Consider the following 407,611-nt stretch of genomic DNA (forward strand, 5'->3'; position numbering starts at 1 on the left):
ACACCATTTACGCAACTTAAAAATGCGAACGTACCCATAGTGCCACTTAGTAAATCTAGCCCTAACTTTGTATGAACTTAGCGGCTATCTTCACTCCCTTCGACCCTCACGATGCCTGACACACACCTACCTCATTCGACCACAATTCAACCTTGTATTTGTTCTCAACCAACTGGCGAACACCTTTACGGTGTTATGTAAGCCACATTGAGCCTGCAAATAGGTGGGAAAATGTGGGGTACAAATGTAACAAATAAGTAAATAAATAGTGTGCTGAACTGGACAATGTTGGCACATTTAGGCTGACTCTGGACTTCTGTGTGAAGGTAGCTCTGCCCTTATTATTCAATATCTCTCTTTTAAATAGTAGTAATAACAAATATCAAGTGCATTTTTATAATATACCACTGCAATCCACAAAACAAAAGGAGCAGGTTCTCACAGAACATGATTCTCATAACATGGTGTCTGTTTTGGTGGCCCTTTAATAGGTGAATTCATCTCTACATGAATACAGTCCCTATAATCAGTCCCTCCAAAGGACTCAATGATTTAAAACTTAGAACTAATTTCTACTCTACCGGATGAAACCAATACTTCTTCTGTGTACATCCGTATGCTGCACAAACCAGCATGATAAAAAATATAAGTGAGATCAAATAAAGTGAAGATACATACCTGTAGCAGGTATTCTCCGAGGACAGCAGGCTGATTGTTCTCACATGTGGGTCGAGGTCCGCACAAAATATTTAAAAAGTTTGCCAGAGTCTGATTTTGCAGACTGATTTCCCGCGCGTCGCGCAAACGTGTTCCTCAGTTAAATCAAAAGCAAAAAAAAAAAGAAATAAATCAACTCCAAAGGGGAAGTAGGCAGGTTTGTGAGAACAATCAGCCTGCTGTCCTCGGAGAATACCTGCTACAGGTATGTATCTTCGCTTTCTCCGAGGACAAGCAGGCTGCTTGTTCTCACATGTGGGGTATCCCTAGCAACCAGGCTCACTCAAAACAATAAACATTGGTCAATTGGGCCTCGCAACGGCGAGGACATAACATAGATTGACATAAAACCATAAACAACCAACTGAGAGTGCAGCCTGGAACAGAACAAAAATGGGTCTAGGGGGTGGAGTTGGATTCTAACCCCCAAACAGATTCTGCAGCACCGAATGCCCAAACCGACTGTCGTGTCGGGTATCCTGCTGAAGGCAGTAGTGAGATGTGAATGTGTGGACTGATGACCACATTGCAGCCTTGCAAATCTCCTCAATGGAAACTGACTTTGTGAGCCACTGACGCAGCCATGGCTCTAACATTGTGAGCCGTGACATCACTCTCCAGAGTCAGCCCAGCTTGGGCATAAGTGAAAGAAATGCTAGCCAATTGGAGATTGTGTGTTTTCCGATGGCGACTCCCCTCCTGTTGGGATCAAAAGAAACAAACAACTGGGCGGACTGTCTAAAGGGCTTTGTCCGCTCCACGTAAAAGACCAATGCTCTCTTGCAGTCCAATATATGCAACTGACGTTCAGCAGGGCGGGTATGAGGACGAGGAAAGAATGTTGGCAAGACAATTGACTGGTTCAGATGGAACTCTGACACCACCTTCGGCAAGAACTTAGGGTGTGTACGGAGGACTACTCTGTTATGATAGAGTTTAGTATATGGAGCATGGGCTACTAAGGCTTGAAGCTCACTGACTCTATGAGCTGAAGTAACAGCCACCAAGAAAACGACCTTCCAGGTCAAGTACTTCAGATGGCAGGAATTCAGTGGTTCAAAAGGAGCTTTCATCACCTGAGTGAGAATGACGTTGAGATCCCATGACACTGGTAGAGGTTTGACAGGAGGCTTTGACAAAAGCAAACCTCTCATGAAGCGAACAACTAAAGGCTGTCCAGAGATAGGCTTACCCTCTACATGGCGATGATAGGCACTAATTGAACTAAGATGAACCCTTACTGAGTTAGTTTTGAGGTCAGACTCTGAGAAGTGTAAAAGGTATTCAAGCAGGGTCCATGTAGGACAAGAAAGAGGATCTAGGGCCTTGCTGTCACACCAGATGGCAAATCTCCTCCATTTGAAAGAATAACACTTCTTAATGGAATCTTTTCTGGAAGCAAGCAAGACTCGGGAGACACCCTCTGAAAGACCCAAGGAGGCAAATTCTAAGCTCTCAACATCCAGGCCATGAGAGCCAGAGACTGGAGGTTGGGATTTAGAAGCAACCCCTCGTTCTGAGTGATGAGGGTTGGAAAACAGTCCAATCTCCACGGTTCTTCGGAGGACAACTCCAGAAGAAGAGGGAACCAAATCTGACGCAGCCATGAAGGTGCTATCAGGATCATGGTTCCGCAGTCTTGCTTGAGTTTCAGCAAAGTCTTCCCCACTAGAGGTATGGGAGGATACGCATACAGAAGGCCTGTCCCCCAATGTAGGAGAAAGGCATCTGACGCTAGTCTGTTGTGCGCCTGCAGTCTGGAACAGAACTGAGGGACCTTGTGATTGATCTGAGGGGCAAAAAGATCCACCGAGGGGGTGCCCCACGCTCGGAAGATCTTGCGGACTACGCCCATGTTCAGTGACCACTCATGAGGTTGCATTATCCTGCTCAACCTGTCGGCCAGACTGTTGTTTACGCCTGCCAAATAAGTGGCTTGAAGAAACATGTTGTGATGGCGAGCCCAAAGCCACATCTGAACGGCTTCCTGACACAGAGGGCGAGATCCAGTGCCCCCCTGCTTGTTGGTGTAAAAAATGGCAACCTGATTTTCTGACTGAATTAAGATTACTTAGTTGGACAGCCGATATCTGAAAGCCTTTAGAGCATTCCAGATCGCTCTTAATTCCAGGAGACCGCTTTCCTGAAGCTCCCCACCCCGGGAGAGATGCATCCGTCGTCAGCACGTTTTGTGGCTGAGGAACTTAGAATGGTCACCCCATGGTCAAATTGGATCGAATCGTCCACCACTGAAGAGAATTCCGAAAGTCAGTGGACAGTTGGATTACATCCTCTAGATCCCCTGCAGCTTGAAACCACTGGGAAACTAGGGTCCACTGAGCTGATCTCATATGTAGACGTGCCATTGGCGATACATGAACTGTGGAGGCCATGTGCCCCAGAAGTCTCAACATCTGTCGAGCCGTGACCTGGTGAGATGCTCGAACCATGGACACCAGGAACAGAAGGTTATCCGCTCTTGCCTCAGGGAGATAAGCTCAAGCTGTCTGAGTGTTCAGCAGAGCTCCAATGAATTCCAATTTTTGGACTGGGGTGAGATGGGACTTGGGATAATTTATGATGAACTCCAGTAGCTCCAGCACCTGAATAGTCATTCGCATGGACTCCAGTGCACCTTCCTTCGAGGTGCTCTTTACCAGCCAATCATCGAGATAAGGAAACACATGCACTCCCAGTCTGCGTAGAGACGCTGCGACTACAGCTAGGCATTTTGTAGACACTCTAGGTGCAGACGCCAGGCCAAAAGGCAGTACACGGTACTGAAAGTGCTGTGTTCCCAGCCGAAATCGAAGATGCTTCCTGTGAGCTGGAAGCATAGGCACCCGGTATAAGAGGCTTGGACAGGCTAAGCCTCCCCTGCTGTGCTCTGAGGGGTTTAAATTGTTGATTTACCTCCATCCTCACAGCAGAAGCTGCAGTGAAAGCCCTCTAGCCTTGTGTAACCAGTTGTAGAAATTGGTTTATGGTTTGTTTACCTTACTGCTCGGAGAGCAGGGGGGGGGGGGGGGGGGGGGGTTGGCTGGAGGTGTCCTGGGTTGCCAGGGAGATATTTAACAAGGATGACTTCCTACCCTGCATTGAGCACAGATAGTAACAGAATCGGATACTGGGCCAGCATGAAGGTAGAAAAGATCATTTTATTTTCATTATAGTGTTTGGAATATGTCCACTTTGAGAATCAGGTGCTCAACATTAAAGTTTATATTTATTTACTTATGGCATTTTATCCCACATTAAACATGAATTAGGGTGTTTTGTGGCTCTACATGAGAATTGTGATGATATGATCCCTTGTTTCATATTGTTGACGGTCTACATTTTCCGTATGGGTGGTATATTGGTGTATTAGGTTCTGCCCAGTGTAATATTTATGGTACAAAGTTGTGCATAGTGTTTTGCGGTTGAGCGATTGTGCTTAGAATATGCTTTGAGCAACCACTTTATTCTTTGACATATGATACATATCTAATATCTAAATTTAATAAAAGGTATTAATTGTGACTTTTATTTTTGGTTTTTTTTTCTGTGTGTTATCAGACAATTATGGATTTAAGCTCCACCCCTGGCCCTACCCCTAACCCCGCCCCCTTTAGCCTCCCCAAACAGTTGGGCCACCGACCGCCTATGGCTGGAAGTATTGAGATGTGTGTGTAAGAATCCTTTAAGTCCAGAGAGCATAGCCAATCGTTTTCCTGAATCATGGGAAGAAGGGTGCCTAGGAAAACCATCCTGAACTTTTCTCGGATAAGAAATTTGTTCAGAGCCCTTAGGTCTAGGATGGGATGCAAATGTAACAAATAAATAAATAAATAAATAAATAGTGTGCTGAACTGGACAATGTTGGCACATTTAGGCTGACTCTGGACTTCTGTGTGAAGGTAGCTCTGCCCTTATTATTCAATACTAGTAAAAGAGGCCCATTTCTGGAGCAAATGAAACGGGCGCTAGCAAGGTTTTCCTCCCCAAAACCCCCTCTTCTCCATCCCTCCCTACCTACCTACCTGCCGTCCCCTTCGTCGTTCTGACGCCATTGCTCCGCACCTCCTGAACACACCGAACGCCATTGCTCCACCCTCGGTGTGTGACGCCATTGCTCCGCCCTCAACATCATCACATTTGACGTGAAGGCGGGGCCCCGAGACTTGGCGATTTCGGTGGCTTCACCACCACGAACCCTTCGAATCCATCTTGAAGGAAGTGACGTCAGTGGCTTGGCTTCACTGACGTCAGTGTCTTCAGAACGTTGAAGGTGAGTTTTATTGTATAGGATCTGTCTTTTAAATAGTAGTAATAACACAATAAAAATGTTGAAATATAAATAGTAGTAATAACAAATATCGTTTGCACAAGGAAGTACCTGGAATAGAATCCCAGCCCTTCTTTGCCTGGTGGAACAGGTTCGACCGCTTGGGCCTGTAGAAGAGCAGAGAGTTCTTCTCCAAGTACCTGCTTGTGCAGGGAGCTGTAGGCCTGAGCTCCCGGTGGGCAATTTGGAGGCTTGGAGTCCAGATTCAGGGTGTATCCTAATAGGACAATTTGAAGAACCCTACTGGTCGGAGGTTAAAAGAGGCCACTTTTGGTGAAAAAACATTAACCTCCCCCCAACTGGCAAGTCGTCCAGTACGGACACATTTACTGAGGCTATGCTGAACTGGAGCCAGTCAAAAGCCCGTCCCTTGCTTTTGCTGGGGAGCCACAGTGGCCTTAGGCGCACGCTGTTGACGAGAACGAGCGCGCTGGGACTGAGCCTGGCCAGGTTGCCAAGAAGCAGGAGCATACCTACGCCTAGCATAGGAATAGGAAGCACTCCTCTTCCCTCCAAAAAACCTCTTAGATGAGGAGGTAGTAGCAGAAGACACCCGGCGGGAGAGAGAATCCATAGCATAATTGTGCTTTTTGAGCTGGTCAGCTACTCACCAAAAAGGTTATCTCCCGGCAAGGAACATCCGCTGCTGGACCGAATGATCCAGGTCAGAGACACGCAGCCATGAGAGTCTGCGCATCACTATACCTTGGGCAGCGATCCTGGATGCTACATCAAAAGTGTCGAACGTACCCCTGGCCAGGAATTTTCGACACGCCTTCTGCTGCCTGACTACATGGCGAAAAGGCTCGGCCTGCTCCAGAGGGAGTGCATCAACCAAGCTAGACAGTTGCCTCACCGAGTTCTGCAAGTGGATGCTCGTGAAGAGCTGGTATGTCTGGATTTTGGCAGCGAGCATAGTGGCCTGATATGCCTTCCTCCCAAAAGAGTCCAAGTGTCCTGTTTCTAGTGGTGAGCCCTTAGGTTCCCTAAGGCCCCGCGAGGCCTCAAAGGACAGCCGAGCACCCCGAATCTTCACCCGCGGCGGCTGCCGTTCACCAAGGGTTGAGCCCCCAGCTGCAGGCGGCCAGCAGGACTGCTGGAACTGCGGGGTGACGGCTGACCTGGCTGGTAGTCAGTAACGCAGTCTCTAAAGGGTAGCTAGCAAGGGCGGCTAGCACTCCGAAAGGATAAGTAGCACCGTCACTGAATGGTGGCTAGCAAGGGCGGCTAGCAAGTAGCACAGTCTCTGAATGATGGCTAGCAAGGGCGGCTAGCAAGTAGCACAGTCTCTGAATGGTGGCTAGCAAGGGCGGCTAGCAAGTAGCACAGTCTCTGAATGATGGCTAGCAAGGGCGGCTAGCAAGTAGCACAGTCTCTGAATGGTGGCTAGCAAGGGCGGCTAGCAAGTAGCACAGTCTCTGAATGATGGCTAGCACTCCGAGAAAACCACTGTTCCGGCTTCAGCATACACAAAAACGGAAGCAGTTAAGTTCTCCTGTCCTCCGGTTTAAATGTCGCGCCGTCCCGCCCCCTCCCCGGGAGAGGAACCAACCAACCTGGCCCCAGGAGGCGATGGAGCCTCAGGATTGGCCGGCCCGCCCTCCAGGCGGAGTTTTAGGCCCAGCGCGCCAATCCGGCGTGAGGTGGGTGGAGCCTCCGCACTGGTCCGCCCCGGGAGGCGTCGACGCCGGCGCCACCATCTTGGCCGGCACAACGCTCCGCTCTCCGAGGCCGGCGCTCGCTCCAGCGGGTCGCCGGTCTCGGCCCGACCCGCGGCAGCGCCGGCCTCTCCGGAGGTCCATCCCCGCAGACCCAGGCGCCGCGAGGGCCGCCGACCATCGCCCCCCACAACAGGAGCGCAGGTAGGACCGGGGAACGGGACACCAAGGTTCTAGATTCTCTGCCTGGGGACGCCGAGGCATAGTCCCTAGTGCTCCTGGCTCTTTAGAGAGTGGAGTCCACCACCATGGAATTGTGAGGTAGCTGAGACCTCATCAATCCAGGCTCCCCGTGGATCCGATACTGGGATTCATTTTTTTTTCAGGATCACGGGATTAGACATAGGGAATGACCAGTTTCACATAAGGACTTCCTTCAGTACATTATGCAAAGGAGCCGTTGCAGCCTCTCTAGGCAAAGAAGGATAATCCAGGATCTCGAGCATCTCAGCCCTGGGCTCATCCTCAGCCTCCATAGGGAAGGGAATAGCCGCAGCCATTTCCCGGACAAAGGAGGTAAAGGATAGACTCTCCAGTGGAGAAAGTCTCCTTTCTAGTGGAGGGGAAGGTTCAGAGGGAATCCCATAGGACTCATCAGAAGAAAAGTACCTGGGATCCTCCTCTTCCTCCCACGAATGCTCATCTTCAGTATCGGACAAGACATCCCTCAGAGCAGTCCGAAACTGAGCCTGCCTCGACACCGAGGAACGACGTCCTCGATGGCAATGCCTCAAAGTCGACGCCTGCCTGGACTCCGGCGAATCTTCATCAACCAACGTCGAAGGGGAGTCAACCTGGGTGGCAGGCGGCACCGAGGTAGGAGACCTCACCACAGGCGAAAGGCCAGATGCCACTGCAGCAGATCGTATGGAAGGCGCAAGCACCCTCGACACCAAAGCAGACTGGCGTGGCAATCCTTCCAGAAGCTCTGGAAGCAGGGCCCTGATATGCTCGTCGAGAGCCGCCATCGGACAAGGCTGCGGGGTCGGTAAAGGAGCCGGTGGCAGAATCTGTCAAGGCTCGGGAGCAGGTACTGGGCTTCCAGAAGACCGACGCATCGACACCTCCTGAATAGAGAGGGAGTAATCCTCTCGGCACCGACGCTTCTCGAGTGCTGATTCCCTCAATGTCCCGGAGCTTCCGGCACCGTGTGTCGAAGGAGAACAATGACGGTGCTTCTTTGCCTTCGCTCGACGCCCGTCATCGACACTCCTCGGTACCGATGAGGACGTGGAATGCTCATGCCTCCTCGGGGCCGGGTCCAACGGAGGTCGGTCCCGGGGGGCCTGCAAAACAGGAGGCCTTGAGGCAGGTGGAGACCCACTCGATGCTTCACTGCTCCCAGCGCGAATAGGTCTTTCAGCAGCCATTACCTCTGTTCCCGACGTCGATGCTTCCCTCAAAGTCGATGTCGACGGACCAGACTGAGCCCCAAAAAGCTTTTCACGTTGGGCTTCTCGAGACGCTTGGGTCCGTTTCTTCATACGAAGACAAAGACTATAAGCGGCCGGGCGATGGTCGGGCCCAAGGCACTGGATACACCAGGCGTGGGTATCGGTACCTGAGATGATCCAGTTGCACTGAGTACAACGTTTGAAGCCTCTGGCTGTCTTCGATAACATGGATGGAAAAAATGTCTTCGGCGAAATCAAAAGACACAATTGTGCCTGTTAAAAGAAAAAAGGGCACAAAAAGAAGGGAACAACCCGGCCACGTCGAAAGCAAAGGAAACTTTAAAAGGGCAAAACTAAAGAAACTACGGGAAGTTTTTTTTTTTAACTATAGAATTTTTGAAAAAAGAAAATAAGGCATAAAGCCACTAATTTTTAGCGAATGAAGACTCTTTCCAGGGCCTGAGAGGAGCGCAGATAAAACTCTGCCACACCTCAACGCGGAGAAAAGAAAACTGAGGAATGCATTCACACGACGGGAGGGGAAATTGGTCTACACACGTGCACCAGAAGACTCTGGCAAACGTTTTAAATATTTTGCTTGCAAAATGCCCATTCCTGGGCCGACGCGGACATCGACCCACGTGTGAGAACAAGCAGCCTGCTTGTCCTCAGAGAAAAATGCTACCAACAATAAAGAACGACAACATGGATAGAGCAGCTCATAGATTTGCTTGCTTTGTGTTGGGTGAACGTGGATGATGGCTGTGCAGAGGAGAGGAAATAAAGAGATCTACATCTTCTCAGATGCTTCTGACAAAAAAAACATAGCTGCAGTGGCCTACTTGAAAGCTACAGCCAAAGATGGGCTATCTCATATGCGATTAATCTTTGTTAAAAGCCAAATTAGCACCACAACCCAAACATACCATTCTACACTTGGAATTATATGAAGCAGTGCTGGAAGTAGATAGCAGATTTGATACTATATGAAATGGACATTCAAATAGACACAGTCAATTCTTATACCAAAAGTAAAGTTGTCCTAGGCTACATCTACAATCAAACAAGGAGATTTTGCATGTATGTCAGTTGAGTGTGACCAGAACACTAGCAGTACATGCCAACTAACTGAAACCTCATGGATATCTTTTAGAAGCACTGTAAGAGGGAATACCTGCTTACCCTGCAGCATAGAAATAAGTGGCAGAATATTTCAGATTACAAGTAGCAGCAGTGGGATTTGAACCAGCCACCTCTGGATTGCAAGGCCAGTGCTCTAACCACTAGGCCACTTCTCCACTCCATGTCATTTCACTCCCTTGAAATTTGGCCATCCCTGTGTGCAGTGGTGTGCTGGTAAATTTTTAACAACAGGCTCTCTCCCCGGTCCACCTCGGCGCCCCCCCCCCCCCCCCGTCCACCCCTGCGCCCCCCATCCATCTCTGTGCCCCCCCCCGTCCACCTCTGCGTCCCCCCGTCCACCTCTGCGCCCCACCAAAATTGCACAGCTGGCTATAGCCCGGGGGGGGGGGGGGGGGCAATGCATTACTCTCTCCAGGGAAAAAAAATTAAATGATCCCAGGTTCCAATCTAATTCATGTTTAATATGGGATAAAATGCCATAAATAAGTAAATAAATATAAACTTTTAACGTTCAGCACCTGATTCTCAAAGTGGACATATTCCAAACACTATAATGAAAATAAAAAAAACATTTTCTACCTTTGTTGTCTGGTGACTTTGTTTCTCTGATCATGCTGGCATTTACATCCCGCTCTTTCCCACTCGATAGCAGGTTCAATGCGGCTTACAATGTAGGGTACAAAGTATCACAGAGATAACACAGCAGGTTCAGTTCAGCTTACAATGTAGGGTACAAAGTATCACAGAGGTGGAGGAGTGGCCTAGTGGTTAGGGTGGTGGGCTTTGGTCCTGGGGAACTGAGGAACTGAGTTCAATTCCCACTTCAGGCACAGGCAGCTCCTTGTCACTCTGGGCAAGTCATTTAACCCTCCATTGCCCCATGTAAGCCACATTGAGCCTGCCATGAGTGGGAAAGTGTGGGGTACAAATGTAACAAAAATAAAATAACACAGTTGTATAGATGAGACTGATGCATGCCCCCACCTATACACTAGCCAATACATCTTACAGTAATTGAGGGTTTTGGTGGGGAGCATTGATACATAAGACAGTGACACCAAGGAGAGCCACTAATTACTGTGAATGACACAGGTAGACAGATTTGTGCAAAAGGATCGGGGATGTGAACAGACTTGTGTAGCACTTGTCCAGTGCTGCTGTTAAAAGCTTGTTACTGGTAAAATGAGTCTGAGTGAAAAGGATCCTTCCTGAATTATCACGGGAAGACAGTATCGTAATAGAGTTACATATACACATAGAGGCGTATTTTCAAAGCACTTTTACAAAGTTAGTAATAATTGCAAAGTTTTAGTATTGCACATTTAGTGAAACTTGAAAACATCATGTTGTTGCATTACCTGAATTTGCTTTATGTTATTTTACCTTCTTTTTCTTTCCTTTACACCACTCCTCAACCCCCCCAATAACATTTATTCAGGTAGCCATTATTTCTGGTTATTACCTACCTTTTTCCAGTCCCACACACTGGTGGAACTCAATTTCTAAAAGGCAAGTAATGAGATATTTGCCGTCTAGATGAAGGTAAACTCTTAAAACCTACGTTTTTGATTTTTTTTTCATATGTAATGTTGACCTTTTTTGTATCCTTTTTTGAAATTGCATCCTGGGAATGCCTAGTATCTTTTAGATTGTACACAGCATTGGATTCTATTTGGGGACTCTGAAGGACAGAAGTATAAATTCTATAGTATTGAATATTTTTCTTTTATAGTACCAGCCCCTCTTTCCTACCACCAGGGAAACCATTTTTGGGTGTGTTCAGTCACATTATGGAGGGCTGTGTCTTTTATGCTCTGCCTTGTAATGGGAAAATTAGGTTCTTACCTTGGTAATTTTCTTTCCTTTAGTCACAGCAGATGAATCCATTAACTGATGGGTTGTATCCGCCTACCAGCAGGTGGAGATAGAGAACACTGAAAGACCATAGTGCCTCTAGGATGGCAAGCCCCAACTGCCTTCAGTATTTGAGATTTCCAAAGCAGAGTGAACCATAAAGGTATAATAACATAAACTTTCCTCACAGCGAACAATCGCCCCATAACAGGAGCATCAAAGGAGGGACGATCTCAACCTCCTGTAGTAGAAATTCTGATAACTGTTTGCCAACTTCTCCCAATGAGATTAATATCTGCATGAAAGATTTGAACAAAAAACCAAATTCAGACAGGGAGGGATCATGGATTCATCTGCTGTGACTAAAGGAAAGAAAATTACCAAGGTAAGAACCTAATTTTCCCTTCCTTGTCATCAGCAGCAGATGAATCCATTAACTGATGGGATGTACAAAAGCAATCCCTACTTAGGGTGGGTACAGGCCACACCACGAGCCAATACTTGAGCTCCAAAAACAGCGTTCTGCTTCGCTGCAACATCCAGTCTGTAATGCCAGGCAAGACAGAGCTGAGAAGCCCAAGTAGCCGCACTACAGATCTCTTGAAGAGAGAGTGCACCCGTTCAGCCCATGAGGAGGAGATGGCTCTCGTGGCATGCACCTTAAACGCTTCAGGCGGAGACCGACCTGAAAGCAGATACACAGCAAAAATGACTTCCTTGAGCCAACGGGCTATAGTGGCCTTAGACGCTGGACCTCCACGCCGAGGACCTGACAACAAGACAAAAAGGTGATCAGAAGTCCTGAAGTCATCAGATATCTGTAGATACTGCAACAACGCGCTGCGGACATCCAGAAGATGTAACTGCCCAAAGGAGTCTGGGAACTCTTCCCTAGAAAAGGAAGAAAGAAAAATGGGCTGGTTCAGGTGAAACGCTGAAACCACCTTAGGCAGGAAGGAAGGCACTGTATGTACCATTAATCTGGACTCCGAGAATTGCAGAAAAGGGTCCCGACAGGACAGTGCCTGCAACTCAGCCACGCGTCTAGCTAATGTGATGGCCACCAAAAAGACTGTCTTAAGAGTCACATCCTTCTCCAAAGCTTGCCTAAGCGGCTCGAAGGGCAAACACTGAAGAGCCTTCAACACTAGCCCCAGGTTCCAGGCCAGACAGGGCAACCGGACAGGAGGACGGAGCCTAAGCACCCCTCTGAGAAATCTGGCAATGTCCGGATGAGCAGCAAGGGACAAGCCAGCGACCTTCCCTCGATAGCATGATAATGCTGCCACTTGCACCCGCAGGGAATTGTAAGCCTGGCCTTTTTGTAAGCCCTCCTGCAAAAAGCCCAGCACAGTTGAGACTGTAGCTCGTGTGGGTTGTGATCGCCTTTGAAACACCCCATGCCTCAAACTTGCACCAGATCCGTGCATAAGCTGCAGAGATGGACCGTTGCGGGCCTGCAAGAGAGTCGAGATGACCTTATTAGAGTAGCCCTTGTCTCTCAATTGTGCCCTCTCAATAGCCAGGCCGGAAGACCAAATCGGCAGGGATCCTCCATAGTCACCGGACCCTGAACCAACAGGTTTGGCACCAGGGGCAAATGCACCGGCGCGTCCACCAACATCCGGCGGAGATCCGCATACCACATACCACGGGTGCCTTGGTCAATCTGGAGCTATGACAATCACCAGACCTCGGTGCTGTCGAATCCGCAGGAGGACTCGTCCTATCAAGGGCCAAGGAGGGAACACATACAGGAGGCCCGAGGGCCAGGGTTGAGCCAGAGCATCCAACCCCGCCGAGTGAGTATCTCTCCTTCTGCTGAAAAAGCAAGGTACTTTGGCATTTGCACTTGACGCCATTAGATCCATTCTGGGTGTCCCCCATTTGGCACAAATCTGAAGAAAAACTTCTTCTGCCAGTTCCCATTCTGTGGGGTTGATTTGATGCCTGCTGAGAAAATCGGCTTGCACGTTGCTCTGACCTGCTATATGAGCTGCTGACAGAAGCTGCAAGTGGAGCTCGGCCCAGTGGCAAATCTGAGTGGCCTCCGCGGCCAGGGCCCTGCACTGAGTGCCGTCCTGACGATTTATGTATGTCACCGCTGTCGTGTTGACTGACAGAACCCGGACAGCAAGCCCTTTCAGAGTCTTTTGAAAGGCCATAAGAGCCTGGAATATCGCTCTCAGTTCCAAGCGATTCATGGACCACCCTGCTTCCACGGGTGTCCACAGACCCTGAGCATAGCTTCCTTGGCAATGCGCTCCCCAGCCCAGAAGGCTGGCATCTGTTATCACCAGGCACCAGGAAGGAAGCGCCAGAGGCATTCCTTGGCGCAGCATCCTGTCGGAGAGCCACCACTCCAAACTGAGCTGGGCTGCAGGGAGCAACGTTAGTCTGTGTTGATATTCCTGGGACATCGGAGACCATTGTTAAAGCAGGGCAATCTGCAGAGGCCTCATATGCGCTCTCGCCCAAGGCACCACCTCCAAGGTGGCCATCATCGACCCCAGCAGTTGGACAAAGTCCCAAGCTCGCGGGCGAGGCATCCGCAGGAGCAGACAGACCTGATTCTGAAGCTTGCACTGCCTTTGGTCGGGGAGAAAGACCAACCCCGATGTCGTGTCGAACCAGACCACCAAATACTCGAGGGACTAAGAGGGGGTCAGGTGACTTTTGGGTATAGCAATAAAATGGCGGCTTCGCGCCTAAACTTACCCTGATCGGAACGGCATCCGCGGGACCTCCCTGGAGGAGCTGGGCACCACTCTCACCTCAGAAGACCGAGTCAACGAGCTCCGGTCAAGCTGCACAGAACCAGGATCACTGGACAAAACCTCAGAACAGCCACGCAGTAAAAGCGCACTTTTTTTTTTTTTTAATGCTGTGAGGAAAGTTGGAGGCAGGCAGCAACAGAGGGACTCCGGGAGGCGGGGGGAATGGGTAAGGCAGGGAAAGGGCGAACATATATGCCTTTAAAGTCAGGTATACACAAAAAGTAGCACATATGAGTTATCTTGTTGGGCAGACTGGATGGACCGTGCAGGTCTTTTTCTGCCGTCATCTACTATGTTACTATGTAAAGTGGGCACCACAAGCCACAACACATCCCTGCTCAACTGGCAAAGCACAGGAGCCACCTCAGGCAGTCTGACATCCAGGAGCTGATCAAGCTACATCCACACCTGCTGGGAGATAGAGAAATACTGAAGGCAGTTGGGGCTAGCCGTCCTAGAGGCACTATGGTCTTTCAGTGTTCTCTATCTCCACCTGCTGGTAGGCGGATACAACCCATCAGTTAATGGATTCATCTGCTGCTGATGACAAGAAAGGGCTGGTGCCCAGTAGTCCTGTCTTGATAGTGATGATGCAAGGGATGTCTGGGCGACCAACGCTGCCCTGCCTTTCCTCACACTCAGAGAATAGGACAAAAAAAATGCTTAAAGGGTTCTTAACCAAGTCCTTGAAAACCAGACTGGTTTGGTATGTCCCAAGATATCTACAATACGCATGAGATAAATTTGCATGCATTGCCTCCATTGTATGCAAATCTATCTCATGTATATTCATTGTGGGTATCCTGAAAACAGGACTGGCTGGGTGTGTCTGAGGACTGGGTTGAGATCTACTAGTTTAAGAACATGCATTCTGTATCTAAGTTGAGAGCCTGATCTTTTGTCTTCCACCCTTAGTTTTTTTGTAGTCAGTGGGCACAGAATTGCCCAATATGTTTTAAGGGGTGCCTTTAGTGAGTCACTCCAGGGAATGCTGGGTCCCATTGGTTGCCTTAGGGGTCAGGGGCTGCCTTAGTGGTCAGGGGCTGCCTTAGGTAGCCTCTGGCCCCATCAGGTCATTTTAAAACACATCTGAGCCTCAACCCACCACCACCACCCTTTTTAAGGCCTCTGTGTCATCTCAGTGATCCCTCTTTTACCATTCTAACCTAAATACATAAGCATTGCTGCACTGAGACAAACCAAAGTTTCAAGTGTATTCATGTGGTTTACATACATTAGAATATATTAAAAATCAGTTGGGAAAAGAAATACAATCATTGATGGGCCAGAAAAGATCAGCAATTCTGCAGTGTCTTGGCAAATGCTATATCCTCGAGCCATCCACAACAGTTTTTAGATTGGATTTACATTTCTCAAAAGACCCTTCAAGCCAAAGATGAAGGGGCAGAGTGTTCCAGAGCATGGTTCTAACAAAGTGAAAGTAGATATGTCTGAATGAGCTGATAAATTCCTGAATGCTGTAGTATGTACATGTTGTGGGGCCAGAAGATCCTAAGGCAGCTCCCTGACCCGGGTACTGAGCACACACATCCACTATTTATAGTACCAGATCTGGCAAAATCAACCGCCACCAAAAGAAAGCAATTTTTACAACTTAGGCAAAGACTCAAAGACATCCGTGCATGCTATGGCCTGATGCTAATACCCTGCCAAGATGATGGTTACAGTATATAATACCACGAGATCCTTCAACCGAAGTCTCTCCAACTTTTTCTGGATCAGCAAGCTTCAAGCGGTATGACTTCTTCAACTTTGTTGAATTGGCATCTGCACGTGTCCTGGATTGCTGCTCATGATAATACGTATGTTAATTGTTTAATGACTGCATATTTTGTTCCATTGTGTATTCTGCTTGAATTCTTGAAAGTGTTTTGATCTTTCTACCTTGCTTCTCCCTAATTTGTTCAAAAACTGGTAGTATGTATACTGGTTTCCTTACTAATATTCACATTTGTCATTAGATTGCTCAGCTGTTTTATAATTCAATCTATTCCAATGGATTCTTTGCTGAGAAGCCATTGTCTGTACTTCCCCCACCTGCCCCATCTAGAATTTTTCTCTAGGCTGAGCCTGTTGCATGGCTCTTTTCACCATTGTTTGCTATATTATATGTTTTCTTTCAATGTTAAATTCTTTTTTTACAATCATGGTATAGAATCACATATACTTTCAATTTGCTGCCTTACACAATACAAATGTATTTACTATTTGCATGTATACAAATTCTGCATTGCTATTTCTTCTTAAGACCTAATACATGCCAAGAGATTCTTCCTATTTACTCCAATGACCACCTCTCATATTTTGAATATTAAATTGGTTTAATGGAATGTCCATGGACTTAACCACCCTATCAAAAGAAAAAAAAGATTTGTTGGCACTGAAGAAATTAAAGACCCATATTATTTGTTTTTTTTGTCAAGAAACTCACCTCCCAGATATAGGTTCTACTAATTCTTCTGGTATTGCGATACTGTTTCATAAGGATCTGAATGTTCAAATCAAACAAGAAGTAACAGATAAGGAAGGTAGATGGATTTTTACCTAAAGTGACCATACATAAGAGTGAATTTTTGCTTTTAAACATTTACGCCCCCAATCTCAACAACCCCTCTTTTTTTCTTCTGTCAGAACTAATTGCAACCTGTGACCCTGCACCCTTAATAATGGCTGGAGATTTTAACTTACCATTAGATGTATGGTTAGATAGGCAATCCAGGTCTGTTTTTCATGTTCCCAAAGCCCATACTTCCCTTCACTCCCTAATAGACAATAACTATCTTCTTGATCCGTGGAGACAGTTACATCCAGACACCAGGGACTATTCCTTTTTTTTTTCAGTGCCTCACTCCAGTTACTTGAGAATATATTAGTTTTTGATATCAGTTTATTAACATTTATCTCTAAAGCAATAGCGCTTTCTGATCATGCTGCAAAAACCTCTACTAGGAAACCGTTGTAGAGATTAAATTCCCACATACTATCCCTGGAAGAGTATCATACTAGAATAAAAAATGTATTGCCTTGTTTACAAAGCCACGTGCACCGGCAGCTGCTGACATGGCTTTGTAAATGGGGGGAAGGGGGGAGGAATTCATTTCCGAATTGTTTGAATGGAATATTAATACAAGCCCAATCACCTTATGGGAAGCCTTCAAAATCTCATTAAGAGGTGAGTTTATCTTCACTCACTACAGTGAAAAGGGATAAAACAATAGAAGAACTAAAACAGTGGAGATATCCAGCTGGTCAGCAGACTAGATATCGCCACTAACCAGGTAAATCCCAGTTCCACCTAGATTCCATCCCTCTGATCATCCCAGCACTAACTGGATAGTGCTGTGGCAGTCATACAAGATTTTCAGCTATTGGGCAGGAGCCTCTCCTGTCCGGTTAAATCATTTTAAGTATCTACCCTGTAATTTCTATTGCTTGAATTCTACTAATACATTTACCATGCACAACCCATATTTCATATCACAGACAATATCTTGGTGTTCCCATAACTTTATAAAATGTAACTTGTATTTCACTTCTAGCTTTTGTTTCTAGCTTGAAAAACATTCTTTTGAAATAAATGTTCTATGTTTACCTCACATTTTTCTAACAATGACAACAGTGAAAGTCTTTCTGTGAAAGTCCTTAAGGAATTATTTTTAGTAGACCAACGTGGAATAAATAGCCTTTATTTTAAATCTCATTGTTTGAATGGTTCAAACAAAAGCAAAATATTCAGAATCAAGGAGACAGTCTAACTTAACATGAAAACTATAGGTTTGAGCTAGAATATGCACCAGTAACAGAACTATATTCTAGAGGTAATGAATACATTTTCATATGGTGCTATTTTCAAAACTTCAATACATGAGATCATATGTTAGAGGCATATTTTCAAAGCACTTAGGGGGTTGTTTACGAAAGCTTAGCTTGAGTTATCTGTAGGGGCCCATTCCATAATTATCTTGTAACAGCAGTGAAATATCTTATCTGGCATTACCATTTACTCCAAGTTATGCACTGTATTATCCTCTGTTGTTCATAGTAACATAGTAAATGATGGCAGATAAAGACCGGAACGGTCCATCCAGTCTGCCCAACAAGATAAACTCATTTTACATGGTATGTAATACTTTATATGTATACCCGAGTTTGATTTGTCCCTGTCTTTCTCAGGGCACAGACCGTAAAAGTCTGCCCAGCAATGCTCCTGTACTAAATGTTCTGAAGCTTAACATCGAAGTCCATTAAAATTTACACTCCAGCCCCTCCATATCTATTCAGACACAATCAGGGCACAGACCGTAGAAGTCCGCCCTGCACTAGTTTTATTCTCCAAATACCGGCGTCACCACCCAATCTCCGCTAAGATTCCATAGATCCATTCCTTTTAAACAGGATTCCTTTGTATTTATCCCACGCATGTTTTAATTCCATTACCGTTTTCATCTCCACTACCTCCCACAGGAGGGCATTCCACGTATCTACCACCCGCTCCGTGAAAAAATAATTCCTGACATTACTCCTGAGTCTGCCCCCCTTCAACCTCAATTCATGTCCTCTAGTTCTTCTACCACCTTCCCGTCTCTGGAAAAGGTTCGTTTGCGGATTAATACCTTTCAAATATTTGAACATCTGTATCACGTCACCCCTTTCTCCTTTCCTCCTCAGTATACATGTTCTTACTTGATGTCTCCCACCATCTGCTCTGGAGCTCTGTACCACCGTGAGGCCACATAATCTGTGTAAACTTCACCAGGTGCTGCAAGCATTTCAGCAAATCCAAAGTCATATAACTTTATTACACCAGAATGGAAAACAAAGATATTTCCTGGCTTAATATCTCTGTGTATGATCTAGAAGAGGAGGTGAGATATCATTACCTCATCTCTCTCTCTCTCTTGCTGTGCTCCCCCCTCCCAATCCAGCATCACCTGCTTTCTCTTCTCCCTATTTTCATGTCCACTCACCCTCTAGCAAGTGCAGGCATGAAGTAGTCAGCAGTAAAAGCAATGCAAATATGTACAGGACCAATCTCCTCCACGCGCCGCCGCTAGCTCTGCCGGTCACACTCCTCCAATGCAGGAAGTTTATCAGATGGGGTGTGAACGGCAGAGCTAGTGGTGGTGCATGGAGAAAACTGGTCCCATGATTCTTTGCATTGCTTTTACTACTGCTGCAACAGCAGCGCCACCACCAACCCACGAAGACAACGGTCCCTGCATGGTGCCAGCAGGAGAGAAGGGAAGGTGATGGTTGGGGTTGGGGCTGGGGAGGCTTAAGCCTCCCCAAGCCTCTTATATGGGACGCCTATGGTGCCAGCCCTTTACTTTGGGAAGGGGCTGGCTTTTAGAGAAGAGGTTTTAAAATGTTTCAGCTCCACACTGGGGCTAGGGATTGGTGGTATCAGACCCACTGCGCCACGGGGGAGTTGAAGCTCCCTTGGAGGATGTGTGTCCTGGAAGACTCCAGTTCAGGCCAGAGGGCCCTTTAATCATTTTACAACACTGCAAGCAGTGGTAGTTTGTTTTCCAGATGTAAAAAAAAATAATAAATAAAATACCAGCTCTTAAGTTGCAATTATTATTTTCAGTGAAAAGAAGCCCATGAAGACTTTTTTTTTGGGGGGGGGGGGGGGGTATGTGTTTACTTCCACATTTTTAGGCATTAATGAGATGTCTGGAATGATTTTGCAAGCTACCTTTGCAAAAATGCACTTTGTACGAAAAACAACACAAAAAGCCTGGAAATGCACAAAAAGACCAAAGTACAAGTATTTTCCTCTTTTATTTTTGGATATATTTTTGTAGAGTAATAGTTTGATTCTGTAACTGCTTTGGTACCAGGATTTGTTTGGGAACTGTCTGGGACCAATTGGGAAACCACTCCATACATAAAACTAAAAATAAGCAAAGGAAAGAACAGTTTGTTCCTTCATCTGTCCCAACAAACAGTGAGAATATGTAATAGTAAAGTAATAATGCAATACCTAGCTTTTCATGGAAAAATAATTCCTGTAAAGTTCTCACCAATGTGATATAAAACTTAAAAGGTTAAGTGGGTAGCTTATTGGCTAAACTAATGGACTAGGACCAGGCAGACTGAGTTCAAATCCTGCTTCTGCCATGCATTGTGACCTTCAGTTGTGCTAAAGGGTATTTACCATTTTGGATCAGATTCTATATATGGTACTGAAAAGTCAGCGCTGAAACAAATAAGCGCTGTTCTATAAATGGCACTCTGAGTTGGGTTTCCAATGGGTTTCCATGAGGTGGTTTGAGGTTCTTTTGTTAATAAGAAAGTAAAATCCCGATTGTGGATGTAAGAGTCTAAAAGGGTGACATACCTATTCTGTTATTTGATTTCTAAACCCTTCTTTTTTAGTTTATAGTAGTAGTTGTGTACGGGTTTAAGAATTTCCCAACAGTGAGATATAGAGTATACTCTGAGTTGGGTGCCATTTACAGAAGAGCACCTAGCACCAAGATCCGGGCTTAACTTTTAGGCGTGAAGATTTACACCAACTGAAACCTGATGTAAATCCCCACAGCTAAATTAGGCACAGATCAGGCATAAGCCCATGGCATTTCCCTGCCCATGGCCACACCCTATTTTTAGATACTTGCACTAGAATTTACACATGCATCTTTATAGAATACACCTGGCAAGATGACCACGTAAATTCTAATTGTTGATAATTAGCATTCATAATTTATTACTAGCACCTAATTATCAGCACTAATTTGTTTGTTATCCAATTAAATTGCAAAAGGAAATTGGGCATGTACCATATATAGAATGCCTGGGTTTGTGTCTATAAGAAAAATGGTTACTACATAGGCCAGTGGTTCCCAAACCTGGTCCTGGAGGCACCCCGGCCGGCCAAGTTTGCAGGATATCCGCAATGAATATTCATGAGAGAGATTTGCATGCAGTGGGAGGCAGTGCATGCAGATCTCTCCCATGAATATTCATTATTGATATCCTGAAAACCTGACCAGCAGGGGTGCCTCCAGGACCACTGACATTTATTTATTTATTTGCTGCATTTATATCCCACATTTTCCCACATATTTGCAGGCTCAATGTGGCTTACAATATAATACAACAACATCACATTGATGGGATAAGGAAATCAGAATATAAATAACAAATAAGGTGCATGAGAATACCATGGTAATCATATTAATGGAAGAACATAGGCCCTTTAGACTGTAAGCTGTTGTGAGATGGGACCCTGCTCCTCCACACATTTTATTTTTTTTTTTGGTAGAATGCCTTAGCTATAGATGCCCCTGACAAACTAATAATAATAAATATTAGAAGTGGTTTTTACACAGAGGAGAGAAAATGAGAGACAAAGCAGCCAAAGAAGTAAAATAACAAGTCAGAAGGGTTGGGAAAGAGAGGCATTCCACTGTGTGTATTGCAATTATCTGCCTTTCTAGTAGAGAGCTGGAAGCCAGGTGCTCCTTGTTGTTAAAAAGAAAACTTGTTACACAACGGTTATTGCTAAGACAAACAGTGTATGAGTATCACGTTTGACTGCCACTTGAGTTGGTTCTAAGTTCTCTGTGTGACTCCTACAGCACAGTATAAGAGAGATAATAACTGCCAAGCAGTTCCTATTATGGCTGTCCTTAGCCCAGCAAATGTTCAGCCATCTTTTTCGGGCAATCTTCCTATAAATAACCTAGATAACCTTTCCTCTCTTCGATCCCCTTTGTGCCTAAACCTTATTCAACCACAACATCACCATGTATTTGTTTCTCTATCGGACTTGGCGAACGCCTTTACGGTACTATGTAAACCACATTGAGCCTGCAAATAGGTGGAAAAATGTGGGATACAAATGTAACAAATAAATTAATTAACAGAATGGCACAATCTACTGCAGCCTTGAAAGAGTTTATGAGGGAGTCTGATTAAGTCCTTCATGCTGTCCTGGACCAGCAGCAGTTGATCGACCTTCAACAGCTGACCCTCAAATGATCACAATGATGGTACAAACAACTGCAGCTTTACAGAAGCATCTATTGGGGATCCTAGCTTTGGCTAGACTGCACCAAACTGAACTTATCAACTTTTGTACCAATACAAGCAATTTTGAGTCCTGTGCATTTTCAGGAGGCCAAGGTGTCCTTTCTAGACTGTTTTTCTGGGGACTGAAGAACCTTTCATACCTTCACAGATGGATGTAGACTTTATTTCCTGATAAGATTTAACTCATACCCTGCTGGGGTATGTAATGTCCCTTTTCAAGTTACAGCAATTTAGGCCTTAAATACGGTTGAGATTTAGCTTCCTAACAACGAGACAGAATGTATGCCAGAAATTGTGAACCCCATGTAGTAATGGGGTCTATACAATGATATGAGTAAGAACATCAATTTTAGGCCTGGGACTATGAAGAAACAAGGAAGTAATATGGTGTATATCAAGTGTGGAATAAACATGGTTCAGCTGTGTAAAACCTCTCCCTTCTGCTGATCTTTGCTATTATTCTAAACGCTCTCCATCTTCTCAAGTGTTGTGCTGTTCTCCTTTCTGATGAGCAATCTTTTATTCTCACCTATGCCAAATTCAGTTTCTCAAGTCATCTCACTCTGGCCCGTTTTCCATGTAAGCGCCACAGATACTAAGGAGGTATTTTACTAAAGATTAGCGCATGTTATCTGCCACAGAACCTGTTTTATTCCTATGGGCCCTGCTGCAGATAAGTTGTACTAATCTTTAATAAAAGACACCAGAAGAGAGTTATATATTGATAAATATGTCTATAAATGAACTATTTTATAGTGTACAATTTTACTTTTTTTTTCTTCCTAGAAAACCATGCAACTAATTCCCTCCTCCCACAATACTACAAGCACAGCTGTCCATAGGCTTCTTTTCATTTTACCATCAGGGATTCGTATACAAATTAGAACATCCTAATTGGGGACATTTGCCCCTGTTCAAGTGACAAGTCTTCAAAAATCGAACACACACTTTTTGGCTAATAAATATTTTTACACCTAACAGAAATCTGCTTTAAATGAAAAATTACTGATTCACTATTAAAATATTTTGCTAATTTGAAAATGGAAAGGTAGTACAGTATGGGTGTTTTGTTCTCTCTATGGAGGGTTTTTTTTTTTGTCATTGGCATTACATGCTGCCAACAGAGTGTATTATGGATTTAACAGCATGCAAACAGAAACGGAATTTGACAAAATACATTTAGCTATACAAGCTTCAAACAAAATTATACATATTACTACTACTACTTAATATTTCTAGAGCGCTACTAGGGTTACGCAGCGCTGTACAAAATAAACAAAGAAGGATATTAATTTTAATATTGTTTGTTCTAGACAATATACATGTTTATCCTAATACTGGTATATTAAATAATAATCGGGTCAAATAGCTGTTTAAACCCAGATGCTTTGTAAAGACAAAGTTCTATAGTAATTAAGAATCATTTAGGCCATGAGTTAAAATTAAAACAGCACACAAATCCATCTATATCCAAGATTTTATCAACTTTGTTAGCATGGAGAGAGGATAAGAAATCATCTGTGTTCCTAAGAGAGTTTGACAACACAGACCACTAAAATTATAGCAACAATTAAAACAGCAGTAAAAATGATCCCAGCTAAAATTTTGCTAGGATCACAAGATTTATTGTCTTTCGTAGAGATCATGCCCACCGAGGAGGCCCCTACATTCAGAGTGGATTTCAGTTCTGCTCCTGGGTCCTGTTTGGCTTCTACTGTCCAGTGGGGGACATTAACTTTCATTTCCATCTCATACATCATCTCCTCCACTTGGTTGATCTCATCCTCTAGCTCCGTGAGGTCAATTACATCTATGTTGTGGTCTTCTTCATATTTCAGGTTCTGCACACTCATAGCCCGGGCAGCCACACCTGAGGTTCCCCCAGTCATGCCCGTCTGCAGGAGATGCTTCGTGGGCACATTCAGCTGGAACTCATGGCCCAGCTCCAGTGCCCTCCTCATATCCACCTCCAGGATTTCCATACAACTGGAGAAGAGCACCCAGAGCCGCTCAACCTCAGCTTTGTCCTCACGGCTAACACTTTTGTCCTTTAAAACGGTGATAAGCTTGTTCCTGTTGGCCACAGCCAGGTCCTGGGCTTTTTGACGGGTCTTCTTCAGTTCCTCCCGCAAGCTTTTGGAATCTGAGGTGCCCCCAAGGGAAAGTACCAGGAGACGGTAACAGGCAGTCACTTTGTTCAGGGTGTCCAAAAGCACCTTGCACTCCTCCCTCACCATGATTGAAAGCAGGATCTGCAGTGCACACTGTCCACTGACACACACTGCCAGTGTGGGGGGATGCTTAGGATTGCATCCTGGCTCAGACTGGGAGACCTCCTCCACTGGCTCTCTCAGGAAAACAGATAGTGTGCTTTAGAAACCTCTTCCAGGATCCAGGAGGGGCAGCTGCAGATATCATCATTCTCTGTCCAAAGAATCCAGCTGCTTCCCATGAGAAGCTGCTTGATCTCAGGAATCTGCTACTGCCTCCACTTCACCTTCTAATCAATGCTGCTGCTGCTGCAACAATTAACCTGCCACTTGTGGCTCAGTCTCCTGCCAGAGGATGCTCACAGCTCAGCTGGGGCACAGGAGTGGTTCCTGTACCACTACGGATTACCTGCAGCCTGTCTCTGAGGGCTTGCATTATCTCTTCTAGCAGCAGATTGCAGAGCTGTCTGGCTGCTCCTTGCTCCCTGATTACAAAACTAAACCCTTCTCTGCCTTCTGTCTGACATGCGCTGTTTATACTATTTACACTGCTGTGGCTGCTGTGTCCTGTGTCTGACATGCAAATGACTTTAGAGAAGAGATCCAGTACTTAACAGGCAAAAAGGGACAGCTGCCCCATAGCAGGGGGCTCATTACATAAACACACAGCTCTCCCGCCCTGATGACTCTACTGTCCTAGTTTCCAGCAGCAGAGAACAACCTTCTGCTTCCTTCTCCAGCTCCCCCATTCTCCTGCAAGAAACAGAAGGTGAGGCTGCGAGCTGGCAGCAGATGCAGCACAGAGAAGATGCAGCACATGACAGTTTATGTATGTTTCCAAAGTAATACATAAAGAATGCTATTTTATAAAAGGTTGCCTATGTAGGAAGTCCAAGTAGATATTTACTTTGGGGCCACTTTAGAAAGACAATGGTATCTTCCTAAAATAGTCTCACAAAACCTGCAACAATCTACTGTTGTTAAAATCCACCTGTGTACATTGTACATGAATAAAGTACAAAATGAAAGTAGCCACAAACATTCTCTGTCCTACATTATACTCACATAACCCTTGTGGTAATTTATAAAAGCCCTTTCCATGGGTAAAACAAAGTTCACCTGTTGTCACATATTTACCCACCAGGATGCCCCTCTTCACACAGCAAGGGAGCTTTGGCTTATTACAACTTATTATGCTGTCCTTAGCCATGCTTTGATGATGCAGCTTGCTCTGACTTGGCTTTGGATGAAATAGCTTCTCTAATTGGTCTTCTGTACCTATCCAATCCTAGAAACTCTCATGCTACCTTGACCTTGGATAGCTCTCATATGAGTTCCTGGGTGTCTTATTTCCTTGGCTGCTTGTCTGATGTTGACCTTGGCTTGCCTTTCAGTTCTCATTCTGATCCGCCTGTTCTGACTCGTGTCTGTTTTCTGTGATAGATAAACATGCACAAGCTAGGCCTAGGGTTCGTGCTGTTCCTTGTGGTGCTACCACCCAGTTGTGACGTTATCCAAGGCCATCACATAGCAGGAAGATATTTTTGTTACGGCTGTTTTTAGTTTGGTAAATCAGTGTTCTCCCCAGGACCTTTCTGCCTTTTATGCTGTCTTTGGACCAAGCAACATCATCAAAAGCATGACCAATCAGGCCACTAATAATAAATCTTGGCTCAACTGGTCCTCTGAAACTGCATCTTCTGTGATTAGTCTCATGTACCTATTTAATTCTAGGAACTCCCACTCTACCTTGCAACTTGGATATGTCTCATATGTGAGTTCCTGGGTGTCTTATTTTCTTAGTAACATAGTAAATGTCGGCAGACAAAGACCTGCACAATCTATCCAGACTACCCAACAAGGTGGCCAGAGTTGAATCTGGTGCTCTGCACAGGTTCCACTTCTTCACGATTAAACACTGGTATATTTAATCTCTGTCTTTCCTTGCCAATTTTGGGTCACAGAACGTAGAAGTCTGCCCAGCACCGGTCCTACTTCCCAAGTAAGCTCTGTCGAGCAGGGACTGTCTCTTCATGTTCAAGTGTACAGCGCTGCATACATCTAGTAGAGCTATAGAAATGATAAGTAGTAGTAGTAGTTGCCACTGAAGCCCACTCCAGCCTTGATCCTGACCTTTTTTTTGTAATTTACGGGACCCAGACTGTAAAAGTCTGCCCGGCATTGGTTCTACTTCTCAACCTCTGAAGTTGCCATCAAAGCTCACTCCAGTTTTGAGGTCATTTAAGATTTGCTTTAATTGGATTCCATCATTTTTCTTTATAGTATTCCTCTGTATTTATCCCACGCATTCTTGAATTCCGCCACCATTTTTGTCTTCACAACCTTTCGTGGGAGGGCATTCCAGGAATCCACCACCCTTTCTGTGAAAAAGTACTTCCTGACATTGCTCCTAAGTCTCTCACCCTGCAGAATGACAAGGCCTTCAGCAGTTCACAGCCACTGTATTGATTTTCTCTCCTCTCATGCCGTCCTCGATCCGCTCCAATCCGGCTTTCGCCCCCTACACTCAACAGAAACGGCACTATCTAAAGTCTGCAATGACCTATTCCTCGCCAAATCCAAAGGTCACTACTCCATCCTCATCCTCCTCGACCTCTCCGCCGCTTTTGACACTGTCAATCACAACCTACTTCTTGACACACTGTCCTCCCTTGGGTTCCGGGGCTCTGTCCTCTCCTGGTTCTCATCTTATCTCTCCCATCGTACCTTCAGAGTACACTCTCATGGTTCGTCCTCCTCCCCTATCCCGCTCTCTGTTGGAGTTCCTCAGGGATCTGTCCTTGGGCCCCTTCTTTTTTCAATCTACATCTCTTCCTTAGGCTCCCTGATTTCTTCTCATGGTTTCCACTATCATCTTTATGCCGACGACACCCAGCTGTATCTCTCCACACCAGAAATCACTGCGGATACCCAGGCCAAAGTCTCGGCCTGCTTATCTGACATTGCTGCCTGGATGTCCAACCGCCACCTGAAACTGAATATGTCTAAGACTGAACTTATTTTCTTCCCACCCAAACCCACTTCCCCTCTCCCTTCACTCTCTATCTCAGTTGAGAACACCCTCATCGTCCCCGTCTCATCTGCCCGCAACCTCGGTGTTATCTTCGACTCCTCCCTCTCCTTTTCTGCGCACATCCAGCAGATAGCCAAGACCTGTCGCTTCTTCCTCTATAACATCAGCAAAATTCGCCCCTTCCTCTCTGAGCACACCACCCGAACTCTCATCCACTCTCTCATTACCTCTCGCCTTGACTACTGCAACCTACTCCTGACTGGCCTCCCACGTAGCCATCTACTCCCCCTTCAGTCCATCCAGAACTCTGCCGCACGTCTTATCTTCCGCCTTAACCGATATACTCATATCACCTCTCTCCTCAAGTCACTTCACTGGCTCCCAATCAGATACCGCATACAGTTCAAGCTTCTCCTACTCACCTACAAATGCACTCGATCTGCGGCCTCTCCGTACCTCTCTACCCTCATCTCCCCTTACATCCCTACCCGTAACCTCCGCTCTCAAGACAAATCCCTCCTTTCAGTACCCTTCTCCACCACCTCCAACTCTAGGCTCCGTCCCTTCTGTCTCGCCTCACCCCATGCCTGGAACAAACTCCCTGAGCCCATACGCCGTGCCCCCTCCCTACCCATCTTCAAATCAATGCTCAAAGCCCACCTCTTCAATGTCGCCTTCGGCACCTAATCACTACACCTCTTCTCAGAAAACTTATTTACCCCAACTTGACATTTCGTCCTTTAGATTGTAAGCTCTTTCGAGCAGGGACCGTCCTTATTGTTAACTTGTACAGCACTGCGTAACCCTAGTAGCGCTTTAGAAATGTTAAGTAGTAGTAGTAGTACAAAAGTGTAAGGGCTCTGCAGTGCTTGATACTGGTTTTTAAGTTTGCTGTTGTTGCACTGGAGGAAGACAAGTATGAAAGGAAAACATGCTGGGCCATGAGGCAGACAGGAACAGAAAATGGGACAACACAAGCTGCAGCAAAATTTAGATTGGCAAGTGTGGCCCTTCCCTTTGTAAAGTCAGCCTAAAGTGTTTTTTTTTTGGGGGGGGGGCATTGCTCCCTCTCGTTTCCTTGTTTTAATTTTGATTTTTGCTTTGTTTTTATGAGTGTATGTTGTAACCCGCTTAGATGTATTGGAGAAGTGCGATATAAATTTGATAAATAAGACAGCTGCCACCTGGACAAGGAGATAAGGGCCGATCTACTATTAATGATCTGTAATATGTCATTATCATCATCCATGGTACCTGAAGATTGGATGGTGACCAATATAACGTCATTTATTACAAATGGTTCCAGGAGTGATCCAGGAAATTACAGACTGATGTCAGTCCCGGGCAAAATGATAGAGATTATAAAGAATAAAATTACCAAACATGTAGACAAACATGGTTTAATGGGACAGAGTCAACATGGACTGAGCAAAGGGAAATCTTGCCTCATCAATTTGCTACATTTCTTTGAAGCTGTGAACAAACATGTGGGTAATGAGTTGATGTAGTGTATCTAGATTTTCAGAAAGCCTTTGACCAAGCCCCTCATGAGAGACTCTTGAGAAAATTAAAGTCATGGGATAGGAGACAATTTTCTGTTGTGCATTGGGAACTGGTTAAAAGAAAACAAAGAGTAGTTTTAAATGGCCATTTCTCTCAATAGAGGAAGGTGAACAGTGGAATACCCCAGGGATCTGTACTGGGACTGGTGCTTTTTAACATATTCATAAATGGTCTGGAAACAGGAATAATGACTGAGGTGATCACATTTACTCCAAAGGTCTCTATTCTATCCTCATCCTTCTCGATCTATCTGCTGCTTTTGACACTGTTGATCACAGCCTACTTCTTAATACGTTGTCCTCACTTGGATTTCAGGGCTCTGTTCTTTCCTGGTTTTCTTCTTATCTCTCCCAGCGTACCTTTAGTGTATACTCTAGTGGATCCTCCTCTACTTCTATCCCACTGTCAGTTGGTGTACCTCAGGGATCTGTCCTGGGACCTCTTTTCTCCATCTATACTTCTTCCCTTGGTACTCTGATCTCATCCCATGGTTTTCAGTATCATCTTTACGCTGATGACTCCCAGATCTACCTCTCCACACCAGAAATCTCAGCCGAAATCCAGGCCAAAGTATCAGCCTGTCTGACATTGCTGCCTGGAAGTCTCAGCGCCATCTGAAACTAAACATGACCAAGACTGAGCTTCTTATCTTTCCCCCTAAACCAACCTCTCCTCCTCCCCCATTTCTGTGGATAACACTCTCATCCTTCCTGTCTCATCAGCTCGAAACCTTGGGGGTCATCTTCGACTCCTCCCTCTCCTTCTCGGCACATATTCAGCAGACTGCTAAAACCTGTCATTTCTTTCTCTATAATAACACCAAAATTCGCCCTTTCCTTTCTGAGCACACTACCAGAACCCTCATCCACGCTCTTATCACCTCTCGCTTAGACTATTGCAACTTGCTTCTCACAGGTCTCCCACTTAGCCATCTCTCTCCTCTTCAATCTGTTCAAAATTCTGCTGCACGACTAATATTTCGCCAGTGTCGTTATGCTCATATTAGCCCTCTCCTCAAGTCACTTCACTGGCTCCCTATCCGTTTTCGCATACAGTTCAAACTCCTCTTATTGACTTATAAGTGCATTCACTCTGCAGCTCCTCAGTACCTCTCCACTCTCATCTCTCCCTACATTCTTCCCCGGGAACTCCGTTCACTGGGTAAATCTCTCTTATCTGCACCCTTCTCCTCCTCCGCTAACTCCAGACTCTGTTCCTTTTATCTTGCTGCACCATATGCCTGGAATAGACTTCCTGAGCCAATATGTCAAGCTCCATCTCTGGCCGTCTTCAAATCTAAGCTAAAAACCCACCTTTTTTATGCTGCTTTTAACTCCTAACCCTTATTCACTTGTTCAGAACCTTTATTTTATCATCCTCACTTTAATATTCCCTTATCTCTTGTTTGTCCTGTTTGTCTGTCCTAATTACATTGTAAGCTCTGTCGAGCAGGGACTGTCTCTTCATGTTCAAGTGTACAGCGTTGCATACGTCTAGTAGCGCTATAGAAATGATAAGTAGTAGTAGTAGTTATCCATAGTTAAATCACCAGATGGTTGTGAGAAATTGCAAGACCTTACAAAGCTTGGCAACCAAATGGCAGATGAGCGTTAATATGGACAAATGCAAAGTGATGTACATTGGGAAGAATAATCCAAATCATAGTTACTTGATGCTAGGTTCCACCTTAGGAATTACCACCCAAGAAAAAGATGCAGGTGTGTTTGAGTACAATACATTGAAATCTTCTGTTCAGTGTGCAGCAATGGCCAGGAAAGCAAATAGAATGCTAGGAATTTTTAGGAACGAGATAGAAAATAAGACAAGGAATATTATAATGCCTTTATAATGCTTCATGGTGCAACCTCACCTTGAGTACTGTGTGCAATTCTGGTCACCATAACTGAAAAAGATATAGTGGAATTAGAAAAGGTTCAAAGGGCAACCAAAATGATTAGGGGGCTAGAACTCCTCATATGAGAAAAGGCTTAAGCAGTTAGGACTCTTCAGTTTGGGACAGGTAAACGTGAATCAATTGTTTACTCTTTCAAAAAGTTAAGACAACAAGAAGGCACGCCATGAAGTTACATAGCTTTAAACAAATAGGAGAATTCAATGAATAGTTAAGCTCTGGAACTCGTTACTGGATGATGATGTGGGAAAAGCAATTAGCAATCTGCATTTTTAAAAATTTTGGACAAGTCCTTGGAGGAAAGTCCATAATTTGCTATTAAGGTAGACATAGGGAACGCTACCATTTATCCCTGGGGCCGGTAGCATGGAATCTTGCTACTCTAAGATTCTGCCAGATACTTGTGACAAAGTTTGGCCACTATTGGAAGCAGGATAGTGGGCTAGATATACTATCGGTCTGACCCAGAATGGCAATTCTTATGTTCTTAAGGGCTAAACCATGCTCCAAAACCTGCTGTAGGAAGGCCAACTAGCAGGCATGGTGCATTCCACAGTGAAGCACGCCTCTCAGAGTACCAGCTCTCAAACAGTCTCCACATGTGAACATAAGCCACAGAGGTGGAGGAGGCAGGGGCAGCCCCCGACCATTAGGCCATCTGAGGTTGGGTCCTCAGGCTGCACTCTTTGAGGAGCAGCATCTCTCCCTTCCTTCCTTCCTCCTCCTTTATTTATGTTCCAAAAGCCAGTAGCATCAGCGATTGTGATACACTGCCCTGCCGCCAGCATCCACCTCTTCTCTTTGCTGTAGCCACCTCTCTGATGTAACTTCCTGTTTAGTCAGAGGCGGCTGCAGTACAGAAGAGGCCAGTGCTGGCAATTTTTGGAACATGAAGAAAGAAGGTAAACTTGGCTCAGAGGGAACAGCATCTGTGTGTGGGGTCCAACAGAGCTCCCTCCCCCCCCCTCCCCGCGCAACTGAGCTGAATTGTTCCACTAAGCCAATACTTCCAGTAAGGTTGGGAAGAATGGCATGTGGACTTTGAAATCCTGGTAACAGGAAGCCCACCTGGAAAGCAAGGCTCTCTGGGCCTAGGCACCACTTCTATAGTCCCTACCATCAACCTCAGAAACTGCAATTAATCCCAATCTCTGGCAGTTGGCTGTGCACAGAAATTCATGTTCTGGGCCTGAAGCTTCCAGATCTTCTCTGGGAGGAAGACCAGGCCTTTGTGTTTGTCAATATGAACCCTCAAGTATTCCATCACTTTGGAAGCATTCAACTGGCTCCTGGCATAATTCACCATCTGTCTGAGACTTTCCAGAAGTGTAATAACAGAAGCCGTCATTTCCTTGGACTCCTGCTCTGAATTTGCTTGTATGAGCCAGTTGTCCAGAAAGGGGTGGACCCAAACCTAATGAATGCAAAGAAAGGCTGTCACCACCACCATAATCTTAGAGGTGACCCAAAGAGGCATATTTTCAAAGCAGTTTGGGAGGCTAAGTTCCATAGGTTTCTATGGAACTTTGGGAGGCTAAGTGCTTTGAAAATGAGCCTCAATGTGTCTTAGCCAATATGCAGAACCAGAGGAAATGCTTGTGCAATTCTGGAATGGCAATATGCAGGCACGGTTCTGCAAGGTCCAAGGAGGTAAGAAATTTGCCTTGTTTAACAACTGTCATGACAGACTGGAGAGGTTCCATGTGAAAATGAGGGATCTGAAAAAGGATCCGAATGAAGAAAATAAGAAGCAACATAAGCACTGTCATGCCAGATGGAAAGCACTAATAAATAAGGCTCAAAGAGAATATGAAGAAAAACTTGCCGCAGAAATGACAACTCATAGTAACACTTTTTTTCAGGTAAATCAGAAGCAGGAAGCCTACAAGGGAACCTGTTAGATCAGGAAGGAGTAAAAGGAGCACGCAGGGAGGACAAGGCCATAGTGAAGAGACTGAATAAATTATTTGCTTCAGTCTTTACGGACGAAGATGTAAGAGATCTACCTGTACCAGAAATGGTTTTCAGGGGTGACGATGTGGAGGAACTGAAAGAAATCTCAGTGACCTTGGAGGATGTACTGAGACAAATTGACAAGTTAAAGAGAAATAAATCACCTGGACCAGATGGTATACACCCCAGGTATTGATAGAACTCAAACATGAAATTGCTGATCTGCTGCTAGTGATCTGTAACCTGTCGTTAAAGTCGTCTGTAGTACCCAAGGACTGGAGGGTGGCCAATGTGACGCCAATTTTTTTAAAAGGGTTCCGGGATCAACCGAGTAATTACAGACCGGTAAGCCTGACTTCAATGCCAAACAAAATAGTGGAAACTATTATAAAGAATAAAATTACAGAACAGGTAGACAAACATGGTTTAAGGGAACAGAGTCTGAATAGATTCAACCATGGAAGGTCTTGCCTCACCAATTTGCTTCACTTATTTGAAGGAATGAATAAGCATGTGGATAAAGGTGAGCTGGTTGATGTGGAGGGGCATAATCGAACGGAAACGCCTATCTCCATGGGCGTTTATCTCCGAGAACGGGTCCGTGAAGGGGCGGGCCGAACTGTATTTTAGAAAAAAATGGATGTTTTTGACCTGGGCATTTGTTTTTTTTAGCGATAATGGAAACTAAAAACGCCCAGCTCAAAAACGTCCTAATCCGAGCCATTTGGTCGTGGCAGGGGCCAGGATTCGTAGTACACTGGCCCCCCTGATATGCCAGGACACAAACTGGGCACCCTAGGTCAGTGCGGTGGACTTCAGAAAAAGCTCCCACATGCATAGCTCCCTTACCACGGGTGCTGAGCTCCCAACCCCCCTCCCCCAAACCCACTACCCACAAATGTACAACACTACCATAGCTCTTAGGGGTGAAGGGGACACCTACATGTGGGTACAATGGGTTTTGGAGGCCTTCCATTTACCAGCACAAGTGTTACAGGTAGGGGGGGATGGGCCTGGGTTTCACCTGCCTGAAGTGAACTGTGGTACCCACTAAAAGTGCTCCAGGGACCTGCATACACACAGGCTTCTAGGACTTGTTACTGCTGTATAACATTGGCACACCAGTTTACACCTGAAGACTAATCTCTCCGAAAATGTCCTTTATTGGAATAACCGCGTTTACTCACAGTTAACTGCAGATCAGAGGTTCTGCCCCACCACTGGCAATGAGTCTCCCTGGTACTGAGATTAGCAGGTCAGAGCTGGCAGAATGCTGTACAATGCCCTCTTTCAGCCACATTCAAGGTAAGAACTAAGTTGTCTAATGTGGCTAACACAGGAAAGGGAACTAAAACTGGCTTACAAAAATGGCCACTACCGCATGGACTACAACAGGAAACACAACAGGGCACACTCTGACCCAGTAGGCAGGGGGAAAAGCACCATGGGAGAAGAGCCTACCAACTACCAACATCGTGAAACTGTAACACAAGCTAATGAAATCACGGCGCCCAATACCCTACACCCACCACAATGCAATGCTGATGTGACCCTGTAGTGCACCCGAGAGCCACATCTGACCCAGGGAAAGGCTGTGAGAGGATTGAACATATTCTGCTGTCATGGAGGTGGGTACGGAATTTGAGGCTGGCATACAGGCTGGGAAAAAAGTTTTTAAAGTGGGTTGTTTTTGGTGGGAGGGGGTTAGTGACCACTGGGGGAGTCCGGGGAGGTCATCCTCGATTCCCTCCAGTGGTCATCTGGGCAGTTGGGGCACTTTTTTGGGACTTGTTCGTGAAAAAAAAAGGGTCCAAAAAAAGTGACCCACAATTGCGGTATAAACGCCTTTTTTTTTCGATTATCAGCTAAAGACACCCATCTCTCCTCGGCTGAGAACCACGCCCCAGTCCCGCCTCCACCATGCCTCCGACACGTCCCCGTCAACTTTATTCATTTCCGCGACGGAGTGCAGTTGGAAACGGCCAAAATCGGCTTTCGATTATACCGATGTGGGCGTCTTTGCGAGAAAAACGCCCATCTCCCGATTTGGGTCGAAATATTGGCGTTTTTCTCTTTCGATTATAAGCTGGACAGTATATCTAGATTTTCAGAAAGCTTTTGACAAAGTTCCTCATGAGAGACTCCTGAGAAAATTAAAGAGTCATGGGATGGGAGGCAATGTTCTGTTGTGGATTAGGAATTGGTCATTGGACAGAAAACAGAGGGTAGGGTTAAATGGTCATTTTTCTCAATGGAGGAAGGTGAATAGTGGAGTGCCGCAGGGATCTGTACTGGGACCGGTGCTATTTAACATATTTATAATTGATCTGTAAGTTGGAACACGAGTGAGGTGATGCGGATGACACAAAACTATTCAAAGTGGTCAAAACACATGCGAATTATGAAGAATTGCAGAAAGACCTTAGGAAACTGGAAGACTGGGCATCCAAACGGCAGATAAAATTTAATGTAGACAAATGCAAAGTGATGCACATTGGGAAGAATAATCCGAATCATAGTTATCTAATGCTAGGGTTCACTTTAGGAGTCAGCACTCAAGAAAAAGACCAAGGTGTCATTGTAGACAATATACTGAAATCTTCTGTCCAGTGTGCAGTGGTGGCCAAAAAAGCAAGCAGGATGCTAGAAATTATTAGGAGAGGGATGTAAAATAAGATCAAAAATATTATAATCCTTCTGTATCGCACCATGGTGCAACCTCACCTTGACTACTGTGTTCAATTCTGGTCGCCGTATCTAAAAAAATAGTAGAATTAGAAAAGGTTCAAAGAACAGCGACCAAAATGATAGAAGGGATGGTACTCCAAATGATCTTGGCTTACTTTAAAGGCACACAGGAATTTCATTTGATATTCAGGTTTACCAATCATCAAGTCATTGAGCATCAGCAAACTGTCAATGCAAACTATAAACCCCTAGAGTCCAGTTTTACGAACTGAATCTAACATAGATTCGCTGTGTCTGGACTCCTTCAAAGACATAGATTTGCAGTGTGTACAATGGACTTCCTATCAGTTATGTTTGCTGACTGCAATGGAGCCTTGGAACCTTGACATGTCTCTGTAGTGGCAGGTTCAGGAAGTGGCAAGTGTATCTCATTATCAGGATTTAGTATGGGTGGTGTACAGTGCTTTTTTTGTAGAAAAAAAGGTGCCGGTACCCATTATGGGCGGAGTCACCACATATGGCTCCACCCCTATGATAGCCACACCCACACTAGCCACACCCCTTATACCAGCCATGGCGCATATAAACAGACATAACTGAAAATATACTGGTATAGTAGAAAAACAATAACTTGTGATTTGTTTTCATTATAAATCATTTCTGTAAGATGTTACAGCTCCAGTATACCCAGTGCAAAATAAGACAGCAGATGTAAATTCTCAAATTGGACAAATTCCAAACACTAAAATAAAAATAAAATGATTTTTTTTCCACCTTTGTTGTCTGGTGACTGTTTTCTATCCATACTGGTCCAAGTGTCTGATTCTGCTGCTCTCTATCTGTTCTCTTAACTCCGTTTCCAGGGCTTCCTTTCCATTTATGTCTTTACTTTCCTCCTTTATTCTTCCATGTACAGCATTTCGCCTCTCTCCCCGCCAACCCCTCCATCCAACCATGTCCAGCAATTCTCCTCTATCTCCTGCTCTCCTATCCATCCATTTCCAGCATTTCTCTTTCCTCCCCTGCCATCTCATCCATGTGCATCTACTTCCTATCTTACCTCCCCTCCATCCATGTCCAGCATGTCTCCTCTCTCCCCTGCCCTCCCATGTCCAGCGATTCTCCTCTGTCCCATCCTCTCCTGCCATCCATGTCCAGCGATTCTTCTCTGCCCCCTGCCATCCATGACCAACGACTCTCTCTTCCCTGCTCTCCCCTCCCAGCAATGTCCAGCAATTCTCTGTTCCCTCCCCTCCCAGCCATGTCCTGCAATTCTCTGTTCCTTCCCCTCCCAGCCATGTCCAGCAATTCTCCGTTCCCTGCCCTCCCCTCCCAGCAATGTCCAGCAATTCTCTGTTCCCTGCCCTCCCCTTCCAGCAATTTCCAGCAATTCTGTTCCCTGCCCTCCCCTTCCAGCAATGTCCAGCAATTCTCCGTTCCCTCCCCTCCCAGCAATGTCCAGCAATTCTCTGTTCCTTCCCCTCCCAGCCATGTCCAGCAATTCTCCGTTCCCTGCCCTCCCCTTCCAGCAATGTCCAGCAGTTCTCCATTCCCTCCCCTCCCAGCACTGTCCAGCAATTCTCTGTTCCTTCCCCTCCCAGCCATGTCCAGCAATTCTCCGTTCCCTGCCCTCCCCTCCCAGCAATATCCAGCAATTCTCTGTTCCCTGCCCTCCCCTTCCAGCAATGTCCAGCAATTCTCCGTTCCCTGTCCTCCCCTCCCAGCAATGTCCAGCAATTCTACGTTCCCTGCCCTCCCCTCCCAGCAATGTCCAGCAATTCTCTGTTCCCTCCCCTCCCAGCCATGTCCAGCAATTCTCCGTTCCCTGCCCTCCCCTCCTAGCCATGTCCAGCAATTCTCCGTTCCCTGCCCTCCCCTCCCCTCCCAGCAATGTCCACCACCAATTCTCCGTTCCCTGTCCTCTCCTCCCATGTCCAGCAATTCTTGGACCTTTTTTTTGCCCCCCTCCCCCCCCCCCCCGGCGACATTCCCGGCGAGTCCTGACCTTACTTTTTTTTTTAAAGACTCAGAACGCGCGAACGATGCAGCCAGCAGCGATTGAAAGAGGCTGTCTGGCGTCGGAGCTTCCCTCACCCTCTGCGAGTCCCGCCTATGCGGAAACAGGAAGTTGTAACAACAAAGGCGGGACTCGCAGAGGGTGAGGGAAGCTCCGACGCAGACGCCAGACAGCCTCTTTCAATCGCTGCCGGTTGCATCGTTCGCGCGTTCTGAGTCTTAAAAAAAAAAGTAAGTGCAGGACTCGCCTGGAGTGTCGCGGGGGGATGGGGCAAAAAAAGGTGCTGGTACGCTGTACCGTTGCGTACCGGCACAAAAAAAGCACTGGTGGTGTATAAAGTGATTGCGATTTTGGAGGTTTTCGGGTCTTTTTGACAGTTCGAAGATAAGATGGAAAAGCATCATGTCACGTCTGTGGTCGTGATCCCTCTCAGGCTTACCTTATTTCTGGCGGTCAGCTTCTAAGCTGGCTTTTGTCTGTTCTTCCTGAGTTAGCTTTGTCTCTGTCTCTGTGTGCTGGTTGCTTCCAGCATGGCTCTGATTTCTCCACTGTGCTGCACCTGTGTATGTTGAGTCACTCTGTGCTTCAGTATGCTTTCTGCCTGCTTCTTGGTTTGTGCTCCCCTCGCCCTCTGGTGGCCAGAACCGGTGGCTGCCATAGACTATCTTGCTGTCCCTACCCGTTCCAGCCTTCAGCCCAGTCCGGTCCGGATCTTCCAGGCTGCCAGACTTGTCTTTCTTGTTTGTGCCTGAACAGCATCTGTAGTTGCCTTGAGATTGCTGTAGCTGAACCTCAGGTGCTGATGGGCTTTATTAAACACCTAGAAACTTCTGTGTTTGCCTTTGCATCGTCTAAGGTCCCTGGTATGTGGGTGTGCTCTGTGCACTTCTGCCTAGTCAAGTTTTATTCTGAGTTCTTGCCTGGTTCTTGTTTGTGTGTAGTTAGCTTTGGTTTTATTGTTTAGTTCCTAGTCTTGTTTCTGGTCTGCATTTCCTTGTCTTGTGTCTGTGTTCTTTATTAGTGGCTGCTTGGCAGCTTTTAGTCCTGACTCCCTTCTGTCTGTGTTTCTGTCTTAGTGGCTGCCTGGCAGCTTGTAGTCTTGACTCTGTTGTGTGTTTCCTGCTGGTATCCAGTTCCTGCCCAGTCCGGTAAGTCCTGCCGGCCGCCTACACCCAGGGGCTCAACTCCTGGGGAAGGGTGGTCAAGTGCAGGTGAAGCCTTGCTCCAGTCCTGTGTTCCAGTCCAAGTGTTCTTGTCCAGTGTGTTCCTGCTTTGCTTATCCCTGTCTGCAGTCCCTGCTTTGTGTGTGTGTTAGCCCAGTGCTGGTTGGGGTGGGTATGCCTGCCAGCGGCCCAAGGGCTCACAAACCTAGTTGCTGCGTTGAGACCTGACACATCAACTATGCTTGGCATAGCACCTTCATGCAAACAAACAAGTAATGAGCTGCTTCTGTCAAAGGCCTCTTACCTGAAGTGCTTTGAGCACAAAAATGCAGTACGTGAAAAGATAAAATCTTTATGTCGAACAGCAGAAATCCAACGCTGTCAAAGAAAGGGCTTTGATGGAAACCTAAGCAAAGAACATGTGATTACCAAATTGTGGACGCGGCTACTATTGTATGAATGGGTTAGCCAAGTGAATCCCAAACCTGGTCCTGGAGGCACCCCAGGCAGTCAGGTTTTCAGGATACCACAATGAATATCAAAGAGATATTGCACTGCATGCAAATATCTCTCATGAATATTCACTGTAGATATCCTGAAAATCTGACTGGGTGGGGTGCCTTCAGGACCAGGTTTGGGAACCCACTAGGTTAGCCTAACTACTATCTGAGGGAAACAGGATCGTATAATTAACATTACAATTGTGTTTGCATTTGGATAATAACTGAGAAAATACTCCTTTCAAATCATATAAGGAAGCTTCGCCTTGCTTAATTTCTGGTGAATATCAAACAGCTTTATTTGTTTGTTGAACTCATGCTTACTAATTTCCTCTCCACTGGATTTTTTCCTCCTTTATTTTAAACAAGAAGCTAAGAAATGATTAACTCTGCTCTTACAAAAAGGACATCCAATCAAGCTATGCATCACCATTTGGAAAACATAAATGCCATTCAGCTCCAGCTCTTCTACTGCTGCTTTCTCCTAGCTATCATTATTCCCAGCACACATCTATATTTATTTATTTATTTGTTGCCTTTGTATCCCACATTTCCCCACCTTTTTGCAGGCTCAATGTGGCTTACAGTATGCTGTAGTGGCGATTGCCATTTCCGGAATTAGACATACAAAGTGGTATTGCATTGTTCATAAATGGTAGAGTAAATTATGGAGTAGATTAGATAATCAGTTCATTTCTGATGTGAGAAATAAGGTGGTAGTGCGTTAACATTCGTTAGTGACAGAGTGACTGAAGCAGTCAGGTATAGAGAGTTCGTTTTGTCTAGTTCTGGAAGATTTTCATCTATATATATTACTAGCCGTTAAGCCCGTAAAAACGGGCGAGATTTCCAGCAACCCTCCTCGCTGCTGCTCCCTCCCCCTCCGTGCCAGGCCCCCTGCACTGACCTGACAGCGCCTCTCACCTCCATGTGAAAGCGCTGCAGGCAGCAGCAGATCGCTCTGCTGCTGCCTACAGCGCTTCCACACGGAGGTGAGAGGCGCTGTCAGGTCAGTGCAGGGGGACCGATACGGAGGGGGGCAGGAGCGGCGGTGGGGATGGGGAGGAGGGTGGAGGTTGGTGCGTGCAAGTTTCTTTCCAGGCGGCAGCGTCCGACAGTGACTCCGTTTCCCTCTCTGTTCCGCCCTCTGACATCATCACGTATTGACGCGAGGGCGGGACAGAGAGGGATGTCTCTACTGCGCATTTGCAGTTGAGTCGGTCATATTACTTGATACCTCTCTTATAAATAATAGTAATAAACAATATTAAGTGCATTTGCATAATAGACCACTGTATTCACAAAACAAAAGGCGCAAGTTGCCACAAACCATCTTTTTCTTTTGATCTAGGCACAGGAAAGAAAAGATTGTAACTGCTCCCAGGTTTCAACCTAATTCATGTTTAATGTGGGATATAAATGTAACTAAAAAAAAAAAAAACTCTAAATGTTGACCACCTTATTCTCACAACAGACACAATGACCCTTTACCATGAGAAAAAGAATATCTGCACGAATACGACACGTGGTAGGAAGTCCCTATAAGTTTTGTTGAAAAAAGTGGGAAGATGACCACGGATGCCAAAAACTGGAAAGGTTTGTACTTTAGAATCATTTGATTCTAAAGTACAAATCTTTCCAGTTTTTGGCATCCTTGGTCATTTTCCCATTTTTTTCTACAAAACTCCGTGTTTACTGTTTTCGCGTGGGGCGTTTCCAGTTCTCCGCCTTCGGCGGATTCTTTCATAACCACTCCTCCAACTTGACACACTGATTACGATTTATAACAAATTACTACTCTACCTATGGAAAAGAAAATAAGATGACACCTTTTTTATTGGACATAACTTAATACATTTCTTGATTAGCTTTCAAAGGTTGCCCTTCTTCCTCAGATCGGAAATAAGCAAATGTGCTAGCTGACCGTGTATATAAGTGAAAACATTCAAGCATTACTATGACAGTCTGACAGGGTGGGAGGAGGGGGGTGGGTAGGAAGTATGCATGGGGACATCAAAGCATATCATTGATATTCTAACAGGGTGGGTGTGTATAGGTGAGGGGAGGGTGATCAACAGGGACATACAGCTTTATGGTTTATAATGGGCTAGGAACCCCAGATCCTTGTTAAGTCCTTTCTGTTGGGTGTTAAAATATTCAATCATTCTGACTTCAAAGGTCTTACGTTCTTGTATGGTTTTAAAGTTACCTTTGAGGATTCTCACTGTGAAATCACTGGTACAGTGTCCTGGTCCTGTAAAATGTTGACCAACAGGCGTGGGAACCCTGCTGGCACCAGTATTGTTCATATGATGTCTATGTAAATTGAATCTTGTCTTAAGCATCTGGCCTGTTTCTCCAATATAGCATCCTTCGTTACATTTTTTACACTGAATGATATATACCACAGATATCATTCAGTGTAAAAAATGTAACGAAGGATGCTATATTGGAGAAACAGGCCAGATGCTTAAGACAAGATTCAATTTACATAGACATCATATGAACAATACTGGTGCCAGCAGGGTTCCCACGCCTGTTGGTCAACATTTTACAGGACCAGGACACTGTACCAGTGATTTCACAGTGAGAATCCTCAAAGGTAACTTTAAAACCATACAAGAACGTAAGACCTTTGAAGTCAGAATGATTGAATATTTTAACACCCAACAGAAAGGACTTAACAAGGATCTGGGGTTCCTAGCCCATTATAAACCATAAAGCTGTATGTCCCTGTTGATCACCCTCCCCTCACCTATCCACACCCACCCTGTTAGAATATCAATGATATGCTTTGATGTCCCCATGCATACTTCCTACCCACCCTGTCAGACTGTCATAGTAATGCTTGAATGTTTTCACTTATATACACGGTCAGCTAGCACATTTGCTTATTTCCGATCTGAGGAAGAAGGGCAACCTTCGAAAGCTAATCAAGAAATGTATTAAGTTATGTCCAATAAAAAAGGTATCATCTTATTTTCTTTTCCATGTTTTATTTTGTTTGATTTCTATTGATAACCTTAAGAGTGGACTAACACGGCTACCACACTCCTCTACTCTACCTATGAAAAGTTATTCCGTTATTATGCTTCCTCTGTGAACATCCGATTCCGTATGCTTCATAAGCCGGCATGTTTGAAAATATAAGTGAGATTAAATAAAAATGCTACCAACAATCATGAACGACAACGAGGGTGCAGCAGCTCATACGTTAACTTTGCTTGCTTGCTTGCGTTCTTTGTTTTGAGTGTACTAGATGACGACAGGCAGCGCGCGGGGAATGTGAAACAAGGAATGACCAAATTGGCTTCGCTCTTCTGACCCAATTTCCTGTTCCCGGCCAAGGCGGAATGTTGAGTGGGGGAGAAGTAGGTTGTGTCTCTACTAGTTTTGTATCATAGAGAACAGAGCACCGGAAGGGAAGTTGTGTTAGTGGGCGACCTGAGGTGAGTTTGATCGGGGTGTTGTTTGAGGGACAGGTGCTGTATCGCGGACATGGAGAAGAACGGAATATAGAGGGAGAGATGGTAGATCAGGCGGAGCGGTGACCGGTCTCCGAATGTGTGTGAGGAGGAGACCTGGCCCCCAATCCCTGAAAGCGTGTGAGAGTATGAGTATGGTCGAATGCATGTGTCACGCCTAATGCGGGTAATTTGGTGTCCTCGCGAGCTAGGGAGCTTAGTAATGGTTTTCCACTTCATTCTGGCTGTTTTCTTTCTAGGAAGTCCAGAGTGTCTGGCAGTTGTTGCTATTGTCCTCCTGGGAGGTCACCGGAAGCACCGTGCGTGCAGTCCTTATATACTTGTGGGCACAGCACACACAATATAATTGAGAGAGTCTGTCTGTAGTAAGTAGGACAGATGCAGGTAACATCTTATAGACTAACCAAATTGAAACATGGGCGTCTGAGGACAAGCTGTATGAAGTGTAGTTCAGGAGGTGGTTAAATATGTATGACAATGGTTTTGTAACATCAGATTGAGAGCTACCCGTTTTGGAGGTTTTTATAATGAGGGATATTGTAGTTAAGTATGTGTTTGGAAAGAAAAAATAAAAGAGAGGCTGGGCAGGATTAAGGCTTAGGCAAATAAGGCACCTGACTAGGTCCCAAATGTTTAGGAGGGTCCCTCTTGGGTTCATTAATTGAATGGTGTCCAAGGCAGGCTTGTTTCCTCTGGTATGTCAGCTGCTGACATTGCTCTCTGTGGAGGTATCTATTCCCCCCCCCCCCCCCCCTTCCCTGAGCAGTGCCTTCACTCTGCTGTAGCCAACTAACAGTTATTCTTGTCTGATGGCTCCTCCTCTGCAGTCACAAAAATGTGGGTTCTTGTTTATGGGAATTTTAACACCCAGTTAAGTAGTGGGTCCTAAGGTGCTTGTTTGCCTAGGCAGCATTAACCCCTTGCTGGGCCCTAAGCATAACGGTTCTGTAACAGGGCTGTCTGCCCACCTCCACATGAAAGTTTCCAGGTTTACTAATTGATATTCTGCACACAAGAAGCTTTTCATGGTGATTTACAATTTGTCTATATATAATCATAGAAAAAAAATGAAAGGAAGAACAATTTGTAGATGACAAGAAACATAATACTACAGTTTGAATTGGACAGCTATGCTCATTGAGACACACCTAAATAGGAAGCAAGTGCAGTGTGAGACAGGGAGTGTGATTTCCCCCCCCCCCCCCCCCCCAGGTTTGATCACAGCAATGTAACTGAAGCTGCCCCCCCCCCCCCCCAGAAAAAGGCCTTGGGCATTTTATTTTAAAAAGTAGTCTTTATCTTTTTTATTTGTGATCATTTTGGTATATTCAGATGGTAGGTCCTGAGACTTCAGCTCCCCATGTTTTCATCATTTCTATCTTTCCTAAAACCCATTCACTTATGTGTGCTATTGGAGGCCAAGGTAGCTGTGAAAGTGCTTGGATCATGTCCAGCAGTTACTGACATGTAAGTACTTCATCCATTTTGTGCTGACTTTGCCAGAGAATTCTAGAGGTGAACTTTTAAGAGGTGGCATTGAAATACCTTGAAATGAAAGCACATAAAAGGCCTGCATGAGCCGGACGGTTAGTTGTGATCCAATTTGGTTACTAGATGTAACTGAATAATTGTGCATCCTTTCTGTAAAGTGAATTTATTTAAGAATAAACCCAAATTTTATTCTACAGCACGTGTAGCCTGTGCAAAAATGAATGGCAATATTTGGGGAATGGGAAAGTGGAGTTTGAAATTTCATAAGTACATAAGTATTGCCATACTGGGACAGATTGAAGGTCCGGGACAGATTGAAGGTCCATCAAGGCCAACATCCTGTTTCCAACAGTGGCCAATCCAGGTCACAAGTACCTGGCAAGATCCCAAAAAAGTACAATACGTTTTATGCTGCTTATTCTAGAAATAAGCAGTGGATTTTCCCCAAGTCCATTTTAATAATGGTCTATGGACTTTTCATTTAGGAAGCCATCCAAACCTTTTTTAAACCCTGCTAAGCTAACTACCTTTACCACATTCTCTGTCAACAAATTCCGGAGTTTAATTACATGTTGAGTGAAAAAAAAAATTTCTCCAATTTGTTTTAAATTTACTACTTTGTAGCTTCATGGTGTTCCCCCTAGTCCTAGTATTTTTGGAAGAATAAACTACTACTATTTAACATTTCTAGAGCGCTACAAAGTGTACACAGTGCTGTACAAACACAGAAGAAAGACAGTCCCTGCTCAAAGAGCTTACAATCTAATAGACAAAAAGTAAAGCATTTAAATTTAAAATATTTAAGCAGTCAAGCACAAGAGAACAGTCACAGAAGGACTGAAGATGTTGAAGGGTGGTCAGTGTGATTAGGTGTAACTCTGGTTGGAGTAGTGGGAGAAGGTGATAGAAGAATAGAAATGGGTGAGGTAAAAGTAATGAGTGGGTTGATAGGGAGGTTATATAAGACATGTCACTCTAGGGGTAGGTGGGTAGAGGGGTAGGGTGGGCGGGACTAAGTCTAAAGCAGGAGAAGGTATTCTCTGCAGCCTATCTGTGAGATGGAAAATGCTCTCAGAAGCTGCTGCTATAAGTTGTTAGTTTTCTCTCCCTGAAAGAGATCCAAGCCACACCCACGAAGTCTGTCTGTGGGGAGGGGGAGGGGAGGAAATGGCAGTGCTTGATGAAAAAGAATAAACAAGCGATTTACATCTACCCATTCCACTTCACTCATTATTTTATAGACCTCTATCATATCTCCCCTCAGCTGTCTTTTCTCCAAGCTGAAGAGCCCTAGCCTCTTCAGCCTTTCCTCATAGGGAAGTCATCCCATCCCCTTGATCATTTTTGTCGCCCTTCTCTGTATCTTTTCTAATTCCACTATATCTTTTTTTTGAGATGCGATGATCAAAATTGGACACAATATTTGAGGTGCAGTTGCACCATGGAGCGATACAAAGGCATTATAACATCCTTATTTTTGTTTTCCATTCCTTTTCTATTAATACCTAGCATTCTATTTGCTTTCTTAGCTGCCACAGCACACTGAGCAAAGGGTTTCAACGTATCATCAACAGTGATGCCTAGATCCCTTTCCTGGTCGGTGACTCTGTAAAGCTCCCCTCTTTCCTTTAAAGGGGGGAGCTAAACAACTTTAGAAGAGACTGCAAGCCCTTCTGGCAAAGTAAAAACACTCCAGAGTTCAGTTTTTCTGTTTTATAATAATGCTAAAATTTATTAGAGTAAATGGTTACAATGAAAAAATTTTTATCCCAGTGTTACAGAAAATTGAGTTCTTATTTAAATCAGTCTACATTTCATTATAAGAAAAATAAAATCTCTCTGTTTCCTTTGGAAGCTGTCAGAATCTGACTGGTACAAGATATGCTTAGATATTTATTTATTTATTTATTGCATTTGTATCCCACATTTTCCCACCTATTTGCAGGCTCAATGTGGCTTACATAACTTTGTTATTACATTAACATTCCAGGATATCAGATACATTTAGTAATGTGCAGAGATTGAGTAAGGGAAGAAAGAAGGAAGTGGTTAGGCGGGTAAGTATAGAAGGTGGACTTTCATGGCTGATGGGTTGGTAAAGTGGATTAGTAGAGCTATTGGTTCTCTTTGTAGGCCTTGTTGAAGTAAGTCTTCAGAGATTTGCGAAAGTTATTTATATCGTCAATTGATTTCAAGTCTATAGGTAATGCATTTCATAGCTGTGTGCTCGTGTAAGAGAAGGTGGTGGCATGAATCAGCTTGTATTTTAGTCCTTTACAGCTGGGGTAGTGCAAATTGAGAAATTTGCGGGATGTTCTTGTGGCGTTTCTGGGAGGTAGGTCCATGAGGTTTAGCATATAGATAGGGGCGTCTGCGTGAATGATTTTGTGTACAATCGTGCAAATCTTGAACGCAATGCGCTCCTTAAGTGGGAGCCAGTGAAGTTTCTCTCTTAGGGGTTTTGCGCTTTCATATTTGGTTTTTACAAATATGAGTCTGGCGGCAGTATTCTGGGCTGTTTGGAGTTTCTTGATAGTCTGTTCTTTGCAGCCAGCATACAGTGCGTTGCAATAATCCAGATGGCTTATTACCATAGACTGTACCAACTGTACCAAGGTAGGGAAGATGTGTCTCGGTAAGAAAGGTTTTACTCTTTTGAGTTTCCACATGGTGTGGAAGTTAAAAGCCCAAGCCCAGCTAGAAGGGGCAGTCCTAGATCAGGAGGATGAAGGCCCTTATAAAATTGCATGGTTGTGTAGAAATATGCTTGCCAACAAGACTATGCTTTTTCCTAATCTGCATATAGGTCTTTTGGTGGCACAGTTTGGACAGGACTATCAAAATCAATATAAACAATGCAAAAAAGTAGAAGACATCAGCAAAGTTCGCCCTTTCCTCTCTGAACACACCACCCGAACTCTTGTCCACGCTCTCATTACCTCTCGCCTTGACTATTGCAACTTACTCCTCACCGGCCTCCCACTTAGCCATCTATCCCCCCTTCAATCTGTTCAGAACTCTGCTGCACGTCTTATATTCCGCCAGAACCGATATACTCATATCACCCCTCTTCTCAGGTCACTTCACTGGCTTCCAATCCGATACCGCATTCAATTCAAGCTTCTCCTTCTTACCTACAAATGCACTCAGTCTGCTGCCCCTCACTACCTTTCTACCCTCATCTCCCCTTACGTTCCCGCCTGTAACCTCCGTTCACAGGACAAATCCCTCCTCTCTGTACCCTTCTCCACCACCGCCAACTCTAGGCTCCGCTCATTCTGCCTCGCCTCACCCTATGCTTGGAACAACCTTCCTGAGCCCTTACGCCAAGCCCCCTCCCTGCCCATCTTCAAGTCTTTGCTTAAAACCCACCTCTTCAATGCTGCGTTCGGCACCTAACTCTTACCTTTCAGTAAATCCAGACTGCCCCAATTTGACCGCCCCTATCGGACTGACCATTCACTTGTCTCTTAGATTGTAAGCTCTTTGAGCAGGGACCATCCATCTTTGTTAAATTGTACAGCACTGCGTAACCCTAGTAGCGCTTTAGAAATGTTAAGTAGTAGTAGTAATCATTTTAAAAAATACTAAGGAGCTCTTTTACTAAGCTGTATTAGGCGCCAACTACCAGATGTTTAGAAAATCATTGAAGGCCTTTCTTTTCGGAAGTCTTTCCATGATATTCTGTTGATATTGTTTATACTGACGACCTGTTATGACATCTTAGCTGAATTGAGGTCCTCACTTAATTACTTGACTTGTAGAGAATCACTGAAGGTTTTTGTTCAGAAGGCAATAATTATTAATTTCAACGTAATATACCAAAAGATCTGATCCACTGTGCTCACATAGTAAACACAAAAATTATACAGTGGTCGCTATAGGTAGCACAACAATATACTGGTTGAACCAGTATATTATTGTGCTACCTTTAGTGATCACTGCATAATTTTTGTGTAATAAAAAAAAGAAAAAACATGTAAACAATGGAGAGAGATCTATATATATAAAACTCACCCTCAACGTTCTATTGGCTTCTGACGTCACTGAAGCCAAGGTTCGTATGTTCGAAGCTCTGAAGCCTCGAAAATCACAGTGTCTGGGCCCCGCCCTCGCGTCAAACGTTATGACGTTGAGGGCGGAGGGGGAGCAATTCACCGCCCTCGCGTCAAACGTTATGACGTTGAGGGTGGAGGCGGAGCAATTCACCAACATCGATGACGGGTGGGGAGGGCCACAGGAAAGCCTTGCTAGCGCCCGTTTCATTGGCTCCAGAAACGGGCCTTTTTTTACTAGTGTATATATATATATTTTTTTTTTAATTAAATATTGTTTATTGGCATAACTTCATACAATACAAGATATTATGACCAATATATATATATTTATTTTAATGGAGGGGATCTATTAGGAGGGCAGAAAGTGGGTGTTCCTGCGCTAACCAGTTAGTGCACGCTAATGTGATGCGCTAACTGGTTAGCACATCATTACTGCATGAGCCCTTATTGTTTACAAAATGGGTGGCAGTAGGTGCTCAACACGGTAACTTTTTTTTTTTTTTTAAAGCACACTTATTAGTGCATGAAAAACCACCAGAAACAAAATGGGAATACTTAAAATTATAAGTAGGTTGAGAAAGGTGCAGAACCTACATAGTGCTGAATTCCCATCTATAACATAATTTGTAATGTGTTTGTACGTATAGGGACGTGCTCATATGTTTCCTAAGGACAGTCACAGACTCGCTGGTCTTCAAAGTTGTCCAGGCATATAATCATAGCATGACTATTTTTAAAGAAAAGCCTCCAAGTGCCAAAAGTAACATTTTTTGTACATTCAATTCTGTGAACTTAAAGAGTAAAAACGGGTCTCGACATGGTCCTTGTTTCGCTGGAGCTGTTTCAAGACACTTGCTGACTGGTCTTCTTCTATCTCTAAGTAGAAAGCGTCCCTGGAAATCAAAAAAATATCTTCAAACATACAATACTATCAAAAAGAACAGACTTAATTCTATCTTAAACTAACCTAACTGTAAAGCTAGAAAGGCTTAATGGAGTACACATGCCTCACCTGTAAAGTTTTCAGCTGAAAAACTGGAAGAGCGGCTGCTCCATATAAACCTGGAGACGTCACTGCCCCAGAAGCGAACAGGAAAAATTTGTACTGCAGAATTTACTGAAAACAGAGATAAAAGACAGATGACTACTATAAATATGCCCAGCAATCCACTTCGCTATTGAGACTGTCCAGTTCAGCAATATTCCAAGAGTAAATCCAAAACTGTTCTCATCTCCATAACTGCTTAGCAGGACTTTGAAACAGCATATACTTAAATACAATACTGACAGTACCACACAGAGGGTAGTATATGCAGTCATTATTATTTATTGCATTTGTATCCCACATTCTCCCACCTATTTGCAGGCTCAATGTGGCTTACATAGATTTGTTAACATTATCATATCAGGAAAACAGGTATAGTTGGTAATGTGTAATGATCAAGGAAGAGAAGAGGGAAGAGAGTGACTGGGATAGTTATAGAAGGTGGGCTATCATAATTGATTGGACTGGTGAGGTGACTTAGTGAGGTTATGTGTTCTCATTGTAGGCCTTGTTGAAGAAGAATGTTTTTAGAGATTTTTGAAAGATGGTTATTTCGTTGATTGCTTTCAAGTCTGTAGGTAATGCATTCCATAACTGCGTGCTCATTTAAGAGAAGGTAGTGTTGTGCCTCTGCTTGTACTTAAGTCCTTTGCAGCTGGGGTAGTGCAGGTTGAGAAATTTGCGGGATCTTGTGGCGTTTCTGAGGGGTAGGTCCATGAGGTTTAGCATGTAGATTGGGGTGTCTGCATCAATGATTTTGTGTACAATCATGCAGATCTTGAACGCAATGCGTTCCTTAAGTGGGAGCCAGTGAATTACTGGTTTTGCACTTTCATATTTAGTTTTTCCAAATATGAGTCTGGCGGCTGTATTCTGGGCAGTTTGGAGTTTTTTTATTATTTGTTCTTTGCACCCGGCGTACAGTGCGTTGCAGTAGTCCAGGTGACTTATTACCATTGACTGTACCAGGGTGCGGAAGATGTATCTTGGGAAGAAAGGTTTTACTCTTTTAAGTTTCCACATGGTGTAGAACATCTTTTTCATCGTGTTTTTCACGTGGTTGTCAAGAGTGAGGTTTTGATCAATGGTGACTCCAAGAATTTTCAAGTTTTGTGAGACCGGAAGGGAGCAGTATGGTGTGATTATGGTGTTGTAGTCTTTTGTGTTATGTTGTGACGTGAGTACGAGACATTGTGTTTTTTTTCTGCGTTAAGTTTTAGTTGGAATGCATCTGCCCAGGTGTTCATTATTTGGAGGCTTTGGTTGATCTCGTTGGTGATTTCATTTAGATCCTGTTTGAATGGGATGTAAATTGTGACGTCATCTGCATAAATGTAGGGGTTGAGGTTTTGATTGGCTAGTAGCTTGGCTAGAGGTATCATCATTAGGTTGAATAATGTTGGTGAGAGAGGGGATCCTTGGGGGACTCCGCACTCAGGTATCCATGGTGGTGATCTGTCCACATTTGTTGTTACTTGGTATGATCTTGTGGTCAGGAATCCTTTGAGTCATGTGTCCCTGTTCCAAAATGTACATTGGCCGTACAATGAGAGTAGTTAAATTGCATATCATTGAACATCTTAGCAAGGTCCGTACTGATTAGTTCAAGCACCCCTAGTGCAACACTGGAGGGATTCACATCACACAGAGGAGGATTTGAAGTTTGTAATTTTGGATATATACAAGGGCAGGGCGGTAATATTGCTAAGCCCCTATGCGGACTTGATCTGAAAATACATTCTGAAGATGAGTAATCCATTAATATAACTTTGAAGGAATAATTTAATAAGATCTTATACATAATAAGATTTTGTAAATAACAAAACACAGGAAGGAGGTGGTCAAAGAGCCAGTGAGGGTTTAAGTGTATAAATCTGTTTGTAAGGACAGCTTACACAGTGCATCACGACTCAGGTTCGTTGGCCAACCCTCTGTTGTTGATTCTCTGTTATTTTTTTTTTAAGTCTGTGAAGTATATTATATGTCCTCTTTTGTTGTGAATATTAATCCAGAGTTCAAAGTAAATCTGCCTTATTGTTTTAGTATTATGAGATGTGCATAGAGTATGCACACACAAGTACACCATCCTCTCAGATATAAATTTGTGTGCTCCTGGAGGTCATTGTAGGAGCTTAATTTTATGAAGATGTACACAGGTGCCTATGTTGCCTTTTTAAAATGGGTGTTTTTAAGGAATTTTTTAATATGTGCTTGGCTATAAAATTACCCTCCCCGAAGCATAATTTGTTGTGTATGCCTTTTTACAGAACTCTGCTGAATATATGGTAATTGAGAATCCTACAGAGTGAGAAAAACCTGCAAGAGGAAACAGCACGCAAAAAGTATCAGAAGACTAAAACTGGCCAGTATAAAGGCTGAAAGGAGAACTAGCTTCTCACTGGTAGGAAACAATCCACGATGAATGTGACATTAAAGCACTGGAGAGAGGCCTCTTCACTAATTATAACGGCAGGACTCAGAGGTACAAATACAGTGTTGAAACACAACCATGTGTCTAGTTTGGAGAAGCCAAGTAGACCGACCTGGCTGCCAAAAAGTGCTTTTGATTATGAAGTCCTTTTAGTTCAACGCAGCCCTTCAAGTGGTTTTATGCCTGATGCTTACGTCTTTCCAGGTGGCCTTATAGATGAATCAGATTTTTGCAGTGAATGGATGGATGTTTTTAAATTGCATAAACTTAAGCCAAACTTTGGTCTTGGTTCTGTTAAACAGAATCCCAGCACCAGACCTCCAATGTTTTTAACAGACAGAATCAAGTTTGGTTCACCAATTCCTGGAGAGGTAGCATTCCGCATTTGTGCTATTAGAGAAACTTTTGAAGAATCTGGGATCTTGTTAGTTATTCCAAACAGTTGCGACATAAATTCCAGTGAACATTTGACAAAGGTATTGGATCATGATGAAAAGGAACTTGCCAGATGGAGGCAGAAGGTCCAACGCAGCCCTGCACATTTTATTAATTTGTGTACCGAGCTAGGATGTATGCCTAATATCTGGGCATTATATGAATGGGGAAACTGGCTGACACCTGTTACATCTAAAAATCTAAAAGAAAGACGATATGACACTGCCTTCTTCATTTGCTGCTTAGAAGACAAACCATATACCGCAGATGATCAGAAAGAAGTTGTTTCTTGTAAGGTAATTTAGATCAATGTAAAAAAATGGACAGATTCTCATTCTTAATTTAATACTGCACAGAATATGACTTCAGCATATTCCCCTGTACTGTTTAGTATGACAGCTTTTATGAGTTCTTTAAAGGAATTAAGCTCCATTACTGTAGGAGCTGTAGGGAGTCCATAATTGGAAGAACTGTTACCACTTTGAGTCTTCTATGTTCAGCTGTGCTGAGACAAACACCTTGTACAATCTGAAACACTCTGGAGATGGGGAGAAAATAGTCATCTAGAGACTTGGAGGGAAGGGAATACAATAACTTGATAGTAGTTTATTAAAACTTACTATACTGTCCAAGCTGACTCACAGATCTGGGCCATTTGCAATCTAGATAAAAGCATTATAAAGTTAGGAAAATGACTACAACATTTGACAGAAAAGGGCTTCCAATCACATTAGCTCATTCAAATCTTAGAACAACAGTTGAAAATAAGGTGGGAAAAGAAAAGGGGTAAGAAGAATGGAGGTTGGAATGGGGTAGAGGAAAGGAGACAAACAGCGAGACTGGATGCAAGCTCCCCACCCCTCAGCCAGATTAAATGCTGGTCTAAAAAGCCAGGTTTTCAAAGCTATTTTGAAATTCTTAAAGAACAGTTCAGAATGGATGGTGAGAGAGAATTCTAATAACAAAGGTGCTGTGAAAAAGAAAGCATGATAGATAAAAAGCTTTAGGATTAGGGAGAAACCAACCTTGATCATTAATTGAGTGAGCGGAGCGCAGGAGTCTGGTACGGGATTATGGGATGATTAGCATTATGAGGAAGGAATGGAGACCTTGTCTGTGAGCCTTGAAGGTGAGGGTGAGTAACTTAAATATGAGACACTTTTCAATAGGGAGCCAGTGAAGTTTTTGGAACAAAAGTAAAATATACTTTTGAGCATGACATACGAGTTTGATGGCTGTATTTTGTATTGATTGAAATGTTTTCATGTTTGATTGAGAACAGCCTAGGTAAATTTTATTGCAGGAATTGATAAGTAGAGACAAAACTAGTGAATGGAAGGTGTCTTGGTCAAAGTATCGGCGATCAGATCACAATTGACGAAAAATAAGGAAACTGGTTTTGTATAATGTAGACACCTGCGGAGAAAAGGGTAAGCCGAGAATCCATAATGTATCGCTCCATGGTGCGACCGCACCTGGAGTATTGTGTTCAGTACTGGTCTCCGTATCTCAAAAAAGATATAGTAGAATTGGAAAAGGTACAGCGAAGGGCGACGAAAATGATAGTGGGGATGGGACGACTTTCCTATGAAGAGAGGCTGAGAAGGCTAGGGCTTTTCAGCTTGGAGAAGAGACGGCTGAGGGGAGATATGATAGAAGTGTATAAAATAATGAGTGGAATGGATCGGGTGGATGTGAAGCGACTGTTCACGCTATCCAAAAATACTAGGACTAGAGGGCATGAGTTGAAGCTACAGTGTGGTAAATTTAAAACGAATCGGAGAAAATTTTTCTTCACCCAACGTGTAATTAGACTCTGGAATTCGTTGCCGGAGAACGTGGTACGGGCGGTTAGCTTGACGGAGTTTAAAAAGGGGTTAGATAGATTCCTAAAGGACAAGTCCATAGACCGCTATTAAATGGACTTGGAAAAATTCCGCATTTTTAGGTATAACTTGTCTGGAATGTTTTTACGTTTGGGGAGCGTGCCAGGTGCCCTTGACCTGGATTGGCCACTGTCGGTGACAGGATGCTGGGCTAGATGGACCTTTGGTCTTTCCCAGTATGGCACTACTTATGTACTTATGTACTAATACGAAGGGTGGATCTGGATACCAAAGAGGTTGAGATTGGTGGAGGGAACAGAAAGACCATGATCCAGCATAGTACTTAGTATGTTCATTGTATGCCCCTTAGTCTGTTTTTATTTTACTTTGGATTTAGCTCACGCTTTATTTCATTAGTAGCTCAAAGGTATTTCCTTGTCCCCAGAGGGCTTAATTTTTATACCTGAGACAATGGAGGGCTAAATGACAAGCCCAAGATCACAAGGAGCAGCAACAGGATTTGAACCAAGCTTCACTGGATGTCAGCCTGGTGCTCTAACCAACCACTAGGTTATCCTCTACACTTTTTGAAAGAGCAAACAGTTGATTGTTTTATCCATTCCACTCCACTCAGAATTTACTACTACTACTTAACATTTCTAGAGTGCTACAAGGGTTACGCAGCGCTGTACAAATTAACGAATAAGGACGGTCCCTGCTCAGAAGAGCTTACAATCTAAAAGTTTAATAGTTCTCTATCATGGCACCCCTCAGCAATCTCTTCTCCAGAATGAATAGCCTTAACCTCTTTAGCCTTTTCTCATTGGTCACCTTTTTTCTGTAGCTTTTCTACATTTTTTTTTTTTTTAATGGGGGTGACCAGAACTGTTGCCTTTTATTGCTTGTTATGTTTGTCTCCATTATAACAACGCTCAAGGTAAAGTCATACCATGGAGTGATAGGGGCATTATGGTATTCTTTTTTTTTAATTTGTAGAAGTCTTTATTAAGCATTGAATAGTCAAAACATTACATACTCAGCTCGATACAGTACAATATTCCTCACATATGGTGAGTCAGACAATGAATACTTAGCAGAAGAACGCTCCAACCCAATAACAATGCTATAACAATTACTTATTATACTTCAAAATTTTTTCAGTTTTGTTTTATATAAATACTACTACTACTACTTAACCCTTACCCTTATCCTAAGTCCCCCCTCCCTCCCTCTCTCCTCCCCCCCACCCTCCCCCTTCATCTTCTCTTCAATACACCTTTTATCCAGAGCATACTTTTAAAAAGGGTTCCCAAACCCTTTTCCATTTGGGCAGGGTTCTCCTCTTCACAGCAGGAGTGGCCTAGTGGTTAGGGTGGTGGACTCTGGAACTGGGGAACTGAGTTCGATTCCCACTTCAGGCACAGGCAGCTCCTTGTGACTCTGGGCAAGTCACTTAACCCTCCATTGCCCCAGGTACAAATAAGTACCTGTATATAATATGTAAGCCGCATTGAGCTTGCCATGAGTGGGAAAGCGTGGGGTACAAATGTAACTAAAATAAAATAAATCTCACATATGTAGCGCACCTTGGTTAGCCCTCTCATCATTGGGGGCACCAGCGGTGATTTCCAATTTTGTGCTAAATTTACTCGGGCCACATGCAGAGAGCCACTGATCAGATGTAAAGCCCTCTGGTCTCTTCCCAAGCAAGACAATGAAAGGATGCCACTGTACAGACCTGCCCACCCACACCTGAAGACGCGATTGCACCCCTCTCCAATAGGCCTGCACTTTGGGGCATGACCACCAGATGTGTCCCATAGTCCCCACTTCCCCACAGTTCCGCCAGCAGCGCTTTGATACCTGAGCAAACATGTGATGTAATCTGACCGGTGTCAGATACCATCTATAAAAAACTTTTATAGCGTTCTCTTGCATAGCCACCGCTAAGGAGGACCTCAAAATCGCCTTCTCTAAAGTCAACCAGCCTGTCTCTGGTAGAGTAAACTGTAACTCCTGTTTCCACCTCTTCCTATGTAATAGGGACGGTTTTGAACATGTCACTTGATAGGCATATAGGAAGGATATCATTCCTCGCATACCCCTCGAATGTACACACACCTCCTCCATCAGATGTGTATCCCGCCTCAGACATCCTATGTAAGCTTGTCCTTTCAAAAAATGCTGCAGCTGCAGGTAAGCATAATGATCATCAGGCTGGAGCCCAAAATCAGCCACCAATGTCTCAAAGGGTACAATAATCTCTCCCACATGCATCTGTCCCAATATGTCTAGTCCAGAGTCTGCCCATCTACAAAAAATGTTATTTCCTATACCAGGTTCAAACAAGGGATTATCCACTATCGGTGCCAGGCCCGACACTGGTGGCTGCCGGGCTGGGAACATAAGGTCCCAGTAGTAGAAAGTAGCCTGTACTGTGGGCGGGAACCTGTCCACCCTTCCCCTGTGCTTACCCGCAAGCCACATTAAGTGCCCTAATTTCCGAGAGCCCACCAGGGCTTGTTCAATGTTTACCCACAGTTTATGATTCTCCTTCCTAAACCAGTCTACCGCCGTCCTGGACTTCGCTGCACGATAATACCAGAACAGGTTGGGCACCCCCAGCCCTCCCTCACGCTTACTCTTTTATATAGAAGGGCACGGGGCAACCGCGATCTTCTCTGGTTCCATACAAAATGGATCAGAGTGTCTGCAGGCCAGACAGAAAAGATCTAGACAACCGCAGGGGAAGGACCTGCAACAGATACAAAAAGTGGGGCAAAATGTTCATTTTAATCGCAACAATCCTCCCGAACCAGGATAAGCCCATAGACATCCATCTCTCTAGATCCCTCTGCACCTCCCGCTTAAGGGCCGGATAGTTAACAGCAAACAGCTCAGACAAATTGCCAGGCAGCTTCACTCCTAGGTAGCTTAATTACTGCCTTCCCACTTAAAAGCAAAGGATATCTTCAATGTTTCCATCAATCTCGGTGGTACTCCCACCGCTAATCCAGTAGATTTACTGGCATTTAGTTTAAAACCAGATACCCGAGTATACTCCTCTATCACCTTAATTAAGTTAGAAAGAGATACTAATGGATTTGTTAAGGACAGGAGAACGTCATCTGCAAATAGTGCGATTTTTATGTTCTTGCGCTCCCACCCTCACTCCAGCAATATCGTCATTTTCTCGAATAGCCTCTGCCAAGGGTTCCATTGCCAGAGCAAACAGTAAAGGGGACAACGGGCAGCTCTGCCGTGTTCCCTGACCCAACGTAAACGCCTCCGAGTTCGAAATGGCATGGGGGGGGGGGGGGCTGCCGGAGCTGCTGTTGTTTCAGCGGCAATGACTGCCATATTGCCCAAGCTGATCTTCTGCTACTGTTTCTCAGCGGCAGGATTCTACACAGCCCCTTTTGGGGGGGGGGGGAGGGGTTGCCTTCCCATTCACCTTGGGTCCACCTTTAGAGGGGGGCCCAGCACCCCAAGAGGGATTGGGGGATTGCGGATGTCCTGGTCAGCTCCATATCGTTGAGGGAGAAACTGGAGGTCCTCTTGACCCTTAGTCCCTCTTAGATTTGGATTTAGACGACGTTTCTCCACAAGGAGAAAGTGCAGTCCCATGTGATCTGGCCCTTCTGGTGTGAGGAGCTCTCTTGTCTCATTGAGATTAGAAATTCCTGAAATGTTCAAATCTCCTGCTGTGGATCCTTCTGAGGGGGATCTTCTCTTGGAGGGCCTTGCAGGGGCCCTGAAGCATTGTTCCCGTCATAGGGCTCTTACCCGCATGATGCTGGCAGAGTGGTAGGCCCCAGATGGGGCTCTGAAGGGGACTTGGGCCCTTGATTTGCATGTATTCCTTCACCTCTGAGGAGGTGGAGAGATACTGGGTGTACCAAGATTGACACAGTGTGTTATGGCAGTCCCTAAGGCAATTGCTGCCCCTGTTCAGGGCAGTTTGGCCTTCAAGGAGCTTCACAATAAGCGGGTGAAGCAGCAATTAATGCCTAGCCTTTTCAGCAAGGGCATCCAGTGTTCAAGCAGAAATCTGCAGCTGTTGTGTGGCATGTGGTTTTGGTGTGTTCATTTTTTGGGTTTTTTTCCATTCTCGTTCTTGCCTTCTACATTGAGCTTTGAGTTCTTTCAGTTCTTCATTGTACCATGGTATTGTTTTTCTTTATTATTTATTGCATTTGAACCCCGCGCTTTCCCACATGTAGCAGGCTCAAAGCGGCTTACATTGTAACAAAAATATCAAACTTTTGTAAGGAGAAATATTATTTTTGTGTTACTTTGGTTGATATGGGGGCTATTTCATCCAGTACGATAGTGCATCTGTTGTCCCACTCGTTTAGGAAATCTGTGGAGTCCATATGTGGGGACCATTGATTTTTATACATTGTGGACCAGAATTTAGTTGCATCAGTTTTCCCTTGTGATTTGTATGGGGTTCATGTTTTTATTGGATGTATTCCTCGCTCTTTCCAATAGAGGATTAAGTCTAATCTGAAATGATCAGACCAGGGAGTTTGTTCATCTTGGATTGTGTATTGTGAATTCTTGTGTTGGTAAAAATCTTTGTTATAAAGTCTAGTGTGTGGCCCCTAGCATGTGTTGAGGGAGCACTGATGGTCTCTGGAATTCCCAAAGTGTTAGGAAGTCAGTGCAGTCTTTAGTGTTAATCTTACTCGGGTCTTCTAGGCGTAAGTTGATGTCACCTATTATCAGTGTGTTAGGATTAGCTAAGCAGGTGTTTCAGACGAAGTCCATGAAGTTGGATTGGGCTGCTTTCCAGTTTCGTGGTGGCCTGTATAATAGTATGCAACATAAGCATAGGAGCCAACTTTTCAAAATTATTGGGGGTGCTAAGCCCAGTGAAAATAACCCTTCCTTGGACACAAACAAGGAATTTTCTCAATATTGGGTGAGCTCAAGCACTCACAAAGTCGGCTCCTATGAACATAAGTGGTTGTGTAAGGTATTATGGAGTGGAGGGGTGGCCTAGTGGTTAGAGTGGTGGACTTTGGTCCTGGGGAAGTGGGTTCAATTCCCACTGCAGGCACAGGCAGCTCCTTGTGACAAATAAGTACCTGTATATAATATGTAAGCCGCATTGAACCTGCTATGAGTGGGAAAGCGCGGGGTACAAATGTAATAAAATAAATTGTCTCTTATTCTGATCAAGGTGATTTCCAGCTGTGGTGATGGGTTCCATTGTGAAAAGGGATTTGTAAAGTAATGCATTGCCCCTCCTTTTTTCCTGTTTCTGGTCCAGTATAGGATTTTGTAACCTGGAGGTCAAAGATATAGGATTATAGGGTCTTCTTTGTAGTGGATCCAAGTTTCGTTAAGAATACCAATTCAAGGTCTTCATCTGATATCCAGAGTTGATCAATTCGGTCTTGTTGACTGCTGATCTGGCATTGATGTATCCCACCGATATTGGAAAATAGGAGTCTTCTGTTGTGGTCTTGTTGATTTTCACTAGTTGACGCTTGACTGGATTTCTGTCTTAGTTGGTTCTCTTTCTGTTCGTTGTGTTTGGGTTGTTGGATGTGTCTCTTCGGCTGTGTATGTAGTTGAGTTAATCCACCTGTTTGAAGGTGTTCTGTTTTGTTGAGGGGTGGTGTGTTGAAATGTAAAGTATTGGTATTTTGTTGTTGTCTCGTGGTGTGAGGGCTCCTGTGTTGGGTAACAGGATTAGGATAAAAAGGGCTACTAGGAGTCTTGTGGTATGTATTTTTCTTGTATTGGGTCTCAGGGGTTGATAATTGCTTTCCTGCTTGTTTTGGATCCTAAAGTCAGTTTGGTGTTGTTTTCAGGCCGTAAGTCCTGGATTTCTCTGCAGGAGTTTTTGCTCTGTTCCACAGACCTCTTCACTGTGGCTGTGCTGTTGCTCTGACCTGGTCCTTACTGTGGTTGGCAAGGTCGCGGATGCCTGCCCAGCTCATGCATCGGCATCAGGTTTGTTTGGATTTTTTTGGGGAGGTGGGGTTGTGTGGAGTGAGAGAGCGGACTGCAAGTTTTGTTTTCCTAAATCAGATGTGCTCAAAGAACATCTTTACTAGTTTGGTTATGTTGGTTAATTCTCCGAGGACAAGCAGGCTGCTTGTTCTCACATGTGGGTCGTCGTCCGCGGTGGCCCAGGAACCGGCAAACAAATTTTGCAAGCAAAATAAAAATCAGTCTTTCGGGAATGTTCCAGTCGCGCAAGCAGCGTGAACGATTGCCCGCCGCGTGAGCGTGTTTCTTTAGTTCTTTTTTCCTCCACGGTTAGGTGCGGCAGTGTTTTCACTGCGCTCCGTCAGGCCCAGGAAGAAGACTTCTTTTTGCGACTGATTTTTTTTCTTTTATTTTCTTAAAGATTAAAAAAAAAGAGTAGTTTTCCCATAGTTTTTAAAAAAAATCTTTTCGTCCACTTTTAAAGTTTCCTTTCTTTTTCGACGCGGCCGGGTTTTTCCCTTTTTTGTGCTTTTTTTTTTTTCTTTTTTGGCACAGTTGCGTCGTTTGATTTCGCCGAAGCTGTTTTTTTCTTCCATGTCATCGAAAACACCCAGCGGCTTCAAACGTTGTACTCGGTGCAACCGGGCCTTGGGCCCGACCATAGCCCAGCCGCTTGTAGTCTGTGTCTTCGTATGAAGAAACGGACCCAAGCGTCTCGAGCGGCCCAACGAGAGAAGCTTTTTGGGACTCGGTCCGGTGGGCAACGTCGAGGAGAGAAGTAATGGCTGCTGAGAGACCAACTCGCACTGGCTCACAGCAGAGTTTTCCTCCCAGGTGGAAAAGGCATAATTTGTTGCATTCCATGCGGCATGCGTGGACTATTTTGTTACAGGCTCTGAAGCAGGACCCTCGATGCACGGACTGGTGGGGAATTTGGATTTCGGACCAAGTCAGACTAAAGGTATATTTCATAAATGGGCAGAACAGGGGATATTTTGTGTGGCTGCCCTGATGCAGGAGGATGGCACACTGAAAACGGGTTTGGAAGTGCTGAAAGAACTCCAGCCGCATTCTTTAAACTCCTTTGCGTATTTGCAGGCCGGACATTATTGTCACACCCTTGGGTTGCGATGTTCGAAGTGGGTATTTTCCTTGTTGGATAATTTTTTTGTGTGCGATGGTTCAATTCAATATTATGGTAAGCAATCTACATAAGTGTCCTCCGGTTAATTCCCGGAAAAGATTTTACTATGTTAGTGAGTCGCTGGAGTGAAGATCTTGGCTGCTCTATTCAGGTGGGGGATGTTTTGCCATCATTGCAGCAGATTCCCAGACTGGTCCACAGTTCTAATCATAGGGAGTGCCAATTCCGGATTATAACTCGATCATATTTCTCACCTCGACGGGCGTATTATGTGGGTTGTTGAGAGACAAAGAATTGTGCCAAATGTGGAGATCCTAGGGCCACTCTGGCTCATGCCTTGTGGAGTTGCTCGCCTATACGGCGATACTGGATTGCTCTGATTAGGTATTGGGAGCGTTTATTACATAGATCAATAGCTGTATCATCGACGCAACTCAATTTAGGGCAGAGAGGGTGGGAAGCCACTTTTACTGGTAGAGAGTAGACATTCATATATAAGGCCACTATGGTGGGGAAGAAGTGTATCCTCCAATGTTGGACACAGGATGTTGCTCCTAACTTTTGGGCTTGGAAGAGTGCATTTCTTGCTTTGCTATTTATGGAGGCAAGAGATGCGCGACTAACCCTGAAGCATAAGAAAATGTTTTGGTCCATCTGGGAACCATATATCTTGGAACTATCCCCTAGAGTACGCAGTCTTCTTATGAATCAGTCACATATGTAGGGTTCTAAAAGGTCAGTGCGGGGGTTCTATCTGTACCGGGGGGGGGGGGGGTGTGCGGAGGGTTGTTAGATGATGAATGAGAATGGATGGGGGTTGGTTTGTGGGATGGTGGGAGGACCTCAATTGCTTGAACAAGAGCTTTTGTAATAAAGGGGGCTATAAGAATCTAGGCCCATTTTGGAGGTAGCTTTACACCTCACGACCCTGCTACTCTCTAGGTAATATTACTCTCATTCTGGATCCAGAAGTTGGGGAGGGGCGTGGATGGGGGGAATTCATTAGAGGTAAGAGGGTAGGGCATGGGGGAGGGGAGGGGGGAGGGACAGGGGTGTTGGGGGGAGAGTTTGCATATTTTAGTTCTGTTTAACAGGATATCTGATATGATATATGCAATTGAAGATAGTGTTTGCTTAGGATAGATTGTATTAGACGTTTATGGATGATTGCATATTTCTGGTGCCAGTTCACTACTACTACTACTTATCATGTTATGTCTTTGTCTTAAATAAAAATGATTTTCCATAAATTCCAGAGGGAACCCCATGGCTCCCCCTCCCTTGCCTGCCCCCCCCCCCCTGCAGCTATAGTCCATCCGCCGGGGGGGGGGGGCACAGGATCAAGGGGCAGAGGATGGTCTAAAGCACGGGAAGCACCAGAAATGGTGTCTGTTCCTGCCACAAACCTGAACCTCTGCAATGGTTGGGCCCACATCAGCGATTGGGCAGCTGCCGACTGGGGAAGCACCAGCCCAGTCTGCTGAAGTGTGGCAGCCTCCTCCCACACAGCAGACAATGCATACTAGGAGTCTTCAACCCTTGGTGCCCACACGCCTTACAGCAATGGAGCCAGGAAGCCGTAGCACCATTTGTTACCACGTTCCTCAACACCCCCAAAGAACCGACTGCCACTCAAAACCGCGTATCCCTGGAGGACTTCACCACACCACTATGGAGCCGCTGCCCCCCTGTGGAAGATGCTCCCCACTGCAGTAGAGGTCAGAGTTCTCCCATGAGCTGAATATTTTTTTTATTTTATTTTTATTTTTTAAGACTCCTGGTCCTAACCTGTGCTAAGACAGCAAGTCCTTCCCAAAAATAAATGGGGGAAGTGGGGCGGAAGGGACTCAGTCACCCGAGTGTACACCCCAGTCACTGTGGCCCCCATGGGCCAACCACTCCACCACCACACCGATTTCCCAACAGTCCAAATATAAGTAACCACTCAAACTACTTAGCTCTCTGTTTTTGTTTTTATTTTTTACTCCTAAGAACCAGGCCCCCCAAACTAGCTGCAGACTTCACAAGCTGCTCGATCGCCATGTTGTAGACTGAGAACATGCTGGCTGGCAAGGAAGAGGCACAGTACTAATGTACAGGTCTGAAAAGTGTGTTCTCTTTCGCCATCTGTTGGTAGGCGAGAATAACCCATGTGTCAGCAACTGGACTGGTCTGGAGGGCTGCCAAGGAATGGCTTGCTTTTTTTTTTTTTATTTTTTTTTTACTTTTTAGACTTGTTGAAATCTAATGGGCTAATTGAGGAAATGTTTAAATAAACCTCTTAGGTATGTACCTCTTTTTTAATGATTGACTTCTATTATGTTCCTGTCTGCACCATACACATTATATTGATGGTATGCTGCTCTCTTATGTATAGCAGATATGTTGTGTTACTGTCTTGCACTCATTGACTTTTATACTATAGTCCATTGCTTATGTAATGCACATCACACTGTTGATTTACTATGTCTTGTGCTTCACTATTTTCTATCCTTGATGCATATGCCTATCCTAAATCCATTTTTATGATAAGCTTAATCCATATACAGAAGTATCTGTGCACTTATGGTTTTATTGTTTTACTTTATTTATAATGTGTTATTATAAATGTATGGATTTTAATTTTTTGATTTACATATTTTGTAGCATTACCCCTGATGTAGCCTTCAGATAAAACATGGCCATTTCCGGTTACTTTTTAATAAATTATTCAACAGGACCAGGGGAAGTTCCTGTGTTTCCAGACAATTGATGGACCAAGCCATCCCCTGCTTGGTTGGTTGAGGTTGCCTGAGCTGCACGGCTCCCCAGCTGAGGTGACTCGCACCCACTGTGGGAGATCCAGCTGCACCCCTCTCAGGATGTGAACTGAGCTGTTCCATCAGGACAGACTGATTCTCAACTTGGGTGAGAGAGGCAGACGATGGTGAAAGTCCTGAGAGACAGGAGCCCACCAAGACAACAGGACCCATTGCAGGGACTGCATGTGGGATATTTTATGGTTTTTGCTTGATCATCATTGCAGCTGCAGTGGTTGATGGGCATGGATGTGTTACAAAAAGAGACCTTTTAATATTTTGGTAGATGTATAATGGATCTTTCCAGGGAGCACCACCAGCTAATACTGGAGATCACTGGTAAAATTCAGCTATTTTTTCTCTACCTCTGTCTGCTGGTAGGAAAGAATAACGGCCACTTGTGCAGAACAGTGTAACTGACTAAACAAAATGATCAGGTACGATATAATTTATGTCAATGCAAAAGGCTCAGCTAAGATAAGATCTTTTGATAGACTCAGTCCTTTGAAATTACAAGATCCGAGTGCTAAAAGAAAGTATATTTGGAAAAACTGTGCCTAATATATATACTTTGTATCTGCTTTCATTTTTTTTTCTCATCCTATAGTGGTTAGGTCCTCCAGAAGCGGTTGAGCTATTCAGTGCCAAGAAGATACAGTTTGGGCCACCTCAGTTCTATGAGCTGAGCCGAATGTGTCATTTTTCTTCCCTGAGTGAGCTGCACAGGTTTAGCCTTGAACGTGCTTTAGAAGGATGTGAATTCTGGATGCCTGTTCTCTTGATCACATCAGATGGTGGCATAATGCTTTTACCAGGTATGTTCTCGATGAAAACCTCATTCTTTACAGTGGCATGAAACAAATTAAAACACTTTTGCTGTTTCAGTGAATACTGAAGATTTTTCTTTTCAGGTGCCAGCTGGTAAATTGAGTCCCATTGCAACAGGTTGTTTAGCTGGATAGCCAAGTCCCTTTTATTTTCTTTCTTTTTTCCCAGTTAAAGTATTTTTTTCAAGCAGAGTGATATCAAAGGCAGGATCCCAACAGACTGAACAGAGGGCTGTGTTGCCCTATGGGAGCATAACTCATTGAGTTGGGTGCCTAAAAATAATGCATACAAATCACTTGTACATGTATATATCTACAATTACACACATTGTTATTCTGTACATAGAGTAAATGGCTAAAAAAAAGCTAAACAGGTAAAACTAACAATTTTATTGGTGTTCAAAAAGGACAACAACATTACAAACTGTCAAGGTTAGAATAAAAATAACAAAACCACAGAACTTTGACATTATAAATAACAATGTATAAAAGAGCACCATTTTTATTTATCAATTTTTTTTATTGTTTACTCAAACATAACAAATACAATTGTTTCATCACAAAGAGTATTTGACCATTCAAAATATAGCACAGAAACAGGAAATTGTTAAAACAGGCCGCCAACCATTATTTCTCGTTTAACTCCCTTCACCCATGTCCCACCCCTGGGCTGTATAACTTCAAATCAACAATAATCATAGGAACAAACCCCACCTCCCTTAACACACCCTAACCCGCCTAACCTTCCCTGTCCCACCTATCCCCAAATACTAAAACACAAATCCCCCCCTCCAGGTCCCAAAAAGTGTGGCTCCTTATGACCCCTCAAGACACCGGAACGGGGAAAGTCATAGCTTCATACTCCCTTACCCTCTAGCCCCCCCCCCCAGGTACCTATGATTAATTAAGGATCCCATATGTAGTCGGAACTCATATAGCAAGCCACTCATCCATTAATCACTAAACGTCTCCCTCTTGGAGACAGAGAAGACAGATAGGGTCCCCAGAGCTTCAAAAAGTGAATTTTACGTTTTGTCTCCCTCGCCTCCCGTGTTACCAATTGATGCAGCTGACTTCGCCAGTGCCAATACTCAGGGGGTGCGTCCGAAACCCAAGTCTGTAGAATACATTTACGTTCCAGCAAGTAGGCTTTCTGAAACATTATCCCTGAGCCCTTAACTGCTCCCCCTCCCAACCCGGGGCGGTCCAACTGCAAAAAAGAACACCATTTTTAATAAACACAATAAACAGTTCCACCCTCTTCTCCCCACATTGCAATAGCAGTTGTGGATCTGGAGGTTATTTGGAAAAAGATTATTTAAAATGAGCACAGACTGAACATTTTTTTTTTTTTTTGGCCAGACACCTGCTTAAATTCCAGAAAGTCTTTCAGCCCCACCCATTAACAGCAATTATTTAAGAAGCACCTCCTGCCAATACCAATATTTGCAATACCTAAAGTGGAAATGCTTCACTTACAGATTGGGCTACTGCTACTGTAGCAGAACATTCCAAGTGAGTTCCTGAATCGGGAAGTAGGCTGACCTAGAGTTCTGTGGCTTCACTTTTTTTCTCCTCCTGTGCCATTTCTTTTATTACATTCCAATTTTAAGGCAGCCCCCCCCCCCCCCCCCAGTTTTCAGACAATGGCATTCAGTGTCTATTTAAACATTGATTTTCGCTGGTTAAATTATCCCATGATTTCAGTGTCAGGCCATGTCCAGGCACTGGCACTGAATATTGGGGATAATTTTGGGCAGCCTGGCCATCTGGAGCTTATGCGAGTCCAGCCCAAAGAGTTATGCAGTTTCGGCTGAATATTCGGCAAGGACCCATATAACTTCTTTTTTTTTTTTTTTTTTTTTTTTTTTTACCAGAAAAAAAAAAGACACTGAGCCCCACCTCCCCCCCCCCCCCCAGCACATATTAAGACCCTCCTGGCACCCCCCCCCAACCATAAAGGGGCTTACTTACGTCCCTGGTGGTCCAGCGGGTTGGTTGGGGGCAGGAGCGCAGCCCCCTCGCTCCTGTCCTTTGTGGCGCCTCTGTAAAATGACTGCTGCAACCTAATGGTTGGGGGGGGGGGTCTTGATATGGGCTGGAGGAGGGAAAGAGGGGACATTGTTGGGGGGGAGGGGACTCGGGGCTTAATAAAAAAAAATTTTTTTAAGAACAACAAAATTATGCAGGTTCCGTCCGGCCTGATATTCAGAGCCAGCACCTGCATAGCTAAGTGGCCTAATCTAGGACAGTTCTTGAGCTGTCCTACGTGAGGCCGCTTAGCTAGGCAGGTGCCAGCACTGAATATTTCAGGCACCCACATAACTTGGGGCTCTTCCCCAGTGCCGCCCCTGACCGGCCCACTTTTTGTTTGGGCGGTCTCAGGATATTCAGTGGCACTGTCTGGTTAAGTGCTACTGAATATCCTGGTTAGGCATTGGGAAGCTGTTTAACCAGGCAGAAGAAGCTCCTGCCCACTTAAATTTCTTTGAATATCAGCCTAGTGAAAATAGTTTCAAATCCTTTTGTAGCAATCAGTAATCCTAGTTTTATACAATACGCTGAGTTTCAAATTCAAGAATGGAAGAACATGAAAATCCTTTATATACTCATGAGTCAGGATTTCAGCTCTAGCCAAATCGAAAATACTCTTAATATTCAATAATTTACCAGTTCTCTCATTCTCATTTACAGGGCTGGTATGTCTGCTGACCAGTTGCTGTTGGTTGGCAGAGTTTAAATGCATTTTGATAATATATGATGTACTAATTCACCAGTAAGAAGCCTTGGCCAAAATCCTGCTGACTTAAAAACTACCATGTTTTCTTGGCATCATACTAGCTGGTTTTCTGTATGCTCTTCTACCCTTTGAGTGATATTTACAATCTGAAATTACTGGGGCACTGACTGGCGTTTTTATTAGTTGGAAAATTAAAAAAATCTAAGGATCCAGGGCTGGTATTAAACATGCTGGGACACAGGGCAGAAATTTAGAACAGGGCCTCAAACCCAATAGACTGAATCTCCTTCAGATTTATGTAGATTTGGGGCCACCTGTAGTATGGGGGCTCAGGGAAAATGCCCTATTCCTTGTCATCAGCAGCAGGTGAATCCATTATCTGATGGGTTATGTCCGCCTCCCAGCAGGTGGAGATACAGAACACTGAAAAACCATAGTGCTCTAAGGACAGCTAGCTCCATCTGCCTTCAGTATTGCTCTATCTCCCAGCAGGTGTGGACGTAGCTTAATCAGCTCCTGGAAAAATTCTGCCTGGGGTGGCTTCTGTGCTTTTGCCAGTTGTAGCAGGGGTGTTGTGGCTGATGGTGCCCACTTTGAAGGCATATAGGTTCACCCTTTCCCTACCTTACCCGTCTCCTTGCCTACCTGAGTACCTTTGTTGCTGCCTGCCTCCAACTTTCCTCACAGCGTTAAAAAAAAAAAAACCAAAATACGCATTGGTCTGTGTGACTATTCTGAGGCTATTTTCCAAGTGCAGCTTGACCGGAGCTCATGTGACTTGGTCTTTTGAGATGAGAGTGGTGCCCAGCTCCTCCGGGGAAGTCCCGCGGACGCCGTTCCGATCGGGGTAAGTTTTGGTGCGAAGCCGCCATTTTACTTATATAATTCCGTCCGGTCGGACGATGGCTGCTGAAGCAGTTAAACGTTGCGCCCGTTGTAGTAAACGTAGATCAGCAGCGGGGCTCTGTAAGACGTGCTCTTTAGACACTAGAGCTGGTACGAGCATGGCGAGCGATGATTCTTCCCATTCAATGGAGCTGGCGCCATTTTGGAAGCACCACACACCTCGAACCTCGCTGTTGCAGAGGAGTCTGAGTGTAGGGGGACGCCTCAGTTAGAGACTACCAGAGGAGCTCCCGTTTCTCCTGAGTCAGAGACGGAGGGTCAGGGTGAGTGTTTCTCCCCGGAGTTTGTGCTTTTAATGCATAAAGCTTTCATGCTGAAAAAAGCTCTGCCACACGTGTCTGACACTGCGCTGCTACCTGGTTTCCCCCCGGGTGTTGATGGCCCGGGGCTGGCTGATTCCCCCGAGCATTGGAAGGACGCAAAACAGATGGGTAAATTCCCTGTCGGAAAGTGGCGCACTTCCCCCCCCGTGGTCGGGCGGTGTGGATTCTGAGGGTTCTGGCAGGGCCTCTTGGTCTGAAGAGCCAGAGGAAAGTGCCGGTTTGCCATTGTATCTGGATAATCCCAATGCAGTGAGGAATTTCCACCGCAATGAGCTGCCAGCGCTCATTTCGGATGCCTTGCAGGCCCTCTCGATTGATGATCCTGCCAAGGGCGAGGCCTCCTCTGGTAATCCGAGGATGGCGAGTACTAAGAAGCCTGCGCGAGTCTTTCCTGTGCATGACTCCATCCAAGAGCTTATTTCAGCTCAGTGGTCTGAAGGGCCTTTGAAAGTGGCCAGGGTTATGGGTCAGCTTTACCCTCTAAGTGAGGAGCACTTGGCCCCTTTGGGGATGCCTAAGTGGACGCCTTGGTCACGGCGGTGACTAAGAGGACCACCCTCCCTGTAGAGGGAGGGGTTGCCCTGAAAGACATACAGGACAGGCGGCTTGAATCCGCGTTGAAATGGTAATTTGAAATCTCGGGCCTCGCTTTAAGGCCTTTCTTGGTTACAACAGGCAGTGGAACAGCCCGCGGATGGTGCAGAGTCCCTCGCTGAGGTTGCACCGCGGATGGAGTCGACCCTGTCATTTTTGGCTGACACCCTCTATGATCTGGTCAGAAGTTCAGCATTGGGCGGCTGACATGGCCTCTAAGCACAGGCTGGTGAAGCTTCCCTTTCGGGGCCACCTGTTATTTGGAGAGGAGCTGGAGAAGATTGTGAAAGACCTTGGGGACCCTAAACCCCAGCGCTTACCCAAGGATAGGCCAAGGCCTTCTTCCAAGGGTTCTGTGTGGCCCTCCTCTTCCAGACCTCGTTTCCGTGAAGCTCGCAGTTATCGCCCGGGGCGCTCTGCTGGGGTTTCTCAACATGCCCGTTTTCAGCAGAGGAACTCCTTTCGCTCGGACAAGCGTTCCGCAGTGGCTGGTTCAAGGCCCGGAGTTCAGGGGCGGCCCCCCTCAATGACGGGGCGCCGGTCCATTCCTCGATTCCTGCAGTAGGAGGATGTCTTTCTCTCTTTCTCGAGGAATGGACCAAGATTACCTCCAATCAGTGGGTCCTGGACCTGATCAGAGAAGGTTACCGATTGTAATTCAGCGCCCCGGTGAGAGACGTGTTTGTGGAGTCCCGATGCGGTACTGCCTTCAAACAGGTGGCGGTAGAGGAGACCTTACAAGTCTTGTTGCACCTTGGAGTGGTGATCCCTGTGCCTCCCACCTACCACAATTGTGGTTGTGACCCCTCTGACTTACCTTTTTTCTGGGGGTCAGCTTCTGAGCTGGCTTTTGTCTGTCCTTCCTGAGTTAGCTCTGTCTCTGTATGCTGGCTGCTCCCAGCATGGTTCTAATTGCTTCACTATACTGCACCTGTGTGTGTTGAGCCTCTCTGTGCTTCATTATGCTTTCTGCCTGAGTCCTGTAGCTGTGACATCATCAGTCAGGCCCTTGATAAGGAAGTGGTGTTCTTCCATTCAGGGCCTTTGCAAACACCAAAGGTCCAGGTCAGTGTTGGTGCATTGAGCACCTCTGCCTTGTCTTGCTTTGCCTTGCTTCGTAGGTATTGTTCCTAGTTTGTATTCCTTGTTTGTTTGTATCTGGAATCCTATTCTGTTGGCTCCCTTTCCTTCCTGTCTGTGTAACCCTGAACCCCTTGTGCAGTTAGCACTGCAGCCCTGTTTTTGTCTAGGTGCCTATGGGCACTTCTGAATCCTGGCTGCTGTTGGTTTCCTTTCCCTCTACTACTACTACTATTAACATTTCTGCAGCGCTGTACAATTAACAAAGAAGGACAGTCCCTGCTCAAAGGAGCTTACAATCTAAAGGAACCCTTTGTGCAGTTAGCACTTCTACCTTGCTTTTTGTCTAGGTGCCTGTGGGCACTTCTGAATCCTGGCTGCTGTTGGTTTCCTTTCCCTCCTGTCTGAGAAACCTTGAACCCTTTGTGCAGTTAGCACTTCTACTTTGCTTTTTGTCTGGGTGCCTGTGGGCACTGCTGTATCCTGGTTCCCTGTTTCCTTGGGCTTCTGCCCCCACTCTGGTTAGTCAAGCTTGTCTTAAAGTCCTTCTCCCTGTATAGTATCTGTATTTCCTCTGTTGGGGGCTGGTTGGCTTCAATACCCCCTCCTGCTTGTGTCTGCCCTGCTTGCTTTCAGTTTCCTTCCAGTCCGGTCTGTTTGGAAATCCTGTATCCTGATTCCTATCCTGAACCCTGTTGTGGTCTGGCTTGTTTAGTGTCCCTCCTAGTGTGAGTTCTCGGGTGTTCCTGCCTGCTGGTTCCAGTACCAGTTTTCCTCCAAGCCCTGCCGGCTGCCTGCACCCGGGGGCTCAACCCCTGGGGAACGACGGCTAAGTGTAGGTGAAGCCTAGGTCCACTCCAGTGTGTTCCGGTCCAGTGTGTTCCAGTTCAGTGTGTACTAGTCCAGTGCGTACCAGTCCGGTGCGTTCTAGCCCAGGGTTGGTTAGTGGGTTTTGCCTGCTACTGCCTCTCCTCGTCAGCAGCCCAAGGGCTCACAATTGCTCCAGAGTCCGCACCCGCGTGCTCCGAACCCGAGAACCTAACACCGCCGAATGAGGCTGCAGTCGCTACTCCATTTACTTTGTGGTGCCTCGAAAAGGCGGGTCTTTCCGACCGATCCTCGACTTAAGGTCAGTCAACGAGGCTCTAAGAGTGCGACATTTTCGCATGGAAACCTGCGCTCCGTCATTGCGGCGGAACAGCCAGAGAATTTCTCACGTCTCTGGACCTAAAAGAAGCTTATTTGCACATTCCTATTTGGCCCCTGCATCACCGGTTTCTCCAGTTTGCGGTGTTGGGAAAACATTTCCCGGTTCGGGCCTTGCCTTTTGGCCTCGCCACGTGGCTCCCTGCACCTTTTCCAAGGTTATGGTGGTGGTAGCTGCTTTTCTCAGGCGACAGGGTATCCGGGATCACCCCTTACCTCAACGACTTGGCTCATCAGAGCGGATTCGGCAGACAAAAGTCGTCTGGCCACAGCCAGAGTGGTCTCAGTACTGCCAATCTCTGGGCTGGGTCGTCAATATACCTAAAAGTCACCTGACCCCCCTCTCAATCTCTTGAATATTTGGTGGTCCGGTTCGACAAGGCCTCGGGGGTTTGTCTTTCTACTCGACCAAAGGCGGTGCAAGCTTCAGAATCAGGTCCATCTGCTCCTGAGGATGCCTCGCCTGCGAGCTTGGGACTTTGTCCAGCTGCTGGGGTCGATGACAGCCCTTTAGAGGTAGTGCCATGGGGCGAGAGCGCACTTGAGACCTCTTCAGATTGCCCTGCTTCAACGATGGTCCTCCAATGTCCCAGGATTATCAACGCAGACTCGCATGGCTCCCTGCGGCCCGGCTCAGTATGGAGTGGTGGCTCTCCGACAGCATGCTGCAGCGAGGAATGCCGCTGGCACTCCCTCTTGGTGCCTGGTGATAACCAATGCCAGCCTGGTCGGCTGGGGAGCACATTGCAAGGGAAGCGTGGAATCGGGGGTGGTCCATCAATCGCTTGGTACTGCGAGCCGATATTCCAGGCTGTTCTGGCTTTTTACAAGACTCTGGAGGGGCTGGCTGTCAGAGTTCTGTCGGACAACACGACAGCGGTGGCCTACATAAATCGACAGGGCGGCACTCAATGCAGAGCAATGGCCGTGGAGGCTGCTCAGATTGCCACTGGGCCGAGCTACATCTGCAGCTTCTGTCAGTAGCTCACATAGCAGGTCAGAGCAATGTGCAAGCCGATTTTCTAAGCAGGCATCAAATCGACCCAGCAGAGTGGAACTGGCAGACGAAGTGTTCAGATCTGTCCAAATGGGGAACGCCCGTAGCGGATCTTATGGCGTCAAGCGCAGATGCCAAAGTCCCGTGCTTTTTCAGCAGACGGCGAGATCCTCGCTCGGCGGGGTTGGATTGCCTTGGATCAACCCTGGCCTCCGGGCCTCCTGTATGTGTTCCTTTCTTGGCCCTTGATAGGGCGAGTCCTCCTGCGAATTCGGCTACATCAAGGAGTGGTGATTCTCATTGCCCCGGATTGGCCCAGGCGGCCATGGTACGTGGACCTCCGGCGGATGCTGGTGGAGGCCCCTCTTCCTTTGCCTCTGGTACCGAACCTGTTGATGCAGGGTCCAGTGACCATGGAGGATCCCTGCCACTTTGGTCTTACGGCATGGCTCTTGAGAGGGCGCAATTGAGAGACAAAGGCTATTCTAACAAAGTCATCTCCACTCTCTTGCAGGCCCGCAAGCGGTCCACTTCCGTTGCTTATGCTCGGATCTGGCACCAGTTTGAGGTTGTGGTGTGTTCAAAGCAATCACACCCACGAGGGCTACAGTCTCGCCAATACTGGAGTTTTTGTAGGATGGTTTACAAGAAGGCTTGGCCTACAATTCCCTGCGAGTGCAAGTGGCAGCATTGGCATGCTTTTGAAGGAAGGTCTCTGGCCTTTCCCTGGCCGTTCATCCGGATGTTGCCCGATTTCTAAGAGGGGCGCTCCGGCTTCGCCCTCCAGTGCGGCTGCCGTCTCCGGCTTGGAACCTGGGCTGGTGTTGAAGGCGCTCCAGTGTTCGCCCCTTCGAGCCGCTGAGGCGAGCCTCAGAGAAGGATGTGACTCTAAATACAGTCTTTTTGGTGGCCATAACTTCGGCGAGACGTGTGTCTGAGCTCCAGGCTCTGTCCTGTCGAGACCCCTTTCTGCAATTCTCAGTCCGGAGTTACAGTGCATACTGTGCCTTCCTTCCTGCCTAAGGTGGTTTCAGCATTAACCTAAACCAGCCCATTTATCTGCCCTCCTTTACTAGGGAGGAGTTTCCGGAATCTTTTGGGCAGTTACATCTTATGGATGTTCGCAGGGCTCTCTTGCAGTATCTGCAAATGTCAAATGACTTCAGGACCTCTGATTACCTTTTTGTCTTGTTGTCAGGTCCTCGAAGAGGGTCTCCTGCGTCTAAGGGCCACTATAGCCCGTTGGCTGAAGGAAGTCATTTTTTCTGCGTACCTGCTGCCAGGGTGGTCCTCCGCCTGACGCATGTAAAGCGCATTCCACGAGAGCAATTTCCTCTTCCTTGGGCCGAAAACAGGAGGCACACTCTCTTCAGGAGATCTGTAGTGTGGCTACTGGGCTTCTAAGCTCTCCTTCATCCGGCATACAGGCTGGATGTTGCAGCGAAGTGGGACGCGCAGTTTGGAGCGCAAGTGCTTGTTCGGGGATGTGACAGATTCCCGCCCTAACTAGGGAGTGCTTGTGTCATCCCATCAGTTAAGTGATTCATCTGCTGCTGATGACAAGGAAGAGGTTCTTACCTTGGTAATTTCTTTCCCTTAGTAGATACATCTAGAGCACGTCCTTGATCCAATTCTGTGGTCACCTAGCAAAGAATTTCAATCGGATTCATTTAGCAACGACTGTACCTTTGGTAAAACCATGTTGTTTCAGGTCTTGTAACCTATGCATTCCAGGAAATTCACTATCCTTTCCTTCAGCATTGCTTCCGATAGTTTTCCAATAACTGTAGTGAGGCTTACTAGCCTGTAGTTCCCAGCTTTCTTCTGTTACCACTTTTTGAAGAGGGATTACATCTGCTCAATCCCACGGAACCACCCTGTCTCTAAGGATTTATTAAACAAATCTTTAAGAGGACCTGCCAGGACCTCTTGAGCTCCCTCTATATCCTGGAATGGATCCCATCCAGTCACCATTAAATTTTCAAGTTGTTCATAAATACCTTGAAAGGAAAGGAAGTAGTTTATGCTGAGGAAATTGAGAATATTTAGGAGACTGCCCTCCTTATTGTTCTTGCTGGCTTTTTCATATCCAGAATGAACTTATGATTGAACAGACACTCAGGTAAGGAATAGGAACGTTCATTTGATCTTGAAACATTATCTCACCTCCTGTTCTTTGTAGGTCGAAAGGTATTGTGCCCAATGGGATCTGTTTAAGAACACTAATACTTTACCAGACATAACACTGTATGATGCTAAAACTATTGTATTGTTTGCTAGGTGATGAGCTGTATCCTGAAGAGCCAGATTGGACAGGAGCAAAGAAACCACTAGTTCTCACTACAGATAAAGGAGAAAGGAACTTAGGAAGAAGACAGTGTGCTCCATAGAGTTGAGTACGGATGATGTCACCATATTTGTGAACATTGAGCCAAAGTATAAGCATGTTTATCCCCTTTGATGGACTCCGGAGTGGATTACAACAGTCGACTTGTAACTGTCTTTATTTGTGTTTAATTTGAAATGGAAAAGTAGTTAGCTGTAAAGAGACAAGATCCTTTCTGTTTATCCAGTGGAGGAGTAGCTTAATGATTAAAGCAGCATGTTGAAAATCAGGGTACCTGGTTCAAATCCTGCTGTGGCTCACTGTGGTCTTGGGCAAATTACTTAACCCTTCATTGCATTAGGTACAAACTTAGATTGTGAGCCCTCCAGGGACAGAAAATGACCTACTGTATCTGAATGTACACTGCTCTTACAGGTTTTGGGCTGAAAGGCATTAAATAAAAAAATAAAAATATTTCATGTAATTTCAGTTAAATAGCTGAGCAGAAAATGCTGAGTAGATCCTGTTGCAGTAGGCTGGTAGCTGAGCTTCCAGGGATTAAGAACACACACATAGGCAGACCTCAGGAAGACATCGTCAAGCTGCAGATATACTGTTACAAATTATACAAAAATCCATCATTAAAAAAAATAATCTTGTAAAGTGAACTAAAAAATCTAAACATGTACAGGCATAACTTTCTAAGAATTATGAGGATGTGCTGGATCTGTTCTAGAAGGAAAGGGAGGAAAGAATAGTGGAGAACTGGTGAGGGAAGAGGTACATTGTGGAAGAGTAACCAAGTGGTTAAACCACTGGCCTGACAAACCAGGGAAACCCAATATAAGTCTTACTACTGCTTCCTATGATCATGGGCAAGTCACTTAATCCCCTCTGGTATAGACTTAGGGACCCTTTTACTAAAGCTTAGTGTGCATTAAGTGCCATGTGGCTTATAGTTATAAAATAGGATGCGCAGCATTTAGCTTGTGCAGATGTCCAATAGCACATGCTAAGCTTTAGTAAAAGGACCCCTTACATTGTAAGTGCTCCAGGGACAGGAAAATACCTGTATCTGAATGCAACTCACCTTGAGTTACTACTGAAAAAGGTGTGAGCTAAATAACATTTCTTCTATTAACTGGTTATATACTGCATTGTCAATTCAAAAACCAAAACAAAAAGCCCCAATGTGTGATTTTAAGCATCAAAGAAAAACTTAAAATACTGAAAATAGACAATTTATTAACATCTAATCTCAGAACCCCTACTTACAAGGTACATTTCTGTGCAATAAACATTTACATTTTAAATATTTTAGTAAACTTAACATAAATGGAATTTAATAAATCACTGAGCCATTCTTCCTTATCTATAGCAGGCATCCTAAACTTTTTTATACAAAGGTCTCGTTTGGGGTGGGCTCCCCTTTGAAGAAGAGTAGGAAGGGGATGGGGACTGGCCTTTTTCAGTGATTTCACATACTGAGGGAAAGGTGAGGACAACCTTCAACATGTACTATTGCATCTCTGCCCTATAGTGGTGGGTGCTCAGCCTCATGATAGGAGCAAGTAGGGGCTGAGTAGTGTTGAAGGTAGATGAGTACATTTAGCATTGGAGGCCATGATTACTCCTGGTCCTATTGCTTTCTCTCCGGTTAGGTTTGGAACTAGGCACTGTATTTTACAGGGTACTTCTGATGCTGCTTTGCTTTAGTCATATTTCCTGTTGCTTGCCCTAGACCCAAAATTACCTTGTATTAGGGTTGCTGCTACCTTTTTGAAAGAAATAAGAGGTGGATTCAAGCAGTGGGAAAGCCCAGCAGAGAGTGAGGCAAGGACTACTGCCATTGATTGTGTTGTTCAGGCTGCGGGAAACAGAACAGAGAAATAATGACAAAGGCCATATGTCCTATCCAGTGTGGCCCATCCATACCATCTACCATCTTCCTTTCCCTAAGAGACACCAAGTGCTCACGCTTTCTGAATTCAAATACAATCTTCATCTCCACCAGGAAGGCCATTCCACGCATTCCCCATCCTTTTTATAAAAAGTACTGGCTTAGATTACTTGTGAGTCTTATTCCTTTTTAACTTCATCCTATGCCATCTGATTCCATTGTTTTCTTCAGTTGAAAGAGAGATGCCTCCTGTATATTTATGCCATAGAGATACTTAAAATGTCTATCATATCTCCTCTGTCCTGCCTTTCTTCCCAAGTAGACCTATTAGATCCAAAGACTCTTTATTTGAACAGACCCGACGTTGCCCACGTTTCTCCGGATAGGCTGCATCAGGTACAAAACTAAAACAGCTGGCAAAAAAAGATAAATGGAGTGCTTCAGGCATCTGAATGGAGACTGGTGGTTAATATATATATAAATGACCTAGAAAATGGGAACAATGGAGTGATGAAATTTGCAGAGGACTCAAATTATTCAAACTTGTTACATCTCAAGCAGATTGCAAGAAATTGCAGAAGGCCACGGAGACTAGGTATCCAGATCATTTAATGTGGACATGCATGTAGGCAGTATAATCACACACTAGTTACATGAATGCTGGGATCCATCTAGGAGGGTCATTACCCATGAAAAGGATCCTGCTTCCATTTTCCAAAAATGTCCAAGTGTTATAGCAGTGCTATAAAAACATTAAAATGTAACAATTTACATAAAAAACATGATGCTCATGTCCTCTATTAATCACGAGCGTACCGGTAGGCAGCAAGAGAAATTCCCCTCTCATCCACAACTTATTTAAGAGCCAAGTTTTAATGTTTTTTTCAATTTTTCTATAGACCTGTGCTAACCTTAGCTCCGCTGGAGCACTCTGGGACTTTAGTCCAATCCAAAATTAGCATTTTCTGAAAAGTCTCAATGTGCCTGTTCCCAAAGAGTGAAGGTTGCCAACTCATCCCTGGTCTACTGAACATGCTGATTGAATTCTGGTTTTGCCTTGTATGTACAGAGTAGTTTTGATTGTTCCATTGATATTCATTGTATAAAAGAGCTACATCTCTGTTGATGCAATGAGATAAAAAACTGGATTTGATCAGCCTGTTAAAGTTAAATAAGCTGAATTGGCAGCCAGTAAACAGGTGGTGGGGGGGGGGGGGGGGGGGGGCAGGGGCTAGAGTGAACAATGTTGGAAGGATGATTTTGTTATGGGAAGATGCATGTTTGAGAAGGAGCCAGTGACAGAACTTAAGCTGCTGCCTGAGGTAAAATGATGCATGTACCTTCCCAAAGATCCTACTAGTACTGTGCGTGCATGTAGTAGACCATATCTCATCTCCACCTTTATTCAGTCTGAGAGAAGCAAACACAGGTTTCATTTGAAGAGTAATTGAGTTATTGTTCTTGCTATGTCACCGCCTTAAGGTTGTTTCCTGTAAACAAGTGCTTATACTTTTGTAAAACATTATGGTTTGTACTCGTGAGTAGTGAGTTCTGGGGAGAGCTGTTTGGAGTCCTGAACAATAAGTGACAAAGATAAAGATAACCTTTTCTCATTGAAACAAGTATTCTTGTCTTTTGATGGGTGATATGATGGTGTGATTTTTATACAGATTAGAAATGTAATATTTATTCTACTGTATTTCCATTTAAATTGATTTTTTTTTTTTTTTTTCAATCAATTACAATGCTTAAAAATCTGGGAAACTTTTTTTGACTGGCAATTTGTCCTTTTGTTTTTTTTTTATATACTATTTCTTCAAGAATCTACAAAATGCTTTACAATAAAACATAATTCAGTACAAATATGAGGAATCAATAGAAACCTAATCTAGCCCTTATTCATCATTGTTCTTTCATCCAGAATCCAATCCCGGTCCTTACCAGCTATTGTGGCCTGTAGACTGATCAAAATAACCATTCCTCACAGTATGAAAATCTCTCAACTCGGGCAGTTTATTCCATGAACAAGACTCACAGGAGAAAAGGGCATGTTTCCACATCTCACTCAACAGTACAGCCTTTGGTCTTTCCAACAATCTTTTTGCGACGAACCACTACAATAGTAAAATCATTTAAAACCCTCATCCATATAACTCAGCTCTGAGGTAGGATGGCCAGTAGATGTTGTCGTTGTTGAGCAGGGTTACCAAATTTCCACTGCCCCCGCCCCAAACTTTTTTTTATGCGTAAATTTTCCCTTTGCAATTTTGTGCACAACTGGAATTATGTGTAAGCAAATGAAAAACAAAAAAAAGAAAATAGTGACAAAGTAAATGATAGGGACTCCAATACAGGTACTGATAAACTCCCAGTTAGTCCAGAGAGAAATAACTCACACAGGCACAGTGAAAAATAAAGTAAAAAAAAGTATTTACTTTGTTTAGTAGCACAAATGCAGGCATACATAATCTGTTAAGGGAGCCTCATGACCAGGAGTATGTCTCCCAGTTCTTGAAGCAATTCTCATTTTTTTATTCTGCCACTTTTGAGTCCTAGGTGAAGTTCAGCACTCCTGGGGGTGAGGCTCCATTTATAGATTACTGTTACACAAAAAGTTGACTCTTTGATTGGTTTAAGGAAGGTGTTTTTTGATAATTTATTCTGGAAGGTAAGTAAGGTGCTTTCAGTCACATAGCACTATGGAAAGGGCTGAACTAATGGGGCTTTGTGAATCATTAAATGAACATTTCTGCGAATGTTTCTCCTTACCCTTTGGCAAGATTGACCCTATTTTTTTCTGTACTGCAAGGCCCTTTATAAGAGCAAGTGTTCAAAGAGATGGAATATAAGATTTTAAATTATGGGCCATGGTGTTTCCTTCTGTCTGCATCAGGAGTCTGTATGAGTATGTTTCGGTGAAGGAGTGCCAGAACAGCTTCCAACATGGCTATTCACGAGGTCCTGTCTAAGAAAGCAATTCTTTAACTGTGGGCCTTCAAAGGTGTGTGGTAGAAGCCTATTCTATAAAGGAACCTAGATGCTTAGTTCTGCTCTACATTTAGGTGTCTGCACTTCTGCTAGCCACAGAGCTGGCATTAACTGTGAGAACTTACATGTGGCAGGTATTGTCACACTTCTCCCGGAAGCACTGGGTTGTGAGCCCTTGGACCACTGCCATGGAGCGGCAGTGGCAGGCAAAATCACCTCCAAACCATAGACAAGGTAAAACAACTGGAACCCCCTGGAGTACTGAACTGGAACACACTGGACTGGAACGCACTGAACTGGAACACACTGGACAGGACCTAGGTTTCACCTACACATAGCCACCGTTCTCCAGGGGTTGAGCCCCCGGGTGCAGGTAGCCGGCAGGACTTAGAGGAAAACTGGTATTGGAACTAGCAGGCAGGAACACCAGGAATCAGGATTCAGAAGTGCCCATAGGCACCTAGACAAAAGCAGGGCAGACAGGGTTCAGAAGTGCCCACGGCCACCTAGACCAAAGCAAGGCAGACAGGGGTGCAGGGCTATGGCTGGAGCTCCAGTAGCGGAGAAGCACAGGCAGAGACCAGGACTATGGCTGAAGCTCCAGCAGCTAGAAATACAGGCAAGGAGCAGGGCTATGGCTGGAGCTCCAGTAGCTGAGAAATACAGGCAGAGGACAGGACTACGGCTGGAGCTCCAGTAGCTGAGAAATACAGGCAGAGGACAGGACTATGGCTGGAGCTCCAGTAGCTAAGAAATACAGGCAGGAAGCAGAGCAATACTGAAAGCTGCCAAGCAGTCACGAAGAAAGAAACCCAAGACAGGAATACAGACCAGAGACAAGACTAGGAAAAGCAATAGAACCAAAACTAGCTACACACAAGCTAACAAGACACAAGCAAGAAACTCAGACTAGGACTAGGCTGAAGTGCACAGAGCACTCTAATATACCAGGGGCCTTAGACAATGCAAAGGCAAAACAGAAGTTCTAGGGTTAATAAAGCCCATCAGCACCTGAGGCTCAGCTGCAGCAATCTCAAGGCAACTACGGGTGCTGTTCAGGCACAAACAAGAAAGACAGTCTGACAGCCTGGAAGATCCGGACTGGACTGTGGCTGAAGCCTGGAACAGGTAGGGACAGCAAGACAGTCTATGGTTCTGGTCACCAGAGGGCGAGGGGGCACAAACCAAGAAGCAGGCAGAAGCATACTGAAGCATAGAGAGGCTCAACACACACAGGTTCAATATAGTGGAGTAATTAGAGCCATGCTGGAAGCAGCCAGCATACAGAGACAGAGGCAGAGCTATCTCAGGCAACACCCACAGGTGCAGTATAGTGGAGTAATTAGAGCCAGCTGGAGCAGCTAGCACACAGAGACAGAGGCGAGCAAACTTAGAAAGAACAGACAGAAGCCAGCTTAGAAGCTGACCGCCAAAAGTAAGGTAAGCCTGAGAGGGGTCACGACCACAGACGTGACAGGTATACATATAACTTAAGTACTCTGTAAGGCATGTATGCCTGCCTATGTTCTTGTCCATGCTCTGCCCCTCCTTACACCTCCCTTGCAAATACATGTTTAAGTTAAGCATGTTCTTACTTAGTGTCTTGGGATCAATTTTAATTATTTAATGCCAAGTTGTTAAACATAAAATGAGGCAAGGAGTGAAATTAACCAATTAAAGTACAAGAAGTTTTTCTTCACTGATTATAAGACCAGGTGCTTAAAGCAAAAGCATGATGTTAAGACATAACCATGTGTCCAATATGAAGAAACATAGTGATAACCTTTAAAATGTTAATTATAAGTACTTTTCTTTTGTCATCATCATCACAAAAGTGGCTTTGTGTTTAGTTCTCTCATATTTCCAGGCAGTCCTGTAGAAATCTCAATTTCCTCACTGAACAGATGAAGAAGTTAAAATCACAAAAACTAAAGTCAAACCTCAGTTTGATTCAAAATACTATCTCCAGGACCCCATTACTTAATTGATAGCTTATTTATTTATATATTTATTGCATTTGTATCCCACATTTCCCACCTTTTTGCAGGCTCAATGTGGCTTACAATACATCATGAATAGTGGAAATATATTAGAAAACAGACACTTAGTGTTACAGAGGAATACATCATAAATCGTTTGTGAATCACTGGTTCATGAGCAAGTGACATTCTTTATTAGGTTTTCTTTTTGTTTGTATAAGTAAAGGCGGAATAAATTCATCTTACTAGCAATGGCTTCAAAGGTTTAGTAGTCTTTGCTTGCTTGCTTGCTTGGAAGTAGGCACATTATCCAAAGAGGAGGTGTTTTGCATTATGAAACCTCTTGTAAGGAAGGAGACAAGATCTCGTAAAAAAAAAAAACTTCTGTTATTAATTCATTACTTAGGAGGGAGGGAGCAAGGATATTACACCATCAAGAGTGAGGAGCATCACAGATGAGGGTGATGCAAGCATGCAAGATGGTGGGGTGGATGGGCAGTCCATGTCACAGGAGTATGAGAGTATCTTGGTACCAAAAAGGGGTGAAGTACACACTACTAGCAGCAGGGATCTGATAGATGGCCAGGACACTTGAACTCCCTTATATGGTGTGAAGCGCCGCACAGCGCATCCCAGGATGCACTGGACAGGGCTGGGTGCCGCCATTTTTGAGGTGGATGGAAGAGGTGAGAGGCCACCGCCCTCCTCTAACCAAGGTAGGGGGTGGGAAAGGGCCACTAGACCACCAGGTGGGGGATTGACTTGCGGCCCACTGGGCCACCAGGAACATTTGAGGAGATGGTAGGGGGGCTGGAGACCCCTCGGATCTCCAGCCCCCCCACCAACATGTCGGGGGAACGGAGGTCCACCAGACCTCCAGCCCCCATTTCACTTGGCTTGGTATGGGGGTACTTGGGGTCTGGTGGTCCCATGGACCTCCAGCCCCTGTGTTTGACAGTTCTGGGCTTTTGACAGCCCAGACCTGTCAAACACATGCAGGAAGATTTCCTCAGGCACAATCCTCCCACACTTCTCCCATACGATCAGAGAGAATCGTGCTTAAATTTGCATGCTGTTATCTCTGATCATAGGGGCGGTAAAGCCCCGCGCTGTTCCAGCGCTATTTTTAGAGCACTGTTTGGAACAGCATGGGGCTTTCAATCATCTGCCCATGAATGAGGTTGGTTTAGAACAAGATGAAAAGGACTGGACACTTGAAGATCATAAATTTATTATATATAGGGGCTAATGACAAGACATAGAGGAGCATAATCAAAAAGGATACCCAAGTTTTGCGAGGACATCCTCGCAAAATGTCCCGGTGGAGGGGTGGGGAAACCCGTATTATTGAAACAAGATGGACATCCATCTTTCGTTTCGATAATACAGTCGGGGATGCCCAAATCTTTAAATTTAGGTCGTCCTTAGAGATGGTTGTCCATAGACTTTATCATTTCTGATTTTCGGCGATAATGGAAACTAAGGACGCCCATCTCAGAAACAACCAAATGCAAGCCCTTTGGTCATGGGAGGAGCCAGTATTCATAGTACACTGGTCCCCCTGACATGCCAGGACACCAACCGGGCACCCTAGGGGGCACTGCAGTGGACTTCAGAAATTGCTCCCAGGAACATAGCTCCCTTACCTTTTGTGCTGAGCCCCCCAAACCCCTCTACCCACCACTGTACACCACTACCATAACCCTTACGGGTGAAGGGGGGCACCTAGATGTGGGTACAGTGGGTTTCTTTGGGTTTTGGAGGGCTCACATTTACCACCACAAGTGTAACAGGTAGGGAGGGGGATGGGCCTGGGACCGTCTGCTTGAAGTGCACTGCACCCACTAAAACTGCTCCAGGGACCTGCATACTGCTGTGATGGACCTGAGTATAGTAGTAGTATTTGACATTTGAGGCTGGCACAAAATATTTTTAAAGATGTTTTTTTTTAGGGTGGGAGGGGGTTAGTGACCACTGGGGGAGTAAGGGAGGTGACCCCCATTCTCTCTGGTGTTCATCTGGTCAGTTCGGGCACCGTTTTGTGGCTTGGACGTAAGAAAACAGGACCAGGTAAAGTCGTCCAAGTGCTCGTCAGGGACGTCCTTTTTTTTTCCCATTATGGGTCGAGGACGCCCATGTGTTAGGCACGCCTAAGTCCCGCATTTGCTACGTCTCCGACACGCCCCCGTAAACTTTGGTCATCCCCGTGACAGAAAGCAGTTGGGGACACCCAAAATCGGCTTTCGATTATGCCAATTTGGGCAACCTTGTGAGAAGGACGCCCATCTTCGATTTTTGTCAAAAGATGGGCGTCCTTCTCTTTTTAAAATAAAATAGTGTGCTGTAGGACTCCCTATATGAAACATTTTGGGAGTCACCACCACTGATTTGTCCCAAATATTTTTCAAATATATACAGCATAGCATGAATTTGTAAAGACATTATAGTAAAATATTGAAAGCTATATAGCACTATATGGAGGACAGGGGAGAGAGAGAGAGGGTACTGGGAGGGAAAGAGAGTATCAGGAGATGACAGGCTACAAGGTGAGTGAGAAGGAAGAAGACGGGGAGGAGATTCTCGGCTACAAAGATAGGGGGAGGAGATACGGGAATGGTGGAATCATGGGGGAGAGGCTGGGGGGATATGAGAAGAGGGGGACAGTGAGTACGGAGAACAGAAATGTGATAATGGGGAGTAGAAGAAAGGTAGAAGGGAATAGGAGGCCAAGGAGGAGTGAGACAGGGGAAATGGGAGGCATGTGGGATAAGAGGAGATGGAAGGTTCATAGGTAGGTGAAAATGAAAAAGGAGATAGAAGACCGAAGGGTGAGAAAGAGGATGACATTTGAGTAAACACAAAAGAAAGAAAGGGTGGAAACATCTAAAAGGGAAAGATCAATATGTCAGAGACAGATGTAGTGAGAGAATGGAAAAGACAGGAGACAAAAATTACACATGAAACAGCAGCCATTGAAAAGATTTAACAGAAGACAGACCAATACCACTGAAAACAATGCCTACTAGACAACAAAGGTAGGAAAGTATTTTTTATTTTCATTTTATAGACTGGAGTACGTTTTCTTTGGGAAATGTGCATCACAGATGTCTTTGTATTGTGTTCAGTATAAAAGGAAATGCATTCCTGACAATGGGGTTTTTACTTCAAATTTTATGTAGTAGGTGTATAGGTGTTCTAGGGTCCAGTGTAATATTTGTAATGCAGCCTATTCATAGGCAGGGTTCTAGCTATTTGAATGATAGGATGATAGCGCTACTGTTGTGTGGCAGGTTTGCTATGTATATATTCAATGTAGATTTTTTTTTCAGGTTTTGTATTATTTTATATCTGTGCCTGGAAGTGATCTATGTTACTATTGCTCAGATGACATGTGAATCAGAAGGTTTTTTTTGTACAGTGGCTTCTATGGAGAAATGTCCTTTCTAATCTGCAGCTGTCATTGGGGGAGTAGAGTTTTTGTAGCTGCAGAGCATGTTTACCTTATATATCATAAGAATTCTATAATGTGTCAGAACAAAGGTCTGTGAAGGTCCTATATGCAGTGTATCACATCTATGAGCAGTTTTCAGCATGTATGTCCTGCTAAAAAAGGTTGAACCACTGGTCTATAGATTACTTGATGTAACATCTAAGATTACTGAGAGATTTGGTGCTGGATGATAATTGGGGATCTAGAAAGGAGAGCAATGAGTGAGGTGATTACATTTGCAGATGACAAACTATTAAAAGTTGTTAAGATGCATGCAGCTTGTGAAAAATTGCAGGCAGACCTTAGCAATATGGAAGACTGGGCATCCAAATAGCAGATGAAATTTAATGTGGACAAATGCAAAGTGATACACATTGGGTAAAAATAATCCAAATCACAATTACCTGATGTTAGGTTCCACCTTACGAGTCAGCATCCAAGAAAAAGACTGAAGTGTCATCATAGACAACTTTTGCCCAGTGTGCGGTGGAAGCCCAAAGAACAAACAGAATACTAGGAATTATTAGGAAAGGGATAGAAAATAAGACAAAGAACACTATAATGCCTCTGTATTGGTCCATGGTGGGACCTCACCTTGAGTATTGTTTGCAATTCTGGTCACTGTAACTTATAAAAAGATATAACGGAATTATAAAGGTTCAAAGAAGGGTGACCAAAATTATTGAGGGGAAGGAAGGCTTAGGAGGAAGGGCTCTTCAGCTTGGAAAAGAGACAGCTGAGTGGGGGATATGATAGAGGTCTACAAAATCCTGATGGTGTATAACAGGTATATAATTGATTGTTATGCTCTGGAACTCATTACTAGAGGATGTGGTAACAGCAGTTAGAATATCTGGATGTAAAAAAGTTTTGGACAGTTTCCTGGAGGAAAGGTCCATTGTCTGCTATTGAGACAGAAATGGGGAAAGCCACTGCTGTCACTGGGTTCAGTAGCATGGAGTCTTGCAATTTGGGATTCTACCAGGTTCTTGTGACATCGATTGGCTACTGTTGGAAGCAGGACATTAGGCTAGATGGACCATAAGTTTGCCTCAGTATGGCTACCCTTGTTTATGTTGACTGAGCCTTGAGTGGGGATGGGGGGCATGTAATGTCTTTGACCCTACTCACCTAGGATAATATGTTTTTTTTCATCGAGTATGTATGAATACAAGTGGGGGGGGGGGGGGGGGGGGAGGTCATTAGCATGCTTTTTTTGTCAAGGGTCAGAGTTGGCGCTATATAATTCCTTTCTATGAAGGGCTGTGAGGGACTGGCTATTAGACTAAAGCAATAACGATAGGATTGGTCTTAGATAAACGGGAGAAGTTTTAAAAGGTTGGAGTCTTTAATTTCAGAATTAAAGTTACATTTTGCTCAATTAATTGTGCTAGGGGATTTTAATATTTGAGTGGGAGAATTCATTCTGAAGAGAATTTTCTTCTATGGGACTTTCATCAGGTGGTGAAGGGTCCAACTCCTGTTGAAAGAAATGATTCAGATCACCATTTGAACTTCAACAAAAAATAGGATTCTGGGATAATCCAGATGTAGTCTTGCTATTGTAGTTTGACAACTCTCTGGTTTTAGTGACTTTAGAATATGTCACCTTTGTTAGATAAGACCAAACAAAACAGAAGAGGCATAGATGGATTACGATTAATCCTCAAGTAAATTAAGAGGATGCTGGATCACGGTGAGGATTTTAGAGACCTTTCTCCAGATCAACAAGGGGAGAAACAGAATGGGATGTTTACTCCTATACTAGGGAATATTGCCCTGGTGAGAGAATCTGAGATCTGCCAAGGACAGTGGAGTAGAACATCAAGGCTCCACCCTTAAAGCTCAACATATCCTCCTACTTTCTCTCTTTCACCTTGACCTCTTGTAGCGTGACATCTCCTTGTCTTTCCCCCCTCCACCCCCACCCCAACATCTTCCTGTCCCATCTCTATCCCCCTCCTGTGGTCTAGCATCTTTCACCTTTCTCCCCCCCCCCCCTTCCCATTGTCCAGCACATCTCTCTCTCTCTTCCTCTCTCTCCCCCACTTCATCCCTAGGTTCAGCATCTTTCTATTTATTTTCCCTTGTCATCCCTAGATTCAGCATCTTTCTATTTCTTCTCCCTGCCTTAGTATCTAACTGTTGTAATCTGCCTTGGGAAGCTTGGTGTTATAAAGATTGTAAGTAAATTAAACTCTCACCGGGGCATATGGAATTACATCTTCACCTCCTCTCTTTTGTACAAATGGATTATTCTGTTTTGAGCATGTTTCAGGGACAAGTGGTTTTCATAAGTCAAAATAATGTAACCAGGGTTAAGGAATAAAAGGGGAAAAAATACTTACCTGGGTCTTGGGGGCCACTGGGGTAGGCTGGGAAGGTCCGGGAATGTTCCCGGGCCAGGAGCAAGCTGGCAGTGGTAGTCCTGGGTGTTGGGGATGCTCCGGGAAGGAGCACTGCAAAAAGCGTTCCCGGAGCCGGCGTTGCTGTCCAGGAACCGGGGCGCTACGTGAAGGGAAGCAATGCTTCCGGTACGGCGCCGCGGTTTTGGGGGCCCGCTGGGTTCAGGCCGTCTGTGGGGCGGATTGGGAGAGAGGAGTGCCGAAAAGGGCACCGCTCCCGTTGTTTTTGGGCTCCCGGGGACGATTGGGCATGTCCCCGGGAGCGAAGAGAGAGCGCAGGAGCAGCGCCGTCATTTTAGATGGGGTAGCGAGCGGGGCCTGCCTGGCCAGAGGGAGGAGCGCGACGGGTGACGGGGGTGCGCGCACGCGCACGAACTGTTTTTTTTTTAGGAGCTCCGGCGAGGCCTACAAGCCTGGGCCTCGATTTTTAAGCCGGAGCTCCAGAAGAATCGCGGTTTTTGGGGCAAATTTTTTTAATGGCTCCGTTTTTGGCCCAGGACCAGCGGGACCGGATCCGTTGGTTGGGATCAAGTGAGGGGAAAATCTACATTAAGGTAAGGGGTCGTTTGGCCCGGAATTTTAATTGGTTGATTTTTAATTTGCATAAATTGGGTTTTTTATTTTTAAAAAAACGGGGGTTTGACGGATTGGAAATATTTTTGCATATTTGGGATCGGGGTATTTTTGTTTATTTTTGTGGGGGGTTAGATTTTACATTTTAATATTTTTTGGGGGTGTTCTGGTGTAGTGTGGGTTTTAAGGGGTTAATTACATGGTAAAATTTTAAATTCGACGTAGCAGGTAGAGGGGAGGGGGATTGAATTTTTAGAGTGGGTTTTAAATTATTTTGGGATTTTTGAGGGGGGTTTAGGAGAGATAATTGCGGGCGGACTGTAAAAAGTGGTATTTTTAAATTTTAAAAGCAGGTTTTAATAGGGAATGGGAAGTTTAATTGGTGTAGAAATTTTGGGGTGATTCGGATATAGTTTTATAGGGTTTTTATTTAATTTTATTACTTTTCCATTAGTTTCTATGGGGTTAAAATGGGGATTTTGCACTGCTGACCAGCGGAATTCTGGCCAGCAGTGGAGAGTGGAATGTTGGTACTAGTCAGGGATTGGCTGGAAGGGTCTTGGAACGCAAGCCAAGGCTGGTTTGGAACGCAAGCCAAGGCTGGTTACCAAGGCAACCGGGGTGTTGCAGTTGGTCAGAGTGAGATTGTTGGTCAGAGAGAGTGGAGGTGTTGTGGAGGTGCTGGTAGTGAGAGGAGGGTTTTAAGGGTAAAAGTTAGGATTTTGGGGAAAGTTTCTGGTGATTGATGGTGAATGAAAGTAAGGTGTATAAGGAAGGTGTGATTTATAATAGTTTTAAAATTTTGTTAGGTTTGTATGAACTGGGGTATAAGGTAGGAGTTAAGTGGAATTGGTTAATAAGGGGTTATTGGGGTAATAGTATTAGTAGCTTAAGGTGTATTTGGGTAAGGTTTTAGGGATAAATTTAAGGAACAATTCAAGGAAAGTAGAGTCATAGTTTAAGGAAAATTGACAAATGGGAGTTTGAATAACAGTGATTGAGAAATGTGAAAGAGTAATTGTGTGAAAGGGACGGTCAATCTCTCTGAATAAGTAGGGAAAAGAAATCAAAGCATAGGCGCTGGAAAGTAAGGGCCATTTATTTATATTGATTTTACTTAAATAGAACCCACAGTTCCGCTGTTGACAGCACTCCCTGAGAAAGATTGTTAAAAGAAAAAAAGTAGGAAGAGTAAGGTTTTCCTTCCAATTATTTTAATTAAAGAGAGGTGAAGGAGGAAGACCATAGAAAAAGTGAAGAAAACCGGACAACTCACGAGCTCCAACGCAAGCAAGGCCGGGAAGAGAAAGAAACAAAACTTCTACAGCTAAGTAACTGTATACACTGAACAAGAAACATAATAGGAAAGATACACAGAATACATGAAAGAAAATAAAAAAACGAGATACTTACCCAAAGTCCATGGCAAAGAGAATTGGCTGAAAACCTGAAAAGAGAGTAAAGCAAAGAATCAAATTCTTGTCAAACTATACTCACGTGAATGATACACAATAACATTTACATCTCCCAAGGAAAAGGTTAAAGAAGAGACACTTATCTGACAGTGCGCTGGATATAAGTAGATGTTTGATTTATCTGTAGGAAGATAGTTATTTTAATAATAAAATAAGTATTATATGTTTGATTATAGAGTTTTAAGCAAAGTTTGATGAACTGTACAAGAGAGTTGAGTTTATGTTTTTTTAAATGCTCAAGGTATTAAATTAAAACTGTTTAAACAACATGGGAAACTAAGTTTGTTCTCCTTTATCAGAAAAATCCTGAACTTTAGTTTTAATTCCTCTTCCGTCCTTTGAGGGCGGAAGACGAGGATAGTATCCTGCACTAGTCCCCTAATCCTGAGTGTGTTTTCTGACAGCAGCCACGACTATAACATCGCTGTCCTGAGACCACATCTCTGGGAAATAACCCTGTCTGGGGGGGGGGACCAGTTTACAATAATAAAAATAAATATTTTCTTTCATGCAGATCTCTCATTTGTTTAAACATAACTAAATGGGCTATAAGCCCATAATTCAGTCCATTGGTTTTCTTATATTTTGTCCTTGTAATGACTTATACTGTGCCAAAACTGGAAATACAGTGAGACAGAATAATAGAATTAAGTAACATAAAAAAAATTATAAATATTATAATTGTGTTCGCATGTGGATAATAACTGAGAAAATGCTGTTGAAAACTGCCTTCAAGATGTCAGGCTTCTTCCCTGGAAGCACTGGGTTTGTGAGCCCTTGGACCACTACCGTGGAGCGGCAGTGGCAGGCAAGGTCACCTTCAAAGCAGAGGCAAGGCTGGACTGGAACCCCGGACTGGAGTTCTGCATTAGAATACACAGGACTAATCTGGAACGCACCAGACGGGTGTGTACTGGACTGGTACACACTGGAGTGGAGCCCACTGGACTGGTACACGCGGGACCGGAACCCGCTGGACAGGAACACACTGGACCTAGGCTTCACCTACGCTTAGCCACCGTTCCCCGAGGGTTGAGCCCTCAGCTTTGGGCAGCCAGCAGGGTTTACAGGAAAACTGGAACTGGAACTAGCAAGCAGGAACCACAGGAATCAGGATACAGAAGTGCCCCCAGGCACCTAGGCGAAAGCAAGGCAGACAGGCAGGGAATGTCCGGGTTCCGGCAATAGTCAGGTTTGGCCACAGGCAGAGAATATCCGGGAACAGGCAGTAGTCGGGTCAGGCAGCAAGTATCAGGGTCCAGGCAGAAGTTGGGTCAGGCAGCAGGCAGATAGAGTCAAATTCAGGCAATGGTCAGGTCAAGTAGCAAGACTATGGCTGGTGCTCCATTAGCAGGGAGTACTGGCAGCGGACAGGACTAGGGCTGAAGCTCCAGAAGCAAAGGAACACACACGGGAAAACCAGAAAGCTAAACACAAGAAAACTAGTAAAGCTGTACACAAGCTAACAAGAAAGCTATGCCCAAGCTAACTAGTCACAAGCTAGAAACTCACACTAAGCAAACACAGGAGAACTAGAAAAGCTGTGCACAAGCTAACAAACAAAGCTATGCCCAAGCTAACTAGTCACACGCTAGGAACTCACACAACACAACACACAGGAGAACAAGTAAAGCTGTACACAAGCCAACAAGAAAAGCTATGCCCAAGCTACTAGTAACAAGCTAGAAACTCACACTGAACTGGACAAGGAAGCAGTGCACAGAGCACTCTAACATACTAGGGACCTTAGACGATGCAAAGGTCAAGGCTGCAGTCTCTAAGTGATTAATAAAGCCCTTCAACACCTGAGGAGCAGCTGCAGCCATCAGTAAGCAACTACAGAGGCTGTCCAGGCACAAACAAGAGAGACAAGACCGGCAGCCTGGAAGAACTGGACCGGACTGGGCTAAAGTCTGGAACGGGTAGGAACAGCAAGACAAACTATGGCGGCCACTGGCTCTGGCCACCAGCGGGTGAGAGGAGCACAAACCAAGGAGCAGGCAGAGCGCACACAGAACATAGAGAGACTTAGAATACCTAGGTGCAGCACAGAGGAGCAAACAGAGCCAGGCTAGAGACAGAGGTAGAGCTAACTCAGGCAGCACCCCCAGGTGCAGTAGAGTGGAGTAATTAGAGCCATGCTGGAAGCAGCCAGCACACAGAAGGAAAACTACTCCAGAAAGGATAGGCAGAAGCCAGCTTAGAAGCTGAACCCCAGAAATAAGGTAAGACTGAGGGTGGTCACGGCCATAGACGTGACACAAGAAGAAATAAATATATCTCTCAGAACTGGAAAATGGCACATTTAGACTGACTTTGGACTTCTGCATGAAAGTAGCTCTGCCCTCATTATTTAATATTGTGATAGTTACATCCAGGATAGTTGGGTTAAGGCAGTTTCAGTTTGAAATACAAGTCCCAGAAGGCATTGCAGGCAAGGAGCCAGAGGGTGAGATGAAGAACCCGGACTGGACTCCTAGCTGCAATCGAGGAAGACATGGGTGTAAGCTGGCAGGATGTGTAGAGTGGCTGCCACTCGGGGGAAAGAGAGATAGGAAACCCTGTGTGCAGGAGCTCATCATTAGTCTAATGTGTAACTCAGCTGCTATGGGTGTGGGGGAAGCTAATGGAAGGAGAATGATTGGTTGTGAGAGCAGAAGCCAGGGATTGATTAGGCAGGTGGGAAGGAGTCTCAGGATTTCAGTTCAGGAGGCGTGAAGAAGTGAGAGAGAAGCAGTTGCAGGGAAAATCCCTTGGGTGTGAGAAGTCCCTAAAGTATCTAAACCTCCTGAAGGTAAAGGCTGCTTTGTGATTTAACTGGGATGATGAACTGAATGAACTGTTTGTCTTGGGAATTGAACTACTGTTTACTGTGCACTGGATAAAGAGCCCAGACTGAAGCTGACTGTGAGCCTGTATCGAATCCTGGTAGGTGCTGGCAGCCTACTGCTTAAAGGGAACTATTTGCCACACACTTTCAGGTGGCTTACGTGTGTTTAAGTTTGAAGGTGAATGCTGCTGTTCGAACCGTGTATCAGGTCTACTAGAAACCTGCATGGAATAAAAGCCTTAAGATTGAAGTTGTGGGTGGACATTTGTTTCTTGATTGTACCGGGAGCGCTCTCCCTGGTGACAATATCTTTCTTTTAATATAGTAATAAACAATATTAAGAGAATTTTTATAATATCACTGCATTCCACAAAACAACAAAAGAACAAGGTCCCATAAACCATCTTTCTCTTTTGATCTAGGCACAGGAATTTTTTTTTAAATGCTCCCAGGTTATAAACCTAATTCATTTTTAATGTGGGATATAACTGTCATAAATAAGGGACCCTTTTACTAAGCTGCGTGGGTGCATATGCGTGCCCAACGCATGTCAATTCAGAGTTACCACCCGGCTACCACGTGGCCCATGCTGTAATTTCATTTTTGACGTGCATCTATGTGCGCCGGAAGATAATGTTTATTTTCTGGCGCATGGTGTAAACCGGGTGGTAATTGTCATTCTACGTGCGTAGACAATTACCGCACAGTTAATGCATGAGACCTTACCACTAAGTCAATGGGTGGCAGTAAGGTCTCAGGCCCAAAATGGGCGTGCGCCAATTTTTATTTTGCCGCACATTCATTTTGGCAAAAATGTTAAAAAGACCTTTTTTAGAGGCGTGCTGAAAAATGGATGTGAGCGCCCAAAACATGCGCCTTACTAGCGCTGCCCATTTTTCAGTGCACCTTAGTAAAAGGACCCCTAAATAAATAGATAGATAGTAACTCTGAATGTTGAGCACCTGATTCTCGTAACATGATGTCTGTTTTAGTGGCCCTTTACCAGGAGAAAAAAAATCTCTGTACGAATATAACACATGCTAGGGTGTCCCTATAACCAGCCCCTCCAAATGACACACTGAATATGATTTATAACAAATTACTATTCTACCTATGAAAAATTATTCCATTATTATACTTCCTCTGTGTGCATCCGTATGCTGCACAAGCTGGCACGTTTGAAAATATAAGTGAGATGAAATAAAAATGCTACCAACAATAAAGAATGACATAGTGGATGCAGCAGCTCATAGGTTTGTTTGCTTTGTTTTCAGTGTATGCGGAACGACAGCTGTGCGGGGAAGGGGAAATATAGATTAACCTAAATGGCTTCAACTTTTGACGTCATGCCGCATCCTGTTCTAATCAAACCTCCTTGCTGAAACCTTTGTATCACAAAGACTATGAGTCGACGCCAGACACCAAAGAGGTTTAATAGACAGAAGGTCAAGTGACATAAAAACACTGAAATCAATTAGATCAGTCTCAGTTTCCCCTTCCCTGCGCAAATGTCATCGTACTTTCAAAACAAAGCAAGCAAACATATGAGCTGCTGCATTCACCTTGTCGCTCTCTTTATTGTTGGTAGCATTTGTATTTAATCTCACTTATATTTTCAAACATGCTGGCTTGTGCAGCATACGGATGTACACAGAGGAAGTATAATAACGGAATAACATTTCATAGGTAGAGTAGTAATTTGTTATAAATTGTAATCCAGTGTGTCATTTGGAGAGGCTATTTATAGAGACACCCTAGCATGTGTTATATTAGTGCAGAGATTTTTTTTCTCCTGGTAAGGGTCCACTAAAACAAGCACCATGTTATGAGAATCAGGTGCTCAACATTCAGAGTTTCTATCTATTTATTTATGACATTTATACCCCATATTAAACATGAATTAGGTAGGAACCTGGGAGCATTAAAAATGTTTTTCCTCTTGTGTCTACATCAAAAGAAAACAATGGCATGTGGGAACTTGCTCCTTTTGTTTTGTGGATTGCAGAGGTATATTATAAAAACGCACATGATATTTTTATTACTATTATTTAAAAGACAGATATTGAATAATGAGGGCAGATCTACCTTCATGCAGAAGTTCACAGTCTAAATGTGCCTTCATTGTCCTGTTCATCACACTATTAGCATCCAAGTTCATACAAGTTAATTATGTTCAGTGGAAAATAAATCTGTTGGCTCAGGCTGCCTGCTATGTGAATATTCATATTGTTTAATTTTTGCTACCACGTATTACATATGGGCATTTGCTTTAAACTTTGATTGTTTTAATTTGTTTATTCAGACCTTACATACACATTATTTGCTTTTTAAACCCAAAGATGAATCCTAAGGAAGGTTGAACAATTAAGTATAAACTATGTTGTTTCTGACTTTACTTTTTTTGGAGAGCTTTGGGTCCTGCTGATCTGTACATCTGTCTGGAATTTTGGAAGATGGAAATAAAATGAAATTTTGGATGTACTCTATAGAAGCTGTTGTTTACTTTTGCAATGTGATGGATACCTGTTGTATGCGTGTGATATTGCAATGTGATGGATACCTGTTGTGTGCGTGTGATAATCTTTGAATAACTGCCTATACTTATGGTTATGATTCTGAACATGTGGTATAATTAAAGGACAAACATTTAAATGCCCAGTTGGGTATATGTGCTAATCTCAACTTCGTTAAATGTTTCAGACATATCCATCTATTTGTTCCCATGATATAACTTAATTCTTTATTCTGTCTCACTGTATTTCAAATGTAAGCCACATTGAACCCAACTTTGCTTGGAATAATGTGTGATATAAATGTAAAAAAAAATCCTTTACCTCCACCTTTTAAGACATTGAGGCATATTTTCAAAGCACTTTGGGAGGCTAAGTTCCATAGGTTTCTATGAACTTTGGGAGGCTAAGTGCTTTGAAATATGCCTCATTGCCTACTTTCTGGATAGTGATGGCACAAGGAAAGCAAGTTTGGTCCAGTGAGACTAGCTAAAAATAACCTGTTCCTTAGCTGTGACTTAGTATTACCATATTGAAAACGTGACCATACCATGCCTTTGTGGTTATGTTCCACTAATAAATTAAATGATTCACTGGACTTCTTGAATGGATTATACAAATTAGGATGCATGACTAGGGACACAAACATATGCTTATTATTAATATCACAATTCCTCACATACAACTGGAAAGCAACCTTTTAGGCCAGGGTGGATAGTGTTCACATGAGCTCCTTTAATGATTGACTAGATATAGAAGAGTTTTCAGTTTTGGCACAATATAAGTAATAACAAGAACAAAATAAGAAAGCCAATGGGCTGCACTAGGGACTTATAGCCCATTTATGTTTAAACAAAAGATTTGCATGAAACAAAATATTTATTTTATTTTGACTTGCCCCTGAAACATGCAAAAAAACTGAATAATCCATTTGTGTATCTAAATGTAAAGTTCTACAAAACAGATGAAGATGTGTCCATGTGCCCCAAATGAAGGAAAATTTAATTCTACTTCCATTTAATTTCAATATATTCTATAATTTTTATAACCCAGGCTTCCCAAGGCAGAGTACAACAGTTAAGTGAACCCATCAGGAACCAGGATAGCCACACTGAAATCTGACCATCTGTATTGTATAGAAGAACAGAGAAGAAAATTAGCACAAACTAGAGTTTACAATTGCTGTTTCTACCAGCTACAATAATTTTTGAAGCAGTTTTAATGATATTCAAATATTTATTTTTCTTCACCTTTTAAGGCACTGCCTATCCAACTGAAACTGCTTTACACTTGTTACTGATGGACTAACAATAAAGAACGACAACGTGGATGCAGCAGCTCATAGGTTTGCTTGCTTTGTTTTGAGTGTATGGCAATGACGGCTGCGCGGGGGAGTGGAAACAGAGAGTAACCAAATTGGCTTCCTTGCTTACAGTAGACTAGATAGGCTCACTTCCACTCGTTTCTGTTAAACCTCCTTGCCGGACACAGATCCCGATCCCGGTCCCGGCGGTGTCTTCCTCCAGCCGCGCCCTGCTCCCCTTTGAGTAACTTCCTGTTTCCGCAAGGGCGGGACGCAGCCGAGGGAAGGCGTCGCCTGTAGGATAAGCAAGTTGCAAAATCCTCTGGAGACGGAAAGACCTGTTTAAGGTATAGCGGGTGACTGGGTGTGGGCTCAGTGGTGCGAGAAGGAGTTGCTGGAACCTGGAGGGGGTGTTTACAGAGAGACGTTCGTTGAACGTGTAGTGTGGAGCCTGGGCAGGGCTAGGTGGGTGAGGGCCTGGGGAAAGGACGCGTGACGTTAGTGGCAGTGCAGTTTGAGCCTACTACTAACCCGTCTTTGTACTCATATGGTTAATTAACCCTTTCTACAGAAAATTAATGGTATGCAATTTTATTTCTCCATTGTTGAAATCAGCCAGTTCAGTACAACAGTGATTTTATTTGTAGAATTGGTCTTCATATTGACAAAAAGGAAAAAGTACTGGAGTAGCAAATGTTCAAGATTAGCTTGCTTAGAGCACATATAGGCAAACTGTGGTTTTGGAGGAACTGTTCCTTGTAATGATGAATGTTATTGACGTCTAGTTACAGTAGCACTATAGAAATGATTAGTAGTAGTAGTTTGTGGCACCAAAATAATGTAATTTCTGGCAGGCCTCTTGGATCCCCATTGACCTTTTCTCCTGGACTTGTTCTTCAGAAGTTTGCTCCCTGAACTTAAACACACATGGTTAAGAGTGAATTGATCAGTGTTCTTAGCATTTGGCAAATAGTATATTTTCATAATCCCAAATGAGCTGGTAGAAATAAAAATAAATTTACCCCCCCCCCCCCCACACACCTTTTAAATGGCTGCATGGGTGGATGTGTGAGTGACACTTTGACTGCTACCCTCCTGTGAAGAACTAAGTCTGGTGCTAGGCAAACTTTGTAGGTCTGTGTCTGTATATGGCAATTCAGTTTAGGATAGGCTAGAAAGGGCTTTAATGGTAATCTCAATAACTGGAACCGAGGACAGTGCTGGGTCCTGCAAATGACAAGACGGATTTGGATAGGCTGGAGTGAGCTTTGAAGGCAACTCCAGTATGTGACACATAAGGATACAGCAGGGTGGACTTCTACCATCTATGTCTCAGAAACGCAAAAAAAAAAGACTTGTGATAAAGTATAATATGAAAAATAAAAAGGTGGGAATACAAGCCAGGCTATCCAAAACTGGAACCAAAGTGAAATTTAAAATAAACAGCGTTTATTAATTTTTAAAACAATGATATAAAACAGTTACACATTAAAAGTGACTCGACAACGTTGGAAATTATGTTTATATCTTATACATGTTCCTTTTTTTGGATATTATATGTATTTATTGTTTTTATTAATAGACTCCTGATGTAGGCCATCTGGCCGAAACACAGTGTTGTGTCGAGTCATTTTTAATGTGTAACTGTATTATCATCATTGTTTTGAAAATTAATAAACACTGTTTATTTTAAATTTCACTTTGGTTCCAGTTTTTGGATAGACTGGCTTGTATTCCCACCTTTTTATTTTTCATTTTACGCTCCGTGGGATCTATTGAGTTGTCCACGTACGTGGATTCTCTAAAGTATATAATATCACATTCATTGTTGATAATGAGTGTGACTGTTGGGCTGACTGGATGGACCATTCAGGTCTTTATTTGCCTTCATTTGCTATGTTACTATGATGAGGTATACCTGAAAGATAGTAAAAACCCTAGGTTGAATGTTGCGGATTAGTATTTTTAATTTGAGTATATTTTGCAGTTTTGCCGGAAATAATTTGGATGAAGAATGTATCAAATTGCGGTGTTAAAGGTAGGTGATTTGTCAGCTACATTTTTCCATTGTTAAAGATTTGAATCATTCTTATTTGTTCTGCATCAATTAAGTATAGAGTGAGAGATTTATAAACATAAATCAACATAGCAGAATTACAAAAATAACATATAAAAATACTCAGAAATCAAGAGGGGTTGGAAATATACTCAACATATATTCCTACTGTGACATTCAAGTAGTTTGTGGGGGCGGAGGAATATTGGCAGTACAAAATTGCAGAGCTGCCAAGTTACCTAATCTAGGAGGGACGTTTTGACTGGTCTTGGATTTTTGCCAACCTCATCCTGGTGCATTATGGGACTTGCAGCACTGAGTTTTAACCTGGTGACTGCATGCCACATTCCTTATTCAGTACAGGTCCCACAATTTATTTCTTCCCTTCAGTCCTTTCATGTAGTTCACCTTTTCACACTTGTTAATCACATCAATATGACCTTCATTCAGTGCAATACATGTTATGCTTTAATTCTAAAGCAAACTATCTGGAACCTTAGAGCTAGTCCTATTTGTCTCCAAATATCAGCTTTGAAAGATGAGATCGACAAACTCAAGAAGTACTTAGCTACAATTAAAAAAGCACCCAGGATTACTAATTTCCCAGCGAATTTACCACCACCCCTGCCTCAGAGAATGAACATCAGCGAATAGATGGGTCACAGTAGGCTCTGGTAGTCTAAGATCTGTGACACAGAAACACTTACACTCCCAAGCTTTGCCCCTTCAAAAGAAGTACTGTTGTGGAACCAGAGGCAATGAAAGTAGCACAACCCAAGAACCATCCTCCAAATAATAATGACAGATTGGTGAAAAGCAGAAAATTCTTACTGATTGGAGACTCCATTATCAGAGGCATTAACTTAGGAGCACAGTTCAGGGTTCCAACCTAGTGAAATGTACAGACCAAATACTGAAAGTGGTCTGAGAAGAGAGCGAGGATTCAAACGCTGATGTTGTAATTCACCTGGGGACAAATGACCTGGCTAACAATAGCAAGTTTACAGCACAGAGAGCGTTCCAGAAGCTTGGGGAGGGTCTGAAATCTTTGGTTCGGACTGTGGCTTTTTTTCTTCCTCCAAATATTTTATTAATTTCCAAGAATACAAATAACAGGAAAACAATGATGGAAAAACATAGGAAGCAAGAAACACAACAGGTGGGAAAGGAAAAAAAAGAGAAAGGAAAGAAGAGAAAAAAGGAGGGGAAAGCATCCAGGTGTTTAACAAATAAGTCCTTTGTACTGGTTTAAGGTGTGGCCTGAATAGTTTGGAGGTAGTTGTCCAAAATAGACCAAATTTTTTTCTTAGATACTATCATCCGACTTTTCGCAGCCATGGCGAGCTCAAACTTCTGATGCTGCAGGACTGTATTCCACCAGAAATGAATATTCAGCAACTGTGCGTTTTTCCAGTTTTGCAAAATATGCCGTTGAGCAATAGTGAGGAGAATGTCCAATAGTTTTGATTGCGGGGAGGTCAAATCAAAAGTTGCATGAACGGACTTAAAAATTACAATTCCTACTTGGGGGAAGGGAGAGGAAAGACTACACAAAACAGTGGAATTCAATAATGGCTTGAGTCTTGGTGTAAAGAAGAAGGTTTTAGATACATAGGAGCATGGAGTAATATGTGGAAAAAACAGGCTGCACTGTAATGATGGGCTACATCTTTTGGTGATGAGAAAAAGGATCCTTGGGGAGAAATTCAGACAGTATGTTTCTAGACATTTAAACTAGAGGGTGGGGGTGACAAAAGGAAACAAGGGATTTCAGAGTCACTCCCGAATAAACATGATGACAGAGGGAAAGGTCATGTAAATATAGAAAACCACCTAAACTCACTAAGCACATGAAAAGCAATGAGCACAAATACTCGTAGTCTAAATAAAAGGTTCAAGACTTGCAAGCCCTGATGTTTGAAGAAAACATGGATATTGTTGCTATTACAGAGATGTGGTTCAACGATTCCCATGAGTGGGATGTGTCCATACTGGGCTATAATCTTTTTAGGAAGGATAGAAAGGGCTGAAGAGGTGGAGGAGTGGCGCTGTATGTGAGAGACAATAGCAGAGCAGCTGAAATGCAGGGAACCTGGGGAAGGAAGAAGCTTTATGGATCGTTCTGGAAAGAGAAGACGGAACCTTTATCCACATGGGGGTTATATACAGACCTCCTGCACAAACAGAGAAGTTAGACAAGGATCTGATAGAAGATATTCAAAAGATTGGCATGAAAGGGGAGGTGCTACTGTTGGGAGTTTTCAATTTGACGTGGATTAGAACGTCCTGTTTGCGGAATCGGAAAGAAGTAGGGAGATTGTGGATGCCTGTGCCTTGCTCAGACAAATGGTGACTGAATCCACGAGAGAAGGGACGATGCTGGATCTAGTGCTCACAAATGGAGGAAGTGTTTCCAGTATCCAGGCGGGTGCCCACCTATGTAATAGGGATCACACCATATGGTTTGATATAACAGCGAAGGTGGACTGCAGACAAACTCAAAGTATTGGATTTCACTGATTTTGATAAAATGGGGGAATACCTGAAGAGCTGTTGGCGTGGGAAGGCGTAGGAGATGTGGAAAAACAGTGGTCCAAGCTAAAGGCTGCTATAAATATGGCGACTGATCTTTATGCGAGGAAAGTTAACAAAAGAAGCAGGAAGCCTATATGGTTCTCCAAAAGTAGCTGAAAAAATAAGAGCAAAAGAGGCTTTGTTCAAGAAATATAAAATAACGTAACAAAAAAGATCATCAGATTAAACTCAAAGAAGCGAAGAGGGAAATACGGCTAGCGAAAACGAGTGGAAGAAAAAATGGCTAAAGATGTAAAGAGAGGTGACAACCTTTTTCAGATATATTGGAGAAAGGAGAAAAGATAGGGATGGAATTGCAGACTGAAAGATAATGAGGATGGCTATGTGGAGATGAAGATAAAGCAAACGTGCTAAACAATTATTTTTCTTTGGTGTTCATGGAGGAAAATCCTGGAGAAGGACCATGGTTGGCTGCCGAAGGAACATCTGGGAATGGAGTGGAGTGGATACTGTACCGTTTACGGAAGAAAGAGTTTATAAACAGCCTGAGAATGTGAAGGTGAACAGAGCTATGGAGCCGGATGAGATACAGCCCAGGATACTGAAGGAGCTCAGAGAGGTCCGGGCGGGACCTCTTAAAGATTTATTTAATAGTTCTTTACAGACGGGAGAGGTTCCGTGAGATTGGAGACGAATGGATGTGGTCCCTCTCCACAAAAGTGGAGACAGGGAAGAAGTGGGAAACTACAGACCGGTAAGTCTCACGTCGGTGGTAGGAAAAATAATGGAGTCACTGCTGAAAGAAAGGATAGTTAACTTTCTAGAAGCCAATGGGTTCCAGGACCTGAGGCAACATGGCTTTACCTAAGGAAAATCCTGCCAAACGAAACTTATTGACTTCTTTGACTGAGTGACCGAAGAACTGGATGAAGGCCATTCGCTAGATGTAATCTACTTGGCTTTCAGCAACGCCTTTGATACGGGTGATGCGGATCAGCATCACCCACTTGTGAGAATATGGAGCCTGCTGTCCTCGGAGAATGCCTTCTACAGGTAAGTATCTTTACCTGTTAATTTCCTTTCCTTGAGCTCCGATAGACCAGTTCAGGACCCACCTAGGAAGTGGTGGTCTTCTTCCTTCGTATCTAGTGAGTCAAGATACTCTCAGGATCCTCTGTGGTTAGTTTGATTGTTCCATTCTGTTAAGACTGGAGCCAGCAGGTGATCTTGGATTGATGGTCGAGTGCTGTTGAATTACACAAGTAAAAAAAAATGTTTCTACGTATAGTTCCTTAACGAGGAGTGTTCCCATTGCATAACTATAATTTTTTGTTGTTGTTGTTATGCCTGGTCCTTGTAATGGCACACACTATTAATGGCCTGTTAGGTTGGAAAACCTGTTAAGGTTAGGTTGTTATTTAACACCATTATAGAGTAACACTGTATATGCTGTTTTGAGTGTTTCAGATCTGCTTTTTCAGTTACATTCCAGAACTGCAGCACTCCTTATACTGGTGACATCACTGAGTTGTCAGTTTCTCTGCCTTCATCTGCTGGAATGGGGACACAACCCACTTGTCTGGACAGATCTAGCAGGACTCAAGGAAAGGAAATTAGCATGTAAAAACAATTTTGCCTTTCCTGCTGCAGCCCAACGCCATCAAGGATGTCCTACTGCAGTAGAAGGCAGAAATTACTTTAAATATTTCTTGGTGCACATGAAAGCTGGAGGATATTATTCCATTATAGATATAAGGGCTGTGGGAATTTATGTTGATGGAAAAGATGAAGGTTTTTCTAGAGATCATTATTCTGTCCGTTTGGAAACAGAGGCTGACTATACATCCCTGAGGTTCAGAAAGCACATAACCACAGAGAGAGACATCTTGGTCACAGGAAGTATCTGTGTTTTCCTATCAATGATTTATCTTCAGTAGTATGTTTCCACAGAATGACAGCTGTTACTGTAGCATTCCTATACATAAACAATTAGCTTTGGGTTGTTACTTCAGTTAGTTTATCAGTGTTCTGTTAGATATGACTGAGGTGAAAGCTTAGCTTCCTGCCACTGAATGCTGTTAAAGCCCATGGTGGAGGAAATGTCCTAGAGTCAATAGATGATAGCCTGGGACATGTTGTGGATGCTGAGTTATGTGAGCATATAAAGATACAACCCTTTTTGGGGTGTTATTGGGGTACCTGACGCCTAAATTCTAACAGGTGTAGGTCTCTGGTGATAACCGCTTTGGTGAGTGAAGTATCAGAAGCAAATTTGTTCTCTCTTATCCTTAGATCTAAGCTCATAGCGCTCTAAATAATAGAAAAAACTAATTCCTCGTCGTCAACAGCAGATGAATCCATTAACTGATGGGTTGTATCCGCCTACCAGCAGGTGGAGATAGAGAACACTGAAGAACCATAGTGACCCTTGGACGGCTAGCCCCATCTGCCTTCAGTATTTCTCTATTTCCAGCAGGTGTGGACATAGCTTGATCAGCTCCTGGATTTCTGCCTGGGGTGGCTCCTGTGCTTTGCCAGTTGAGCAGGGGTGTTGTGGCTGGTGGTGCCCACTTTTAAAGGCATATAGGTTCGCCCTTTCCCTGCCTTACCCATTCCTCCCCCCCCCCCCCGCCTCCCAGAGTCCCTCTGTTGCTGCCTGCCTCCATCTTCTCTCACAGTGTAAAAAAAAGCGTGCTTTTACTGCGTGGCTGTTCTGAGGCTTTCTCCAGAGATTCTGGTTCAGTGCAGCTTGACCGGAGCTCGTTGACTTCAGTCTTATGAGGTGAGAGTGGTGCCCAGCTCCTCCGGGGAGGTTCCCGCGGACAGCGTTCCGAACAGGGTAAGTTTTGGTGCAAGCTGCCGTTTTATTGCTATATTTCCATCCAGTCAGGCGATGGCTGCTGAAGCAGTTAAGAGCTGCTCCTGCTGTGGTAAGCACAAGTCAGCAACAGGGCTTTGCAGTACGTGCTCCTTAGACGCTCGAGCTAGTATGAGCATGGTGAGCGATGATTCTTCCCGCTCGATGGAGCTGGCAGCGGGCGCCATTTTGGAAGCGCTGCATGCCCTGACCCCCGCGATGGCTGAGGAGTCTGAGTGCAGGGGGACGCCTCGTTTCGAGGCTGCCAGAGGAGTGCCAACCTCCGTTTCGCCTAATTCGGGGACAGAGGGCCAGAGTGAGTTTTTCTCCCTGAGTTTGTGCTTCTGATGCATAAGGCCTTCATGCTGAAAAGAGCTCTGCCGCAGGTCTGACACTGAGTTGCATTCTGGTTTCCCTCCGGGTGTTGATGCCCCGGGGATGGCTACAGATGTTATTTCTTCCCCGAGCGTTGGAAACACGCTAAACATAGGTAAATTCCCCGTCTGAAAGTGGCACATCTCCCTTTCCCCCCTGGTCTGGCTGTGGGGAGTCTGAGGGATCTGGCAGGCCCTCATGGACGGTGGATTTGTCTACACCGAGGATTGGTGATTCTCATCGCTCCAGATTGGCCAAGGTATCTGTGGTATGTGGATCTCCACCGGATGCTGGTGGAAGCTTCACTTCCTTTACCTCGGGTTCTGAACCTGTTGGTTCAAGGCCCGGTGACTATGGAGGATCCCTGCCTATTTGGTCTTACGGCCTGGCTCTTGAGAGGGCGCAATTGAGAGATAACGGCTACTCTTACAAGGTCATCTCCACTCTCTTGCAGGCCCGCAAGCGGTCTACTACTTCCACAGCCTATGCTCGGATATGGCGTAAGTTTGAGGAGTGGTGCGTCCCGAAAGAGGTCACTCCTGCGCGGGCTACGGTCTCGCTGGTCCTGGACGTTTTGCAGGATGGCTTACAAAAAGGCCTGGATACAATTCCCTTCGGGTGCAAGTGGCAGTGTTGGCATGCTACCGAGGGAAGGTCTCTGGCTTGTCCCTTGCTGCTCATCCGGACATTGCCCGATTTCTTAGAGGGGCGCTTCGGCTCTGCCCTCCCTGCAGTTGCCTTGTTCAGCCTGGAACCTGGGGCTGGTGTTGAAGGCTCTCTAGCGTTCGCCTTTCGAGCCACTCAAGTAAGCTTCGGAGAAGGATGTGACTCAGGACAGTCTTTTTGGCCATTACATTGGCCAGATGCGTATCTGAGCTTCAGGCTTTCCTTTTGGGACTCTCTTCTGCAGTTCTCAGAGTCCGGGGTGACGATACGTACAGTGCCTTCCTTCCTGCCTAAGGTGGTTTCAGCGTTTCACCTGTACCAGCCCATTTTTCTACCTTCCTTTTCTAGGGAGGACTTTCCGGATTCTTTTGGGCAATTACATCTTTTGGATGTCCGCAGGGCTCTGTTGCAGTATCTATAGATGTCAAATGACTTCAGGAGCTGATCATCTTTTTGTCTTGTTGACAGGTCCTCGATGTGGGTGCCTGGCGTCTAAGGCCACTATAGCTCGTTGGCTCAGAGATGCAATCTTTTCTATCTGTATCTGCTTTCAGGGTGGGCTCCCCCTGAAGCGTTTAAAGCACATTCCACGAGAGCGATTTCCTCCTCGTGGGCTGAAACAGGTGTCCTTTCTCTTCAAGAGATCTGTCGTGCAGCTGCTTGGGCTTCTCAGCTCTTGTTTGTACGGCATTACAGGCTGGATGTGGCAGCGAAGCAGGACGCGCATTTTGGAGCGCAGGTACTGGCTTGCGGAGTTGCCGGTTCCCACCCTACGTAGGGAGTGCTTTTGTACATCCCATCAGTTAATGGATTCATCTGCTGTTGATGACAAGGAAGGGAAAACTAGGTTCTTACCTTGGTAATTTTCTTTCCTTTAGTCACAGCAGATGAATCCATGATCCCTCCCTGTCTGACTTTGTGTTTTTGTTCAGTTCTTGTTCTTTCATGCAGCTATTGTATCTTATCAGGAGGAGTTGATGAACAGTTCTTAAAGTTTCTACATGCTGTTCTATTGCAGGAGGTTGAGTTCGTCCCTCCTTTGTGTGGTTATTGCTCCGGTTCTGGGGCATTTGCTTCTGTGAGGAAAGTTTATGTGATGTTACCTTTATTATTCACTCTTTGGAAATTTCAAATACTGAAGGCAGATGGGGCTAGCCGTCCAAGGGTCACTGTGGTTCTTCAGTATTCTCTGTCTCCACCTGCTGGTAGGCGGATACAACCCATCAGTTAATGGATTAATCTGCTGTGACTAAAGGAAAGAAAATTACCAAGGTAAGAACCTAATTTTCCCCTCCACAACCAAGTATTATAAAAATAAATTGTGCATTTATTTACTCGAGCAGCAAAGATTAACATGTAAAGGAGGCAAGGATAAATACACAGGCAGTCTTATCATAGAAACAGCTTAGAGTACATACACATGAATACCTAATTAATCTCCTAAGTACGAGTTACTCTGAATCCACAGCACTTATTCAAAAGTACATGGCAAACATATACCATATTTTTCGGACTATAAGACGCACTTTTTTCCCCAAAATTTGGGAGGAAAATGGGGGGTGCGTCTTATAGTCCGAAGGTAGCGAGTTTTGGATCGCCGTCCCCTACTTACGATGCCATGTTCCCTGGTGGTCTAGTGACGTCGGGGCAGGAAAGAGCCCCCTCTTTCCTGCCCATCGTGCTGCTCTCCGTGCTCCTGACTGCTTCCTGACGGTCTCGGCGATATTCAAAATGGCCGCCGAGATTCTCACTCACGTGAACAACACAACAAAAAAGATGTTGTCTCCATGTGGAAGCTGAAAAGAATAAAACCATTCTTTCTAAGATCTGTCTTCCGCAACCTGGTACAATCACTCGTATTAAGCCATCTGGATTACTGCAACTCATTATACGCAGGCTGCAAAGAACAAATAATGAGAAAACTTCAGACAGCCCAGAATACAGCAGCCAGACTCATCTTCGGAAAACCAAAATACGAAAGCGCAGCACCATTACGCGAGAAACTACACTGGCTCCCACTCAGGGAACGTGTCACCTTTAAAATATGCACATTGCACAAAATCATTCACGGTGAAGCCCCTGCATATATGTCTGACTTGGTAGACCTGCCACCCAGAAACGCCAAAAAATCATCCAGAACTTTCCTCAACCGCCACTTCCCTAAATGCAAAGGTATAAAGTATAAAGGACTACATGCATCAACCTTCTCCTACAAAGCACGCAACTCTGGAACGCACTGCCACGCGGCCTGAGAGCGGTCTATGAGTTGACAGACTTCCGCAAACGATTGAAGACCTATCTCTTTGACAAAGCATACCGCAAGGATCAAAACATATAAATCCCATATACATCATAACAATGCCTCAAGATAATACCCCACGTACTCCACGTCCCCATACTCTCTCCCATTCAATACCTACCCACAGATAAAGACTGTCTACCCCATCGCTTACTTGCTATTATTCGATCAACGTAGTTATTCCTCTACACCACATCCTTTAGTTTCTACTCCCAAAGGACTGATCTGACTGTCTTCCTAATCTATTCACAATATAACCCATAATCGTATTGTAAGAAACTGTATTTCCATCATTCACAATGTATTGTAAGCCACACTGAGCCTGCAAATAGGTGGAAAATGTGGGATACAAATGCAATTAAATAAATAAATTTCATCAGCATGTGCCTCGCTGCTCATTTCATCATCTGTTCCATCATCGCCGTTGTTGCCTGCGTGTAGGCGCATATCTCGACATCAGTGCTGTCGTCAGCTGTTTGTAGATCATAATCAACAGCTACATAGCGATGAAACTCCTCTTCAGTAACACCGGCTGGGATGCTAATAACCTCTTCATCTGACACGTTTGCAACAGCTGCATCTGTTTCGTCCCTCTCCACATCCTTAACAAAACTTGCCCACTTGTAGCAGTTCACAATGGTTGCCTGTGTAACATGATTCCAGGCTTCTTTCTGCATATGTAGGGAATCCAACAGTGATAGATTACGAGCCAGTTCAACAGCACGTTTATCCTTGCCATCTGGCCATCCATAACGCTCATCAGGCGACGTAGCACAAGAGCCCGATAATGTTGTTTGAAATTGGCTGTTATGCCCTGATCCATAGGTTGGATCAGAGAGGTAGTGTTTGGTGCAGGAAGACCAATTTGACGTTAGACAGCCTGACATCATCCTGTGTGCAGCACAGTTAGCACAAAGCAACAAAATCTGACGCTTTTGTGACCCATTCTAGTGTCTAACTTCTTTAGCCACTGCTTCCAAATTTCCCCAGTCATCCATGAATTTGCGTTAGCCTCATATGACACAGGAAGCCGCTTAACTTTCTTAAAGCAACAGGACTGTTTGCTCTTTCCAATGACGAGGGGTTCCAACTTCTCACTCCCATCCATATTGCAGCAAATGAGGATTGCCAGTCGGGCCTTCGACGTTTTACCTCCAATAGTTTCGGCATTTTTGAATGCAAGTGTTTCATCAGGAATCGCTCACCAGTAGAGACTGTTTTCATCAGCATTGAAAATGTAACGCCGTGCAAACTCGTTCAAGATGGTAGAAGAACTGAAACAACCCAATTTTCAGCACCAAAGTCATCAGCGTCTTGTTTCTCACCATGCTGTTTCTTGAATTTTATGCTGTTCCTCTCCTTCCATCTTTCCAACCATCCAACAGTGGCTTTGAATTCAGTTAGTCCAAGACTTTCAGCTAGCTGGTTAGCTTTCTCCATAAGCAGTGGGCCACTGACAGGAAATTGCTCCTGACTTGAGAAAACCACCGAAGAAGAGCATCTTCTACCTCCTCAGCTTTTCCCACCCGTTTTCGTTTCCGTTGTGGATTTGTATTGTTTTTCCAGTCTTCCAGAAGCTGGTCTTTCTGCTTCAAGACACATTAAATTTGACTGGGATTGACACCATATTCTTTAGCAATAGGTGCTTGACTTTGTTTGTTTTCTAATTTTTTGAACTTCTATTCGTTCAGCCAGTGTTAGTCTTACAGTTCCGCCGTGACGAAACAACTTCTTCTACTAACCTATAAATGTACTCACTCTGCTGCTCCCCAGTATCTCTCCACACTCGTCCTTCCCTACCCCCTTCCCGTGCACTCCACGGATAAATCCTTCTTATCTGTTCCCTTCTCCACTACTGCCAACTCCAGACTTCGCGCCTTCTGTCTCGCTGCACCCTACACCTGGAATAAACTTCCCGAGCCCCTACGTCTTGCCCCATCCTTGGCCACCTTTAAATCTAGACTGAAAGCCCACCTCATTAACATTGCTTTTGACTCGTAACCACTCGCCTCCACCTACCCTCCTCCCTCCTCCTGTACACATTAATTGATTTGATTTGCTTGCTTTATTTTTGTCTATTAGATTGTAAGCTCTTTAAGCAGGGACTGTCTTCTATGTTTGTACAGCGCTGCGTACGCCTTGTAGTGCTATAGAAATGCTTAGTAGTAGTAACCCCAGTGTACGGTCTAACAACACTCTCACTTATTCTGCCTGTGGCAGTTAAAGGGACGGTAAATTTGAAATCTTGTTAGTTGTCATGCGCCAATCGGCTTCCATATTCCATGCACACACTTATTCAAAGTCTTTCCTGCAGAGCAGTGGTCTTGAACCATGCAAATAAGTGAATCTTGCACTTATCAGTGGTGCGCTAAACCAAAGTTTGTCCCCATAGAAATTGATGGTGCCAAAATGGGAAAGTACGGCATGCAGTTAAACAAGCATGCGCTTATCTGACGTGCACTTAAATGGAGTGCACTGTATATAAGTAGTGGTGTGTGAGTTTTTTTTTTGTTCTTAATTTTAGGGATAAACGATATAAATACACAAAGTGGATTTCACCCAACAAAATTAACTTGTTTTCCAATTGGGGCCTTGTTGCTGCTGTTGGACCCCTTTTAAAATGTTGTCCATTCCAACAGAAGTTAGAATTATACAGAAGGGACCAAATGTGTATCTGAGGGCAAAATAAATTTTTAAAAATTTGATTGAATTGTTTTATTGTTATACCTACTGTACTTCACTTCTATTAGATTGGGGTAGTTTAGAATAAAATAAAATTTATTTATGAAGTAAGTTTCCTCTTAATATGACAGAATATAAAAATACCTATATACTTGAATATAAATTGATATTTTGGGGCCAAAAAATGGCCCAAAAATGGGGGCCTCGGTTTATATTCGAGTCCCCACCTGATGACTGGCACCTTAGTCCTTCCCTCTTCACCCAAGCAGAACTACTGTCCCCTTCCTTCCCCAAGGTGTTCTACTGCAACCAACTGTGTCCCCAGCCCCCCCCCCCCCAAACTGGAAACTCCCACTCGCTTCTTGTAAAGAGAACACCCACCTCCTCCCCCAGACCCACCATAGGTCCCTTCTCCAGGCCTATCTTATAGCCCTGGTGGTCCAGTAGTGAGCTAGGGCAGGAGTGATCCTCTTATGCTCCTACCCATGCAGTCTTAGTAGTGAAAATGGCTCTCATGTGTTCTTGTGGCAATCTTGAGAGACTGCCACTGAATTTTGCAGCAACCATTTTCACTACGGAGACTGTACGGGCAGGAATGTATTGCTCCTGCCCCCTCACTGTTTGATTGCTCCTGCCCCAGCTCACTGTTGGACTAACAGGGCTGTAAGGTAGGCCTTAGGAGGGGCCTATGGTGGGTCCAGGAGCATAGGAGCCAACTTTTCAAAATTATTGGGGGTGCTAAGCCCAGTGGAAATAACCCTTCCCTGGACACATACAAGGAAATTCTCAATATGGGGGTGCTCAAGCACCCACAGCACCCCCAGAGTTGGCTCCTATGTCCAGGATTGATTGAGCAGGACACCTCAGCACAGAGAGGGAACAGCAGGAATGCCAGATGCCATGGGAGGGAAATGAGAGAGAGGTTACCAGTACTTGATGTAAACCATTGGTTATATTCAATTAACATTTTTTCCTAAAAAAGGAGGAAAAAGTTCTCTGTTTTATGTGGATGGGTTTATATTTGAGTATATATGGTAGATGTCATGTACTGCAGCCTAGGGCCTTGAATAATGTTTTAATTGATTCAATAGATTTTTAGACATGATTAAGACTTTAAAAGAAGTCTTTACTGCATTTTTTTAAATTTCTTTGATTTTATGGGTGGAAGATCCCAGTTGCTTTTGGGGAACCATAGTAAAAGGATCAGGGGTTGTTCTTGATAATATTGGTGAATATGAGAAACTGTATGATGAGATGAATTGGCTATATACATTTGCTTTCAAAGATGTGGAGGAAATAAAGCCATCTTCATTAGAAGAAGGACAGGTAATTTTTATTCATCTATTTCTTCTGATAGGTGGATTTTAAGATGTTTCTATGGGAGAAATGTTTGCAATTACATGGATTTATTTTCTAAATTGTTACAGTGCATTTGATAAGACAAAATGGTCTTTCTGTGAATGAGAACAGGAGCACAGTGTGCACATACAAGTCATATGTACTGAAAATTTATTAATGAGAGTCCCACTGATAGAATTTTTCAATAAATTGTTGTTGGAAAAATACAAGAATATACAAATAAGAATGAAAAAGAACCCAATATACATGAAATCCCCCAAACCCCCATCCCTACTGCCATCTCGAGAGACACACTGTTACTCTTCAGTGCCCTCCTTATCTCTACTACTTCTCCCACCCCCTTAACCCTCCTTGTCTTCCTCTGCAAGTAAAAGGGCAAGATGAGTCTACTCTTCTGTATTCGAATCGTAGCATCCATGTAAATGGGCCATGAGTATTACCAGATTTTGAAGATATACCACTTGCACTAGTTAGTCAAGTTCTGTAGGACCAGATGTTTGTTCCCAGGGCTGCTGTTATTCTCATTGCCACAGCCAAACAAAGTCTCTTAAGGCTTCCTTGCCAGTGAAGACCTGTAGTTTTGGTCAGGCCTAGTAAACAAGCTTTAGAAGACAGTGGGAACAGTTTGCCCAAAATCGGTGTTAGCCCCCAACTACTTGAGTCTAAAATTGTTGAATAATCTTATTCCCACCAAATATGAAAGTGCCTTTAGCCATAAGCACCTCCAGCACTCATCAGTATTCACACTAGGGAACGTAGCTTTTAATTTCACAGGGGTGTAATACCACCAGGGTAACCACTTTATAAGCATTTTCTTTATGGTATAACAATTTTTATTGATGACAAACCAAAGCATGTACATCCAAAATTGCAATTATACTGTTCAGATATGAGAATGCATGCAATACAAACAATAATGCCATCTGTCATCAGCCTTTTAACCATTTTTAGCCCCACCCCACCCCTGTATTGTAAATTACAAGTTTAATGTAAACAATACTCAACTGTATCATAATTATAAGTTCTAGGCATCCTACCCATAGGGTTCCTTAAAGCCTTCTCTATCATCGATCTCACCCTCTAACAGTAACTAGCCCCCCCATCTAGCCTCATTCAAGAGCATTATGTCTTACCGCACTAGAATGATAATTTGAAAACTGAACAGCAATAGTTCTAATCAGGTAAAGCATTATCCTCCAACTGCTTACCACCCCCCCCAGAATAATCTTCTAAATGAGATGCTGTTGTCCTTCCAGCATCCCTCACAGAGTAAGTGTTAATCCCCCCCCCCAACCAAACCAAAAAACACAGGTCTAGCATTGGTTTAAAAGGAATTGACAATGAGACTTCAAGCTTTGTGAGGTAGTGATTGGATGTAACTGTCCCAAGTGGCCAAAAACATTTGCCTCCTCTTATGAGAGAAGCAAGTGTTTTGCTTCTCCATCAACATCAGAGCATGGAATCTGTTCCTCCATTGCCAAAAGGATGGTGCCTCTTCGCTAATCCACACTCCCAGTATAATCCTTTTGCCCAGCAGCCCTGCCTTCCATATTAATAGTTTAGATGAACGACTATGTACCCCAAAAGTTTCATATTATCTAATAGGAAACCCAATGGTGTTATTTTATTTGGTCTCTCACATATAGTTTCCAAATATTGAGCTATTTTTACCCAAAAGGATTTAATGACTCCACACAACCAGAAAGCATGGAGAAAGGAGTTGACCTCCGAGCACTTCTGACAAATGGGGGTGCCACTCCCCCTGCTTTAAAGAGTCTCTCCTGTGTAAAGTAAGCCCTATGAATCACTCTAAAATGGCATTCTCGTAGATCTGCATTGACAGACACCGCTGACCCTCGGCTGGCCAGACTTAATAACATAGTAAACATACTAGATGACGGCAGAAAAAGTCCTGCACGGTCCATCCAGTCTGCCCAAAAAGATAAATTCATAGTGCTACTTTTTATTTGTACTGTCCTCTTCAGTGCACAGACCGTATAAGTCTGGCCAGCCCTATCCCCGCATCCCAACCACCAGCTCTGGCACAGACCATATAAGTCTGCCCAGCACTATCCTCGCCTCCCAACTACCAGTCCCCTCTCACCACCAGCTCTGGCACAGACCGTATAAGTCTGCCCGCACTAACCCTGCCGCCCAACCACCAGCCCCGGCACAGACCATATAAGTCTGCCCAGCACTAGTCCAGAGTCTAAGGAACCTCCAAATCTTTCCCCCAGCGGCTTTGCAACTCCGACCTGTCAGGTGTTGAGAGAAGGGAACCCAGTGTCTTATTAAAGAGGAGACCGACAGCCCTCCATCCTGATAAGTGCAAAGATCCCCACCAGTCTCTCCCTCACCAGGAATTTCAGGTTTGTCAAATCCAGTGCTCCAGATAATTTATCTGCCGATATTCAAACTGGTCTCGTGTTTCTACCACACCTCTCCTCAGAAGCTCTTCCCATCCAAGTCTGTGCCCCTTCCCCTCGCAAGTAAATGATGCACATATAGGATCCCTCTTGTTGTTCATTTCCCTCCCAGGCACAAATTGTAGATTACCTAACAATGGCAAGCAATCTGAAGTCTGGGAATCCACCCCCCCCCCCCCAATAGCAGCACTAGATACCTCCAGGTCGCCCGCAGCGACTGAAGTAGAATGCTCCCTCGAAGGTCTTTCGGGATTAACTTGCTGGGCATTGAACCAAAGAGAAAAGCCCCATGGGTAATATGCGGCCTTTTCATATGTCCTAGGTGTATAGGTCTTCTCCTCCAGTATTCAGTCCCCCAAGTGATGAAGGAGACAGGCCATGTTGTATCTGCGCATATTTGGTAGCTGTAATCCCCCTTGCTGCCAAGAACCCTGCAGGTATTTAAAGGGCATCCTAGGCTTCCTCCCCTGCCAACAGAATTGCGTCAACATCTTGCGAAGTGACACAAGGTCTCGATGTGTTAATCTAAGAGCAGCGATTGCAAGGTATAGAGCCATTTAGGAAAGAGAATCATACGGAATAGGTGAACTGTGCCAGACACTTAAAGAGGCAGCGCCATCCATTTTGCTAAACATGTTTTTGTGTAGTCGAGAAGGGCTGAAACATTGAGACCATGCAACAAACAAGTCCGATTTGGTAGCTTTATACCTAGGTAGGGAAAGACCTTGAAGTCTACTTCAGAGGAAATGTACCAGTCCAGTCATGTTTTACCGAAGGAGAGGTAGGCAAAGCCAGTGATTTTTTTTTCTAGATTTAATCGAAAGCCCAAAAAGTCACTGTATTCAGCTAAGCTGTCCATCGACGCTGCTAAAGATCTAGAAGAATCAACAATATGTACCAGAATATCATCGGCAAATGCTGATATTTTCAACTACTGCGCCCCCACTCGTACTCCCCATATATCTGAGTTACTTAAAATTTTGCGTACTAGCAGGTCAAGGGACAAGACAAATAGCAATGGGGACAACGTTCCCCTGCCTATCTCAAATGACTCTGAGGCACCTTGTTCACCCAAAGTTCCGCTTTGGGAGATTTATAGAGGGCCTGGATAGCATTCATGAATAGCCCATCAAAGCCATTTGCTTCCAAGGTAGCAAATAAAAATCCCAACTAACTGTTGAATGCCTTCTCGGCGTCAAAGCTGACAAGAAGAGATGGCGTTTCAGAGCGATCTATGCATTCCATTGAAGCTAATATTTAACGAAGATTCCAGAAATCGTGCGACCCCTCACAAAACCTATTTGGCTTTCATCTACTAAAGATGGCAAAATCAAAGCCAATCTGTTAGCCAGAAGCTTGGTAAACAATTTTGCTTCCAAATTTAAAAGAGAGATGGGTCTGTATGAAGATGCCTGCTCTGGATTCTTCCCAGGCTTAGGGAGTACTACCATTGTCGCTGTACACAAAGAGTCTGGTAACTCTCCTGTCTCAACAAAACAGGTGAACACATCTCGCAGTGTATTTGCTATCTTCAGAGCCATAATCTTATGAATTCCGAAAGGAGCCCATCTGGTCCCAGGGCTTTGTAAAGAATCCCTTGTTGAATAACTAAAAGGACCTCATCCATTGTGATTGGGGCATTAAGATTAGCGCGTGAGCATTTAATGTCTGCAATTGCCTACCTTCTAGGTAAAGCTTGCTATCTTAATTCCTCATCTGCTGGCCTAGTGTAAATTTGCTGATAGTATGCTTTAAACACTTCAACTATATCTTTATTTGTGCGCACCAGGGTACCCCCCTTCTATCTATCTTCTCTATCTGCTGCAAACCTAATCTCAGTTGCACCAAATTGTCTAGCAGTCTACCCTGCTGGTTATCATGTAGGAAAAGTTATGTTTATAGTAAAACAGAGATTTAACTGTGCATTCATGTATCAACTCATTAAGTGCATTCTGCATAGCCAACAACTGGGTCTGCTGTTGTATAGTGGGTTTAACTCCAAGCCTCTTCCGCTCCTCTTTCACCTGACGCTCTAGTCGGAGAATCTCCTTATCTCTGGCCTTTTTCTTGAAACTCATATAAGCTATTATTGACTCCTTAGTATTGATTTTGCGTCTTCCCAATATAACATTGGATCTTCTCGATGTACCCCATTCGTGACCTGATAGTCCTCCCACTGTGTTTAGCTATGTACTCCTGGAAGGTTGTGTCCCAATAGAGGGAAACAGGGAACCTCCAACGGAATGAATGTTCTGTCTGTGGCCCCACCGATACTAGGCACCATACCATCGCATGGTCAGAAACCTCAAAAGGCCCTATACCTGCATCCTGAACCTTCCCAAATATAGTTTCTGATAAAAGCCAGTAGTCTATTCTGGATTGGGAGGCATGGGCTCTGGACAAGTGCGTGTAGTCTGACTCTCCCAGGTGAAGTGTCCTCCAAACATCTAACAGGTCCAGGACTGAGCAAAGTAATGATATCCCTCGTAGTAGTCTCCTCCCTTTCAGTCTAGAACCAGATGAACTATCAAGTTCCGGATCATGGACTATATTGAAATCTCCTCCCATAATGACCGGGACGCCCTGCTGCTATTATATGGATCAGCGACTCAAAATTTTTTTTTCGTATGCATTAGGGGCATAGATATTACACAACAACAACTGTTGCTTGTTTATAGTAACCAAGGTGATAAGATATCTGCCGGAAGCCACCCTCCAGCTTCTCTGAACTTGCACATCCAGAGTTTCCGAAAAAGCATCAAAACCCCTGTCTTGCGCTCTTTAGCTGGAGCTTACAACACGTCCCCGACCCACCATTTCTTAAATTTTCCATTCTCCGATGTAGACAGATGCATTTCTTGTTAAAAAAAAAAAAAAAAAAAAAAGCCACATCCGCTTTGTGGCGATTTAATACTTGCAGTAGTTTCTGCCTCTTAATGGGGGAAGTTACTCCATTGACATTCCAGGACACAAATTTAAGCAGCATAAAGCGCAACTCTAAAGGCAGCAAACATACATGCCCAAGAACTTATACAAGTGAGGTCAGACCGTCCCAGTCTCCGTCCCCCCTCCACCAGGAAAAAAGGTTTGTTTGTCCACCTCACTTCCATTGATGTCCCTGCTAGACCAAAAAAAACTGTTGCACAAAATTCTAGTAACTCCCCACTCCTCAACATCCAAAAAGTCTTAACATAAAAAACCCCATTAATCCAAAAACCCTCCCTTTCTCCTCCCCACCCAACCTGGTATTCCAGCAGCCCACACCTGGAGCTGCCTTTGTCCATGCCCTCCCTCCTGGGCATGAACTACTGCATAGAAGATCACCGTGAGACTGTGCCCCCCCCCCCCCCCGCGTCCCCTGCCAGGTCAAACCCACAATAAATCCCACACCCTTCGAAATGAATTCACATCCATCTTCCCCCTCCCTCTTGTTCACTCATCAAAGAAAAAAAAAGCATATATATGTACAGACCAGCTGTTCCGTATGTAGAGAGGAAAATCAGTTTTCAACAGTGTGACCCTCCCTGCCTCATATCCATGTTCAAACACATTCATGCTTCACACATCCATGCCATTGTGAATCTAGTCCCAAATTCTGTAAGCATCCCAATAGATCAAGACTCCCAGATAGGACAATCTTCCCCACCCAACAGTCCAAGTCCATACTTTGCCCGCTGGTCTCGTCATAGTAGTATCGAGGCCCCCCCTCACAGCCCCCGCAACTGCAAATCTAAAAAAAAAAGGGGGGGGGGGAAGATTAACCAAACTCCAATGCTGTATAGTCTTCTGCTCACAATTACAGTTCAGGTATGCATCTGTAGTCTCATCTGATTGACTAGTCCACCATTGTATGGTCAAGATTTCACAGGCTCTTACTCACGCTGGTCAGGCACTCACAGAACCATTTTCTGCACAATACATCAATCCTCCTCCAGCGAGCATGTTTCCCATCGCCCAGCCACATCTGCCGAATAGTTAGCCGGGCTTTAAGTCGAAGGTAATAAGTTCCGTCATCACTGCAGCCCCTCAAACAGTGCAAACCCCTCCCCCCCCACACCCATATTCTTCACTTGGTGGGAGAGTCCCGGATATTGCCATTACATCCTTCATTTAAATTGACCTCAAGATTGTCCATAGGCAGTCTGCACCTTAGCAGTTCCAATTACTCATTTGTTCAGACCCTCAGATGTCGCCGGTAACTGATTAACAAAGTCTTTTGCTGCTTCTGGGGTATCGAGAAAGTGCAGTTTACCTTCTATAACACTTTCAGGCAGGCTGGGTACAACAGTGCAAACTGAACATGTTTTATGCAAGTCTGAGCACAATGGCGCATGAGCTTTCCTCAGGGCCGACACCCTTTATAAGCATTCTCTTTAATCAACACACAAATAGATTTTTGAATTTCTTTAAACACATGCTAACATTTGTGTGATCTCCGTACCCAAATCCTGTGCCCATTGATCCATAAACCTAAAGCTATGAAAAGTCCAACCTCGAAAAGACTTATAAAGCAGGGAAAGAGGTCGACTCCAATTCGCCAGAGCCCGCCATAAATTTTAAAGTGATTATTTTTATCCGGGTCTGATTGGAGTCAACCTTGTCCCATCATGTAATGCTTAACCTGCAAATATGAGAATACATCCCTCTCATTTAAACCATAACCCTCTTCAAATCTTCAAAGGGTATAAACTCGCCAACATCTAAAAATTGACAAAAATAAGTAAGCCCCTTCCCCTCCCATCGAAGAAACACTCCACTTTCCCTCCCTGCTTGGAAAAAAGGCTCAAATCGAATCAAACCTAATGACAAATTCCGACTCCCAGTCCCCAATCTCTTCTTCACCTATTTCGATTCCTAAAAGGTGTCTCATAAAAGGATTAGTGAAACTCCTCATAAACTGTAAGGGTAGTGGAGGCATCCAAAGCAAATAATGAATGGGAAACCTAGAAACTCTTATCCAGAAAACTCTCCCTATCCCAAATTTGTGTTAAGTTGTCCCACCCATTAGTACCACAATATATTTGACACTGCCTGTCCACCCCATTCCAAACCTTGCCACTCTATTTTTTGGGGAATTTGAGGTGATTTACCCCCTCATGTAAACCTAAAAAATTCCCTTTGAAACATCTGCAAACCCCCTCAGGAACTGCTATAGGAAGTGTTTGAAACAAAACAAAAGGTGGGGAAGCGCATTCATTTTTAATGCTGCAATCTGCTCCCACCATGATGACCAAGTGGATGCCATCTAGCCAGATCTCCCCTAAGAGACCGTAACAAGGGATCATAATTAAGTGTATAAAACTGTGTAAGGTCCTTAAGTACTTGTATACCTAAATATGTAATATGAGTGCATGCCCATTTAAAAGAAAAATGTCTCCTCAGCCTAAGTTCCTCTTGGGATTCCAGGGTAATCCCTAAAATCTCAGTTTTATCTAAATTCACTTTAAAACCCGAAGGTGAGTTTCCTGTAAGAGTATAACATCCCACTGTAAATGTTTTAACTCATTAAAAATTATGCTCCCATTCCATGCATCATGTAATCCGTTGACATTCCAAAAACCCACTTTAAGCCCACAAGAATTCTTCCGCAAATCTCCCGTTCCCCCCAGTGTCAAACTCCCTCACCCCTGTACTTCCTTCCCAAACCCAAAACATCATACTGGCATTGATCCTGTCCTGCAGCCCTCTTCCTGAAGGAAGATTCCTCCCGTCCCTGAGTATGACCCAGCCCTTTCTAAAGCCCCTCCCTTTCTTCCAGCTACAAGCAACACATCAGTCATTCTCATAAGCACTCCTCTGCACACAAATAACCTGAAATGTTTTTAAATGTGAAACATTTCCAGCTTTTGTGGAAAATGTTCAGGTATCTTGTTGCTCCGTCTGGGGCACTATTTTAAATCGCTTCCCAGCAACCTTTTGCCATCCATTCAACAACCCATGTGCTGAGGGGAAGAACCACCCGGGCAGTTCTCTACCACGGGTAAATCATTGCATCCCAACTCTGTCGGCATCCACCAGGCTTCTGCACGTGTAGTTGCCTTTCTGGACCAACCATTTACTGTAAACAGTAGTCAAAACGAAAAAACCATCTGTATCTAAAGTTGCAGATTGCAAATAGCAGGTCACTGGCCCCAACTCTCCATGATCTTGTAATGTCACCCTTGTCAAGTCCTGATAGGTAGTAACTCTGCAGTTATTTCAAATAAGCTCCTTCTGGGTGCAAGCTGTCTGCAAGATGTCTTTAAAAAAAAAAAAAAAGTATCATCATGAAAGCATACCAGAATGTCTTGCGGTGCCGAGTCTTTGCATGGGCCTGCACTCCGATGTGCCCAATCAAGCTTAATCTGCGGGAGCTCTGTAGAATCTGCTCCCTGATCCTTTGATTACATCAGAAACTTGCATATCGCCACCATAGTTCTGAGTATAGTCTTGGTACTGTTTCACTTCTGGGATACCCCGGAACGGAGGAGTCACAAAATAATTTTGTGTTGAATAGTTGAAATGTTCAATTGTATTGTTAGAATCCAGAGCAAATTAGTTCCTGTCCTCCAGAAACAATTCCTATTCCTTTTATAAATAGGGTTTAGTATGGAAATTGATGATTAAGCACCTCTTTTAATATATCTAAGGCTAAACATAAATATTGATTACTGAAGTTTACAATAAATTTTTTTAATTCAGTATAGAATGATTATGGTGCAGATAATTCCATGTACAAAAGCTTACGTGCTTAGAATTTCTTTTCTAGGTTTGTATGGCATACTGTCGAGAATGGAAATGCTGGTGTAGAGCAGTTGTTGAGTCATTCATGTTCAGTGCAGATGGTTACCTAGCAGAATGCTTCCTTGTCGATCATGCCAAATACATTCCTGTAAAAACAAAGAAGTAAGTATAACTTTTATTGTGAAAGAGTTCGATTCCCACTTCAGGCACAGGCAGCTCCTTGTGACTCTGGGCAAGTCACTTAACCCTCCATTGCCCCATGTAAGCCACATTGAGCCTGCCATGAGGGGGAAAGCGCAGGGTACAAATGTAACAAAAATAAAATAGATACTATTGGAGATTCTACATGGAATGTTGCTACTATTGGAGATTCTACATGGAATGTTGCTATTCCACTAGCAACATTCCATGTAGAAGGCCGCGCAGGCTTCTGTTTCTGTGAGTCCAACGCCCTGCACGTACGTGCAGGACGTCAGACTCACAGAAGCAAGCCTGCGCCCACATTGGTGATCTGCAAGGGCCCACTTCTACATGGAATGTTGCTAGTGGAATAGCAACATTCCATGTAGAACCTCCATAGTAGCAACAGTGGAGGAGTGGCCAAGTGGCTAGGGTGGTGGACTTTGGTCCTGAGGAACTGAGTTCAATTCCCACTTCAGGCACACGCAGCTCCTTGTGACTCTGGGCAAGTCACTTAACCCTCCATTGCCCCATGTAAGCTGCATTGAGCCTGCCATGAGTGGGAAAGCGCGGGGTACAAATGTAACAAAAAAAAAGCATGTATAATACTAGTGCAGCTTGATTTCTTACATGGCTGCTTATTGAAAGTGTACTCTGTGGAAAAGTTTTTTTGTACTGTGACTCATTTCCTTGACATACAAATTTGCAGTAAAAAGCCACACCAAAGTTTGATTCCAGTTAAATGATTTTGTATTCCAACAGCTGCTATTTGGATTTCTTGACTTGGTTCTTTAATGTAATCATGTGCTGAATGGAGAATCAGGCTAAATCAGCCTCGTATGTTATCTGTATTGCCAGGGAAATTGGGGGCCATTCTCAGATTTTTACAAGAAAGGCCTAGAGGGTATTTCTACAGTACTAATTGGAATTCTGAAGGTATATTTGCAGAGGGGTATGGAGTCAACCATAATTTTTCTACAAATAGTGAACCAGATCCATCAAGCTAGACATATGAAAGGGTGTTCATAAGGGGACTGTTTAGCAGGGGGAGAGGCATTAAACAATTCTTGAAGAAGGTTATTTAAGCTTTCTATCCCTCTTAATGGGTCCAATGTATTGAAGCATTCTTGTACCAAAAAGTCCAATTCCTCCCTTCTTTGGCGTGAGCAAAGTTTTGAATCTGATTTTTAATCTATGTCCTTGCCAAACAAATTTACAGAAGATTTTTTTGCAATTTACGAAAAAAAAATTAGGATATGGATGGGCAGGGAATTAAAAGGAACTATTTTTAGGTAAAATAAACATAACAGTGAATCTTAATCTCAACCAAGAAATTGTAGTCTCTCTCCACTTGTATTTGTATGCTCAGTTTTCATAATTCAACTGATACAATTATGGTAGATCCTGTGAAGCCATAATGTCTAAATATTTAAACTTGTCTATTTTTAAAAATTGCTTACCATGGAGGTTATCTGTAGTTTATAACGGGAGAGAGTTACATGGCATAATTACCAACTTAATGCAATTGATGAATGAGATAAACGTATCTAATTGAGATTTGCCTTTGACTTGTCATCAGCCTTATAGTGATATGGAGTGAGAATGGGCATTGATGTGAATTCCTTAATTTTGACTATGATTCTATACTTCTGTTGTAAGTGGATTTCCAAAATAAGGCAAAGATTAAGTGTGACAATGGGCAGCCTTACCAAGTGCCTCTATGTAAGCAAAGCTATAGGACATCTACTCTGGGTAAGTCACTTAACCCTCCATTGCCCCATGTGAGCCGCATTGAGCCTGCCATGAGTGGGAAAGCGCAGGGTACAATGTAACAAAAATAAAATAGATACTATTGGAGATTCTACATGGAATGTTGCTACTATTTGAGGTTCTGTTGCTACTATTGGAGATTCTACATGGAATGTGCTACTGTTGGAGATTCTACATGGAATGTTGCTATTCCCATGTAGAAGGCTGCGCAGGCTTCTGTTTCTGTGACTCACAGAAGCAGAAGCCTGCGCGGGCCACATTGGTGATCTGCAAGGGCCGACTTCTACATGGAATGTTGCTAGTGGAATAGCAACATTCCATGTAGAATCTCAAATAGCAACAGTGGAGGAGTGGCCTAGGTGGAGGAGTGGTTTAGGGTGGGTGGACTTTGGTCCTGGGAACTGAGGAACTGAGTTTGATTCCCACTTCAGGCACTTCAGCTCCTTGTGACTCTGGGCAAGTCACTTAACCCTCCATTGCCCCATGTAAGCCTCATTGAGCCTGCCATGAGTGGAAAAGCGCGGGGTACAAATGTAATAAAAATAAATAAATCTAACTGTTAACTAAAACTACAACAGTAGGGGATTTATCTATAGCTTTGAGCCAGCTAATAAAATCTGGAACAAATTTAGATTGTTTCAGGACAACACAAAAAAGGGCTATTTGACTTTATCAAAAGGCCTTTTCAGCATCCAAGGAGAGAATCCCTATATTGTCATTATTCATTGATGTGTTAGCAAAATGCAAACAAAAAAGAAGAGCACAAAGGGCCTTTAAAAACAGGAGGGAACACAGTTTTTTCATTAAATAATCCTTTAATGGTGAACTTTGATTGAAGAGAGACCCGACACGGGCCGTGTTTCGGTGCTGCCGCACCTGCGTCAGGGGTAGTGCACTTTATTTGGATTTGTCTGTTTGCGTCGGGACATCTTCTGCCCTCCAAAGGCCAAGCTGCTTCTTCTGCCACACCCAGCACAAAAACTGCTGCCTATTCACAAACAGCTCACCATAGCATAACCAACAACTGAGAAACAAGAGAGTCCTCCCTAGGTGTCAATGTTCTTGAAGCCAGTCACATATGACTACCAAGTCTCAACATTCCGTAGACTGCGCTAGTCCCACATGCCAGAGATAGATCAGGAAAAGAGTACAGTATCGGTCCACCCGAGGACTTGCGGAATCGCCGCTGATCCGCTTTTCTTTCTTTCTGCGACGCTGCTTCTGCCGTTTATTCGGTTCGGTTCTGGACTCTGAGCAAATGTGCCAACGAATAGACTTTGTTTGTTTCATTACCCTTGACTTCCTGGCTATTCTTGAACTGCTTTATTCCAATAGTTAGGGGTTCTATACTGTGTTGGATAGAAGGGGAGAAAGTAGATAGCCTTGGCGGGTTCCTCTGTGCAGTCTGGATAGTAAGCTGTTTAAAAATATCTGCTCTTTAGAGTGGTGTACTGCTATGGATTTACAGCCTGTCTCACTGACACAGACTACTCAATAATTACCGTGGATTCTTTTGGATTCTTATTAGATAAATGAAACCTTTTATTACAGGTGCTAAAATCTACAATGATTAAGATATATATAATGATTAAGCTCTATACACACAATGATTAGCTATATAACTGAAAAGAAAGCTAAAAGCCAGATATATATACATATTATACATACATCGCTGGTCCTTACATCATCCAGGCTCTTATCATCAGCTGGGGGGAGGGGCGTTACAACGAAAGCCAGGAGCTTTTTAGACCAGGAACAAGTCCTCTGCGCAGTACGTACGTTACAGATATATATATATATATATATATATATATATATATATATATATACATATTATACATACAGCACCACTGGTCCTTACATCAAGTGGGTGTACAAGATAGGCACCATTGAATTGAATTGGGGCCCACTCATAACAGTCAGATGTTTTCCTGTGTTCAGAGAGAGCACTACAGTTTTTAGATAATTTTTATTTTGTTTTGTAATTTCCACTTATTGGGGTTTCTTCTTATCTGTAAACCGCTTAGAATCTTTAACTTTGGAAACTAGCGGTATATAAGATTGTGAATGTAATGTTCTGCAGGACATTCAGGTAACCGTGTTAAGTACACTAGAATACACAAGTCTTGTATTATCTGATACCATTCGGCCCATTGTAAATCTGCATTGATCCCTGTGGGTAACTGTGCCAGGACCTCCAAGAGCTTCCGAGCTAATATCTTTAAATAATACTGAATGTAAGTTTTATACACTGAGAGAGGTCTATAGTTAGTTACTTAAGTGCATAGGGTCTTTTGTCTGCTTTCCCAAATATATTTAGTGAGACTTGTATAATTTTATCTGAAGCACTGCCCATTTAATTATATTTCCTGGAATAGAAATTAGATCCAGTTGCAAGATGTTCTATTAATCTTTTATAATACTTGCCGGAAATCCATCTGTTCCCAGTGCCTTATTGATGGGAAGGACTTTTATTGCTTGCTGCACCATTGCTACATGATCTTGGCTTCTGGAAACATCATCTAGGTTTCCATTGAGGTGGGCCTTTGTGGATTAGCAAGAAAAGTATCAGCTTGCAAAATGAAAGAAACTTTGCTTTTTCCCTGTTCTTGATTTTAGGTGTTGTGCTAACAGGTAACTATCCTTGTTTCGATCCTCGTAATATGTCTTTTGCAAAAATATGAACTTATATGGTAACACATTTATATTTCAGCCTCTCTAGAGGCAATAGGAATCTGATATTAAAGCATTAGAACAGCAACACAAGAACAGGAACAGGATGCCAACAAGACAGTTTCATCCCTTTTCTTCTTCTGAAGCCAGTATAAAATCTTTTAATAATGCCCCTCGTGTTTGCTTTAAAAGTTCCCACCCAGGGCTTAATTTGTAGATAAAAAGGAAGTGGGAACTGTAGGTGTACCAGAAGTGAACTGCAGGGGCATGGCCAAGGCCAGAAGATATGAAAGGTTTAAATATCTCTGTAAAATAAATGTACAATTTCAACAGAAATTAAGGTCTGGAATGAGGGGGGCATAGAATGAAAGTGAAAGGGGACAGACTCAGAAGTAACCTAAGGAAATACTTCTTCACGGAAAAGGTGGTGAATTTGTGGTATGATCTCCTGGTAGAAATGGAGTTAAACTGTACCTGAATTCAAGAAAGCTTGGAACAAGTACATAGGATCTCTAAGGGAGAGGATGGGATAGTGAATGGCATGGATGGACAGAAAGGATGGGCCATATGTTCTTTATCTGCCTTATTTTTCTCTTTCTATGTATATTTAGAACATTCATACATTTAATAATTATTTTTAAAGAATATCACCAATAGTAGGATAAGTATCAGACTAATCCAGTGTTTTTCACAACATTTATACCAGTCATAATCATAGGTGGTCAGTGACTCAGCTGTTTGGAGAGGCTAAAGTGGGACAATGATCGGATCAGGTTATGTGGCAGGGCATAAATGGAGCAACACCTATATCAGCAGTATAAGGACTGTGGCTAATGAAGCGGGAGCTAAAGTCAACTCAATATGTAAAGCCCAGTAGCACCTCTTATTTTTTTTTCCTTCATAGCAGGCACTAATTATATATGAATCAATTCTAACTTATCAGACCTCAGTAGCAACTCTTTTCATGTGAGGTACCCTGCCTCATGGCTCGCTTCAGTCATCATCAATCTTAACGCACTTTATTTTGACCTTACAAGTTTTAAAATCACAAAGTTTTCTAACTTTTAATCTAACTTATCTCCTTCATTGACCAACATAAGCCATGTTTTGCCTATGATGCATCAGGGTGTGATCCCGGTTTATACCTGTAGCTGCTCTTAGTTTTTCAAATCCCATTCCCGCTCCTTGAGATCCTGGACAAGTAATTTAACTTTCTATTACCTCAGGTACAAACAGACTGTGTAAACCTTCCAGAGACAGGAAAATATCTATTGTACCTGAATGTAACTTACATTGAGCTGCAATTGGAAAAGGTGTGAGCTAAATCCTAAATACAACACCAGGCATATTGTAATGTAATACAAAACCCTATAAAAGTCACTCTGCATATCATAACATCACCAACTTCCAGGAGTTGCAGAGCAAGGTTCTATGAAGAAAATCAGCATAACCACTTCAGCTAGACTAGAACATTGATACACCTTCTGGAAAATTAAACAAGCCATAAGTACATAAGTAGTGCCATACTGGGACAGACCAAAGGTCCATCAAGCCCAGCATCCTGTTTCCAACAGTGGCCAATCCAGGTCACAATTCTTGGCCAGATCCCTAAAAAGTACAAAACATTTTGTGCTGCTTATCCCAGAAATAAGCAGTGGAATTTCCCCAAGTCTTTTTTAATAATGGTCTATGGACTTTCCAAACCTTTTTTAAACCCTGTTAAGCTAACCGACTGGCAACGAATTTCAGAGTTTAATCACACATTGAGTGAAGAAAACTTTTCTCAGCTTTCGTTTTAAATTTACTGCTTTGTAGCTTCATTGTATGCCCCCTAGTCCTTGTGTTTTTGGAAAGAGTAAACAGATGTTTCACGTCTACCCATTCCACTCCACTCATTATGTTACAGACCTCTATCATATCTCCCCTCAGCTGTCTTTTCTCCAAGCTGAAGAGCCCTGTCTGCTTTAGCCTTTCCTTATAGGGAAGTCGTCCCATCCCCTTTATCATTTTTGTCGCTGTTCTCTGCACCTTTTCAGATTCCACTATATCTTTTTTGAGATGCGGCGACCAGAATTGAACATAATATTCGAGGTGCAGTCATACCATGGAGTGATACAAAGACATTATAATGTCCTCATTTTTGTTTTCTATTCCTTTCCTAGTAATACCTAACATTCTGTTTGCTTTCTTAGCCGTGGCAGCACACTGAGCAGAAGGTTTCAACGTATCATCAACGACGACACCTAGATTTGCAAATTAATACTGTCAAGTACTAAGCATCAAGTAAATAGGAACAACAAACATACTTTGAAATTTCTATATGCGAATGTCAGGAGCCTAAGAAATAATTAGAATATATTGCACTAAATGAAAAATTAGATATAATAGGCATCTCTGAGACCTGGTGGAAGGAGGATAACCAGTGGGACACTGTCATACCGGGGTACAAATTATATTGTAGTGATAGGGTAGATCGAATTGGTGGAGGGGTAGCATTGTATATTAACGAGAACCTTGAATCAAATAGATTGAAAATTCTGCAGGAAACAAAACACTTCTTGGAATCACTGTGGATTGAAATTCCATGTGTAAAGGGGAAAAGGATAGTGATAGGAGTGTACTACTGTCCGCCTGGCCAGGATGAACAGACAGATGCAGAAATGTTAAAGGAAATTCGGGACGTGAACAAACTGGGCAACACAGTAATAATGGGCAATTTCAATTATCCCTATACTGACTGAGTAAATGTAACATCGGGGCACGCTAGGGAGGTAAAATTCCTTGATTAAAATCAAGGACAGCTTTATGGAGCAGCTGGTACAGGAGCCGATGAGAGAGAGAAAAATTCTAGACCTAGTCCTTAGTGTGGAGCGCATGATCTGGTGCGGGAGGTAATGGTACTGGGACTGCTTGATAACAGTGATCATAATATGATCGAATTTGATATTAGATTTAAGTAAAAGTATACATAAGAAATCAAATATGTTAGCGTTTAACTTTAAAAAAAGGAGACTATAATAGAATGAGAAGAACAGTGAAAAAAAAACTTATAGGAGCGACTGTGAGGGTCAAAAATTTACATCAGGCGCGGATGCTGTTCAAAAACACCATCCTGGAAACCCAGGCCAGATATATTCCACGTATTAAAAAAGGAGGATGGAAGACAAAACGGCAGCTGGCGTGGTTAAAAAGTGAGGTGAAGGAAGCTATTGGAGCTAAAAGAAAATCCTTCTGAAAATGGAAGAAGGAACCGACTGAAAATAAGGAACGGCATAAGGAATGTGAAGTCAAATGCAAAGCGCTGATAAGGAAGACTAAGAGAGACTTCGAAAAAAAGATTGCGTTGGAGGCAAAAACACATAGTAAAATTTTTTTTAGGTATATTAAAAGCAGGAAGCCGGTAAAAGAATCGGTTGAACTGCTAGATGACCGAGGAGTAAAAGGGGCGATCAGGGAAGACAAAGCCGTAGCGGAGAGATTAAATGAATTCTTTGCTTCAGTCTTCACCGAGGAAGATTTGGGTGGGATACCAGGTGCCGGAAATGGTATTCGAAGCTGACGAGTCGGAGAAACTTAATGAATTCTCTGTAAACCTGGAGGATTTAATGGGGCAGTTCTACAATTTGAAGAGTAGCAAATCTCTTGGACTGGATGGTATTCATCCCAGAGTACTGATAGAACTGAAAAATGAGCTTCCGGAGCTATTGTTAGTAATATGTAATTTATCCTTAAAATCGAGAGTGGTACCGGAAGATTGGAGGGTGGCCAATGTAACGCTGATTTTTAAAAGAGGTTCCAGAGGAGATTCTGGAAATTATAGACCGGTGAGTCTGACGTTGGTGCCGGGCAAAATGTTAGAGTCTATTATTAAGAACAAAATTACAGAGCATATTCAAAAGCATGGATTAATGAGACAAAGTCAACATGGATTTAGTGAAGGGAAATGTTGCCTCACCAATCTACTACATTTCTTTGAAGGGGTGAACAAACATGTGGATAAACGTGAGCCAGTTGATATTGTGTATCTGGATTTTCAGAAGGCATTTGACAAAGTACCTCATGAAAGTCTCCAGAGGAAATTGGAGAGTCATGGGATAGGAGGTAGTGTTCTATTGTGGATTAAAAACTGGTTAAAAGATAGAAAACAGAGAGTAGGGTTAAATGATCAGTATTCTCAATGGAGAAGGGTAGTTAGTGGGGTTCCCCAGGGATCTGTGCTGGGACTGCTGCTTTCCCATGACCAGCATTGGCCTACCTTTCTCTCTCTCTTCCCTGTTATCCAGAATTGCCCCATCCCTCTCTCCCCTCTCCCATTCAGCATTATAGTGTCTCTCTTTCTCTTCTCCCCCATCCATCATTGCTGTATCTCTGTCTCGCTTCCTCTGTCCATCATTACTCTATCTGTCATCCCATCCACCATCTCCCTGTCTCTCTCTTTCCCCATCCAGCATATCCCTCTCTATCCAAAATCACCCTTCTCTCTCTCTCTCCTCCCAAATACAGCATTACCCTGTCTGTCTCTCTTCCAGCCCCCCCCCCCACCCAGCATCATTCTGTCTGCTTTTCATCCCACCATCTCTCTCTCATCCCATCCACCATCACCCTGTCTCGCATCCCTGCTACCCAATCCAGCAATATGCAGTCTGTCTCCCCCACCCAAAAACAAGTATCATCCCATTTGTCTACCTTTACTCTCTCTCGCATATCCAGCAGATAGCCAAGACCTGTCGCTTCTTCCTCTTTAACATCAGCAAAATTCGCCCTTTCCTCTCTGAACACACCACCCGAACTCTCGTCCACGCTCTCATTACCTCTCGCCTGGACTACTGCAACTTACTCCTCACCGGCCTCCCACTTAGCCATCTATCCCCCCTTCAGTCTGTTCAGAACTCTGCTGCACGTCTCATATTCCGCCAGAACCGATATACTCATATCACCCCTCTCCTCAGGTCACTTCACTGGCTTCCGATCAGATACCGCATTCAATTCAAGCTTCTCCTTCTTACCTACAAATGCACTCAGTCTGCTGCCCCTCACTACCTCTCTACCCTCATCTCCCCTTACGTTCCCACCCGTAACCTCCGTTCACAGGATAAATCCCTCCTCTCAGTACCCTTCTCCACCACCGCCAACTCCAGGCTCCGCTCATTCTGCCTCGCCTCACCCTATGCTTGGAACAACCTTCCTGAACCCTTACGCCAAGCCCCCTCCCTGCCCATCTTCAAGTCTTTGCTTAAAGCCCACCTCTTCAATGCTGCGTTCGGCACCTAACCCTTACCGTTCAGTGAATCCAGACTGCCCCAATTTGACTGCCCCTATCGGACCGACCGTTCACTTGTCTATTAGATTGTAAGCTCTTTGAGCAGGGACTGTCTCTCTTTGTTAAATTGTACAGCGCTGCGTAACCCTAGTAGCGCTCTAGAAATGTTAAGTAGTAGTAGTAGTCTCTGCTACCCCCTCCTGTATGGTGCACTCTGTCTCCCCCCACCCCCCCCCAATCAAGTATCACCCCATAGCTCTCTTTAACTTTACTCTCTCTCTCTCTCTGCTATCCTATCCAACATGGTGTAGTCTGTCCCCCCCCCCCCCCCCCCCCCCCCCCCCCCCCAAAAAAAAAAAAATCAAGTATCACCCCATCTCTCTCTCTCATCAAGCATAACCTCATTTCTGAATCTCTTATCCCTTCCCCTTTATCCAGCATGGCCCTTTATGTCTGTCTCTTCACCCCAACATCCAGCATCATCCCCTTTATCTCTTTCCTTTCTCTACCGATCATCTTCTTTTATAGCTTTCAAGTTTGGCAGAAGAGCAGTGCAGTATTAACAGTAAAAACAAAGTGAGCATGCGCGGGGCCATTTTCCTGCATGCAATCACCACCAACCTGAGCAAAAGCAACAACGGACTCCTGAGCAGCAGCATCAGGGTTGGGAGCTGGGCGGCCACATCTCTGTGAGGACCAAAACACGGACAAGCACTGAGGGAGGGAGGGAGGCGCGGGGAAAAACAAAACACCCTGCCTTACGCTTGTCTCAACCAATGCCCTCCCTTGCAGTCAGCCAATAAGATTGCGCTTGATCACAGCATGTCCAGAGGAAAAGGGGCGTGTGTGCCTGTTCCCAACTTGATGACTGAGGTGGCAAAGAGCCTTGAGAGAGATGGATGAACCGTGAGTTGGAAAGTAGGGGAAAGGTCAGAGGTGGTGTGACCGGCAGAGCAGAACTGCAGCGGGTACATACAGGAAAATGGTCCTGCTCGCTTTCACTTTATTCTTACAGCTGATACTGCTGCTCTGCCGCCAAACTTGAAAGCTGTAAAAGATGATCAGGAGAGAGGGGAGGAAGAGAGGCCAGAGAAGGGAGTAGGTCCACAGCAAAAATAGGCGCTGTTTTTATCCAAATCTGTTTGGGGGAGCAGTCGCTCCCCCAGCACCCCCCCCCCCCCCCAGCTACGCCACTGATTTTATGCACTCAGAAAGCTGTGTGGATGTGGTGTTGATTTTCAAAGTTCACCCTCTGTATATGTACTGATAGATCATATGAACAAAGGCAGAGAGTTTGATTATTTAAAAGTTTGAAATATTGACATAAAGAAATGTTCAGAAATAAAGTTCTTTAGAAAGAAAACTTCTTTCACTCAGACTAGAAATTAATTAGAACAAACACTCTCCCTTTCAGCAACCGTTACCTGCAAGCAATCTGGAGTTTGACTGTACAACCTGCATGCATTGCCAGTGTCTCTTGATGATGACTGAAGAAGCAGGGTTTGTCTTGAAGGCAGTGCTTGCTCTGGAGGGTGCAGGCGATTGATGAGTTGTCGCAGCCGCCATTTTAAACTGTGGAACTGGCACCGTCAGCGGGGGCTTTGGTGTGTGAACTGGAGTCCAGGGCCAAATGCATGTGTTACACGCTAAATGCATGTGACTTGGTATGTCTGTGATCTTTCCTTCCACTTTCACTCCTTTGTGCCCAGCATGTCACCTCAATTTCTCTTTCCACCCTCCTCCATGCCCAACACATTCCCCAAACTCCCTTTCCTCCATGTCCAGCATGTCCCCCCAATCTCCCTTTCCACTCTCTATACCAGAATCTTCCCCAGTCGCTCCTTAATCCTCTGTGCCCAACATGCTCCCAATTTCCCCTTCCACCATATTCCCCAATCTCCCCTCCTACCTGTCTCTGTGTCCAGAATGTCACCCTAATCTCCGTTTCCCACTTTCCTTTCCCAGTGTATCCTTCTGATCTCCTTTTCCACCTTCCTCCATGTCCCCCAATCTCCCCTTCCTACCTTCCTTGCCACTGAGCTGCAACGCGTTGAGCAGCACTGATCCTCAGCTGACGGTGCCGGTTCTACAGTTTAAAATAGCGGCTGCGATATCTCAGGTAGTCTCGTGAGAGCTCACAGCCACCATTTTAAACTGCGGATCTGGCACAGGAAGCAGTGATTAGGGGAGCGCTGCTGCCTGACTGGACGCCAAAGTCTCCTCCTCCTCTCACTCATTGTTTGGCATGTGAGATGGAATTTGGGCCAAATGCGTGTGACTTTGTATGTCTGTGATAACTTCACAGAAGGTAATTGGTTGTCCTCTTTATGCATAGCTTGCAAAACTACAGAAATGTCTTTTGACATCACTCTGGATGCTTTTCTAGGAACTCTGGTTCCGAACAGACTTGTGACATTTCTGGGGACTTTCTAGTTCCAGTGAGTCTGGCTCTGAACATTCTTGAAAGGTCGTGACCCGGATTTCTTTGTCTTGCATTAGCCAGGTTACTTAACAGGGACCTAGACATGTAAATGTTTTCAATTAGAATAAGCATGACTTGGCAGAATTCTAATTCATAGCCAAGATCTCTGTATTAGAGCATAGCACTGCAGAATTTGATGATAGGTATTCACAGTATCTCAGGCATAAGTTGAGAAGCTCTGTAAAGCATCTATTTGTGGCAGGGAATTGTACCCTTACAGAATGGTGAGAGACCAAAAGGAAAAATGAACATAAAACTGTAACTAATTTTTATACATAGAAATATATTTAATCACATATAAAGGGAGAATTCATCAGCAGATTGACCAAGTTAAAAGCAGTATAAATTGTATAAAAAGGCCAAAATAGTAATGAAAAATAAACATTAAACAATAACAAACATAAACTAGTAAAACATAATGATTTTAAGGGCCCCTTTTACTAAGCTGCCACAGAAAGTGGCCTTAGCTGCCCTTGCACAGGTTTTTCCCTTGCATGTTTTTTTTATATCACATTTTTTTTCGTATATATGCTATGAATGTGGGTTCTGCATATCTGAGTGCAGTGGCACAGGCCCACTCAGCTTTGGCATAGCTGTGATGTGGCTGGTGGGGATCGTCAAGCCCTGCCAGCTGAAGACTCCTGGAATCTCTCCCTCTCCTCAGGCAATTGTGGGTCTTTTAACTCCAATCCCCCTTCCCGGTACCTTTTTAAATTCTTCAGTTCTTTGCTACAGCAAACAGTGACTCATACTTGCTTCTAACGCTGACCCTGAGCTTTCTCTCTGACACAACTTCCTGTTCACAGAACCAGGAAGTTTCAGAGGGAAGTCTTGGGGCTGGCGTAAGCAGCAGACATGAATTGCTGCTGGCTAAGAACTAAAGGACTTAAAAGGTTCCTGGGGATTGGGGGAGTGGAGTTAAGAGACACCCGATTGCCTGAGAGGGGAGGGGAAGGAGAGATGCTGGTTGGGTGGTGGTGTACACACCCACTTTGGGTTCAAGCCCACCCAAAATTAGGTGGCTGGCCTACACCCCTGTCTCAGTGGGGAGGGGAAGACGTCTTAGAGTGGAACTTAGCAAATAAAATGTAATAATACGATTTGATGATCACTGTGACTGTTGGGCAGATTGGATGGACCATGCAGGTCTCTGCTGTCATTTACTATGTCAGTATGAAATATGAATTGACCATAGCTGAAAAGTGTAATAGATTGAAAGCGTGTTGCTAGAGATGGAAATCAGTTGAGTATGTATTAAACTATACAGTTGTACTTCTGCCATTGCTGTATCGATAACAGAATTTTGTAAAATGTTTGTTGGTTGTTAATTCAATAAAGATATGTGAACAAAGAACATAAAAAAAACTAGTGACCACCTAGGATTGTGCTTATCTGTTTGTTACTTCATTGTGAGTATAATACTTAAGATTCAGTGGTCATCAAGAATTTGGGTTGTGCGTGTTACCCACATAGATCAGCAATGGTTCCTTTTCCTTTAACACGTTTTGGTAGCTATCTCAAGAAATGTCCTTTTAAGCTATCATAGGATTGAGTGTATCTCAGTTTGCACACCATCTCAGTTTGCACAGCTTTAGCGTGCTTGCTTGCACTTGCACAAAAAATGCTTAGACTTTTCTTGTAAAAATTGAACACATTTGGTATGTTGGGTAATACTGTTAACATCACTTCCATATCATCATGCTGATCAATCCATAGACTGGTGGGTTGTGTCCATCTACCAGCAGGTGGAGATAGAGAGCAATCCTTTTGCCTCCCTATATGTGGTCATGTGCTGCTGGAAACTCCTCAGTATGTTCTCTATCTCAGCAGGTGGTGGTCACACACAGCAGCAGCTCTGGCTAGGTCTCCAAGCCTAATCTTTAGGTTTTGTTGAGTACCTGGGGTTGAGGGCTCTTCTTGAGCAAGTGCAAACCTGGTGGCGCCAGGTCCCTCCTTTTCTCCCCCCTCCCGCTGGCTCCGTTAAAAAAAAAAAGAAAAAAAAAAGAATTTTGGACGTCCTTAAGGGCGTTTATTTCGACGTTTATTTAAACGTTTATTGCAGCTACTCACTGGGACACCAGGTCGTTACAGCTCGGAGCGAGAAGCAGGTAATTTTTACCTTTTTATAGCGGGCAGGGGGTTCCCCGATTGATCTCCGCGTGGCCTATGGCATCGGAGGGCGAGGGCGCGAAGAATCGCTCCCTGGACCGCGTGTGCGCTTCTAGCGGGGATGCGGGGGTTTTAAAGTCTGATTCGCCCTTGTTGGGTGTCAGTTTGGAGGCCGGTCAGTGTCCCGGGTCTTCCTCCGGCGTGGCGGTTTTTCCCGCCATAAACGCCCATCCCCCGCTGCTCGCCTCCGCCATCTTGGCCGGCCACTCTGCTCGGACGGCTTCTTCTTGGGCCGCCCTTGAGCTGGGAGACGTTCATGCCATGGCCGCCCTTGATTTGGGCGACGGCAAAAAAGCGGCTAAAGTCAAGCGCCGTTCTTCCCGCGCGGCTCCTTCGCGGAGTGTCGCGCCGGACGCCATCTTGGATGCGCAGCATGTTGCTCCCCCGCTCTTGCGAGCGCCGGTTGAGGGTGCGTCTAGGGCTGTGGCCCAGGCTGCTGAAATACACAGTCTGGGGGGTTTCTCCCCCCGAGTTTATTTTGCTGCGGCATCAGGCCTTCCTTATGCAAAACGCTGCCCCTTCTCCCTTGTCCGATAACGGGGTTGAGGCCCCCGGAAGTAAACGCCCTTGGGTGGATTCCCAGGCCTTAGAGGACGCTGTTTCCTCTGATGTAGATGAGGGCAGCGTATCTGAGTTCTCTCAACGGTCCTTTGGGGATTCCTTGGAGGAGACGGATTCCCGCTCGGATGGAGCGGATGACCCCTCTGCAGCGCGGATCTTTCGCTCAGAGGATTTGCCCAACCTGTTTCTGCAGGCCATGAGCATTTTGAAGATTTCCTTGCCAGAGGACATCTCTCCCTCAGCCCCTGTTGGCTCTGCCATTATGCTGGGGACGAAGCGCCCGCCTAGAACCTTCCACGTGCATGATGCCATGCACACCTTAATTTCGGCTCAATGGGATGTCCCGGAAGCGAGCCTCAAAGTGGCTAGGGCTATGTCCCGCCTCTATCCTTTGCCTGAAAGTGAACGTGAGGCCTTTATTTGGCCTACCGTGGATTCTTTAATCACTGCGGTGACTAAGAAAACGGCGTTGCCGGTGGAAGGTGGCACGGCCCTAAAGGACGCCCAAGACAGAAGATTGGAAGCGGCTTTAAGGTCGTCCTTCGAGGCGGCTGCCTTAAGTTTGCAGGCCTCAGTTTGCGGCTCCTATGTGGCCAGGGCGTGCCTGACGATGGTGCAGCGGGCTTCCCCCTCGGATCCTTCCTTGAGGGCTGACTGGCCGGCCCTGGAATCGGGCTTGGCTTATTTGGCAGACTTACTGTATGATGTCTTGAGAGCCTCGGCTAAAGGTATGGCTCAGACAGTCTCTGCGCGGCGCTGGCTTTGGCTGAAACATTGGTCTGCGGACCACGCCTCTAAGTCCCGCCTGGCTAAGTTGCCTTTTTAAGGCAAGCTGCTCTTTGGGGTCGAGCTGGACAAAATCGTGACCGATCTCGGCACGTCTAAGAGCAAGAGGTTACCAGAGGTCAGGGCTCGGGCCAGTGCTCGCCACGGTATCTCCAGAGGACGGTTTCAGGAAGCCCGTCGGTACCGCCCGGGCAAGTCGGGCTCCTCTGCCCCCTCTTCCTTCAAAAGGAACTTCTCCCCCAAGCAGCATTCCTTTCGCAGAGACCGCCGTCCCGGAGGTACGCCCTCCGTTCCTGCCCCAGGGTCTCTTACCCAATGACGGGGCCCTGGTCCATGGCCCAGTGCAGATTGGAGGACGCCTGTCCTCGTTTCTGGGCGAGTGGACCAGGGTAACTTCAGACGCTTGGGTTCTGGAAGTCATCAGAGACGGCTACAAGTTAGAGTTCTGCCGACCCTTAAGAGACGGGTTTGTACTTTCTCCCTGCAAGTCTCCGGTCAAAGCTGTGGCAGTGCAGCAGACCTTGGACAACCTGATCCGCCTGGGTGCGGTCGTTCCGGTGCCAGAAAATCAGATTGGCAAGGGACGTTACTCCATTTACTTTGTGGTACCAAAGAAAGGAGGTTCTGTCCGGCCTATCCTCGACCTCAAAGGGGTCAATCGGGCCTTGAAAGTGCGGCACTTTCGCATGGAGACTCTCCGCTCTGTTATAGCGGCAGTGAAGGCAGGAGAGTTCTTGGCTTCCTTGGACATCAAGGAAGCGTACCTGCATATTCCCATCTGGCCTCCTCATCAACGCTTTCTGCGTTTTGCAGTCCTGGGCCGACACTTCCAGTTCAGAGCCCTCCCTTTCGGATTGGCTACTGCTCCGCGGACCTTCTCCAAAGTAATGGTGGTCATCGCGGCCTTCCTGCGAAAGGAAGGAGTACTAGACCATCCTTATCTGGACGACTGGTTGATCCGAGCCCCCTCTTATGCAGAGTGCGGCAAAGCTGTGGACCGGGTGGTTGCTCTTTTGAGCTCCCTGGGGTGGATCATCAACTGAGAGAAGAGCCAGCTGCACCCGACTCAGTCCCTGGAGTATCTGGGAGTTCGATTCGACACCCAAGTGGGCAGAGTGTTCCTGCCAGACAATCGGATTGTCAAACTTCAGGCTCAGGTGGACCAGTTCCTAGTAGCCTCTCCTCTTCGGGCTTGGGACTATGTGCAGCTGTTGGGCTCTATGACGGCCACGATGGAAGTAGTGCACTGGGCCAGGGCTCATATGAGACCACTACAACACTCTCTGCTGCAGCGCTGGACTCCGATGTCGGAGGATTATGCTGTGCGCCTTCCCTTGGACCCAGCAGTGCGCAAGGCGCTGAGCTGGTGGATGCAGACAGACAAGTTGTCTGCAGGAATGCCTCTGGTGACCCCGGAGTGGATTGTCGTCACGACGGACGCCTCTTTGTCGGGCTGGGGAACCCACTGCTTGGGAAGGATAGCGCAGGGGCTCTGGTCTCCTGCAGAGGTAAAGTGGTCTATCAACCTCCTGGAACTCAGAGCCATTCGGTTGGCGCTTTTGGAGTTCATCCCGGTACTGGCGTTGAAGCCAGTACGGGTCCTGTCGGACAATGCCATGGCTGTGGCCTATGTCAACCGCCAGGGAGGTACCAAGAGCGCCCCTCTAGCCAAGGAGGCCATGAATCTATGCTAGTGGGCGGAAGCGAACCTGGAACAGCTGTCAGCGGCCCACATTGCCAGAGTCATGAATGTCAAGGCGGACTTTCTCAGTCGCCATACCTTGGATCCCGGAGAGTGGCAGCTATCTGCTCAGGCGTTCTTGGACATCACGAAGCGCTGGGGCCAGCCGAGCCTAGATCTGATGGCGTCATCGGCCAATTGCCAAGTGCCGCGCTTTTTCAGCAGAGGACGGGACCCTCGATCCCTGGGAGTAGATGCTCTTCTCCAACAGTGGCCGACACAGGAGCTTCTCTATGTGTTCCCGCCCTGGCCCATGTTGGGCAGGGTGCTAGACCGGGTGGCAAAGCATCCGGGCCGGATAATCCTGGTGGGTCCGGACTGGCCCAGACGTCCCTGGTATGCGGACTTGATCAGGCTCTCAGTGGACGTTCCTCTGCGGCTGCCAGTGGAGCAGGGCCTGTTGCATCAGGGTCCCGTGGTGATGGAGGATCCCTCCCCCTTTGGTCTTACGGCCTGGCTATTGAGCGGCAGTGTCTGAGAAAGAAGGGCTTCTCAGACAAGGTCATCGCCACTATGCTGAGAGCGAGGAAGCGCTCTACTTTTACTGCTTACGCCAGGGTTTGGCGTACCTTTGCAGCGTGGTGTGAAGCAGGCTCACTTTCTCCCTTCACTGCCCCAATTTCTTCAGTGTTGGCGTTCCTGCAAGAAGGTCTGGAGAAAGGCCTGTCGCTCAGTTCCCTTAAAGTCCAGGTAGCGGCTCTGGCTTGCTTCAGGGGCCGCCTGAAGGGTGCTTCCCTGGCTTCGCAGCCAGATGTGGTGCGCTTTCTCAAGGGAGTTAATCACCTGCGCCCTCCTCTGCACTCAGTGGTGCCTGCGTGGAATCTCAACCTGGTGCTAAGAGCCTTGCAGAAGCCGCCTTTTGAACCCTTGTCAAGGGCATCTCTGAAGGACCTGACGTTGATAGCAGTCTTTTTGGTGGCTATCTCTTCAGCCAGAAGAGTTTCCGAGCTCCAGGCACTCTCATGTCGAGAGCCCTTTCTGCAGTTCACGGAGGCAGGAGTGTCTATTCGCACAGTGCCTTCCTTCCTGCCCAAGATTGTTTCTCGCTTCCATGTGAATCAGCAGCTCTGTCTCCCTTCCTTTCGTAGGGAGGACTACCCAGAGGAATACTCTGCTCTCAAATATCTGGATGTGAGACGAGTCATCATCAGATACTTGGAAGTGACCAATGATTTCCGGAAGTCGGATCATCTGTTTGTCCTGTTTGCAGGTCCTCATAAGGGTCTGCAGGCTGCTAAGCCTACAGTGGCAAGATGGGTCAATGAAGCCATTGCAGCGGCTTATGTGGCCGCGGGGAAGGTGCCGCCTATCCAGCTGAAGGCTCACTCCACTAGAGCTCAGGCGGCCTCGATGGCAGAGGCCGGGTCCGTCTCCTTGGATGAGATTTGCAAGGCGGCAACTTGGGCATCGGCCCATACCTTCTCCAGGTATTACCGCTTGACTGTGGCTGCTCGGGCGGAGGTCCGGTTTGGAGCTTCAGTGTTGCGGTCAGGGATTTCTATGTCCCGCCCTGGGTGAGTACTGCTTCGGTACATCCCACCAGTCTATGGATTGATCAGCATGATGATATGGAAGGTAAAATTATGTATCATACCTGATAATTTTCTTTCCATTAATCATAGCTGATCAATCCATAGTCCCTCCCAGATATCTGTATTGTTTATATTCTGGTTACATTTCAGGTTCAAGTTTAGTCTTCAGTTCCTGTTCAGGAGGACTTCGTGTTCAAGTTTTTCAATGGATTCTTCAAGAGTTGAGACGAATTTGTGTTACAGTGAGCTGCTGCATTCCTCTCCCCTCCGTTTTACGGGGCTGGATTGAGACTTAAATTCTGCCGGCGCTCCCTCCCGCTTCGTGCGGCAGTAGGGCAGCTTTGTACCCCTCCCGCTTCGGCGGTGTTAGGGTCAGTCAGCTCCTCCCGCGGTTGCGGTTGCAGGATAAGCCAGATCCCCCCGCATCGGTGGGGTGGTGTCCCTCCCCCGCTCCGCGGGGATGAGCTGGACGGATTCCCCTCCCCCACTTGTGTGGGGATGAGCTGGGTTAATTCCCCTCCCCCGTTTCGGCGGTGGTGAGCTGGGCAGAGTGTCCCTTTGTGGGTGTAATTCTCTAAGTGCTGAGTCCTGCGGATGGAGCTTGGATATCGACATACTGAGGAGTTTCCGGCAGCACATGACCACATATAGGGAGGCAAAAGGATTGCTCTCTATCTCCACCTGCTGGTAGATGGACACAACCCACCAGTCTATGGATTGATCAGCTATGATTAATGGAAAGAAAATTATCAGGTATGATACATAATTTTACCATGTGTACTTGACTTATCCAGGTGTCCATAGTGAATACCACTTACACAGGTATTTGTATTGGTTTTCCTTTGTTGTAAGCATTTGTGAGTTATGTCTAATTTCTCGGTTGCTAGTTGGGATAAATTGCTGTTGTATGTGCAGACTGGATTCAGCTAGGAGAAAGACCCAGTTTGTTTCCTTTATGTTAGATTTTAAGAAAAACCTGCATAGTGATATACATTTTAGGCTAATATAAATCTTTTCTAAAGTATACTTTTTCTTAATTTTTTTATTTAGCATTCGGGCAATAGTGGAAACGTGTTTAAGACTCCCATTCAGAGCTAAAAAATTTAAACTCTCCCATATACAGCCAGTAACACTTTGTGTTGATTTCAGTAAGGACACCGCTGAATTGGGGTAAGTAAGCAGCAATGTGTGTTTCTATTTAAACCAATGTAAGTTTATTTGGGGGGGTTATCTACTAATGGCACATAACAGTATTATCTACTGCGTAGATCCATTCCTTTCCCCTGTGGATCCTGTGGCAGATAATATGCAATATAACATGTGATAATACTGTTAACCATTAATAAATGACCCTCTTTGAGTGTTATTGTTAGTTACCAAATGCCCTTTGAAAGGCTTATTAATTTACCAGTTGCTCAATTCAGTAAGTCTTGCCTGCTTCCATGACCACATTCACAAGGTCACCTCCACCTCTTCCAGCTACTCTTCATTCATTTCTCTTGCTTCTTTCCCTGAAACAGGAGGATTCTGCCCCTCTTCCGTCCTTCAGGCTCAATACTGTTCATTTTGATTCTGTTCACATCCTGTTCTCTTGCATTCATCCCTCTCGCATTTCATTTTATTAATTTATATGCTGTCATTGGTGGCGGCCCTACCATTAGGCCACCTGAGGTGGAGACCTCAGGTGGCACTCTTCCATGAGCAGCATCTTCTCCCTTCCTTCTTCAATTCCCTTCCCCGAGCCCACCTTTGTTTATTAAAAGTCTGCGGCAGCATTGATTCCCATTGGCTGTCCTGCTGTCATTGGCCTCTTTTGTCTACTGCGGCCTGCTTCTGACATAACATCCTGTTTCCTCAGAGGCAGGCCGCAATAGAGAGAAGAGGCTGGTGCTGGCAGCAGCCTATGGGAATTGCTGCCGCCACCGCTGTGTTTTGAAAAACAAAGGTAGGCGGTCATACCTAGCATAACACACAAACACGTGTAAAAACTTTTATAAAACAATTGCATTAACTATCTAATATAATAAAACGCACCGTGAACGTTCTGAAGACAATGTTCTGTGAAGCCGGAAGCTTGAAGCCGGAAGCCTGAGTTCTGAGGACAACGTTCTGTGAAGCCGGAAGCTTGAAGCCGGAAGCCTGAAGCCTTGAAGCCTGAAGCCTTGAAGCCTTGAAGCCTTGAAGCCATCTGACGTCACTCCCAGGCTGAGGCTGAAGGGTTCGTGGATTCGTGGTGTGAAGCCTTCAAGCCAGCCAGCCGTCTCTGCCCCGCCCTCGCGACAAAACAAACAAATCCGGAAGCGAAACGTCAGGGAAGGAGGCGGCGCTCCCGACGTCTAGCCTTCCCTTCGCTGTGTTCCGCCTTCAAAACAAGGCGGAACACAGCGAAGGGAAAGCTAGACGTCGGGAGCGCCGCCTCCTTCCCTGACGCTTCGTTCCCGGAAACGCCACGGAGGTAAATTGAAAAAGAAGAAAAAAAAAACCAAAACGATGCATGGATGCGAAGGGGGGGGGGGGGAGAAGAGGGCGGGCCAGGCTGGGACATGGGAGAGAGAGTAGCATGGATGCGACGGGGGGGGGGGGGGCATGGAAGGGCGAGAGGGGACTTGCTGGAAAAGGATGAATGGAGGCGGCAGGGGACAGAGGAGCATGGATGGGTATGGATTAGGAGGGCAGGGCACAGGGAGAGAGGGGAATTACTGGAAATGGATGAAGGGAGGGGGCAGGGGACAGAGGAGCATGGATGGGCATGGATTGGGAGGGCAGGACTCAGGGAGAGAGGGAAATTGCTGGATAGGGAAAAATGGAGGGGCCAGGTGACAGATGAGCATGGATGGGCATGGATTAGGAGGGCAGGGCACAGGGAGAGAGGGGAATTACTGGAAATGGATGAAGGGAGGGGGCAGGGGACAGAGGAGCATGGATGGGCATGGATTGGAAGGGCAGGACTCAGGGAGAAGGGAATTGCTGGATAGGGATGAATGGAGGGGACAGATGGGCATGGATGGATATGGATTGCAGAGCAGGCCTCAGGCAGAGAGGGGAAATGCTGGATAGGGAAAAATGGAGGGGCCAGGTGACAGAGGAGCATGGATGGGCATGGATTGGAAGGGCAGGACTCAGGGAGAGGGGAATTGCTGGATAGGGATGAATGGAGGGGACAGATGGGCATGGATGGATATGGATTGCAGAGCAGGCCTCAGGCAGAGAGGGGAAATGCTGGATAGGGAAAAATGGAGGGGCCAGGTGACAGATGAGCATGGATGGGCATGGATTGGAAGGGCAGGACTCAGGGAGAGGGGAATTGCTGGATAGGGATGAATGGAGGGGACAGATGGGCATGGATGGATATGGATTGCAGAGCAGGCCTCAGGCAGAGAGGGGAAATGCTGGATAGGGAAAAATGGAGGGGCCAGGTGACAGAGGAGCATGGATGGGCATGGATTGGAAGGGCAGGACTCAGGGAGAGGGGAATTGCTGCATAGGGATGAATGGAGGGGACAGATGGGCATGGATGGATATGGATTGCAGGACAGGCCTCAGGCAGAGAGGGGAAATGCTGGATAGGGATGAATGGAGGGGGCAGGTGACAGACAAACATGGATGGCCATGGATTGGGAGGGCAGGGCTCAGGGACAGAGGGGAATTGCTGGAAAAGGATGAATGGAGGGGGCAGGGGACAGATGGCCACTTTCACTCTGACTCTCAAACAGTCACTCTCACATACACTCTCCCAAACATACACACTCCAAGGAAAACCTTGCTAGCGCCCGTTTCATTTGTGTCAGAAACGGGCCTTTTTTACTAGTATAAAATAATTCCCCTCCTCATAAAAACCATTAGCCTGCATTTTCTCTCACTCCTTTCTCTACTGCCCTTTTAAGATCAGAACAAATTACTAAAGGTAAGAAGTCTCTTTCATAGTAGTAATTCAAGCATCAATGCAGTCTTATTAATATTTGCAGCTGTTAAATAGATTATAAAATTGTTATAATCATTGAAACCTTCATATTAAAATGCCCTTTAGTGACAGTGTGCTAAATGCTGCAATTACAGTGTCTCACTGTGCAAACTTAATAAAAATCCTTAAAAAGTACATAAGTACTTAAAAATATAACATTGCATATGCTTCTCCACTTGTGGTTCAAAGTAAGGAGACCATTTTTCTGGAGCAACCACGTATCCAGCCCTCTTCACGCTTGTTTATATCCAAGTTCTGACGACAGCCCCACAGCCTGATTTCCATGCTGTTTGATTTCCATGCAGTGGTTTATGAATCTATAGCTGGGAATTAACATTATTTTTTTGTAGTTCCCTAAAGTTCCCCCTTTTATCTCCTGAGGTATTACTTAGGCAGTATTTTAAGGAGGTGTTGGTTGTTCGACAGAGTCCATTTCAGTTTTCAAGTGTTATAACTTTTCTACTAATAAGTTTGAGAGTGAGGTGGGGGAAGGTCTTAATGTTTCTGCATTTGAGAGTTTTAATCTCTTAGGTTTCTTAAAATCATCTATGGGTAATATAACTACGAGTCATCATTCTGATATACTTTCAGAGGCAGACAAGTGGATGGGTTTGCAATATAAACTGAGAAAGAAATGGCTTCTGTGAACTGCAACTAATGTTTTCTGATCTCTGTATGACTTATACAGATACGTAGAAAAGCCTTGCAACAAATTTGTGCTAAGGTCATCACTTGGAGCATCTTTATATTGAGATAGAGATATAGATATTCCCCTGTAAATGTTTAATTTATTAGGGCAATATAAATATATTTTTTATTCAGTTGCCTAATTGTAACGTTTTGTGGGGTGGTGGGCAGGGGCATAATTGGATTGTTTCAGTTTGTATATATAGGGATTATGTTTCTGTAATTTTCCTGTTTGTGATTTGCCTTTTGGTAAATTCTCTGTCAATTAATGTGGGCTACTGAGAATTATTAGGCTTATTTTCCTTGGTTATTAGTATTTGTTACTTGTTCTTTTTTTGGAATGTGTTGAAATGTGTTAGAATGTGTATTTATAAAATTTCTATTAAAAAGAAGTTCTGAGGTTGATTGTCAAAGAGCAAAATAACTTTGAAAATTTAACAGAAGAGGGCAGTGAAGAAACACATTAAGTTTGAAAATGGGCCATATTAGGCAAGCTTCCCAAAATATGGCCCATTGCATTTGTGGGAGAAGCAATTCCAGCTTCTGAAATACAGAAACTGATACTGTAAAACATAACAGAATTCTTCATGAGGGCATGACATGCAAATTCCTGTTTTCCCATAATAAGTTAAGCAAATGTGATTTTATTAGTACACACACAAATAATAATATAGTTTTAAGGCTGAGAGAGAGATATAAGTTAGAGAGACTTAGAGGAAACTTGGGAATACCTGGTAAAGTTGGTTCTCACCTGAACCAGTAAGTGTAGGATTGAAAGCATGGACTAGGTGCACTTGCCAAATAACCAGCTCTGTTCTATAAAGCTCCAGAACTGTCATGTCATTAGTCCTCACTTGCACTTTGTGTTAACAAATCAAATAAGTGCTAAAACAAATTAAATAAGTGCTAAAAAAACCAGTCATCACCATTTTTACAATATTGATAGAGGGAACTCCTGTATGTGTATGGGAGTTCCCCCTATCAATATTGTAAAAATGCAGAAAATCATTGGTTAGCACTGTAAACTCTTTGCAAAAATGCCAACTCTGCAGCACATCAGTGGAGCAGTGTCGGTCACATGTAAGGTTGTGATTCTTTGGTACCTGTTTTAACTTAAACTGAATAAGCCATGAGCTAGCCTAGTTAAAAACACAGAAAGCTACACTCAGGGAAGAGCCATGGACCTATCAGGACTGTAACCTCTGCTGATGAACATTTCCCAGCAAGAAAGACACTTTGGAATTTTGAGGTCTCAGTATTTAAGATATTGGATGGTGATTTTCTCTATACTATTTCAGGGCTGAAATGGTGGATGCCACTTTTCCGTATACTACTTGTGAAGAGGTGAAATGTTGGGAAAACCATGGAGAAAGATCTTGGTGGGAGGGGCATGGAAAGATTGAATTGGACTTTATGGGTGGGGAGTTCAGAAAAGAGGTAAAGGGGGCATGCATGGTTGGACCCACTGTAAAAACCATCCACCCTTATCCTGCTAGGAGACACTGGAGGGGTTCCTCTGGGGCATGAGATTTTGTCAGTCTATACCTACACCCGTGTGAAGCATTCAAGATGTTTGGCTTCCTTAGGTGGATATCCTGGTAAAGGCAGTGACCAACTGTTCTAGTTGAAGGGGGCTCAGCACTAAAGGGTGCCCATGACAAAGTGGAACAGCTTCTGAAGCAAGCCTCTGCCTTCTTGGTGATCAGGGTCTAGGCTCCATCTGTAGGTTTGTGTTCTCTTGCGTTGAAGCAGCAGTTGCCAGAGCCCCTGGAAGTGGCGCAGCCTTTCTGATGGTGTTCTTTATCACTTAGTCCACATTTGTTCTTGGGCATTGAGTGGCCGATGTGGCCTTGAAGGCACATTTGATTAAACTGCCCTTCAAGGGTTGTTTACTGTTTCTTGCGGACTTGGAAACATTGATAAAGAATTGGAGAGAGGATAGGCAGCAGTGGCTCCTGAAGGACTACTCTCATGCAGAGTCTCATTCCTCTGGGGGTAGGTTTCGGTCAAAGGACAGGGGCCAGTGCTGCCTCAGCAGGCAGTCATCAGGTGTCAAAGGTCAAGAAAAGATTGCCCTTTTAGATGACCCAGAGGGTGAGGGATCCTGGATCCTTGCCCTCCTTAGCAGCTATTAAAGTACCCTAATGAGGATTATCACCTTCAAAAGCCTCACAAGTGGGTGGCAGGCTCTACCTATTTCACCACGAGTGGGCCCTCATCATGCCCAACCAGTGGGTTTTGGGGTATGCCTTAGTTTGCTGAGCCAATTTCTGATGCCTTTTTACTTTCTCTGTGTGGAGTATCCCTCAAAAGAGGTGGTAGAGGTTACTCTGCAGTAATTATTTCAGTTGGAGGCTGTGGAGCTGGTCTCAGGGTAGGAGCAGAGCCAAGGAGGCTATTTAGTCTCTCTTGTGGTTCCCAAGAAGTATGGCTCCTTTTCACTCAATCTTGGATCTAAAAGGGGTTTAATACCTCACTCAGTCCCACAATTCTGATGGAGACCCTACAGTCTGTGATAGGTGAGTTTCTTATTTTTTATTTATTTCAACATTTGCTGTACTGCTATAGTTGGACACAGACCTAAGCGGTTTATAGACTAACTGAAAAAGTCAGAAAAGAGCTACAATGTAGGGTAGGAAAGCAAACAACATTAAGCAAGAAACACAACTGTATAGTGGGTGTGAGGATAAAGAGGTCAAACAAAAGGGAGAGAAGATAGGAGGTGAGGAGGGAAAAGATAGGGCAAACTGGTGGTTTGACAGGCTAGCTATTGAAAGTATTCCAGAAAAGCCAAGTCTTAATTGCTGTTTTAAATTTTGTTACATGGGAGGGTGATGGTCAGAACAATTTATCGGATACTGTTCAATAAGTCTTTGCAGCTGTATATTTTACATTTGTATCTGATCCAGCAAAATCAATAACTCTGACAATTAAACTCATATCATGCTACAAATAGAAGGGGGAGAGTATAGAACCCTGCAGAACACCACAGTGAAGAGATTGGGGAGAAGATTCAGATGAAGAAGCTAACCTTAAAAGAATAGGAAGGAAGAAAAAAAGAAGATAAACAATGTAATACCTCTCCAGAGATGCCAGTAGAAGCCAGATGAGAAAGTAGAAGGTTATGGTCTATGAGGTTGAAGGTTGCAAGAAGATAGTGATATGGCCAGAGCGCAGCACCCCAATTTCCAAGTGTGCATGAATTTTGCCAAGGATGCTAGAAAGAACCGTTTTCATTCTGTAATGAGTCCTATAACTGAATTGTCTAGGATGTAAAGAAAATGTTTGTTCCACAAGTGAAGACAACAGTTGAAAGACTGCTTTTTCTAGAATCTTTGAAAGAAAACATAAGTTAGAAACAGGATGCTAATGCTTAGGGTCAGTAGGATCAAGAGTTGACTTAAGAATTGGGTAGGCTAAGACCTGTTTCCATAGTGCAGTGAAAGAACAAGTCGAGAGGTTGAGCAAAGAAAGGATTGGTGGGGCAGACAAAGTTTGGGAATTTGAAGCCATGAGGAAGGAATGGGATCAAGTGGACACATAGTAAGCTTCATGTGAGAGTCAAAGTTAGATAGTGAGAGAAGGGTGAGTAGTTGAAATGAAGACCAGGAAAAAGAAGAGGAGTAAAGAGAAGGACTGGGAGTTGAGAACAGATAGAATCAATTGAGGGGGAGAAGGCAGGGGAGGTGAATGCACTTGCATGGAAGCATGGAGTGTTGAAATTTTGGAATGGAAATATTGAGTAAGAGTCTCAGCTGATGGTCTGATGAACATGATGGAAGTTGATGATGACGTGAATAAACAATATACTGAATAAAACTCGCATGAAGGGCTGCTAGCTTGTAAGATACGGCACTGGAGGCAAGTGACCTTAGATGGAAATTATATTCTCGACACCGTTGTTTACACAGCATGAGGTGGGTGGCTGATCTAGACTTGCACCAAAGACGCTTGACATGATGCACTAGAGGTAGCAGAGTGATATTTAAGTGGCGCAATTGTGTTGAAAGAGGGCTTAACAGAGGTTAGAGAACTAACTTGCAAGTCTGAGGGTAATTCTTGCAGACTATCTGGAAAGTAGAATTGTGGAGATAAAAGGGAGTCGGGATTGATATGCCTATAACCAATCTTTGTAGCCTTAGCAAAGACAGCATTACAATGAAGTTTATAAAGAACAGCAAAGTGATTAGTCCAAGAGAGTGGAAAGGAAATGGAGAGCAACGAATTGATGGTGGATAGTATGAGATCAAAGTGTATGACCAGCTTGGTGGGTGGGGAAAGTAACCCACTAATGAAGGCCAAACTCCATCAGCAGTGAGTTAAAATGTGAAGCCCGAGGAAACTGTGGAGTATTTATATGAATTTTAAAGTCATTGACAATTAAAAGGTCTTTGAACTGGAGAGAGACATCAGTGAATGACTGAAGAAAGTTATCCCAAGACTGAGATAACAGAGAGAGAGGGCAGTAACAGAGTAGGATATATAATGGGGTAGGGGCAATGATCTTCACAAGTAGAAGCTCTGAGTATGGAAGAGACAGAGGAAGTTCAGTAAGCTGAACACCAGAGAGGAAAATGACAGCAAGCCCACTAGCTGTCTGAGATGTTCTAGAAGAGGAAATGTAATCATAGCTCAGTGGAAGAAGTAGAGTGTTCTTCCTCACGTTTCAGCCATGTTTCACTGAGGAAAAGAAGCTGAGTCTTGGTCTCTATCAGGAAATCACATATTAGAGGGCCTTTGGCATGCATTGAGTGACAGTAGATAAAAGTTTACTGGTGACGGTCGTAGACAGTAATGATTTGATAACTCTGAGTGCACTTACCCTAGATGACCAAAGAGGTTGCGATGAACGGGAGTGACAATAACCTCATATAACCAGTATCGCGCAGGCTTGAAGGAGATTGAAAGATACCGAAAGAGCAACTGATTTACACTGGAGAAGGTAAACGTGGCAGAGGTATGTTTTTGCATCCTGGGCAGGCACTTGGGTAGGCACTTCCAGTTGATGCTTGGGCTGGCGATGGTGCCATGAACCTTTTCCATGGTGATTGTAGTGGTGGCGATGCATCTCCACAAGCAGGGGATCCAGGTGCATCCCTAGTTAGACAACTGGTTGATCTGGGCCAATTCAGATGCAGATTCAAAGGTGGCTGTGGTGGCAGTGATCTGTCTCCTGGAGAGTCTTTGGATGATGAATTATACTGAGTCATTTACTACCCTACCAGGATGTGGTGTACCTCAGAGTGTGCTTCGATACCAGGGAGGGAACAGTATTTCTTCCCAAAGAGCACATAGTAAAGTTGCAGACTTTGAAGAGGGAGATGTGTGTACAGGAGGCCCTCAGACCCAGGACTGCAACTCTTGGGTCCATAGTGGCAATTCTGTCTTACTTGAATTTGCCTTGGTGATATGGTTCAGCCACCTGTTCAAGGGGCTCACTCTGGTGGTCACAACCACCCACTTGGGGGAGAGCAATGTGAGCCTTCAGTGCTGGCAGTCCTCTGCCTAGGGAGGCTCTCTCAGAGCCATTGGTCATAGTTGGAATCATCTTGGTCCATCAGTCACCTGGAAATGTGACCATTTGCTTAGCAATGCTACGGTTCCTTCCTAATTTATGGGGTGAGGTGGTCCGGGTAATTTCTGACAATGCCATGATAGTGGCTTACATGAAAAAGCAAGGAGTAGCCTGTAGTGGCAGCAGTGGCATTAGAAGCCAGCTGCCTTTGCAAATGGGCAAAGCAGCACCCATCTACCATCTTGGCAGTACATATTGTGAGGGCAGAGAATGTACAGCCAGAATCCCATAGTCTCAGGAGAGTGGGAGATGAGCTGCTAAGCTTTTTGGTTCCTGATCACAGTTGTTGAGATAGATATTGGGAAGCCACTGTTTGCCCTGGGATTAGTATTAGGGAATGTTGCTACTAATTGGGTTTCTGCCAGGTACTTGTGACCTGGATTGGCCATTGTTGGAAGCAGGATACTAGGCTACATGGACAATTGGTCTGACCCAGTATGGCTATTCTTATATTCTTAACCTGATGTGTTATGTTAGAACACAGTGTTGCCTGTTCTTCAGTTACAAGAAGAAGGCTGGCTTGGAGTGTGGGTTGGATCCAAGATGGCCAACTGAGAGGAGCCACGGGAGAATGCTGTTCAATTTTCCCCTGTGAGAATGAGGGAAAAAGTAAAGCGAAACCTAAAGACTTTCCCTTAGTCGCATGTGATTTCTCTCTTTGTCAGTTTACTATCTCCGAGGCTTTCTCCCGACAGATGCTGGCTGCTTCTTTTGAGCCATTAGAAGCAGCAACTAAGGGAAACTTGCATGTTATCTTGAGCCCAGATCAGTGACGAGCTCCTCTCCCCCCTATGATGGTGACCATAGCAGCCACCTTTTCAAAATTATTGGGGGTGCTAAGCCCAATGGAAATGACCCCTCCCTGGACACACACCCACAGAATCAGCTCCAATGATGGTGATCCAACCTGTAAATGAGCTGGAGCGTTCCTTGTTACAGGACGGTATGGCTGCTGGGTAGGTGAGCTCTCTGAATGGTAAGGTCCCCCAAAACATTTGAGAGAGGAGATGGAAATGGCCATAGGCCAAGTGATCCTTTTCGAATTTTGCCTCAGGATTACCGTCCATTTTGGAGAAGGATGCATTGCTTGAGCAGTTAAAAATGCAACGCCATTGGTAAGGCTTGAGCGGATCTCTCTAGACTCTGGGAGGTTACTGTGGTAACTTCTCTTACTAAAGCTGTGTTTTTTTTTTTTTTTTAGTACAACTGCTGTGAAAACCTTTTGAAGAACTATTTTGAGGAACTTTTTGTTAATACCAATTTAAGAGGCTTTATCTCCTACTACTAAACTTTTATTATTTGTTATCCAAAGTTAAGCCACTGGATTTAAATGTGGATCAAGGAGCAGCCCAGATTCTAGAAGTGGAAGATATATCTTAGGACAGTCTTGACTTGACAGCATTCTTGGAAAAATCTGATACAGAAACTGTGACTTGGACAGCTTTGCTGGTTACCTTTCTATTTCCAGGTCAAGCAAAACAAGTACAAAGTGTGTGACAACTCCAACAGTGTTGTTGTAGCAATGACGATTTTGGCAGCAAGACTTTTTTTGGTTAGTGTTTTTGGATCTAAGTGATTTTTCCACTGAAACACTGCCCCGTGTCGGGTTTACGTTTGGTGCAATAAAGGTGTTTTGATACTTACTTTCATTGTTGAAGTTCATGTCGCATTTTCTACTTGTTTTGCTTGCCTTGATCTTTTCGTAGAGGTGTTATCCTTTTCGTTGTGGATTCTACCTTTGTTTTTCCACAAGATAGAGATCATATTATTAAACTTTATTTCTGCTACAGACAGAAACTTGTCTTAAATTAGAAGATTTGGATATTTTTTGATTTAACAAACATTACAAAAGAGCACAGGCAGAGATTTCTGCAAATTAGGCAACACGTTTTTTCATTTGGTGCCAAATTTTTATTATAGGTACATAAATGTTGCCATACTGGGACAGACCGAAGGTCCATCAAGCCTAGTATCCTGTTTCCAACAGTGGCCAATTCAGGTCACAAGTACCTGGCAACATGCCAAAACAGTACAATACATTTTATGCTGCTTATCCCAGAAATATGCAGTGGATTTTCCCCAAGTTCATTTTAATAATGGCTTATGGACTTTTCTTTTAGGAAGCTATCCAAGTCTGTTTTAAATCCCACTAAGCTAACTGTTTTTACCATATTCTCTGGCAACGAATTCCAGAGTTTAATTACACTTTGAGTGAAGAAATATTTTCTCCGATTTGTTTTAAATTTGTAGCTTCATTGCACGCCCCTAGTCCTAGTATTTTTGGAAAGAGCAAACAAGCGATTCACTTCTACCCTTTCCACTCCACTCATTATTTTATAGACCTCTATCATATCTCCCCTCAGCCATCTTTTCTTCATGCTTAAGAGCCTTAGCTGTTTCAGCCTTTTCTCATAGGGAAGTCGTCCCATCCCCTTTATCATTTTCGTCACCCTTCTGTGTACTTTTTCTAATTTCACTATATCTTTTTTGAGATGCGGTGACAAGAATTGCACACAGTATTCGAGGTGCAGTTTCACCATGGAGTGATACAAAGGCATTATAACATCCTTGTTTTTATTTTCCATTCCTTTCCTAATAATACCTTACTTCAGCCTGTTAGTTGTAACGAAGCAGCATGTAACAAGGTAAAAGTAGTTAAAACTGGCTCAGATAATACTTCATCACAAGTAAAAGTGCTCATGCTTGTCTTGTACTCGATAATAAGTAAAAGTAATGAAATGTTTATTCTTGTAAATGTTGTATAACCTATTCTGTTAAAAAATGTCTTTTTTGACACAGAACAGCTGACATTTTTTGTTGTTGCTAAGAGACCGGGACCCCTGGTAGTTGAAACTCAGTAAGAAAGCTTGTTTTGTATTATGTTTGCTGTATCAGTTTGGATTTTAGATGATGTATGTTTTTGCTTCCTTTAGTGTATCCCTAGCTTCTGGGGTTCTATTTCTTTCTTTTGGATTTGCTCTCGCTTGTGGAGTTGAGAGAGGAGCACTAAATTATTCTTCAGGATATGGGAAGAATTTTTTTCTTTATTTCTTTTTTTTTTTTATAAATGTTTTTATTGTTCCATGGATTCATATACAGGCATCAAGAGCAACATTAATACAAACAACAAAGCATGTCCTGACAACTCTGCCAACAATCTACTGAATTCCATGTTTTATTTTATCTCCCCCCCCCCCCCCCCCCCGTTTCCTCCCCTCCCCTCCCCCTATCCTTTATCACTTAAACAGCACACAGACTTAATCAATTATGCTCTTCTTAAGTAGGCATCATGAACAAGGCACATGTTCTTCCCCACAAGTCACGATATTGACGAGCACCCAGAGAGGTCACAAATTTATATCTCATAGCCACCCAATGAGCCATCTCAAGCATACTATGTTTCCACACTGCAAGGGCTGGGGGCTCTCTCTGCACCCACTGTTTCAGCACACACCTTTTAAGCAAAATCAAGGCTAACAAAACAAATTTACGTTGTGAGACTCTCAACCCCTGCTCCTTAAGAGCCTGCCCACAACCCATTAATGTAATTGAATATTGCCACTGAGCGCTGTAATATCTCTTCTAAGGTTGTTAGCGCCCCAGACCATAGTTCCTGCAGAGTAGGACATTCCATGAAAGAGTGCAAAAAGGTGCACACTGCCCCCCCCCCCCCCCCACACTTGTCACATGTGTCACTATTCCACATTCCCAGGGCTTTCCCCCTAACTTTAGTGATATGCACCCTGTAAAGGATTCTATACTGTGTGTCTTGTAAAGACGCATTCGGTGTGAGCCCCCGCAGACCTCAGAAGACTGCGCTCAATCTCTCCACCGACACCTCTTCCTCACTCCACGCTGCAGCTAGTGATTTTAAGTGGGGGGATTGCATTTGCTCCTTAATCAACTGACACCAGCCGGTCAACCTATTATGAAGCGGGGTCATCTGCATAAAGGTGTAATCAAGTTTTGTAAATCGCGCTATCGCCTTGCTCTGACGTTCCACACTCAGTATGTAATCTCGTGCCTGGAGGTATGCAAAGAAGTGAGAGCCAGGAATCTGTAATTCGTCACACACTGTGGTGAACGTGGGAAAGACATCCTCCCCTTCCCCCCGAAATTGACCTATAAACCGACAACCTTTATCCCTCCATTTACAGAATATGGGAAAAGCCATATTCCCCACCAACGGTAGGAACGGGCTGACCCCCACTTTATTTCCCGCCTGTCCTCTCCACCATCTCCAAGCCAATTGAAGGGCTGCTACATAGGGATTATCCACTTTCTTTCTTGCCCCCTGTACTGCCCAGGATTCTAAAACTGTAAAAGGGTCATTTGGCCTGCACAAGCTCTCCCAAAAGCCCCGGGGGGCAAAAAAACCCTTCTCCGTAATCAGTGCTGCTACATTATAAACCTGTAGGTCTGGGAGTCTGAGTCCCCCCTGCCCATTATTCCTAGTCAACTTGGTAAACGCTATCCGCGAGCATTTAGCATGCCAGATAAAGGTACCTACAAAACTTTTATAGGAACGCTCCTCCGAAGCCCTGACCCATAAAGGGAGCATTTGTAACGGGTAAAGTATCTTGGGCAATAAGACCATTTTAACCAGCGCTATGCGCCCTAAAAAATTCACAGGTAGGTCTTTCCATTTTTGGCATATGTTTTTTATCTCTCCTAGTCGGTCTAACAAATTTTGTTTGTATACCCATGCCAAGTTCACACTGATGTGGATCCCCAAATATTTAATACCCTCTGTAGCCCAACGTAATGGGAAAGAGTGTAAGGTTCTACTAATACACGGGTCATTTACCGGTAGGGCCTCGGACTTGTCAAAGTTTATACTGAGGCCCGAAAAAGCCCCAAATGCTCGGATAAAGGACATAACCAGTGGCAGGGTACGAGTTGCCTCATCCAACAAAAGCAGCATATCGTCTGCAAATAAATTAATGATATATTCCTCCCCACCCACCTTTAGTCCTTTCAGCGTGGTGTCCTGCCGTAGTTTTGCTGCCAGGGGCTCCAGAGTCAGAAGAAATAGCAGCGGTGAGAGGGGGCAACCCTGCCTAGTCCCTCCCCCCAAAGTAAATGTATCAGACAGGGACTCATTGACAAGAAGCTGCGCTGTTGGGTGGCAGTATAACGCTCGAACCCATCCCAGAAAATCTCCCTGAATACCAAATCTGTCAAGGATCCAAAACAAGTAAGGCCAAACAACCTTATCGAAAGCCTTTTCTGCATCAAGGCTTGCCACTATGGCGTCTCCCTTTCTGCCAGCACCTTCCATTAGTATTCGGCTCACCTTCAAGATGTTAGCTGACGCATACCTCCCTTTGACAAAACCCACCTGGTCCGGGTGGACCAGGTCGGGAACCACCTTCCCCAGTCTGTCCGCCAACACCGCTGCCAGGATCTTTATGTCTTGATTTAATAACGATATGGGCCTGTAGGAACCCACCAATTCCTCATCTTTCCCCGGTTTAGGGATCAACACAATATGTTTGTGCAGCGCTGTGTATGCCTTGTAGCGCTATAGAAATGCTAAATAGTAGTAGTAGTATGCGCATGATTTAATACCGCCCCCAATGCACCCTTTTCCTTGCTCTCTTCACACATAGCTATAAAGGGTGCAACCATGACGTCCTGCAATATTTTGTAATACTCCACCCCTAGGCCATCTGGGCCTGGCGCCTTGGCCAACTTAAGGCGCTTAATCACTTGTTGCACTTCCTTACCCTGAATAGGTGCGTTTAACCCCCTCCTCTGTTCCTCAGAAATCCTGGGCAGCCCTAACCCTTCAAAGAATTCCAGGCATTTATCTTCTGAGAAATCCCCTGCTTGGTATAACGCTGAGTAATACTCAACAAACTCTTTTTTAATATCAGCTAACTGAGTTCTAACTTCACCCTCCCTATTCCTTATTTTAGTTATAAATCTTTTTGCCGTTCTTTGCTTCACTAGGGATGCTAGTAATTTACCCATCTTATTGCCCCACCGGTGTAATTTGTATTTGTATAATTTTATGTTATATAGTGCACTTTCCTCCCAACACATTTTGCACCTCTTTCCTCCGTTCCATATATGCCTTCCTAGTGGAGTCAGAGGAACACCCAATGAGCGCTCGTCGCGCTTCTTTCAGTTGCGAGGTAAGTGTTCGGATTCTCTCCCCTCGTTTTTTATTCATTGAGGCCACATACGAGATAATCTTCCCTCATAGTACTGCCTTTGAGGCCTCCCAGAATTCTCTTGGGGTCACATCCTGTACATCATTTTCTGCGACATAATCTATCCAGCTCTTTCTTAGATAGGTATGGAACTCCCTGCTTTGATACAATGCCGGGTTCATACGCCACCGGTCAGCCCCCTCCCGTCCTCCCCCTTGCCACGCCATCCACACCGGCGAGTGGTCAGATACCTCTGGCTCCCCGATTCCCGATTGACACACCCCCAGGAGTACCGAGTAAGGCACGAGCAAGTAGTCAAGACGAGAGTGCGAGAAAAATGTATAATCAGCCTCATCTAGATGTTGGTGTCGCCATATATCCACTAAATCTAACTCCTTCATCAAAAAGTTGACTCCTCTGTCGTCTTGATCTTTGCCTGCCCTTCTGGGGGGTTTACAATCTATAGAAGGGTCACTGACGACATTAAAATCCCCCCCTATTACTAAGTGATATTGATCAAATGTTACCAATTTAGCGGCCAGCAAGGTGAAAAAACTGTGTGAGTATACATTGGGTGCGTACACACTACACAACCCCACCCGTTTGCCCTGCAGTTCTCCTGCTACTATGAGAAATCTTCCGTCTGGGTCTTGGTACATTCTATGTAAGTCAAAGGAAATAGATTTCTTAAACAGTATGGCTACCCCTCGTTGTCTCCCATTGTAAGAGGCAAAAAATACATCTCCTACCCAGTCCCTTTTTAATTTTAAATGTTCCGTCTTACTTAGGTGGGTCTCTTGCAACATAGCTATATCAGCCTTCTGCCTCTTGAGTGCCTGCAATATTTTCGTACGCTTAACTGGGGAGTGCACTCCATCAACATTTAAAGTCACAATCCTTAAATTAACCATTCGACTGCCACTCATCGTCTCCCCTTGCTTGTATTTCCTTTGCAGGACCCAAGAGCCTTCCAGCTAAGCCCTCGGGCCATTCGTTCACTCTTGTCTCTTTCCATTCTGTGCCTTGTCTACCTACCAGTTTTCCAAATCTCCACCCCTTGGTGATCGTTCCAGTGCTGTTCAATGGATTAACCGCTAAGCCCCCCAATTCCCCCTCTCCCTGCTCCCTTCCCCAATCCCACCCTCCCTCTCCCCCTTCCAGGTCCCCATCTTAATAATCCCCACCCCCCCCAGAACCCTTTCCCCTCACTCACCCAATTCACCACACACACACCCTTCTGACACACCACCAACTGTTCCCGGGTACTCCGCCCCCTTCCTCTTCCCTCCCTTTCCCTGACTCCCCAACGTTTGTCCCGGTTAATAATGATAACCTTAACACATAACAATGTACAACATAACCTGTCATCAATACATACTACCAGAAAGTTTTCATCAGGGAGCTCCCACACTTTTAAAGTCTGATAATCTGGACTTATTATTGCAGAGGGTCGAACCAGAAGCTTCTCATATCTGCAGGGCCCGCAAGTGTAGTAGCCATGACCTGCACCACCATGATGTCCTGCCCTGCTGCTTTCATTATAATCACCATCTCTGGTCATCAAGACCCACTCGTGCATGGTGGCTTCCTTTTCTTCAAGATGTCTCCTGATGAATGCTTCAGTGTCCTACAGCCATCCGCAACTAGCTGTGTCACTAAAATCCTTGCAGTTCAGCAGCTCCCACCTCATTTTAAGTTGGTCACAAAGGTTTCCAATGCTTCTGACTTCGTGAAAAACAAAGTCTTATTCTCGTGCAGCACACGTACTTTAGCCGGGTACAATAGAAAGAAGCGAACTCCCTTCTCATACAGTCTCTTACACTGGCGACCCATAATCCTCCGCTGGTCAGCCACCGCCGCCGAATAGTCCTGAAAGAGCAGGATTTTTTTACCATTGTACTCCAAGTCAGGTTTTCGTCGGTAGGCCTGCAAGATAGCTTCTTTATCCATATAATTCAGTAACTTCGCCAGGACTTGTCTCGGTCTGCTATCAGCCGGCCGTTCTGCTCCCACTCTGTGTATGCGTTCCACTTGTGGCGGTTTTCCGCCAAAATCCAGCCCTAATTGTTCCGGGAGCCAGTGTTCTAGAAATTTCCTGAGCTCCGACGCTTTGACCGCTTCGGGCAGGCCCACAATCCGCAAGTTATTGCGCCTACTGCGGTTTTCTAAGTCATCTGCCTTTCTCTCCAATTGCTCACACTTGCGTTCCAGCGGCGCAATTCTCCCGCTCGCGCCCGCAGCCTCATCTTCACACTGTGACACTCGGTCCTCAACGTGTTGCAAACGGGCGCTCCACCGCTTCACGGATATTGTCCACTGATGTCTGCAATTTAGACAGCTTTTCCTCTAGGACCACTGACAGCTGCTGCGCCAATTCTTTAATTAGCTCGGGCGGAATCGGCCCCATTATCGGAGTCTCTGTAGCCGCCGCCATCTTGTTTTCCTCGCAGCAGATGCTTTTCTTCCCCCGCGGGGTCTTTGCTGGCATACCCTGCTTCTCTTTCTTTTATAGGCACTCGCGAGCTTCTCAATTTGCTGCACTCACGATCCTGTGCACGGATATCTCGCTGAAGGGTCACTTCAGGAGGGATTAGCGGGTTATTTCGCCGATTTATTTGAAGGCGGGCTGGAGCCGGTGCTTCGGGTGTCCGCTCAGCTCCGCGTCATCATGTGACCAAAATCTCTTTGTTATTTCTAATCTAATCTTGGCGCTTGATGTACCACTAAATTCCTCAAATTGGGTCCAAAGCGGTGTACAACACTAATGCTTAAACATTCAACTAAGTAATTACAAATACAGTTTACAGAAATCAGTAAAGAATAACCAAAGAGGCCAGCTCAGCGGGCATTGATCTGGCTGCAGCAGGAGCCTCTCTGTTACTTTTCTGGCCCGTGCTTATGGAATTACCCATACTATACACACACAAAAGTATGCATTAGGCAAACATCATGGCTACTTTCACGTGATATATGCCTAGTCATTCCCAGGAGAGGAGAGTGGGAAGAGCAAGGGTGGGATTAGTAATTCTGTGTATTTTATAAAATACACACAGAAACGTCAGTACTTACTATATATAGTAACTCCTATTGTGGAGTAGGTCTAACTTTGTGCAGCAGTTTTCTAGTGGGCCATTTTATAAAGGCAGATATGTTACATATTTTTATTAAAAAAATATTAAGTGGCATTTGTGTTCCTTTCCCAGATGCCCTTTTATAAAATTGGCCTCATAATGACAGATCCTACTGCTTGGCGCTTATAGACTACAAATAAGATGGAGAAGACATGCAAACAGTGAAGACTGGGTTTTCTGTTAAAACCAGGTCAAACTTGTGATCTTCTGGATTTCAGCAGAGCTAGCCCTCAAGCATCATATTAGCTTGTGTTACAAATAATAGCTAAAGTCTATTGTTTCCATTTTGATCTGGTAATGTAATATCTGTAAACCTTCCTCCTCCCTAGTTCAGAGCTTCAGTAGATGCTTCTGAAGTTCGTTTTCACTGTTTCATTTGTTATTTCCAAATATGGGCTCACTGTTTCTTTGCTGCAGCCCACATACCAGCAGTAGAGAATATACAGGTGGGCATTCTTGGATCCAAGAGAATGAGAATTAGCAGAGTTGGCCTTCTATCACATCAGAAACAAGTGAAGTAAACTGTGTATAGAAGTGGTGGCTATAAGTAAAAGCATTAATATCTCAAACATCTTGGCAGAAGGAGGTAAAAAAAGCCTCTATGGCCTCTGATAGTATACGCATTTGGGATTGGCAGTCCTTAGGTTCTTGTGTAGCCAAGAAGACTGTGATTGATCTATTATGACTGAACATAGGGGAATCCCTGAAACTTTATAGTAAGGTCTCTTGCTTCCAGGGCTTAATTGTTCTAGAAAAACCTTTTCTATCCTGATTTGCATCCTATTTTTGGAAGGTTGTGGTTAAGAGGGAAGGGCCATTCCCCAGAGATTACAGGCTCGGGAAAGGTTCTCATCCGTGGCTTATATCTGGGTATGTATGGTGTATGATAAATGGTATTTTCAGAGAACAATTTCATTGATATTCCGCAAAATTTCAAAATAAATTTAAGTGGTTTACAATCTATAAAATATATTGGGGAAGGGAAACATCATAGGACAAAACAACAAAACCATTTAAGGATAATGGGGAAGAGAAAGGAGAGTTTACAAATTAAAACAAAGGATAATAAGGGAAAGAAAAATAAAATCAGGAAGCTTGGGACTATCTCAGCCACATGTCAGATTAGAGGATATCTGGTGGGAAAACTAGTAAGTTTCTATCTTGGTTTTAAAATTATTAGAAGAACCTTCCAATTGCAGATACAGTGAAAAAGAATTCCATAAGGTAGTCACTACTACGCTAAAGCAGCAATATCTGGAAACATCTAGGAAAACCTGATGAAAGGATGGAACAGATAGATAGGAATCCTTGCTTAGTGGACCAAGGAGATCTGATGAGAATAGGGAACTAAAAGACTAACTAAAAAAAGAAGGAAGGCCTAAGGATTGAATCTGGTACAATAAAATATTAATCTTAAAAGTAATCCTAAGGGCAACTGGAAGCATGTGATCTACGTCAAGAAGAGAAGTGACTTGATCATACTTCTGATCATAGAGAAGTTTTACAGTGGTATTTTGTACTAGTTGGAGTCTATATAATTGTTAAGCAGGTAAGCCTATAAGAAAAGAATTACAATAATCTCATTTCGATAGGACCAAAGAATAAAGGAGAATGTGACGGGAACCAGGCTCTAAAAGGGAACATATGGAATGCAGACTAAAAGTGAAAAAGGAAGAAGATATTATCCTGGAGATGTGTTGGACAACTCTTTTCATTCTCACAACTCCCAGAATTTTTGGTGACTTAGAATAAGGGAGAGGAGAACTTTTAATGTTAAAGCTTGGAGGGTTTACATCAAGGGAATGAACTGAATATTAAAACTACAGATTTGTTAGAATTCAACTTCAGACAATTGCCAGGTAACCAGTTTGCAACAGTGTCTAATTCATTGGAAATCATGGAGTAACTGGAAGAAAACTAGAGTCGAAGGGAAGAAGGAGCTGCATATCAGCATATATAAAGAAAGTGAAGCTCAGTGTTTGAAGTAATAAAGTTTTTAAAGGATCCAAGAAGATGTTGGGGAAAAAATAGGTCCAATGACTGAACCCTGAAGAACGTTTGGAAGTAGCAGATAAGAAGAAGAGGAGTTGGAATGGTAAACTATAAAGGAATGGTCAGTTAAATATGAGTCAAACCACTGAAGAGCTCGACTGCTAATATGCAGGTCCTTGAAGACGAGTAAGCAAAATAGAGTGATCTACTAAATCAGAAGCTTTTGATATGTCCAGTGAGAAGAGAACCACATCTCTGCCCTAATCCAGTATTAACCAATTTAATTGGTAAGCCCCAGGAGGGTATGTTCAGTTGAGCGGTGGGCACGAAAGCCTGTTTGATAGTTGAAAAACTTCTCCAACTTTCTGATTTTCTTCATCCCCGACATAGATGCAGATGGAGGATTAGAGAGGTTTGTAGTTGTTAACAGCAGAAATATCTGATTTAGGGTCTTTAAGAAGAGGAGTAATAGTTGCCTGTTTCCAAGAAAAAGGAAAAGTACCCATGAAGAAGCTAGTATTAACCATTAATGAAGAAATGGGAGAAAAGGCTGAAGAAATACCATTAAAAAAAAAAAGCTGGATTTGGATCATTAAAAGGAGATGATGGTCAGAATGAAAATATAGTTTTCTGTAGAAGAGTTGTAGTTTGGAAGATTAAATGAAGTAAGGGAAGCTGTATGGATGATAAGTGTGGATAAAGGAGAGTCTGGTGGTACAGAGATGGGAGTTGTTCCTCATTTCAAGCCTCCATTTCACTAATCGTAGTATTCTGAAAGAGAAGGTAGGAAAAAGGCCATTATCTGCTACAGAGGGTTGATACAGGGTGTATCCCTTTCAGCCCACCTGAATGGTTCATGTTTTCTGAAAGGGGCAAAGAATCTTTGCCTTCGTTTGAGAGCAGTGGTCCTGACCTGAGACCTGAACATAGTGCTTGGGGATTGAGTATCGCTTGATGATGATGACGTGGTAAAGCTGGTATTTTTGATGATCTGTTCAGGATGGTGGCTCTACTGTTGGAATTACATTGTTTATCAATCAGAAAATTATTTTGGGGTTTCTAAGAAGAGAGTATTAGCGCAGGGCCCTTTTCTTCCCTAGGTGGAGGGGTCCTCTTTTCATATGAACTAATTGATCTCTCCCTGTGAGAAAGGAAGATTGGGGAATTAAAAGAATGCCACATTTTGGATATATGAGGAATTTTGAAGGTCACTATCTATTTGTAAGGTTGGACTATTTATTGTGGTAGGTTGGTGGCTGGAAGAAGAGAGGCGCTTCTATAACTTATTGGTCAATGAGGCCATAGTTTTGACTCACATCTCCAAAGGGCAGAATGTTGTTTAGGGCCTTTGGATTCACTTGACTGGAGTGCAAGTTTTATGTTGAACAGAATTCTGGATAATTCCACTAGCAGACTTTTGCAGGCAGTCAGACATTGCCACTTAGATATCCAAGCCAGAGAAGAAGTTGTATTTGTAGTAGACATCCTAAGAACAGGGCTGTAATGGTCCCATGTAGTTGAAAGGTTAGCTTGGGTACATCCTGTGTGTGTGGAGTGGTCTGGTGGGACAGAAATTTAGTCTTGCTGCTAATTTTCTTTCCTTGAGTCATACCAGACCAGTCCATTACCCATACAGCTGGCTGTATGGTATACATAAAATCCAGATAATCTGTTTATAGTTTAATATTTTTCTTATGGTTTCCTTTAAACCTTAAAATCTGGTGTGTTGGAGACTGTAAGTTCCAGCTCTAAATCCCCTGTATATTGATGGTATAGGTTCTTAGCTGATATAGGCATGAATAGAGAAATGCTGGAAAACTGAGATTGTAGGGGCTTTTTATAGGGTGATGTAAGGAAGAGTGTTATCTCTCTCCCACACTCAAGAGGGATAAAACCCATGTGTCTGGGCTGGAGTGGGCTGGTAGGACTGGAGGAAAGAAAATTAACAGGTAAGACTAAATTTTTATCTTTACTTTTTTTTGCTTGGGGGGGGGGGGGGCTGCAGATTTGGTCTTTACAGGTTTGGTACTGATAGAAATAAATATTTTGTTTTTTCTTTTTTTTTTAAATGTTTTTATTTTTAAATATTCAATCACTTGATGCTACTTTAGTTAATATTTTTGCAGAGAAAGTTGATCTGTTCTAACATCTTTTTAGACCAGCCAAGAGATGGGACAGTGCTGCCATTCAGTATTTTCAAAGTCTTCTGAAAGGTAAGTGTTCTCCTTAGTAAGATGTCTTGAAAGATCTATAGCTGCTAAGAGCATAAAATTGGATTTGAAAATTTTAATTAAAATGCAGTTTGTGAGATTTTCATTTTGCAAATATTTCTTATGGATGTCTTTATAATCCAAAGCAGAACTCTCTTGACCTTGTAATTCCCTTTCTCCTTTGTTCATTCAGGTTCTGGGCTAGGATATATTGCCTGGAGCCTTCAAGTAGAACTACCTAGGTATTTCTCCCCATCCCCCCCCTTTTTTTGAGATTGATAATATTACTTTTATACAATCAAAATTAACCATGTAAAAAACTTGTTAATCTCAAATCTTGGACCACAGGTTTGGTGCTAAAGTGATGATGGTTTTCAGAAGCCCAAAGAAAGTAAGCAAACTGAGGGGTCCTATTACTAAGCCACGCTAAAAAGTGGCTGTGGTTTTAGCGTGTAGGTTTCCCGCATGCTTTGGCCACTTTTTAGTGCAGCTCTAAAATAGTTGAATTTCCATTTCTCAATTAATGGGCACGTGCTAATTTCCAAAATGCACGGCCATAACTACCCGAGCCCTTTCTGCCATCTATTTAGTAGGCCGTAAGGGCTCACATGCTACTCGTGCAGTAACCGGACAGCGTATGGCGGTGTGCCTATGCTGCCCGATTACTGCCAGGCACGCCTCCCCACCCCCGCACTAGAAAATAAAAATGTTCTAGTGTGGGAAATGGCACGCAGGAAAAGCAGAATTACTACAGGGTACCTGGGCGCGCCTGACAGTAGTTCTGTTTTGCTGTGCGCTACCCACGCGGCAGCCCTACCACACTTTTGTAAAAGAGCCCCTAACTGAACAAATTTCTTCCATAATTCCAAACAAGTCCTTCACTGCCATTGGGGCTTGTCATCTGGTCCTTAGAGTCAATCATGAAACACAGTAGCAATGGCTTAGAAAATAAATATATGACTGAGGAATTAGAAACAGTACATTTTAAAGGAAAATGGACTACAAATGTAGCTCAAGATACACAGCTTCTTGGCATATAGTCATTAATGTCTTCTTATGATTGCGAGCATTATGACATAATTCAAGAAAAATCCAGATTTTGGACCTCATAAAGAGGAGATCTCTCTTTTCAAAAATACAATTTCAAAACACTGTATCATTAGGAAATTCTAAAGCTTTCTTAGTTACCAAATCAGAAGATTTTCTCTAACAAGTTTTAAGTCAACGCTATATGCAGATATTTCTGATATGTCACCTGTCTTACCCCCCTCCCATTTACTAAGCTGCGCAGCTTTAGCGCATGGCATCTTCTGGCGTGGCTTAGTAAACAGAGGGGGGGGGGGGGTTAATGTATTTTTGTGTGGTGTTGTCTGTGTACAATTGTTCTTGACAAAAATGGTGTATTGCATAGATTAATAATGGATTTTCCTGGTGGAGAACCATCTTCAAGAAAGTCCAGACCTTAAGATATTTCTTTATAAGTTCCAAAGGTGAAAACAAGGGAACTACTGGGAAGTTCATACAATACAATAAAACATATTCTGCTACAAATCATTTCTGGTTCAATGCAGGTTATAATATAAAAAGAGACATAACTTGTAGGTTGAGGTTTCTGGCAGAGTTCTCCAAATTCTTTGCCCTCCAATTGGCCAAATTCTTGTCTTATAGTAGGTTTAATTGGAATGAGCTGAACTGTTTGGTCTCTCCTAACATTTCCAGCAGGGAAGCCTGTTGAAGCATTTGTTTCTTTGAGCTGTCTTCCATTACCAAATAAGCAAGGATGAAACAGATTGCTCAGTGAAATAAAGACGCACTCCATGTATAATCTTGGATGCTTTAGCTATAATGTGGCTGTAAGTCCCGCAATTGCAGAGCTTGACCACTGTGGTAGCTCTGATGGCAGACTTCCTCCTTGACGCCAAGAAACAGGAGAAAACACTCCTCAGTAACAACATAGGCAACAGCAAACAACAGAAGTGGTCCAGAGAAGAAGACGATCATGGGTTTGCCACATGCAGTTATTATTCATTGTCCCGACTCAGGTCAAGTTTTGACACAGTGCCTTCATGAGGGGTCTAAAAACATATTTAAAAAATATGAATAAAATATCGTATAAACAATCATTAACATGTACAAATAAAATTGAAAAAATGAACATCATGAATACATTACCAACAGGCTCTTGGATGTTGAGCAAGGCAAATCGCAGATACAGATACTCTTTATAACATATATAATACATATAAATCATATGTACTTGAAATATGATCAAAGTTGCTACAAATTTAGGGCCCTGTATACTGAGCGGCAGTGTAGGCGCACTAGTATTTTTAGTACAGGCTAATGCTAGGAATATAGAGGAGTCTCTAGTGTTAGCGCACACTAAAAACATTAGCAAGCCGACAGCACGGTTTATTAAATGCGGCTCTTAGTTTCCTAATTAAAAAAAATTCATATTTCTTCTTTAAAATAATTCACAGCAAGCTGTGCTGCTAAAATAGGACCCTAATAATCATAAAAGTAAACTAAATTTCCAACATGCAACTGTATATATATATATATATACTAATCTAGACAAGCTGGCTGCCAAACTGATAAACAGATGGTGTTTATATCATTTTGAAAAATATGTATAAATACATTTTGTGAAAGTTTTAAAAAGATTTGAAAAACTGCTGTGTTGCAAGTAGATCAACTTATAAGAAGATAGGTGTAACATTAAAATGTGGGTACATACCAAACTTCTAAAAAAAAAAAAAAAAAAAAAAAAAAAAAGTCACACGAACCAAAAGTTAGAAAACTGCATCGCATGAGCTGTGATAAATATATCTGCATACTAGTGCCATACAGATATGAAGAAATATCTCCAACATCAATCGGCCGCATTAAAAAAAAAAAAGCCATATAAATCTGGAAGACTAATTGATCTGATGGTGAGATGAATACACCAAACTTTTCTTGACAAAAAGACTTTTTTTTTAGTACTTTATTTGTGAAACCATTAATATGTGGAATTAAAAAAAATGTATTTAAAATATATATATACAGACATACACACACAAAGTTAAGATATTGTACACCGCACTAATTACACTGAAAAACGCTGGTGGGCATTCCCTGAATGGATACTGGACATTAATCCAAATAACAAAAGAGAACAAAGAATTCTGAATCACATTGTAGAAAACATTTTTTGTAATAAATAAATATATGTGTATTAGTATCATCTAAAAATGTACCGTGATGTGTACCAGCATCACAGCAACCAGCAATGTGAGGCCCAATGATATTTAATGGGACATATTAGAATAACAAAAATGTAAACTTTGATATACATTGTCCAACTGGTATAAGGTATGTACCTAATTTGTATAATGGACTATAGTTATCAAAAAAGCATCTAAATAGCTTGCACTGCAATCACTTGCTGCATGGATTTTCTTCCATTATCAAGACACCATTATGCAAAGTAAGTGTTTTGCTGGTCATGCACATTTAAAAAAAAGTAACATTAAAAAATTGCCTCATACGTATTAAAAAGCTCAAAACACTAAAAATGGCTCACAATTAAGCACAAATTTAATGAAGAACAGTAAGAATATTTGCAAAGTAACAAAGGGGGTCTTTTACTAAGCTGTGGTAGCACTTTTAGCTCATGGTAGAAACCAGCTGGCTGTAAACATTGATTTAAGAATATATTGGGATTTTCGACGTTTACCACCAACGGATTTCTACTGTGAGCTAAAAACGCTACTGTAGCTTAGTAAAAGACCCCCAAAGAGCAATATGTATATGAAACTCAAATAGGTACAGAAAAATTGATAGCAATAATGTTATTTAAAAGTTATTTAAATAATGGAAAATATATACTCCGCTGTAACTTTCTTAAAAAAAACCCATTCTTTCTATGATTGTTCACCAAACCAATTTAAAATGGCAATGAAAGCTAGAAAGTTGAGGCTGTTTTTTTTTTTTTTTTTTTTTTAGAGATGATGCATATTTTTAATGCTTTTTTAAAAATGTATGCTTGATTGTTTTAATTAAATTTGTAGCAACTTCGATTGCATTTCATTTTAAGTATGTTTATGATTTATATGTATTTTGCATTTGTTATAGGAAGTGTATCTGTATATGCCATTTGCCTTGCTCAACATCCAAGAGGCTGTTGGTAATGTATTGGTGATTTTTGGATAGGCGAATTATAAAGTTTTGTTAAATGTTCATTTTTTTTAATTTTATTTGTATGTTTTTATGATTTGTTTCTGATGTTTTGTTTGTATTCATATTTTTTGTACATGTTTTTGGACCGCTGATGAATGCATTGTGTTGAAACTTGATTGAGTTGGGTCATTGAATAATATATTGCAATTCACCTGGCACTGTAGGACTGACTTTCCATCATTCAAGAGGAAGCAGGCCAGATGCGTTTGGACAATGTGATGGTGATTGCTTACGTTAAGAGAGCAGGATTGGGAGCCAGGCAGTGATGCTGGAGTTCTGTTGGCTGTTCAGCTGGGTGAAGATATATCTGTTGTTCCTATTTGGTAATGTACATTGTGGGGTCAAGTGTGTCAAAGAAAGTGGAATTCAGTTGCTGCCACATGGAGTGGGTCCTTAATGAGTTGGCATTTCAGCTCATTGTGTATCAGTAGGGAAGGCTGGAGTTCAATGTGATGGCCTCTCCAGACAGTACAAACTGATCCCGATTCTTCAGTTTTAGAACCATGCAGGGTTCAGTGGGGATCAACATACTGGCTCAGCATTGACCCTCCCAGATGTTGTGTGTGTTCTCTTCCCTCCCTCCCAAACATTATTGGTGGGCTGGATTCTGTGTAGGATTGCACAGCACCCTTCCCTGGTCATTCTTGTGGTTCCTGATTGGCGAGAATACCCGAGGTGTGCAGATCTAGTCCAACTTGTGGTGGTGGACACTTTTCCTCTCCTACGGGGTCAGGGTCTTCTCCACGAAGGCCCAGTTGCCATTGAAAATCTGGACCCTTTATGCCTTATGGACTGGTTCTTGAGAAGTGTGGTACTTGAGGCATAAGGGCTATCCTGCCCTGGTGATAGCTATCCCCTTGATTGCTAAGCAAGCTTGCGCTTCTCTGGCTTATTTCTGGTTTGGGGGATATTTGTGTCTTGGTGTGATCGGGGTCCCCTCCCGCTCCTCATGGAGGGCTGATCTTTCCTTCCTTCAGGATGGCATTGATCAGGGCTTTGTCCTGAATTCTCTTAAGGTTCATGTCACCACTCTGTCCTGCTATTGGGGTCCCCTGCAGGGCAGGTGTCCGGCAGCCCTACTCAATGTGATTGTTTCACATTTTATTAGTGTATAGCTTTTAATAGCTAAACTTATCTGTACTCGTTGCTCTACTACTCAGCCTTATCACTAGGCCACGGCCAGCTATGGACAGAGTTTCAAACCTTCTTCAGGGTCCGTGGCGGTTCGCTTTCACTATGTTGGCATCCAGTACTTAGCTATACACTAATAAAATGTGAAAAATTTGGAAAAAATAGAGTTAAAATGAATAAATTAAGGTGGAAGGAGGTTTTTGTTTTTTGCCTATGATGAGATTGTAAGCTCCTTGATATATAAGGCTTATTGCCACATCAAGTGGGAGCTTCTTTTTTTGAGGCTTTTTTCTCCACGTTCTCCATTTTTACTTTAAGCTAGACAAGAGCTTGATGTATGCAGTCTGATATTAGAAGCTATAACAAAATTGTGATCCTTTGAAGGGGATTATATAGTGGTTGCAAGTTTAGCCAGACCCCCAGCAGCTTTATTTCTGTTTTTGTGGCAATCGTGGGTCCTGCTAACTTGGATAGTAGGGTTGGTGGGCTGTGGATCTCTTTCCTAACCATAGTATATTGGTCTTATCTGGGTTTATCTTCAGACTTTGTTCATATAACCATCTAAATAGAGAGTTGAAAACTTAATTCATCAGCGCATTGACTGAATATAGATCAGTCTGTGAGAAGAGAAGAATGATGTCATCCACATAGGAGAAATATTTGATCCTGAATCTCCAGCACTTCTATGTCACTTAAGTAGAAGTTAAAGAGAATTGGAGACAAAAGGCGATACTTGTGGGACCCCACACCTTATAGTCAAGGGAAGAGATAATACATGATGCCATTTTACTTTGATCTGTGTTTCAGAAACCCTGTGAACCACCTTAGAACTGCTTTTGTAATTCCTACTTCAGGTAACATCTCTAGTAGATAAGTGTGGTTCACCAGATCAAATGCAGCCGATAGATCCAACTGCATTATGAAGATGTTCTGGTCCTTCTCAAGCACTACTACTACTACTACTATTTAGCATTTCTATAGCGCTACAAGGCATACGCAGCGCTGCACAAACATAGAAGAAAGACAGTCCCTGCTCAAAGAGCTTACAATCTAATAGACAAAAAATAAATAAAGTAGGCAAATCAAATCAATTAATGTGAACGGGAAGGAAGAGAGGAGGGTAGGTGGAGGCGAGTGGTTACAAGTGGTTACGAGTCAAAAGCAGTGTTAAAGAGGTGGGCTTTCAGTCTAGATTTAAAGGTGGCCAAGGATGGGGCAAGACGTAGGGGCTCAGGAAGTTTATTCCAGGCGTAGGGTGCAGCGAGACAGAAGGCGCGAAGTCTGGAGTTGGCAGTAGTGGAGAAGGGAACAGATAAGAAGGATTTATCCATGGAGCGGAGTGCACGGGAAGGGGTGTAGGGAAGGACGAGTGTGGAGAGATACTGGGGAGCAGCAGAGTGAATACATTTATAGGTTAGTAGAAGAAGTTTGAACAGGATGCGAAAATGGATAGGGAGCCAGTGAAGGGTCTTGAGGAGAGGGGTAGTATGAGTAAAGCGACCCTGGCGGAAGATGAGACGGGCAGCAGAGTTTTGAACCGACTGGAGAGGGGAGAGGTGACTAAGTGGGAGGCCAGCAAGAAGCAGATTGCAGTAGTCTAAACGAGAGGTGACAAGGGTGTGGATGAGGGTTTTGGTAGAGTGCTCGGAAAGAAAGGGGCGGATTTTACGGATGTTGTAAAGAAAGAAACGACAGGTCTTGGCAATCTGCTGGATATGAGCAGAGAAGGAGAGAGAAGAGTCAAAGATGACCCCAAGGTTTCGAGCTGAGGAGACAGGGAGAATGAGAGAGCCATCAACAGAAATAGAAAACGGGGGGAGCGGGGAGGTGGTTTTGGGGGGGGAAATGAGAAGCTCGGTTTTGGTCATGTTTAATTTCAGGTGGCGTTGAGACATCCAGATAGCAATGTCAGACAAGCACGCTGAAACTTTGGTTTGGATGCAAGGTGAGATATCAGGGGTAGAAAGGTAGATTTGGGAGTCATCAGCATAGAGAAGGTAGGAAAAGCCATGGGATGAGATTAATGAACCAAGGGAAGAAGTGTAGATAGAAAAGAGGAGGGGACCAAGAACAGAACCCTGAGGTACGCCGACAGGCAGAGAGATAGAAGTAGAAGAGGATCCACCAGAGTGAACACTAAAGGTGCGGAGGGAGAGGTAGGAAGAGAACCAGGAAAGGACAGAGCCCTGGAATCCAAGTGAGGACAGGGTATCGAGAAGTATGCTGTGATCGACAGTGTCAAAAGCAGCGGAAAGATCAAGAAGAATGAGGATGGAATATTGACCTCTGGATTTAGCCAGTAATAGGTCATTGGAGACTTTAGTAAGCGTAGTTTCGGTTGAGTGGAGAGGGCGAAAACCAGATTGTAATGGGTCAATAGGCAAAATTCTGATAAGAGGCCGGCTATTACTGTTTCAATGCTGTCACAGGGGCAGAATCCTAATTGCAAATAGTCTTAAGACTGTGCTGATCTAGAAAGTTCTGGAATTGTGTGGCCACTATTTTCTCCATTATTTTCGTCAGTGTGGGAATATTAGCTACTGGGCAATAATTATTTTGAAGTGTTCTATCAAGAGATTCACCCTTTAGGAATGGGGATAGGCCAATGCCTCCTACCTCTCTAAGAAATATTCCTTCACTTAGACTGTTCTCTATCATCATTTTGACATGGAGGGGCTTCTTTGAGCAGTTCTGCTTTGCAGGGGTTTAGGATAAAGGAACCCTTGAAGAATTTGCACAATGTAGATCTAAATTCCTGAAAGTCTAATGTGTTGAAAAGAGGTCCAGTGGCGGTTTGCTGTTCTCTGGGGCTGGATTTTTCTTCCTCTCCATGGGGACTATCATCGATATGGATTTAAGCAGGTTATCCACTTTGGTCTGGAAGTAATCAGCAAAGGCAACTGAAGAGAGATTTGTGTTTTCTTCAGGCTGTATATGGTTTGTTAGTGAATTCACTAGTTGAAAAAGCACCCAGGAGGAATTAACACTGCTGGTAATCCTTTGGAAGAAGTATTTTTGTTTCGCCATTTGAATCATGTTTTTGTACTTCCTGATATTTGATCTCCAGAGGTCTTTTTCCTATGATGCTTGAGTATTCATCCAGGACCGTTCCAATTGTCTACAGGATTTTTTCAATGCCTTTAATTCTTGGGTGTACCATGGATTTGTGGCTGATCTTAGGACCTTTCTTTCTTTCCACGGTGCTATGTCGTCTAGTGTTGATTGGATTGTCAGGTTCTAATTTGCCACTAGTTCTTCGGTTGTGGCGTCTTCGTATTAGGGGGAGGTTAATTTGTTGAGCAGAGGTTTCAAAGGTCCCAACGAGGTGTTTTTAATTTATGGGCTTAGTATACATGTAACTAACTCCAGGTTGCACCTGCTGTTGGTGAGGTCACTGGAATCTGTTTTTCTCTACCTCCATCTGGTGGCGTTTGGGAGATATAACCCACTGGTGTGGACTGGTCTAGCAGGACTCAAGGAAGGAAATTAACAAGTAGGTATAAATTTCACCACCTTCCACATGCCAGTACCCAGCATTGTTACTGAGCCTTCAGGTCAGCTCAGCCAATTGAACTTTTGAAATGAGTTTTAAGGGTGAGATATAAACATTTGAGCCGTAATCAGTTTTGACAGATTTTAAGGATCTGCAGAACTGTTTTACCAGGTATTTGTTGACGGTAGTCAGTTTCATCAGAAATGGTATAATTTTATGTGATAGACCTCAGACTAGGCCATCTGAGTTGTAAATTAGATCTTAAATATTGCAGCATGGAATTTGATATATGTTGTACTTTGAAACTTAACTCACTGTGTTATATTGTTTAAAGTAATAAATGTATTGCAGGCATCTGAAGTTGAATTGGTGCTTCGGTATTTGTCAAGTGTTAGCTGACTGAATAGACACACTAAACTCCTAAGGCTAATGAGTATGCTGTTAAAGATTACTAGGATCTAAATTGGAGTTATCTTAAGGTGGCCTGTTAAAAAGCTGAGCTCCAAAAGGTCCACTATTCAAAACCATTTATGCTGTCAGTAGCAGGTACAAATTGGCCTAAGTATTTTACTTCAAAATTCTTAGCATTTATGTTGTTGTAACTAAAATTGTCAGTGTGGTTTATGAATATTTTAAATAAATAAGCCCAAAACTTGTGAGGCCAAAGGAGGGCAAGATTTGGGGCAGCTGGGGACTGATCCAAATGTTCTGTGGGTAGTGGAAATATTCAGCCATGAGCCATATAATTTAAGTACTAACTTTGAATGTAGAAATGGCAGGAATAACTTTATTCATAATAATTATCTATATAAAGTTAAGATAGCATTTTAATTTCTCCCAGTTGAGCACATAGCCTGACTGAAATCATTAATCTAAATAAAACTTTGTGCATTCGACTGACTCAATATTTATTTGATAAAATTGCAAAATATTTATGTAGGGGAGCAATGTCAAATTTAAACAAATGAATACATCAGCTTTTTCAGCCCTTTGCATAAAAGCTGATTTGTTAATCCTAACACATGTTATAAAGATGAACCACAGTTTACAGCATTTGAGCTGGGTAACAAAAATTCTTTTCTGTATGTTGATAGGAGGAATCCAACTTTTACTGTATTTAATCATGAAATAAGATTAAATTTTGACTCTTAGCAGTCTCATTTAATGTGTTGTTCATCATTTAGCATCAACCTGCATTGAAGTCAAAGTATGCTCTAAAGAAGACAACTGTTATGAAGTATATCTTTATGTAACTACCCAAGAAGAAACGGTAAAGTGTGTGTGTGTGTGTTTTCTTTTAAGTAAACATATGCTTGGATTTTAGATGGTTGATGTAACCTTTATGTTCCAGATTGATGATCACATGATATGCATGACATGAATAATTGAACACTTCAATTAGACACTAGACATCAGGAAAACAGGCAACTAATAAAAATTAAGACATCAACGCCCTTAACCGGAACCGTATCAGTTAATTCAAATGGGATACGTAAACGCCAGATCAGTAGTGAACAAAACAGAGACTATAACAGACTGGATCACTGCAGACAACCTTGACTTCCTATTCATCACTTAAACCTGAGTCCACAACCTTCAAGATCCTATAATCTTAGAATTATGCCCACCAGGATACAAAATCACACACTGGACAAGAAATGGAAAAAGAGGAGGAGGAATAGCCATAATATACAAATCAGAGTTCAACATCACAAACACAGCTGAATTCATAATGCCACAACTTGAAATCGCTTCCATAAGAATCAGTCACCCAAAATTGCAGGAACACCTTAACGCAGTCATATTTTACAGACCACCAGGCAACTGGCGAGACTGCCAAACACACTTCATGGACTTTATCTCGAACACCTGTATCTCTTTCTCTAACCTCATCATAATAGGAGATATTAACTTACACCTGGAAGATCTCACCACAACAAGCACTCAAGACTGCAAAGAGTTTTTGCAACTATGGGATCTACAAGGACCAAATACGCAACCAACATACAAAAAAGGACACACATTAGACATCATAACACACAAATTTGACCACGACGCAAACCTTACATTAACATACACTAAATGGTCACCTATATTGTGGTCAGACCATTACAAAGCACATATTACCCTCCAATGGAGAATGAAAGACTTACCTAACAAACAAATACGAAAGACTTACACCACAAGAGGAAAAATAGATCCGGCTAAATTCTGGCAACAGATCTACAACGATGGATGGACAATAAAAACAGACACAATCCAATTCCTCTCAGTATGGGATAACAGATGTAAATTAATACTAGACAACATTGCCCCAATCCAAACCAGAACCTCGCACAGAAAGAACTCAATACCATGGTTCAACAAAGAACTGAAAAAACTCAAAACACAAGTCAGGAAACTAGAACATGCATGGAACAAAAAGAAAGACGAGCCCACAATCAATGCTTGGAAGCAACTCCGAAGGAAATATAAATATGCCATAAGACAAACCAAAAGACAATTCTACAAAACTGAAATTGGACCAAACTATAAAGACACATACAAACTCTTCCAACTCGTGAATAAACTATTAGACACCACTCCAGTCACCAACAACAGCAAAGACACACCAGGAGCTGATGACTTGGTGAAGTACTTCAAGGAGAAAATCATACAACTGCGACTTAAAATACCTGTCAGCCCCATCGAATACACCACACTCCTAAACTGCCTAGATCCAGACCCAGGAATTTACCCAGCTGACAGGATCTGGACTGAATTCACAATACTACCGGAAGTTCTTATCTCACAAACGCTTAAAAGATTCGCCAAATCTCACTGGAAATTAGACATATGCCCAAACAACCTCATGAAGTCGGCCCCTCAACAATTTATAACGGACCTAACAAACCACGTGAACTATATGCTACAAAATGGACTCTTCCCAAGGGAGAAAGGTAAAATTTTACTCACCCCTATACCCAAGGATGCAAAGAAAAATGCTAATGAACTAACGAACTGTAGACCAGTAGCATCTATTCCCTTAATTACCAAAATAACAGAAGGCATGGTGACCAATCAACTCACAGATTATGTAAACAAGTTCTCACTATTACACGATTCCCAGTCAGGATTTCGCTCTAATCACAGCACTGAAACCGTACTAGTCACGCTCATGACTAAACTCAAACAACTGATAGCAAATGGCAATAATATTCTACTGTTACAATTCGACATGTCAAGCGCATTTGACATGGTTGACCATGGAATTCTATTACACATCCTCGAATACTTCGGAATCGGAGGCAACATTCTCAACTGGTTCAAGAGATTCCTAACTTCACGCTCATGTCAAGTGACTTCAAATTCGACTACATCAGCTACATGGACACCTGAATGTGGAGTTCCACAGGGATCCCCCCCTCTCACCGACCATATTCAACCTAATGATGACACCCTTGGCCAAACTACTATCGAATCAGAACCTAAACCCATATATATACGCTGCTGATGTAACGATCTTCATCCCATTCAAACAAGATCTAAGGGAAATCTCCAATGAAATCATGCAAAGCCTACATATCATGAATTCCTGGGCAGATGCATTTCAGCTGAAACTTAACGCAGAGAAAACCCAATGTCTGGTACTCACCTCGCAATACAACAAGAATAAATTTACCACAATCAACACACCGAAGCTAAATCTACCAGTTTCGGACACCCTAAAAATTCTTGGAGTCACCATTGATCGACACCTAACACTTGAGAATCATGCAAAAAACATAACTAAAAAGATGTTTCATTCAGTGTGGAAACTAAAAAGAGTTAGACCATTTTTTCCAAGGAGTGCCTTCCGCAATCTGGTACAGTCACTGGTACTCAGTCATCTGGACTATTGTAACACTCTACGTCGGCTGCAAAGAGCAAATACTTAAACTCCAGACAGCCCAGAACACGGCAGCCAGACTAATATTTGGCACATCAAAATATGAAAGCGCGAAACCCCTACGAGAAAAACTATACTGGCTCCCACTAAAAGAACGCATCACGTTCAAACTTTGCACCCTAGTCCATAAAATCATCCATGGTAACGCCCCAGCCTACATGTCAGTCCTAATAGAACTACCACCCAGGAACGCAAAAAACTCTTCTCGCACATTCCTTAATCTTCATCCTCCCAAGTGTAGTGGTCTGAAATACAAATTAATGCACACATCTACCTTTTCCTATACGAGCACGCAACTCTGGAACGCGTTGCCACGTAACCTGAAAACGGTCTATGAACTGACCAATTTCCGTAAACTACTGAAAACCTATCTCTTCGACAAGATATATCACAAAGATCAACATGTGTAACTGTATAATCTTTAAAACTTCTAGAATTGTCTTATGTCTTTGCTTTAACACTATCATGTATTTCACCACCATGTAACCCACAACCCTCTGTAAAACCAAATGTATATTCTCTTCTATTTCCAGTACCCATGTTGAATTGTAAGCCACATTGAGCCTGCAAAGAGGTGGGATAATGTGGGATACAAATGCAATAAATAAATAAAATAAATAATTATTCATGTCATGCATATCATGTGATCACTTGATCTAAAAACACTTCTAGAGTTTTCTTAGCGTTCTTGTACATGTGTGAACCATTGAAGTTCTTGTAGTTCAGCTATTTGATCCATCAGAAGAGAAGAACATTTGGCAGTTTGCTGTTGTCCCTTTTTTAGAAAGTCTTTGCCTTCTTTCTTGCCCCCCTCCCCCGAATGTTTCATGCTTCCTCAGTGTTTACAGATTTGGGTGTGATTTTTTTTTTATACCTTTTACATATCTTATGTGTGCATTTTACATTGTTATTTTTGTTGTGTTTTTCCTCAGTTTGATAGATCACAGCTTTAGCTGCACTAGACTGTCGGGTGCATGTTAGGTTTTTTTGTGCTCTACTTCAGTCTCTTCCTAGTTATGTCTCAGGTCTCCTTTGTAGAATGTGATGAGTATTTTATGTATTTGGATGACGTTGACTGTTTGAAATAGGTCTTCCTTACAGTGATGTTGCTGTAAATGGTTTGGGTCTGCAAGGATTGGCTCTGATTGTGCCAGAATGTTGCATTTAAGTCCATTTCAAAGCTTTCTTTTAACCTGCATGAAAGGCTCATTGGCTCTATACCTGTTCTTCACAAACCTTTATCCAATGTGACCTCTGATGAAAACAAAATAGCAGACCTTCAGTCCCCTCCCTGCCTTCCTCATCCATTTCTATCTCCGTCCATTTATGTAAAGTATGACAGCAGGGGCAGTACCAGCAAAAGCGTTGGTGGAAACAATAGCAGTAGGTAGCAGACATCAGTACTCTGTGTTAGTTTCCAGCCTAATAGTAAACCCACGCGGTAGGAAGCAGCAGGGTCTGTGAACATTTACTAACTCAAGGTTCCCACTCTGGTTGCCACTACTAGGCATAGATCACGGTGAAGGCCCAGAGAGGGGGAACACTTCTCTTTCTGTGACACCATTCATTGATGTGACACTAATTGGGTGTTCCGGCCCACAGTTTGGGTACTACTGGTTTGGACCTTGTTGAAACAGTCCTCAGCTGATAAGACTCCTGTGTTCAAAGATAGGTCCTGGAGCAGGGATGGTTTCTGCTCACCTTACATTTTCCACCATCCTAATTTCTTTTTAATGTTAAGTTTCCATTGTCAAACTCATTGCAAAACTTAACAATTATACAGCTAAATACATGGCTGTCTACATGTCATCTCAAATGTAGCAATTCAGAAACAATACAACGACGAGACATTTTTCTCAGAACTTTATACTCTCAACCCTTTACTTACCCCGTCCTACCCTCCACCACCAGCTTCCCCCCATCCCTGTCTTTATCAACCATGACAGATTGAATTATTGACAACACAGCTGTTAATAACAAAATATTAACTTATATCACTATACTGCACCTAATATACACCTCTTATTAGGTATTCTTTCAATATTGTATTTGATGATACTTTTATCTTCTCTCTGTTTATGATAACCACACCATTTTGAAGGCTTCCTCCCTGCAGTTTTTTATAGGCAGTGATTTCTGTCATCTGAAACGCCTCATCTGACCTTTGAATTAGGTTTTCCCATCTTGGCAGAGATGAGTTCTTTCAGTGTTGTGCTATTTTTCCCCTTGCTGAAGCAATGCACACCTTGTTTGCCACATTCTATTCCATCTCTTCAGGTATCCAACTGAGGAGGATTACAGATAAGCTATACTGTAATATCAGTCTAGTAATTCCTTTAATAAGCACAAGCAGCTTTCCCCAATACATTTGAAAATCCCCTGTCTGACCATATTTGATCCAACTCTTGTCACTAAACTGCTTAACCAGTTTATTCACCCTCGCTAGTGTTTAGATATGACCTACAGTACACTTATAGGCATTCTGTATTAATTCATGGGTAGGACTGCTTTGCCATGCTCTGGATTATCTTTTTTCACAACCCATCATCCCACCATGCTGTATACAGTTGAGTCTTCACCTTGATTCAATACTAAGGATTCTCCGAGGAAAAGCAGGCTGCTTGTTCTCACATGTGGGTCGACGTCGGCCCGGGAAACCGGCAATTTTGCCAGCAAAATATAAAAAATTTTTCCAGAGGCTTCTGGCGTGCGTGCAGCACACACCGCGCATGCGCGGCCGTCGCGTGAGCATTCCCGCTCATATTTTTTCTCTGCGGTGAGGTGCGGTCGAGTTTTCACCGCTCCTCTCAGGCCCGGGAAAGAGTTTTCTGGTTGTCTTTTTTTTTTCTTTTCTTTCTTTTTTATTAGAATTTACAATTTAAAAAGAAAAAACCTCCCGTAGGTTTTTACTTTACTTTTTTACCCCTTTTTAAGTTTCCTTTATTTTTCGACGCAGCCGGCTTCCTCCCTTCTTTTCGTGCCCTTTTTTCTTTTAACAGGCACGATCGTGTCTTTTGATTTCGCCGAACCCGTTTTTTCTTCCATGTCATCGAAGACACCCAGTGGCTTCAAAAGTTGTACTCGGTGCAACCAGACTATCTCGGGTACTGATGCCCGACCACAGCCTAGCCGCTTGTAGTCAGTGTCTTTGCATGAAGAAACGGACCCAAGCGTCTCTAGAGGCCCAACGAGAGAAGCTTTCCGGTCCTTTGACGTCGACATCGAGGGACCCATCGACGTCGGAAGCAAAAGTAATGACTGCGGAAAGACCAACTCGTGCTGTAAGCAGTGAGGCATCGAGTGGGTCTCCACCTGTCTCGAGGTCTCCTGTTATGCAGGCCCCCCGGGACCGACCTACGTCGAACCCGGCCCCGAGGAGATGTGAGGATTCCACGTCTTCCTCATCGGTACTAAGGAGTCTCGATGACGGGCATCGAGCGAAGGCGAAGAAGCACCGTCATTGTTCTCCTTCGACACATGGTGCCGGGAGCTCTGGGGCGTCGAGGGATTCGGCACCCAAGAAACGTTGGCGCCGAGAGGATCGCTCACCCTCTTTTCAGGAGGTGCCGATGCGTCGGTCAAGCAGCCCGGTACCTGTTCCCGAGCCTCGACAGATTCTGCCACCGGCTCCTTTACCGACCCCGCAACCTTGTCCGACAGCGGCTCTCGACGAGCGCATCAGAGCCCTGCTTCCAGAGTTTCTGGAAGGGTTACTGCACCAGTCTGCTTCGGTGTCGGGGGTGCTTGCGCCTTCTGTACCGTCGGCTACAGCGGTCCCTGGCCCTTCGCCTGTGCTGAGGTCCCTGACCTCGGTGCTGCCTGCCACCCAGGTCGACTCCACTTCGACGTCAGAGTCCAGGTGGGCGTTGACTTCTTGGCACCGCCATGGAGGACATCGTTCCTTGACGTCGAGGCAGGCTCAGTTTCGGACTGCTCTAAGAGATGTCTTGTCCGATACTGAAGATGAGCGCTCGTGGGAGAAAGAGGAGGATCTCAGGTACTTTTCTTCTGACGAGTCCTTTGGGATTCCTTCTGAACCTTCCCCTCCACCGGAAAGGGGAGTGTTTCCACTGGAGAGTCTATCCTTTACCTCATTTGTTCGGGAAATGACTGCGGCTATTCCCTTCCGTATGGAGGTTGAGGATGCGCCCAGGGCTGAGATGCTCGAGGTCCTGGATTATCTTTCTTCACCTAGAGTCTTTCTTCACCTAGAGAGGCTGCAACGGCTCCTTTGCATAATGTACTGAAGGAAATCCTTATGCGAAATTGGTTGTTCCCTATGTCAAACCCCGTGATCCTGAAGAGAGCTGAATCCCAATATCGGATCCACGGGGAACCTGGATTGATGAAGTCACCTACCTCACAATTCCATGGTGGTGGACTCCGCTCTCAAAAGGGCCAAGAGTACTAGGGACTATGCCTCGGCGCCCTCAGGCAGAGAATCTAGAACCTTGGACTCTCTTGGGAGGAAGGCGTATCAGGCTGCTATGCTCGCTGCCAAAATCCAGACATACCAGCTCTTCACGAGCATCCACTTGCGGAACTCGGTGAGGCAACTGTCCAGCTTGGTTGATGCGCTCTCTACGGAGCAGGCCGAGCCTTTTCACCAGATAGTCAGGCAGCAGGAGTGTCGAAAATTCCTGGCCGGGGTACGGTCGACACTTTTGACGTAGCATCCGGAATCGCTGCCCAAGGTATAGTGATGCACAGACTCTCATGGCTGCGTGTCTCTGTGTCAGGAAGCCGTTCAGATGTGGCTTTGGGCACGCCGTCACGGCATGTTTCTCCAAGCCACTTATCTGGCAGTTGTAAACAACACTCTGGCTGACAGACTGAGCAGGATAATGCAACCTCACGAGTGGTCTCTAAACATGAGCGTAGTCTGCAAGATCGTTTGAGCGTGGGGCACCCCCCTCGGTGGATCTTTTGCCACTCAGATCAATCACAAGGTCCCTCAGTTCTGTTCCAGGCTTCAGGCCCACGACAGACTAGAGTTAGATGCCTTTCTCCTGCATTGGGGGTCAGGCCTTCTGTATGCGTATCCTCAGTAGGGAAGACTTTGCTGACACTCAAGCAAGACTGCGGAACCATGATCCTGATTGCACGCTTCTGGCTGCGTCAGATTTGGTTCCCTATTCTTCTGGAGTTGTCCTCCGAAGAACTGTGGAGATTGGAGTGTTTTCCAACCCTCATTACTCAGAACGAGGGGTCGCTTCTACATCCCAACCTCTAGTTTCTGGCTCTCATGGCCTGGATGTTGAGAGCTTAGAATTCGCCTCCTTGGGTCTTTCAGAAGGTGTCGCTAGAGTCTTGCTTGCTTCCAGGAAAGATTCTACAAAGAGGTGTTACTTTTTTAAATGGAGGAGGTTTGCCATCTGGTGTGACAGCAAGGCCCTAGATCCTCTTTCTTGTCCTACCCAGACCCTGCTTGAATACCTTCCACACTTGTCAGAGTCTGGTCTCAAGACCAACTCCATAAGAGTTCACCTTAGTGCGATTAGTGCTTATCGCCGTGTAGAGGGTAGCCATATCTCTGGACAGCCTTTAGTTGTTCACTTCATGAGAGGTTTGCTTTTGTCAAAGCCCCCTGCCTCCACCAGTATCACGGGATCTCAACGTCGTTCTCACCCATCTGATGAAAGCTCCTTTTGAGCCACTGAATTCCTGCCATCTGAAGTACTTGACCTGGAAGGTCGTTTTCTTGGTGGCTGTTACTTCAGCTCGTAGAATCAATGAGCTTCAGGCCTTGGTAGTGCATGCACCTTATCAAGTTTCATCACAACAGAGTAGTCCTCCGCTCGCACCCTAAGTTCCTGCCAAAGGTGGTGTCGGAGATCCATCTGAACCAGTCAATTGTTTTGCCAACATTCTTCCCCGTCCTCATACCCGCCCTGGCGAAAGCAGTTTGCACACCTTGGACTGCAGGAGAGTGTTGGACTTTTACATGGAGCGGATGAAGCCCTTTAGACAGTCCGCCCAGTTTGTCTCTTTTGATCCCAACAGGAGGGGAGTCGCCATTGGAAAATGCACAATCTCCAGTTGGCTAGCAGATTGCATATCCTTCACTTATGCCCAAGCTGGGCTGACTCTTGAGGGCCATGTCAAGGCTCATAATGTTAGAGCCATGGCTGCGTCAGTGGCTCATTTAAAGTCAACCTCCATTGAGGAGATTTGCAGGGCTGCAACGTGGTCATCAGTCCACACATTCACATCTCACTGCTGCCTCCACCAGGATACTCGACGCGACGGTTTGGGCAGTCGGTGCTGCAGAATCTGTTCGGGGTTTAGAATCCAACTGAACCCCCCTAGACCCATTTTTGTTCTGTTCCAGGCTGCACTCTCAGTTGTTTGTTTTCAGGTCAATTCTTTTGAGTGAGCCTGGGTGCTAGGGATACCCCACATGTGAGAACAAGCAGCCTACTTGTCCTCGGAGAAAGCGAAGATACATACCTGTAGCAGGTATTCTCCGAGGACAGCAGGCTGATTGTTCTCAGAAACCCGCCCACCTCCCCTTTGGAGTTGTTGTTTGTTGTTTATTTGCTTTTTGATTAAACTGAGCGGGAACGCTCATGGGACAGTTGGGAAGACGGCCGCGCATGCACGGTACACGCTGCATGCGCCAGAAGACTCTGGAAAATTTTTTAAATATTTTGCTGGCAAAATTGCTGGTTTCCCGGGCCGACGTAGACATCAACCTACATGTGAGAACAATTAGCCTGCTGTCCTTGGAGAATACCTGCTACAGGTATGTATCTTCGCTATATAGCCCAGAAAGTAGCCCCTTAGTGCCTTTAAAATTCATATATAGTGAACCTAAGAATGGTCCATCTATCCCAGCATCCTGCTTCCAACAGTGGCCAATCCAGGTTGCAAGTTCCTGGCAGTAACCGAATTAGTAGCAATATTCCATATTACCAATCCTGGAGCAAGACGTGGCATACCCCATGTCCGTCTCGATAAGACCATTGGCTTTTCCTCCAGGAACTTGTCTAAACCTTTTTTAAACCCAGGTACGCTAACTGCTGTTTACTAGATCCTCTGGCAGTGAGTTCCAGAGCTTAACTATTTGAGTGGAAAAATATTTACTCCTATTTGTTTTAAAAGTATTTCCATGTAATTTCATTGTGTCCCCTGGTCTTTGTACTTTTTGAAAGAGTGAAAAATCGATTCATTTCTACCCGTTCTACACCACTCATATCCCCCCTCGCCCATCTCTTTTCCAAGCTAAAGAGCCCTAACCTCTTTAGCCTTCCCTCATACAAGAGGGGTTCCATCCTCTTATCATTTTGGTTGCTCTTCTTTGAACCTTTTCTAATCCTTCTATATCTTTTTTTGAGATATGGTGACCAGAATTAAGGTGATGTTGCACCATGGAGCGATACAGAGGCATTATAATATTCTTGGTCTTATTTTTCATCCTTTCAATCAATGGTATTACTCCTAAGGTAATTTTAGGAGTTGCAAGAAGTATTAATAGTTCCCTCCAGTCAACCATTATATAACTTCCAGCACAGCCTGCCCTGACTGGACCCATTGTTAGCCTAGTGCTCCCCCTCTCTATTACAACAGAAGCTATAGTTGTGCTGCCTCACAGTAAGACCTGAAACAAGGAATCCCCCTATTTTGGGGCAGGTGTAGCAACCACTGTGCCACCATCAGAGGTTTCTTTCTCCAGATGAAGTCAAAAACCCTTTCTTGCAAAAACTTCAAAATTGTGTTTGGCATTTCAGTTGTTAGGGGCATGAACTGGAATAAGGTTCTAGGTGAAGTGTTTTTCTTTGCTAGTGCAATCTGTCCAAACCAAGATAGCATTTTCCCCCACTCGAAAGTTAAATAGCTATTAGTAGCAGCTTGTAGGTCATTTGGTAGCATTTGTTTGAATCTCTTGGGATATGTATCCAGGTAGCAGATTGATTTTGAAGTCCACCTGAATGGGAATGAATTTTGTAGGACTGTTTGCAGTTGTGCTTGCAAATTGATGTTTGAGAGCCTCTGATATGCTTATATTAATTTTATAGCTAGAGACTTTAACATAACCCGTTTTAGCTCTTGTAACTTTATGCTGCACCTCTAATTTCCCATTGTTGTCTCTCAATTTCTGCTCTGTTTTCTTTTTCTCTTTTTGTGGAAGGTGGTCAAGGAAAATAAATATCCTCAAACTACCACCTTCATACAGTTCCAACTTATTGCCTCTGAGGTCCCCTTATTGAAGTAGAGAGATTCCTGAGTTTTATGCCCTAGATTTAAGATCACATTGTTTTCCAGAAGGTTTTTTCATTCTCAAAAACTCATTTCACCCTACCCAAATTCACCGGGGCATGATTCATCCATGTAATAGGGGAGATTCCTACTTCTTATACATGTTGAATAAATGCCTTATCAAGATCAAATCGATCCTGATCTATGTGTCATGTGGATGGGGGTAAAAGTGTAGTCATAACTCCTCTTCTTAAGTCACTTCATTGGCTCCTTATCCATTTCCTACTCTTTGAGTTAAAAAGTGCATCCATTCTGCAACTCTCTTTATCTCTCCTGCTATACACCTCTACCCGGGGAACTCCATTCATTAGGTAAGGTACTCTTATCTGTAACCTTCACCTCCATCCCTCCTCCAGGACTCTTTCTATCTAGTAATTCTGTATGCCTGGAATTGACTTCCTGATTTGCTACCTCATGCTCTGTTTGAAGTGCTGTTCACATCCTGGCTAAAAGCACATCTTTTTGAGGCTGCTTTTAACGCTTAGCTTCTTATTCACCTGTTCTGTATCTGTGTTCTAATTGTTCCCATAATAGATGTAACTCCCTAACCCTTATTTATCTGCATTGAATGGATTGTGTGCTCTGTCGAGCAAGGACTTCCTCTTGTGTGTTTTGTGTACAGAGCTCTGTACTTCTAGTAGCACTGTAGCAAAGCAGTGGATTTTCCAAGTCCACCTATAAATGTAAATTAAGACACAACTCTTCACATCAATCACTTGTAGCTCAAAGCTGTTGTTCCCCTCCCCCCTCCAACCTCCAAACTGAAGATTGGTCTCCTTAATACACGCTGTGTTTGTCACAGGGGTACCCTGGTGGCTAACCTTATTCGCTTTCATGCTCTTGAGGTCCACTGCCTTGTAGAAACATGGCTTCGGCCTGGTGACACTTCCACCTTCCTTAATGCTATCCCCCTGGGCTTCTCCTATACCCACTTTCCACATCAGGCCCACAGAGGAGGGGGTGTAGCCTTCATGTATTCTAACACTCTCCGTTCCTCCTTCACCTTCTCACCTCTCTCCCTCTCTGACATAGGTATTCTTCAGTTCTTTACTGCTAACTCAGTGTTTTATATTGCTCTTGCCTACTACCTACTTCCTCCCACTACTTCCTCTCTAGACAAACTCATTGCCTTTATGTCTGAGGTTAGCGTCCTCTTCAGCCCTCTTTATCCTTGGAGACTTTAGCCTCCTGTTCATCGACACTTGTGTCTTTTCATTCGCTATCCCAGCAACTTGGCCTCCTACAATACATTGCTTCCCCAAATCGTGCCACCGGTAATATCCTTGTTCTGGTCTTTTCCCACACCTTATCCTCTCTCTCTCTCTCCCATTTTACAATGGTTCCCCTGGACCGATCATGCTCTCCTTGTGCCTCTGTGCCCTTCACTTCATAAGTGTTCTACCAACGCGCCTTGATTCTCACAGACTCTCAAACTCGTCAGGCTTTAACTGCGTAGTGTGGAGTGTAGTTAGCATAAAAGAGTTGCTCCCCTTCCTCGCTTTTGTTCCCATTACCAGCCATATTATACTCAAAACTAAAAAGGATTACTTTATGCGTCGGATTTCTGAGGCCACCAGCAAGCCTCAATCCCTTTTTTGGCTTATTAATTCTGCTGCACCTTCCAGATCCTCTGTCCCTTCTTGTAATCCTTCCATCTTCTCATCATCTATCTTGGTTTTTTTTTGGCATAATAAGACAGACCCTCCATGATCCTTTCCTGCTCCCCCACCTACTTTCCCCTCCACTTCCTCTTCCCCCTTCTTTTCACTGTGTACTGTCTTAGCTCCTTCTACTCTTTCCTCTACCTGATCCTCATTTAGCGTCCCCTCACTGTTCTCTTTCAAAATTGCTTTCTCTTAGTGGAGACTCCTTCCGGGTCACCTTCCGACCCCTGTCCAGCTCACCTCTTCAAATGATTTGCTTTCCATACTCTCCCTCTTCTCCTTCTTATTCAGGATAGTCTCTCCTCAAGACATATTCCCAGCACTTGAAAACAAAATACTTTTATTACCCGCGTCTTAAAGAAACTAAGCCTTGACCCTACTGATCCCACTAATTCTAAAGTCTTGGAAAAAGTTGTTTACTGTGGCCTCTCAACCTTTCTAGATTCTTTGCTAGTTCACCCATTTCAAGCCAGTTTCAGAAGGAATCCTAGCACTGAAACATGACTAGTAGCTCTATATGATGCCATCAGGACCACCTTGGATCAACATCACTTTGTAGTAATAGTTTTGCTCGATCTGTTCTCCACCTTTGACATCGATCACTCAGTTCTCCTGTCACATCTTCAGTCAATCGGTATTCTGGCACTGTTCTTCAATGGTTTCGTAGCTATCTCTCTAACTGCACTTGTCAAGTTGCTCACCATCATGGCTCCTCCTGTGCGTTCCCTGTTGCCTTTGTTGTTCCTCGGGGTTCTATTCTGGCACCCACTCTATTAAACATCTTCCTTACTCTACTCCTCACTCTTATTCATTCCAATCACTGCCTTCCGTTTTGTTACGCCGGCAACATTCCAACACTCTTCCGTGTCCACCCCTCACAATCTGACCTGAATCTGTGATCCGTGATCATAGCTTGTTTTCTAAATTTCAAGTCGTGTTTAGCACTAAATAAAGATTTAGATCTAATAAGCATCTCAGAGATCTGGCGGAAGGAGGACAATCAATGGGACACTGTTATCAGGGTACGATTATATTGCAATGATAGTGGATCAAATTGGAGGGGGAGGTTGTGCTATGTGTTGGAGGGAATTGAGTCAAACAAAATAAGCATTCTACATGAAACAGATAGCAAAGTGGAATACTTATGGATAAAAGTTCAATGTGTGAAGGGAAGGAGTATAATGGTAGGGCTGTACTAGAGAATGACACAGGGACAAAGTTTGTCCCAGTCCCCACTCCATCCCCACAAGCTCTCTATGATCCCATCTGCACAAGCTTCAAACAGTTATGATTTTATATTTAAATCACTTTATTAAAGAGTCCCCTAGTCTGTGCTTTTGGAACGAGTAAAAAATCGATTTACTTCTACTTGTTCTACACCACTCAGTAATTTGTAGACCTCAGTCATATCTCCCCTCATTTGTCTCTTTTCTAAGCTGAAGAGCCCTAACCTCTTTAGCGTTCCTCATACGAAAGGCGTTCCACCCCCTTTATCATTTTGGTCACTCTTCTTTGAACCTTTTCTAATTCCTCTATCTTTTTTGAGATACGGCAACCAGAACTGAACGCAATACTCAAGGCACGGACACACCATGGAGCGATACAAAGGTGGTATAGTGTTTTTCGGTCTTATTCGCCATCTCTTTCCTAATAATTCCTAGCATCCTATTTGTTTTTTTGGCTGCTGCTGCACACTGAGCATAAGATTTCAGCGTATTATCTACGACGACACCCAGATCTTTCTTGAGCACTGACCCCCAAGGTGGATCCTAGCATCAGGTAACTATGATTCGGATTATTCTCCAGTGTTTTGAGAACTTTAGTTTTGTGTCATCTGCACATTTCATCATTTCACTTGTCGTTCCGATTTCCAGATCATTTACAAACATGTTAAATAGCACCGGTCCCAGTACAGATCCCTGCGTGACTCCACTTTTCACCCCCCTCCATTGAGAAAAATGACCAGTTTTGAAGGTGGTGATATCCTTAGTGTCCTCAGATATAGAGAGCGCAAACAGAAACAGGAATGGCTGTGACAGCAATAGCTTAAGCTGGAAATCTGTCATAAATGTCAGAAAAAGATGTTTCTGCTTGCACAAATGGACCAGCTTTGAAATGACCTATGTGATTTAGATCTAGAGGATAGTAATGAGGAATTGCAATGTTTGCAACAGGATTTGAAAATGTCAACAGAGCAGGGAGACTTTTTTAGCTTATAAATTTTGTAAGAAAATGCTATGCAATAGGATAACAATGGTCAGGGACCCCCTCTAGGATGGATTTAGGGATTCTCAGCATACAAACCAATCTTTTATAAACTTCTGTCGTGCTCTCTACACACCTGAACATGTCCACATCCAGTTGGGTCCACAACAATGAAATGCAAGACTGCAATTTCACCTCTTTGAGCATATCATAAGTTACCCCACTGGCTCCGGATATCCCACGCCCCGCAGCTAAGTACTGAGGATTGTTTTTCAGTTACATTGATGTTCTGCTGGGCTTGTTATAGGATTTAGTTTAGTAAGGGCAGACTGGGGGCTTTTGTTCAGGGGTAGTGTAAGCAGCCAGTCTTCTTTTTTACCGGACTCAGTTTTCTTTAGTTTGGTGATTGGTGAGCTCCACATTATTTTGAGTAAGGAACAGGAGGAGGTTATTAAATCACTCGCTTTTCTCACTTAGAGTGAGTTTTTTGCGTTTGGTTTTCCTCTTCTTTGGTCCCTTACGGAACCGATGATAAAAACGGACTCCTAAAGTGATAGGGAGAATATCAGTGTAGAACTACCACTATCAGGAGATTTGAGGTTCCATTTGGTATTTTTTTATATACTGTGTGGAGACACCCGCAAACTAAGTGTGCAGACTCTTTGGATTTATATTTTTTTCATAGTGCCATATTTGACAAGACAGATGATATTAGCTTTCTTATTGGAAGTGCCTGTCACAGAACCTGTGAAGACATGTATGATGTCAAGAAAAAAATGGGACTCCTTACATAGTTTCAAAATACTTCGCATTGTTTAAACATTTAGTATGACCTTTGAAAATACATCAGTATAATAGGATTTTTTTCTTAGTTAATTTATAATTTGTGTTCAGCCTTGACACATTTCACAAAGTCTTTTTTTTTTTTTGCCACTGCCTTGATAGCTTCAATTACTCTCAGGTCAGGTTTGTCCCAGACATCCAGTATTCGTTGGAGAAAGTTAGAGACATCAACTGGATTTAGTTGTAACCATACTTTACAACTGTTTGGAGGCCAAGCTGTTTGATCAGTGAATTCTGGGGTTTCATTAAGAGCTCATTTGTGAGCTTGATGCATTGGCTCTCCATCCTATTGAAAAATAAAGTACTCTGAAATGTTTTGAATTTCATGCAGACGTTTCTGCTACATTAGGATAATTGCCATTGATTTTTAACACCTGATTCCATGAAATGAATGTCCTAGAGCAGAGATACCAACCAGAAACCATTACATTTCTGCTGAATGTTGATCAATTGCGCAACAAATAATTGGCTGCTGTGCCCTTTCTTTTTTTTGCCAATTGGAGCATATACATGATCATTTTGGCTGTCCTCTGGTGAAGCTACAGTAAAGATTTTTTTCATCAGTGAACCAAATAAAATTCACCAAACCTGCTGGATAACATTTCATTAATAATTTGTAGCGTTGATATCAGGTGTGGTTGGCAGCCTCCATCATCTCAGTAGACCTTTGTCTTTTAAAGCACTGTAACTGAAGATCTTGCTTCATAATTTCACATACCGATTTTGAAATCCCAAGTTCATGTGATATTTTTTTCTATTGTATGATGAGTCTGCTGTTTATCCTCCTGTCTTAAAATAAACTCCTCAACTCTGACATTTTCTTCAGTTCATGCAGATCATGTTCGTGTGCTTCCATCTCAGCCCTTGGTTGATCTTGTTGTATTTATCTTTTGAAATAGCTTCTTTAGTTTGCCAAATGCCCAGCCTTTATTGGGAAATGCCCTTAGCCTTATTTTGTTGCAAAAATTTAATCACATCTTTATCTTCTTCACTAAACACCATTTTGCTTAACTGATCTTAATTTAAAGAAATATCTCTTTTTACTGTCTACTTGTTTGGCCACTTTAAGATCATTAGATACAATCACTGTCACATCCCTTTGCTATACCATTCCCCTGGGATTTAGCAGCCCAAATGGCACAACCCTGCATACTTTTAGTATTAAATCTTGGGCACCAAATTTTAGCCTTTCCTTAGACTTTATTAGAACCTTTCATAGTAACATAGTAACATACATAACATAGTAGATGACGGCAGAAAAAGACCTGCATGGTCCATCTAGTCTGCCCAAGATAAACTCATATCTTGAATTTGTACCTGTCTTTTTCAGGGCACAGACTGTATAAGTCTGCCCAGCAGTATTTCCCGCCTCCCAACCACCAGTCCCGTCTCCCATCACTGGCTCTGGTACAGACCGTATAAGTCTGCCCTCCCCTATCCTAGCCTCCCAACCACCAACCCCTCTTCCCCCCACCTGCTCCGCCACCCAATTTCAGCTAAGCTTCTGAGGATCCTTTCTCTCATTATCTACACTTTCTAAGGTGCTTATCCTGTTGCAGGTCTTGGTGTCATCAGCAAAGAGGCAAGCCTTTCCTGATAGCCCTTTGCAGTACTTGATCTAAGGCCTTTTTTATGTGGAATAATCTTCCACATTATGTTTGTGCAGAAGCAAATTTTAGAATTTTTTTTTTTTTAAACAGGCTTTTGGTATTGATTTGGAAGATAATAGTAGGGTATACTAGTTGTTCTGCAGGTCATGAGATTAGCGATAGATGATTGATTCTTGGTGTGTTTTTCGGCTTTCCTATTACATTAATGGAGTTCTTTTATATTTTATGTTAATTTTGTTTTATTTTTTATGTATAAATTGTAAACTGCTTTTTTCCACAGAAGCAATTCATATTGTAATGGGTTCCTCGTGGCCAATAACCTGCACCACTGGCTCTTCTGCAGTGCCAACCAGAGTTTTGTCTCTAAGAACTTGCTCATAGACAGCCTTACACTGTAGCAGCTAGTACTCTCAGGGGGTTAGGGATAGGGTCCTCTTTACTCTTAGGGTGACTTTTCCACACCCTCAGTTGTTCAGTCCAAACTCCTCCATGAAGTTTCGCCTCTGATGAAATCACAGTTCTGGTACCTCGATTGTGCCCCCTGGCGCCTTTCATTGGAATAAAACCCTTGGTTAGCAGGCTTAAGATGCTATGCAAATTAGGCAGTCAATATACAGATCAACTCCTCTTAGCCTTCACCAACCATTTTGTTGGGGGGATATTCTTCATCAAAAAGATAGTTCATACCATATTCTTCCAACTGAGCACTCTTTTACTGGAGAGCTGGGGTCTCGGTTAAAACAGGCTCCACCCCTTGGACAGGGCTTTAACTTTCTCCATAACCTTATGGCCCTGTCCTCCACCCCCAGCTGTTAGTCCATTTCTTAGTTCAAAGGCCAAGTGTTGCCTCGCACTGAGATCCTTAATATAGTAGCAGTACTCATAAAGCACATTTTAAGGTAATTACCTTTTTCTGCTCCAGGATGTGGCTTCCTGCCTCAAACATCCCCAGGTCTTCAGTGGAAATCCTTCTCTTGGTCACCAGTCCATCCTCCTTAGGAGTCCCTGCCCCAGGATTCGCAGCCCATTCCAACTGGCCTCTTATGTTACCTCCAATACTCCATCCTGCTTGCCTCTTCAGGCCCCCTTCCCTTTCCTGGATACCTCCTCCCAGGAAGTGCCTTTATAGGGCTGCTAATAGCCCACCCCTCTCCTTCTGGGCCCCTCCTCCTACTACTACTTCTATAAGGGTCCAGAACCTTTTCTAGGGTGCTTCTTTCTTAAAGGGGAACCATCATCTCTCTGCTATGGACATTTCCCGGTGTATAGCATCCTGGCCTTTTGTTAGAGCTCTCTCTGGTGGCCCCTTTCTTATCATTTTACAGGCTTTTCATCAGGTAAGCTCCCTCTGGAGGTCTCTTCAGGGCATGGCATTACACATTCTTATCACAATACTAAGTTTAATAAACATAAACTGGATTAAGGACTTGTATTGACTCATTCCTTAGAGTGAACTCCTATACTTTTTCACCTCCTGTTCCAGCAGTTTCTAATCCAGTCAGACTAAACCATCCCAATTTCCAGGCATTAAGTCTTAGATGGTAGATTTTTAGAGGCTATTAATTGGTGGTTTTGGATTGTTTGAGGAAGCAGCATAGGTACTTATGGGATAGTGTCTACTAAACATCATATAGTTTCAGTTGAAATAAGTTTTCTATATTTTATGTTGGTAAATTCTTGTTAAGTTGCATAAGTTATTACAGCAAAAATAATTCAGGAAAGCATTTACTTAACACTTGAAAGAGCAATTATATAGTAATTGTACAGAGGATTATAGTTGTTACATGGGAATATATTTCTGAAGTATTATGGTGATGATGTAGAATGATAAATGTTGATTTGTCAGAGACTTGTCAACTGAGGATTTGACATCCAGTGTTGTATCCATTTTGATTACCCAAATCATCCTGAACATTCTGTACTAAAGTTGAATTGAGAAAATGCATCATTTTTTCTAGATATGTCTTAATGATGAGCTTGTAACCAAAAACTTTGCTCGATTTGTGGCATTCCCTGAAATGGAAAATAAAAGTCCTACAAGAACTACAACAAAAAATCATGTCAGTCTTCAGATTCCATTGGATTCTATCACCACACCAAGGAATGATATAAAAGAGATGAAGAATCCTGTACTGGCTTTATGGCCCACATTGCTTGGAAAAGTATTTAAAAGGCTTACATCAGGTTAGTATGACAATCAGTTCAAGCAGCTATTTCAGGTTACACACAGTAAGGTGACACCGCAAGGTAACAAAATTATAGGGCAGTGTAGGCAGGGTTTATCTTTAGCATAGTAGTAGGCTTAATCTGCTCTACTGAACAGCAATACATATTGCATAATATCCTAATAGGGTTGGTAACATATACTGTTGACAGATATTTGTGCAGTCATAGTACATCATCAGACATACAAATTAGAGGTTACAAGAAGCAGTCTTAGACAAACTAGTGTTTTTTGATTTAAAAAGCATATCTGTATTACTGGACCACAGAGAGCCAAAGTAAGGTGAAACCAAAATTGATTAGAAAAATTTAAATTAATTTTACTCAATGTGTACATTTATAATTATTTAATACTGTAGAATTATTGATATCAAATCATAATCATTGCATATCAGATCTTGTTCTACTTAAATATCCTTCTGATAAGGGTATGAGATCCAATTACTTATTAAAGTTCTTTCTCAAATGTCCCATCCAGTCTGCCCATCCTCTGTAACCCCTAACTTTTCTTTTTCGTAAGGGATCCCATGTGTTTATCCCATGCTTTCTTAAACTCTGACACAGTCCTCGACTCCATGACCTCCACCGAAAGGCCATTCCATGCTTCTACCACCATTTCCATGAAATAATATTTTCTTAGATTCTTTCTAACCCTATTCCCACTTAACTTCATCGTATGCCCCCTTTTTCCAGAGTTTTCCTTCAGTTGAAAAAGGCTCACTTCCTGTATGTAATGGACATAACACAACTCTTCCGTTGTACGATTCCCTAGTGTGGCTGTGCCACATGAACTTTATCTTACCATAACATCACTTTGTATTTGTTTACACCGGAGTCTGTAACGCCTCTCATGTACTATGTAAGCCACATTGAACCTACAAATAGGTGGGAAAATGTGGGGTATAAATGTAATAAATAAATATCAGGCTGCTTGTATTTGGTATTGCTTACCCTTAGGTATTAGACAGTGGTCATCTTACAGGCTTTTTCACAAACAGCTTAAGACCTTTTTATTTTATAAATATCTTAACCAAGAGTTAATCTCATTTGTAGTGTCATTTTAAATTTTAAGTTTTTATGTAAGTCTTTAATGGCTGGCTGATCTTTTCTCACTATAATAAACTTGGGTTCAAAATAATTTATCTTTTTTTATATATGCACTTTAAAATGCTATAAATATTATAAAGTGTTTTAAATGTGCTCAGACCATACCATTTGCACCCATTATATCCCCAAGAGGAATATGTGGTGGTGTCACAGTGGAACCATCATTGCACATACGATGTTCCGCCTCTGATCTTTTCGCCAGTGATTTCGCCAGGGTTAAGCTTGTAGAGCCAGCAGAGAGAGAGTTCCATAAATCAACAAACAATCAGAGAGAACGCTTCCCTTCCCGAGAGGGAGCAGGGCTGATAGAACAAACACACTGGCAGAGGCAGGAATACAATATACACAGTACACAAAGGGTTAAACTCACTGAGCCAGCAGGCCGGGACACTGGGAAGAGAAATCCTTAAAACAAACAAACAAAGGAGAAGGCTCTCACTCAGCCCAGAGCCCGGGAGGCTGAGCAATGCCCAGCCCCCACTAAACAAACGAGCAGCTGACCCTGATTACAGAGCTACACACACACACACAGCAGCAGCTAACCCAGAGGGAAGGAAAAGAATACTCTAACACAACACAGATCCCTGTCAGAACCTAGAGCACGTTCTGAGCGAAAACTATCAGGCTTTCCAGTTACCACCAAGCGTAAGTAACGCAAAAGCAGAGAAACTCTTCAGCTGCAGGCTAAAGTACTGTCCCCTGACGTCAGCACAACCCCTGGCAGCCAATCAGAAGAGACGTCCCCCCTCCCCCTCAGCCAAACCGGCATAATCATAACAAGAATCAAGGGTTTTGGTTATTAAACAACTAGTAAAAAAGGCCCGTTTCTGACACAAATGAAACGGGCGCTAGCAAGGTTTTCCTCGGAGTGTGTATGTTTGGGAGAGTGTATGTGAGAGTGACTGTTTGAGAGTCGGAGTGAAAGTGTGATTGTGTGAGAGAGAGCGTGAGTCTGGGTGTGAGTGTGTTTGTGAGAGAGTGTGTGTGTGAGAATGAGAGTGTGTGCAAGTGTGTATGTGAGACACAGTGTGAGTGAGAGTGTGTGTGTGTGGGCGAGAGAGAGAGTGTGTGTGAGACACAGATTCTCTGTTTGAGTGAGTGTATGAGACCAAGCGAGTGTGTGAGTGACTGTGTGGCACATAGAGAGTGAATGTGATACAGTGTGAGACAGAGTGTGTGAGAGTGAGAAAGACATTGTATATGAGAGAGAGAGTGTGAGCCGTGCCCTTCCAATCCATGGCCATCTGTCCCCTGCCCCCTCCATTCATCCTTTTCCAGCAATTCCCCTCTGTCCCTGAGCCCTGCCCTCCCAATCCATGGCCATCCATGTTTGTCTGTCACCTGCCCCCTCCATTCATCCCTATCCAGCATTTCCCCTCTCTGCTTGAGGCCTGCCCTGCAATCCATATCCATCCATGCCCATCTGTCCCCTCCATTAATCCCTATGCAGCAATTCCCCTCTCCCTGAGTCCTGCCCTTCCAATCCATGCCCATCCATGCTCCTCTGTCACCTGGCCCCTCCATTTTTCCCTATCCAGCATTTCCCCTCTCTGCCTGAGGCCTGCCCTGCAATCCATATCCATCCATGCCCATCTGTCCCCTCCATTCATCCCTATGCAGCAATTCCCCTCTCCCTGAGTCCTGCCCTTCCAATCCATGCCCATCCATGCTCCTCTGTCAACTGGCCCCTCCATTTTTCTCTATCCAGCATTTCCCCTCTCTGCCTGAGGCCTGCTCTGCAATTAGGGTTACCATTTTGTGTCCTCTGAAAAAGAGGACACATGTCACGCCCCCTACCCCGCCCCGCCTCATGCCCCGCCCCTGCCACGCCCCCTTCAGGTCCGGGTTCCGCCCCTATTCCCCCCCCCCCCCCCGTCACATAGTCCCCTCCCCCCCATCACATACCCCCCCCCCTCACTTACTGTCTAGCCCTGGTGGTCTAGTAGCGTCTTCTCTTCGGGGCAGGAAAGAGCCCCCTCTTTCCTGCCCGGAGCGCTGCCTGCCCTTGCCTGCTGCATCCTCCTCGGTATGGCTGGGGATTCAAAATGGCCACCGAGAGTTGAAGCGGCCTCGCGAGAGTTCAACTCTCGGCGGCCATTTTGAATCCCCAGCCAGACCGAGAAGGATGATAGACAGGGGAGGCAGCGCTCCGGGCAGGAAAGAGGGGGCTCTTTCCTGCCCCGAAGACGTCACTAGACCACCAGGGAACATGGTAAGGAAGGGGAGGGGACGGGAGACCACGCGCCGATCGCCCGCCCACACGCCCACCGCACGCACGCGCCTGCCCGCACCCGCGCTTGTCCAGAAATCCGGACAAACGTGGGCGGGGGCAAAATCCGCCGGACGCCCCGGACATGCCCTCAAAAAGAGGACATGTCCGGGGAAATCCGGACGTATGGTAACCCTATCTGCAATCCATATCCATCCATGCCCATCTGTCCCCTCCATTCATCCCTACCCAGCAATTCCCCTCTCCCTGAGTCCTGCCCTTCCAATCCATGCCCATCCATGCTCCTCTGTCACCTGGCCCCTCCATTTTTCCCTATCCAGCATTTCCCCTCTCTGCCTGAGGCCTGCTCTGTAATCCATGCTCCTCTGTCCCCTGCCCCCTCCATTCATCCATTTCCAGTAATTCCCCTCTCTCCCTGTGCCCTGCCCTCCTAATCCATACCCATCCATGCTCCTCTGTCCCCTGCCGCCTCCATTCATCCTTTTCCAGCAAGTCCCCTCTCGCCCTTCCATGACCCCCCCTCCTCGCATCCATGCTACGCTCTCTCCCATGTCCCAGCCTGGCCCGCCCTCTTCTCCCCCCCCCTTCGCATCCATGCCCCCCCTTCGCATCCATGCCTCGCATCCATGCCCCCCCCTCGCATCCATGCCCCCCCACCCCTTCGCATCCATGCATCCCTTTTTTTTTTTTTTAATTCTTTTTAACTTTACCTCCGTGGCGGTTCGTGCAGCGAAGCATCAGGGAAGGAGGCGGCGCTCCCGACGTCTAGCTTTCCCTTCGCTGTGTTCCGCCTTGTTTTGAAGGCGGAACACAGCGAAGGGAAGGCTAGACGTCGGGAGCGCCGCCTCCTTCCCTGACGTTTCGCTTCCGGATTTGTTTGTTTTGTCGCGAGGGCGGGGCAGAGACGGCTAGCTGGCTTGAAGGCTTCACACCACGAATCCCCGAACCCTTCAGCCTCAGCCTGGGAGTGACGTCAGATGGCTTCACGGCTTCAAGGCTTCAGGCTTCAAGGCTTCAAGGCTTCAGACTTCCGGCTTCAAGCTTCCGGCTTCATAGAACGTTGTCCTGAGAACTTAGGCTTCCGGCTTCAAGCTTCCGGCTTCACAGAACGTTGTCTTCAGAACGTTCACGGTGCGTTTTATTATATTAGATGCTACCAATACTGGTTTAGGAATCTGTAGCTGTGGCAACTGTTCCCAAAAGATCTGAATGGATTCACACTGCTGAAATAAATGAACTAATGTGGCCTGTTCTGCACTTTTAATTAATTGCGTAAGCAACTGGAATGGGTTATGCTTATGCTATAGGCTTAATGTTATGATAGACCAGATTCTCAAATTATCTTTTTATTGAATTAGTGTTATTTTTGACTTTTTGTATTGTAAAGTGCCTAGAATATGAGAGTGCATTCTTGTAACTGTGTGATAGAAATAAGAACAATTTATTTTCTCTTATTTTTCTAATGATATTTTCAAGAATATGTCCCCTTAAAAGAGCAGGATTATGTCCATGAATTGCATTAGTAATATAATAGTTCTCCCAACATTTTATCATAAAGGGGCCAAATTGTGTTTCTGTATACAGGTAACTGGGGAAACTTCTCCATTTCCCTTCTCCTCAGTGCTTCTTACTTGATTTCTGAATCCATTTCAGCAGCAATTCAGACAGGAGGCAGCCTGGAGCAGGATCGGGGGTCCTTCTGATGTGGACACAGGAAGTTGCATCTCAGGAGGAAAGGCCCTCAGTGCCACTCAAGTTTGCAAATCTGAATCACTGCTGAAATGGATTCAGAAACCAAATAAGAAGGCCTACGGGGGGAAGGAGGAGGCGAGCAGACAGCAGAGAACTCAAAGGCAGCAGCCCCACCGCCAGTCTAAGTTACCATCAACATCTGGCAAACCAAACAAGTAGTACTGTGGACAGCAAGCACTGCTTCATGTACATGGGGGGGGGGGGGGGGGGGGGGGAGAAGGTAATTAGTAAGTGGGAGAGGATGTCAGGAAGGGAGACAGGACTATGATCGTCTGTGGGAACACGGGGGGGAGGGGCAGATGTCGGCAGCATGTGGGGGTTTTAACTATTGGCCATAGAGAAGAAGGGAAAGTGAGATACTCTGATTTGGCCGAACATGTTAAAAAGGATAGCTGCTAAACAAATACTTCCCTTCAGTGTTCACAGAGGAAAATCCTGGAGGAGGACCGTGGTCGGCTGCTGAGGATATATCTGAGAATGAAGTGGATATTGCATCCTTCACAGAAGAAAGCGTTTATAAACAGCTTGAAAATCCAAAATGGACAAAAAGCTATAAGGCCAGATGGGATACATCCCAGGATACTGAGGGAGCTCAGAGAAGTCCAGGCAGGACTTCTTAAGTATTTATTTAATAGATCTTTAGAGACGGGAAAGGTTCGTCGGGATTGGAGACGAATTGATATGGTTCCTCTTCACAAAAGCGGGGGCAGGGAAGATGTAGGAAACCACAGGCCGGTAAGCCTCTCATCAGTGGTAAGAAAAATAATGGGAGTCCCTGCTGAAGGAAAAGATAACTTTCTAGAAGCCAGCAGGTTGCTGGATCCGAGGCAACATGGCTTTACCAAAGGCAAATCCTGCCAAATTAATCTAATTGATTTTTCTTTGTCTGGATGACCAAATATCTGGATAAAGGACGTGTGCTTGATATAATCTGCTTGAATTTCAGTAAAGCCTTTGATATGGTTCCTCACAGAAGACTCATAAAGCTGAGAGGGCTGTACTTAGGAACCAAAGTGTGAACTGGATTGGAAACTGGTTGACCAACAGGCGACAGAGGGTGGTGGTAAATGAAATCCACTTGGAGGAAAGGAAGGCTAGTAGTGAAGTGCCTCAGGTTTTGGTACTGGGGCCAATACTGTTTAATATATTTGTGAGTGACATTGCTGAAGGATTAGAAGGAAATGTTTTGACTTTTTGCAAATGACACGAAGATAGCCAATAGTGTGGCTACCCTGGAGGGAGCAGAAACCAAGAGAAGAGATCTCCAAAAACTAGAAAAATTATCAAAGGTCTGACAGTTAAAAATGTAATAAATTAGTACAGCACTCCAATATAAATAACCTTAGAAAAATGATGTTATGAAATTTACTCTGTTCAAACCATTACAACCACTACAGGTAATTGGTTGAGCTGGAGGAACCACCATTGCAAATTTGATGTTCCTACATTTATTTGTAGACATATTTTAAAAAATATATGGTGCCCTTTTCATGATAAGTGCTGCAGGCTTCATTTTTTTGGCTTTTTGCACATTTAAAATTAATCACATTTATGTCCATCCATTATGGACACCCGGTACACACACACACACGTGTGTGTGTGTACACAGATGCTTCAGCGGATGTCCAGTATGGATGGACATAAACGTGAGTCATTTTAAATGTGCAAAAGCCAAAACAATGAAGCCCCCGGCACTTACCTTGAAAAGGGCACCATTCACAAGGTTCACAACATACTCGTTCTGTTGTTATGGCTTCATTCGCTCCAGCAGCTTTCCCACGTAAATTGTGACTAAAAGCTATAGCACTTATTTGTGTTCCCTTTGGCATGTGTTAACGTTCCATTGACTCTGGTCAAATTTTGCTAAAAGGCTTCTTCAGAAGGAAGCATCACTAAGAAAAAAACATACAAACCAAACCTCAATGTACAAATCCAGTATATCAAACTTCAAACAAACTAATAGAATCATCAAAAAATTCTTAACTAATTATATCTTACAGATGCGCTCCCTAAAGAATGCCAAGTCCAGCATGCATTTTGACCAACTTTGCGTGCTGATCTCACATGCAGGCTGGATTTAAATGGCCTAGTGGTTAGGGTGGTGGACTTTGGTCCTGGGGAACTGGGGAACTGAGTTCGATTCCCACTTCAGGCACAGGCAGCTCCTTGTGACTCTGGGCAACTCACTTAACCCTCCATTGCCCCAGGTACAAATAAATACCTGTATACGTAAGCCGTATTAAGCCTGCCATGAGTGGGAAAGCGCAGGGTACAAATGTAACAAAAAAATAAAATGACCCAATACACCTGATTTACAACCATTCAGTTTCCTTGTACAGTCCTGCTGGATGGTATTCCAAGAAAATATAAATCTCTCTTGTGTGTCAGAAACAGAAGCCTTGCAGATCAGCAACGCGGCTGCGCCGGAGAAGGGGACTTCGGCTGGTGGGGGTTGGGGACCCCCGCCAGCAAAGTTACCCGACAGCGGCAGGAAGGGGGGGGGGGGGGGTCAAAGGTGGTGGTGGCTAAAATGTTCCGCCTCACCTCGGGCTCTGGACCCCCCTCCCGCTGAAGTCTGGCTACGCCCCTGACATATACATATTAAATGTAGGAACATCAAATGTGCAATGATGGTTCTTCCAGCTCAACCAGTTTCCACCAGCGGTTGTAATGGTTTGAACTGAGCACATTTCATCACATTTATTATTCTAAGGTTGTTTATACTGGAGTACTTTACTAGTTTGTTAGTACATAAGTATTGCCATACTGAGAAAGACCAAAGGTCCATCAAGCCGAGCATCCTGTTTCTAACAGTGGCCAATCCAGGTCACAAATACCTGGCAAGATCCCAAAAAAGTACAAAACATTCTATACTGCTTATCCCAGAAGTAGTGGATTTCCCCCCAAGTCCATTTAATAATGGTCTATGGACTTTTTCTTTAGGAAGCCGTCCAAACATTTTTAAAACTCCACTAAGCTAACCGCCTTTACCACATTCTCTGGCAACAAATTCCAGAGTTCATTTACACATTGAGTGAAGAAACATTTTCTCCGATTCGTTTTAAATTTACGACATTGTAGCTTCATCACATGCCCCCTAGCCCTAGTATTTTTGGAAAGCGTAAACAGACGCTTCACATCTACCTGTTCCACTCCACTCATTTTATAGACCTCTATCATATCTCCTCTCAGCCGCCTTTTCTCCAAGCTGAAGAGTCCTAGTCACTTTAGCCTTTCCTCATAGGGAAGTCGTCCCATCCCCTTTATCATTTTTATCACCCTTCTCTGCACCTTTTCTAATTCCACTATATCTTTTTTGAGATAACGTGACCAGAATTGAACACAATATTCGAGGTGTGGTCGCACCATGGAGCGATAACAAAGGCATTATAACATCCTCATTTTTGTTTTCCAATACCTAACATTCTATTTGCTTTCTTAGTCGCAGCTGCACACTGAGCAGATGGTTTCAACGTATCATAAATGATGACACTTAGATCTCTTTCTTGTTCAGTGTTGACAGCTTTTAAGGGTAAAGGGATTTGTTGTTACAAGGGATTTGTTGTTACATTTCCCAGATTGATGATACTAGTTAAAGAAGTGCAGTTTGATGCACTTTTGGTGCAGAAATCCAAAGGAGATGTACCAGGTAGGAGGAAAGAGATTGGTGAGCACAGCTCAGGAGACGGACATTGGGGTGATGGTATTTGAGGATTATAACATCCTCATTTTTGTTTTCCAATACCTAACATTCTATTTGCTTTCTTAGCCGCAGCAGCACACTGAGCAGATGGTTTCAACGTATCATCAATGAGGACACCTAGATCTCTTTCTTGTTCAGTGTTGACAGCTTTTAAGGGTAAAGGGATTTGTTGTTACATTTCCCAGATTGATGATACTAGTTAAAATTTAATGCCAAGAAGTGCAGAGTGATGCACTTTTGGTGCAGAAATCCAAAGGAGATGTACCAGTTAGGAGGAAAGAGATTGGTAAGCACAGCTCAGGAGACGGACCTTGGGGTGATGGTATTTGAGGATCTCAAGGTGATGAAACAATGTGACAAGGCAGTCGCCACAGCCAGAAGGATGTTAGTCTGCATAGAGAGTGGTATAACCAGCAGAAGAAAGGTTGTTTTGGTGCCCCTCTGCAAGTCATTGGTGAGGCTCCACTTTGAGTTTTGTGCTCACTTTTGGAGTGTGTATCTTGTTAAGCATGTAAAGACTTGAATTGGTTCAGAGAAAAGCAATGAAGATGGCATGGGGTTTGCATCACAAGACCTAAGAGGAAAGACTTGAGGACCTGAGCATGTATATCCTGAAGAAAAGGAGAGAAAGTATTATATGATACAGACTTTCAAATATTTGAAAGGTATTAATCTACAAAGAATCCTTTTCCAGAGATGGGAAGGTGGTAGAACTAGAAGACATGAATTGAGTTTGCAGGGGGGGTCTGACTCAGGAATAATATTAGGAAATACTTTTTCACAGAGATGGTGATAGATACCTGGAATAGTGAGGTATTTAAATTTGCTGACGACACTAAGTTATTCAGAGTTGTTAAATCATAAGAGGATTGTGAACAATTTCAAGAGGCCGTACGAGACTGGGCATCTAAACGTCAGATGACGTTTAATTTAATGTGAGCAAGTGCAAAGTGATGTATGTGGGAAAGAGGAACCCAAATTATAGCTATGTAATCTACATTAGGAGTCACTGACCAGGAAAAGAATCTAGGCGTCATAGTTGATGATACGTTGAAACACTCTGCTCAGTGTGCTGCGGCAGCAGCTAAGAATGCAAATAGAATGTTAGGTATTATTAGGAAAGGAATAAACAACAAAAATGAGGATGCCTTTGTATTGCTCCATGGTGCGCATCTCAAAGTAGATATAGTGGAATTGGAAAAGGTACGGAGAAGGGCAATGAAAATGATAAAGGGGATGGAATGACTTCCTTATGAGAAAAGGCTAAAGCAGCTAGAGCTCTTCAGTTGAAGATAAAACAACTGAGGGGAGAGATGATAGAGGTCTATAAAATAATGAGGGGAGTGGAACGGGTAGACAAGTATCGATTGTTTACGCTTTCCAAAAATACTAGGACTAGGGGGCATGTGATGAAGCTACAAAGAAGTAAATTTAAAATGAATCAGAGAATATATTTCTTCACTCAACGTGTAATTAAACTATGCAATTCGTTGCCAGAGAATGTAGTAAAAGCAGTTACCTTAGCAGGGTTTTAAAAAAGGTTTGGATGGCTTCCTAAAGGAAAAGTCCATAGACCATTATTTTAATGGACTTGGGGAAAATCCACTGATTATTTCTAGGGTAAGCAGCATAAAATGTATTGTACTTTTTTGGGATCTTGCCAGGTATTTGTGACCTGGATTGGCCACTGTTGGAAACAGAATGCTGGGCTTGATGGCCCTTCGGTCTGTCCCAGTATGGCAATACTTATGTACCCTTCTGTGGGAGGTGGTGGAGATGAAAACGGTAACGGAATTCAAAAATGTATGAGAGAAATATCACAAACACTTAACATGGTGATGATCCCACTGGCAAAACTCCAAACAATACAAGGTTTTCACCCCCTTCATATAAGCGGACATGTCCTCTACATTCTCTTTGAAAATAACCTGAACAACATAAAAGGAAAGAGTACTCAAGCGATAAAACTGCTGCAAGCCTGGGTAACCACCTTCAAAATAAAAATGAACAAGGAAAAAACAATTTCTAGTGCTCACCTCCACATACTGCAGAGACACCTACTCTACCATCGAGATTAACGGAACCAACTATATATATGGTTCTCCAAACATGTAACTGAAAAAATAAGAGCAAAAGAGGCTTTGTTCAAGATATACAGAAGACTCCTTTTGAGTCTGGGGTACAGTGCATGACTGGAAGAGTCTGGGGTACATCGCATGACTGGAAGAGGAGTTGGCACAGGAGTGAAGGACTCAAAAGGATTGATTGGGTTCCTGTTTGAAGTTTCTTGAGCCGAGGAGGAGTGGTGATAAATGGACTTTGTTTAATGCAGTGATAAATGATGGAGGCAAAAAGAACTGTGCACAACCTTATGGTGAAGTGCAGCATTTAGAGTTATATGGATTTTTTAACAAGCTCCTTGCTGGGGTTCATGGGCATTTCGAACAGCTAGATTGAACATGTATTAGTGACTCTGCTCTATCAGTGCTTTATGGCATGTAAAAGGGGTATAAGTGTGCATGAAGGAATAATATACTAAGGCAGTATGTTTTGTAAGTAGTAAATAATAAAAATTAATAAAGGGTTTTCTAATGTAGCATAACTGGCGGAGTGATTTATACTGTTAGCACAGTTGGTACAGTTATTTAGCAATATTTAGCCCAGTATAGTAGGGTTGTTAATCTAAAATTTAGGAGAGATTTGGGATGCGTATTTATCTATGAAATAAAAAAATTCAGTAACAGTGAAAAAAGTATTTTATAAAATATTGATGTTATATCAGTTGAAGGGGGAACAGTTTTCAGCCAGCCTAGTCTACTCCATTATCGTCTTTCTCATCATTAAAGATTTGCAATGAAACACTTGTGTCATGAAATGCCTAGCCACCCACGTGGGCTATCCCTGTGGCCACTTAGGTCTATCCTCAACAGCTCAGGTCCACCTGCAGCTTGTGCTGTACACTAGCACCCGCCTCCCACCGACTGTGTCCCAACTGCCTCTGGATGAGTCTCCTGCTCTCAGATTATTCCCCAGTAATTTCTAGGTTACTGGGGCCACACTCCCAGTGGTCCCATAGTTCCTAGAAAGCACCCACAGACCCAACGCACAAACCACCAGGATTTTTAGGCCAGACAAGCAGAAGCAATAAAATGAAAATGTTTGTCATGAAAAATTAGAATAATGAACAGAAAAGGTTCAATCAGCAAATAGTAACAAGTAACTTAAAATGAATCAATTATAATACTATCTGAACATTTGTTTACTATCTAAATAGTACCTGGGGAGTTCAGGACATATAGCTGCTCACAGGTTGTCAAATGCAACTGTTCACAGGGTCTCAGCAAAGAGATATTTCTCTCTTTTCTACCTGGCTAAGACTCGAGAAAAAAGCTAGTATATCCTAGATGAATTGAGCTCCTGGGCCAAGCAGAGCCCAGAACAAGAATTTTTCAAAAGGATACTGCATTTTACTTCCCATTTTTGTTAGACTAAAGAAAAAGCAGTCATTTCTCTGTAACAGCTTTAAAGCAAAGAATCACCACCTTCAGGCCATTAGGAGAAATACACTTCAAGAAATAATACAGTTTTACAGGCTTAAAAACAACTGTTTTGTCACAACTTGCAAATGGAAATCTCAGTATGGGAAGCAGCATCCTTTTCATCTCCCTTATCTCCTCCCTCCCTCCCCCTTTCCAAACCCTGTTCTGGCCATACTTTTCAATAACCACACTGGAGACTACTCTTTCTTCCAAAAGTGGGAATTTATTAAAACAGGCCGCAGCAATGACAACACTTGTTTCATTGCAACATATTAACATTAACAGCAATATTAATATCCTTAACTAATAAGTCATCATTAACAGTTCTAACTAATAAATCATCACCCTAGCCTAAAGTTGTCCTTTACTTGCTAAGTTGGACACCCAGGAGCCGCTTTTCTTAAATATATTTCTGGGAGGACCATTCTCTTGGCACAGTATATAGCTTTTACATTATCCGTTGTTAATTATTATGCCTGAGCCCCTGCCGTCCAAGCAGAGGCTTAATCATGCGCTGATTTCTGTCTCGGGTCGCCATATCAAGCATACCCGGACCCCCCTGTCTCTTGTGCATTCCCTCCCCAGCGTTACAACTGGGAGGGGCTCTGTGATTAGCTTCCCATATTTAGGATTCTCCGCCTCCTTGTAAGAGGCGGGACATTTTCTATGTGCGCCCCTCACTGCAGAGGGCATCTTGCCACACAAAGGTTACATAGTCCCAAATGGCCCCCCCAATCTCCCTACTGGATCCATGGGTTTCTCCTGTCATGCCCCGTGACGGTGAACCCTTGGGCCCCCACCATACCTCTTTAACAGCTGCGGCCTTTTCTGAGCAGTAAATTCTCAATTTCCTCTTGCATACTAGTATTAAAGATATCTAAACCGATGTAAGATAAGTGTATTCCATCTGGTTGATAAAAGCCAGGGCAATCTTCCACCAGTACTTTGTTGGTGATAACTGCGCCATGCAGTGCTAACGTAAACTGAGACATCCACTTGTTCAATTTTCATCTTGTTCTGCCTACTGCTGTGTGCGACTTCTCACCCCCTCCATATGTGTTGTGATATGATGTGGGACCAGATCAGGTGAGTTGCCAGACACCACCTCCATATATCCATGGCCTCTCACTGGGTTTTGAGGTTTTACCGTTGCTTCGGAGGTGAATGATCATGGCCCACGGTGGTTGATGCTCACACAATTGTTCCCATATTGCCAGTAACAACTGATCCCACATCATACTGTGCAGGTTGAGCCAGGCCAATGAGACACCACAGGACAGCAGACTGAGGCCATCACTGGACAAACAGGTCAGGGCTCTCCTGTGTGCCCAGTGCACAAAGGAGTGTCTGAAAATCCAAACTAAATGTTCCCCTGTGTAAATGCTCATAACATGTAAATGTTTAACTTGACATAGGGAGAATAGTAAATTATTGTGATAGTTCCTGACTGACATATAGTTAGTACTTGTCTGAGGACCACCATCTGCCCACAGCCATCACTTGCTCCTGAGTCAGACCAATCTGTCTTGCTGTCGTGGCTTCCCCTATCCTAAATGAGTGGGTGCTAATTGATCTTATGGCTACATCTGTGGCTTCAAGCCCTAATTTTAGTACCTTGGTGAATTGGTAGCGGGTGAGAGGGTTATTATCCTCGTGTGCTAGTAGTCACGGGGTGTGCTTTGGTCGTATTTCCATGTAGTTTGTGAAATTCTGCACTGGGCGTGTGTCACCTTTTCTAGCTTGATAACGGTCCCCCGGCCTAACTGATCGGTCTTGGACTTTCGTATTGTAATGGTAAGAAGGTCTGTAGTCCTCCTGCAGTCTACTTCTTGTAGCCCCGAGGGTTCTATTTTGGTGATATTCTAGGTGGTAGCAACTTGTTAACCCGGAATGCGCCGAAATAGGCTAAGGAGAAGGCACATCAAAACAGAGTTGTCTTGAAGTGGTTGTAGGATACAGCTGCTAAGATATGGAGCAACCATACGAGGTTATCATTGTAATAGGATGCCTGTGGTCCACCGGCTAGATGCAGAAGTCAAAGAACTTCGTCAATGCAGCTTGATATCTTTTTGCTGTGACTTCTGCTAGCGATGCACATATTATGCTCCAAGTCTCTGGGGACTAATTCGCCATACTGCTTTGGGCACCTGTGTCGCTGCATTGTCTGCCATTGGTGCCAGCCGCTGGAATTCTGCAAACTTTTAATGTGAGATAGGGTGTCTGCGATGGTGTTATGTTTCCCTGGCACATGTTAAATTGTATGCTTAGTAATATAATCTGTCTAAGTAACGTGATTACTGGCTGTGTTCTGGATGATAGTTGATTAAGTACTTCCACCACTGCCATATTGTCGGTTCTAAAGATAAGTGTGCTTGTTGGCTAAAGATGGTGCCCATATTGTCAGGGCCGCCAAAATTGGAAACAGTTCCAGCAATGTTATGTCGCTGGTAACACCAGCGTCCATCCACGCTGTGGGCCATTGTTAGAGCACCATACATTGTTGAAATAAATACCAAAACCTATTCCACCTGATGTGTACATGAACAGCTGGATGTCAGTGTTGCTCACAATGGTACCCTACCAGAAGGCCTGTCTGTTGAATGATTCTAGGAAACAGTCCCATATAGCGAGGTCTTCTTTGAGTTGCCTTGTTAGTCGTATGAAGTGGTGCACCTTCTTGACCCATACAATGGCTAGTGCTAGGCATCTTGAGAGTATCCTGCCTATGGGAATAATGCTGGACGCAAAGTTAAGCGATCCCAGCAATTTTAAAATTATCTGAGGGAAGCTTTTTTGGCTATTTTGAAGACACAGCTTCAACAGCTTGTCTTGAGGAAGCCGAGAGAGCTGTTCTTCGTTGTCAATTTTGATGCCAATTTTTAGGTAAGTTTGGGCATCAGTCCGTTCTTGTTGTCATGGGCCAGGGGAGTTCTGAATTGATGGGTGATCCTCTGGAATACATCTAGTGCTGCTGCGCATTCAGCTTTTGTTCTACCAGTAATTAAAAAATCATCTAGATAATGAATAAGACAGGGGAAGCCTATGACCTCAACTATCCAGTAAAGGAATAAGTTGAACTGCTTGAAGTATCTACAGGATATCGAGCATCCCATGGGTAGGCAGTGGTCGTGAAAAAATTTGTCAGCCCAGCATGAAGCCCAACAGGCCGAAAGAATCGGGGTGAACTGGCATGAGGCAAAAGGCCGACTCGATGTCGGCCTTGGCCAATTTGGCATGCGTGCCTCTATTCTTAATAGCTCGGATGGCATCGTCTAGCGAGGAGTATTTGACAATGGAAACATCAGGATCAATGAAGTCATTCACTGAACAGCCTGTTTGGATAGGTTGTGTATTAGCCTGAATTTACCCAGTTCCTTCTTGGGAATGACACCCGACAGGGAGATAAGGAGATCTGGGAAAGGCTTAGTGTTAAAAAGGCCTGCTACCCTGCCCAATACTTTTTCCTCTTGTATCTTGTGCTTGGCAATGTGGAAGTGTGTGCGAACTGAGTTAGAATTAGGTGGACACTCTGGTTCTCTTCGTGTGGGACCATCATAAGGGATAGGGAAACTGTATATAAAACAATTCTCAACGAAAAGTGCATCTTGCTGCCTCGGGTACTTGTGCAACCAAGGCAACATGGCATCCAGTCTTTTTGGTGTATGTGCTAGGGGGAGGGTGTCTTTGCTTGTGCATTCCTGTCACGTTTTTGAAAGCCTTCCCGCAGAGGACCAGGAATGCTCGGGTTGGCGGCTGGATTTAGCCATAAAGGTTGCTTGTCTTTTTGCATTTTACACTGAGAGACAGGGTGTGCATTGCCACAGTGGAGGCATGTGTGGATTAATTTGCAGGGATTCCACGTACACTGAATGTTGTTAAATTGCCTGCAAATCCATTTGTTCGGAGGTTTGTTGGGTTTGTACCTTTGGGAGTTGGAGATTGGGACTCTGTCAGGGCTAAAAGGCTTGCTTCTTTACTTTCTGTATTGCCATATCATATCATTGCCATTCATATCAAAGAATCCTTCCCATTTTTCACTTTTGCATCATGGAGGAATTTAATAAATTCCTGTTAAAACACAAATATTTTTAATATTTTTAACATTTGTGTTCATACCAAGTGTTTACTGAAGTTCAGATAGCTTAAATGCAATACTAAGGGTTTTTTTATTTTTTTATCTCATCAAATAAGGGAACCCCAAATTATACGGAAGTAAGAACTATGTTTCAATACCTTAATACAATAACAAACTATGGGCCAGGTGAATATGAGGAAAAAATGCTTAGCATATCTGACTTTACTAAAACTATTTTTTGTGCATGTGCATAACGGCCTATAATTTAGAGCAGCATACACAACAAACAGAATAAAGGCAAAGCTCAAAATTGGGCAGCAAAGGTATTGATAACTTTTACTTTCCTGTGTAATTAAATACGTCGTCTTATCATGTCATGTGGTTAATTTTCAACATTCTGGCTGGATCTTGTGGTTGGTAGCAGTTGGATAGAACAGTGGGACTTTTCAGCTTCCATCAATTGATGAGAAATTTCAAAATATCGATAGAAAAACAGATTAATAACACAAGTATACCATAGTTGAAAATAATGCCAATATTTTTTAAAAATATGATTTAAGGTTTATAGACTATATTCTTCCTAATATTCAGTTCTGTGCACATGGAGAGTAGCTTTATAGCAGGTTAGTTAGATTAGGAGTCCAAATAGATACTTGTTTTTGAGGCTGTTTATAAAAACCAATATGTCCTGTGTGTGTTTACAGAATAGCATTACAATTAGCTGAATCCATGATTAAAATGCAGCCATATGTAACACCAGCTCAGGAGTTGGTGTAAATGTAGGTGGCTGAATTGTGGGTATGGGTGACTATTATATAACCTGTGTGTCTACTTTGTGACCCTGCCTGTGCTCACCTAAACTTCTCTCCCAAGCACACCTACTTTTGGGTAATGTGAAATTGTTCTGCCTTGTTACCATTAATATTTTTACACATGGGTAATTTTATTAGAGGTCTTTTATGAAAGTACAACAGGGCTTATACATGAAAAATCCTTTTTGAAATACAGCTGTTGATATCAAATTTCAAGTTATACAATTTTTTTTGCAGTATATATTTTTTCTTTTAAAGTACTCTAGAATTGACCTGCCTAGTCCTAGTGAATCACTTTGCGATATCAACTTGTGTTGCATGTATTATAAAAATGCATTTTCTTAATATTTCTTGGACTGAAATAAATCTGTTTTTCTTAGATGACATACTAGAGGGAAGGATATCTGAAATACAAACAAAAAGGTATTTATAATTAAGTTTAAATTAGATTTTCTATGAATCTACAATTTTATACTGCTTAAGGATTTTTGTTTTAGGAACAGTACTGTCTACTGTTAAAGCAGCAGCATATAAAATATTGCAGTGTATAAACAGTCTCTATTATATTACCTATTAAGATTCATTTGGAGAGCTGTATCTATTTTGTGTATGTTTCCATCAACCAGGGACCCATTTTGGGGACAAGGAAGGGGTGGAGGATGAGGTTCAAACAATAGAATAATAGTCTGAAAGTACAGTGGGGGAAATAAGTATTTGATCCCTTGCTGATTTTGTAAGTTTGCCCACTGACAAAGACATGAGCAGCCCATAATTGAAGGGTAGGTTATTGGTAACAGTGAGAGATAGCACATCACAAATTAAATCCGGAAAATCACATTGTGGAAAGTATATGAATTTATTTGCATTCTGCAGAGGGAAATAAGTATTTGATCCCCCACCAACCAGTAAGAGATCTGGCCCCTACAGACCAGGTAGATGCTCCAAATCAACTCGTTACCTGCATGACAGACAGCTGTCGGCAATGGTCACCTGTATGAAAGACACCTGTCCACAGACTCAGTGAATCAGTCAGACTCTAACCTCTACAAAATGGCCAAGAGCAAGGAGCTGTCTAAGGATGTCAGGGACAAGATCATACACCTGCACAAGGCTGGAATGGGCTACAAAACCATCAGTAAGACGCTGGGCGAGAAGGAGACAACTGTTGGTGCCATAGTAAGAAAATGGAAGAAGTACAAAATGACTGTCAATCGACAAAGATCTGGGGCTCCACGCAAAATCTCACCTCGTGGGGTATCCTTGATCATGAGGAAGGTTAGAAATCAGCCTACAACTACAAGGGGGGAACTTGTCAATGATCTCAAGGCAGCTGGGACCACTGTCACCACGAAAACCATTGGTAACACATTACGACATAACGGATTGCAATCCTGCAGTGCCCGCAAGGTCCCCCTGCTCCGGAAGGCACATGTGACGGCCCGTCTGAAGTTTGCCAGTGAACACCTGGATGATGCCGAGAGTGATTGGGAGAAGGTGCTGTGGTCAGATGAGACAAAAATTGAGCTCTTTGGCATGAACTCAACTCGCCGTGTTTGGAGGAAGAGAAATGCTGCCTATGACCCAAAGAACACCGTCCCCACTGTCAAGCATGGAGGTGGAAATGTTATGTTTTGGGGGTGTTTCTCTGCTAAGGGCACAGGACTACTTCACCGCATCAATGGGAGAATGGATGGGGCCATGTACCGTACAATTCTGAGTGACAACCTCCTTCCCTCCGCCAGGGCCTTAAAAATGGGTCGTGGCTGGGTCTTCCAGCACGACAATGACCCAAAACATACAGCCAAGGCAACAAAGGAGTGGCTCAGGAAGAAGCACATTAGGGTCATGGAGTGGCCTAGCCAGTCACCAGACCTTAATCCCATTGAAAACTTATGGAGGGAGCTGAAGCTGCGAGTTGCCAAGCGACAGCCCAGAACTCTTAATGATTTAGAGATGATCTGCAAAGAGGAGTGGACCAAAATTCCTCCTGACATGTGTGCAAACCTCATCATCAACTACAGAAGACGTCTGACCGCTGTGCTTGCCAACAAGGGTTTTGCCACCAAGTATTAGGTCTTGTTTGCCAGAGGGATTAAATACTTATTTCCCTCTGCAGAATGCAAATAAATTCATATACTTTCCACAATGTGATTTTCCGGATTTAATTTGTGATGTGCTATCTCTCACTGTTACCAATAACCTACCCTTCAATTATGGGCTGCTCATGTCTTTGTCAGTGGGCAAACTTACAAAATCAGCAAGGGATCAAATACTTATTTCCCCCACTGTATATGAAGTAAAACGTAATGAACAAAAGAGCAGGAAGACCAAGTAAGGAAACAGTGAAGCCCAGAAATGAGGAGACTGTTTTAAATCTAGTTAGGATACACTCTAGACCAGTGTTCCCTCAAAGGTGAGTGACGACTCATACAAATCAGGAATGCTGCTCACTTCAGAGGGATGCGGGAACAAAACATTTTACCGCCCTATGGGAACAGTAAAATGTTTTGTTCACAAAGTAAAGAAATCCTTTCCTCCCCTCCCCTTAGTCTCGCAGGATTCTGCAGCCGGCAGCGATTCACAGTAACAGACTATCTTTGTGACATTCCTCCAAATGTGTTCCGTCCTGTACTGCAACTTCCTGCAACTCCCTGGATTGGCCGCTGTCGTGGACAGGATGCTGGGCTCGATGGACTCTTGGTCTTTTCCCAGTATGGCATTACTTATGTACTTATGTTTAGCGTCAAAACAGGAAGTTGCAATATAGAAGGGGTGGGATGAGGCAGAAGGAAAGCCATGGAGAAGGCCTCTGACTGTGAATCGCTGCCAGCTGCAGGAACCCAAGGAGGTTGGGTAAAACAGGAGACTGGCTGCTGCATCCATATTGTTGTTATTTATTGCTGGTAGCATTTTTATTTAATATCACTTATATTTTTAAACATGCTGGCTTGTGCAACATACAAATGTACATGGAGGAAGTACACTAGATAATATAGCACCACTACAAACAAGAACCTCTCAAAGACATAACTCGATACCTTGGTTTAATGAAGAATTGAAAAAACTAAAAACACAAGTTAGGAGATACGAATGAGCATGGAATAAAAGAAAAGATGAACACACACTAAACACATGGAAACAAGCACAATGGAGATACAAATACGCAATACGACATACCAAAAGGTCTTTTTACAAAACTAAAATAGGGCCAGACTTCAAAGACACGCATAAACTTTTCCTACTAGTGAGCAAACTACTAGACACCACTCCAGTCACTTCAACTAGCTCAGACACCCCATCAGCAAATAACCTTGCTAAATATTTTAATGAGAAAATTAAGATACGAATCACATTATCACCTAATACCACCGACCATGAAAAATTCTTTGTCTGGACCCAATCCCCGAGGAATATCCGGCTGACAGAATTTGGACTAACTTGGCTATACTTACTGAAGAATCTGTCACCCAAGCGTTCTATAAGTTCGCTATGTCCCACTGCAAACTTGACTCATGCCCCAACAACCTAATAAGATCCGCCCCCTCAACGCTTCTTAACAGACCTCACGAAACACCTAAACGACATGCTACAACATGGACTCTTCCCTAATGACAAAGGAAATATATTACTTACACCAATACCTAAGGACATGAAGAAAAACGCAAATGATATACCAACTACCGCCCAGTAGCATCCATCCCTTTGGCAGTCAAACTTATGGAAAGTATGGTAACCAAGCAACTTACCGAATACTTAAACAAGTTTTCAATATTACATGAATCACAATCAGGATTTCGAGCCAACCACAGCACCGAAACTGTAATAATTACTCTCCTAACCAAATTTAAGCAAGCAATCGCAACTGGCAACAGTATACTTCTCTTACAATTCGACATGTCCAGCGTGTTCAACATGGTAAACCACAAAATACTACTAAATATCTTAGAATATTTCGGAATTGCAAGAAACGTACTAAACTGGATCAAAGGATTCCTAACTGCAAGAACATATCAAGTGATATCAAATTCGATTATATCACCACCATGGAGACCAGAATGTGGAGTACCCCAGGGATCTCCGCTCTCACCGACCCTTTTCAACCTAATGATGACACCTTAAGCCAAAACGCTTTCCAACCAAGGCCTCAATCCTTTTATATACGCAGATGATGTCACGATCTATATCCCGTTTAAACATGACCTAACAGAAATCACTAAAGAAATCAAACACAGCTTCCAAATTATAAACTCATGGGAGGATGCATTCCAATTGAAACTCAATGCAAATAAAACACAGTGTCCCATCCTCTCATCACTACATAACAATTATACCCACCATTATAAGTACCCCAAGCTTAACCCTTCCTGTTTCAAACAGTTTGAAAATTCTAGGAGTTACAATTGACCAAAATGCTTACACTAGAAAGCCATGCGAAAAACATAATGAAGAAAATGTTTCAATCAATGTGGAAACTCAAAAGAATAAAACCTTACTTCCCAAGGAAAATATTCTGCAGACTGGTACAATCAATGGTATTAAGTCAACTAGACTACTGCAATGCAATTTATGCCGGATGCAAAGAACAAATCATTAAGAAACTCCAAACTGCACGAAACACGGCAGCCAGACTCGTATTTGGAAAAACGAAATACGAAAACGCCAGTTCCCTAAGAGAAAAATTACATTGGCTTCCACTAAGAGAACGCATTGCGTTCAAGATCTGCACTCTGGTTCATAAGATCATACACGGTGAAGCTCCGGGGCATATGTCAGGCCTTATAGACTTACCAACCAGGAATTCTACTAGATTATCACGTACGTTCCTGAATCTCCACAACCCCAACTGTAAAGGACTAAAATATAAATCAACATATGTATCCAGTTTCTCTTATATAAGTACGCAAATATGGAATGAATTGCCAAAATCAATAAAAACACACGACATAAATAATTTCCGAAAATTACTGAAAACTAACCTATTCAATAAGGAATACCACAAAGATCCATCCTGAATACCAGTAACAAAATTTACACCAGAACTACACAAAACGTAACTCTTTATTCCTGATTGTTCAAGCTAATCTACTACAATTGAAGTTTTATCCAATTACCTTTTATTTCTTATTACGAAAATGAACTTTATTTATTTGACTACCTAATTCTACTCTGTCACCTCCATATTTTAACTATGTATTTCTCTTTTCTGGAATTGGTGATCACCATTACGGAACAATTGTAAGCCACATTGAGCCTGCAAATAGGTGGGAAAATGTGGGCTACAAATGCTATAAATATTATTATAAAAATGCACTTAATATTGTTTATTACTATTTACTACTTGTTGATATACAGCAGAAGTTAACCAAGTCGACTTCATGCTTTCTAATATAATGTTTTTGTATAAACATTTTGTATTGATGACTAAAGAGGAATAACATGATCAACCATGGATTGCACAATTGTACAGATAGTATAACTGTATAAAATAGTTTACATCTTGTCATCAAACGTTTTTGCATTATAATCTCCCCCCAACCTCCCTTTGGTATGCATTTAGTAATATAACAACAACACAGATAATTCCCCCCCCCCCCCTCAATACCATGTGTAATATAATTTTTTAACAGCATTTTCAGCAGGATATCAGTTTTGTGATCAGGATATCAGTTGTGTGATCACTCATTTAGATAGTCCGTTTGGATAATCATATATCTTTGTATATATTTTGGTGATAATCTATTCTTGGTACAAGCTATTTTTGTAATCTTGCTTGGCATTTGCCATAAATAACTATTATTTTCTATTAATAAATAATAATAAATTCTACTACTTACTACTACTTATCATTTCTAAAGCGCTACTAGACGTACGCAGCGCTGTACACTTGAACATGAAGAGACAGTCCCTACTCGACAGAGCTTACAATCTAATATTCCATCTGTGGCATTGTTCCTTTCATCGGTACAGCTAGCTAGCCAAAGGGCCAATTAGATACTGTCATATCCCTGAGAAAACGAGTCCAGAATTATTATCTAATATAATAATTTGCTCTTACAACGTTCCAATGTCTCTGGCTGCATTCATAACCATCTCCTGACGTCATTCCCCCACAGTAGAACCCTCCGTGCCCGACGTCATGAGATGCTACAATTCCAAGCCAGGAGGCGGGAACCGCGCGACCAAACAAAACAAGACAGGGCTGAGACGTGGGACTGCGGAACGCGTTAGCCACTACAGCACTCGCACTTCAGCCCACGATCGCGACTGACAGCTGAACTGCTTCAGGCTGCCTTTACTTTGGCTTCAATTTCAGCTGTTCCTCTGGTCCCGCCCTCATTTCCTGTTTCCGGAAGGGTGGGACCACAGGAACAGCTGAAACTGAAGCGAAACCAAAGGCACTCTGAAGCGGCGTCCATCCGTGCTCCCCTTCACTCTTGGCAGCGACGCCGCAGCAGAAGGTAAAAACTTTTACCAACAGGCAGCAATAACTAAGGGGAGGGCCTGCACCACACGTCCTGCTTGCAGTCTGAGGCCACAGAGACCAACAGTGGGTGCATGGGACGAGAGGGGGGGAGGGGGTCCTGAAACCAGAGAGGTGGGGGAGGGAGGGGGTCCTGAAGCCAGAGAGGTGGGAGAGGAAGGGGGTCCTGAGAGAGGGGGGAAGGGGGCACACACTCACTCTCTGTCTTTCATATACACTGTCTCTGACACACTCTCTCTGTCACACACACACATACAGAGTCTATCTCTCTGTCTCTCTCTGTCACACACACTCTTACACAAACATACACTCTGTGTCTCACACACACTCTCTCTGTCACACAAGCACACACACTGTCTCTCTCTATCTCAATAATTCTCTCTCACACACACACACTCCATCTCTCACATACACACACTCTCGCAAACATACACACTCCAAGGAAAACTTTGCTAGCGCCCGTTTCATTTGTGTCAGAAATGGGCCTTCTTTACTAGTCCTTGTAATATATTCCTACATGTCTTCCTGCAATATTTCACAGTCCGCACGTGTTTTAACAACCTGAAAGTTTTGTATCATCTGCAAATTTGATCACCTCACTCGTCATTCCGATTTCAATATCATTTTTAACTATGTTAAATAGCACCGGTCCCAGTACAGACCCCAGTGGCACTCCACTGTTCACCCTCCTCCATTGAGAAAAATGACCATTTAACCCTACCCTCTGTTTTCTGTCCAATAACCAATTCCTAATCCATACCAGAACCTTGCCTCCTATTCCATGACTCTAAATTTTTCTCAGGCATCTCTCATGAGGAACTTTATCAAAAGCTTTCTGAAAATCTAGATACACTACATCAACCGGCTCACCTTTATCCACATGTTTATTCACACCTTCAAAGAAATGAAGCAAATTGGTGAGGCTCTGTCCCATTAAACCATGTTTGTCTAAGTGTTCTGTAATTTTATTCTTTATAATAGTTTCTACTGTTCTGCCCAGAACAGACATCAGGCTTACCAGTCTATAATTTCCTGGATCACCCCTAAAACCCATTTTAAAAATCAGCATCACATTGGCCACCCTCCAATCTTCAGGTACTATGGATGATTTTAACAGCAGGTTACATATTACTAACAGCAGATCAGCAATTTCATGCTTGAGTTCTTTTAAGTACCCTTGGATGTATGCCATCCGGTCCAGGTAATTTACTACTCTTTAATTTGTCAATTTGGCTCAATACATCTTCCAAGTTCACTGAGATTTCTTTCAGTTCCTCCACATCATCACCCTTGAAAACTATTTCCGGTAGAGGGAGATCTCTTACATCTTCTTCCGTAAAGACAGAAGCAAAGAATTCATTCAGTTTCTCCGCTATGGCCTTGTCCTCCCTGATTGCCCCTTTTGCTCCTTCGTGATCTAATGGTGCCACAGATTCCCTCACAGGCTTTCTGCTTCTGCTGTACCTGAAAAAAAAATTTGTTACTGTGAGTTTTAGCCTCTCTGGAAAGTTTCTCTTCATATTCTCTTTTAGCCTTCTTTATTAATACTTTACATCTGACTTGCCAGTGCTTATGTTGCTTCTTATTTTCTTCATTTGGGTCCTTTTTCCATTCTTTGAAGGTCAATCTTTTGGCTGTAATGGCCTCTTTTATTTCACCTTTTAACCATCCTGGCTGGCATTTTCTCTTGTTTCCACCTTTGCAAATACGTGGAATGCATCTGGACTGGGCTTCCAAGATGGTATTTTTGAATAACATCCGCGCCTGATTTAGTGTCTTAACCTTTGCAGTCGATCCTTTTAGTTTCTTTTTAACCATTTCCTCATTTTATTTTAGTCACCCTTTCAAAAATTAAATGCAGCTACAGTAGATTTCCTTTGCGGGTTCATGCCAGATAGTAGCTCAAACTTGATAACGTTATGATCACTGTTTCACAGGGGACCCAACACCACCACCCCTCGCACTATAGCCTGCATACCACCGAGGACCAGATCCAAAATGGCTCCCCCTCTCATCAGTTCCTGGACCAGCTGCTCCAATAAACTGTCATTTATTATATCTAGAAATTTTATCTCCCCGGCACTTCCTGATGTAACATTTATCCAGTCAATATTGGGGTAATTGAAATCAACAGTAATAACAATGAAATTCTACTAAGATACAACCGAGTATTGGAGGTGTACAATCGCTAGTAAACATGAAATGTGGAGAAAAAAAGACTTCAGAAACCCTGGAGAATACTCCTTGTGTAAGAATCACCTTTCAATTTTCGAGTACTCCTGTTCTTCAATCATTAGTCTTCACACAAAAAACTCCACTCTTCTTATTCATGAAATACATGCACATACACCTTCCACAATACTCAAAGGTAAAGGCTTATACCTATTACATGCATTCGGTGAATCAAATGTTACTTAACTTGAATGTTCTTTAAGCTGTCAATCCAAACTGTCTTCAACAGCATACAGCATTCACAAAGCCCAACAGGAGACCCTGTTTCGCCACAATTAGGCTGTTTCAAGGGCCAGAACTTTAGTACAGACAGCTCTCTTCCATGTTCCTTACTTCACCGCATCAAACTGCCTCTCGTCGGCGTCCTCAACGCAAACTCCGCTTCCTTCCTATATATACGTCATATCCTTCATCCCAGACGCAATACGTCCCCAGCAACAACTTTATTGACAAGTGAACAACTCACAAAAAAGCTTTCCACTCAATTGATATGTTCAATCCCTTAGGGATTAAGGTCTGCAGCATGTATATCCATCTCTGTTCTCTCTGTCTTAACTTCTTCCTTATATCTCCTCTGCATTCTTGAGATACTAAGGACTTAGGATAACCTCTATCTTCTAATTTTTGTTGTAAATGAGATGTCTGTTGAAAATATCTCTCAGTAGTTGAACAGATTTTACGATATCGCAAAAATTGTGCAAAAGGAATATTCGTTTTGCAATGACTCGGGTGCATACTTTGAAAATGTAATGTGGTGTTCCTATCAGTAGGTTTAATGAACACAGACTGTGTTCATTAAACCTACTGATAGGAACACCACATTACATTTTCAAAGTATCTCGAGCAAGGAAACGGGCTTTTTTCAACCACAGAGAATGGCTGCTCAATCGTGACATAAATGCAGCGGAGCAACAAGAGGTGGTGACTTTTGTAACCAAATACAATACACATACTAATAGAATGGTGAGGATCATTAAAAAACATACGGCAATGTTGCATATTTATCCTTGTTTCCGTGATTTAAGGATTTTGTTTGCTTATCAAAGACAGAGCAATTTGAATGATTTGTTATGTGCTGCTGATACATGGAATCGTGAGAACAACAGGGCTGCCAGGATAGGACAGCATAAAGCATGTGGGCAGTGTTCGGTGTGTCATAATATGCTGGAAGTTGACAAGTTCACGGATGCACACACGGGCAAGTCTTTTCATTTAAAAACCTTGACGGATTGTCAATCAAAGAATGTGATCTATTTATTGAAATGTACTTGCAATTTATACTATGTGGGACAAACTTCTAAGATGTTAAAGACGAGGTTAATTGAACATAGACACTGTATACAAGCTAAGAAGACATATGAACCTTTGGTTTCTCATTGCCTTTTGAAACATCATGATTTTTGTGATTTGCAATGTGTAGTTCTGGAGCAAATTCAGATTTCAGAACGCAGAGGAGATATAAGGAAGAAGTTAAGACAGAGAGAACAGAGATGGATATACATGCTGCAGACCTTAATCCCTAAGGGATTGAACATATCAATTGAGTGGAAAGCTTTTTTGTGAGTTGTTCACTTGTCAATAAAGTTGTTGCTGGGGACGTATTGCGTCTGGGATGAAGGATATGACGTATATATAGGAAGGAAGCGGAGTTTGCGTTGAGGACGCCGACGAGAGGCAGTTTGATGCGGTGAAGTAAGGAACATGGAAGAGAGCTGTCTGTACTAAAGTTCTGGCCCTTGAAACAGCCTAATTGTGGCGAAACAGGGTCTCCTGTTGGGCTTTGTGAATGCTGTATGCTGTTGAAGACAGTTTGGATTGACAGCTTAAAGAACATTCAAGTTAAGTAACATTTGATTCACCGAATGCATGTAATAGGTATAAGCCTTTACCTTTGAGTATTGTGGAAGGTGTATGTGCATGTATTTCATGAATAAGAAGAGTGGAGTTTTTTGTGTGAAGACTAATGATTGAAGAACAGGAGTACTCGAAAATTGAAAGGTGATTCTTACACAAGGAGTATTCTCCAGGGTTTCTGAAGTCTTTTTTTTCTCCACATTTCATGTTTACTAGCGATTGTACACCTCCAATACTCGGTTGTATCTTAGTAGAATTTCATTGTTATTACTGTTGATTATATTCTACTATCCCTTTGGGGACAATCAGGGTAATTGAAATCACCCACTATTATAGTGTTGACCAGCTTTCATAATCTCTGTAAACATTTCTTTAGCCATCTGTTTGTTCTGGATCGGCGGACGGTAGTACAGCCCTACAAGAATAATCCTTCCCTTCATATGGAATTTCTATCCATAATGATTCCACGCTGCTATCTGTGTCATGTGGAATGTTTATTGTATTTGACTCAATTTCCTTTAACACATAGCTCAACCCCAACCCCCAAGTTTGATCCTGTCTATCACTGTGATACAATTTGTACCCTGTTAACACAGTGTCCCATTGATTGTCCTCTTTCCACCATGTCTCCAAGATGCCTATTATATCTACCTCATTATTTAGTGCTATATATTCTAACTCTCCCATCTTATTTTTTAGGCTTCTAGCATTTGTATACAGGCCCTTCAAATTGTGTTTTTTCCTTTGATCTACAAGCTGCTTCGAAGTTGAAGGGGATAATGTGCATCCTTTATCCTCCTCTCTCATTAAGCACACCTGGCTTACTTTGCATTGTTGAAACCTCTCTACTGGGATCCCCTAAATGTTCTGTTTCAATAGTATCCACCCCCCCCCCCCCCCATTCTAGTTTAAAAGCTGCTCTATCTCCTCTTTAAAAGTTAGTGCCACCAGCCTGGTTCTATCCTGGTTTAAGTGTAAAAATACAAATTTAAACATAATACGACATCTTGGGGGGGGGGGGGGGGGAAAGCACCAGATGAAAGACAAATAATATAACACGAACAAATTGCCATTAATGTTAGTGTTACAAACGTGATATGATCCTATGTGCCTTCAAAGATCAGTAAGTATTGCCAAAACATACAGTAGTTAAGACTGCAGGAAGCATTAAAAAAAATTTGTATTAATTAGAGGTGGAAGCTGGCTGATACTAAAAGAAGAATAAAGTGTACAATTCAGAGAGATTTTATTAAGAGACGTCATGTGACACCATGTACAGGGGAAGTCACTAGTCGGTTCTTCTCCTGCTACATTACCCAAATAATCCCTGATTTCACTTAGAATATGACCTTCTTCTACTGATAATTTCTTAAGTGCTTATATTAGACAAGGAGCGGGGGCCACCTTCATTTGTATCAGCCATAACATCGAAAGCTTTGCGAAAAGGAAAGAAGGTGTGCAGCTACCAGAGGACAAAATGGTGGCTCCCTTGAGTCCTGAGAGCCTGACGCCAAATTCTGCATGGGTCTCAGATGTGGTGGCAGAGGTGACTACACTTATGGAAACCTTGCTGGACCTTGCACCTTTAAAGAAAAAGCTGGGAAAAATTCCCTGGAAGAATTAATCAGGGAAGTAAGCCACTATCATCAACGCCTGGGAGACCTTGAGGACAGAGTGAAGGTGGTGGAAGATACCCACTCCCATATGTAAAAAGAAAAAAAGCTCAAGGCTTGCCAAGATAAATTGGAGGAGTTAGAAAACTGATCCCAGCAGAGTAACCTCAGGGTAGTTGGGCTCCCAGAATCTATTTTGGAGAGCAAGCTCCTGGGCTTCTTGAAGGGATGGTTCCCGACTGGGCCTACCTGATCAACTGGGGTTGTTTCGAGTAGAACAGGTGCACCGGTTGGAAGCTTGGCAACAGGAGACCTAAAGTGGTCATCCTGAAAGTGAAAGTATTGAATTACGCACATAAAGCTGCCATACTTCAAGCGATCCGAAATGAGAAATTTCTCATTTACAAAAACTGCAAACTCTGTTTCCAAGATTATTCCACCAGGGTGTCTAGGAAGCACTGAGCCTTCACACATTTCTGCTCCACTCTGCTGCAAAAATTTAATCTGTGCTGCTTTCCCCAGCCTGGCTTAAAGTACACCACAAGGAATGGAAGCAGCACATACCTTTGTGGATAGTTTATGTCTTCTCACACAACTGTTGAAATAGGGTCAGTCTGAGGTTTAACATTTTTTTCTAGCCAGGATTATTTCTTCAATGCGTGGAAGTTGTAGTTCTGGACATTTCAGTGATCGACTTGATGGTGGAAGAGTCCTTCATCTGATATTACATATTCTTGGACTCATCTATGTTTCTTTAAAGACTCACTGGAAGTGCATGATTTTGCTTCTTTTTTTATCTGCCCGATTACTGGGGCCTGAATTTTAAACACTGCTATTGATATTTTCCCGTGTTCGAGAGTATTGACTTCCAGACTATGGAACAGGCACCCCCATGTATTACAGCGACATGTCTGACAGACTGTTCTGATGGCCCAGATTTCAAAGCAGAGCATAATCTTCTATTGTTAATCCTTGTTGATCATTAACTTTGGATCTCTATGTTATTTTATACCATCTATACTATTATAACTTTTGAAGTCATCTTGATAACTTGTCATGACAGTTCCATATTGAAATTCTTTGTACTCATGTTTTGGTTCTTACAGGACTCATAATGGACTGGTGGTGATTTCCTGCTCCTCAAGATCATTATCAACCACCATGTGTTTGTATAAAATACAATGAAATACGTGAAAAAACACTTTCTGACATTAGTCCTCAGTCTGCCCCCCTTCAACCTCAATTAATGTCCTCTAGTTCTACCGCCTTCCCATCTCCGGAAAAGGTGCATTTGCGAATACCTTTCAAATATTTGAACGTCTGTATCATATCACCCCTGTTTCTCCTTTCCTCCAAGGTATACATGTTCAGGTCAGCAAGTCTCTCCTCATACGGTTTGAAATGCAAATCCCATACCATTTTTGTAGGTTTTCTTTGCACCGCTTCCAGTCTTTTTACATCTTTAGCAAGATACGGCCTCCAAAACTGAACACAATACTCCAAGTGGGGCCTCACCAACGACTTGTAGAGGAGCATCAACACCTCCTTTCTTCTGCAGGTTATGCCCCTCTCTACACAGCCTAGCATCCTTCTGGCCACGACTGTCGCCTTGTCGCATTGTTTCTTCACTTTCCTATCCTCCGACACCAACACCCCAAGGTGTCTCTCCTGAGTCGAGCTTACTAATCTCCCCTCCTATCCGGTATCTCTCTTTTGGGTTTCCGCACCCAAGTGCATCACTCTACACTTCTTAGTATTAAATTTTAACTAACCAAGTATCTTTAAGTACTCCAGATTTTATGTTTTTAAATATCCACATACATTTTATTATGACAAAATCATATCCCTACATACAACCCCTTGGATCTTGAACAGAACACTATCCCACATACATATCTTGCATCAAAGATTATTTGCATATATCATATCACCTTCAACACCAATTTTAACCTATATTGCTCCCTGGTCCCATTCAGACCCCCATACAGGTTTACATATAAGACATAGTCACTTATCTCAACACCCTCGTCCATATAGCAGCTCCAGTGTCAATCGAACTTGCATCATCACTCAAGCTTTAAGTCCCAATGCGCTGCTTGCAGCTTCCTCCTTTATTTTAAAAATGCTAGCAATTTTATCGCTCACATATTAACATGCGCCGCAGCACTCCGCAAACGGGATTCTTCTTTATTATAGAGAAATAATATTCCGCAAACGGGATTCTTCTTTATTATAGAGAAATATTATTCCTCGACGTTTTCTCAATTGTCCACAGTTGCAATCAAATCCTTCACTTACTGATGGCTAAAAACCCACCACCTGATAGCACCAATAAACGACTATAACTTCTTAATGATTTGGCACATTGAACACTCTTTATGTTGACACTTCAAATGTAGCAAGAAAGCTTCCATCCAGCCTATTAAAATCAGTTAGATCCACACACATTACTCAGTTCCTCTACGTGTGACCGCATTTCGTGGTACTTCTTCAGGAGGAACCACTTACCATATAATCTGTAATGACCCAACATATACCATAGTCATAGCCATCTCATCTTCATTAACAAATCAAAAAATATATCAACATTTCTCATAGTAATTCTTTAATACAAACAATGGCTGCTTACCAGTGGGACTGCCGTCCTGCCAGAGACCCAGACTTCTGCTTCTCAAGCTTCATGCCCATACACACCTCTTCCGGGATTAAATACCTGCCCTCTAATCATATCCACCTCCTTTTAAAAAAAGAGGCACTCTTACAACCAATCTACATCTAAATTAAGTCCCCTTGGAGCCACCGTACTCGAGAAAATGTACCTCTGCTCAATTGCCAAAAGTGTCTCACTAACATCCCCCCCTCTAGGGGCTGCCACCTACATCAGGACTACACATTTAAATTCTTCTATCAGATGATTTTGCGCCATCCAATGAGAAACTAAAGGTGCTTCTTTCCTTTGGTGCCTAAGATTACTGATGTGTTCTGCCAATCTTTGCTTCAACTGGCATAATACAAAGAGCAGGGGCACATAAAACAGTATACTACCCTATCACTATTACAGGTGGTCTTATATTTTAAATAGAACTTCTTAGAAGTACCCGGAATGGTCACCCAATTGGTGGTAAGAGAGTATTTACAATACACGCATCTCCCATACGGGGAATGCTGACCTACAGAAAAATCAGGCACTGGTCTTTTTAACAATTCCCCCAAATTCGCTTTTTGTTTATATGCTACCTTGGGATGCTTCCTGAATTATGGATGCACAGCAAGAACATGCTAGTACTTATGTATAATGTGTCCAACTTTCGGGGCTTGATAAGAATAAAGCAGCACACATGCCAGAACATTTTGTGTAATCTTTTGTTTAGGAAGAAATAACCAAGGTCTATGAGCATAAAGAGCCCTTTAATAAGCCTTTCTGAGCACCCCTAGCGGCAGTTACATTTTAACTGCCAGACCCCCCCAACCATTCTTCTAACATTCGGAGATCTCTTCTCATCATTTCTGCTCCCTCCAGGGTATCCACTCTATTGGCTATTTTCGTGTCATCCGCAAAAAGGCACAACTTTCCTTCCAACCCTTCAGCAATATCTCCCACAAATATATTAAACAGAGTACACCCCAGCACCGACCCCCGAGAAACCCCACTGCTCACCTTCCTTTCCTCCGAGCGGATTCCATTAACCACCGCCCTCTGCCACCTGTCGGTCTACCAGTTTCTTATCCAGTTAACCACTTTCGGTCCTAAGTTCAACCCTTTCAGCTTATTCACGAGTCTTCTGTGGGGGACCGTATCAAAGACTTTGCTGAAATCCAAGTAGATTACATCTAGCGCACGTCCCTCATCCAGTTCTTTGGTCACCCAGTCAAAAAAGTCAAAAATTCATTTGGCAGGATTTTCCTTTGGTAAAGCCATGTCACCTTGGATCCTGTAACCCGTCGGCTTCTAGAAAGTTAACTATCCTTTTTTTCAGCAGCGACTCTATTATTTGTCCTACCACCGATGTGAGACTTACTGGTCTGTAGTTTCCCACTTCTTCCGTCTCCACTTTTGTGAAGAGGGACCACATCCGCTCGTCTCCAATCTCACAGAACCTCTCCCGTCTCTAAAGATCAATTAATCTTTAAGAGGTCCCGCCAGGACCTCTCTTGAGCTCCTTCAGTATCTTGGGATGTATCCCATTCGGCCCCGTAGCTTTGTCCACTTTCAGATTCTCCAGCTGTTTATAAACTCTTTCTTCCATAAATGGAGCAATATCCACTCCATTCCCAGACGTTCCCTCGGCAGACAGCCCTTCCCCAGGATTTTCCTCCATGAACACCGAAGAGAAATAATTGTTTAGCAGGTTCGCTTTATCTTCATCACTCTCCACATAGTCATTCTCATTATCTTTCAGTCTCGCAATTCCATTCCTATCTCTTCTAATTTCTCCAATATATCTGAAAAAGGTCTTGTCACCTCTCTTTACATCTTTAGCCATTTTTTTTTTTCGCTAACAGAATTTCCCTCTTCGCTTCTTTGAGTTTAATCAGATAATCTTTTCCGTAATGCTCTCTTTGCATTCTTTTGTATTTTTTGAACAAAGCCTCTTTTGCTCTTATTTTTTCAGTTACTTGTTTGGAGAATCATATAGGCTTCCTGCTTCTCTTGTTTTTGTTTACTTTCCTCACAAAAAGATCAGTCGCCTTATTTATAGTAGCCTTTAGCTTGGACCACTGTTTTTCCACTTCTCCTTCGCCTTCCCACGCCAACAGCTCCTTCTTCAGGTATTCCCCCATTTTATCAAAATCAGTGAAATCCAATACTTTGAGTTTTGTGCGTCGGCAATCCACCTTCTTCCTTATATCAAACCATACGGTGTGATGATCACTATTACATAGGTGGGCACCCACCCGGATATCAGAAACACTAACTCCATTAGTGAGCACTAGATCCAGCATTGACCCTTCCCTCGTGGGTTCCATCACCATTTGTCTGAGCAAGGCACTTTGACAGGCATCCACAATTTCCCTACTTCTTTCCGATTCCACAGACGGGATGTTCCAATCCACGTCAGACAAACTGAAATCTCCCAAGAGTAGCACCTCCCCTTTCATACCAATCTTTTGAATATCTTCTATCAGATCCTTGTCTAACGTCTCCATTTGCGCAGGAGGTCTGTAGATAACCCCTGTGTGGATACAGGTTCCGTCTTCTCTTTCCAGGACAATCCATAAAGCTTCTTCTTTTCCCCAGGTTCCCCACATTTCAGCCGCTCTGATATTCTCTCTCACATACAGAGCCACTCCTCCTCCTCTTCGGCCCTCTCTATTCTTCCTAAAACGATTATAGCCCAGTACGGACACATCCCATTCATAGGAATCGTTGAACCACGTCTCCATAATAGCAACAATATCCAAGTTTTCTTCAAACATCAAGGCTTGCAAGTCTTGAACCTTTTTACTTAGACTACGAGCATTTGTGCACATAGCTTTCCATGTGCTTAGTGAGTTTGGGTGGTTTTTTTATATTTACATGACCTTTCCCTCTGCCATCATGTTTATTCTGGTGGTGACTTTCCAAAATCCCGTTTCCTTTTGTCACCCCCACCCTCTAGTTTAAATGTCTAGAAACATACTGTCTGAATTTCTCCCCAAGGATCGTTTTTCCCATCACAGAAAGATGTAGCCCATCATTACAGTACAGCCTGTTATTTTTCCACATATTACCCCATTCTCTTATGTATCTAAACCTTCATCTTTACACCAAGACTCAAGCCACTTATTGAATTCCTCTGTTTTGCGTAGTCTTTCCTTTCCCTTCCCCAACGTAGGAATTACTTCAGAAAAAGCCACAGTCTGAACCAAAGATTTCAGTCCCTCCCCAAGCTTCTGGAATGCTCTCTGTGCTGTAAACTTGCTATTGTTGGCCAGGTCATTTGTCCCTGGGTGAATTACAACATCAGCGTTTGAAGCCTTGCTCTCTTCTCGGATCACTTTCAGTATTTGGTTTGTACATCTTGTAGCTGAAGATCCTGGAAGACATTTCACTACGTTGGAACCCCTGAACTGTGTTCCTAAATTAATGCCTCTGATAATGGAGTCTCCGAGCAGTAATAATTTTCTGCTTTTCATAATTCTGTCAGTTGGGGGATGTTTCTATGTTTGTGCTACTTTCATTGCCTCTGGTTCTACCACAGTACTTCTTTTTTCGCCATCATAATGATGCAACACTGCAAAAGAATTTGACAACGGCAAAGCTTGGAAGGGCGAGTGTTTCTGTGTCACAGATCTTAGTCTACCAGAGCCTACTGTGACCCATCCATTCCTCTGATGTTTCATTCTTTGAGGCAGTGGTGGTGGTAAATTAGCTGGGAAATGAGTAGTCCTGGATGCTTCTTTAATTGTAGTTAATTCCTTCTTGAGTTGTTGCTCTCTTCTTTCAAGACTGAAAGAATTCAACAAGATTCGTTTGGCAGGATTTTCCTTTGGTAAAGCCATGTTGCCTTGGGTCCTGTAATCCATTGGTTTCTAGAAAGTTAACTATCCTTTCTTTCAGCAGCGACTCCATTATTTTTCCAACCACCGATGTGAGACTTACCGGTCTGTAGTTTCCCACTTCTTTCCTGTCTCCACTTTTGTAAAGAGGGACCACATCTGCTTGTTTCCAATCCTGAGGAACCTCTCCCGTCTCTAAAGATCTATTAAATAAATCTTTAAGAGGTCCCGCTAGGACCTCTCTGAGCTCCTCCAGTATCCTGGGATGTATCTCATCCTGCCCAATAGCCTTGTCCACTTTCAGATTCTCCAGCTGTTTATAAACTCTTTCTTCCGTAAATGGCGCAGTATCCACTCCATTCCCAGATGTTCCCTCGGCAGCCGACCACGGTCCTTCACTATGATTTTCCTCCATGAACACCGAAGAGAAATGTTCAGCACGTTCGCTTTATCTTCATCCCTCTCCACATAGCCATTCTCATCATCTTTCAGTCTTGCAATTCCATTCCTATCTTTTCTCCTTTCTTCAATATATCAGAGAAAGGTCTCGTCACCTCTCTTTACGTCTTTAGCCATTTTTTCTTCCACTCGCATTTTCGCTAGTTGAATTTCCCTCTTCTTATGAGCACATTTCTCAGAATGGCACCCAGTATTCATATACGCACTTCTGTATTGCAATTTCTCTTTTTTTAAGTGTTTCAGCCTTGATGGCCTGCATCAGGGGTCTAGGAATTTATCATGTCATATGTATTTCCAGATTGATCATCAAAAAAAAAAAGTCTTCACTGTATTTTCTCCAGAAAATACACACCTGGTCACAAAGTGCTGCCCAACCGCAGTATATGTATTGGACCTCCTTTATTGTTTCTGAAGATTGTTGTAATAAAGAAGTTTTTGGACATCATCTGAAAGAGGTTCTTTTTTGTTTCTCTACTATTTTATGCCTGGTGTTCCCCATCCGTGGAGTTTTTTCCTTCTGTTTGTGACTAACCTACGTATTCACCACCCTTTCCATGAAAGAATCTTTTCTTAGGTTCCGCCTAAGCCTATTTCCTCTTAACTTCATTGTATGGCCCCCCCTTATACCTGAGTTTTCCTTCATTTGAAAAAGGCTCACCTCCTGAACATTAACACTACTGAGATATTAAATGTCTATATCATATCCCCTCTCTCCCACCTCTCTTCCATAAAAACATATAAGTACATAAATATTGCCACACTGGGACAGACCAAAGGTCCATCAAGCCCAGCATTCCATTTCCAACAGTGGCCAATCTAGTTCAGAAATACCTGGCAAGATCCTGAAAAAGTTCAATACATTTTATGCTGCTTATCCCAGAAATAAGCAGGCATTTTCCCCAAGTCAATTTAATAATGGTCTATGGACTTTTCCTTTAGGAAGCTGTCCAGACCTTTTTAAACCCTGCTAAGCTAACCGCCTTTACCACATTCTCTGGCAACAAATTGCAAAGTTTAATTACACGTGAAGAAAAATTTTCTCCAATTCGTTTTAAATTTACTACCTTGTACCTTCATCACATGCTCCTTAGTCCTAGTCTTTTTGGAAAGAGCAAACAAACGATTTACGTCTACCTATTCCACTCCACTCATTATTTTATAGACATCTATCATCTCTCCTCAGCCATCTTTTCTCCAAGCTGAAGAGCCCTAGACGCTTCATCCTGTCCTCACATGGAAGTCGTCCCATCCCCTTTATCATTTTTGTCGCCCTTCTCTGTACCTTTTCTAATTCCACTATATCTTTTTTGAGATGCAGTGATCAGAATTGAACACAATATTCGAGGTGCAGTCACACCATGGACCGATACAAAGGCATTATAACGTCCTCACTTTTGTTTTCCATTCCTTTCCTAATAATATCTAACATTCTATTTGCTTTCTTAGCTGCTGCAGCAGCACACTGCGCAGCGGATTTCAACGTATCATCAACAACTCTGCCGAGATCCCTTTCTTGGTCGGTGACTCCTAATGTGGAACCCTGCATTACATAGCTATAGTTCGGGTTCCTCTATCCTACAAGCATCACTTTGCACTTGCTCACATTAAATGACATCTGCCATTTAGATGCCCAGTCTCCCAGTTTCGTGAGGTCCTCTTGTGAATAATAGAATTCAGTAACATCCAAAACTTATTAACACTACCCTTTAGCTTCCCATTGTCCCCTTCCAATTATTTCTATGTTGATGTCCCATTGTCATATTCCTAATTTGATATTTGAATGTCTCGTATAACTTTGCACAATGTAATCCATAACCAAATTGTAACAAATGTATTTCTATTATTCATATCCTATTGTAAGCCACACTGAGCCCGCAAAAAGGTGGGAAAATGTGGGATACAAATGCAATAAATAAATAAATCTGATAACAGTTTCCCTGCTAATTACAAAGCCTCTCTTCATGACCATGAATTTGGATGGACAATATTACGCCAGTTGTGATTGGTCCATGGGTATCATCTGACCCAGTTGAATGCCAACGTTGACTGAAGAGAAGGAGAAGACAAGAAGACTTGCTGGAGGATAGGAGACTCAGAAAGAGAGCAAGAGACTGATTTCCTACACCAGTAAATTGCGTACCTTGTAAGAAACTGGCACGGTTAACACAGCTACAATACACGGCCTCACCGAAAGACTGTGCCATCTGTATGCAGAATACCGACTTTCGACTTTATTTCTGGACTGAGAGACTCGCCGGGGGCTTCAGCTTGAGTCTCAGAGGAGAAATCCATTTCTTTACCATTGGAAGTCTGCCAGACGGCAAGGTGAGGTAACTGGATATACTACCTATAGTCAGGGTTCAGTTAGTCCACAGTTTTATCTATGATAGTTTGGTTGTCAGGATTGGTGGTAGTGAATCATTAGCTGCTAAGTGTTTTGCACACGTCAGGTTCGTGGTGTATGTTTTCACATTTGGGTAATAACTGAGAAAATAGACAAAGACATATGGTATACATAGTTCCGTGGATAAGTGTATGATAGACTGGATTGCGGGATGAGGGATCAAGTGGATGTATATTGCATTGATGAACAGTGAGTATGGATTTTATGTGAGTTGGCTCTTTCCGTAAGTTTGTTCAAACAGGTGAGTCTTTAGTAGTTTACGGAAGGAAGCTTGATCGTCAATCATTCTTAGGTTGCGCGGTAGTGTATTCCAAGCCTGCGTGCTCTTGTAGGAGAAGGTTGACGCGTGCATCGTCTTATATTTCAGGCCCTTGCAAGTGGGGAAGTGGAGGTTTAGGTGTGTTCGGGATGATCTTTTAGCGTTTCTGGGTGGTAGGTCTATTAGATCAGACATGTACGCTGGGGCTTCGCCGTAGATGATCTTATGGACTAGTGTACAAACTTTAAAAGTAACGCGTTCCTTAAGTGGAAGCCAATGTAATTTCTCTCGTAGTGGTTTTACCCTTTCATATCTTGGTTTTCCGAAGATGAGCCTGGCTGCTGTGTTTTGGGCTGTTTGAAGTTTCCTCAGTATTTGCTCTTTGCAGCCCGCGTATAGTGAGTTGCAGTAGTCCAGGTGGCTGAGGACGAGGGATTGCACTAGGCTGCGGAAGACGTATCTTGGGAAGAATGGTCTTATCCTTTTCAATTTCCACATGCAGTAGAACATCTTCTTGGTTGTGTTGTTTGCGTGGGTTTCGAGTGTTAAGTGGCGGTCGATAGTGACTCCAAGGATTTTTAGCGTTTCTGAGACTGGGAGGTTTAGGGTTGGTGTGTTTATTGTGTTGAGTTCATTTGTGTTGTATTGGGAGGTGAGTATCAGGCATTTGGTTTTTTCTGCGTTTAATTTCAGGCGGAATGCATCTGCCCATGTGTTCATGATGTGTAGACTTTGATTGATTTCGTTGGAGATTTCTTTGGTATCTTGTTTGAATGGGATGTATATTGTCACATCATCGGCGTATATATATGGGTTGAGGTTGTGGTTTGATAGGAGTTTTGCAAAAGGGATCATCATTAGGTTGAATATAGTTGGTGAGAGAGGTGATCCTTGTGGGACTCCACATTCAGGTGTCCATGCTTTGGACGTGGTTGAATTTGATGTGACTTGATACGAACGCATGGTTAGGAACCCCTTGAACCAGTTCAGGACATTTCCTCCTATGCCAAAGTATTCAAGTATGTGTAGTAGGATTCCATGATCAACCATGTCGAAGGCGCTTGACATGTCGAATTGTAGGAGGAGTATATTGTTGCCAGTTGCAATTATTTGTTTGAATTTGGTCATGAGGGTGACTAATACTGTTTCTGTGCTGTGATTCGAACGGAATCCTGATTGGGCATCATGGAGTATTGAATGTTTGTCTAGATAGTTTGTGAGTTGTTTAGTTACCATACCTTCAGTTATCTTGGTTATTAGTGGTATGGATGCTATTGGCCTGTAGTTGGTTATTTCGCTCGTGTTTTTCTTTGTATCTTTAGGAATTGGGGTGAGTAAGATTTTTCCTTTTTCTTTTGGGAAGAGTCCATTTTGTAGCATGTGGTTTATATGGTTTGTTAGGTCTATTATGAATTGTTGAGGAGCAGATTTCATGAGGCTATTTGGGCATATGTCTAGTTTGCAGTTGGATTTGGCATATCTTTTGAGAGTTATCGAGATGAGGTCTTCTGACAGTACTTCAAATTCGGTCCAGGTTCTGTCTGCTGGGTGTGTTCCTTCTTCTGGATCTAGACAGTCTAGAAGAGTGGTGTATTCTGTAGGGCTGGCGGGTATTTTGTGTCGTAGTAGTATAATTTTCTCCTTGAAGTATGTCGCAAGGTTGTCAACACTTGGTGTATCTTTGCCGTTGGTTGTAACTGGTGTGGTGTCTAACAGTTTGTTCACGAGGTTGAAGAGTTTATGTGTGTCTTTGTAGTTTGGTCCTATTAATGTTTTGTAGTGTAGTCTTTTTGTCTGTTTTATGGTATATTTGTATTTTCTCCGAAGTAGTTTCCAGTCGTTTCGTGTTTGTTCGTCTCTTTTTTTTGTTCCAAGCTCGTTCTAGTCTCCTGACTTGTGTTTTTAGTTTTTTCAGCTCTTCGGTGAACCATGGATTTGCATTTTTCCTGTGTGATGTTCTAGTTTGGACTGGGGCAATTTTGTCTAATGGTCTTGTGCTTATATCGTCCCATTCTTGGAGGAATTGGATGGTGTCAGCGTTTGTAGTCCATTCGTTCTGGTAGATCTGTTGCCAGAATGTTGTGGGGTCTATTTTTCCTCTCGTAGTGTAGGTTATTCGCTTATGTTTGGTGTTTGTGTTTAGTTGTATTTTTCGCCAGTAAAGAGTGACATTTGCTTTATGGTGGTCTGACCATAATGTGGGTGTCCATGTTGTATTAGCGAGTATGATAGTTGAGTCCGGTTCGAATCTATTCGTTATGATATCTAGTGTGTGTCCTTTTTCATGAGTTGGTTGTATGTTAGGTGTTTGCAGATCCCAGAGTTTTAGGAATTCTTTGAATTCTCGTGTACTTGGTAAGGTGTCATCTTCTAGGTGTAAGTTGATGTCGCCTAGTATGAGGATGTTTGAGGCTGATACGCAGGTATTCGAGATGAAATCCACGAGTTGTGTTTGGGCGTCTTGCCATTTTCCTGGTGGTCTGTAGAATAGGATTGTGTTGAGGTGTCCTATTAGGCTTGGATGGTTGATTCTAGTCGATGCAATTTCAAGTTGTGGTGAGGTGGATTCGCCCGTGATTGTGATGGTGAATTCAGGTTTGTATATAATAGCTATTCCGCCTCCTCTTTTTTTTCCATTTTTGTCCAGTGCGTGATTTTGTATTCTGGTGGGCATGTTTGTAAGATGGTAGGGTCTGTGGGACTATGGAACCAGGTTTCTGTGATGAATAGGAGGTCTAATTTGTCTGGGATGATCCAATCTAGTATGTCTACTGATTTGCTTTCTGCTGATCTTGCATTGATGTATCCTAGTTGGATTGAGTGATGTGGTTCCAGGGTGCGGTGTGACGTGTTTATTTTTATTAGTTGTCTGTTTCTTCGGTAGTTGGATTTGTTGTTGTCATTGTTTTCCTCATTTTGTCGGTGGTGTTCATATCCGGAGGTTATTGCAATTGGTTGGTTGTTGTGTCTTTGATTTGGTAGGTTGTTTAAAGGTTGTGCATAGGATTGGTGAGATGTAAGTGGGTTGTTATGGTTGTTGTTTTGGGCGTGCATTGTGTGTATGTGAGTGTTATGCGGTTTGTGAGTAGTAGGGTTGTTGTTGACTAGGTTGTGGGTTGTGTGTGCGTGTAGGAATATAATGAGACACTGGATAGTTAGGAGTGCATTGCTGGTGTTCATGTCTATGTACTAGGCATTGTGGCAAATATGTATCTGGTGTACCTTTAAGCGAGATGGCAAGCAAACCTCCCTGATGGATCCCATACTCCTGGAGCCATCTGTGTATCTCCTTCGTTCTTCCCAGGTGATAACTGGTGCTAGTTTGCAGTAAACAATATTGTGTCCTTGAGCGAAGTCATCTTGGTATGCCCAGCAATAATGTTCCTTTGTAGGCAAGCTGGTTTCTGATGATTACAGATGTATTCAGGCCACCGGCTGTAGAATCTATATTGTTATAAAAGAATGGTTCAGGCTTCTATAGGCCCCAGACCAGCAAAGGTGAGATCACAGGTAAATACTTCTACAGACCTTAGGAAATTGGAAGACTGGGCATCCAAATGGCAGATGAAATTTAATGTGGACAATTGCAAGGTGATGCACATTGGAAAGAATAATCCGAATCATAGTTACCTGATGCTAGGGGTCCACCTTGGGGGTCAGCATTTAAGAAAAAGATCTGGGTGTCATTGTAGATAATACACTGAAATCTTCTACTCAGTGTGCGGCGGTGGCCAAAAAAACAAACAGGATGCTAGGAATAAGGAAAGGGATGATGAATAAAACAGAAAATATTATAATGCCTTTGAATCGCTCCATGGTGCATCCACACATTGAGTATTGCATTCAGTTGTGGTCACCATATCTCAAAAAAGATATAGCGGAATTAGAAAAGGTTCAAAGAAGAGTGACCAAAATGATAAAGGGGATGGAACTCCTCTCGTATGAGAAAAGGCTAAAGAGGTCAGGGCTCTTCAGCTTTGAAAAGAGTCGGATAAGGGGAGGTCCACAAAATCTTGAGTGGTGTACAACGAGTGGAAGTAAATTGATTTTTTACTTGTTCCAATAGAAGAAATACTAGGGGACACGCGAGGAAGTTACATGGAAATACTTTTAAAACAAATAGGAGGAAATATTTTTTTCATTCAATGAGTAGTTAAGCTCTGGAACTCTGTTGGAGAATGTTGTAACAGTGGTTAGTATATCTGGGTTTAAAAAAGGTTTGGATGAATTCCTGGAGGAAAAGTCCTTAGTCTGCTATTGAGACAGACATGGGTAAGCAACCGTTTACCCTGGGATTAGTAGCATGGAATGTTGCTGCTAATTGGGGTTTTTGCCAGGTATTTGTGGCCTGGCTTTGCCACTGTTTGGAAAACAGGAAACTGGGCTAGATGGACCATTGGTCTGACCCAGTATGTCTACTCTTATGTTCTTATGTAAACTTAAAAACATAAAGCAAATATTTAAGTTTCATAATTTTGCAAATGTTATTTTTTGTATTTTTTTTAATACACTCCTGACACTGGTGTTTCGCTGAAAACACAGCCTGTGTTGGGTCCTTTAATAAACTTTAGATGCTGACCCCTACTTGGAGAGGCCCATTGTGCTTATTTTCATTTGGCTTGGTTTCCTGTGCTTTGGATTCCTTCTCTTCTGTTTGTAATTTAATTATCATAAAGGTGAAAAAGTGGCACTTTTTCAGTCAATATAACAAGTCATTTAAGGGTCATTTTGCTAAGCCAAGCTAATGCCGGCAGAGCCGATTCACTTTGAATGGGTTCTGTTGGCATTAGTGCTGAGACAACCGCGGGCTTAGTAAATAGGAGCATTAGATTTTTGCATGTCTGACGATCCCTTATAAGTTTTTGTGCATTATTGAAAGGGTTAGGTTTAAAATATTGGATGTGTTGACATGAGAGATAATAACCCTTTTTCCACCAATTAAGAAGTGTTTGGATACATTACATTGTTTGGTAGCTTGCTATATTGATTGGAGAAGTATTACATTTTTACCTTTTTATAATGATTTGTTTTGGGGTAATTGTATTCACTATTTTCACCTTTTTTGATATAAATATGCCTTAAATAATTATACCATTGTCCCAACTACACTAAGCTACACTGGGAATACTACTACTTAACATTTCTAGAGCGCTACTAGGGTTACGCAGCGCTGTACAATTTAACAAAGAGAGACAGTCCCTGCTCAAAGAGCTTACAATCTAATAGACAAGTGAACGGTGGGTCCGATACGGCCAGTCAAATAGTAAAGGGAAATAAATGAAACAGAAATATTGTAAATATATGCAGATGTAGTGCTGCAGTTTCCATAAGTAAGAAAACCTGAAAAATTGCATTAATCATTTCATGTAGTTTAACCTTGTGTGTGCCCTAATTTTTCTTTTCTCCCCCCCCCCCTTAGTAATTTTGCTGTGAATAAAATCCAGTCAGTGGACCAGCATAACAAGAAGACAGATGGTGCCAAGTAGGAATTTCCTCTTTTAAAGATTGCTGTATTCATTAATAAAATGATAATGGTGATTTTGTTATTTATTTTATTTATTTATTGCATTTGTATCCCACATTTTCCCACCTTTTTGCGGGCTCAGTGTGGCTTACAATACGATATGAATGATGGAAATACAATTTGTTACAACTTAGTTATGGATTACATTGTGAAGAGTTATGCGAGACAATCAAAGTGTTGTTAAGGAATATAAACACTGGAACAAAACCTTGAAACATTAGAAGGAGATAGCGGGAAGCTAAAAGGGCCCTATTTATTAAATTAATTAATATTTATTATTATTTATTTATTTCACAAAGGGCCCTATTTATTAAAGTTTCATACAAGTCCATAGCACTGAAACCATATGCTTTTGCTGTATCACTAGATTTGTCTGCAGCCTTTGATATTATAGACCGTGGGTTGCTTCCACCATGATTATCTGGCATTGGAATCACAAAAACAGTATTGGTGCTAACAGGTGACATATAGAAGTGATTCTCTAGAGCATAGCAATGCAAGGGCCTATCTAAACGATATGTCCATGCTCCAGAGAAGACCCACTTCCCCCTGAGTGACACACACATGCACTATGCAGTGGTAGCTAGAGAAGACAAGGTGGCCTGTGTAAGAACAACTAAGAACCAAAAGCCACTCGCCTTGCTCAGCTGGTGCACTTGTAACACTGTTATGCCCAATATTGGAAAGGGCTTCCCCCTCCCCTTCTGACCTTGGCAGAGGAGAAATTCTGACATCTGGCAAAAGAAAAGTTGCTTGGCTTTTTTTTTTTATTTTTTTCAGTGCATGAAAGAAACAGTATTATATAAAAGATGTTTGACACAAAACTATTAATGGATGATAAGAGAGTAAAGTAAACGTTTCTACCTAATACCGACTACATTGAGCCTTCATTATGTGGGAAAGCGCGGGGTACAAATGTAATAATAATACATATATGGGGCTTATTTTCAAAAGAGAAAAATGTCCAAAAAGTGACATAATTCTGCATTTGGACGTTTATCTCACAAAAACGTCCAAATCAGTATTTTCGAAACCTTTTTTTAGATGTCTAAATCTCAAGGGGGTGTACAAAGGGCGTGTTAAAGGCTGGACTTGGGCGTTCCTAAGAATTAGGCGTCTTTCAGCCATAATGGAGCAAAACAAAAATATCCAGGACTAAAACTTAGATGTTTTGAGCTAGACCTATTTTTATAACGAATAGCTGCAGTGGAAATTGAACCCACTACTCCAGGATCAAAGTCCACTGCACTAACCACTAGGCTACTCCTCCACTCCACGCAAAAAGATGCCCTTACTCCCCCAGTGGTTACTAACCCCCTCCCACCCCCAATAAATGTGATTAACAATATTACTTGCCAGACTCAGGTCCATTAGAATAGCATGCAGGTCCCTGGGAGTAGTCTAGTAGTGGTACAGTGCACTGAAGACAGGTGGACTCAGGCTTCTACCTCCCCCTACCTGTTACACCTGTGGAGGAAACTGTGAGTCCTCCAAAACCCACCAGAAACCCACATATTGGTGCTCCCTTTACTTGTAAGGGCTATGATAGTGGTGTACTTTTGGGGGTAGTGGGTTTTGGGTGGGGGTGGGGGGGCTCAGCAGACAAGGGAGCAATGGTGAGATGTTTACCTGGGGGCATTTTATAAAGTCCACTGCAGTGGTCCCAAGGATGCGCTATTGCTTTCCTGGGATGTCACGTTTCCTCTGTTCTACCTGATGCCAAGCTTTCTATTTTTTGTATAACTTCTGAGCCTTGTGTCTGCTATTTTTCTATACTTCATAGCAAGAGTGTATATTCCCTAATTGCCTGTCCTAATACAACTGAAGCTTTTACCTCCTCATTGAATGTAAATGGTTTCATCCCTGTGTGGATTCTCGGATGCCATGTGAGGCTTTCTTTCCAACCAAAGCTTTTACCACACTCAGGACATGCAAATGGTTTCACTCCTGTGTGTATTCTCTGGTGCATTGTGGGGTTTACCTTCTGACCAAAGTTTTTACCAGATTCTATACATGCAAATGGTTTCTCTCCCTTGTGGACTTTCTGATGTGCTTTGAGATTTACTTTACAACCAAAGCTTTTACCACACTTAGAACATGTGAATGGTTTCACTCTATTGTAGATTTTCTTGTGTATTTTGTACATTTTGCATTTGAATGTTTTTTGTTTGAAAATGGACCAAACAATAAAACGTCCAAATCACAAAATGTTTTTCCAAACAGCATTTTCAAGAGGAAAAGATAAGACTTTTTTTTTTTTTTTTGTAGAAAATGACCTTTCCTGTTCTGATTTTGGACATTTTACAAAAAATGGTCATATCCAAAAATGCCCCTTGTTCATTTGACTTGCCCAAAGTCACAAGGAGCAGCAGTGAGAATTGAACCCATGTTGCCAGGATCGAAGCCTGCTGCACTAACCATTACGCCACTCCTCCTCTGTTTTGAACATTTTTTATTCAAAAATGAACAAAACAAAACACGTCCAAATCACAAGACGTCCATAGTATTTTCGAACACAAAAGATAGACGTCCATCTTTTTTGAAAATGACCTTTTTTCCTGTTCAGAATTTGGACATTCTTGTAAAACGTCCAAATTCTGATTTAGACGTTCTATCGAAAATGCCCCCCTATGTGTCCTAACAGAGAAGTTAGCCTTTATTCAGAAAACTAAGTGTAAATATAGGTAAAACATTTATGTGTAATGAAGACGTTTATGTAAGATCTTAATGAAGACAAAAAGTGTCTGTAAGTATTGTAGAAAGAAAGTTTAAAAAGGGGTTGGAGGGTTTCCTAAAGGACAAGTCCATAAACCGCTACTAAACGGACTTGGAAAAATCCAAAATCCCAGGAATAACATGTATAGAATGTTTGTACGTTTGGGAAGCTTGCCAGGTGCCCTTGGCCTGGATTGGCCGCTGTCGTGGACAAGATGCTGGGCTCGACGGACCCTTGGTCTTTTCCCAGTATGGCATTACTTTATGTACTTATGCTCTCCTGTTCAAAAGGAATATATATACAGCATAAAGAAATCAGTTATATTCTCCTTTCTTTTTTTAGGAGATCTGTATATACAGAATTATTTGTAAACAATAGATCTGTGTTGACTTCAAATATGAAATACATGCATACAATTTAAAAATGTAATTTAGAATTTGATTCTGCATTCAGTTTAAATTTCAAAACGTTTCAATATTCAACTCAAATTATAAATGATGAACCACAGTATTAACATAAGCATTGCTTATTTTGTTGTTTATAGAACTTAAGATAGTAACATAGTTGATGACGGCAGAGAAAGACCTGTACGATGCATCCAGTCTGCCCAACAAAATAAACTTATATGTACTACTTTATATGTATATCTGACCTTGACTTGTATCTGCCATTTTCAGGGCACAGAGATAATTTAAAAATAATAAGTCATGACTAGATAAAACCAAGCCAAAACGTTGCCACATGAGGCCAACAAAATGTTAAGGTATGCCCAGTGCAAACATTAATGTGGTCCATAAAATTTTAAAAATGGGATTATGATCCTTTCCTTGTTTTAGAGCACAAGAAGCTGCCAAAGTCACAAAAACATGGAATTAATTTCTCAGCATTAGGAAAAGAAAAATCTATATGCAAAGGAAAATAAAGGAAAAAAATATTCCTTTGGAATGTTGATTGCTAAAACTAACAGATAAGAAATGTCTGTAGGACATCGGCAAAACCAAAGAAATGGTCTCTCTTTTTTTTTTCTCAGCTTTGGCTTTGCCTTGTAGAGAAACATATATCCTCAGCTTTCACTAAATTTCAAATGAGGGGAAAAAACAAGGTTTTCTTAGATTTTGTATAATTAGTTAGATTTGTAATTAACTAGTGTTGGTTAGTTACAAAGCTAATTGTTTTTTAATTAGTTTGTAAGTAATTAAAAAAAACTATTAGTTCCTCTAAATGAGCAAACATGTAAAGCTTTAGTGACAGAAAACACAAAGCATTATGGGAGAAATATAATTTTTCTCTCCACCCCCCCTTTTTACAAAGCCGCGCTAGCGATTACCACCTGGCAAATGAGAGAGAGCCCATAGGAATTGAATGGGTTTCCTCTCATTTGCCTCACCGAGAACCCATAGTGCGGCATTGTAAAAGAGGCCCAAAGTTTGCGTCGGTCCTTTCTTCATAACTTCAGACCTTGCTTTAGACAAGACATAGTCAAAGTAAATGGTACCATTTAATTACTTTTTCTTTGCTGGGTTATGAATGATATAATGTTCTTCAGTTTCCTGTGAAAAGATAGCTGAAGGTATTATATATTCCATCTGGCACAAGTATAAACTTAAAGGAATTTGACCCTATGCCTAGGATGACTTCTGGACAACCAGATTAGTTGTAAACATTTGCTTAGGGATCATATTGCGAGAAGTACATTATCATTTTTTAAAGGCTGTTGTCACTCGATGATTATCAGGGTTAAAGCTGATCCCAGCAATGCTCTGGTAAATTCTTATAGAAAAGATGATATTTTCGGAGCTATTGCTTTTAAATTTTCTTTGGTGGAAATACAAAAATGGAGTGGAGGAGTGGCCTAGTGGTTAGAGTGGTGGACTTTGGTCCTGGGGAACTGGGTTCGATTCCCACTGCAGGCACAGGCAGCTCCTTGTGACTCTGGGCAAGTCACTTAACCCTCCATTGCCCCAGGTACAAATAAGCACCTAAGCCGCATTGAACCTGCCATGAGTGGCAAAGCGCGGGGTACAAAAAAAACAAATGATACAGCATCCACTCCTTGATACATTGGACTATGGGTGAACTTAAGTTGCATTTTAAAGAATTACGACATAGTCTCTCAGGGGTGATAGGTAACAAACACCTCCAGCCTCCCATAAGTCTGGCACAGTGTCTTAAATTAGGAGATGCTAACATCCACTTAAATTTTCTATTCTTTGAATTATCAAGACAGCATTTCTCATCAAAGAATACTGTGGAATTTACACTGCAACTTCAGAATGATTTAGACTTAACAAAACATGAGCTGGAAAGATATTTCACACTTTTAAATTATGTAAGGAACATGTCCATTGTCGCCTTTACTGTTCGTCTTAACATTAGACCCCCTAATAAGAGATATCCTGCGGACACCAGACATACAAGGAGTTACAATTGGCGCTAACACTTTTAAAATTGCAGCTTTCGCTGATGACTTACTAGTTCATGTGACCCACCCTAACACCTCACTGCCGGCCCTTTTGGAATGTATGGAAGAATATGGAGATTTTTCTGGCTTCAGATTAAATTTAGAGAAGTCGGAAGCTTTAAATGGACAGGAGTTACCAGAAGGGGATTGGCGTGAAAGGGTTCCATTAAAATGGCAGAAGAATCTTTTCGTTACTTAGGAGTGAGACTATCCATGGATATTTCCAAATTATATCATCTGAATGTAGAGAAGTTGATACAGGATACAGGCCGCACTTTAGAGCAGTGGAATCATTTGCCTTTATCACTGATGGGTAGAATAAGTATATTCAAAATGATTATATTCCCAAGATGGCTATATATCTTACAAGTCATGCCACTATACTTACTACGTAAAGATATACGAAAATTGAATAGGATATGTAGGAAGTTTCTTTGGGGGGGGGGGGGGAGAAAAATCTAAGATGCGTATAGAATATTTATATGATAAATGGGAACAGGGAGGGTTGGGACTACCCAATATCCGACGGTATAACCAAGCATGTCTCCTGAGACATCTGCGAGATTGGATATTAGACACGGAACAATTTACCCCGCTAAGATGGGAGCAAGCATTATATGCACCTTGGCACATAAATTTTTTGTTACAGGCCCAAACCAAAGAGCTACCACCAATGTGTAAGAAAAGTATATTGTTACACCCCCTAAGACAGATTTGGCGCTTTCTTATGACAGTTTGGAATCAACACCCAAACATTAGCGATCAGCTTCCACTTCGGGGAAATGGAGGTTTTCTGCCTGGACTAGAAGCTCGGATATTCAAGAGATGGTCAGACATGGGAATTACTCTAATTGAACATATAGCTAATGAAGAGGGAAGATTATACACATTTACAGACATGCAGCAGAGGCTGTCTTTAACCAACACAGATTACTTTACATATAGACAGTTACATCATTACTGGCATAGCTTAGACCAAGAGGCATTGGGCTCAAAATTGGGACAAAAACTGCGAGATTTTTTAAAAGGGGACGCACGTGGCCAGGTGTCTATATCCAGTTTGCATCGGGCGCTGCTGTTGCTCTGCCAGTCCCGAAATTATAAAGCATTAACAGAGGCATGGAGCAAAGATTTGGGGTATGAATTGAAAGGGGTAAATTTTGCAAAATTGATAAAAGATATCCCAAAACAAGTGGGTGGAGCGGAGCTGCAGGAGAGTCAATACAGAATAATACACAGGGGATACATAGCACAGACACAAGCAGCAAGAGCCGGTTGGGAGCCGGAGGCACAGTGTATAAAATGCAGACGAGGGAGAAATACATTGTTGCATGCATTTTGGAGTTGTGTAAAGGTGAAAATCTTTTGGAAAAGGCTCCATAATTATTTGGAGACTCTAATAGGGTACAGGTTAATCCCCTCTTGGAGAGGGGTGGTACTAAATAAAAGGGGTGCCTACGAACTTTCAGATAAGAGCACGGATCTCCTGCTGGGTAAGGCGTATGCAGTGGGGAAAAAATGCATATTGAGACATTGGATGCAAGAGGAACCACCCACCATCTGGCTTTGGAGGAATAAATTTCATGAGTTGATGTTATGGGAGGCTAGAGCAGCACGAGGTACCCCAAAGAAAAGAAAAGCATTCATTTCCATTTGGAACAGATACTTGCAACAAATCTCTCATAAAGCACGAAGTGCAGTGCTCAATAATCTGACCGAGCCATGAGTTAGAAGGAGAGAGAGGCTAAAAATTTAAGGAATGGGAGGGGGTAGTGGAGTATGCATAGTTAGAGTAGACCGCCTCAGAAATGGGGGAAAGTGCCAGAGGAATCCGGACACGTTAACCTACACTCTGATAAGTATACTGAGGGGAGAGAGATGCCATGAAGTTAAAAGTTGGTTTAAGAGGATGGAGGGAGGTGGGGGTGGGAGGAAGGGGAAATAGTTTTGAAAAAGGTAAGATATTATGTAAATTGAAGGGTTACATGCCATAATAGCTTGGAAAAGTTTTGTTTAAAGAAAAACATTCAGAAGTCTCGTCGGTAAACATAGTTGGAACTTAAATGAGGTAATAAAATACAGAGTAATCACGAGACACAATTATTGGAGTTTAATATGGAAGTTTATGGGTTAAGATAGAATTATCTATCATCAGACTTTTATTGTATAACAAAGAATTGCAAATAATGCATCTTCATTCATAACAATAGTTAAAACATAAAAAGTAAATATAGAATAGGGTCTGGGGGAGGGAGGGATAAATGTTGTATTTCAAAATGGGATGGCTGTACGCAATGTTGCATGGTTGAAGTGATGTTCCACTGAGTTTTGTATAATTATTTTGAGAATGTTAAGTTTAGGTGGATTGGTACTTTTGGAGATGTCATCAATAGAAATGGTCGAAAATGACAAGTAGAGGGGAAAGAGGGAGGGTTAGGGGGGATGGGAGAAACTGTCAAAAAAATTGATGATGGACTTTATCATTGTATTTCTATTTTGAAAGTTTACTAGTGGCATTAACGTTTCTGCCAGATATTGGATGTAGTTATCTTTGTCATCAATAAAAATGTTGAAATATAAATTATGTAAGGAACAGAAATGACATAGATTGTTACATAGCAGGTATTTAAAACATAGTACCCAGAAATTAAAACATTTGTTGTTATATGGGTTATGCGGAGATATAAAGGAATATAAGATCTGAAGATATTGTTTACATAGAATTTATTTATGACTTTGGTTACTTTACTGCTTTAGATGTTTTCCTAGAAAAGCACTTTCTTAAGGTATTTTGAAAATAAGAATGGCAATTTACAGCAAAGGAGATGGCTTGAATGTCTTAGCTAATTGCATTCTTTTATGATCAGTACACAAGTCTAAGATTTGAAAGTAGAAATGATTTATTCAAAATACTGTAATTACTAGGTCATGCTTAAACTTTTCATGCTGGATATGTATACAGCACACCAGGATTACATCTGCTATTATTATTATTAGACATACTCCCAGCAAACTGGGCTAGAACCCCTAAATTACAAAAGGAAGTTAGACATGTTCTAAGCCTTCCTACAAAAAGCTCAGTATCAAAATCAACGCTAGTAAACATTTTTTCCTAATAACAATGTAGCCACAGGAACCACATGCCATTAGTCATAAAACTTGGGAGGTCTTGAGACCCATCCCCCTCTCAGGATTACATGGAGGAACCCCCCTCAAAACAGGATAACATCTGTAAATTCTAGCAGACTGAAATCATGGGAATAAAATTTTCACTTTATTGAGTCTAGTGAATTCTTTTATGTTTCAACAATTTTATTGATGACACACCATATACAACTATACAGACAGGATAAATTTGCAAGCAACACAATTCAGCGCTCACAAAATGAACAAGAAAACTATGAAAGAAATCAGTCACCAAACTTTCCATTAGGTTACTCCCATGTCCCCATTCCAACCCCCCCTCTCCCTCCCCAATGATTGAGTAAGTAGACTCACAACTTCCTTATCCTAGATAAATGCAAACTTGTTCGGCACCATCCAGGGCTGTTCTTACCTCCTGTAATTGTGCCTAATATGAACTATGAATCTTATGATAGAAAAAAAATCATGAACAAGTCAGAGGTGCATGCAGCACTAGGTATCCAACGAGACCCCCTTGACTGTTTAATCAGGTTAGCCGGGACTTTCCCTGATTTATTCCCATGAAGATACAATTGATACTTGTAAAATTTTACAGATTTCACCGCCCTCTCATGGAGAAGCTCGTTAAGAGAAGTTTAAAGCGCGAGATGGGAGCATCGTAACTGTGGGGTCAGATGCGCCCCATACTGAATTCGAGTTTTAACCAATTGTTTTTCTAAGCGCAAAATTTCTCTATCCCTTGACCTCCGTTTAAAGGAAGTATATGCCAAAATCTCTCCTCTGAGCACCGCTTTAGCCACTTCCCAGTAAAGTATTGGCTGGTGTATGTGACCCGCATTATGAAGTTGATAATCTGCCCATTTGTGCAGTAAATGTTCTTGAAATACAAGGTCCCAATTTAACTGCGGAGGAAAGTGCCAATGATATTGTTTATCTCCTGAACCTTCAAAATCCAGGAACACCACACGGAGGCATGGTCTGATACACTATACGAACCTATCCCAATCTCCACCACAGAGGAGAAAAGCACTGTGAAAAGAAGCCAATAATGAATTCTAGATTGTGATCTGTGTGCCCTTGACAAATGTGTGTAATCCCGATCTAGGGGGTGTGGTGTTCTCCAACATCCAAAAGATCTAAACTTTAGCAAAGCAACAGGATGCCCCTGGTGGGAGTCCTACCATCCTTCACAGGAGCTCGGGATCTATCTCGTGAACCATATAAAAGTTACCCCCCATGATAAAAGGCAGATTCACCATGGACCGCACACAACTATGATCGTACACATTAGGGCCATATACATTACAAAGTAACAGGTGTCTTTTGTTAATAGAGACCTTAACAAGTAAATATCTATCCTGAGGATCCCTCCATGTCTGTTGGATCATTGCATCCAATCCCCTCCAAAAAAGAACCAGGAGTTAATCCTTACGATGCACTTCTGGGGACTTTACCAATTGACCCACCCACCAGTGTTGAAATTTCAAGTGTTCCACTGTCAGGTAGGTCTCTTGAAAAAATACAACATCTACCTTCTGACGATTCAGGGCTTGTAAGATTTTCTGCCTCTTAATGGGCGATAATATTAACATTCCAGGAAACCAATTTAACCAACATCATATGGTCTGATTAAAGAGAGAAAAAAGAAAGACCAGTAGTGTATACAGATCAGAGGACTGTCCCAGCCACTACAAAAAAAAAGGAACTAAGGTCAGCGTGGGAATCCTCTCCCCCCACCCCCCCGATCTCCCCCACCCCACCCTTCTCCAACCTATACCAATCTAAATCAGAAATAAGAGAAGTCCTGCTGTCAACCTAAGAGGAAGAAGAAACAAAAACAAATATTTTTTCTTTTGTAGTTTTATAGCTATTCCCTGGGTCAAGGACAAGCAAAAATGAACATAGGCTAATACAACATAGTAACATAGTAGATGACGGCAGAAAAAGACCTGCACAGTCCATCCAGTCTGCCCAACAAGATAACTCATATTTGCTGCTTTTTGTGTATACCCTACTTTGATTTGTACCTGTGCTCTTCAGGGCACAGACCGTCTAAGTCTGCCCAGCACTATCCCTGCCTCCCAACCACCGGCTCTGGCACAGACCGTATAAGTCTGCCCAGCACTATCCCCGCCTCCCAACCACCAGCCCCGCCTCCCGATCTTGACTAAGCTCCTGAGGATCCATTCCTTCTGAGCAGGATTCCTTTATGCTTATCCCACGCATGTTTGAATTCCGTTACCGTTTTCATTTCCACCACCTCCCGCGGGAAGGCATTCCAAGCATCCACTACTCTCTCCGTGAAAAAATACTTCCTGACATTTTTCTTGAGTCTGCCCCCCTTCAATCTCATTTCATGTCCTCTCATTCTACCATCTTCCCATCTCCGGAAAAGGTTCATCACCCAGTAAAAAGCATATACATACAAATCTAACAGACATATAAAACAGGCTATATGCAGATGATTACAATGTAAAACAGAAATCATTTGCAAATCTGTCTCCCCAAAATATAACAGAAAACTATTCTTGGTGCACACCTCTCCCACCACCTTTCATTGCGAGGCTTCACTCAAGCTGATGAGATACTAGTGGCACCACAGAGGCCAAACGTGCATGAAGTGCTGGGATCAAATGAAGTCTGGATTTTGTCATGTACTGTAAAAAGCTTATTGTCATGTAAGAGTTATGGGAGTAAACTACCCGGAAGTGTGCACATCTACTGTAATAAAACGCACCCTGAACGTTCTGAGGACAAAGGTTCTGAACTCACAGCACAGCGATAAAGGGTTCGTAAGTTCATGGTGGTGAAGCTATGACTCTGTGCCCCGCCCTCGCGTCTAACGTCATGACGTCAAACGAACCCTTTAATATTCTGCTGTGAGTACAGAACCATTGCACCAAGAACGTTCAGGGAGCGTTTTAAAATAGTACAAGTCAACGAAAGAAACACAGCCAAGCAGGGGGAGCAGTAGGGAAACACGCGGAGGCAGGCAGGGCGTCAGACGCACATAACCCCGCCCTGCACAGGCTAGCAATGCTGAAGATCAAGCGGGACTCAGCACACAACAAAGGACTTCTGCTGGCGGGATTTTGGGTCCCCCGCCAGCAAAACTACGACACGGTAGGGTGGGATGGCGGTGGGAGGGGGGGCAATGCGCGGCGGTGGAGGCGGCGGGTGCATCATGCGGAGGAAGCGGAGACGGCACACAACAAACAACCCCTGAAAGCAGCCTCCGCTTACTTCGATCTTCATCACACTACAATCCCCACCCCCCAAAATAAAATATAAAACACACACACTCTCACAACTGGCAGCGGTTCCAGAACCCACCACCCAAAAAAACCACACAAACACTCACTCTCAATTGGCCACAGTTCCTCAACGCACCCCCCACAACACACACACACACACACACACACACACTCTCTATCATCTGGCAGCGCTTCCTGAAATCCCTGCCCCCCCCCACACTCACTCATCTGGCAAACCCCCCACCACCACACACACACTCACTCTCTCATCTGCCAGCGCTTCCTGAAAACCCTGCCCCCCCGCCCACACACACTCACTCATCTAGCAGCCATTCCTGCCCCCCCCCCCACACTTACTCTCATTTGGCCACACTTCCCCAACGCCCACCCCCCCCCCAAAACACACACACATTCACTCTCTCATCTGGCAGTGCTTCCTGGAATCCCTGCCCCCCCCCCCCACACACACTCACTCACTCATCTGGCAACCCCCCCCAACACGCCCCCCCCCCCACACACTCACACTCTCATCTGGCAGCGCTTCCTGAACCCCACCACACACACACTCACTCTCATGTGGAAACGCACAATAAACCCACCCTCACACACACACTCACTCAACTGCCAGCGCTTCTATATCCCCCCACACCCCTCTTCTTCCCTGCTGAAACCCCAAACACACACACCCCCACACCCCTCCAACACACCCCCACACTGTCTCACTCTGGCAGCGCTTCCTGAACCCCCCCCCCCCAAACCACTCTCACATCTGGCGCATCCTGAAACCCCGTACACACACACACACACTCTCTCTCTCATCTGGCAGCGCTTCCTAAAACTCCTGCCCCACCCAAACACACACTCACTAATCTGGCAGCCGTTCCTAACCCCCCACACACACACCTACTCACTAACATTTGGCCCCGCTACCTCAACCCTCCCCCCCACACACACACTCTCTCTTCTGCAAGTACTTCCTGAACCCACGCCCCAAACACACACACACTCATCTGTCAGTGCTTGATAAACCGCCCACCCCCCCACATACACACTCACTCATCTGGCAGCGCTTCCTGAACCCCTCCCCCCACACCCCTCTTCTTCAAAGCTGACACCCCAACACACACCCCAAACACACACACTCTCTCTCATCTGGTAGCGCTTCCTGAAACACTATACACACACACACACACACTCACTCACTGTCTCATCTGGCAGTGCTCCCTGAACCCCCCTACCCCCCCCTCTCAATCTCGCACACCAATTGCATGGGTGCATTGGCAGGAATCTCAAACACCAGAAAGGTAGAGGGGGGGGCTGACACCAGAGAGAGGGAGGGTGGTATCTCTGTCACACACACACTCTCTCACACACACTCTCTCTCACAGACAATGTCTTTCTGTCTCTCTCTCACACACTCTATGTCTCACAGTGTATCACATTCACTCTCTGTGTCACACAATCACTCACATACTCGCTTGGTTTCATACACTCAGTCTCACAGAGCATCTGAGTATCACACACACTCTCTCTCACATATGCACTTGTACACACTCTCAATCTCACACATGCACTCACACCCAGACTCTCACTCTCTCTCACACACACACACACACACTCGCACTTTCACTTTGTCTCTCACACACACTCACTCTCACATACACTCTCGCAAACATACACACTTCGAGGACAACCTTGCTAGCGCCCGTTTCATATGTGTCAGAAACGGGCCTTTTTTACTAGTATATATATATAATGGATGGTTATATGTTGTGTGATGGGGCCTGGTGCCTGTACAGATTGCATTGTGTGTGTGTATATATATATATATATATATATATACACGCACGCATGCACGCACACACACACAAAAAAAATTGGAACCTTTATAGCTGTCCCCTAGGACAAAAACAAGCAATAATGAATATAGGAAGCAAATACATTCAAATCTAACAGAGCTATATAAAACAATCTATATGCATATGAATACAATCTAAAATAGAAGTCATTTACAAGTCTGTCCCCTGAAAAATATGAGAGAACTTTTCTTGGTACACACCTCTCCTTCACCTTTCATAGCGAGGCTTCACTCAAGCTAATGAAACACTAGTGACCCGGCAGAGATCAAAAGTAAATGAAGTGGTGTGATCAAATTAAGTCTGGGCAAAAAAAAGTCTTAATGTCTGTTATGAAGTATAGGTGTAGACTACCCAGAAGTGTGTACAGAGTAGCCTTTACAGGCCCTATCACACATCATACAATCATCCACCCATTACACACACACACACAAAAAAAGCCTTTTCTGTTTAAAATGTCCAGAAACAAAAAAAGTCTTCGCTAATAGGCTCCCACCATAAGACCAAAATCAGTTGCGGAATCCATCTCTCGTCAGGCCATTGTCCCCATCCAACAACCAATTCTCACTGCTTCTCAAACAGAGTTGCTGGAGGGAGTCACGCCCTTTAGAAAGGTCTGACTCGACTCAGGGAAGTTGAAGAATTGTGGTTTGCCTTCTGTAAACACTTTGAGGCGGGCTGGGTTATAACAGGGTGAATTGAATATGGTGGTGGTGTAGCTCCACACAAACGGGGGCATAGGCTCTTCTCATATTCAAGACCCTGTTGGATACTGTCACTGGTCTCCTTGTACACAGCTCAGGGTCACAATCCACTCCTAGTTTAGTTGTGACTGGTTGAGTAACTCTTTCCGGAAAAGAGCCTTGATACTACCAGAATCTACTAGTGCTTGATATGTGTATCCTTCGAGCTCCACTTGTAATACATAATTTTTAATTCCTGGAGAGGGAACGTCCATAAAATTAGTGGCTATCAAATTCACAACCATAACATTTTTTGCTATATCTTGGCAGTCTCTTGCCATGTGACCTTCCCCCACATCTGAAACAGGTGGGGGAGTATGGTTCCTCCGACCGCGGTACAGGGGCGGGATATGTTTGTGCTCCCATGGGGTTTATAGGACCCTACCCCTCACCCTTAAGAAAAGGCCCTCTTTAGTTAGCATTCGAGCCACCTTAAGAGTGCAGATCCATTCCTCTGACCCCTTCCTTGAACACCCTGAGCCACAGGGTGATACTGATCCTTGGCTTGTGTGGTCCAGTTCTCGGTCTTTTCCTTCTAGGACTTCCAAGTTGCTTCTCTTTACCGGGATTTGACTCTGGTCGTGCCTGGTAGAAGGCTTCGGCTGCTTCTGACACACCCTCTGGGGTTAGTTTGGGGAGCTGCTTCACCCACTGCTTCATAGGCAGTAGTAATCCCTCTAGGAACTGCTCCACATGGATGGTTCTTACGATCTCCGGGCCTGTTTCCCACTCTGGTTGCAGCCATTTCCAGGCAACCTCTTTGAGTCAATAGCAGAAACTCCAGGGATTTTCTTTAGCTTTAAGGGACCTCTTCTGGAACTGCTGCAAATAGGCCTCTGAGGTGCAGCCCACCCTCTCCAGGATGGCGACTTTTACCTCTGCATAAGTGGCCGTTCCTGTGGGATTAGCATCCTGGAATGCCATCTGACTGCTGCCAATCAGTAAATTTCTCAGATAGGCGGTCCATGACACCTGTGGCGAACCAGCAAAGTGGGCAGTTCTCTCAAAATTGGTCATAAAATAGTCCGGGTCATCATCTGGTATCATTTTCTTTAATACGGAAACTGGAGAAGTCGCTGACAGGCTAGGGGCCTGGACAGCTACCCCCCATCTCAGCCTGTGAGCTGCACTGTAGCTGTGTGAGCTTCTGCAACATGTGCTGTTCTGCATCTGTTGTTGCTGTTCGAGATGCGTCTACATAAGCTGCCACTGTAACTGCTGCTGTTGCTGCTGGCCATCCACTAAGGCCTGGATTAACTTCTCCATGTTTTTACAGAAAGCAGTTTCCACTGGGCACTGTACACCAAAACCCAGAATAAAAGCCTGCCTGTCCAGCACGTCCCCCCTAACTAGGGCAGGGCTAACCCTTTTGCCCACTATCCCAGTGTTGTCTCATCAATAGGCCCAGAGCCTCGGAATCACGGATCTGGTTTCCTTGGTCAGAACAAGCTCAGAATCCTACCACTGACACTACATGTGAGACCTCAGGCGAGGGTGGGGAAGTAGGCCAGTGAAATAACGCAGCCGGACAACAGGAGTGCACACAAAAACAAGTATTTATTTACAGAAATCTCTGTGCCTTTTACTTCACAGTGCCCCGAGTCAGTGTGAGTCTCTAGCGGCAGGCCTAACACAGTTTGGGACTGCCGTGGTTGCCATGCCCCAAACACAACCTTTAGTTCTTGTCTTCCCCTCATACTTAAGAAAAGTCCCACTTTTATTAACTTGAGCCACCTTAAGAGTGCACTTCACACCCCAGGAGGAAGGAAGGCAGGAGGGGCCGAGTCACTACCAGAAGTTCAGTAGACAGGACAAGGCAGAAGTTAAGTAGGCCCAGGAAGGAAGGAACTGAAGCCCAAGTCTGTGCCCCTACTGAAGACGTGTAACTGGTTGAGGTAAGCCATTGCTAATACTGAACTGGCTTGGCTTTTTTCCCTTTGGCCTTCCAACAGGAAGACTGAGCTTTGTCTCCATGTCCACCTCTTATAATGCAGTAGACTTCTCTCCTAAGCCTCACCCAGGAACTGGATTGGAGAGTAATAATTGTCCACTACTTTGGAAGAGCTAGGGAACCTGTCCTTTTGAGTTCAAATGGTTTCTACTTCTCTTCACTTTACCCCAGGGATTATATTTGCAGTTCACCGGGGACTTCTGTTATGAAACTCCCTATGGAAGCTGAAGTTATTTTTTGGTTTATAGTCCCTGCCTTCACCATTTTTTCTGGATCCGAGTCTTCCTAAATGACAGGACATAGACCCCGTCACAGTAGTACAACGCAAAAAGTTAACTCATGGGGAAAAGATTTGAACCACTGAAATTACAGTGCCTGAGGCTTCTAGTTCAGATATGACTGAGGAAATAAGCAAATTTCTGCCAGAAACTTTTAAATTGCCAGATAGAATAAATTTGAGCCCTTAGTGGTGTTTCATTTTAGCACTGTACCACAGGAGTAGTATTTGTTTAGCTGTTTTGCCAAATGGAAATGTTGCTGTCCTGTTCTAGATCATTATTCAATAAGTGTTGCCCTAATTGCATTTTATAAATGTACCAGCCAGGTAATATACTATGGCAATTTTTATCATATAAAATGCTTCTTTAAAAATTTTCATTATATTTTAATTGGACCTGTAGCTAATTGTAGAAACTAGAAATGTAGTTATTGTTACACTGAAATTATATGTCATGCAATATCCTAATACAGCATTGCATGAGGATTTAATATTAGACACTGTAACAATGAATTATATAAATGTGACAGTCTATAGGAAAACTAAAGTAGCAGATCCAAAATGTCAAGTGGCTGATTTTTTTCAAGTCATGGCTCCATAGGCAGTCTACTAAAGTTACATGTTTGAACTTCTATAACTTTATTTTTTGTTTGCACATTAAAGGATAGGGTTTGAATTGTTGTATTACAAATGCTCTAACAGAATTAATTAAAACCTAATTGTTTCTGGAGACTTTAGTTACTTTTTCCCAGAGATGGTCACAGATGTTTTGTCAAAGGAAAATACTATACATAGAAAAACTGAGTGCTTTTGGAAAGAACAATATTCAAATTTTGGAGGAGTGGCCTGGTGGTTAGGGTGGTGGACTTTGGTCCTGGGGAACTGAGGAACTGAGTTCGATTCCCAGCACAGGCAGCTCCTTGTGACTCTGGGCAAGTCACTTAACCCTCCATTGCCTGCCGCATTGAGCCTGCCATGAGTGGGAAAGCGCGGGGTAAATGTAATAAAAATAAATAAAAACGAGCTCAAATGTTAAAGATTATGGTATATTTTATTGTTTAACCTTGAGCTCACTTGTATTCCTTGTTCCATCAATAAATGCTGTGTACTATTTTGAAGCTATATATTTTGTTTCCATTAATATTTGGAATTCATTTTGAGGTTTCAGAAATTGTTTAAAATGGATTGCATTTCAGAATTCTGTATCCATGATTAAAGTTGGGTATAGTTTTTTGGGGTTTTTTTCCTTTTTGTCTCAGCGATTTTCACTTACTTTGGGCTTCTAGCTAAATTAGAACTGACCTTTATTGGAATTACAAAACCATATATCTTCATTTGGATCTGCTAGGGTTCTTCTCTACCTCTCCTTCCTCTTTCTTGCACACATATTTTTTAACCTTTTTTGCTCTGAGATAGCTTAGTCATCCAAGCAACAGTTTTCAGTTGTGTCGCAAAAAGTGTCTCTCCCTGGAGCCTGGCACATCTGCATCCTGAACTTGATTTCTAGGTGTCACTTTTGGTTGTGTTTCCTTTTGAGGAGAATTTGCTTTGCTTTGTTTTCTGTATTTGGGCATCTATACTACTACTAGTTATTATTTCTATAGCACTACATCTACAGTATAATATCCTTCATCTTACTGCTCAAATTAGGGGGGAAAAGAAAAACTGACAGTAATACTTTTGATTCAGCATTTTGATGTAATGTATATACACTTTACAGACTGTTGCAGATTTTAAGTCCTGACCCTCTGAAAGATGCTGATACTCTCAATTTGGAACAGGTATTGCAAAATCTTCATCTTTTATTTGTTACATGCTTCACTGTTAATGTTTCAGTAGAAGTGATTTGAACCTTCTCATATTGTGTTTCAGTAGAAATGATTTTAGTATTATAATTTTGTATTTTTATGTATAAATTTGATTATTTCTTATGTTTAAGTACTTCGGTATCGGTAGCATATAGATGTTTCCTTATCGTCCCTACCAGACCAATCCAGAACAAGTGAGGGTTGTGTCTGTCAACCAGTGGATGGAGACAGCAAGAAAGTAGTTCCATGTACATTTCCCTTAAAAGGGATCATGCACCCATAGAATACTCAGTATTACTCTGTCTCTAAATGGATGGTAATTCTTTTCTGTGCAGTCTCTTGGCTTCTGAACTACATTATTTCTTGCTACTAGAAGCTTAACATTTTCTGAGCTTACAGGAAGTCTGCACATAGGAAATACTTGGAGGTCTCCAAGTTCCTTTCCTTTTTCTCCTCCTACCCTAAGAGGAATGTGGGGTTGAGCTGCCTCCTTGCTATTCATCTGTGACTAACTCCTGGTCCAGTTTTCTGGCTGAAAGCTAGTTGAGTATAGTTAGTGCTTTACTGGAGATAGTTAATAACAGATGGCAACACTCTGGAGCTAAGACCCTTCCCTTCTCCCCCCTTCCCCCACCCAACTGCCACCATAAAGGTTTCTTTCTGCATACAGCAAGTATATTCTGTCTTTGCTTGAGGTTTTAATGTTCTCTGATGTGCTTTATTTCAAATGCAAATTTCCTCCCTTCTATTTTCACTGCAGTACCTAATATTATGGCACTTCTCCTGTTTCTGTGTTAATAATTTCTCCTTTCAGTTATTCATGAAGAAATTACTTCAGTGTTCTTTGCCGCGTCCTTGTCAGATAAAAAGTTAGTCATTTTATTTCTATGTATTATGTCTTTTATTATTGGGCATATTTATTGTTCCTTACATTAATCATGTAAAAAATGTATAAAGGACCTGACTATAATCAATAGTAAAAAAAAAAGTGGAGACAAAAGACTTCAGAGTTAGCACTCAGCTCCACAACACAACAGAAATGAGAGACCCATCAAATGTCAATTAAAACAAATTCACTTTAAACTGTAACTTTACATGATTGATATGAGGCAGTTCTTATTTGATTTTCTGGTTTATTACTCTCTCTCTCTTTTTTTCTATCGGTATTCTTATGGAATGCCCTCCCACTTTTGATACGTAGCACTGAAAAGCCACCTGTTCTCTTTGCCCCCCCCCCCCCCTCCAGGAACAGCAAATACTGCATGATTGGTGATGTTGGCATGAGTAACTGTTCTGGATCTCTACCCCCCCCTCCCACACACACACACACTCTTTGCCTCCCCCTTGCTCCTTTCTATTTCCTCTGTCCTGTTCTCTCTCCCTTCTTACTGATTAGTGTTTAAACTGCTCTGCTGATGTAAGTTGAAGGGCAGTATAACAAGTAATTTAAAAAAATCAAGTGAAATTCAGCACAGGCTTACGTTGATCCTGCCCCCTCTCAATATGGATATATATATATATATTTTTTTTTATTACATTTGTACACCGCACTTTCCCACTCATAGCAGGCTCAGTGCGGCTTACATATTATATACAGGTACTTATTTGTACTTGGGGCAATGGAGGGTTAAGTGAGTTGCCCAGAGTCACAAGGAGCTGCCTGTGCCTGCAGTGGGAATCGAACCCAGTTCCCCAGGACCAAAGTCCACCACTCTAACCACTAGGCCACTCCTCCACTACTCTCAATATGGATATCCTGTCAGAGGCCCAAGTGTGGGCCTGTGCTGAAAGACCCCGCAGAATGCTCACAGCAACTTTGAAGTGCTACTCGCCTGCCATGCTTGTGCCACTGCCCTCCCTCCCCTCCCCCAAATTCTGCCACTTAAGGCTGTTGCCTGGTCTGCCTAGTGTTAGGGCTGACCCTGCCTGCCAATATTAGTACCTTTCTTTTTTTGCTCTTTTTATTCCTTTTTCTGCTCTTTTTATTCCTTTTACCCTACACAATCATTCTTAGTAGGCAAATATGCTACTGTGTGTAATAAATTCTCGGAGGACAAGGAGGCCATATTCTCACATGTGAGTGACGCCATCCATGTCACCCAGTGCAGAGCTTAAACAAGCTACTAGAGCTTTAAGAGCATGTGTAGTGTCTTCACTGTGCATCCAAGAGTGCCTTCTCATCCACAGTGAGAAGAGAATGCAATTGTCCCATGCACCTCATAGCGTCTGGTGTGTGAGCATACTTTTTTTTTCAATTTGTGCCTTCCCTTTCGGGGGGGGGGGGGGGGGGGGGGGGTTGCCCTGACTTTCTTCTTTTTTTCTTCAGAAAGGTCCTTCTCCCTTCCCTTATCATTTTAGTTTATTTTTCCCCCAGTTTTAGGTTTCCTTTATTTTTGGTGTGCTCAGTAGGCCCTCTTAGGCCTGAGCTCTGTTCCGGTATTTCTCCCTCGATTTTTCTGGTAAGTGCCCTTTTGTTAGTCACCATTGAGCTGTTTGATTTGGCCATGACTCATTTCCCTTCCATGTCATCAAAGGATCCCAGTGGCTTTAAGCGCTTAACCAGTGCAGTAGGACCATCTTTGGCAAAGATGCTCATTCTTGGTGTCTTCAGTGTTTGGGCTTGAACATACCCTTCCAGCTGTGTTTTTTTTGCCTTTCTATGAAGAAAAGAACCCAGCTGACCAGTGAGGCTCAAAGGTAAGATTTTTAGAGCCCAGTCCTAACCGTCGGTATTGATGTCAGGAGTTGCATTGGATGCATCAGTCCATATGGCTGAGAGGCTGTCTTTAAGCCAGCTGCTATGCAAGGCCCCTGGGAGTGTAAGCATTGGACCTGACCCTGAGTTGACGTGGGGATTTGACAACATCCTTGTCGGCACTGAGTAGCATCGATGACGGCATCGGGCGAAGGCCAAGAAGTATCTGCATTGATCCCCCTCGACACACAGTGCTGGGAGCTCCAGGGAACCAAGGGATTCAGTCCCCGAGAAACATCGATGCTGGGAGGACTACTCCCTCTCCATATGCACGGGTTTCCATGCAGCCAGGACCAAGCACCTGTCTCGACCCCGGCAGTTCAACAGTCTGTCTCTGAACCAGTACCATAACCTTTCCTAATGGCCTCTTTTGATGCGCGCATCCGGGCCATGCTCCCTGAGCTTTTGGTGGGGTTTTTACAGGTGTACATCAGTATCTGGGATGCCACCTCCAGTCTGGTAGCCCCTGTGCTACCTTAGTGGAGGGAGGACTCCTAGAAGGAGAGTACTCCTGTAGCCAGGACCTGCCCACCAGGGGATGTACTATCTTCTCGCACTGAGGATATGTCTCCAAGTTCTGCCCGGGAGGAAAGGGTTAGGACAGCTGTTGTAGTTGGTGATTTGATCATTGGGCATATAGATAGCTGGGTGGCTGGTGGATGTGAGGATTGCCTGGTGACTTGCCTGCCTGGTGTGAAGGTGGCGGACCTCACGCGTCACCTAGATAGGATTTTAGATGGTGCTGGGGAGGAGCCGGCTGTCTTGGTACATGTGGGTGCCAATGACATACGAAAATGTGGGAGAGAGGTTCTGGAAGCCTAATTTAGGTTCTTAGGTAGAAAGTTCAAATCCAGAACTTCTAGGGTAGCATTTTCTGCAGTGCTACCCATTCCACACGCAGGGCCCAAGAGACAGGCAGAGCTCCGGAGTCTCAATGTGTGGATGAGACAGTGGTGCAGTGAGGAGGGTTTTAGATTTGTTAGGAACTGGGCAACATTCTGGGGAAGGGGGAGCCTATTCCGAAAGGATGGGCGCCACCTTAACCAGGGAGGGACCAGACTGCTGGCATCAGCATTTAAAAAGGAGATACAGCAGCTTTTAAACTAGAAACTGGGGGAAGGCCGACAGTTGCTCAAAAGCGCAAGGTCCTTAGTGAAGCACATGATCTTTGGTAATGGTGCTGGGGCCGCTTGATAACAGTGATCATAATATCAGATTTAATATTAGCTTTGGAGTAATTATGCACAGGAAATCCAATACGTTAGGATTTTTGGAGTAAGTATGCGCAGGAAATCCAATATGTTAGCGTTTAACTTTTAAAAAAAAAGGAGACTATGATAAAATGAAAAGAAAGGTGAAAAAAAAAACTTAGAGGAGCGGCTGTGAGGGTCAAAAATTTACATCATGCGTGGATGCTGTTCAGAAACACCATCCTGGAAGCCCGAGCCAAATATATTCCGTGTATTAAAAAAGGAGGATGGAAGACCAAACGACAGCCGGCATGGTTAAAAAGGGAGGTGAAGGAAGCTATTAGAGCTAAAAGAAAGTCCTTCAGAAAATGGAAGAAGGAACCAACTGAAAATAATAAGAAACAGCATAAGGAATGTCAAGTCAAATGCAAAGCGCTGATAAGGAAGGCAAAGAGGGACTTTGAAAAAAAGATTGCCCTGGAGGCAAACACACATAGTAAAATTTTTTTTAGGTATATTAAAAGCAAGAAGCCGGCAAAAGAATCGGTTGGATCACTAGATGATCAAGGGGTAAAAGGGGCAATCAGGAAAGACAAAGCCATAGCGGAGAGATTAAATGAATTCTTTGCTTCGCTCTTTACCGAGGAAGATTTGGGAGAGATATGTCTCCAAGTGCTGCCCAGGAGGGAAAGGTTAGGACAGCTGTTGTAGTTGGTGATTCGATCATTAGGTATATAGATAGCTGGGTGGTTGGTGGACGTGAGGATCGCCTGATGACTTGCCTGCCTGGTGCGAAGGTGGCAGACCTCACGCGTCACCTAGATAGGATTTTAGATAGTGCTGGGGAGGAGCTGGCTGTCTTGGTACATGTGGGTACCAAAGACATGGGAAAATGTGGGAGACAGGTTCTGGAAGCCAAATTTAGGCTCTTAGGTAGAAAGCTCAAATCCAGATCCTCTAGGGCAGGGGTAGGCAACTCCGGTCCTCGAGAGCTGCAGACAGGTCAGGTTTTCAGGATATGCACAATGAATATGCATGAACTTGATTTGCATACACTGCCTCCATGGTATGCAAATCTCTCTCCTGCATATTCATTGTGGATATCCTGAAAACCTGACCTGCCTGCGGCTCTCGAGGACCGGAGTTGCCTACCCCTGCTCTAGGGTAGCATTTTCTGAAATGCTACCTGTTCCACACACAGGGCCCAAGAGGCAGGCAGAGCTCCGGAGTCTCAATGCGTGGATGAGACGATGGTGCAGGAAGGAGGATTTGAGATTTGTTGGGAACTGGGCAACATTCTGGGCAAGGGGGAGCCTATTCCGAAAGGATGGGCTCCACCTTAACCAGGGTGGGACCAGGCTGCTGGCATCGGCATTTTAAAAGGAGCCGCTGGATTCCTGTCATCTGAAGTACTTCACCTGAAATGGCTTATTTTTGGTGGCTGTTCAGCTTGCAGGGTCAGTGAGTTCAGGCCCTAGTGGTGGGTCCACCTTATACTAAGTTTCATCACAACAGGGTAGTTTTCGTACACACCCTAAGTTACTGTCTAAGGTTGTGTCGCAGTTCCATCTGAACCAGTCAATTGTTCTTCCAACATTCTTTCCCAAACCACATGCCCATCCTGGTGAAAGCTCACTGCACACCTTGGACTACAAGCGAGCACTGGCCTTTTACTTGGACCAGATTAGGCCCTGCAGTACATCTAGCTTTTTGTTTCTTTTGATCCCAGCAGGATGCGGGTTGGTATTGGGGAACACAGAATCTCCAGTTGGCTGGCAGATTGCATTTCCTTCACCTATGCCCAGGCTGGGCTGACTCTCAACTGTCATGTCAAGGTTCATAATGTCAGAGCTGTGGCTGCATCAGTAGCCCGCTTGAGGTCAGCCTCCATTGGAGAAATTTGCAAGTCTTTTATGTGGTCTTCAGTCCATACATTCACATCTCTTTATTGCCTTGATCAGGATACCCGACAAGATAGTCGGTTTGGACACACAATTCTGCAGAATTTTTGGGGTCTGGAATCCAACTCCTCCCCCCTAGGCCCATTTTGTTCTGTTCCAGGCTGCATTCTGTCAGTTGTATATAGTTTCAGGTTAATTACTATTTTGTTCTCGCCGTTATGAGGCCCAGTTGACCTATGGTGGTGGTTTTCAGTGAGCCACATGTGAGAATAAGGTCTGCTTGTCCTTGGAGAAATTGAAGGCTCTTACCTTATAGCAGGTATTCTCCGAGGACAGCAGGACATTTCATTCTCACATATACCCTTCCATCTCCCCTTGGAGTTGTCTCCTTTTTGTGGTGTGCTATAGTATTCTACTGATGGCCCCACACTCTTGCGGTGGGTGGGAAGGCACTCGCATGCGCAGTGAGGATGCTGCGCGTTCTCTTAAAGCTCTGTCAATTTGTTTAAGCTCCTCACCAGGCAGTGTGGATGATGTCACCCACATGTAAGAATGAATGGCCTGCTGCCCTCTGAGAATACCTGCTACAGGTAAGTGTATTCACTGTCTGGTATAAAAGCGTTCAGAGTGAACTGTAATAACAGTATTACTGTACAGCTAGTTGTGGCTTGTCTAATCAAGGATGTCTAAAGCCTTTTGTATTTGGGTAGGAAGGATTTTTATTTGTGTATTTCTAAATGAACATGACAAAAATATCTCTTTCCACAGTTGCAGAAAATAAATTTTAATGCCCAGAAACGTCCTATAATTTTAAGCAAAAAAATGGAACCATGCTCAACACTTGAACAAGCACCACTTTCTGCCAATTTGAAAAAGGTGTGGCAAGTATTGGCAGATACTTACTTTAAGAAAACTAGTTGTAAAACCAATATAATGGTGAGGTATTTGAGAATGCAAACGGTGGATTTTTTTTTTTTTTGCAACGTAAGTAATACCAGTGTCTAGTTTTATTGCATACCATTGTATTTAGGGGCTGATGCAGTAGGTCCTCCCCCCCCCCATTCTTTATCTGTTGAGACAGGAAAAAAAATATTGATGGATCAAGTCCTTTGTTGATCAGTTCTCTAAAGTAGCATTTGCATAGGGGCCTATTTACACTTTTCTTAAATGTTTAATGCACAGTGCACTATTAATCCCACTACTGATCAAGAAGCTGAGGCACTAGTAAAATCTAAGATTCTTTGTTTATTACTCGGATGGTCTTATAAGAACCTTCTTTAATATGTGGCCATGGCTGTCATTTCTTATGAACCTTATTGATCTTGGAGGTCTTCTCAGATGGGCGTCTTGTGTCTTTTTCTCCATTATCTATTGTAAAAATTTACTTCTACTAGACAGCAAGTGTTTTGTCATGTGGGCCTACTTTTATGGTATAAACTCTCCTTACCTCAGAGATCAAATTTTTCACTTCTAAAAGCAGTAGAAGGCATTCCTGTTAGTTCTAATATGAGGTTGGGGTGAGCTGATAACTTTAAAGTTATCATATAGTAATTATGTAGTATGATAAATATTTTTTGTAAACTTCACATAATAAAGGTACTTCAAAATGTCATGTGAACAAATGAAAATGATTACTGTGAATGCAAAGAACATTATGCTAAAAATCAGTTTGCATATAAATATTTGCCAAATTTATTTGCTCTGACAGTTTAAAGTACATGTTTGAAATGTCTTTGCACTTATCTTGTAGCAAAAAGCCCATTTTGACCAGCTGTAAATTAATGTCATATACAGTGGGGGAAATAAGTATTTGATCCCTTGCTGATTTTGTAAGTTTGCCCACTGACAAAGACATGAGCAGCCCATAATTGAAGGGTAGGTTATTGGTAACAGTGAGAGATAGCACATCACAAATTAAATCCGGAAAATCACATTTTGGAAAGTATATGAATTTATTTGCATTCTGCAGAGGGAAATAAGTATTTAATCCCTCTGGCAAACAAGACCTAATACTTGGTGGCAAAACCCTTGTTGGCAAGCACAGCGGTCAGACGTCTTCTGTAGTTGATGATGAGGTTTGCACACATGTCAGGAGGAATTTTGGTCCACTCCTCTTTGCAGATCATCTCTAAATCATTAAGAGTTCTGGGCTGTCGCTTGGCAACTCGCAGCTTCAGCTCCCTCCATAAGTTTTCAATGGGATTAAGGTCTGGTGACTGGCTAGGCCACTCCATGACCCTAATGTGCTTCTTCCTGAGCCACTCCTTTGTTGCCTTGGCTGTATGTTTTGGGTCATTGTCGTGCTGGAAGACCCAGCCACGACCCATTTTTAAGGCCCTGGCGGAGGGAAGGAGGTTGTCACTCAGAATTGTACGGTACATGGCCCCATCCATTCTCCCATTGATGCGGTGAAGTAGTCCTGTGCCCTTAGCAGAGAAACACCCCCAAAACATAACATTTCCACCTTCATGCTTGACAGTGGGGACGGTGTTCTTTGGGTCATAGGCAGCATTTCTCTTCCTCCAAACACGGCGAGTTGAGTTCATGCCAAAGAGCTCAATTTTTGTCTCATCTGACCACAGCACCTTCTCCCAATCACTCTCGGCATCATCCAGGTGTTCACTGGCAAACTTCAGACGGGCCGTCACATGTGCCTTCCGGAGCAGGGGGACCTTGCGGGCACTGCAGGATTGCAATCCGTTATGTCGTAATGTGTTACCAATGGTTTTCGTGGTGACAGTGGTCCCAGCTGCCTTGAGATCATTGACAAGTTCCCCCCTTGTAGTTGTAGGCTGATTTCTAACCTTCCTCATGATCAAGGATACCCCACGAGGTGAGATTTTGCGTGGAGCCCCAGATCTTTGTCGATTGACAGTCATTTTGTACTTCTTCCATTTTCTTACTATGGCACCAACAGTTGTCTCCTTCTCGCCCAGCGTCTTACTGATGGTTTTGTAGCCCATTCCAGCCTTGTGCAGGTGTATGATCTTGTCCCTGACATCCTTAGACAGCTCCTTGCTCTTGGCCATTTTGTAGAGGTTAGAGTCTGACTGATTCACTGAGTCTGTGGACAGGTGTCTTTCATACAGGTGACCATTGCCGACAGCTGTCTGTCATGCAGGTAACGAGTTGATTTGGAGCATCTACCTGGTCTGTAGGGGCCAGATCTCTTACTGGTTGGTGGGGGATCAAATACTTATTTCCCTCTGCAGAATGCAAATAAATTCATATACTTTCCACAATGTGATTTTCCGGATTTAATTTGTGATGTGCTATCTCTCACTGTTACCAATAACCTACCCTTCAATTATGGGCTGCTCATGTCTTTGTCAGTGGGCAAACTTACAAAATCAGCAAGGGATCAAATACTTATTTCCCCTACTGTATTTATCGTGATTTGCCAAGAATATTTATCATGTAGGTTGTTTTTGTATTGTTTTATGTATTACTATTGTATATGTTATATTTGTACCCTGCCTAGAATTTTTAGATGGTGTGGGTTATAATTTTTTAAAATAAAATAAACATTTATTTGATGATCATTTTATAGCTGTATCATAGATCTATTTGTTAGCTAAGTTTTTATTATTTACTCTGACATTTATTTGTTAAAGAGAAAAATAAAAGGGATTTTATTAATTTGAAACACTGTGTATACCTTATTGTCTCATGTTTTTGCAGGAGCTTATCCAGAATGAGATTTTGGGTCCCAACCTTACAGAAGCATACTGCTGGCCTTCAGTGGCTCAAGGCTATGATTCTGTTGTAATCTCACCACAAGGGAAGGATCCAACAATATATATTCCCCCTATTCTTACTTATTTGCAACTGGCATCAGCAGCACACACAAAAGTGCCCAATAGAAATGGGGTGAGTCATAGTGTTTTTATTGCACAGTATTTTAATTATTTTTACCTGTTAACTTTCCAAAAGACAAAGACACTAAATACTATGCTTTCATTGCAGAAGGCATTTTAACTTGGTTGGGTGGACTCAACCAGACTAATGTTTTTTCCCCACATATGCAGTGCAAATTGAGACATTAAATCAATAATTTTTTCTATAATCAGTGCTTCTTATAGATATCCTCTAGTCCTTCAGCTAAGGAGATTTATTAGGAACATGCAGATAGACATGCACGGTCCATCCAGTCTGCCCAACAAGGTAAATGTTTTATACATGGTATGTGATACTTTATATGTATACCCGAGTTTGATTGTCCTTGCCATTTTCAGGGCACAGACCGTAGAAGTCTGCCCAGCACTGTTTTTGTACTAAAATATCTGAAGTTAACGTTGAAGCCCCTTAAAATTTACACTTCAGTCCATCCATGTCTATTCAGTCACGATCAGGGTATAGACCTTAGAATTCTGCCCAGTACTGGTTTTGCTTCCCTATTATTGGTGTTGATCTCCGCTAAGATTCAGTGGATCCAGTCCTCCTAAATAGGATTCCTTTGTGTTTATCCCACGCATATTTGAATTCCATTACTGTTTTCATTTTCACCACCTCCCATGAGAGGGCATTCCATGTATCCACCACCCTCTCTGTGGAAAAAATACTTTCTGACATTACTCCTGAGTCTGCCCCCCCCCCCCCCCCCTTCAACCTCAATTCATGTCCTTTAGTTCTGCCGCCTTCCCTTCTCTGGAAAAGGTTTGTTTGCTGATTAATACCTTTCAGATATTTGAATGTCTGTATAGTGTCACCCCTGTTTCTCCTTGTACAGTTTTTCTTTTTTATTACATTTGTACCCCGCGCTTTCCCACTCATAGCAGGCTGAATGCGGCTTACATATTATATACAGGTACTTATTTGTACCCGGGGCAATGGAGGGTTAAGTGACTTGCCCAGAGTCACAAGGAGCTGCCTGTCCCTGCAGTGGGAATCGAACCCAGTTCCCTGGAACCAATGTCCACCACTTTAACCACTAAGGCCACTCCTCCATTTTTGTAACTTTTCTTTGCGCCACTTCCCGTCTTTTTACATCTTTAGCAAGATACGGCCTCCCAAACTGAAAATAATACTCCAAGTGTGGCCTCACCAACAACTTGTAGAGGGGCATCAGCACCTCCTTTCCTCTGCTGGTTATACCCCTCTCTATGCAGCCTAGCATCCTTCTGGTCACGACCGTTGCCTTGCCGCATTTTCTTCACCTTCAGAACCTCGGACACCATCACCCTAAGGTCTCTCTCCTGAGTTGAGCTTACTATCTCTCCCCTCCTATCCAGTATCTCTTATGGGTTTCTGCATTCGAAGTGCATCACTCTGCACTTATTGGCATTAAATTTTAACTGCTAACAGCTAAAGTCCTCTGGGGTACATATTGGCATTCGGTTTTACTCATATTGACTAAATCTTACCAACCCCCCCCCCCCCCCCAAATGTGTCTACAATGCTGTGCAATATTTATTTATTTATGGTTCGTTTGTATCCCACATTTTCCCACACATGCAGGCATAATGTGGCTTACAGATAAATTAGGAAAAATTACAATATTATTTTTTTGTTAATTTTTTAAAATATGCTGATGGTGCTCAGTGATTGGGTGTATCCCGCTGGGCTAACTAGCAGTACCAGACTGTTTCATACCCGGTTTAACATCATAGCACCAATACCTTCTTCCTTCCTATAATGTTATGACGACATTTCAACTGTGTTCTCATACATTATCTACAATCAAATTCCGAACAAATATTGGGCACGCTACTTATCTTGATGTTGTCAGGTAGCAATGGATTGTTAAAGGTTAGTCCAGCTGGAGCCCCAATCTCTTTGGTGATGTGCAGTAAAATAGCCGTGGCTCAAAATTTTCCAGATTTTCAGTGCATTTTCAGTTCCCTACATGCGGGCATGTTTCGCAAGGTAGCATCTTCAGGGGAACGAAATACTGAAACAGGTACAATTGCATAAAAATTAAGAAATTAACAGATTAAACTGGCATCTGTCCATCGAAACTAAGTGCATGTATTGAATATAATATAAACACTCTCAAAATTGGATCATAACATAAATCCTCTTAGGCTAACCTGTAGTGGGAACAGTTCAGCTTCTACCTTCAACCGGCCGAGACGCCGGTGCATGCGCAGTGATTGTACTCCTGTCCTCTCCCCTTGCTTTTAAACGTTAGGGAGGTGTGTCATCGCTCACCAGTCAACTTCTTTATTCAGACTTTGCAGACTCACCGTCCACCAATGATAGATTAACCGCTGTTCTTTATGGATTAATGCTGACACCACATCCCCTGTGGTGTTTGCTGATATTTGATGTACCACAAATAAAAGATCTTTTTCCTCGTGTTTACTAGGGGTGCCTCTCTCTTCTGGTTCCACAGGTTGCTCAAACGTTCCGCTATGCGATCCTTAATCCTTCGCTTAGTTTGGCCGATATACCATTTGGCACAGGGGCACCTAATCCCGTACACTACTCGGGCGGATTCACAGTTGGTTTTGTTTCTCAATATATAATCCTTACCTGTAACCGGGTGTTTGATCACAGGGTTGCTCCACGCGTGTTGGCAGTACACACACCGGTGACATCTATCATGTCACCCCTACTATCTGGGGGGACCTGTCCACCTCTCCTATTAAATAGTTCTCCCAAATTGCGGGCCCTTGTGTAAGCAAAACATACGTCTTATGGAATATCGTGTAGTCGCAATTGCGGCCAGTGCTTCCTGATGATATTCTTAATGTGTTTAGCCTGTGCTGAGAAAGGTAGAACGCACACCATTTGGTTTTAACTGCCAGACCCTCGACCATTCTTCTAACTTTTGGAGATCCCTTCTCATTGTTTCTACTCCCTCCAGGATATCCACTCTGTTGGCTATCTTCATGTCATCTGCAAAAAGGCAAACCTTTCCTTTCAACCCTTCAGCAATGTCTCTCACAAATATATTAAACAGAATTGGCCCCAGCACCAACCCCTGAGGAACTCCACTGCTCACCTTCCTTTTCTCTGAGCAGATTCCGTTTACCACCGTCCTCTGCCACCTGTCGGTCAACCAGTTTTCTATCCAGTTCACTACTTTTGGTCCTAAGTTCAGCCTTCTCAGCTTATTCATGAGTCTTCTGTGGGGTGCCGTAGCAAAGGCTTAGCTGAAATCCAAATAGGTTACATCTAGCGCATGTCTTTCATCCAGTTCTTTGGTCACCCAGTCAAAGAAGTCAATAAGATTCGTTTGGCAGGATTTTCCTTTGGTAAAGCCATGTTGCCTTGGATCCTGTAACTCATTAGCTTCTAGAAAGTTAACTGTTTTTTCTTTCAGCAATTACTTCATTACTTTTTCTACCACAGACATGAAACTACCAGTCTGTAGTTTCCCACTTCTTCACATACCATCCTACAATCAGATTCAAAATTGACTACTCCCCAGAAAAAGTCAATTTTTTGGACTCCACAGTTTCAATCAGCAATGGCTACTTACAAACATCCATATTGTGATATCCCCCTTCTCACTCAGGGTGACCTGGTTCTCAATATGCAGATAAGATGCAAATTAGTGTGCTACCCCTTCTAGCTCAGGGTGACCTGGTGCCCACTCAGCAAATTAAACAGGTCTCACCAACTGCATATTTCTCAGGCAACTCTTTATTCCAGCCCCTGGGCACACTTCTTCTAGCTTAATACTTTATACTTTCATAGGTCTTCCCACTGAGCCTCCCCACACAGATACATGGTCTCAGTACTACCTCCAATACTTTGGGGACTTCTAACCCCAGGCTTTGCAGCCTGCTTCTCTCAGTACTTTGGACATGCAGTCCTTTCTTCTTTGGACACACAGTCCCCTCTCTTTGAACACACAGTTCTGGACACACAGTCCTTTCTTCTTTGGACACACAGTCCCCTCTCTTTGAACACACAGTTCTGGACACACAGTCCCCCCTCTTTGAACACACAGTTCTGGACACACAGTCCTTTCTTCTTTGGACACACAGTCCTTCCACTGAACACACAGTTCCTATAAGTACTGAGGACACACAGTCAAACACTAATGCTTTAGGGACTTCTTACCCCAGGATTTTCAGCCTGCTGATCTCCTTTGGACACACAGTCCTCCACAAGTCCATAGGGTTAGCCAGTATCTTCCAGGGGCCCTCTCTTCTTCTGCTGCTAGCTCACTTCCTTTTCTTTCACAACTCAGGTGGGGTATAAAGTGGTTAATTAGCTACACAGGACCCAGCCCATAACCTCCTACACCTGTGGACCTCCCAGGGCTCTCCCCGGTCCTAGCGACCTCCACATATTCTCCTAGCGCCCTCTAGTGGCCTACCCCAAATAGGACACCCTCTTACTTATCAAAATATATAGGAAACCCACAGACAAATGCAGCTACCTCCACAACTCCAGCTTCCACCCTTCACATACAAAAAAATCCATTATTCACAGCCAAGCCACAAGATACCACCGTATCTGCTCTTACCCAGGGGACAGAGATAGGCACCTCAAAATCCTGACTGCATCCGAGATTGGGTGGCAGAGCCGGTGGGGGGAGGCAGGGTTGGTGGTTGGGAGGTGGGCCTTGTTCTGGGCAGACTTCTACAGTCTGTGCCCTGAAAATGGCAGAAACAATTCAATGTCAGGTGTACACGTAAAGTAGCACATATGAGTTTAAATTGTTGGGCAGACTAGATGGACCATGCAGGTCTTTTTCTGCCGTCATCTACTATGTTACTATGATTGTCTCTAACTGATGTTAAGTTTATATAATAATGATCTGACCATGGAATATTGGTCCAAGAACCATTTAAAAGAGCAATATCAAGATATGCAAAATGTTTTGTGTAGGTAACTAAATTGAATTTATGTCCTTTATCATGTGTAGCAGAATATTTAGGAATCTGGTGATTAAAGTCTTCAAAAGAGAAAGAAGATCTTTACCCTAGGGTCTTTTTCATCCTTTTTGAAATGCAGTTAGTACTTCCCACCCTGAAATTGTATAATGAATAAAAAAAGAATTTCAAGACACAAAATCACAAAATAAATCCTTGACCATTTAACAAGTGGAATGTAGAATAACAAGTGTAAGTGGCTGACCTCTTCAATACTGTTTAAGCCAACTAATTTGTCTTCAGTTCGTCAGTCCCGCTTCATTATCTCAGATCACCTGCAGCTAGAATAGCCGTACTAAAGTTTTCCTTAATACAGTATGCAAAGTGGCTGCTTGATTCTATCTACATTTTTCACTGCATATTATTGTTTGAATGAATCTCAACCCAGGATAATGCCTTTACTTCAGTTGTGCTGACAACCAGTTCTTCTCAACTAAACAACTCTTTTGCACTTGACTGTGGGCTGCTTCTGAGACAACCTAAGCTGTGTATTCATCCACCTCACTCATTCCTGCTGGTTGATGGAGCAAGTAGTGTTTACCTGTAGCAGGTGTGTTCATTGACAGCAGGATTGATAAAATACATATTCCATATCATCAAGCTGATCAATCCATAGACTGGTGGGTTGTGTCCATCTACCAGCAGGTGGAGATAGAGAGCAAACTTTTGCCTCCCTATATGTGGTCATGTGCTGCCGGAAACTCCCCAGTATGTTCTCTATCTCAGCAGGTGGTGGTCACACACAGCAGCAGCTCTGGCTAGGCCTCCAAGCCTAATTCTTAGGTTTTGTTGAGTGCCTGGGGTTGAGGGCTCTTTTGAGCAAGTGCAAACCTGGTGGTGCCAGGTCCCTCCTTTTCTCCCCCCTCCCGCTGGCTCCGTTTAAAAAAAAAAAAAAAATTTTGAACGTCCTTAAAGGCGTTTATTTCGACGTTTATTTAAACGTTTATTGCAGCTACTCACTGGGACACCAGGTCGTTACAGCTCGGAGCGGCAAGCAGGTAATTTTTACCTTTTTGTAGCGGGCAGGGGGTTCCCCGATTCTTCTCCTCGTGGCATATGGCGTCGGAGGGCGAGGGCGCAAAGAGTCGCTCCCCGGATCGCTTGAGCGCTTCTAGAGGGGATGCGGGGGTCTTAAAGCCTGATTCGCCCTTGTTGGGTGACAGTTTCGTGACCGATGAATGGTCCCGGTCCTTCCTCCGGCGTGGCGGTTTTTCCCGCCATAAACGTCCATCCCCCGCTCCTCGCCTCCGCCATCTTGGCCGGCCACGCGGCTCGGACGGCTTCTTCTTGGGCCGCCCTTGAGGTTGGAGACATTAATGTCATGAACGCCCTTAATTTGGGCGACGGCACAAAAGCGGCTAAAGTTAAGCGCCGTTCTTCCCGCGCGGCTCCTTCGCGGAGTGTCGCGCCGGACGCCATTTTGGATGCGCAGCATGTCTCTCCCCCGCTATTGCGAGCGCCGGTTGAGGGTGCGTCTAGGGCTGTAGCCCAGGCTGCGGAAGTGCACAGTCTGGGGGGTTTCTCCCCCGAGTTTGTTTTGCTGCTGCATCAGGCCTTCCTTATGCAAAACGCTGCCCCTGCTCCCTCGTCTGGTAAAGAGGTTGAGGTTCCCAGAGGTAAACGCCCTCGGGTTGATTCCCAGGCCTTGGAGGACTTTGTCTCCTCCGATGTAGATGAGGGCAGCGTATCTGAGTTCTCCCAACGGTCCTTTGCGGATTCCTTGGAGGAGACGGATCCCCGCTCGGATGGAGCGGATGACCCCTCTGCAGCGCGGCTTTTTAGCTCAGAGGATTTGCCCAACCTGTTGTTACAGGCCATGGACACTTTGAAGATTTCCTCTCCGGAGGACGTCTCTCCCTCAGCCCCTGTTGGCTCTGCCATTATGCTGGGGACGAAGCGCCCGCCTAGAACCTTCCACGTGCATGATGCCATGCACACCTTAATTTCGGCTCAATGGGATGTCCCAGAAGCGAGCCTTAAAGTGGCTAGGGCTATGTCCCGCCTCTATCCTTTGACTGAAAGTGAACGTGAGGCCTATCTGTGGCCTACCGTGGATTCTTTAATCACTACGGTGACTAAGAAAACGGCGTTGCCGGTGGAAGGTGGCACGGCCCTAAAGGACGCCCAAGACAGAAGATTGGAGGCGGCCTTAAGGTCGTCCTTTGAGGCGGCTGCTTTAAGTTTGCAGGCCTCAGTTTGCGGCTCCTATGTGGCCAGGGCGTGCCTGACTATGGTGCAGCGGGCTTCCCCCTCGGATCATTCCTTGAGGGCTGATTGGCCGGCCCTGGAATCGGGCTTAGCCTATTTGGCAGACTTGCTGTATGATGTCTGAGGGCCTCAGCTAAAGGCATGGCTCAGACAATCTCTGCGCAGCGGTGGCTTTGGCTGAAACATTGGTCTGCTGACCACGCCTCTAAATCCCGCCTGGCTATATTGCCTTTTAAAGGCAAGCTGCTCTTTGGGGTCGAGCTGGACAAAATCGTGACCGATCTCGGCACGTCTAAGGGCAAGAAGTTACCAGAGGTCAGGGCTCGGGCTAGTACTCGTCCCGGTACCTCCAGAGGACGGTTTCAGGAAGCCCATCGGTACCCGCCCGGGCAGGTCGGGTTCCTCTGCCCCCTCTTCCTTTAAGAGGAATTTCTCCCCCAAGCAGCATTCCTTTCGCAGAGACCGCCGTCCCGGAGGTGCTCCCTCCGGTCCTCCCCCAGGGTCTCGTGCCCAATGACGGGGCCTTGGTCCACGCCCCAGTGCAGATTGGAGGACGGCTGTCCTCGTTTCTGGGCGAGTGGACCACAATAACTTCAGACGCTTGGGTGCTGGAAGTCATCAGAGACGGCTACAAGCTAGAGTTCTGCCGACCCTTAAGAGACGGGTTTGTACTCTCTCCCTGCAAGTCTCCGGTCAAAGCTGTGGCAGTGCAGCAGACTTTGGACAATCTGATCCGCCTGGGTGCGGTCGGTCCGGTGCCAGAAAGTCAGCTTGGCAAGGGACGTTACTCCATTTACTTTGTGGTACCAAAGAAAGGAGGTTCTGTCCGGCCTATCCTCGACCTCAAAGGGGTCAATTGGGCCTTGAAAGTGCGGCACTTTCGCATGGAGACTCTCCGCTCTGTTATAGCGGCAGTGAAGGCAGGGGAGTACCTGGCATTCTTGGACATCAAGGAAGCGTACTTGCATATTCCCATCTGGCCTCCTCATCAACGCTTTCTGCGTTTTGCAGTCCTGGGCCGACACTTCCAGTTCAGAGCCCTCCCGTTCGGGTTGGCTACTGCTCCGCGGACCTTTTCCAAAGTAATGGTGGTCATCGCGGCCTTCCTGCGAAAGGAAGGAGTACAAGTCCATCCTTATCTGGACGACTGGTTGATCCGAGCCCCCTCTTATGCAGAGTGCGGCAAAGCTGTGGACCGGGTAGTTGCTCTTTTGAGCTCCCTGGGATGGATCATCAACTGGGAGAAAAGCCACCTGCGCCCGACTCAGTCCCTGGAGTATCTGGGAGTTCGATTCGACACCCAAGTGGGCAGAGTGTTCCTGCCAGACAATCGGATTGTCAAGCTTCAGGCTCAGGTGGACCAGTTCCTAGTAGCCTCTCCTCTTCGGGCTTGGGACTATGTGCAGCTGTTGGGCTCTATGACGGCCACGATGGAAGTAGTGCCCTGGGCCAGGGCTCATATGAGACCACTACAACAATCTCTGCTGCAGCGCTGGACTCCGATGTCGGAGGATTATGCTGTGCGCCTTCCCTTGGACCCAGCAGTGCGCAAGGCGCTGAGCTGGTGGATGCAGACAGACAAGTTGTCTGCGGGAATGCCTCTGGTGACCCCGGAGTGGATTGTCGTCACGACGGACGCCTCTTTGTCGGGCTGGGGAGCCCACTGCTTGGGAAGGACAGCGCAGGGGCTCTGGTCTCCTGCAGAGGCAAAGTGGTCTATCAACCTCCTGGAACTCAGAGCCATTCGGTTGGCGCTTTTGGAGTTCATCCCGGTACTGGTGTTGAAGCCGGTACGGGTCCTGTCGGACAATGCCACGGCTGTGGCCTATGTCAACCGCCAGGGAGGTACCAAGAGCGCCCCTCTAGCCAAGGAGGCTATGAATCTATGCCGGTGGGCAGAAGCGAACCTGGAGCAGCTGTCAGCGGCCCACATTGCCGGAGTCATGAATGTCAAGGCGGACTTTCTCAGTCGCCATACCTTGGAGCCCGGAGAGTGGCAGCTATCTGCTCAGGCGTTCTTGGACATCACGAAGCGCTGGGGCCAGCCGAGCCTAGATCTGATGGCGTCATCGGCCAATTGCCAAGTGCCGCGCTTTTTCAGCAGAGGACGGGACCCTCGATCCCTGGGAGTAGATGCTCTTCTCCAACAGTGGCCGACTCAAGAGCTTCTCTATGTGTTCCCGCCCTGGCCCATGTTGGGCAGGGTGCTAGACCGGGTGGCAAAGCATCCCGGCAGGGTAATCCTGGTGGGTCCGGATTGGCCCAGACGTCCCTGGTATGCGGACTTGATCAGGCTCTCAGTCGACGATCCTCTGCGGCTGCCAGTGGAGCAGGGCCTGTTACATCAGGGTCCCGTGGTGATGGAGGATCCCTCCCCCTTTGGTCTTACGGCCTGGCTATTGAGCGGCAGCGTCTGAGAAAGAAGGGCTTCTCAGACAAGGTCATCGCCACTATGCTGAGAGCGAGGAAGCGCTCTACTTCTACTGCTTACGCCAGGGTTTGGCGTATATTTGCAGCGTGGTGTGAAGCAGGCTCACTTTCTCCCTTCACTGCTCCAATTTCTTCAGTGTTGGCGTTCCTGCAAGAAGGTCTGGAGAAAGGCCTGTCGCTCAGTTCCCTTAAAGTCCAGGTAGCGGCTCTGGCTTGCTTCAGGGGCCGCCTGAAGGGTGCTTCCCTGGCTTCGCAGCCAGATGTGGTGCACTTTCTCAAGGGAGTTAATCACCTGCGCCCTCCTCTGCACTCAGTGGTGCCTGCGTGGAATCTCAACCTGGTGCTAAGAGCATTGCAGAAGCCGCCTTTTGAACCCTTGTCGAGGGCATCTCTGAAAGACCTGACGTTGAAAGCAGTCTTTTTGGTGGCTATCACTTCAGCCAGAAGAGTTTCCGAGCTCCAGGCGCTCTCATGTCGAGAGCCCTTTCTGCAGTTCACTGAGGCAGGAGTGACTATTCGCACAGTGCCTTCCTTCCTGCCCAAGATTGTTTCTCGCTTCCATGTGAATCAGCAGCTCTGTCTCCCTTCCTTTCGTAGGGAGGACTACCCAGAGGAGTACTCTGCTCTTAAATATCTGGATGTGAGACGAGTCATCATCAGATACTTGGAAGTGACCAATGAGTTCCGGAAATCGGATCATCTGTTTGTCCTGTTTGCAGGTCCTCGTAAGGGTCTGCAGGCTGCTAAGCCTACAGTGGCAAGATGGGTCAAGGAAGCCATTGCAGCGGCTTATGTGGCCGCGGGGAAGGTGCCGCCTATCCAGCTGAAGGCTCACTCCACTAGAGCTCAGGTGGCCTCGATGGCAGAGGCCGGGTCCGTCTCCTTGGAAGAGATATGCAAGGCGGCAACTTGGGCTTCGGCTCATACATTCTCCAAGCATTACCGCTTGACTGTGGCTGCACGGGCGGAGGCCCGGTTTGGAGCTTCAGTGTTGAGGTCAGGGATTTCAATGTCCCGCCCTGGGTGAGTACTGCTTCGGTACATCCCACCAGTCTATGGATTGATCAGCTTGATGATATGGAAGGTAAAATTATGTATCATAGCTGATCAATCCATAGCCCCTCCCAGATATCTGTACTGTTTTTATTCTGGTTGCATTTCAGGTTCAAGTTTAGTCTTCAGTTACTTCAGAAAGACTTCGTGTTCAAGTTTTTTCACTTGGATTCTTCAAGAGTTGAGACGAGTTTGTGTTACAGTGAGCTGCTGCATTCCTCTCCCCTCCGTTTTACGGGGCTGGATTGAGATTTAAAATCTGCCGGCACTCCCTCCCGCTTCGTGCGGCTGTAGGGCAGCTTTGTACCCCTCCCGCTTCGGCGGTGTTAGGGTCAGTCAGCTCCTCCCGCGGTTGCGGTTGCAGGATAAGCCAGATCCCCCCGCATCGGCGGGTGTGGTGTCCCTCCCCCGCTCCGCGGGGATGAGCTGGACGGATTCCCCTCCCCCACTTGTGTGGGGATGAGCTGGGTTAATTCCCCTCCCCCGTTTCGGCGGTGGTGAGCTGGGCAGAGTGTCCCTTTGTGGGTGTAATTCTCTAAGTGCTGAGTCCTGCGGATGGAGCTTTGATATCGACATTCTGAGGAGTTTCCGGCAGCACATGACCACATATAGGGAGGCAAAAGTTTGCTCTCTATCTCCACCTGCTGGTAGATGGACACAACCCACCAGTCTATGGATTGATCAGCTATGATTAATGGAAAGAAAATTATCAGGTATGATACATAATTTTACCATTCCTCTGACATCCCTGAGATTTTTCTCACAGTTTTGAACTTTGGAACTAAGTGAAGAGACCACTGCATATGAGAAGGGCTGTCCAGGCTCAGAACTTTACATCTAAGCTCTGAGTGCTAGGAGAGCATTTCTTTCTTAGCACCACTGGGTGATATCATCCACTTGTGTGCCTTGTCAATCCTGCTATCTATGGGAAAACACCTGTTCGCCAAGGACAAGCAGGACATCAGTATGGGTGATGTTACCGTTGGAGCCCAGGTGGGATGTTGCCTAACATTCTAGATTTTTCAGAAGCTTTGGCAGTCCCAACCATGCATGTTCATGTGCCTTCCTGCCTGCCTCAGTCATGCAGATCCAGCAGGAGCTGAGAGGACATTTTGTTAGTACTCTCTTTGGTGCAGATTTGTTTTCTCTTGGGGTCTTCCCTACCTTCAGCTGTTTTCCTTGTAAGGTAACATGAGACAAAATTTCCCCTTTGTTTAATGTTTTTTGGCCCTTTTTAAGTGTGTTTTTTTTCTGCAGCTCTATGGCTTACTTAGCCCTGAGCGTCGCAGCCAGGACCTCCTTAAAAAAAATCCACCAAAAAACATCAAAACAAATTTGAGCTGTTTGATTTCTCTTTGGTTGTTTTTTCCTCAATGTCTCTTAAAACTCCCAGTGAGTTTATGAAGTATTCTTGGTGCATCAAATTCATCTCTGATTGTCACCATTGGTGCTTGCTGTGCCTTGAACCTGACCATAAGGCCTCGCAGAAAAAAAACATAATAATCGTGAGACCCTGTGTGACAAATGCTGACTTTTTAGCTCATCTATTGTTGGACATGAAGCAGAGGCAAAGAAGCACTGATGCTGGACCTTTTTGAAACATGGTGCCAGGAGGTCTGGGACACTGGCATCTCTGGTACTCAAGAAGTGTCAACAATCAGTGAAGTTGGTATCACTGCAACAGTGGACCAGACTGCTAAATTGGCTCCATTTTCTCAGGCTGTTGCCACACTGGCACTGGCCCGACCTTTACCAATGCATTCCTCTGAATAGTAACTCCTAGCATACTACAAGAGGAGCTGGAGTGTATCTTGGCTTGACACAAGGACATTGGTATCGACTGTGGTTCCACTCCAGCCAATCCTGGAGGCCCACACCCTGCCCATTGGTCATGTGTTAATGCTGGTACAGGCTGAGCTGGTGCTCCTGTCCAGCCCATCGGGGGGGGGGGGGGGGGGTGGCGGGAGGAGCCTGTCCTGTATTACTCTTGCCCAGAGTCTGGCTATGAGTCCAGTGGTCTGAAGCTGGTAGACTCTGTCTTCTCATGAATAGTATTTTGCTGAATGTTTGATATGCACTGCTCTTGGGCATCTGAAGTAGACCCAGAGGACCTCTCAGAGGAGGGTTTCCTTTGTTTGCCCTTAAACTTCTCCTTGCTTCTGGAAAGGAGTGTCTCTTCCAAAGGATTTAAGTTAGAGTTGAGGACAAACCCAGGGCTCGTATGTTGGACGTTCTCAACTGATTTCTCTCTCATCCATAGAGCTGCACAGATGAAGAATTGGGAGACCCCCTCACTCTGTGCAGTCTATTCCTAAGAAGGCAGACCCTATGTACAGAGTCCAGAAGGATCCTAGATTTGAGAAGCAGCAGCTTCCTCACCATTTTGTGGTTGTTGAATTCTCCCTCAAAAGGCTCAGAGGTTTCAGGACCCACATCTTGGAACCCCTCAAAGAAGGATGTTCAAGTCTTTTGGGAAGAAGGTTTTTCAGGGCTCTGTGCTTATATCCCACATACAGTCCTACCAGGTGCTCTGCATGAGCCTATTTGAAGAACTTGGAACGCAGCATTGCAGAATTTGCAGACACTCTCCCTGCAGAGCAGGCCACAGAACTCTGCCAGCTGGTAGCCAAGCAAAAGGAGCATCAAAAGTACATGGTGTCTGGAAAAAACAGTACCTCTTACATAGTTTCAAAGTATTAGGGAACTCAATTAGCAAACGCTGTGCACCGTGTGCCATGTTTTGTTGCAGAAATTGCAGCTTTGTCTTCACTAAATGCCAGTTTTGCTAAAATGGATCTTAATGGTTACTTCCTGAATGATGTAATTTTGAAAACAGGGATCATCCGGTTTTTACAGCTCTCAGCACTGGGATGTGCTCGCAGAGGAACTCTCCTCCCTTCCATAGGCTCATGCGGTTGAACCTGTACCGCCAGTGGAAGAAGAGAGGGAATTTTATTCCAAGTACTTCCTCATGCCCAAGAAATTGGTGGGGGAGGGGGGATTTTTTCCCATTCTAGACGTAAAGGCCAATAGTTTCCCTGGGCATCCAACTCCCACAATTCAGGCAAACTATTGGCTATGCCCTCTGGACTTAAAGGATATTTATACCCAAATGCAGATATCACAGGCGGTATATCAGATTTTGAGTAAGGAATCACCACTATTAGTACCTTGTTCTGCTCTTTGGCCTCACATGCACTCCCATAGTTTTCACAAAGTGCCTTGCAGTAGTTGCAGCATCACTATGCAGGCGGAAAGTGCATGTGTTTTCCTACCTAGATGAGTGGTTGGTCAAGAGCACATCTGTGGAGGGTGGTCAAGAATCAATGTGGTGAACCATTCGTGTGTTGGAGCTGCTAGGGTTAGTTGTCAGCTACCCAAAGTCCCATCTGCTTCTTGCTCAGCAGTTGGAGTTCATTGCAGCCCTGATAGCAATCACTCACCAGATTCAGCAGAGCTAGCAGGTCTTAGCTCAGCAGATGTTGAGGTTGCTATGCCATGAGGCCTCAACCATGCATGTCACACCTGTGGCACATCTCCATTTGAGGCAGGTCCAGTGGACTGTAGCTTCCCAGTGGTCTTGGGTGCAGATGCCATTTCTGTCACTCTGCAGCTTGCAGAGTTGCTCATGTGGTGTGCAATTGGCCAGATTTAGTCCTGGGACTTCCAATCCAAATCTCTCCTTGTCAGAGGATGCTGACAACGCATGTATCCAACCTGGACTGGAAAGCTCATGTAGATGAGGGGACTTCATTTACAAGATCCCTCTCCCCGTCTGATATGTACAGATGGGGAGAGGGATCTTGGGGGTGATAGGATCTGAAGGCGACGAAACAGTGTGACAAGGCGGTGGCTATAGCCGGAAGGTTGCTAGGCTATATAGACAGAGGTGTGACCAGCAGAAGAAAGGAGGTGTTGATGCCCCTGTACAAGTCGGTGGTGAGGCCCCACCTGGAGTATTGTGTTCAGTTTTGGAGGCCGTATCTTGCTAAGGATGTAAAAAAATTGAAACGGTGCAAAGAAAAGCTACAAAAATGGTATGAGATTTGCGTTACAAAATGTGTGAGGAGAGACTTGCTGACCTGAACATGTATACCCTGGAGGAAAGGAGAAACAGGGGTGATATGATACAAATGTTCAAATATTTGAAAGGTATTAATCCGCAAACAAACCTGTTCCGGAGACGGAAAGGCGGTAGAACTAGAGGACATGAAATGAGGTTGAAGGGGGACAAACTCAAGAAAAATGTCAGTAAGTATTTTTTCATGGAGAGAGTGGTGGATTCTTGGAATGCCCTCCCGCGGGAGGTGGTGGAGAGGAAAACGGTAACGGAATTCAAAAATGCGTGGGATAATCATAAAGGCATCCTTTTCAGAAGGAATGGATCATCAGAAGCTTAGCGGAGATAGGGTGGTAGCACCGGTCTGTGCCCTGAAAATGGTAGATACAAATCAAGGTCAGGTATACATATAAAGTAGTGCATATGAGTTTATCTTGGGCAGACTGGATGAACTGTACAGATCTTTTTCTACCATCACCTACTATGTTACTATGAGCTCCACACTCGGGGATATTGGTCATCTCAAAAGACTCAACTTCAGTCTCCTAAAGCTGCAGGCTATTTGGAACACTCTAATGGCTTTCAGAGATCAGCCGATGAACCAAATTGTTCATTCAAACAGACAGTCAGGTTGCAATGTACTATGTCAAAAGCAAGGAGGCAAGGAATCATACCTCTTGTATCAGAAAATGGTTAGAATGTGGCACTAGGCTTCCAGTCATGGCATGGTACTCAAAGCACATACCTGTCAGGGAAAGCCCAACATTCTAGCACACAGACTGAGCAGGGTGAAGCAACCATATGAGTGAACTCTCAACATGGGCATTGCTTGAGAGATATTCTAAGTGTTGGGCACCCCCTCGGTGGATCTGTTTGTCATTGTCTCAACAACAAAGTCCCTCTTCTGCTCCAGGCTGAGATCACACTGCAGACAAGTATCTGATACCTTTCTCCTTGATTGGGGAACATGCCTTATATATGCATATCCTCCTGTACCTCTCTTGGGGAAGACTGCTGAAACTCAAGCAGGATTGGAGAACCATGATCCTCAGTGTGCCCTACTGGTTGAATAAGATATGGTTCCCTCTGCTTTTGAAGTTAGCTTCCAAAGATCTTTGGAGACTGGAGTGGTTTTCGAGACTCATCACTCACAATGGAGGGGTCTCTTCTACACCCCAGTCTCCAATCCCTAGACCTCACAGCTTGAATGTTGAGAGCTTAGAACTTGCATCCCTTTATGTGCACGAGGGAGTCTCCCGGGTCCTGCTTGCTTCCAGAAAAGATTCCAGTAAAAGGTCTTATTTCAAATTGTAGAGGTTTACCATTTAGTGTGAGGGCAAGGCCTTAGACCTTGTTTCCTGCTCTACACAAAAACTGGTTTATACCCTTCTGAGTCTGGATTAAAACACAACTCGGTTAATCTCAGTGCAATTGGCACTTACCATCACAGTGTAGAGGTAAACCCACCTCTGTATAGCCTCTAGTTCATTTTACGAGAGGTTTGCTTTTGACAAAGACCCCACTCAAGTCATGGGACCTCAAAATTGTCCTCACCCAGCCAATGAAAGCTGCTTTGGAGCTGCTTGACACTTGTCACCTGAAGTTCCTGGCCTGGAAGAGTTTTTTTTTTTTTTTTTTGTGGTGGTCACTTCATGTTGAATCTACCAGCTTCAGGCTCTAGTAGCTGATCACCTTAAATAAGGTTTCATCATAGAGAGTGATTCTCTGCGCTCATTCTAGTTCCTTCCTAAGGTAGTGTCCGAATTCCATCTTAGCCAGTTAATGGTTCCGAAAACCCCATGCCTATTCTGGAGAAAGCACACTTCACACCTTGAACTGCAAGCAGGCCTTGGTCTTCTATCTGGAGTGGACTAAAGCCCATAGACAGTCCTTTCAAATTTTTGTTTCTTTTGACCCAAACTGGATGGGGGCAGCCATCATTAAAGACACCTTTATCCTATTATCTGGCAGATTGCATCTTCTTTACATATGCCCAGGCTGGGCAGGCTGATTCTGGTTAGTCATGCCATTGCTCTCAATGTAAAAGCCACAGCTGTGTCGATAGCCCACTTGAGGTCAACCTCCAGTGATGAAATTTGCAGAACTGCAACATGGTCTTCAGTGCACACATTCACATCACACCACTGCCTTGAACAGGAGACCTGACATGTTGGGGCAGACATTCCTGTAGTATTTGTTCGTGGTCAGTAATCCAACTCCATCCTCCTAGGCCCATTCTGTTCAGTTCCAGGCTTCATCTACATAATGTTTTATTTACAGTTCAGTTTGGTTCTGATTGGCCCTGTCTGTTGCAAGTCCCTATTGTCTGTCGTTTTCAGTGAGCCCAGTAGCTAGGGATTCCCATATGTGGTAATACTGATGGTCCTGCATGTCCTCGGAGAAAGCAAAGTTACTCACCTGTAGCGGATGTTCTCTGAGGACAGCAGGACACACATTACCACATACCCTCCCATCTCCCCTAGTAATTGTGTTTTCTAAGTCTTTATAAGTTAACTGCAGGGGAAGGCACATCTGCACGAACAGTTGGGGCTGCCAAAAGCTTCTGAAAAATCTAGAACGCTGGGAAACTTCTATATGGGAGCTCTGTCAGTGACGTCACCCATATGTGGTAATATATATTCTGTTGTCCTCGGAGAACACATGCTACGGGTGAGTAAGTTTGCTTTTCAGGTAAGCAACATTGGCTTTCCCTCTGTGCCATATGCATTGGAATTACTTTTCTGTTGACTGAATAAAAAACTGCATAACTTCGATTTCAGAATTGGTAGTCTTAACATTAAAATATTTTCTTTTATTTTTATATATGTAGCCACTTGTTATATTTTTATGTCCTGGGTGGAAGAAAGCACAACATGTGTTTGATCTGCTGCTTCTGTATGGCAAAAGTTCCAAGCCACTAAATCCATTGTTGTTGTTAATTGGACTCAATAAAGAAGAAGCCAAAAATATGAAACTTCCAAGAGGATGTAAGATATGCTACTAATTCATAGGAAATATAAGTTTAAATATGACAATGAAATAACATTTTTGTTAGATTTGGGTTATTAAAAATTATTTTTTGACTTCAGGCTGTACAGTTACGATAGACAAATGTCGAGGGAAATAGTAAATGAAAATAAACACCAAATTGTGACTGTAAATATTTGTGCATAGTATTCAGTTTCTCCTGATAACAGTAATTTAATGCCTTAGTAAAGGGATCAGCAATTTGTAAAGACTTTTTAGGGAGTAGTAATCCCAGATGGTTATCTGTGTACTGCTACTTGATTTCTCTCGAACTCTGCCCCCAGAATGTCCCACACAAGCTTAATAGTCATGATGATTTTCCTGGATTTTCAGGCTGCTAAAAATTCAAGGATCACCTGGTCAGTGGCAGATAACCAGGAGCCTCTCCTACTTGATTATCTCCCACTGAATATTGGCCCCTTAGATTTTATTACTAGTTTGATTATTAAAATAGAAAGGTCTAGATGTTAGTGCAGGTGCCATCTGTGAAGAGCAGTAATTAACTGTCCATACAGATTTTGTTAGTATCTTTAAAGTACTGGGCTGCGTGACTCCTTTCTATTATTTGCAGAAAGAATGTCTCAATCTTTTTTTTAAAACAGGATGGTTCCAAACATCCTGTAAGCTTATGTAATACTAGTAAAAAAGGCCCGTTTCAGAAAGCAATGAAACGGGCACTAGCAAGCGATCGCCGGTATCTGAGCCCTGCTCCCCGCCCCCACGTACTGCAGCGCGCGCGCCTACTTGCACCATGATGTCCAGTCGCAGCGAGTTGTTTGCGATGCTGTGCCCGCATTTCTCGTAGGAACCTCGGCCGCTTGGCGTAATGGGCCCCGGTAGACCTTCTTGCCTGCTTCCTGGCGCTCTGTTTGGATTCCTGGGCAGGGGGAGGAGTGCATGTTTCCCTACTCCCCCTCTACATTGGAAAATCGCGGCTCCTCCCCTCTCATTGACGTTTCCGTACTCCACCTCCACATGGGGCACTTGTGGCTCCTCCCCTCTCGCTGACGTCACGATTATCTACATGATTGACATCACCACCGGATGTCTACTCCATGAGGGACACCACCACCGGAAGCCACCAGGCAGCCTCAGAATGTTGGAGGTGAGCTTTATTATATTAGATGTATATACAGTGGCATAAGTTCAAATGCACAGGCCCTCAAGCAAACGTTTGCTGATGGCTCCCATGGTGGAGTAGGACAGAAACATAATTTACTTGAAAATAACTTGCAACACCACCTCCCTTCACCTTTCTATAGTGAAACTATTTCTCTTCAGAAGCTAGAAAAGCACCTCTACTGCTGGGCCAGAGTTTCTTGATAACAGCTGCATGAATTCATGGCTGTTATTGTAAGACTTCAAAAGAAACAGATCAACACTTCAAGTTGCTGTAAAATATTTATTTAGTGATGGAGATCTCATATAGTGCTTTGCTTGGGTGAAACATAGTCCACACAAGGCATTGTATTGTCAGGGGTAACTATAGATGTAACAGTAACAACTTATAAATAACATAAACATTAAAAAGAAACCAATTCAAGTAAAAAAACTTCCATAGAACACATATAAAAGATGCATACTCACAAGAGCTCAACTAATCACATAAAAAAACCTCTTATTTTGGCTTATTTGGATGCTCCAGAGTTTTTTTTTAAAATGATTAGTTGATCTCCTGTATCTTTTATATGTGTTCTTTGGAAGTTTTTGTTTGAATTGGTTTAGGATATTATGGGAAAATAAACGTTTGCTATTGGAAATACTAAATTTAAATTTAAAATTTCCTCACATATTTTAGGGGTTGAGATGGTAAACCAAGTTAAATAAAATAGTAAAATCATCTTTCTTGCTCCTAAGAAAGTTGAGATCTATCCGAAGATACTTTGAGTTACCATTTTTTCGACTTGTGGTGCAATCATACTTTCAAAGATAGATTATTGTAATATTGTTTATGTGGGTTGCACAAACTTGATTGTGAAAAACGTTAGATAAGAATTTAGTGATTAGGGTGATATATTCTTTAGGACAAGATGAATCAATAACGCCATATTTCTATAAACTCCACTGGTTACCAGTGGTTGCGAGTTCTCATTTTAAATTATGTACTATGGTCTTTCGGTCCCTTTATGGGAGTGCTCCTTTATATTTGGTAAGGTTTGTTTCTCTTTTAAATAGACGACTGTTGCGGGGGCAGGTTTTATTAAGGTTCCCTTCAGTGAGTTTGGTCAGATTTGTTAGACAGTTATTCTTATCTTTGCCATATCAGGCAGCTTTGTCAAACTGCAAATTGAAATACTAGTCTACGCTCAAAATTAACAATTGTTTATTAACATATTGATTCGATATATGAGGACGTACAAGTCTTAATGGGTAGACAAGGTATGTTCTCAATTCTGGACAGAGGCCAGCTCTTTATATATGGAATTTGATATCTTGTTGAACAGAAATACATAAAAAGATTCATTATTACAGGAACATAGGTTAGTTTACCAATGACTGCATACATCTGGTTTATAGCCTCCATGATAGATTCCCTCACCCCTTGACCATCAGATTACTCATTATATATTGGTTATAAATTGCTCACAGGTCAACATAAGACTTGTGTTTTCCTTTCCTAAGGGTCTCGGTCACCTAACAGCGTACCCTGTTATTCATAGTTAAACAGTGAGGTAATACACATCCAGAAGGTGGTCACTGGTCATACATACTAGACTCTAGCCTAATACTAATACCATATTAATAAATATATTTCTAAGGTAGAATTTATTTTACACAGCTTCACTTTGGAACTCTTACTACTTCAGTGCATTCTGTAATAGATTATTTAACATTTCATAAGCAACTTAAAACATTTTTATTTAAGAAATGTGTGGGTTGATGTACAGTTTTAAGAGTTGATGTTGGATTTCTAATTCTTGGATAAATTGTTCCAGTTACTGTTGTGATCCGCATGTTACTGTTGCATCTACAGTTGCCCCGTGAGCAGACCTTTTGGGCAAAACGTGGTCCACATTGAGCATTTTATTGTGTGAGAACTCCTTACACCATCTTGAAGTGTTGATCAGCTCCTTTCAACCAATTGTGTGCTGTCTGCAAATTATTGATACTTCAGCTCTGTTCTGCCCTTTAGGCTGTTATGGTAAAACTTCAGGCAGGCAGTGAAAACTGGTTCTTTGGCAGCTGAGAAAGAATGCTCACATTAGAGAGAGGTGGCAAGGGGTGATGCAACAATTTTTTTTTTAAAGAGAATGTTTGCCATACTTCCTCTGCTGTGGGGTCACTGGGCTAGTGGGCCTCCTTCTTTTTTGCCGGAGATGCTTGGGAAGAATTTGTTACTCTATATATAGCATACTTGTAGAATGGTAACTATAATTGATACTGTCTACTTTCATTTTCTGACATGTAGGTGAGGCCATTGTAACAACACCAAATAGTCTTTTGAGGCTGCTTGAATATCAGAGCTTGTTGTTTGTAAGACTTTGTCATATTATTATGGATGAAGTGGAGCTGCTCTGCTCTGAAGCCAGTGAGCAAGTGAGTTTGAATATCAACTATTCTGCTATGCTAAACTGTGGTGAATGTGAAATTCATTTTTGCTAGAAATAATCAGTCCAGTTTTCAGCCAGCTGTGGTAAATAATCTTGAAGGCACTGACTGCTGTGAGCAGAAAATGACCCAGATACTTATTGGGCCAAATTCGGCCAGTGGCATAATATCTGGGGCTTGCACAGCTATTGGAAGTTATCTAGGTGCCAGCCAGTATTCGGACCAGTGCATGGTTAACAAAGCAAATAAAGTTACGACATTCTTTTGCTCTCCTAATTTTTTCACTTTGTTATCCAGTTAGCAGTCGTACTATAATAACTGCAAACCACTCTGGCACTAAGTGGATAGTGTCACATTCTCCCCAGATTTTCATTGGCATATGTTTGTACCGCTGAAAATCTGGGGATCACCTGGTTAGTGGGAGATAACCACTTCCATATCATCAAGCTGATCAATCCATAGACTGGTGGGTTGTGTCCATCTACCAGCAGGTGGAGATAGAGAGCAAACTTTTGCCTCCCTATATGTGGTCATGTGCTGCCGGAAACTCCTCAGTATGTTCTCTATCTCAGCAGGTGGTGGTCACACACAGCAGCAGCTCTGGCTAGGCCTCCAAGCCTAATCCTTAGGTTTTGTTGAGGCCTGGGGTTGAGGGCTCTTTTGAGCAAGTGCAAACCTGGTGGTGCCAGGTCCCTCCTTTTCTCCCCCCTCCCGCTGGCTCCGTTTAAAAAAAAAAAAAAAAAAAATTTTTAAATGTCTTTAAAGGCGTTTAATTCGACGTTTCTTTAAACGTTCATTGCAGCTACTCACTGGGACACCAGTTCGTTACAGCTCGGAGCGGCAAGCAGGTAATTTTACCTTTTTATAGCGGGCAGGGGGTTCCCCGATTCTTCTCCTCGTGGCAATGGCGTCGGAGGGCGAGGGCGCAAAGGGTCGCTCCCCGGATCGCTGGAGCGCTTCTAGAGGGGATGCGGGGGTTTTACAACCTGATTCGCCCTTGATGGGTGATAGTTTAGTGACCGATGAATGTCCCGGTCGTTCCTCCGGCGTGGCGGTTTTTTCCCGCCATAAACGCCCATCCCCCGCTCCTCGCCTCCGCCATCTTGGCCGGCCACGCGGCTCGGACGGCTTCTTCGGGGCCGCCCTTGAGGTCGGAGACATTAATGCCATGAACGCCCTTAATTTGGGCGACGGCACAAAAGCGGCTAAAGTTAAGCGCCGTTCTTCCCGCGCGGCTCCTTCACGGAGTTTCGCGCCGGACGCCATTTTGGATGCGCAGCATGTCTCTCCCCCGCTATTGCGAGCGCCGGTTGAGAGTGCGTCTAGGGCTGTTGCCCAGGCTGCGGAAGTGCACAGTCTGGGGGGTTTCTCCCCCGAGTTTGTTTTGCTGCTGCATCAGGCTTTCCTCATGCAAAACGCTGCCCCTGCTCCCTCTTCGGATAAAGAGGTTGAGGTTCCCAGAGGTAAACGCCCTCGGGTTGATTTCCAGGCCTTGGAGGACTTTTGTCTCCTCCGATGTAGATGAGGGCAGCGTGTCTGAGGTCTCCCAACGATCCTTTGCGGATTCCTTGGAGGAGATAGATCCCCGCTCGGATGGAGCGGATGACCCCTCTGCAGCGCGGCTTTTTAGCCCAGAGGATTTGCCCAACCTGTTGTTACAGGCCATGGACACTTTGAAGATTTCCTCTCCGGAGGACGTCTCTCCCTCAGCCCCTGTTGGCTCTGCCATTATGCTGGGGACGAAGCGCCCGCCTAGAACCTTCCACGTGCATGATGCCATGCACACCTTAATTGCGGCTCAATGGGATGTCCCGGAAACGAGCCTTAAAGTGGCTAGGGCTATGTCCTGCCTCTATCCTTTGGCTGTGAGTGAACGTGAGGCCTATCTGTGGCCTACCGTGGATTCTTTAATCACTGCGGTGACTAAGAAAACGGCGTTGCCGGTGGAAGGTGGCACGGCCCTAAAGGACGGCCAAGACAGAAGATTGGAGGCGGCCTTAAGGTCGTCCTTTGAGGCAGCTGCTTTAAGTTTGCAGGCCTCAGTTTGCGGCTCCTATGTGGCCAGGGCGTGCCGGACTATGGTGCAGCGGGCTTCCCCCTCGGATCATTCCTTGAGGGCTGATTGGCCGGCCCTGGAATCGGGCTTAGCCTATTTGGCAGACTTGCTGTATGATGTCTGGAGAGCCTCAGCTAAAGGCATGGCTCAGACAGTCTCTGCGCGGCGGTGGCTTTGGCTGAAACATTGGTCTGCTGACCACGCCTCTAAATCCCGCCTGGCTATATTGCCTTTTAAAGGCAAGCTGCTCTTTGGGGTCGAGCTGGACAAAATCGTGACCGATCTCGGCACGTCTAAGGGCAAGAAATTACCAGAGGTCAGGGCTCGGGTTAGTACTCGTCCCGATACCTCCAGAGGACGGTTGCGGGAAGCCCATCGGGTTCCTCTGCCCCCTCTTCCTTCAAGAGGAATTTCTCCCCCAAGCAGCATTCCTTTCGCAGAGACCGCCGTCCCGGAGGTGCTCCCTCCGGTCCTCCCCCAGGGTCTCGTACCCAATGACGGGGCCTTGGTCCACGCCCCAGTGCAGATTGGAGGACGGCTGTCCTCGTTTCTGGGCGAGTGGACCACTATAACTTCAGACGCGTGGGTGCTGGAAGTCATCAGAGACGGCTACAAGCTAGAGTTCTGCCAACCCTTAAGAGACGGGTTTGTACTCTCTCCCTGCAAGTCTCCGGTCAAGCTGTGGTAGTGCAGCAGACCTTGGACAACCTGATCCGCCTGGGTGCGGTCGTTCCGGTGCCAAAAAATCAGATTGGTAAGGGACGTTACTCCATTTACTTTGTGGTTCCAAAGAAAGGAGGTTCTGTCCGGCCTATCCTCGACCTCAAAGGGGTCAATCGGGCCTGGAAAGTGAGGCACTTTCGCATGGAGACTCTCCGCTCTGTTATAGCGGCAGTGAAGGCAGGAGAGTTCTTGGCTTCCTTGGACATCAAGGAAGCGTACCTGCATATTCCCATCTGGCCTCCTCTCCAACGCTTTCTGCGTTTTACAGTCCTGAGACGACACTTCCAGTTCAGAGCCCTCCCTTTCGGGTTGGCTACTGCTCCGCGGACCTTTTCCAAAGTAATGGGGGTCATAGCGGCCTTCCTGCTAAAGGAAGGAGTACAAGTCCATCCTTATCTGGACGACTGGTTGATCCGAGCCCCCTCTTATGCAGAGTGCGGCAAAGCTATGGACCGGGTAGTTGCTCTTTTGAGCTCCCTGGGATGGATCATCAACTGGAAGAAGAGCCAGCTGCGCCCGACTCAGTCCCTGGTGTATCTGGGAGTTCGATTCGACACCCAAGTGGGCAGAGTGTTCCTGCCAGACAATCGGATTGTAAAGCTTCAGGCTCAGGTGGACTAGTTCCTAGTAGCCTCTCCTATTCGGGCTTGGGACTACGTGCAGCTGTTGGACTCTATGACGGCCACGATGGAAGTAGTGCCCTGGGCCAGGGCTCATATGAGACCACTACAGCTATCTCTGCTGCTGCGCTGGACTCCGATGTCGGAGGATTATGCTGTGCGCCTTCCCGTGGACCCAGCAGTGCGCAAGGCGCTGAGCTGGTGGACGCAGACAGACAAGTTGTCTGCAGGATTGCCTCTGGTGACCCCGGAGTGGATTGTCGTCACGACAGACGCCTCTTTGATGGGCTGGGGAGCCCACTGCTTGGGAAGGACAGCGCAGGGGCTCTAGTCTCCTGCAGAGGCAAGTGGTCTATTAACCTCCTGGAACTCAGAGCCATTCGGTTGGTGTTATTGGAGTTCATCCCGGTACTGGTGTTGAAGCCTGTACGGGTCCTGTCGGACAATGCCACGGCTGTGGCCTATATCAACCGCCAGGGAGGTACCAAGAGCGCCCCTCTAGCCAGGAGGCTATGAGTCTTTGCCAGTGGGCGGAAGCGAACCTGGAGCAGCTTTCAGCGGCCCACATTGCCGGAGTCATGAATGTCAAGGCGGACTTTCTCAGTCGCCATACCTTGGAGCCTGGAGAGTGGCAACTATCTGCTCAGGCGTTCTTGGACATCACGAAGCGCTGGGGCCAGCCGAGCCTAGATCTGATGGCGTCATCGGCCAATGGCCAAGTGCCGCGCTTTTTCAGCAGAGGACGGGACCCTCGATCCCTGGGAGTAGATGCTCTTCTCCAACAGTGGCCGACACAAGAGCTCCTCTATGTGTTCCCGCCCTGGCCCATGTTGGGCAGGGTGCTAGACCGGGTGGCAAAGCATCCCGGCAGGGTAATCCTGGTGGGTCCGGATTGGCCCAGACGTCCCTGGTATGCGGACGTGTTCAGGCTCTCAGTCGACGATCCTCTGCGGCTGTCAGTGGAGCAGGGCCTGTTACATCAGGGTCCCGTGGTGATGGAGTATCCCTCTCCCTTTGGTCTTACGGCCTGGCTATTGAGCGGCAGCGTCTGAGGAAGAAGGGCTTCTCAGACAAGGTCATCGCCACTATGCTGAGAGCGAGGAAGCGCTCTACGTCTACTGCTTACGCCAGGGTTTGGCGTATCTTTGCAGCATGGTGTGAAGCAGGCTCACTTTCTCCCTTCACTGCTCCAATTTCTTCAGTGTTGGCGTTCCTGCAAGAAGGTCTGGAGAAAGGCCTGTCGCTCAGTTCCCTTAAAGTCCAGGTAGCGGCTCTGGCTTGCTTCAGGGGCCGCCTGAAGGGTGCTTCCCTGGCTTCGCAGCCAGATGTGGTGCGCTTTCTCAAGGGAGTTAATCACCTGCGCCCTCCTCTGCACTCAGTGGTGCCTGCGTGGAATCTCAACCTGGTGCTAAGAGCATTGCAGAAGCCGCCTTTGGAACCCTTGTCGAGGGCATCTCTGAAAGACCTGACGTTGAAAGCAGTCTTTTTGGTGGCTATCACTTCAGCCAGAAGAGTTTCCGAGCTCCAGGCGCTCTCATGTCGAGAGCCTTTTCTGCAGTTCACTGAGGCAGGAGTGACTATTCGCACAGTGCCTGCCTTCCTGCCCAAGATTGGTTCTCGCTTCCATGTGAATCAGCAGCTCTGTCTCCCTTCCTTTCGTAGGGAGGACTACCCAGAGGAGTACTCCGCTCTTGAATATCTGGATGTGAGACGAGTCATCATCAGATACTTGGAAGTGACCAATGATTTCCGGAAATCGGATCATCTGTTTGTCCTGTTTGCAGGTCCTCGTAAGGGTCTGCAGGCTGCTAAGCCTACAGTGGCAAGATGGGTCAAGGAAGCCATTGCAGCGGCTTATGTGGCCGCGGGGAAGGTGCCGCCTATCCAGCTGAAGGCTCGCTCCACGAGAGCTCAGGCGGCCTCGATGGCAGAGGCCGGATCCGTCTCCTTGGAAGAGATATGCAAGGCGGCAACGTGGGCTTCGGCTCATACATTCTCCAAGCATTACCGTTTGACTGTGGCTGCACGGGCGGAGGCCCGGTTTGGAGCTTCAGTGTTGAGGTCAGGGATTTCTATGTCCCGCCCTGGGTGAGTACTGCTTCGGTACATCCCACCAGTCTATGGATTGATCAGCTTGATGATATGGAAGGTAAATATGTATAATATACTGATAATTTCTCATAGCTGATCAATCCATAGCCCCTCCCAGATATCTGTACTGTTTATATTCTGGTTGAATTTTAGGTTCAAGTTTAGCCTTCAGTTACTTCAGGAGGACTTCGTGTTCAAGTTCTTCTTTCACTTGGATTCTTCAAGAGTTGAGACGAGTTTGTGTTACAGTGAGCTGCTGCATTCCTCTCCCCTCCGTTTTACGGGGCTGGATTGAGACATAAATTCTGCCGGCACTCCCTCCCGCTTCGTGCGGCTGTAGGGCAGCTTTGTACCCCTCCCGCTTCGGCGGTGTTAGGGTCAGTCAGCTCCTCCCGTGGTTGCGGTTGCAGGATAAGCCAGATCCCCCCGCATCGGCGGGTGTGGTGTCCCTCCCCCGCTCCGCGGGGATGAGCTGGACGGATTCCCCTCCCCCACTTGTGTGGGGATGAGCTGGGTTAATTCCCCTCCCCCGTTTCGGCGGTGGTGAGCTGGGCAGAGTGTCCCTTCGTGGGTGTAATTCTCTAAGTGCTGAGTCCTGCGGATGGAGCTTTGATATCGACATACTGAGGAGTTTCCGGCAGCACATGACCACATATAGGGATGCAAAAGTTTGCTCTCTATCTCCACCTGCTGGTAGATGGACACAACCCACCAGTCTATGGATTGATCAGCTATGATTAATGGAAAGAAAATTATCAGGTATGATTATACATAATTTTACCTTAAGACTGAATATCATCCTGAATGTTACTAATTTACTAGTGAGACCACTTGAAAGCATAACTTTTTTAAAATCCAGTAGACACTTGACAGATTTTCTGTATTGATAATATCTTAATGTGAATGTAGTTAGCTTTTATATGAATGTACTCTGAATGAAGCACATTATTTTTTGTTAGAAATCATGCATGTAAGAAATTTTTCATAGCTGTTACTACTATATTTCTTATTGATGGTGACTAACTGCAGCTATTAAATTCAGTATTATGCATAAAGCATTTTTCTTAAATAATGTTAAATTTTTATATGTGGGAACTATTACATCTTACTTTTATAGTTCTACTAGATATACGCAGTACTACATAGATGAGCACTAAGGATTGCTCCTACTCTGTGGAGCTTATGTAGTTGGAAACATAGAAAAAAACAAGTTTCAGGAAATTAATTATAAAAACATAGTTAATATCTACAAAGCTATGATGAGGGAACGCCATGGTTTCATATATAAAGTAGCCTCAAGGGGAAATTTTGGTGGGTATCTGAATATGACTAGAATGGGAGCAGTGTTACACTAGCTCCAGAGCAGAATTCCAGGGATATGGTACAACAAGGGGAAATTGCAGTTAGGAAAAAGCAAGGGAGAAGGCTACACATCACAATCAGCTTGTCTAGTGGACAGTTTTAGTTGTTTCACTGAAGACAGGCAGAATTGCAAGTCAACACAGATGGGTAGTGTCATCCAACGAAATGCTTCTCCAGCTTAGATTTCTCAAGAAGCTTTTGAGAAGCATCACCACACTTGGGCCAACACCTGCCTTCCACTTTTCTATGAGATACCTCATTCTTTGTTTCTTCAGGGCCATTGACGCATCTCACTTAGTTCTTTTTAGTTCGTCTTTCTCGGACTTTTTTGATTGTTGCTGTTGAGCGAACATCAATCATTATCCTGCATAGGTCCCCAAGGTAGGTTTTTGGATATTTAATTTCCTTTAGTTTTTCATCATTTTTTTTTTATTGGTCCTGGGCTGCCTAGGTTGGGTAATTGTAATAACTGAGCAGTTTGAGTTTACGGTGACATATCCCAGAAGAAAACCTCCAGCAGTTTTAAGTATACCCAGTGTGTTAAGGGGTATCTGAAGTGGATACTCATAACTGGTCCTTGCAATGCCAAGGGCCAGGGTGGGAACCAGCTTATTGTCATTTGTGTTGAGATGTCAAAGAAGAGACGTTGTTTACACTATTTATGACCTCATATTTTAGGTGTTTTTAAAATTGGTCATACCACATTGCATTGGTCTGTATGGGTCCAGTAACTATATCCAGACGTTTGCAATCCATTGGCATTGGGAGTGCGTTGAACACCCTTGAAATCAAATATTAGAATTAGACGTCCATTGAATCCTGCCCAAGGAAGAATTCATCCTCTTTCTTAAAGAGGGACTGTGATGCCAGGCATATTGATGTTGGACCTTTCCAGAGCACAGTGCTGAGAGCACTGAGGCTCTAAAATCTCCAATGCTCTTGAAATGTCCCCATCTTGAAGACCACATAATGCGCCAGCTTCCTGAGACTAGGCCACCGATACCTCCCACGTAACTTGGGAATATCTGGTCACTTCTGCAGGTTCCATGTCACCTTTAGCTGGGTAAGATCAATGAGAAACTAGAACTACTTGTTTGACACTGTGCAGTCATTTTCACATTGTCTGATGCAGGGTGTCTTCTACCTGATCCTCGAGACTCATGCACTTCCCAGAGGAGAGAGACAGATGCCAAAGACCTCAAAGAGCCTTGGATTTGATGTCTATCATACCAGTATCCATTTCTAGTGTCAGAGGAGGATGCTTTAGTGAGGTATTGGAGATCATTGGTTTCTCGACACCCTCATTAGAGTCCCATTTTCCCAGAAGTGCAGAACGTTTTTTTTTAGTGTAAGATTTACAAACAAACCCCCCCAGCGCAATAACATATAACATACTGTAGTTCTTCAGAACATGACATTTGTCACATCATGAAGATTCTATCCATTAAACAGAGTTCCCCCCCCCCCCCCCCAACAACTCCCTACCAAGTTTCCTATCCTCCCTCTCTGCCCAAGCCAATCAAAGGAAATGGAGGTTGGTGCTTATGCTGTTCTTAAACTATGCTAGAATTGAGAAAGAGTGAGTTTTATCACTCAGGTAGTTCCTGAAGTCAGGTCAAGCCTCTCAATATAATCCTCCCAGATCTTTCAAAATTGAGACAGTCTATTTCTCTGGAGCGCTGTAAGTTAAGACATCGAGTATATATAATTTACTGTCATCTGAATCTTAGAAAGATCGGGGATATCCTGTTTACAAACTGAAGCCAAAACTAAGCAGCTACCTGTTAAAATATGATTCACCAGCTGCCATTGTCAAACTAACTTTCCTTGTGGTCCAAGATTTTGCAAACAGGCCTCAGAGTTTCCCAGTTGCACTCCGACAACATCTTGTGGCCATCTCATTATTTGATTGAAGTGCAGAAGTTAAGCCAGTCAGATACTGACATTTCTAGTGAATCTGAAACTGAGCTGGGACTTCAATTATGAGCCATCCAAATGGTCTGAAGAGAAGAGTTTGCTTTACTGTCAGACCCTTCGTCACCCCATGAGAGGAGAAAGTCCCCACCTGAGGAACTCTCCTTCATTGATTTTGTCAAGGAAATGGCTGTTATACTATTCAAGTTAGAGATGGAGGAAAAACCCAGGGTAAAACATTGGTTATTCTCCGGTTCCTCAACTCTCCCGGTGAAACTGCAACAGTGCTTGTTAACGGAATCCTCCGAGATGTTCAGATAAGAGACCCCACTCTTTTTTGTTCATCCTATAAATAAGAAGACTTACTATATAGAGAGTTCACAAGGTTCTCAGATACGAGACACAGCAGCTTCCTCACCATTGCTTGGTGGTCATATTCACTGCTAAAAAAAAGTCCAAAGTTCCAGTTCTCATTCCTAGGGGAGAGAGGCTTGAACATTGGAGTCTTTTGGAGGTGGAGATTATTTCAGAACACTATACTTGCTTTTGGCGTAGCTTCATACCAGCTCTTCTTGTACATGCAAATCATTTATTTGTATAATGGAGGAGTTTGAAGACACTTGCCATTAAGAGAAGGCTGCACAGCTCTGTTTGTTAGTGGTCAAAGGGAAGGAGTGTGGAAAACACATAGTCTATAGTTGTCAAGAGCTTCAGTTATGGGTATTGTTGCTGAAGACGCTCATGGCTCCAGGCGTCAGGTCTAATGTATGAAGTGCAGGAAAAGCTTAAATGTTCTGTGCCAGGGAAAGAACCTCTTGGGAGGTAGGGTTATGGAGGCTACATTTCTAATAAAAGAACACAGTGTTACTCTTAAGTGCCTCTCCAAGCTCAGTTATGACCCATTCTCTTCCAGGAGGTTCCAAAGCAGAGGCAAAAGTGATCCTATTACTCTTATAGGCATATGTTCCCTCCCTCCATTCATTCAGACTCAACAGGAATCTTGCTGTTGTCCAAGATAGCAGAGAGTCTTGAAAAATCAAGCCAGCTCTGCAGCCTAAACTAGGGATGCTTCCTCGAGAACATAGCTGGTATTCCTGCTAGTTCGTTTTCCAGTGAGAGAAAGGTGCTGGTTTTCCGCAAACTGTTGTCTACTTTCCAACCATTGGGCTATTGAAAAAAAATCTGGGTTTCTGTTTTCATCTGTGTAAGCTTCCACCAAATTGCCCTCTGAGAGTATTGTGGTCAAACTCTTTACTTTAGAAAATATCTAAGGAGCTATCTTCTGTCATAGACACTGCAGTTGAATCTGTTTCACCAAGAGAAAGAGGACAGAGATTTTACTTCAAGTATTTCCTGGTCATGACAAAATGGGGGAGATTCTGACCCATCCTTAGACCTAAGGTCCTTGAGCAAATATCTCCTTCAAGAAAAATTTGAGAAGGTTTACCTGAACATCTTTATTCCCTTTCTTCAAAAAGCAGGCTTATTACAGTTCTTGTCACTTTTTGTGGCTGTGACCCCATGATCACAGCCAAATAAAATTGTGTGACCCCTCCAGATGTGCAGAATAATGATGCACCTGTGGAAAGTCCACCAAGGTCATAATCCCAAATGTGAGTTTTGTGACCCCATTTGGGTTCCCAACCCACAATTTAGGAGGCTCTGCTTATGTTGTCTGGACCTTAAGGATGCATGTATTCACATAGAGATGAATTTCAGTCATAGGAAATCTCACAGATTTGCAATAGGGAAACACCATTGTGAGTATTGTATCTTGCTCTTTAGCCTTACATCATCTGCACTGACCTTCACAAAGTGCTTTGCCACAGTAGCAATATATCTAAAGAAACACATTCACTGCAAGTTTGCATTTTTTGTTGATTGGCTGATCAAAAGCATCTCTCAGGAAAGAGCACAAAGATCCATGTGTGGAACTACCTGGGTGCTGGAGTTTTAGGATTCCTGATAAATTATTACAAATCCCAGTTAAGCCTATCAGATCAATTGGAATTCATAGGAGCTCTGCTAGACATGACTCAGGTGATGGCCTTTTTTCCACAGGAACAATTTACCACTCTGGTATCTGTAGCATGTAAAATAGAAATGGGTCAACAGATGTCAGCATAGGGCATGTTGGGCCACCTGGCATTAACAGTGCACATAATGCTCTTAGCATGCTTCAAAATGAAGCCACTGAGACCTTCCAAAATGTAATCTGTATCACCAATTATGTGTGGGATTCTGTTCTTGTGGATGGCCCAATCCAGTCTGGCAAAAGACATTCCCTTCCAGTTTCCTCCAATACAAATTGCTCTCTTCAGAAATTCTTCCAGGCTAGAGTTGTTTCATACACAGAGCTTATGGTTTATTCAGGAAGAATTTAATCACATAACTTTTCCTTAAATGAGAACAGTTTGGAATGTTCAAAATGCTTTCAGATATCAGCCAACAATTTCCAGTGCACAATGAAGGAAACTGTTAGAGCTAAAGGAACATCCTCCAGAAAATAGAAGAAGGAAACGGCATAAGGAATGGCAAGTCAAATGCAAAGTGCTGATAAGAAAGGCAAAGAGAGACTTTGAGAAGAAGATTGCCTTGGAAACAAAAACAAAAAAAATAAAAACTTTTTTTAAATAGGTATATTAGAAGCCAGTAAAAGAATCAGTTGGAACACTAGATGACCAAGGATTAAAAGGGACACTCAGGGAAGACAAGGCCATAGCGGAGAGACTAAATGAGTTCTTTGATTTGGTCTTTACCAAGGAAGATGTAGGGAAGATACCAGTGCCAGAAATGGTATTTAGTGCTGATGAGTCAGAGAAACTGAAACAAATCTCTGTAAACCTGGAAGATGAATGGGGCAATTTGATAAATTAGAGTAGCAAATTGCCTGGCCCAGATGGTATACTTCCCAGAATACTGATAGAACTGAAAAATGAATTGCAGAGCTATTGTTATAATTTGTAATTTATCTTTAATATCAAGCATGGTACCAGAAAATTGAAGGGTGGCCAATTTAACGCCAGTTTTTAAATTTTTTAAGAGGTGATCCAGGAAATTATGGACTGGTGAGCCTGATGTCAGTGCCAGGCAAAATGGTAGAGACTGCTACATTTCTTTGAAGGGGTGAATAAACATGTGGATAAAGGTGAGCCAGTCGATGTTTTGTGGCATTTCAAAAAACATTTGACAAAGTACCTTATGAAAGACTCCTATTATGGGATAGGTAGTGTTCTACTGGGGGTTAAGAACTGGTTAAAAGATAAGAATGGAGAGTAGGGTTAAATGGTCAGTATTCTCAATGGAGAAGGGTAGATAGTGGGGTTGCCCAGGGATCTGGGCTGGGACTGCTGCTTTTTAACTTAATTATAAATGATCTAGAGATGGAAATAACTAGTGACGTAATTTAATTTGCTTATGAGACAAAGTTATTCAAAGTTGTTAAATAGCAAGAGGATTGTGAAAAATTGCAAGAGGACCTTACGAGACCTGGAGATTGGGGCATCCAAATGACAGATGACATTTAATGTAAGCAAAAGCGATGCAAGAGTTACAAGATTCCACATTAGGAGTCACCGCCTAGGAAAAGGATTTAGGTGCCAGCGTTGATGATATGTTGAAACCCTCTACTCAGTATGCGGAGGTTGCTAAGAAAGCAAATAGAATTCTAGGAATTTTTAGGAGAGGAATGAAAAACAAAAATGAGAATGTTATAATGCCGTTGTATTGATCCACGATGTGACTGCATCTCAAATATTGTGTGCAGTTCTGGTCACGGCATCTGTTGTGTTATGTTACCTGGTACAAGATTCCACATTAGGAGTCACCGCCTAGGAAAAGGATTTAGGTGCCAGCGTTGATGATATGTTGAAACCCTCTACTCAGTATGCGGAGGTTGCTAAGAAAGCAAATAGAATTCTAGGAATTTTTAGGAGAGGAATGAAAAACAAAAATGAGAATGTTATAATGCCGTTGTATTGATCCACGATGTGACTGCATCTCAAATATTGTGTGCAGTTCTGGTCACGGCATCTGTTGTGTTATGTTACACGGTTCTACTATTTCGCAATAACTAAAAATAGTTCTATGCGGATCACATAGTCAAGACAGTAGGACCAGTCATCCAGGAATTACAATAAAAATAATATAAATATTTATTTATTTATTTAGTAGCATTTATACCCCGCTCTTTCCCGCTCAATAGCAGGTTCAGTGCGGCTTACAAAGTATGGGTACAAAAGTGTCACAGAGATAACACCGTTGTATAGAGTGGAACAAGAGGAAGAGATGTAGGGGGAAGAATTGGGCATGGGTAATATTAGTGGTGTGGGTTGTTCGTAAATTAAGTTGGGTTGTTTGGATAGGCTTGTTTGAAGAGGTAAGTTTTCAGCAGCTTCCGGAAGGGTAGGTGTTTGTTGGTTGTTCGGATGTGTCTTGGCTGCCTATAACGGAGAAATTGGATGCGTAGTAGGTTTTCTATTTAAGACCTTTGCAGTTGGGAAGGTGTAGATTGAGATAAGTTCGAGAAGATTTGGACCCGTTTCTGGCTGGAAGGTCAATCAAATTGGTCATGTAGCTTGGAGATTCTCCGTGGAGGATCTTGTGGATCAATGTGTGGGCTTTGAAGTTTATTCGTTCTTTGATAGGGAGCCAGTGAAGTTTTTCACGGAGTGGTGTTGCGCATTCAAATTGTGATTTACCAAAAATGAGTCTAGCTGCTGTGTTTTGGGCGGTTTGGAGTTTTTTCAGAACTTGGGTTTTACAACCAATGAAGATGCTATTGCAGTAGTCAGCATGGGTGAGTACTGTGTATTGTACCAGATTGCGGAAAGTTTTTTGGGGGAGAAATGGTTTTACTCTTCTCAGTACCCACATCATGTTGAACATCTTCTTCGTCGTGGCTTTTGCATGAGTTTATAGAGTAAGGTGGTTGTCTAATATTACTCCTAGGATTTTTAGCTTGTCGGATATTGGGATTGTGATGTCGGGGGTGGTCAGGATAGTTGGGAGTAGAGTGGAATGTTGTGATGAGAGGATTAAGTATTGAGTTTTTTCTTTATTCATTTTCATCTTGAAAGCGTTAGCCCAGGAGGCTAGGATGTTCATGCCAGTGATTATTTTATCGTTGATTTCTTCGAGGTTGGATTGGAAAGGAATGAATATGGTGACGTCATCTGCATAGATGAAGGGGTTTAGACCAGATTTAGATAGGGATTTAGCCAAAGGAATCATCATAAGGTTGAAAAGGATCGGAGAAAGAGACGATCCTTGGGGAACTCCGCATTTTGAAGACCACGCAGATGATATTGTTGAGGTTGATTTGACTTGATAGGATCTAGTCATGATGAAACTTTTTATCCATTTAATAATGTTTCCGCCGATCCCTAGTTTGTCCAGTAGTTTTGTGAGGATATCATGGTCTACCATGTCAAATGCGCTGGATAGGTCGAATTGCAGGAGAAGTATGTTGTTGCCAATTGAGATGTCTTGTTTAAACTTGGATATTAGGGTGAGTAATACTGTTTCTGTGCTGTCAACGGGTCGAAAACCCGATTGTGATTCGTGTAGTATGGAGAATTTTTGTATGTATTCGTTGAGTTGGGAGGTCACTCTATTTTCCATTAGCTTAGTTAGAAGAGGGATGGAGGCCACAGGTCGATAGTTAGTGATGTCTTTCGCTGGCTTCTTAGGGTTTTTTGGTATTGGTGTGAGTAGAATATTGCCATGTTCCGAGGGGAAGGAGCCTTGTTGGAGTAGGAAGTTTAGGTGGGTGGTAAGGTCCGTAATGAATCGTGCAGGGGCATTTTTCATTAGATAATTAGGGCATGGATCCAGGTGGCAGTGAGACTTGGAGAGTTTGGATAGTGCTGTGGAGATTTCACTAGTACTGAGAGGGGGGGGGGGGTGAAGTTTGTCCAGTAGCGGTCTGCCGGGATCTCTTCTGGGTCGGGGTCCAGTTCGTCGAGGAAAATATCAGTGTTGTCGGCGTCATGGAGAATTGTTGCATAGATGAATGATTTTATCGTTGAAGTATTTGGCCAACTGGTCGGCGGATGGGCAATTTGAGGATGAAGTTGTTACTGGTTTCGTGTCGAGAAGATTTTTTATAATTTGGTATTGTATTTTTGTTTGTTCCTGTGACTGTGATTTGTTTAGTATAGTATGTTCTTTTGGCTCGTTTAATTTCATTCTTGTATTTCTTTTGTGTTTGTTTCCACTCATGTAGGGTGAGATCATCTTTTGATTTGCTCCAAATTTTTTTCAAGTTTCCTGGTTTTTCTCTAGTTTTTTTAGTTCCTCGTTGAACCATGGTGAGAGTTTTGGAGTGTAACGGGGCGATTTCATCCAGAATAAGTTTGCATCTGTGGTCCCATTCTGTGAGGAAGTGGTTTGAGTTTGGTTCTATTGACCAGTTGTTACCATAGATTTGTTGCCAGAAGGTTTCCTTGTCAATTTTTCCTCTGGTGTTGATTGTTATGGGGTCAGGCGGTTTGGGTTGGTCTTTTTTCCTCCATTGTATGGATAGGGTTGCTTTGTGATGGTCGGACCAGGGGGAATCGGCCCAGTGGATATCTGATAAGAGGAAGTTTTGGTCTGTAGAGTGTTTGTGTGTGGTGATGTCAAGTGAGTGTCCTTTAATATGGGTTGGTACTGTTGGAGGAAGGATGAAATCAAATAGTTGGAGGAAGTCTTTACATTCCCAAGTATGGGCAGAATTGGAGTCTTCTAGATGGAGGTTTAGGTCTCCTATTAGTAATATATTAGAGTTGTTAACACATGTGTTTGATATAAAGTCCATGAATGTGGTTTGGCTGTAATTCCAGTTGGGAGGTCTGTAGAACAGTATGCAGGTTAAATGTTCATGTAGCGTGGGGCTTTATAGTTTTATAGAGGCAATTTCAAGTTGAGCTGATATAGACTCTGAGATGGGTTCTGCGGAGAAGTTGGATTTGTAGATGAGAGCAATTCCTCCTCCTCTCTTGTCTTTTCTGGGCCAGTGTGATATTTTGTAGTTCAGTGGACATAGTTCGTTTATGATGGGGTCTTCTGAGTTGCGAATCCAGGTTTCTGTGATGAAGAGTAGGTCAAGGTTGACTGAGGTGATCCAGTCTGTGATGATTTCACTTTTATTTACCACTGATCTTGCATTGATATATCCTATTCGGACAGATAGATGTGGATCATCAGTGTGGAGAGATGGGCTGATTTTGATAAGCTGTCTCGTATTAGGTGCTTTGGGATTGTGTGGGGCTGTTAATGTTTTTGAGGATGGCATCCTGGATGTTGGTAGGTATCTGTGGTTATTGTTGGTTTGTGAGGGAGTAGATATCGTGTGAGCAATTAGGCTGTGTTGTAGGAGTGGTGTCATGTTGAATTCAGTTGAGGGGATTTTGAGAGTTGCATAGGCTGTGGCGAGTGAGTGGATGGTAATAATTATTTTCAAGATGATCATGTTGGTGAGATGTTTTGGTTGGAAAGTGGGTGTGTGTGGGTTAGTGGTGGTAGGGTAGCATATCAACATATAGCATACACACAATTGAATATGATATTGTAAATATAGAGTATCCTAAATTATTCTAGTAAGGCAATATTGACAGGTAATATCGGCAGGGTAGTAAGATTCAGCTCATCTGAAAAAATATCTAATTTATTACAATTTAGTACTACTGTATTATGCTAGCAAGACAATATCAGCAAGTTATTTCAGCAAGATAGTAAGATTCGACTCAATTGATAATACAGTAGGATAGTAGAAGCAAAAGTTAGGAAAATTATGTTATATGTGTACCATTCTGTGACTTTCAGAATTGGTGTTTCAGTTATTTGAGGTTTTGGTTATCTAAGATATTTAAACTACGTCAGAATACTAATATTATTCATTATTGCAGACAGTTATCTCACGAGAAGCAGGGAGGATATAAAGAAGGAAGATAGCAAGATCAAGGTGGAAAGAAGCATAACAATAGCAGTAGAATAGGTGAGAGAGGGAACCTCTGCAGTCCTTCCTTTCCCCCTGTGTATTCTCGACAGATCGTCAGCTGCAGGCTGGAAGAAGTACACTTTAAATGGATCGTTCATGTGGAGATGGTGTAGGGGTAGTTTTCTCGGGCCTTTTTTGATCTTGTACTTTGGCAGATCGCCACATGGGCAGAACGATCCACGTGGAGCAGTAGCGCACAAGATGTGTTTGGTCGCGCTGGACCCAAGGAGACGATGGACTCCCGATCAACCTTCGATCCTGCTGGGCACTGTCTCCTCGTTGCCCCTCTTGTCCCTGAGTTGGGGGGGGGGGGGGGAGAGCAGCGTGAGCTTCGGAAGTTCGGTGGCTCCCGTGGCTCTTGAGCAGTGGCGGTCTACGCGTTTGCTTGGCGCAGGTGTTGACTTGGATGTCGTGATCCCAGGTGGATCGTCGCGCTCCTTCGCCTCGTCAACACCGAGCAAAAGCAATGCCGTCAGCCCCAACTTTTACTGAGTGATTCCTACCAGGAGGATGCAGTGACGGGAGCGCTCGCTGCGTGTAAGTCAGGCCTGTTCCCTTAGATTTCGCCGTTCTCTTGTGATAGGAGGCAGTAGTGTTCGGCTGGGTGGGATGTCCGGGGACGTCCTGGGTTTGTCACAGCGCCTTCCAACTCCTTTCATTCGGTGGGGTCCTCTGTTCAGACCAAACAGCAGTCGACTGTTGGGTCTCCGTTCACTGTGGTCCCGTCCTCCGGCCGACCACCGACCCGGATCTCTGGGGCCACTCGTTCCCGTGAACTCTAAATCAGCATTCTCCTATCTCACCAGGGGTATACTGTCTGCACAAGTGTCGTCTATTGCTCGCGCCGCAGCGCACGGGGCGCCTCTGGCTATGCGGTCGGTGCACCCCCGCCGGTCGCTTGGTCAGTCTTACTGCTGGCAGTGTGGTCTGGCCTGGTTGCCAATGGCGCCGTGTCCGGTGTCGGTGTGCTCCTCGGGGCAGCCGCCCAAAGCCGTTAAAAACAGCTACGGCTTGCCCCGGCTGTCTCTCCGTCTCCGGACGTCCCGATCACTCCTCGAGTCCTGGCCCGGAGGGCTAGATCAGCCCTGAATTGTCCTCGGCTCTGGAGCTCTTCACCAGAGCTCCTACCCACCGGCCATCTTAACCTCTATCATTCTCCAAATAAGTAGGTCTTAGATTATTACAAAAGATTAAATCACAAACAGACAATGGTAGCGAGTTCCACACATAGGCAACTTGATAATACAAAGAACAGTCAAACACTTTTAATTAGAATAGGTACAGAGAAGGGTGACTGAAATGATAAAGGGAACTTGCCTATGAGGAAAGGCCAAAGAAGTTAGGGCTCTTCAGCTTGGAGAAGAGACGGCTGAAGGGAGATATGATGGAGGTCTATAGAACACTGAGTGAAGTGGAACGGGTAAACGTGAATCACTTGTGTACTCTTCCCAAAAGTTCAAGGACTAGAGGGCATGCAATGAAGCTACTAAGTAGTAAATTTTAAACAAATCAGAAAATATTTCTTCACTCAACATGTAATTAGACTCTGGAATTCATTGCCAGAGATTGTGGTAAAAGCAGTTAGCTTTGCAGGTTTAAAAAAAAATTTGGAATAATTTCTCAAAAGAAAAGGCAATATGCCATTATTAAAATGGACTTGGGAAAATCCACTGCTTATTTCTAGGATAAGCAGCATAAAATCTGTCTTACTCTTTTGGGATCTTACCAGGTACATGTGACCTGGACTGGTCACTGTTGGAAATGGGATACTGGATTTGATGGACCTTTGTTCTTTGACAGAATGAACAGACAGATGAAAATATGTTTACTGAAATTAGGAAAGCTGGTAAACTGGGCAACATAATAATGGGTGATTTAAATTACCCCAGTATTGACTGGATAAATGTTACAGCAGGGAATGCTAGGGAGGTAAAATTTCTAGATGTAATAAATGACTGCTTCTTGGTTCAACCGGTCCAGGAACTGACGAGAGGCGGAGCTATTTTGGATCTAATTTTTAGTGGAGTGCAGGGCATAGTACAAGAGGTAACGGTGTTGGATCCGCTGGGAAACAGTGATCATAACATGATCAAACTTGAGCTGATCTCTGTAGTGAAGTCACAGAGGAAATCTGCTGGGTAGCAGATTTTAATTTTCGAAAGGGCGACTATGACAAAATGAGGAAAATGGTTAAAAAGAACCTGAAAGGATCGGCCGCAAAGGTTAGGACTCGGAATCAAGCAAACGACAGCCAGTGTGGTTAAAAGATGAAGTGAAAGAGTCTATTAGAGCCAAAAGAACATCCTTAAAAAAATGGAAAAAGGATCTGAAGGAAGAAAATGAGAAGCAACATACACACTGTCGAGCCAGAAGCAAAGCACTGATAGATAAAGCTAAAAGAGAGTATGAAGATAAAAACTCAGAAGGAGAAAGCTTGTGAGGGAATCTGTAGGACTGTTAGATCAGAAAGGAGTAAAAGGAGTGCTCAGGGAGGACGAGGCTATAGCGGAGAGATTGAATGAATTCTTTGGTTTGGTCTTTATGGAGGGTGTAAGAGAGCTACCTATACAGGAAATGGTTTTCAGGGGTGACAATGCAGGGGAACTGAAAGATATCTCGGTGAACTTGGAAGATGTACTGAGCCAAACTGACAAGCTAAAGAGAGAGAAATCACTCAGATTGGATGGTATACACCCCAGGATATTGAAAGAACTCAAACATGAAGTTGCTGATTATCTGCTAACTCAAACATGAAATTGCTGATCTGCTGCTAGTGATATATAACCTGTTGTTAGTCATCTGTAGTAACTGAGGACTGGAGGTTGACCAGTGTAACACCGATTTTAAAAAGGGTTCCAGGGGGTGGGTCACGTGGTGTGATGCAGGAGTGAAGTCGCATTGGAACTGAGCTCCTGCGATTCCCCCATCATCTTACGCTATTAACAGCCTCAAAGGGGAAAAACGAACTTTTGTATCGCCAGCCTAACAACTTACCGGGTGGCTTTTGCTTGCTAGCATTGTGAAGAAGAATGGCGGCGAAAACGCTTAGAAAAGATAAAGAGAAAGGTAAGATCGCAGAATCCAAGATGGCGTCCGGACAGCAATCGCCGAATTCGAGCGTTTGCTCAGTATGGACGGCAGAAATTACCGCGGAGGTGACAGCTGCGGTAGAGGCGGCCCTTGATAAAAAAACTGCAAGCGTTGTTTGACCGCGCAGAATCCGCCCATGAACGGCTTGACGGGTTCCATCTCGATCTGGACCACATGCAACAGCGGATCAGTGACCTGGAAGACCGAGCAGTGACATCCGAACAACCGGTGGAGGCCCTACAGAAGAAAATAGTAGAGCTAGAAAACAAACTAGACGACTTAGAGAACAGGTCTCATCGTAATAATTTACGACTAATTGGGCTCCCGGAACATATAAAGGACTCAGAGCTGGGAAGTTTCCTAGAAACCTGGCTTCAGAGCACATTAAAATTGAATAATCTGCCGGGCCCGCTACTACTACTACTATTTAGCATTTCTATAGCGCTACAAGGCATACGCAGCGCTGCACAAACATAGAAGAAAGACAGTCCCTGCTCAAAGAGCTTACAATCTAATAGACAAAAAATAAATAAAGTAAGCAAATCAAATCAATTAATGTGATCGGGAAGGAAGAGAGGAGGGTAGGTGGAGGCGAGTGGTTACGAGTCAAAAGCAATGTTAAAGAGGTGGGCTTTCAGTCTAGATTTAAAGGTGGCCAAGGATGGGGCAAGACGTAGGGGCTCAGGAAGTTTATTCCAGGCGTAGGGTACAGCGAGACAGAAGGCGCGAAGTCTGGAGTTGGCAGTAGTGGAGAAGGGAACAGATAAGAAGGATTTATCCATGGAGCGGAGTGCACGGGAAGGGGTGTAGGGAAGGACGAGTGTGGAGAGATACTGGGGAGCAGCAGAGTGAATACATTTATAGGTTAGTAGAAGAAGTTTGAACAGGATGCGAAAACGGATAGGGAGCCAATGAAGGGTCTTGAGGAGAGGGGTAGTATGAGTAAAGCGACCCTGGCGGAAGATGAGACGGGCAGCGGAGTTTTGAACCGACTGGAGAGGGGAGAGGTGACTAAGTGGGAGGCCAGCAAGAAGCAGATTGCAGTAGTCTAAACGAGAGGTGATAAGGGTGTGGATGAGGGTTTTGGTAGAGTGCTCGGAAAGAAAGGGGCGGATTTTACGGATGTTGTAAAGAAAGAAACGACAGGTCTTGGCGGTCTGCTGGATATGAGCAGAGAAGGAGAGAGAAGAGTCAAAGATGACCCCAAGGTTTCGAGCTGAGGAGACAGGGAGAATGAGAGAGCCATCAACAGAAAAAGAAAACGGGGGGAGCGGGGAGGTGGGTTTGGGGGGGGGAAAATGAGAAGCTCGGTTTTGGTCATATTTAATTTCAGGTGGCGTTGAGACATCCAGGCAGCAATGTCAGACAAGCACGCTGAAACTTTGGTTTGGATGCAAGGTGAGAGATCAGGGGTAGAAAGGTAGATTTGGGAGTCATCAGCATAGAGGTGGTAGGAAAAGCCATGGGATGAGATTAATGAACCAAGGGAAGAAGTTTAGATAGAAAAGAGGAGGGGACCAAGAACAGAACCCTGAGGTACGCCGACAGGCAGAGGGATAGAGGTAGAAGAGGATCCACCAGAGTGAACACTAAAGGTGCGGAGGGAGAGGTAGGAAGAGAACCAGGAAAGGACAGAGCCCTGGAATCCAAGTGAGGACAGGGTATCGAGAAGTATGCTGTGATCGACAGTGTCAAAAGCAACGGAAAGATCAAGAAGAATGAGGATGGAATATTGACCTCTGGATTTAGCCAGTAATAGGTCATTGGAGACTTTAGTAAGCGCAGTTTCGGTTGAGTGGAGAGGGCGAAAACCAGATTGTAGTGGGTCAAGAATAGCATGTGAGGAGAGAAAATCAAGGCAGCGGCGGTGAACAGCACGCTCAAGTAATTTGGAGAGAAAGGAAGGAGGGAGATGGGTCGGTAATTAGAGGGACAAGTAGGGTCAAGTGAAGGCTTCTTAAGGAGAGGTGTGACCACAGCATGTTTAAAGGCAGCAGGGACAGTCGCAGTGGAAAGTGAGAGGTTGAGAATGTGACAGATAAAAGGAATAAGAGCAGGAGAGATGGCATTAAGAAGGTGGGTGGGAATGGGATCAGAGGAACAGGTGGTACATTTTGAGGAAGAAAGGAGAAGTGTAGTTCCCTCAATAGTAACTTCAGGAAAGGAGGAAAGGGAATGAGGGGAAGGAGAGAGAGGGGAACGGACTAGTGGAGGGAGAGCTGGTGAGGTAGAGAAAGCAAGGTTTATCTTTTGAACCTTGTTGTGAAAGAATTCAGCAAGGGTCTGAGGAGATAATGAGGGGGGAGTTGGAGGAGGGGGCACCTTGAGGAGAGAGTTCAATATGGTGAAGAGAAGTCGAGGATTAGAGCCAAGAGATTTGGTCAGTTGGATATAATAATCCTGTTTGGCGCGTAAAAGAGCAGATTGGAAGGAGGTCAGCATGAACTTAAAGTGTAAGAAATCAGCAAGGGCCCGAGATTTCCGCCAGAGGCGTTCGGCGGAGCGGGTACAGGAACGTAGGTAGCGGATATTAGAAGTCAGCCAAGGTTGGGGTTTTGTACGCCTTACAGGGCGGGTCATCAAAGGTGCAAGAGTGTCTAAGGCAGAGGATAGAGTATTGTTGTAAGAAGAAACAGCCTCGTTGACAGACGTGGATGGTGCCACAGTAGAGAGGAGGTTTGAAACATGGGAGGATAGAAATGAAGGGTCAATATCGTGAAGATTCCTAGATAAATTAGATAGGATAGGACGGGACTGGGAGGGAGGAGATTTAAGTGTGAAAGTTATAAGATGGTGATCAGAGGAGGGATGATCAGAGGCAAGGAAACTAGAAGGTGAACAATCGGCATCGAGAGAGCACATCGGCTGGGGCCGAAGCGCCAAGGCGCGGCGAGACCGCGGGCGGTGATAATGAAGATTCTCCACTATGGCCACAAACAGGCGATATTGCAGGCTGTAAGGGCAGGAGGAGAGCTTCGTTGTGAAGGCCAACGGATCCTTTGCTTCCAGGACTATTCAGCACGTGTAGCAGCGGCGCGAAAGGAGTTTGCGCCCGTGTGTGCGTTTTTACATGAGAAAAAAATCAGGTTTGCACTGATTTATCCTGCCAAACTGAAGGTGCAGTACGAGGGAGGAGAGAAACTCTTTGAAGAGGTGGCTGCAGCTAAAGAATTCCTCAAGAGTATTGCACAGGAACCTGCAACCTGATGTTGAAAAGATGGCGTCTCACAGAAGAAAGTCTTTGACGGGACATGTGAGTTGAGAGAGACTTTGAGACATGGACTAGAAGACTGCTAAGTATGATTAGAGACTATATCTCCATACCTAAACTTTTGTCTCAAGGGAATAATTGGACAGGGGGGTACAAGGTAAACACCCGGTCTCAATAAATGGAGACAGGCATAAATTCTACATGATGGGGTCTTCCCCATGGAGCAGATGGTTAATTGAAATAGAGGGGGAAAGGACACTATACGTGATGAGTTCCCTGTTGGAACTCAAGGGTTTAAAGATTGGAGGGGGTGGGAGGGAATTCATGGGGGGGGGAGGGGAGTGGGGGAATAGGGGAGGGGGTGGGGAGCAGGTCTGTTTGAACATGGCATGTAAATGGGGTAGGAGAAGACAATTAGGAAGTGTCGAGAGTATACAAAGAAGCAGAGGGAGGTGTAGGCTGGGACACCTTTCTCTTTACTATAGGTTTAATAACATATGTGAGCCAATTAGGATAGGCTATGGTTAAGCTAATATCTTGGAATGTGGGGGGTATTTCCTCCCCAATCAAAAGAAGTAAGATTTTACAGACTTTAAATAGACAAAAGGCACATATAGCAATGCTACAGGAGACACACCTAACAGCAATAGAACACAAGAAGTTGTGTAAATGGTGGGTGGGAGACTACGTGGAAAGCCCGTCACCAAATAGAAAGGCGGGAGTTATTATCTTATTCCGCAAAGGGCTCCATATTACTAAAAAACGAGTAATTGCGGACCCGCTAGGAAGATATGTTTTCTTAGAAGCCTATGTAAATAATCACCCTTTCTTACTAATTAATGTATATGCACCAAACCAATATGATAGGAGGTTTTATCAGACCCTGGTGAGACATGTGCACTCCTTTGATCAGATGCCTATAATTATGGGGGGAGATTTTAACTCAGTCTATGACCCATTACTGGATAGTACTGGAGCCTCTAGAGTAGGGCCAGTGAACTTGACAAAGGGAGTCCCACGGCTGTGCTCTATGTTAGATCTAGTCGACGCATGGCGCCTGTACCATCCGGGAGAGAGGGACTATACCCACTTATCTAGGGCACATGACACACTATCCCGAATTGACTATATCCTGGTTTCGGCAAATAGGATTCCTTGGTTACAACAGGCAGAGATAGGGCCGACACAGGTCTCAGACCACGCTTTTGTGTGGATCACAATTGGGTGTGGTGGGGATAGAACCCAGAGGCCTAGGTGGCGATTTCCCACAGAACTGTTCTACGACCCACAATTTGCCTCCTATATACAATCCCAGTGGAAAGAATACTCAGAGTTTAATGAGAATAGTTATCATTAGGACCCGGTACTATTTTGGGAAGCGGCCAAGGCCGTGCTGAGAGGAGCCATAATTTCATATCATTCCTATAAGAAAAGATCCAGAGAGGCAGAGATAGTCAGGATGGGGAAGGTAGTGGGGCAGGCACGCCAGGGATTTGGAACTAACCCAACGCCCTTAAATAAATCAAGACTATTAGAAGCTCAGTCATCTTTGAACCAGTTAATACATGCCAAAGCTAAAAAATCAAATTTTTATTATCGTTATCAGTTATACAAACATGCAAATAAGCAAGGGAAATTGATGACACGACTGTTACAGCAAGCGGGTGGCTCCAGATATGTGTCACAAATCAGAGATACACAGGGGGGTACTCAGCATACTCTGGAGGGAGTGAATGAAGTATTCCGGCAGTTTTATGAGGCTTTATATTCCCCTCCAGAGGATCAGGGGCTCCAAGCCGAGTGTTATTTAGCAGGACAATCACTTCCCCAGATCACAGAGATACAACAAAGTAGCCTTAATAGATTAATAACAGAGGACGAGGTGAGCTGGGGTATACGTGCCAGCCCATTGCATAAGTCTCCAGGAGTGGATGGACTCTCCTCTGAGTTTTATAAGCTCCTTAGCTCGGATATTGTACCTTGCCTGACAGAGGTTTTCAATAAATGTATAGAGATGGGGGGTCTACCAGAGTCTTTAAGGAAGGCACAAATCATAGTCTTGTTAAAACCAGGCCGCGACCCACTCTTAGCCAGTTCATATAGACCTATCTCTTTGCTTCCTTTTGAAACAAAATTACTGGCAAAGATTCTGGCAAACAGACTGGCACGGATCCTGCCGGAGATAGTGGAGGAGTCTCAGGTGGGCTTTGTACGAGAAAGATCAGTAGCTCGCAATATGAGACAGATTTTAGGAGCGTTGGAAAGCCTACATGAATCATCAACCCCGGCCTTAATAATTAGTTTTGATGCCGAAAAGGCATTTGATCGGGTTAATTGGGACTTCATGTTTGCCTCCCTGAGGGCATTTGGGATGGAAGGGTTTTTCCTACATGCCATAGAAACGCTGTACCAAGGACCTGTTGCGGAGGTATGGGTAAACGGGCAGGCTTCGGAAACATTCAGGATTGCCAGGGGTACCCGACAGGGATGTCCCCTCTCGCCCCTTCTTTTTGTGTTGGTGCTTGACCCTCTTATAAGAGAAATCCAGAATATGAAGGAGGTGAGAGGGGTACAGATACAGCAAACTTCCTTTAAGATCTCGGCCTTTGCTGATGACCTCTTAACTATAATACAGGACCCCCAGGTGTCCTTACCGTCCCTACTGGACATTTTTGCTGAATTTGGGGATTACTCTGGTTTTCGTCTCAATCTAGACAAATCTGAGGTTATGACACTTCACATGAGAGAGGAGCAGTGGGAAAGTCTATGTTGTCCACTTAAAAGAGTGGGGGGTGCGTTTAAATACCTAGGGATCCAGCTCACCAAGGACCCCAAGCTGCTATATAGTGCTAATGTAGAATACTTGCTAGAAGACACCAAGAGAACACTACTACTACTACTACTAACTAGCATTTCTAAAGCGCTACTAGGGTTACGCAGCGCTGTACAATTTAGACATAGAAGGACGGTCCCTGCTCAAAGAGCTTACAATCTAAAAGACAAGAGAACAATCTAAAGACAAGTGAACAATCTAGAGGACGAGTGAACAGTTAATCTGATAGAGTGGATAGATAGGGGCATTCTGTCTATCTAGAGCGGTTAGGCGCCGAAGGCAGCATAGAAGAGGTGAGTTTTAAGCAGAGATTTGAAGATGGGTAGGGAGGGGGCATGGCGTATGGGTAAAGGAAGATTGTTCCAGGCATAGGGTGAAGCAAGGCAGAATGAGCGGAGCCTGGAGTTGGCAGTGGTGGAGAAGGGTACTGAGAGAAGGGCTTTGTCCTGTGAGCGGAGGTTACGGGCGGGAACATAGGGGGAGATGAGGGTGGAGAGGTAGTGAGGAGCCGCAGACTGAGTGCACTTGTAGGTAAGGAGGAGGAGCTTGAATTGTATGCGATATCTGATTGGAAGCCAATGAAGTGATTTGAGGAGAGGGGTGGTATGAGTATATCGGTTTTGGCGGAATATAAGACGTGCAGCAGCGTACTGAACTGATTGAAGGGGGAATAGATGGCTGAGTGGGAGGCCGGTGAGGAGTAAGTTGCAGTAATCAACTGGGAAGATGGGCAGGACTACCAATATCGTTGGTGGGCCGCATCTCCTTGTTTAATATGGTGCTTTTCCCTAAGTGGCTATACTTTTTACAGACAATCCCATTGTATCTCAAACACCAGGAAGTGAGATCTTTACAAAACTGCTTTCAAAATTTTTGTGGGCTGGGAAAAGACCCCAGATACGATTTTCACAACTGGTGAGGCCTTGGAGAAACGGGGGGATGGGAATGCCGGACATTAAACGCTATAACGTAGCATGTTTATTGCGCCACTTGGGGGACTGGTATCTGCAGAGGGAGGATTATACCCCATTGGAGATAGAAAAAGTGAGGTGTAGCCCCTTAAACCTGATGTATGTCTTACATGGGGCATTGAAGGACCTGCCTACAAGGTTGCGGACTAGTGTATTGGTGTGGCCCTTAAAAGCCATATGGAAGGACCTGGCTAGGCTGTGGTCCTTCGATCCTAGATGTAGTAGATTACTACCCCTCCTAGGGAATGAGGCGTTCCGCCCAGGGGATGAAAATCCTATAGTGAGATCCTGGGGAGAAGGGGATAATGTACTTATACACTATTGGTTGGAGCCCAGTGGTAATCTTAAAACAATGGCCGAATTAAACCTAGACGTAGCAGATTGGGGGGTATGTTTTGCATACGAACAGCTTAGACATTATATAGCTTCACTCCCCCGAGCTGCACTTGGTGTTGATCTGACCACTAAGATGGGGGATTTATTTGAGATGATATCAGAGGATCCTATCTCGATATCCATATTACATAAAAGGCTGTTACTGGCTAGGCCACAGGGAGATCTCACACGAGTGGCAGCAAAGTGGACAGCAGACACACAAAGAGGGATCACCCCGGGAGATTTGTTGAAGGGTTGGAGAGGAGTCCTGAAATGGACGCAAAACGCAAACCTTCGAGAATGCCAGGTCAGAGTGATATACAGGGCATATACCTCTCAGTCTCGACTGTGTCAGATGGGATATATAGAATCAGCCCAATGTAGACGCTGTGGTGCGCCAGACAATAACTTCTACCATGCTTTCTGGAAGTGCTCAGCTATAACAGCTTTCTGGACCAGGATAGTTAAATATTTAGAAAGGATAGGAGGGAAAACGGTTAATCAGCAGCCTACAAGTATTCTGTTGGGTTGCCACGCTCCAGTGGAGGGGGGTACGAGATACCAGAATGTAATGGCCCATAAGGCTTTTTTGGTGGGCATGAAGTGCATACTTGTTAACTGGACACAAGAACTGAACCCCTCTTTTTGGCAATGGAGGAATCGCTTACATGACTTACTTATGATGGAGCTCCAGGACTCTCTGCTTAACCTTCGGACACAAAGCAATTTTTTCCTTACCTGGGAAGGATATATTAACACCTTGTCCCACAGGGCGAGGAGTCATATTATTAATAAACTTGGAGCATTGTCCAAGCTTCCCTCGGCAACTAATGGAAACTAAATGGGAATAGAGTCCTTTTCCTACCACCTTCTAGGAATTGGAAAGAACAGTAGAGCAGACCAAGGCGGGGGGGAGGGAGGGTTTAAGAGGAGGGGTAGTGGGGGGGGGAAGTCTATTTGGAGTTATATTAGCCCTTCCCCAGTATGGTATAGACATCTTCCGAGGAGGGGTAGGAGGGCCATCAGACCACAGGCCCCCTGGCTCTCTTGCGGAGGGGAGTAAATTCACACATTATGGTTTGATCTTAATTCAAGGCTTTGTGAATGTAAAGCTGACACCTGAAGGTGGTTATATTTTGGGGGTCAAAGCATTTGAACATATGGTGTCAATTGGTAGAAGGGAAAGATGGGGGGAAAGGGTTGTTGGGAAATTGCTGTTAATAGATCTTGTTGATTAAATGTTAGTTAATAGTACAAAGGGGGGGGGGGGGGGGATAAAGTTAAAAGATTAATGGAGATGAGTAATATCATACAATTTCCGTACTTGGTGTGTGTTGATTGTTTGTAGAGACATTTACATTATGTAAACACCATTTTTGTGCTTCATTAATAAAAACTGTTGAAACCTAAAAAGGGTTCCAGGGTGATCCAGGTTATTACAGATCGATGAGCCTGACTTCAGTGCTGGGCAAAATAGTGGAAACTATTATAAAGAATAAAATTACAGAACACATAGACAAACATGGTTTAATGGGACAGAGTCAGCATGGGTTCAGCCGAGAGAAGTCTTGCCTTACCAATTTGTTTCTTTGAAGGTGTGAATATACATGTGGATAAAGGTGAGCCAGTTGATGTAGTGTGTCTAGATTTTCAGAAAGCTTTTGATAAAGTTCCTCATGAGAGACTCCTGAGAAAAATTAGAGAGTCCTGGAATAGGAGGCAAGGTTCTGGTGTGCATGAGGGATTGGTTATTGGACAGAAAACAGAGGGTAGGGTTAAATGGTCATTTTTCTCAGCGGAGGAGGGTGAACAGTGGAGTGCTGCAGGGACATATTTAAAAATGATATGGAAATCATAACGACGAGTGAGGTGATAAAATTTGCAGATGATACAAAACTATTCAAGGTTGTTAAAACACGTGTGGACTGCAAAATATTGCAGGAAGGCCTTAGGAAATTGGGAAACTGGGCATCCAAATGGCAGATGAAATTTAATGTGGACAACTGCAAGGTGATGCACATTGGAAAGAATAATCCGAATCATAGTTACCTGATGCTAGGGTCCACCTTGGGGGTCAGCACTCAAGAAAAAGATCTGGGTGTCGTCGTAGAGACTACACTGAAATCTTCTGCTCAGTGTGTGGCGGTGGCCAAAATAGCAAACAGGATGTTAGGAATTATTAGGAAAGGGATGATGAATAAGACAGAAAATACTATAATGCCTTTGTATCGCTCCATGGAGAGTCCGCACCTTGAGTATTGTGTTCTGTTCTGATCACCGTATCTCAAAAAAGATATTTCAGAATTAGAAAAGGTTCAAAGAGTGACCATAATTATAGAGGGAATAGAACTGCTGCTGTATGAGGAAAGGCTAAAGAGGTTAAGGCTCTTCACCTTGAAAAAAGAGACGGCTGGGGGGGGGGGGGGGGGGGTATGATTAAGGTCTACCAAATCCTGAGTGGAGGTGAATCGTTTTTTACTGTCATTCAAAAAAGTACAAAGACCAGGGGACACTCAATGAAATTGCATGGAAATACTTTTAAAACAAATAGGAGGAAATATTTTTTCACTCAACAAATAGTTAAGCTGTGGAACTCATTGCCAGAGGATGTGATAACAGCGGTTAGAGTATCTTGTTTTAAAAAAAGTTTGGACACGTTCCTGGTGGAAAAGTCCATAACCTGTTATTGAGATGGACATGAGGGAAACTACTGCTTGCCCTGGGATTGGTAGCATGGAATGGTGCTACTAATAGTGTTTCTGCCAGGTACTTGTGGCCTGGATTGGCCACTGCTGGAAGCAAGATACTGGGCTGGATGGACCGTTGGTCTTAACCAGTATGGCTGTTCTTATGTTTGATCTGTCCCAATATGGCAATGCTTATGTTCTTAAGTTCGTAAGTTGCAATGCATTGCATGAACAATCAGGGAGGAACAGGATCCTGCCTCCTGTGTTGGGAGAGTGAATGTGGAACTGGGCATCTCTCACAGGATAACTCACAGAACCACCTATCTGGCAGGAAAAGGCAATACCCTAGCCTACAAACTGAGTCATGTACTTTGCACAAGTGTCCCTAGACTCAGCAGTGGCTCAGATCTTTCATGAATAGGCAACACCCATGATAGACCTTTTTTTGTTGTTCCTCAGAGCAGAAAGATACCTCAGTTCTGTTCCTGAATAGAAAGACATGGCAAACTTATTTGGGGCACCTTCCTTCTGGACTGAGGGGAGGATCTTCTATGCTTATATCCTCTTATATTATGAGTAATATAGACTGTTCCTGAAACTCAAGTGGAATCAGGGCACCATAATTTTCATAGCAATATGCTGTCTGAGACAAGTATGGTTCCCTCCTCTTCTGGGACGTTACATAAGACAACCTATAAAACAGGGAAATACCCCAGTGCTGATCCCCCGGGTTCAGGAGATTCTGTTGCACCCCATATCAAGCCCCCTTGTCTTCGTTGCTTAGATGCTGAAAAGCTAGCATTAGCATTCTCACATCTTGACAGTTTATTGGAAGTGATTTTGGCTCCCAGGAGAGACTCCACTAGAAAGTCTCATGAATTTAAACGGTAGAGGTAAATCCTTAAAACCTTTCTCCTGTTCCACACAAAAACTGCTTGAGTACCTTCTGTATCTTTCAGATTCAGGTTTGGCAGATAATCCCATTAGGGTCATTGTAGAGCAATGGGCTCATACCTTAATGTAGAAGGTAAACACATCAGTGTAGTGCCTCTAGTTGTTGGATTTATGCAGGGCTTACTTCTATTGAAGCCTCCCACTAGGCTACTCATGATGTCTTGGAACCTGGAACCTCAACATTGTTTTAACCTAGGTAATGAAAGCTCCTTTTGAGCCATTAGACACCTATGATCTTTAGTACCTGAATTGGAATGGCTTGTTCTTGGTAGTGGTCACTTTGGTCTGCAGAGTTGATGAGTTCCAGGTTCTAGTGACTGATCCGTGCTGAACTAAATTCTTTAACAATAGGGTCATTCTGTTCATGTGTTCAAAGCTTCTTAAACAATTTGGATTTCAGATAGCATCACCATTATGTGTTTCCTGCTTATCCTGCTCTCCAAGAGAAACTCCATTACAGGTAAACCACTTCACATTTTCTACTGTCATTCATATGTTACTGGAGAAGGGATGAGATCTGTGATTTGAATGTGTTAGTCTTGTCCTCGTTTGGAGTACCTCTGCTTTTCAAATCAGGTTTGGTGAGCTAATTAATGGTAGGTGACTCAGGTAAACCAAAACTCTTAATTGTTACAATGTTTGTTTTTCAGCTGTTCACAATTTTAGACTTATATAAGAAGAATGTTGTTACTGAAGCAAGGAAAACTACACCACAGCAGATTGTTGCTGTTGGAACTCGTTGGCACAAGCACTTAGAGCTTTTGATAAAGGAATTCATGAATGACCCTTATGTTGTAATCACCAGCATGGAAGAAGCTGCTGTGTATGGAAATATACAGCAGGTAAAGATATCCCAACATTGTTTTAAAAAGAGCAGTTACATGTTTTATCATTTGAAAAGCATTTTTGGATAAATGGTTATGAATTCGTAATGCAGTGTGTAAAACAAAACTAAACATTTCTGTTGTATTGCTTTATTATAATTAAAAAAGCATCCATCATCTTTAAGTTTTTAAAGTAGGTTCTGGTTTTCATTTGGAAAAAATGTAGCAGAAATTGAAACACATTTACAGACATATTTAGTCCTTCACTAGTAGTGTTTCAAGACATGAGTGCACAGCATATTCAAATGTATGGTAAATTGTGTATTTAGTAATCCACAGCAATGCAAATATATGTGCTGGTGTCTACCACACAAGCACAGTGCTAAAAATAAACAAACAAAAAAAATGCCAGGTCTGAGGCAGCATTTGGGACCCATCAGCCTAACCACTTGGCAACTTTCAGCATCACCCCTGCATCTTATCCTGACACGACCAATGGCTGACACCCTCCCTCACATGACCTGACCCAACCTGACCACCTCCCTTCCTCCCTCCCATCACAGGAGCTTACTTCCAACCTCCTGGCTCTCTCCCCCAACAATTCCTGTTAGTCTAGAGGCCCCTATCCTGGACTTAATGATGTTCACCCCAAAGTTCTGAAAGCGCTTGAACATGAAATTGCCATCTTGTTAATAGTAATCTGTCATTTAAAACGACAACTAGAGGGTGACAAGGAAGCAAGAAGGCAGATGGTCTGAAAAAACCAAGATGATAGTAGAAGGAGCAGACCAGCATCCTGTTTGACACTAGCCAGTCTGGGCAATAAATACCCAACAGATCCCAAAAAGTATGTCTGTATCTCATAGTCCATTTCCAGGGATGAGAAATGGCTAATGATTTATTTTAATTTACTTTTCCTTCAGGAATTTGTCCATATGTCTTTTAAATCCCACTGTGTTTGAGACACCTTGATTACATACTCCAGCGTCAGATTTCACAGCTTAATTATGTTTGTTTTTCAGTGAAATATATAGTCAATGGTGTGACAAATATTAACTGTCAAAGCTCTTGAAAAAAGTATGTCAAAATAAATGGAAAACTGATTTGAGCTCAAAAATGTCTACTGTTATAGACAGACTTCAATGTAGACAACCTTTGAAGTACTGAGTGCTCTCTTTCAAGGTAATATCTGGTCCTTTTATTTAATTCACCGTTTGTCACATGGTGTTTTTAATGGCTCTGCATTTATCTTTTCACAGTTCATTTTTTGTGTTTGAGTTTTTGTAAAATGGCCAAGCTAATTTTTAAATGTACATATGTCCTTATGACTATTATGAGTGTAGGTAAGATACACATCCTAGCAGCAGTGTTTAACTTTACCACTGTAGTAAAGAATTGCTGAGCAGGTAATCACCATACTTGGTAGCCATTTGCCACAGAGCAGCGTTCACCTAGTATAGCAATTATCTGGACTCTGTCTAGAGGTGGTAGACAACAGAACCAAACAGATTTGTTATTCCAACTGGTAATATCCAGTGAAGCAATGCAAGTGTGGAAAATATGTATTCTATAGATCATAATAAAATATAATACTTAGTAGAAAAAGCAAGCAAGCAAAAACACAATTAATACTCCTATAGGATAATACAAAAGATATCTATATCTCACTGAGGACTGCACAAAATAGAAATCTGTGTGTGTGTATATATATATATCTGTCAGTGCTGAGACTTATACCTGAGAACTACAAGCCAAATATACCCAGCTATATAAACCATGCTTGTGAACTAAGCCTGCCTATGGCAATAAGAAATGATAATCTGAATTCCCACTGCAGAAGTAAACCTGGATTCTCATCCTGAGGCTTGCTTCTGGCTGGTCCCTGGAAAGATGTAGGATTTCAGTGAGCTGATCAGTGTAGAGATGACTTATTGCTTCTGCAACCCAGGCAATTAATCTTTAGCACCGGTAGGCAGCCGTGACCCTTAGCTTACTTCCCTGTAACAAGGTTTTACAGTGTTACAGGGGAAATGTCATGCACAATGAGAAACCATTAGTTTTCTTTACAGATGCCATACTTGTAGAAGGAAACTGCCTTTTAAAGCACCGTTACCTTGATTCACTCAGCACTGGCGGAAAGAAGCCCAGTCCGTGAGCAGGCGCTCTCAAAGAGCTGGGTTGAATCTCCAGGAACCTAAGGGGCAGGGAAGCCCCAGTCAGTTTCTCTGGCAGTATAAGTACTATATGCTCCGCCCAAAGTTTGACCGTTTCCAGCTTCTGGCTTACCCTAAGAAGGCCGGTGTGAGACCTGTGAGAGCAAGGACAGGAAGGGAGATGCAGGAGAACAGCTGAATAGAGCTTCCAGGAGAAAGGGACAGCAGGAGGAAGACCCCACGAAGAACATATTGGACTAGGACCCAACTGGACAGTTTCCCTAGGAAGAAGGCAGTAAATAACCTGGGAGAAGGAATGGACAGCCTTAAAATAGGTAGTCAGCCTTATATTGTTACCAGGTAATTTGGGTGGATTTGTTAAGCCCTAGACACCTCACTAGGCTGGGTCTCTCAGTAACTGTTTGGGTCTGAGAGGAAGAGAGAGCGTGGGTGTGGCTCTCAGGAAGCCAGCTTGGGTGGTGGAGGGAAGGTCTGTTCCTGAATCTGCAGGATTTCTTAGCAACCATCTGGGTCTGAGAGGAAGAGAAGGCAGGGCTGAAGCTCTGGGGCCAGCTGGGAGAAAATTTGAACATGCTTTACCTGTTACTTTGAAGAATGGGACATTTTGTGTTTGGAACCTACATGGACTTTTATATGGGAACTGTTTTCTTTATCAAACCGAGCCACATTGAATTTCTGTCCAGCTCATTATTTGGCACAGAGTTTTTTGCTTCTGTTTTGTGAATGCTGGAGAAGCTGTTGAATAAAAGGCATGTTATATACCCTGTGCAGCCGTTGAAGGCCTGAGCTAATAAATTGCATCCCCTGGGAAGGGGACATTATTCATTTATCTGCTGTCTCCCTGTCTTCTGTCCTGAGTACTGCAGTGTTAAGCTGTCTGCTAACTACCCTGCTGTGTTTATGGGAGGTGAAGTGCACTGGTTGCCCTGAAATTCTTTGGGTCCTTCCTGCGCGATGCCTTGGGCGTGACAACAGGCAGGCCCAGTGCTTTGGCACGATAAGAGGTTTTCTCTCCAGAGCACTCAGATGTGTCCACTCTCAACTGCCAACCCAAATTCTAATTTCTTTGTCTTCCAAGCATTCTGTGCGGACCTCAGTCCACTGTCCTTAGGTGACTCTAATGACCCAATCAGAACACGCATTCCTGCTGTCTGGTAGATGAAATCCAGGCCTTCTTAAGATAAGTCCAGTTTTGATCCGGACACTCTTCCTGAGCCTATTGGTGCTTCCAAAAGGGTCTCATTGGCATTGTCACATATTTGGGGGTTATAAATCTGTCTGTTAACCAACCTGCACCCCCTGAGATGAAGTGCAGATGTTTTCTGTGCTAACAGTGTCCTTGGGTTAGTAAGCAACGTCTGTGGGCTGATAGAGAAACAGGAAGTGTCCAAACAGCCATGATATGAGTGCTCACACAGATGATTCAGGTCCAGGCCTGCATGTGGACATACCCTGGATGCAGACCTTTTTTTTTTTTTAAACCAGAAATCACTTTTATTAGATGCAAAAAAAAGTGTTACAGCATGAGTAGATAAAGAATTGCTCTATTGGAGTGCCAGAATATTACATGCAATTGAAAGCAGATGCTCACAGGGCAAGGCATCTGTGGCCAATTTAGCTTGTCTCCTCCCCCAGGGTGTGCTTGGCAAACAAGTATTCTGCCATGCCATTCTGTGGTGCTCCCATCCTGCGCAGGTTGGTCACATGGTCACCAAGTTCTTTGATGGCTTTCACTTGCTCATCCAGGTAATGGTTCTCCAGGAAATCACACAAATGTGGGTCGTTCCTGTCTGTTGACAGCTTGTGCAAATCCAGCAGCGACTGGTTCACACTCTTCTCCAACTGCAGAGCACAATCCATTGCCTCCAAACCACTGCCCCACTCATCTTGCTCTGGTTTCCTGATTCATAAAACATGTTGGGCTTTGATTGTAACATCTGAAAGGTTGGATAAAACTAATTCACACCACTGTCAGAGCTTGCTCTTCAAATAAGGTTGTATACATCTATGAACACTGGTTGGTTTGTTTTGCTGGACTTTCTCTAATGCCTTCTGCAAACACACATACGCTATATCAGCTGGTTTACCATTATCTACTTGTTTTACATCTTCACAATGATCAGTCAGTCAGTAATTTGTTTTAGTTTAGCTTCAACCATTTTGCTCAATACTGACATCAGGCTTACCAATCTGTAACTACCTGGATCACCTCTGTAGCCTTTTTTTAGAAACTGGTATTGTGTTGGCTACCTTCAATCTCTTGTACCATATCTGTTTTGAAAGGTTACAGATTACTAGTAACAATTCAAAACATTTTTTATTTGAGCATTTTTAGGACTCGGGGGAGGGGGGATGAATGCTGGCCTATTGTTGCTTTTGTGAACCTACTGCGTCTTCTAGACTTAGTGATATACTTTAGTTGCTCTGAATCATCACGATAAAAGGTCATTTCTGATCTGGATATAACCCCACCATCCGCGTCAGTAAAAGCAGGGTTCAAAGAGGTTTGGACAAGTTTCTGGAGGAAAAATCCTTAAAATATAATTAACCATGTAGACTTGGGAAAGCCATTGCTTATCTGTGGGTATGAGCAATGAGAGTCTTGATGATCTGGGTATTTGTGACCTAAACTGGCCACTATCAGAGACAGGATGCTGGGCTCAATAGACCTTTGTATGACCTAGCTTGGCTTTACTTATATTTTATTTCTTGAGCTGTTTACTTCCATTCATTTTGAAAAACCATAGAATGTTGTTCAGGACCTCAGCTTTTCCAAATATTTGGAACATTTGAGCCCTCACTGACGCATCGTCATCTTCCTTTCCCATTCTCATCAGGTGTTCTTATGTTACAACCATAAATGTCATACTTCAGCACATGACGTGCCATTTGTTAAGCCTGACCTATAATGAGGTGTTGTAAAATCTTTTTTGAATCTGTATTCCATAAATACGTATTACCTAGTGTTTCTTTTCTAACTAGGTGGTACATCTCTGCTTGCACAGTGATAGATCTTCTAAGTTAATCAGAATGCTTGATTATACACCCACAAATGCAGAAAAGATACTGATTTTCACTGATTCTGTTGAGGAAACAGAAATGATTCATAAAGTAGGTATATAAATGTCTTTCATGGTGAATGGTTAGTAAATGCCATGTGATCTACTTAAACATCACAAATGCAATATTAAAAGATACTTATTGGTTAGCGATGGTGGCCACCTCAAGTGCAGGTTGTATGTTAATCTGGATTGCTTGATTGTATAGCTTTGTCCATTTAAATTGCCAAACAGCCAGTGTTACCACTTTTACAAAGGGCTGTGGCTAGGGGTATTCCAGAGTGCCAAATGTTATGTTTAAGTGCTGATATTCAGCCACTAAATAGATAACTCAGAGATCCTGTTACTAAGCTGCGGCAAAAAATGGCCTTGGCACACCCTTACGCAGATCATTCCCACATGCTAAGGCCATTTTTACTGCAGCTGTAAAATGGCTAATTTTCTAATATTTGTATTAATGACAATGCACTAATGTTGCTATTAGTGTGTGGCCATTTAAAAAAATTACCTTGTAAGGATTTACCACCACCAATTTTGTAGGTGGTAATGGCTGACGTATTCCTACGCTAACCAGCTAGCATGTGGTAATTAGATGCACTAACTGGTTAGCACAGGAACACCCACTGTCTGCTCAAGGTGCCTCAAATAAAATTCAAAATATATTTCAGAGTTAACACAGAATGTCTGAGCACATACCATGGTAATCCATATTTAGCTGCATTAAGCAAATGGTAGTGCCAAGCATTGCTTAGTTAATTGGTCCCTTAATTATTTAAATTGGTTCCTCATAAGTAGATAGCTAAGTTAGATTATTTTGATTCCATCATACACTGGTTTTACTAAATATTTATTGAGCTGTCTTCAAAATGATTCAGAACACAGCTGCCAGACTTTTTGCAGGTGTCTAGAGTAGAGAACATATTGTCGTTATGGGAGGCTGTTTATGGTCTAAGAAGAGTATTATATTTAAGCTTTTATATATTGTTTTTAAATGTTTAAATGATGGAGAGAGTTTCTTATCCTTTATCTGGGGATTTTCAGCAGCATCACATAAATTTTCAACATCACCACTAAAAATCTGTATAAAGCTAAATGGATAGTAATGTAATACAACTGATGACATTGAACAACTGGTTAATTATCTTCCCTTCTTTCTCTTAAAGTGAGTCCAAGACCTCCCCCCCAATCTCCCATAAGCCTAAAATCCATTCGCCATCTCCCTTTTCCCACCTTCCCCTGCTCCATCTAGTTCAGATAGTATAGTAAGGGTGCTCATTTCCCTCAAAAAGCTGGGAGATTTCAGGTTCACAAGGCAGTTAATGTTTCTGTAATTACTACCTGCCTTACAGTGGCAAAATGGAAGATCAGGTTGACTGCCAACATCTCTTTCCATTTATGAGCAGTTTCACAGTGTGCAACTGACATGCATGCATTGACCACTGCACATTTTTTATTCCATTTTGCCCTGTCATTTTTAATGGGCTTAAAATCCTTTCTTGAAAGGAATCTGTTTTCACTGTCTTCTCTTCAGGTGGTGGCAAGCAATTCTATATACTGCTTGAAAATGCATGCAAAGCTTCATTTTCACTTAAATCACGTGATAGAGCAGTGGGAGAAAAGAATCAGTTCTGGTACTTGTATAGTCTTAGGTAAGTATCATGCAGTTTCTGCTTTAATTTCTGCATTGTAATAGTTTCTCAGCATTCTCGTAGCTTGTGCCAATTTTTTATTTCATGTTTGATTTCCAGCATTTGTTATATCAACTTGTGGAATTAGGTTTTTGATCTGTAATTATAAAGGAAAAAGTAAATTGTTCAATTTTGATGTAGGACATTTTTCATGAAAACAGCGTGAATATTTAGAAATATTAAATTGCATAGTATGGTTTTACCGTAGAGAAAAGTCTTAGCTTCTGTAGAAATGAGTAGGAATACTCTGTAGCATCATGATACAAGAAACAAATATTTTGGCAAGCAACCCTGATTGCATTTTATTCCTCTAAATATTTTAGTTAGTGTTTATGGCACTATAGAAAAATAGCTCCACAAATAAGTGGTGGGCTATGCCTTTTTTTGGAAGCTAGTCACAAATGTTTTAGTGATTTAATTTTCTTATCCAGCAGAAATGAGTGTTATTTTCTTTATCCATTTCAGGCACTTAGCAATTTCTTTAGACTATGCTATTCAAGTTTATTCACTCTAAGAGGATCTTGTCCTGGTTGGATTTTGCTGCATCTATTTGTGTGGGTTTTTTTCTCCCCACTATGTCTAAGAAGGTCATCAACTTCAAGTTCTACCCCAAGTTCGAGCAATGTCCATCACTGATTGCCAAGTTTGCAGTGAATGTTTGGAGCAGGACCATATTGACTCAGGTTGCGGTATTTATGCAAAGATATTGTCATGGGTAATTTGTACCCAGAAAGAAGGCCTTCTTATCTACCTTAATAAAAATAAAAACCCAGCCCCAAAAGTTAGCATTGAAGGCTGCACAGTCTGGCACCTTACACTTGATTTGAGAGAAGGAATCTGAAATAAGCACAAGAGGGACCAGTATTGCACAGAAGCTCCAAAGCATAGAGTTGTAGGAAATTCTACACTGTCCAAAGTGGCCATGACTGGAAGTGAGCTCAGCCTCACGTACTAGAATATTGTGCCATTTCCAGTCAAGAGATTGGACACCAATCTTGAAAAAGTCTTTGAGAATATCATTTGACTTATTTAGGTATAGTGTAGGCAGCCTAACTTTTTGCTTAAAGTAATGTTGAATTTTAGCATTGTCATGAAATGCCTAGCCACCCACCTGGGGTTACCTTACGGCTACTTAGAGGGTGTCTATCCCCAGCTCAGGTCCGCCTGCAGCTGCCACTTGTGCTCTAAACTAGCACCCTCCTCCCCACGACTGGGTCACAACCACCTTTCGGCAGTCTCCCGCTCTCAAATTATCCCCAGTGACTTCTAGGTTACTGGAGCCACACTCCCTGTGGCCCACAGTTCCCAGAAAGCACTCGCAGACCCAACACACAATCCACCAAGATTCTTTATCAGTCCAGACAAGCAGAGCAAACAATTTTGTTTATTCTCATAAAAATACTGAACAGAGGACAGGAAAAAGTGCAATCAGCAAACAGTAACAAGTAACTGAAAAATGAATCAATTGTAACACTAACTAAACATTTGTTTACTTTTTTTTTTTTTTGAAGGCTTTATTAAGCATTGAAATAGCAATACAACAATAAGCAACGTATACTAGTAAAGACATAATGACCAGCAAGGGAAACACATCCAGAATACACATGAATGAAACATTATCCCCCATTGATAACATACAAACAAAGTCAATGCTCCCCTTTGCACAGACTGGACCTCAAATTCCCTCCCCCCCCCCCCCCCCCCCCCGTATAAACCGAACCCCCCAGATACCCACCTCCCAAAACCAACCAAAAAAAAATACCACCTATCAAAGCCTACCCGCAACCCTCCCATAGCTCACTGCCATATCCCCCAACTGCTCCCTCCCACCCAAAATACCTCTGACCCCCCCAACCTATCCTCCCTCGAAATGCCATTAAACCCACTTATTAGTGCCACTCACACAGAACATACTTTAAAAAAAGGCGCCCATACCAACTCCCATCGAGACAGTGTTTTCTTTTTCACTGCAGTCAGACGCTCCATTTCACAAATGTACCACACTTTAGATAACCAACACACCACCGAGGGAACTTGAGATGTTTTCCAATGCCAGATTTTTATGAGCTGCATGCAGATCACACCGCACCAACAGAGAATGATGCAGTGTGAGCCCTTCCAGCCCTTTACCCAGCAAAAGATCGCGGAATGCCACGTACCGGTCCACCCACCCAGGCCTGAAGCCGAGACTGCACTGCTCACCAATAAGCCTTCGCTTTAGGACATGTCTACCAGATATGATCCATGGTCCCTATTAACCCACAACCCCTCCAACAACTAGATGAGACAGGAGCAAACATATGATTTAATCTCACTGGAGTGAGATACCAACGATAAAAGACCTTAACGGCATTTTCCTTCAGAGCAACAGCTAGTGAGGACTTAAGAAGTCCTTTTTCCCAAACTCAACCACTCATCCTCTGAAAGAGTAAAAGCTAACTCCTCTTCCCAATTCCTCCAATGCAAAACATACGGCTGAGAACGAGCAGTCAAAAGTTCGTATAAACGAGTGATTAACCCCCGAGTATTCCTGAAGGAAACACACAATTCCTCTAAAACGGACACTTCCCGAGCCAAACAATCTCTATTAAGAGGGAGCTGCAAAAAAATGCCTCAACTGCATATAAGCATAGTGATCACTAGGCCGAATTTGATAATCTTCTACTAGTTTCTCAAAAGACACAAACTCACTCTCTTCATATAACTGCCCCCACCGTTCCAACCCCAATCTCGCCCATCTCCTAAAGGAAGTATTCCCTATACCTGGCACAAATAGCGGGTTATCTGCAATCGATGCAAGCTTAGACAAAGGAGGGTGCCTGTCCAAAAACATACGGTCCCAATAATAAAAAGTAGTCTGAACACTTGGCGGAAACATTTCTACCCGATCCCTATATTTATCCTGAAGCCACATTAGATAGCCCAAGCTTCATGAGCCCATCAACGATTGCTCAAGATGCACCCACAATTTATGTTCTTCCTGCTGAAACCATTCAATGGCAGGTCTGGCTTGAGCAGCACTATAATACCAAAATAAATCAGGCACACCTAACCCACCAACCCGCTTACGTTTATATAGAAAATTACGCAGAAGGCGCGGGCGTTTTTGGCTCCAAATAAAACGTAGCAATCGATCCTGCAAACTAGACAAAAAAGATTGAGAGAGCCTCAAAGGAAGCACCTGAAATATGTAAAGCAAATGTGGAAGAACATTCATTTTAATTGTTGCAATTCTACCAAACCACGAGAGACCACACTTTGCCATTGATGCAAATCACTATAAATCGCCTTCTGGAGGGCTGGGTAGTTCTCAGCAACAGGGCCATGCCAACACGGTAAGCGAGGTAAGCATGGCAGGGGTGCGCCTCCCTCTGGGGGGCGCCGCCGCACCATGCTCACCTCGCTCGCCCTCCTGCTCCCATTGTTCAACTGCCCGCCCTCTTCTCCCCCCCCCCCCCCCAAACATCGCTTTTCTTTTTTTTTTTTTTTTAAATTTACCTCCGTGGCGGTCCAGCAGCGCAGCGTCAGTGAAGGAGAGGCGCTTCCGACGTCTCTAGCCTTCTCTTCGCTGTGTTCCGCCTTCTTCTGACGTCAAGGAAATGATATCTGAAAGGTATTAATTCGCAAACAAACCTTTTTCCGGAGATGGGGAAGGCAGTAGAACTAGAGGGCATGATATGAGATTGAAGGGGGGGCAGACTCAAGAAAAATGTCAGGAAGTATTTTTTCACGGAGAGAGTGGTGGATGCTTGGAATGCTCTCCCACGAGAGGTGGTGGAGAGGAAAACGGTAACAGAATTCAAACATGCGTGGGATAAACATAAAGGAATCCTGTTCCGAGGGAATGGATCCTCAGAAGCTTAGCTGAGATTGGGTGGCATAGCTGGTTGTGGGAGGCGGGGCTGGTGGTTGGGAGGCGGGGATAGTGCTGGACAGACTTATACGGTCTGTGCGGGGCTGGTGGTTGGGAGGCGGGGATAGTGCTGGGCAGACTTATACGGTCTGTGCCCTGAAAATGACAGATACAAATCAAGGTAAGATATACGCAAAAAGTAGCACATATGAGTTTTTCTTGTTGGGCAGACTGGATGGACCGTGCAGGTCTTTTTCTGCCGTCATCTAGTATGTTACTATGGTAGAGCATTTCAGTAGCGAGGACTCACAAAGCAAAAGGGAGGAGGAGAAGAGCAATTTGTATCTCAGATTCCTGCAGCTAGGATAGTGGAGAGTGAGATAGGTAGGAGAAGGCTTTTTGGAATTCCTGGAAGGGAGGTCAATCAGGCTGGTACTTCTCTGTAAACGATCTTGTGGGTTAGAGCACAGAGTGGAGGAGTAGCCTAGTGGTTAGTGCAGTGGACTTTGATCCTGGGGAACTGGGTTCGATTCCCACTGCAGCTCCTTGTGACTCTGGGCAAGTCACTTAACCCTCCATTGCCCCTGGTACAAAAGAAGTACCTGAATATATGTAAACCGCTTTGAATGTAGTTGCAAAAACCTCAGAAAGGCGGTATATCAAGTCCCATTTCCCTTCCCTTCCCTTTTATCGGGAGCCAGTGAAGTTTCTTTCTAAGGGGTTTTGCTGCTTCAAACCTTGATTTACCAAATAGTAATCTCGCTGCGAGGGAGCAGTTGCCTTCTACATTATGAAGACTAAAACCCATAGAAAGTACATTGAACTTCTTGTTTCATTTGATCTAAATAGACTGGGAAGTGTGGTGACAGAATGTCCCATTAAAATAGGAGAGCAGGTTGTACCATCTTTTCTTACGTTCAGACGGGTCTGACCCTAAAGGGACTGTCTTTCATATGATGAAAATTGTAAATCTTTTCAAGTGTAAAAAAGTTGCTTACCAGTTAGGTAACAGGATTAATCAGACAGTGTGGTGACATTGCAGCACTGGGGCAGAACTTCTTTCCCAGAGATAGAAACTATTGTAAAGTCCTGAACAGGCGGCCCTTCCCTGTAGGTTTTAATGTGGAGTGTGGCAGATGGATCAGGTAGCTACTTTGCAGATTTTGAGGGCTATTGTGGAGGCAGAGGCTCTGGTTTGAGTTTTTTTTTTTTTTTGTTGATCAGAAGGATGCCAGCTTGACTATTATAGAATTGTAACAACCGCCAAAGTCTAAAAATGATTTAAGAACAAACTCAAAGCAGCATATAATTTAATAAAACCCAACTGCATCAGGGGTAAAAAGTCATCAGTACTCAATACATCAAATAATCATTAATATGAACAATAATAGAGAGAAAAGGTCAATATCAAAAATAAAAATTCAGTATGCCTTTGAATAAATATAGGATAACAGACTATCAAAACAAGAGGACATACATACTAAAACAGTGTGGATTAAATAAGAGTATCTGAGCTGAGAAATCTCGTTCCAGGTTTAAAAATAATAAACTTTGGCAAGTTTACTCCATTCATTTGCTACTGCTGGCTGTAAATCCTTGCTTTTCTGGATTTGTTTTTATAACAGAATTGTATACAGTCTGCTAGCCAGTTTGCTAGCATTCGTTCAGCTACAGTTGTACCAAGCTTATTAGGATCAAAAGAGACAAATAGCTGAGTATACTCTAATAGTCTCTGTTATTTAAAGATTTGACCCTTCTTAACAGTGCATAAAATGCAGAAATTTCTCATACTGTTGCTTATGAAGTTTAGGATAGCAGGCAACAATATTTCTTCAGTGATGCAGGAACTTAAGCATTTGTAGTGTTCACTAACTTATTGTGATGAATGGGCATCTGGGGCTCATATGTAACAATGGCTTGTTCTTTAGGAAGTGCACTTCCAGTGTAATAAAGATTGGACTCCATACAGGCTTATTTTCGAAAGAGAAGGGCGCCCATCTTCCGATACAAATCGGGAGTTGGGCGTCCTCAACTGCTTCCCGTCGCGGGGACGACCAAAGTTCACAGGGACATGTCGGCACCGTAACGAAGCCGGGACTGGGGCGTACCTAACACATGGGCATCCTCAGCCAATAATGGAAAAAAGAAGGGCGTCCCTGACGAGCACTTGGCCGACTTTACTTGATCCATTTTTTCTCGCGACCAAGCCGTGAAAAGGTGATCGAACTGACCAGATGACCACCAGAGGGAATCGGGGATGATCTCCCCTTACTCCCCCAGTGGTCACCAACCCCCTCCCACTCTAAAAAAAAAAAAAAAGAACTTAAATTTTTTTTTTGCCAGCCTTTATGCAAGCTTCAAATATCATACCCAGCTCCATGACAGCAGTATGCAGGTCCCTGGAGCAGTTAGTGGGTACTGCAGTGCACCAGGCAGGTGGACCCAGGCCCATCCCCCCTTACCTGTTATACTTGTGGTAAATGTGAGCCCTTCAAAACCCACTGTACCCACATGTAGGTGCCCCCTTCACCCCTTAGGGCTATGGTAGTGGTGTACAGTTGTGGGGAGTGGGTTTTGGGGGGGGGGGGGCTCAGCACACAAGGTAAGGGAGCTATGCACCTGGGAGCAATTTGTGAAGTCCACTGCAGTGCCCCCCCTAGGGTGCCCGGTTGGTGTCCTGGCATGTCAGGGGGACCAGTGCACTACGAATTCTGGCTCCTCCCACAACCAATGGGCTTGGATTTGGCCGTTTGAGATGGGTGTCCTCGGCTCGGTTTCCATTATGGCCGAAAACCGGGTACGACCATCTCTAAGGTCGACTATCTCAACATTTAGTTCGACCATCTCTAAGGTCGACCTAAATGTTGAGATTTGGGCGTCCCCGACCGTATTATCGAAACGAAAGATGGACACCCATCTTGTTTCGATAATACAGGTTTCCCCTCCCCTTCACGGAGCCGTCCTGCGAGGACGGCCCCAGGAAAAATTGGGCGCCCCGTTCGATTATGCACCTCATTGGCTCCAAGATGGCTACATGAGTTGCGAGAGTAGAGTAGCCATGTAATGGTTAGTACAGTGGACTGAGAACCAGGGCAGCTGGGTTCAATTTCCACTGCTGCTTCTTGTGACTCTGGGCAGGTCACTTAACCCTCCATTGCCTCAGGTACAAAGTAAGTAAGTACTTGTGTATAATATGTAAACCGCTTTGAATGTCCACAGAAAGGTGGTGTATCAGATCTCGTTCCCATTTCCCTTAGAGCACAGTATTTAAGTCCCAAGGGTCTGGTGGCTTTTGAATTGGAGGTTTGGTATACTTAAGATTTCTCATGAACCTAGAGATTGTAGGACACAGAAGATGAACCTGTCTATTAAGGTATAAGCGTACAGCATATTGAGATGTAGTCTACATTTATAATCTTCCAAAGAGTGGTGAATTTGGCTTGAGCTTGAGAAGGCAGTGTATTCAGTACCTTCTTTGTGTTTTATTGGATGATCAGACAGGGTTCACAGTTAAAGGCACCAGGGGAGGATGGTATGCACATGGAGTTTTCTAAGCTTCTGGGGGAAGATATGGGGATTCGCCTGGCCAAAGTTTTCAATTTAATGATTGAGGCAGAGGCTGTCCTGCCAGTCTTGAATACCGCCCGAGTAGTGTTTCCGAAACCTGGTAGGGATGTAACCATTCCTGACTCATATAGGCCGATCTCACTTCTCAATGTAGAGTTAAAGATGATAGCCAAGATACTGGTGAACCGTTTGGCCAGGATCTTGCCAGCTCTGGTTCACGAATCCCAGATAGGGTTTGTACAAGGGAGAACTGTTGCAAAAAATCTCTGAAGGATTCTGATGTTTCTTGAACGGTGTCACTGGGAGAGGATTCCCTCCCTTTTGATCAGTTTTGATGTGGAGAAAGCCTTCGATAGAGTTCATTTGGAATTTCTGTATAAGACTGTAGACTGATATGGCTTTCACGGGTGATTTGTCTTAGCAGTCAGAGCTTTATATTCATCTCCCCATGCTAAAATTGTGGTCAGTGGTTTGGATTTGAAGGTTATAACGATTCATTGGAGTACGAGACAGGGTTGTCCCCTGTCGCCCCTACTTTTTATTTTGACCTTAGATCCTTTGATACGAGATATTTGTGCAACCCCTGAGGTCCAAGGAGTTCGGGTGGGCAAACATCATTTTAAAATAGTTGCAGACAATATCATCTTATGAACCCCATGCCCTCGCTGGAAGCTTTATTAGAGATCTTTGCGGAGTATGGAGTTTATGCGGGCTTTCGGTTGAATTTGCCAAGTCAGAGGCTGTGCCCGCCTCTACCCTTCTCTGTCAGTTGTAGGGCTCCAATTTTCCTCTACATCACTCCAAAGCGTTTAAAAGCTTATCTTGACAAAAAAGAAATACACAGAAGTGGGAAAGCTAAAGGATTCGTAATTCCAACTAAAATATGCAAAATTCTCAGCCACACTATAAAAACAAAAAGCAAAATTATATTAAAATATATCCCAATTCCTCAAAAACATTACTTAGAGCCATTGAATATAATACTTAAGCAGGCACCTACAAAAACTGCTAGTGCTTCAGCAGCTTTAAACACAGACCATATTGAATACAAATAGCATTTAAAAAACATGCTTTATACCATACTGTACTACTTAGAATATCCTCAACATATATATAACTTAATATACCTTTAAAGGATACACAGGGCTTACCAGTGCTCACAGCATGTCTTTAGAACCATTAAATGTGAAGTAAAAAACAGTTAAACAAGCTACTAGTACCTGCAGCAACTTTAGCATAGACCATATTCAATACCAACAAGCCTCTTTAAAAAAAAAAGTGTCTTGTATCATATTCTGCCAATTCAAATAACTTCATCATTTAAAACTTAAGAATATACCTTTAAATAGTTTAAATATATTTCACAGTGGTATTTGATGTCCGTGCCTCATTCCTAACTGGGTTAATTGGACGGCAGAAAAGGGTATCCTAACTTTGCCCAGTTAGGTATTTGGGTACGGCAGTGAATATCAGCTATACCCACAAAACTTCCAAGTGCCGCTGGTACCCTGATGTGTATCAGCATTGACTATCCGGGCCTATTTTGGCCAGTGGCAGTCAGGGCTTAAAAAATTATCACCACCACTAGCTGAATATTGACAAAAGAATTATTAAAAAAAAAAAATGAAGAAGCAATATTCTGGCTTTCATTTATTTCTTTCCTGTATCAGCCTGTCACAATTCTTTTTTTTTGTCATTGCCCTTTTCATTTCCTCCATTCTTTGTCTTATCTATACACACTGATTCTGTGCATGTGCTCTCCAACACCACTTGCTGCTTCTCTCTTTCTCTCCCTTGGTTTTGCCAGTGTTCTTTGTACTTTGGCTCAAAAACTGACATTTGTGTTGTGCTTGTACCTATCTGTTCTATACTATATACCTGAAGCTCTATGAAGTAATGAAGGGGGTTATGTGGGAGATGCTGGATAAGGCTATTCAAAGGTAATTACTGTTGGAACAGAAATTTATTAACACGTACTGTGTTTTTTTTTCTTCCTGTGCTAGGACCACTGCTTTTTAATATATTTATAAATGATTTAGAGATTGGAGTAACTAGCGAGGTAATTAAATTTGCTGATGACACAAAGTTATTCAAAGTCGTTAACTCGTGACAGGATTGTGAAAAATTACAGAAGGACCTTATGGCTAAATGGCAGATGACGTTTAATGTGAGCAAGTGCAAGGTGATGCATGTGGGGAAAAAAGAACCCGAATTATAGCTACATCATGCAAGGTTCCACGTTAGGAGTTACGGACCAAGAAAGGGATCTGGGTGTCGTCGTCGATAATACACTGAAACCTTCTGCTCAGTGTGCTGCTGCGGCTAGGAAAGCGAATAGAATGTTGGGTATTATTAGGAAAGGTATGGAAAACAGGTGTGAGGATGTTATAATGCCATTGTATCGCTCCATGGTGCGACCGCACCTTGAGTATTGTGTTCAATTCTGGTCGTTGTATCTCAAGAAAGATATAGTAGAATTGGAAAAGGTGCAGCGAAGGGCGACTAAAATGATAGCAAGGATGGGACGACTTCCCTATGAAGAAAGACTAAGGAGGCTAGGGCTTTTCAGCTTGGAGAAGAGACGGCTGAGGGGTATATAAAATAATGAGTGGAGTGGAGCAGATGGATGTGAAGCGTCTGTTCACGCTTTCCAAAAATACTAGGACTAGGGGACATGCGATGAAACTACAGTGTAGTAAATTTAAAACAAATCGGAGAAACTTTTTCTTCACCCAACGCATAATTAAACTCCAGAATTCGTTGCCGGAGAACGTGGTGAATGCGGTTAGCTTAGCAGCGTTTAAAAAGGGGTTAGACGGTTTCCTAAAGAACAAGTCCATAAACCACTACTAAATGGACTTGGGAAAAATCCACAATTCCAGGAATAACATGTATAGAATGTTTGTACGTTTGGGAAGCTTGCCAGGTGCCCTTGGCCTGGATTGGCCGCTGACGTGGACAGGATGCTGGGCTCGATGGACCCTTGGTCTTTTCCCAGTGTGGCATTACTTATGTACTTATGTACTAATTTCCAAAGAAAATTCAGTGAGTGGAACTTTAATGTAAATCTTGATATTAGCAGTAAATCCTTGTGTATTGATATTTTCAAAGTATTAATTTTTGTTAGTATTTTAGAGATTAAATATAGATTATCTCATTGTCATTTTCTTTTCTAGTTTTAACTGATGACTGCATAACATCGCTACACATTACAGATGCAACTTGTGTGATCCACTATGGTTTCCCAGCATCTAATCAAGTCTTTGGTTTACGTATGTTTACCATGTCTGGAAACTTTCAAAATAAACTTCAAAAGGTCTGAATTTTTTTCTTTTACTAAAGATTTATATTGTGAATAAGCAAATTAATTATTTTTTCAGTTGTCAGTCATAAATTCCAGTTTTAATTAAGCAGTGAAGCAGTGTGAATTCAACATATATGCTGGGTCAGTGAAGGATATTGGGCATCCTAGGTAAGCCTTCAACTTAATGCCCCACCCTCCGTCTCTCAATAAACTTTCAATCCAATATTGTGCTTCCTCTCCCTTCCTGAATATTTTGATAATTTAACTCCACAGTTATGATCATCCTACTGAAAATAATAGGCAGATACATACTGCTTTTATTAGACAATTTCAGCCATCACTAAGAGGAGGAAAGTGATGGGTGAAGTTGTAATGTGCCCTTGTTGAAGGAAATTAGGGAAGCAAACAAACTGGGCAACTGAATAATAATGGGTGATTTCAATTACCCCGATATTGACTGGGTAAATGTAACATCGGGGCATGCTAAGGAGGTAAAATTCCTTGACAAAATCAAGGATTGCTTTATGGAGCAGCTGGTACAGGAGCCGACGAAAGAAGGAAAAGTTCTAAACCTAGTCCTTAGTGGAGCGCATGATCTGGTGCGGGAGGTAATGGTGGTGGGACTGCTTGATAACAGTGATCATATGATCAAATTTGATATTAGCTTTTAAGTAAATATACACAGGTAATCCAATACGTTAACGTTTAACTTTAAAAAAGGAGACTATGATAAAATGAGAAGAAAGGTGAAAATAAAACTTAGAGGAGCGACTGCGAGGGTCAAAAATTTACATCAGACGTGGATGGTGTTCAAAAACACCATCCTGGAAGCCCAGGCCAAATATATTTCTCGTATTAAAAAAGGAGGACGGAAGACCAAATGACAGCCAGTATTGTTAAGAAGTGAGGTGAAGGAAGAGCTAAAGGAAAATCCTTCAGAAAATGGAATAAGGAACCGACTGAAAATAATAAGAAACAGCATAAGGATTGTTAAGTCAAATGGAAAGCGCTGATAAGGAAGGCAAAGAGGGACTTTGAAAAAAAGATTGCGTTGGAGGCAAAAACACATAGTAAAAATTTTTTTTAGGTATATTAAAAGCAGGAAGTAGGCAAAAGAATCAGTTGGACCACTAGGTGACCGAGGGGTAAAAGGGGTGATCAGGGAAGACAAAGCCGTAGCGGAGACATTAAATGAATTCTTTGGAATGCTTCGGTCTTCACCGAGGAAGATTTGGTTGAGATACCGATGCCAGAAATGGTATTCAAAGCTGACGAGTCGGAGAAACTGAATGAAATCTCTATAGACCTAGAGGATGTAATGGGGCAATTTGACAAATTGAAGAGTAGCAAATCTCTTGGACCAGATGGTATTCATCCCAGAATACTGATAGAACTGAAAAATGAACTTGCAGAACTATTGTTAGTAATATGTCATTTATCCCTAAAATCAAACGTGGTACCGGAAGATTGGAGGGTGGCCAATGTAGCACCGATTTTTTAAAAAGGTTCCAGGGGAGCTCTGGGAAATTAAAGACCGGTGAGTCTTACATTGGTGCCGGGCAAAATGGTAGAGACTGTTAAAAAGAACAAAGTTACAGAGCATATTCAAAAGCATGGATTAATGAGACAAAGCCAATATGGATTTAGTGAAGGGAAATCTTGCCTCACCGATCTTACATTTCTTTGAAGGGGTGAACAAACATGCGGATAAAGGGAAGCCGGTTGATATTGTGTATCTGGATTTTCAAAAGGCGTTTGACAAAGTACCTCATGAAAGACTTCAGAGGAAATTGGAGAGTCATGGGATAGGAGGTAGTGTCCATATTTATAAATGACCTAGAGATGGGAGTAATTAGTGAGGTAATTAAATTTGCTGATGACACAAAGTTATTCAAAGTAGTTAAATCGCGGGAGGATTGTGAAAATTACACGAGGACCCTACGAGACTGGGAGACTTGGCGTCTAAATGGCAGATGATGTTTAATGTGAGCAAGTGCAAAGTGATGCATGTGGGAAAGAGGAAACCGAATTATAGCTACATCATACAAGGTTCCACGTTAGGAGTCACCGCCGACCAAGGAAGGGATCTAGGTGTCATCGTTGATGATACATTGAAACCTTTTGCTCAGTGTGCTGCTGCGGCTAAGAAAGCAAATAGAATGTTAGATATTATTAGGAAAGGAATGGAAAACAAAAATGAGGACGTTATAATGCCCTTGTATCGCTCCATGGTGCGACCGCACCTCAAATATTGTGTTCAATTCTGGTTGCCGCATCTCAAAAAAGATATATTGTGCAGAGAATGGTGAAAAAATGATAAAGGGGATGAGACGACTTCCCTATGAGGAAAGGCTAAAGCAACTAGGGCTCTTCAGCTTGGAGAAAAGGCGGCTGAGGGGAGATATGATACAGGTCTATAAAATGAGTGGAGTGGAATGGGCAGATGTGAAGCATCTGTTTACGCTTTCCAAAAATACTAGGACTAGGGGGCATGTGAATCAGAGAGAAGTTTTCTTCACTCAACGTGTAATTCAACTCTGGAATTCATTGCCAGAAAATGTGATAAAGGCGGTTAGCTTAGCAGAGTTTTAAAAAGGTTTGGACAGCTTCCTAAAAGAAAAGTCCATAGACCATTATTAAATTGGACTTGGGGAAAATCCACTATTTCTGGGATAAGCAGCATAAAACTGAGCCTGACACTGTTGGGAAACTGTGGGGTACAAATGAGATAAATAAAATGTTTTGTACTTTTTTGGGATCTTGTCAAGTATTTGTGACCTGGATTGGCCGCTGTTGGAAACAGGATGCTGGGCTTGATGGACCTTTGGTCTGTCCCAGTATGGCAATGCTTATGTACTTATGTAATTTCCAAAAGTCATTTATCTGAGTAAATATTCTATGAGAATTGCTCACCCTTCCTATAGGTAGAAATACATGCTGATGGCTCTTTGAGTTTGTGGGGCTGTCATTACCTATTGTTTTGCTTACATTTGCTGTCTGCTGCTTCTCAGATGTGCAGCCTTAGCCATCCTTTTACTGTTGCCTAACAGTTAAGCTGGCCTTGCATCTGTGAAAGTGTATGATTCTTAAATATGGACCACACGAGTACAAACTGGTATTTGCTAAAGGTTATATAAATGTAAGCAAAAAGCATTGTTATAAAACTATTCCTTTAAATAAATATGTTAATAAAAGTAAAATTTTTGTAAATTTTCTAATATATTATCAGTTCAGTGTGGACTAAAACAGTTAACTGTGTAGCATCAGGAGCTGACTCAGCAGGTTAAGCCTAGCTTATAGCTTACATTATGTTTTCTGCCACACTAAATTTCAACATAAGCTGATTCAGAACAGAAGTGTCTAGCTTTATTTTAATGTAGTGCCTTAACTTTTTAATGCAGAGTTGTATTTCTTCAGTTACAGCAGTCTTCCTAATAACAGGGCTATATCTTCCATCTCTGTCATTTTGCTGTATCTTCAAATCTCACTGTCTTCAGCTCAGAATCTGTATTGTTACCAGTGTACTTGGAAATGCATTTTTACCTTTGTTTTGACATTCATCTCCTAGGCACCTATCTTGTGCATTCTTCCTTTTTATAATTAGGCTTATGAGGGTTGTAAATTAGCTTGTGGTATTTTGCATGTCTTCGCTAATTATGTCCATTGGTTTTGAAATTCAAACTCGAGAAATTTCTTGTTTTGTTACATAAAGGGCTTTTCAGAAGAATCGGAGACTTCAAAGGCAAAATCCATTTTGTTGATGACTGAGAAAAATGCAAGTCAAGCAATTGGTGTATTGCATTATTTAGAGCACACAGAAGCTAACATTCCACAAGAACTATATGACTTTATAGCTGGAAGTTTAAAGGCCACTGAGGATGCAAAACTGGAAAGACCTCTTTGCCAGTACCTTAAAGAATTAGGTGTCTGTAGGTAAGTAAATGTTAAATATTTAATTGCTAATGACTCTGTAAATATGCTTGTCAAGACTCTTAGGACTTGTTACTGTAAAGTCTTAATATCTTGAAGTATAACCTTGGCACACCTGAAGTCTCTTTATTTTCTTACGTTTCCTTTTATTGAATAAAACACAGATAATTTACTCACAGTCAGATGTTCAGAAGTATTGCCCCAGGGCACAGAGACTCCGTGATTCCGAGAGCTGTAACAGTGGTTGGAGGTAGAAATCTGAAGAGAGGCAGCTTTATTGCAGAGGTGGGAAATAGTTGAACAGATAGAAGTATTTCAGAGCTGGTTGACTGGAGAGTGCAATATCTCATCAGGAAGATATATTCAAGGTAAAAAAACAAGTTCGTTCCACGGAGTGAAGCAGGACAATTGCTGTCTGAAGCAAGATGGTGAATGCCTCATGGCGAGAGAAGACAGGGAGGTCAAGAAGGCTCACACAGGCCCAGGGAGGAGGAAGTAAAGACCAGTGGGTACAGAGACTGCCACTTGGTGGCAAGGGTGGTCCCAGAGGACAGCCCTCGATTGGAGGGAAGGGTCGTACCTGGCTGACCTCTCAGGACAGAGATAGTAAGATATATTCACTGCTATTTCCAGTATCCATGACGAAATGTAAGCCACATTGAGCCTGCAAAGAGGTGGGATAATGTGGGATGCAAATGCCATAAAATAAATAAGAATGACCAGGAAATGATAGCAGGTAGACAAAGGAGCCAAACTTGGCTGAGAAAGAAAAGAGGTCTAGGCAGCAGCACAACCAATGGTTACAGTTCTTATACAGATAGGCAAGTGCGGCTGCATTGCCTGTGATCTACATTACACAGAATGCATTGCTCACGTATCTTTGCAGTGAGAATTGCAGCAATGAAGATCCTTAGAAGTGAGAATGACAGTGAAAGCATTAAACACATTTTAGGGTCACATTATAAGCTAGTGCAAGGCTGTCAGAGGACAGAACAGTGCTTAAATCATTTATTAACCTATAGTACTTTAAATTATAATAGTATGAAATATGTATCATTTGACCAATTTAGTGCTAAAAAATTAGGCAGAAGCTATTTGGTTGTTGTTTCGGTCTATAAACTTGATCCTTTACTTTGCTGTCTTGTTTGGTCTTTTGTTTGTTTCTCTTTCATTTTCTTACAATGTTTTTAGCCAGCTTCACTTATTTTATCCTCATCTTCGTGATTTTTATGCTATTGATTTTAGAGCTGTACTGAATAACATATCTTATTATTCGGCCGAAAACGAATAATGAAATATTTTATTTGGTTGAATCTGAATATTGAATACAAATAATGGACATTGAGCTTTAGCATAATTAATAAAGAAGCACCATGAAATCAGAGATCGTATTTATTTCAGTAAGATTTAGCACAGTAGAGTCCTGGATTATTTGAATTTAAATCACTATTTGGCTGCATAATATTTGGCAATAGTTGATTTCATTTAGCTATTATAAATTGCTTTGATGTGAATATGAAAGTCAGGATAGGAAGTTCAATTAAACATAAACTGTTACCTTCTTAGCAAATTAAAGGTATTATCAGTATCCTAATTATAATAATATAGACTTGGCTTTTGATTGTAAGTATGCAGAACGTTTTAATTTTCCTTCCTTTTTTATGACAACTACCAATTTTTGAAATTCTAAGTGTTTCAGTAAGTTGAAGCTGAGGTTCTTGAAAGTGTATGTTACCCTGCCAGTAAAGAGTTGGTATGTGCCAAATAGGTCTCGATTAAAGTCTCTGTAAGGCTTAGGCATTTCTGTTTCCTTAGTTGGGTAGTGTAGTATTTAGTGATTGTAGGCATTAACAGCTGATTTGATCACTATACTGACTAATGTTTTTAACTTTTGTTTTTTTAGGCTTCTATGACTGGCATCATGGTTGTTGTAGTTGTCTGGGTCTTGCCGTGTCCGAGTAATTGGAACCAACATTTCAGCCATCGTGCCATGGCTTTCTTCAGGATATGCTTTGAGATCTACAGCTTGTCTTTATATATAGTGATTTCTCAAATCTGGCTGGGGTTTGAGGTGGGTAGTTTCCTCAGTAAGGAAGGAGATTTCAGTGGGAAAGTTCATTGATCACAATTGTAAATTCTGCCTCTGGATTGGGGAGGAATTCTTGTAGGTCATATTCTAAAACTTTTGGGTGGAGGGGGGGAGAAGACGTTTGTCCTCCGCACCAATCCTTTTCTGCTAAATTTTGTTTGAATGAACAATTGCCATGCTTTGTTTAGAATGAACCCTTCGTCTCTGTTAAAGTTATTAGGGTCTCTTGCTATCTGTTACTTCTTTAGTTCTTCTCGGCCACCAATGATCTCTTTTCAGAGATGTTTGTTTCCTTATCTAATCATATGACCAGTTGCCCTTAGTATGAAGGGCTACAGCTGATTTTTCTCTGTTACAGTGCTTGTAGTGTCTCTTAATGATCTTGTAGCAGTTTCACCAATGTACAGTTGGCTGCAGCTGCTTGGGATTTCATACGTTCTAGGGGGTTTGAGCAGAGGTAGCCGGTCTTTCACATATGCAAGTGTGACTACCAGCTTTTTTTGTGGTGCCTTATAGTCTATTTTGATGGTTATTCTTTAACAGTTTTCTTATATGATCCATCACCCCTTGGACATAGGGGAACACTGTGAGTTTTTTTTCTATCGCGAGGTCATCCTCTAATGGTTGTTGGTGAAAATAAGAACATAAGAATAGCCATACTAGGTCAGACCAATGGTCCATCTAGCCCAGTATCCTGTTTCCAACAGTGGCTAATCCAGGTCACAAGTACCTGGCAGAAACCCAAATAGTAGCAACATTCCATGGGCAAGTAGTGGCTTCCCCATGTCTGTCTCAATAGCAAATAACAGACTATGGACTTTTCCTCCAGGAACTTGTCCAAACCTTTTTTAAACCCAGATACATTAACCACTGTTACCACATCCTCCTGCAATGAATTCCAGAGCTTAACTATTCGTTGAGTGAAAAATATTTCATCCTATTTGTTTGAAAGTATTTCCATGTAATTTCATTGAGTGTCTCCTAGTCTTGTGTTTCACAGGTTCAGTTGTCCAGAGGTTTTAGGGCTTGAGAAGTGCCCTTCTGCTGTAGCTCTTAGCTTAGAGTGTGTCCCAGAGGGTGTCCTTTTCTTTGTGAAGATTGTCCAGGTTACAAATTCTTAGTGCTCTGTTCATTAGTGTACGTAGAACACCTCTTTTTGAAGCTAGATGGTGGTAGATTCTGTATGTAGATAACCGTTGGTATGGGTGAGTTTTCTGTATATTGGGTTGTCCGGGCTTCCATCTGTCCACTTACTCAGACATGGCAAGACCCAGGCAATTACAACAATTCTTAACTTTAGTTATTACAAATTAAAAAATACCTAAATCAGTAGTGACAGTTTAATATTGTTATATGTGCATGTTTTTATACTAATCATTGCATTTAGAAGAAACTATGGAAGCAATGACACACATAACTGTATATTATAATTTATAAGAAGCATGGACTAGGGTTACTTAGCTGCTATTTTATGTTAAATTATAAAATCATCCCCATGTGTTTTTCTATAGAGTGCATAGGTTAAAAGGGCGAGAAAGGTGCCTTTTTAGCCTATTATACAAAGGCAAATAGGTGCATGTATGTCTTTATAAAATACTAGCAGAAATCCTACAGAAATCATATCTAGGAACTTCTGAATATTTTTACAACACTGTTACCGTTGTTTGCGATGTTAAGATAAGAAGCCACTATCTTTTTATTATTTATCTTTTATTATGGTTCAGCAGTTTTGGTATTTTGAATAAAGTCTTGAACAAAGTCATGGATAAAGTAAAAATGTATAATAATTGAATTGAGCACCGTTTACTTGGAGGGAGGCACATAATCGATGAATTGAAAAGGAGCTTGGATCTGAAATAGCTGAGGCTATAAGAGATCCCATACCGTCATAAATTTATCAGATGTTTCTATGTATTGTGGTGCTTTTTGGAAATCTATATTAGTTGTTATGCTTGTGTGTTTGCTGCTATTGCTTCCCCTTTTTTCTGTTTATATACATATATTTCTTTGTGAAGTAGGTTTTTTATTTCCCTTATTCCTTCATAGATTAAAGATAAAGACATTTAACCTGGCTCAAGTAGGTATAAATGTTGGCATATACAATAAATGGGTGATTTGCAGTTCTGCCCACAGTATGCCTACTGTAAGTATGCACCATGCACTTCAAATATTTTTAGGCATGACACAATTTTATAAGAGCCCATTTATACACCTAACTCAGTGCGTAATGCACAAAATTGTCTTCTAAAATTACCCTCTAAGGGGGGTCTTTTACTAAGGCGCAGTAGCATTTTTAGCATGCGCTACATGCTAGAGATTCCCATAGGAATATATGCTTTACATAATACTTAAAGGGTACTGAGTATTGGATCCATCAGAACCATGATTGTGTGCGAAACATGATTTCATGTCGGATCAGATGATGTCTCTGAGATGAATAATAATTCTTATAAGAAATAAAAAAGAAAAAAAGAGCAGCAAAAGTTCATCTAAGCTAAGTGCATTTGAGATTATAAGATTGAATATTGAAAATTCTAGTTATTGGGTGAAAGTAGAAAGTTAAAATACTGAAAAATATGGATCAATGACGAATACATGCACACCATAATAAAATGCTTGGCTCATATATATAACCTGAATAGTGGTGTTATGGTTATCTGATGGATCCAATACTCAGTACCCTTAAAGTATTATGTAAAGGATATTGATAAGGAGCAATTGGAGCTGGGTAGTGATAAGGATTAATTTATGAGAAACCCCCTCCATTAAATGTAATAACGATACTGTTTAAAGTGCATAGGAATATATGGGCATCTCTAGCATTTAGCGTATGCATATTCCGAAGCCTAGTACAATCTATGGTACTAAGCCATCTAGATTACTGTAATGCCATCTATGCCGGATGCAAAGAACAAATCATCAAGAAGCTTCAAACTGCTCAAAATACAGCAGCCAGACTCATATTTGGAAAAGCGAAATACGAAAGCGCCAAACCCCTAAGAGAAAAACTGCACTGGCTCCCATTAAAAGAACGTATTGCGTTCAAAGTTTGCACCAGTGGTCCACAAAATCATTCATGGGGAAGCACCGGCCTACATGTCAGATCTTATAGACTTCCCTACTAGGAACGCAAAAAGATCAGCATGCTCATTCCTCAATCTCCATTATCCCAACTGTAAAGGATTAAAATATAAATCCACATACGCAACCAGTTTCTCCTACATTTGCACGCAATTATGGAACGCATTACCAAAGGCCATAAAAACAACGCAAGATTTAACTATCTTCCGAAGGCTACTGAAAACTGATCTATTCAAGAAGGCATACCAATAACATTCAACCTCAAAACTAAATAATGAGACTACACATGAACTAGTAAAATCGAACTCTTATCACTGGACTGACTAACCTCTTTCACTTTAACCCTTATGTTGAATATGGTTTCTCTACAGTCGATGACCTAATGTATGCTACAATCCTATCTATCACGCGGGAATCAATATGCACTACCATAATGTATTCTTCTTTACCAAGTATGAATGCACCTTAATGCCACACTGTATTCTTCTTTACCATGCATGTATGCACCTTAATGCAACGACTTTTGTACTCTGTAACCCGGAAATGGCAACAGCCATTACGGCAAATGTAAGTCACATTGAGCCTGCAAATCGGTGGGAAAATGTGGGATACAAATGCTAAAAATAATAATATTTTTATTCATTTAAAAACGCTAGCATGCCTTAATAAAAGAGGCCCTAAGCTCCTAAATGAAATTTTATTATTGCATATTTTCTTTTTTAGTAGTCTTTCTTACCTTACTGTTGATCTAGCTATTCAGAGATTATTTGATGCACTGTAAATATTTCTTATATCAAATCATTTATTTATATACAGAGGTCAATTCTGTTAGGCCAGATGAGGCTGTCACAATCTAGGTAACAAAGTGAACATTGTTTTTCAAAGCTAAAGATGATAAATTGTCTCTGATCGATCATGGAACAACACTGTTTGTCTTACCTTAACATGATTCTGTTGAGAATGAGATTGTGCAGATGCATAGGTAAGTAGAATAATCAGGGCTGTGGAGTTGGAGTCATGGAGCTGGTAAAACTGTACCATCTCCACCCCCAGCTTCAAAATAAGAAAAACAAAATTATAATAGTAAACTTTATTGTTTTATATTCTGATAGATCTATCTATCGTATCTTTATCATGAATCTAAAATTATATTTATCAGTACTTTAGATCTAGAATAAAAAATGTAAAACCTAATATCAGTAGGGTCTGAGTTGGACAGTAGAAAAATAGAGGCGTAGAAGTCAAAGGTTTGGTGTGTCAACACCACAGACCTGGATATAATTGGACCAATTGGGTTTTGAGGTAGAGTAAAGAACATAAGCGTTGTCATACTGGGACAGACCAAAGGTCCATCATGCCCAATATCCTATTTCCAACAGTGGCCAATCCAGGTCACACGACCTGGCAAGATCTCAAAAGAGTAAAACGGATTTTATGCTGCTTATCATATAAAAATAAGAAGTGGATTTTTCCAAGTCCATCTTAATAATGGCTTATGGGCTATTCTTTTAGGAAATTATCTAAACCTTTTTTAAACCCCGCTAAGCTATTTTTACCATATTCGCTGGCAACGAATTCCGGAGTTTAATTACAAATTGAGTGATGAAATATTTTCTCTGCTTCGTTTTAAATTTACTACTACTTAGCTTCATTACCTGCCCCCTAGTCCTAATATTTTTAGAAAGGGTAAACGAGTGAGTTACATCTATGCCACTCAGTATTTTATAGACACCTATCGTATCTCCCTCAGTCATCACTTCAAGCTGAAAACCCCTAAATGCTTTAGCCTTTTCTCATAGGAAAGTCATCCCACCCCCTTTATCATTTCTTTCACCCTTCTCTGTACCTTTTCTAATTCTGCAATACAAAGGCATTATAACATTTTCATTTCTGTTTTTCATTCCTTTCCTAATAGTTCCTAGAATTCTATTTACTTTCTTTGCCACTGCTGCAGACTGAGCAGAGGGTTTCAACGTCTCATCAACGATGGCACCTTGATCCTTTTCCTGGGCGGTGAATCCTTGCATCACGTAGTTATAATTTGGGTTCTCTCCCACATTTATCACTTTGCAGTTGCTAACATTAAATGTCAATAGCCATTGGGATGCCGAGTCTCCCAATCTTGTAAGGTTGTCTTGCAAGTTTCCACAATCCTCTTGTGATTTAACAACTTTGAATAACTTTGTGTCATTTGCAAATTTAATTACCTCACTACTTATTCCCATCTCTAGATCATTTATTAATTTGTTAAAAAAGCAGCAGCCCCAGAACAGACACCTGGGGAACCCTGCTATGTACTCTTCTCCATTGAAAATTATGACCATTTAATCCTATTCTCTGTTTTCTAGTTTTTATCTAGTTCTTAATCCACAATAGAGCATTACCTCCTATCGTATGATTTTCTAATTTACTCAGGAGTTCGAGGTATTTTGTCAAATGTTTTTGTTTGTTTTGTTTTGTTACATTTGTACCCCGCGCTTTCCCACTCATGGCAGGCTCAATGCAGCTTACATGGGGCAATGGAGGGTTAAGTGACTTGCCCAGAGTGACAAGGAGCTGCCTGTGCCTGAAGTGGGAATCAAACTCAGTTCCTCAGTTCCCCAGGACCAAAGTCCACCACCCTAACCACTAGGCCACTAATGCCTTTTGAAAATTCAGATAGCGTATTGACTGGCTCACCTTTATCCACATTTGTTGACCCCTTCAAAGAAAAGTAGTAGATTGGTGAGAAAAGATTTCCCTTGACTAAATCCATGTTGGCTTCATCATTTTATTAATCCATGTCTTTGTGTATGTTCTGTAATTTTGTTCTTTAATGGTCTCTACTGTTTTGTCCAGCACTAACATCAGGCTCACTGGTCTATAATTTCCCTGATCACCTCTGAAACCCTTTTGTGTTTAAATCTTTTCATTGAACTCTGAGAACAATCAAAAATTACGACAGCTTCTTTCTTTGAGACTAGTCATAAGACACAGGCAGAGCAGGACAACAAACAGAGGTGAACAATTATTCTGATTTAACAATAGATTTATTAAACCCCCCATAAACAACCCAAAACTTCTTTCCTCCTCCCAAAACCCATCCCACCCTTCCCTCCTATTACTACATCAGGGCAGTTTTACAGAACTCTTAAAAAAAAAAAAATTGGCATTACATTGCTCACCCCCAATCTTCCGGTACCATGTTTGGTTTTAAAGATAAACTACATATTACTAGCAGTACCTCTGAATGTTCATTATACAGTTCTGTTGGTACTCTAGGATGTATACCATCCAGTCCATGTGATTTGCTACTCTTCATTTTGCTAAATTGCCTCATTACATCTTCCAGGTTTACAGAGATTTGATTGTTTCTCTGAGTTGTCAACATTGAATGGAAAGGAAAAGAGAGAAGGTGAAAACCTACGCAAAGTCAACCAAAGGTCCAATGAACAGCAGTGGTATTCTAGGAAACCTTTACTGAGGAATGACCTCAGCTGAGTTTTGGCAGCTGTCTTCATCAGGGGTCATCAGGTGTTCCATATCATCATGCTGATCAATCCATAGACTGGTGGGTTGTGTCCATCTACCAGCAGGTGGAGATAGAGAGCAATCCTTTTGCCTCCCTATATGTGGTCATGTGCTGCCGGAAACTCCTCAGTATGTTCTCTATCTCAGCAGGTGGTGGTCACACACAGCAGCAGCTCTGGCTAGGTCTCCAAGCCTAATTTTTAGGTTTTGTTGAGTACCTGGGGTTGAGGGCTCTTCTTGAGCAAGTGCAAACCTGGTGGTGCCAGGTCCCTCCTTTTCTCCCCCCTCCCGCTGGCTCCGTTAAAAAAAAAAAATTTTGGACGTCCTTAAGGGCGTTTATTTCAACGTTTATTGCAGCTGCTCACTGGGACACCAGTTCGTTACAGCTCGGAGCGAGAAGCAGGTAATTTTACCTTTTTATAGCGGGCAGGGGGTGCCCCGTTCAGTCTCCACGTGGCTTATGGCGTCAGAGGGCGAGGATTCGCTCCCCGGACCGTGTGGGTGCGTCTAGCGGGGATGCGGAGATTTCAAAACCTGAATCGCCTTTGTTAAGCATCAGTTTGGAGGCCGGTCAGTGTCCCGGTTCTTCCTTCGGTGCGGCGGTTTTTCCCGCCATAAGCGCCCATCCTCCGCTGCTCGCCCACTCCATGTTGGCCGGCCACTCTGCTCGGACGGCTTCTTCTTGGGCCGCCCTCGAGCTGGGAGACGTTATTACTATGGTCGCCCTTGATTCGGGCGACGGTAAGAAAGCGGCCAAGGTTAAGCGCCGTTCTTCCCGCGCGGCTCCTTCTCGGAGTTTCGCGCTGGACGCCATTTTGGATGCGCAGCACGTTTCTCCCCCGCTCTTGCGAGCGCCGGTTGAGGGTGCGGCTAGGGCCGTGGCCCAAGCTCCAGAAGTGCACTGTTCGGGGGGATTCTCCCCTGAGTTCATTTTGCTGCTGCATCAGGCTTTTCTTATGCCAAACAATGCCCCTGCCCCCCTGTCTGATAAAGGGGTTGAGGTCTCCGGAAGCAAACGCCTTCGGGTGGATTTCCAGGCCCTAGAGGACTCTGTCTCCTCTGATGTAGATGAGGGCAGCGTATCTGAGTTCTCCCAACTGTCCTTTGGGGATTCCTTGGAGGAGACGGATTCCCGCTCGGATGGAGCGGATGACCCCTCTGCAGCGCGGATCTTTCGCTCAGAGGATTTGCCCAACCTGTTAGTGTAGGACATGAGCATTTTGAAGATTTCCTCTCCGGAGGATGTCTCTCCCTCAGCCTCTGTTGGCTCCGCCATTATGCTGGGGACGAAGCGCCCGCCTAGAACCTTCCACGTGCATGAGGCCATGCGCACCTTGATTTCGGCTCAATGGGATGTCCCAGAAGCGAGCCTCAAAGTGGCTAGGGCTATGTCCCGCCTCTATCCTCTGCCTGAAGGTGAACGGGAGGCCTTTCTTTGGCCTACCGTGGATTCTTTAATCACTGCGGTGACTAAGAAAACGGCGTTGCCGGTGGAAGGCACGGCCCTAAAGGACGCCCAAGACAGAAGATTGGAGGCGGCCTTAAGGTCGTCCTTCGAGGCGGCTGCTTTAAGTTTGCAGGCCTCAGTTTGTGGCTCCTATGTGGCCAGGGCGTGCCTGACGATTGTGCAGTGGGCTTCCCCCTCGGATCCTTCCTTGAGGGCTGATTGGCCGGCGCTGGAATCGGGCTTGGCTTATTTGGCAGACTTGCTGTATGATGTCTTGAGAGCCTCAGCTAAAGGTATGGCTCAGACAGTCTCTGCGCGGCGGTGGCTTTGGCTGAAACATTGGTCTGCGGACCACGCCTCTAAGTCTCGCCTGGCTAAGTTGCCTTTTAAAGGCAAGCTGCTTTTTGGGGTCGAGCTGGACAAAATTGTGACCGATCTCGGCACGTCTAAGGGCAAAAGGTTACCAGAGGTCAGGGCTCGGGCCAGTGGTGCTCTCCCCGGTAATTTCAAAGGACGGTTTCAGGAAGCCCGTCTGTATCGCCCGGGCAAGTCGGGCTCCTCTGCCCCCTCTTCCTTCAAGAGGAACTTCTCCCCCAAGCAGCATTCCTTTCGCAGAGACCGCCGTCCCGGAGGTGCTTCCTCCGGTCCTCCCCCAGGGTCTCGTACCCAATGACGGGGCCCTGGTCCATGGCCCAGTGCAGATTGAAGGACGCCTGTCCTCGTTTCTGGGCGAGTGGACCAGGGTAACTTCAGACGCTTGGGTGCTGGAAGTCATCAGAGACGGCTACAAGCTAGAGTTCTGCCGACCCTTAAGAGACGGGTTTGTACACTCTCCCTGCAAGTCTCCGGTCAAAGCTGTGGCAGTGCAGCAGACTTTGGACATTCTGATCCGCTTAGGTGCGGTCGTTCCGGTGCCAGAAGATCAGCTTGGCAAGGGACGTTACTCCATTTACTTTGTGGTACCAAAGAAAGGAGGTTCTGTACGGCCTATCCTCGACCTCAAAGGGGTCAATCGGGCCTTGAAAGTTCGGCACTTCCGAATGGGGACTCTCCGCTCTGTTATAGCGGCAGTGAAGGCAGGGGAGTTCCTGGCATCCTTGGACATCAAGGAAGCTTACCTGCATATTCCCATCTGGCCTCCTCATCAACGCTTTCTGCGTTTTGCAGTCCTGGGCCGACACTTCCAGTTCAGAGCCCTCCCGTTGGGGTTGGCTACTGCTCCGCGGACCTTCTCCAAAGTAATGGTGGTCATCGTGGCCTTCCTACGAAAGGAAGGAGTACAAGTCCATCCTTATCTGGACGACTGGTTGATCCGAGCCCCCTCTTATGCAGAGTGCGGCAGAGCTGTAGACCGGGTGATTGCTCTTCTGAGCTCCCTGGAGTGGATCATCAACTGGGAGAAAAGCCAGCTGCGCCCGACTCAGTCCCTGGAATATCTGGGAGTTCGTTTCGACACCCAAGTGGACAGAGTGTTCCTGCCGCACAATCGAATTGTCAAGCTTCAGGCTCAGGTGGACCAGTTCCTAGTAGCCTCTCCTCTTCGGGCTTGGGACTATGTGCAGCTGTTGGGCTCTATGACTGCCACGATGGAAGTAGTGCCCTGGGCCAGGGCTCATATGAGACCACTACAACTCTCTCTGCTGCAGCGCTGGACTCCAGTGTCGGAGGATTACGCTGTGCGCCTTCCCTTGGACCTAGCGGTGCGCAAGGCGCTGAGCTGGTGGCTGAGGACAGACAAGTTGTCCGCAGGGATGCCGCTTTTGACCCCGGAGTGGATTGTCGTCACGACGGATGCCTCTTTGACGGTCTGGGGAGCCCATTGCTTGGGAAGGACAGCGCAGGGGCTCTGGTCTCCTGCAGAGGCAAAGTGGTCTATCAACCTCCTGGAACTCAAAGCCATTCGGTTGGCGCTTTTGGAGTTTCTCCCGGTACTGGCGTTGAAGCCAGTACGGGTCCTGTCGGACAATGCCACGGCTGTGGCCTATGTCAATCGTCAGGGAGGTACCAAGAGCGCCCCTCTAGCCAAGGAGGCCATGAATCTATGCCAGTGGGCGGAAGCGAACCTGGAACAGCTGTCGGCGGCCCACATTGCTGGAGTCATGAATGTCAAGGCGGACTTTCTCAGTCGCCATACCTTGGATCCCGGAGAGTGGCAGCTATCGGCTCAGGTGTTCTTGGACATCATGAAGCGCTGGGGCCAGCCGAGCCTAGACCTGATGGCGTCATCGGCCAATTGCCAAGTGCCGTGCTTTTTCAGCAGAGGACGGGACCCTCGATCTCTGGGAGTAGATGTTCTTCTCCAACAGTGGCTGACACAGGAGTTTCTCTATGTGTTCCCGCCCTGGCCCATGTTGGGCAGGGTACTAGACCGGGTGGCAAAGCATCCGGGCCGGGTAATACTGGTGGGTCTGGACTGGCCCAGACGTCCCTGGTATGCGGACTTGATCAGGCTGTCAGTGGACGGACCTCTGCGACTGCCAGCGGAGCAGGGCCTGTTGCATCAGGGTCCCGTTATGATGGAGGATCCCTCCCCCTTTGGTCTTACGGCCTGGCTATTGAGCGGCAGCGTCTGAGGAAGAAATGCTTCTCAGACAAGGTCATCGCCACTATACTGAGAGTGAGGAAGCGCTCTACTTCTACTGCTTACGCCAGGGTTTGGCGTACCTTTGCATCGTGGTGTGAGGCAGGCTCCCTTTCTCCCTTCACTACTCCAATTTCTTCAGTGTTGGCGTTCCTGCAAGAAGGTCTGGAGAAAGGCCTGTCGCTCAGTTCCCTTAAAGTCCAGGTAGCGGCTCTGGCTTGCTTCAGGGGCCGCCTGAAGGGTGCTTCCCTGGCTTCGCAGCCAGATGTGGTGCGCTTTCTCAAGGGAGTTAATCACCTGCGCCCTCCTCTGCACTCAGTGGTACCTGCGTGGAATCTCAATCTAGTGCTAAGAGCCTTGCAGAAGCCGCCTTTTGAACCCTTGTTGAGGGCATCTCTGAAAGACCTGACGTTGAAAGCAGTCTTTTTGGTGGCTATCACTTCAGCCAGAAGAATTTCCGAGCTCCAGGCGCTATCATGTCGAGAGCCCTTTCTGCAGTTCACTGAGGCAGGAGTGTCTATTCGCACAGTGCCTTCCTTCCTGCCCAAGATTGTTTCTCACTTCCATGTGAATCAGCAGCTCTGTCTCCCATCCTTTTGTAGGGAGGACTACCCAGAGGAGTACTCTGCTCTCAAATATCTAGATGTGAGACGAGTCATCATCAGATACTTGGAAGTGACCAATGATTTCCGGAAGTCGGATCATCTGTTTGTCCTGTTTGCAGGTCCTCGTAAGGGTCTGCAGGCTGCTAAGCCTACAGTGGCAAGATGGGTCAAGGAAGCCATTGCAGCGGCTTATGTGGCCGCGGGGAAGGTGCCGCCTATCTGGCTGAAGGCTCACTCCACTAGAGCTAAGGTGGCCTCGATGGCGGAGGCCGGGTCCGTCTCCTTGGAAGAGATTTGCAAGGCAGCAACTTGGGCATCGGCTCATACCTTCTCCAGGCATTACCGCTTGACTGTGGCTGCTCGGGCGGAGGCCCGGTTTGGAGCTTCAGTGTTGCGGTCAGGGATTTCTATGTCCCGCCCTGGGTGAGTACTGCTTCGGTACATCCCACCAGTCTATGGATTGATCAGCATGATGATATGGAAGGTAAAATTATGTATCATACCTGATAATTTTCTTTCCATTAATCATAGCTGATCAATCCATAGCCCCTCCCAGATATCTGTACTGTTTTTATTCTGGTTGCATTTCAGGTTCAAGTTTAGTCTTCAGTTCCTGTTCAGGAGGACTTCGTGTTCAAGTTTTTTCAATTGGATTCTTCAGGAGTTGAGACGATTTCGTGTTACAGTGAGCTGCTGCATTCCTCTCCCCTCCGTTTTACGGGGCTGGATTGAGACCTAAATTCTGCCGGCGCTCCCTCCCGCTTCGTGCGGCTGTAGGGCAGCTTTGTACCCCTCCCACTTCGGCGGTGTTAGGGTCAGTCAGCTCCTCCCGCGGTTGCAGGATAAGCCAGATCCCCCCGCATCGGCGGGGTGGTGTCCCTCCCCCGCTCCGCGGGGATGAGCTGGACGGATTCCCCTCCCCCACTTGTGTGGGGAGAGTTGGGTTAATTCCCCTCCCCCGTTTCGGCGGTGGTGAGCTGGGCAGAGTGTCCCTTTGTGGGTGTAATTCTCTAAGTGCTGAGTCCTGCAGATGGAGCTTTGATATCGACATACTGAGGAGTTTCCGGCAGCACATGACCACATATAGGGAGGCAAAAGGATTGCTCTCTATCTCCACCTGCTGGTAGATGGACACAACCCACCAGTCTATGGATTGATCAGCTATGATTAATGGAAAGAAAATTTTACCTTACTCTGTAGCCAAAAGGCCATCACGTCTTTCACCATGTTAATAATTTGTAGGTCTTCCCTTCACTGATCACTTAACTGGTACTGCAATCTAGATGTCTGCAAACAAGTGATATTTAAAACCTAATCTAACTCTCTACAAAGCGAAGCTAAAACAGATTTTAAAAGCACAGGGGGGAGCACAGATCCCTAAGCTTACCCTACACTGCATGACCCATTCGTCAGAAAAATCCTCACTAGTTGTTGCATCCTCCCATTCAAAAAGGGTCAAACCCACTGAAGCACTAAACTTCCTAGTCCTTTGTCACACTGTTATTCATTGCTACCCTTTTAGCAGTTTATAAACAAAATACTTGGTAGTTTCTTCTATAATTCTCTCTTCTCTGTATTTCCTTATCTTGCTTCTATTTTCTCTTTTTAAAAGAAACAGAAGGTTGTTTGAGGTGGAAGGATGTTTCAAGGTATTGATATGTGGAAATTTTCCCAGACAAGCCCTTTTTAAACTATATTTTTACTTTGCAACTATCCAGTTATTTTGTTTTGAACTGCCTCCATTTCCATGGTAGTAAATTGTGAATGAGAGTGCCATTATTTTAACTTTATATGTTCTTTTTTTCCCTTTAATGTTGGTAATACAGAGACATCAGGACATGTCCAGAGCGCCACCAGATAAACAGAAAAATTGACATGCCCGAAAAAGTGTCTGGTAAAATTATTCCTACAAATGGATATATTTCTGTAAGTTATTTCAGTGCAATAAACTCTCATGAGCCTGTTTTATTCTGTAGTGGATTCATTGTATTAGCCAGTATTGCTTCTCTGTTTCCTATCACTTTTTATCGATTTTCTGCCCATATTCTTTTCCTTTTCTTCATCTGATCGTTGTTGCCAATAGTGCATTCTCTTAAGAAGAGGGTTTCTAATTTGTGTGTATCATCTGCATTAATTGCAAAGGTTTAATACAGATAAGACACTGTAGAGTTGTGTTCTTTGGGAAGGCTTTCCCAAAATGTATATAGAGTGATCTCTGAATTTGCCCTTTGTGAATAATACTGTTGTTAGACTACTCTGTTTATTGGAGCTTCTGTCCCTCACCATTTTTAGAATGTATATCTCGATTTCATAACAGCTGTCATCTTCAATGCAACCAATTGATGGGTTTTAGTGTAATTTTGTCCAAGATTTCAGTCCAGTTTTTTTTTTCAAGTTGTGTTCACCCCTTGCCAGGAACTGTATGGAGAGGGGGTGTCCTAGATAGGCCCATTCTAAAAAAGTTTCTTCTAATTGCATAGTTTTGATTTACAATTTAAATATGTGCTCTACTATGCATTTTTTATATTTTCAGATTATTCCTCTACACATTGTGAATGCAACAAATTATTATGGTCGTGTAATTACTAAAGATGATCTGTATGCTAGTCTTGCTGCAGAAATGGGTGATTATTATCAAAATGTTAGCAACAGAATCTGTGTTGAAAAGATGGAAAAACTTGCTTTATATGGATTACTAGAAGGAGCCCTTTATTACAGGTAAAAACAAAACAGAATAAAAAACTAATTTGGTTTGGAAAATCACTGTTTAACCTGAAAAGTTTGTTTTTCTTCATTTAGCTACAACTTGAAATACAAAGTAAATCTCATAACTAGCTTTGAGTGAAGGTGATGGCATATGCATTTTTAGGCATACTCTCCACATTTTTCATGTGCTCTTTGAGGAAAAAGCAGGAGAGTAATATAAATGTCAGTGCCTTCACGTTTCATCGAATGAAGTCTTGGGCTTGGAGTTAAGATTAGAGTTTTTGAGAATGCTCTGTGAAGTATATATGAGTTCTGTGTCGGGGTCATTGCACGAGGCCACCTCAGCCCTAGTTTTTCCACAAAGCCCAACTTACATGTTTATTCCATGGGCTGTATGCATCTTTCCTATTTATATTAAATTGATCTTTGTCACACTGAGAATGCATCTGTTATGCTGTTATGCCTTTTTAGAATATCTTTTGGTTGTCTGCATTAGAAGTTCACTTTTTTTTTTTTTTTTTTTTTGTAATCATGGCCTGCACTGCATTCAGTGGCATTGGTTGCTATTTCTATCATCAAACCATTTGGGAGAAAAACAGCCAAGACAAAAATCAGTGCTCCCAAATCAGAAGAAACCCAGTGACTTGAGATTATTATTATGGTTTATTACATTTGTATCCTGTGCTTTCCCACTCAAAGCAGGCTCAATGCGGCTTACATAGTAATGGGAACAATATAATATAACAAATATAACAGAGTAATAAAAGAGATAAGTCGGTAAAGATAGGTAAGGTGGGAGATTTAGTCTGGAGCAATGTCGTTGTCTTCTGGATATGTGTTGGGTAGATGGGTTCATAAGATTAGTCTGGGTCATTTGGATAGATGGGTCTTTAGTGCTTTCTGGAAGGGTAGATAGTCACAGATTGAGCAGATAGGTCTGGGGAGGGTATTCCAGAGTTGGCTGTCCAGGGAGAAGTTGGATCCAAAATTAGTTTTGTACTTGAGTCCTTTGCAATTGGGGTAATGCAGGTTGAGGTAATTTTGCGAGGATTCAGACATGTTTCTGGTTGGAAGGTCAATCAGGTTAAATATATAGCCTGGAGATTCACCATGGATAATCTTATGGATGAATGTATGGACCTTGAAGTTGTTTCGCTCTTTGATGGGGAGCCAGTGAAGTTTTACACGAAGAGGTGTTGCATATTCAAAACGTGATTTGCCAAAAATAAGTCTTGCTGCTGTATTTTGGGCAGTCTGAAGCTTTTTCAGGATACGGGTCTTGCAGCCTAAGAAAATGCTGTTACAGTAATCGACATGGGTAAGTACCGTGGACTGCACCAAGTTCTGGAATGTTTTCAGGGGGAGATAAGGTTTTACACGTTTCAATTTCCACATCATATTGAACATTTTCTTTGTAATGGATTTAGCGTGATTTTCGAGTGAAAGGTGGCTGTCTAGGATCACTCCAAGGATTTTCAGGTTGTCTGAAATGGGGATTGTAATGTCAGAGGTGATAAGATTGGTTGGAAGGAACGTGGAGTGTTGGGATGAGAGGATTAGGCATTGTGTTTTCTTTTTGTTCAATTTCATCATAAAGGCGTTGGCCCAAGAGGTTAAGATGTCCACGCCTATGGATATTTTGTCGGAAATTTCTGTTAGGTTAGATTTGAAGGGAATGAATACGGTTGAATATGATGCACCAAGGCAGCAGTCTTTGTGCCTGAGACCTAACCATGAATATCCTTAACCGTGCAGCTTGTTGGAAGATGATGGTCAACCATCAAGAGCTCTTTTCAAAGGCTCTTAAACTTCCCTTTGGCCAGTGCTTGCTAGGTCCAATCCAGATTTACTGGTATCAGTGGCATCACCTTTACAAGGCTCTGAGGATGTGCCAGACATCATCCCAGAAACAATTCATTATCTAGGCTGAATATTGGTGGAAGCCATCAAGATAAACCATCATATAAGTCTCACCTATTGCATGCTATTGGTTCAGCTACATTGATACTGGCATTAAAGTATGCCGATGCAGAACAAAGGCAAACAGCATTAATATCGATTCCCATCAGTTCATGATGCAGGGAAAAGGGAACTATGGCAGCTGTAATATCTCATCCCAAGCATCCCTGCAGAGAGGACTGATCATCCTTGTGGAGATGTGGAGGATTGAGAGCTCAGATTGCAACTATCAGTATACTTGAGGTGATCCAGGAGGATGTCTCCCCTCCTGCACCCCAGGTATTCAGCACTGGTAGTGATAGAGGCAGAGCTAAATAGGAAGATCCATGAGTGTCAAACAGCAATCTGGCAAAGATTGTTGATGTAGCCTGTATTAATGGGGCACCAGTGCAAAGGGTGTTTACATCCAGGAAATCAGGTTGATTGCTTTGAAGAGCATTGATATTGGTAGCAGTTACATATTGGTGATATCCAGTGAAATGAAGGGGGACATTTCACCAAGGCATCAGTCTACAGCAGCTTAGGCCTCAGCAGTCAAAGGAAACGCTCACTGAAATCTTGACTCACTGTTAGACATCTCCATAAAAACACTTTTTTTTTAGAATCTGAGCAATCCTGAGAATATGATTATGTATTTGAGGACTGTTCTGTTCAGGTGGTGTCGACATTCTATCCTTGGAACCAGTTTACCCACTGGAAAAAGCATCACCAATTTTGTCAGGGAATGATGGGAACATTTTCCTTTCTGTTGCAGTGGAAGGTGAACCAAGAGCGGCCATAATCATCCCCATTCACAATATTCTTAAAAGAGCACAGATAAGAATAAAGGAGAGCCCTCACCTCCCCTGTACCTCCTGTGAATTAGAAGACTGAATCCATGTGTAGAGTCCTGAAGGCTCTCACAAGTTTGAGAAGCAGCAACTGCCACATTACTCAGTAGTTATTACTCCCAAGGAGGTGAGAACAGACCAGACCAGAACCTAATCTTCGGTGTTTCCTGAGAAGGATGATTGCACTCTTGACCTCCCTGGGAAGAGGTTTATGAATCACTTCTCACATAGTTTCATACTATCTCTTCATGTTTTAGTACACGTGAAACTTACTAGATAAGGTAGAAGATCATCAGTTTCTAAAAGAAAAACATGCCAATCTTAGGCCATTAATGGAGAAGGGTAAGAAGTGTGAGAAGAACAATGGTCAGTAAACCTATGATGATATTGCCTCAGGTATTGGTGGCTTATATCCTCTTGGTTGCAGGGGACAAACCTGAGAGATGATATACAGGACAAACTCACTGATATGCCTTTTCAAGGAGACTCTGGGTCAGATCAGAGACCATTGTTTGAGCTTCAGATCTGCTTTGTAGACCTTTTCGGTATTTTATCTTCATCTGGTTTGAGTGAGATGCCATAGAAACACATCTGCTTCAGAAGAAATGTTATCCCCTGCACTGTCACCTATCAACAGGGTCCTTCCTCATCCTAGATTTGTGTAAACTTTAACACTTGGGTTCTCTGCATAGTTTGGAATGAATATAGACTTTGTCTATTGAAAACACTACCAGATTACCCCTCCCCCCCCCCCCCCCCAAAAAAAAAATGTGTTTATAGCCCAGCTCTCTCTGTTAGGATGTATATTACTAAAGCTACCTCTTCTCATGATCCCAAAGAAGATGTGAGGCTAGATCTAATCCTACAATACTCAATTGGACTCAACCCACTACATTCGATATAAATGTTATTTTCAATTCTCGAGAGTGGCTGTAAATAGCGTGGCTACTACTCTCTTGTCTTTATGGAGGAAAAAGCCTCTGTATTCCCGATACAGAAAACGTTACATTCTGATTTTAACGGGATGGAATCTTTATCGGCTAAAAAAAACCCTCCTTTTGTACAAACTATAATACAAGTTTGTCTACTGTGTGTTTGTACAAGCACTTATCTTAGTCTGGCAGTGTTGCAGTATGGCTCCCGACAGGGTCCCGTTTCGCAGTCTTCGGCTTTTTCAAGGAACAGTGACCTCGTACTGCATGTGCTGATATCTGTAATTCAAAATGTTAATCAGCCACTACAAAATTGTATATCCCATCCTCCCATGTTAGTTTGTAAAAACATTATGATACTATTGACTGCTGCTCGTTAAAACCCTAGTGTTGTAACATCCACCTTGCTAACTTCTTACACTTTAAGTTCATGCTGACCTCCTTCCAATCTGCTCTTTTACGCGCCAAACAGGATTATTATATCCAACTGACCAACTCTCTTGGCTCTAATCCTCGACTTCTCTTCACCACATTGAACTCTCTCCTCAAGGTGCCCCCTCCCCCAACTCCCCCTTCATTATCTCCTCAGACCCTTGCTGAATTCTTTCACAACAAGGTTCAAAAGATAAACCTTGCTTTCTCTACCTCACCAGCTCTCCCTCCACTAGTCCGTTCCCCTCTCTCTCCTTCCCCTCATTCCCTTTCCTCCTTTCCTGAAGTTACTATTGAGGAAACTACACTTCTCCTTTCTTCCTCAAAATGTACCACCTGTTCCTCTGATCCCATTCCCACCCACCTTCTTAATGCCATCTCTCCTACTCTTATTCCTTTTATCTGTCACATTCTCAACCTCTCACTTTCCACTGCGACTGTCCCTGCTGCCTTTAAACATGCTGTGGTCACACCTCTCCTTAAGAAGCCTTCACTTGACCCTACTTGTCCCTCTAATTACCGACCCATCTCCCTCCTTCCTTTTCTCTCCAAATTACTTGAGCGTGCTGTTCACCGCCGCTGCCTTGATTTTCTCTCCTCACATGCTATTCTTGACCCATTACAATCTGGTTTTCGCCCTCTCCACTCAACCGAAACTGCGCTTACTAAAGTCTCCAATGACCTATTACTGGCTAAATCCAGAGGTCAATATTCCATCCTCATTCTTCTTGATCTTTCCGCTGCTTTTGACACTGTCGATCACAACATACTTCTCGATACCCTGTCCTCACTTGGATTCCAGGGCTCTGTCCTTTCCTGGTTCTCTTCCTACCTCTCCCTCCGCACCTTTAGTGTTCACTCTGGTGGATCCTCTTCTACTTCTATCCCTCTGCCTGTCGGCGTACCTCAGGGTTCTGTTCTTGGTCCCCTCCTCTTTTCTATCTACACTTCTTCCCTTGGTTCATTAATCGCATCCCATGGCTTTTCCTACCATCTCTATGCTGATGACTCCCAAATCTACCTTTCTACCCCTGATATCTCACCTTGCATCCAAACCAAAGTTTCAGCGTGCTTGTCTGACATTGCTGCCTGGATGTCTCAACGCCACCTGAAATTAAATATGACCAAAACCGAGCTTCTCATTTTCCCCCCCAAACCCACCTCCCCGCTCCCCCCGTTTTCTATTTCTGTTGATGGCTCTCTCATTCTCCCTGTCTCCTCAGCTCGAAACCTTGGGGTCATCTTTGACTCTTCTCTCTCCTTCTCTGCTCATATCCAGCAGACCGCCAAGACCTGTCGTTTCTTTCTTTACAACATCCGTAAAATCCGCCCCTTTCTTTCCGAGCACTCTACCAAAACCCTCATCCACACCCTTGTCACCTCTCGTTTAGACTACTGCAATCTGCTTCTTGCTGGCCTCCCACTTAGTCACCTCTCCCCTCTCCAGTCGGTTCAAAACTCTGCTGCCCGTCTCATCTTCCACCAGGGTCGCTTTACTCATACTACCCCTCTCCTCAAGACCCTTCACTGGCTCCCTATCCGTTTTCGCATCCTGTTCAAACTTCTTCTACTAACCTATAAATGTATTCACTCTGCTGCTCCCCAGTATCTCTCCACACTCGTCCTTCCCTACACCCCTTCCCGTGCACTCCGCTCCATGGATAAATCCTTCTTATCTGTTCCCTTCTCCACTACTGCCAACTCCAGACTTCGCGCCTTCTGTCTCGCTGCACCCTACGCCTGGAATAAACTTCCTGAGCCTCTACGTCTTGCCCCATCCTTGGCCACCTTTAAATCTAGACTGAAAACCCACTTCTTTAACATTGCTTTTGACTCGTAACCACTTGTAACCACTCGCCTCCACCTACCCTCCTCTCTTCCTTCCCGTTCACATTAATTGATTTGATTTGCTTACTTTATTTATTTTTTGTCTATTAGATTGTAAGCTCTTTGAGCAGGGACTGTCTTTCTTCTATGTTTGTACAGCGCTGCGTATGCCTTGTAGCGCTATAGAAATGCTAAATAGTAGTAGTAGTAGTAGTAACTTACTTTTATCTCAGCATGGTTTCTCCTTGTTTCGCAGGTTGTTTCAAAATGGCGCCCGCCTTTTAAAGACACTCATTCCCCTGCCTTGCTATTGGTTAAAGAATTTAAAGGGCTCTTGGCTAAAAGAACCGGTATTACAAGAATACTTGCATTACAAAAATTTGGCCCATTGGATTGTGGTATTCAAACCATTAGGTTCTAATGATTTATGCTAAAGATCCATCGCTGTTCTGCTTGAATGAGGAGCCTTGCTCTATTGCCTCCTCTTTTGTTCTCTTTTATCTGATCTATTGCAAAACAGCGAAATTGTGCAAAATCATGTTTTGTGATGTTACAGTGTGCTACTAGGGGGGAACCAAGTTGTTTCCTTTTTAAGTAAGATTTATGTTCTAATAATCGAGTATGTAATTGTGTTGTGGTTTTTCCTATATATATCTTGCAACAGGGTCATTGCAGTGCATAATGGATACAGTGCAGTGTGGATACTGAAATGCGTAAAACCTTATCTCCCCCTGAAAACTTTACGGAACTTGGTACAATCCACAATACTTACCCATGCTGACTACTGTAATAGTATTTTTTTAGGCTACAAGACCCATATCCCGAAAAAACTTCCAACTGCCCAAAATACAGCAGCAAGATTTATTTTTGGCAAATCTCGATTTGAATGCGCAACACCTCTTCGTGAAAAGCTTCATTGGCTCCCTATCAGAGAAAAAATCAACTTCAAGATCTACACATTAATCCATAAGATTATCAATGGTGAATCTCTGAGCTGTATGCTTAATCTGATTGACCTTCCCTCCAGAAACATGTCTGAATTTCATCAACTTACCTCAACCTACATTACCCCAATTGCAAAGGACTCAGATATAAAACCTATTATGGATCCAATTTCTCCTTCTTAGGCAGCCAACTCTGGAATGCCCTCCCCAGACCTATCCGATCAATCAGTGACTATCTACCCTTCCGGAAATCACTAAAAGCCTATCCTAATGACCCAAACTAATTCCTGTGAACCCTACTACCCAACACATATTCAGGAGACAATGATAATGACCTAGACTACTTCTCCCACCAAAATTCCCTATGCTTATCCTGTATCCTATCACCCTTCCGCCTCCTCTACCCGTCTTCCAATGCTCACCTACCCTTACTTATACCTCTCCTACTCCCTTCACCCTTGTCTTTCGCTACCTACCTATCTCTTTTTTGTTGTTCTGCTATACTTAACTTTTATTTTCTCTATCAATACTCTGTAATCCCTATTACTATGTAAGCCACATTGAACCTGCTTTGAGTGGGAAAGCGCGGGGTACAAATGTAATAATAAATAAATCACATGATCTGAATAACAATTCGTGTGTGAGTTAATGTGGTATTTTTTTGAGTCAGTCGGATTAATAAATTCACTGCACTCAATAGTGATGCTGCAAGTACTACAGCCACCACACTTAAAGTGGCCCCTTGGTCCTTCCATCGACAGTGCTGCAGAATCTGTTTGGGGTTTAGAATCCAACTCCACCCCCCTAGACCCATTTTTGTTCTGTTCCAGGCTGCACTCTCAGTTAGTTGTTTATGGTTTCAGGTCAATCTATATTACGTCCTTGCCGTTGCGAGGCCCAGTTGACCAATGTTCATTGTTTTGAGTGAGCCTGGTTGCTAGGGATACCCCACGTGTGAGAACAAGCAGCCTGCTTGTCCTCGGAGAAAGCGAAGATACTTACCTGTAGCAGGTATTCTCCGAGGACAGCAGGCTGATTGTTCTCACAAACCCGCCCACCTCCCCTTTGGAGTTGTTACTAGTTTGTTGTATGCTTTTTGATTTAACTAAGGGGCACGCTCGCGTGACGGGCGGGAAGTTGTCTGCGCATGTGCGGTGTGCATGATTCACGCGCCAGAAGACTCTGTGCAAAACTTTTTATTTTTGATAGAAAAATTTGCCATTTCGGCCCACATGTGAGAACAATCAGCCTGCTGTCCTCGGAGAATACCTGCTACAGGTAAGTATCTTCGCTTTGCTGCATGATTATTTAGGAGACAAATGATTTAGTATATTCTACTGTCTGAAGTGATATTGGCTACCTGAGGGCTTAAGGGGGTTTAAACTTATTCCCAATCACTTCTGTTACATCAGTTCACTACAATAGTCTGGTTAATCCCTTTCTGTTCAGGTTAACTTAGTTTTGTTTTCTTTATTTTTGGAAGGGGGGTTGTTTTGTTTTTTGTTTGCAGGATTGTATAATTACTTGGTTTGCTTTCTTCTAGATTGCTTTTCAGCTTTGGAAATTGCTCATCTGAGGAAAGTGGGTCTTAAAGTTTCATGAGGTCAAAGGGCAGTGCCAGATCTCAAGATATCTGATAGGGACATTGATCACCTCCTAAAAAAAGGGGAAGCTAAACTTTGCAATTAAGTACGATGACAGGATTTATCTCATATAAGCCAAAATTCTCGTGTTTTTGAGTCAATATATGTACTTTATAGAGACAAGTTTGTTAGCATTGATACAAAGTTAGCAAAGATATGTAACTTTAAACCAAAAAGAGTGTTGAGAATGTGCATTTTGCTGTTCTCCCCAGAAAATTTTGCCAGCCGAAGGCATGAGAGTATAGTTGGATGGGGGTAGGAGACAGGGCCAGGGGAATATCTAGTATCCCATGTAACTGCCCTTGAGCTGCAACTGGAAAAGGTGTGCGCCAAATCCAGAGAGAAGAGAGAAAAAGAGTACTGATCAGTATTATAAAACTAGTAAAAAAGCCCCGTTTCTGATGCAAATGAAACGGGGGCTAGCAATGTTTTCTTCTGTGTGCATGTGGGAGTGTGTGTGTCCCTGCCCTCTGGCCTCTCTCCCCTCCCCCCTCTGAGTCCTTCACTGTTACAGAGCCAGCGATTTGATTTCGTGCTCTGCTGTTTTCCTTCACTGACTGTGTTACAGAGAGGGCGGGGCAGACACTCATAGGGAAACCGGATATCTCGCCCCCTTCACACTTCCGGCTGGAGGCTTCATAGAACGTTGGTGTTGCTTTTTATATAGAGAGATTTTCTGTTAAGTCATCTGTGTGGTGAGTAAAATCAAGTAGGTGGTGTGCAGCCATTATACTCTGTAATCCCTATTACTATGTAAGCCGCATTGAACCTGCTTTGAGTGGGAAAGCACGGGGTACAAATGTAATAATAAATTAATTAAAAAGGTCTGGGGAGAACGCTGCATTTATTAGCATGCATTTGGTTCATTTGGTCACCTTAAAAATTTTTAGTGCACATATCAATTGTTCAAATATCAACCTACCAGTTAACACATGCATAGTTGATTTGTGTGTGTTTAAAAGTTCTAATGCGCATGCCAAAGAAGTTAATGAATTGTGTAAAATGAACCTAAAAAACACTAGAAAATCAGGAAAAAAGGCACTAATGAACTTAAGTATTACTTATGCACATTTCTAACAGTCTGTAAAATATCCTACATTAGCTAATACAGAACTTTTCACTTTTTCTTAGGGTTAAAGTATTAAATATTTTCCAAAAAGAAGATGGTCTGTTCTTCACTGTTATTGTTAGCTATATAGATGAAGGCAGAACTGGTGAAATTCGAGGTCACCAGCTGCTTCAATTACCTGCAAGGTTTCAGCATTTGCCTGCTCAAGCTATAGAATTCATTGTTGCTAGGGTGAAACCAATAGATAATGAAACTTCATGGCATCCAAAGGTAAATTAAATTTCATTGTCTTGCTTATTTTGCTTGTAGCCCAATGATTTGTTTTTAAAGATAGCATTGTCAACGTGTTAATATCAGGACTCTGTGGAGTCAGTCAATAAAAACATACTAACTCCAGCTTTTTTCGTTCGTTTGTTCAAACTTCAAACTAGCTCTTAATAATATTACTATTATTAATAATAATATTACCTATCCACACACCTCCATTATTCTGCATCGCCATTACTCTGCTAAGATTTACCTGTTTTTCTCTACTCTTTGCTTTGTAATCCTTTTATTATGTAAGCTGCATTGAACTGCTATGAGTGGAAAAGTGCGGGGTACAAATGTAACAAATAAATATATTTTGTAGTCTGTTATTCCTAATTTGGTATAAGAAACATCCTTTGTTTAGGGTAATTAAATTTCTCTCAGATTTACTATACGTAGTAAGAGTCTGAGTCGCACAGTAGGAAAAATCAAAGGTTTGGTTACTGTCTCTACAACCCTGGTTAATACATCATGTAGCATGGTAGAAAGAGGCTCTTGAATAAACTAGACAGGCTAAAGATAGGACCCAAAGTGGTGAACTGGATTAGGAACTGGTTAACGGGCAGACGCCAGAGGGTGGTGGTAAATGGAGTTCACTCGGAGGAGGGAAAGGTGAGTAGTGGAGTGCCTCAGGGATCGGTGCTGGTGCCGATTCTATTCAATATATTTGTGAGTGACATTGCCGAAGGGTTACAAGGTAAAGTTCGCCTTTTTGCGGATGACACCAAGATTTGCAACAGAGTGGACACCCCGGAGGGTGTGGAAAACATGAAAAAAGATCTGCGGATGCTAGAAGAATGGTCTAACGTTTGGCAATTAAAATTCAATGCGAAGAAATGCAAAGTGATGCATTTAGGGAGTAGAAATCCAAGGGAGACGTATGTGTTAGGCGGGGAGAGTCTGATAGGTACGGACGGGGAGAAGGATCTTGGGGTGATAGTAATTGAGGACCTGAAGGCGACGAAACAGTGTGACAAGGCGGTGGCCGTAGCTAGAAGATTGCTAGGCTGTATAGAGAGAGGTGTGACCAGCAGAAGAAAAGAGGTTTTAATACCCCTGTATAAGACGTTGGTGAGGCCCCACCTGGAGTATTGTGTTCAGTTTTAGAGGCCGTATCTTGCGAAGGATGTTTTAAAAAAATGGAAGCGGTGCAAAGAAAAGCTACGAGAATGGTATGGGATTTGCGTTACAAGACGTATGAGGAGAGACTTGTTGACCTGAACATGTATACCGTGGAGGAAAGGAGAAACAGGGGTGATATGATACAGACGTTCAGATATTTGAAAGGTATTAATCGGCAAACGAACCTTTTCCGGAGAGGGGAAGGCGGTAGAACGAGAGGACATGAAATGAGATTGAAGGGGGGCAGACTCAAGAAAAGTGTCAGGAAGTATTTCTTCACGGAGAGAGTGGTGGATGCTTGGAATGCCCTCCCGCAGGAGGTGGTGGAAATGAAAACGGTAATGGAATTCAAACATGCGTGGGATAAACATAAAGGAATCCTGTTCAGAAGGAATGGATCCTCAGGAGCTTAGCCGAGATTGGGTGGCAGAGCCAGTGCTGGGAGGCGGGGATAGTGCTGGGCAGACTTATATGGTCTGTGCCGGGGCTGGTGGTTGGGAGTCGGGGAAAATGCTGGGCAGACTTATACGGTCTGTGCCAGAGCTGGTGGTTGGGAGGCGGGGATAGTGCTGGGCAGATTTGTACAGTCTGTGCCCTGAAGAGGACAGGTACAAACCAAGGTACAGTATACTCAAAAAGTAGCACATATGAGTTTATCTTGTTGGGCAGACTGGATGGACCATGCAGGTCTTTTTCTGCCGTCATCTACTATGAAAGCATTTAGCTGAACTGACTGCAATCCTTGTTTTTTATTTTGAATTTCACTGGTTACCTTATTGAGGATAAAATTGTTTGTAGAATGTTGGTTTAAAAAAATATTTGTAAATGATGGCAGGTAAGCAAGTTGTGCAGGGATCTCTGAACTAAACATGAAGAGACTCGCCTTTCCTGTCACATCGAGCACAACTTGCTTTGAATCTATACGGATTGTTATCAAACTTGATAGGAAAGAAGTTTCGGTCTTGAAAAACACCAGACCCCTGATGCAGGCGCTAGGCGACGAAACACGGCCCATGTTGGGTCTATCTTGGAATATTTAGTTGCTAATAAAGAATCGTGTCCCATTTTCCTAAGGCTCTTGGTGCTTCTGTGGTTTTCTGTACTTGTTTGTACTTTGGACCCTCTCTGTACTGTTTTCTTTACATCTTTCTCTATGCAGCCTAGCATCCTTATTTCTATGGCCACCACCTTGTCACACTGTTACGTCGCCTTCAGATCCTCAGATACTGTCACCCTAAGATCCCTCTCTCTGTCTGTGTATATCAGCTTCTCACCACCTAGCACATATGTCTCCCTTGGATTTCTGCTCCCTAAGTGCACCCTGTTACAAATCTTGGTGGTATCTGCAAAAAAGGCAGCCCTTACCTTCTAACCCATTGCTCACAAATATATTAAACAGAATCAGCCCCAGCACCCATCCTTGAGGCACCTTTCCTTTCGTGAGTGAATTCCATTAACCATTCTGGGAAAAGAGCAAGGGTCCATCAAGCCCAGCATCCTGTCTCCGACAGCGGCCAATCCAGGCTTCAAGAACCCGGCAACCCCCCCCCCCCCCCCCAAAAAAAAAAAAAAAAAAAATTTAATAATGTTCAATGGACTTTTCCTTCAGGAATCTGTCCAAACCCCCCTTAAACTCCGTAAGGCCAGCTGCTGTCACTACATTCTCTGGTAATGAGTTCCAGAGTCCAACTACATGCTGAGTAAAGAAAAACTTTCTCCTATTTCTTTTAAATCTACCATATTCTAGCTTCATCTTGTGTCCCCTGGTTCTATTATTGTTTGAAAGTGTAAACAAACGCTTCACATCTGTCCGCTGTACTCCACTCATTATCTTGTAGACTGCTATCATATCACCCCTCAGCTGCCTTTTCTCCAAGCTGAAGAGCCCTAACCGTCCTAGCCTTTCCTCATAGGGAAGTTGTTCCATCCCTTTTTATCATTTTCGTCACCCTTCTTTGCACCTTCTCCAATTCCTTTATATCTTTTTTGAGATGCGGTGACCAGAATTGGACACAATATTCGAGGTGCGGTCGCACAATGGAGCGATACAATGGCATTATAACATCTTCGTGTTTGTTTTTCATCCCTTTCCTGATAATACTCAACATTCTGTGCGCTTTCTTAGCCGCAGCAGCACACTGAGCAGAAGTTTTCAACGTCTTATCAACGATGACTCCCAGATCCCTTTCTAGGTCTGTGACTCCTAACGCGGAACCTTGCATGACATAGCTGTAATTCGGGTTCTGCCCAATCCCCCAGTCTCGCGAAGTCCTCCTGTAATCTTTCACACTCCTCCTGCGACTTGACAACCCTGAATAGCTTTGTGTCATCTGTGAATTTAATTACCTCACTAGTTACTCCCATCTCTAGGTCATTAATAAATAGCCTCTACCATTTTGCCTGGTACCGACGTCAGACTCACCGGTCTATAATTTCCCAGATCTCCTCTGGAACCTTTTTTAAAAATCGGCGTAACATTGGCTACCCTCCAGTCTTCCAGTACTACACCTGATTTTAGGGATAGATTGCATATTACTAACAGTAGCTCTACAAGTTCATTTTTCAGTTCTGTTAATGCTCTGGGGTGAATACCATCTGGTCCTGGTGATTTACTACTCTTCAGTTTGCAGAACTGACTCATTACATCTTCCAAGTTTACAGAGAATTTGTTTAGTTTCTCTGACTCGCCTGCTTCAAATACGCTTTCCTGCACCGGTGTCCCTCCCAAATCCTCCTCGGCGAAGACCGAAGCAAAGAATTAATTTAATTTCTCCGCTTTGGCTTTGTCTTCCCTGATCGCCCCTTTAACACCACTTTCGTCCAGTGGCCCAACTGATTCTTTAGCTGGCTTCCTGCTTTTAATGTATCTAAAAAAAAATTTTTACCATGTATTTTCGCTTCTAATGCTAACTTTTTTTCAAAGTCCTTTTTTGCCTTCCTTATCTCCACTTTGCATTTAGCTTGGCATTCCTTATGGTTTACCTTATTTTCAGTTGGATCTCTTCTCCATTTTCTGAAGGATTGTTTTTTGGCTCTAATGGCTTCCTTTACCTTACTTTTTAGCCATGCCGGCTGACGTTTGTCCTTTTTCCTCTTTTTCTAATACGCGGAATATATTTGTCCTGTACCTCTAGGATGGTGTTTTTGAACAGCATCCATGCCTGATGCAAGATTTTAACCCTGTGAGCTGCTCCTTTTAGTCTTTTTTTTTTTTTTTCACCGATTTTCTCATTTTATCGTAATCTCCTTTTCTAAAGTTAAACGCTAGTGTATTTGATTTCCTATGTTCACTTACTTCAATGCCAATATCAAAACTGATCATATTATGATCGCTGTTATCAAGTGGCCCTCGCACTGTTACCCCCCCCCCCCCCCCCCCGGCACCAGATCATGAGCTCCACTAAGGACTAAGTCTAGTATTTTTCCTTCTCTTGTCGGTTCCTGAACCAGCTGTTTCATGAAGCTGTTCTTGATTTCATCAAGAAATTTTATCTCCCTAGCGTGTACCAATGTTACATTAACCCAGTCTATATCTGGATAATTGAAATCACCCATTATTATTACATTGCCCATTTTATTTGCTTCCCTAATTTCCTTTGACATTGCTGCGTCCGTGTGCTCGTCCTGACCAGGCGGACGATAGTACACTCCTATCACCATTTTTTCCCCTTTTCACATGGAATTTCAATCCACAAAGACTCCATTAGGGGTTTTGTATCCTGCAATATTTGCAGCCCATACAGTGCTACTCCTCCTCCAATCCTATCTACCCTATCACTACGATATAAATTGTAGCCTGGTATGACTGTGTCCCACTGGTTATCTTCATTCCACCAGGTCTCAGAGATGCCTATAATATCCAATTTTTCATTCTGTGCAATGTATTCCAGCTCTCCCATCTTATATCTCAGGCTCCTTGCATTTGCGTATAGACATTTCAATGCATGCTTGTTGCTCAGTTTTATATCACGTTTAATATGTGGCATTATTAATATATTATCTTCTGTCTGGTTATTTTTAATTTTACTTAAGGCCATCTGATCCACTACGGTCTCTTTGACATCCTTACTTACATGGAACCTTTTCTTCCCTGTTTGGGTGATATCCTCAAAAGATACGTTATCCTGAACCATGCGCTTTTGAGCGACTGTCGGCCTTCCCCCCGTTTCTAGTTTAAAAGCTCTAGTTTCTTTTTAAATGTTGACGCCAGCAGCCTGGTCCTATACTGGTTAAGGTGAAGCCCATCAGATCGGAATAGGCTCTCCCTTCCCCAGAATGCAGCCCAGTTCCTGACAAATCCAAAATCCTCATCCATGCATTGAGACTCCGGATCTCTGCCTGTTGCTTGGGCCCTGCGCGTGGATACAGGTAGTATTTCAGAAAATGCTGCCCTCTGGTGTCTGTCTGTCAACCAGTTTCTAATCCAGTTCACCACTTTGGGTCCTAACTTCAGCCTGTCAAGTTTTTCAAGAGCCTCCTATGAAGAACCGTGTCAAAGGCTTTGCTGAAATCTAAGAAGATTACATCTAACGCATGTCCTCGATCCAGTTCTCTGGTTACCCAGTCAAAGAATTCAATCTTGTCTCAAATCTTGTAACATTGGATTCCAGAAAATTCACTGTCATTTCCTTCAGCATTGCTTCCATTGCTTTTCCATTAACTGAAGTGAGGCTCACCGGCCTGTAGTTTCCAGCTTCTTCTCTGTCATCACTTTTGTGAAGAGGGACCACATCCGCTCTTATCCAATCCCAAGGAACTTCCCCCATCTCCAAGGATTATTAAACTAAGAGGACCTGCCAGAACATCTGAGCTCCCTCAATATCCTGGGATGGATCCCATCTGGTCCCATGGCTTTGTCCGCCTTCAAAATTTCAAGTTGTTTATAATTACTTTCTTCCGTGAATGGTGCTATATTTGCTCCATTCTCATATGTATCTTTGCCAGTCAATCATGGTCCTCCTCCAGAATTTTCTTCCGTGAACTCCGAAGTATTTGTTTAGCATGTTTGCTTTTACCTCATCATGCTCCATATAGCGTTTCACAGCATATTTCAGTCTTACAATTCCATTTTTAGTCTTCCTCCTTTCACTAATATAACTGAAAAAATTCTTGTTGCCCCTCCTTATTTGTCTAGCCATTTGTTCTTCTGCTTGCGCTTTTGCCACACATCTCTCTCTTGGCTTCTTTCAGTTTCATCCGGTATTCCTCTGTGTTCCTCTTCTTGAGTTTTTTTTATGCACAGGTCCCACCTGCTGAACAACAGGGTATGGTCCAATAAACCTGGGAACAAACTTGGTGGATGGAGTTTTAAGGCATAGATTCTGGGTAGAGAGCCAGACCAAGTCTCCTGGGTGAAATTGAGGAGCAGGGCACTTCTTTTTATCTTCTTGTTTCTTATATCTCAGGGCAGCCTGAACCAGGAACTCTCATGTGGTTTTCTAGAGATGGAGTGATGCCATGGTTGTCTCGATTGCTGGTACAGAAAGGGATAGAGGCACAGGCAGTGATATCTTTGGAAGCTGTCCAAATACTATCTTGAAAGTTGTGACTAGGTGTCGTCATCGATGATACGTTGAAACCTTCTGCTCAGTGTTCTGCTGTGGCTAAGAAACCAAATAGAATAATAGGTATTATTAGGAATGGAATAGAAAACAAAAACGAGGATATTATAATGCCTTTGTATCGCTCCATGGTGCGACCACACCTCGAATATTGTGTTCAATTCTGGTTACCGTATCTTTAAAAAGATATAGTGGAATTAGAAAAGATGCAGAGAAGGGTGTCAAAAATGATAAAGGGGATGGGACGTCTTCCTTATGAGGAAAGGCTAAAGCAGCTAGGACTGTTCAGCTTGGAGAAAAGACGGCTGAGGGGAGATATGATAGAGGTCTATAAAATAATGAGTGGAGTGAAATGGGTAGAGGTGAAGTGTCTGTTTACGCTTTCCAAAAATACTAGGACTAGAGGGCATGCAATGAAGCTACAAAGTAGTAAATTTAAAACAAATTGGAGAAACATTTTCTTCACTCAACGTGTAATTAAACTCTGGAATTCATTGCCAGCGAATGTGGTAAAGGCGGTTAGCTTAGAGTTTAAAGAAGGTTTGGACGGCTTCCTAAAGGAAAAGTCCATATACCATTATTATTTTGGACTTGGGGAAAAGCCACTATTTCTGGGATAAGCAGCATAAAATGTTTTGTACTTTTTAGGGATCTTGCCAGGTATTTGTAACTTGGATTGGCCATTGTTGGAAACAGGATGCTGGGCTTGATGGACCTTTGGTCTTTCCCAGTATGGCAATACTTATGTACTTATGAGACCCCCTCGGTCTGGCCATTAGTCTGGGGATGGTATCTTAATGAGGATTTTAACTTGATCTGTAATGACCCACAGAGAGGCCACCAAAACTTTGAAGTGAATTGAACTCCTCAGTCATAGATTATAGATTCTGGTAGACCATTTAGGTGAAAGATTTCCTTGAAGAAATGCTGGGCAAAAGTAAAAGCAAGCCCAGTCAAGGGAATAAAATGAGCCATTTTAGAGAATTGCTCCACCACCACCCGTATGGCAGAGAAGCTGACTGAAGCTATGGAGCAGATCACTGGAGCTGGAACTGTTGAGCAGAGGACTGGGTCACTGGAGCTGGAACTGTTGAGCAGAGGACTGGATCACTGGAGCTGGAACTGCGGAGCAGAGGACTGGAGCACTGGAGCTGGAACTGTGGAGCAGAGGATTGGAGGGCAAGACAGGGAGAAGGAATGATAGTCTTGGCAGGACCTGGTAGCCACAGCAGGAACAAGGCAAGGCAGTCTTGGCAGGAAAAGGAGGCAGGCAAGGCTATGCAGGAGGTGAGACAAGGCATGGTGCTGGTGACTTGTTGCAAAGGCAAGCTGGAAGAGAGGTCTGAGGGCTGAAATAACCCTCTCTGCAGAATGTTAGAGAAGGGTGCTGCCCTCTGCTTCATCTGCCTGCCCCTTTAAAACCAGAGCTTCAGCGTATGCGCGCCTAGGGGCATGTGCATTGGAGCCACCAGGGAGTTCAGTCCTGAATGATTCAGTGAGATAAGGCAGAAGCAGGAGCCCTAACCACACCTGAGGTGAGTTAGGGGCCTGAGGCATTGCCATGGCCATGACAAAGAGAGGGTCCGATGGACTGAGGACAGGTGGGTGATGAGAGAAAGAGGTAGATTGACTGCAATTCTTTATGGAGGCATAGTGGCTTTATGGAGGCTTAGTGGTCATCTGTGGGCACTCTTTTTTTTTCCAATCCATTTTAATTCAATTGCTTAAGAGAATTATATATATCTACTGAAGTTTGCACAGTTTAATTTTTTTGCTACTTTATTCTTTAATATTTTAATACATATTTAATATCGAAATTTTCAGTTAGGAACATATTTCCTTTCACATTTAAAGATAACCATATAAACATAAGCATAAATACAGGATATTAGAAGAAATATGTTCTAGGATGAGTGAGAATAGAGAGTACCTGAAAATGGGAAAGTATCTGTATGATACAGGGGACAGTATGGAATGTTATTGCAAAGAACAAAATTTGTGGGAAGGAGAGCAGCAAAAAATAGTGTCAGACAGGGGATGGTGCCACAAATGCATTCAAAATCAAATGCAAGAACCTTGAAAAGATATTGGTGCTTGACTGAAAGCCAGTGTAAAACTGCAAGAAGAGAGGACCCATGTTAGAAGTAAGTTGGTTGATAGAGAGAATTTTCAGTTGATGAAAGGCAGAATCTGAAAGACTGGTTAACTAGGTTGTTAGATTAAGCAAAAATAGAAAACAGGAAGAGAGGGCTGGCCCCCTGATTGGGCAAAATTGGGCGCACAAAATTGGGCACACAGTTTATAAAATTGTGTTTAGCTTAGTTGTTTAAATGAGCGCTAATTGGCTTTTAACTGCCAGTGACGACCCTTAAGTGTCATTAGTTGGCTCCAACACTAATTTGTGGTTACACGCCTAACATCACAGATGCTGTTCTATAAACTTAACTCATAAGTTGTATAGTGCGTAACTACAAAGGAGATGTTGATATGGAAGGGGCATGGGCGGGTCTAGGTTGTGTCAGGCACTTACATTCTCTTATAGAATACTGTTAGCTAGTATTTAAGCATGAGCATTTACACCAGCCTTTGACATGGGTTAAATGCTGGCGCCTAAATATTTGCTTCTTGCTCAGTTTTTTTTTTTAGTGTCTACTTTTGGTACCCTTTCTCGAATCTACCTCTAGATGTACTAAACTCTTTTCTCATAAGATATAAAATGGGAAAATCATTTAAAATATCTTATTCTTAGATTTAGTTGTAATGAATATTTGATCACTAATTCATTTATTTCCATTATGTACCTACATGTATGTTGAAACCACCTAAACTCATGTGTTTTCTACCAGGGCGTAGCTAGCACTCCAATTTTATGGGTGCCAGGGATGGATTGGGGAGAGGGGTACTGCAACACATTCTTATGCAGTGCCCAAGCCACGCCCCTCCTCGCGTTGCTTCCTTCAGGCAGAGGTTGGCGGCACAAGAAGTCCTGGTGGCAGCGGCTGAGGGTGCGGTGGCACTGTAATTATTTGACAGGTGGGACCTTGGCATTCCCACCAACAAAAGTGAAGAGATGCTGGAGTTCTGGAGGGGCCTGAGGCGAGGCTAAAATGTTCTTTGGCTGTACCACTGCTTTCTACTGAACTAAGTTTGATGCTAGGATCTGATTTTATAAAGATTTGTCCAATCCTGTATCTATATGAAGATCCTGTTGTTGGCCATAAGTGCCTATGCTTATAGAAAGTACTACCTAGCCTCTTTAAGGGTGCATAGTGTATTGATGAGCAGTTAAACAAAATCATATGTTACCAAAATGTGACAAAACAGAATTTGTCAAGTATTTACCTACTGTTAATGTTAATTTTGATCGTGCATTATATTTTTAATACCCATATTTTTATGTCCTTAAGGTTACGAGGCACATTTGTCAGAAGATCAGAGGAAAACAACATAATGCAAAAGTAACCCTTTCCCTGGGAAATACAGTTTGGGTTGACCCAGTGGTATGCAAATAGGTTTTCTTGTGTTACAGTTTGGCTTTTAACACTCTACCTCTGAACTAAACTTTAATAGTGACCAGAATAATGTATGATGATATTACTGCCTTAAAATGGTGCATTTATTGTGGCTGAGCATATTGTCTTAAGTACAGTCGGTGTCAAAAAATAGCTAGTTTGGGAAAGTAGCATACAGCACTGTAAAGCAGAGAAGTGCTGAGATTGCTGAAATGTTTGTTAGTGGCAGTATTTATTATTTATAACCATTTACATTTTTACAAGCGATAAAACAACTTGCCGAAAATACAGAGAAAGTAATATATAGGAATTATTTCAATCAGGTAATTTTCTTCCTTAGACCACTAAATAGGGAGAGTGAAACAAGACAAGGGGATCAATTAAACAGTAAACAGAAAAAAAAAGTAGTATTAACCTGATTATCCCCAGATATTACTTGTCTAATTCATTATTCCACATTGATCATCTGGTTGGCTTCTTCAAGGTCATTACGGTGTATAGTCAAATCATTTCATTGAAAACATACTTATTGTCCAATATTAGTTAGAAATAATACATCTGATTACATTCTTCCTCTTTTAAAAACCAGAAGTTATTTAACAATACATATACTTAAATCTCTAATTTTCAGATCCCACTGATTAAAGTAATCCCAGTTTTCACAGGCTTCACTCCTTTTAAAGTGATAATTGAGGAAATATTTCTGAGGAAAACTTTAGGAGTCATACCTGGAACTCTGGGAAAAACAATAATCTCGATATTAATCATCTGTAATAATATTCATTTTATTATTCAAAGTTTCTGGTCTATTATCATTTTCAAAATCATAACCACTTTTTGATCGTGTAGAATCATTAGTGGCAGTATTTTTATGGGCAGAAGAAATGGAAGAAACATATCTTGTAGTCATAGAACGATGTGACCTTTCATGTCCTACCTGAAAGCCTCATTTGCTTAGAAATGGAAAAGAAAATATGATCCCTTTTTTATTGGACATAGCTTAATACATTTCTTGAGTAGCTTTTGAAGGTTGCCCTTCGTCAGATTGGAAATAGCATAGCAAAAAGTGCCTCACAGAATTGCATCCCCTATAAAAAAGAATCTCAACCAGCAATGAATAAGTCATGTTAGAGGTCTCGCATTTCTATCCACTTGGATGTGATGCAAACGCTTGATCCTAAGCTCTCACTGCTACTAAGAAGAGGGCGGAGAGATGTCTGAAGATCTGCCCACAGCCCAAGCCTCCTATGTGAGATTCTTAGCTTTCATAATAATCAGTGAAGCCCATGCTTTAGCTAGGGCCTGAGCATTTCTCGTGGACCCGTCTACAGTAAATGTTGAACCAAAGGGATGCAGCTGTTTATAAGGGTAATTCTCTGTACGGAGATACCAAGTGACTCCTTTGTAGCTCCCTTTTCCACTTCAACATGACTGCAGATAAATCCTGTTACAGCTCCTTTCCAATTTTTTTTATTCTAATCGAAATTGAAGCACAAACGAGACTTAAAACTTTCAGAATGTTTGTGTTCCAAAGGGTAGAGAAATTAAAGCTGTCTTTTATTAAAGTGCTTTAGTTTTTGCAACTAACACACAATTGCAAAAACTGCACGTCTTTTTATGTTGATTACGGGGGGTGGGGGGGTCTTCTCAGCATTATTCTTAGAGTTAGTGATAGGTAATGTGGAGGCCCTTAATGCTATCTATTGAGGTGACAGTAACTGCTCTGTATTATCTGCAGTGCTGACAGTTAACATGTGGTACCATAAATGTAAGTCGCAGTCCTCAAACATTTCCCACTGTATTCCACATTTGTCAGTTAATGTGGGAATTAACGTTTGCTGGGGGTTCAGTCACTTAATTTGATTGAGGACACTGAGTAAGGGGGAGAGGAGAGAAGAGGATTCTATATACAAAATGGGAATGGAGCATATATGTTGTTACTACCATTCCTATGGTTGATGGTTTGTATTTCTTGGTATCTTGCTTGGTTGAATCAATTTCTTTTTTCCCTTGGATTTGTAATTGTAGTTCTTATGTTTTTTTTTCTTTGTGTGCCATTCCTTATTAAACAGATCTAAAAAAAACTGCCACATTAGCTTTAAGCACACATTAACTTCTATATTAACTGCTTAATGCAGTTTAGTGAAACATGCCCTAAGATTTCCTGTAAATGAATGATTTACTTACTGCTTATTTTCCTCAATCCAAGGTCCGAGTCACGAAACTGACAGACTTAAAAACATTCATAAATGAGTACAATGTTCGTACTGAGATTATATCCACTGGAATGGGGATTGATAATCCAGAACATATGGAACGACTAAAAGAACTTTGCAGAGAAGCACACTTGTTACCTGATGAGAGCAGCACCTCTCAGGCATTGTAGGTGATAAACTATTTTAATTGTAATTTTAAAAATGTGGCTTTGTTTTACATCTTTCTAAGCTTTATTTGTAGAAATTTTGCCTAATTACTTATTTTATTTACTAGCCGTTGAGCCCGTAAAAACGGGCTAGTATAGGAAGGGGGGGGTTGAAAGCCCCCCCCCCCCCCGCCGCCGAGTTCGCTGCTGCCGCTCCCCCTCCGAGTTCGCCCCCCCCCCCCCGGAGCCGTCGCCACCTACCTTCCACCCGGTCGGGCCCTCGCTCCGCTATTGAAACAGCGAGGGCACGCAGCACACAGCTCTACTGCTGAGCTGCCATGGCCTTCCTTCTTCTTCTCTGCCTGTGTCCCGCCCTTGTGTGACGTAACGTCGTCGAGGGTGGGACACAGGCAGAGAAGAAGAAGGAAGGTCGATGGCAGCTCAGCAGAGCTGCATGCCCTCACTGTTTCAATAGTGGAGCGAGGGCCCGACCGGGTGGAAGGTGGGTGGCGGCAGCGACTCTGGGTGGGGGGAGTGTTAGCGACAGCGGTGTCCCTCGCAAATGTGCAGTAGAGACCCTCTCTGTTCTGCCCCGTCATCACGTATTGACGCGGGGGCGGGGCAGAGAGGGTCTCTACTGCACATTTGCGAGTGAGTACGACACTCGCCATTTATATATATTGATTTATTTGGATTTTGCCTCACACCTTTTTCAGTAGTAGCTCAAGGTGAGTTACATTCAGGTACATTGGATATTTACTTCTACAGTGAATAAAATTAGTAAATTTGTATGAGATATAAACCACTTCTGCACGTATGTGTCTCTTTAGGCAAAGCATTTTTAAGTCATAAATGTATATAATTTGAAACAGCTGTGACCATTCCAGGCTTGTCTTTGTCCCTCTTCATAATAACATAACTATATAATAGTTGCACAGACATTTACTGGATAAAAACGTGAAAAGCTAGATTCCTTTTATACACACACACACACACATACTGGTGGTTGGGAGGCGGGGATAGTGCTGGGCAGACTTATACGGTCTGTGCCCTGAAGAGCACAGGTACAAATCAAAGTAGGGTATACACAAAAAGTAGCACATATGAGTTGTCTTGTTGGGCAGACTGGATGGACCGTGCAGGTCTTTTTCTGCCGTCATCTACTATGTTATCCAGTTCCCCTCCCTCAGCAAAATGGAGAGGAGCCAAGCATAGTAATTACCAACTGCAGGCAAGGTTATGGTCCTCTCTGGAAATCAGTTCTTGGACTCATGCTATCAGGCAGTCCACTGTCTGGGATATTATACAACGATGGGGCCAAGCTAGCCCAGACAGCAGACAGAAATAAGGTATGCCAGAGAAGTTCTGTGATGTGTCATGACCATATTTGGTGTTACTTGTCTGCTACCTCACCAGAATCATTAGCCTAGATGGCATGTGGATCCCAGTTGTGTTAGAGAAATCCTCAATTGACACCCTGACAGTAGTTGTGGTTCTCCTAGTTGCCAGTCAGGAGTGACTGAGGGCTGCCTCCTCCTCTTAATACAGAGTACCCCACTGTAATGGACTTAATTGCAACCCCCACCTTCACCTACCAGCTAGAAGCTGTGATAGCCATAGATAAGAACTCTATAATCCAACACCCCACAGGCCATCTTTGGATGCCTGATGCTTAATTCTGTCCCCCTATCATGTTGAACAGGTGGATACCATCTAGTCTGTGTCTGTTAAAATAGTGGCACTTGGTCATACCTGAAATATCTGCCAGTGCTGCACAAGAAGTTGTCCACCTTCATCCTAGACTCTACCCTCTACATCTCCACAGATGCACTGGTGCCATCAGCAATATGGGACAAGCTGAACCACAAGTTGCAGGTTCTGATTACCTTGAAATTGAAGAGCACAGAACACCATGTCAGTACTGATATTTACCAATTGCGGTCTTGATTCCAAGATAAATTACCTCAAGGTGAATCACTTCAAAGAAATTTAAAGCTACATCTGTATGCATGCAGTGGGGACCAACTAGGGCTGGATCATCCTCTATTTTCCAACATACCGTTAATAGCTTTACTGAAATGCATGCCCTTTTTCGGTGGAGCCAACAAATAAATACTATAGATTAATCACTTCTTTATATTCATTGTATCACTGTATTGAGTCACCAGCATTTAGTGTGTACAAGCTGTGGTTACTGTCTGAGTACTAATAATGCTCTTGTCTTGCCCTTAAATCAGGGGAAAGATTTGTGTGGACCACAAAGTGTGGGGCACCAGTGGGCTCCACATACAAATTTTTTGTGTTCACCTTGAACAGAGTTGTATTCACCTTGAACAGGAGTTTCAGAGCCTCTACTAGTGCAAGCAGTGTAGCTTTGCTCAGCTGGTCAACCATGGACCACTGAATGTTTAGAGCCCCAGGTCATGGTCTCGGCAACACTTGCCGTCTTTGCTTACTTGCGAACTACTGAGAGGCCCATTACATTCAGACTAGTGCTGCCAGCACAGATCTCTAGACCTTAATCGTGTCAGAGTCTAATGAACTGCTGCCTCACCCGGGCTGAGCAACTCCATGACAGCCAAATCCATCCCAGCCATGTTTAAAACTGCCATGAATCTGATAACCTGGCCACCCTTGTACCTTAACAAAGGAAAATGATTTCCTCTCTGCAAGTATGTTTCTCTTCTGCTTGAGAAACATTGCTGACCATTGAACAGCGTGCAATGAAACACCAGCCACTTATTGCAGGTAAGGAAGCTCATCACACAACTAAATCTGAATGTGCACCCTCTACATGGCCAAAGCAAATTAACCTTTGGAGTATGAAACTGCACTAAAATTAATCTTTGGTAAGAGAAAATCAGATCATGTAACACTTCTACTGAGGAGCCTTCATTGGCTTCCAATGGAGGACTGCTGTAAATGGCAACCGCAAGCCACATTGAGCCTGCAAATCAGTGGGAAAATGTGGGATACAAATGCTACAAATAAAATAAATAAATTTAAAGTGCACAGGCTTTGTTATGGCTTTACTCCGAATACCTGGTGAGTTTGCGTGCTGTTAGGAAGACAGGTCGCTCATTTAAGTCAAGATGTCAAGTAGAAATCGATTCATGAAATGGGTTTTGCGTAGAGTTCAGCACAATGCTGGAATTCCCTACCTCTTGAACTGAGATTGACGTCAAATTATTTGAAGTTCCACATGTTATTAAAAACATATTTACTTTCAACATATTTGTAATTAATAGTCGCATTATCCAATTTTGGTAATTTGGAAGTTTGTTTTTGTTGATGTTATTTCTTAGGATTGGCCAAGTCTTTCTTGTATATCCGCACTGATCCAGAAATGGTTTGTAGCGGAATATAAATTGTATTGTATTGTCTTGAAGATAGACCCATTGAATAAGGAAAGATAATTAATAGTCCTGCGTCAACGCCCAGAACATGCCTAATAGGTATAATGCTGTTCAGCTTTGAGACCCCTTATATTGTTAAGTCGTCTTGATCCCATTATCTCACTCAGACCTTGATTGGTATCACATGGACGTCAAGGAGAATAGGAATGGATCCAGATACCCTCTGGCCAGCTGGTAGTCCACCTGGCCGTCCGACCCCCTCTAATTGTACTGTTTGCACACAGCATTTAAGTTCATTTTCCAAGCATAGACTTTGAGTGCAAGGTGAGTAGTTATCTATGGTATCCTTGCACATACCTTGGTTTGACATCCATTTCTGAAAAAAAAAGCAGCATTCAGGGGTTACATGACTTAAACCCGAGGACTCAAGTTTTATGTTTTCTCTCACCGTCTTTCAAACATGCACCTCTCTCCTACAGTAAATATGACATATATTGGAACAATAATCTGGTGAGAGTCTGAAAACATTTTTGCATTTTAGCCTATGTGTCAGTAGAAGCAGACGTGTTTCAGGACTAGTATTTTTTTTTTTTTTTTTTTATTTTGCTCACACCTTTTTCAGTAGTGGCTCAAGTTGAGTTACATTCAGGTACACTGGGTATTTCCCTGTCTGGCTTACAATCTAAGTTTGTATCTGAGTCAATGGAGGGTTAAGTGACTTGCCTAAGATCACAAGAAGCATCAGTGGGATTTGAACCGGCCACCTCTGGATGTCAAGACCAGCGTCCTGTAACCACTAGGCCACTCCTCCACTGCTAGGCTTTGTAGTCATAGGTGCAAATGTTAAGAGCTTACTTTAATTCTGTGTGAACTACATTTTCAGCATCTTAAATGTTAGTTTTACTAAAATAACTACATACTAATTTTACACTATACAGTTGATGATTTAATGGTTTCCAACAGATGGACTAAGCTGCATTGATTGTATTGAAAGCCATGGTATTAAAGAATTTTTTCTTTTCCTTTTATAGAATTCCAGCCTTCACATCAGACATTATAAAACTTAATCCAGCAAGTGACAATGCTAGGAATGGTGTTTCAGAAACAATATCTGAAAACAAAGTATGTGGTGAGTATATAAACATTTCCTTTCAAACAATTTAAAAGTTGGCTATTAAGTTCATTCACTATTTTTATCTTCAGCCAGTATATCATTGTAAGAGGTATGAATATTGAAGCAAAACTATTTTAAGATTTTACAATGACTTGTTAAAAGAATGATATTTGATCATTTTGTGACAGGTTGTATGCTACTGGATTTAATTTTTTGTGTGTAATATTAACATATTAAGATTATAGATGATAGAATATAGAAAGGGGTGTAGTCTCACACTAAAAGGCCAATAGTAAACCCTTTTCACTCAAAAAACCCAATTTATCCACTTATTTTAACCCATGTGCAGACGAAAACTTCAATAAATTAACCCATATTTCACCTCTGTTCTTGCAGCTGATTTTGAAAATGGGAGAATAAGAGACATTGTATTTTATAGTAGCTATGTAATGAAATTAACTATATTATAGTAGCTATGCAATGAAATGAGCATGCTCCCCAGCATACCACTGTTGCATAAACAACACAGTGATGTGAACCTGTGTGCAACTACTCTAGTATCTGCTCAGTTTTTCAGCATGGTTATGTTCAGTGCTCTGTGGTTTCTAATCTGCAGATCTGACCAGGTTTTGGGTTGCTCTGTTTGAGATTTTTCTTGGTCTTCCAGGTCTAGCCTTGACTTCAAAAGTTTTGTGTAACTTCCATTTCCTATCAATGTATCTGACAGTTGAAATTACTAGTCTGAAGCTTTCAGAGATTTTTTTATAACTATCCTGTGCTTAGTAAGCATGATTTATCTTTATTTTCAAACATTTCAGTAGCTGTTTAGAGAAGTCTATGGTTGCTTAAAGTAAACGGAAGAGCGAGCGGTCACAAGCTCAAAGCTTAGAGTCAGATTGTTCAATCGTGGAATTATCTTCATCGACTAATTGAAGGCCTAATGAGTTATTACCCAATATCAAAAGATCCCAACAAAAAATCGAATGAAATCACTAGCTACTGCCCAGTAGCATCGATCCCACTGGTGGTCAAACTGATGGAAAGCATGGTAACCAAACAACTTACTGATTATATAAACAAATTCACAATATTACATGAATCACAATCAGGATTTTGCCCCCTCCATAGCACTGAAACAGTACTAATTACCCTCCTAGCCAAATTCAAGCAGGAAATAGCAACAGGCAAAAGCATACTTCTCCTACAATTTGACATGTCCAGCGCATTCGACATGGTAAACCATAAAATACTACTAAGACTCCTAGATTACTTCGGACTGGTGGACACATACTTAGTTGGATCAAGGGTTTCCTAACCACTAGAACATATCAAGTGAAATCAAGCTCAAACATATCACCACCGTAGAAAGCAGACTGCGGAGTACCTCAAGGATCACCACTATCACCGATCCTTTTCAACCTAATGATGACCCCACTAGCCAAATCCTTATCCAACCAAGGCCTTAACCCTTTCATCTATGCAGATGATGTCACAATATACGTTCCTTACAAATGTGATCTGACAGAAATCACCAACAAAATCAAGCTCAGCTTGAATATCATGGACTCATGGGCAAACACATTTCAACTAAAATTCAACACAGAAAAAACACACTGTCTCATCCTCTCATCCCAATACAATATGTACAAACCCACAAACATAAACACCCCAGATTATACCCTCCCTATCTCAGACAGCCTGAAATTTCTCGATGTTACAATCAACCGTAACCTCACACTAGAGAACCAAGTGAAATCTACAACAAAGAAAATGCTCCACTCAATGTGGAAACTCAAACACGTGAAACCATTCTTCCCGAGGGAAACATTTCGCAACGATACAATCAATGGTACTAAGCCATGTAGACTACTGCAACGGAATTTATGCGGGATGCAAAGAATAAATTATAAAGAAACTTCAGACCGCTCAAAACACGGCAGCCAGGCTTATATTTTGAAAAATGTGATTCAAAAGTGCCAAACCCCTCCAAGAAAAACTGCACTGGCTCCCAATCAAATAACGTATTGCACCCTGGTTCATAAAATTATCTACGACGAAGCCCCGGGATACATGACAGACCTCATAGACCTACCAACCAGAAACACAACAGGATTAACACGAACATACCTAAATCTCCACTACCCAAGCTGCAAAGGACTCAAATACAAATCAACCTATGCATCCAGCTTTTCCTACATAAGCACACAACTATGGAATGCATTATCAAAAACCATGAAAACAACTTATGATCACCTAAACTTCCGGAAATCATTAAAAACTAACCTGTTCAAAAAGACATACCCTACCGACCCAACTTAAATGCCTGTACCTGCAGCACAACGAAACCAAAGTTCGTAATGGACATATAATAACTCTTCCTCTCTACGATTCCCTAATGTGTTTGTACATACGAACCTTATTCTACCACAACATTACTGTATTTCTTCATACCGAAATTGGCGAACGCCTTTACTGTACTATGTAAGCCACATTGAGTCTACAAATAGGTGGGAAAATGTGGGATACAAATAAATATTAAACTATTTGGACCCTAGTAATAGGATTTTGGTGGAAAATAATAGTGAATCAACTTGAATGGTGTCCAACATTTTCAAAATGAAATATTCACTTTATTATTAATTCCAGTGCATTAAAATCAGCAAATATATAATTGTTTATGTACATTGCAGAAAGATTTCATGTTTAATTTTGGATCATGTACAGGTTTTCTCAGTTTCTGTTCACTTAGGGATTTATTCATACATCCAGTTTAACCAGTCAGTAGAGAGGGCTGCTTAAACTTTAATGCAAAAATCTAAGTCCCTATTTGATCTTAAAAAGTCTTTCCTGTCAAATAACTACATTTGTCTAAACATATGGTAACTGGTTCCCTTTCAACTTTAATGGAGTGTGGTTCCACAGTTTTGGAGACACTCCCAAAAAGGGAGACCTTGTTTTATTTCGTATTGGATTTAGATCATGCTTTTTCAGTTGTAGCTCAAGATGAATTATATTGCAAGTACACTGGCATCCCTGATTCTCGGTTTGCTGATCTAACCACCAGGCTACTTCTAGTGGTTTCATCCTGAGGGATTTAGTGAAAGGTAACACCAGATTCCGTAACTGGCGCTAATGTAATATAGCACCTGATCTGGAATATGTTTTGAGGTATCGGATAACCAGACCAATCTGATAAAAATGAATGCTAGACAAGGTAAATCATTTTAAACTAAATAAGATCCTACAAAGGTGGCCAATTTAGAGAAACAATTAGGAGTAGTCCTCTCCTGACAGGTACTAAGAATAAACACTTTTGTTGCAGTATTTTGGGTCATCTGAAGTTCAGCGAGTTTTCTGCATATATAGAATTAGAACAGTTTTAAAGATGCATTGATAATTGTTCAAGCACTTATTCACAGAGCAAAAAGAGGGTAGTAAGTTGTGTCAGGGCTATCTGGTACTCACTGTGTATTTCTTCTAGAAAAAATTATCAGCGCATTAAGGCATCTTTTTATGAGAAATATTTTCTGAAACTAGACAAAATGATAATTTTAGAAATAATTGTCCATTAATTATTTGTTTTGCCATAGGAGTGGACTTGGCAGTAACTATCTGTCTTTTTTTCTGTATTCAGAATAAATGTAGATAAAGATATAATTCTGAATATATATCAATATGCATTGATCAATTTAAGAAAAGAAAACTGAGCAGTTATCTATATATATAAAAGGCACCACTGAAGCCTCCAGCCGGAAGTGTGAAGCGCCAGAGATATCCGGTTTCCCCATGAGTGAAGGAAAACACAGAGGGGGAGGGGAGAGAGATGCCCTCACTCTCTCTGTAACACAAACACAGAACAGCAGGAAACTTAACACTGAAGCACTGGACTCGGAGGAGGGAGGGGAGAGAGGGCAGAGGGCAGGGACACACACTCCCACATGCACACTCTGAAGAAAACCTTGCTAGCCCCCGTTTCATTTGCATCAGAAACGGGGTTTTTTTTTACTAGTTTATTTATAATTGTCTATATTACAACAGTGGTTGTCTTTTTTTTTTTTTCCTCATTTCTCAAGTAGACAAAGCAGATGACCCTGAAAGTAAAAGAGCAGCAATTGTTACACAGTCTACTCTTAAAAGGTACTGTAATTTCTTCAACTTAAAATAAGAGAATATTTTCTTGGTTTGTATTTGTTATCACATTACTTTTAATATTTATATCTCACACTAGCCTCAGGAGTTAAGTGTGGCTAACAATTCACCAAGGATGAGACAAAAGACAACTAAACAGACTTGGCAAATTACAAAGTTCCTCACTAATTATCTGGTTTTTATATGTATTTCTGGAATAAAAATGTTTTCAATGATTTTTAAAATTTTATAGAATTAATTTGAAAACTTATGTCAGCTGGTAACTTTATTAAGGAAAATGTTGCTTTGTAAACAGTCATCTTACAGGCTAAAGATGAGATTGATATATAGTTATGTGAAAAAGTATTTGTGCCCCTCCTGATTTCCTCTATTGTTTAACATATATCATACCTAATAGTTTCAGATCTATAAACAAGATGTAATATTAGACAAAAGCAACCTGAGTAAACACATAACCCAGTTTTAAATTTATTGCAAGATTTATTTGAGGAACAAAGTTATCCAACACTCATATCACCCATGTGAAAAAGTAACTGCCCCTTAGTTAACTCAGTTAACCAACTGACCAAATTTAAATCATTAGATTCAGCTGATTGAACACAGCCAGGCTTGATGGCAGCCAGCTCTGTTGAATCTAAACTTCAGTATATATTGAACCTTACTATGAGAATAAAGTAGACACCACAAAGTTTCTACAAAACCACTATGTTGGTACCAAAGAAAACTCCAGATGAGAAAAAGTAATGCTGAAATATATATGTCTGGAAAAGTTTGCAAAACCGTTAATAAAGCTCTGGGACTTCAACGAAACACAGAGAAAGCAATTATCTGCAAATGGAGAATACTTGGAACAGTGGTGAATATTCCCAGGAGTGGCTGGCCTACCAAAATTACTCCAGGGTCACAGTGACAACTTATCCGGGAAGTTGCAAAACATCCCAGAACATCATCCAAAGAGCTACAGGCCTCTCTAGCCTCAGCTAAGGTCAGTGTTTATGACTCCACAATAAGAAAGAGACTGGGCAAAATCAGAATTCATGGGTGAGTAGCAAGGTGGAAATTGCTGCTGTCCACAATTAACTCAATGCTCCTCTCACATTTGCAAAAACACACCTGGATGATCCCCAGGCCTTTTGGGATGATGATCTGTGGAGAAACAAGTCAAAAGTGGAACTCTTCGAACAATACAGGTCCCATTATGCCGGGCATAAAGCAAATAGAGCATTCCACAGTAAGATGATCATACAAACATTCAGACGTGGTGGTGTGGGGATGTTTTCCTGCTCTGAACCTAGGAAAGCTTGCCATTATTGAAGGAGATGAGATTGAAGCATAATTGGGGTTATACAGGAAGACAGTCATCCAAATCACAAAAACAAGTCTATATCTGAATGGCTGAGGAGAAACAAAATTAAACTTTGAGTGGCCTAGTCAGTCCTGACTTGAACTCTTGGAGATGTTGTGGTAGGACTTGAAACAAGAGGTTCATGCACGAAAACTTACAAATGTGTGTGAATTAAAGCAGTTCTTCAAAGAAGAGGTGGGTTAAGATTCCTCAAAAGCAATGTGAAAGACTGATGATAAATTATAGGAAGTGTTTTGGTGGAAATTATTGCTGCTAAAGGTGGTTCAACCAGTTCTAAAGTTTAGGGGGCTGTCAATTTTTCACATGGGTGATATGGGTGTTGGGTAGTTTTGTAATTACATAATTTAAAAACTCTGTTGTGTTACTTGGGTTCCCTTTGTCTAATATTACATTTTTTTTAAAGATCAGAAGCCATTCAATGTGACACATATGCAACAGGGGAAATTCCTGAGGGGGACAAACTTTTTCACATCACTAAATTAGGCTAGCTTAATAATCCATCCATATTGCAGAGATTTGCATTTGTGTGATTTACTAACTAATCAAAGGACTCAAAGACAGTTAAGGGTTTGGTGCCATGTGATTATTTCTTTTTCTCCTCTTCCTTCTGTCTTCCATATCCTATCATGGTTGCCAAGAAGTGATGGGGCATGTTTCATTTGGATCAGAATCTTAAGTGTTGGAATATAACTGATCAAGAATAAAGATTATTTTTTCCTAAAAGAGGTTTGGCAAAGCAAAATTTCTGTATACTAACTAGATTGGATTTTTTTTTTTAGCCTTCACCCACAAATAAAATGGTTTCAAAAGGAAGACACCCTTACCTTGAAGATAAAAATAACTTGTGATACAGACCCCAAAGCCACATTTTTCATGGATAGAGTTATATTTAGGTAAGACTTAGGATTCTTGGTTTCTAAACAATATTAACAAACTTACGTTATCTTTTTGTTTTCTACATTTAATTTATCTTTCTTTTTCAATTCAGTGCTCATTCAGGAGAAAAATATTATTTGGCTGACTTGGAACTGAGTGGTAATATAATAGCAAAGAAATCGTTATGTGTAATCAAACAAGGAGAGCCAGTTTTAATTCTTACAAAAGCTGAAAAAGGAGCCTGGAGTAGCTTATTAAAAGAAAAGGTGAGTCAACCAGGCTAATATGCTTTTTAAAAAGTGCTACAAGTTATGTTGAAGCATTTATTTAAAGGTTTTTTTTGTTTGTTTGTTTGTTTTGCCATTCTTAATAGAATCCAAATATATATTTTGATTTTGAACACTGGGAAGATTCTGAAGATGGTGGTCGGTTTCCTTTTGGTAAGGGAATTAGCATTAAATCTGCAATAAAATATATATATATTGAAAGGCATTGACTTATAACATTTATTATGTTTTAATCATTAATATTTACTTTGTATTTTGCATTAGAAATTTTTTTTTTAAAAACCTCTCCCTGCCCTGTACTGCTTGCTTATATTACAGATGCACCTATTTATTATTGCATTAATTAAAAAAAAAGAAATTTAAAAAATGATGCCATATTTAAAACAGGTCATTTGAATGCTTGACAGTAACTGACTATGTTATATAAGATTGACCTGTGTGTTGAGGACAACACCTAGTAGTAATACTGTAAGTTTTATCTTCAAAGCTGCCATCTATCTTGAGTAAAATTAACTGTTGCAGTAAGATCATAACACACGAGTCATCTGCAGAGTTTGTAATTCAGGGATTTTTAAAAGCTGAGATTTTTTGAAATAGAAATGCGGTATCAATTCATTTAGGGCCCCTTTTACAAAGCGATGGTAAAACAAATGCGGGCTTAAAAAGGAAGTACTGCCAGGCTAATGCAGCAACCCGACGGTATTTCCTACCCCCAGCAAGCCATCATTACAGATGCTACAAAAATATATTTATTTTTGTAGCTCCGTTGCATTCCCATCGGTAATCGGGCAGTGCCGCGCTCTGCCCGGTTAGCGCTGGAGCCCTTACTGCCACCTCAGTGGGTGGTTGTAAGAGCTTCACTTGCCGCATGGCCATTTCTTTTAAAAAAGAAATACCTATCTTTTACCCGCTGCTGTAAAAGGGGGCCTTGGCACACGTCAAAAACACACAAACCCCAGTGCAGGCTCCCTTTTGCCACAGCTTGGTAAAAGGGGCCCTTAGTGCGGTATCTCTGTAACACCTTCAGGTTGTATCCCTAATGGATCTTAACTATTACTAAATTAAGAGTTGTTTTCCTCTTGGTAAATTACATACTTTTCCAATGAGTTAAACATATAGGTGCCGTCTTGAATAATGTACATTCTTTAGATCAGAGTATAAATTGGAAATAATTGCTCTGAATGACTCTCTTAAATTCTGACGTACGTCAAGGATCAGCTCTTTCTGCAATTTTGTATAATTTATATCTGGCTCTGCTTTGCCAGTTGCTTGCAAGATTAGGAGATCAGTTTATAGTGTATGCTGATAATGTACAGTTTTCTTTCTGTCAGTATCTTCAACGATTCTGAATGCTTTTCATAGAATTGTGACTTGTCTGGGGGCAATAGAGGAGTGGAAAAGAATCACTTCCTGTTTGAAGAGCTTGAAATGGTTACCGGTACAATGGAAAATACTGTACAAGTTGTCGACTATGATTCATCAAGCTATTTATCATGACTCTGCCCACTACTTGAAAACTATTGTACAGCTATATATGCCATCTCAAGCTTTGCACTGTGAGAACCAGCATTTGCTTGTAATTCTTGCATTACAGCTTGTACGTTTGGAAATCACAAAGATGGGAACTTACTCTATAAGCTTAAATGTGAATCCAGTAAATCAGCATTTCGGAAACACTTAAAATACTTTTTATTGCTTAAGGCCTTTTACAATTCTGATTGATGCTGTAGTGATCTGTTTTTGAGTTCTTTCATTATTTATATTTGTTTACTGTATTTTTTTATGAATGTTTTGTTTCTAAAAATAATAAATCTAAATCTAACTTATAAGCAGTCCATTATTATTAAGATAGAGCTTTTGTTTATTGAGCAGAGCACCCTCTGAAGAAGCAATTTAGGAGCCATTAGTTACGTATAGTATCTCAAACATTTTGCTTGAGAGGTTTCTGTCCATGAAGCCACAGGTTAGGGAAGGGATTTGGTATGCTTATTTTAAAATTTTGCTGCTTCATAAGCCAAAATTATATTTGCCTTTGGAAGTTTTTTGAGTTCACATTCAACTTATAGTGTTTTTTCAACTGATTGGAAGGCCCGAGTCGACGTCAAGACGAGGAGGGGAAGGAGATTTGATTTTTTTTTTTTTACAAGCAGGGCACGAGGCGCTGCCTGTGACGCTGCTTCGCCGGTTTTTTAAATGTGCGGCGGAGCACCCCCCACCGGCACCCGGGGCGGACCGCCCCCACCGCCCCCCCTTTGGTACGCCACTGTTGATACTCATGTACCAAGAATTGCAGTCCAAGACTAAGAAAATTAATTGTTTTGGGTGTCACAGGCTTGATTAGAAAGAATTTCAAGCACACCTGGTACCACTTATGAACTCCAGAGGGAAGCTCTCTTTGGCACAATGTAATTGCTATGGTGAGTGTAAACATACCCTGGCTTAAGATTGAAATTCATTTCTGCTACGGTATATGCTAAACTAACCCATTTGGAGACATTTCTCTTCAAGCAAAGCATGGTGATGCCTCTTGAGGGAGCGCTTTTCAGGACCAGAGAGCACTTCTTTTGGTTATATATTTTTATTTCTTTTAAATGTTTGTATTATTTTGAACTGCCTTGATTATGTCACTGAAAAGGCTAGCATCAAATTTTAACAAACTTTAAAACAATCTAGGAACTTATGATTTTGGATAAGATATTTTGAAATGTGTAAAAAAGGACTTAAAAATCTTTTTTTCTATCACATAAATCATAAAATTCTACTACTTTGTCTTGTGTGATCACCATCCTTCTCTTCCTCTGTTATCCCTCCCACCTACCTTTTCCATGAGACTATCATGGGAGCACTTTTATATATTCTCTTATTGTCATCTGCTTGTACGGTCCTGGCCTGAGCAATTAGGTTTTGGTCTCAAAAAGCTAGTCAAAGTATTAAATTAGTCCAATAAAAATGTATCACTATTTTCCTTTTTTGTTTTATTTTTATTCATAAACCATCATTACAGATACCCTACTGGCTGAAAAGGTGGCTTTATTAGTTATATTAGGATCATACCAAGGTCATACGGCAGAGAAAGTTATGTTTCACTTAAACATATCCCATAAGTGCTCTTCATAGTAGCAGCTCTTCATCTAGAAGAGTATGTAAACATTAGGTCTTAGTTACATATAACTCAGTTACATAGGACTCATACACAAAGTTTCATCATAACAAATTGGTTCTCCGAACTCACCCCAAGATTTTAACCACGGTGGTAGCACCTTTCTATATAAACATGGAAATAGTGTTTGCTATGTTCAGTCTAAAGCTTCACTAGAAACCACCTGAGTTATAAAGAGCTCTTCGTGTCCTTTCACCCCAACAGAATTATAAACCATAAGCAGAATTGCCATTCCAGTCGCCAAATGAACTTGAGCAAATTGGCCAACAAACTGCATTTAATTTTGTTATGAGCAAATGCAAATCTCCTAAGATCAAGGCCACTGCAACCACTGTTGCTCTTCTGAAATCTGCATCACTGGATATTATTTGTAAACTATCAACCTGATCCTTGCTTCATAATTTTACCTCACACTGTTGTTGGACCAGGGCATTTGGTTGAGCTGTGCCTTCCAATTTTTGTGATGCTGCAACTCTTGAAATGTTTCTATATGCAATTTGCCCATAACAAGGCCATTAAGTGGAGGAGTAGCCTAGTGGTTAGGGTGGTGGACTTTGGTCCTGGGGAATTGAGGAACTGAGTTCAATTCCCACTTCAGGCACAGGCAGCTCCTTGTGACTCTGGGCAAGTCACTTAACCCTCCATTGCCCCATGTAAGCCGCATTGAGCCTGCCATGAGTGGGAAAGTGCGGGGTACAAATGTAACAAAAATAAATAAAAGACCAATCCATGGCTTAGGCGTCACCCAGTCCAGTTCCTGATTAACGCCTGCTTGTGGCAGAAAGGTATTATTGCTCATTGTAATAGGTGTTTTCCATGGCAGGATTGATTAGGCACACACTCTCCCACCTCCCTAGGGCCCGGTGTTCAAAAGTAAATGCGGGTGCTAGAGGCCATTAATGCCGTGCTAGCTCCCGCATTTACCTGCACAAAATGTTCAGAGGCCCAGAGCACAGGAGCAAACGAGCGTGCAGACGAACACAAGTAGCATGCTAATGTAGTCAAGCTCATCTTAATGAGGTCATTTTGTATTCCTCCCCAATACTCAGAAAAGAGCATCCAAAATAAAACTGCCTTACCACTGCAAAAAATAAAAAGAGGTCGGAGCAGGCGTTAGGGTGTTAGAAGAGAGGATTTCTCATGCTTGCATGTTTCTCTCATGCTTCTTCTGCCAGGTTTGATTGCTTTTGGAAACAGAAGGAAGGCCATGCAAGTCCTTAAATTCTGGTCGTGAGAAACAGTAGGCCCAAGTGAAAGCACACATTGGCATCTGTTTCCTGCATCTAAACATAAGCATCCAAGCAAAAAAAAAAAAAAACATTAACACATATTTAGGCCACAGAAAACAGACACCAGTGTGTGCTTTACGTTTGGGTTGTACCAGGCACAGGAGCCAAGCTTACCGGAGAACTCTTCTGCACATGTCAATCACAATCCTCCCGCTGAACTCCATAATGATCAATGCTATGAGCGTGCCTGTATTTGCATCTCATTAGTGTTGACCATTAGGTGATTGTTCTGCACTGTTCCGTTAGTATTTTTACAGCACTGTTTGGAACAGAGTCAGAGTGTTAAGCATTGGGGCCTAGGAGCTGCATTCCTTCTTGAGCTCTGGAATTAAGTAAGGAGATTGCTGCCTTCTATCTCTAGTTAGGGATTTTTACGTATGGGCTGCTTACCTGTAACAGATGTTCCCAGGCACAATAACTTATTAGTCCTCACAAAGTCAATCTGCATCCCTTAGGAGCTGGCTTTTCCTAACGCACTGTTTAATACAAAATTGAGATGATCTAGCATGACACTGTTTGCATGGGTGGGGGGGACCCAGTAATGTATCGTATCGTTTTCTTAGAGCTTTGCAATTTTCTACGTGGTCTCCATTAGATGATATCACCTACTTGTGAGGATAAATATCTGATGATATCCTGCAGCCCTGTGACATTCTTCAAAATATTTTTCCCCTTGGGGTTTTTTATTTTTTTGGGGGGGAGGGGTTGTTTGTATTTTTTTAAAACTGATTCTTTGGCCAAAGCTCCTTAATGGTTACCCTAGTTGGTTTTCTGCAGTTTTTCAAGGTTACTTTATTTTTCAATCTGTCTGCTGAGTTGAACTAGCTATAAGGAGAAATATTTAATAATCATTTCAGCTGGGTTGTGCCACATCATAGTTTGATTTTGCTTGGTTTTCCTTACTGTGTCTCAGAAGCAGGCCAGCGGTGTCGAGGTCTATCCAAATGTAGCCAAACAATGTCTACCGACTACTGCAAGTTTGACTAGAAGAGTGTGAGGTAAAGCCTCAGCAACTACTGCAGTGTCTGTCCTAAGATGTTGCCCAGAGTACTTTTGGCCAAGAAGTATAGGGTTAAGGCACCCTCTCAACACTAGCATCAAAGATCTGTTAAAAGAACCAAAGAGTAGTACAGATTATTGGTGTCTATTAAACTATCCTAAGGAGACCCTTGAACACTGGCGCCTGCCTCCTTGGTCTGAGGAGAGGCCCAGGAGTCTAGAGAAATCTTGCTCATCCAGTCAAGTCCAGGGGTCTAAGCACTTGAGCAAGGAGTTGAACAATCTGTGCTGATCACTGAGAAGACACTAAAATATATTCAGTTTTGGGTTTTTCTTAATTTTGTTAGGAAAAGCTAGTTTCATTAAAAATAAATAAAAATCCCACCTGTTCCTTCTTGTAGCTGTTAACCTTTTTCTGTTAGAAGCCTTTAGCTATGCAGTGTCACTTTTTTGACTAGATAAACCTGCAGCATGTCTTCAGCGAAAGCTAAGTTTATACATTCATAGTAGAAGTAAAGTTGTTTGATTGTAATGGATGTTTCCATATCATCAAGCTGATCAATCCATAGACTGGTGGGTTGTGTCCATCTACCAGCAGGTGGAGATAGAGAGCAAACTTTTGCCTCCCTATATGTGGTCATGTGCTGCCGGAAACTCCTCAGTATGTTCTCTATCTCAGCAGGTGGTGGTCACACACAGCAGCAGCTCTGGCTAGGCCTCCAAGCCTAATCCTTAGGTTTTGTTGAGGCCTGGGGTTGAGGGCTCTTTTGAGCAAGTGCAAACCTGGTGGTGCCAGGTCCCTCCTTTTCTCCCCCCTCCCGCTGGCTCCGTTTAAAAAAAAAAAAAAAAAAAATTTTAAACGTCTTTAAAGGCGTTTAATTCGACGTTTCTTTAAACGTTCATTGCAGCTACTCACTGGGACACCAGTTCGTTACAGCTCGGAGCGGCAAGCAGGTAATTTTACCTTTTTATAGCGGGCAGGGGGTTCCCCGATTCTTCTCCTCGTGGCATATGGCGTCGGAGGGCGAGGGCGCAAAGGGTCGCTCCCCGGATCGCTGGAGCGCTTCTAGAGGGGATGCGGGGGTTTTACAACCTGATTCGCCCTTGATGGGTGACAGTTTAGTGACCGATGAATGTCCCGGTCGTTCCTCCGGCGTGGCGGTTTTTTCCCGCCATAAACGCCCATCCCCCGCTCCTCGCCTCCGCCATCTTGGCCGGCCACGCGGCTCGGACGGCTTCTTCGTGGGCCGCCCTTGAGGTTGGAGACATTAATGCCATGAACGCCCTTAATTTGGGCGACGGCACAAAGCGGCTAAAGTTAAGCGCCGTTCTTCCCGCGCGGCTCCTTCACGGAGTTTCGCGCCGGACGCCATTTTGGATGCGCAGCATGTCTCTCCCCCGCTATTGCGAGCGCCGGTTGAGAGTGCGTCTAGGGCTGTTGCCCAGGCTGCGGAAGTGCACTGTCTGGGGGGTTTCTCCCCCGAGTTTGTTTTGCTGCTGCATCAGGCTTTCCTCATGCAAAACGCTGCCCCTGCTCCCTCTTCTGATAAAGAGGTTGAGGTTCCCAGAGGTAAACGCCCTCGGGTTGATTTCCAGGCCTTGGAGGACTTTGTCTCCTCCGATGTAGATGAGGGCAGCGTGTCTGAGGTCTCCCAACGGTCCTTTGCGGATTCCTTGGAGGAGATAGATCCCCGCTCGAATGGAGCGGATGACCCCTCTGCAGCGCGGCTTTTTAGCCCAGAGGATTTGCCCAACCTGTTGTTACAGGCCATGGACACTTTAAAGATTTCCTCTCCGGAGGACGTCTCTCCCTCAGCCCCTGTTGGCTCTGCCATTATGCTGGGGACGTAGCGCCCGCCTAGATCCTTCCACGTGCATGATGCCATGCACACCTTAATTGCGGCTCAATGGGATGTCCCGGAAACGAGCCTTAAAGTGGCTAGGGCTATGTCCCGCCTCTATCCTTTGGCTGTGAGTGAACGTGAGGCCTATCTGTGGCCTACCGTGGATTCTTTAATCACTGCGGTGACTAAGAAAACGGCGTTGCCGGTGGAAGGTGGCACGGCCCTAAAGGACGCCCAAGACAGAAGATTGGAGGCGGCCTTAAGGTCGTCCTTTGAGGCAGCTGCGTTAAGTTTGCAGGCCTCAGTTTGCGGCTCCTATGTGGCCAGGGCGTGCCTGACTATGGTGCAGCGGGCTTCCCCCTCGGATCTTTCCTTGAGGGCTGATTGGCCGGCCCTGGAATCGGGCTTAGCCTATTTGGCAGACTTGCTGTATGATGTCTTGAGAGCCTCAGCTAAGGGCATGGCTCAGACAGTCTCTGCGCGGCGGTGGCTTTGGCTGAAACATTGGTCTGCTGACCACGCCTCTAAATCCCGCCTGGCTAGATTGCCTTTTAAAGGCAAGCTGCTCTTTGGGGTCGAGCTGGACAAAATCGTGACCGATCTCGGCACGTCTAAGGGCAAGAAATTACCAGAGGTCAGGGCTCGGGCTAGTACTCGTCCCGGTACCTCCAGAGGACGGTTGCTGGAAGCCCGTCGGTACCGCCCGGGCAAGTCGGGTTCCTCTGCCCCCTCTTCCTTCAAGAGGAATTTCTCCCCCAAGCAGCATTCCTTTCGCAGAGACCGCCGTCCCGGAGGTGCTCCCTCCGGTCCTCCCCCAGGGTCTCGTACCCAATGACGGGGCCTTGGTCCACGCCCCAGTGCAGATTGGAGGACGGCTGTCCTCGTTTCTGGGCGAGTGGACCACTATAACTTCAGACGCGTGGGTGCTGGAAGTCATCAGAGACGGCTACAAGCTAGAGTTCTGCCAACCCTTAAGAGACGGGTTTGTACTCTCTCCCTGCAAGTCTCCGGTCAAGCTGTGGCAGTGCAGCAGACCTTGGACAACCTGATCCGCCTGGGTGCGGTCGTTCCGGTGCCAAAAAATCAGATTGGCAAGGGACGTTACTCCATTTACTTTGTGGTTCCAAAGAAAGGAGGTTCTGTCCGGCCTATCCTCGACCTCAAAGGGGTCAATCGGGCCTGGAAAGTGAGGCACTTTCGCATGGAGACTCTCCGCTCTGTTATAGCGGCAGTGAAGGCAGGAGAGTTCTTGGCTTCCTTGGACATCAAGGAAGCGTACCTGCATATTCCCATCTGGCCTCCTCTCCAACGCTTTCTGCGTTTTACAGTCCTGAGACGACACTTCCAGTTCAGAGCCCTCCCTTTCGGGTTGGCTACTGCTCCGCGGACCTTTTCCAAAGTAATGGGGGTCATAGCGGCCTTCCTGCTAAAGGAAGGAGTACAAGTCCATCCTTATCTGGACGTCTGGTTGATCCGAGCCCCCTCTTATGCAGAGTGCGGCAAAGCTATGGACCGGGTAGTTGCTCTGGTGAGGTCCCTGGGATGGATCATCAACTGGAAGAAGAGCCAGCTGCGCCCGACTCAGTCCCTGGAGTATCTGGGAGTTCGATTCGACACCCAAGTGGGCAGAGTGTTCCTGCCAGACAATCGGATTGTCAAGCTTCAGGCTCAGGTGGACTAGTTCCTAGTAGCCTCTCCTATTCGGGCTTGGGACTACGTGCAGCTGTTGGGCTCTATGACGGCCACGATGGAAGTAGTGCCCTGGGCCAGGGCTCATATGAGACCACTACAGCTATCTCTGCTGCTGCGCTGGACTCCGATGTCGGAGGATTATGCTGTGCGCCTTTCCGTGGACCCAGCAGTGCGCAAGGCGCTGAGCTGGTGGACGCAGACAGACAAGTTGTCTGCAGGATTGCCTCTGGTGACCCCGGAGTGGATTGTCGTCACGACAGATGCCTCTTTGATGGGCTGGGGAGCCCACTGCTTGGGAAGGACAGCGCAGGGGCTCTAGTCTCCTGCAGAGGCAAGTGGTCTATCAACCTCCTGGAACTCAGAGCCATTCGGTTGGTGTTATTGGAGTTCATCCCGGTACTGGTGTTGTAGCCTGTACGGGTCCTGTCGGACAATGCCACGGCTGTGGCCTATATCAACCGCCAGGGAGGTACCAAGAGCGCCCCTCTAGCCAAGGAGGCTATGAGTCTTTGCCAGTGGGCGGAAGCGAACCTGGAGCAGCTTTCAGCGGCCCACATTGCCGGAGTCATGAATGTCAAGGCGGACTTTCTCAGTCGCCATACCTTGGAGCCCGGAGAGTGGCAACTATCTGCTCAGGCGTTCTTGGACATCACGAAGCGCTGGGGCCAGCCGAGCCTAGATCTGATGGCGTCATCGGCCAATTGCCAAGTGCCGCGCTTTTTCAGCAGAGGACGGGACCCTCGATCCCTGGGAGTAGATGCTCTTCTCCAACAGTGGCCGACACAAGAGCTCCTCTATGTGTTCCCGCCCTGGCCCATGTTGGGCAGGGTGCTAGACCGGGTGGCAAAGCATCCCGGCAGGGTAATCCTGGTGGGTCCGGATTGGCCCAGACGTCCCTGGTATGCGGACTTGATCAGGCTCTCAGTCGACGATCCTCTGCGGCTGTCAGTGGAGCAGGGCCTGTTACATCAGGGTCCCGTGGTGATGGAGGATCCCTCTCCCTTTGGTCTTACGGCCTGGCTATTGAGCGGCAGCGTCTGAGGAAGAAGGGCTTCTCAGACAAGGTCATCGCCACTATGCTGAGAGCGAGGAAGCGCTCTACTTCTACTGCTTACGCCAGGGTTTGGCGTATCTTTGCAGCATGGTGTGAAGCAGGCTCACTTTCTCCCTTCACTGCTCCAATTTCTTCAGTGTTGGCGTTCCTGCAAGAAGGTCTGGAGAAAGGCCTGTCGCTCAGTTCCCTTAAAGTCCAGGTAGCGGCTCTGGCTTGCTTCAGGGGCCGCCTGAAGGGTGCTTCCCTGGCTTCGCAGCCAGATGTGGTGCGCTTTCTCAAGGGAGTTAATCACCTGCGCCCTCCTCTGCACTCAGTGGTGCCTGCGTGGAATCTCAACCTGGTGATAAGAGCATTGCAGAAGCCGCCTGTTGAACCCTTGTCGAGGGCATCTCTGAAAGACCTGACGTTGAAAGCAGTCTTTTTGGTGGCTATCACTTCAGCCAGAAGAGTTTCCGAGCTCCAGGCGCTCTCATGTCGAGAGCCTTTTCTGCAGTTCACTGAGGCAGGAGTGACTATTCGCACAGTGCCTTCCTTCCTGCCCAAGATTGTTTCTCGCTTCCATGTGAATCAGCAGCTCTGTCTCCCTTCCTTTCGTAGGGAGGACTACCCAGAGGAGTACTCCGCTCTTGAATATCTGGATGTGAGACGAGTCATCATCAGATACTTGGAAGTGACCAATGATTTCCGGAAATCGGATCATCTGTTTATCCTGTTTGCAGGTCCTCGTAAGGGTCTGCAGGCTGCTAAGCCTACAGTGGCAAGATGGGTCAAGGAAGCCATTGCAGCGGCTTATGTGGCCGCGGGGAAGGTGCCGTCTATCCAGCTGAAGGCTCACTCCACGAGAGCTCAGGCGGCCTCGATGGCAGAGGCCGGATCCGTCTCCTTGGAAGAGATATGCAAGGCGGCAACGGGGCTTCGGCTCATACATTCTCCAAGCATTACCGTTTGACTGTGGCTGCACGGGCGGAGGCCCGGTTTGGAGCTTCAGTGTTGAGGTCAGGGATTTCTATGTCCCGCCCTGGGTGAGTACTGCTTCGGTACATCCCACCAGTCTATGGATTGATCAGCTTGATGATATGGAAGGTAAAATTATGTATAATCATACCTGATAATTTTCTTTCCATTAATCATAGCTGATCAATCCATAGCCCCTCCCAGATATCTGTACTGTTTATATTCTGGTTGAATTTTAGGTTCAAGTTTAGCCTTCAGTTACTTCAGGAGGACTTCGTGTTCAAGTTCTTCTTTCACTTGGATTCTTCAAGAGTTGAGACGACTTTGTGTTACAGTGAGCTGCTGCATTCCTCTCCCCTCCGTTTTACGGGGCTGGATTGAGACATAAATTCTGCCGGCACTCCCTCCCGCTTCGTGCGGCTGTAGGGCAGCTTTGTACCCCTCCCGCTTCGGCGGTGTTAGGGTCAGTCAGCTCCTCCGGTTGCGGTTGCAGGATAAGCCAGATCCCCCCGCATCGGCGGGTGTGGTGTCCCTCCCCCGCTCCGCGGGGATGAGCTGGACGGATTCCCCTCCCCCACTTGTGTGGGGATGAGCTGGGTTAATTCCCCTCCCCCGTTTCGGCGGTGGTGAGCTGGGCAGAGTGTCCCTTCGTGGGTGTAATTCTCTAAGTGCTGAGTCCTGCGGATGGAGCTTTGATATCGACATACTGAGGAGTTTCCGGCAGCACATGACCACATATAGGGAGGCAAAAGTTTGCTCTCTATCTCCACCTGCTGGTAGATGGACACAACCCACCAGTCTATGGATTGATCAGCTATGATTAATGGAAAGAAAATTATCAGGTATGATTATACATAATTTTACCATTCTGAAGACAGCAGTTCACTAGTTACATAGGCACCCACCTCCCTTTTGAGATGGTTCACATTCTATAAAGTTATTTAGATTGAACTGAGGATTGATAACTTTAGGATAGCGGCAGCACAAGCACAGCAGTAGAAATTTTGTCAATTTTGCATCAAGCATGGTATGTGGTCTATGATCCATTTCTTGTAACAAATGTCTTCTGAAAAAAAGAAATTTAAATTTAACTAACTTCACTTTCCGTGGTATACTAATCCTCTACTTCCTGCGACACAGGAAAATATGGACTGTACTAGACTTCTTTCACCATCCTTATCTCTTCGTTGCCTTATGCTAATGTTCTTACTTGCTGATCTGCTATGGATTTACAGCCTGTCTCACTAACACAGACTACCCAATAATTACCGTGGATTCTTTTGGATTTGTAATGAGTAAATGAAACCTTTGTTAGAGGAAGCTAGTTTCCACAATTGGTTACTGTATACATACATATATATATATATATATACACGTATATATATATATATATACACGTATATATATATATACTGGTTAGCACATATACAGTAATTAGCTATAGAAACACAATGGTCAGCTATATAAACAATCATGACATCACTGGTCTCTACATCTAAGCAATGCAAAGAGTTCTTTGACCAGGAAAGAAACAATAATTACATACATACAATCATCACTGGTTCTGGAAGCTCAGGCCCTTATCTCATCAGTCGGGAGGTCCGTTGCGGTGAGAGCCAGGAGCTTTTTGGACCAGGAACATCACTGATCTCTCATCATCCAAGCTCATGTTATCAAAAGAGCTAGGAGCTTTTGACCAGGAACAACAGATTTCTGCGCAGCCCGTACGTTACTCACAGATGAACCCCCCTGTGCTGTGACAAGGCCCCCCTTTTTATTAGGCGCTGATCTCATGTCCAAAACTATGGAAAGTTACAGGAACGCCTCCAAGGGAAAATTACAGAATGCACGTGAGGATGCAGTCACATGCTTCCGGCCCAAGTAAACAGCCCACTGGCCAGGTAGTTCGTCTCTTGGCTTCGAGCATATCCTGTTTCCCCCCTGCATAAACTGAATCGGTTAGAGACATGCCTTATCTTTCACATTCCAACTTATTTTTATATTCACAAAGAAAGTTACTTTCGGTCAGAAAAACAAGATTTCAAAGGGTATTATCAGACAAAAGCAGGATAGAAGAGCAATCCTTTAAGATGACACTTAAACAATGAATGAAACAGAATTACTTCTAATCAACAACACAGACCCCAGGTGCAATGGTCGTACAAGACAGGGTTGAAAAGCAATCTTTTAAAATTCACTTCCATTACACATGCCTATGAATTTACTATGTATTTATATTATTGAACCGGAGCCTACCGCTACGGTATTGTGTAAGCCACATTGAGCCTGCAACTAAGTGGGAACATGTGGGATATAAATGTGTTAAATAAATTGTTCATTATGAAAGGTATATAGAGTATAATCTAGCAATAACAAACATCAAATGGTCAGAAACACCTTGGACCAACCACTACAAATTGAACCTATCCCTAAACTGGCGAAAGAAGGGATTAACTCGCACATCAGAACAAGCAACTTACACTACGAGAGGGCAAATAGATCCACAAATATTCTGGCAACAGATATATGACGACGGTTGGATAACAAGATCTGACTCCACACATTATCTCAATCAATGGGTGGATAGATGCAGAACCGTACTAAACTAAATATCACCTTTAAAGATGAGAACATCAAGAAGACAAAACTCAGTACTTTGGTACAATGACGAATTAAAAAAACTCAAAATACAAACCAGAAAACTAGAATCAGCATGGAAAAAAAGCAAAAGACGAATACACACTCAATGCATGGAAACAAATACACAGAAAATACAAATATGCAATTAGGCAAACCAAAAGGTCCTATTACAAAACCAAACTAGGACCGGACAACAAAGATCTCAAGAAACTATTTCAACTCGTAAATAAGCTATTAGACACCACCCCTGTCACCACATCCAACACAGACATCCCACCTGCAGACAAACTGGCCACCTATTTTAAAGACAAAATAACAAAACTACGTAGCACCCTTCCTCATCATAACACCGATATCGAAAACTTCTTTAACAACCTGGACTTAATCCCGGGTGGATATCCAGCTGACTGAACCTGGTCAACATTCAACCCATTCACCACCGAATCAGTCACACAAGCGACCCATAGGTTCGCCAACACCCACTGCAAACTGGACACATGCTCCAGTCACCTACTTAAATACGCCCCCAACCGATTCATAGAAGACCTCACATCCTACCTAAACTTCATGCTACAACAAGGCTCCTTCCCTAAGTAACATAGCAACATCCTACTTACCCCAATACCTAAAGACACAAAAAAAAAACAACAAATGATCTCACCAATTATCGACCAGTTGCGTCTATCCCTCTAGTAGTCAAAATGATGGAGAGCTTGGTAACTAAACAGCTTACGGAATATTTAGACAAGTTCTCAATACTGCACGACTCACAATCAGGATTCCGCTCCCACCATAGCACTGAAACCGTACTAGTTATTATTATTATTATTTATTGTATTTGTACCCCACATTATCCCACCTTTTTGCAGGCTCAATGTGGCTTACAGAGTATTGTTATGATGCAGTCATTACATGGTCTTAAATACAATCGATAATAGGCTGGAGGTAGGTGATTTAGATGCAAGGTGCTAGGTATGGTGTAGTTACTCTCCTAGCCAAATTCAAGCAGGAAATAGCTATAGGTAAAAGCATACTTCTCCTCCAATTTGACATGTCGAGCGCATTCAACATGGTAAACCACAACATATTACTGAGACTCCTTGGCCACTTTGGGATTGATGGAAATGTACTTAACTGGATCAAGGGCTTTCTTACCACCAGAACATATCAAACTCAAATATATCACCACCGTGGAAAGCAACCTGCGGAGTACCTCAAGGATCACCATTATCACCAATACTTTTCAACATGATGATGATCCCACTGGCAAAGTCCTTGTCCAATCGAGGCCTCAACCCATTCATCTTTGCGGATGACGTTACAATATACATTTCCTTCAGACAGGACTTGAAAGAAATAACCAGTGAAATTAATGACAGGCTTAACATCATGGACTCCTGGGCAAACTCATTCCAACTGAGACTGAACACTGAAAAAATACACTGCCTCATCCTCTCATCACAACACAACAAATACAAACCCACAACTATAAGCACCCCAGGACACACACTCCCTATTTCAGACAGCTTAAAAATACTTGGCGTCACACTCGATCGCAACCTCACACTCGAGAACCAAGTAAATACGGTAATAAAGAAAATGTTCTATGCAATGTGGAAACTCAAATGAATAAAACCTTTCTTCCCAAGGGAAACTTTCCGAAACTTAATACAATTGATAGTCCTAAGCCATGCAAATTACTGTAACAGAATCTACACAGGGTGTAAAGCACAACTCACAAAAAAACTCCAGACCACCCAAAATACAGCAGCCAGATTGATATATGGCAAAACATGATTCGAAAGTGCTATCCCCCTACGAGAAAAGTTGAACTCGCTCCCAATCAAAGAACGGACTGTCTTCAAAATCTGCACCTTGGTACACAAAATCGTTTATGGCGTAGTACCAGGATACGTGATAGACCTAATAGATCTACCAACCAGAAACAGAATCAGATCATCAAGATCATACCTAAACCTACATTATCCAAACTGTAAAGGACTAAAATACAAAACAACTTACGCATCCAGCTTCTCCTACATAAGCGCACAACTATGGAATGGGCTCCCAAATGCTGTGAGAGCAATCCATGACCACTTAAACTTCAGGAAATCTCTCAAAACTCACCTCTTCAAAAAGGCCCATCCCACCGATCCAACATAAAATCCCAGCACCCAACAATACAGCATAACTAATGATCGTACTGGACAATTTATAATATTCACTTCTTTCGACCCCTTGATGCCTGATCCACACCTACCTCATCTGATCACAATATAACTTTGTATCTGTTACCAATCGAATTGGCAACACCCTCTATGGTACTATGTAAGCCACATTGAGCCTGCAAATAGTTGGGAAACGTGGTGTACAAATGTAACAAATAAATAAATAAAATAAACACATGACTTTTTTTTTCCTAAAAATTTTGGTTTGGTAGTAAGTTGTTTGCTGTCTTGTTTGCAAAGCATATATACAAACAGTGTTCACCAAGCCTCTGTTGAGGTTTCTCTTTACTGAACACAGAACTCAAAGTTGAAAAATTAAATTTTCTTAACCATATTAATAGCTAACATTTTATTTTTATTTTCTTAGTTACTTCATGTGGCAGTAACAACTACGGAGTTGATAGTGAAGACTTGGAAGATTTCTCAGGGGACAGCAATTCCAGAGGCAATGATTCAGACAGTGACTAGGTTCAAATATGCTGCTAGTTTATGTACAGTTATAATAGGTTTTAACTGATGTCGATATTTGATGAATGGTTGTCTCTACTGGTATCTAGAGTATCTTAAATGTCCATAATCATCAGAATTACTCTTACAAAACTGCAAATTTATCTGCATATCTGTAACTTTAACAGAATTTAGCAGAGGTATCCCTAGAGAGGGGTTTGCATTCATGCGCATACTTTTTAAGAATTTGGTTCTATACACACAAAATGATCAAGAAAATTTGTACTTGGTAAAAAGCAAATGTAATTGTAAATGCCTAAATTCAAACTGTAATTCTATATAATTTTTCATTGGAAAAGTCATGGAAGCTCATACAGGGAAAGGCATACATTACATTTACATAGTGCCTTGGTTCTGAAATTACCCTCTAAAGGAGTAATTTCACAGCTATGTGAGTAAAGTGGTGTGGTAGCTGTGTTAGTCCACTTTTAAAGGTAATAAATAGAAATAAATCAAAACAGACAAAAGAAAATAATACCTTTTTTTATTGGACTAACTTAATACATCTTTTGATTAGCTTTCAAAGGTAACCCTTCTTCTTCAGATCAGAAATAAGCAAATGTTGACAAATATCAGAATATATAAGTGAAACACAAAAGCATTCCAATGACAGTCTCACAGGAAGAGGGAGGGCTAGGTTAGGTAAGAAACAGGGACCTGGGTGGATGAGAGTCAGGAAGAGATGGATGGTTGATAAGAGGGTGACAAAGCAGTAGAATTTTTCAGGTTTATAATGGGCTAGGAAACCCAGATGGGTTACCTTCAAAAGCTAGGCAAAAGATGTATTAAGTTAGTCCAATAAAAAAGGTATATTATTTTTTTTAGCTACTACGTTTTCTGGGCCCCAGGAGTTCACTTCTGTTCTTTCAGATCCAGAATCTGGGCTTCTTTATGGTGAGCCTCCATTCACAACTATCTAGGATTCCCTCCACCCCCAACCAGTCATTATATCAAACAGTCCTTGGCTAGGGGCTATACACCAGGGCATTTTCTACCATCCTGCAGTTGTGGGCCTTAAATCAGGCTAAAAGATGCCATTGTGTGATGACTAGGGACTCTTCTCCACTTAGGGCTGAAAGATACTTCTGAAGCATCTGCCACCCAGGAAATAGAAGACAGACCAGAGGATCAAGCCCAGTTCCTCTGCTTGGCAGCATACTGCACTGCTGATAAACCACTGGATTAGTTCAAGCCTAATGGTTAATGCAGTGGCCTGAAAACCAAAGGAACTAGGTTCAATTCTCACTGCAGCTCCTTGTAACTGGGCAAGTCTCTTAACTCTCCATTGTCCCAGGCACAAAATAAGTATCTGTATAATATGTAAACTGCTTTGATTGTAACCAGAGAAAGATGGTATATCAAATCCTGTTCCCTTTGCTAAATGTGATGGCCTTAGAAACTTTTTCCATTTCTTCAGTATGTTTTGTAAATTAGAATAAACTAGTCTAGCCAAGACTTACAATGTTGCTCCCTTCTGATTCAGCTGTATCACTGACACATTGCAATCTGGTATTGTGGTAGGGATGGAAAATGGGTAAACTAGGTAAACCTTGTAGTCTTTATTTGCTCTTTTATTCAGTTTGTATTAAATACATTAACTTTGGTGCCTATATTATTGATTCGAGCAAGTAGCCATCGGGAGTCCAAATGGTAAAAGCCGAGTGCTATGTGCTACCAATAGAATAAAGTAGCTGAACAGTTGCAAGAAGAAAGAACATTTGTGGCACAAAAATCCCAGGCATCAGGGTAAATTTCTAGGTGCCATAGTAATTTGGCTTTTTGAGATTTGTTGAATCCTGCTATAGGTTATATGCGGCCCTGTGTATAGCATGTCAGACATACAACTAACATATAATTCCTTGTATTCTAATAGCTAGTGATTGTAAAATCTATGCTTTGAATTTAGATTTTTAATTATTTGCCTTTTCCAAATCCAAGCTCAAGAAAACAGGTGCCTTTCTTGCCCAGTCTTGTTTTATCTGAGGCAGTGCAAAGTGAACTGATT

The 407,611-nt window shown here is 43.5% G+C and overlaps 3 protein-coding genes across 3 annotated transcripts; 2 read left to right on the forward strand and 1 right to left on the reverse strand.

The window, feature by feature from the left end:
- Window positions 1–23,517: 23,517 nt before the first annotated feature.
- Window positions 23,518–24,228, reverse strand: RGS9BP (regulator of G protein signaling 9 binding protein). The gene has a single exon (XM_030202557.1). It carries the CDS (start codon window positions 24,226–24,228, stop codon window positions 23,518–23,520), a length of 711 nt encoding a protein of 236 aa, XP_030058417.1.
- Window positions 24,229–42,392: 18,164 nt separating this feature from the next.
- Window positions 42,393–78,239, forward strand: NUDT19 (nudix hydrolase 19). The gene is given in 6 exon segments (XM_030204406.1): window positions 42,393–42,480; window positions 51,378–52,272; window positions 64,298–64,505; window positions 74,644–74,728; window positions 74,730–74,756; window positions 74,758–78,239. Coding segments are annotated over 5 exon segments (1,131 nt in total). The 5' UTR covers window positions 42,393–42,480; window positions 51,378–51,528; the 3' UTR covers window positions 74,825–78,239.
- An 18,167-nt stretch (window positions 78,240–96,406) lies between these two features.
- On the forward strand, window positions 96,407–405,740 carry TDRD12 (tudor domain containing 12). The gene is made up of 31 exons (XM_030204408.1): window positions 96,407–96,489; window positions 98,130–98,180; window positions 110,774–110,938; window positions 120,146–120,282; window positions 140,325–140,444; window positions 162,936–162,991; window positions 173,018–173,103; window positions 192,301–192,526; window positions 210,164–210,206; window positions 236,985–237,047; window positions 255,212–255,272; window positions 261,914–262,021; window positions 264,827–265,015; window positions 282,558–282,714; window positions 286,164–286,291; window positions 317,822–318,013; window positions 323,152–323,280; window positions 324,760–324,877; window positions 335,513–335,652; window positions 339,353–339,573; window positions 354,710–354,809; window positions 355,417–355,601; window positions 365,288–365,495; window positions 375,625–375,717; window positions 377,939–378,111; window positions 382,479–382,576; window positions 386,638–386,698; window positions 388,856–388,969; window positions 389,065–389,218; window positions 389,326–389,392; window positions 405,467–405,740. The coding sequence occupies exons 2-31, from the start codon at window positions 98,157–98,159 to the stop codon at window positions 405,565–405,567; spliced, it is 3,717 nt and encodes a 1,238-aa protein (XP_030060268.1). The 5' UTR covers window positions 96,407–96,489; window positions 98,130–98,156; the 3' UTR covers window positions 405,568–405,740.
- Window positions 405,741–407,611: the final 1,871 nt, after the last annotated feature.

Source organism: Microcaecilia unicolor, chromosome 5 (genome assembly GCF_901765095.1).
Source record: "Microcaecilia unicolor chromosome 5, aMicUni1.1, whole genome shotgun sequence".
Taxonomy (NCBI): Eukaryota; Metazoa; Chordata; class Amphibia; order Gymnophiona; family Siphonopidae; genus Microcaecilia; species Microcaecilia unicolor.

Coding starts and splice junctions, on each gene's coding strand:
- RGS9BP (XM_030202557.1), bottom strand. CDS start 24,228: ATGGTGAGGGAGGAGTGCAAGGTGCTTTTGGACACCCTGAACAAAGTG.
- TDRD12 (XM_030204408.1), top strand. CDS start 98,157: ATGTATCAAATTGCGGTGTTAAAG. Junction 386,699..388,855: donor ACACAGTCTACTCTTAAAAG/GTACTGTAATTT, acceptor TTTTTTTTTTAG/CCTTCACCCACAAATAAAAT. Junction 389,393..405,466: donor TGGTGGTCGGTTTCCTTTTG/GTAAGGGAATTA, acceptor TTATTTTCTTAG/TTACTTCATGTGGCAGTAAC.